This window comes from Leptopilina boulardi, unplaced genomic scaffold (assembly GCF_019393585.1).
Source record: "Leptopilina boulardi isolate dan_hultmark-lab unplaced genomic scaffold, ZJU_Lbou_2.1 LbouV2_55, whole genome shotgun sequence".
Taxonomy (NCBI): domain Eukaryota; kingdom Metazoa; phylum Arthropoda; class Insecta; order Hymenoptera; family Figitidae; genus Leptopilina; species Leptopilina boulardi.
The window spans coordinates 1,378,958-1,955,673 of record NW_026138000.1 but is presented as its reverse complement, the minus strand read 5'-3'; the positions used below and the strand labels follow the sequence as shown (position 1 = coordinate 1,955,673).

General features: G+C 25.6%; 24 protein-coding genes, 5 long non-coding RNA genes and 1 other non-coding gene across 47 annotated transcripts; 10 read left to right on the top strand and 20 right to left on the bottom strand.

Annotated features, from left to right (window-relative positions):
• Nucleotides 1-36,636: 36,636 nt before the first annotated feature.
• LOC127290127 (endocuticle structural glycoprotein SgAbd-2-like) lies at nucleotides 36,637-37,216 on the top strand. Its single transcript, XM_051318515.1, has one exon. It carries the CDS (start codon nucleotides 36,677-36,679, stop codon nucleotides 37,085-37,087), a length of 411 nt encoding a protein of 136 aa, XP_051174472.1. The 5' UTR covers nucleotides 36,637-36,676; the 3' UTR covers nucleotides 37,088-37,216.
• Nucleotides 37,217-41,823: 4,607 nt separating this feature from the next.
• LOC127290196 (endocuticle structural glycoprotein SgAbd-4-like) lies at nucleotides 41,824-45,494 on the bottom strand. Its single transcript, XM_051318633.1, has 2 exons — nucleotides 45,379-45,494; nucleotides 41,824-42,524 (listed from the first exon to the last, which is right to left on the bottom strand). The coding sequence occupies exons 1-2, from the start codon at nucleotides 45,448-45,450 to the stop codon at nucleotides 42,144-42,146; spliced, it is 453 nt and encodes a 150-aa protein (XP_051174590.1). The 5' UTR covers nucleotides 45,451-45,494; the 3' UTR covers nucleotides 41,824-42,143.
• A 12,511-nt stretch (nucleotides 45,495-58,005) lies between these two features.
• Nucleotides 58,006-61,349, bottom strand: LOC127290116 (endocuticle structural glycoprotein SgAbd-1-like). Its single transcript, XM_051318505.1, has 2 exons — nucleotides 61,220-61,349; nucleotides 58,006-58,573 (listed from the first exon to the last, which is right to left on the bottom strand). The coding sequence occupies exons 1-2, from the start codon at nucleotides 61,220-61,222 to the stop codon at nucleotides 58,178-58,180; spliced, it is 399 nt and encodes a 132-aa protein (XP_051174462.1). The 5' UTR covers nucleotides 61,223-61,349; the 3' UTR covers nucleotides 58,006-58,177.
• Nucleotides 61,350-77,377: 16,028 nt separating this feature from the next.
• Nucleotides 77,378-82,642, top strand: LOC127290104 (endocuticle structural glycoprotein SgAbd-8-like). Its single transcript, XM_051318495.1, has 3 exons — nucleotides 77,378-77,544; nucleotides 81,739-82,009; nucleotides 82,504-82,642. The coding sequence occupies exons 1-3, from the start codon at nucleotides 77,533-77,535 to the stop codon at nucleotides 82,623-82,625; spliced, it is 405 nt and encodes a 134-aa protein (XP_051174452.1). The 5' UTR covers nucleotides 77,378-77,532; the 3' UTR covers nucleotides 82,626-82,642.
• A 1,206-nt stretch (nucleotides 82,643-83,848) lies between these two features.
• On the bottom strand, nucleotides 83,849-85,100 carry LOC127290097 (uncharacterized). Its single transcript, XR_007844252.1, has 2 exons — nucleotides 84,770-85,100; nucleotides 83,849-83,987 (listed from the first exon to the last, which is right to left on the bottom strand). It is a non-coding gene; the product is annotated as an uncharacterized LOC127290097 (long non-coding RNA).
• A 2,285-nt stretch (nucleotides 85,101-87,385) lies between these two features.
• Nucleotides 87,386-88,266, bottom strand: LOC127290199 (uncharacterized). The gene is made up of 2 exons (XR_007844271.1): nucleotides 88,015-88,266; nucleotides 87,386-87,526 (listed from the first exon to the last, which is right to left on the bottom strand). It is a non-coding gene; the product is annotated as an uncharacterized LOC127290199 (long non-coding RNA).
• Nucleotides 88,267-89,135: 869 nt separating this feature from the next.
• LOC127290200 (uncharacterized) lies at nucleotides 89,136-89,970 on the top strand. The gene is made up of 2 exons (XR_007844272.1): nucleotides 89,136-89,427; nucleotides 89,858-89,970. It is a non-coding gene; the product is annotated as an uncharacterized LOC127290200 (long non-coding RNA).
• A 3,235-nt stretch (nucleotides 89,971-93,205) lies between these two features.
• On the bottom strand, nucleotides 93,206-99,579 carry LOC127290115 (endocuticle structural glycoprotein SgAbd-4-like). Its single transcript, XM_051318504.1, has 2 exons — nucleotides 99,334-99,579; nucleotides 93,206-93,876 (listed from the first exon to the last, which is right to left on the bottom strand). Exons 1-2 carry the CDS (start codon nucleotides 99,343-99,345, stop codon nucleotides 93,412-93,414), a joined length of 477 nt encoding a protein of 158 aa, XP_051174461.1. The 5' UTR covers nucleotides 99,346-99,579; the 3' UTR covers nucleotides 93,206-93,411.
• A 9,791-nt stretch (nucleotides 99,580-109,370) lies between these two features.
• LOC127290007 (sodium- and chloride-dependent GABA transporter ine-like) lies at nucleotides 109,371-127,756 on the top strand. Its single transcript, XM_051318344.1, has 12 exons — nucleotides 109,371-109,819; nucleotides 112,206-112,983; nucleotides 115,948-116,138; nucleotides 119,902-120,036; nucleotides 121,662-121,884; nucleotides 122,347-122,614; nucleotides 123,063-123,291; nucleotides 124,643-124,755; nucleotides 124,991-125,131; nucleotides 125,401-125,601; nucleotides 126,326-126,502; nucleotides 127,119-127,756. The coding sequence occupies exons 2-12, from the start codon at nucleotides 112,256-112,258 to the stop codon at nucleotides 127,293-127,295; spliced, it is 2,583 nt and encodes an 860-aa protein (XP_051174301.1). The 5' UTR covers nucleotides 109,371-109,819; nucleotides 112,206-112,255; the 3' UTR covers nucleotides 127,296-127,756.
• LOC127290006 (1-phosphatidylinositol 4,5-bisphosphate phosphodiesterase-like) lies at nucleotides 127,552-140,961 on the bottom strand. The gene is made up of 19 exons (XM_051318342.1): nucleotides 140,622-140,961; nucleotides 140,159-140,218; nucleotides 139,824-139,964; nucleotides 139,433-139,512; nucleotides 138,820-138,955; nucleotides 138,541-138,641; nucleotides 137,682-137,848; nucleotides 136,992-137,202; nucleotides 136,240-136,498; nucleotides 135,539-135,727; nucleotides 135,041-135,194; nucleotides 133,881-134,038; nucleotides 133,411-133,614; nucleotides 131,189-131,558; nucleotides 130,201-130,341; nucleotides 129,672-129,846; nucleotides 128,868-129,071; nucleotides 128,252-128,498; nucleotides 127,552-127,824 (listed from the first exon to the last, which is right to left on the bottom strand). The coding sequence occupies exons 1-19, from the start codon at nucleotides 140,790-140,792 to the stop codon at nucleotides 127,756-127,758; spliced, it is 3,237 nt and encodes a 1,078-aa protein (XP_051174299.1). The 5' UTR covers nucleotides 140,793-140,961; the 3' UTR covers nucleotides 127,552-127,755.
• A 2,226-nt stretch (nucleotides 140,962-143,187) lies between these two features.
• On the bottom strand, nucleotides 143,188-147,497 carry LOC127290110 (sushi, von Willebrand factor type A, EGF and pentraxin domain-containing protein 1-like). The gene is made up of 9 exons (XM_051318501.1): nucleotides 147,349-147,497; nucleotides 147,012-147,164; nucleotides 146,454-146,612; nucleotides 145,682-146,038; nucleotides 145,080-145,238; nucleotides 144,376-144,528; nucleotides 143,853-144,017; nucleotides 143,459-143,512; nucleotides 143,188-143,351 (listed from the first exon to the last, which is right to left on the bottom strand). The coding sequence occupies exons 1-9, from the start codon at nucleotides 147,461-147,463 to the stop codon at nucleotides 143,329-143,331; spliced, it is 1,338 nt and encodes a 445-aa protein (XP_051174458.1). The 5' UTR covers nucleotides 147,464-147,497; the 3' UTR covers nucleotides 143,188-143,328.
• Nucleotides 147,498-148,122: 625 nt separating this feature from the next.
• Nucleotides 148,123-154,089, bottom strand: LOC127290109 (aquaporin-11). Of its 2 annotated transcripts, none has more exons than XM_051318499.1 (5): nucleotides 153,889-154,089; nucleotides 151,018-151,229; nucleotides 150,378-150,652; nucleotides 149,293-149,431; nucleotides 148,123-148,602 (listed from the first exon to the last, which is right to left on the bottom strand). In XM_051318499.1, the coding sequence occupies exons 2-5, from the start codon at nucleotides 151,196-151,198 to the stop codon at nucleotides 148,412-148,414; spliced, it is 786 nt and encodes a 261-aa protein (XP_051174456.1). In that variant the 5' UTR covers nucleotides 151,199-151,229; nucleotides 153,889-154,089; the 3' UTR covers nucleotides 148,123-148,411. The 2 variants fall into 2 exon arrangements, with proteins under 2 accessions (XP_051174456.1, XP_051174457.1); XM_051318500.1 differs by lacking the exon at nucleotides 153,889-154,089 and adding an exon at nucleotides 153,147-153,285.
• Nucleotides 154,090-154,524: 435 nt separating this feature from the next.
• Nucleotides 154,525-156,232, bottom strand: LOC127290063 (uncharacterized). Its single transcript, XM_051318447.1, has 4 exons — nucleotides 156,087-156,232; nucleotides 155,554-155,760; nucleotides 155,053-155,298; nucleotides 154,525-154,886 (listed from the first exon to the last, which is right to left on the bottom strand). The coding sequence occupies exons 1-4, from the start codon at nucleotides 156,135-156,137 to the stop codon at nucleotides 154,707-154,709; spliced, it is 684 nt and encodes a 227-aa protein (XP_051174404.1). The 5' UTR covers nucleotides 156,138-156,232; the 3' UTR covers nucleotides 154,525-154,706.
• Nucleotides 156,233-158,112: 1,880 nt separating this feature from the next.
• Nucleotides 158,113-184,532, bottom strand: LOC127290195 (uncharacterized). 5 transcript variants are annotated; one of them, XM_051318629.1, is made up of 19 exons: nucleotides 184,312-184,532; nucleotides 178,360-178,800; nucleotides 178,012-178,127; nucleotides 177,755-177,909; nucleotides 174,777-175,877; nucleotides 171,445-171,623; nucleotides 171,120-171,165; nucleotides 170,659-170,829; nucleotides 170,182-170,308; nucleotides 165,077-165,259; nucleotides 164,696-164,863; nucleotides 164,431-164,607; nucleotides 164,158-164,303; nucleotides 163,992-164,077; nucleotides 163,305-163,923; nucleotides 159,831-159,892; nucleotides 159,344-159,563; nucleotides 158,550-159,124; nucleotides 158,113-158,427 (listed from the first exon to the last, which is right to left on the bottom strand). In XM_051318629.1, the coding sequence occupies exons 2-19, from the start codon at nucleotides 178,554-178,556 to the stop codon at nucleotides 158,298-158,300; spliced, it is 4,458 nt and encodes a 1,485-aa protein (XP_051174586.1). In that variant the 5' UTR covers nucleotides 178,557-178,800; nucleotides 184,312-184,532; the 3' UTR covers nucleotides 158,113-158,297. The 5 variants fall into 5 exon arrangements, with proteins under 5 accessions (XP_051174586.1, XP_051174585.1, XP_051174588.1 ...); XM_051318628.1 differs by lacking the exon at nucleotides 184,312-184,532 and adding an exon at nucleotides 182,950-183,163; XM_051318631.1 differs by lacking the exon at nucleotides 184,312-184,532 and adding an exon at nucleotides 182,950-183,163 and having other exon boundaries at nucleotides 165,167-165,259.
• Nucleotides 184,533-184,750: 218 nt separating this feature from the next.
• LOC127290194 (uncharacterized) lies at nucleotides 184,751-188,893 on the bottom strand. Its single transcript, XM_051318627.1, has 3 exons — nucleotides 188,762-188,893; nucleotides 187,981-188,333; nucleotides 184,751-185,287 (listed from the first exon to the last, which is right to left on the bottom strand). The coding sequence occupies exons 2-3, from the start codon at nucleotides 188,194-188,196 to the stop codon at nucleotides 185,165-185,167; spliced, it is 339 nt and encodes a 112-aa protein (XP_051174584.1). The 5' UTR covers nucleotides 188,197-188,333; nucleotides 188,762-188,893; the 3' UTR covers nucleotides 184,751-185,164.
• A 2,396-nt stretch (nucleotides 188,894-191,289) lies between these two features.
• Nucleotides 191,290-196,398, bottom strand: LOC127290193 (uncharacterized). The gene is made up of 10 exons (XM_051318626.1): nucleotides 196,201-196,398; nucleotides 195,657-195,846; nucleotides 193,700-193,827; nucleotides 193,568-193,610; nucleotides 193,189-193,335; nucleotides 192,713-192,803; nucleotides 192,300-192,461; nucleotides 191,829-192,005; nucleotides 191,509-191,654; nucleotides 191,290-191,347 (listed from the first exon to the last, which is right to left on the bottom strand). The coding sequence occupies exons 2-10, from the start codon at nucleotides 195,834-195,836 to the stop codon at nucleotides 191,291-191,293; spliced, it is 1,131 nt and encodes a 376-aa protein (XP_051174583.1). The 5' UTR covers nucleotides 195,837-195,846; nucleotides 196,201-196,398; the 3' UTR covers nucleotide 191,290.
• A 282-nt stretch (nucleotides 196,399-196,680) lies between these two features.
• On the top strand, nucleotides 196,681-206,924 carry LOC127290156 (transcription factor GAGA-like). 2 transcript variants are annotated; one of them, XM_051318561.1, is made up of 6 exons: nucleotides 196,681-196,977; nucleotides 197,319-197,508; nucleotides 200,126-200,308; nucleotides 200,551-200,776; nucleotides 201,137-201,160; nucleotides 206,201-206,924. In XM_051318561.1, exons 2-6 carry the CDS (start codon nucleotides 197,320-197,322, stop codon nucleotides 206,791-206,793), a joined length of 1,215 nt encoding a protein of 404 aa, XP_051174518.1. In that variant the 5' UTR covers nucleotides 196,681-196,977; nucleotide 197,319; the 3' UTR covers nucleotides 206,794-206,924. The 2 variants fall into 2 exon arrangements, with proteins under 2 accessions (XP_051174518.1, XP_051174520.1); XM_051318563.1 differs by lacking the exon at nucleotides 201,137-201,160 and having other exon boundaries at nucleotides 196,682-196,977.
• Nucleotides 206,925-207,822: 898 nt separating this feature from the next.
• Nucleotides 207,823-212,935, bottom strand: LOC127290157 (hybrid signal transduction histidine kinase D-like). The gene is made up of 7 exons (XM_051318564.1): nucleotides 212,653-212,935; nucleotides 211,638-212,195; nucleotides 211,124-211,239; nucleotides 210,457-210,630; nucleotides 209,867-210,049; nucleotides 208,293-208,511; nucleotides 207,823-207,914 (listed from the first exon to the last, which is right to left on the bottom strand). Exons 2-6 carry the CDS (start codon nucleotides 212,179-212,181, stop codon nucleotides 208,320-208,322), a joined length of 1,209 nt encoding a protein of 402 aa, XP_051174521.1. The 5' UTR covers nucleotides 212,182-212,195; nucleotides 212,653-212,935; the 3' UTR covers nucleotides 207,823-207,914; nucleotides 208,293-208,319.
• Nucleotides 212,936-223,110: 10,175 nt separating this feature from the next.
• On the top strand, nucleotides 223,111-357,180 carry LOC127290152 (uncharacterized). Of its 8 annotated transcripts, XR_007844264.1 has the most exons (9): nucleotides 223,111-223,559; nucleotides 248,532-248,596; nucleotides 300,821-301,044; nucleotides 315,079-315,223; nucleotides 333,604-333,726; nucleotides 334,918-335,106; nucleotides 354,466-354,693; nucleotides 355,995-356,034; nucleotides 356,134-357,180. XR_007844264.1 is itself a non-coding variant. In XM_051318556.1 (8 exons), exons 1-7 carry the CDS (start codon nucleotides 250,453-250,455, stop codon nucleotides 356,032-356,034), a joined length of 1,101 nt encoding a protein of 366 aa, XP_051174513.1. In that variant the 5' UTR covers nucleotides 249,783-250,452; the 3' UTR covers nucleotides 356,134-357,180. The 8 variants fall into 8 exon arrangements, 1 of the variants encoding a protein (XP_051174513.1); XR_007844268.1 differs by lacking the exons at nucleotides 223,111-223,559; nucleotides 248,532-248,596 and adding an exon at nucleotides 226,449-226,477; XR_007844267.1 differs by lacking the exons at nucleotides 223,111-223,559; nucleotides 248,532-248,596 and adding an exon at nucleotides 228,971-228,999.
• On the bottom strand, nucleotides 225,594-228,062 carry LOC127290155 (INO80 complex subunit C). Of its 3 annotated transcripts, none has more exons than XM_051318560.1 (2): nucleotides 227,971-228,062; nucleotides 225,594-226,099 (listed from the first exon to the last, which is right to left on the bottom strand). In XM_051318560.1, the coding sequence occupies exon 2, from the start codon at nucleotides 226,097-226,099 to the stop codon at nucleotides 225,722-225,724; it is 378 nt and encodes a 125-aa protein (XP_051174517.1). In that variant the 5' UTR covers nucleotides 227,971-228,062; the 3' UTR covers nucleotides 225,594-225,721. The 3 variants fall into 3 exon arrangements, with proteins under 3 accessions (XP_051174517.1, XP_051174516.1, XP_051174515.1); XM_051318559.1 differs by lacking the exon at nucleotides 227,971-228,062 and adding an exon at nucleotides 227,116-227,353; XM_051318558.1 differs by lacking the exon at nucleotides 227,971-228,062 and adding an exon at nucleotides 227,135-227,351.
• On the bottom strand, nucleotides 229,281-232,361 carry LOC127290153 (acyl-CoA Delta-9 desaturase-like). The gene is made up of 5 exons (XM_051318557.1): nucleotides 232,077-232,361; nucleotides 231,854-231,984; nucleotides 231,427-231,632; nucleotides 230,927-231,112; nucleotides 229,281-230,009 (listed from the first exon to the last, which is right to left on the bottom strand). Exons 1-5 carry the CDS (start codon nucleotides 232,204-232,206, stop codon nucleotides 229,730-229,732), a joined length of 933 nt encoding a protein of 310 aa, XP_051174514.1. The 5' UTR covers nucleotides 232,207-232,361; the 3' UTR covers nucleotides 229,281-229,729.
• LOC127290040 (uncharacterized) lies at nucleotides 232,691-246,687 on the bottom strand. Its single transcript, XM_051318412.1, has 10 exons — nucleotides 246,475-246,687; nucleotides 245,921-246,051; nucleotides 245,507-245,712; nucleotides 244,364-244,549; nucleotides 243,762-244,029; nucleotides 240,922-241,057; nucleotides 240,508-240,638; nucleotides 240,076-240,281; nucleotides 233,974-234,159; nucleotides 232,691-233,709 (listed from the first exon to the last, which is right to left on the bottom strand). Exons 1-10 carry the CDS (start codon nucleotides 246,596-246,598, stop codon nucleotides 233,433-233,435), a joined length of 1,851 nt encoding a protein of 616 aa, XP_051174369.1. The 5' UTR covers nucleotides 246,599-246,687; the 3' UTR covers nucleotides 232,691-233,432.
• A 15,512-nt stretch (nucleotides 357,181-372,692) lies between the features above and the next one.
• On the top strand, nucleotides 372,693-548,558 carry LOC127290141 (laminin subunit alpha-1). Of its 2 annotated transcripts, XM_051318537.1 has the most exons (43): nucleotides 372,693-373,699; nucleotides 420,543-420,841; nucleotides 446,633-446,875; nucleotides 453,691-453,921; nucleotides 460,736-460,972; nucleotides 461,153-461,314; nucleotides 462,182-462,478; nucleotides 465,309-465,569; nucleotides 465,972-466,219; nucleotides 467,068-467,305; nucleotides 468,813-469,039; nucleotides 469,235-469,422; nucleotides 471,527-471,808; nucleotides 522,074-522,180; nucleotides 522,692-522,875; nucleotides 524,270-524,631; nucleotides 524,775-524,972; nucleotides 525,037-525,207; nucleotides 525,347-525,528; nucleotides 525,621-525,755; nucleotides 526,585-526,861; nucleotides 526,974-527,145; nucleotides 527,322-527,543; nucleotides 527,779-528,032; nucleotides 528,502-528,613; nucleotides 528,712-528,856; nucleotides 528,952-529,264; nucleotides 529,827-529,987; nucleotides 530,232-530,370; nucleotides 530,582-530,822; nucleotides 531,038-531,211; nucleotides 531,306-531,472; nucleotides 541,676-541,834; nucleotides 542,005-542,153; nucleotides 542,297-542,584; nucleotides 542,800-542,968; nucleotides 543,184-543,603; nucleotides 543,841-544,014; nucleotides 544,087-544,421; nucleotides 544,490-544,796; nucleotides 544,865-545,303; nucleotides 545,997-546,365; nucleotides 546,461-548,558. In XM_051318537.1, exons 1-43 carry the CDS (start codon nucleotides 373,609-373,611, stop codon nucleotides 546,601-546,603), a joined length of 9,672 nt encoding a protein of 3,223 aa, XP_051174494.1. In that variant the 5' UTR covers nucleotides 372,693-373,608; the 3' UTR covers nucleotides 546,604-548,558. The 2 variants fall into 2 exon arrangements, with proteins under 2 accessions (XP_051174494.1, XP_051174495.1); XM_051318538.1 differs by lacking the exons at nucleotides 372,693-373,699; nucleotides 420,543-420,841; nucleotides 446,633-446,875; ... (2 more) ...; nucleotides 461,153-461,314; nucleotides 462,182-462,478 and having other exon boundaries at nucleotides 465,422-465,569; nucleotides 465,931-466,219.
• On the bottom strand, nucleotides 536,218-541,517 carry LOC127290142 (uncharacterized). 2 transcript variants are annotated; one of them, XR_007844260.1, is made up of 4 exons: nucleotides 541,188-541,517; nucleotides 539,860-541,021; nucleotides 539,196-539,361; nucleotides 536,218-536,707 (listed from the first exon to the last, which is right to left on the bottom strand). It is a non-coding gene; the product is annotated as an uncharacterized LOC127290142 (long non-coding RNA). The 2 variants fall into 2 exon arrangements; XR_007844261.1 differs by having other exon boundaries at nucleotides 536,218-536,541; nucleotides 539,860-541,517.
• A 3,322-nt stretch (nucleotides 548,559-551,880) lies between the features above and the next one.
• LOC127290140 (transmembrane protein 234 homolog) lies at nucleotides 551,881-556,947 on the bottom strand. Its single transcript, XM_051318536.1, has 5 exons — nucleotides 556,786-556,947; nucleotides 556,547-556,672; nucleotides 556,050-556,201; nucleotides 552,907-553,066; nucleotides 551,881-552,731 (listed from the first exon to the last, which is right to left on the bottom strand). Exons 2-5 carry the CDS (start codon nucleotides 556,560-556,562, stop codon nucleotides 552,643-552,645), a joined length of 417 nt encoding a protein of 138 aa, XP_051174493.1. The 5' UTR covers nucleotides 556,563-556,672; nucleotides 556,786-556,947; the 3' UTR covers nucleotides 551,881-552,642.
• Nucleotides 556,948-557,775: 828 nt separating this feature from the next.
• LOC127290139 (uncharacterized) lies at nucleotides 557,776-560,670 on the top strand. The gene is made up of 2 exons (XR_007844259.1): nucleotides 557,776-558,060; nucleotides 559,699-560,670. It is a non-coding gene; the product is annotated as an uncharacterized LOC127290139 (long non-coding RNA).
• Nucleotides 560,671-561,206: 536 nt separating this feature from the next.
• On the bottom strand, nucleotides 561,207-567,284 carry LOC127290138 (GATOR complex protein NPRL2). Its single transcript, XM_051318535.1, has 9 exons — nucleotides 567,163-567,284; nucleotides 566,878-567,086; nucleotides 566,633-566,724; nucleotides 565,523-565,679; nucleotides 565,119-565,236; nucleotides 564,588-564,822; nucleotides 562,617-562,747; nucleotides 562,022-562,191; nucleotides 561,207-561,439 (listed from the first exon to the last, which is right to left on the bottom strand). Exons 2-9 carry the CDS (start codon nucleotides 567,016-567,018, stop codon nucleotides 561,266-561,268), a joined length of 1,218 nt encoding a protein of 405 aa, XP_051174492.1. The 5' UTR covers nucleotides 567,019-567,086; nucleotides 567,163-567,284; the 3' UTR covers nucleotides 561,207-561,265.
• A 225-nt stretch (nucleotides 567,285-567,509) lies between these two features.
• On the top strand, nucleotides 567,510-567,628 carry LOC127290204 (5S ribosomal RNA). Its single transcript, XR_007844273.1, has one exon. It is a non-coding gene; the product is annotated as a 5S ribosomal RNA (ribosomal RNA).
• A 1,895-nt stretch (nucleotides 567,629-569,523) lies between these two features.
• LOC127290137 (tRNA-uridine aminocarboxypropyltransferase 1) lies at nucleotides 569,524-572,094 on the bottom strand. The gene is made up of 4 exons (XM_051318534.1): nucleotides 571,778-572,094; nucleotides 570,657-570,797; nucleotides 570,360-570,531; nucleotides 569,524-569,963 (listed from the first exon to the last, which is right to left on the bottom strand). The coding sequence occupies exons 1-4, from the start codon at nucleotides 571,976-571,978 to the stop codon at nucleotides 569,653-569,655; spliced, it is 825 nt and encodes a 274-aa protein (XP_051174491.1). The 5' UTR covers nucleotides 571,979-572,094; the 3' UTR covers nucleotides 569,524-569,652.
• Nucleotides 572,095-574,750: 2,656 nt separating this feature from the next.
• LOC127290039 (uncharacterized) lies at nucleotides 574,751-575,823 on the top strand. Its single transcript, XM_051318411.1, has 2 exons — nucleotides 574,751-575,115; nucleotides 575,424-575,823. The coding sequence occupies exons 1-2, from the start codon at nucleotides 574,751-574,753 to the stop codon at nucleotides 575,821-575,823; spliced, it is 765 nt and encodes a 254-aa protein (XP_051174368.1).
• The last annotated feature ends 893 nt before the right edge of the window (nucleotides 575,824-576,716 follow it).

Genomic DNA, 576,716 nt, shown 5'->3' with positions numbered 1-576,716 from the left:
AAAAAATTGACAGCCAAATACGAGTAGAGGAAGCCACCTATTACCACCAAAAAGTCATCCAACCCAAAAATCCAAAATCATGAAAAAGTTCCAAAAAAATTCAATTTTTCTTAGGCAGACGATTTTAATGCATATTCTTGCACAAAATACTCCTAAAAGTGTAGAAAAAAATTGACAGCCAAATACGAGTAGAGGAAGCCACCTATTACCACCAAAAAGTCATCCAACCCAAAAATCCAAAATCATGAAAAAGTTCCCAAAAAAATTCAATTTTTCTTAGGCAGACGATTTTAATGCATATTCTTGCACAAAATACTCCTAAAAGTGTAGAAAAAAATTGACAGCCAAATACGAGTAGAGGAAGCCACCTATTACCACCAAAAAGTCATCCAACCCAAAAATCCAAAATCATGAAAAAGTTCCCAAAAAAATTCAATTTTTCTTAGGCAGACGATTTTAATGCATATTCTTGCACAAAATACTCCTAAAAGTGTAGAAAAAAATTGACAGCCAAATACGAGTAGAGGAAGCCACCTATTACCACCAAAAAGTCATCCAACCCAAAAATCCAAAATCATGAAAAAGTTCCCAAAAAAATTCAATTTTTCTTAGGCAGACGATTTTAATGCATATTCTTGCACAAAATACTCCTAAAAGTGTAGAAAAAAATTGACAGCCAAATACGAGTAGAGGAAGCCACCTATTACCACCAAAAAGTCATCCAACCCAAAAATCCAAAATCATGAAAAAGTTCCCAAAAAAATTCAATTTTTCTTAGGCAGACGATTTTAATGCATATTCTTGCACAAAATACTCCTAAAAGTGTAGAAAAAAATTGACAGCCAAATACGAGTAGAGGAAGCCACCTATTACCACCAAAAAGTCATCCAACCCAAAAATCCAAAATCATGAAAAAGTTCCCAAAAAAATTCAATTTTTCTTAGGCAGACGATTTTAATGCATATTCTTGCACAAAATACTCCTAAAAGTGTAGAAAAAAATTGACAGCCAAATACGAGTAGAGGAAGCCACCTATTACCACCAAAAAGTCATCCAACCCAAAAATCCAAAATCATGAAAAAGTTCCCAAAAAAATTCAATTTTTCTTAGGCAGACGATTTTAATGCATATTCTTGCACAAAATACTCCTAAAAGTGTAGAAAAAAATTGACAGCCAAATACGAGTAGAGGAAGCCACCTATTACCACCAAAAAGTCATCCAACCCAAAAATCCAAAATCATGAAAAAGTTCCCAAAAAAATTCAATTTTTCTTAGGCAGACGATTTTAATGCATATTCTTGCACAAAATACTCCTAAAAGTGTAGAAAAAAATTGACAGCCAAATACGAGTAGAGGAAGCCACCTATTACCACCAAAAAGTCATCCAACCCAAAAATCCAAAATCATGAAAAAGTTCCCAAAAAAATTCAATTTTTCTTAGGCAGACGATTTTAATGCATATTCTTGCACAAAATACTCCTAAAAGTGTAGAAAAAAATTGACAGCCAAATACGAGTAGAGGAAGCCACCTATTACCACCAAAAAGTCATCCAACCCAAAAATCCAAAATCATGAAAAAGTTCCCAAAAAAATTCAATTTTTCTTAGGCAGACGATTTTAATGCATATTCTTGCACAAAATACTCCTAAAAGTGTAGAAAAAAATTGACAGCCAAATACGAGTAGAGGAAGCCACCTATTACCACCAAAAAGTCATCCAACCCAAAAATCCAAAATCATGAAAAAGTTCCCAAAAAAATTCAATTTTTCTTAGGCAGACGATTTTAATGCATATTCTTGCACAAAATACTCCTAAAAGTGTAGAAAAAAATTGACAGCCAAATACGAGTAGAGGAAGCCACCTATTACCACCAAAAAGTCATCCAACCCAAAAATCCAAAATCATGAAAAAGTTCCCAAAAAAATTCAATTTTTCTTAGGCAGACGATTTTAATGCATATTCTTGCACAAAATACTCCTAAAAGTGTAGAAAAAAATTGACAGCCAAATACGAGTAGAGGAAGCCACCTATTACCACCAAAAAGTCATCCAACCCAAAAATCCAAAATCATGAAAAAGTTCCCAAAAAAATTCAATTTTTCTTAGGCAGACGATTTTAATGCATATTCTTGCACAAAATACTCCTAAAAGTGTAGAAAAAAATTGACAGCCAAATACGAGTAGAGGAAGCCACCTATTACCACCAAAAAGTCATCCAACCCAAAAATCCAAAATCATGAAAAAGTTCCCAAAAAAATTCAATTTTTCTTAGGCAGACGATTTTAATGCATATTCTTGCACAAAATACTCCTAAAAGTGTAGAAAAAAATTGACAGCCAAATACGAGTAGAGGAAGCCACCTATTACCACCAAAAAGTCATCCAACCCAAAAATCCAAAATCATGAAAAAGTTCCCAAAAAAATTCAATTTTTCTTAGGCAGACGATTTTAATGCATATTCTTGCACAAAATACTCCTAAAAGTGTAGAAAAAAATTGACAGCCAAATACGAGTAGAGGAAGCCACCTATTACCACCAAAAAGTCATCCAACCCAAAAATCCAAAATCATGAAAAAGTTCCCAAAAAAATTCAATTTTTCTTAGGCAGACGATTTTAATGCATATTCTTGCACAAAATACTCCTAAAAGTGTAGAAAAAAATTGACAGCCAAATACGAGTAGAGGAAGCCACCTATTACCACCAAAAAGTCATCCAACCCAAAAATCCAAAATCATGAAAAAGTTCCCAAAAAAATTCAATTTTTCTTAGGCAGACGATTTTAATGCATATTCTTGCACAAAATACTCCTAAAAGTGTAGAAAAAAATTGACAGCCAAATACGAGTAGAGGAAGCCACCTATTACCACCAAAAAGTCATCCAACCCAAAAATCCAAAATCATGAAAAAGTTCCCAAAAAAATTCAATTTTTCTTAGGCAGACGATTTTAATGCATATTCTTGCACAAAATACTCCTAAAAGTGTAGAAAAAAATTGACAGCCAAATACGAGTAGAGGAAGCCACCTATTACCACCAAAAAGTCATCCAACCCAAAAATCCAAAATCATGAAAAAGTTCCCAAAAAAATTCAATTTTTCTTAGGCAGACGATTTTAATGCATATTCTTGCACAAAATACTCCTAAAAGTGTAGAAAAAAATTGACAGCCAAATACGAGTAGAGGAAGCCACCTATTACCACCAAAAAGTCATCCAACCCAAAAATCCAAAATCATGAAAAAGTTCCCAAAAAAATTCAATTTTTCTTAGGCAGACGATTTTAATGCATATTCTTGCACAAAATACTCCTAAAAGTGTAGAAAAAAATTGACAGCCAAATACGAGTAGAGGAAGCCACCTATTACCACCAAAAAGTCATCCAACCCAAAAATCCAAAATCATGAAAAAGTTCCCAAAAAAATTCAATTTTTCTTAGGCAGACGATTTTAATGCATATTCTTGCACAAAATACTCCTAAAAGTGTAGAAAAAAATTGACAGCCAAATACGAGTAGAGGAAGCCACCTATTACCACCAAAAAGTCATCCAACCCAAAAATCCAAAATCATGAAAAAGTTCCCAAAAAAATTCAATTTTTCTTAGGCAGACGATTTTAATGCATATTCTTGCACAAAATACTCCTAAAAGTGTAGAAAAAAATTGACAGCCAAATACGAGTAGAGGAAGCCACCTATTACCACCAAAAAGTCATCCAACCCAAAAATCCAAAATCATGAAAAAGTTCCCAAAAAAATTCAATTTTTCTTAGGCAGACGATTTTAATGCATATTCTTGCACAAAATACTCCTAAAAGTGTAGAAAAAAATTGACAGCCAAATACGAGTAGAGGAAGCCACCTATTACCACCAAAAAGTCATCCAACCCAAAAATCCAAAATCATGAAAAAGTTCCCAAAAAAATTCAATTTTTCTTAGGCAGACGATTTTAATGCATATTCTTGCACAAAATACTCCTAAAAGTGTAGAAAAAAATTGACAGCCAAATACGAGTAGAGGAAGCCACCTATTACCACCAAAAAGTCATCCAACCCAAAAATCCAAAATCATGAAAAAGTTCCCAAAAAAATTCAATTTTTCTTAGGCAGACGATTTTAATGCATATTCTTGCACAAAATACTCCTAAAAGTGTAGAAAAAAATTGACAGCCAAATACGAGTAGAGGAAGCCACCTATTACCACCAAAAAGTCATCCAACCCAAAAATCCAAAATCATGAAAAAGTTCCCAAAAAAATTCAATTTTTCTTAGGCAGACGATTTTAATGCATATTCTTGCACAAAATACTCCTAAAAGTGTAGAAAAAAATTGACAGCCAAATACGAGTAGAGGAAGCCACCTATTACCACCAAAAAGTCATCCAACCCAAAAATCCAAAATCATGAAAAAGTTCCCAAAAAAATTCAATTTTTCTTAGGCAGACGATTTTAATGCATATTCTTGCACAAAATACTCCTAAAAGTGTAGAAAAAAATTGACAGCCAAATACGAGTAGAGGAAGCCACCTATTACCACCAAAAAGTCATCCAACCCAAAAATCCAAAATCATGAAAAAGTTCCCAAAAAAATTCAATTTTTCTTAGGCAGACGATTTTAATGCATATTCTTGCACAAAATACTCCTAAAAGTGTAGAAAAAAATTGACAGCCAAATACGAGTAGAGGAAGCCACCTATTACCACCAAAAAGTCATCCAACCCAAAAATCCAAAATCATGAAAAAGTTCCCAAAAAAATTCAATTTTTCTTAGGCAGACGATTTTAATGCATATTCTTGCACAAAATACTCCTAAAAGTGTAGAAAAAAATTGACAGCCAAATACGAGTAGAGGAAGCCACCTATTACCACCAAAAAGTCATCCAACCCAAAAATCCAAAATCATGAAAAAGTTCCCAAAAAAATTCAATTTTTCTTAGGCAGACGATTTTAATGCATATTCTTGCACAAAATACTCCTAAAAGTGTAGAAAAAAATTGACAGCCAAATACGAGTAGAGGAAGCCACCTATTACCACCAAAAAGTCATCCAACCCAAAAATCCAAAATCATGAAAAAGTTCCCAAAAAAATTCAATTTTTCTTAGGCAGACGATTTTAATGCATATTCTTGCACAAAATACTCCTAAAAGTGTAGAAAAAAATTGACAGCCAAATACGAGTAGAGGAAGCCACCTATTACCACCAAAAAGTCATCCAACCCAAAAATCCAAAATCATGAAAAAGTTCCCAAAAAAATTCAATTTTTCTTAGGCAGACGATTTTAATGCATATTCTTGCACAAAATACTCCTAAAAGTGTAGAAAAAAATTGACAGCCAAATACGAGTAGAGGAAGCCACCTATTACCACCAAAAAGTCATCCAACCCAAAAATCCAAAATCATGAAAAAGTTCCCAAAAAAATTCAATTTTTCTTAGGCAGACGATTTTAATGCATATTCTTGCACAAAATACTCCTAAAAGTGTAGAAAAAAATTGACAGCCAAATACGAGTAGAGGAAGCCACCTATTACCACCAAAAAGTCATCCAACCCAAAAATCCAAAATCATGAAAAAGTTCCCAAAAAAATTCAATTTTTCTTAGGCAGACGATTTTAATGCATATTCTTGCACAAAATACTCCTAAAAGTGTAGAAAAAAATTGACAGCCAAATACGAGTAGAGGAAGCCACCTATTACCACCAAAAAGTCATCCAACCCAAAAATCCAAAATCATGAAAAAGTTCCCAAAAAAATTCAATTTTTCTTAGGCAGACGATTTTAATGCATATTCTTGCACAAAATACTCCTAAAAGTGTAGAAAAAAATTGACAGCCAAATACGAGTAGAGGAAGCCACCTATTACCACCAAAAAGTCATCCAACCCAAAAATCCAAAATCATGAAAAAGTTCCCAAAAAAATTCAATTTTTCTTAGGCAGACGATTTTAATGCATATTCTTGCACAAAATACTCCTAAAAGTGTAGAAAAAAATTGACAGCCAAATACGAGTAGAGGAAGCCACCTATTACCACCAAAAAGTCATCCAACCCAAAAATCCAAAATCATGAAAAAGTTCCCAAAAAAATTCAATTTTTCTTAGGCAGACGATTTTAATGCATATTCTTGCACAAAATACTCCTAAAAGTGTAGAAAAAAATTGACAGCCAAATACGAGTAGAGGAAGCCACCTATTACCACCAAAAAGTCATCCAACCCAAAAATCCAAAATCATGAAAAAGTTCCCAAAAAAATTCAATTTTTCTTAGGCAGACGATTTTAATGCATATTCTTGCACAAAATACTCCTAAAAGTGTAGAAAAAAATTGACAGCCAAATACGAGTAGAGGAAGCCACCTATTACCACCAAAAAGTCATCCAACCCAAAAATCCAAAATCATGAAAAAGTTCCCAAAAAAATTCAATTTTTCTTAGGCAGACGATTTTAATGCATATTCTTGCACAAAATACTCCTAAAAGTGTAGAAAAAAATTGACAGCCAAATACGAGTAGAGGAAGCCACCTATTACCACCAAAAAGTCATCCAACCCAAAAATCCAAAATCATGAAAAAGTTCCCAAAAAAATTCAATTTTTCTTAGGCAGACGATTTTAATGCATATTCTTGCACAAAATACTCCTAAAAGTGTAGAAAAAAATTGACAGCCAAATACGAGTAGAGGAAGCCACCTATTACCACCAAAAAGTCATCCAACCCAAAAATCCAAAATCATGAAAAAGTTCCCAAAAAAATTCAATTTTTCTTAGGCAGACGATTTTAATGCATATTCTTGCACAAAATACTCCTAAAAGTGTAGAAAAAAATTGACAGCCAAATACGAGTAGAGGAAGCCACCTATTACCACCAAAAAGTCATCCAACCCAAAAATCCAAAATCATGAAAAAGTTCCCAAAAAAATTCAATTTTTCTTAGGCAGACGATTTTAATGCATATTCTTGCACAAAATACTCCTAAAAGTGTAGAAAAAAATTGACAGCCAAATACGAGTAGAGGAAGCCACCTATTACCACCAAAAAGTCATCCAACCCAAAAATCCAAAATCATGAAAAAGTTCCCAAAAAAATTCAATTTTTCTTAGGCAGACGATTTTAATGCATATTCTTGCACAAAATACTCCTAAAAGTGTAGAAAAAAATTGACAGCCAAATACGAGTAGAGGAAGCCACCTATTACCACCAAAAAGTCATCCAACCCAAAAATCCAAAATCATGAAAAAGTTCCCAAAAAAATTCAATTTTTCTTAGGCAGACGATTTTAATGCATATTCTTGCACAAAATACTCCTAAAAGTGTAGAAAAAAATTGACAGCCAAATACGAGTAGAGGAAGCCACCTATTACCACCAAAAAGTCATCCAACCCAAAAATCCAAAATCATGAAAAAGTTCCCAAAAAAATTCAATTTTTCTTAGGCAGACGATTTTAATGCATATTCTTGCACAAAATACTCCTAAAAGTGTAGAAAAAAATTGACAGCCAAATACGAGTAGAGGAAGCCACCTATTACCACCAAAAAGTCATCCAACCCAAAAATCCAAAATCATGAAAAAGTTCCCAAAAAAATTCAATTTTTCTTAGGCAGACGATTTTAATGCATATTCTTGCACAAAATACTCCTAAAAGTGTAGAAAAAAATTGACAGCCAAATACGAGTAGAGGAAGCCACCTATTACCACCAAAAAGTCATCCAACCCAAAAATCCAAAATCATGAAAAAGTTCCCAAAAAAATTCAATTTTTCTTAGGCAGACGATTTTAATGCATATTCTTGCACAAAATACTCCTAAAAGTGTAGAAAAAAATTGACAGCCAAATACGAGTAGAGGAAGCCACCTATTACCACCAAAAAGTCATCCAACCCAAAAATCCAAAATCATGAAAAAGTTCCCAAAAAAATTCAATTTTTCTTAGGCAGACGATTTTAATGCATATTCTTGCACAAAATACTCCTAAAAGTGTAGAAAAAAATTGACAGCCAAATACGAGTAGAGGAAGCCACCTATTACCACCAAAAAGTCATCCAACCCAAAAATCCAAAATCATGAAAAAGTTCCCAAAAAAATTCAATTTTTCTTAGGCAGACGATTTTAATGCATATTCTTGCACAAAATACTCCTAAAAGTGTAGAAAAAAATTGACAGCCAAATACGAGTAGAGGAAGCCACCTATTACCACCAAAAAGTCATCCAACCCAAAAATCCAAAATCATGAAAAAGTTCCCAAAAAAATTCAATTTTTCTTAGGCAGACGATTTTAATGCATATTCTTGCACAAAATACTCCTAAAAGTGTAGAAAAAAATTGACAGCCAAATACGAGTAGAGGAAGCCACCTATTACCACCAAAAAGTCATCCAACCCAAAAATCCAAAATCATGAAAAAGTTCCCAAAAAAATTCAATTTTTCTTAGGCAGACGATTTTAATGCATATTCTTGCACAAAATACTCCTAAAAGTGTAGAAAAAAATTGACAGCCAAATACGAGTAGAGGAAGCCACCTATTACCACCAAAAAGTCATCCAACCCAAAAATCCAAAATCATGAAAAAGTTCCCAAAAAAATTCAATTTTTCTTAGGCAGACGATTTTAATGCATATTCTTGCACAAAATACTCCTAAAAGTGTAGAAAAAAATTGACAGCCAAATACGAGTAGAGGAAGCCACCTATTACCACCAAAAAGTCATCCAACCCAAAAATCCAAAATCATGAAAAAGTTCCCAAAAAAATTCAATTTTTCTTAGGCAGACGATTTTAATGCATATTCTTGCACAAAATACTCCTAAAAGTGTAGAAAAAAATTGACAGCCAAATACGAGTAGAGGAAGCCACCTATTACCACCAAAAAGTCATCCAACCCAAAAATCCAAAATCATGAAAAAGTTCCCAAAAAAATTCAATTTTTCTTAGGCAGACGATTTTAATGCATATTCTTGCACAAAATACTCCTAAAAGTGTAGAAAAAAATTGACAGCCAAATACGAGTAGAGGAAGCCACCTATTACCACCAAAAAGTCATCCAACCCAAAAATCCAAAATCATGAAAAAGTTCCCAAAAAAATTCAATTTTTCTTAGGCAGACGATTTTAATGCATATTCTTGCACAAAATACTCCTAAAAGTGTAGAAAAAAATTGACAGCCAAATACGAGTAGAGGAAGCCACCTATTACCACCAAAAAGTCATCCAACCCAAAAATCCAAAATCATGAAAAAGTTCCCAAAAAAATTCAATTTTTCTTAGGCAGACGATTTTAATGCATATTCTTGCACAAAATACTCCTAAAAGTGTAGAAAAAAATTGACAGCCAAATACGAGTAGAGGAAGCCACCTATTACCACCAAAAAGTCATCCAACCCAAAAATCCAAAATCATGAAAAAGTTCCAAAAAAATTCAATTTTTCTTAGGCAGACGATTTTAATGCATATTCTTGCACAAAATACTCCTAAAAGTGTAGAAAAAAATTGACAGCCAAATACGAGTAGAGGAAGCCACCTATTACCACCAAAAAGTCATCCAACCCAAAAATCCAAAATCATGAAAAAGTTCCCAAAAAAATTCAATTTTTCTTAGGCAGACGATTTTAATGCATATTCTTGCACAAAATACTCCTAAAAGTGTAGAAAAAAATTGACAGCCAAATACGAGTAGAGGAAGCCACCTATTACCACCAAAAAGTCATCCAACCCAAAAATCCAAAATCATGAAAAAGTTCCCAAAAAAATTCAATTTTTCTTAGGCAGACGATTTTAATGCATATTCTTGCACAAAATACTCCTAAAAGTGTAGAAAAAAATTGACAGCCAAATACGAGTAGAGGAAGCCACCTATTACCACCAAAAAGTCATCCAACCCAAAAATCCAAAATCATGAAAAAGTTCCCAAAAAAATTCAATTTTTCTTAGGCAGACGATTTTAATGCATATTCTTGCACAAAATACTCCTAAAAGTGTAGAAAAAAATTGACAGCCAAATACGAGTAGAGGAAGCCACCTATTACCACCAAAAAGTCATCCAACCCAAAAATCCAAAATCATGAAAAAGTTCCCAAAAAAATTCAATTTTTCTTAGGCAGACGATTTTAATGCATATTCTTGCACAAAATACTCCTAAAAGTGTAGAAAAAAATTGACAGCCAAATACGAGTAGAGGAAGCCACCTATTACCACCAAAAAGTCATCCAACCCAAAAATCCAAAATCATGAAAAAGTTCCCAAAAAAATTCAATTTTTCTTAGGCAGACGATTTTAATGCATATTCTTGCACAAAATACTCCTAAAAGTGTAGAAAAAAATTGACAGCCAAATACGAGTAGAGGAAGCCACCTATTACCACCAAAAAGTCATCCAACCCAAAAATCCAAAATCATGAAAAAGTTCCCAAAAAAATTCAATTTTTCTTAGGCAGACGATTTTAATGCATATTCTTGCACAAAATACTCCTAAAAGTGTAGAAAAAAATTGACAGCCAAATACGAGTAGAGGAAGCCACCTATTACCACCAAAAAGTCATCCAACCCAAAAATCCAAAATCATGAAAAAGTTCCCAAAAAAATTCAATTTTTCTTAGGCAGACGATTTTAATGCATATTCTTGCACAAAATACTCCTAAAAGTGTAGAAAAAAATTGACAGCCAAATACGAGTAGAGGAAGCCACCTATTACCACCAAAAAGTCATCCAACCCAAAAATCCAAAATCATGAAAAAGTTCCCAAAAAAATTCAATTTTTCTTAGGCAGACGATTTTAATGCATATTCTTGCACAAAATACTCCTAAAAGTGTAGAAAAAAATTGACAGCCAAATACGAGTAGAGGAAGCCACCTATTACCACCAAAAAGTCATCCAACCCAAAAATCCAAAATCATGAAAAAGTTCCCAAAAAAATTCAATTTTTCTTAGGCAGACGATTTTAATGCATATTCTTGCACAAAATACTCCTAAAAGTGTAGAAAAAAATTGACAGCCAAATACGAGTAGAGGAAGCCACCTATTACCACCAAAAAGTCATCCAACCCAAAAATCCAAAATCATGAAAAAGTTCCCAAAAAAATTCAATTTTTCTTAGGCAGACGATTTTAATGCATATTCTTGCACAAAATACTCCTAAAAGTGTAGAAAAAAATTGACAGCCAAATACGAGTAGAGGAAGCCACCTATTACCACCAAAAAGTCATCCAACCCAAAAATCCAAAATCATGAAAAAGTTCCCAAAAAAATTCAATTTTTCTTAGGCAGACGATTTTAATGCATATTCTTGCACAAAATACTCCTAAAAGTGTAGAAAAAAATTGACAGCCAAATACGAGTAGAGGAAGCCACCTATTACCACCAAAAAGTCATCCAACCCAAAAATCCAAAATCATGAAAAAGTTCCCAAAAAAATTCAATTTTTCTTAGGCAGACGATTTTAATGCATATTCTTGCACAAAATACTCCTAAAAGTGTAGAAAAAAATTGACAGCCAAATACGAGTAGAGGAAGCCACCTATTACCACCAAAAAGTCATCCAACCCAAAAATCCAAAATCATGAAAAAGTTCCCAAAAAAATTCAATTTTTCTTAGGCAGACGATTTTAATGCATATTCTTGCACAAAATACTCCTAAAAGTGTAGAAAAAAATTGACAGCCAAATACGAGTAGAGGAAGCCACCTATTACCACCAAAAAGTCATCCAACCCAAAAATCCAAAATCATGAAAAAGTTCCCAAAAAAATTCAATTTTTCTTAGGCAGACGATTTTAATGCATATTCTTGCACAAAATACTCCTAAAAGTGTAGAAAAAAATTGACAGCCAAATACGAGTAGAGGAAGCCACCTATTACCACCAAAAAGTCATCCAACCCAAAAATCCAAAATCATGAAAAAGTTCCCAAAAAAATTCAATTTTTCTTAGGCAGACGATTTTAATGCATATTCTTGCACAAAATACTCCTAAAAGTGTAGAAAAAAATTGACAGCCAAATACGAGTAGAGGAAGCCACCTATTACCACCAAAAAGTCATCCAACCCAAAAATCCAAAATCATGAAAAAGTTCCCAAAAAAATTCAATTTTTCTTAGGCAGACGATTTTAATGCATATTCTTGCACAAAATACTCCTAAAAGTGTAGAAAAAAATTGACAGCCAAATACGAGTAGAGGAAGCCACCTATTACCACCAAAAAGTCATCCAACCCAAAAATCCAAAATCATGAAAAAGTTCCCAAAAAAATTCAATTTTTCTTAGGCAGACGATTTTAATGCATATTCTTGCACAAAATACTCCTAAAAGTGTAGAAAAAAATTGACAGCCAAATACGAGTAGAGGAAGCCACCTATTACCACCAAAAAGTCATCCAACCCAAAAATCCAAAATCATGAAAAAGTTCCCAAAAAAATTCAATTTTTCTTAGGCAGACGATTTTAATGCATATTCTTGCACAAAATACTCCTAAAAGTGTAGAAAAAAATTGACAGCCAAATACGAGTAGAGGAAGCCACCTATTACCACCAAAAAGTCATCCAACCCAAAAATCCAAAATCATGAAAAAGTTCACAAAAAAATTCAATTTTTCTTAGGCAGACGATTTTAATGCATATTCTTGCACAAAATACTCCTAAAAGTGTAGAAAAAAATTGACAGCCAAATACGAGTAGAGGAAGCCACCTATTACCACCAAAAAGTCATCCAACCCAAAAATCCAAAATCATGAAAAAGTTCCCAAAAAAATTCAATTTTTCTTAGGCAGACGATTTTAATGCATATTCTTGCACAAAATACTCCTAAAAGTGTAGAAAAAAATTGACAGCCAAATACGAGTAGAGGAAGCCACCTATTACCACCAAAAAGTCATCCAACCCAAAAATCCAAAATCATGAAAAAGTTCCCAAAAAAATTCAATTTTTCTTAGGCAGACGATTTTAATGCATATTCTTGCACAAAATACTCCTAAAAGTGTAGAAAAAAATTGACAGCCAAATACGAGTAGAGGAAGCCACCTATTACCACCAAAAAGTCATCCAACCCAAAAATCCAAAATCATGAAAAAGTTCCCAAAAAAATTCAATTTTTCTTAGGCAGACGATTTTAATGCATATTCTTGCACAAAATACTCCTAAAAGTGTAGAAAAAAATTGACAGCCAAATACGAGTAGAGGAAGCCACCTATTACCACCAAAAAGTCATCCAACCCAAAAATCCAAAATCATGAAAAAGTTCCAAAAAAATTCAATTTTTCTTAGGCAGACGATTTTAATGCATATTCTTGCACAAAATACTCCTAAAAGTGTAGAAAAAAATTGACAGCCAAATACGAGTAGAGGAAGCCACCTATTACCACCAAAAAGTCATCCAACCCAAAAATCCAAAATCATGAAAAAGTTCACAAAAAAATTCAATTTTTCTTAGGCAGACGATTTTAATGCATATTCTTGCACAAAATACTCCTAAAAGTGTAGAAAAAAATTGACAGCCAAATACGAGTAGAGGAAGCCACCTATTACCACCAAAAAGTCATCCAACCCAAAAATCCAAAATCATGAAAAAGTTCCCAAAAAAATTCAATTTTTCTTAGGCAGACGATTTTAATGCATATTCTTGCACAAAATACTCCTAAAAGTGTAGAAAAAAATTGACAGCCAAATACGAGTAGAGGAAGCCACCTATTACCACCAAAAAGTCATCCAACCCAAAAATCCAAAATCATGAAAAAGTTCCCAAAAAAATTCAATTTTTCTTAGGCAGACGATTTTAATGCATATTCTTGCACAAAATACTCCTAAAAGTGTAGAAAAAAATTGACAGCCAAATACGAGTAGAGGAAGCCACCTATTACCACCAAAAAGTCATCCAACCCAAAAATCCAAAATCATGAAAAAGTTCCCAAAAAAATTCAATTTTTCTTAGGCAGACGATTTTAATGCATATTCTTGCACAAAATACTCCTAAAAGTGTAGAAAAAAATTGACAGCCAAATACGAGTAGAGGAAGCCACCTATTACCACCAAAAAGTCATCCAACCCAAAAATCCAAAATCATGAAAAAGTTCCAAAAAAATTCAATTTTTCTTAGGCAGACGATTTTAATGCATATTCTTGCACAAAATACTCCTAAAAGTGTAGAAAAAAATTGACAGCCAAATACGAGTAGAGGAAGCCACCTATTACCACCAAAAAGTCATCCAACCCAAAAATCCAAAATCATGAAAAAGTTCCCAAAAAAATTCAATTTTTCTTAGGCAGACGATTTTAATGCATATTCTTGCACAAAATACTCCTAAAAGTGTAGAAAAAAATTGACAGCCAAATACGAGTAGAGGAAGCCACCTATTACCACCAAAAAGTCATCCAACCCAAAAATCCAAAATCATGAAAAAGTTCCAAAAAAATTCAATTTTTCTTAGGCAGACGATTTTAATGCATATTCTTGCACAAAATACTCCTAAAAGTGTAGAAAAAAATTGACAGCCAAATACGAGTAGAGGAAGCCACCTATTACCACCAAAAAGTCATCCAACCCAAAAATCCAAAATCATGAAAAAGTTCCCAAAAAAATTCAATTTTTCTTAGGCAGACGATTTTAATGCATATTCTTGCACAAAATACTCCTAAAAGTGTAGAAAAAAATTGACAGCCAAATACGAGTAGAGGAAGCCACCTATTACCACCAAAAAGTCATCCAACCCAAAAATCCAAAATCATGAAAAAGTTCACAAAAAAATTCAATTTTTCTTAGGCAGACGATTTTAATGCATATTCTTGCACAAAATACTCCTAAAAGTGTAGAAAAAAATTGACAGCCAAATACGAGTAGAGGAAGCCACCTATTACCACCAAAAAGTCATCCAACCCAAAAATCCAAAATCATGAAAAAGTTCCCAAAAAAATTCAATTTTTCTTAGGCAGACGATTTTAATGCATATTCTTGCACAAAATACTCCTAAAAGTGTAGAAAAAAATTGACAGCCAAATACGAGTAGAGGAAGCCACCTATTACCACCAAAAAGTCATCCAACCCAAAAATCCAAAATCATGAAAAAGTTCCCAAAAAAATTCAATTTTTCTTAGGCAGACGATTTTAATGCATATTCTTGCACAAAATACTCCTAAAAGTGTAGAAAAAAATTGACAGCCAAATACGAGTAGAGGAAGCCACCTATTACCACCAAAAAGTCATCCAACCCAAAAATCCAAAATCATGAAAAAGTTCCCAAAAAAATTCAATTTTTCTTAGGCAGACGATTTTAATGCATATTCTTGCACAAAATACTCCTAAAAGTGTAGAAAAAAATTGACAGCCAAATACGAGTAGAGGAAGCCACCTATTACCACCAAAAAGTCATCCAACCCAAAAATCCAAAATCATGAAAAAGTTCACAAAAAAATTCAATTTTTCTTAGGCAGACGATTTTAATGCATATTCTTGCACAAAATACTCCTAAAAGTGTAGAAAAAAATTGACAGCCAAATACGAGTAGAGGAAGCCACCTATTACCACCAAAAAGTCATCCAACCCAAAAATCCAAAATCATGAAAAAGTTCCAAAAAAATTCAATTTTTCTTAGGCAGACGATTTTAATGCATATTCTTGCACAAAATACTCCTAAAAGTGTAGAAAAAAATTGACAGCCAAATACGAGTAGAGGAAGCCACCTATTACCACCAAAAAGTCATCCAACCCAAAAATCCAAAATCATGAAAAAGTTCCCAAAAAAATTCAATTTTTCTTAGGCAGACGATTTTAATGCATATTCTTGCACAAAATACTCCTAAAAGTGTAGAAAAAAATTGACAGCCAAATACGAGTAGAGGAAGCCACCTATTACCACCAAAAAGTCATCCAACCCAAAAATCCAAAATCATGAAAAAGTTCCCAAAAAAATTCAATTTTTCTTAGGCAGACGATTTTAATGCATATTCTTGCACAAAATACTCCTAAAAGTGTAGAAAAAAATTGACAGCCAAATACGAGTAGAGGAAGCCACCTATTACCACCAAAAAGTCATCCAACCCAAAAATCCAAAATCATGAAAAAGTTCCCAAAAAAATTCAATTTTTCTTAGGCAGACGATTTTAATGCATATTCTTGCACAAAATACTCCTAAAAGTGTAGAAAAAAATTGACAGCCAAATACGAGTAGAGGAAGCCACCTATTACCACCAAAAAGTCATCCAACCCAAAAATCCAAAATCATGAAAAAGTTCCCAAAAAAATTCAATTTTTCTTAGGCAGACGATTTTAATGCATATTCTTGCACAAAATACTCCTAAAAGTGTAGAAAAAAATTGACAGCCAAATACGAGTAGAGGAAGCCACCTATTACCACCAAAAAGTCATCCAACCCAAAAATCCAAAATCATGAAAAAGTTCCAAAAAAATTCAATTTTTCTTAGGCAGACGATTTTAATGCATATTCTTGCACAAAATACTCCTAAAAGTGTAGAAAAAAATTGACAGCCAAATACGAGTAGAGGAAGCCACCTATTACCACCAAAAAGTCATCCAACCCAAAAATCCAAAATCATGAAAAAGTTCCCAAAAAAATTCAATTTTTCTTAGGCAGACGATTTTAATGCATATTCTTGCACAAAATACTCCTAAAAGTGTAGAAAAAAATTGACAGCCAAATACGAGTAGAGGAAGCCACCTATTACCACCAAAAAGTCATCCAACCCAAAAATCCAAAATCATGAAAAAGTTCCCAAAAAAATTCAATTTTTCTTAGGCAGACGATTTTAATGCATATTCTTGCACAAAATACTCCTAAAAGTGTAGAAAAAAATTGACAGCCAAATACGAGTAGAGGAAGCCACCTATTACCACCAAAAAGTCATCCAACCCAAAAATCCAAAATCATGAAAAAGTTCCCAAAAAAATTCAATTTTTCTTAGGCAGACGATTTTAATGCATATTCTTGCACAAAATACTCCTAAAAGTGTAGAAAAAAATTGACAGCCAAATACGAGTAGAGGAAGCCACCTATTACCACCAAAAAGTCATCCAACCCAAAAATCCAAAATCATGAAAAAGTTCACAAAAAAATTCAATTTTTCTTAGGCAGACGATTTTAATGCATATTCTTGCACAAAATACTCCTAAAAGTGTAGAAAAAAATTGACAGCCAAATACGAGTAGAGGAAGCCACCTATTACCACCAAAAAGTCATCCAACCCAAAAATCCAAAATCATGAAAAAGTTCCCAAAAAAATTCAATTTTTCTTAGGCAGACGATTTTAATGCATATTCTTGCACAAAATACTCCTAAAAGTGTAGAAAAAAATTGACAGCCAAATACGAGTAGAGGAAGCCACCTATTACCACCAAAAAGTCATCCAACCCAAAAATCCAAAATCATGAAAAAGTTCCCAAAAAAATTCAATTTTTCTTAGGCAGACGATTTTAATGCATATTCTTGCACAAAATACTCCTAAAAGTGTAGAAAAAAATTGACAGCCAAATACGAGTAGAGGAAGCCACCTATTACCACCAAAAAGTCATCCAACCCAAAAATCCAAAATCATGAAAAAGTTCCCAAAAAAATTCAATTTTTCTTAGGCAGACGATTTTAATGCATATTCTTGCACAAAATACTCCTAAAAGTGTAGAAAAAAATTGACAGCCAAATACGAGTAGAGGAAGCCACCTATTACCACCAAAAAGTCATCCAACCCAAAAATCCAAAATCATGAAAAAGTTCCCAAAAAAATTCAATTTTTCTTAGGCAGACGATTTTAATGCATATTCTTGCACAAAATACTCCTAAAAGTGTAGAAAAAAATTGACAGCCAAATACGAGTAGAGGAAGCCACCTATTACCACCAAAAAGTCATCCAACCCAAAAATCCAAAATCATGAAAAAGTTCCCAAAAAAATTCAATTTTTCTTAGGCAGACGATTTTAATGCATATTCTTGCACAAAATACTCCTAAAAGTGTAGAAAAAAATTGACAGCCAAATACGAGTAGAGGAAGCCACCTATTACCACCAAAAAGTCATCCAACCCAAAAATCCAAAATCATGAAAAAGTTCCCAAAAAAATTCAATTTTTCTTAGGCAGACGATTTTAATGCATATTCTTGCACAAAATACTCCTAAAAGTGTAGAAAAAAATTGACAGCCAAATACGAGTAGAGGAAGCCACCTATTACCACCAAAAAGTCATCCAACCCAAAAATCCAAAATCATGAAAAAGTTCCAAAAAAATTCAATTTTTCTTAGGCAGACGATTTTAATGCATATTCTTGCACAAAATACTCCTAAAAGTGTAGAAAAAAATTGACAGCCAAATACGAGTAGAGGAAGCCACCTATTACCACCAAAAAGTCATCCAACCCAAAAATCCAAAATCATGAAAAAGTTCACAAAAAAATTCAATTTTTCTTAGGCAGACGATTTTAATGCATATTCTTGCACAAAATACTCCTAAAAGTGTAGAAAAAAATTGACAGCCAAATACGAGTAGAGGAAGCCACCTATTACCACCAAAAAGTCATCCAACCCAAAAATCCAAAATCATGAAAAAGTTCCCAAAAAAATTCAATTTTTCTTAGGCAGACGATTTTAATGCATATTCTTGCACAAAATACTCCTAAAAGTGTAGAAAAAAATTGACAGCCAAATACGAGTAGAGGAAGCCACCTATTACCACCAAAAAGTCATCCAACCCAAAAATCCAAAATCATGAAAAAGTTCCCAAAAAAATTCAATTTTTCTTAGGCAGACGATTTTAATGCATATTCTTGCACAAAATACTCCTAAAAGTGTAGAAAAAAATTGACAGCCAAATACGAGTAGAGGAAGCCACCTATTACCACCAAAAAGTCATCCAACCCAAAAATCCAAAATCATGAAAAAGTTCCCAAAAAAATTCAATTTTTCTTAGGCAGACGATTTTAATGCATATTCTTGCACAAAATACTCCTAAAAGTGTAGAAAAAAATTGACAGCCAAATACGAGTAGAGGAAGCCACCTATTACCACCAAAAAGTCATCCAACCCAAAAATCCAAAATCATGAAAAAGTTCCAAAAAAATTCAATTTTTCTTAGGCAGACGATTTTAATGCATATTCTTGCACAAAATACTCCTAAAAGTGTAGAAAAAAATTGACAGCCAAATACGAGTAGAGGAAGCCACCTATTACCACCAAAAAGTCATCCAACCCAAAAATCCAAAATCATGAAAAAGTTCCCAAAAAAATTCAATTTTTCTTAGGCAGACGATTTTAATGCATATTCTTGCACAAAATACTCCTAAAAGTGTAGAAAAAAATTGACAGCCAAATACGAGTAGAGGAAGCCACCTATTACCACCAAAAAGTCATCCAACCCAAAAATCCAAAATCATGAAAAAGTTCCCAAAAAAATTCAATTTTTCTTAGGCAGACGATTTTAATGCATATTCTTGCACAAAATACTCCTAAAAGTGTAGAAAAAAATTGACAGCCAAATACGAGTAGAGGAAGCCACCTATTACCACCAAAAAGTCATCCAACCCAAAAATCCAAAATCATGAAAAAGTTCCCAAAAAAATTCAATTTTTCTTAGGCAGACGATTTTAATGCATATTCTTGCACAAAATACTCCTAAAAGTGTAGAAAAAAATTGACAGCCAAATACGAGTAGAGGAAGCCACCTATTACCACCAAAAAGTCATCCAACCCAAAAATCCAAAATCATGAAAAAGTTCCAAAAAAATTCAATTTTTCTTAGGCAGACGATTTTAATGCATATTCTTGCACAAAATACTCCTAAAAGTGTAGAAAAAAATTGACAGCCAAATACGAGTAGAGGAAGCCACCTATTACCACCAAAAAGTCATCCAACCCAAAAATCCAAAATCATGAAAAAGTTCCCAAAAAAATTCAATTTTTCTTAGGCAGACGATTTTAATGCATATTCTTGCACAAAATACTCCTAAAAGTGAAGAAAAAAATTGACAGCCAAATACGAGTAGAGGAAGCCACCTATTACCACCAAAAAGTCATCCAACCCAAAAATCCAAAATCATGAAAAAGTTCCCAAAAAAATTCAATTTTTCTTAGGCAGACGATTTTAATGCATATTCTTGCACAAAATACTCCTAAAAGTGTAGAAAAAAATTGACAGCCAAATACGAGTAGAGGAAGCCACCTATTACCACCAAAAAGTCATCCAACCCAAAAATCCAAAATCATGAAAAAGTTCCAAAAAAATTCAATTTTTCTTAGGCAGACGATTTTAATGCATATTCTTGCACAAAATACTCCTAAAAGTGTAGAAAAAAATTGACAGCCAAATACGAGTAGAGGAAGCCACCTATTACCACCAAAAAGTCATCCAACCCAAAAATCCAAAATCATGAAAAAGTTCCCAAAAAAATTCAATTTTTCTTAGGCAGACGATTTTAATGCATATTCTTGCACAAAATACTCCTAAAAGTGTAGAAAAAAATTGACAGCCAAATACGAGTAGAGGAAGCCACCTATTACCACCAAAAAGTCATCCAACCCAAAAATCCAAAATCATGAAAAAGTTCCCAAAAAAATTCAATTTTTCTTAGGCAGACGATTTTAATGCATATTCTTGCACAAAATACTCCTAAAAGTGTAGAAAAAAATTGACAGCCAAATACGAGTAGAGGAAGCCACCTATTACCACCAAAAAGTCATCCAACCCAAAAATCCAAAATCATGAAAAAGTTCCCAAAAAAATTCAATTTTTCTTAGGCAGACGATTTTAATGCATATTCTTGCACAAAATACTCCTAAAAGTGTAGAAAAAAATTGACAGCCAAATACGAGTAGAGGAAGCCACCTATTACCACCAAAAAGTCATCCAACCCAAAAATCCAAAATCATGAAAAAGTTCCCAAAAAAATTCAATTTTTCTTAGGCAGACGATTTTAATGCATATTCTTGCACAAAATACTCCTAAAAGTGTAGAAAAAAATTGACAGCCAAATACGAGTAGAGGAAGCCACCTATTACCACCAAAAAGTCATCCAACCCAAAAATCCAAAATCATGAAAAAGTTCACAAAAAAATTCAATTTTTCTTAGGCAGACGATTTTAATGCATATTCTTGCACAAAATACTCCTAAAAGTGTAGAAAAAAATTGACAGCCAAATACGAGTAGAGGAAGCCACCTATTACCACCAAAAAGTCATCCAACCCAAAAATCCAAAATCATGAAAAAGTTCACAAAAAAATTCAATTTTTCTTAGGCAGACGATTTTAATGCATATTCTTGCACAAAATACTCCTAAAAGTGTAGAAAAAAATTGACAGCCAAATACGAGTAGAGGAAGCCACCTATTACCACCAAAAAGTCATCCAACCCAAAAATCCAAAATCATGAAAAAGTTCCCAAAAAAATTCAATTTTTCTTAGGCAGACGATTTTAATGCATATTCTTGCACAAAATACTCCTAAAAGTGTAGAAAAAAATTGACAGCCAAATACGAGTAGAGGAAGCCACCTATTACCACCAAAAAGTCATCCAACCCAAAAATCCAAAATCATGAAAAAGTTCCCAAAAAAATTCAATTTTTCTTAGGCAGACGATTTTAATGCATATTCTTGCACAAAATACTCCTAAAAGTGTAGAAAAAAATTGACAGCCAAATACGAGTAGAGGAAGCCACCTATTACCACCAAAAAGTCATCCAACCCAAAAATCCAAAATCATGAAAAAGTTCCAAAAAAATTCAATTTTTCTTAGGCAGACGATTTTAATGCATATTCTTGCACAAAATACTCCTAAAAGTGTAGAAAAAAATTGACAGCCAAATACGAGTAGAGGAAGCCACCTATTACCACCAAAAAGTCATCCAACCCAAAAATCCAAAATCATGAAAAAGTTCCCAAAAAAATTCAATTTTTCTTAGGCAGACGATTTTAATGCATATTCTTGCACAAAATACTCCTAAAAGTGTAGAAAAAAATTGACAGCCAAATACGAGTAGAGGAAGCCACCTATTACCACCAAAAAGTCATCCAACCCAAAAATCCAAAATCATGAAAAAGTTCCCAAAAAAATTCAATTTTTCTTAGGCAGACGATTTTAATGCATATTCTTGCACAAAATACTCCTAAAAGTGTAGAAAAAAATTGACAGCCAAATACGAGTAGAGGAAGCCACCTATTACCACCAAAAAGTCATCCAACCCAAAAATCCAAAATCATGAAAAAGTTCCCAAAAAAATTCAATTTTTCTTAGGCAGACGATTTTAATGCATATTCTTGCACAAAATACTCCTAAAAGTGTAGAAAAAAATTGACAGCCAAATACGAGTAGAGGAAGCCACCTATTACCACCAAAAAGTCATCCAACCCAAAAATCCAAAATCATGAAAAAGTTCACAAAAAAATTCAATTTTTCTTAGGCAGACGATTTTAATGCATATTCTTGCACAAAATACTCCTAAAAGTGTAGAAAAAAATTGACAGCCAAATACGAGTAGAGGAAGCCACCTATTACCACCAAAAAGTCATCCAACCCAAAAATCCAAAATCATGAAAAAGTTCCAAAAAAATTCAATTTTTCTTAGGCAGACGATTTTAATGCATATTCTTGCACAAAATACTCCTAAAAGTGTAGAAAAAAATTGACAGCCAAATACGAGTAGAGGAAGCCACCTATTACCACCAAAAAGTCATCCAACCCAAAAATCCAAAATCATGAAAAAGTTCCCAAAAAAATTCAATTTTTCTTAGGCAGACGATTTTAATGCATATTCTTGCACAAAATACTCCTAAAAGTGTAGAAAAAAATTGACAGCCAAATACGAGTAGAGGAAGCCACCTATTACCACCAAAAAGTCATCCAACCCAAAAATCCAAAATCATGAAAAAGTTCACAAAAAAATTCAATTTTTCTTAGGCAGACGATTTTAATGCATATTCTTGCACAAAATACTCCTAAAAGTGTAGAAAAAAATTGACAGCCAAATACGAGTAGAGGAAGCCACCTATTACCACCAAAAAGTCATCCAACCCAAAAATCCAAAATCATGAAAAAGTTCCCAAAAAAATTCAATTTTTCTTAGGCAGACGATTTTAATGCATATTCTTGCACAAAATACTCCTAAAAGTGTAGAAAAAAATTGACAGCCAAATACGAGTAGAGGAAGCCACCTATTACCACCAAAAAGTCATCCAACCCAAAAATCCAAAATCATGAAAAAGTTCCAAAAAAATTCAATTTTTCTTAGGCAGACGATTTTAATGCATATTCTTGCACAAAATACTCCTAAAAGTGTAGAAAAAAATTGACAGCCAAATACGAGTAGAGGAAGCCACCTATTACCACCAAAAAGTCATCCAACCCAAAAATCCAAAATCATGAAAAAGTTCACAAAAAAATTCAATTTTTCTTAGGCAGACGATTTTAATGCATATTCTTGCACAAAATACTCCTAAAAGTGTAGAAAAAAATTGACAGCCAAATACGAGTAGAGGAAGCCACCTATTACCACCAAAAAGTCATCCAACCCAAAAATCCAAAATCATGAAAAAGTTCCAAAAAAATTCAATTTTTCTTAGGCAGACGATTTTAATGCATATTCTTGCACAAAATACTCCTAAAAGTGTAGAAAAAAATTGACAGCCAAATACGAGTAGAGGAAGCCACCTATTACCACCAAAAAGTCATCCAACCCAAAAATCCAAAATCATGAAAAAGTTCCCAAAAAAATTCAATTTTTCTTAGGCAGACGATTTTAATGCATATTCTTGCACAAAATACTCCTAAAAGTGTAGAAAAAAATTGACAGCCAAATACGAGTAGAGGAAGCCACCTATTACCACCAAAAAGTCATCCAACCCAAAAATCCAAAATCATGAAAAAGTTCCCAAAAAAATTCAATTTTTCTTAGGCAGACGATTTTAATGCATATTCTTGCACAAAATACTCCTAAAAGTGTAGAAAAAAATTGACAGCCAAATACGAGTAGAGGAAGCCACCTATTACCACCAAAAAGTCATCCAACCCAAAAATCCAAAATCATGAAAAAGTTCACAAAAAAATTCAATTTTTCTTAGGCAGACGATTTTAATGCATATTCTTGCACAAAATACTCCTAAAAGTGTAGAAAAAAATTGACAGCCAAATACGAGTAGAGGAAGCCACCTATTACCACCAAAAAGTCATCCAACCCAAAAATCCAAAATCATGAAAAAGTTCACAAAAAAATTCAATTTTTCTTAGGCAGACGATTTTAATGCATATTCTTGCACAAAATACTCCTAAAAGTGTAGAAAAAAATTGACAGCCAAATACGAGTAGAGGAAGCCACCTATTACCACCAAAAAGTCATCCAACCCAAAAATCCAAAATCATGAAAAAGTTCCCAAAAAAATTCAATTTTTCTTAGGCAGACGATTTTAATGCATATTCTTGCACAAAATACTCCTAAAAGTGTAGAAAAAAATTGACAGCCAAATACGAGTAGAGGAAGCCACCTATTACCACCAAAAAGTCATCCAACCCAAAAATCCAAAATCATGAAAAAGTTCCCAAAAAAATTCAATTTTTCTTAGGCAGACGATTTTAATGCATATTCTTGCACAAAATACTCCTAAAAGTGTAGAAAAAAATTGACAGCCAAATACGAGTAGAGGAAGCCACCTATTACCACCAAAAAGTCATCCAACCCAAAAATCCAAAATCATGAAAAAGTTCCAAAAAAATTCAATTTTTCTTAGGCAGACGATTTTAATGCATATTCTTGCACAAAATACTCCTAAAAGTGTAGAAAAAAATTGACAGCCAAATACGAGTAGAGGAAGCCACCTATTACCACCAAAAAGTCATCCAACCCAAAAATCCAAAATCATGAAAAAGTTCCCAAAAAAATTCAATTTTTCTTAGGCAGACGATTTTAATGCATATTCTTGCACAAAATACTCCTAAAAGTGTAGAAAAAAATTGACAGCCAAATACGAGTAGAGGAAGCCACCTATTACCACCAAAAAGTCATCCAACCCAAAAATCCAAAATCATGAAAAAGTTCCCAAAAAAATTCAATTTTTCTTAGGCAGACGATTTTAATGCATATTCTTGCACAAAATACTCCTAAAAGTGTAGAAAAAAATTGACAGCCAAATACGAGTAGAGGAAGCCACCTATTACCACCAAAAAGTCATCCAACCCAAAAATCCAAAATCATGAAAAAGTTCCCAAAAAAATTCAATTTTTCTTAGGCAGACGATTTTAATGCATATTCTTGCACAAAATACTCCTAAAAGTGTAGAAAAAAATTGACAGCCAAATACGAGTAGAGGAAGCCACCTATTACCACCAAAAAGTCATCCAACCCAAAAATCCAAAATCATGAAAAAGTTCCCAAAAAAATTCAATTTTTCTTAGGCAGACGATTTTAATGCATATTCTTGCACAAAATACTCCTAAAAGTGTAGAAAAAAATTGACAGCCAAATACGAGTAGAGGAAGCCACCTATTACCACCAAAAAGTCATCCAACCCAAAAATCCAAAATCATGAAAAAGTTCCCAAAAAAATTCAATTTTTCTTAGGCAGACGATTTTAATGCATATTCTTGCACAAAATACTCCTAAAAGTGTAGAAAAAAATTGACAGCCAAATACGAGTAGAGGAAGCCACCTATTACCACCAAAAAGTCATCCAACCCAAAAATCCAAAATCATGAAAAAGTTCCCAAAAAAATTCAATTTTTCTTAGGCAGACGATTTTAATGCATATTCTTGCACAAAATACTCCTAAAAGTGTAGAAAAAAATTGACAGCCAAATACGAGTAGAGGAAGCCACCTATTACCACCAAAAAGTCATCCAACCCAAAAATCCAAAATCATGAAAAAGTTCCCAAAAAAATTCAATTTTTCTTAGGCAGACGATTTTAATGCATATTCTTGCACAAAATACTCCTAAAAGTGTAGAAAAAAATTGACAGCCAAATACGAGTAGAGGAAGCCACCTATTACCACCAAAAAGTCATCCAACCCAAAAATCCAAAATCATGAAAAAGTTCACAAAAAAATTCAATTTTTCTTAGGCAGACGATTTTAATGCATATTCTTGCACAAAATACTCCTAAAAGTGTAGAAAAAAATTGACAGCCAAATACGAGTAGAGGAAGCCACCTATTACCACCAAAAAGTCATCCAACCCAAAAATCCAAAATCATGAAAAAGTTCCCAAAAAAATTCAATTTTTCTTAGGCAGACGATTTTAATGCATATTCTTGCACAAAATACTCCTAAAAGTGTAGAAAAAAATTGACAGCCAAATACGAGTAGAGGAAGCCACCTATTACCACCAAAAAGTCATCCAACCCAAAAATCCAAAATCATGAAAAAGTTCCCAAAAAAATTCAATTTTTCTTAGGCAGACGATTTTAATGCATATTCTTGCACAAAATAATCCTAAAAGTAAAGAAAAAAATTAACAGCCAAATACGAGTAGAGGAAGCCACCTATTACCACCAAAAAGTCATCCAACCCAAAAATCCAAAATCATGAAAAAGTTCACAAAAAAATTCAATTTTTCTTAGGCAGACGATTTTAATGCATATTCTTGCACAAAATACTCCTAAAAGTGTAGAAAAAAATTGACAGCCAAATACGAGTAGAGGAAGCCACCTATTACCACCAAAAAGTCATCCAACCCAAAAATCCAAAATCATGAAAAAGTTCACAAAAAAATTCAATTTTTCTTAGGCAGACGATTTTAATGCATATTCTTGCACAAAATACTCCTAAAAGTGTAGGAAAAAATTGACAGCCAAATACGAGTAGAGGAAGCCATCTATTACCACCAAAAAGTCATCTAACCCAAAAATCCAAAATCATGAAAAAGTTCCCAAAAAAATTTAATTTTTCTTAGGCAGACGATTTTAATGCATATTCTTGCACAAAATACTCCTAAAAGTGTAGGAAAAAATTGACAGCCAAATACGAGTAGAGGAAGCCACCTATTACCACCAAAAAGTCATCCAACCCAAAAATCCAAAATCATGAAAAAGTTCCCAAAAAAATTCAATTTTTCTTAGGCAGACGATTTTAATGCATATTCTTGCACAAAATACTCCTAAAAGTGTAGAAAAAAATTGACAGCCAAATACGAGTAGAGGAAGCCACCTATTACCACCAAAAAGTCATCCAACCCAAAAATCCAAAATCATGAAAAAGTTCCAAAAAAATTCAATTTTTCTTAGGCAGACGATTTTAATGCATATTCTTGCACAAAATACTCCTAAAAGTGTAGAAAAAAATTGACAGCCAAATACGAGTAGAGGAAGCCACCTATTACCACCAAAAAGTCATCCAACCCAAAAATCCAAAATCATGAAAAAGTTCACAAAAAAATTCAATTTTTCTTAGGCAGGCGATTTTAATGCATATTCTTGCACAAAATACTCCTAAAAGTGTAGAAAAAAATTGACAGCCAAATACGAGTAGAGGAAGCCACCTATTACCACCAAAAAGTCATCCAACCCAAAAATCCAAAATCATGAAAAAGTTCCCAAAAAAATTCAATTTTTCTTAGGCAGACGATTTTAATGCATATTCTTGCACAAAATACTCCTAAAAGTGTAGAAAAAAATTGACAGCCAAATACGAGTAGAGGAAGCCACCTATTACCACCAAAAAGTCATCCAACCCAAAAATCCAAAATCATGAAAATGTTCACAAAAAAATTCAATTTTTCTTAGGCAGACGATTTTAATGCATATTCTTGCACAAAATACTCCTAAAAGTGTAGAAAAAATTGACAGCCAAATACGAGTAGAGGAAGCCACCTATTACCACCAAAAAGTCATCCAACCCAAAAATCCAAAATCATGAAAAAGTTCCAAAAAAATTCAATTTTTCTTAGGCAGACGATTTTAATGCATATTCTTGCACAAAATACTCCTAAAAGTGTAGAAAAAAATTGACAGCCAAATACGAGTAGAGGAAGCCACCTATTACCACCAAAAAGTCATCCAACCCAAAAATCCAAAATCATGAAAAAGTTCACAAAAAAATTCAATTTTTCTTAGGCAGACGATTTTAATGCATATTCTTGCACAAAATACTCCTAAAAGTGTAGAAAAAAATTGACAGCCAAATACGAGTAGAGGAAGCCACCTATTACCACCAAAAAGTCATCCAACCCAAAAATCCAAAATCATGAAAAAGTTCCCAAAAAAATTCAATTTTTCTTAGGCAGACGATTTTAATGCATATTCTTGCACAAAATACTCCTAAAAGTGTAGAAAAAAATTGACAGCCAAATACGAGTAGAGGAAGCCACCTATTACCACCAAAAAGTCATCCAACCCAAAAATCCAAAATCATGAAAAAGTTCCAAAAAAATTCAATTTTTCTTAGGCAGACGATTTTAATGCATATTCTTGCACAAAATACTCCTAAAAGTGTAGAAAAAAATTGACAGCCAAATACGAGTAGAGGAAGCCACCTATTACCACCAAAAAGTCATCCAACCCAAAAATCCAAAATCATGAAAAAGTTCACAAAAAAATTCAATTTTTCTTAGGCAGGCGATTTTAATGCATATTCTTGCACAAAATACTCCTAAAAGTGTAGAAAAAAATTGACAGCCAAATACGAGTAGAGGAAGCCACCTATTACCACCAAAAAGTCATCCAACCCAAAAATCCAAAATCATGAAAAAGTTCCCAAAAAAATTCAATTTTTCTTAGGCAGACGATTTTAATGCATATTCTTGCACAAAATAATCCTAAAAGTAAAGAAAAAAATTAACAGCCAAATACGAGTAGAGGAAGCCACCTATTACCACCAAAAAGTCATCCAACCCAAAAATCCAAAATCATGAAAATGTTCACAAAAAAATTCAATTTTTCTTAGGCAGACGATTTTAATGCATATTCTTGCACAAAATACTCCTAAAAGTGTAGAAAAAATTGACAGCCAAATACGAGTAGAGGAAGCCACCTATTACCACCAAAAAGTCATCCAACCCAAAAATCCAAAATCATGAAAAAGTTCCAAAAAAATTCAATTTTTCTTAGGCAGACGATTTTAATGCATATTCTTGCACAAAATACTCCTAAAAGTGTAGAAAAAAATTGACAGCCAAATACGAGTAGAGGAAGCCACCTATTACCACCAAAAAGTCATCCAACCCAAAAATCCAAAATCATGAAAAAGTTCACAAAAAAATTCAATTTTTCTTAGGCAGGCGATTTTAATGCATATTCTTGCACAAAATACTCCTAAAAGTGTAGAAAAAAATTGACAGCCAAATACGAGTAGAGGAAGCCACCTATTACCACCAAAAAGTCATCCAACCCAAAAATCCAAAATCATGAAAAAGTTCCCAAAAAAATTCAATTTTTCTTAGGCAGACGATTTTAATGCATATTCTTGCACAAAATACTCCTAAAAGTGTAGAAAAAAATTGACAGCCAAATACGAGTAGAGGAAGCCACCTATTACCACCAAAAAGTCATCCAACCCAAAAATCCAAAATCATGAAAAAGTTCACAAAAAAATTCAATTTTTCTTAGGCAGGCGATTTTAATGCATATTCTTGCACAAAATACTCCTAAAAGTGTAGAAAAAAATTGACAGCCAAATACGAGTAGAGGAAGCCACCTATTACCACCAAAAAGTCATCAAACCAAAAAATCCAAAATCACGAAAAAGTTCCCAAAAAAATTCAATTTTTCTTAGGCAGACGATTTTAATGCATATTCTTGCACAAAATACTCCTAAAAGTGTAGAAAAAAATTGACAGCCAAATACGAGTAGAGGAAGCCACCTATTACCACCAAAAAGTCATCCAACCCAAAAATCCAAAATCATGAAAAAGTTCCCAAAAAAATTCAATTTTTCTTAGGCAGACGATTTTAATGCATATTCTTGCACAAAATACTCCTAAAAGTGTAGAAAAAAATTGACAGCCAAATACGAGTAGAGGAAGCCACCTATTACCACCAAAAAGTCATCCAACCCAAAAATCCAAAATCATGAAAAAGTTCCCAAAAAAATTCAATTTTTCTTAGGCAGACGATTTTAATGCATATTCTTGCACAAAATAATCCTAAAAGTGTAGAAAAAAATTAACAGCCAAATACGAGTAGAGGAAGCCACCTATTACCACCAAAAAGTCATCCAACCCAAAAATCCAAAATCATGAAAAAGTTCCAAAAAAATTCAATTTTTCTTAGGCAGACGATTTTAATGCATATTCTTGCACAAAATACTCCTAAAAGTGTAGAAAAAAATCGACAGCCAAATACGAGTAGAGGAAGCCACCTATTACCACCAAAAAGTCATCCAACCCAAAAATCCAAAATCATGAAAAAGTTCACAAAAAAATTCAATTTTTCTTAGGCAGGCGATTTTAATGCATATTCTTGCACAAAATACTCCTAAAAGTGTAGAAAAAAATTGACAGCCAAATACGAGTAGAGGAAGCCACCTATTACCACCAAAAAGTCATCCAACCCAAAAATCCAAAATCATGAAAAAGTTCCAAAAAAATTCAATTTTTCTTAGGCAGACGATTTTAATGCATATTCTTGCACAAAATAATCCTAAAAGTAAAGAAAAAAATTGACAGCCAAATACGAGTAGAGGAAGCCACCTATTACCACCAAAAAGTCATCAAACCAAAAAATCCAAAATCACGAAAAAGTTCCCAAAAAAATTCAATTTTTCTTAGGCAGACGATTTTAATGCATATTCTTGCACAAAATACTCCTAAAAGTGTAGAAAAAAATTGACAGCCAAATACGAGTAGAGGAAGCCACCTATTACCACCAAAAAGTCATCCAACCCAAAAATCCAAAATCATGAAAAAGTTCCCAAAAAAATTCAATTTTTCTTAGGCAGACGATTTTAATGCATATTCTTGCACAAAATACTCCTAAAAGTGTAGAAAAAAATTGACAGCCAAATACGAGTAGAGGAAGCCACCTATTACCACCAAAAAGTCATCCAACCCAAAAATCCAAAATCATGAAAAAGTTCCCAAAAAAATTCAATTTTTCTTAGGCAGACGATTTTAATGCATATTCTTGCACAAAATAATCCTAAAAGTAAAGAAAAAAATTAACAGCCAAATACGAGTAGAGGAAGCCACCTATTACCACCAAAAAGTCATCCAACCCAAAAATCCAAAATCATGAAAATGTTCACAAAAAAATTCAATTTTTCTTAGGCAGACGATTTTAATGCATATTCTTGCACAAAATACTCCTAAAAGTGTAGAAAAAAATTGACAGCCAAATACGAGTAGAGGAAGCCACCTATTACCACCAAAAAGTCATCCAACCCAAAAATCCAAAATCATGAAAAAGTTCACAAAAAAATTCAATTTTTCTTAGGCAGGCGATTTTAATGCATATTCTTGCACAAAATACTCCTAAAAGTGTAGAAAAAAATTGACAGCCAAATACGAGTAGAGGAAGCCACCTATTACCACCAAAAAGTCATCTAACCCAAAAATCCAAAATCATGAAAAAGTTCCCAAAAAAATTTAATTTTTCTTAGGCAGACGATTTTAATGCATATTCTGGCACAAAATACTCCTAAAAGTGTAGGAAAAAATTGACAGCCAAATACGAGTAGAGGAAGCCACCTATTACCACCAAAAAGTCATCCAACCCAAAAATCCAAAATCATGAAAAAGTTCCCAAAAAAATTCAATTTTTCTTAGGCAGACGATTTTAATGCATATTCTTGCACAAAATACTCCTAAAAGTGTAGAAAAAAATTGACAGCCAAATACGAGTAGAGGAAGCCACCTATTACCACCAAAAAGTCATCCAACCCAAAAATCCAAAATCATGAAAAAGTTCCAAAAAAATTCAATTTTTCTTAGGCAGACGATTTTAATGCATATTCTTGCACAAAATACTCCTAAAAGTGTAGAAAAAAATCGACAGCCAAATACGAGTAGAGGAAGCCACCTATTACCACCAAAAAGTCATCCAACCCAAAAATCCAAAATCATGAAAAAGTTCACAAAAAAATTCAATTTTTCTTAGGCAGGCGATTTTAATGCATATTCTTGCACAAAATACTCCTAAAAGTGTAGAAAAAAATTGACAGCCAAATACGAGTAGAGGAAGCCACCTATTACCACCAAAAAGTCATCCAACCCAAAAATCCAAAATCATGAAAAAGTTCCCAAAAAAATTCAATTTTTCTTAGGCAGACGATTTTAATGCATATTCTTGCACAAAATAATCCTAAAAGTAAAGAAAAAAATTAACAGCCAAATACGAGTAGAGGAAGCCACCTATTACCACCAAAAAGTCATCCAACCCAAAAATCCAAAATCATGAAAATGTTCACAAAAAAATTCAATTTTTCTTAGGCAGACGATTTTAATGCATATTCTTGCACAAAATACTCCTAAAAGTGTAGAAAAAATTGACAGCCAAATACGAGTAGAGGAAGCCACCTATTACCACCAAAAAGTCATCCAACCCAAAAATCCAAAATCATGAAAAAGTTCCAAAAAAATTCAATTTTTCTTAGGCAGACGATTTTAATGCATATTCTTGCACAAAATACTCCTAAAAGTGTAGAAAAAAATTGACAGCCAAATACGAGTAGAGGAAGCCACCTATTACCACCAAAAAGTCATCCAACCCAAAAATCCAAAATCATGAAAAAGTTCACAAAAAAATTCAATTTTTCTTAGGCAGGCGATTTTAATGCATATTCTTGCACAAAATACTCCTAAAAGTGTAGAAAAAAATTGACAGCCAAATACGAGTAGAGGAAGCCACCTATTACCACCAAAAAGTCATCCAACCCAAAAATCCAAAATCATGAAAAAGTTCCCAAAAAAATTCAATTTTTCTTAGGCAGACGATTTTAATGCATATTCTTGCACAAAATACTCCTAAAAGTGTAGAAAAAAATTGACAGCCAAATACGAGTAGAGGAAGCCACCTATTACCACCAAAAAGTCATCCAACCCAAAAATCCAAAATCATGAAAAAGTTCCAAAAAAATTCAATTTTTCTTAGGCAGACGATTTTAATGCATATTCTTGCACAAAATACTCCTAAAAGTGTAGAAAAAAATCGACAGCCAAATACGAGTAGAGGAAGCCACCTATTACCACCAAAAAGTCATCCAACCCAAAAATCCAAAATCATGAAAAAGTTCACAAAAAAATTCAATTTTTCTTAGGCAGGCGATTTTAATGCATATTCTTGCACAAAATACTCCTAAAAGTGTAGAAAAAAATTGACAGCCAAATACGAGTAGAGGAAGCCACCTATTACCACCAAAAAGTCATCCAACCCAAAAATCCAAAATCATGAAAAAGTTCCCAAAAAAATTCAATTTTTCTTAGGCAGACGATTTTAATGCATATTCTTGCACAAAATAATCCTAAAAGTAAAGAAAAAAATTAACAGCCAAATACGAGTAGAGGAAGCCACCTATTACCACCAAAAAGTCATCCAACCCAAAAATCCAAAATCATGAAAATGTTCACAAAAAAATTCAATTTTTCTTAGGCAGACGATTTTAATGCATATTCTTGCACAAAATACTCCTAAAAGTGTAGAAAAAATTGACAGCCAAATACGAGTAGAGGAAGCCACCTATTACCACCAAAAAGTCATCCAACCCAAAAATCCAAAATCATGAAAAAGTTCCAAAAAAATTCAATTTTTCTTAGGCAGACGATTTTAATGCATATTCTTGCACAAAATACTCCTAAAAGTGTAGAAAAAAATTGACAGCCAAATACGAGTAGAGGAAGCCACCTATTACCACCAAAAAGTCATCCAACCCAAAAATCCAAAATCATGAAAAAGTTCACAAAAAAATTCAATTTTTCTTAGGCAGGCGATTTTAATGCATATTCTTGCACAAAATACTCCTAAAAGTGTAGAAAAAATTGACAGCCAAATACGAGTAGAGGAAGCCACCTATTACCACCAAAAAGTCATCCAACCCAAAAATCCAAAATCATGAAAAAGTTCCAAAAAAATTCAATTTTTCTTAGGCAGACGATTTTAATGCATATTCTTGCACAAAATACTCCTAAAAGTGTAGAAAAAAATTGACAGCCAAATACGAGTAGAGGAAGCCACCTATTACCACCAAAAAGTCATCCAACCCAAAAATCCAAAATCATGAAAAAGTTCACAAAAAAATTCAATTTTTCTTAGGCAGGCGATTTTAATGCATATTCTTGCACAAAATACTCCTAAAAGTGTAGAAAAAAATTGACAGCCAAATACGAGTAGAGGAAGCCACCTATTACCACCAAAAAGTCATCCAACCCAAAAATCCAAAATCATGAAAAAGTTCACAAAAAAATTCAATTTTTCTTAGGCAGGCGATTTTAATGCATATTCTTGCACAAAATACTCCTAAAAGTGTAGAAAAAAATTGACAGCCAAATACGAGTAGAGGAAGCCACCTATTACCACCAAAAAGTCATCCAACCCAAAAATCCAAAATCATGAAAAAGTTCCCAAAAAAATTCAATTTTTCTTAGGCAGACGATTTGAATGCATATTCTTGAACAAAATACTCCTAAAAGTGTAGAAAAAAATTGACAGCCAAATACGAGTAGAGGAAGCCACCTATTACCACCAAAAAGTCATCTAACCCAAAAATCCAAAATCATGAAAAAGTTCCCAAAAAAATTTAATTTTTCTTAGGCAGACGATTTTAATGCATATTCTGGCACAAAATACTCCTAAAAGTGTAGGAAAAAATTGACAGCCAAATACGAGTAGAGGAAGCCACCTATTACCACCAAAAAGTCATCCAACCCAAAAATCCAAAATCATGAAAATATTCACAAAAAAATTCAATTTTTCTTAGGCAGACGATTTTAATGCATATTCTTGCACAAAATACTCCTAAAAGTGTAGAAAAAAATTGACAGCCAAATACGAGTAGAGGAAGCCACCTATTACCACCAAAAAGTCATCCAACCCAAAAATCCAAAATCATGAAAAAGTTCCCAAAAAAATTCAATTTTTCTTAGGCAGACGATTTTAATGCATATTCTTGCACAAAATACTCCTAAAAGTGTAGAAAAAAATTGACAGCCCAATACAATTCTTGGAATCGATCCCCCGATGAAAAATGAACATTTTTGAAAATGGTGTACATCGCTGCCATATTGGACTACAAGTGAAAAAATTTTTTTTTTCATATTCTTTAATAAGTTATTTATAACATGTAAACAAAATTTTTTGAATAAATGTCATTGTTTTTTTAGAAATACATCATAAAAAAGCCTTCTTTTTCCCCATTTTGAACTGGAATGTCCCCTTAAAAGTAAATTTATTGTGTCTCCTTTAGGGGAGTTTTACAATTGAAGGCGAACATAATTTAAATTAACATACATTGTTTTAAGGTACTTCCACAATAGAAAGATGGAATCATATCGGAAAGTTGCCATTGTCCCCCACTCGCTATTTTTCATAATTCACAGTCAATTACCGCATCCTTTCTATTATATCCTTTAAATTTGAGTCACTTTAGGGTATTTCCACAATGGAAAAAAGGGTACTATAACCTTCCAATGTACCTCATTTTAGGGTATTTCCACAATGGAAAAAGGGCACCATAAGTTCCAAATTCAGATTATTGTAGGGCACCATAACCTTCAAATTTACGTCATTTTAGGGTATTTCCACAATGAAAAAAGGGATTTCATCGTTTTTTTACGTTTTTTCAGGTTGGCATTTCAAAGAAGCATGCAATTACTCCACAGAGTAATTATCGGAATCAATAACACCATTTTTTCAACATATGATCCGACTTATGAGGAATTAATCGTTGAACTTATCAGAAGTACGAGCTCATTAAAAATGATTTGCATAATATTACATATATATTTTATGTATATATTAAAACAATAATAATAACAACAACAATTATATATATATATATAAAATCAGCATTAGATGAAGAATTGTTGGGAAGGTCTCTGATGGTCATTTATAAATGCACTTTGTCGAGGCCAATCATTAAATAAAAAGGGATATATGTTTATTTCAAAAGTGGACTGAACCGGTATCAAGTTTAATATGACATTTGACGCAATATGTCAAATGACAGTATGTGTATGTGTGACTTTTCCTATAAAAGCTGTGTACCTTCGTCCAAGGATCATCATAACATCTTCTATAGTGTCAGGTAGGTTCACACCTTCACTATTAATTTTTTTTATTTTTCCCCAAAAAAAATAAAAAAAATATATATATATATATAATATAAAAATATATATCGCGATTGCGATAACGGTTACGTTTCTATTTTGCTCTGGCCTTTAATGATTAACCTAACTTGTACCTAACTTGTACCTAACCTAACCTAACCTAACCTAACCTAACCTAACCTAACCTAACCTAACCTAACCTAACCTAACCTAACCTAACCTAACCTAACCTAACCTGTACCTAACTTGAAACTAACCTAACCTAACCTAACCTAACTTGTACCTAACCTAACCTAATAATTAAGTTTTTGGTACTGACAGTGCAACACGACATGTGGTTCTGTCGGTAAATGTAATCTTCCTTATCGACTGTTAATAATTAACGGCGGGAAATTTCGACCGGTAATTATCAAGTGTCGATAAGGAAGATTACGTTACCTACAGAATCACATGTACAGTGTTGCATTGTACAACCAAAGTAATATTTCATTTTTTTCCGACACTTTACATGTAGTTTTATACTTTTTTAATCATATATTTCAGATAAAACAATGATTTTTAGTATTATTTTTACATCATTGTTAGCAATAAGCTGGTCAGTAAGTCCACCACAATTGCAAGAAAGAGATGTGGCAATTCCAATTCTCAGTCAATCATCGGAAGTAAGTCCCGATGGGACATTTTTCAATCAATACGAAACTGCAAATGGAATTACATATGAGGAACGTGGAATTTTAAAAAATATTGGACAACAAGAGGAAGCTGCCTCAGTTCAAGGCACTGCTAGTTGGCCCTCACAAGATGGCACTCCAATTCGATTAGATTGGCAGGCTGATGAAAATGGTGCCATTTTTCAAGGTGATCATATACCAACACCACCGCCAATTCCAGTACTCATACAACGTGCTCTCGATTGGCTAGCTGCTAATCCAAATCGACAAATAGATGATAAAAAAACGTAAAAAAAATTACCTGAAATCCTCCTCATTATATGCAACAGATTAAAAATTTTAAATTAATTTTTCTATTTACAAATTTTTATTTATTATAAAATTTTGTTATAAATAAATTTTATTTGTAATTAAAATTTATTTGGATATTCCAAGATTAATAATTTATTTTGGTTTTATTAATGTGGTATTATTAAAAAATTCCTTAGTGTACGGCCACACCTTGGTCGTCATGGTAACGCATAAGAGTGAGAGAAATAAAGTATGTTTTTATTTCTCTTACTCTTATACGTTACCATGACAACCCTATATTTAGATAGCAGAGCTGTGGACGCACCCTTAGGATAAGGGCACCATCGTTAGTTAATAAAATTTAAATCTAATTCATAGTTCAAAAACATGAATTTTTTTATTAAAATATAGCTCTGTACCGGAAACAATAATCTCAAGTATTTAAATCTAAAAAAAATTTGTAAATTCATATTAAGAATTGTGACGTCAAAATTAATTCTTTACTATTATCGATAAACTGTTTTAATTTTACTTGACATAACCTCTATTTTCGGTGACGGAAGATATAAAAATTAAATAATTTAATTTAACTAGTTAATTTAATTTAACTAATTAATTTAATTTAACTAATTTTTTATAATTTAACTAATTAATTTAATTTACGTAACGTCCCGTGTGGAAAAGTGATGTGGGCCCCCAGCGGGGGCCCTTATGGATCGCCCTCATGCCATGAGGGGCGCATATGGATGATCCATAGGGGCCCCTCATGGAAACGACATGCTCATCGATGAGGGCGCCCGCATGGGCGATCCATGAGGGTGCCCCTACGGGCGCCCTTATGGGCCCTCACGTTTGCCCTCATCTTGCCCTCAAGTTTGCCATAATGTTTTTTAATCAATAATATTAATAATAAAAGTTAATTGATAATAAATAAGCTTAAGTTATGAATAAATAACATATTTATTTAATAATTATTCAATTTTAAATTAAATTCTTACTCAAATTGAATTTATTAATTAACGTTCTAATTAATTAACTGTCGGATATAATTAAAAGTAATAATAAATTAATTAATTAAAAAATTAAAAAATATGTAATTTATGCATACTATTAACCGATATTTTCATTTTTCAATTAATTCATACATAGAATTAATGATTAAACGCAAACCTGAGAAATAAATAAATCTAACGCATGGGGGGAATCGAACCTACGACCTACGGACTATGAGTCTAACGCTTTACCAACTACGCTACGCACGCTACTTCAAAACGAATGCTAACTTCTTGATGCTATTTAAACTTGAAAAATACCTAACAAAGAAAAGTGCTTAACATCATTTAGTTAAAGTTAAGATATTAAATTATATTTTCCAATCAAATGCAATTTATAAAATATAATTAATTATATGCTTTATGATTATTATCATGAATCATCTCAGGCGAATTTTCAAAAAAGTGTAAATATATTTTTATTAAAAACGCGTTTTTCGTTGTTTTGAATCATTGGAAACATTCATTTTTTGTTGATAAAAAAATATTTGATTTTTGGACTTAGAAAATTTTGCTAATCGATCATGAGGGCGATCCATGCGGGCCCCTACGGTGGCCCTCATCTATTTTGCCATAAGTGTGAGTGTTATTTTCAAAAAAGTGTAAATATATTTTTATTAAAAACGCGTTTTTCGTGGTTCTGAATCATTATAAACATTAATTTTTTGGTGATAAAAAAATATTTGAATTTTGGACTTAGAAAATTTTGCTAATCGATCATGAGGGCGATCCATGCGGGGCCCCTACGGTGCCCCTCATGGATTCGCCATAAGTGTGAGTGTTATTTTCAAAAAAAGTGAAAATATATTTTAATTAAAAACGCGTTTTTCATTGTTGTGAATCATTATAAACATTAATTTTTTGGTGATAAAAAAATATTTGAATTTTGGACTTAGAAAATTTTGCTAATCGATCATGAGGGCGATCCATGCGGGGCCCCTACGGTGCCCCTCATGGATTCGCCATATGGATCAGCCCTCATGGGCCCCCGCCGGGGGCCCCGAACTCTTGAGGGCAAGATCGTGGCTTTTTCCACACGGGGTCTAGAAAAAATAATTAATTATTATTGATGAATTAAAAAGAGTTCCTTAGTTACCCTAATAATACATCCCTGGATTATTTTGTTTCGTAGCAGAAGACAAAAGAAAACCGGTACATGATCATCATTTTTAATTTTTATTAAAATTGATTTCCTTTTTCTGAATTTCGTTTAATGATTTGATTATATAAAAAAATTATATAATTATTATTATTATATAATCTTTCATCATAAAATGATTTAATTAAGTTTTTCCATTTAATTAATATGTGAATTTGTTAAAATAACATATATTATTGACGATATTAATTAAATTAAATTGCTGATGATATGAATTTCTATTAATTAATGATGATATTAATTTTTATCATCAACTATTAATAGGAATTTAAAACATCATCACTTGATGTTAATTAATATCGCCAATAGTTAATATTAACTAATAATAATATTTATTAATATTAATTATTGACCATATTAATTAACATTAATAGAAAATAGTATAAATTACTATTAAATAATGACGATATTAATTAATATTAATTTATATCACTATCGATTAATGTTTATTAATATCGTCATTAATTAGTAATAATTAATTTAATAAAAATTAATAATAATCAGTGATTAATATTAATTATTATCATCATTTATAAATGTCAATTAATATCGTCATTAATAAATACTAATATAGATTAATTACAATTAATGTTAAGTACTTCCGTAATTTATTAATAGCGATATTAATTAATGACGATGTTATTTAACATAAATTGATAAGATTAATTAATTGCAATTTTAATTAATAGTAATTTACATCATATTCAATTAATTTTGTTAATAATAATTATCATCATTTATTATTAGTAATTTATATCATAATCTATTAATGTTTATTTCTATCGTTATTAATTATAATGAATTAATAGTAATTCATATCTATATTAATTAATGTTGAGTAATATCGTTATTAATTAATGATGATATTAATTAATATTAATTAATAATAATTAACGATAAATATAATAATTAAAAGAAAGTTATAATAGTAATTAACGGTGATATTAATTAATATCGTCATTAATTAATATTCATTTATATCATCTTCTATTAATAATAATTCATATTATCATGAAGTGATGTTAATTAACATCGCCAATAATTACTATTAATTAATATTAATTATTGGCGATATTAATTAATTATTAATTAATCGTCAATAATTAGTATCAATTAATAATAATATTAATTGATATTAATTATTGGCGATATAAATTAATATCAATTTTTGACGTTATCAATTGCTATTAATTAATGATTATATTAATTAATATTAATTTATATCATCATAGCTTAATGTTAATTAATATCAACAATAATTAATATTAATTAAAAATTACATTAATCGATATTAATTATTGACCATATTAATTAACATTAATAGATAATAGTATAAATTACTATTAATTAATGACGATATTAATTAATATTAATTTATATCATTATCGATTAATGTTTATTAATATCGTTATTAATTAATAATAATTAATTTAATTAAAATTAATAATAATTCATATCATCATGAATTGATGTTTATTAATATCGTCAATAATTAATATTAATTAATTAAATTAATATAAGTTTAATATTAATTAATTCAATTAATATTAGTTTACTATTAATTAATTGAATTAATATTAATTTAATATTAATTAATTGAATTAATATTAATTTAATTTTAATTAATTTAATTAATATACAATTATTGAAATAAAATATTTGTTAGCACTTTGACGATTATTAATTTTCTCGAATTTTCCCTTTATATTTATTTTGACAATTCCCTTAAAATTTATTGATTTGTTATTGATATTTTTTATTTTGGTGAAATAAAAATTTTGCAGAAAAATCGGTTTTTGTGGAAATTATATCAAATTTAATTTTAATTTCTATAACAATTAATATTAATATTTTTTATAATTATTTCTTTTTTTTGAAACTTGTATATTTTTATATTCATTAAGGAATTAAATTTTTTTTTTAGAGATAGATATAAACGTGTCAGAAATGCATTAAAATTTACAAAAATCAGACACGCACCTTCATTACTATTATATATATCTATAGTATTATAATGAAAAGTAGAGGTCAGAGATCGTATTGCAGCAATATATTTATATGAGGTAATAGTGCCGCGCTCAGTAGCAAATGGACGAGCAAATATATATATAGTTTTTCTCTCTCTTCTATTCCCTTGTGTGTGTCCTCATTTGGATATATATTAGCCGCAGTTCAATTTGAAATACTACACAAATCGTTATTATACTATACTTGTCAGATGATTACCTAACGTTATATAGGAAGATTTCAATTGAATCTCAGCAATCATCGCACATACGCGAATAGGTCAAGTTTCTATAGGGGGAAGAAAAGAAAAAAACTTTCAAAATCTATTTTATAATTTTCCAAATTTTTCCCTCCTTTATTCCGGTATTGTAATTAATGACAATTTTGTATTAGTAATTAAATTAATTAATTAAATTAAATTAATTGCACCGTAATTTAAATCACAAATGAAAATTCTATCAAATTAATTTTAGGTATTGCTTCTAATTAATTTTGGGTTGAAAATAATAAATATAAAATTCTCACCGAACGCAGTATTTATTTTTGTTGAAGTACATCCCTCTCGTAGAAATAGTGGTATAGTAAAAATATATTAATATATTTAATAATAGGCGGTAATAAAAAAAATCACTAAAAATACAAGTTATAGATAAAAAAAAAAATAAATATGTACAACAATAAATTACCAGTCCTTTATATAATATAACAAATTGAAAAATATTCATACAAGGGACATGGCGATATAATCATCAAATATATCAATAATCAAGGTCAGTTTTTGAGATCGCAGGTCCTATATAAAAATGAAAAAGTAAAATGTGTGTTTTTTTGTATAAATTTAAACATTATTTTGATCCTCCTTTGATGGATTAGCGGCTATCCATTCGAGTGCTCTTTGAATTGCCGCTGGTATTGGTGGTGATGTTGGTAAATGTGCACCCTCTGGTTGAAAGCCATTTTCATTTGCGATATATGTTAATGAAATTTCTTGACCCTCATTATTTTTATATGATACCGAACCTTGTGCTTCGACAGCGGCATTTTCTGAACCAGCATTTTTCACCTGTCCACTTTCCTCGGCTTTTATTCCATTTCCAGTTTCATATTTCCAACTATATGAACCATCGGGATTTGGTCCATCTGATTCTTGGGAAACAATGGGAATTGGTTCATCAGCCGGTGCCGCAACAGCACACGCTGCAAGCGCAATTACTGCTATCTATATTCAAAAAAAAAAAGAAAACAATATTTAAATAATTGATAATTTTGAAAAATTTTTTCAAGAAATATTAATGCAATTCTACGAATCAGTTACCATAGCAACGTTTTCTATGGAAATTGCTTCGTAGCAATCGTTAGATGTTCGCGTTACAATTCGTTGAAAAGAAGAAAAAGAAAGAAAGAAAAATTAATTCTTCGGGAATAAATTATTAATACACTGAATGGAAAAGTGTGGGATAGACCGTATCGATGTCGGTCTCTGATGTTGTTGTATTCTATCCTCTTATGTACAAGGCAGTAATTCATGATCTTTTGATAAGAATAATACATTACATCGCACCTTTAACGCTCGTTATAATATGTGTCGCAATATATTCATTCTGTTCATTTTACTATATGGTCCCCTCCACCCTTCTATATCCTCAACTTTTTTTTTGTCAATTTAAACTTTTTGGTATATTTAATTTATAGAATAATTGAAAAAAATGAGGTTCTACAATTTTTTTTTATATGCAGTTTATAGATAAATAGATGATATTAATTAATATTAATTGAAGATGATATTAATTAATATTAATTATAGACGAAATTAATTAATATTAGTTGATAATGATATAAAATAATATTCATTAATGATGATATTAATTTATATTAATTAAAGATGATATTAATTAATATTAATTATAGACGACATTAATTAATATTAGATGATAATGATAAAAAATAATATTCATGAATGATGATATTAATTTATAATAATTAATATCATCATTAATTAATAGTAATTTATATCATTATCAATTGATGTTAATTAACGCCATCAATAATGAATATTAATTAATAATGATATTAATTAACTTTAATAATTGACGATATTAATTAACATCAATTGCTTATGATATGAATTACTATTAATTAATAATGATATTAATTTATATCATCATCTATTAATAGGAATTTAAAACATCATCACTTGATGTTAATTAATATCGCCAATAGTTAATATTAACTAATAATGATATTTATTAATATTAATTATTGACGATATTAATTAACATAATTCGATGATAATATGAATTACTATTAATTAATGACGATATTAATTTTTAATAATCGCTGATGATATGAATTACTATTAATTAATAACGATATTAATTTATATTAATTAATGATATAATTTTTATTAATTTATATCATCATCGATTAATAAGAATTTATATCATCATAGCTTAATGTTAAATAATATCATCAATAATTAATATTAATTAAAAATTACATTAATCGATATTAATTATTCACTATATTAATTAACATTAATGGATAATAGTATGAATTACTATTAATTAATGACGATATTAATTAATATTAATTTATATCATTATCGATTAATGTTTATTAATATCGTCATTAATCAATAATAATTAATTTAAAGACTATTAATAATAATCAGTTATTAATATTAATTATTATTATCATTTATAAATGTCAATTAATATCGTCATTAATAAATAGTAATATAGATTAATTACAATTAATGTAAAGTAATTCCGTAATTTATTAATAGTAATATTAATTAATGACGATGTTTGTTAACGTAAATTGATGACATTAATTAATGGTATTGTTAATTAATAGTAATTTACATCATATTCAATTAATTTTGTTAATAATTAATATCATCATTTATTATTAGTAATTTATATCATAATCTATTAATGTTTATTACTATCGTTATTAATTATAATCAATTAATAGTATTTCATATCAATATTAATTAATGTTGAGTAATATCGTTATGAATTAATGATGACATTAATTAATATTAATTAATAATAATTAACGACAAATATAATAATTAACAGAAAGTTATAATAGTAATTAACGGTGATATTAATTAATATCGTCATTAATTAATATTCATTTATATCATCATCTATTAATAATAATTCATATTATCATGAAGTGATGTTAATTAATATCGCCAATAATTACTATTAATTAATATTAATTATTGGCGATATTAATTAATTATTAATTAATCGTTAATAATTAGTATTAATTAACAATAATATTAATTGATATTAATTATTGGCGATATGAATTACTATTAATTTTTGACGATATCAATTGCTATTAATTAATAATGACATTAATTAATATTAATTTATATCATCATTAATTACTAATGGCATTATTTAATATTAATTTATATCATTGTCGATAAATGTTAATTAATATCGTAATTAATTAATATCATTATTATTTAATGATGATATAAATTAATATTTATTAATAATAGATAATTACGACATTAATTAACATTAATTGATGACGATATAAATTAATATTAGTTGACGATGGTATAAATTAATATCATTTTACTGCAATGTAAATTTGTATATCAAGTTTCATTGCAATCTATTCTTTATTGTAAAAAGTATATCAGATTTTGTTAACTCAAAGCTTTTTCAATACAAAAAAATAGTTTTAAAATCGGGATTTGAATTTTGAACATTTGTATAAGTAAATACAAAAATTTTTTTTATTTTTCTCCCCATCCTCCTAATTCTTGGTAATTTAAAATTAATTTAATATTTAAAAATAATCCAATTATTGAGAAACATGGCACTTTTGACACTCACGAAAATCACTCGCGTTTCTCAACGTCCGATGCGATGCAATAATAATATAAGAAAAGCGACGGGAGCGCGCGCGTCACATAACTGAACTAATTTCCACCTCGTTTTCATTTCAAAGCGTCATTTGTATATTATATAGTTAAAAAGGGAAATTTTTTTTTCTCAAATGAAAAATTGTCAACCACCCTTTTATTTTTTATGAGCGACGCTTACCAAAGATGGGAACATGCTGCAGCAATAATCGTTGACTGGTAAGTGTTTATCAAGCCCGGCAGCACTCGGCATTTATATACCCCTCAAGGCATTAGCGGCGAGGTTGAGGATGTTTCACGACCCCGCCATCTTTGCAAAATATATATATGTATTTTTCTACATATATATATATATATATATATATATATATATATATATTTCTCTCTCTCAATATATAAAATATATATATATTGAGAGAGAGAGAGAAAAATATATATTGAACATGGGAAGGTATTTACACGCGCCAAGGGTACACATATACGGATGCTGTGTATGCATATATTTGCTATCCGTAATCGTATCTTTTGTAAATGTATGTGTGAGTATACAATATCTATGAAAACAACACACCATATACATCAAAGATTCCTTAGGATCACTATGTCGCAGTGAGCTAAATGTCATCGAGTATATCGTTAAAGGATACTTACTCAATTGTCATAACTTCTTTATAGACGCCACCGCACTAAATTATCTTTCTCTCTTTCGAGACAAAAAACACTATACTTTTTAGGAATAACCTCTTTATGTATATATATTTTCACTTTGATTTTTATGACACTTTGCGTACGTTTTATGACGCAATTATATTTTCTACGATAGTAAAACAATAATAATAATAATAATAATAATAATAATAATAATAATAATAATAATAATAATAATAATAAAAGTAATAACAATAATAATTGTAATATTAATAGTAATAGTTTTTAATAAAATAATAATAATAATAATAAAAATAATTGCCCATATATTATTCATTAAAACTAGTAAACGATCATAAACATAACCTATAATTTTTTTAATAAAAGTAATCATAAATATAACCTATAAATTTTTAATGAAAACTAATCATAAACATAACCTAACATTTTTTTTACGAGACGTATGAACAATATCAATAAAATTAATTTTGTTAAAATTTTTATTTAAATAGAATTTTATTTTAGCCTAATTTATATTTATTTGAATGGATTTTCTACATTGTAGAATTTTTTTTTTTTTAATGCAAGAACAAAAACAATCGAAATATTTACAGACACTATTAACTTGACGATAAACATTTCCTGATTGCTTTTAATTATGTTTTTATTTAATAGTATTCATAAAAACTTTATTTATTGGTATATATATATATATATATATATATATATATATATATATATATATTTATGAAATTATGTAATTTTCTCATTTCACAAAGCAACAACAGAGGACAACATAAATCTGTCAAAATATCGTATAGGATGTAAAGATATCTCAGCGATACAAAGATATATGTCATTATTCATTCTAGTACAGAAATAATCTTCAACGATAAACTACATGTTTTATGGAGAAGACATTTTCATTAATTTTATACATATATTTATTTTATATATATATTTATATATTGTTCAATATAACAATACTATCAAGAATATTATTTTTAAAAAAATAAACAATGAGATTGAGAAACAAATAATATTATAGGTATATAAAATTAAATTTATAAAATAATTTAAAAATTATTAATTTAAAATAAAGTTTTCTTCAATAATTAATTATCGACCGACAGTAAAGTAGGAATCTACCATACCATCGGTCGGTAATTTTTTATAATTTCATTTTTCTACTTAACCGACTAATAATAATGATATATAACTACTTTACCATCTGTCGGTAATTTTTATATTTTGGTTTTCCTACTTTACCGACTGATAATAAATATATATATCTACTTTACCATCTGTGGGCAATTTTTATATTTCTATTTTCATACTTTGCCGACTGATGGTAAATGAGTTATATATCTTTACCATCAGTCGGTAATTTTATACACTTGAATTAGTTAAAATTAGCTAATTTTGAGTAAAATCTCGAACAAATTTTTTCTTTAGAAAATTGGAAAAAAAAATATATATATATATATAGTTTATAATGCTATTGTATTAGTAAAAAATATAAATATTTTTTTAAATTAAAAAAAACTAAAAACATTATTATTTAATAGCACTCAATTTATTATAAAGTTGGTGTAATTAAGATATCCAATAGCCAGTATCACTTTCATCTATATAATATTCTCATGAATAACAATGAAGACACCCATAAGGAAGATATACGTCTAATATATTAATGCATTGTCAATTCTTATAATCGATGGTTCGTTTACATAAACTTTTTTTTTGTGTGAGAATAGTGCGGGGTTTATTTTCTTTATGAATGAAAAGAGAGATTTTTATCTTCATCTAATATTATTACAACCTTCTTGTTTTTTTTACTCTTTACTAATAAATAATTAGTTATTTTTTTAATAATTTTCTGAAGCAAAAAAAATTCACTTTAGATTTTACTGACAATATTAGCTATTTTTAACTAAATTAGATGTAAAAATTTACCGACTGATGGTAAAGTAGTAATATTCCTCTGTTATCAGTCGGTAAAACAGGGAAATGAAAATATGAAAAATTACCGACTGATGGTAATGTAGATTCCTACTTTACCGTCGGTCGGTAATTTTTACTTTTTTAAATATATATTAATTATATATGTATATGTATTATTAGATAATGAATTATATATTAATAATAATTAATTATATTTAGTAATTTTTCCCCGAAATAGTCTGATATATATAAAAAAAAATAAAAAATAAATAAAGAACAATTTATTTACATAGAGGAAGGACATTTTTCTAATTAATCAATAACAAATTGATTCAGTCTTGAAGAAAATTTATTTAATGTATATAAACAGTTAAATATATATTTTTATTTATAGACTTGACAACCTCAAGATAGAAATGTGTCAGAAACATTTTTTTTTAATATTATTATAATACGATTTCTAATTTCTTTTTACTGTTAGGAAAAAAAAATCTTTATGAAAGTACAAGAAATAATTTTTTAATACTAATTTTTAAAAATTTTAATCTAATAAAACCTTTGAATAAATAATATAATGTTTCAAAAATACTAATACCGATAAGATTTAGAGGGAGAGTTTTTCTAAATGTCGTTTTAATGGAAGGTCTCGATCGCAGTTTATGGGAGTGTATTATTTGTATATTTATAAATGTATATATATGTGGGTGTGGAACTATGGGAAAACAAAAATAGGACATCAAGTGTTTTATATATGCAAATTTAACATATGTGTTGTTATTAGATATTTTCTGTTACGTATATTAAAAAAAATGATTAAAATTTTTTTTTTTAAATTAAATTAATTGAATTATTTTTAATTTTAATTTTAATACAACTAAAATGTATTTAATTATATCAAACAGTGATTTTTTTCAGTTTAAATACATAATTATTACAAATTAAAGTAGAAATCTACCTTACCAACCGTCGATAAGGTGGAAAAAATAATAAAAATTACCCACAAATGGTAAAGTAGGTATTTACTATTCCAGCGATCTGTTTCTCTATTTTGAATTTCCTACTTTACCGACTTTTAGTAAGGTAGATTCCTATATTATCAGCAGTCGGTATTTTTATATTTCAGTTTTCTATCGTTTCGCCCGTTGGTAAGGAAGATTCTCTCACAATCAGCTACTAGTATTTTTACGTTTTAGTTTTTTTCTAACCGACCGTTGGTAAGGTAGATTCCTACTTTACCCCAGTGGGTATTTTTAATATTTTTCTTACTTTATCGATTACAGATAAGTTAGATTCGTGCTTTATTATCAGTCGTTGATTTTTATATTTGAGTTTTCCATTTTGCCGCTTGTTGGTAAGGTGGATTCCCCCTTTATCAGGTTTTGTTACCGACTGTTGGTAAGGTGAATTCCTGCATTGGTCCCAGAGGTTATTTAAATTTTTTCACCTTATAGACTGTAGGTAATGTAGATTTGTACTTTACTATCGGTTGGTATTTTTTATATTTCAGATTTCTATCTTGCCTGTCGTTGGTAAGGTAGATTCCCTCATTATCAGCAGCTGGTATTTTTTTAAGGTTTTATTGTCTTATCTTACCGACCGTTGGTAAAGTAGATTACTACTTTGTCGCCTGTAGGTATTTTATTATTGTTCTTACCGTATTGACTGCAGGTAAGGTAGATTCGTATTTAACCAGCAATCGGTATTTTAACTTTTCTATCTTACCGACTGTTGGTAAGGAATATTTCTCCATTATCGGCAGTTCTTAAGAAAATTAAGATTTAAACTATTACTTATCAATGTAAAAAGTAATAAAATATTAACTTTAACTATAATAAAGTAAAAAAATTTTTAAAAAAATTTTTTTTATTTTTTTTAACTGCAATTGTGGAAACAGTATGAATAGGTAATACATAAGTTTACCGTGTAACATTCGATAACGGCTTTTACTAGTGTGTTCTCGTTTCACTGAGCGCGTGTCTGACCATAATCTGTTTGTTCTACTGTCTGAAATTATTGCTGCGAATATATATGTACATATCTATAAATTAACACAAAGCAAATAAAATCTGTCTTCAAGAAAATTTAAATTAAATATTAATATGAAAATAAAATTTATATATTTTTTATTAAAATTATTCATATATGTTTAAGAAAAAATAAATTTTTAAATAGAAAATATGCAGGAAATTTAAAAAAAAAATTAGAGAAAATAAAAAAATGTAATTATTTTGTTTTTTAAATTTGTCAAAAAATAATTTTTTAATTTTTGACATTCTTTATTTTAATAATATTTACTTTGAAAATTATATATATATATATATATATATATATATATATATATATACATATATCTATGACTCTTAATTCTTATATGTCAAGGTCGCGTCAGCTGCAGTGCATTTTTTCTCACTTGCAAATTATTTATTTTTTTTAAAAGTCTTAGTATTATAATGTACCGTATAGAAGTAAACGAATTAAAAAAAATTAATACGAAAATTAAAATTTATTTTTTTTTATGTCATTTCTTTTTATGTTATTCAAAATAGTTTGTTTTTAAAAAAAAAAATTTTTAAATAAAATTTAAAAAAAATATAAATAAAATAAAAAAAAAAATATTTTTATTATGATTTACTCTTATTGTTCTTTTTTAATAGATAAAATATACTACTCATTTTATTGTCATGTAATTAATATTTTTCAATGCACCGTGACATTTCTCATATATATATACACATATATTTCCTCTTCATTTATATGAAAGTCTAATGTCACGTAACCAATTATTGCACGATACAAGATGTAAATTGTGAATGCTTATGTTAATTAGTCATTTTCTTTATGGCAGTTTATAAGGTTTAGTGTGCCCCTTAAAACTGAGCAACCATTTTTACACTACTGTTGAATGAATTGCATAACTACAGGCGAAAGTCTTAAATTTAATTTAATGTATAAATTATTTTTTCTTCTCTTCATTAAAAATTTTTTTTACTATAATTTTTTTGTCAATATTTAAAATATTAATTTTTTTTTAATTTTTCCGTAATTTTTTTTTTAATTTTGCACATTATTAATTATTATTATTATTATTATTATATTATTAATTATTAATTAATTAATTTTGTTATCCTTAAAAGAATCACGTTTTTAAATTGCAGTTTAAAGAATAAAAAAAATAATGAGATAATAATAACATAATTTAAATATATAGAAATATTATCAACTGCTGATAATGTAGAAAACTGTTTTACCATCAGTCGGTAAGGTAGAAAACTAAGTATAAGTACCGGCTGTTGGTAAGAAAGATTCCTTCTTAACCGCCCTTATGTGATTTTTATACTTTTAATTTTCTATTTTTCTAATTAACGGTTCTATCTTTCTAATTCTAACTTTACCAGCTGTCGGTAAGAAAATACAAAAATTAAAACGGTCTTTATTTGGAAAAACACCTACTGCTAATAAGGTAGGAAACTGTTTTACCAATCAGTTGGTAAAGTAGAAAACTGTAAGTATAAATACCGGCTGTTTCTCCACAAGCCGGTACGGTAGAAAACTGTAATTATAAATACCGGCTATTGGTAGGATAGATTCCTTCTTTACCACCACTATGTGATATTAATATTTTTAATTTTCCATCTTCCTAATTAACGGTAAGGTAAATTCCAACTTTACCAGCTGTCGGTAAGAAATTACAGAATATAAAATGGTCTTCATTTGGAAAAAATACCAACTGCTGATAATCTAGGAAATTAGCTTTCCATCAGTCGTTAAGGTGGGAAACTAAAAATATAAATACCGACGTATGGTAAGGTAGATTCCTACTTTATCATCAGTCGGTATTGAAATACGGAATTTTAAAAGGCTTTTTCAGCGAAAAATTTAATTTTTCAATAAATAAAAAACATTTAATTAAAAAAATATTTGCTAATTTCAAATTTGTATTTTTAAAGCCAAGCGTTATAATTAATTTTTGTTTTTCCTACGAGAATCGCGTTTTAAATAAAAATTTAAAGACAAACAAAATTAAAAAAAAAAATAGTGATAATAACATAATTCAATTGTTGAATAATTTCGATTGGTAATTATTTTGAATAATTGTGCAATTTTTCTCCAATCTATTGATGAGTCAAAATTTTATTTCTAAAGAATTACGTAATTTTATTTTTATTTTTACAAAAAAAATCCCTCTTTATTTTTTCATATTGAAATTTTATTATTATTGATATTTAAATAATTTTTTTCTTAATTTTTGTTTATATAAATAAATAAAAATGCATTTTAAATTAATTTTTTTAACTGTATAATAAATAAAAAATATATACAATAACTATTATAAAATTTCGTGCATAGTTGATTTGAGATTTGTTTTCAAACTTTATAATCGTGCAAACTAAATTATTATATCATGTCTTTTTTTTTTAATTATAAAATTATATTCCAGTCCCTTAGTTCAAACAATAAGAGTCTCAAAGGTCATGTCGAAGTTTAAATTACTCAAGCGCAAATAGATCAGCAGAACATCTAATTACTGTATCTTCAAAGCCTTTTGTTTTAATACAAAAAAAAATTAAATAAAAAAAAATAGAACTGTAAAAGAAGGCACGAATTCCTTTTTACTTCCATTGCTTCAGTGTCTCTTCCTAGTCACGACATGTTTAGAAATTAGGAAACATGAATCACGATCAAACAATATTCGGTAAAATATTATTATAATTTTCACGAAATTTTATCATTATATATTATAAATATTTATCTCCGTCAACATTAGAGAAAAAGTATTTTTCATTTTTTTTTTAAATATATTTTTTTTAATTCTAATTTCAATTTTTCCGTTATACAATTTGAATAAATATAAAAATTATAGTTACATTAAAAAAAGATTTCAGTGAAATTTCTTGTCATTTAATTTAATTTTTATTTTTCTATTATACCGACCGATGATAAAGTAGATTCCTAATTTACCAACAGTAGGTATTTTGATTAATTTTTCATATTTTATCGACTGCTGGTAAAGTAAATTCCTACTTTACCATTAGCAGGTAATTTTTTATTTTCTAGTTTTCTATTTTGTAAACTGTTGATAAGCTAGATTTCTACTTTACGACAAGTAGGTATTTTTATATTATTCCTATTTTATCGGCTGCTGGTAAAGAAAATTCCTATTTTACCATTAGCAGGTAATTGTTATTTTCTACTTTTTTATATATTGCCAACTGCTGGTAAGGTAGATTCCTACTTTACGACAAGTAGGTATTTTTATATTATTCCTATTTTATCGGCTGCTGGTAAAGAAAATTCCTATTTTACCATTAGCAGGTAATTGTTATTTTCTACTTTTTTATATATTGCCAACTGCTGGTAAGGTAGATTCCTACTTTACGACAAGTAGGTATTTTTATATTATTCCTACCTTATAAACAGTTAAGAATGACTGTAATGTAGACTGGTAAGGTAGATTTGTACTTTACCCGCAGCCGGTAATTTTTATATTACAGTTTTCTATCTTGTGGAATGTTGGTCAGGTAGATTCTCACATTATCAGTAGTAGATATTTGTATGTCTTAGTTTCCTACCATACCGACTGCTGATAAGGTAGATTCATCCTTTACGAAAAGTATGTTTTTCCCTAGATTTTCTTACTTTATTAACTACGGGTAAAGTAGCTTCCTACTGTACCATCAACAGGTAATTTTTTCCAGTTTTCTATTTTGCCAACTATTGGTAAGGTAGTTTTCTACTTTATGACAAGTAGGTATTTTTATATTTTTCTTACCTTATCGAGAGATAAGAAAGACTGTAATGTAAGGTAGACTGGTAAGGCATATTTGTACGTTGCCTTCTGTCAGTAATTTTTATTTTCCAGTTTCCTATCATGCGGAATGTTGGTATGGTAGATTCTCACATTATTAGTAGTCGATATTTGTATTTATTAGTTTCCTACCTTAACGACTGTTGATAAGGTAGATTTCTACTTCATTACCAGTTGGTGTTTTTTTATTTTCTTACCTTATCGATAGATGGTTAAGTAGATTCATAATTTGCTAGAGGTCGTTAATTTTTGAATTAGTTTCCTTTGTTACCGACTATTGGTAAGGTAGATGCCCACATTTTCAGTTGCTAGAGGTCGATAATTTTTGCATTAATTTCCTATGTTACCGACTGTTGGTAAGGTAGATTCCCACATTTTCAGTTGCTACTGGTCGATAATTTTTGCATTTGTTTCCTATGTTACCGACTGTTGGTAAGGTAGATTTCCACATTTTCGATCTGAAACAAAAAATAAAAAATAGATTAGAAAAAAAATCAATGAAATTAATATTTTTTTGTTCCATAGTGCAAAAAATGATAAAACAAAAAAAGTTACGAGAAATTTTAACCAATTTTTTTTTGTCCATTACATTTTGTGTAGAAATTAAAAAAAAAAATGTCTGTATTTATTTTGTACATAATGTGTTAAAAAATGATGTACATTATAGGTATTGAAGAAAAATTTTGCGAAATAGTGATTAACGATGCACGCATATTTAAAATATACACACACACGTGCGTTTATTAAAAAAAAAAAAAAAAAGTCGCGAAAAGTCGCAAAGCCTCTTACACAATTTTTATATGATCAAAGAGCCATATTCTTAATTCCCCAATTACATTAGATTACATTAGATTAGATTCCCCAATTACATTTATACATATATGGTATAATATATATATATATATAAATACATATATAGAAAGAAAAATTCCCAAATGGACCTTGAAATTAATTTATTCAACCTTTTTTCGGATTCTGGTTTCATATGCATATTGAGAAAAAATATTTTCGTCTTTATCTACATATGTACTTATATTTCAAGTCAATAATATGTATATTGAATATCCGTGTAAATGTCTATATATATATATAAAAAAAAATTTATTTCTGTATTACTGGCACATTTTTTTCTGCGTAGTCAAAGAATTAAAAAATCAGTTAAAAAATTTATATATATATATATATGTGAAGTAACAATTTATTGCCCAAGAAAAGGTTAGGTCCTTGTAATATTGGAAAAGTCATAAATCACAATTTCTGAATGTATAGTCACAATTTTCTATATAGAAATATATATGTAAAGTTACCAATTAGGAAAAAAGATTTTTTTTCCGGTTTAAAAAAAAAACCGTTTTTTTGTAATTTTTAATAAAAAAAAAAAAAATTAAATATATTTGCAGAATTTTTTTTTTTTATATAATTTTTTTTTAATTTCCAAGTTGCAAAAAAAATTGTACAGAATTTTTTTTAATTTCCAAATAACAAAAAAAATTGTACAGAATTTTTTTTAATTTCCAAATAACCAAAAAAAATTGTACAGAATTTTTTTTAATTTCCAAGTTGCAAAAAAATTGTACAGAATTTTTTTTAATTTCCAAGTTGCAAAAAAATTGTACAGAATTTTTTTTTTATTTGCAAAATCAAAATTTAAAACTAAAAATAAAAATAAGGATAAATAAATTGTATTAAAAATAAAATCAAAATTTATTTAGCAGAAATTTTTTTATGAATTTTTTTTTTTAATTTTCAAGTTTCAATAAATTTATCCGCTATTTTTCAATATATTTGCAAAATCAAAATTAAAAATTAAAAAAAAAGGATAAATTTATATTAATTCTTATAATTAATTATCCCAAAATATTTTAGAATCTAATTTTTAGAATTTATAAAAAAAATTCTCTTAAAAACTTTTTTTCTTTTTTTTTTTTTAAACGCAGTGTAGAAAATAAAAAAACAGTGGTTTTTAAAACTTTTTTTTTAAATTTGTTTAAAAATTTAAAAAAAAAATTTTAAATTAAAAAAAAAAATTTTTTTTAATCAAATTTTTTTTTTTTTTTTTTTTTTGTAATAAAAAATCGCTTTGTGTTGTAATAGTTTTTATTCTATTTTTTTTATTTTTATTCTTTTTTTTAATGGAGTACTTCTGAGAATGCTGTAGCGCGCGAAAATACATTATGCAGTCAGTGAGAGAGAGAGAGAGAGAGAGAGAGAGAGAGAGAGAGAGAGAGAGAGAGAGAGAGAGAGAGAGAGAGAGAGAGAGAGAGAGAGAGAGAGACTTTATTTACCTGATGGCAATCGGAAGATTACGATTCTTTTTTTACGATGAAACAGAATGACTAATAAGATAAAAGACATCGAATACAACATATATATAAAGTGGTACTCGCACAGCATCAAGAAAGCGTGTGTATTTAATGTATTAAAACGCGTTAAATAATTTGCATTCAACAAAATGATTCCGAGGTAAATGACTAAATTGTATTTATTAAAAGAGAGAGAAAATAAAAAAAAAAAAAAAAAAAAAAAAAAAAATTATACATATATAAAGCGATATGCGAGACAAAAACACGCAGGTGACATAATGAAAACAAGTTAAAGTCCAAATTACATAGCGATGATGAGATTATTATTATTAATAAAAATTAATTTTTTTTAAAAAAAGAGAAAAATGAAAAAAAAATATTTTTAAATAATAATAATAATAATAATAATAATAATACCTAATAATATATTAATAAAAATTTATTTATTTATTTATTTATAATAATACACGGGCTGACACAAAAAAAATAATTAAATAATTATTTATTGAAATTATACGGGTAGAGCCCATAGTAATAATAATAATAGTAATTAATAATGATAATAATTAATATTAACATTACTTTAATTTTAATATTAATTTTATTAATATATTTTTTTTGGTTTTGTTTTTTTTTTGCTTTTTTTGTTTTTTTTTTTTTTTTTTTTTCTTTATTTGCAAAAATGATAAATTTTTTAATTTTAAAACATATATTAAAATCGAATATATTTTGAATTATTGAAAAAAAAAAAGTTGGAATTACTTCAGGTCCAAAAACATATTTCTCATAAATTTCAAAGTAAAAATACCTGTTTCTAAATATATATAAAAATACCTCTCCCATATAGTGGTATTATAATAAGAAAATAATTTATAAATCAGGAACTTCAAAAAAAAAAAAACACACACATATTTATATACATATATATATATGTTTTCTATCAATTATATATATATTTTCATAGTTTTATTATACACAAAAAAAACATATTAAATATATATAAAAAAAAAAATTTACAAACTTTGAGGTAGAAAACGTAAAACATAAACTTGTTTTTTTTTTTTTTTTTTTTTTTTGTACATTTTGGCACGATTTCACACAAATTTATATTCTATTTATATATATATATATATATATATATATTTATAAATTATAATATAATTATAATATAATTTATATTATATACAAAAAAAAGAGACGACATATTACAATACGTAAAAGTGTGTATATAAATATATATATTTTCTATTTATATAAATTTTCAGTGTTTTTTTAATTAGGAAAAAATATTTTTTTTTTTACAATATATTTTTGAGGGAAAAAAAATATTTTTTCTGTTTAGCAAAATATAGTGTAAGAGCTGTATATTTCGAGAAAAAAATTTAAAGAAACAGAAAGAAAAATTTTTTTAAAAAAATCATTAAAAAAAGAAAAAAATTAAAAAAAATAAAAAAAATTTTTTTTTACTAAAAAAAAGTTTAAAACAGTCAAAAAAAATATGAAACCAATTTTAAAAAGTAAAGAATATTATATAAAAATTGAAAAAAAAAAATTAAAAAATAAAAATAAAAATTATAAATTAAAAAAAAGTAAAAAAGTATTGAAAATTTAAAAAAAAAATTTAAAAAGTAAAAAATAGGAATTGAAACTTAAAAAAAATTTTAAAAAGTAAAAAACACTGTATGAAAATTAAAAAAAAAATTTAAAAAAATTTTAAAAATTAAAAAAAATTTTTTTTTAATTTTTAAAAATTAAAAAAAAGTAAAAAATACTAAATAAAATTTTTTAAAAAATAAAAGGAAGTAAATAACACTACATGAAAAGGTAAAAAAATTTTAAAAAAATTTTAAAAATTAAAAAAAAATTTAAAAAAAATTTTTTTTTTAATTTTTAAAAATTAAAAAAAAGTAAAAAATACTAAATAAATTTTTTTTAAAAAAGTAAAAAGAAGTAAATAACACTACATGAAAAGGTAAAAAAAATAAAAAAAAAATTTTTTTTTGATTAAAAAAAAGTAAAAATGAAAATTTTTTTTAAATTAAAAAAAAAGTAAAAAAACTATTTTAGAAATGTAAAAAAATATAAAAAAAATTAAAAAAAAGAAAAATAAATTACATCAGGGAAGCACTGAAGTCACTTAAAATTAAAAAAAAAAAAAAATAGCAAGCTAAATATCACCATATAATATTTGTATTTTTTTCGGTGTTTTTCGTTAAACAGAATTTTTTTTTTTTTTTGAGTTGGGGATGTTTTTTTTTTTTTTTTTTTTTTTTCTCTTATTACTTGGTCAATTGATCTTCCTCGGGATGAGCGGCAATCCACTCGAGTGCCCTGAGAATTGCAGGTGGTACCTCAGGTGCTTGTGGCAAATGTGCACCTTGTGGTTGAAAACCATTTTCATCGGCAGTATATGAGACGGAAATTGGTGTTCCATCGTCGGCTGTGTAACTATAGCTACCTTGTGCTGAAATTCCACCCTCATCACCAATTTGTTTCAATTCACCGTGTTCATCGGCTTTAATGCCATTTTCTGTTTCATAGCTCCATGAATATGAGCCATCTGGATTTGGTCCATCGGCACTGCTTCTGAGAATTGCAACTGGTGGCTGTTGCTCATCAACTGGAGCTGCACCCACCAATGCCACGAGGGCAATTACCGAAGCTACTGCGAATTTCTGCAAAAATAAAATTTTTTTTTAATTTTTAGATTTTTTTATATATTTTTTTTTGTAATTAATTAATTTTTTTTATTTTTTTTTTAATTAATTAATTTTTTTATTTATTTTTTTTAATTAATTAATTTTTTTTTATTTATTTTTTTTAATTAATTAATTTTTTTTATTTATTTTTTTTAATTAATCAATTTTTTTAATTTTTTTTTTAATTAATCAATTTTTTTTGTTATTTATTTATTTACTTTTTTTTTGTTTTTCATTTTTATTTTCTTATATTTAGAATTACTTTTTTCAGGCTAAGAAAAAATACATCTTTTTTTTGTTTTTTTTTTCTTTTTTTTCTTTACAAAAATTATTTAGCAATATTTGCAAAAAAGAAGGGAATATTGATGAAAAAAAAGTAAACATTGATTTTCAACGTGTAATAATAAAAAATACAGAAATAAAATGCATAAATATATATATATATATATATATATATATATATATGTGAAAAAAAATTTTTGTTTGAGAAAGATATATCATATGAAATATTGATGAAAGAGAAACTTGCATTACGCAAATCCTTTTGAGAATCGTTATGAAAAAAAAAAAAAATTATTGAATAAAAGAGAACTGGAATTTTTTTTTTTTAATTTGTGCATTTAGTGCGAGACGAAAGAATAATTATTGTATAGACGTTTATAACGAAAGTAGAGAGAGAGAAAGAGAGAGAGAGAGAAAGAGAGAGATGAGATGTTGTCATAGAGCAGAGGTGAGAAGATTTTTTAATTCATAATTTTTTTTTTCACACATATATGCAGGTCTGGATTAAAAAAAAATTATTTTACTAATTTAAATTATATTCTTATTTTTTTTTAAAAAAAAAAATTGTATTTGAAAAATTAAATTTACAGAAAAATTATATCATAAACAGTATTATTTAAAAAAAATTAAAATATTTTATTTAAATATAAATATATGGAAACAATTTTTAAAAAATTAAAAAAAAAACCTAAATAACTAAAAAAAAATTAATTTAAATTTAAAAAAAAATTTTTTTATTAAAAAAAGAAGAAATAACTAAATTAAAAAATAAAATTTGTAAATTTAAATAAATAAGTAAATAAAAAGAAAAAAAAAATATCAAAAACTTTTTAAAAAAAACTAAAAAAAATATTAAAATCTTAAAAAAACTAAAAAAAAATTTTTTTAAATTAAAAAAAAATATTAAAAAGTTTGAAAAAAATGAAAAAAATATTAAAAACTTTTAAAAAAACTAAAAAAAAAATTAAAATCTTAAAAAAAATTAAAAATTAAAATATAAAAAAATTTTAAAAAAATATTAAAAACTTAAAAAAGTTTTTTAAATTAAAAAAAAATATTAAAAAGTTTGAAAAAACTAAAAAAAATATTAAAAACTTTTAAAAAAACTGAAAAAAATATTAAAAAATATAAAAAAATATTAAAAAATATTAAAAAATATTAAAAAGTTTGAAAAAACTAAAAAAAATATTAAAAACTTTTTAAAAAACTAAAAAAAAATATTAAAAAATATTAAAAAATATTAAAAAGTTTGAAAAAACTAAAAAAAATATTAAAAACTTTAAAAAACTAAAAAAAAATATTAAAAAATTAAAAAAAAAATTTTTTAACTTAAAAAAAATATTAAAAAATTAAAAAAAAATTTATTAAAATAAAAAAAAAATAAAAAATAATTTTTAAAAATATATCAAAATATTAAAATACAAGAAAAAATTATAAAAATACAAAAAATTTTTTTTTTTTAATATTTTATTTAAAGAAAATAAAATTTAACTCCATTCGATCTTATGGATAATCAATGAATTTTGTTTATATATTCTAATATCAATTTCTGTCAATCATTTTATACTAAATGAACTTTTTTTCATTAGCCTTTAGATTTTTTTTTTTTTTTTTTTGAATCATGGGAAACAAATTAATGTAAAGGTTAATTTGAGAAAACATTTTTTCTAACACATTTTCCATAGGTTAAATTAAAAGTTTAATTAACAACTTTAAATAAATTTTTGATAATAAACTTCATGTAATAGTAAATAATTTAATTATTTTCAATGAAAGATTATTAAATATTCTTCTATTTTCATTTTTAAATAAAAGAAAATTAATTAATTTGACCAATTTAACAGAAATTAGGTAGAAGAATTTTTCTCACATTAATTAGGAGCTACAAAATGTGAATGTAATTAAAAATAAATTGTTTTGAGAAATTTAAAAATTTTTAATTTAATTTTTTTTATTTTATTAATTCATTTGTTAATTTTTATTTTTACATAATTTAATTTTTTTAATTTTGTTTTGAAAATTTAATTTGTAAATTAATTTAATTTTTTTAATTTTATTTTGAAAATTCAATTTGTAATTTAATTTAATTTTTTTAATTTTGTTTTGAAATTTCAAATTCTAAATTAATTTAATTTAATTAATTATTTTAATTTGATTTTTAAAATTTAATTTAAAAATTTTAATTTCTTAATTTAAAATTTAAAAATTTTAATTTCAATTTAAGAAATTTTTTTTCTTATTTAATTAATTATTAAAAAAAAAGAAAAAAAAAAAAAAAAAAAGAGGAACCAACTTGAAAAATGATCAAATATAGTGAATGTGTGTTATCTGAGCACTCACCATGTTTTCTGTGCTGACCACGTTTGTCGTCTTGATGTAAAATCATGAGGTAGGTCCCCTTTTATATAGTTGCCGAAACCTTGTAGGTGCTAGGACCTCCCTCTCGTTGATATTCGGTTCTAGGAGGTCTCCTCATTGACTTTCTGACCATTTGACATAACTAAAAGAAGTGACGAGTGTGTGCGACAAAGATCGCGCTATTGTCATTAAAAAAAAAAAAAAAAAAAAAAAATCTCTTCATTAATTTCATCTTTAATCTTTCTCTCTTTTCCTATTTAGTTCCCATACTCAAAACCTATTGAAAATTCTCTCATTTTTTTATTGTGATTATAATTATTTTTATTTATTATTATTATTATTATTATCAATATTATTATTTTTATTATTATTAGGTATTTTTTTTATTAGTTTTTATTATTATTATTTATTACTTTTTTTATTAATTTTATTATTATTTTTTTTTAATTAAAATTTTTTTTTTCATATTCTTACTATTATTATTATTATTATTATTATTATTATTATTATTTTTATTATGCTCGCATTTTACGTTTCAAATTAATTATTCATATTCACCATTTGTTTTCCTCATTCACAGTTTTTATTTTATTATTGCTATATTTTTTTTTGTCTCAATTCTTAATAAATTGTTTTCCTCCTTATTTTCTAATTTTCTTTTTAAGGTCCGTGAAAGCTAAACAGTTTTTTGATAATTAAACAAAATTTATTATTATATATATTTAATATATTTAAATATATTTAAATAATAATATATATATATTTAAATAATAACAATAATAATATTTTTTATTAATATTATTGTATTACGTTGTGGATAAACCTTAAAAATTACCTAAATTTGAAGGTTATGTTGCCTTTATTCCAGTGTGGAAATACCCTAATATAAGTTATTTTTTGTAAATATGTTCGCCATTAATTAATTTCATTGTGAAATTACCCTAAAGGTCCCACAGAAATAATATAATAATAACAAAATATTAATAAAATGATAATAATAATAATAATAATAATAATAATAATAATAATAATAATAATAATAATAATAATAATAATAATAATAATATATTATTTTAATATTACCATATTACATTGTGGATACACCTTAAAATGACCTAAATTTGGAGGTTATGTTTCCCCCTTTCCATTGTGAAAATACCCTAAACTGATCTAAATTTTTTGTTTACAATTTTCTTTTTCCATTGTGAAAATAACGTAAAATTAAAATTTTCAATTTATTCATTTCAATTAATTTCATTGTGGAATTACCCTAAAGAGCCCTAATAATTATTAATAAAATCATAATAATAATAATAAAACCTAAAACGAATTATTTTCGTTAACATTTGAGATCCTGCACCTAAAATAATTGACTATCCAACCCTCTCGACAAATCTTTTTTTATATATCGTTTTTATTTTATAATTCTGGATATATTTCAATTAATTAACAAATATAAAATAAAAAATGTAGAATAGGATTTAGTTTAAACCTGTTTTTTTTTCTTTAGGTAATAGAGATGTTTGGGAAAATAATTTTGGAATCTTACACAAATTCGAAAAGGGACATGACATTGATTAAATCAATTTTTTTTTTTTTATTTCGTCTATTTTGGTATATATAAAAATTATAAGTCAATTTTAATGTCCTCAGAGTAAATATTTAATATTATAATTAAAATTCTTGGAATTATCAATTATTCATATTTGATTTAATAAAAAATTTTTTTTTTTAGTTTTTTCTTTATAATTCTTACCTTGTATTTATTTGGTATATTTTTTTTAATATTTGGAACTATTTTTCGTTTTAGAATATAATAAATAAATAAATAAGTAATAAATAAAAAGTACATAATAGTAAATAAATAATTTAAAAAAGTAAATAAATAATAAAAATTAGTAAAGAAATAGTAAGTAAATAGTAAGTAAATAGTAAAGAAATAGTAAATAAATAGTATAGTAATGGTAAATAAATAGTAAATAAATAGTAAATAAATAGTAAATAAATAATGAATAAATAATAATAAATAGTAAATAAATAGTAAATAAATAATAAAAATTAGTAAAGAAATAGTAAGTAAATAGTAAAGAAATAGTAAGTAAATAGTAAATAAATAGTAAAGAAATAGTAAATAAATAGTATAGTAATGTTAAATAAATAGTAAATAAATAGTAAATATATAATGAATAAAAAATAATAAATAGTAAATAAATAGTAAATAAATAATAATAAAAAATAGTAAAGAAATAGTAAATAAATAGTAAATAAATAGTAAATAAATAATAAAAATTAGTAAAGAAATAGTAAGTAAATAGTAAATAAATAGTAAATAAATAGTAAAGAAATAGTAAATAAATTGTAAGGAAATAGTAAATAAATAGTACAGAAATAGTAAATGAATAGAAAAGAAATAGTAAATAAATAGTAAATAAATAGTAAATAAATAATTTCAAAAGTAAATAAATAATAAAAATTAGTAAAGAAATAGTAAGTAAATAGTAAGTAAATAGTAAAGAAATAGTAAATAAATAGTATAGTAATAGTAAATAAATAGTAAATAAATAGTAAATAAATAGTAAATAAATAATGAATAAATAATAATAAATAGTAAATAAATAGTAAATAAATAATAAAAATTAGTAAAGAAATAGTAAGTAAATAGTAAATAAATAGTAAATAAATAGTAAAGAAATAGTAAATAAATTGTAAGGAAATAGTAAATAAATAGTAAAGAAATAGTAAGTAAATAGTAAGTAAATAGTAAAGAAATAGTAAATAAATAGTATAGTAATGGTAAATAAATAGTAAATAAATAGTAAATAAATAGTAAGTTAATAGTAAGTAAATAGTAAGTAAATAGTAAAGAAATAGTAAATAAATAGTATAGTAATGTTAAATAAATAGTAAATAAATAGTAAATAAATAGTAAATAAATAGTAAATAAATAGTAAGTAAATAGTAAGTAAATAGTAAGTAAATAGTAAAGAAATAGTAAATAAATAGTATAGTAATGGTAAATAAATAGTAAATAAATAGTAAATAAATCGTAAATAAATAGTAAATAAATAGTAAATAAATAGTAAATAAATAGTAAATAAATAGTAAATAAATAGTAAATAAATAGTAAATAAATAGTAAATAAATAGTAAGTAAATAGTAAGTAAATAGTAAGTAAATAGTAAAGAAATAGTAAATAAATAGTATAGTAATGGTAAATAAATAGTAAATAAATAGTAAATAAATCGTAAATAAATAGTAAATAAATAGTAAATAAATAGTAAATAAATAGTAAATAAATAGTAAATAAATAGTAAATAAATAGTAAATAAATAGTAAGTAAATAGTAAGTAAATAGTAAAAAAATTGTAAATAAATAGTATAGTAATGGTAAATAAATAGTAAATAAATAATTAAAATTAGTAAAGAAATAGTAAGTAAATAGTAAGTAAATAGTAAAGAAATAATAATAAAAAATAGTAAAGAAATAGTAAATAAATAGTAAGTAAATAGTAAAGAAGTAATAATAAAAAATAGTAAAGAAAAAGTAAATAAATAGTAAATAAATAATTTTAAAAAGTAAATAAATAATAAAAATTAGTAAAGAAATAGTAAGTAAATAGTAACTAAATAGTAAATAAATATTAAATGAATAGTAAATAAATAGTAAGTAAATAATAAAATAAATTTAAATGGTAATATATATTTTTTTTTAAAATGAAATAATTGTTTCAGTTTTGCCTTATTTTTTTCTTCAATGACATTTTCTCGCAGTTTCTCAATGAACTCGAAATCGATTCATATATATATATATATTTTTTTCTTCTTCAAGTTTTCAATCTCTCATCATCATCATCATCATCATCATCATCAATGACCTCAGAAAAGGTCTGTGGTGGACATTCACTATATATATAGGAGAAGGTTTTTTTTTCTCTCTTGCCTTGCTTTTTTTGCCTCTCTTGCAAAAAAGAAAATAAATTTTAATTCTTCAATTTTCGTAAGCCTCCGCACACAGGTTACCAAATCCTGATGTAATTTATTTTTCTGTATCGCTCTCTGAGATGCCTCTTTTTTTGTATTGTATTATATATATATATATATATACTCATCCTGAAATTTATTGTATGTGAAGCGTGCGTACGGGGATTATTCTTATATGGTCCACTTAAAGAAAAGAAAAAAAAAAATTAAAATACATATATACAGCTCATCTTACCCACGTGTTTACAACTGTCCATATGTCATACAAGATTTACTGCTTATATATATTGTAAAATTAATTTTCTTTTTTAGTTAATAATAATAATTTGTCTTAAAAGAAAAATTTAAATAAATAAATAATAATTAAAAAATTTAATAAATTAAATAAAAAACTAAATAAATAAAAAATTAGCAAAGAATAATAAAATAAATAATTAAACAAATAAATAAAACTAAATAAAAAAAAAATTAAGAGAAAGAATAATAAAAAAATAAATAAATGGAACCAAAAAAAAAAAAGAAATATAAATAAAGAAAACAAAAAAATTAAACCAAAAAAAAAAAAAAAATTAAATAAAAACATAAAACAAAAAATAAAAATATACATAAATTCAAAACAAAATAATAATGTTAAAATGAAAAAAAATAATTTTAAACTAACCAATTAATTAAAATACAAAAAAAAAATAAGAATTTAAAAAAGTATTCGAATAAAATTTAAAATATGTAATCAAATAATAATGAAATAAAAAAAAATGTAAATAATAGAATAAAAAAAATGTATGCAATAAAAAAACCTAATAACATAATTAATTTGACATTTAGAAATAAAATAATAATCCAATTTAAAAAAAAAAATAGAATGATGTAAAAAGTTTGATTTTTTCACGATTGATATTTTTTTCTGTTGCGCTTCAATATATATATTATACTAATTGAGGAATAAGAAAATCTATTTGAATTTGTAAAAAAAAATTTCTATAAAAATTTCATCAACTGCATTTACATTTGATAAAATCATTGAATACATTAATTTATTAATGATCACATTATGAAATTTATTTTGTCATTTTTTTTTTATATAATAAATTAAATCTTTCCTTTTTTTCTAATTTTTTTTTAATTTTTTTATTTTTGTTTATTAAATAAATAATTAAATAAATAAATAATTTTTTTTCAATTAAATTTTTGGGTATTAATTATTATACAATATTCTTCTTTCTATCGGTACCAATTGAAAATAAATAAATTCCTAACTTACCGACCGTAGGTAAGGTAAATTCATACTTTAACAGCAGTCGGTAATTTTTTTTAAATTTCCCTACCTTACCAACCGCTTGAAAGATAGATTTCTACTTTATCATCAACCGGTAATTTTTATTTCTACCTTATCGATTATTAGTAATGTAGTTAATTAATTTTTAATTTTTTATTACTAATGTTTTATTTACTTAATTTTTAAAATAATTAATTAATAATTATTTTTCTGTGAATAAAGAATTTTGCCAACATTTTTTTTTTTTAGAATGAATTATTATTATTTTTATTAATTATCACACACATCAGAGAAGAATAGGAAATTAATAAAGATCGATTGATACTGAGAGAGAGAGAAAATTATGTATAATAATATAACTTTCACCCGCGTGTCAGTTTACGTGAGAGATGTTCAAGAAAGTTCGGTGACCATTCGCGTTAATCGACCTTCGATTAAATCTTGCATCATATTATTATTATATAGTGACTTCGTAACATATATTAATCCTCTTCAAAAAAAAAAAAAAAAAAAAATGTGGGAACAGGAAGGGGAATATAATTAGAGGGTAAAAGTGAAATATTAAAAAGAATATTAAAAAAAAATATATTTTTTTTGTCTTGTGTATACATATATTATTATCGTTTGTTTGAAAATGTCATATTCATTGTGACTTTGTAATTAACCCTTCATTATAACACACTCATGCGGATAAATCACACATAATTTTGACACACACACTTGTTATTATTAGGCAACTTTTGAGTACGCTTTTAAAATTGCTCGTAAAAATTTTTTTTTACATTTGCAATTTATTGGTAATGTCCGTTTATTTATATAAATAAAAAAATTTTATATTATAAATAACAAATTTTCCACTATATTAACCGTTGATAAGGTAGATTCATACTTTACCAACAGGCGGTAATTTTTACATATTCTTATTTTCCTACCTTATCGACTGCTGATAAGGTAGATTCGTACTTTTTCAATAGTCGGTCATTTTTATGCTTTAGTTTCCTATTTTACCGACTGTTGGTAAGATAGATTTATACTTTACCAACAATCGGTAATTCGGGTATATATATATATATATTTCTACTTTACCGATTTCTGGATAAGATGGATTCATATTTTACTTACTGTGGGTAATTTTTAATATTTTTATTTATCTACCTTACCAACAGCTGGTAAAGTAGTAGTAAACTAATAGTAACTTACCACCAGTCGGTAATTATCACATATTCTTAATTTCCAACCTTATCGAATGCTGGTAAGGAAGATCCGTACCTTTTCAATAGTCGGCAATTTTTATGTTTTAGTATTCAATTTTACCGACTGTTGGTAAAGTAGATTTATACTTTACCAACAGTCGGTAATTTGTGTATATATTTACCGATTTCCAGATAAGATGGATTCATATTGTACTTACTGTGGGTAATTGTTAATATTTTTATTTATCTACCTTACCAACCGCTGGTAAAGTAAAATAATAACTTACCACAAATCGGTAATTATCACATATTCTTAATTTCCAACCTTATCGACTGCTGGTAAGGTAGATCCTTACCTTATAAATAGTCGGTAATATTTATATTTCAGTTTTCTATTTTACCGATTGTTGGTAAGGTAGCTTCCTACTTTACCACCAGTCGGTAATTTTTAGTTTCCTACCTTATCAACAACTGGTTAAGTAAAATTAATTTTTTATTTAATTTTTTAAGAACAAAAATAATATTTACTATTATTACTTCACACTATAAAAAATGTAGTTTTGCAATATTAATTGAAAAATTATATTCTAATATAAATAAATAAATAATTTTTTTTTTTTCTATAAAACTTTTATCTTATTAAACTTCTATAAAGAAAAGAAGATAAAAAAAATCTCAGTAATGAAAAAAAAACATAAAAAGGATCTGTGTAATAAATTTCATTGTAGTTACATTGATGGTTAAATCGTTGATAATTGAGTCACATCAATGGCACTTTTCTAAATACCATTTGTACATATATAACAAAAGGCAAATAATCCATTAAGAATCTTGTTTAAATAAAAAAAAAAAAAGAAAAAAGGAAAAAAAAAATTCAAGAACAATTCTTTTTTTCTATATTATTACTAATTTACCGGGGCTAATTTGGACATATAGAAGCAATTATTTGCGTTGTGTATTTTAATTCATCACTATGCACAATGACGAAAAAGACAAAAAAAAATTAGTACAATATTTTTTTTATAAAGAATAATCATGATATTTATATATAGGAGAAAGATTTTGAAAATTCAATTATATTTTAATTATATTTTTTTTATTTTTTATATTTTATTATATTTATTTATTATATTTTTTTTTATTTAATTATATTTTTTATTATATTTTATATTTAATTTATTTTTATTTTATTATTTTATATTTTTTTTAATTTTTTTTATTTTTTTTTATTTATTATATTAAAATTTATTTTTAATTAATTTATATTTAAATATTTAAAGTATTTATTTATTAAAATTTTTTTATTACAAAAATTTTACTCCCATATTGAAAGGAAGTATATTTTATTATATATTATATATATATATATATATATATTTATATATATACATACATTATTCACAATAACTTTTTGCTTGTTTTTTTTGTGTGACCCAAAGCGAGAGATAATGTCACTTTTTATAATACCCAATGAAGCATATTTATATATCGAAGTCGCGGGAGCATCTTTTTGCGGTGAGCGTGAAAGTAAAAATGTAATATAGCCTTTTGCATTTAGGTTATTACACATATATATATATATATATATATATATATATATATATATATATATATATATATATATATATTTGTGTGTGTGACCTCTCCAGGACAAAAGTTACGATGTACTTACATACACATTCGTAACAAAAAAAAAATAAAAATAAAATGGGACCCTCTCTTTTTTTTCAAATTTCACGGTGCTTTCTTTTTAAGTAAACGCGCCAAACACAAAAAAAAATCATAAATTCAACTAATAATGCAATTGCCAGACCTGTTGACAGTAATTTCCTTTCATTTTACTCACATTTTTTTCTTCTTCTTCTTCAACAGGTAGAATACTTTTTACAATATACATATGTAACAACAGGAAATATTTTATTTTTTATTCGATCATTTATTGGGGACCACATACTGTTTTTTTATATGGATTCATATTTCTACAATAATAATCACAAAAATTATATTTACTTTTTTTACACATGTACATTGTATACACATATATTTTAATATATGCAGACAAAGTGATGAAAAAAAAAATTTTTTTTTTTTCATTCTTTTTAATAATTTTGTCACGTATTTTTTTTTAATACATTAAATCGCAATAAAATTTTATCATGTGTTTTTTTAAAAAAAAGTTTTTATAAGCTTATTTTATAGTGCAATAAATAAGAGAAAAAAAAGTAGGCAGATATTAATAAATAAAGTAGAATAAAATAGAAAATAAAATAATAAACAAAAAAAGTCTGTAATTTTTATTTCCCTACCTTACCGACTGCTGGTAAGGTAGACTCATACTTTACCACCAGATGGTAATATTTTTTTATATTTTATACTCTATCTTACCGACTGTTGGTAAGGTAGATTCATACTTTACCACTAGTCGGTAATATTGTAAATGTTTTTATTTTCCTACCTTATCGACTCCGGGTAAGGTAGATTCATACTTTACCACCAGCTAATAATGTTTTGTATATTTTATAATTTTTTACCTTACGGACTATTGGTAAGGTAGATTCATACTTAATCACCAGTCGGTAATTTTTATTTTTCTAACTTAACGACTGCTGGTAAGATAGATTCATACTTTACCAACAGCTGGTAAATTTTTATATTTTATTTTCTTACCTTACTGACTGCACATAAGGTAGAGTCATACTTTATCACCAGTCGGTAATTTTTCAAATGTTTTTTATTCTCCTACCTTACCGACTGCTTTCAAGGTAGATTCGCAATTTACCATTACTCAGTAATTTTTATACGATGTTATTTATATACGTTACCGACTGCTAGTAAAGTAGATTCATACTTTATTACGAGCAGAGTTATTTATTCTCATTCGTTTACTTTACCGACCGCTTGTAAGGCAGAATCATACTTTATCACCTGTCGGTATTTATTTATATTTTTTCACTATACCGACGATTGATAAGGTAGATTCATACTTTACAACAAGTCGGTAATTTTGCTAATATTTTTATTTTCTTACTTTACCGACCGCTGGTAAAGCTACTTTATCACCTATCGGTATTTATTTATATTTTCCCATTTTATCGACGATGGATTAGGTAGAGTCATACTTTACCACCAGTCGGTAATTTTTAAAATATATTTTTCTTTTCCTACCTTACCGACTGCTGGTAAAGTAAATTCCTACCTTGCCAACAGTCGGTAATTTTCTTTAATATTATTTATATAAAATTTAAACAAAAACAAAATTGATAGAAATGCAGAAAAATAAAAGCAAAATAAATTGAGAGAAAAAGAAAAGAAAGAAAAGAATTTTTAAAATTCGAAAAAAATAAAAATACATAAATAACAGGAAAAAAAAAATTACACTTATCGAAAAATTACAATCCTTTGAGGTTTAAAATTTCACTCTCGAAATTTTGAAATGTACATTCACTTTTATAATATATATATATATATATATATATATATATATATATATAAAAATATGATATGCACTTATCTTTCTTGTCTTTTTATAATATTTTACTGTTGTTGTTCTTTTTTTCGTTTTCTCAATCATAAATATTGAGATGATCCTTTAATATTTCGTCCCTTCTTTCTTATTATTTTTTTCTTTTCTTTCCTCTCTTTTTTAAAATAAAGTTGCGTCAATTTTCTTCGTCGAAAAATTTCGTAATTAAATAATAATTCCCAATTTTTTTTTTTTTATATTTTGTTGCACTATAAAATATTTTTAAATATTATTCTTGTTATTTTGTTTTATTTTTGTAATTGTTAATAATATTATTTATTATTATTATTATATTTTTTTTATTTTTTATTGTTATTATTATATTAAAAAAAAATTTCCCTTAACTTAAAACGTTGTTAATTAATTTATTAATTATTATTATTATTTAAAAATCTTTTTTTTTTTTTTGCTTTGTCTGTCTATGAAAAAAAAAAATGAAACTGGATTAAGAGAAGTTTTGGCATAATGCTAATTAAATAAAGATATTCGAAGAGTCACGTGTAAGAATGCGGCAGAAGTGACATCAAGGATTTGTTGCGGTGAATTATTATTATATGGCTCTCCTCCGCCAGGAGTAGTGTTGCATTTCTGTTATATATACATATATACAATATAAATATATACTGAATTACAAGATGTGGGTTATTAAGTTATTATTTCACCAGAAACTCATCTTTTTTTATTTTTATTTTTTTTTTTTACTTTTTTTTCACAAAATTTTTCATATACATAATGAACCAATTATAATTATAAACAATGCGCGGGAATTAATTAAAATAATTAGAATTTTTATTATTATTTTTTTTGCGTTTAATTGTTTTATATTTGTAATTCTAAAGAAAGAAAAAAAAAGAAAGTAGCAAACAAACAAAAATTGTAGGTTATGTTAATGATCATTTTGCTTAAGAAATTAAGGTTATGTTTATGATCGATTTTAATTTTAAAAAAATTGTAGGTTATGTTTATGATCGTTTTTAGATTAAAAAATTATTCGTTAAATTAAGAAATTAAGGTTATGTTTATGATCGCTTAGATTTAAAAATTTTTCGTTATTGTTTTGATAGTTATGATAAAAAAACTTGTAGGTTATGTTTATCATAGTTTTGAAAAAAATATATAAGTAATAATAATAACAGTAAAAAATAATAATAATTACTAATTCACGAACCATAAAAAGTAGTAAACCATCATAAACATAACCTATAATTTTTTTTTAATAAAAACAAACATAAACATAACCTATTTTTTTTTTTTTTTTTTTTTTTTTTGCTTCATACGTCCCTTAATTTCAGAGTGCGTAATATTTTTAAATAATTCTAAAATAGTGTCTCTATAATTTTTTTCTCCCTTTTATTATTTAAATTTTAAATAACGCAACTGATTAATAAATAATTTCACAATAATATAATTTATATCAAAAATAGTAAAAAAATAGAAGAAGAAAAAAAAAGAAATCGACTTAAATTGTAAATAATTTCTCATCAGTTAGGGAGACGCAAGGTAAATTCGATTACGTCACCCTTAACTATGATGATTGTAATGACCGATGATGATGACGACTCGCATATATATATATATATATATATTGAAATATATGTTTTCCGCGTGTGGCACTTTTGATATTCTATTCCAATCTTTAAGTCAAGGCTTAAAACCAGTATATTTTTATGGTAAATATATTTATCATCGAAATCGTTTTCTCTCTCTCTCTCTCTCTCTCTCTCTCAAAAAAAAAAAAAAATTAATCATATTTCATCTCAAAGATTTTTTCAAAGAAATTAATAAAGTTGTATTCATTTTTTTTAAATTCTTCATATGAAAATTATCGACAGGAAAAAATAATAAATTTTTATATGTGTAATAAAAGTAAATAAAGTGACAGCTAATAAAATTTTTTTTTTAAAGAAAAAAAAAGAAGAAAAAAATACACCGTTACAATGGAAACCAGTTTTTTTAAAACGACTTTCTTTAATTAATATTTACTGATTTTTCATTGCCGTATGCCAATATTATAGAATTTCTTCTTCTTTTTTTTACTATTATTATTAGTACATTACTTATTATTATTGTCAATGGAAATGTTCAGAAATAGAAACATTTTTTTTTTTGTAAAGGAAGCAATTTTTCTTAAAAAATATCAAATTTTTATTTATTTGTTTTATTTATTTATATTTATTTTTTAAAATAAAATTATTAATATAAAAAAACCTTATGTAGAAAACTATTTTGCCAACAGTCGGTAAAATAGGAAAATTTAATATAAAAATTACCGACGAATGGTAAAGTATGAATCTACCTTACCAAAAATTGGTAAGATGGGAAAATAAAAGTATTAAAAAGTACCGGCTGGTGACAAAGTATTAATCTACCTTATCAGCAGTTGGTAAAGTAGAAAAAATATAAAACATTACCGACTGATGGCAAATTATAAATCTACCTTACCAGCAGTCGGTAAAGTAGAAAAATGAAACTAACTAAAAATTACCGACTACTGGAAAAGTACTAATCTGCCTTATCAGCAGTAGGTAAAGTAGAAAAATAAAAATATCAAAAATTACCGACTGACAGCAAAGTATAAATCTACCTTACCAGCAGTTGGCAAAGTAGAAAAATAAAACTATAAAAAATAACCGACTGGTGGCAAAGTATGAACCTACCTTAACAACATTTGGCAAAGTAGAAAAAGTAAAACTACCTAAAAATTACCGATTGCTTTTAAAGTATGAATCTACATTATCATTAGTCAATAAAGTATACATCTATCTTGTCAGCGTTTGGTATGGTAGGGAAATAAATGAAATTACCGACTGGTGGTTAAGTAGAAATTTTCCTTATTATCGGTCGGTAAGATAGTATAATAAAATAAATATTATAATTGTTTTATAATTGTGAATTTGTTATTCTAAAGAAAGAAACAAGAAAAAAAATTATAGGTTATACTTATGATCGTTTTCATTAAAAAAAATTATTATTTTTATTATTATTTGTCCAATATTTTTAAAACGAAAGATGAGACGCATTTTTTAAATCATAAATTATAAAATTTATTGGACATTTTTTATATTTATTGAACGATTTTTAGCGTTTATAAAAAATTTTAATTTCTTTACATTTTCATTTACGCGTATATTTTTATTCGAAGACGATAAATTACTAATTAACAATTTTTTTTTATTTTCCCCCTCTTATATATAGGTATATATATATTTATTTTTTTCTTCGTTTTTAATTAACAATTTTTGAAAAATAATTTGTTTAAATGGGAAAAAAATTTATATCTTTAATTTGTTTATAAATAGAAAACAAATTATAGATATAACAAAACAATGTATAAAATTTCAATGAAAAAAATATATTTTCTATTAACAATTTGTATGCTATTAAACAATTTGTAAAATGCAATTTTCATTTTACAAACATTTGAGTGACAGAATGACGTATAATGATTATTGTTCATTAAATAATTCTAAGATATACATGTGAATTTAAAATCAAAGATGCAAATCGAGATGAATGAACAATTATATATCTACTTTGGAAAACAAGATTTATAAAAAAAAATTGACGCTAACTAAATTGAAGTTTTAAATCTTTGAAAAATAACATTATTCATTTAATAACAAAATTAGCACTTCCGAAGCATTTACTAAACATCATTTGTCATATTGTTTTTGATTTTTAAAAAGAAAAAATATATTTTTTTCATTTTTATAAACACCTATTGAGAAAAAAAATAATACAACTTTGTTGGTAAAATTACAAATAGTAAAATAAATTAATATTATTTTTAACTAATTTCATTTTTTTAGCGACAAAATTTAAAAATTTTTTGTTTTGCAAATTTCATTAAAAAGGTGATACGGAGCAAGAATCGAATTATAAACATAACCTATAATTTTTAATCAAAACGATTCTGAACATAACCTATATAATTTATTGATATTGGAATAAAAAAAATTTGATTAAATCGGAACTGTTTTAGTAAAAAAAAAAAATGTTATATTAATGAATTAGGAATATTCAAAAGTAAATAGTCAGCCTCTGATTCAAAATGGAGCTAAGTGTTGATTTTTTGAAAATGTTTTTTGTTATTCATCATTAATATAAAACAAACCTTGTTTTTTAAAAACCACTTCATTTTTTCTTCAATCCTTTTTCGTGTGTCGTATCTGAAACAAAAAGAAAAAAATATTAGAATCTGGGAAATAATTATATTTAATTAAAATTTTTATTTTAAAAGTATTCAATTAGAATTAATTTTTTTGTAGACGAATTGTCGCTTTATATCAAATTCATCATAAACATAATATATAATTTTTCGAATGAAAACGATTATGAACATAATCTATATTTTTTTATCACAACCACCACAAACTAAGCCAATAAATTTTTTAATATTATATTTATATTATTATAAATAAATATATTATTATTATATTATAAAGGGACAGTCAGTTTTATGCGTTTAAAGCTTATTTAAATTTTTTTTCTTAAAATTAATTCTGGGAATGTAAATAAAAACTTGAAAAAAAGAAATCCGCAAATATTAACTTTTAATGCAAGAAACTTACGTAATTTATAAAAAATAGGGATTTTGTCCCCATTTACCCCAACTGATCCTACTAACGAATTAATAATATTCAAAAAAAAATAGTCAGCCTCTTATTCAAAGTGGACCTAAGTGTTATTTTTTAAATTCTTTTTGTTATTCATCATTAATATAAAACAAACCTTATTTTTTAAAAACCACTTTACTTTTTCTTCAATCCTCCTTCGTGTGTCCATAGAGTCGTATCTGAAACAAGAAGAAAAAAATATTAGAATCTGGGAAATAATTATAATTAATTAAAATTTTTATTTTAAAAGTATTCAATTAGAATTAATTTTTTTGTAGACGAATTGTCGCTTTATGTCAAATTCATCATAAATATAATATATAATTTTTCGAATGAAAACGATCATGAACATAATCTATATTTTTTTATCACAACCACCACAAACTAAGCCAATAACTTTTTTATTATTATATTTATATTATTATAAATAAATATATTATTATTATATTATAAAGGGACAGTCAGTTTTATGCGTTTAAAGCTTATTTAAATTTTTTTCTTAAAATTAATTCTGGGAATGTAAATAAAAACTTAAAAAAAAGAAATCCGCAAAAATTAACTTTTAATGGAAGAAACTTACGTCATTTGTAAAAAAAAAAATAGGGATTTTGTCCCCATTTACCCCAACTGATCCTACTAACGAATTAATAATATTCAAAAAAAATAGTCAGCCTCTTATTCAAATTGGACCTAAGTGTTATTTTTTAAATTCTTTTTGTTATTCATCATTAATATAAAACAAACCTTATTTTTTAAAAACCACTTCACTTTTTCTTCAATCCTCTTTCGTGTGTCCATAGTCATATATCTGAAACATTAGAATCTAAGAAGTAATTATAATTTTAAATAACTAAAATTTTTATTTTAAAGTATTTAATTATAAATTAATTTTTTTTGTATACGAATTTTCTGTTTTAATAAAAATGATCATAAACATAACCTATAATTTTTCAAATGAAAATGATCATAAACATAACCTATAATTTTTCAAATGAAAATAATCATAAACATAACCTACATTTTTTGTTTATGACAATTATAAAAATAGTTTTAATTAATAAAAATTTTAAAAATCCTCCCAAAATAAGTGCTGTAAAAATTTCAATAACCTTAAAAATTAAAACTCTTCATATAATTCCCAAAAAAATTACCAAATTGATACCCTTTTCGTTCACATAAATTATGTAAATAAAAAAAAAAACGAAAGTGATCGGTTTGCAATTTTTCTCTCCGTCTGTCAATGAAGGTGACCCATAACTTTCTTTGAAATAAATATATAATATATGATGACTGATGATAAGATGACCGGTTGATCTTCGAGCATGAGACAACGTGACAAGAAGAGGCTTGACCTCAACTTCTCAGCCGCTTTAAGGAGACAAACAAAACTCATCTCTCTCTCTCTCTCTCTTTTTTCTTATTATTATCATTATTATTATTGTTATTATAGTGAGTAGGGACTGATGCAGCATCACTTGGGCCCATCCGCACAAAATGGGGTGGGGGGTCTAAATAAGGTATGGTATTACCTTATACTTACTTATATATACCATATACACTATGAAGATCCGTGAATGAGGATATATAAAGCGGAAGGTTCACAGTGCTTCACGAGTCAGTTCAGTGAAGAGTTTCTTTACAATCATTTTGGATTTATAAAAAAAAAAAAAAAAATTTTTTTTCTTTTACCCTAATCTGTGATTATCATGAAGCATTTGGTAAGTTCAGTAAATAGTGGAAACAATTCTTTCTTCAACACTTCGAACCTGTTTTGGATTATATCGAGATTTTTTTTTTGTTAGTGATGCAGTGAAAAATAAATAATTATGGATTTTGTGATTCCAAAAAATTTATTATTATTACTATTTTTTAATTATTATTATTATTATTATTATTGCTATTATTATTAACTTGGAGGATTGATAATTATAATATACTAGTTTTTTGATTTTTTTATATTCTACGAAAAACAAAAAAAGAGAAACAAACTAGAATTAATAATTTTTTTTTCCTTTTTTTCTTTTATAATTTAGTACGGAAAGGCATTTTTATTATTATAATTCCGTTTACTTTTTCAATAAATAAATATAATTATTATTTTTATATACAGTAAAAAAAATTATTTGATGCAAATACTCGACTACTTGATTATTAACAAATAAATATTTACTTGAGCCTTAATAATTTTTATTTAAATTAAATAAATTGTGATTTGAATCAATAATTTTTTTGTATTTGAAAGAAATACAATTTAATTGATTCAAATAATAATTATTTGATAATAATCAAGTAATCGGATTATTTGAATCAAATAAATTTTTTCTTTTTAATGTGTTAATTTTTTTTTTATTATTTTTTTGATTTATTTTTTATACAAACGAATTAAGAATATTTAAAAGCAAATATTTAGCCTCTAATTCAAAGGTGGATCTAAGTATTGTTTTTTTTTTTTTTTAATGTTATTTTTGTTATTCATCATTAATATAAAACAAACCTTGTTTTTTTTAAAACCACTTCACTTTTTCTAAACCCCTCTTTCGTGTGTCCATGTAGTCGTATCTGAAACAAAAAGAAAAAAAATATTAGAATCTGGAAAAAAATTATAATTTTAAAATGATTAAAATTTTTATTTTAATGTATTTGATTAGAAATAATTATTTTTTAAATTAATTTCTTTCAAAAATTAATTTTTTGTAATTAATTTAAAATAATAATAATAATAATAATAATAATAATAATAATAATAATAATAATAATAATAATAATAATAATAAAAAAGGTTAATTACAATTTTTTCTCAATATGATGAAAATTCTCTTGCGATAGAGAAAGACAGGTGATAAATTAAAGGGTCATCGGGGGGTTTCAATCTCTTGACGAGTTAAGTAATAAATACTTTTCATATGACTTAATAATCAAAAGAAAAAAATTAATTAGTACCTCTTTTGAATTTTCAATATTTCCCAATTTTTTTCTTTTCTTTCTTTTTTCGCAGCAAAAAAAAAAACTGAATTTAATTTATTAAAAAAAAAAAAATTTATACATTTTTTTCAAAAAAAATTTCAATTTTATAAAATATAATACTTTTTTCCAAAATTTTTTATTTTTTTTTTGTTTTTTATATTTTCAAATTTTAATAATTTTATTTTTATGAATTAAAATTTTGAAAAAAAAGTTAAATTAAAAATTATTTTTTAATTTTTTTTCTTTAATATTAATTGAGAAAAAAAAGGTGAATGAAAAATGGAAAAATTAGTTGTAATAAATTGAGCTGCGTCATTTAGTCAATAAAATATTGAAAATGTCTCTTGTGTAAAAGAGGGAGCGTTTATACAAAATGTCAAAGTGAATAGAAGTGACTTTCGCGCATTTCAGTAACTTGCTATGTGGCAAAAGACAAAGCATCGTGTTACAATATGCAAAATATACCATGACCCAGTGAACCTCGTTTAACCTTTTCTTAATCGCAAAACTATCATATCAAAATAAAAAAAAAAAATTTTTTTTTGCAAAATTTAAATTTTTTTTGAAAAACAATTTACTGTAAATTTTCTAGAATTTATAATCATTTTCTTAAATTACTCAATATTTTAGAATTTTTATTTTTAAAAACCAAAGAAAATATTTTCTTCATTTTTATTTCGCAAATTTAAAAAAAAAATTTTTTGTTTTTTTTTTTGATTTTGTTTTGTTTTATTTTTTGTTGTTTTTGTTATTTTGTTTTGTATTTTGTTTAGTTTTTTGTTACTTTTTTGTTTTGTTGTTTTATTTTATTTTTTGTTTTTTTGTTTTATTTTTTGTTGTATTTTGTTTTGTTGTTCTTGTTATTTATTGTTTTTTTATTGTATTTTTTGTTGTATTTTGTTTAATTTTGTTGTTGTTTGTTTTTGTTCAGTTTTTTTGTATTTTGTTCAGTTTTTTCTGTTGTATTTTGTTTTGTTTTGTTGTTTGTTTTTGTGTATTTTTTTTGTTATTTATTGTTTTTTTATTGTATTTTTTGTTGTATTTTGTTTAGTTTTGTTGTTGTTTGTTTTTGTTCAGTTTTTTTTGTTTAGTTTTTTCTGTTGTATTTTGTTTTGTTTTGTTGTTTGTTTTTGTGTATTTTTTTGTTATTTTTGTTATTTATTGTTTTTTTATTGTATTTTTTGTTGTATTTTGTTTAGTTTTGTTGTTGTTTGTTCTCGTTCAGTTTTTTTTTGTATTTTGTTTTTGTTTAGTTTTTTCTGTTGTATTTTGTTTTGTTTTGTTGTTGTTTATTTTTGCTGAGTATTTTTTTTTAGTTTTTGAATAAAAAAAAATTTTTTGCGAAATTGTAAAAAAAAATAAAAACAAAAAAAAACAAAAAATCTGAATAAAAAATAATTAATTAGAGAAAAATGATTAAGTGGCAATGACTCAAAAAATTTATCTAAAGAATTATTCAAAATAACATTTATATATAATTATGCAATCAAAACCAGGAAATTACTAATAGATTACATAACGCAATTATAATCAGTGATTGATTCGTATATTTTACCTTTTAGATAATAATTAAGCAACAAAGCAAGTTTCATCTTTTCTTTTCTTATTTTATTTTTTTTTTTATCATTCATTTTATATTCGATTTAAATATGATTGCAACCAAAAATGTAATTATCGAAAAAAAAATTGCTTAATTATTTTCTATTCTATCCACTCAATATAAGAATAAAATTATATCCACTTTAAAGAAAGAAATATTCTTCTTTTGAGATGAAAATTTATTTATTAAATATTTCTTAAATATTTTAATGAAAATTCAGGTGTAAACGCTAAACTATTTTATTGGAAAAAATTATTTTTTTAATTTGAGAGGAATGTATATTCCTTTCGAAATAAGAATAATTTTATAATAATAATAATAATAATAATAATATAAAAATTAATTTGAATAAGAATTCTTTGAAAGGAAAATTACTTATTCTCAAAATAAGAATAAAATTATTCTTCATTTGAGAGGAAATTATATTTCTTCAAATTTTCTCAATGCTTAAATCAAAATTGAAGAGAAAAACGAAACTACTTCATTACAAAATAAAAAATGTATTCCCATTATGAGATGAATTAATATTTTTCCTCTCAAAAATAAGAATATTTCCTCTCAAAATAAGAATATTTTCTATTTTTGAGTATTTTCTTGTTCGTGGCTAAAAAATGTGGTTATTCTTTCAAAAAAAAATCTTTCAGAAGGATAAGTACTTACTCTCAAAATAAGAATAGAATTTTATAATTCAATGACAATTTATTCTTTCTTTGAGAAGAAAGTATATTTCTTCAAAAATTTTCTCTCACTGTTTAAGACAAACAAAAAATCAATGAAGAGAAAACTACTTTATTACCAAAAAAATTTTTATTCTCATTCTGAGAGGAATTAATATTTTTCCTCTCAAAAATAAGAATATTTCCTCTTAAAATAAGAATATTTCCTCTCAAAATAAGAATATTTTCTATTTTTGAGTATTTTCTTGTTCGTGGCTAAAAAATGTGGTTATTCTTTCAAAAAAAAAATCTTTCAGAAGGATAATTACTTACTCTCACAATAAGAATAGAATTTTATAATTCAATGACAATTTATTCTTTCTTTGAGAAGAAAGTATATTTCTTCAAAAATTTTCTCTCACTATTTAATACAAAAAAAAAATCAATGAAGAAAAAACTACTTTATTACAAAAAAATTTTTTTTTTTATTCTCATTCTGAGAGGAATGAATATTTCCTCTTAAAATAAGAATATTGCCTCTCAAAATAAGAATATTTTCTATTTTTGAGTATATTTTCTGTTTGAAGCAAAAAATTGTGGTTATATATTTTGTATGAAAAAAAAAATCAAATTCGAATATTAAAATTTAAAAAAAAAAATAAAATTTTTTTTTCTTTTTTTTTTTTTCTTAGGTAATATTATTGGCGGCTTTAGTCGCAGTGACATTGGCACAACAACAATCGGGAAGTACACCAATTCCCATAATACGTCAAAGTCAAGAGGGACCAAATCCAGATGGTTCCTATAAATGGAGTTATGAAGCTGGAAATGGAATTGCAGCCGAAGAAGAGGGTCATGTAAAAAATGCCGGATCAGATAATGAAGCAATGGAAGCTGTGGGACAATTTTCTTATACCGATCCCGAGGGAAATAAAATTCAATTGGAATACATTGCCAATGAGGGTAAAAATTTTTTTTTTTTTTTTTTTTTTTTTTAATAAATAATTTTTAATTTTTATATATGAAAAAATTTTTTTTCTTCATTTTTTGAAAAAAAAAAAAATTAGTTTTTAAAAAATAAATAAAAATTAACAAAATAAATAATCAAAATTATAATATTGATTATTTATCAATTTTAATTAATGAAATTAATTACTTTAATTAAGTAAGAAAATTAATTTTAAAAATAATTTTTTAATTAATTTCTATAATTTAATTAATTAATTAATTAATTCGGTACATTAATTTATTTCTTTAGTTTAATTTCAATTTTTAAATGATTAATATTTTTGATTAATTTATATTTATAATTAATAAATTAATTAATTGTATTTAATTGATAAATTTTTTTTTAAATTTATTTTTATATAATTAATTTTTTAATTAATTTTTTTTTTATATTTTAAAAAATAAAAAATTTAAAATTGGATTTTTTAAAACAAAAAAAAATGTTTTAGAGGGTTTCCAACCTAAAGGAGCACATCTTCCAACGCCACCACCAATCCCACCAGAAATTCTCAAAGCACTCGAATGGAATGCAGCTCATCCCGAGGAGGACAACATTGATTCGCCAAAATAATTTTTTTTTTTTTTTTTTTCAAAAAATGAAGAAAAAAAAATTTTTTTTCTAAAAATAAATAAGAAAAAAATTTGTTAAAATAAAAAATGTTTATTAGTTTTTTGTAAAAATTAAAAAAAAAAAAAAAAAAAAAAAGAACTAAAAATTTTTTGAATTTTATAAAATTTTATAATGTGTTTTTAAATATCAAGTTTTTTTAAAATAAAATTTAAAAAAAAAAATTTTTAGAAAATTTATAAAAAAGATTTTTTATTAATTCTTTTTTTAAATTATATATATATATATTTTTTTTTACAAATTTAATAAAAATTTTATTTTAAATGAAATTGATGATGAGAGAATGTGCAATGATGTGTGAGAGAAAAATTAATTTCTAAGTAAAACTAATTTTCAATGTTTTTTATTTTTTTTTTTTTTTCAACATTCAAAATTTGATTGTCATATATTTTTTTTTCTGCGTGAGTGTAAAAATTATTAAAATTCTTTTAAAATATGTAAGAAAACAAAAAAAAAAAAAAATTATATAATGAAAAAATTTTTATCCCCTTTTTATGTATTCGCATATAATAATAATAATTAGAGATTATGATGTATAAGTTAAAATATTTATAATTTATTATTCTTATCTCTAAACTTTTTTTTTTAAATTTAAATAAGTTTATTTAAATAAGTTTTATTTTATAATGTAAAAAAAAAAAAATTGTAAATAAATTATATCTGTAAAGTAAATAGATAATGGAATAATTTATTAATTTTTGTTTAATGTAAAATATAATCAACACATTATATTAAATAAATAAATAAATAATCTAAATAAAAAAAATGCAAAATAATAATATTATAATAAAAATATAAAAATAATAATAATATGAATAATAATAATAATAATAATAATAATAATAATAATAATATAAATAAAAAAATATATTATTTTTAAAAATTTTTTATATTATTTATAAAAATATTATTATATAAATAATTTTTATATGCTCATTAAACTAATAAGTGCTGCCATCTTCTATCTGCGACTTAAAGTAAGGTATAAAAATATTTTTCTTTCAATGGATAACAAAAAAAAAAAAATTTTAATTGTTAAATATTAATTAATAAATAATTAATTAAAACTGTTAATTAAATTTCTGCACATTCTTTTTCTTTAAAGAAAAAAAATTTTTTAAAAAAAAGTGGGACTCGTAATGAAAAAAGTAAATTACTAAAAAAAATTTTTTTTTTTGTTCAAATTTTATCTTTATTTTTAATAAAAAAAATATTTCTATATTAAAAAATACATAAAATAATTGTTATTCATATTTCATCCATCTTATCATATATCGTTAACGATCGAATTGTGTCATATAAAATCTGAAAATAAAAATTGATTGTTATTAATTTTTTTTTTTCATTTTACAACTATATGTATTGAATTTACGATTTTATACACTAAAAAAAAAAAAAAAAAATTTATTTAATTGGAATAATTCGTTACTTGATTATTGGCAAATAAATATTTAGTTGAATGAAATAAATATTTTATTGAATTAAATAAATATTTTATTTGAATCAAATAAATAATTTACTCCAACCAAAGAAATATTTACTTGAATCAAATAAATAATTTACTCCAAGCAAATAAATATTTATTTCAACCAAATAAATATGTAGTTTACTCCAATCAAAGAAATATTTACTTGAACCAAATAAATATGTAATTTACTTCAACCAAAGAAATATTTACTTGAACGAAATAAATATTTTATACTTGAACCAAAGAAATCATTACTTGGATCAAATAAATATTTACTTGAACCAAATAAATATTTTACTTGAACCAAAGAAATATTTAATTGAATGAAATAAATAATTTACTCCAAACAAATAAATATTTACTTGAACCAAATAAATATGTAGTTTACTCCAATCAAATAAATATTTACTTGAACAAAATAAATATTTTATACTTGAACCAAAGAAATCATTATTTGGATCAAATAAATAAATTTCTTCAAGTAAATAAATATTTACTTGAACCAAATAAATATTTTATTTAAAACAAAATATTTTTTTTTTTATTTGAATTAAATAAATTTTATTTTTTTCCGTCTAATAAAAATCAAAAAAAAATTTTAAGACTTATTTTCTCTCACCAGCCGTGAATTTTTTCCCAACATGTTTTTTTTGTTGATCCAAAATATGCTCTGCAACCTCCACTGCAACATTCCTTGTCACTGTTGCAGGCTTCATCGGTTTTTTTGCATGCAAATGTTGTGCCAAACATAGCAATTATACAGACAAGAAGAAGAACAAGAGTTTTTGTGAAGTACATTTTGAAATTTTTTTTTTTTGTTTTTTTTTTTACAAAAAAAAAGTTTAAATGCAATGAAATTGAATTTCAAATTTGATCTGATGATTTTTTTGGCAATAAATGACTGCTTTTTATATGAAATTATTTTTGTGCATTAGTTATGTTAATTATTTTTAAAATATTATAATGAGTATGATAAGAATAATAAACATGTAATATTTCCTTATACCAATTAAGATCACTTGCAGTGTATGTGAAAAAAATAAAAGTTTACATATGTTTTTTTTTTTTTTTGTTTTGATAAAGAATTCTTTATTTTACCAGATATTTTATTATCTTATGATAAAAAAAAAGAATCACCTAATAAATTATTTATTTATTTATTTTTTTTTTAAATTTTATTTTTGCCTCCAAATTAAAATAAACATAACCTATAAATTTTTAATCGAGGTAAAAATATCATAAACACATATAACATATTATTAGTATTATTATTATTATTATTTTAATCGAGGTTAAAAATAACATTAACATAACCTACAATTTTTTTTAATTCAACTAATAATATCATAAACATAACCTATAATTTATTAAACAAAAAATGATCATAAACATAACCTAAAAATTTTTCTTTCTTTCTTCAGAGCGCATCATATATTTTTTTAATAAATAAAACTAATAGTAATATAATAATAACAGTACAAAATAATAATAATAATAATAATAATAATAATATGATTCATAAAAACTAGTAAACTATCAACAAACATAACCTACAATTTTTCTTAATTCAATTAGTAATATCATAAACATAACCTATAATTTATTAAACAAAAAATGATCATAAACATAACCTAAAAATTTTTCTTTCTTTCTTCAGAGCGCATCACATATTTTTTTAATAAAGAAAACTAATAGTAATATAATAATAACAGTACAAAATAATAATAATAATAATAATAATAATAATAATAATATGATTCATAAAAACTAGTAAACTATCAACAAACATAACCTACAATTTTTCTTAATTCAATTAGTAATATCATAAACATAACCTATAATTTTATTAAACAAAAAATGATCATAAACATAACCTAAAAATTTTTCTTTCTTTCTTCAGAGCGCATCACATATTTTTTTAATAAAGAAAACTAATAGTAATATAATAATAACAGTACAAAATAATAATAATAATAATAATAATAATAATAATAATAATAATAATAATAATAATAATAATTTGATTCATAAAACCTAGTAAACTATCAACAAACATAACCTACACTTTTTTAATCAAGATAAAATTATCATAAACATAACCTATTATATACTAATCAAGTTAAAAATATAAACATAATAATTTATTATTTTTTAATTAAGCTAATATTATCATAAACATAACCAACAATTTTTTAATCAAGAAAGAAATATCATGAACATAACCTACAAATTATTTTTTTTTATTCTCAGGTCCTAATTTTTAAAATTTTTTTATTATCATATACTAAGTTCTAAAAGTAATAAGCACTGGAGATAAGAAAGGCAAAAAAAAATTATAGGTTATGTTTATGATCGTTTTACATTGCGATTAGAAGCTCCATTTTAGTTATTTATATAAAATAAAAATTAGTTTTTATTTTCTATGTACTAAGGACATTCTATCATTTTTTTTTGTATTTTTAACCCCCAATACTATCAAAAACATAACCTATAATTTTTTTTTATCAAAACAATCATAAACATAACCTGCTTTTTTTGCTTCTTCCTTTCTTTATAGAACGCGTCACATATTTATTTTAAACTTACTGATAGCAACTTTAACAATTATAAAAAATATAGTAATAATAATAATAATAATAATAATAATAATAATAGTAGTAGTAGTAGTATTTTATTTTTGTATGCTATGTACATAATAATAATAGTAACAATAATAATAATAATAATAATAATAATAATAATAATAATAATATAAAATAATAATAATAACCATCATAAATCTATGAGTCATATAAAGTCGTAAACTATCATAAACATAACCTACAATTTTTTAATCAAAACAATCATAAACATAACCTACAATTATTTAATCAAAACAATCATAAACATAACCTATAATATTTTATCGAATCAATCATGAACATAACCTATAATAATTTATCGAATCCATCAAAAAACATAACAAATATTTTTTTATTCAAAAGAATCATAATCATAACCACATTACCATAAACATAAATTAAACTTCATTTACTTTTTAACGATAAAAATATTAAAATTCAAAAAATTCAATTTCAAAAAAAAAATTTCAATTTTGCGAAAAAATTTAAAATCACCTTATTTATATAGAAAGTTTTACGTCTAATTTTCTAATGTTTTTATTATTAATTAATTATATATAAATAAATACGTGTGATGGGATTTGTAATTTATAAGAAATTATTAGTAAAAATAATTTTTGTTTTTTTGTCACATGTTATCTTTATTTTCAACAAAATATTATTTGATATTAAAAATACATTAAAAAAAATATATTATTCATATTTCATTCTCCTTATCGTATATATCGTTAATGATCAAATTGTGCCAAATAAATCTGAAAATAAAAAAATTATATTTTAGTATGTAAGTTTATATTTAATTATTTTCTTAAATTACAAACTATCAAATTAAATAAATAATTTACATCAACAAAATAAATAATTTATTTCAACTAAAGAAATATTTACTTGGTTCAAAATAAATAATTTACTTCAAGCAAATAAATATTTACTTGAACCAAATAAATATGTAGTTTACTCCAATTAAATAAATATTTACTTGAACCAAATAAATATTTTACTTGAACCAAAGAAATATTTACTTGAACCAAATAAATATTTTACTTGAATCAAAGAAATATTTACTTGAACCAAATAAATATTCTACTGGAACCAAAGAAATATTCAATTAGATGAAATAAATAATTTACTCCAAACAAATAAATATTTACTTAAACCAAATAAATAATTACTTGAACAAATAATAATAATATTTTACTTGATTTATACAAATAATTTTTATTTAATTTAAATAAATATTTACCAGCCATTGACTTCTCTCCAGCATGTTTTGTTTAATTTTCCAAAGTATGCTCTGCAACCTCCACTGCAACATTCCCTGTCACTGCTGCAACTTTCGTTTTCTTTTTTACATGCAAATGTTGTACCAAACATTGCTATCAAACAAACAAGTAGAAGCACAAGAGTTCTAGTGAAATACATTTTGAAATTTTCTTTTTTTCTTTTACCAAAAAAAAAAAAAACTAAGAATGAATTTGAATTTGGATCTGATTTTTTTTGACAATATTTGACATGTATTTATATCGAATCAATATGTTAATTATAACACTTTATTATTATTATTATTATTATTATCATCTGAGATAAGAAAAACTTGTAATTTTTCCTTGTACCACTTAAGATTGCTTGCAGTATAATACAAAAAATAAAAGTTTACATATATTTTGATAAAGAATTTATTTTCCAGGTATTATATTGCGTCTAATGATAAAAAGAAATCCCCTTATATAATAAATTAAATATAGGGGAATCACCCTTTTCTAAAAAAGGGAATTTTCATGATTTTGTATTGTTAATTGAAAATTTTATTATATTTTTTTCTCCAAAGTATAATAAACATAACCTTTAATTTTTTAATTTATGGTAAAAATATTTTTTAAACATAACCTATAATTTTTTTTGTTCCAAACTATAATAAATATAACCTATATTTTTCTTGCTCCAAATTATTGTAAACATAACCTATATTTTTTCCCTCTAAACTATCATAAACATAATCTAATTTTTTTTGTTCCAATACAATCATAACCTATAATATTTTTGCCCCAAACTATCATAAACATAACCTATATTTTTCTTGCTCCAAATTATTGTAAACATAACCTATATTTTTTCCCTCTAAACTATCATAAACATAATCTAATTTTTTTTTGCTCCAATACAATCATAAATATAACCTATAATATTTTTGCCCCAAACTATCATAGTGAATTTTCTTATCAATACATTTTACAACAATGTTACTCATTTTTCTTTTAAAAATAGAATAGGGAAAATGTTTTTTCTGTTCCTTATCATGAATAAATTATATTGTTACAATTTTTCACGCTCTAGTATATATAAAGTAACTTTTTTTTTCCTTTCGTTCATTAAAATACAAGAAAACAGTTTCACATACAGATAATAAAAATATAAACATAAATTTATTTTTGAAGAAATTTTTTTTTCAAGTCTAAAAACTATAATAAAAAAAAAAAATGTATTTCACAAAAGCTCTTTTACTACTTTTCGTTTGTTTGGTAACAATGTTTGGCGCAACATTTGCCTGCAAAAAAGTCGATGAATCATGCAGCACAGACAGTGAATGTTGCAGTGGAGGATGCAGAATATATTTTGGATCATCACAAAAAACATGTTGGGAAAAAATGAAAGGCTGGTGAGTGAAAATAATAATAATAATCAATATTTAAATTTTTATATAGTGAAAAAGAAAATTATTTAATTCAAATAAAAATATATTTGATTTGAGTAAAATATTTATACCGTTCAAGTAAATATTTATTTCTTTAAAGTACTAGATATTTCTTTAGATTAAGTATAATATTTATTTCGTTCAAGTAAATATTTATTTGGTTTAAGTAAAATATTTATTTGGTTCAAGTAAAATATTTATTTGATTCAATGAAATATTTATTTCGTCCAAGTAAATATTTATTTGGTTCAAGTAAAATAATTATTTGGTTCAAGTAAAATATTTATTTGGTTCAATTAAATATTAATTAGCAAGTGGATTTTATTAAATTTATTTATTACAAATTTTTTGGCATTATATTAAAATTATATAAAAAAATTTTCTCTTTTTTCAGATTCCAGAAATTTACATGAATTATTTCCAAGAAATTTGTTAAGTTTCAATAAATTTTTACTACATTATAACAATTATTATAACATGCAAATAAATATTGAAACATAAAAATAATTATCATAATTATTATTGTTACCCTTATTATTATTATTATTATTATTATTATTATTTTTTTACTATAATTATTGATAATAATATTTTTATTACTAGTATTATTGGGGTGCATGAATTTCCCATAAAAATTATTATTCACAATTTTTATATTAAAGTATTTTATTAAAAATAATTATTTTTTACACGAATTTGTAAATTTTCAAATTAAAAATTTTATGGATTTTCTTTAGATACGAATTTTTACATAACAAAATTTTTAGCTACCGAATTTTTGTTTGACAGAATTTTTATTATTACGAATTTTTAACTGATGGAATTTTGAAAATGTCGAATTTTCATTTTGTCCGAAATTACAAACGTCCGAATAAAAAATTGACAGAAAGATTTCGGCGCAATTTTCAAAAAATTGCGAACGAAATAATTTTCTGTCTATTGTTTGTTCGGACAATTAAAATTCTTTTAATTAAAAAAAATTCTATAATTTAGTCAAAATTTTTATTAATTTATTTAGTAAACGAATCGGGACTGTTAAACTAGTAAAAGTAGAAAAAAAAAACATTTTTTTTCTACTAACGAATTAATAATATTCAAAAGCAAATAGTCAGCCTCTGATTCAAAGTGGACCTAAGTATTGTTTTGTTTTTTTTTTTTTTTTTTAATGTTATTTTTGTTATTCATCATTAATATAAAACAAACCTTGTTTTTTTAAAACCACTTCACTTTTTCTTCAATCCTCATTTATGTGTCCATAGTCATTTATATCTGAAACAAAAAGAACAATATATTTGAATCTAAGATAGATAAACCCATTAAAATCGTTAATTAAAATTTTTATTTTAAAGTATTTTATTAGAAATAATTATTTTTCAGACGAATTTTCAATTTACAAATGTTAATTCAGAAAATAAAAAATTTGTCTAAAAAATAAATTATTTATTAAAATACTTTTAAAATAAAAATTATAATTAATTATTTTTCTGTAAAATTCTTGCGGCCTTCGTTTTAATTAAAAAAAAATTATAGGTTATGTTTATGATCGTTTGGATTAAAAAATTATAGGTTATGTTTATGATAGTTTACTCCTTTATGATTCATATATGGGTGATTATTATTATTATTATTATTATTATTTTAGAACAAAAGTTAAAAGTCATTTCTTATCTTTTTGCAAAAACACTTGTCTTTAATTAAAATTTGCAAAAAAAAAGTGAACAAATTGAGGAAATTTTTTTTAATCTTTTAATCAACATCTGTAATAAATAATAATGCGCTTCTTATTATTATTTATTAATATTGAAATATAAATACCTATATATTTTTAAAATTATGTATATATATATTTTTTTAATAAAAATTCAAAATTATCATTTATGGCAAAATATTTAATTTATTAGGGTTTTTTTAAAAAAAAAAATCATTTAGATAACATATGCAAATAATGCATTATTCCTTTTGAAAAAAATTTAACTCTTATTTATTATATAATTAAATTCAATTTGATTTTAAGTGGAACAAGGAAATATTTTTTTTTTTTAAATTCTCTTATCAGATAAAATAATTAAAGTAATGATTATCGATAAAATGATATTTCTACGGATATAAAAAGGATAGAACTTAATTGTCAAGACATCAGATCATAATTTGATTTTATTTCTTGTATATTTTTTTTTTGTAAAAGAAAAAAAAACCCCAAAATGTACTTCACAAGAACTCTCATGATTCTTCTTGTTTGCTTGCTTGCCATGTTTGGTACAACTTTGGCTTGCAAAGGAACTGGCGCAACTTGCCACAGTGACAGTGAATGTTGCAGTGGAGGATGCAAAGCATATTTTGGATCAATGAAAAAAACATGTTGGGAAAAAATTCACGGCTGGTGAGAGAAAATATATCAATATTTTGATTTTTATAGATTGAAAAAGAAAAAAATTTATTTAATTCAAATTAAAAGAAATATTTGGTTTAAGTAAAATATTTATTTGGTTCAAGTAAATATTTATTTTCTTGGAGTAAATTATTTATTTGATTCAAGTAAATATTTATTTGGTTCAATGAAACATTTATTTAGTTGGAGCAGTAAATTATTTATTTGGTTCAAGTAAATATTTATTTAATTCAATAAAATATTTATTTGATTCAATGAAATATTTATTTCGTTCAAGTAAATATTTATTTGGTTCAATGAAACATCTTTCTCGTTCAAGTAAATATTTATTTTTTTTTAAATAAAATATTTATTAAAAATTATTTTAATTATTTATAAATAAATTCTATTTAAAAATGCAATCAATTATTTATTTAAGTAACAATAAACGTTTGTCTCTTCTGATTTTTCATTAAAAAAATAATATTTTTTTGTTTCATTTCTATTTTCAGATTTTTTGACACAATTTTAATCGACAATCTATTTTTGCACATGGATCTTCGGAACATGCGTATATATTTTTTTAATTATATTTCTAATGTAAATTAATATTTTTTTACAAATAAAAATAAAAAAAAATTGATGAAAAAAAAACAAAAAATTGTTTCTTTTATAAATTTTTCGCTCATTATTATTAAATTTAAGTAGAAATTTAATTAATATTATTTGCAATTTATTAATAATTAATAATAGTTATGTACTTACAAATTCCTAGAAATGATAATTTTTTTTTTTGGTTAGAATTGATTTATTCATACGAGCAGACGAATTATTTATGTTCACATTTGAGATCTTACACTTAAAATAATTGACCAACCAACCTTGTTGACTAACCTTTTTTTTATATCTTCCTTGTGTTCTCCAAGCAGAATGTTTTGGCTTTGATGATTATATTAAATAAATATATTTATTAATACCAAATAATATTTTATAATATATATATATATATATATATATATAAAAATTCTATAAATAAATATATATAATTATTTGATACTAAAATTTTTATTAGATCAGAGTGCGGTAGTTGACGAAAATTAACTCGCCATTAGTCATAATTCTCGTCAACTATTGCACCCTTATTCTAGTAAAAATTTTGGTAACTTTATAGTAACTTTTAATTTAAACAAAAAAAAGTCACTAAATTTTTATTAGAACATGGTGCGGTAGTTGACAAATTTTATTTAGTTTATGGCGTACGATAAAATGGCGAATTTCAAAATACCATCAAACCGGAAGGACAACATTTATGCAATTAATAAAAATTTAAAAAAAAATGTAAACAAAATATTTAATTAAAATAAAAACCATAACTTAAAAAATAATTTTAATTTATTTCAATGAACAAATTTGACTTCATTTCTTAAATCTAAATATAATAATCACTAATTTTCATAATCCTCTCTATAACAAAATTTTCTTTTCCCCTCCGAAAAGTTATTTATTTACCAAAAAAAAAAAGTGAATTATTTTTTCACCTAAATTCTAAAAATATATAAAAAAAAAATAAAAATTAAATTTTAATTTCTTCTCGCTTGTGGTGGTCGAAATTGTTGTTTCAATAAAACTGGCTTCTTTTTAATTGGCTCTTTATATTCAGACTCATTTTCAGGTTGTTCAGTTGTTGATGGTTGTTTTGCCAACCAATCGAGTGCACGTTGAATTGCTGGTGGAATTGGTGGTGGTGTTGGTACATGTGTACCTGATACTTGAGCACCAAATTCATCGGCAGTCCAACTTATTGCAATTGGTGTACCATCGGGTGCATTATATTGCACTGAACCTTGTATTAATTGTGTCTCATCGCTGGTGCCTTCGTATTTTCGTTTTCCCTGTTCTTTTTGTAAAATACCACCCTCCGTCTCATAGGTGAAGGCATAATTTCCCCTTGTATCGCCAAGATCACGTGTTTCACTAACAATTTTCTCTGGCTCTCTGAAGTAAAGATCCTGAGCTTGTGATAGGCCCGCCAACGCTAGGATAACCTAAAAAAAATTGTAGAAAAAAAAAAGATTAAAATTTTATACAAAAAAAAAAGATCTAAAAAGGACAGTCAAATTTTTTATTTCTTATTATAATTATTGTTATAATAATAATAATAATAATAATTATTATTATTATTATTATTATTACTATTATTTGTTTATTTATAATAATTAATTTATCTTTACTTTTTTCAAGAAATTTACAACAGACGAATTAGTTTGTTAACATTTGAGATCGTCGACTTAAAATAATTGACTACCCAACCCTGTCGACTAACCATTTTTTTATATTGTCTTTGCGTTCTTCAAGCAGAATTCTTTTTTTTTCACGTCATTGAATTTGGATGGCAAAAGTTTTTTATTTAATGATTTAAAATGTGTTGTATAATTAATTGTGAAGGCAAATTCAACATAATAGACGAAAAATTTCTGAGACAATGCAATTGAATTCACAAAATAAAAACTGAATTAAAAAAAAATAATATAATAAACCATTTTATTATTAACCATAAACAATGAAAAAAATGAATATGAAACTGAATGTAATCTGATATAATATAAAAAAGGACAGTGAAATTTTTTATTTCTTATTATAATTATTGTTCTAATAATAATAATAATTATTATTATTTAATTATTATTATTATTATTTGTTTATTTATAAAATTCATTTATCTTTACTTTTTTCAGGAAATTTACAACAGACGAATTATTTTGTTAACATTTGAGATCGTACACTTAAAATAATTGACAACCCAACCCTGTCGACTAACCATTTTTTTATATTGTCTTTGCGTTCTTCAAGCAGAATTCTTTTTTTTTCACGTCATTGAATTTGGATGGCAAAAGTTTTTTATTTAATGATTTAAAATGTGTTGTACAATTAATTGTGAAGGCAAATTCAACATAATAGACGAAAAATTTCTAAAACAATGCAATTGAATTTACAAAATAATAATTGAATTAAAAAAAAATTTTAATGAACCATTTTATTATTAACCATAAACAATGAAAGAAATGAATATAAAAGTGAATATAATCTGATATATAATATAAAAAAAGGGTGTCATTAGAAAACCAAATCGTAATTGCATGGTATAAATTTTATTATAATAAATAATATAATTATAATTAACCTTTTTATTATTAATCATAAACAATAAAAGAAATGAATATGAAAGTGAATATAATCTGATATAATATAAAAAAAGGACAGTGAAATTTATTATTTCTTATTATTATAATTATTGTTATAATAATAATAATAATTATTATTATTATTTGTTTATTTTTAATAATTAATTTATCTTTAATTTTTTCAAATATAAAAATTGTTTCCTTCTTTTTAAGGTTATGATTAACATTAAAATATAATTAAAAATTTTTTAAATTCTCAAAAAAAATAATTTATTTTGTGGCCTTAAAAATTTTTTTCATAATTTATTTTATTTTAAAAATTATTATTATTTATAAAATAATTTAAATAATACAAAGAATTTAATAAATATAAATATATCATTATATATAAATATAAATTTAAAAAAATACTATAACTAAATATAAATAAAAAATAGTATAAAATAATTAAAATTATTATAATTATTATTATTATTATTATTATTATTATTATTAAAATAAAAATTGTATATTATACATATATTTAGAGTGATTTTTTGACCTTTAACAACAAAATATAATTATTTTCTCGTGTAAGCAAGATTAGAAATATATTTATAATACTAATCCTATTACTTTGTATGGAAAGTGTTACCGAACGATTGATTTAATAGTTGCGGCTTTTATCGAGCATTAACTATATATAGGTATATATATATATATATATAGTTATTGATGGGATCCCGTGAGACTGAATTGTATTCACAGCGAATTACGATAATGATCAATAAATTACTATCGTAATGATTGGAAATTGAATTATAACATATATAACTTTTTGTTACGTTCAATGCAAATTATAGTATATATAGGAAATTTATTATTTTATATATATATATACATATACAAAAAGGATATATATAGAGAGAGAGAAAGATATTAATCATTGAATCATTGTGAGGGGTCAATAAACTTTTTATATTGATTCACAAGATGAAATAATTTTATTTACAAATAATAATAAATATAAATAATATTATTATTATTATTAGAAGACCAAATCGTAATTGAATGGTATAAATTTAATTATAATAAATAATATAATTATAATTAACCTTTTTATTATTAACCATAAACAATGAAAGAAATGAATATAAAAGTGAATATAATCTGATATATAATATAAAAAAAGGACAGTGAAATTTATTATTTCTTATTATTATAATTATTAATATTATTAAAATTATATTATATTATAATTATTATATTTAATTATAATAATTTTTGATATCAAATAAATTTTATATAAATAAAATTTTTTTTTTTAAATTATCTTTCAATATTTTTTTTTCTTTCTTCAATTTTTAAAATAAGTTTGATAATCAAGGATTTGTTTTTTTTTTTTATCTATATAGAAAGTTAAAAATCTTAGAATTCTTTTCAATTTTAGTGTTAAAAAAAAAATTTATTCTGCAATATAGAATACATATATTGCAACTATGAATAAATTATTATTATTATTATTATGCGGCTAATAATAAAAATTATATGAAGTAATCAAAATATAAAAAAAAAATATTAAATAAGTTTCGTAAAATCAAAGGTTTCAATAAAAAATTTTATAAAAAAAGAACGAAACAAAAATAAATAATTAATTAAAAATAAAATAAATTATAATAAAAGATATAAAATTTTTTTTAAAGAATGTGTTTAACAATAAATTACAAAGAATTAAATAATTTTATAATAATAATTAATAAAAATGATATGGAGAAAATATTTGATAAATTAAAAGAAATGTTTGTTTGATTCAACGAAAGGTTTGATTAATTCAGCAAAATGTTTGATAAATTCAAAGAAATGTTTGCTTGTTTCAACGAAATGTTTAAAAATAATAATAATAATAATAATAAAATAATAATAAAAATAATAATAATAATAAATAATAAATAATAATAATAAATAATAAATAATAATAATAAATAATAATTATTATTATTATCATTATTGTTAAGCTGTTGAACTCGTTTGTGTATGAAAATTCCTTGTAGGAAAATGTTTAGTATTTAAAAAAATATATTTTTAAGTGATGTGTGTAGTTTCTATTTATTTCGAAACTTCGAGGGGCGATATTTAAAAAAAAACTGCAAAATGGCAAAATTCTTAATATAATGTTATAAAATGTGTGTTATACATAAATAGAGATATAAATAAGATTTTCTCGAAATGTCAGACATCGAGCATTCACTTTCTATTTTATGAGTTTCTATAGATTCAACAAAATGTATAACAGCTTCGCACCTATTTTTGCGAATTACTCAACTAAATCGTCTTTTTCTTTCTCTCTCTCGATATACAACGAAACAATTTTTCATCTTTAAACATACACGCAGTTTCAAAAAAAAAAAAAATTAACAATTATTTGTATTTTTTAATTTATAAATTTTGTTTCTTTTTTTCATTTCTACACTAAAAAAAATTTATTTGATTCAAATAATCTGTTACTTTATTCAAGTAAATATTTACTTAAACCATGTAAATATTTATCTGGTTTAAGAAAATATTTACATTGTTCAAGTAAATATTTACTTGAATCAAATAATAATTATTTAATATACAAATGAATATTTATTTTTATAATATAGTCATTTTGACATTTATTTTATTAATTTAACGAAATATTTTGTCAATTCAATGTAATATTTGGTTAATTTAACGAAATGTTTGCCTCAATCAATAAAAAATATTTGTATATATATATATAATTAAACCAAATATTTGGCTGATTTTACAAAATGTTTAGGCAATTCAATGAAATGTTTGCTTGATTCAACGAAATATTTGATAAAATTAACGAAATGTTTGGTTAATCTAGTGAAATGATTAATAAATTTAAAGAAATATTTGGCCATTTCAACCAAATGTTTGGCTGATTCAACAAAATATTTGGATGATTTAACTAAATGTTTGGATAATCCAATTAGATGTTTGGTAAATTCAAAGAAACGTTTGGCCATTTCACGCAAATGTTTGGCTGATTCAACGAAATATTTGGTTGATTTAACTAAATGTTTGGCTAATTACACGAAATATTCTTTTGATTTAATTAAATGTTTGGTAAATTCAAAGAAACGTTTAGCCATTTCACCCAAATGTTTGGCTGATTCAATGAAATATTTAGTTGGTTTAACTAAATGTTTGGCTAATTTCACGAAATATTTGTTTGATTTAACTAAATGTTTGGCTAATTCAATCAAATGTTTGGTAAATTCAAAAAAAACGTTTAGCCATTTCAACCAAATGTTAGGCTGATTTAACGAAATATTTGATTGGTTTAACTAAATGTTTAGCTAATTTAACAAAATGTTTGGTTGATTTAACTATAAATGTTTGGTTGATTTAACTATAAATGTTTGGCTAATTCAGTCAAATATTTGGTTGATTTAACTATAAATGTTTGGCTGATTCAACGAAATATTTGGTTGATTTAACTAAATGTTTGGCTAATTACACGAAATATTCTTTTGATTTAATTAAATGTTTGGTAAATTCAAAGAAACGTTTAGCCATTTCACCCAAATGTTTGGCTGATTCAATGAAATATTTGGTTGGTTTAACTAAATGTTTGGCTAATTTCACGAAATATTTGTTTGATTTAACTAAACGTTTGGCTAATTCAATCAAATGTTTGGTAAATTCAAAAAAAAACGTTTAGCCATTTCAACCAAATGTTAGGCTGATTTAACGAAATATTTGATTGGTTTAACTAAATGTTTAGCTAATTTAACAAAATGTTCGGTTGATTTAACTATAAATGTTTGGCTAATTCAGTCAAATATTTGGTTGATTTAACTATAAATGTTTGGCTAATTTAGCCAAATATTTGGTTGATTTAACTAAGTGTTTGGCTAATTCAACCAAATGTTTAGTTGATTCAAAGAAATATTTAGCTGAATTAACTCAATATTTAGCTAATTTAAAGAAATGTTTAGTTGATTCAAAGAAATATTTAGCTGAATTAACTCAATATTTAGCTAATTGAAAGAAATGTTTAGTTGATTCAAAGAAATATTTAGCTGAATTAACTCAATATTTAGCTAATTTAAAGAAATGTTTCGTTGATTCAACTAAATGTTTGATAAATTCAATGAAATATTTGCTTGATTCAAAAAAAAAAATGTTTGGTTAATTCAAGAAAAGTGTTTTTTTTTTTAATGTAAAAAAATTATAAAAATTCAATCTGAATTAGCAAAAAAAAAAAAAAAAAATTTTTGCTAAAATTTGTGTGAAATTTCGATTTTTTATTGTCTGTGTGTAAATTTTATATATTAAATGACTCACCAGAAAACGCATGTTGTCAAGTTGTTGGTGTCACACTGGATGTTGTAAGAAATTTGCAATATCAGTGCAGAAAAGGTGATGTTCACTCAATTCACATAAACGTCTTAGTTTTATGTGTTTGTTTGTATGTATATGTGTGAATGTTGTTATATTTGTTTGTATTTAGTGTTCATAGAGATCACTGTTGGATGATTGCCGATGTGAAGTTCGTGAGCGACTCTTCGGGAGATGGGGGCACGGCCGACCTTTATACTGGCCGTACGTCTACACACCGGCACATCTTGAGGAGCTAGACTTTTACATAATCTGGGAAAGTATATATATACATATATATATATGTATATGTATCTATATAAAAAAAAAAAATTTTTTTTTTTTTTGCCAATATTTTTAATTTAGAAAATTTTGGTACCGACCCCCTCATTTTAACAATTTTTTTTGGATATCCCTCAAAAAAATAATAATAATAATAATAATAATCGAACTAGAACTAATTATTGCAAACATGAGGCAATGACGTCTCTCTATTTTGGTTATGTATATATATATATGTGACTAGAAATCACATCGATTGATTAGTTTTCATTAAAACGTATTTTAAAATTTTGCAACAACATTACATATGGATACTCAAGATATTTGTGTGCTTTTTGGGTATTTTTTTTTTTACTACAAACTATCATAAACCTAATCTATAATTTTTTAAACAAAACAATTATAAACATAACCTATAATTTTTAATTTCAACGATCATAAACATAACCAATAATTACTTTCTTATATAATAATCTATTTCTTTCTTCAGAGCGCACAACATTTTTAAATAAATAAAAATAATAGTAATAATAATAAATGTAATAAAATAATAATAATAATAATAATAATAATCATCATCGATATATGAATTATAAAAAGTAGTAAACTATCATGAACATAACCTATAATTTTGTAGGCTGAGTCCACAATGGGCTCCTTGTACTAAAAGAACGTAGCCTATAAAAAGCCCATTGTGAAAAGAGCCTAAAATGTTATAGGTTATGATCATAAACATAACTTATAATTTTTTAATCCAAACGATATTGTTATTTTTGTTACAGATATATGTCTATATGGACACACGAAAGAGAATTGAAGAAAAATTGAAGTGGTTTTTAAGAACAAGGTTTGTTTTATATTAATGATGAATAACATAAAAATTTTGCCAAAAAAAAAATTTGGTGGCAAAGTGGTTTTTAAAAAACCAGGTTGGTTTTATATTAATGATGAATAACATAAAAATTCTGCCAAAAAAAATAAATTTTTTTGGTGGCAAAGTGGTTTTTAAAAAACCAGGTTGTTTTATATTAATGATGAATAACAAAAATTCTGCCATCAAAAAAAAAATTTGGTGGCAAAGTGGTTTTTAAAAAACAGGTTGGTTTTATATTAATGATGAATAACATAAAAATTCTGCCAAAAAAAAAAAAATTTGGTGGCAAAGTGGTTTTTAAAAAACAGGTTGGTTTTATATTAATGATGAATAACATAAAAATTTTGCCAAAAAAAAAAATTTGGTGGCAAAGTGGTTTTTAAAAAACCAGGTTGGTTTTATATTAATGATGAATAACAAAAATTCTGCCATCAAAAAAAAAATTTGGTGGCAAAGTGGTTTTTAAAAAACTAGGTTGTTTTATATTAATGGTGAATAACATAAAAATTCTGCCAAAAAAAAAAAAAATTTGGTGGCAAAGTGGTTTTTAAAAAACAGGTTGGTTTTATATTAATGATGAATAACATAAAAATTCTGCCAGAAAAAAAAAAATTTTTTGGTAGCTAAAAACAAACACAAACATAACTTAAATTTTTTAATTCGAAACGGTCATAATAATTTTTTAATCGAAGCAATCACAAACATAACCTATAATTTTTTTTACTTTCTTTCTTCGGAACGAGTAATTTAATTAAATTAAAATTTAATAATTAAAATTTTTCAATATTATTATAATACCTATCTGAAAAATGTTGTATTCCTTTCTTGCAATTAATAATATAAAATTTTCATGTTACCAAATTTTTATTTGATGACAGTACTAAAATTCAAAATAGCATTATATCAAATAAAAAATAAAAAATTTCTTCATAATAAATAAAATGTTAGTAATTTTTTTTTTGAAGATCCAACATTTTCTTTTATATGCGTTGGCCTAAAATTGACCTTGAATTAAAAAATTTTATCTCATCGTGTATTAATTAATTTTTTTTTTTTTATATATATATCGAAAATGAATTTTAATGAAATTCAAAATCCAGTAGAAATATTGACGTCCTTTTGAAATTTACATGCAATTTGATTACATTTATAAAAGTGGTTTTTAAAGTATGGGATTAACAAAAAAAAAAAAAAAAAAAAAAATAACAAAAATCTAAAAATCTTTTATATATAAGCGAAAACAGAAATTGATCTTTCTAATGATAGTTTAATTTCCATAAAAATGTATATTTAGAGATAAAAAAATAAATATTCAAAGAGATGCGAGAACCATCTTAATGGATCTTAGATTATAATTTGAAAATCGTTAACAAAATTTCTTGCGTCATTTATATTAGTAAATAACAAAAATTTTCCAAATTAGAAAATTTGTAATATAAAAGTGATTTTTTTTAATTAAAAACTTTTTTTATTACAATTTTTTTAAATTACATATTTTTTTTTTTTTAATTAACCTACAATTTTTCAATGAATGCAAAAATATTAACATAACTTATATTTTCTTTTCTAACATAACCTGCAATTTTTTTAATCCATGTATTTTAAATAAATAAAAAAAGTTTAATTACTTTTGGGCTCTTTATGTATTTTTCACTTTAAACTATCATAAACATTACCTATAATTTTTAAATCAAGGTAAAAATATCGTAAACATAACCTGTATGTTTTTAATTAAAACTATAATAAACATAACCTATAATTTTTCGAATGAAAAAAATCATAAAAATAAACTATAATTTTTGAATCCATGGTAAAAATATCATAAACATAACCTAAAATTTTTTAATCAAGATATGTTTAATTAAATAAAAAAATTACTTTTATTTTAATTAAATAGAAAAATTTAATTGCTTTTTTTAATTAAATCAAAAAATACAATTGTTTTTATTACAATTAAATAAATTAAATTAAATTCTCATTAAATTATTAAATTCTTTTTATTAATTCTTATATCTTATTAATTCTTTTTTTTTAATTCATTAAAAAAAATATCCTTTTTTAATGAATAAAAAATATATATTATTTGCTTTATTTTATAATTTAAAAAAAAAATTAATCAGACAAAAATAAAATAGTTATTGCATATATGGGTGTTTATCTTTGGAATTGTTAAAAGGATCGTTCTTTTGAGCCCATAGGCAAATGCCTGGTAACTCCCAGTCTTTCGTGGGAAATGAACTTCTAGGCCTTGGCACAATGTTCGTGCCAATAGATTATGTTCGAGTAGTCATATAGTTACTATAACGATAAGTACAAGTTCCTCTCTGCCAATCCTTCCTCAAGGACATAGATCAAACAAAGAGAGAATTATCATATTATAATACAAATGCCCAGGACATAACTAATCATTCTGTTATTTATTTTTTTATTTCTTATTTTTCAAAATATAATTTAATACTATTAAATCACTAGAAGATTTCATTTCAAAATATAGATAGGGAGAATTTTTTTTTTGTTATTTGATTGATTTAATAGTAATACTGGTTTTAATTAAAATATTTTTAGTATTTGCAACAATATACTATTTTTGATACACTATTTGATATGATTTTGCTATTTTTGATATACTATTTACTATTTTACTATGTACTATTTGTTATTTACTATTTGCTATTTGCTATTTACTATTTTACTATGTACTAATTGTTATTTACTATTTGCAATTTACTATTTACTATTTTACTATGTACTATTTGTTATTTACTATTTGCTATTTGCTATTTACTATTTACTATTTGCTACTTACTATTTGCTATTTGCTATTTACTATTTCCTATTTACTATTTGCTACTTACTATTTACTATTAACTATTTACCATTTTTAATATACTATGTACTATAATATTTTCTATACCATTTGATATTTTTGATAAACTATTTACTATACTATTTGCTATTTTTGCTATACTATTTATTATTTTGCTGTAGTATTTGCTATTTTTGCTAGATTATTTACTATTTTTTTATACTATTTACTACATTTATTGTTATTTTACTATTTGCTATTTTCTATTTGCTATTTACTATTTGCTATTTACTTTTTACTATTAACTATTTACCATTTTTAATATACTATGTACTATAATATTTACTATATTTATTCACAATTTTGCTATACTATTTGCTATTTTTAATATACTATTTTTTATTTTTGTTATACCATTTGCTATTTTTGATAAACTATTTACTCTACTTTTTTCTATGTTTGCTATACTATTTATTATTTTGCTGTACTATTTGCTATTTTTGCTAGATTATTTACTATTTTTATATACTATTTACTATATTTATTGTTATTTTACTATTTTCTATTTGCTATTTACTATTAACTATTTACCATTTTTAATATACTATATACGATAATATTTTCTATACTATTTACTATTTTGATATACTATTTGCTATTTTTAATATACTATTTTCTATTTTTGCTATACTATTTGCTATTTTTGATATACTATTTATTATTTTGCTGTACTATTTGCTATTTTTGCTAGATTATTTACTATTTTTTTATACTATTTACTACATTTATTGTTATTTTACTATTTGCTATTTTCTATTTGCTATTTACTATTTGCTATTTACTTTTTACTATTAACTATTTACCATTTTTAATATACTATGTACTATAATATTTACTATATTTATTCACAATTTTGCTATACTATTTGCTATTTTTAATATACTATTTTTTATTTTTGTTATACCATTTGCTATTTTTGATAAACTATTTACTCTACTTTTTTCTATGTTTGCTATACTATTTATTATTTTGCTGTACTATTTGCTATTTTTGCTAGATTATTTACTATTTTTATATACTATTTACTATATTTATTGTTATTTTACTATTTTCTATTTGCTATTTACTATTAACTATTTACCATTTTTAATATACTATATACGATAATATTTTCTATACTATTTACTATTTTGATATACTATTTGCTATTTTTAATATACTATTTTCTATTTTTGCTATACTATTTGCTATTTTTGATATACTATTTATTATTTTGCTGTACTATTTGCTATTTTTGCTAGATTATTTACTATTTTTATATACTATTTACTATATTTATTGCTATTTTCTATTTTGCTATACTATTTGATATTTTCGATTTATTATTTACTATACTATTTTCTGTTTATTATATATTATTTACTTTACTATTTTCTATATTTTCTATACTATCTGCTATTTTTTAATTACTATTTTCTAATTTTGTTTTACTATTTGCTATTTTTGGTATATTATTTTCTATTTTTAATATACCATTTGCTATTTTTGAAATACTATTTTCCATTTTATATATACTATTTTCTATTAGTTTAGTTACAAATATTGCTATTGAATTAAACCAAAAAAAAAGAAATAACATAAAATTGAAATATTTTGAAATTTGGTAAATCAATTTAATTTACGTCGCTATTTAATTGAATAATATTAAGTGCTTGATAAAATAGCTATTGAATTGTGTAGCAAATATTCAATAGTTGATAAAATTACTATTGAATTGTGTAAAGTACAAAGTTAATACTTTATGCTATCAAATTTAATCAAAGAAATAGTTTAAAAAAAAATTCTATTGAATCAAGTTAAATAAATAGTTAAAAAAGAAAGCTATTGAATAGAGTCCATTAAATAGTTGATGATATTTGTTATTGAATGACGTCAAAATAATGTTTTCCTAAAATCCGTATCAAATTGAGTCAAATAATGTGTTAAAAATGTTTGCTATTGAATTAAATTAAATAAATGGTTGTAAAAATATTTACTATTGATTTGTGTCAAATAATTAGTTATCAATATTTGCTATTGAAGTAAGTCAACTAAACAGTTTGAAAAAAAGGTTTGCTATTAAAATATGTCAAATGTATAGTTGAATTGAGTCAAATAAATAGTTGACAACTTCTACTATTGAATTGAGTCTAATAAATAGTTGACAACTTCTATTATTTAATTGAGTGAAATAAATAGTTAACAACATTTACTATTGAATTGAGTCGAATAAATAGTAGATGACTTTTGCTATTGAATTATGTAAAATAATTAAATTAAGTCAATTAAATAGTTGTCAAACGTTTGCTATTTAATTGTGTCAATTATTTGTGAATATTTGCTATTGAATTGTGTCAAAAAAATAGTTGACAGTGTTTGCTATTGAATTAAATCAATTAAATTGTTAAATAGAATTAAAATAAATAGTTGACAACTTCTACTATTGAATTGTGTCAAATAAATAGTTGATAGTGTTTTCTATTAAATTAAGTCAAAAAAAATTGTTAAATCGAGTTAAATAAATAGTTTTGACAACGTTTACTATTGAATTGAGTCGAATAAATAGTAGATGACTTTTGCTATTGAATTTTATGTAAAATAATTGAATTAAGTCAATTAAATAGTTGTAAAACGTTTGCTATTTAATTGTGTCAATTATTTGTGAATATTTGCTATTGAATTGTGTCAAAAAAATAGTTGACAGTGTTTGCTATTGAATTAAATCAATTAAATTGTTGAATACAATTAAAATAAATAGTTGACAATGTTTACTATTGAATTGAGTCAAATAAATAGTTGACAACTTCTACTATTGAATTGAGTCAAATAAATAGTTGAAAACTTCTACTATTGAATTGAGTAAAATAAATAGTTGAAAACTTCTACTATTAAATTGAGTCAAATAAATAGTTGAAAGTGTTTTCTATTAAATCGAGTCAAATAAATAGTTGACACCTTCTACTATTGAATTGAGTCAAATAAATAGTTGACAACTTCTACTATTGAATTGAGTTAAATAGTTGACAACTTCTGCTATTGAATTGAATCAAATAAATAGTTGACAACTTCTACTATTGAATTGAGTCAAATAAATAGTAGAAGACTTATTTTTTGCTATTGAATCAACTCAAACAAAATAGTTAATTTTGTTTGCTATTGAATTGAAAAATTATACAAAGAGTAAAAAAATTTCGCTCATAGATAATTTTTAGGGCATTAACATTTTTATAATTATTATTTTGAATTCTAATCTAATTAAAAATTACAACGGTAATAATTGAACTTTTTGTTATATATATAGAGCCTATTCCCATAGAGATGAGTCGACCTTTGATTTTGCTATTCGTGAGAACTTTCACTTTTGCCCCGCCTCAGGTAAATTATTTTCTGCGACAGATGCAGATAAAGCAGGAATCTACGATCTAAATGTGCCACTATATGTAAATTATTGTATATATGTATATACATATATATATATATATATATATATATATATATATATATATATATATATTCGAATCGCGAAAGAATAAACAATTCCCATGTAAATCGTTCACCCCAAGGTCCCAGTTTGCACTAGCTATAATGATAATTGCACTACTCCCTTCACACATATATATATATATATATAAACAATAAAATATCATCACCCAGGAAATAAGTTGTAAAAATAATTTATTTTTTAGAATTTTTTTTTTAATTTTTCAAAAAGTATTTCAAAAATTTTTTAAATTTGAAGTTTTAGAAAATTTGAAAAAAAATTATTATAAAAATTCTTTTAAAATTTAATATAAAATTAATTTAAAATAAATTATTATTATAAATATTTTTATTATAAATAATTATTATAAATTATTATTATTATTATAAATTTTTAAATGTTAAAACCTATATATTTAAATGAATATAAATTGATAAGTAAGAAATGTATACTCTTTCAGTAGATAAAGGAAGTTATTTGTGTTCTCAGTAGATAAATAATATCTTGACAAGACAGAATACAATCTTTGAACAGAAAATGGTACACGATCTGCCATCTGTCGCATAGTCAATGAAGAAGAGAAAAAAAAAATTTTTTTTTATGCTATTTTATTTTTTGTATAAGATTTTTTTCACTTAAATTTCTATTTTTCCACCTTAAATCTAGTGCTATTCATAGTAAAGTACATAATTACCAAGTTTCATAACGATTCTTTAATTTGTTTAGAAGTTATAAGAGTTTTTTTGAATTTTTTTTTTTTTTTGGGTCATTCCGTAATGATTATAAACTTTTTTTTTTGCAAAATTTGTATTTTTCCGCCTTTAAATTGTGTCATTTAAGGCAAAGAACATAATTACCAAATTTTATAACGATCCGTTAATTTTTTTAGAAGTTATAACGGTTTTTTGGATTTTTTTTTTTGAAGTCATTCCATAGTAATTACAAACTAATTCCCTTTTGAATTTTTTTTGGCAATTAAATGGTTTCATTCAAAGCAAGGAATATAATTAGCAAGTTTTAAAACAAACCGTTAATTTTTTTAGAAGTTATAACCGTTTTTTTAAATTTTTTTGGGGATATTCCATAATAATAATAATAATAATACGCTTTTTTCGAAAAATTTGTATTTTTCTGCCTTTAAATGATGTAATTCAAAGTAAAGAACATAGCTACCAAATTTCATAACGATCCGTTAATTTCTTCAAAAGTTATAATCGTTTTTTGATTTTTTTTTGGGGTCATTCCGTAGTAATAAAACGCTTTTTTCGAAAAATTTGTATTTTTCTGCCTTTAAATGATGTAATTCAAAGTAAAGAACATAGCTACCAAATTTCATAACGATCCGTTAATTTCTTCAAAAGTTATAATCGTTTTTTGATTTTTTTTTGGGGTCATTCCGTAGTAATAAAACGCTTTTTTCGAAAAATTTGTATTTTTCTGCCTTTAAATGATGTAATTCAAAGTAAAGAACATAGCTACCAAATTTCATAACGATCCGTTAATTTCTTCAGAAGTTATAAAAGTTTTTTGAATTTTTTTTGGGGTCATTCCGTAATAATAAAACGCTTTTTTCGAAAAATTTGTATTTATCTGCCTTTAAATGGTGTAATTCAAAGTAAAGAACATAGCTACCAAGTTTCATAACGATCCGCTAATTTATTTAGAAGTTATAAAAGTTTTTTGAATTTTTTTTGGGTCATTCCATTGTAATAAAATATTTTTTCCCCTAAATTTGTATTTCTTTCTACCATTAATTGGTTTTATTCAAAACAAAGAAAATAGTTACCAAGTTTCATAACGATTCGTTAATTAGTTTAGAAGTTATAAGGGTTTTTTTGAATTTTTTTTTTTTTGGGTCATTCCGTAATGATTATAAACTTTTTTTCAAAATTTGTATGTTTTCTGACATTTAATGGTTTTATTCAAAGCAAAGAACATAATTACGAAGTTTCATAATAATCTGTTAATTTTTCTAGAAGTTATAACGGTTTTTTGGATTTTTTTTTTGGGTAATTCCGTAAATAATTAAAAAATTTTTTCCAAAAATTTGTATTTTTCCACCTTTAATTACTGTTATTCATCGCAAATAACATAATTAACCAAATTTCCTAACGATCCGTTAATGTCTTCAAAATTTTTTAACCGTTTTTTGGATTTTTTTTTTGGGGTCATTCCATACAGCTTTTTTCCCTAAATTTCTAGTTTTTTTTGCCTTCGAAGGCTACCTTCTTCTGATACAGTAAAATTTACCGAATTAATAGTGAACAAAATTGAAATTAGTAAAATTTAACAAATTAATTAAAAAATTGAATTAGAGTAAAATTTAACTAATTCAAAAGGAAAAAGTAAATCACTAACTTCAAATTTAAAGACTATATACAGAGAGAAAGAGAAATACAATCTACAACTCCACAATGAATGAAGTCGGCCCTGTAACAAGTGGGAGGTGTGTGGGACCCCGCGGAGAGGAGGTAAAAATCTGCAAAGATTACATATGTGTCTACAATTTTTAGTTGCACTCCAATCCCAGTTGGTGGCGTGTTCATCGAGATAAAAAAGTGAGAAAGAGAATAAACCGCGCCGCGCCTTTTATCGCTCCAAATAGCCGCGGACCCGGTTCTCTCTCGGACTTGCCTCTCTCTCTCATCACGTTTCATTATTATTATTATTTTTTTTTATATAATACATATTAGGAAGCTGTGTAATACTCGATTATAGATTAATAAAAAAAAAATATATAAGTAATTGTCACTTTGCGCGTTGACTTTCAGTTGGTTAAACGTGATCGTTTGTTAAACGTTATACCGAGCATCGTATATACCGAGGTCGAAACATCTCACAGTGGCGCCTGGAGGGTTCCGGTCACGTGACTCACGTGTGCACCACAACTACATGTGTCATATTATCATCAGAGTTCCAAAAAAAAAATTCTTTTTTCTTAATTAGCAGAACGAAAATTGTTTCTGTTTTTGTAAGTACTAATACAATTTTTATTGTATACAATGTACTGACAAGAAATTTCTTAGTACAAATATTAAGAATTATTTTTTTTTTTTTTTTAATCTGTTACATATATATGTGTGTGACAAGACACACACTTGTTGGAATGCTAACTCTCTTCCGTCCGGCAATTATTAAACTCGTTTTTCAAACGTTCAAGGCCACCCCTTCTCAAGGGCAATCCGTCTGTTAATAATTTTTTGATAAAACTAAATTTTTTTTTAAATTTTGGATTTGCATCTGTTTTTGTGAGTGTTTTCAACGAAAAAAAAAATTGCAGCAAAAAATAATTGGTGCGTGCAGTTGGGATAATTTATTTAAGGAATTGTAAGAAGAAAAAGGAAAATTATTTAAGGAATTATGAGAAGAAATATTAATTAATTATTTAAGGAACTATAAGAAAAATAATGAAAATTACATGGAATTAAAAATTAGGAAAATTAAAATTTGAGGAATTATAAAAAAAAAAAATTATTTTAAAGAAGAAATATTATTTAAGGATGTGTGACAAAAAAAATTTAATAAAAACTGTTGAATTTCATAAAATAATAAAAAAAAAAAATTTAAGATAATCGAATTTGTGAAGAATTTCATTAAAATTATTTTAAAAATTTAGAAGAAAGGGCAAGGGGGAAAAAATTTAGAAAAATATCCAAAAATTTTAGTTAATTATACTAAAGAATTAATATTTAAAAGGAAATATTCAGCAACTGATTCAAAGTGGAACAAAATATTTTTTTGAACCTTATTTGTTATTCATCATTAATATAAAACAAACCTTGTTCTTTTAAAAACCACTTCAATTTTTCTTCAATCCTTTTTCGTGCGTGTCCATATAGTCATATCTGAAATTTTTTAAAAATAAAATTTATTATATATTCCATTTTTCTTTTTAAATAAAATTTGTTATATATTTTTCCATTCCATGTTTTATGAAATTAAGTTTTCGTAAAATTTTATTTTTAAAATATTATTTAAGAATGTGTGACAAAAAAAGTTTAATAAAAACTGTTGAATTTCATAAAATAATAAAAAAAAAAATTTAAGATAATCGAATTTGTGAAGAATTTCATTAAAATTATTTTAAAAATTTAGAAGAAAGGGCAAGGGGGAAAAAATTTAGAAAAATATCCAAAAATTTTAGTTAATTATACTAAAGAATTAATAATATTCAAAAGCAAATATTCAGCCACTGATTCAAAGTGGAACAAAATATATTTTTTTTTAAACGTTATTTGTTATTCATCATTAATATAAAACAAACCTTGTTCTTTTAAAAACCACTTCAATTTTTCTTCAATCCTTTTTCGTGCGTGTCCATATAGTCATATCTGAAATTTTTTAAAAATAAAATTTATTATATTTTCCGTTTTTCTTTTTAAATAAAATTTTTTTTTTCAATTCCATGTTTTGTTGAATTAAGTTTTCGTAAAATTTTGAAACTGATTTTGTATATAGTAAAAAAATTATTAAAAAAGAAGAAAAAAATTATTATTAATTATTATAAATTTTTATTTATCGAATTGGAGGAATAATTAGAAATAGAAAAATTAAAGGAATTGTAAAAAGAAAAAGTTTTAAAAGAGAATAACATTATATTTTCCCTCCCTCCTTTTTTTGAGAAAAATTAATATTGCGAATTTTTCTTATCATCTTTCTGTCTTTTCTTTAATCAACTATATATATTATATGTATATATATATATATATATATATATATATATGTCTATAGACATAATCATAATCATATAATGTTTCTCAACTGTTCTTGATGTCATTTTATAAACTTTTCCTTGAATTTTTATCGATTCATTATTATCCTTATCATTGCACTTGTTTCTTGAGGCATATAGTGTGCAACAGATATGACAAAAATTCTTATTTCTCTGTCTCTCATTTTTTTCTCTTTTGGCATTTTTTTCATTTGTTTACTTTTTTCCCGACGTTTAATGTACGATTCATATTTATTCAGTTGATGATAAATAATAATAATGACTTCTTTTTTTAATTTAATTTCTGCTGCTTTTTCTTCTTTTTATTAATATTGTATCGTTTCTAATGGCAATTCTTCTGAATAGATAAAGAATTTAAAAATGAAAACCTAGAAACTATATTCGATAAGACAATATAATAAAATTTTCTCAAGAACAACATAATAGTATTTTAAAATCTTTCGATATTATTTTCTTCATTATTCACTTGATTTGCAAAAATTATTAATCTATTGAAAAGAGGAATTAAAAAATAAATCCATTCAATAACCCAAATTAGAATTCTAATTACCAACCGGAAGCTAGAAATTGCATTCCAAAAATATTCGCAGACAGATTCAAGGTTACAAAAAATTAATAATTACAGATGAAATCAGGAAATGCAATGATGATCTGTTAATTAAAATACTAAAGGTGATGATCACCGACGGAAAATTAAGTCCTAAACAACAACATCAGCAGAGGCCCAATCAAATGGGAAAACAGAATAATGTTAGAAAAATGAGTACAATGCCAGAGGAAGATGGATCAGACGCTGATGGTGAGCCGGACATGATTAGATCATCACAAGATCAAGATTCAGATTCTCCCGAGGAGAATGGACGTCTATTGACCCCAACTAATAAAAAGATAGTTGTCACTTCAACGTTATCATCAGGAAATGGAGTTAAAAGATCCAACAGTGGTAACAGCAGTACCGACAGTGTTCACGAGAAATTATCATCATCGTCACGTGGTTGTCAATCTGGTAGATTGACGGATGCTGGATCCAGGGAGATTTCGATAGTACAACAGAGTGGAAGGATCAGTCGTGGTATGGAACTCTATGGTAGACATCATCAAAATCATCATTATCGATTTCCAAGTATGAGATCATTAAAATCAAATGCAACTGATGATCCACAACAATTGCATTTTGGACAGCAACATCATTATAGTCAACAGCAACAACAACAACAACCGCCGGCAACAAGTTGGGCATCAATTGTTTTTGATGGTGGACACTATGGAAGACCATTTCCTGATTCGGTGTCAATTCGCTCTCTAGCCTCAATTGGTATGGGTTCGTCCGATGGGAGGAAACTAACGATAAGAAGAGTGCCCACTTCGCCATCAGAGTTGCTTAACATGGTACATCCGCCAACGTAAGTATATCCTAACGTGATGATATTAGAGATAGAAAATGAGAGAGTGAAGAGTACTACTCGGACAATAATAATTGATATGATGAGATGATTCCTTACGAGAGCATCCTAGGAATCAATTGTAGAAATCGGTCACAAAACTTTCTGAGAAGAATAATAATTTTTAGAGTTATGAGAAATAGAATTAGTTAAAAAGCGGTTCTGAATATTTTTTAATGGGAATTAATTTTCACTTCAATGAATTTAGTGCTTTGGAAAAAATTAACTGCTGGTAATAAATTATTTAGAAGCATACAGAAATTATTTAGAGACTGACACTAAGCTATACTATGATCTAATAGGTCCAGGTTCCTTTTGATTCAAAAAACTATGACAAATGAAAATTCGGCGTCTTTAAAAATTCTAGGGTGTCTAACAATTGCTAGGAAAAAAAAATTCCCTGACCGTTAGACACCCTGAATTAAAAATTCGAACAAATTTGAAATTTCTGTCATTTAAAAAGCCTCTGATTCGATGTGGACCTAAGTTTTGTTTTTTTTAATGTTATTTTTGTTATTCATCATTAATATAAAACAAACCTTGTTTTTTAAAAACCACTTCACTTTTTCTTCAATCCTCTTACGTGTATCCATAGTAATACCTGAAATTTTTTGAAAAACAGCAATTATTATTTATTAATTTTTAGTATAATTATTCTTATTTTCTAAATTTATTACAAGTCTTTTAACAGCTCCGAAAAAATAATTAAACTACCGTATTTTTCTTTTAAAAAAATAATTTTTGAGGTTATGTTTCTTTGAAAAAATTAGAGCCGAGGAAACTATTTTTTCTTTTGTTTATAAACAGTAAAATCCTATTTTTTAACACGTTAATTATTATAGTAGACAAAAAATATTTTTCAAACTGCTCTCATTGATATTTGTTTTTTTGTCAAATATCGTCCTTAGAAAAAGTCACACGTGGACGATGATAATTTTTATAAAAAACAAAACACTTCCCCGTTGTTTGCAACCAAAGCAGATGGTCTTATAAATACAATATAATTTATTCACAATATTTCAGTTCAAACTAATCTATAGAAAGAAAAGGTTCAATTGAGAAAAAATTCGAAATAAATTTTTTAAGTTTTTAATAAAAATCTATTTAACAATTTTGATTTTAATTTAAAAATTTAAAAAAAAATTTTAAATATAATTTTTTAATTAAAAATTTTTTTAAATTGATTCCTTGTATATTTTTTAAAAACTTTAATTAATAATTGAAGATTTTTGTTGCAAAATTTTGAAAAAATAGAAAAATTCTTAGAATTAATTTAGTGCAAAAATGACATTTAGTGTTTTGAAAAATCATCTCGTTATAAATTTACCAAAACTTCAGAGGGCCATTCCTGTTGAGTGAGTTTATTTTTTAAATTAGAAGATTAAAATTTTAAGATAAGAATAATTTTTTCTCCTCTATATAGAGGAAGTAGGTTTAAATTAACTTATCAATATATTTTATCTCCGAGAATAAAATAAGATTATATAAAATTTATAATTGACTTATTGGTTGAGTTAAATTTAATTCAATTTATCATCCATTATTTTTTGTATTTAAAATATTTTATTATTATTATTAATATTTTTATCTTTTTTATTATTATTATTATTACCTTTTATTTTTATTATTATTATTATTATTATTATTATTAGTATTATTATTATTAGTAGTAGTAGTAGTAGTAGTAGTAGTAGTAGTAGTAGTAGTATTTTTAATTATTTTTAAAAATATTTATAATTTTTCATGTATTTTTTATGCACATTTTTGCAAAAAAAATATCATTTTGCTAATTTCAAAAACTATTCAATTTTTTCAAAATTTTTCAGGGTCAAAGTTTTTTTTTTTTATTTATAATCTTGAAAATTATAAATATATATATAATACTTTTATCTTTGTGACACGAATCTTTGAATAGACCTTGAATTAAAGAGCGTGGGTTTAATTAACTCTTATATATACGTAAGTCCCTTAAGGTTATATTCTTTTAATGTGACTTAATTTTTAAACACACAAAAAAAAACGATCTCCTTTAATTTAAGGCAAAATGTTCATTTCCAAAAAAATCATGCGAATCACTTTTTTTATATTATATCAGATTATATTCACTTTCATATTCATTTCTTTCATTGTTATGGTTAATAATAAAAAGGTAAATTATAATTATAATATTTATTATAATAAAATTTTTCACAATTAAATTAAATTATATACAACACTTTTTAAATCATTAAATAAAATACCTTTGCCATCAAAGTTCAATGAGGTGAATAAAAAGAATTCTGCTTGAAAAACACAAAGACGATAGAAAAAAAAAGGTTAGTCGACAGGGTTCGGTTGTCAATTATTTTAAATGCAGGATCTCAAATATTAACAAATTAATTCGTCTGCTATACATTTTTTTGAAAGAAAAATAGATAAATAAATTTATTTTCCTCTAAATTTTTAGGTCTTATTATTATTATTATTATTGAGGACCATTTAGGGTAATTTCACAATGTAATTATTTGCAGACGAACATAGTCTTATTTTCTAAGGGCACTTTAGGGTAATTCTACAATGATATTAATTGAAAGGGAACATAACCTTTATTTATGTTGTTTTTAGGAATCGTATTTAGAGTCGATTTAGGTTATTTCCACAATGAAAAGAGGGCAAAATAACCTCCAAATTTAGATCGTTTTAAGGTACATCCACAATAGAAGAAGGGCAATATAACCTCCAAAAGGTAACTTTAGGGTACTTTCACAATAGAAATAGGGCAACATAACCTCCAAAAGGTAACTTTAGGATACTTCCACAATAGAAATAGGACAACATAACCTCCAAATATAAATCATATTAAGGATGAACAACGAAAAAAGAAGAAAATAACCTCAAAATTAAATAAAAAAAGCGAAAAAAAATGGTTCTTCATTTAATTTTCAGTCCGGTGGAAGATGATCTCTCGACGTGTAGCACATACGACGATGGAGATGCTGCAGATCCGGAAGATTATCGACAACCAAAAAGACCTCATTGGGAGAATAAAGTGCAATTTGTTCTCGCGTGTATTGGATATTCAGTGGGTCTCGGGAACGTGTGGAGGTTCCCCTACCTTTGTTACAAAAGTGGTGGAGGTAATCTAATCATTTCATAAACTTTAATAATAATAATAATAATAATAATAATAATAATATAATTTAATGAAAAAAAAATTTTTTTAAATTATAAATAGAAAATTTTTTCCACTATCCTAAACGCGAAATATAATATAACGCAAGCACTTCTAATAATAATATATATTTATATATATGGTCATATGTCTCAAGGTCCATGGATAATGATTCTTTTATTATTCGCTTTTTAACGGAGATTGTAGAGCCCGGTAGTTAATCTTTCATTTAGTGAATCGTTTAATGTCCACCCGCGCTCAAGAATTCAAGATCGGTTACAATATATATATATATATATATATATATATATATATATATATATATATATATATATATATATATATATATTTAAAAAATAAAGAAATTTTCCATTTTAAATTTCCCGCTAAAAAATTTTGGCGGTAATTTCAAATTTCAATGTTTTATTGTTGTAAAAAAATTAATTAAATATTTATTTATTACTAAATAAATATATAATAATTGTAATTAAAAAATAAATTCTTGAATTTATAAATAAATAGAAAATTCAAATAAATCTTATGAATAATAGACTTTACGAAAAGAATAATAATTTTTTATTGATTAAAATTTTTGCGTGTGGCTGAATCATAAATCTGAATTCATTCTCGATGTGTTATAATTAAATAAAGACCTTTTTTTCAGTTACGTAATTTTACTCACGATTTACTCAAATATTTACAAATGTGATCATCAGTGTCAATTCAAATAATAATTCAACTCATTTTATTTATTATTGACTCAAAATATTTTTCTTTTTTTTTTCCTTATTTTTTTGATAAATAAATTTTTCTATACAAATAATTTATTTTTACTAAAAAAATGGTAATAATAAATAAAATAATAATAATAATAATAATAATAATAATAGATAATAATAATAATAATAATAATAATAATAATAATAATAATAATAATAATAATAATAATAATAATAATAATAATAATAATCACCCATATGTAAAGTATAAAAAGTAGTAAACTATCATAAACATAACCTATAATTTTTTAGGCTGAATCCACAATGGGCTTTTAAGTATTCTAAAAAGCCCATTGTGGATTCAGCCTAAAAAATTATAGGTTATGTTTATGATTGAATAAGCAGAACTTTTAGCCAAGGTATAAAACGATCATAAACATAACCTACAATTTTTTAATCAGAATGAAATAAACGTAACCTATAAAAATTGTAATGTAAATAATAATAATAATAATAATAATAATAATAAAAATTCTACTAATAATAATTTTTACTATTATAAAAATTAGATAAAATTGTGATATTTCAAAATAATTTTAATTTATTTCAAAATATAAATTGAAAAATTAAAAAAAAAATATATATTAAAATAATTATTTTTGGTAAAATAAATTTATTCCTTTGAAAAAAAAACAAAAATTTATATATACTTAAATATGTATAATAATTATAATAATAGTTATAAATCAGGGTCATGTATCAAGTTCCTAAAGTTGCATCACGTCCGTTTGTGTAGGCAAGTGTCTCTTTTTTAGTGACTATGAAAATAGTTTTGTAATGCAATATTTACTTTGAAATTGGAGAATACTGACCTTCTAAAGAACTTAATGCTCTTTTTATTATAAAGAAAAAAATTTTGAATTATTACAAAGCTATAATCAAAACAATTTTATTTTTCGCGTGCTAAATAAAAATTGTTATTATATTTTTTTCGCGCATACTATATTAATAGAAAAATTTCAAAAATCTTTCAATAAATAATAATCAATGTATTTAAATAAATAAATATTTAATATTTAATAAAAAAAAAAAAATTCAATAATCAAAAAATGGAAAATAAATTTTTTTTAAATAATTAATTTTTAAAATAAAATAAAATTTTAAATAATTAATTTTTAAAATAAAATAAAATTTTAAATAATTAATTTTTAAAATAAAATAAAATTTTAAATTAATATTTTTTTAATTTTTCCTAAAATATAATTTTTTTTAACAAAAAAAATATTTATTTTTTTTAATGAAAAATAGTTGTGAAATTATTTTTTTGGGGCAAAAAATAATGATAACAATTTTGTTAAAAAAAAAGGGATCATTTAGCTATTCGCAAGAAAATTTCTGATGATATACTGACTCATATTAAGCTGCACTGACGATGATGCGACGAATAAACATGTAAATTCTTATCACCATCATTCTAATAGAAGGACAGTGACGTCATTTTGCATTCAAAATAAAAAAAAATATTGTATTTGTAATATCTCTTTCACTTCTTTGAATTTCTCGATATTTCTCAGCAAATGACGATTTCGATTTCAATGAGCAATTTTTCTTTTAAAAACAAAGGATTCCAATAGTGACCGTTAGAGATACTTTTTTTTGCAAAATTTAAATCATTCTATTATATTTATTTTTAATTCGATTTTTTTATATTTTTAGAATTTTTTTGTATATCAATTTATTTATTACTATTATTATTATTATTATTATTATTATTATTATTATTATTATTATCAATACTATTATTGTTATAAGAATAATAATAATCATCCATATGAATCATAAAAAGTAGTAAACTATCATAAACATAACCTATAATTTTTTAGGCTGTGTCCACAATGGGCTCCTTGTTTAGTATTATTGTTTTTTTATAGGTTACGTTTATTTCGTTCTGATTAAAAAATTGTAGGTTATGTTTATGATCGTTTTATACCTTGGCTAAAAGTTCTGCTTATTTAATCATAAACATAACCTATAATTTTTTTAGGCTGAATCCACAATGGGCTTTTTAGCATATTTAAAAAGCCCATTGTGGATTCAGCCTAAAAAAATTATAGGTTATGTTTATGATTAAATAAGCAGAACTTTTAGCTAAGGTATAAAACGATCATAAACATAACCTACAATTTTTTGCATTTTTCTTCAGAACGCGTTACATATTTTTTTTTTTTAATAAATAAAAATAAGTAGTAATAATAATAACAGTAATGAAAATTTTGTTAATAATTATTATTTTATTGTTTTTTAATTTTTAATTTAATATTATTTCAAAATCATCTCAAAAATTTATAATTTGCATTTCGTTTATATATCTTTTAAAATTCTCTAGACATTGACCTACTGTTCTCATATATGGATCTAGTTTAATTAACTTGAGTAATTAGAGCTTTATGAAGAATATAAGGTCGTAGTATCTTAAATCATTCACCATTGTTTGATAATTATTATTATTATCAGAGTAAAAGAGAGCCAATCATTTTTTTCTTTGCCAAATAATACGTTTTCTAGTACAAAAATATTTTTTAAAGTCCACAATTTTTCAAAATTATTTTTTCACTTTTTTTTTATTTTTATTATTATTATATTAATTTTATATATAGATTTTTTTTTGCTTGCAGCGGGGTAGTCATTATTATTCTAACAACAAAATAATCATGTAAAATAATACATGGCAATCTCAGTTGTAGAAATTATAAGAACATTAAAATCTTTTATAGAATTATCAAAAACCCCATTCTAACATTATTATTTTTTTTAATTTTTAAATTAAATTTAATTTTTTGATGTAATTTAATTTTTTAATGTAATTTAATTTTTTAATTTAATTTAATTTTTTAATTTAATTTAACTTTTCAATTTAATTATTTAATAATTAATTATATATATATATTATAATTAAGGGGAATAATAATTAATTGCAAATAAAGGAAATAATTTAATTTTTTTTTACAGGTGTTTTTCTAGTACCTTATTTTTTAATACTCATAGTATGTGGAGTGCCATTATTGTATATGGAACTTGCAATAGGTCAATTTACTCGTCGAGGGCCAATTGGTGCTCTCGGACAAATGTGCCCTCTTTTAAAAGGTATACAAAATTTGATTAAAATTTTTTCTATAGAAATAAATAAAAAAAAATTTTTTTAACCGCTCAGGCACGAACATGACGCTTTTAGATACCTGAAGTCAGGGTGTAAAGCCAATCATTTATTCTCCCGTCTAAAAATGGCGTCAATTTTTACTATAGGATAAAAATTAGTATTTTTTATCCCAACCTTAAAATAGACGCCATTTTCAAACGGTATAATAAATTATATTAATTATATAATAAAATTTAACATGCAATTACTATTTGGTGTTCTAATAAATCCCTATTTTTATATTATATCAGATTATATTCACTTTTATATTCATTTCTTTCATTGTTTATGGTTAATAATAAAAAGGTTTATTATAATTATTATATATATATTTATTATAATAACCTTTATAACTTTTATGCAATTACGATTTTTTCTTCTAATGACACCCTTTTTTATATTATATCAGATTATATTCACTTTTATATTCATTTCTTTCATTGTTTATGGTTAATAATAAAAAGGTTTATTATTATATTATATAATGGCCTTTGATCTTATTTTGTGAATTCAATTGCCATCAAAGTTTAATGACGTGAAAAAAAAGAATTCTGCTTGAAGAACACAAAGACGATAGAAAAAAAAGGTTAGTCGACAGGGTTGGGTAGTCAATTATTTTAAATGCAGGATCTCAAATGTTAGCCAAATAATTCGTCTGTTGTACATTTCTTGAAAAAAGTAAAGATAAATGAATTATTATAAATAAACAAATAATAATAATAATTATAACAATAATAAAAATAATAATAATTATTATTATTATTATTATTATTATAACAATAATTGTAATAATAAGAAATAATAAATTTTACTGTCCTTTTTTAATATTATATCAGATTATATTCACTTTCATATTCATTTCTTTCATTGTTTATGGTTAATAATAAAAAGGTTTATTATAATTATTATATATATATTTATTATAATAACCTTTATAACTTTCATGCAATTATGATTTTTTCTTCTAATGACACCCTTTTTTTATATTATATCAGATTATATTCACTTTTATATTCATTTCTTTCATTGTTTATTGTTAATAATAAAATGGTTTATTATTATATTATATAATGGCCTTTGATCTTATTTTGTGAATTCAATTGCCATCAAAGTTCAATGACGTGAAAAAAAAGAATTCTGCTCGAAGAACACAAAGACGATAGAAAAAAATGGTTAGTCGACAGGGTTGGGTTGTCAATTATTTTAAATGCAAGATCTCAAATGTTAACAAATTAATTCGTCTGCTGTATGTACATTTAAGGCTTGTTCACAATAGCTAAATCGCATCGTTTTTAAGACAATTTTTTATAAGGCGAAATAATGGTATCGAACAATTAAAATAAATAATTGAATTTACAAAATAATTTAATTTTAAATGCAATTGGATTTTAAACAGAAATTAATTTATTAAATAGTAATTAATAGGTTAGATTGGTAATATTAATAATAATATAATAATAGTAATAATAATAGTAATAATAATAATAATAATTATATAATAATAGTAATAATAATAATAATTATTATTATATAATTAAATTTTTATTTTTATTATTATTGTACAAATTTACAGGAGCTGGTTTGTCTTCCGTGGTGATATCTTTTTTGATGTCAACATACCACAACGTGATAATAGCATACGCAATATATTATTTTTTTACTGCATTCAAAACCGATCAACCGTGGTCCGATTGCGATAATTTATGGAATACTGAACATTGTTGGTCGGCTGCACTCAATAGAGAAAATAGATCTGCATCGACGACATCGAAAACACCTTCCGAAGAATTTTTCGAGTAAATATAATATTAAAAAAAAAAAAATTCAGAATTTTTTAAAAATTTTTATTGAAAAGAAAAAGAAAATTTTTTTTCTATATTTATTAAAAAAAAGAAATTTTTTTATTATAAGAAAAGAATTAGTTTTTTATTTTTTTTTCCAGCTGCTTTCACAATAGCTAAATCCTATTGTCTTGAAGACGATGTTTTTAGGACGGGATAATGCGCGCGCATCCATTGCCAACTGTCACGCACAGTCTCGTTCTAAAAACATCGTCTTCGTCATTGTGAAAGCAGCCTAAAAAAATCGTTTTTTTATTTTTATTAATAATAAAGAAATTATTTTTTATTTTCCTTAAAATGGAAAGTAAATTTTTTTTTAGTTTTATTAAAATAGAAATTAATTTTTTTTTAAAATTTTTATTTCAAAAAAAAAAAATTAATAATTTTTTTCCTCTTTTTTTTTATTGATACTTTAAGCAATAAAGTACTGCAAATTAGCGAGGGAATTGAACATCCAGGAATCGTTAGATGGGAATTGGCCGCATGTCTTGTCACTGCATGGGTAATGGTTTATTTCTCGATTTGGAAATCAATCAAATCGTCGGCAAGAGTCAGGTATTTGACAGCGACATTACCATTTTTTTTGATAATTGTCGTCCTCTTCAGGGCAATCACACTTGAGGGCGCTGAAAAGGGACTGCAATTTTTCTTCAAAGTCGAATGGTATCGATTAATGGATTCCAAGGTGCCAAAAAAAAATTTTTTAAATTTACTTAAAAATAAATTCAATAAAAAAATTTTAATAAAATAATTATATTAAAAAATTTTTAATTAAAAGAAAAATTAAATTAAAAATTTTTTTAATTAAAAAGAAAATTAATTAAAATTTGTTTTTTGAATTTACTAGAACTAAATTAAAAATATTACAAAATTATATTAAACACTATAACTTTAATAATAAATTTTGAAAATTCAAATTTTTCCCGCCCTTTTGTCTTCATTTGATAGTTATCGAAGTATCGAATTATTACGAACTGTGATTGGACGAGGAGAAAAATTCGTGACCAATGAATATATAGACAAAATATCAACCAATCACGTTCTATAATCATTCGATATATTGCAAGCAAATTGAAGCGGGAAAATTTAAATTAACGATAATTAATTTCTATTTATTTCTTTTTTTTTTAAAGGTTTGGGTGCATGCTGCTGCACAAATATTTAATTCCGTTGGCGTGGGATTTGGTACAATGATATGCTTCGCGAGTTATAATAAATTTCACAATAATATTTTTATCGACACACTGTCAGTGTCATTAATTGATGCTTTTACTAGTTTGCTTGTTGGAATTTTTACATTCGCCACAATTGGAAATATTGCATTTGAGCAAAATACATCCGTTCAGGCGGTTCTGACTGATGGTAAAAAAAAAAGAAATTTTATTAGAATAAAGAATTTTTTTTTTTATAATATCATATATTAAATTGTAAATAATTTATAAATAATAATAATAAACTAGTAAAAATTTTATTTTATTTATTTGACACCCGTTTATGTTCAAATAAATAAATAAATAAAAATAATAACAATAATACTAAAAACAAGGAGCCCATTGTGGACACAGCCTAAAAAATTTTAGGTTATGTCTATGATCATTTACTACTTTTTATGCTTCATATATATATATATATATATGGGTGATTATTATTATTTTTTAAAAATTTTTATTATTTCTATTTATTTGTTAATAATAGCACTAATAATAATAATAACAATAATAATAAAAATAATAATTTTTTTTTCCTCTCCTAAACATGTTTCGTATAAATAATAATAATAATAATAATCCATATATGAATTATAAAAAAGTAGTAAACTATCATAAACATAATCTATAGTTTTTTTTTTTTTTTTAATAAACGATCATAAACATAACCTATAATTTTTTAGGCTATGTCCACAATGAGCACCTTGTGCTAAAATAAAGTAGCCAAAAAACCCATTGTGGATAGAGCCTGAAAAGTTTAAGGTTATATTTATGATTAAATAATCAGCACTTTTAACTTTCTTTCTTCAAATCGCGGCACATATTTATTTTTTGTAAATAAATAAAAATAACAATAATAAAAATTATTTTTATAAAAACTATAATAATAATAATAATAATAATAATAATAATAATAATAATCATAATAAGCAGTCATATGAATCGTAAAAAGTAGTAAACTATCATAAACATAACCTCTATTTTTTTTTAAACAAAACGATCATAAACATAACCTACAATTTTTTTGCTTTTTTTTCTTCAGAACGCGTTACCTATTTATTTTTTTTAAATACATAAAAATAATAATAACAGTAATAATAATAATAGTATTAAAAATAATTGTACAAAAAATAATAATAATAATAATAATAATAATAATAATAATAATAATAATAATAATAATCATCATCATCATAATAAGCAGTCATATGAATCGTAAAAAGTAGTAAACTATCATAAACATAACCTACAATTTTTTAATAAAAACGTTCATAAACATAACCTACAATTTTTTGCTTTTTTCTTTCTTCAAAACGCGTTATCTATTTATTTGTTTTAAATAAATAAAAATAATAGTAACAGTAATAATAATAATAATAATAATATAATAATAATAATAGTTATAATAAATATTTAATAGTACATAATATATAAATAATTATCAATTAAATAGATAGATAAATATATAATAATTATTATTAAAAAAAAAAAAAAAAAATTTGTAGGACCTGGTCTAGTCTTTGTTGTTTATCCAGAAGCATTAGCAAAAATGCCAGCTTCACAAATTTGGGCTGTTCTTTTTTTCTTCATGCTGGTCTGTCTCTCTCTCAATAGTCAAGTATGTATATTTAAATTATTTGAATTTTGAAAATTTCCCGCCAAATTAATGCGAGAACAGTGAAAAGAGATATATATATATATATATCGAAAGCAGCAATTTTTATTGGTTAATTGTAAAGTCACAATACATTTCCCTAGGGGAATTAGCCAATCATTGTAAATTAGGCGGGAAATTTAAAAATATATTATCAAATTTTGTCAAAAAAATAAAGAAATTTTCAAATTTTTCACAGTTTGCAATAGTTGAGGTGGTTGTCACTTCAATTCAAGATGGATTTCCAAACTATGTAAAAAGACATCTTCTTAGTCATGAAATGTTAGTTCTTCTTGTTTGTGTTGTTTCATTTCTTTTAGGTTTACCCAACGTTACACAGGTAAATTTATTTTTTATAATTATTAATTATACGAAATTAATAATTATAAATTATTATTATTCTTATTATTAATTAAATAATAATTATTATTGTAATTATATAATAATTATTAATATAATTATTATTATAATTATAAAATATTTATTCATTATTTAATTAATAAAAAAAAGTTAATTAAATAATTAATAAAAAAAACTAATTAAATAATTAATAAAAAGAAACGAATTAAAAAATTAATAAAAAAAATTGTTTTTTTTTTTACATTTTAGGGTGGAATTTATTTTTTTCAACTTATCGATCATTATGCGGCTTCAATATCAATAATGTTTCTCATATTTTTTGAAGTTATTGCCGTCTCGTGGTTTTACGGTGTTGGCAGATTTTCCAACAATATTAAAGAAATGTTTGGACGTGTTCCATCAATTTATTTTCGATTTTGCTGGTTAATAGCGAGTCCACTTCTCATAATGGTTTGTAATTATTTTCCATTATTTTTTTTTTTTTTTTTTTTTTTTATTAATTTTTCAAATTATTATCATTATTAATTTATAAAATTCCAAATTTATTATCAATTTTTAATTATTAAAATTTATTTATCATCGTTTTTTTTTATAATTAATCTATTTTTTAAAAATATTAATATTAATATTTTTTTTTTTTAATATTTTTAAAAAAATTAATTTTAAAAAATATATATAAATAATTTTGAAAAATTATTATTATTTAAAAATTATTTATTAAAATAAATTCAATAAAAATTATTAAAAAAAAATTTATTAAAAATATTTTCTATTTTATTTGAAAATAAATATAAATATTTATTAATTAACAAATTAATTAATAAAAAATAGAATAAAAAAAAAATTAATTAATATTAAATTAAAAATATATTTTCTATCAATAAATTTATTTCAAAAAAAAAATTAATTAAATATTTTCAGGCTTAATTAAAAATTAATCAAAAAAAAAAAAAAAAATTACAAAAAAATAAAATAATAAAAATTAATTTATTGAAAATATTTTCTATTAATAAATTTATTTTAAAATAAATAAATTAAATATTTTCAGGCTTAATTATAAATTAATCAAAAAAAAATTACAAAAAAATAAAATAATAAAAATTAATTTATTGAAAATATTTTCTATTAATAAATTTATTTTAAAATAAATATGTAAATAAAAAATATTTTTCAGGCTGTTTGGGTGTTTAGTTTGATTGATTACGAGCCACCAACTTATCACAAAGGTGAATATAAATATCCATGGTGGGCAGAAGCTGTTGGATGGGGAATTGCTTCGCTTTCTTTGATTTGTATTCCTGCATTTGCTATTTATGTTCTAATTCAAGCGGAAGGAAAATCTTTTTCAGAGGTATGAAAACAAAAACAAAAAAAAAAAATTTTTTTTCTTCCTAAAAGAAAATTTAAATAAATTAAAAATGATTTTAAAAATTAAAATGGATAATTTTTCTTTTTTGAAACTAAATTTGGAAAAAGTAAATAATTTTTTCAAAATTTAATATTTTATCAAATTATTTTTTTTATTTTTATTTATGAAAAAATTTTTGTAAATAAAATAAAAAAAAATTCTTTTTCTAAAATAATAAATAAATAATTAATTAAATGGTGAAAATTTTTTTTCTGGAACAAAAATTTCTTTCAATAGAAGAAAATTTTTTTAACAAAATTAAATTATTTTTAAAATTAAAACGAAAATTTTATTCGAAATAATATTTTATTATTATATAATTAAAATTAATTTTAATTATTATAATTAATAAATTAATTTTAATTATTATAATTAATAAATTAATTAATTATTAATTATATAATAATTAAAATTAGTTAATTAGGTAAATTTAAAAAAAAAAGAAAATTTCGTCCAAGAACAAAATTTTTTGAAAAAAAAATTTATAAAATTAAAATTTGAAAAAAAAAATTTTTTTTTCCACAATAAATTAAAAGGTGAATATTTTCAATTTTTTCAGAAACTAAAATGTTCTCTAAAACCACATTTTGAAGCGTGCGCAATTTGTGGACAGGAATATTGTACAGAACCATTGCACGCATTTGAGGAAGAATTATTGAAAGAACCTATTCACGAAATGAATAGTCTCATTCAAACAAATTCCAATTATCCATCGACAAAAACACAAAATCAATGACATTTTATTTTTTAAAAAAATTCAATTTTAAAAAAAAAAATTTTTTTCGTTAAAAAAAATTCAATTTTTGTAAATATTTTTCGTTTTTAGAAAATGAAAAAAAAAAGACATTTTTTTTTCTCTGCTCTTAAAATACATTATTTATTCCTCTTAATATATTTATTCTTTTTTTTTTTTTTTTTAATTCAAGAAATATTTGTTGTTTTTTTTGCGAAAATTAATTATTTTCTAAAATCTAATAGAAAGTTGTAAAATATATTTTTTTGTAAATATATTTGTAAATATATAATTGCAAAAAAAAAGGGAAATTATTTTTAAAATTGTATCTTAAAATATATATAATATAAAGATACAAAGTAGGAATTTTTTTTTTCATGAAAAAAGAAATTTTTTTTTTTTTTTTGTATTATTTTGAAATATTAATTATATAAATTATTATTTTACTTATTTTTTTTTTTTTTTAGACATAAAATTCCGTTTTCGATACTATTTCCGATTGAATTAATTCGTTCTTGTATTTTTCGATTGTCTGAAATAAATATAAATATTTATTTATTATTCGATATTAAATAAAATTGGTTATTAATATTGAAATATTAAAAAAAAAATTATTCACAGTCTTTTGAATCGACATTTAGGGGCAAAAAAAAATTCGTTTTAGGAATAAATAATAATTAATAAATAATAAATAATAAATAATAAATAATAAATAATAAATAATAAATAATAAATAATAAATAATAAATAATAAATAATAAATAATAAATAATAATTAATAAATAATAATTAATAATTAATAAATAATAATTAATAAATAACAAATAATTAATAATTAATAAATAATAATTAATAATAAATAATAATAATTGATAAATATTAAATAATAATTGATAAATAATAATTGATAAATAATAAATAATAATTAATAAATAATAATTTGAAGAAATTTTACTCACATCGTCAATCATTTTATCGAGTTCAACAACTTGTTTTTCGTGTGTTACTTTTAATTTTTCCTTTTCTCGTCCCTGTTTTATTGTAACATTTTTCCTTTCATCGAGAAATTTCTTTGTGTTCGCTTGCTTCTTCTCACGAAGTCTTCGATCTTTTTCACCTTTTGTTTTCAATGCCTTATCATTCATCACTTCTTTTGCTGTTTCAACCGAAGCCTTTACTTGAGCCGTATTCATGTCCTTAATGTCCCTAAATAATAATTATCATTTATTAATTAATATAACAATAATAATAATAATAATTAATTAATTAATATAATTGCATCGAAAAATAATTTATATATTCAAAAATAAAATTATTTCATTAATTAATATTTTATTTTAAATTAAATTGTTTCATTAATTAATATTTTTGTTTAATTAAATTTTTTTTAAATAAATTATTTAATTAATTAATATTTATTGAAAATTTATTTTCTATTTTTCTTTTTTTTTAATTAAATTTGTTTTAAATAAATTATTTAATTAATTACTATTTATTGAAAATTTATTTTCTATTTTTCTTTTTTTTTTATTTAAATTTTTTTTTTTTTTTTTTTTTGTAAAAATAAAAACCAACTTGTCATGTTTTGCTTGCAATTGTTTGGTTTGATTAATTTGAACAATTTCAATTAATCTCTTCATTTCCTCGCGACTCGCAATTACTTGTTGCTGATGAAGTTCCCATTCAACTTTTCTTTGTTTTTCCACCATTGTCGTCCATTCTGTTGTTTGTTCAATTGCCATTTGTTTCACGCTACCGTCGTTTATTAATGAATTTTTACTATTAAAGAAACAGAGAGATAAAACAAAAAAATAAACATATATTTTTTTTCAAAATAAAAAAAAAATAAATAAAATTGTATTAAAAAAAAAAAATTTGAACTATACAAAAAAAAAATTAATAAAATAAATAAAATTTTATAACAAAAAAAAATTTTAACTATACAAAAAAAAATTAATAAAATAAATAAAATTTTATAAAAAAAAAAAGAATTTTAATTACGAAAAAACAATTAATAAAATTTTATAAAAAAAAAAAAAAAATTTTAACTATACGAAAAAAAAATTAATAAAATTTTATAAAAAAAAAAAAATTTTAACTACGAAAAAAAAATTAATAAAATTTTATAAAAAAAAAAAATTTTAACTACAAAAAAAAATTAATAAAATTTTATAAAAAATTTTAACTAACGTAAAAAAAATTAATAAAATGAATAAAAATTGTGTAAAAACTTTTTCTATAAAAAAAATAAATAAAAATAAATTTAAAAAAAAATTTCACTACAACAAAAAAAAATTAATAAAATTGTGTGTACAAAATAATAATAATAATAATAATAATAATAATAATAATATTATGATAATAATAATAATACTAAACTCTTTTCCCTTGGATATTCTTTCAATGGCGGCAATATGATTTTTTTGCATCGCTTGCCTCTCCTTGGCGTGTTTTTTCTTCAAAGTATCCATATCTTTATTGTGCTTCTTTCCCAATTTAAATTGTTTTTCTCTTCTTAATGTCTCAGGTGTGATTGGTTCAATTTTAAATTCCTCTATTTTTTTTTACAATAGAAAAAATTATTTTTAAAATAAATAAATTATAATAATAAATAATAAATAATAAATAAATAAATTAAATTATTTTTTTTACAATTAAAAAAAAAAATGAAATAATAAGAAGAATAATAATTAATAATAAAAAAACAAATAAATATTAATAAATAAGAAAAAAAATAATAAATAATAAAAAAAATAATAAATAATAAAAAAAAAATAATAAATAAAAAAAAATAATAAATAATAATAAAAATAAATATTAATAACAAAAAAAATAATTTAAAAAAATAATAAATAAATAAGTAAAATTATTTTCGAGAAAAATTAATATTTTAAATAATCCAACTAACTGGCTTTAGCTTCCTCTTCTTTTTTCTTCTTTTCTTCTGTTTTTGCGTCAGTTTTTTCAATTCCCATTCCCTTCATTGCTGCATCTTGTTTTTCAGCCCCTTTCGTAAAAGCTCCCGGATCAGAAAGCATTGCCATAAAATCTGTAAAAAAAAAAATGAAAAAAATTTTTTTTCTTTTTTTTTTAAACAAAGGAGAAAAAAAAATTAATAAATAGAAAAAATAAATTAAATACCAAAATTTTTAATCACAAATAGAAAAAAAAAATACAAAAGTACCGCATGAATAATAATAAATTGAATAATAATAATAATAAATAAAATAATAAAATTGAATTTATTATTAATAAATAATAAATAATTGAATTTATTTTTATTTATTTTATTTTAAAAGAATTTTATTCGAAATAATTTTTTTTTTTTTTTTTTTTTTTTTTTTATAGACGAATTAGCATTTGAAAGAATTTCTTTTTATACAAATTTTTATTTAACAAAATTTGTTTTAGCTTAAATTAAAATTTATTTTCAAATTAATTAATTAATTTTTTTTTTTAATTTTTGTAAATTAAATAACTGTAAAAAAAATTTGGTAGCTAAAAATTTTTTTGTCAAGATTCAAAATTCTTATAAAAAAAAAGAAAATCTTTTGAATTTTAATTTTGAAAATTTGCTTCAAAAATTAATTTCTTATAAAATATATTGAAAATAAAAAATAAAAAATAAAAAATGATTTTTACGGGATTTTTGTAAATAAAAAAAGTAAAAAAAAATTAATACAATAAATAAATGCGGGGAAAGTTGCAAATAAATAAATAAATATATAAATAAATAGAAAAAAAATAGAAAAAAGAAAAAAAAAAGAAAAAAATTGAAAAATTGAAAGTTGCAAATAAATAAATATATATATATATATATATATATAAATAAATAGAAAAAAGACAAAAAAAAGAAAAAAATTAAAAGAAAAAAATTAAAAAAAAAATAAATTCACCTCCAAAACCATCGGGAACATAAATTGAAAGTTCAATATTACAAAATAACATTGGCAATGCCATTGGAAAATTGGCCTCAGTTTTCAATGAAATATGACGATAGCCAGCTTGTAAACCGTCCAATGGTAAAATTCTTTGTCCAAGTAATTTTCCACTTTCTTCATAAACACCAAAACGAAGCACCGCCAAATCGGGAAGTACAACTTTTCGAAAAACAAATGGTTCCTCATTATAAACTGGATTCAATCCATTGCCACCAACAAGACGTGTTCGAAATTCTTTTTTTATTGTATCGGCTGGCAAACCATACATATCAACTTCCACATAGGTTCCAACTTTTTTATCGGATAAAAATTGTCCCGCAATTACCTGTATTTTAAAATTCTTTTTTTATTATTCAATTTTTTGAATTTAAAAAAAAAAATTTTTTTTTTTATTAGTCAAATTTTTTTTTAGTTTTCGATTTTAAAATTTTTATTTTTATTTTTTTCTATTTATATTTTACTGAAACTATTTTTTTTTTTTTTTTTTCTATTTTCAAAAGTAAAAAATGGGAAAATTTATTTTTTTTTCTCTCTCTATTTTCAAAGTAAAAAATGGGCAAAATTTATTTATTTTTTTTTTTTTCTATTTTCAAAAGTAAAAAATGGGAAAATTTATTTTTTTTTCTCTCTCTATTTTCAAAGTAAAAAATGCGCAAAATTTATTTTTTTTTTCTCTATTTTCAAAGTCAAAAATGCGAAAAATTTATTTTTTTTTCTCTCTATTTTCAAAGTAAAAAAATTGCGCAAAATTATTTTTTTTTCTACTTTCATTAGTAAAATAATTAAAATAAATATTTTTTTCTATTTTCAAAGTAAAAAATTAAAAGAAATATTTTTCTATTTTCAAATTGAAAAATAACAAAAATTTTTTTCTTTTTCTATATATATATTTAAAGTAAAAAATAAAATAAAAAAATTCTATTTCTAAACTGAAAAATAATTTTTTGTAAAATATAGATAAATATATAAAAAAAAATTAATATTTTTTAATTTGAAAATAGAAAAAAACAAATTTTTAGTTTGAAAATAGAAAAAAAAATAATTTTAGTAAAAAAAATACAAATATATATATATACAGAAATAATATTTTTTTAATTTGAAAATAGAAAAGAGAATAATTTTTGTATTCTTTATTTTGAACATAGAAAAGAAAAATAATAATTTTTGTATTTTTTAATTTGAAATTAAAAATAAAATAACAACAAAAATTATATAGTTTGTAAATATTTAAAAAAAAAAGAAAAGAAATATTTTTCATTTTGAAAATAGAAAAAAGTAAATAATTTTTGTAAAATATAAATTTAAAAAAAAAGTAATTTTAGTAAAATTTTATAAAAAAATAAATTTTAATTTAAATATAGAAAGACAATTAATTATTATTTTATTTTTTAGTTTGAAAATAGAAAAAAAATAATTCTTTTTCCGTTTGAATTTGAAAATAGAAAAGAAATAATTCTTTTTCCGTTTTAATTTGAAAATAGAAAAGAGAATAATTTTTGTATTCTTTATTTTGAACATAGAAAAGAAAAATAATACTTTTTGTATTTTTTAATTTGAAATTAAAAATAAAATAACAAAAAAAAATTAAATAGTTTGTAAATATTTTTAAAAAAAAAGAAATATTTTTTATTTTGAAATTAGAAAAAAGTAAATAATTTTTGTAAAATATAAATTTGAAAAAAATATTTCTTTTCTATTTTCAAATTAAAATGGAAAGAAAAATTATTTCTTTTCTATTTTCAAATTAAAACGGAAAATAAAAATATTTCTTTTCTATTTTCAAATTAAAACGAAAAAAAAAATTATTTCTTTTCTATTTTCAAATTAAAATGTCAAAAAAAAAATATTTTTTCCGTTTTAGTTTGAACATAGAAAAGAAATAATTTTCTTTTTTCCATTTTAATTTGAAAATAGAAAAGAAATAATTTTTTTTCCGTTTTAATTTGAAAATAGAAAAGAAATATTTTTATTCCGTTTTAGTTTGAAAATAGAAAAGAAATAATTTTTTGTCATTTTAATTTGAAAATAAAAAAGAAATATTTTTTTTTCGTTTTAGTTGGAAAATAGAAAATAAATAATTTTTTTTCCGTTTTAATTTGAAAATAGAAAAGAAATATTTATTTTCCCTTTTAGTTTGAAAATAGAAAAAAAAAAAAAAAAAGAAAAAAGATAATTACTCGAACAGAACAAGTCGCCGTGATGACACCATCGACATCTTCAGAGAAGGGATCAAAAGATTTGTCAGTTCTTCTCATAAATTCCGGCTTCAATAAATATCCAGTTGTATTATTAAATTCAAATTTTCCCTGATTCAATTGCATTGGTAAATCTGGCGTTTGAAAATTTAGCGCAACCATTTGGCAACCAGCATTCCAAAAAACCTGTTTTTTTTCAAATAATATTTATTTATTTATTTATTTATTTCTTTATTTATTTATCTATTTACCTATTTATTTATTTATTTCTTTATTTATTTTTTTATTTAAGTAATATAATATTATTTTTTTTTACTAATAAATATATTAACAAAAAAAAAATTATTTCAAATTAAAAAGAAATGATTTAAAAAAAATTTGAAAAAAAAAATTAAAACGCCACAAAAATTTTTTTTTTTTTGCGATTTTAATTATTTTTTCTTTTCCAATACCTGAGGCATATAATTCGAAGAATCAACTCTTGTTCCCTTGGGATAAATTCGACTCATTTGTCGTTTATTATAATTGACAAATTCAACTCCAGATGTTTTTAAATAATTCAAAGCCGCTGTCTCCGAAAATGATGACATATTGTGATGAATATTTTTCTCTAACAAAAAAAGAAATTGACAAAATATTACAATTATTAATTAAGTAGCTAATTAATTAATTTACTTACTAATTAAGTAGCTAATTAATTTATTTATTTATTAATTAAGTAGCTAATTAATTAATTTATTTATTTATTAATTAAGTAGCTAATTAATTAATTTATTTATTAATTAATTATGTAGCTAATTAATTAATTTATTTATTAATTAAGTAGCTAATTAATTAATTTATTTATTTATTAATTAAGTAGCTAATTAATTTATTTATTTATTTATTAAGTAGCTAATTAATTTATTTATTTATTAATTAAGTAGCTAATTAATTAATTTATTTATTTATTAACTAAGTAGCTAATTAATTAATTTATTTATTAATTAATTATGTAGCTAATTAATTCATTTATTTATTAATTAAGTAGCTAATTAATTAATTTATTTATTAATTAAGTAGCTAATTAATTAATTTATTTATTTATTAATTAAGTAGCTAATTAATTAATTTATTTATTTATTAAGTAGCTAATTAATTAATTTATTTATTAATTAAGTAGCTAATTAATTAATTAATTTATTTATTAATTAAGTAGCTAATTAATTAATTTATTTATTAATTAAGTAGCTAATTAATTAATTTATTTATTAAGAAGCTAATTAATTAATTTATTTATTTATTAATTAAGTAGCTAATTAATTTATTTATTTATTTATTTATTAAGTAATTAATTAATTTATTTATTTATTTAATAAGTAGCTAATTAATTAATTTATTTATTTATTAATTGTAAATTTATAATTATAATTTTACTAATTAAGATTAAACAATTAATAAAAATTAAATTAAATTAAAGAAAATAAATATAAAAAATAATTTTTATAATATGTTAATAATAATAATAATAATAATAATAACTACCTTCTAAAAATAATAATGAATAATTATGAAATAAATAAAAATCGAAAAAAAATTCTTTTGCGATGAATAATAAAAAAAAAAGACATACTCAATGCAGTATCGAAACTTTGAAATTTAATTGGTTGAGCGTAATTAATCATTGACGAGAGCCAAGGATGACAAGCCATTGTACTTCCTGTGTGTACCGGTGCATTTTCAGCTCCTTCCGGTGGAGCTTCTCCAGGAGCTCCAGGAGCAGGTTCCTTAAAAAAAAAGTCACTAATTAGTAGAAAATAAAAAAAATTATTTGAAATTTAAATAATTTTTTATTATAAATTAATTATTATAATTACTATTGTAAATAATAATAATTAATATTTACTATTGCAAATAATAATAATTAATAATTACTATTGCAAATAATAATAATTATTTGTTAAAAAATTATTAATTATTACAATTACTATTGTAAATAATAATAAATAATATTAATAATTAAATAAGTAAATAATTAAATAATTAATAATTATTATAATTAAATCATTTAAATTTGTTTATGAAATTTTTTTTTCATTTTTTATTTTTTTTTTTTTTTTGGAAAATATACTGGTGGTGGTTCTTGTGGTGGTGGTGCCGGTGCATTTGGATCCTCAACAACTTCATCTTTAGCTTCAAATTGTCCCGAGCGAAAAAGTTCCAATTCAACTTTTTCCACTTCCGGTTTTAATCTTTTGTTTTTTATTAGAATTTTTCGTTTCAATGCACTTGGTGGCGGTAGCGGTTGTCCTGGCTCCAACTTTTGAATAAAAAAATTTTTTTAGAAATAAATATTAATTTATAATTTAAAAAAAAATTTTTTTTATAATTTTTTTTTTATAAATATATTTTATAACTATAACTATCGTTAATATTGTTTTTAAATAATTTTAATATCAAACATAGTAATTAAATAAATAAAATATTTTTATATTTTATAAATATAAATTTTTTTTTTTCGAAAAATAATATAATATTTAAGCCAAGGAAGTAGTGATTAAAAATTTATAAAATAAATATTCGAGTTAAAATTTCAAAAATTTGCTGCTAAACAATTTTGATAAATATAATAATAATTTTAATGATTTATTTTTGTATTAAAATTAAATTAAAAATTTGACAATTAATTTTAAATACAAAATAAATTATTTGTGAATTTTTACAATTAAATTTTTTTTTTTGAAAATTTATTTAAATTAATTAAGTTAATTATTTAAATTAGTTAATAATTAGTTAATTAGTTAATTAGTTAATAATTAAAATTTGACCTACTGGATAATCTTTGAGTGGCTCCTTGAGCAATAAATCGCCCAAAATATCATCAAAATATTTAGCGAGTCGATATTGATTTTTTAATGAGCAATGATTTTCAATACTTAAAATAACTGGATAATCAGATGTCACAAAGCAAGTGTCTCTCAATGCATAAATAACATCTTTAAATAAAATATCAGTGCACATTGCTTTTCCATGTGTTATTATTGGTTCATCGTCTGGTGTTTTACCATCCCAACAATCCAATTCCACGCATCTTAAAGTATTCAAAAAAATTTATTGTTTATTTAATTAATTTTTTTTTTATCAAAAAAATTAAAATTATTTATTTAATTAATTTTTTTTTTTTATCACAAAAATTAAAATTATTTATTTACAAAAATAAATAATTAAAAATGAATATAATTTTTTTTAATTATTAATAATTATTTTTCAATTTTTTTTTTAAATAATTTATAAATTAAATTTTCTTTTAATTTTTTTTTTCAATTAAAAATTAATTATTTTCATGAAATTTAGATTAAAAAATTGTTTTTATTTATTAAATTTTTTTTTTTATTTATTTGGGTATTTTTTTCTATTTTTTCGAAAAAAGAAATAAATTGATATATATTTTTTTTTTCATAAAAATAATAATATTCTAGAATTTAGATAAAAGTAGGTAAAAAAAATTAAAAATCTATTTTCTTTTTTTTGAGATAAAAAAAATATATAATTTTGTATTTTTTCTAAAATAAATAAATAAATACCTGCAACCAGCGAGAAGAACTTGTCTGTACATTTCGACTGTACTTTTTGCGCCAATTTGTTTTCCACTAAGATAAGTATTGTGACTTGAATTAATATAATAATGACAAAGTGGCTGATCCATGTCCATCCATTCGTCTAATTTTTCCAAAAATACCGGAGCATTCTCGTCGGACATTAAATATTTTATGAAACCGTCTTTGCTAATTTTTTCTATTTCAAACAAAAAGAGACAAATTTTCGAAAATTTATTAAAAAAAAAAAAACAAAAAAAACAAAATAATTGTAATAAAAAAAATTTTATTTTCAAAAATGATGAAGTAAAAAAAAAATAATTAATTTTTAAAAATAATGTAAAAACAAAATTAATATTCAAAAATAATAAATTTGCAAAAATAAAATTACTTTTTCAAAAAATAATAAATTTGTAAAAAATAAATTAATTTTTCAAAAATGATAAAATAAAAAAAAAATTAATATTTAAAAATAATGTAAAAAAAAATTACTTTTTAAAAAATACTAAATTTGTAAAAAAAAAATTACTTTTTCAAAAAATAATAAATTTGTAAAAAAATACAAATTACTTTTTCAAAAATAATAAAATTGTAAAAAAAATAAAAATTATAAATATTCATTGCTGGAAAAAAATAAATAATTATTTATAAAAAAAAAAAAAAACGATGATTAATTACGTTCTGATTTTAATTTATCGTCTGGCTCGTAGTCATTAATTATTTCCGTACATCTCTTCTCAGTGTAAAGTGGATATAAAATTTCATTGAGTCTCGGATCTCTTTGTTTTTCATTCATAAATGTTACAAATTGTTGTAAATTAATAAATTCTGCTTTGCCCTTTGTTCTAAAAAAGGAAAGAAAATAAAAAATTTTTTTTTTTTAATAATTTCAATATCAAAGGAAAAAAAAACCTAATTAAAGTAAACAAAAATTTTTTTTAAACATAATAAATTTAAAACAAAACCAAAGTTTTTTTTTTTTTTTTTTTTTTTTTGAACTATTACATTTAAATAAAAACCAAATTTTTTCAAAATTTTCACATTTTCTAATTTTCAAAACATTTTTGTAATTTATTTCCGTAGAATAAGAAAAAAAAAAAAAAAACCCCAAATTTTTCAAGATAAAAATTCGTTTTTACAAAATTTTTCAAAACAATTTTTTTTTTTTAAATTTGAAAATAAAAAGAAATAGTTTATTAAAAAATTTTTAGAAAAAAAAATTTGTTTCCAGTTTTAAAATTCCAATTAAATTTAAAAACAAATTTAATATCAAAAATTAAAAGAAAATAATATATCAAAAAAATTTTCAAACAAAAATTTTAATTTTTAAAATTCGAATTAAATTACTAATTTGAATTTTATTACTGTAAATAAATAAATATATAAATAAAAAAATAAATAAATATATAAATAAAAAAATAAATAAATATAGATAAAATAAATAAATAATAAATTTTATAATTAAAAAAACAATAAATTTTTGTAATTTAAAAAAAAATTAGTTTATTATTAAAAAAAAAAAAAAAAGAATACTTACATGGATTGAAACAATTCCTCGATATCATTTCGAGGACAAACTTTAAAATAAAGAGCCTTAAATTTTTCGAAAACAAATGCTTCCTTTTCAATTTTATCATTCTGTAAAAATAAAAAGAGAATCAAATTTTTTTTTTTCGAAAATAAATAATTTTCAAATATTTTGATAATTGCAAAAAAAAAACAACAATAAATAAATAAATAAAAATTTTTACTATATGTTTTTGTATATAAAATAAAGATAGTAAAAAATTTGTAAATTATTTTTTTTTTCTTTTACTTTTCCATTTGGAAGGCCCAATTCTTGTAATCCTTGATAAATTAATTTTTCCGTTTTTCCCGATGCAAATGTTTTTGTTATCACTTTCACTGGAACTTTTCCCTTTGCATCCACTTGGAATGACAATTTCATCCAACTTTAATTTTAATTAAATTTATTATTATTATTATTATTATTATTATTATTATTATTATTATTATTATTATTATTTATTATTATTATTAATTATTAATAAATTCATTAATTTTTCAAAATTTCAATAAAAATTCCAAAAATTGAATTATTTTTCAAAAAATTTTAATTCTAATTTGTCGGAAACTTTTTTTTTTGTTTTTTATTAATTATTTATTTTATTAATTTATTATTATTATTATTATTATTATTAACAAATTATTAATTAAATTATTATTAATGAATTAAAATTTATTTTTCTATCAAAATATTTTGTTAATAATTAAATTAATAATAAATAATTTTTTCTCTTATAGATTTAAATAAATGAATAATAATTAATAAATAAAATATAATTTAAAAATTATTGAAAAAAAAAAAAATGTAAAAAATTTTTAACGTATTTTATTTAAAAAAGTTTTTTTTTTTATTTTTCACTCACTGTTTCATTAATTGCGTTGTGGGACAAACATTACTTGCTTTTGTATTGTGTGTAACTTTTCGTAATCCCGCTTGCCAATCCTAAAAAAGAAAATTATATTTTCACTTTTTTTTTTATTTTATTTAAAAATTAAATTTTTTAAACTATTTTATTTCATTATTAAATTATTATTTAATTACTATTAAATTATTATTAAATTATTATTAAATTATTATTATTATTATTTAATATAAATATTAAATAGTTTTTATTTAGTAATTTTTTAATATCTCTTTTTACTAATAAATTATAAATTTTTTTTTTTAATTATATTTAAATTCCAAAAAAATATAATCAAACCAAAATTTTTGTAAAATAAAAAAAAAAAATTAAATTTAAAAAATTCATTTACCTTCGCAGTTTGTGCATCGGGACAAACCACATGATTATAAATAATATTTGTATAATCAACTCCAGAACATATTGTCAAACTTTTTTCATCCAATTGCTCCAATGTTCCATGTTTACTACATTTATTCATTAATTTTTGATCCTAAAGCAAAAAAAAAAAAAAAAAAAGAGAGAAGAAAAAAATTAATAAATAAATTTAAAAAAAATTTCTGAAAAATTATTTATTGAAAAATACATTAATTAATTCATGTAATTTATTATTATTAATTAAAAAATTCGAGAAATTAATTTTTTATTTTTTGGAAAATAATAAAAAAGAATTTTTCTTTATCTCACCTTTGGTGTTCCACCGTATCTTATATCACAGACTTGAGCCAATTCAATAACATCACCCTCCTAAAATTAATTAATTAATTAATTATTTTTTTTTTATTTACAAAAAAATGTAAAATATAAAAATTTATAAGTGAAAAAAAAATGTGAAAAAAATTATTATTATGAATTTATTTATTACTAATTTTTATAATTATTATTTATTTATTTTTTTATTAATTTACTTTTATAAATATTTTTTTTTTATTTTATTAATTTACTTTAAAGAATATTTTTTTTTTTTTTTAATTTATTTTTATGAATTTTTTTTTTATTTTATTAATTTTCTTTTATAAATATATATTTTTTTTATTTTATTAATTTACTTTTATGAATATTTTTTTTTTTTATTTTATTAATTTTTACTTTTATGAATTTTTTTTTTTTATTTATAATTATGGAAAATTAATATATTTATTGAAAATACCTTTCCTTCACTTTTCCAATAAATAAAAAAACCATATTCATCGACTTTAAATAAACAATCGGCTTCAAATTCAGTGTTATCTTTGTCCTCGTACCATCTGTCAAAAATACATCCTTTTCTCATAAATTCAGGCGTTTCAATTTGCCAATTGTATTCGAATTTTTTTGTCATTTTCTTCTTCTTCTTTTTTGTTTTTAAATATTAAATATAAATTATTTTTTTTTTAAATAAATAAATTTAAATAATTTTTTTTAGAATATTAATTATATATAAATTTTTTTTTATTAAATAAATTTTAAATAAAAATCATCCTGTCATTTCACGTATGACAGATGAACTGAATTATTTATTTTTTTTTTTGTTGCTTTTTTTTTACTCTACCGTCTTGTATGATGCAGTTACTTTTCTCTTCGATTTAATTAAATTAAATCAATCCCATTAAATGGGATTAAGATGCACTTCAATGACCTTAGAGAGAGAGAGAGAGAGAGAGAGAGAGAAACGAGAATCATAAATCCAATTTTTTTTTACGGTAACCTTTACCTTTTGTAACCTTGAATTTTATTTTTATTCAAATTTTATTGTTATTATTTTTTCAATAACTATTTTTTTTAAATATTTTTTTTTTTTTTACCCGTGTGGAAAAGTGATGTGGGCCCCCAGCGGGGGCCCTTATGGATCGCCCTCATGCCATGAGGGGCGCATATGGATGATCCATAGGGGCCCCTCATGGAAACGACATGCTCATCGATGAGGGCGCCCGCATGGGCGATCCATGAGGGTGCCCCTACGGGCGCCCTTATGGGCCCTCACGTTTGCCCTCATCTTGCCCTCAAGTTTGCCATAATGTTTTTTAATCAATAATATTAATAATAAAAGTTAATTGATAATAAATAAGCTTAAGTTATGAATAAATAACATATTTATTTAATAATTATTCAATTTTAAATTAAATTCTTACTCAAATTGAATTTATTAATTAACGTTCTAATTAATTAACTGTCGGATATAATTAAAAGTAATAATAAATTAATTAATTAAAAAATTAAAAAATATGTAATTTATGCATACTATTAACCGATATTTTCATTTTTCAATTAATTCATACATAGAATTAATGATTAAACGCAAACCTGAGAAATAAATAAATCTAACGCATGGGGGGAATCGAACCTACGACCTACGGACTATGAACCTAACGCTTTACCAACTACGCTACGCACGCTACTTCAAAACGAATGCTAACTTCTTGATGCTATTTAAACTTGAAAAATACCTAACAAAGAAAAGTGCTTAACATCATTTAGTTAAAGTTAAGATATTAAATTATATTTTCCAATCAAATGCAATTTATAAAATATAATTAATTATATGCTTTATGATTATTATCATGAATCATCTCAGGCGAATTTTCAAAAAAGTGTAAATATATTTTTATTAAAAACGCGTTTTTCGTTGTTTTGAATCATTGGAAACATTCATTTTTTGTTGATAAAAAAATATTTGATTTTTGGACTTAGAAAATTTTGCTAATCGATCATGAGGGCGATCCATGCGGGCCCCTACGGTGGCCCTCATCTATTTTGCCATAAGTGTGAGTGTTATTTTCAAAAAAGTGTAAATATATTTTTATTAAAAACGCGTTTTTCGTGGTTCTGAATCATTATAAACATTAATTTTTTGGTGATAAAAAAATATTTGAATTTTGGACTTAGAAAATTTTGCTAATCGATCATGAGGGCGATCCATGCGGGGCCCCTACGGTGCCCCTCATGGATTCGCCATAAGTGTGAGTGTTATTTTCAAAAAAAGTGAAAATATATTTTAATTAAAAACGCGTTTTTCATTGTTGTGAATCATTATAAACATTAATTTTTTGGTGATAAAAAAATATTTGATTTTTGGACTTAGAAAATTTTGCTAATCGATCATGAGGGCGATCCATGCGGGGCCCCTACGGTGCCCCTCATGGATTCGCCATAAGTGTGAGTGTTATTTTCAAAAAAAGTGAAAATATATTTTAATTAAAAACGCGTTTTTCATTGTTGTGAATCATTATAAACATTAATTTTTTGGTGATAAAAAAATATTTGATTTTTGGACTTAGAAAATTTTGCTAATCGATCATGAGGGCGATCCATGCGGGGCCCCTACGGTGCCCCTCATGGATTCGCCATATGGATCAGCCCTCATGGGCCCCCGCCGGGGGCCCCGAACTCTTGAGGGCAAGATCGTGGCTTTTTCCACACGGGTATTAATATTTATATTTTTTTAATATTAATTTTCAAAATTAAAAGAATAAAAAAATAGAAAGAAATTTTTATTTATTATTTTCTATTATTTTTTTCAAAAAATATTTTTAGAAAAAGGAAAAAAAAAATCAAAATTTTAGCATTTTTATATTTTTTTTAATAGAAAAAAAGAAATTTTATTTTTTTATTTTTTTTTTTCAAAAAAATATTTTTTAAAAAAAAGGAAAATAAAAATTAGAAAAGAATTTTTATTTTATAAAAATTATTGTTTTTAATATTCAAAAAAAAAGAAGAAGAAATGAAAAACAGAAAAAGAAATTTTATCATATTTTCTATTTTTTTTAATATTTAGAAAAAGTTAATTAAAATATATAGAAAAGAAATGTATTATTTTTAAATAAAAAATAAAATTAAAAAAATAAAATACAAAATTTTAAAAATTTATAAATCCGGAATTAGGTAGAAACACGGCATTCAGCTGTAAAAAAAAAAAAAAATTTGTTGAATTAAAAAAAAATTTACCTTTTTTGCGAATATAAAGAAAATTTCCCCCAAAAAAAAAATTAATATTTAAAAAATACTTACAAGCTACAGTACTTATAGTAATTCCATTGGTGGCTTGAAATTGAGATTTTTTAACTGAAATTATAAAAAAAAAAAAAAATAATTAATTATTAACGAATCTTTATCAAAAATAATCATTTTTTAAAATTTATTTTAATTTTTTTTTTAATTTATTAATATTTATTATTTATTTATTTCTTTTTTAATAATAATTCGCTTATTTTTATTTTTATTTTATTTATTTAATAATTTAATTTTATTAATCCAATTCATCAGATAATTTATTTTTATATTTATTTAATAAATAAATTCAACAGAATTTTTGTAATATTTCAAAATTTTGATTTAAAAAATAATGAGCAGTAAAAAAAATTTTTTTTTTAATTTTAAAAATGTCAACAAAAAAAAATCTTACTTTCACAAATTGGAACTGGATGACTCCATTGGCCGAATCTACAATAAATTTCACTATTTCCCCTCATTTTGTAACCTTCCTTGCAAGAAAATTTATAATATGTCGATTTTATATCCAAGGCAATTATAATATGTGCGTCCGTTAGTTTTATAAATGGACATTTTGCTGGAACAATAATAAAAAGAAAAAGAAAATGAAAAATAAAAGAAAAAAAAAAAATTAAAATAAATTAATAATAATAATAATAATAAAATAATAAAAATAAATTAATAATAATAATAATAATAAAATAATAAAAATAATATTAAATAATAATAAATAAATAAAAAAAATTTTTTCCCATTTTTACAATTTAATTTGAATATAAAATAAAAAAAAATAAATTAAAATAAATTAATAATAATAATAATAATAATAAAATAATAAAAATAATATTAAATAATAATAAATAAATAAAAAAAATTTTTTTCCCATTTTTACAATTTCATTTAAATATAAAATAAAAAAAAAAAAAAATTCTTACGTGTACAAATTGGAATTTCATTGAGCCATTGACCATCATGGCAAATTGAATGATTGTTTCCGAGAAGTTCATAATTTTCATTGCAATTAAATGTGGCAATATTTTCATTCACATTAACTTTACCATTTATTAAATCGATTTTTGGACAAAATGCTGCGAAAATAGAGAAACAAAATTTAGTTTACTAAATTTTTTTTTTTAAATACAATAATTAATAAAATAATAAAAAAAAAAAATACAAAAAAAAATGTTTAGGTACTCTTTTATTTTCTTATTTTTCTATATTATGTAATTTCGATTTTTTTTTTAAATTAATTTGCAAAATATTATTTATATATTTTATTTGTCAAAAAAAAATTACTTGTTTGTTTTCTTTTCGTTTTTATCAATTTTTTTTTGTAATTTTGATTTTTTAAAAATTAATTTGCAATTAATTTCTTTCATTGTCAAAAATATTTTTTTTGCTTTTTCTTATTTCGATTTTTTTTTTTTTTGGTAATTTCAATTTTTTTTTAAATTGATTTGTAATTAATTTCATTCATTGTCAAAAAATTTACTTTTTTGTTTTTTCTTATTTTTCGATTTTTTTTTGTAATTTCAATTTTTTTTTAAAAAAACTTGATTTTTAATTAATTTCTTTTACTGTCAAAAAAATTTACTTGTTTGTTTTGTTTTTTTTTTTTAAATATAAAAAAAAAACTTACGAATGCAAATTGGAGCAGAATGACTCCATTTTCCATTTTCGCAAACAGATTGAAAATTCCCTTTTAGTTGATATCCATTGTCACAAATAAAATTGGCAACATGTGTTTTTTCATTAATTTGAATTATTCCAAAGCAAAATGAAATTAACGGACACACAGCTAAAAATAACAAAAAAAAAAAAAAAAAAAATCGACTTTTTTCATTATTTGGAAATTTTCCATGCGATAATAATTTTTTACATATTTCATAATTTTGCTAACAATTAATCGAATACGATGAAAAAAAAAAATTTATTTATATTTTCCACATATTTTTAAAAGGAAAAAATAAAAAAAATTAATATTTTCATTATATTTTTAAAAGGGGAAAAAAATATAATATAAATAAATTTTTTTTTCCTAAATTTGAAAAAAAAAATAAATTTTTTTATTTTTTTTTTTTATTTTTTCCTACCAAATGAATAAATTCTATTAATAATACATAATTAATAATTAATGAAAAAATATGTGTTAATTATTTTTTTCTATACATAAAATTCTTTGGTACAAATAAAAAAAAATACAAAAAAAAAAAAAAAAAAATAATAAAATAAAATACTCACTAAAATAATTTTGGTCGTTTTTGATTATTTCGTCTTTTTTAAAATTAGTTGCGCCAATGATAATTTTATTTTCATTGTTTCCAACATATTTGTTATTCTCATTATTTTCCAGATCGTCATCATCATCATCATCATCATTATTATCATCATCATTATTATTATTATTATTATTATCATTGTCGTTCTCATTATCATTATTATCATTATCATTATTATCATTATCATTATCATCATTATCATTATCATCATTATTATTGTTATCATTATCATTATTTTTCGCAATTATATTCATTTTTTTATCATTTTTATTCTTTTCAGATATTTTATAATCATTATCATCTTCTCCTGACGAATGTTCTAAAATAAATTTTTCATAATTATTTTATTTTTATTAATTTTTTTTAAATTTATTCATTTAATTGACGGGACATTATTATTATTATTTGAATAATAATTTATAATAATTATTTTCATAATTTTTTGTATATAGTAATAAAAAATTACGTACATAATAAATAAAAAATATTACAAATCTTTTTTTTTTTGCGCAATTTAAATACCAAGATAACAAAATTCGAAAATAAAATATTATTAATTTTTTTTTTTTTTTATTTCGAATTATGTTTTATAATTTATAGAAAAAAAAATTATATTATTTATTATTTATATTTCCAAATAAAAATAAATATATATATATATATAAAAAATTATATATTTTATGCTATAGAAAAAAAATTATATTTTATGGTATTAAAAAAAAAAAAAAAATTACCAATACACTTGGGAACACTTCCGTTCCATTTATTATTTTCAAATTTAATTTCCTTCAATCCTTTAAGATGATGTCCTTCATTGCAAAAAAATGTGTATTTACGTCCTTCTTCACTAACCACATAATGTCCAAATGGAAAATCTATTTGTGTTCTGATTGCTGAAAAAAAAAAAAAATTATTTTTATACGATTATTTGAAAAAAAAAATCATTAAATTCAATATATTTATAATAAAATAAAAGAAAATAAAAGAAAATAAAAAAAAATTAAAATAAAAGAAAATAAAATAAAAGAAAATAAAAGAAAATAAAAATAAAATAAAATAAAAGAAAATAAAAGAAAATAAAAATAAATTAAAATAAAAGAAAATAAAAATAAAATAAAATAAAAAAAATATAATAGAATAAAATAATTATATTTATAATAATTAAATTAAATTATTAAATTGTAAATAAATTACGCGAATTGAAAAAATAATTTTTACAAATAAACAAAAATCACTTTATTTAACTGTTTTTGTTTTTATTTTCAATAATTATATAAATACTATTAACTTACGAACACAAATTGGTATACTATCAGACCATTTATTATTTTCATAATAAATTTCACTCGCTCCATTAAGTTGAAATCCTTCTTTACAACTAAAAATATATCTATAGCCAGAATCGGCAATTTTTACAAAACCATTTTCTAATTCTTCAACTCCACCTAAAAAAAAACAAATATAATTAGTAATATTTTTTTTTCTCCCCCATTTTCTAAAAATAAATTCTAATAAATAATTAATTTACAATTTTACACCAAAAAAAAAAAAAAAAAAATGTATTCTTTTTAAAAAAAAATTAAAATTTTCCTCTTTTTTTTCAAATTCTATATTTTTTTTATTACTCACCAGTGGATTTTGATTCAATCAATAAACATTGTTTTAGAATGAAAAAAAGAAAAATAATAAATAAATTCATTGATAATTGAAAATTCATTTTCCTCGATGTTTCCTCAGTAAACATTGATGAATAACTAAAGAGATATATAAATATACATAAAACTAAGTTTTGATAAAATTTTCATTCAAAAATTATAAAGGTAAATAGGTATAATTTTTCAAAAAACAAATTTTCAAATATTTATACAAAAAAAATTTTTTTTTTCCCCGATTTTTCTTATAAAAATAAAATATTATTTATTATTTATAAAAAATAATAATAATAATAATAATAATAATAATAATAATAATAAAATAAAATAAAAGAAAAATAATAATAATATTAATAATATAATAATAAAATTATTTCAGTAATTTAATAATTAATTTAATATTTAATTGAATAATTAAAATTAATTAATACCTATATCTACTTAATATTAATTAATAATTAAAATTTTATTACGTTTCTTTAATCTAAATTTTATTGAAAATATTTTTCTTTGTGCTTGAAATACAAAATTCATTTTTTTTTTTGTACGATAATTTCAAAATTCCGAAATTTTTCCATTCAAAAAAATATATATTAAAATTTTTTTTTTAAATTAATTTTGTTTAAAAAAATAATTAATTTGTTAAAAATTACTATTTTTGTTTTTTCATTTTTTTTTTTTTTTTTTTTTTTATTTGCAGAATAACATAGCCTACAATCAAAATGACTATAAACATATTATTTTGATGATTTTAAAAATTTCCCGACAGTTTTTTTTATTTCCCCCTCCAAAAAAAAATCTATAATTTTTTAATCTGTAGGAAAATATGTTTTTTTTTTTTTTTATAAAAATAGATTTCGATTTTCAATATATATATATTGAGAAAAAAAAAATATATATATATATATATAGAAAAATATTCTATATATGCAGAAAAATTTGTTTCTAAAATTTTTGCAAATTTTTCGTATTTGCATAAATTAATTTTTTTTTTTATTTTTTCTAATAAAAATTTCTAATTTTCTTTTTTCTTTTTGTATCTAGTCAGTTTTTTCATTATGAATAAATCGTTGAATAAATGGCATTTTGTAAATTTTAATTGAAGAAATTGATCCTGCACAAGCTCCAACCCAATAGACAATAACGTGATCCATTGTTGTTGTGCCAAGACAACCGTATTTCAATGAAGTTGCTAATGCCGGATTAAAATAGCCTCCGGAATAATTGGCCGCTGAAATTAAAAAAAAAGAAAATCAATTTTTATTTTTAAAAAATTCAATTTTTTATTTTTATTTATTTAATAACTTTTAAAACATTCGAATTTTAATTTTAAAAAATTCTCATTCAATCGAATTTTCTTTTTTTTTTTTTTTTATTCGAATTTTTAAATAAGAAAAAAAATTCTAATTCATGGGATTTCAAATTTGTTCGAATTTTTATTTATACGAATTTTTCTTTGTACGAATTTTTTATTCGTCCGAAATTACAAAATGTTCGATAAAAAAAAAAAAAATCAACGCAAAAATTTCGGCGCAATTTTTTTGAAAATTTGCCAATTATTAATTATTAATTATTAATTAAAAGAAAATGAATGTAAAAAAATAAAAATTCTCAAAAACAAAAATTTTGTTATGTAAAAATTTGTATAAAGAAAAATTCAAAATTCGAAAATTTGTAAATTCGTCCAAAAAAATAAAATTTATTTCTAATAAAATTGTTTAAAGTAAAAAAATTGTAATTAATAATTTTTTATGAGATAAATTATGTGAACCAATAAAAGGGGGAGATAAAAAAATCTAAAAAAAAAAATTAATTTTAATGCAAAAAAAAAAAAATTATAAATTTATATTTATGAAAATTTGTAGAATGGTAAAAAAAAAAAAAAAAAAAAAAAAAATGTGAGATAAAACCAATAATTGACCTGCAACCACTAATGAAGTTCCAACAAAGGAATCGATAATTGTGCTAAATCTTGGATTAAGGTCACCAAGAATACGGGAAACGACTCTACAAATACATGTCGCTACACCCTCAATTATTGCTCCATAAAAAACTGGAACCTGCAAAAAAAATTAGAATCAAAATTAAAAAAACAAAATAATTATTTTAAACAAAAAAAAGAAAAATATTTATTTAAATTTAATTCTATATAAAAATATATATTTAAAAAAAAGAGGTAAATATATTTAATAAATATAAAAAACAAAAAAATTTGTATGAAAATATATAAAATATAATATAAAATAATTAAAAAAATTTTTTAATAGTAAAAATAATAACTAGGGAAAATGATGATTAACAAAAATAATAACTAGGAACAATAATAACTAAGGAAAATAATAATTAATAATAAATTTTACTCCAACTTTTCGAAATCAAAATAATTTCTATTAAGAAATATTATAAAAAAAATATGAATCAAATAATATAAAAATTAAAAATTTTCCCGTCAATTTATTAAATAAATAATAATAAATAAAATTTGTCAAAAATAGAAAAAATAAAATTACAGAAAAAAGAAAATTTAATAATAAATGAAAAATATCAAAATTTGATGGAAATAGGAAAAATTTAAAAAAATTAAAAAAAAAAAAAAATAACTGAAGCACACAAAATATAAATCTAAAAATATAAAAATAAAAATATAATTAACAAAACAAAAATATAAAAAATTATTTAAAAAAATAAAAATACAAAAGATAATAAAAAAAAAAAATTACAAAATAATTGACAAAAAAAAAAAAAAACTAAACATAAAATAAAAATAATAAAAAGTAATTAAAATTTTGAAAAAAAAATACACGAAAAAAATTAATAAAAAGAAAAAATTAATAATAAATAAATAAAATAAGAAAAAAAAAGAATGTATCCCTTTTTTCCTATACTAAAAAAAATTGTTTTTTGTACTAAAAAAAATATTTTTTTGTATTAAAAAAAATCATTCTTGTATTAAAAAAAAATTTTTTTTTTCTCTGCTTAAAAAAAAAAAATAATTTTATTTCAAACCTGAAGATCAGTGCTGCATTCGGAAAATGCACGATCCTTGTGCGTTGGAACAATTTCAAGATACCATAATAATTGATTATATCTAAAAACAATGAGGCCACCCATTAATTGTGCCCAAATTAAAAAAAATGCTTTACGTAAACTTTGTTTTCCCTCGACAACATCTTCTAAATGTGTATAGGGACATGCGGTTGCATCGCCCCACACATAACACCACCAAATTGTCATAAAAAATAAATAAATTGCATACATCGATATTCCCCAATTATCGGCAACTGAAATTAATTAATTTTTTTTTTATTTTTGCAATGAAATTATATGTAAAAAAAATATATTCTAAAAAAATAATTAATAAATTTTAATAAATTATAAATAATAATTAATAATAAATTAAATACAAATAAAAAAAATATATATAATAAAATATGAAATATTAAATAATAATAATAATAATAAATAATATGATGTAGAAAAATATTAATAAAATATAATAGAAATAAATGAAAACAATTTTTTTTTTAAATTAATTTTTTTTAACAATATAATTTTTGTTTATATAAACAAAAAATTTTTTTTTTTTAAAAAAAACATTATAATTTTTGTAATTGAAGGAAAAAAAAAGAAATTTAATGAAACTTACTGATAATTAATTCAAAGCATCCTCCACAAAGTTCGGCAGTGGCAATCGCTTCCAAAAATAAAGATTTTATTAACGGTTGATTAACGTAAAATGAAACATATTTCCTTAGCCAATGTGCAATGAGACTCGTTAAAATAATGTAAAATGTTGAAACGCCCAAAGCTAATGGTGTGGCTGTCATTTTATTTTTGAAATAATTAATAATTCTCCGTCTAAAAAATATAAAAACAAAACAATAATAATAATAATAATAATAATAACAATTGACAAAAATTATGACTAGGAAGAATAATAATTAGGAAAAAAATTAATTAGGGAAAATAATGAGTTACAAAAATAATAACTAGGAAAAAATAATGAGTTACAAAAATAAAAATTAGGAAAAATAATAATTATTAGGCAAAAAAATAATTGGGGAAAATAATAACTAGGAACAATAATAACTAGGAAAAACAATAACTAGGAAAAATAATAACTAGGGAAAATTATAACTATAGGGAAAATAATAACTAGAAAAAATAATAACTAGGGAAAATTATGATTAACAAAAATAATAACTAGGAACAATAATAACTAGGAAAAATAATAACTAGGGAAAATAATAACTAGGGAAAATGATAACTAGGGAAAATAACTAGGGGAAATAATAACTAGGAAAAATAATAACTAGGGAAAATAATAACTAGGAACAATAATAACTAGGAAAAAAATAACTAGGAAAAATAATAACTAAGAAAAATAACTAGAGAAAATAATAACTAGGAAAAATAATTATTAACAAAAATAATAACTAGGAAAAATAAGGAGTTACAAAAATAAAAATTAGGAAAAATAATAACTAGGAATAATAATAAATAGAAAAATTAAAAACTAGGAACAATAATAACCAGAAAAAATAATAACTAGGAACAATAATAACTAGGAAAAATAATAACTAGGAAAAGTAATAACTAGGGAAAATAATAACTAAGAACAATAATAACTAGGAAAAATAATAACTAGGAACAATAATAACCAGGAAAAATAATAACTAGGAACAATAATAACTAGGTAAAATAATGACTAAGAAAAATAACTAGAGAAAATAATAACTAGGAATAATGATAAATAGAAAAATTAAAAACTAGGAACAATAATAACAAGGAAAAAAAATAACTAGGGAAAATAATAACTAGGAACAATAATAACCAGGAAAAATAATAACTAGGAACAATAATAACTAGGAAAAATAATAACTAGGAAAAACAATAACTAGGAACAATAAAAACAATGAAAAAAAATAACTAGGAAAAATAATAACTAGGGAAAATAATAACTAGGAACAATAATAACAAGGAAAAAAAATAACTAGGAAAAGTAATAACTAGGGAAAATAATAACTAAGAACAATAATAATTAGGAAATATAATAACTAGGTACAATAATAACCAGGAAAAATAATAATTAGGGAAAACAATAACTAGGAAAAATAATAACTAGGGAAAATTATAACTATAGGGAAAATAATAACTAGGGAAAATTATGATTAACAAAAATAATAACTAGGAACAATAATAACTAGGAAAAATAATAACTAGGAAAAACAATAACTAGGAACAATAAAAACAATGAAAAAAATAACTAGGAACAATAATATAAGGAAAAAAAATAACTAGGAAAAGTAATAACTAGGGAAAATAATAACTAAGAACAATAATAATTAGGAAATATAATAACTAGGAACAATAATAACCAGGAAAAATAATAACTAGGGAAAACAATAACTAGGAATAACAATAAAAATTACCAAAAAAGTTTTTATAAAAATAACAAAAAATAATAATTATAGGAATAAAGTGACTATTATTAATAATAATTAAATAAATAAAAATATTAATTAATAATTTTGTTTAATATTTTTAAATTTTGCCGCAGATCTATGGAGTTTGCGCAGAAAAAAGTCCCGTGTATTTGAAGGTTAAAAATGTTATTTTTTTTTTTTTTTTTAAAAAAACGGCGCAAACTCCAAGGATCATGTTTTGGCAGCAGTGAACTGAAGTATTTCAAAAAAAAAGATAAAGTATAATAATTTTCTTAAACATATTTTTGTCTGTTTAAATAAAAAAAATTTTAAATATTAATTTACTTACAAATGTGAAAAATTTTGTAGAATCTTGAAAAATTGATTTTCAGTTTAATTAACCTCATTTCTTGTTTATAATATTATTAATATTATTATTAACCGATTTGAAGTGAGTGTTTTGCTACTGAAACCTTAAAAAAAAGACTGTCAACTATATTGTTGAGCCTTTCACTTCTCTCATCAATATGCAATTTTATTTTTTAAATTCCATTACAGTTAATATTATTATTATTATTATAATTATTTATTGACGATTACAAATCAATTAAATACTGATAATTGTGAAAAATAAAAAAAAAATAAAATAAATATTTTCATTTGAATTATTAATAATTAATTAAAATTTTAAAAATTTATAATTATTTTTATAAACAATAAAAATTATTAATTTACCTTTATTTCAATAATTAATAAATAAATTATAAATTTTTGTATTATTTTAATATGTATTTTAATAATTTAATTTTATTAATTAAATTATTATTTTTATTATATTATTATTAATAATTTATTGCAATTATTTTTAAATTGGAATTAAAAATGTGTTTTAATTATTTACAAATTGGAATTAGTATATTTTAATTATAAATTGAAATATTAAATTTATTCCAATTAAAATTATAAAATTTAATTTTTGCCTTATATATTTGTAAATTTTTTTCTTTTTTTTACGAAATAAATTTTTATTACCTTTTTTTTTTTTGATGAAATAATTTTTTTTTCATTTAATTAAAATTTAAGTAACTTACCAATAAATATAAAATTAATAAAATTGGCTGCAAGTTTCTTGATAAAAAACGAGTAACATTTTTTTTTTAAAAAAAAAGCGCGCACAAATTTGGACACAATTATTATTATTATTATTTTTTTTTTTTAATTTCAATTTGAGAAATTAATTTTTTTTTCTTAACGCAGTTATTATTGCAAAGCCAGAAATCGTTTTACTGAATATTTTAGGAAGCACAAAAATAATAGTGACAAATATATATATATATATATATATATATATATATATATATCGGCGCACTTAAAACCTTGTTGCTATAAATAAGTACTTCGTTTAAAATTGTCCAATCAAGGGACCCAGAATAATAAAACTTTTTTTTTTTATTTATTTATTTTTTTCCTCTAATAAATATCAATGAAATATTCAATTGAAATGACATTTTTAATATTAAAAAAAAAAAAAAAAAAATTAATAAAAATAGAAAAATAAATTAAAAATAAAATTAATTAAAGTTTACGAAAAAATTGTTTTTAAAAAAAAAAGTATTTAAATTATTTCGAATAAAATAATTATCAAAGTATATTTTAATTTTCATTAATTTTTTTTTTCTTTCAAATATAAATATAATCCATATATAACAAGTTTCATAATTACGAAATTTGGAATATTTAAATAATTTATTCGAAAATTTATATATATATTTACATTTTCAAAAAAATTATTCTAGTATAGTTGAAATATTTTATTATGTAAATAAATGAGTAAATATTTTAATAGCTGAATGATAATAATTTTTTTTTTTTTTTTTTTTTTTCATCCATTATATTACGGAAATTTTTTTTAACAAATTTCAATTAAAAGAAGTAATTTTTCCAAATTATTTTCAGCTTCCTTATTAGTTCGATTTATTTTCATTTCTATTTTTTTTATACTTTTAAAAAAATCATCAACATATACCATTAATGATTGAAATGATCTTTCAATTCTTTTATCAATGACTTTTACCAATTTTGGCTCATTCTAAAAAAAAAAATGAAGAAGAAGAATTAAATTATATATAATTATTGTAATTAGCAAAAATTTGTTAAAAAGAAAAAAAAAATTCAATTATATAATTATTAGAAATAAGCAAAAAAAAATTTTTTTTTTTGTTATTTCATTAAAAATATATAAAAATTATACATACTATTGTTAAGTCACATTTTCTTGTTTTTGAATTTATTCCTGTACATGTTTTTAAATAGTTATTTTGAAGATTTTCATATTTTTCCCTAATTACAATTTCAATATTATCGGCAATAATAAGATAGTCATTTAATTTTTTTTTTAAAAACATAAAATTTGAATCGTATTCATGATTTGGAGTGTGTGTAATGCATATTTCGTTTGATTTAAAATTTATTGAATTTTTTTTATAATAATCCGTGAGTTCCTATATAATTAAATAGAAAAAAAAAATGTCGATAAAATTTCAAAACAAAAAAATTACAAATATATTAATTAAATACAAAAAAAAAATAGTAATTATTTTTATTACTATTACAATTATTATTATTATTAAACAATAGAAAGTCAAAATAATAATAAATAACAAAAATAAATAATACAAAATAAAATAGTAATAAAATTTTTTTTTTTTTAATAAAAATAAAAATTAATAAATTGGAGAAAATTTTGATATATTTACATTTCGATGATTTTCTATGATTTTTATTCGTTGATTATAATCATTTTTCCTTGCCGTCTCATATATAGATGGTAAACTTTCAAGAATTCTTTGAATATGTTTCATAAAATTCCATAATTTTTCTAAATTTTTCGAACGATAATTATTTATAATTTCAGTTGAATTTTTTCCTTCCGAAATATTATCGTCGCCATTAACAAAATTGTTCTATAAGGGAAAAAAAAAAAAGAAAAAACATTAACAAGTGTAAAATAACATAAAAATTCGGACAATATTTTAATATAAAAATATTGAAAATTATTTTAATATCAAAAAATATTGAAAATTATTTTAATATCAAAAAATATTTTAAAATAAAAAAGTATTTAAATATAAAAATACAAAAATATTGAAAATTATTTTAATATAAAAAAATATTTTAATAAGAAAAAGTATTTAAATATAAAAATACAAAAATATTGCAAATTATTTTAATATAAAAAAATTATTTAATAAAAAAAAAAAAAATAATTTAATATTAATTTTAATTTTACCCAAATTAAAAGAAGAGCGCCAATTCCAATAAAAACTTTAAACATCTTCATCGCAAAATTAATTAATTATATAATGTCAACTTCTTCTTTCCTATATTAATACTTTTCGATAGAAAAAAAAAAAAAATTATTAAATTATATTCTAAATTCACAATTTTCACCAATTATATATACATTTTCGATAATAAAAATAATTATAAATTCACATTATTATCTATTATTTACTTTTAGATAATAATTGAAGTTCCAACAAAAAAGGTATTACAAATTCAAATTTTTAATTTATTTTTTAGTTCAATATAATGATAATAAAATTATTTATATAAATTCACCTATTTTTTTTTCTTTTTTTTGCGAATAAAATAAAAATTTTATCATTTTTTTTTTTTTTTGTCTCCTATACAAATAATAATTAATAATTTATAATATTAAATATTCGAATTGCTAAAAAATATAAATTTACAATATAAAATGATAAAAATAACTAGGAAAAATAATAACTAGAAACAATAATAACAAGGAAACAAAATACTAGGAAAAATAATTAGGAACAATAATAAGGAAAAAATAACTAGGAAAAATAACTAGGAACAATTATAACAAGGAAAAAAAAACAAGGAAAAATAATAACTAGGGAAAATAATAACTAGGAACAATAATAACTAGGAAAAATAATAACTAGGAACAATAACAACTAGGAACAATAACTAGGGAAAATAATAACTAGGAAAAATAATAACTAGGAAAAATAATAACCAGGAAAAATAATAACTAGGAACAAAAATAACTAGGATCAATAATAACTAGGAAAAATAACTAGGGAAAATAATAACTAGGAAAAATAATTTTTAACAAAAATAATAACTAGGGAAAAGAATGATTAACAAAAGTAATAACTAGGATAAATAATGATTAACAAAAATAATAACTAGGGAAAATAATGATTAACAAAAGTAATAACTAGGATAAATAATGATTAACAAAAATAATAACTAGGAAAAATAATAACTAGGGAAAATAATGATTAACAAAAGTAATAACTAGGGTAAATAATGATTGACAAAAATAATAACTAAGGAAAATAACTAGTACAAATAATAACTAGAGAAAATAATGATTAACAAAAGTAATAACTAGGGTAAATAATGATTAACAAAAATAATAACTAGGAAAAATAATAACTAGGGAAAATAATAACTAGGAAAAATAACAACTAGGGAAAATAATAACTAGGAAAAATAACAACTAGGGAAAATAATAACTAGTACTAAAATAATAACTAGGGAAAATAATAACTAGTACTAAAATAATAACTAGGAAAAATAACAACTAGGGAAAATAATAACTAGTACTAAAATAATAACTAGGGAAAATAATAACTAGTACAAATAATAACTGGGAAAAATAATAACTAGGGAAAATAATAACTAGTACGTAAATAATAACTAGGGAAAATAATAACTATCACAAATAATAACTAGGAAAAATAATAATTGTGGAAAATAATAACTAGGAAAAATAATAACTAGGGAAAATAATGATTAACAAAAATAATAAAAAAAAACAATAAAAAATAATAATTATGAATAAAATGACTATTATTAATAATAATAATGATTAATTAAATAAATAAAAATATTAATTAATAATTTCATTTAATATTTTCAAATTTTTATAAAAATATAAATTTATACGATATATGGTAAAAATTTTAATATAAATAAATACTTTTTTTGAAAAAAAAAATTCTGTTTTATTGAACAGTACATTTTTTTTACAATTCTTTTTTATTTTTCATAAAGAAATAGAGAGAAAGAGAAAGAGAGAAAGATAAAAGGGATCAAAAATAAACTGGGAATGAAAGAAACTTGATATTAATTCCCTTTATAAAAATAAATTTCCGTCTTTTACTTCATTTTTTTTTTTTGTTTTTTCTCAAAAAATATCAATTCGACGTTCATTAAAAAAAAAAAAGAAAAAAATAGAAACAAAAAAAAAAAAAATTAAAAAAAAACAAGTTTCCCACTTATGACTTACAAGTGTTTATTATTATTATTATTATTATTATTATTATTACTACTATTATTACTTAAAGAACTATTAGCTACATACTTTATTACATAATAGATTTAAGGTGGCTCAATTTAGTTGTATACAATCTTTTTTTTTTTTTTGATTAAAAAAAGAAGAAAAAAAAAAAAAAGATAACGTTTATTTACAGGCATCACCGATGTCGCTCTTCAGTTTTTTTGCTGCTGGCTTATCGTCAGAATTATCATTTTTCATTACTATCCTTTGAATTCTTTTTGCTTTCAAATAATTCATTGTTTCAGTTGACGATCTAGAATTTAGTAAATATTTTTTAAATAAACGATGAATTTTTGAATATTTCTTTTAAAAAAAAATTTACTAAATTTGAAATTAATTTAAAAAAAAAAAAAAATAATAATAATGAAATCTTACCTAATTGGAGCGACAATTTCGGTGGGTAAATCGGGAATATTTCCCTCATTTGAACTACAACTAGATGATGATGTCGATGAATATGGAATAAGAGAAATTTTATTTGAAATTTCTCTCGTGCTTTCTGTATTATCAATAACGGCATTGGTTTTTCCTTCCGTCTCCATTTTTCTCTTTCCTTCTTCCAATTTTGATGAAGTCATCGTCGTCGTCGTTGTTGTTGTTGTCGCCGTCGAAGTCATCATCGTCGTCGTCGTCGTCGTCGTTGCTGTTGTTGTTGCTGCTGCTAATGTTGTTGTTGTCGTCGTCGTCGTCGTCGTTGACGTCGTGTTTGTCACTGACGTTGTCGTCTTTTCATTTTTTTCACCTTTTTCCGACTCAGCTTTTGGTTTTAATTTTCCATCTTGAGTTGGAAAACTGACACTTGGCAATGTTATCAATTTATCTCCTTTCGATGTTTTTTTCATTAATTCAATTAAAAGTTTTGATATTTCCTCACGTTTTCTCGTTACAACTATTTCCTCGAACCAATTTTTTAACGTTTTTATCGGCAGTGTGTAATCTTTGACTGGATCCTATTATTTTTAATTATTATTATAAATAGTAATAATAAATTATTATAAATTATTATTTAATTAATATTATAATAAATTATTATTTTTATAAATTGTAATTTAATTTTTATTAATATAAAAATTATCGAATCAACGTTTAGAGGTAAAAAAAAAAAAATAAAAATTGGTTAAATTTTGAAAATTAAAAAAAAAAAAAAATGCGTGAAATATAAAAATTACCTTAAAAAAGCTTTCAACGTATTGTAATACATAGACACCGCAATCAATGAAATTTGATTGTTGTGGAACTTTTGGACTGGCGCCTTTTATAGTATCTTTGGAAAATACTTTTTCAGAGCCTTGTTTTGCAATGTGCTCACAATAAAGATAATCGCGTAAAGTAGCGACAACTCGACATCGACTCGCACCAGCTAACGAGTCAAATATAAGGATACAGGGTCTGAAATAAAAATAAATAAATAAATTTACAATCACAATGATTACCAAATAATAAAAATTAATTTATTAAATTAAAAATAATCATTTTATCCTTGATATATTTAGTTCAAAATAAAAAAATTGTATTTCTTTAAATAATTTTATTCTTTCAATAATTTTAATCATTTAAAATTGATAACCATTTTTTTTTAACTAAAAATTTATATTTTAATTTCTTTTTTCGATAAAAAAGTCTTCTTTCCTTTTTTTTTTTTTTTTGGAAACTTACAATTTTTCCGTCTTCTCTTGTATTGGCTGCGCTTTGATATTCGATTCTTCTTCCATCTCCTCCTTAACATAAAAAATTAATATTATTTTTCAAAAAAATTAAAAAAAGAAGAAAAACAATGACAATGTGAAAATTAATTTTTTTTTCGATATGTATTTCATAGGTTTTTAGACAAATTGGTTTCTTTTTTTTATTTTGTTTGGCTGAAAAAAATTTCTTTTACGAAGTTACAACAAACTTAATTTATTTATTTAAATTTTAAAAAAAATTGAAATTTAGAAAAATTTTAATTAAAAAATATTCTAAATAATTGAATTCTAGAAAAATTTTTTTATTAAAATTATTGAAAATAATAATAATAATAATAATAATAATAATAATAATAATAATAATAATAATAATAATAAACTACGCAGACTTTTTAGATTCAAAATAAATTAAATTTTGAAAGACCTACAGTTTGTACTGAAAAAAAAAACATAGATATTTTGTTAAATTAATTAATTTTTGATGAAGAAATTTTTCAAATTAGTCGCATTTTTAAAAGAAAAATGTAAAAAAATTTCCTACAATTTAGAAAGCCTTTAATTTAGAAAGAATTGAATTTTAAAAATAATTGAATTTAGAAAATAATTTCAATATTGACAGAATTTCTATTGAACAAAATTCTTAATTAAACAAAATTTCTAAATTTTCAATTCAAAATCAACTATAATTCAATTATTTTCCAAATTTCAAAATTGAAATTCAAATTATTTAAAAAAAATTTCTATTCAAAATCAACTAAAATTCAATTATTTTCAAAATTTTCAAACCAAAGTCAACAAAAAATTCAATTATTTTCCAAAATGTCAATTGACATTCAATTAATTTCAAAATTTTCAATCCAAAATTTAAAAAAATTCAATTATTTTCCAAAATATCAATTGAAATACAATTAATTTCAAAATTTTCAATTCAAAATCAACTAAAATTCAATTATTTTCAAAAATTTTAATTCACAATAAACTAAAATTTAATTATTTTTTAAATTTCAATTGAAATTCAATTATTTAAAAAAATTTCAATCCAAAGTCAACCAAAATTCAATTATTTTTCATAATTTCTATTAAAAATCAAGTACAATTCAATTATTTTCCAAATTTAATTATTTCTTAAATTTCCAATCTCAAATTTTTTGAAATTTAATAATTCCAATTAAAACTCTCCTGAAATTCAATTATTTTTAATTTATTCTTCGGATAATTCAACTATCTAAAACCATTTTTCGTTTCAAAAAGTTTTTAAATTATTGTATTTTTGTCAGCAATATTTCTAATAAATTTTTTTTTGGTTCAAATCATCAAAAATTATAAATTAAAAATCACTTGAATTTCAATTAATTTCAAAAATCGAAATTATAAATCTTTGAAAATTCAATTACTTTTAAAAAATGTTATCCAAAAATTATTTAATATATTATTTTTAGTTCTGTAAAATATTTTATTATTATCTGAAAATTAACAATATCTTTTGAAATTCAATTATTTCTTAAAAATTCAACTTTAACTCTTCCAAAATTATTATGATTTAAAAAAGAAATTTTATTTAAAAATCTGTAAAACTTGATGAATATTTGCCTGAAATTTTTTTTAACTGAATTGTTATTTTAGTAAATTTCGATTTATCAAAATATTTACTTAACAAGAATTGTCATTAAATAAATCCACAATTAACAGAATTTCTATTTAACAAAATTCTTAATTAAACAAAGTTTTCATTAAAGAAAATTTTAATTCCAACTAATTCTTATTTAACAGAATTCTCATTTAAGAAAAATTCTACTTAGTTCTTTTTTTTTGTCAATTTTTGTAGACATAAATTTCGTTAAATTAAAATTATATTAATTTAAAATTTTAAAAAAAAAAAAAATATTAGAAAAAATGCTTTCTAAGAGTTTTGATAAATAGAAATTAAATCGAATTTTAGTTAAATGTAAATTGAAAATTTTGCATAATATAAATTCCACTTTATACAATTTTCAAAAATAGAAATTCGATAATTTAATATTCGACGCCGTGAAAAATTTTTATAAGTTAAATGTGGTTATTGGCATTAAATAATAAATTATTCGTATTAATGAATAATTTACTTTATTTGAAGTTGAAACCGATAAAATAAAATTATATCAAATAATTTTTATTTATATTTAAGAAACCAAATATTTAACTGAAAAAAAAAAATAATTTTCATTTGCCTTGGGAAAAAAGTCAAAAAAAATTTTTTTTTTGAAACTAATAGTTACTTTAATTTATTTATAAAAAATTCCAAAAAAATTAAAGTAATTCCCTGACTATTCCCTGATCGTTAGACACCCTAATAAAAATACCTACAGAATAAAAGCTTTTATTTTTTGTCGAATTTTGAGCGTTTCGACATATATGACTCGATTTTTGAGCCAAAAATAAATAACCAGGATGCTTTGAATATATATCTTCAATTATTAAAAAAAAAAAAAAAACCTTCAGACTAAAAACTGTTCTCTAATTTGAGCATTTTGAGAATCATGGCTCAAGTTTTTAGCCGAAAAATAATTAACCAGGATGCTTTGAATATATATCTTCAATTATTAAAAAAAAAAATACCTTCAGACTTAAAACTGTTCTCTAATTTGAGCATTTTGAAAATCATGGCTCAAGTTTTTAGTCGATATATGACTCAAGTTTTGAGCCAAAAAGTATTAACCAGGATGCTTTGAATATATATCTTTAAACTAAGAGCTTTTATTTTATTTTTTGTCGAATTTTGAGCGTTTCGACATATATGACTCGATTTTTGAGCCAAAAATAAATAACCAGGATGCTTTGAATATATATCTTCAATTATTAAAAAAAAAAATACCTTCAGACTAAAAACTGTTCTAATTTGAGCATTTTGAAAATCATGGCTCAAGTTTTTAGCCGAAAAATAATTAACCAGGATGCTTTGAATATATATCTTCAATTATTAAAAAAAAAAAAACCTTCAGACTAAAAACTGTTCTAATTTGAGCATTTTGAAAATCATGGCTCAAGTTTTTAGTCGATATATGACTCAAGTTTTGAGCCAAAAAGTATTAACCAGGATGCTTTGAATATATATCTTCAATTATTAAAAAAAAAAAACCTCCAGACTTAAAACTGTTCTCTAATTTGAGCATTTTGAAAATCATGGCTCAAGTTTTTAGCCGATATATGACTCAAGTTTTGAGCCAAAAAGTATTAACCAGGATGCTTTGAATATATATCTTTAAACTAAGAGTTTTTATTTTATTTTTTGTCGATTTTTGTGCATTTCGACAGTCATAGCTCAATTCTTGAACTAAAATTTAATAACCAGGATGCTTTAAATATATATCTTCAATTATTATAAAAAAAAATACCTTCAATAAAATAAATTAAAAGTAAATTAAATATCAATTTAGAAAAAAAATATCAAAAAAGAAGAAAATCTTACATCATCCTCACTATCCATTTCCATTTCCTCATCGTCACCCTCCGCTTCATCTCTCTCAGAACCATCATCACCTTGATCAATTGTAATTGTTGTTGTAACTGGCGTAATTGTTGTATTTCCAATTGTCATTGATTGAAGTTTCATTTCTTTTAATCTTTTACTTTTATGTACATTTTTCTGTTCAATTTCTTTTCCACTTACACTTACACTTGCACTTGAATTTTTTGCCAATATTTTACCAACTAAACCAGGAAAACAAATAATTGCAAGAAACCAATGTGCATGTTCATTAATTGGAATAACAATAAAGTCTTTTTCAAATATATTAACATTTTTTGTCCATTTTTGAACGCGCGCATGACGTTTACCAGCGGCTGTTTGTGGCATATTATTGTCCATTGCCGCCGATGCATGGGGACTCGTTAAACGTTTATAGAAATATGAACTAAATACATGTGTACGATTTCTATCATCTTCAGTGAGAATTTCTGAGGTTAAATATTTTAGATAAAAGTCTATTATCACATCATTGAGAAATTGATCCTCCCCAAGGCATATATAGTCCTCTGTGTTTATTGCTATTCCACCTTTTGCTGGCGGTGGTGGATAAACTGTTATTCTATTTTTGAAAAGAAATAAATATTTATTATATTATAAAAGGAAATAAAAATATTTTTTTAAACTTACGTCTGAATAACACCGTTGGCATTAGTATTAGAATGAGAACTTGCTGTCTGCGCACTTGAACGTCTCGAAAGAACTTGTTGAATACACTAAAAACCATTTTTTTCAAATCATAAATTTTTTTTACTAAATTAATGTGGGGGGGGGGGGAAATAGAAAATTAACTCACGTCTTTTGGCGATGCTCTAACGAGAATATCATTCGCTTCCTTCGGGCTTAATTCCTCGAGTTTTCCATCATATAAAGTTTTCAAAATTGTCTTTGAATCATCGTTAATTTTATCAGGCAAAAGCGTTATTCTTTTGTGCGTATGATCTTTTAAAAAAAAAAATCAACTCTCAATACAATATTTTAATGAAAAATAAATATTAATTTTATGAATAATTTTTATTTATATTATTAAATTAATATTTTATTTTAAAAAAAAATAGAAAAAACGTACCTTTACTGGCCGGATCAAAGTAAGGTCCCTTTGGATCCTGCATTCCCAAGACATCGCGAATCATAACTCCAGTTGCCGTTGTTGTATAAAAAAAAAGAACTGGCATTGCCTTTCCAAAATGAATTAAGAGACGAACAATGTGTTTAAATTTAACATCAACGGTCACTAATTTTTTATCTATTCGAATAAAAAAAAAGAAAAGAAAATTAATTTTTGTATTTTCGACGAAATAGTAATAAAAATAAATAATGTTCTTTCTACTTACGATCCTCTAAAAATGGAACATTAAGACGTAAACCATGTTCGGATATAATAACATTTTCCACTGGAACATATTTATAGGAACCTATTCTAACTGTTCGACAATGAAGTAATGTATGCATTGTATTTGTCGGACATTCCGTTATTTGATCATCTGAATCACGTTCCGAACCTAAAAAGAAAAATTAAATAAAATAAAATCTTAATTTAGTTAGCGTAAAAAAAAAAAATTAAAAAATTTTCTCGGAAATTTTATTAAACCCGATGTTCGAGAGAAAAAACCGAAGGAACCAAATAATAGAAAAATAAATAAAAAATCCAAAAAGATTTTCTTTTTTTTCCTTTATAAAAAAAAAAAAAATTCCAATTTAATTTTGTCTCGAACCTTTAATGCCTTCTGACGCAAAGTTGGCACTTTGATTCGTAATTACTGGTTCCTTTTCCAAAATCAATTCCGATTCTTCCATGTTCATACCTTCGTTAATTCCTGAAAATATTCGACTCGCTGCATCTTGCTTTACAGTCTTCTCGTTCTCATGCTCCTCGTCCGATGAAATAATCAGGCATTCTGTTAAAAAAAAAAAAAAAAACCCAACAAATTTTTTTACAAATTATTTCAAATTGTATTTTCTTTATTTTTTTATTAAATTAATTTTTAAAATCGCTGCCAAAATCTTAAAATATCGATGTTGTTTGTTCGATTAAATATTTTATTATTTGAAATTAAATGAAATAGAATTAGAAATTAAATTAAATAAATTTATTTTTGAATAAAAATAAATCATAGAAATATTTTCAAAAATTTTTATTTAGAATACATTTTAAAATTGAATTTAAGACAAATTTTTCAAGAATTCAAGGACAAATTAAAAAAAAAAATTTCTTTTTATTAAAGAAAATTTTAATCTAATTTATAAAAATTATTTGAATTCAAAATTTCGGCAAATATTTTAAATATTAATAAAATTTTAGAAAAATTTTAATTAAAAACAGTTTTAAATAATTGAATTTTCGAAAAAAAAACTAGATTACTTTTTAGAAATAATTCAACAAAGAATTTAAGTTGAAAATAATTGAAATTATTCTAAATTTGAATTAATGAAAATTATTAACAATTTTTGAAACAATAATAATTGAATTTTAGAAAATTTTGAATTAAAAATAATTATTTTAAATAATTTAATTACTGTGAAAAAATTTAATAAATAAATAATTCACAGGCATCGCATCGACTTTAAGTGGCACAAGAAAAGTCGTTTTAGTCGATTTTTTCAATTTTAACAAAATTTTATTTGATTACTAAATATTTTACTTTAAATAACTCATTTTATTAGATATTAAATTCATTTTATTAATTCTGTAATAACAATAATTCTATAAGAATATTATTAAGAACTAGCAAAATTAAACGCGCACAAGCTCGCCAAATTGAGTATTTAATTGTTTGTTATAAAGAAATTAAAGATTAATATTATCAAATAATAATTTAATTTATTAGAATATTATTACATATTAAATGATAATAATGAAAATTATATATGTTTACAGGCCTCGGATTATACGACTTTTTCCGACATTTTTCAAAAATACGACTTTTATCGACTTATTTTAATAAAATGCGACATTTTTTTTTACATTTGAAAAAAATGTAAATAAAATACATTTTTTTTTTTTTGTATAAAATGTAGATCTTCTTCAGATCTTCTTCAATTCAATTATTTAACAAATTTTGAACTAAAATGATTCTTCACTAAATTAATTATTTTTAATAATTTTAATGAAATACATCACAAAATTTAATTATATCAAAATTATTTTTCAATTAAAATTTTTATGAAATTTAACAATTGTTTATAATTTAAAAGAAAAAAAAATATCACAATAAAATTGAATTATTTTTTAAAAATTTCAATTCAAAATAAACATTATTACCCGAAATTTTAATTCAAAATCAATTAAAAATCCAATAATTATCCAAAATTTTCAATTTAAAATTTTATTATTTACCAAGTTTTCAATTTAAAATGAAATAAAATTCGATTATTTTCTAAAATTTCTATTCAAAATTAATTATCCAAATTTTCAATCAAACATGAACTTAAATTAAATTATTATCCAAAATTTCAATTAAAATTCAATTATTTCCCAAAATTTTTAATTCAAAATCAATTAAAATTTAATTATTTTGAATAATTTTAATTGAAATTCAATTATTTTCCAAAATTTTCAAACCAAAATCAATTATTTTCCAAAATTTCAATTCAAAATCAACTAAAATTCAATTATTTTAAAAATTTTGAATTCAAAATCAACTAAAATTCAATTATTTTAAAAAAGTTTGAATTCAAAATCAACTAAAATTCAATTATTTTAAAAATTTTGAATTCAAATTCAACTAAAATTCAATTATTTTCCAAAAATTTAAATTGAAAATTAACTAAAATTCAATTATTTTCTAAAATTTCAATTGAAATTCAATTATTTTCAAAATTTGCAATTTAAAATCAACTAAAATTTAATTATTTTCAAAATTTGCAATTTAAAATCAACTAAAATTCAATTATTTTCAAAATTTGCAATTTAAAATCAACTAAAATTCAATTATTTTCAAAATTTGCAATTTAAAATCAACTAAAATTCAATTATTTTCAAAATTTTCGATTTAAAATCAATTATTTTCCAAATTTTCAATTCAAAATCAATTATTTTCCAAAATTTCAATTCAAAATCAATTAAAATTCAATTATTTTCAAAATTTTCAATCCAAAATCAAGTAAAATTCAATTACATTCCAAAGTTTCAATTTAATTTCAATTAAAATTCAATTATTTCACAAAAATTTTCAATTTAAAATCAAATAAAATTTAATTATTCTAAAAAATTTGAATTCAAAATTAATTGAATTTTCAATAATTTGAATTGAAAAGGATCTAAAATTTAATTATTTCTAAAATTTTCCATCAAAAATTTTTTTTTTTTTGAAATTTAATAATTTCAATTATAACTCTAAGGAAATTCAATTATTTTTAACTATTTTAATAATATTCTTTGAAAATTCAACTATCTGAAACCATTTTTCAATTAAAAATGATTTTCAAATTATTGTATTTTGTCCGCATTTTCTAATAAATTTTTAGTGAAATCATCTAAAATTTTAATTTCAAAACATTTAAAGTTTCAATTAATTTCAAAAATCTCAATTTTAAATCTTTGAAAATTCAATTAAATTTTTAAAAATGTTTTCCAAAAATTGTTTGATAAATTATTTTTAGTTCTGTAAAATTTAATAATTGTTTGAAAATTAACAATATCTTTTGAAATTTAATTATTTCTAAAAATTTCAACTTTAAACCCTTCAAAAAGGATTATTATTAAAAAAAAATTTTTTTATTTAAAAATCTGTAAAATATTTTTGTTAAAATAAAAAACAAATCCACTTTTTTTCGGAATATAAATCGACTAAAACGACTTTTTTGTGTCTTTAAGTTGATTCGAGGCCTGTGTATTTATAATTAATATTTAATAGATATTCGTTGGCCCCTGGTACCTTAAAAATTAATTTTGAAAAATAAATTTTTTTCAAATTACTATCTTGTACGAAATTTCCTGGCGCATCTTTTTTCTCATCATAAATTTTTTCTATTTGTATACAATTTTTGAATGAATATACAAGTTTAAAAAAAATTTCGTTGGTAAACGTTGTGTACTTGAGCTTCGTGAATTGAATTTTCGAATTTGGAATTTTAAAGAAACTTATTCCGAAATTTGGAAACACAATTATACAACTTTGGCAAAAATGAGAAAAAGAATTGACACGTCATAAGATTACTATTCAAAAAAACACGTAAAATTAGAAAAAGCCAACTTCAAGTTAGGACAGAAGGACAGACCAAGCATTTTATTATTATATAATTATTAGAAATAATTAAATTTCAAAAAATTTTTGTTAATTTTCAGAGAATAATTAAATTTTACAGAACTAAAAATAATTTATGTTTTGGAAAAAAAAAATGATTTCACATAGTTGAATTTTTCAATTTTAGATGATTTTAAGTTGAAATTTTTTAAATTAATTGAATTTCATTTGATATTGAATTAAAATTTTTAGAAAATAATTGAATTTCAATCGAAGTTTTGAAAAATAATTCAATTTTAGTTGATTTTGAATTGAAAAATTTGGAAAATAATTGAATTATTTTTGTTAATTTTAAATAGAAAAATTTGAAAATAATTGAATTTTAGTTGATTTTGAATTGAAATTTTGGAACATAATTAAATTTTAATTGATTTTTGAATTAAAATTTTGAGAGATAATTGAATTTCAAAAAATTTTAAATGGAAAATTTTACAAATAATTAATTTTTAGAACCTTTTAAATAAAAAATTTTTTAAAAATAATTGAATTTCAAAAGATTGTGTTAAACTTCAGACAAAAAATTATAATAAATGAAATTTCTAGTGATTTCTGTTGATGAAGAATTTATTAGAAATCACATAAAAAAAAAAATTGAATTCCAAAAGTTCTTAATTTGAAAATTTCCTTTCAGATAATTGAATTTTCGAAGAATATTATAAAAATCATTAAAAATAATTGAAATTTTTTCCCAAATAATTAAATTTCAAGTGATTTAGAATTAAAAATTTTTTGTTAATTTTTATTTACTAATTTTTCTTTAAATTATAAACAATTATTAAATTTCATATAAAAATTTTAATTTGAAAAATAGTTTAAAAAAATTGAATTTGTGAATTGAATTTCATTAAAATGATTAAAAATAATTAATTTAGTGAAGAATCATTTTAGTTAAAAATTTGTTAAATAATTGAAATAAAGAAGATCTGCATTGTATACTGAAAAATGTATTTTATTTACATTTTTTTTCAAATGTAAAAAAAAATGTCGCATTTCATTAAAATAAGTCGATAAAAGTCGTATTTTTGAAAAAAAAAAAAGTCGGAAAAAGTCGAAAAAGTCGTAGGTATAATCCGAGGCCTGAATTCATTTACCAAAGAATTTTAGAAATAATTGAATTTCATGAGATTTTAAATTAAAATTTTCGTAAATTTGAATTGTAAAAGTTTAAAATTTTTTTTTTTATATATAAAATTCAGAGAATTTTTAAACAATTTTTAAATTGAAAAAATGATTTAAATAATTCAATTTTCAAAGAACTTGATTAAAAATTATTAGAAAATAATAAAATTTAATACAGAATTTTTGATAAAATTTTGATAAAAATAATTCTATTTTGAAAATTTTTTAGTTAAAATATTTAGAAATAATTGAATTTTTTGAGATTTTTTTTTTATTTAAATGTTAATTTTTTTTTTCTTTTTTTTTTGAAAAATAGGGGAAATTTAGGGAAAATTTTCAATTATACTGTTAGGTCCAAATAGTGAAAAAAAGGAACTTTTTAGGGAAAAAATAAATATCGTTCATTAATTAATAAAACAAAAATTAGAATATATATTTGTAAATAAATATTATACCTGGTTCTTTTATTGGTTTTCGCGATCGAGCTCCACCTCTTCCTCTTCCTCGTCCTCTAACAGGTGCTCCTTCTCTCTCCAATTTTTCCGGCCTGCTTGAAGGTAGTTCCACTTTCTTATAAAAATTCTATAAAATACAATAAATTAGTAAATAAAAATTCCCTTCATTTTTTTTTTTTTTTAATGTCAACATCTAATTAATTTTCTCTCTCTTTTTTTTCGACAAAATTATTAATCACATTTGGAAAAAAAAGAAAATAATTACTTAAAATTACAAAAAAAAAAAAAAAAAAAAAAATTCATTTCAGCAAAAAAGTAACAACAAGAAAAATGTTTTGCAGTTTTCCAATCATCAGCCGACGATAGGGGAAGTCCAGATATATAATTTTTTTTTTCGGTTCTTTTTCTTTTTTTTTTTTTTTTGGTAATTCTTTCTAAAAAAAACAATATTTTGATTTTCGTTTTTGTATTCCTTACGTCGCAAGATAAAACGTTATCCTTGGCGTCCTTGTTCCCGCCGCGTGAATCAGACACTGACTTGACGTTATCGGGCATTTTTCGTTTACATCTCTCGCATTGGTTGAAAGTTGATGAGAGTACTCCGCAATAAGGACAGACTGCAACCTTTCCATCCACATATTTTGGCTCCTGCTTCCCATAAAAATTCTTAATTTTGCTTACTAACACAATTGAAAATAAAAATTGAAACGAAAACTGTTTTTTTTTTTTTTTTTCTCACAATAATTAAAAAAAAAAAAAAAAAAAATGAAAATTTGGTCTTCCGCTATGTTCGATGATAATTGTAATGATAAACACATTTTGTTTTGGTTTTTAATTTTTAAGAAAAATGAAATATGCAAATCGTTTTATATTTAAGGAAAAAATGATATTTTTTTTTTTCTTTCTTTTTTCCTCTCTCTCACAAAAGAAAAAATTACCTCAATTTGTGATGTTGATGAGTTGCTATTTTCATCGAATTGGAGACTGAAAGAAAAAAAGGGAGAAATTATTAAAGTAAAAAGAAATCTGTTTTTTTTTTTTTGTTAATTTAGTTAATTAATTCGTAGAATTAATTAATTAATTATTTTTTTATTTTAGTGAAAAAATAATAAATAATAATTATTTTTTGTGTTGAAATAAATAATAATAAATAATTATTATTTTTTTTTTGTGTTGAAATAAATAAAATTAAATAAATTATTTTTTTTTTGTATTGAATCAAATTAAATTTAAAAAAATTAAATTTTTTTTTTTTTAAATTACCTCATGGTGGGCGAAGGACTTCGAATACAATTTTTCGGTGTTTCTTGTGAACGACATTTTCCATCGTTCTGCTCGTTTCCTGACTCTGCGGGCGGTTGCACTTCAACGATATAATTTATCCCGAGAGTTGGATCGTTCACAAGAGAAACAGTATTCTCCGCACCAAAAGGAACATTCACCTATGAGAGACAAAAATAAAAAAAAAAAACAATTTTTTAATTAGCAAAAGAAATGAAACTATTAATCCTTTTCAAATTGATAAACGTTTTCGTCAGATTAATAAAATTATTATTTTTTCTTTTTTTAATAGAAAAAATGACAATTAAAATTTAAATTAGTTAAAGCATTTTTTTCGATTAAAATTGTAATTAAATTGAAATAATTTTAATTAATCTTCAAATTTATGTATAAATAAATAAATAAATTTAATCAATCTAAAAAACGATTTATTCGAATTTCAATCAATTTAAATTTGATGGAAATTTTAATTTATAATAATTTTTATTAATTTAAATTCCAATCGATTTAAGGTTCAATCAAAAAAAGTGAATTTTTTTTCCTAATTTCATTAATTTAAATTTTAATCGATTTAAATTTCACAAATGATCAAAAATTCCATTTTTTTTTCAAATTTTTATTAATTCAAATTTCAATTGATTTAATTTTTTTTTTTTTATCAAAGAAGATCAATTTTTTTCTTAAATTTCAACATATTCAAGTTTTAATTGATACAAAATTCAAATTTATTCAAAATTTTAAACGATTTCAATTTCAATTAATACCAAAATTGAATTTACATCTAAATTTTTTAATCTATTTAAATTTTAATTTAGACGTTCTCGAGAAACCTTGAAAAATAAGCAAAATTTTAATTGAAAAAAAATTCATTATTTACTTATTAATAAACGAAATACCCTGAACATTTTTTTTCCAATTCATGTAAAATTTTATTTAAATTATAAAATTTTTCTAGGCCTACAATATTAAAAAGCAGGGCTGATAAAACTGATTTTTCTTAAAAAATAAAAATAAAATACCGATTTTTTCGATTTAAATCTGATTTTTTTAAAAAATTAAATTTCTTTTTACTCACTACATTTAACAAAAAAAAAAAAATAAATTTCGGAATTTTGGTACTTTAGAAAAATAAATTTTTGAATATTTTTCTCTTCGTTAATTTTATACTTTTGGAAATATTCTACTTTTGAAAAGTAAATTTTGGGACATTTTATTGTTGTAAATTTGGTACTTTCGGATATTCTACATTTGGAAAAAAAAAATTTTTGTAAATTTTGTACTTTGGGACATTGTAGTTTTGGAAATTTTATATTTTGGAAAAATACATTTTTTGGGACATTTTAAATTTTACTTTTGGAAAATTTCTACTTTGGAAAAATTTATTTTGGTAAATTTTATTCTTCGGAAATGTTATACTTTTGGGACAATTTTAATTTTGAAATTTAATACTTAAAGACATTTTTATTTGGTAAATTTCGGTATTTTCGAAATTTTTTCTTTTGGTAAAAGTAAATTTAGAGACATTTTATTGTTGTAAATTTTGTACTTTCGGATATTCTAAATTTTGGACAAACAAATTTTTTTAAATTTTTTACTTTGGTACATTTTACATTTGATAATTTTATATTACGAGAGATTTTACTTTTGGAAATTTTCTACTTTAATATAAATAAATTTTCGGACATTTTACTTTTGGAAATTTTTGGTATTTTACATTTGAAAAAATAAATTCTGTACTTTTATACTTTGGGACATTTTATGTTTGGTAATTTTATATTTCGAGAGATTTTACTTTTTCAAATTTTCTACTTTAAAATAATTAAATTTTGGGACATTTTACTTTTGGAAATTTTCTACTTTAAAATAAATAAATTATGGGACATTTTACTTTTGGAAATTTTATACTTGGGGGGGGGGGATTTTACATTTGAAAAAATTAATTCTGTATTTTTATACTTTTCGGACATTTTACATTTGAAAAAATAAATTCTGTATTTTTATACTTTTTGGACATTTTACATTTGAAAAAATAAATTCTGTATTTTTACACTTTTGGGATATTTTACCTTTGGAAATTTAATAATTTGGGTGTTTTACTTTTAAAAATTTACTACTTTGGATAAATAAATTTTTGTAATTTTATACTTTGTGGCATTTTATGTTTGGTAATTTTATATTTTGGGAGATTTAATTTTTGGCAATTTTCTACTTTAAAATAAATAAATTTTGGGACATTTTACTTTTGAAAATTTTTTACTTTAAAATAAATAAATTTTGGGACATTTTACTTTTGGAATTTTTTTACTTTAAAATAAATAAATTTTGGGACATTTTACTTTTGAAAATTTTTGGTATTTTACATTTGAAAAAATAAATTCTGTAATTTTATACTTTTGGGATATTTTACCTTTGGAAATTTAATAATTTGGGAGTTTTACTTTTAAAAATTTACTACCTTGGAAATTTTCTACTTTAAAATAAATAAATTTTGGGACATTTTACTTTTGGAAATTTTATACTTGAGGGGGGCTGGGGGGCTGGGAGGGTATTTTACATTTGAAAAAATAAATTCTGTATTTTTATACTTTTGGAACATTTTACCTTTGGAAATTTAATAATTTGGGAGTTTTACTTTTAAAAATTTACTACTTTGGAAAAATAAATTTTTTGTAATTTTATACTTTGTGGTATTTTGAATCTCAAAATATATGAAAAAAATTAATTATAAAATATCCGTGTATAATAAAAAAATAAAATAATAAAAATTGAACTGTAATAAAAACCCCTTCGATTAAAATTCTGATTTAAATCAACTCCAGCCCTGCTTTTTTTTTTTTTGGGGGGAAATCTGTATACAGATACCTTGGCTTCCGCATGCCAATGTTATGTGGGGTTGGTAAAAAAAAAAAAGAGAGAACACTAAACAAAATAAGCTGGCGAACTACTAACAGCCTCGACCCACTAAAAACCCGTCAACCCTTCTTGGGAGCCCTTTTATCCACCCTCGGTACTGTCGTGAAGACATTTATTTGCCTTCGAGGGTGGCGCTTCTACTCTATTGCAAAGCGACTTCGTCCAGTCCTTCGGACATTCTGCGTTAGAATTTTAAAATAATAAAAATTACTCCATCTCTGTTAAAAAATACATTTAATTACGAGTAAAAAATTTTAAAAAAAAAGGAAAAACAGGAAGAAAACAAAATCACAAAAGTGGCAAAAAAAATCCAAAACCTGAGGAAAAACAAAAAAAAAAAAAAATTAAAGGATGTTATTAAAATTATATTAAAATAATAAAGGAACGAAAGGTAGACATACCCGTACCTGCTCTAATAGATCCTGAACAGTACACTCCTCAATTGGAATATCAAATGTAATTAATCTCTGTTCACCATCAAGTAAGACGACCAGCATCTTTGCAACATTGCCAGTTATTTGTTGTTGTACAATTGCCGTATGTGGATCAGCAATAACTCTTTGTAAATATGCATAACTTTCACTTGAATTTTGTTGTTCCAATTCTGATTTAGGCGTACAACTTTGCTGTGTCATTTTTCTTTCACAAATTTCTTGTTGTTCATTATTATTTTGTAATAAATTACCACCTCTTATTGGTGTATTAGCTGTTGATGTTACTCTTTGCCGCGGTGAAACTTGAGGCGATAATGACGTTGACGACGATGATGATGACGATGATGATGAATTAACAATAATTCTTTGACGTTGATCAGTTTTAACTGGACTTATAAATCCCTGTTGATTTGGTGATAACATTCGATGATGTTGTTGTTGTTGTTGTAATGAACGCGGTGTCATTTGTCCCTGTTGTAAACGAACTGCTGTATTTTGACGATATTGAATTGGTCTTGTATTTTGTGTTAATGGTCTTTGTGTGATTATTGGAGTTTTTTGATTTACCGAACGATATAAAACTTGTTTTTCCGTTTGTACTTGATCCTGTTTCATTTGGGCGAATTTTAATTTCTCACGTTTTATTCTTTCGCTTAAATGATCAATATCGCCGGAATTTAAACCACCACCACCACCACCGCCGCCTCCTCCTCCTCCTCCAACGCTGCGATTAAGATTTCTTTGTAAAATATGAGGTGAATTACGTGAAATTTGTTGGGGATTTTGTAATGGACGAACGGCGCGTACAATTTGTTCATTATTTGATGGTGGACGAGCGCGTGTTAATGTTGGTGAAATAAAACGTGGTGTTTGTGAATTTAAAAGATGATCGGTAGATGTTGGATTACGTGGACTTGTTGTTGTTGTTGTTGTTAGTCCTGTTAATAATCCACTTTGTGATTGGGGATTTTTCCCTCTTGCTTGAGTGAAGCGCGGTCCTTTTTTCTCCATGGAGCCATAAACTTGCAGTTCCGGCTGCGAACAATGACCCTGCGTTTGCAGAACAACCTAAAGTTGAGAGAAAAAAAAAAAAAAAAAAAAGAAAAGAAAAGAAAAGATATTTAAAAAAATATTTTCTCTAATAAATTTATTTTCTATTTTTTTTTCGGCGCTTTTGCCAAAGAAAATTACACGACTTTTTTTCAAATTGAAAAATATATTTCCACAATATTTTTTTTTTTTTTTAAATAATGACAAAAAAAAAAAATATGAAAAATTATTTTACGCCTTTTTTGGAATTTTTTTTCAATCTCTCTTATTTAAAACTAATTTAATTTTTGCCATTTTTAGGCTTTGAATCGAATTTAGAGAAAGAAAAAAAAAAAAAACTTCCCTCCACGAGGAAGCAAAATGAAAAAAATTATTTTCCACTTTTTTTATTTTCTTTATTTTTTTTAAAGGTGTTTTTTTTTTTTTTTTTTTTTTTAAATTAATTTTATATTTATATAAAAGGCATTTTTATGGTAAAATTAAATAATTTTCAATTCGTAAAAAAGAAAAAATTAATACAACCCTCGGAACAAATTTAAAGCACAAAAAATTGTTATTATTTTTAATTGTTTATTTAGAAACATAACGGGACAAATAATAATAATAATAATAATTATTATTATTATTATTATTATTATTATTAGCGCCTTAAGCGTTTAAGTATATATTTTTTCATTTTGAAATTATTATTATTATTATTTCAACCAATTTTTTTTTTTTTTTTTTTAAATAAGATGAAAAATTGTGGAAATTTTTACATAAAAATGTTTATTTATTTTTTTCAATTTTAGAAAATTTTTCTAATTAAAAAATTATTATTTTATTTATTTTTAAAAAAAACTAAATAAAAATTATTTAAATTGAAACAAATTGATTGAATATTATTAAAAAAAAAAAAAAAAAAAAAAAATGATTAATTTACAAAAAAAGTTCAAATAAAAAAAAAAAAAAAATGATTAATTTACAAAAGAATTTCAAATAAAAAAAAATGTTATTTAAGTTTGAATGTTTTATATTTAAAATTTTTTTAGAAAAATATAATTGAATTTCAAGAAAATTTTAAATTGAAATTTTTTTTTTTTAAATTAATTTTTGAATTTGTAAAAAATTTCCTTTCTTTTTTTTAACAAATTACAAATAATAATTGAATATTTAAAAACACTTTTTAATTAAATAAAAAATATTTAAAAAAGTAATTGAATATTTTAGAAATTTGTAAATTAAATAATTTCAAAAAATATTTGAAATAATTTAATTTCAAGAGATTTTAAATTGAAATTTTTAAAAAATTCAATGGTTAAAGATTTTTGTTTTTGTTTTTTTTTTTTTTTTGAAATTACAGACAATTAAAATAAAAAATTATTAAATAATATTTTCAATAATCGAATTTTCAAAATTTGTAAATGTAATAAGTGGAAAAAATAGATTTTATAACTTTCTTTTTTTTTAATAAATTTAATATGTAAAAATAATTGAGTTTGTTAAATAATTGAATTTTCGAAGAAAATTTATCAAAATTATAGAAAATAATAAATTTCCAAAAAAATTTTTAAGATATTAAAATTCTCAAAAATAATTGAATTTTGCCAAAAGTTAGTTTTTTTGAGAGAAAAGAGTCACAGTAATATTGATTTTAATGTAAATTAATAAATTTTCAATTATTTTTAATAATAATAAATCGAAAAAGTCGCAAATGAAAAAGAAAAAAGGTAAAAAAAAAATCCAACGCTTGTAGAAATAGAAAGAAAATTAAATGCAAAAATTAATTTTTGAATTAATAACAAAAAAAAAAAAATCCAACTCTTGTAGAAATAGAAAGAAAATTAAATGCAAAAATTAATTTTTGAATTAATAACAAAAAAAAACAAAAAACAAAAAAAATTGAATATTTTTACCGTTGAAAGATTGTTTTGTTGTTGAAGTTTTGGTTGTGTTTTCAAAGTTGTTGTCGATTGTTTCAAAACTGACTCGTAACTGATTTTGTTGTCTTGAACATTTATCCATTGAGATTGTTGTCCCTCTTGGACATTGTTTGTCGATGCTTTCGATTCTGGAAAAAAAAAGAAACCGAAAAAAGAAAATTTATAGAAAATATTCTCAAAAAAAAAAAAAAAAAAAAAAAAAAAAAGAAAAATATATTTGTTGTTTTTACCTTTTGCTTCGACGAAATTTACGTTTTCAGCAACTAAATGAGTTGCAACTGTATTCGCCTTTATAATATTCTGTGTGCCAGCCGATTCATTTGTTTTAATTATATAAACACTTTGTCTGAAAGAACAAAATTTAAATTAGTAATTAAAAAATCGACTATAAAAAAGGGAATAAATAAATAAATAAATATAATTACGTATGAAATACAAAAAAAATACAAAAATACAGAAATAAATAATTAATAGAGAAATAAATATAGAAATTAAAAAAATTAATTAATAGAGAAATAAATAGAAAAAAAGGAAAAAAAAAAAGAAAAAAAAAAAAACTCGAGAGACGAAAAATTTACCGTTGATCCAATTGTGTCGCTAAATTAATAGTTTGGGGATATATTGCCGGTGGATTATTTTGTGGAACGGTATAAATAATTTGCGATGAACCATTCCCACCATTATTAAGATCACCAACAACAAATCGAAGACTTTGTCCATCAACTGAATATATTCTTTGTACGTCTTCAAGAGAAATATTATAATGCTGAGCCATATTAAAAATATGTATCAAGATTTATTTAATTAATAATTATCAAAAAAAATTTTGTTGCCAATATTTTTTTTTTTTTTTACATTTAGCGTAATTTTTCTCTTTCTCTCTCTCTCTCTTTCGTTCTCTTTATTTTTCTTTTTTCTTTTTCTCGTGACACGAGAATTCGTTGCTAGTGCATCAATATACACAAGCCCGTCAAAATCATCATTCTGCAAAGCGACGCACTGGTATCTGGAAATGTGACCTAACAAACATAATTTTCTTTTTTATTATTTATAATAAAAAATTTTTTTTTTAATATTTAGAATAATAAAAGATTTTTTTTTATTATTTATAATAATTTTTTTTTCATTATTTCTAATAAAAAAAATTATTTTATTATTATTTACAAATAATTTTTTATTATTTATAATAATAATTTTCCTTTATTATTTATAATAATAATTTTTTTTATTATTTGTAATAATAAATTTTTTTTTATTACTAATAATAATTATTTCAGTTATTATTTATAATCATTTTTTTTTTATTATTATTATTTGCAAATAATAAAATCTTTTATTATTATTATTATTATTATTTTCTCAGCATATTCACTTTGATTCAATTCAATTCTATTCTTTTTTTCCAAACAAAAAAAATTTTTATTAATTTAAATTAAATTTAAACAAGACTAGAAATTTTTATCACGTTAATTTGATTTTGGTTTATTTTTTTTTTTTTTTTGTTAGAATTTTTTTTTTATAGCAAAATTAATACTCTATACGAAAAAAAAGTGGAAAACGTGTAAAAAAATGAAGAATTAAAAAAAATCGAATAAATAAAAAAAGTACGAATTGTAAAAAAAAATGAAAAATTAGGAATCGTAAAAAAGACGAATTATAAAAAAGTAAGAATCGTAAAAAAAGATGAATTATTAAAAAAAAAAAAATTAGGAATCATAAAAAGACAAATTATAAAAAAGTACCAATCATAAAAAAATACGAATCATAAAAATAGACGAACTATAAAAAAGTACGAATTATAAAAAATACGAATAATAAAAAAAAAATATAAGAAAAGTACGAATTATAAAAAAAGACGAATTATGAAAAAATGCGAATTTATAAAAAAAAAAAATACGAATCATAAAAAAGACGAATTATAAAAAAAATACGAATCATAAAAAAGTCGAATTATATAAAATACGAAATTATAAGAAAATACGATTCATAAAAAAGACGAATTATAAAAAAATACGAATCATAAAAAAGACGAATTATAAAAAAAAGAATCATAAAAAAGACGAATTATAAAAAAATACGAATCATAAAAAACACGAATTATAAAAAAATGCGAATTATAAAAAATACGAAATTATAAGAAAATACGAATAATAAAAAAAAACGAAATATAAAAAAAAGACAAATTATAAAAATAAAAAAAAAACTACAAATAATAAAAAAAAAAAAATTACGAATTATAAAAAAAATGTAGAAAAAATCAAATTAAAGTGAATAGACATGCAACTAAAATAATTTATATTTACAAAAGAAATCAAAGGACACTGATTTAACATTTTTTTTTTTTTTGCATTTAATTACAAAAAGGTGAGAAAAAACCACATTTTCAGAAACCATTGCAAACTTTGACAGAGTGTACGATTTTTTCTTTTTTTTTGCCTAATTAAGCCAATAATTATTATCGACTTAATAATTAACACTGTAATTAAATACGAGAAAAATAATTTCTATATTTTTAATTTTCTTTAATTTTCAAATTAAAAATAAAAAAAAATAAAATAAAATAAAAATAAAAATGAAAAAATTAATAAAAAATAAAATAAAATTAAATTTAATTAATGGTTTTTTTAATAATTTTAATAACAAATTAAAATTAATTAATAATTTTCTAATAATTTTCTAATAATTTTATGAATAATTAAAATTAATTAATAATTTTCTAATAATTTTATGAATATAATTAAAATTAATTAATAATTCTCTAATAATAATAATAATAATAAATTAAAATTAATTAATAATTTTCTAATAATTTTATGAATAATTAAAATTAATTAATAATTTTCTAATAATTTTATGAATAATAAAAATTAATTAATAATTTTCTAATAATTTATTTCAAAAATAAACGGGACCACATCGAATAAATTGATCAATTTTTTATTATTAATTTTTTTTTCAACATTTTATTTAAAAAATAAAAAATTAATAAACCCGCAAATAAAGACCGCAAATTGTAATTAAGTAAATAAAATTTCTTTGTAAAAACAATAATTAATAATTAAATAACAAAAAACAAAAAAAATAATTCAAATTCTATAGTGTAAATAAAATAAATAAATAAATAAATAAATAAATTTTTTTAATAAATTAGTATAAGTTTTGAAATAAATAAATAAATAGATTTTTTTAATAAATTAGTAAAAGTTTTGAAAAAAATAAATAAATAAATAGATTTTGTTAATAAATTAGTATAAGTTTTAAAATAAATAAATAAATAAATAACTACAAAAATTTAAATCAAATTCTTCAGTGCAAATAAAAAAAAAAGTAAATAAATAAAAAAAATTTGCAAAAATAAAACAATAATTCCAATAAATTTGTTTATAATAAAAATTTATTTATTTATTTAAATTTCGAAGAAAATTTTTTTAAATATTTAAATTAATATATAAACAATGAAAAGTAAATGAATTTTGATAAGAAAAATTTAATTAATTTAAATTTAATTTACTTTTTTTATTGCAAATTTTGTTATTTTTATTATTAGAAAAAAAAAATCATTCACAAGTCGAAGTTTTTCGTGCCAATGAAAAAATATCTACGAAAATTTCGACAAAATGAAATTTATTTAAATAAAATAAAAAAATAAATAAATAAATAAAATAAAATTAATAACAATCACACATTTTTATGAAATTAAATGCTTATTTTTATTTAATTATAATAATAAGAATAATATTATAAAAATATTACTAATAATATTAATAATAATATTTAAAAAAAATATTAAATACTAATAAAAATAATAATAATAATATTAATTTTTGTTTTTATTCTTCTATTTTGTAAGTCCGTTTATACAATTAAAAAAAATAATATTAATAATAATAATAATAATAATAATAATAATAATTATTATTATTATAGTAATAATATTAGTAATATTAAGAATTATTATAAAAATAATTTTAGAAAACTTATTTTCCATAAAATAGTAAAAAGAAATTAATCCTTTTAATTTAAAAATAATTCATTACTGAACGGATTAAAAAAAACGAATATTTAATTTAACCTAATTCACATTTTTTTTTCTTAAATTAAAAAAAAAAAAAGAAACAAAAACAAAAACAAATATTAATTATAAAGACACAAACGTACACGCTGTCACAAAATTTTTAAATTTAAAATTCATTTAACGAAAAATAAGCATCCTTTAATTTATTTAAACTATTTTAAAAAATAATTCATTAAACATAAAAATAATAATTATATATATATATATATATATTGGAAATATACATCGAAAAGGTTAGGAATATGGATAAAATTAAATAATTTATTTCTAATAATAAAATTTTATTTACAATAAATTTTTTCACATTAATTAAAAAAAACTCGAGTCATTTTTTTTTCTTTTTCTTTAAACAAATTAATTTAATTTCGATTAGAAATTCGAAAATAATAAAAATGGGGGAAAAAAAAAAAATTATTTCTCGAAATGGCGGGAGAAAATTATTATTTTACATTCATTAGCAAAATTTGCAGTTTTCTTTAATTATTCAAAAATATTTAGTATTTTTATATTAAAAAAAAGAAAATTTATTTCCCATTCAAATATCAAAATTAAATACGCACACTTTAATTTACCCTTTAATTTTATTTCCTTTATATCAAAAATAATGAAGGCGTGCCGGCAATTTCGATTTTCTGATGCAATGAATAGCAAACATTTATAACCTTAAAAAAAAATCGAAAAAAAAAAACACCGAAAAATAATACGAAATCTACAAATAAAATTTCCGCATAAAGCCATTTAAAAAAAAAAAAACCCCTCACGAGGAATAAAAATGGTAACAAACATCGTGCAAGAGAAATAAAAATTCAATGTGACTTTTTTTTTTTGCCATTTTGATTACACTCTGTGTTACTAATAGAGGAAAAAAAAAAAAGAAACAGAAAATTACATTTTTCCACGAAACGAAATAATAGTTTTTAAAAATGAAAATTGAAATGAAATAAGGAAAAATTAGAAAACAAAACGAAATTCCGACACAAAAACTCGCAAAGAGAATGTATCAAAGAAATGATGCGCAGTGAGGAACAACAATTGAAGCTTCATTTTTGGAATTGGAAACACAAGAGGTCAGACACAAAAAAAAAAAACTCACCCAAGTGCTTATGGATTCGTCGTTTATCTTGATTTACGAATTGAATTAATAATACTCCAATGACACTGGAGTTTATTTTCTCATATTATCCCACTTAATTAAATAGTTAAACATCGCCATTTATAAAACTGTTGCATAGAAAAATGAATCGCGAAAAAAGCCACCTTTAAGGCCGCAAATGTACAAGGGGTGGGGGGGGATTACGCCACTTTCAACAGTTTCCGGTCTACGTGTTCCGAAAATCACTAACCGTCGATAGTGACCCATGCGAACAAATACATATTGAGAAACGAAACTTTATTTGAAAAAGCCCACTCTAGCGGTGGAATAGCGGAACTATTTTCAAAAATTCCCGCCTTTAATTATACTTTTATTTTTAGGTGATAAAAAAAATAAATTCGTTTAGAAAAAAAAATACCGAATTTCTTTTTTTTTTATCTAAAATATACTTTTAACCTTATTCAAAATGTCTAACTATTCAAATATCCATCGATAAATGGAAATAATAAAATAATTTATAAAAACTATTTTAATAATTATTTTCCCCCCTTTTTTTGAATATTGAAATTGTAAATAAATTTTGAATTTTTCCCATCAATTCTAAAACAATTAAATTGAAAAACATTTTTTTTTAAAGAAATTAACAATTATTTGCAAATAAATAATAATTTCAATTTTCTAAATTAACAAAAGGAAAAATTAATAATAAAAAAAATTCTTGTATTTATAAAAATAATTTTCAATAATTCAAATTTACCCGCCAATTTGATTTGATTTTCATGAAAGCGATTTTGATGCCACAAAATTTTGTCCAGAATATTTATAAATGAAAACCGCCAATAGAAGAACTTCACCAAAGCCTTCTATTGGTGAATTCCTCTAGATTACAATAATTAGGGGAAAATTGCTATTTATTTTTGAGGTTAGAGAGCGTTTTCAATTGTTTATTATTTGTCAATCAATCAGAAACGTGTACAAAATTGTCCATGTATTCCTAAAGTACACTAAAACCATCGAATTTTCTTTTTTTGACAGTTCTAAACCATAACCATAACCAAAAAAAAGCAACACAAAATTAACCATCAAAATAAAAGCACGTGCTTTCTTTGTTTACAAAAATGATTTTCAATTATTAGCCACGATATTTTGATTTTATTAAAAAAAAAAAACAATTTATTTTTCGTTTTTCCACTGAATAGAGAAATGAAGAATTGGCTAAATAAGGCAATGAGGGAAAAATAGATTTATAGGTTAACTTTTTTTTGTATAGCAATTTCGGAATTTGAAATTTGAAAAAAAAATAGTAACACTAATGAAAATAATTTTTCATGACGGTAATTGCAAAAAAAATTAATCTCTCACCTTTTTTTCGCAAAATGATCACGCAATACGACAATGACGTTGTTTGTCACAAATATACACAAGTTTTGTTATTTTTTCACTTTTATCAGGGGGAAAAAAAAACATATTTCATTGGCAAATGAATTTTTGATTTATTTTTCTTTTCTTTTTTTTGACAATTAGTTTTAAAAAAAAATAACTCGAAATGGGAAAATTTGTCACACGCCAGAGAAGAACGAAATTTTATTTTTTGAGGTTATGTTACTGTTTGGAACGGAAGTATTAGAAAAAAAATTAGTCAAGTTTTGTTCCGTGAAATTTAAAATTTTGTTTTCCATTTTTTTTTTAAATTCGTTTATTATAATATATATACTTAATATATTTTAATTAAATATTAAATTAAAAATTAAATATATTAATTACTGTTTACAAAATTTAGGTTTCGAGAAAATTGAATAAATGGAGAAATGAAAAAATTTATTTTTTTTTTTTACAGAAAGTGCATTCTTTTAAATACAATATTTTTGTATTATAAAAATATAATTATTAACTTATTCTAAAAAAAAAAAAAGAAAACAGTAAAGAAAAATTTAATTAGCAAATAAATTATTTAATAAATAAAGCAACTAATTAATTAACTAAATTAATTAATAAATTTAGTAATTTAATTAAAAAAAATTAATTATTTAATAATTATAATAATTATTACTTAATAATAATAATAATAATTAATTATTAATTAATAATAGTAATTATTAATTATTAATTACTATTATTAATTAATAATTAATTATTATTAATAATAATTATTAAATAAAAAAATTATTTATTTTATTAAATAAATAAGTATTTTTTTTTTTTTTTTTTTTTTTTTTTAGTTTAAACTGAGATTTGATAATTCCATTGCCGGTGGTTGTTCTTCAACGATATAATTTATTCCTTGAACTGGATCGTTTACGAGATAAATCATATTCTCGGTGCCTATGAGAACTTTTACCTATAGAGGATCAAAACAAAAAAAAAAAGGACAAAAAAACAGTTTTAATTTCGAATAAATAAAACTAATTTATTTTTTTACATTTTTATAAAATTTTATAAAAAAAAAAATTTTTTTTTTCGCATTGATAAATTTTATGTTAAAGTGCAAAAAATATTCAAAATTATAAATTTTATTATTATTTTCTTCTTTACAAATTCATAAAAAAATAACCTTTTTTTTTAATTTGGGTTTTTTTTTTTTTTTTTTTTTTTTATTGAAATTGATTTTTTTTCCATTTTATTTTAATTTTATTTTTTAATTGAAGTAAAAAGGGAAATATTTATATATTTATATTATAAATCAAAAATTTTTGGTACAAAAAAAAATTAAATAAAAATTAAATGAAAAATAAATTAAAATTAAATAATTAAATAATAATAATAATAATAATAATAATAATAATAATAATAATAATAATAATAATAATAATAATTACAGGCCTTGAATCAAACTTTAAGGTAGAAAAAAAGTCGTTTTACTTTTGAAATTTAATTTAATAAATATTTTATTTCTATTTAATAATTGTTATAAAATATAAAAAAAAAATTTATTTTATTAATTTTTAAAAATTTTGATATAATTTTGATAATTTTAATAATTCCTTAATAAGAATAATAATTATTATTATTGAAATTATTTTTTAAAAAAAAGCCGGAAAAATCGTAAAATCCGAGGCTTGTCTTTATTAAAAAAAGGAAATAATTATAAGTACAAATTTTTTTTATTTATTTATTAATAGAATTAAAATTTAATATTAAAATAAAATAAAAATAAATGAAAATAAAATAAATAATAAAAAATAAAGAAAAATAAAATAGAATAATGCCTCTAAAACATTTTATAATACATTTTAATACATTTTATATCAAATAATAAATTTCAAAATAGATAAATAAATAAATAAATAAATAATAACAATAATAAAAATTGAATAAAATAAATAAATACAGGCCTCGAATCGACTTTAAGGCAAAAAAACAAATTGTTTTAATTTTATTAATTCTGTAATGAGAATAATTCTATAATGAATATTGTCAAGAAAATTTTATTACGAATATTTCAGAATCAAACTAATTGTAAGACAAATTTAAAAAAAATTTTATTTAAATTAAACAAATATCTCAAAAAAAAAAGTTCTTAAAGTTTTATTATTTATAATTTTTTTAAGTCTAATTTAAGCAATTTATTAGAGTTAAAAATTTTTACACAGTTTTCAGTTTTGATGGTCAAAAAAAAAAAAAAAAAAAAAAAAATTTTACACATTTTTAAATAAATTTTTTTTTTTAAATAATAATAAATTTTGGAAGAGTTAGAGAACAAATTTTTATAAATAATTGAATTTTAAAAAAATTTTGATTGATTTTAGGAGACTTATAATTAAAATTATTAAGTTAACAAAATAGAAAAATTTAAGATGAAAATTTTTAAGAGTTTATCAATTAAAATTTTCGAAAATAATTGAATTTTAAATGACTTTGAAATGAAATTTTTTAAAATAATTTAATTTTACCTGATTTTGAATTGAAATTTTTAAAAATAATTGAATTTTAGTTGATTTTGAATAGAAAGTTTTTGAAAATAAATGAATTTCAATAGAAATTTTTGGAAAATAATTGAAAATTTTGAAAATACTTGAATTACAATTAAAATTTTGGAAAATAATTGAATTTCAGTTAATTTGGAATTGGAAATTTTGAAAATATTTGAATTTTAATCGAAATTTTGAAAATAATTGAATTTCAGTTGATTTTGAATAGATAATTTTGAAAATAATTGAATATCAATTGAAAATTTTTAAAATAAATGAATTTCAATTAAAATTTAGGAAAATAATTAAAGTTTTTGAAAATACTTGAATTACAATTGAAATTTTGGAAAAAAAATTGAATTTCAGTTGATTTTGAATAGAAATTTTTCAAAATTGAATTTTAATTCATTTAAAATTTGAAAATTCGAAATTTTGGGAAAATAATTGATTTTTAGTTAATTTGGAATTGAAAATAATTAAATTTTACCTGATTTTGAAATGAAATTTTTTAAAATAATTTAATTTTACCTGATTTTGAATTGAAATTTTTAAAAATAATTGAATTTCAGTTGATTTTGAATAGAAATTTTTCAAAATTGAATTTTAATTGATTTGAAATTTGAAAATTCGAAATTTTGGGAAAATAATTGAGTTTTAGTTAATTTGGAATTAAAAATTTTGAAAAGAATTGAATTTCAATTGATTTTGAATTGAAATTTTGCGAAAATAATTGAATTTTAATATTGATTTTGTATAGAAAATTTTGAAAATAATTGAATTTCAATTGAAATTTTTGTAAAAGAAATGAAAATTTTGAAAATATTTGAATTACATTTGAAAATTTGTGAAAATAATTGAATTTTAATGGAAATTTTTGGAAAATAATTGAAAATTTTGGAAAATAATTGAATTACATTTAAAATTTTGGAAAATAATTGAATTTTTAATTCGAAAAAAAATCATATAATTCGAGGCTTGTAAAAATAAAATAAATAAAAACGTAAACAAAAATTATTTAAAAAAGAAAAAAATTTTTTCTTCATTAATTTTGTAATTATTTTTCAAAAAAAAAAAGAAAAAAAAAAAAAAAAAAGAAAAAGAAATATATTTAAATATTCCATACCAATTCTAATAGATCTTGAACAGTAGTACATTGATGAATTGGAATATCAAATGTAATAAGCCTCTGTTTACCATCGAGTAAAATAATCAGCATCTTAGCAATATTGCCATTAATTTGTTGTTGTACAATTGCAGTTTGTGGATTATCAATAACTAATCGCAAATATGCAATTGTTTCATTATTTGATTTTGGAATATTACGAATAGTTTCCTTCATATTTATATAAAATAATATATTTTATAATCTCCAAAACTTTATATAAATATATATATATTCACTTTTCTAAATACTTTTGTTTATATTTAGCAGTAGGCTTTGTTTACAAAAATATATATTATGTACAGCCAACAAAACTATGGAAGAAAAAAAAACAAATATTTTCCAACCAACGAATATTTGACGAATAATATTAAATAAATTTTTAATAATTATAATAAATAATTTCGATATTACTACCGGCAAATTATAGACGAAACAATTTTTTTTTTTTTTTTTTTTTTTTTAATGAAATAATAATTGATAATAGTTAAAAATAATAATAATAATAATAATAATAATAATAGTAATATTAGCAATAATAATAATAATATGAATAAAAAAAATAGTAGCAATAATAATAGTAGAAAAATAATAATAAGAATAATAGCAAATAATAATAGAAAAATGCAATGATAGTAATAATAATAACAGTATGGAATAATAAAAATAATAATAAAAATAATAATAATTAGTTGCAATAATAATAATAGTAGCAATAATAGTAATAATAATAATAACTTACAGTTTGATGAAGAATTATTCGATTTTCTCGTTTCAACACGTGGTTTTTTCTTGTTTACAAAGAACGTTCACAAAATGTACAACTATTATATGTACTACTCAAGTCAAGCGACCATTTAAATCCAATAACTTTCCCTGCTTTATTCACAACACCAGCAGTTTAATTTTATATATAAATTTAAAATATCAATAAAATACATTTTCAAAAACCAATATAAAAATATTGAAATAAAAGAAAACAAAAAAATTTTTCTCTCAATTATAACAAATATTTTATTTGTTAATTTAAAATCATTTTGATCATTGTTGTTACAAATTCTAAGCGGGAAAATTTGAAAGCAAAAATAAAAACAAAACAAAAAAATTTAAATAAATAAAAATATTAATAAATAATAATAATAATAATAATACTAATAATAATAATAATAATAATACTAATAATAATAATAAAATAAATGGTTAATTAAAATTGTATATTTGGCCATTTCTAATTACGAACAAATGAAAAAAAAAAATTCGAATTAAATAAAATTAGAGAATTAAATGAGAATTTTCTCTATTAAATTGAAAATACTAAAAAATTATTTTAATGGAAAATTTATACGCCCCATAATAACAAAAAAAAAACAATTTTAATATTTATAGTAATAATAATAATAATAGCAACAAAAAAAATAATTAAATAATTTTTATATTAGTAGTAATAATAATAGTAATAGCAAAAAAATAATATTAATAATAATAATTATTGATTTTGAATTAAAATTTTCGAAAATAATTGAATTTTAATATTGATTTTAAATAGAAAATTTTGCAAATAATTGAATATCAATTGAAAATTTTTAAAAAAAATGAATTTCAAATTGAATTTTTGGAAAAAAATTAAAAATTTTGAAAATACTTGAATTATAATTGAAATTTTGGAAAATAATTGAATTTTAATTAATTTGGAATTGAAAATTTGGAAAATTTCTTAAATAAAAATTGAAATTTTAGAAAATAATTGAATTTTATCTGATTTTGAATTAAAAATAATTGAATTTCAGTTGATTTTGAATTGAAAATTTTGAAAATAATTGAATTTCAGTTGATTTTGATTTGAAAATATTTAAATAAAATAAAATAAAAATTTTTCTCTCAGTTATAAAAAATATTCTGTTTGTTAATTTAAAATTATTTTGATCATCGTTTTTATGAATTCTAAGCGGGAAAATTTGAAAGCAAAAAAAAAAATTCTATTACTGCAAGAAAAATATATAAATAAACAAAAATATTAATAAATAATAATAATAATAATAAATAAATGGTTAATTAGAATTGCATGTTCGGCCATTTCTAATTTCGAACAAATGAAAAAAAAAAATTCGAATAAAATAAAATTAGAGAATTTTCTCTATTAAATTGAAAATTCTAAAAAATTATTTTAATGGAAAACTTGTACGCCCCATAATAATAATAATAATAAAATAATTTTAATAGTTGTAATAATAATAATAATAATAATAGCAAAGAAAAAATAAAATAATTTTAATATTATAGTAGTAATAATAATAGTAATAGCAAAAAAATAATATTATATTAATAATAATAATAATAATAATCACAATAATAATATAATATATATATTTTATAGTCAATAATATTGAAATTATTAAAAGAAAAAACATTGCATTTTATTATTAATAATAATAATAATAATAATAATAATAATAGTAATAATAATAATAATATATAAAAGAAAAAAAAAACATTCAAATTAATGCAAAAAAAAATTAATACAATTAATGAAATATGACAATTAATGAGATTATTATAATATCCAAAAAGGAGATAAACAAATGTTTTTTTTGTACTTTTATTTTCTTACATATTAGAATAATTATTAAGCACAATTAATATTAGTTCTTACTTATTTTTTTCTTTTTTCCTTTTTTATGAATTCATGATAATCAATCCCTGAATATTGGATTTCGTACTATCACATTAGAATTTCTTACAATCTACAAATACGATAATAACTGCAATCAGGCTTTTTATGTGTGTATGAAATAATTTCCTTTTTATAGATTTAGATTTTTTTTTTTTTTTTTCTCAAAATTTATATCGAATTTTTCCCTTATTATTATAGATTTTTAGTTTCTTCTTTTTTCTAAAAAGATTATTAGTTATTTTTAGTTTTTTTGTTAAAAGATATTTGTAGTTTTTTTTTTCTTTTATTAAATTTGTAGGTGTTTTTAAAAAAAAGAAATTTGTATTTTTTTTTAAAAAAGAAATTTGTATATTTTTTTTAAAAAGAAATTTGTATATTTTTAAATAGAAATTTGTATTTTTATTTTTTTGAATAAGAAATTTGTATTTTTTTCAAAAAAAAATTTTTAGTTGCTTTAAAGATATTTCGAATATTTTTCAAAAATAGATATTTGTAATTTTCTTTTAATAGTCAGAAAAAAAAAAAAAAAAAAAAAAAAATTGAAAATATCTGAAAAAAAAAATTAATTGCATTTAACAAAAACACACAGAAATTGCTACCTTAATTATTTCCTTGTCCCGTTTCCGGCATTCTCCGGATACGAAATCTTTTTGGAGGCTAAAAGAAAAAATTATAAAGAAACTTATGCGATTTTCGTCAAATGTTGGAATATATATATATATTTTTTTTTTGAGAAAGAAAGAAAGAAAGAAAGAGAAAAACAGAAAATAAAAATAGTGACAAAAAAAAAATTTCTAAAGATATATTTTTCAGCGTACTTCTCTCGGCGATGCTCTCACGAGAATTTCATTGGCTTCCGTCATACTCAATTGTTCCAATTTTAATTGAAATAATTCTTTTAAAAATGTTTGCGCATCTTCGCTGATACTTTCTGGTAATAAAGTTATTCGCTTGTGTGTAAGATCTTGAAAAAGAGAAAAAAAAGGGACAGAATTAAAAAAAAATGTATTAAAATAATAAATTAGATAATTTATTATCTAAATAAATTTTTGAATATAATTATTAAATTAATGAAATTAGTAATTTTCTTTTGAATATTTTTTAATAAAATATATAATTATAATTGTTGTTTTCTTACCTCGGCTCAATGGATCGTAATAGGGATTTTCCTGCTGTTGCATTCCCAAAATTTCTCTGATTTGTTCAGCACTACTTGGACTTGTTACCAAAAATATAACTGGTAAATTTCTTCCAAAATGAATTAAAACACGATCAATGTCCTGTAGTTCGATATTTAATTTCACATTATTTTTACCTGTGAATAAAAAAAGGAGAAGAATGTGAGGGAATTTTTTTTTAATTTTTCAAGTCTTTTCTTTTTTCTTTAAAGAAAAATAAATATTAGATAAACACAAAATTAAAATAAAAAAAAAAAAAAATAATAATAAATAGAAACAAAATAGAAAAATAGTAACAAATAGAAATAAAAAAAGAATAAAAATTAGAAATAAATAAATAAAATAGAAATAAATATTGCAGAAATAAATATTAACAGAAATAAAAATAAAATAGTACAAAAAATAGAAATGCGAAAAAAAAGAAAACTTACTGCCACACAAAGATGGAACACTCAATCTTACTCCATATTGGGAAATAATAATTTTCTCCGGTGGAAAATATTTGTAAGATCCTATTCTTACTGTTCGACATGAAAGTGTTGTATGCTGTGCTTTTATCAAAAAATCAGGAAACTGCTCCTGTGCTTCTGTACCTTCAAAAAAAAAAAATAATAATAATAATAATTTTTTCCCCATTTTTTAGAAATAATTTCTACAAAATTACAATATTTATTTTAAATTCTCAATCAATCGTCTATAAATTAAAAAGAGCCATTGTTTTTTTTTTCTTCAATTTGTACGGCAGAATATTTATTATTTTAACATAAACGTATTTTAAAATAAAAATTTTTTTACTACATTAAAAAAAAAAAAGTATAAAATTTTTTAAATTAAATTTCCCTACCATTTACTCCATTATTTTGTTCAATCTTTACAGTCGATGTTTTTGGTTTAACGTCCACAGGGCAACGATTTTCACCTTCTTTGCATGGTTTCTAAAAAAAAAAAAATAATTTAAAAATTATTAATTAATTAAAAATTAATTTAAAAAAAAAAATTTTTTCTATATTTAATTCACGTTGTCTAACAATTGTTAGGAAAAAAAAATTCCCTATTACACTAAAAAATTTTTATTTTGATCAAATAAAATTTATTTTGATACAATTAAATTTAAAAAAAAAATTTTTTTTGAAACTAATAGTTACTTTAATTTATTCATTAAAAATTGCAGAAAATTTCTTTTCTCTTTTTTTTTAACAAATTACAAATAATTGAATATTAAAAACATTTTTAATTGGAAAAAAGTCGTAAATTGTAAAGGTGAAAAGAAAAAAAAAAATTTTTTTTTATAAAGAAATAGTTTTTTTATATTTTTCATACCTTGGAGCCATTAACCGTATATTTATCAATAACCGCCTTAACATTGTCGGGCAATTTTCGTTTACATCGTTGACAACGGTGAAAAGTCGATGACAAAAATCCACATCTTCGACAAACGGCAAGTTTTCCCTCAACAAATTTTGGAACCTGAAATATTTTTTTTTCAAAAATTTGTAAAAAAAAACAATTATTTAAAAAAAAAAAAATAGTTTTCACATTCTTAATTAATTTATATTAATTTCTAATTAATTAAGAATAAGAAATACATTTTTTTTTTTATTTATTTATTGAAAAATATACACAGACAAATTTAAAATTCAATTTAATTTAAAATAATTATTTATTTATTTAAAAATTAAAATAATTATTTTAATCTTACCTCGATTTCTTGAGGCGGAGGATTTGGACTCGAAAATTCTTGACTGCGAAAAAAAAAAGAAAATGAAAAATTTGAAAATTTGCTTCTTTTCTTTTAATTTTAGAAATTGAAATTTTTTTTTTTTTTTTTTACCTGAAACTCGGAGTTTCATGAGCTACAATTGGTTTTAAATTTTTAACTTCTACAATATAATGTATTTGTAAAGTAGATGGATCTTCAACCAATGAAATATCAGTTTCAGCGTCCAATGGAATGCCAATCTGTGTAGAAAAATTGAAAAAAAAATTTTATTTTATTTTTTTTTTTCTAGAAAAATTCAAGAGCGCATAATTATTTCAATAAAAAATAATTAGAATTTTTCAAATTTAAAGAATTTTATTTTTTTTTTTAATTATTTCGACGAATTTTTCATTTTTTAAATAAGGCCTTTAACAGAATTTCTTTTTTATGAAAATTAATTTTTTTTTCTTTGGGCAAATTTTTACTTTATGGAATTTTTATTTAAATTTTTATCTAAATTTTTATTTAGCAGAACTTTTATTCTTTAATTTCTTTTTAATCTAATTTTTTATTTGAAAAGAATTCTAATTTATTTAATAATAATAATAATAATAATAATAATAATAATAATAATTAATTACAATTAAAATAATTAATTATAAGAATAATTAAATTTCGGTTAAATTAGAATTGTTTTAAATTAAATAAAAAAAAGGCATTTAAGAGAATTTCTTTTTTATGAAAATTAATTTTTTTTCTTACTTTTTTTTGAAAATTTTTACTTTAAAGAATTTTTATTTAAATTTTTAACTAAATTTTTATTTAGCAAAATTTTTTATTCCTTAATTTCTTTTTAATCCAATTTTTTATTTAAAAAGAATTCCAATTTAACAGAATTTTTATTTAGCAGAATTCTGATTTATTTATTTATTAATAATATTTAATACTAATAATAATAATTAATTACAAATAAAAATAATTAATTATAAGAATAATTAAATTTCAGTTAAATTAGAAATGTTTTAAAATTAAATAAAAAGTTCTTTAAAGAGTAATTCTGTGAAATAAAAATTAAAAATAAAATTTTTAATAAAAATTGTAAATAAAAATTATAAATAAAAATAAAAATTGTAAATAAAAACTACAAATAAAAAATTAAAATTGTAAATTAAAATTGTAAATAAAAATTAAAATTTGTAAATAAATATTGTAAATAAAAATTACAAATTAAAATAAAAATTAAAATTAAAAATTACAAATAAAAATAAAAATTGTAAATAAAAATTAAAATAAAAAATTACAAATAAAAATAAAAATTGTAATTAAAAATTACAAATAAGAATTAAAATTGTAAATAAAAATTAAAATTGTAAATAAACAAAAATTGTAAATAAAAATAAAAATTGTAAATAAAAATTAAAAATAAAAATTACAAATGAAAATAAAAATTGTAAATAAAAATTACAAATAAGAATTAAAATTGTAAATAAAAATTAATATTGTAAATTAAAATTGTAAATAAACAAAAATTGTAAATAAAAATAAATGTTGTAATTAAAAATTACAAATAACAATAAAAATTATAAATAAAAATTTAAATTGTAAATAAAAATTAGAAATAAGAATTAAAATTGTAAATAAAAATTAATATTGTAAATTAAAATTGTAAATCAAAATTAAAATTGTAAATAAAAATTAAAATTGTAAATAAAAATTACAAATAAAAATAAAAATTATAAATAAAAATTTAAATTGTAAATAAAAATTACAAATAAAAATAAAAATTATAAATAAAAATTTAAATTGTAAATAAAAATTAAAAATAAATATTAGAAATAAAAATTAAAATTGTAAATAAAAAAAAAAATTGTAAACAAAAATTATAAATAAAAATTTAATTAAAAATTCTGTAAAGTAAAAATTCGTTTCTAAAATCAATTTTTCCAAATACTAATTTGAAAAATGAAAATTCGTCAAAAAAAGGAAATAATTATTTAAAATAAAAAATTGTAACTAATTTTTATGGAAATACGATCGAAAATTCAAGAAAAAAAAAAACAAAAAACAAAAACAAAATATTTTATTTTACCTGCATTAACAAATCTTGAATCGTACAATTCTCATCGGAAACTTGAAATCCAACAAGTTTTTGTTCCCCATCGGGAAATTCAATTAAAATTTTAATAATTTCATCACTTATTTGATGTTGAATTATCGATGTTTTAGGAACTGTTATAACTTTTTGCACGTAAGTGCAATTTTCACTCATTTTTGTTTATCTGAAAAATTATTTTTTTTTACACTTTTTACCAAAATAAACACTCCCAAAAAAGAATTGTTTTTTTTTTTCCAATTTTTAATAACAAGTAAACAACGCGTTCGGAAAAAGAAAGAGAGAGAGAGAGAGAAAAAAAAACGCCACTTAACCTTTAATTTTAACTAAAATTTAATAAAGCAGAATTGCTTTTATTGAGAATTACAATAAAATTGAAATAAACTATTTTTTCACTGGTTAAAAATTACGGAAAATTTATAATTATAACTAAAAATATGTCGGAGAAAAAAAAAATTAGGACACTGATGCGAGAGGATATTTCGTATATATAGTATATATATATGTATAGAGTACTTACCAATATTTTCCTCGTTCTTTTTATACAAAATAAAATTGAAAACGCGCGTCAAAATATTTTTCAATTTGAAAGATTTTGAACAAAAAAAAAAACAATAATAACGTCTGAAAAAAAATATCCAAACAGTATATATATAGAGAAATAGAGCGAATATGGAGAAAAACTCCCACAAACATAACCTCGACACGCGAACGAAAATTTATACAGCGCCACTTGTGGACTTTTCAGAAAGCTCCACAATGGCGGTATTTTCAAAAAAATAATTTCCTCTCTTTTTTTGGGTTAAATAAATTACAATTTTCATGGAAAAAAAAGAAATTTCCCCCACCTTTTCTAATTGTAATTAAAATTACTAATTAAATAACCCCCCCAAAAAAAAAATATCCACGATAGTAAATTTGTAAACGAAAGAAAAAAAATATTGTTTCAAATTTTGACCAATAGAGGTGATGAAGTCACTTTTCTGACTTTTCTATTATAACCAGAGAAAATTTCCTTCAAAGCCTGTGTGTGAGTTAATTTCCTTTTTATAGTCTGGTGTTTATCATAAATATTTATCATTTGAAAATTGAATTTACTAGTGAAAAATATATATTTTTCTAACTCTAGTGTTAAATAATAAATAAAACAATTTAAAGTACCGTTTTTTCTCTTCAATTTCCAAATGTAATTTCCATTAATTGTCGAAAAAAAAAATAAGTTTTATTATAAAATCGTCAATTTAGTTCATTCGTAGAGTTTTTAAAACTCCAACAACAACAACAAAAAAAAAGAGAGGTAAGTTATTTCTACTATTAATTAATTTTGTTTCTAATGGAAAATGAAAAAATTTTTTTTTGAGGTTAGGTTTCTGACGCCGCTATATATATACATATATATATATATAATCTTTTGTTTCTCAATTATAAAATTATAATCGCAGTAATAATAATAATTAAAAATAGAATAGAGAAATAGAAAAATATTTAGCGAGAAAAAAGGAAAAATGAAATTATTTGTAATTTAGAGAGATAAAATAGTGGGGAATTTAAAACATATTGGAAAAAAAGAAAAACATTAATTTAATGGTTAAAGAGGAATGAGGAAAAGAATTTTGTTTTTTTTTTTTAAATAAATAGGATGGGAAGCAGTGGTCAACTTTATAGCCTCTCGTGGGGTGAATTTGGTTCATCCTTAACCTCTGCTGTACAAATTCTACGAGGTCATGGAGATTTAGTCGATGTTACTTTAGCAGCAGGAGGACGAAGTTTTCAAGCTCATAAAATTGTTCTTTCGGCTGCAAGTCCATTTCTTCTTGATTTGTTAAAGGTATTAATTAATATTCAAAATTTAATTAGAAAATTAAAATTTAAAACGAAAAAATTAATTTTCTTTTTTTTATTTTTTTTTTGTATTATTATTTTTTTAAATTCAAAACATTAAAACAACTTTTTTTTTAAAACAAAAAAATTCTTCTGAAATTATTTTCTAAATTCAATTGTTTTTAAATTAAAGGAATTTTTCAAAACTTTTTCTTTTAAAAATGCGATTTCATAAAATAGAAATAAAAATTAATTAATTTAACAAAATAACTAGGATTTTTTTTTAATACAAAATTTATTTATTTATTTATTGAAACAAAATGTAGCTTTTTCAAAATTTAATTATTTCGAAAATTTTTAATCTAAAAACTCTGTGTAGTTAATTATTATTATTATTATTATTATTATTATTATTATTATTTTCAATTATTTTAAAACTTGAAAATTCAATTATTTAAAACATTTTTCAATTAAAAATTCTCTAAAATTCAATTATTCTTTTTTTTAAATTTCTCATTAAAAATTCTTTCGACAAATTTAATTATTTAATTGAATTTAGTAATTAATAATTCTTCTGAAATTCAATTATTTATTTATTTTAATATATATATATATATATATATATTTAAAATTTATAAATGAAAAATTGATTGAATTGAATAATTGAAAAATTATTTAAAATATTTTTCAATTATTATTTAATTAAAAATTCGTCTGAAATTATTTTCTAAATTCAATTATTTTTAAAATTCTCTTTGTTTTTAAATTAAAGAATTTTAGGAATTTTTCAACTTATTCTTTTAAAAATGGCTTTTTTTTATAAAATAGAAATAAAAATTAATTAATTAATACCTATGATTTTTTTTTTATTACAAAATTTATTTATTGAAACAAAATGTAGCTCATTCAAAATTTGATTATTTTGAAAATTTTTAATTTAAAAAGTCTGTCTAATTTATTATTATTATTATTATTATTATTATTATTTGCAATAATTTGAATTGAAAAAAAATTCGATAATTAAATTATTTAAAACATTTTTCAATTAAAAATTCTCTAAAATTTAATTTTTTTTTTAAATTTAAATCTAGAAAGTCTGTGTAAATAATTATTTTCAATAATTTCAATGAAATTCTTTGAAAATTGAATTATTTTAAAATTTTTATTCTAAAAATTCTCCATAAAAAATTATTTTCAATAATTTTTAAAAAATTCTTGGAAAATTAAATTATTTTCAATAACTTCAATTAAATTCTTGGAAAATTCAATTATTTAACAATTTTCAATTTAAAAATTCTCCATAGTTAATTATTTTCAAAAAAATTTTTTAAGAAATTCTTTGAAAATTAAATTATTTAAAACATTTTTCTATTAAAAATTTTCTACAAATTCAATTATTTTCAAAATAATATGAAATTCAATTATTTTTTTAAAATTTCTCATTAAAAATTCTTTCGACAAATTTAATTATTTAATTCAATTTTAGTAATTAATCATTATTATTCTGAAATTCAATTATTTATTTATTTAAATGTATATTTAAAATTTAAAAATGAAAAATTGATTGAATTGAATAATTGAAAAATTATTTAAAATATTTTTCAATTATTATTTAATTAAAAATTTGTTTGAAATTATTTTCTAAATTCAATTATTTTTAAATAAAAGAATTGTAGGAATTTTACAACTTTTTCTTTTAAAAATGAGATTTATTTTATAAAATAGAAATAAAAATTATTTAATTTAACAAAATACCTATGAATTTTTTTTTTTAGTAGAAAATTTATTTATTTATTGAAACAAAATGTAGCTCTTTGAAGATTTTATTATTTCGAAAATTTTGAATTTAAAAATTCTGTGTAGTTAATTATTATTATTATTATTATTATTATTATTATTATTATTATTATTATTATTATTATTTTCAATAATTTTAATTGAAAAAAATTCGAAAATTCAATTATTTAAAAACTTTTTTCAATTAAAAATTCTCTAAAATTCATTTTTTTTTTAAATTTAAATCTAGAAAGTCTATGTAAATAATTATTTTCAACAATTAAAATTAAATTCTTTGAAAATTGAATTATTTTAAAATTTTTATTTTAAAAATTCTCCATATTTAATTATTTTCAATAATTTTTTAAGAAATTCTTGAAAAATTAAATTATTTAAAACATTTTCAATTAAATTCTTTGAAAATTCAATTATTTAATAATTTTTATTTTAAAAATTCTCTAAAATTCAATGATTTTTTTTTTTTTTTTAAATTTCTCATTAAAAATTCTTTCGACAAATTTAATTATTTAATTCAATTTTAGTAATTAATAATTCTTCTGAAATTCAATTATTTTTTTATTTAAATATATAAATTGAATATTTATAAATGCAAAAATTGTTTAAATGAAAACTCTTAAACATTAAACACTTCTGAAATTCAATTATTTTTAAAAATTAGCCAATAAATTTTTTTTTTTAAATTAAATAATTAATTTTTAATAATATTTTGATTCAATTTGTTTCAATAAAAATTATATATTTTTTCGACAATTTTTTTTCGAAATCATAAATCTCAATAAACAAAGAATGCAAAGAAAAATATGAAAATAATTTTTTTTTTTTTGTAGGATACACAGTGTGAACATCCGGTAGTAATGTTAGCGGGAATTGGTGCCGAGGATTTGGAGACTATTTTGGAATTTGTTTATCGAGGTGAAGTCAGAGTGGAACCTTCAAAATTGCCTTCTCTGCTACAAGCAGCCAATTGTCTAAATATTCATGGACTAACACCACCAACGATAGTACCTGAAGTAATTTTCTCTATTTTATTATTTATTGTAAAAAATAACTCACTTTTAAAAAAGGTATTTCGGTTTTTTTTTTTCTTTTAGTTTACTATTTTTTATAAAATAAATTATTTAATAATAATAATTTTATATGGAAAATTTATAATAATCTTTTAAATAAAATAAATAATAAATTATTTATACTTTAAGAAAAAAAAAAGAGGGAGAAACTTTTCTAATTTGTTTTTTTAACTAAAATTTTTTAGAAAGTGGAGGAAAAAGCACCTTCAACAACAACAGTTACTGGTGAAACGTCAAAAGAAGCAACGTCTTCTGTTTCAAGTAGAAAACGAAGAAAAAAAAGAAAGACCACATCAACATCAGCGGAAAAATTAAGAAAAATTGAAACCACCGAAAGAGAAATGAGGTATTTGGAACGTGCCAACAATAGAAATATGGAATTAAATCGCAAGAATGAAGAAACCGAAGATGGTAATAATTTAATTATTTTTTTTTGTATCCAAGTTCTTTTCAATTCTTTTTATTGCCGTTTTATTTCTTATTTGATAATAATAATTATTATTTTTATTATTATTAAATTATTTTATTGTAATTTTATTTTTAATTTTTTTAAATTTTATAATTTTTTTTTTATTTTAGTTATTTACTATTTTATTTTATTTACAATTTTTTTTTATTGTAATTATTTTTTTGTATTATTATTATTACTATTATTATTATTATTATTATTATTATTATTATATTATTGCTATTATCATTATTTTTCTCAATTTGCTTTTATTTTCTGCAAGTCAGAAATTAAAATTTTCCTTTTCATTCTTTATTTTTCAGGTAAAAGCAAATTTTTATTTTCAGGTAAATGCAAATTTTCTTTCTACTTTGCAATGTGTTTCGTCTTCTATATAAATGTTGAGAAAAAAAAAATTGTTAATACAGGGTTGCCATGAGTCAGGGAAAATCAGAGAAAAGTCAGGGAATTTTTTTTTTTTTTTTTGAAAACTACTGGTAAAATATAAAAATTCTACTAAAATTGTAATTTTTTTTTCTTTAATTTTCAATTTAAGTGAAATAAATAAATTAATTTGGAGACGTATAAGTATTCTCAACATTTAATTTAAAAAGAATTTTTATGTCGTCAAATGTTAAATTATCAAATTTTTATTTAGTAAAATTATATAAAGCAAATTTTCTACTACATTGAATTTCAAATTAATACAATTTCAAATTTAACGGAATTTATGTCAAGAAAAATTGAGTAAGGAACAATTTTTTTTTTTTTTTTTGAACAGAATTGTTATTTTAGTAAATTTTGATTTATGAAAATAATTACTTAACAGAATATTGTCATTGAATAAATCTCCAATTAAGAGAATTTCTATTTAACAAAATTTTTAATTAACTTTTTTTATTAAAGAAAATTTTAATTCCAACTAATTATTTTATTTAACACAATTCTCTTTTAAGAAAAATTCTACTAAGTTCTTTTTTTTTTTTTGAAAATTTTACATAATAAAAAATCAACTTTATAAAAAATTTTGCTAAATAGAAATTCGATAATTTAATATTTGACGCCGTAAAAAATTTCATAAGTTAAATGTGGATATTAGGATTAAATAATAAATTTCAATTAAAAAAATCAACTAAAATTCAATTATTTTCAAACAAATTCATTTTAAATCCAACTAAAATTCAATTATTTTCAAAATTTTCAATCTAATACCAAACAAAATTCAATTATTTTCCAAAATGTTAATAGAAATTGAATTATTTTCAAAATTGTTAAATCAAAAATTAACAAAAATTAAATTATTTTCTAAAATGTCAATTGAAATTCAATTATTTTCAAAATTTTCCATACAAAATTAACTAAAATTCAATTATTTTCCAAAATTTTCAATTCACAATAAACTACAATTCAATTATTATCCAAATTTCACTTGAAATTCATTTGTTTTAAAATTTTTCAATTGATATTCAATTATTTTCAAAATTTTCAATTCAAAATGAACTGAAATTAAATTATTTTCAATTCAAAATCAACTGAAAATAAATTATTTTCAAAAATTTCAATTCAAAATCAGGTAAAATTCAATTATTTTCTAAAATTTTCAATTGATATTCAATTATTTTCATAATTTTCTATTCAAAATCAATATTAAAATTCAATTATTTTCAAAAATTCAATTCAAAATCAACTGAAATTCAATTATTTTAAAAATTTCAATTGAATTTTATTTATTTTAAAAATTTTCAATTGAATTTTATTTGTTTTAAAAATTTTCAATTGCTAATCAATTTTTTTCAATATTTTCAACTAAAAATCAACTGAAATTCAATTATTTTTAAATTTTTAAATTATTTTCAAAAATTTCAATTGAAATTTATTTTTTTTAAAAATTTTCAATTGATATCCAGTTATTTTCATAATTTTTTATCCAAAATCAATATTAAAATTAAATTATTTACGAAAATTTCAATGCAAAATAAATTGAAATTCAATTAATTTCAAAAATTCCAACTCAAAAACAAATAAAATTCAATTATTTTGTAAAATTTCAATTCAAAATCAACTAAAATTCAATTATTTTCAAAATTTTCATTTATTTTCCAAAATTTCAATTGAAATACATTTGTTTTAAAAATTTTCAATTAAAAATCAATGTTAAAATTCAATTATTTTTAAAAATTCAATTCAAAATCAGGTAAAATTAAATTATTTTAAAAAATTTCATTTCAAAATCAGGTAAAATTCAATTATTTTCAATTCCAAATTAACTAAAACTCAATTATTTTCCCAAAATTTGAAATTTCAAATCAATTAAAATTCAATTTTGAAAAATTTCAATTCTAAATCAACTGAAATTCAATTATTTTTAAAAATTTCAACTTAAAATCAACTAAAATTCAATTATTTTGTAAAATTTTAATTCAAAATCAACTGAAATTAAATTATTTTCAATTCTAAATCAACTGAAATTCAATTATTTTAAAAATTTTCAATTATTTTCCAAAATTTTTTAATTGAAATTTATTTGTTTTAAAAATTTTCAATTAATATTCAATTATTTTCAAAATTTTCAATCCAAAATCACCTAAAATTCAATTATTTTCCAAAATTACAACTTAAAATCAACTACAATTCAATTATTTTCGAAAATTTTAATTTAAAAGCTTCTAAAATTTAATTATTTCTAAAATAATTCCCATTTTAAATTTTTTGAAATTTAATAATTACAATTATAACTCTCCTGAAATTCAATTTATTTTTAATTTATTCTTTTTTTTTCCAAACATAAATGTCGTTAAATTGAAATTATATTAATTTAAAATTTTAAAAACTATAAGAAAATTATAAGAGTTTTGCTAAATAGAAATTAAATCGAATTTTAGTTAAATGTAAATTGAAAATTTTGTATAATATAAATTCCACTTTATACAATTTTCAAAAATAGAAATTCCGATAATTTAATATTCGACGCCGTGAAAAATGTTTATAAGTTAAATGCGGGTTATTAGCATTAAAATAATAAATTATTCGTATTAATGAATAATTTACTTTATTTGCAGTTGAAACCGCTAAAATAAAATTCAAATAATTTTTGATTTATATTAAAAAACCAAATATTTCACTGAAAAAAAATTAATTGTTATCCAAGTTTAAAAAAATCATTTATTCAATAAATAGTAGTAAATAATTATTTACTTAATGAATATATTTTCACATGCTTAATAATTGAGTGTGAAGGACAACTTTTTAATTTACATTTGCTTGGGGAAAAAAGTAAAAAAAATTTTTTTTTAAACTAATATAGTTACTTTAATTTAAAAAAAAAAAAAAATTCCAGAAAATTTAAGAAATTTCCTGACTTTTCCTGACCGTTAGACACCCTGTAATTGATTTTGCAAACAATTCCGCGGAATTTGTTTTAAATCATTGAAAATAATTGATTTTGCAAACAATTCCGCGGAATTTATTTTAAATCATTGAAAATAATTGATTTTGCAAAACAATTCAAATTAATATCGTTTTTTTAATAATTCAATTTTTAAAAAGTAAAAAGAGTACAATTCGAGGCCTGTTATTGAAAATCTCTTGAAATATTTTTTTCATTTAGGCACGGTGCGCCAGAAGGTGGTTTAAATAAAAATGAATTGGCACTTAAAAATACTTTTTGATTATGATTCTTAGATGAATAAAAAACATTTCTCAATAGTTTTTAAAATCAGTTTACGTGCCCGATTTAAATAAAATTTAGTTTTTATATAAAAAAAAAACAGTGTTTTATGGGGAATCAGAATTTATTTAATCTAATAAATACTGTAATAAATCATAAAATAATTACTTATTTTCAATTTTACATATAAATAATTTTATTGCTGTAGTGTTTGTGTCCAATTTAAAAAAATTAAATTATAATGTTAAAAGAACGATTTTAAGAGTGACAAAATTTATTTAAGAGAGTCGAATGATCTCTGAAATTTTTTGGCAAGAAGAGACCTTTAATTATTATCGTTCTATAAAAATGGCACTAAACGTGAAAATGATAAACATTAATTTTAAAATACTTTCTTCTCGAAAGATGGACACTTTTTACAAAATCAGCCAAAATCCTCATCTTATAAATTTTCATAAATCCTAAAGATTATACGAATCCATACACAAAAACACGATTGCAAAACGAAAAGTAATATAATGAGGGGTTCATTACCTCCTGTCGCCGTCAGATGGCAGCAGCATGCAGTGCGCACAAAGTCGCAGCTGTTATGAGATTACTTTTCTACTTTTTGTTTTGCAACCATGTTTTTCTATGGATTCGTACAGTCTTTTGGATTTAGGAAATTTATAAGATGAAGGATTTTGACTGATTTTGCTAAAAAGTGTTCGTGTTTCGAGAAAAAAAGTATTTTAAAATCAATACTATTTCACGTTCAGAGCGATAATTACAAGCTCTCTATTCTTTGCCAAAGAATTTCAGATACCGTTCGACACTCTTTAAATATAAAAACGAAACAAGAAAATAACTTCATTTTTAATAAATTTATATGAACCCAAATCTAAAACATCTATTATCTATACGCATAAAAGTAATACATTAAATAAATTCTGGTTCCTCATAAAATTACATATAATAATCGTGAATATCTTTCGTTCATTCTGTACACACCTGAAGTTAGTATTTGTTATAGGTCTTTTCTTTTTTAAATGTGTTGTTTGACATTATTTTGTGTTGGTTAAAATTTTTCAATGTTTTGACATTATCATTTGTGCGGTCGTATTTTAATTATTAAAAAATTATAAAATTGTTAGAATCGTGCAAAAAAATTGTGAGAAAAATTGATTCGATTGCTGTTAGAGTAAGCTGCATAAGTTGATAATTTTATCAAATTTCAAAATTTTTTTAAATCGAAAATTTTCTTGAATAATTTCTGAAAAATTTTTCGACAGATAATCAAAAAAAAAAAAAATCAAGAAATATATTTTTTTTATTTGATAAAAGCAGCTAGAGATCCTTATCTTATATAAATTTTCATAAATCCTAAAGATTATACGAATCCATACACAAAAACACGATTGCAAAACGAAAAGTAATATAATGAGGGGTTTATTACCTCCTGTCGCCGTCAGATAGCAGCAGCATGCAGGGCGCACAAAGTCGCAGCTGTTATTAGATTACTTTTCTACTATTTTTAAGTGCCAATTCATTTTTTATTTAAACCTCCTTCTGGCGCACCCGTGTAGGATAAGGAAAAAAATCAAAATTTTTAACTAGAAATCGGGGGAAAAAAAAAAATAATTGTGTCAACCCTGTAATTATATTTCTTGTTTTTGTCTCTCCTCTTTAATCTCGTTTCTATAAAAAAAAAAATGACAATTTTTATTTCTCTTTTTTTCAGGTATGGATCATCGTGGTCCATCGCCATCACTTGTTCGTCCCGTGCCAATGAGTGAAAATCTTCATCATGAATCTACCTCCGATTCAGAACCACCTCTACTACATACATTAATGCCAATGCAACCATATTCACCGCTTCATATTCCACAATTTCCCGCATCATTGGGCATTGGTTATCCGCCATTGTCTTGCGTTTCACAAAATCAAAGTTTAATTGCAGCTGCAGCGGCTGCTGCGGCCGCAGCAGCATCATCTGGTAAAATACGTGGCGCCTCCGATTGTCCTGGTGTTTGTCCATTATGTGGTGCAACATTACGTCAAGCAAGAAATTTACGTCGACATTTATTGTCATCTTGTAAATATAGATTAAATAGTTTCGCTGGTTTACGTAGTCATTCACCATCTGATTCAATGATGATTGAAGTTAAACCCGAAGTTGATGTCACAAATTATTCGGCGCACGATTCATTTAAATTAGAAGAAAACAGTAGTTGTGAGCAAATTATTTGTAAACCAAGTTTATTACCATCGCCTTCGACACATGTCTCTTCACATAATAGTAATGTTGTTTCATCGCCAAAAATAGCCAGATGAAAATGAATTTAATTTTAAATTTTATTATAAAAAAAAATTGTTTTTTTTTTTTTTTTTTTCATTGAAATTTCAACAATTTTCTCTAGAAATTATTAATTATTAATATTATTAAAATTATTATTTTTATTAGATATTATTATTATTATTTTTTGTATTATTATTTTTATTAATTTTTATAATTACTATTATTTTTCTTTTTTGTTTCTTTTTTTTTTTTTTTAATAATAATAATAATTTGTATAATTTTTTTATAATAATTATTAATATTATGACTATTTAAGTTTTCAAAGGCTTTATACAAATTTATTTTTACACTTCTGGTTAAGTGAATATTTTTAAAAATTAGAGAAAAAATCGTTTCGCTCAAAACACAGTTTTGTATTTTTAAAGAAAATTTAGTTAAATTTGTATATAGGGGGAAAGAAAAAAAATTTTTTTTTTCAAAATAGGAGCTGCTCTCTCTTCATTTTCTGCAATTGAAAAAAAAAAATTGTTTAAATTACTTTTAAATTGGTTTATTTGAAAATTCGTTGGCGGAAAGAAAACAAACTTTTTGCCCTGTAAAAAAAAAACACAACAATAAATTATCATTTTTTTTTTTTTAAAGTAGATTTAAAAAAATGGATTTTCTTTTTTTTTACAAATATAATTATCCTCTTAATAGATATGCTAAGCTGAATAATGTGCGACTCATAATTATATACGTAAGTCTCTGTAAATAGAAACAAAAATATAAAAGGCGGGGGAAATTTTGTGAAAAAAAAAAATTTTTTTAAAGGGAAAATATTAAAAGAAACAAAAAAGAAAAAAATTATTTATAATTATTTATTTGAATGCCGTTTTTTTGTTCAGATAAATAAAAATAAATAACAAAAATTAAAATTTGAAATAAAAAGGGAAAAAATATTTAAAGAAACAAAAACCGGGGTAAAAAAAAAGGGAAAATTTTTTCAAATTGTGTAAATTTTTTCATATAATGAAAATTTGTATTTCTCTCATGTAATGAGAAAAAAAAAAAAATTCTCGAGACTAGGGAAAAAATAGTTTTTATCAAAAGAGAAGAAGAAAAAAAAAACAAAGGACGAAATAGCAAAAGTTTTAAGTGGAAATATATTATATATGTGACGTTCCATGAGGAAAGGGACCTTAGCTGCAATAGACGCATTTTCCAGAAAAGGTATTTAAAGTAGAGCGTCCCTGATTGGTTGAGACCCTCCATCGAAAATCAGCCCCACCACCTTACTACTACATCGTTCCTACAGCTCACGCTTACGACAAGTATACTAGTGTAGAAGTGGTGGGGATGGTTTCTGTAGTCCGTGCTGGAACGCGATTAACATGGTCATGATTAATGCTTTATAACAAAAAAACTAAATAGAAAAGTACAATTTTTAACTTTTGTATCTGAAAGAGCAACTCAAGATCTATCGACTGATATCAAAAACTCAATTTTCATTTTTTTGCAGCTAAGGTCCCTTTTTTCATGGAACGTCACATATATATATTTAAAAAAAAAGGAAAAATTGTCATATAATCAGATTAATTTCTTCGCTATAAGGATCCACGTGATTGCGAATAAATGGCCATGTTTTTGGGGATATTCTCTCGAGTTCGCCACGAAGAAGATTTACAAGATTATCTAAATATTGCAATTCTTGTATTTCTCTACGTAAATTAATTGCATCTTCCAGTAAAATATTTATTTTCCACTCGTCATTCTGCAAAAAAAAAAAAAAAAAAAAGAAAAAAAATTAAATTTTCAAGGCTTTTTTTTTTTTAATTCGAATCAAATTTGAATAAAAGAATTTTTATTCAAATCAAATTTAAATAGTGAAACAATTTTTTTTTTTTATTTCAAAAAAATTTGAATAATTAATTTTTTTTGCTCCAACCAAACTTGAAAAAAAAAATTTATTTTATTCGAATCCATATTTTATTAAAAAATTATTTTCCGTAACAATTATTTGAAATAATAAAAATTTGTTTTTTTATTCGATGCAAAATTTTAATAAAAAATTGTTTTCTATTTGAACCAAATTTTAATAAAAATTTGTTTTTTTATTCGAACCAAATTTTAATAAAAATTTGTTTTTTATTCGAAGCAAATTTGAATAAAAAAAAAAAAAATTGCGCTAAACAATTTTTTTTTAAAATTTAAACAACAAAATTTTTGTTTAGAGCAAATAATTTTTTTCCTCTCTGGGTAATTTTATTAATTTTTTTTTCTTTTTTTTTAATGTGCTTCCTTTGTTGAAAACATAATCTATCTAATAAAAACAAGAAAAAAAAGTTCCCATATATATATATATAAATAGGCTATAAAAGAAAAAAAATTTTTTTACATAATTTTACAATGTCCCAATTATTACGAAATGAAGAAGAAAAAAATATCGTTTTCTTTTTTTTTTTCTATAATTATATATATTATTTCTGATGTATTTGGAAAAATTGCTTTTCCCGTTGACGGCAGTTGTAAATAATTTTCAAATAAATCAAAATTTTTACAAAAAAACAAATGTTGTACATACTTTTTTATTTATTTATTTATTTTTTTTGTTTTTAATTATTTTTTTCCAAAACTAAGTATTAGTTTCGAAAAATAGTAAATTTTGGAAAAATAAATAAATTATAACAATTAGTTTCAAAGAAGCAAATTTTGAATAAATAAATAAATTGTTACCAAATTGATTCAAAAAAAGCAAAATTTTGAAAAAAAAAATTATAAAAAATAGTTTCAAAAGAAGCAAAATTTTGGAAAAATAAATAAACAACCAATAAATAAATTGTAACAAATTTAAAAAAAAAAATCAAATTTCAATAGCAAGCAATTTTGGCAAAAAATTTGTAATAAATAATTTCAAAAATGGAAAAAATTGTTTTAAAAGAAGCAAAATTTTTGCAAAAATAAATATATATAAAATAAATAGGTCAATAAATTGTAACAAATTGTTCCAATAAAATAAAATTTTTGAAAAATAATTATGAAATAAATAAATTGTAACACAAATTGTTTCAAAAGAAGGAAAAATTTTTGAAAAAAATTGTTTTTACAAATAAAACGATAAATTCAAACCTGAAAATCCTCTTTTAATGTTTCAATATTTTTTTGCATATCTCCATTGTTATTTTCAAGTTTTTTTATTTTTGATTGTATTTCAGATAAATTTTCCGAATCGTCCAATAAAATTGTTGAAATCTCAGATGATTCTATTTCATAATCGTCAATGTCTTCTTCATTTGAACTCCCTTTCAGATTCTTTATATAAATTAATTAAAATAAATAAATAAATAAAATAATAATTATTATTTATAAAATAATTATTATTTCAAATTGATTCAAAAAAAAAAAAAAAATAATTAAAATATTAATTATTTTCAAAAAGTTTATTAATAAAAATAATTATTATTTCCAAAAAATTTATTATTTAAAATAATAAATTATTTCCAAAAAAATTTATTATTTAAAAGTATTTTTTCAAGAAATATTTATTATTTAAAATAATAATTTAGAAAAAAATAAATAATATTTAAATAATTGTTTCAAAAATAAATTATTTAAAATAATAATAAAAAAAATAAATAATTAATATTAAAATAATTGTTTCAAAAAAAAATTATTATTCAAAATAATAATAAAAAATAAAAATCTCTTTGTTTTTCTACCTCGACTCTTGGAAGTGCTTTCGTCGGTTCACTGCAAGTATCTAAACTCCAACCTGGGCTTTGAATTCCAGAAGTGTTCTCCTCTTCAGAAGATGAGAACTTGCGGTTCCTCTGCTTTTCTTCTGAAAGCGTCTTAAGTTCCTTGAAATTTGATATTAAACTGGAAAAGCTGCCCTTTAACATCGATTATAATTGCTTTTGAGAAATTATTTTTAATTAACAAATAAACAAAAAAAGAAAATTCATTTTCAAAATAATTGTTAATCTAATTTTCCTAGTTTCTTTTAATAAAAAAAAAAAAAAACCGTTACCAAATAATTTTTTTTTAAATTTATAAAATTATCATAAAATTAATTAATTGAAAAAAATATTATTTAATTAGATAACTATTATTAATTAATTTAGTAAAAATTATTATTATATTTACTATAATAATAATAATAATAATAATAATAATAATAATAATAATAATAATTAATTATTAATTATTAATTAATTAATTATTATTATTATTATTTCAATAATTTTTTTTTATCATTTTTGCTCAAGTTGATTTTTAATTACTTTATTTATTTATTATAATAAAAATTATTAGATATATTTATTGATTTTAATTTTTTTTTTTTTAATGTAAAATAAAAATTTGTTAATTTATTATTTTATATACCTCTTTAGATTGACTTTTTATATCTTGAAAATCGATATATCGTTTCATATGAAAATAATTGGAATAATTTATTGCCATTATATTGGGACATAAAAGTTTTTGTAAATTTATTCCACCTGAAAAAAAATAATTTTTTTATTATTAAAATATAAATTCTCATTTTGTAAATTAGGAAACTTTTCTTTTTCAAATTATTTTTTTTTTTCCAAGAAAAATAAAATTATTATTTTTCATATATAATTTGATAAAATAAATTATATAATAGAATTTTTATTATCAATAATAATTAACAAAAATTAAAATAAAATTAATAATAGAAATTAAACATATGTTAAATTATATATTTTTATAATAAATTTAATTATTAATTTTTTTTTCCAGAATAAACATTATTAATAAAATTCGATTAGAAAAAAATTTTTTTCACAATTTTTTAATTTATTTTTAAAATATATCCATTAAATGTAAAATGTAAGAAGAGAGAAAAAAAAAATGGGGAAAATGAAAAACGTACCAATTTTATGGGGATCGATAAGTTCACTCAATTTCCTTTGTCTGAACTTTGAAGAGTGAATACAGGCAGATTGAAAAGGTGGAGAAAGAATTTTATATTCTTTGGATTTCACTAATCTTTCTGGAGTATAGGAAAATCCAAGAGATTTTCTAAAGTCATTTTCAATAAAATTTTCCCTTTCATCTTGAATTTTATCAAAATCGACGTTTAATGTCAATTCCATTTTCTCAATTTTTCCCTTATTTTCATTATTTTCACTACTATTTCTCTGACTTCCATTATTTGGAATTAATTTTTTTTTTAAAGAAATTATTAAATCATCATCATCATCATTTAAATTAAAATCTTCTAAATTCTTTAAATTATCATTATCATTTTCTATTTCTAGAGAATTTGAAAATGAATGAAAATTGGAATTTTGTGAATTTTTTTTCAATTGTGATGAAATTATATTATTTTCACATTCATTCATTATCCACCATCCAAATTCATTTTTATTATTAATTTTTTCATTATCATTTGTCTCGTTTGTATTGCAATACATTTTTCGATGGTAATCTGAAAATTAAAAAATTTTTTTTTAATTAATTTAATTGAAATAAATAAAAAAAAAGGGAAAATAAAAAAAAAAAGAAAACAAAATAAATAAAAAAATACATAAAAATAACAATAAAATAAATTTAAATATTATTTAAAAGAAAAAAAATTAAAAATAAATTTTAAAAAATTGAAATATTAATTAACGTAGGTAAATAAAAAAAAATGAATTGAAATATTAATTAAAAATAAAAATATTAAAAAGTAACAAAAAATTAATTAAAAAAAAAATGAAAATTGTAAATATTAATTAAAATAAATAAACAAAAATAATAATAGAAAATAAAAAATAATTGTAAATTAATCTCCTTTTTTTTAATTTTAATAACAATAATTTTATTAATAAATTATTTGAAGAAAAAGAATATTAAATCAAAATTTATGTTTTTTTTTCTTATTGAAAAATTATTAATCGTACCTTTCAAACCACAAAGTAGGTTAAACACCTTGGCACATTTAATAAATAAAGCTTCTCGAAGCACTTTTGCTCAATGAAATTTTTATTTCTTAGTGTAAAATTGATTTTTTTTTCAATTTAAAAAATTTTTTTTTTACATTTTTAAAACAATTATTTCCTTTTTTTTTTTAAATTTATTTACAAAATATCGAGTATTTAATGCATAAGCGATATTAAAAAAAAAAAAAAATTATTGTCCTCTTATTTCATTTAACTGCAATTGATAGACTGAAGTCTTCTTCGATTGTTCAACGAAGACCTAATCAGTCATCGTTGTCATAGAAACGCTAATTAAATAAAAAAAAAAAAAAAAAGAAAAAAAAGCTTTTCTTTTATATCTCCAATTTATTATTGTAAGAATTAGGCAAAATATTTTTTTTTTAAATTTATCGATCTATTATTAATTCAAGATCAATAATTTTTATTATTTTTTTTTATTTATTGTTTTTATTACTCATTTATTTATTATTTATTATTTTTTGTACTATTTATTTATTATTTATTTTAATACAATTTGTTTAATTTTTTTTTTATATTTTATTTATCGATCTATAATCAATTCAGATCAATAATTTTTATTATTTATTTTTTATTTATTATTTTTGTACACTATTTTTTTTTTTTATTTGTACCAAAGAGTTTATTATTTATTATTTTTTTAATAACTATTTATTTATTACCATTTATTTAATATTTATTATTATTTTTTGTACTATATTTATTTATTATTTATTTAATACTATTTGTTTATTATTTTTTTATATTATTTATTTATTTATTATTTCTAATACTATTTGTTTATTATATTTATGCTATTTGTTTATTATTTTTACTATTTTCTATTTATTTAGTTATTTATTTATTTTCACTATTTATTTATTATTAATTATACATCAAGTTACGCTCTTGTAATATATTGAAAAATTTCTACATCCACCGGGATTCGAACCCATCTAACTTGTTTAAGAACTACACAAATACAATGCTTTAGCACACTCGGCTAAATTATTCTTATTATTTTTTTTAAACACCGTATATTTATTTTATTTTTGTATTTTTAATAAAATAATTATTTTCTTATCAAAATTTGTATTATTATTGTTATTATTATTATTATTATAAAAATTTATTATTAAATATTTTTATTATAATATATTTAATAAAAAGTAATATAATACTATTATGATTATAAATAATAAACAAATAAATTATAAAATCTGTTTAGATTAACAACAATTTAAAGATAAGTTGCTATAAATATGTGAAAAAAGATAAGAAGGCATTTAATAAAAAAAGAAAAATACTGAATTTTATATTATTATATAAATATTATATAATATTTACAAATAAAAAAACAAATACGAGAAATAAAAATAAAAAATTAGAAATTATAAATAAATAAAAAAAAAAATAATAAAATAAGCGCGAGTTAAAAATAAAAAAAAAATAATAAAGAATAATAAATAAAATACTAAATATATAAATATTATATATTATTATATTGTAATTAAAAAAAATTCCAATTATTTTTCTTATAAAATAATATAATTATAATTTTATTATAATATATAATATTATTATAATCTACAATTATAATATTATTTTATATCATTTTTATATTATTTTTATTAGTTTTTATTATAATTTTTATTATAATTTTTAATTTAATTAAACGATTAATTTTTTTTATACAACATTAATTATTTAAATTAAGTGTAAAATAATAAAAAAAAAATAATATTATTTGAAATTGGAAAAGTAGATTTTTTTTCCCCTATAAAGAATTCGCGAAGATAAAAAATGCTCTCTCTCTCTCAGTGTCCAATATCGCGAAAAAAAATCACTATCGCGATTCAACTTGACGTATTACTTGCATCGATATCAAAAGAGAAGGGACATTGGAGGGAATTTGTTCATTGGAGCAGACATTGCAAATCGTAGGAGAAAAATCACTAGTACCAAAAAAAAAAAAAATAAAAAATAAAAAAAAAAAATAAAAAAAGAAATGAATAAAAAAAAATTGGAATGATTTACACTCAATGATAATACCCCCAAGTCTATGGTACGGTCGACTGGCGAATGACGCATCCACGCGTTTTACCCGATAACCGAGAGGGGACCATCAACTGTCCCGAGTGGATAAAGTTTATGTAAATCAACATTGTATATATATATATATATATACAATTCCGCAGAGAAAATACAATTTCTCTAAAAATAAATAGAAAATCAATTCATTTATATGGAAAATAAGTTTTTTTTTCTTATAATATTAAAAAAAAAAAATTATTTATATATTTAACTATTTTTATTTATTTTTGTTTATTAATTTTTATTTAATTATTATTATTTATCTATATTTATTTATTTATGTATTTTTTTTGAAATTATTTTTTATAACTATTTTTATTTATTTTTTTGTATTATAATTTTTATTTAATTATTATTATTTAACAATATTTATTTATTTATTTTTATTTATTTATTTATGTATTTTTTTAAATCTATTTTTATATATTTATTTTGTTTTAAAATTATTTTTATGCACTTTTTTTTTTTTAATTATTTTAATGTATTTATTTTTATTTTTTATTTAGTTATTTATTTACTGATTTGTATTTATTTATTTTTTATTTACTTGTTTTTATTTAATTTACAGTATAGAAGTATTTTTTTTTTTTAGTTTAAATATTTGTTTTTCCTACTTTCAAAAATAAATATTTTTTTGGTTAGTAATATTTAATATTGAAATAAAATTAAATGTAGTTAAGGTAGCTGTGTGGTCAGAGTACGTGACTCGCGTTCTAAGGGTCCTGGGTTCGATTCCCCGTGCGGACGAGATTTTTAAAAAATAAACTTTTAAAGTTTAAAAAAAATAATAATAATTACATAATTCTAAACAATTTATCAAGATAAAAAATTAAATAATAATGATATAATAATAAATAAATTACAAAGGAAAAAATTGCATAATAATGAAATAATACAATAATAAATAAATTATAAAATAAAATATTAAGTAAATAATAATAAATAAAAATTATAAAATAAAAAGTAAAATAATTAAATAATAATAAATAGGTTTTAGATTCTTGTAAATTCTTGGCAGACCTTGTCCAAATACTAAAAAAATACTAAAAAATAGTAAAAATACTAAAAAATAGTAAAAATACTAAAAATACTAAAAAATAGTAAAAACACAAAAAAAATACTAAATAAAATACTACAAAAAATACCAAAAAAATACTAAAATAATAAATAAATTATAAAATAAAATAATAAGTAAATAATAATAAATAAAAATTATAAAATAACTTATAATTTGTTTATTTGTTCAAGGATCTCATTATCCATACAAAGGAGTTTGTTACATAATAATACAAACACAATCATACATTATACGTTTAAAATAACAAACAGAAAGCGAAATTAAATACATAAAATTTATCCCGTCTGACAATAGGCCCCTACTCAGGAAAAGTGGTGTCTAAAATCTCGTTAATATAGCATATTATTTTTTTGACTGACCTAGGATTTCTATCATTTATTAAATCTAACCAACTAGCTTTTACAGCGTCCTCGTCGTCCGCTAATACAAAAAACTTTTTTCTACAATCGGTCAGTGCCCTACATTTAATGAAAAGATGATATTCGTCGGATATTGGCTTTAGTTCTTCGCATTTACATCTTTGATTTTCGAGAAGTTTATAACATTTATTCTTAGTAATGATTCTTGTTTGGAATTTATTTAACATTCTAACTTGTGCGAAAACTTTCATCATCGACAATGGTAATCTCTCCTGCAATATAATTTATAAAATAAAATAATTAAATAATAATAAATAGATTATAATAAAAAAAAAAATAAATGGATCTATTAATAAAAAAAAAATAAATGGATTAATAAAAAAAATATAAACGGGACATTAATAAATAAAAAAAAAAATTAGAGAAACAATTTCGCCATAAAAATGAAAAAAAAAGTAAAATAAAAAAAAAATTGTGAAAAATGAAATGATGGAAGCCTGTTGGTAGCTGATGATCAAACAAGTTGAGAATTCTACTATTGTTGTGTGTCAGAGTCGATTTGTATAGACTATTTACGAGGTCATGATTGGTACTCATCAAAACGAGACAGTGCATTGTAAATATTCGCTTATTCTAATTCAACGTGTATTAATTGAATTGGACAGTTGACGTTTGCATTGAGCAAACTGTAATCGTTCAGATGTTCAAATATTCGATTTACCTTGATCATCCCTCCTCGTCACTTTCAATCATTCATCATTATTATTCAATTTATTAAACTTCATATTTTGTTTGCTAATAGTCTTTTCAAAAATTTCTCTATAAATATTTCTTTCAATTTTTTTTTTAATCCAATTATTTTTATTTATTAAATTTATTTTTTTTTTACATTCTGTTTATATTCTTATTATTATTTAATTTTTATTAATATTAATTAATTCTTCTTATTATTATTTATTATTTAGGTATTATTTATTATTTATTATTTAAGAATAAAAAATAAAATAAAAAATATAAAATAAAAAATATAATTAAAAAATATAATTAAAAAAAATAATAAAAAATAAAATAAAAATATTTAATACATTTAATATTGTTTAAAAAAAAATAATAAATATTGTGCTCTCTTCCACATCACCCAGGAGGTTGAACACTAGACGCGTTTTTTTAACGTGCATCCCCATTACACAAATTTTTTTTTCAATTTCAAATGAAAAAAAAAATTTTTAATTTTTTTTTAAATTTGGAAATGAAATTAAAATGTGCATTAGGCCTAACCACGACATACAGTAAAATTTATTATTAATAATAAATATATTTTGGGAGTGTTGCCAAAAAAAATTTATTTTTCGAAATAATTTTTACTGTGTGGAAGAAGACCTGTAAGAAAAAAAATTAAATTCATTATTAACAATCTGAAACAGAAAAAATTATTATTAGTAACCTGAAAAAAAATTTTTATTAGTAACCTGAAAAAAAAATTATTATTAATAACGTGAAACAGAAAAAAATTTTATTTACACACTAAAACAGAAAAATTGTTATTATTAGCAACATGTAATAGAATTAATTATTATTGATAGAAAAAATTATAAATTAAAAATTGAAACAGTACGAAAATTATTATTAGTAACATGAAAAAAAATTATTATTATTAATAATGTGAAACAGAAAAAAGTATTATTAGTAATTTGAAACAGAAAAATATTCATTATTAGTAATCTTAAAAATAAATTATTACTAATAATCTGAAACAGAAAAAAGTATTATTAGCAAGCTAAAACAGAAAAAATATTCATTATTAGTAACCTGTAATAAAAAAAAAATTTATTATTAATAACATGAAACAGAAAAATTTTTTATTAGTAACCTGAAACAGAAAAAAAATTCATTATTAGCAACCTGAAACAGAAAAAATTATTATTAGTAACCTGAAACAGAAAAAAAAATTTTTATTAGTAATCTGAAATGAAAAAAAAAAATTATTATTAATAACCTGAAACAGAAAAAAATTATTATTAGTAACCTGAAACAGAAAAAAATTATTATTAGTAACCTGAAACAGAAAAAAATTATTATTAGTAACCTGAAACAGAAAAAAAATTCATTATTAGCAACCTGAAACAGAAAAAATTATTATTAGTAACCTGAAACAGAAAAAAATTCATTATTAGCAACCTGAAACAGAAAAAATTATTATTAGTAACCTGAAACAGAAAAAAAATTCATTATTAATAACCTTAAAAAAAATAATTATTTTTATCAATAATCTGAAACAGAAAAAATTATTATTAGCGACCTGAAACAAAAAAAAATATTCATTATTAGTAACCTGAAATAAAAAAAAAATTCATTATTAATAACCTGAAACAGAAAAAAATTATTATTAGTAACCTGAAACAGAAAAAATTATTATTAGCGACCTGAAACAAAAAAAAATATTCATTATTAGTAACCTGAAATAAAAAAAAATTCATTATTAATAACCTGAAACAGAAAAAATTATTATTAGTGACCTGAAACAGAAAAAAAAATTTTTATTAGTAATCTGAAATAAAAAAAAAAAAATTATTATTAATAACCTGAAATAGAAAAAAATTATTATTAGTAACCTGAAACAGAAAAAATGATAATTAGTAAATCTGTAAGGAAAAAATTTTAATTAGTAAACCTGTAAGGAAAAAATATTAATTAGTAAACCTGTAAGGAAAAAAAGTTTGATTAGTAACAACCTAAAATGGGAAAAATTCATTAATTATTTAAAAAAAAAATTACAACATTTTTTTTTAAGTATATAAATAAATATTTTTCTCACCACGATGATTTTGCTGAAAGAAAAATTTAGTAACAGTACAAAAAAAATTTTTATTTTAAATTTATTTACACTTTTTATTTGGAAAAATATAAAGTTTATTTTTCCAAAAATAAAATTTGTAAATAAACTAAATTTCTTAAAAAATAAGTAGAAGATAGCGACACTTAAAAAAAAAAAAAAAAAATCATGCAAAATTATTAAAACTACAGACATTCACATCACAAAAAAGAAATTCCCTACCTATTTTTGTATTTAAAAATTTAATTTACTTCACACACATAAAAAAAATAATAACGACCTCCCTGGCTATATTTGAAAAAAACGCGAAAATCCTATAAAATTGACGAATATCACATTTTACATTCCGCCCAGGTGCAAAAAGACCTACACTAGGGATTACGTCCCGGGACGTATCCGACACCTGAGCTTAAAATCTCCCTTTCATTCCTTCTCTCCTTCTCTCACACACAACAAATTTTGGGGGGGGGGAATTTAATAAATAATTTTAAAAATTTCAAATTTTTCCAAACAAAATTAATTTAAATTTAATTTTTTAAATTTAATAGAATTTAAATTTAATTTTTTACTTTACTAAAATTTGAATTTAATTTTTTAATTAAATTTACTATTATTTCAATATTGAATTTTTTTAATTAATTTTTAATTTTCCACTTTAATATATATATATATATTTTTTTTTTGAATTTTTCCAAAACAAATTTTAATTTTATTATAATTTCAAAAATATATTTTAAATTATTAATAAATTATGTTTAACACAAAATTTTTTTTTTACAAATTTTAATTTTTAAAACATATTAAAAATTTACCAAAAAAAAGAAGAGGGGGAGGGGGGAATTACAAAAATATTAATAATCCTGAAATAAATAACAACAAAAAATTTTTAAATGTTGAAATAAAAAAAATTTCTACATTTAAAATTTTTTTTTGCTATTTGTGGTAATTAATTTTTAAAAATAAAAAAAATTATTTTTAAAATTCAAACATTTCAGGGTGTGCCGCTACGTTCAAAATAAAATTCACTTGCCGATCGCGGATTCCCTTCGACGGAGCGATGGCAGCATCGCCTCTTCTGGACCAGTCCCCCAGTGGCCCCTCTTCTATGCGGGGAGACCGGGGAACTATGCAGGGGCCATGCTTTCTCTGCATCCTCCTTCCTGTCCTTCAGTCTAAAAAAAAATGAAGAGAAAAAAAAATTTATTTAAAAATTCCCCAAAAAAATAGGCTCGTTAAAAAAAAAATTTTATTATAAAAAAATTATTGTATTTGAAATTTATTCGTACGGCCCTGGTCTTTTTATTTCTCAAGTCCGTTAGAGTTTTTTTGTTTAATATTTTTATTAATTATTTAAATGTTAATTATAACTAATTTTATATTTATAAATTTTTTATTTTTATTATTATTATTATTATTTTATTTTTAAAATATTTTTATTATATCATTATTATACAATTTTTCCTATTATTTACTATTTTTTATTGTTTAAAAATAAATAAAATGTATTTTTTATTATTATTATTATATAATTTGTTATATTTTTTATTATTTTTATTGTAAATTTTTTTAGGTTTGTTATAATTATTTTTAATATAAATTTTATTTATTATTTTAAATTATTGTTATTATAAATTATTTATATACCTATTTATAATTTTTTTTTACTATATTTATAATAAATATTTACTATATTCAAAAAAATTTATATAATTATAAAAAAAATATAATAAAAAAATATGTATACAATAAAAAATATATAAATTTTGATTATAATTATAATTGAATATTTATAAATTTTTATTTATTATTAGCATTTTTTTTTATTTTTATTCATAAATTATTTTTTTTAATATTATTATTATTATTGTATTATATTTTTTTAATATTATTATATTAATAAATATTATATTATATTATTATATTATTATTTATTAATATTTTCATTAATTATTAATTATCAAATACCGAAAATTAAAAAAGTTTTATATTTTTTTACTTATTATTAATAACATATTAAATATTTTTTAATTTTTATTATTATTATTATTATTATTACTATTTTATTATATTTTTTATATTATTATATTATTTATTAATATTTTCATTAATTATTAATTATCAAATACAGAAAAATAAAAAAAAAAATTTTATATTTTTTTTACTTATTATTAATAATATATTAAAATTTTTTAATTTTTTTTAAGAATTATACATTTTTATAAATAGTAATTATTATAATATTTTTTTTATCTTTTATTTATTATTATTATTTTTATTATTTTTATATTATAAATTTTTTTTTATTTTATTTGTTAAAAAAAATCATAGAAATATTTAAATAAAAATTTATAAAAATTATAATTATTAAATAAATAGCAAATAATTTCCACGTTTTATGTTTTTTATTTTCATATTTTATTGTATTTATTTTTTTTTTTAAATTATTTTATTATTATTATCATTTTAATATTATACATTTTTTTAAAATTTTTTATATTAATAAATATAAGAAAAATATAGGAACAAAAATTGGATAGAAAAAAGATAGAAAAAAAATAATAATAATAATAATAATAAAAATAATAATATATTATAAAAAAAATAAATAAAATCAAAATATATTTACCGGTGACACCCTTCGCCAATGCCCGATCTCCCTCCTGGAGCTGCACTCGAACGGTGTTTTCCAAAATGGGCACAAAAACAAAATACACTCGCGATTTAAAAAAAAAAAAAAAAAAATACGAACACTCCCAAACCACGTGTTTATTAACTCTCAAAAAAAAAAACCCACTATTTTTACATACGATCGCTGTTTTAAATTATATCAAACACTTCCGATATAGAAAATAAAAAATAATTTTTACTCAAATACGCATCACAAAAAAACAACAAACAAAAAATCATAACCTCTATAATTATAACTCGATCGCACGAACACTCCCGAAATCTAACCTTGAAAATAAAAATTTTGAGAATTTAATTAATTTCACAAACACGTGGTCTTTGCAATTGAGAATAATTTTCGATATAATTAAATCACAAGCAATGTCACTGATCAACGACGACACAAGAATGAATAATTTCCATCCCCTGTGGGTGAAAAAAAGAAAAAATCTCGACGATAGATGAATTTTAAGTCACGTGGGACATTTGGAAATTTAGAGACGCGGCGGTAAAGTGATTTTGAACATTTCAACCAATCACCAGAGAAGAAACTGGTGGTAATTGTGTGACAGAGACGGTGGACAAGTTAACTCTCTTTCTCTCTCACTCTTATTATTCAATTTTAATTTAATATTATATTTATTACTTTTATAGATAATAATTATAATTTATATAGATATATAATTATTTTGCCAAAGGAAAATTTTACTATAAGGAGAATATATAATATAATATAATATAATATATATATATAAAAAATCGAAATTTCTGAAATTTACCCCCACCACTTTTAATTACTGCCAGCAAAAGAAATGAGATACTCACGTCTACCAACCTTATAATTTCAAGTGGTGGGGGTAATTTTTTTTTTGTCCACAAAAAATATTTCTATTATAATTATAATGGCAATATTATATTAACATTATGTATAAATATATTTATAATAATAATAATAATAATAATAATAATAATAATAATATATTAATATTATTTTAAATATTAATAATTATAGTTATTATTTAATTATTATAATTATATTATTAGTATAATGTAATTATTATTTGTTAATAATTATTTAATATTTATTATTAATAATAATTAACTAATAATTATAAATTATTGAAATTATTAATTATTATAATTATAATAGATTATAATACTAAATTGTAATTGAGTAATAAGAGTGAGAGAGAAAGAAAGAAACTTGTCCACTCTCACTCTTTCTCGCAATTATCATAATTCACTTCCGGCCTCTAATATAATTGGTGGAAAATTTCAAAAATTTCTTTACCGCGTCAAATGTTACTAATATCACGTGACTTGATTTGCACATCACGTGACTTGAAGTTCGTCTATCGTCGATTTTTTTCATGGGGTTTTGGCGCGGTTATTTCTGTATGGCAATCTATCGGTGACATCGGAGGTTGAAAAAAAATGTCGAAAATATTATATATTATTATCATCGTGAAACAATATGTATATAATTGCCTAAATATCAAATTTCAATTGTTTTATTAATTATTAAAATAAGTGATTATAGATTTATAGCTTTCGGGAGTGCGTGAGTATATTTATATATTAAAATCGCGATCGAGTGAAATATAGGTTAGGAAATTTTTTCTCTTGAGTAAATTTTTTTTCGAGTGTTCGCAGTATACTTTAAAATCGCGTTTGTAATAAAAAATAAGGTTTTTTTTTAGAGGTTATGAATACGCAAAGTACGGGAAAAATTGTCGGAAATTTTTAAAATCGTGATGTGATTTTTTTTTTTTGTGCCATTTTCTGGAAATCATCGTTCGATCGCAGAGCTTCCGGGAAGGAGATCGGGCATAGGCGACGAGTGAGTCTTTTTTTATTTTATTATATTTTTATATATTTACATTTTTATCGAATTTTTTTTTTATTTTTATTCATTTTTATTTTCTATCATATTTTTTTTATTAATTTATACTTTTTATCAAAATTTATAGTATAGGATTTTTATCATTTTTATTAAATAATAAAATTTATTATTATTATTATTATTATTATTATTATTATTATTATATTATTATTTTTATTTACATATATTTTTTTATTTTTGTTAACAAAAATATATATATATATAATATAAAAATAATAATTAGAATAATAATATTATATAAAAAATATATAATTTAAAAATAATAATAATCATAATAACAATAATAAATAAAAAACAAAAATATGTAATATATAGTAATAATTACTAATTATAAAAATATATAATAATTATAATAATAAATAAATAAATATATTAATAAATTTAATAATTTTTAAATAAATAAATATAATAAATAAAAAATTGAAAACTTTTTTAATTCTTAGATATTTATTTATTAATATTTGATAATTTAATAATTATGAAAATATTAAAAAATATAGTAATATAAAAAATATAATAAAAAAAAATAATAATAATACAGTAATAAAATTAATTTATAATCCTAAGAATTAAAAAATAAATAAAATTTATAGTAAATATAATTAAAAAAATATAAAAAATTATAATAATGTTAATTTAAAATTTATAAATATAAAATTAGTTATAATCAATATTTAATATAAATTGATAGTTTTTTTTTACAATTATATTTTTAATTATTAAAATTTTTTAATACACTTTATGTTTAGTTTTTATTTTTATGCATTGTATTTTATATTATTATGTATTTAAATAATTAATAATAATAATAATAATAATAATAATAATAATAATATTAACTAGTTTCTCGCAGACATAAAAAAAACCAGGGCCGTACCTATAATTTCAAACAAATAATTTGTTTAATGCAATTTTTTTTCTAATTTTTAATAATTTTTAAATATTTTGATTTCTAAAAATAAATTCTATTTTAGATATTAATCACAACAAATAGCAAAACATTGATTTTAAATGTAGAAAATTTTTTTATTTCTACATTTAAAATTTTTTTTTTGTAAATTGTTATTTATTTCAGAATTATCAATATTTGTAATTCCCTCCCCCCCCCCCTTTTTTTCGGTAAATTGTTAATATATTTTAAAAATTAAAAAAAAATTTTTTAAAAATTTGTTTCAAACATAATTTATTAATAATCTAAAATATTTTTTTTTAAATATTATTTAAGTTAAAATTTTTTTTTTGGAGAAAGTAAAAAATTTACAGTATAGAAATAAAAATAAATTACTACAAAATTAAAATGAAAAATTACGATAAATTAAATTAAAATTTATAATATTATATTAATTTAAAAAAATTTTTAAAATTAAAAAATTAAAAAATCAAAAATTTTAAAAATTCAAGGAAGTTTGTGATTATTGTTATATTCCTCGTTGTCTGATTGTTTTTTTTTTTTTGTAAATGTCGAAGATTAGGTGACGGATGCATTCCGGGACGTAATCCCTAGTGTAGGTCATTTTGCACCTTGGTCGTTTTGTGTGACTATTAATCGTCAGATTTTCGCGTTTTTTTTAAATATATATGCTTTTTTAATGTAATAATAATTTACAGGGATTGAAAATTGAAAAATAATTTTTTTGCCCATTTATTTATATAATTTAAAAAACATAATTTATTTTAGATTGAAAAATTTGTTTCTTAATTTAAACAATTTAATAAAGTGAAAAAACAATTTACTTGGTTCAAATAATGGGTTATAAATATTTACTTTATACAAAGAAATAATTATTTAATACAAATAAACATATATATATATATATATATATATATTATGAAACAAATAATTATTTATTTGATAATAGTCAATTAACCGATAATTAGAATCAAATAAATTTTTTTTTTTTTACCTATTTCAAGTATAATTATTTATTTATTGAAAATATATGATTTTTTATTTTAAAAAATGAAATGCCATTTATTTTTATTTGAAAATTTATTCATTAAATAGTAAAATACATTGAAAAAAAAATTTTTTTTTACAAATTTTTTATAATAATATTATTATTAATTGTATATATAAATAAAAATTTTAAAACAAAAATCTAACCAACAATACTCGATGCACCTCGTAATGCTAAATAACCAGCGGTAATATCCATTGGTAAACTTCGTACTGTGGTAAATTCTTCAGTTGTTGCATAATATAATTTTGTTTGTGGATCTGTGTATCGTGCTGATAAACCCGAAATATCGGAATATTTTTTTGCCGGTTTAAAACTTGGCGGTGCGTTTATTGAACTATAATGTATTATTTCATTGGACCATGGTAGTGCTCGTTCTTGTGCAAGTACTTGCTTCAATGAACGCCAAATTCGTTTCTTTCCCGAACTACTTGTTGGTCGAAAACGTTGTTGAAATGTTGGATCCTTAAAAACTGGCATTGGCTTTTTATTTGTTTCCACAATTTCCTCATTTACCATCTATAAATTAAAAACGAAATTTATTTTTTTAAAATATTTTTTCATTAACAAAATGCGAAAAAAAATTAATATTAGTTAAAATTATTAACTATTATTAATATTAGAATTAGAATTTTATTTAAATCTAAATTAAATATTATTTAGAATTTTTATTTTAAAATCTTTTATTATGAATAATTATTTTTTACACGAATGTTCAATTTTTAAATAAAAATTTTGAAAAAAATTTTTTTTTATACGAATTTTTAAATAACAAAATTTTTAATTTAATCATTTTCTTTATACATATGCATAATATTGTTCTTTTTTGTTCCAAGATTTGACTGTGGACCAATGAAAGAGGATATAAGAAAAAGTGAAGTGGTTTTTAAAAAACAGGTTGTTTTATATTAATGATGAATAATAAATAACAGTACTTATTGGTCAATTTTTATAAATTGCGCCAAAATCTTTTTGGTAATTGTTTGTTCGGTCAATTTTAATTTCGGACAAATGAAAATTCGGCGTCTTATAAAAATTTTGCACAATTAAAAAATTCGGTGAATTAAAATTTCTGTAACAAAAATTCGCTAGCTAAAAATTTTGTTGAGTAAAAATTTGTATAAAAAAAAAAATTCTCTCAAATGATAATTTGAAAAATAAAAATTCTATGATGTGAATTTTTGGTGATATAAAAATTTTTTAATATAGAAAATCAATTTAATGAAAATTTTGCAAAATAATAATTTGAAAAAATAAAATTCGCTTTAATGAAAATTCGGCAGAATAAAAATTCTATGGAATAAAATTTTGTCGAATAAAATTCTAGTAAATTAAATTCTATGAAATAAAAATTCTAATAATTTATTTTTAGATTTTATTCATGCGTCCCTTAATTATTAATGAAAATTAAAAGTTTTAATTACTAAATTTAAAAAATTTGAATTTCCCAATTCACGGCAAAAATCAAGTGTTGTGATTCGATTTTATTACGCATGCGTATAGAGTTGACAAAAAAAAAATATATATATACACACTGTTTATAAATCGTACTACCTTCGTTTGTGTTTGATCCGATTTTTTCAATTACTTATTATTAATTTTTATTTGATTAAATAAAACGAAATTAAATTAATAATAAACTCGTGAACAATTTTCTTTTTCTAATTTAATTTCGAAGAAAACTAGGTGGAAAATGATAAACAAAAATAGAGGTTAAAATTTGACGTTAAATAGCGAATGGTCACTTCGGTTAGTTTCGTATAAATTCGAGAATGATCGTTTTCGTCGCTCGGTTCAAGCAATATATCATTGAAGTAACAATGTTTTTCCGGGCCCCGTTCTTTTGCATTTTATTCAGTGATTTTTCATTGCATTTATTTTAATTTTATTTTCAAATTAATTGTTTAATATTAATTAATTATTTAATTAATTAATAATAATACATAATAATTATTAATATTATCTGGTATTTTTATGATTATTATGTATTATTATTATTTTTATTACTATTATTTATTATTATTATTGGGCCCCATTATTATTGTTAGTATTATAATGATTAGTATATATTATTATTATTATTATTATTATTATTATTTATTAATAAATGATTAATTAATATTTATAAATAAAAAAAAATTTATTCATATAAAAAAAATGTTTTTAAACAAAAGTTTTTCTACTTAAAGAATTATTGTTGTTTTTATAATATTGGATTAAATTAATTAAATTGATATAATAAATTGACAATTTTTTTATGTATGATACAATTTTTTGTTATGTATATAAAATTTATCGCGCTCAAGAGATGCAATTCTTCTGATAAGAAATTTTGCAGTATATATATATATGTATATAAGCAATCAAACTATATTTCTCGTTGTATATACCTTGCTTTCGATTAACTTTCGCAATTTGCTATTTCCTATCAGTCAGCCTGTGGTCTAGGGGTACTACATACTAACTATCGGTTTGTTTCAATACCGATCAATCATGTATTCGAGACTACCAGCTGACTTTGATTTTTTATCTGAGAATTTTACAAAATCAAGGTCAACATTTAAAATAATAATTTTTTAAGTAATAAAATAAATTAAGTAATAATTACTCAATTAATAATAAATAAAATAATAAAAAAAATAATAATATTAATAAAAATAATAATTATTATTATAATTATTATGATTTTAATAAAAATAATAATTATAATAACTATAATAATAATAATAATAATAATAATAATATGTAAAGTATTTATTTGCCCGCATGTATATATAACCCGCGGTGTGGAGGCAATTTGATGCATATGGATAATATTGCATATATTATTTAACATAAATTTATTTTGAACGCGTGCAAACGTTGTGTCGTCGATGTCAATGCGAAATGGATCGAAATAATGGGAAAAGTGGCACGTGATTTGAAAGTTAAATTGAATTTTCGTTACTCTCCCGTCATGAAAATATTTCGTGGCCCCCCCCCCTTCCCCTTTTGCCACCCTCACCCTTCTAAAACAAATATGCGTAAAATTCAACAATATTTTAATAAATCATAGCATTTTGCTTTTTTTTTTTGGTAAATATGATTCAATTCATTAACATTTTATTTTAAACATTTAATTTAATTTTTTAATTAATTCGAATTTTTCTACAACGTTTTTTCTAAATATTCGATTTTTTGATTTTTCCAATTTTTTGAAAATCCAATTTCATGATAATTCGTACTTTTAATAATTGGAATTTCTAAAAATTTGATTTCCGGATAATTCGAACTTTTAACAAATTAAATTCGATTATAGTAAAAATATTATAAATTTAAATTAGGCTAGTGAATGATGGAACTTTAGTTTTTCTGATATGACTATATGGATAGACACAAAAGAGGATATAAGAAAAAGTGAAGTGGTTTTTAAAAAACAGGTTGTTTTATACTAATGATGAATAATAAATAACATTTTTAAAAATACAGTACTTATTGTTTGCTCTTTCTGTATTTTGAAAGAGAAACATAAACTATAGTTTGTTTAATAAAACAATTATAAACATAACCTATAATTTTTTTTTTATTAAGGCGAATCAATCATAAACATAACCTACAATTTTTTTAATTAAAAAAACTATCATAAACATAACCTATATTTTTATTAGTAGAGTAAATCTATCATAAACATAACCTATAATTTTTAAGCTACCATTAAAAATTAATTTATCTCTCTTAATTTTTTTTATTATTTGATACAATCATTTCACTATAATTTAAAAAAATTTTTGAAATTATTCTGTTTCTTTATTTACTTTTTTTTTAAATTAATTTTTCCACAATATTCTATATAAAGTTCAATGTGTTTAAAAAAAACAACAAAAAAAAAATTATGCCTAAGACCATCAGACATATTTAGCACATTTTATGTAATGTTCCATTCATTTGTATAAATAAGGTCAGAAGTTAGATTTTTCATAAATATATGCAAACTGATGGTCATTTTCACAATACCGTTTTTATGATTAACATAAATATTTTTCACCTCATATTTATGATACATATTTCTATATTCTTTGTTATTTGCTTATATTTTATTTTTTTAAAAAAAAATTAATATTAATATTATTATTATATACAATTAATGTAAAAAATAACAAAAAAATAATTTTAATTATTTAGAATATAAGGAATATTGGTTATCCATAGTGGATGAGTGCCATCGCCTTTTTTTTCACAAGTCATTTTAATTAATTCCTTGGATGGTTCTTTAAGATCATAAGTCCATCCAATTTTTGCAAATGATTCAATAAAAAAAGTGATAAAATTTATTTGATAAAATCCAAATTCAGCTGATTTATAATCCCATGGAAATGTATGATGATAATTGTGCAATCCATCTCCAAGTGTAAATAAATTCATTATTTTATTATTTGCCGGAAATATGTTTCTAAAACAAAATTTTAATTTAAAAAAAAAAAAAAAATTTCTTAAATTTAAAGTATTTTATAAGAAATAATTTTTTTTATATACGAATTTTCAAATTGAAACAATTAGTTATTTTTAAATAATTCAGAAAATTTTTTTCTTTTTGTTTTAAGATATATGACTATGGACGAATAGTTTGTTTAATATTAATGATGAATAAAAAATATTAACCAAAAACAATAATTACGTTCATTTTCATATATGGACGAACGAAATAGGATAGAAGAAAAAGTGAAGTGGTTTTTAAAAAACAGGTTGTTTTATATTAATGATGAATAATAAATAACATTTTAAAAAAACAATACAGGATATAAGAAAAAGTGAAGTGGTTTTTAAAAAACAGGTTGTTTTATATTAATGATGAATAATAAATAACATTTTAAAACAACAATACTAGTTGGTCAATTTTCAAAAATTATGTCGAAATCTTTCTTGTCGATTGTTCATTCGGGTATTTTTAATTTCGGACAAATGAAAATTCGGCGTCTTAAAAATTCTATTAATTCAAAATTTGTATAACTAAAACTTAGGATAAATTTGAAATTCGGTAAATTGTAATTTTTGTCTATTTAAAAATTCGAATCGCATAAAATTCAATTGAATAAAAAATTCTATTAAATTAAAATTCATTTAAATAAAAAATCATTTAAAGAAATTTACTGTAAAATAAAAATTCTACTAAATTAAAATTCGATAGTTTAACATTTTTGTTATATGTAAAAATTTGTATAAAAAAGAAAATCGGTGAAATTTTTATTTAAAAATTGAAAATTCGTTTAAAAAATAATTATTTTTTATTACTTGGGAATCGTAAGATATTTTTTTTGGACGCCATTTTGAATTTTTGAGACCAAATTCGTATTTTTTTTTTAAAATCACCTGTTGTAAGGTTTTGAGCCCCACATGTGTAAGAGGCTACTTCCACTAGCAGTTACATGACCATTTATTAAAATACGAATAAAAACTTGACTCATTATTGACCAATACCAGGTTTCATTCCAAAACATGACTGGCACTATTGATGGAAGAATGACAGCGCAAATTAATAACGTCAATGGATAATATCTATATTTTAAAAAAAAAACATAATATTTAAATAATAAAATTATTTATTATTAATAAATTATTTTTAAATTATTAATTATTATTAATAATTATTAATTAATAATTAATTATAAAATTAATTAGTTACATAAATTTAATTATTAATTATATAATATAAATTAATTTTCAATGTTAAGTTTTGCGTAATACCGATAGTAGTGCGCCTGCGCAGACCCATATAGGTGTGACCTATTTTGGATTTACGCAGGCGCAACGTTATAGTTTCGTTTTTTAGGTTAACTTTTATAAAAAAAAAATTTTATATTAATATAAACCTGTCACCAAATCTTGCAATTGGATCTGCCTCAATATCATTCATATTAATTTCTTTCATTCGTTTAACACATTCGGGATGTGTTTCCAACATCATCCAACCAATGTGTGCGAAAAAAAATCCACGTTTTACATTTGTTGGATCGGCATTAGTGTCTGCATATTTATGATGAACACGATGATGTCTCACCCAATTGTATAATGGAAACTGTAAAATTTGTTTTTTTAAATTTAATTCGCTTTTAAGAAAGGGGCTTGAAAAGCAAAAAATTATAGGTTATGTTTATGATTGAAAATAAATCGAAAAATAGTAGCTTAAGTAGCAAATATGTATCTTACATATGGCTTAAAAATGTATAGGTTATGTTTATGATTGAAAATCAAAGTATATAAAATGATTATAAACATAACCTATAAATTTTCATATACCTGAGCACTGGAGTAGAAAAAAATTGCAAGTAACAATCGAACAGGCCATTTTGCTTTATAAGACGAATGTGACCATAAACGATGTGCACCTCCTGTTATTCCAAGTGCCGTTAATAAGTAACCAATTATCACTTTAATTAACAAAAAAAAAATTATTACTTTTTTTTTTTTGGTAAATTTTGAAAAAAAAAATATTACAAAATTTCTTTTTTTTTCCACTTACACCATGCAAAAGTTGCTTTTTTATTGTAATATGGAAAAGTAAACGTTGCATAAAGACTAATTAGGTGAAATAATAAAATAATTGCAGTATCGGTAAAAATTAATTTTTCCATTTTTTTGGAGGCAAACATTTCACTTTTAATTTTTTTTAAAAAAATTAATTATCTATATATTTTTTTAAATTTATAAAATTTTTATTGTTTTGAAAATAATTTATAACTTTGTTAAAATTTTGTTTAAAAAAGAATGAAACGTTCAATAGCCTGATATAATTGCACTTCAGTTTCCTTTTTTTTGTTCAATATCATTAGTATTTAAATTTCACTTTTTTTTTTTTTTTTTTGATAATTAAACTTTATCATTGTCGTATTGCATATATTTTTTAATTTTAATTTTAAATATTTTTTTATCTTTTTAATTGGCTATATATATAAATTAAATTATTTCCAATTCTAATTTTTTGGTGAAATTAAAATTTTTAAATAGTTTTCTTTTTTTTTTTTATCCATTTAGGAAACAAAAGAGAAAATTGTTTAATATAAAAGAAATGTAGAATTTTTTTTTTAAAAAGACTTTTTTCTTTTTGTCATTTATATTTATTTATAAATTAATTTTGATTTTATAAATTATTTAAATATATTAATATTTTGAAGTTATAAGTTCATATTTACATATAATATTATAATATATAATATAAAAAAAATCTTTGTAGACAACTGTTATTTAGGGTAATTCTACAATGAAATTATTTAAAGGCGAACATAACCACAAAATATAGGTCAAGAAGTTAATATAGTCTTAGAATATAGGTCATTTTAGGGTATTTCCACAATGGATAAAAGCCACAATAAAAATTTAGGTTTGTTTTAAGGTATTTCCACAATATAAAGAAGAAAACATAACCACCAAATTTAGTTTGTTTAAAGGTGTTTCCACAATGAAAAGAGGGCACAATATTCTAAAAATTTAATTTCGTTTTTTAAGATGGAAGGTTAAGGTACTTCCACAATGGAAAGAAAGGCAATATAACCTCCAAATTTAGGTCTTTTAAAGGTATTTCCACAATGTAAAGAAGGCAAAGTAACATCCAAATTTATCTCATATTAGGGTATTTCCACAATGAAAAGAGGTCACAATATTCTAAAAATTGAGTTTTGTTTTTTAAGGTACTTCCACAATTTGAAGAAGGTAATATAATGTAACTTCCTAATTTAGATCATATTAGGGTATTTTCAAAAAGGAACAAGGGCACAATAATTTAAAAATTTAGGTCGTACATCTACAATGGAAAAAAGGCAATATAACCTCTAAATTTAGTTCGTTTTAAGGTACTTCCACAATGGAAAGATGAAATCCATTAATTAGAACAATAAGGAATCTCAGTTTTCCACAATGGATGACTGCCATCACCTTTTCTTTTGCAAGTCATTTTAATTAATTCACTCGATGCTTCTTTAAGATCATAAGTCCATCCAATTTTTGCAAATGATTCTATAAAAAAAGTGAGAAAATTCATTTGATGAAGTCCATATTCAGCTGATTTATAATCCCATGGAAATGTATGATGATAATTGTGCCATCCATCTCCAAGTGTAAATATGTTGATTATTCTATTATTTCTTGGGCCTATGTTTCTGCAAAAAAAAAAAATAGAAGAATTCCACTATATTTACATAATGTAAAGTAAATTACTATCTACATTCTAACATTGTATGAATTTGTATAAATTATCCAAGATATATTATATATATACCTATATATATATATATAATGGTTGCAAATTAGAAAAAAAATCAATTCACTATAATAAATGAAAAATTAAAATTTTTAATATATTAATATATTATTTTTATAAAATTTTTTTTAAAAAATATTAAAATAATTAATTAATATTTAACCTATTGTATGGTTGAGTGCCCCACATATGTAAGAAGCTATTTGAAATTCCTGCTACATGGGTTACTAATAAAAGACGCATAAAAACTTGACTCATAATTGACCAATACAATGTTTCATTCCAAAAAATTATTGGTACCACTGATGGAAGAATAATTGCGCATATTAATGATGTTAAGCCATAATATCTAAAAAAAAGAAACCAAAAATTTTACAAAGAAAGTAATAGTTTTCTTTTTTATTAAATGAAAAACTACAAACTATATCATAAACATAACCTATAATTTTTTAATAAGTATTATCATAAACATAATCTATAATTTTTTATTCTTAACTATTTATTTTATTAATGTACTATTAAAATAAAGTTACAAAAGTTTACTTTGTGAGATTCGTCAAAAAAAAAAAAAAAAAAAAAAAAAAAAAAAAAAAAAAAAAAAAAAAAAAATAGGCCTAAGAAACAAAAAAAGATGAAAAAAATATAGGTTAGGTTTATGATAGTTTTTTTTTTCATTTTTTAATTAAAAAATTATAGGTTACGTTTATGATTAAAAATTAATGAAGAGCAAATTTTTAACTTTTTATATATATACAATATACATTGAAAATAAAAACTAATTTTTATTTTAATTAAATTTTCAACTTTAAAATAATAGGATAAAACTATCATAAAAATATAACCTATAATTTTTTGCTTCTAGGCCTTCTCCCCCCCCCCCTGTTTCTTTAAGAGCGCATTATATTTCTATTTTTCTTACTTGTCACCAAAATAAATTATTTTGTCCGCTTTAATATCACTCATATCAAGTTCTTGCATTTTTTTAATACATTCCGGATGTGTTTTCATCATTAACCATCCTATATATGCAAAGAATAATCCACGTTTCGTATTTGTAGGATCAGCATCTGTTTCTGAATATTTATGATGAAGACGATGCAATCTCACCCAATTAAATATCGTGAACTATTATAGAAAAATAATAATAATAATAATAATTATTATTATTATTATTGTTATTATTATTATTATTATTATTATTATTATTATTATTAATATTGTTATTATAAAATTATTCCTACAATAGGAAAAACTGAATTTTTTTTTTTTTGATTATAAATCGCTTAAAGAAAAGAAAATTTTCTCTAATTGTCTTTTTTTTGGGTTGTATAATTTAAATAACACACAATATAAAATATTAATTTTTACCTCAAGACTTGAGTAGAAAAAAATTGCAAGTAACAATCGAACAGGCCATTTTGCTTTGTAAGAATTGTGTGACCATAAACGGTGTGCACCTCCTGTTATTCCAAGTATCGTGAATGTGTAGTATAGTATCACTTTAAGAAAAAACACCCCCCCAAAAAAATATATATATAATAATAATAATAATAATAATAAAAATAATAATGAATAAAAAATATAAAACAAAGTTAAAAAATTTTTTTTTTTTAAATTACAACAATAAAGTAAATAATAAACAAATTTTCCTAAATAAATTGAAAATTTGCACTAAATGTTTTTTTTTTTAATATATTTATTATTGATCAAAAAAATTATTATAATTATTATTAAAAATTTATTTTTTTTTCAAAACTAATTCTACTCACGACAACCAAAGGTCAATTTTTTATTAAAGTATGGAAAAGTAAAAATTCCATAAATACCAATAATATGTAATAACAAAAAAATTAAAATCCTTTTAAAAATCAAATTTTTAATTCTCATAATTATTATCTTTTTTATTTTTATTTTATTTTATTTTATTTTTTTTTTTAAATAAGAAAATTTTTTTTTATTATCAAAAAAAAAGTTGAATAAAAAAATTTTGTTTCAATATTTTTTTTTGGGATTATTGAATTATTTTTTTTTTTTTTTTGTAATCGTTTGCTACGACTATCAATGGAATACTGAAATCTACGAATGTATATTTAAATATTCAGGTATTTGACTTAGTATATAGCAAATTTTTTTAAGTAGGGACGATTACGTTTTACAATAAAAACTACTTCTTATTTAGTATGTTTATTATGATTAATAGTTTAAGGTATTATATATTAAGGTAATATTTTATGTAATATTACATTTAATATTATACGATAATTTTAAGGTAATATTACAAGTAATATTTAAATAATATTTTAAAGTAATGTTAAGGAAATATTACATATGTAATATTCAAAGAATATTTTAAAGGAAATATTAAGATAATAATCTGTGTAATATTAAGATAATATTTTAAAATAACATTAAGATAATATTAAAGTAACATTACATGTAATATTACCATAATATTACCATAATATTACCATAATATTACCATAATATTGCCAAAATATTACCATAATATTACCTTAATATTACATGAAATATTACCATAATATTACCAAAATATTACCATAATATTACCTTAATATTATATGAAATATTACCATAATATTACCATAATATTGCCATAATATTACCATAATATTACCAAAATATTACCATAAAAATTACCATAATATTACCTTAATATTACCATAATATTACCTTCAGACTAATTTATTTAACTGTAATATTATTTTGATACTATGGTAATATTACATTTATTATTGAGGTAATATTACACTTTAATATTAAATATAATATTTGACGGTAATGTTAATTAATTCTACAACCAGAAATTATAATATTTCAATCATTATGAATTTAATTGACATTAATAACGAATATAGTTGACATTTATAATGAATGTAGTTGATATTCATATTGAATGTAGTTGACTTTATAATGAATTTAATTGACACATGATATTGTCGTTGTTATTTATTTTCGTTAATATTTAACAGTATATTATGACAATAATATTAGAGTAATATTAAATAGTTTGAGTCAAAATATTATTTTGTTAATATTAAATGTAATATTACATGGAATATTACCTCAATATTAAATGTAATGTTACAAGGAATATTAAACGTAATGTTATCAAGGAATATCCCTTGAATATTACATGTAATATTAACTTTATGTTACAATATAATATTCCTGTAATATTATAAGGTGATATAAAAATAATATCTTAATAATATATAAATGAAAGTAAAATAAATTTTTAAAATAGTTTTTTTTTTTAATTTAGAAAACAAAAGAAAAATTGTTTAATGTAAAAGAAATGTAGGATTTTTCTAAAAAAGAAGACATGTTTTTTTTGTCTATTATATTTATTTGTAAATTAATCTAGATTTTATAAAATATTTATATATTCATATTTTGAAGTTATAAAAATTCATATTTACATATTATATTATATTATATTTGCAATATAACGTAATATAATGTAATAAAATCCTTGTAGACAACTGTTTTTTAGGGTAATTCTACAAAGAAATTATTTAAAGGCGAACATAACCTTAAAATATAGGTCAAGAAGTAAATATACAGTCTTAGAATATAGGTCATTTTAGGGTACTTCCACAATGGATAAAAGGTACAATAAAAATTTAGGTTCATTTGAAGATATTATCACAATGTAAAGGAAGGCAACATAACCTCCAAATTTAGGTCTTTTAAAGGTATTTCCACAATGTAAAGAAGGAAAAGTAACAACTAAATATAGGTCATTTTAGGATATTTCCACAATGGATAAAAGCCACAATAAAAATTTAAGTTTGTTTTAAGTTATTTCCACAATATAAAGAAGGAAACATAACCACCAAATTTAGTTCGTTTAATGGTGTTTCGACAATGAAAAGAGGGTACAATATGCTAAAAATTTAGTTTCGTTTTTTAAGATAGAAGGTTAAGGTACTTCCACAATGGAAAGAAAGGCAATATAACCTCCAAATTTAGTTCGTTTTAAGGTACTTCTACAATGAAAAGAAGGCAATATAACCTCCAAATTAAGGTCGTTTTAAGGTACTTTTATAATGGAAATAAGGCAACATAATCTCCAAAATTAATTCGTTTTAAGGTATTTCTATAATGGAAATAAGGCAACATAACCTCCAAAATTATGTGATTTTAAGGTACTTCTACAATAAAAAGAAGGCAGTATAATATCCAAATTTAGTTCGTTTTAAGGTACTTCTATAATGGAAATAAGGCAACATAACCTCCAAAATTAAGTGATTTTAAGGTACTTCTACAATAAAAAGAAGGCAGTATAATTTCCAAATTTAGTTCGTTTTAAGGTACTTCTATAATGGAAATAAGGCAACATAACCTCCAAAATTAAGTGATTTTAAGGTACTTCTACAATAAAAAGAAGGCAGTATAATTTCCAAATTTAGTTCGTTTTAAGGTATTTCTATAATGAAAATAAGGCAACATAACCTTCAAAATTAAGTCGTTTTAAGATACTTCCACAATGGAAAGATGAAATCCATTAATTCGAACAATAAGGAGTCTCAGTTTTCCACAATGGATGACTGCCATCTCCTTTTCTTTCGCAAGTCATTTTAATTAATTCACTCGATGCTTCTTTAAGATCATAAGTCCATCCAATTTTTGCAAATGATTCAATAAAAAAAGTAAGAAAATTTATTTGATAAAATCCAAATTCAGCTGATTTATAATCCCATGGAAATGTATGATGATAATTGTGCCATCCTTCACCAAGTGCAAATATGTTGATTATTTTATTATTTGTTGGACCTATGTTTCTGAAAAAGAATAGAAGAATTCCAATATATTTACATAATGTAAAGTAAATTATTATCTAGATTCTAACATTATATGAATTTGTTTAAATTATCCAAGATATATTATATATATATATATATATATATATATATATATATAATGGTTGCAAATTAGAAAAAAAGTCAATTCACTATAATAAATGAAAAATTAAAATTTTTAATATATTAATATATTATTTTTATAAAATTTTTTTAAAAAATATTAAAATAATTAATTAATATTTAACCTATTGTATGGTTGAGTTCCCCACATATGTAAGATACTATTTGAAGTTCCTGCTACATGGGTTACTAATAAAAGACGCATAAAAACTTGACTCATAATTGACCAATACAATGTTTCATTCCAAAAAATTATTGGTACCACTGATGGAAGAATAATTGCGCATATTAATGATGTTAAGCCATAATATCTAAAAAAAAGAAACCAAAAATTTTACAAAGAAAGTAATAGTTTTCTTTTTTATTAAATGAGAAACTAGAAACTATATCATAAACATAACCTATAATTTTTTAGTCTTAACTGTTTATTTTATTATTTTACTATTAAAATAAAGTTACAAAAGTTTATTTTGAGATATTCGTCAAAAAAAAAAAAAAAAAAAAAAAAAATGGGCCTAAGAAACAAAAAATTATAGATGAAAAAAATATAGGTTAGGTTTATGATAGGTTTTTTTGTTTTTTTAATTAAAAAATTATAGGTTACGTTTATGATGAAATTGCCTAACAACCAATAAATTATTAAAAAGTCTTGAAACGAACATAACCTTTAAATTCAAGTCATTTTTGGCTATATTGAAAGTCTTGAAATTTACATAACCATAAAATTTATGTCATTTTTGGCAGGAAATAAAGAGAGAGATGAGGAAAGGGGGAAGGACTTATTGCTTTATTAGGGTCTTAAAACAAACATAACCTCAAAATTTAGGTCAATTTTTGGCGGAGGAGGGGAAATGAGAGGAGGGAGGGGGGACTTGCGGCTATATTCAGAGCCTTGAAACGAACATAACCTCAAAATTTAGGTCATTTCTGGCGGGGGAGGGGAGGGGACTTGCGGCTATATTCAGAGCCTTGAAACGAACATAACCTCAAAATTTAGGAGGGGGAACTCCCCCCTCTTAGGTCAAGAATTCTTGAAACAGCCGTGGCGGAGGGGGCGGCGGCGATATCTTTTTGTAATATAGGAATATATATATATATATATATATATATATAAATAAATAATAAAGATAAAAATTTGCTCTTTATCTATATATACATTGAAAATAAAAACTAATTTTTATTTTAATTAAATTTTCAACTTTAAAATAATAGGATAAAACTATCATAAAAATATAACCTATAATTTTTTGCTTCTAGGCCTTCTCTCTCCCCCCCCCCCCTATTTCTTCAAGAGCGCATTGTATTTTTATTTTTCTTACTTGTCACCGAAATAAATTATTTTGTCCGCTTTAATATCACTCATATCAAGTTCTTGCATTTTTTTAATACATTCCGGATGTATTTTCATCATTAACCATCCTATATGTGCAAAGAAAAATCCACGTTTCGTATTTGTAGGATCAGCATCTGTGTCTGTATACTTATGATGAACACGATGAAATCTCACCCAATTAAATAACGTGAACTATTACAGAAAAAAAAATAATAATAATAATTATTATTGTTATTATTATTATTATTATTATTATTATTATTAATATTGTTATTATAAAATTATTCCTACAGTAGGAAAAAATGAATTTTTTTTTTTTTTGTTATAAATCGCTTAAAGAAAAGAAAATTTTCTCTAATTGTCTTTTTTTTTGGTTGTATAATTTAAATAACACACAATATAAAATATTAATTTTTACCTCAAGACTTGAGTAGAAAAAAATTGCAAGTAACAATCGAACAGGCCACTTTGCTTTGTAAGAATTGTGTGACCATAAACGGTGTGCACCTCCTGTTATTCCAAGTGCCGTTAATATGTAACATACTATGACTTTAAGAAAAAACCAAAAAAAAAAAAATATATATATATATATAATAATAATAATAATAATAATAAAAATAATAATGAATAAAAAATATAAAACAAAGTTAAAAAACAATTTTTTTTGAAAATTACAACAATAAAGTAAAGAATTAACAAATTTTCCTAAATAAATTGAAAATTTGCATTAAATGTTTGTTTTTTTTAAATAGATTTATTATTGATCAAAAAAATTATTATAATTATTATTAAAAATTTATTTATTTTTTTTTTCAAAATTAATTTTACTCACGCCAACCAAAAGTCAATTTTTTATTAAAATATGGAAAAGTAAAAATTCCATAAATACCAATAATATGTAATAACAAAATAATTAAAATCCTTTTAAAAATCAAATTTTTAATTCTCATAATTATTATCTTTTTTATTTTTATTTATTTTTTTTTTTTTTAAATAAGAAAATTTTGTTTTATTATCAAAAAAAAAAGTTTAAAAAAAATTGTTTTTCAATAATTTTGTTTTTTTTTGGATTATTGAATTATTTTTTTTTTTTTTTTTTTTGTAATCGTTTGCTACGACTATCAATGGAATACTGAAATCTACGAATGTATATTTATAAATAGTCAGGTATTTGACTTACAATTAGTATTTAGGGGCCATCCATAAATTACGTTGCGCTTGAAGGGGAGGGGGGGGGTCAAGAATTTACAACATTCAATAGAAAAAATGGTGCTAATGTATGCAAAAGGTGTAACGTGGGGGAGGGGAGGGGGAGTCGAAAATGGTGAAAAATAGTTCAACATTATTTATGGATGGCCCCATAGCAAATTTTTTTGAGGTAGGGGAGATTACGTTTTGCAATAAACACTACTTCTTATTTAGTATGTTTAATATGATTAATAGTTTAAGGTATTATATTAAGGTAATATTTTATGTAATATTACATTCAATATTATTTGATAATTTTAAGGTAATATTACAAGTAATATTTAAATAATATTTTAAGGTAATGTTAAGGAAATATTACATATGTAATATTCAAAGAATATTTTAAAGGAAATATTAAGATAATATTCTGTGTAATATTAAGATAATATTCTGTGTAATATTAATATAATATTCAATGTAATATTAAGATAATATTCAATGTAATATTGAGGTAATATTAAAGTAACATTAGATGTAATATTACCATAACATTACTATAATATTACCATAATATTACCATAATATTACCATAATATTACCATAATATTACCATAATATTACCTTAATATTACATGAAATATTACCATAATATTACCATAATATTACCATAATATTACCATAATATTGCCAAAATATTACCATAATATTACCTTAATATTACATGAAATATTACCATAATATTACCTTAATATTACATGAAATATTACCATAATATTACCAAAATATTACCATAATATTACCTTAATATTACATGAAATATTACCATAATATTACCATAATATTGCCATAATATTACCATAATATTACCAAAATATTACCATAAAAATTACCATAATATTACCTTAATATTACCATAATATTACCTTCAGACTAATTTATTTAACTGTAATATTATTTTGATATTATGGTAATATTACATTTAATATTGAGGTAATATTACACTTTAATATTAAATATAATATTTGACGGTATAATGTTAATTAATTCTACAACCAGAAATTATAATATTTCAATCATTATGAATTTAATTGACATTAATAACGAATATAGTTGACATTTATAATGAATGTAGTTGATATTCATATTGAATGTAGTTGACTTTATAATGAATTTAATTGACACATGATATTGTCGTTGTTATTTATTTTCGTTAATATTTAACAGTATATTATGACAATAATATTAGAGTAATATTAAATAGTTTGAGTCAACATATTATTTTGTTAATATTAAATGTAATATTACATGGAATATTACCTCAATATTAAATGTAATGTTACAAGGAATATTAAACGTAATGTTATCAAGGAATATCCCTTGAATATTACATGTAATATTAACTTTATGTTACAATATAATATTCCTGTAATATTATAAGGTGATATAAAAATAATATCTTAATAATATATAAATGAAAGTAAAATCAATTTTAAAATAGTTTTTTTTTTTTAATTTAGAAAACAAAAGAAAAATTGTTTAATGTAAAAGAAATGTAGGATTTATCTAAAAAAGAAGACATGTTTTTTTTGTCTATTATATTTATTTGTAAATTAATCTAGATTTTATAAAATATTTATATATTCATATTTTGAAGTTATAAAAATTCAAATTTACATATTATATTATATTATATTTGCAATATAACGTAATATAATGTAATAAAATCCTTGTAGACAACTGTTATTTTAGGGTAATTCTACAATGAAATTATTTAAAGGCGAACATAACCTCAAAATATAGGTCAAGAAGTAAATATATAGTCTTAGAATATAGGTTATTTTAGGGTACTTCCACAATGGATAAAAGGTACAATAAAAATTTAGGTTCATTTGAAGATATTCCCACAATGTAAAGGAAGGCAATATAACCTCCAAATTTAGTTCGTTTAAAGGTACTTCTACAATGAAAAGAAGGCAATATAACCTCCAAATTAAGGTCGTTTTAAGGTACTTTTATAATGGAAATAAGGCAACATAATCTCCAAAATTAATTCGTTTTAAGGTACTTCTATAATGGAAATAAGGCAACATAACCTCCAAAATTAAGTGATTTTAAGGTACTTCTACAATAAAAAGAAGGCAGTATAATATCCAAATTTAGTTCGTTTTAAGGTACTTCTATAATGGAAATAAGGCAACATAACCTCCAAAATTAAGTGATTTTAAGGTACTTCTACAATAAAAAGAAGGCAGTATAATTTCCAAATTTAGGTCGTTTTAAGGTAATTCTATAATGAAAATAAGGCAACATAACGTCCAAAATTAAGTGATTTTAAGGTACTTCTACAATAAAAAGAAGGCAGTATAATTTCCAAATTTAGGTCGTTTTAAGGTATTTCTATAATGAAAATAAGGCAACATAACCTTCAAAATTAAGTCGTTTTAAGATACTTCCACAATGGAAAGATGAAATCCATTAATTAGAACAATAAGGAATCTCAGTTTTCCACAATGGATGACTGCCATCTCCTTTTCTTTCGCAAGTCATTTTAATTAATTCACTCGATGCTTCTTTAAGATCATAAGTCCATCCAATTTTTGCAAATGATTCAATAAAAAAAGTGATAAAATTTATTTGATAAAATCCAAATTCAGCTGATTTATAATCCCATGGAAATGTATGATGATAATTGTGCCATCCATCTCCAAGTGTAAATATGTTGATTATTTTATTATTCATTGAATCTATGTTTCTGGAAAAAAAAAATCCTCAATATATTATATTTGCATAATGAAAAGTAGATTATTACCTAGATTCCATAACTTTGTATGAAATTGCATAAATTATTTAAGGAAATTATCGTATGAAAGATATATAGATATAATAGCGGTAAATTTAAAAAGAAAAATATTTTTTTTTTGAGTTTTATAACTTATATTTAATTAATTGTTAATTTATATAATTAATTATTAATTTATTTAATTAATTGTTAATTTATAGAATTAATTATTAATTTATTTAATTAATTATTTATTTCATTATTTAAATGATGAATTATTTAATTTCTTAATTAATTAATAATTTACCTATTGTATGGTTTAGTTCCCCACATATGTAAGAAACTATTTCCACTTGCTGCTGAATGGGAAGTTAATAAAAGACGCATAAAAACTTGACTCATAATTGACCAATACAATGTTTCATTCCAAAAAATTATTGGTACCACTGATGGAAGAATAACTGCGCATATTAATGTTGTAAAGCCGAAATATCTAAAAAAAAAACATGATATTTTACAAAAAAAAAAATCTTTTTTAAAATGAAAAACTATGCGAACTCTCATTGACATAACCTATATAATTTCTCTAAAAACTCAAATATAAGCTATTTTTTTCTCGAAATTATCATAATTTTTTTTTTTTTTTTAAACAACATAGAAAAAATGATATTTAAGATTGGTTTAAAATTTGCGACAAGTTTTTAAAAAAGAGGACCCAAAGAAGCAAAAAAAAATTTTTAGGTTATGTTTATGATAGATTTACCCATTTGATTAACAATTTATTTTTTTAACAATGTAAAAACAAAATCAATTTTTATTTCTTATGTAATAATTCTCTTTGTGTATTTTCAATCATAAACATAATCTATAATTTTTTTAATTCTGATATAGAAATGATATAATAAACATAACCTATAATTTTTTTTTTTACTTTTTTGACCTCTTTCTTTAAAGCGCGTCTCATTTAAATTTTGATAACTTAATTTTCATATTAAATTGAAAAAAATAAATAAGCCCAGTGGGAAATTTACCATTGGCAAAAGGAATGGCCCAATATTGGCAGCATTGGCCCAATATTGGATCATAATTGGTCCTATAATGGCCCAATCGTTACCATTGGCAATTTCCCATTGGGTACTTAATTAAAAAAAAAAAATTATAGGTTATGTTTATTATATTTGTACCATTAATTAAAAAATTATAGGTTATGTTTATTATATTTGTACCCTTAATTAAAAAATTAGAGGTTATGTTTATAATTGAAAATACACAAATAGGAAAAGAAAATACAAATTTTTTCTCTTGATTATAGAAAATAAAAACTAATTTTCATTTTAACTAATCGGTAGCTTTTTTTTTTTACTAATTAATGTAAAACTATCATAAACATAACCTATAATTTTAATTCTTCCCTTTTTTCAAGAGCGCATTATATATTTATTTTTCTTACTTGTCACCGAAATAAATTATTTTGTCCGTTTTAATATCAGTCATATCAAGTTTTCGCATTTTTTCAATGCATTCCGGATGTTTTTCCATCATTAACCATCCTATATGTGCAAAGAAAAATCCACGTTTTGTATTTGTTGGATCAGCATCAGTTTCAGTATACTTATGATGAGCACGATGAAATCTCACCCAATTAAATAACGTGAACTATTATAGAAAAATTATTATTATTATTATTATTGTTATTATTATTATTATTATTAATATTGTTATTATAAAATTATTCCTACAGTAGGAAAAACTGAATTTTTTTTTTTGGTTATAAATCGTTTAAAGAAAAGAAAATTTTCTCTAATTGTCTTTTTTTTTAGTTGTATAATTAAAATAAAACACAAAATAAAATATTAATTTTTACCTGACAACTTGAGTAGAAAAAAATTGCAAGTAACAATCGAACAGGCCACTTTGCTTTGTAAGAATTGTGTGACCATAAACGGTGTGCACCTCCTGTTACACCAAGTGCCGTTAATGTGTAACATAGTATCACTTTAAGAAAAAACAAATTTTTTTTTTAACGGAAAAATATAATAATATTAATAATAATAATAATAATAAATAATTTCTTTAAAAAAAGAATTTTTTTATGAAGGAAAAACATTTAATAATATTTAATAATAATAGTATAATTTATTTGTAACGCTCTCTGAAGAAAGGAACCTTAGAAGCAAAAAATTTTAGGTTATGTTTAAAAATTTTTTTTTTCATTACATTCAAAATATTTAAATAAAAATTGATTTTAAGTTTACATAAATAAAAAGAAAATTTTTAATCAAAGTAAAACTATCGTAAACATAACCTATAATTCGTTTGCTTTTAAGGTCCATTTTTTTAAGATCCAATAATTTATTATTATTATTATTATTATTATTATTATTATTAAAAATTATTTTTGTATTTAATTTTACTTACTCCAACTGAAAGTTAATTTTTTATTAAAATACGGAAATGTAAACATTCCATAAAGACCAACAATGTGAACAATAATAATAATTAAAATTTGTTTAAAATCCCATTTTTTATTTATATTTGACATAATTATTTTTTTTTTTTTTTTGTAAAAAAATGATTTGATTTACTGAATTTTTTTTTTTTTTTGAATCGTTCCTTACGACTATCTATGGAATACTGAAAAAAAACTTTTCTCTACCATATAGAAATCTACAGTGTAATATTTAAAAGTCAGATATTTGACTTTGTATATAGCCAATTTTGTAGGTAGGGGAGATTGAGTTTTGCAACAAGAACTATATTCATTTAATATGTCTGACATAATTACATATATATAGTAAATTTCACTATATTCATAGTGGAAATTTTTTTCTTTATCACTCGAATATATATAATCGGTTTACTATATTTATATCAAATAAATAAATAAATAAATAACATGTAATATTAAGGTAAACATTGTATGTATTATTCAAGTAATATTACATGTAATATCTAGGTAATATTACATGTAATATCCAGGTAATATTACATGTAATATTGAGGTAATATTATGCTAACATTACATGTATTATTCAAGTAATATTTCATTTAAAATTTCTTGTAATGTTACATGTAATGTCCAGGTAATATTTTAAGATAATATTCAGGTAATATTCCATGTAATATTAAGGTAATATTCCATGTAATATTGATGTAATATTCTATGTAATATTCCACATAATGTCCAGGTAATATTTTAAGATAATATTCAGGTAATATTCCATGTAATATTAAGGTAATATTCCATGTAATATCGATGTAATATTCTATGTAATATTACACATAATAGTCCTTGTAATATTACATGTAATGTTAGGGTAAACTGTAGGTAACATTGCATGTAATATTCAGGTAATATTTTAATATTAATATAATATTGCGAATTTTCCATGTAATATTACTGTGATATTATAAGGTATACTGTCCCACATAATAAATAATAATAATAATAATAATAATAATAATAATAATAATAATAATAATAATAATAATAATAATAATACTTAAATAAATAAATAAATGAAAGTAAAAGAAATCAAGCAATATAGAATCAGCACGAGTTTTAAAAACTACACATGTTATGTCGTCGACCTTTAAAAATATCTGAAGAGTCTCAAAATATAATGAAATTCAAAAGTATGTTTATATACCTAAAACCAGGTGTTTCGTAAGAAGCATTAACAAATTTCTAAAGAGAGTCCACAAAACTTTATATTATTACGATTGTTTTCTTTAACCATAAAAATCAATGACTAATTCATTATTTGATTTTTTTTTCTTCACCTCTCTCTTTATTTGCAATGATGAGTAACAAAAAAATTTTTTTTTTTTTGAAGAAATTTCTTTGCCAAAAAAAATTTTACTTTTTTTTTTGTTATGAAAGTAACGCGTTACTTTTAATATTTTTCAAAAAGTAACGGTATAACATTACCAAGAAATTTATTTGTCAAAAGCAATAATTATACTTTTCTCGTTATCGGAGTAACGCGTTACTTTTAATATTTTTAAAATAATTAACGATAACCGTACCTGTTTTTCAAAAAAAAAAAAAAAAAAAAAATTCTTGCCCAAAAAAAAAAACACTGTTGTTTTTCTCGTTATTTTGCAGCAATCAATTATTATCTCTTAAAGTCTCCCATTATTTAGATATTTTGACATAGTAAAATCATTCGATAACATACTTTTCTTTTACATAAATTTAAATAGTCATTCACGGATGTGAATAAATTATATAGAGTTATATATTACTATTTGACATAATTCTTATTCTAAATAACAATCGCACACACAGACACACATAGAACCATTTTTTTTTATAACGTAACTAGACTTCTGCGCAAAAAAAAATTTCACTTTTTTATGTTGATTCAGTAAACACTAAAATTTAAACAATTATCCTAATTCTTATTTAGTCTAATTTCTAAATTCTAATTGTTATTTGCCCGAAATTGAAATATTTTTCTTTTCTGTTTCAGATATATGACTATACGGACACACAAAATAGGATAGAAGAAAAAGTGAAGTGGTTTTTAAAAAACAGGTTTGTTTTATATTAATGATGAATAACAAATAACATTACAAAAAAAAAAAATACACAATACTGAGAACCACAGAAATTCCAATTCAAATTGGAAAATTTATGTACTCCTTAATTTTAAGTGCCCCAAAAATCGTATTTTGTCTAATTCTTAATGAGACAAATTCTTCTAAAGCCTTTTTTTTCTAAACGGGACAAATTTTTTATTCAACCGAATTTGTATTTTTCTCATTCTTATTTAGCCTAATTTTAAGTGGGACAAATTTTGCCTAATTTTTATTTAGCCTAATTCTTATGTAGCCTAATATTTCTGGGGTCTAATTTTTATATAGCTAAATTTTTAAGGGTTCTATTTTTTATTTATTCTAATTTTTAATATAGACTAATTTTTAATGAATCTACTTTTTATTTAGCCCAATTCTTATTTGGTCTAATACTTATCTAATTCTAAATTTTTTTTTATTTTTTATATATAACCCTAATTCTCAAAAGGGTCTAATTCTTATTTAGGCTAATTTTTAACGAACGTAATTTTTGGCCTAATTTCTATTTAGCCTAATTTTTATTTTTCCCAATATTTATCTATTTTAATACTAATTCCTGTTTTATTATAATTTTAAATTAAGTAAAAATATTACAACTACATAAGAATTAGAATGATAGATAAAAATTAGTTGGAATATTAATTAAATTAAAATTTAAATTAACTTTCAATTTAAAAATTAAATTAAATATAAAATTTTAAAGAAAATCGCGGTATTTTTATTGTTGAAAATTTATACACACGATGGCGCTTTGTACGATTATATATATATATATATATATATATATATGTCCCTAATGCGCCGGCGCAACAACAATCGCAGATGTCTGGGTGTTCCCTACCCTCATGTGAATTCACCAGTAACGTCACTAAAAATTACTATTTCCCCACTGAATTTTAATAATTTCCCCCCCAAAAATATATTCACTCTTTCTCTCTCTATTTAGAAAAAAAATATCATTAATTTTACCCTAAATTTTCTTTTTTCTTTTTATCTCAATGAAAATTCAAAAAAAAAAATTTTTTCAAGAAAATTAATTTTCACTTTGATAAAGGGCACTAGTTTAATGTAATGCCGTTCATGTCGAGACTAGTTCACAATGTCGACGGGTTTCCTCTCTCTTTTTTTTTCAACGATCGATATACGTTGTTTCACGACCTCAAGCGGCTTATACTCGAAACTTAAAACGCGAGGGCTCTCATGTATATGACTGGCTCGTATATATAAAAATGTTCTCTATATAACCCTCTCTTTTAAACTTTTTTTTTTGCATTCTCTGTTCCTCTTCATCATCCCCTTTAAATTTTTTCAAAAAAAAAAAAAAACCGCGTGTGTATGTGTATATCCATCGTTCTCTTAAGAGAGAGAGAAAAAAAAAATTCGCGCTTTTTTTTCTAGTTCTACTTCCGGTGTGAAAAATAAAATTTCCCAAAAAAAAGGCCAATTTTGAAAAAATCACGTTACATTTTTATTAAAAAGTCGGGCGGCGCGATTTCCGGTATAGCGTGCCTACAAGCTGTTAAATGGCTCTTTGAGAATCGATTTTTTTTTTTTTTTTTAAACTGAAGAAAAAAATAAAGAGAAAAAGAAACAATAATGAAGAGGGTAGAAAAAGATTTAATAAGTGAGATGTATTATTATATTATAAATATAAATAAATAAATATATGGGGAAAGGCGGGATTTTTTTTTGGTTATGTCGACCGGGACATTGGAGCGTCGCGGGTGTGCGCTTCGGCTTTATCAAACACAAGACGGAGGGAAAATTGTTCGCTTTTTTTTTGGGGGATGAGAATAAAGAATTTTTTTTTGAAAAATGAAAATTAACTATTTGGGTGAAATGGCCCATTGTCGACGGCCTCGAGGTCGACTTAGGAACTTATTTCAAGTGTTGAAAAAATTCACTATTGTCGCTGTTAGTTTTATGATTCTTGGTTCATTGACACCCACAGCCTCTGGTGAACCCAGCAAGGAATGTGAGTACAATTGTTATTTAAGTGTGAATAGTTAATGTTAAATTTTGCATTTTTCGTGAAAAATTTGAATTAGTTTTTTTTTTTTTTACTAATTCAGCAAGAAAGATTCGTTTACTATAAATTAATTAGTAGGTTTTTTTTCGAAAAACTAATTTAGCAGCAGTGATTCGTTAATTGCTTTAAATAAATTAGTAACGGTTTTAACTAAATATTTTACTAAAAAAAAACTATTTTTTAACTAAAAGAACTAATTTTTTTTACTAAATAACTTACTTTTTACGAATTTAAATTTAGTAAGCATTACTAAACAAATTAGTAGTTTTCGAATATTAATTATTAGGTTTTCCACTATTAATTAGTTATGTTTTACTAAAAATTGTTTTTTTTTACTAATTTTAATTAGTATGCCTTATCAAACAAATTAGTAGATTTCTACTATTTTATTACTAATTATTTGTTATTTTTATTACTAATTTCAACTAAAGTTTAATTATTAAGCATTACTAAATAAACTAATGTTTTATCTAGTAGAAAACTATTAATTTCTTAAGTAAGTTTTACTAATTTAAAATAGTAAAAAAATTTTGATAATAAAAAAAATAATTTTTTTAGTAAAAAATAACTTATTAATTATTACTATTCTGATTAGTAAGTATTACTAACTGAAATTAGTAAAATTAGTAAATTAATAAAACTTGTAAATTAGTAAATTATAAAATTAGTAAAATTAATAAATTTAGGAAATTAGTAAAATTAAAATTAGCAAATTAGTAAAATAAGTAAATTTATAGTAATTTTAATTGAGTGAATATACTAAAATTTATTTTTGTCAAAATACTACTAAAATTAAATTGTGCCAAACAAAATAGTAGAGATAACATATATATATATATATATATATATATATATATATTTGTCCTAAAATTAAGAGAACAATCAATTAGAGTGAAAGGGGTTACTATATATATAGAGAGAGAGAGAGACTTTTTTCGCTGTTGTACTATATTTCGAATTAATCAATGATCAATTTTACAAATTCTATTGTCGTAATAAGTTCATTTAAAAATAAAAATTTTTTACACAATACATAAATTAAATGAAGAAACGTTTCTACTATATTCACATATCGTAAAAAAAATAGTAGAAATACGTAATTTAATTACAATAAAAAAAATGAGGTATATAAAAAAAACTTGCTCATTCAATATTGTCGGAAGTTCATTTGTTATTTTTATATTACACATAATATACAGAAAAGAAATAAAATTTCCATAAGTCGATTATATTATCCGTTTTTTTTTTTTTTTTTTTTTTTTTTTTTTGTAAAAACGCGAAACATTTCTTTGAACGACTTTTTCTATCTTTTCTTCTCTTTTATTAGCTTTGAGAGAAATTTAAATAAATTCAATATATATGACTCTCTTCCCCCCCCCTCTCTCTCTTTCTTTGAAACAATGAGAATCAACAAAATGGACTTCATTCGAATTTTAAAAGTTTCTCTTTCCCATAAATATATATATATATATTTTTTAATCTATGTTTTTGACATAGGACCTAAATTTTTGAGGTTATGTTCGTTTTAACTTTTATTTTTGAAATTTGACCTTGAATTTTTAGGTTATGTTCGTTTTTAATCTATAATTTTGTTATTTCATCTTAAATTTTTAGGTTATGTTCGTTTTTGACCTAAATTTTTGACATGGTTATAGTACAATGACTGGAATCGATGTTGTACTAATCATATCAAAAATTTAGGCCCGAAAACGAATATAACCTAAAAATTCAAGATGAAATAACAAAAATATAGGTTAAAAACGAACATAACCTAAAAATTCAAGGTCAAATTTCAAAAATAAAGGTTAAAAACGAATATAACCTCAAAAAATCAAGGTCCTATGTCAAAAACATAGATTAAAGACAAACATAACCTCAAAGAAATTTTTTTTATCGATTTCTACGTTTTTTTTTGTATTTTTCAAGAAGGAATTTACTTTTTTTTGGGGGGGAAAAAAAATTTTGATCCTTTGCAAAAGAATTCTTATGGCATTTTCAATCCAAAAAGAGAGAGAGAGAGAGAGAGAGAGAGAGAGAGAGAGAGAGAGAGAGAGAGAGAGAGAGAGAGAGAGAGAGAGAGAGAGACTTAGAGGGGGAAGAGAGAGTGGCTGCCAGTAGCTTCATCGTGGAATAGGAAATGAATCCACCGATTCGATATCAGGCGCGACAACGTATGGCTACCACCCCCCCATAAATCTGACGCTTTTGCTCTATAACGGAAAGTAATATTAAAGGCGCGCCATCTCTCTCTCTCTCTCTCTCTCTTACTCTCTCTGGTGAGGATAGCTCATCGCTGACTATATCGTCGTCTCTGCATCGACGTTTCTTTCTACACATCTTCGACGATTTTAACCTCTCCCATCATCTTCGTTTTTTTATCCACCACCACTTTGCGGAATATATTCTGCAACCTCACTTTCATATATATACTTAAGAATATAAGGGAAAATAAAATTTAATTTACTCTCTAAATTTGAATCAGTCACTTTTGACTAAATTGACGATTTGTTTATTCAATGAATTGGTAATTGTTTTTTTTTTTTTTTTTTTACTAATTTTTAGTGAAAAAATGACTAATTGATAATAGAACTAATAGTAGTTTAAAACTAACAGTAATTTTGGTAGTTTTATACTAACAGTAGATTTAGTAGTTATAGTATTTTTATACTAATAGTAGTATTATACTAACAGTAGTTTGACACTTACAGTAATTTTGAACAAACAATAGTTTAATACTAACAGTAGTTTAATACTTACAGTAGTTTAATACTAACAGTAGTTTAATACAAACAGTAGTTTTATACTAAAAGTAATTTTATAATAATAGTAATTTTATACTTACGGTAGTTCTATGCTAATAGAACATATATAATAACAGTAGTTTTTTTAGTATTATACTAATAGTAGTTTTATACAAATAGTATTTTTATTCTAACAGTAGTTTTAGTAGTACAATACTAATAGTAGTTTTATAGTATTTTAGTTTTATATTTAATAGTACTTTCATACTAACAGTAGTTTTAGTACTTACTAAAACTGCTAAAATTACTGTAAGTAAAAAACTACTGTTAGTGTAAAACTACTGTTAGTATAAAATTACTATCAGTATAAAACTACTATTAATATAATATTACTAAAACTACTATTAGTATAAAACTACTGTTAGTATAAAACTACTATTAGTATAAAACTAGTGTTAGTATAAAACTACTATTAGTATAAAACTACTGTTAGTATAAAACTACTATTAGTATAAAACTACTGTTAGTGTAAAACTACTGTTAGTACAACGCTGCTATTAGTATAAAACTAATATTAAAATAATACTACTAAAACTACTGTTAGTATAAAACTACTATTAGTATAAAACTACTATTAGTATCAAACTACTATTAGTATCAAACTACTATTAGTATCAAACTACTATTAGTATCAAACTACTATTAATATAATACTACTAAAACTACTGTTAGTATAAAACTACTATTAGTATAAAACTACTATTAGTATAAAACTACTATTAGTATAAAACTACTATTAGTATAATACTACTAAAACTACTGTTAGTATAAAACTACTATTAGTGTAAAACTACTGCTAGTATAAAACTACTAATACCACAATTAGTATAAAACTACAAAACTACAATTACTATAAAAGTACAATTAGTTTGAAACTACTAAAACTACTGCTGATATAGAACTACTGTTAGTATAGAACTACTGTTAGTATAGAACTACAATTAGTATAATAGTAATCCTCTAGCTAGGCTACTATTTAAATTAGTAAACTTTATTAAATTGAATTAGTAGCTTTCTACTATAATTTTTAGTCATTATCAACTAAGAATTAGTCAAAATTGTTACTAACTAATTTAATAAACAAATCGGCGTAATTTAATTGTATTTAAAAGTGACTAATTTATATTTAGAGTCTGTAAATACTATATAGTTACATTATATAAAAAAAATTTTAAGTTTAAATTATAAAAGTTACATAATGAATAATTTAATTATAAATGAATGATAATGAATTAAAATGATAATTAAAATTTTAATTATATATATATATATATATATATATATATATATATATCAGAAAACTTATATAAATTATCTACCTTATATATCTATACATAGTGGAGAATTAATAGTCTCATTTTATTGCGGATCAAGAATATTAAGATTATACAGGAGGCGAAAATATGGAAGTTTAGAAGATGAGATTTACTAATAAAGTTTGTTGGAAGAGAAGACTCTCTCTCTCACTCTCTCTCACTCTCTCTCACTCTCTCTTGCAAGATCGAAATGGGCTCAATCGCGAAAGCTGAATATAACACATCTCTCTCTCTCTCTCATCGCTAATCTCGGCCCTGCTGGCGCAAACGCTTAATTTCGTTCCGGTACCATCGGCATGAGATTACCGCAATTTTCGCGTCGACAACGTCACCATAATTTCAAATCGTATATAAAGCCCCTTTTCGATCCTATACCCTTCCTACTACTCCTTCACCTACTACCTACTACCATTTTGGACAAAAACCTAAAATGTATAACGCAAGTCAAAAGAGAATATTGTCCTAAAGGCATATATTATTTAGAAAAGGTAATTCTCAATATTGAAAATTCTTGCTATTAATAGAAGACAGCGAAATCTAGTTAATTTTGTCTAGGTTCATGTCCCTGAATCAGCTGCGTGAATATAGACGATTTAGAGGCGGAAGTAGAAATGATTTTTCTAGGTTCACGCCTCTAAATCGACTATTGTCACGCCGTTGAGATAGAAACGTTTAACGTATGTAAAAATCGACTACTTTCACGTCCCTGACTTAACGGCGTGAATATAGCTGATTTAGATACGTAAACGTAGCTAAATTTGCTTTAATCCCACCTCTAAATTGGCTATATTCACGCCGTTGAGGCAGAGACGTGAACATAGCCCAATATCTACTATGTTAAAGTCCCTGATTCAACGGCGTGAATATAGCAGATTTATCTATGTTCCCGTTTCTCTGACTTATCGGCATGAATGTAGCCTATATTTAGGAGGCGTGAATATAGCCGATTTTGCCGCTGAATCAAGGACGTGAACGTAGTCAATTTTTTTTTAGATACGTTAAACGTTCCCCCGACTTAACGGCGTGAATATAGCTGATTTAGAGGCGTGAACCTAGTAAAATTGTCTATATTCCCGTCCCTAAATTATCGGCGTGTATATAGCCTATTTAACGGCGTAAATATATATATATATATATAGCAAATTTGGCTAAATTCACGCTTTTAAATTGGCTATATTCACGCTGCTGAGTTTGGAGTCTAAAATCAAATTAAAATGAATTTAAGTGAAAATAACGATTTGTTTTTGTTACTATTTGAAATTCCCTATATATATATATATATATATATATATATATATATATATATATATATATATATATGTGTTTATACATGATTTGCTTTTGTTACAATTTGGTTTCGAATTTCTGTAATTGGAAGAATAATTAAAAGGAAGCCTTCAATCCTTCAATTTGTAAATTGAAAGAGAGGGAAAGAGAAAAAGAGAGAAAAAGAGAGAAAGAGAGTTTAAGAGAGACAGAGAGAGAATGATTGATTTTACAGTAAAATTGGATCTAATTTAAAAAAAAAATATGAAAGCGGATTAAGATAAATGAAGACAATCCCCACTTTTTTTTGTGAATCAAAATCCATTTCCCCAAAAGTTTTAGTGACGTCACTCTGTCGACCCTCGTCACTGTGGGCTCGATTGTTCATGTTTACTGCCAAGAGCACACCCCACTGCGAGCGCATGCAAGTTGACTTGTTTCCTTTCTCACACCGTCTTTTCTCTCTCTCTCTCTCTCTCTCTCTCTCTCTTAATTACTCTTAACTTCAACTTCTGATGCTTCTTGGGCATAAGATTCGTCCGTCCAAGTATTTATCGTCTTGCTAAATAACGTTGATTGCACTCGTTCGCGCGCTCTCTCTCTCTCTCTCTCTCTCTCTCTCTCTCTCTCTCTCTCTCTCTCTCTCTCTCTCTCTCTCTCTCTCTCTCTCTCTCTCTCTCTCTCTCTCTCTCTCTCTCTCTATTTACTTTCTCTTAAGCTTGGAAACATAACCTAAAAAGAGGAATGTTAATTTAAATTTCCTTTATTTTACCCGCCCCCTCCCCTCTAGAATCTACAATTGCTATTTCTTCATTATATAAACACCCCCGAGTAGAGAGTATTATCAAGTTCTTCATTTTATAACGTTTATATTAATAATAATTTTCTTTATCGTTGATATTATACAAATTTAATTATATATATATATATATATATATATACAACTCTTTTTATTTTTATATTTAAGTAAAATCATATTATAAGAATAATAATAATAATAATAATAATAATAATAATAATAATAATAATAATAATTATTATTATTATTATTATAATGGAATTATACAATTTCTTCATTATACATAAAGCATCAGCAGAAATAAAAAATACACACAAAATTAAAAGTATCAAATTGATACAAATTTTTTTATATTATCGATTAAATTAAAATTCTTTTATATAAAAATTCATCTAAATTAGTCAAAATGGCATTAGTCACTTTAGGATATATTGCAATTTAAGCCACGCCTATTTTCAGACGTACACTAATTTAGGGTAACGCCTACTTTAGGGTGTATATTAACTTATTCTCCGCCTACTTTAGGACAAACTAAAAACGATAACTCCTACTTTAAGGCGTAAATTAAAAATCAGCTTTCGCCTATTTAAAAGCGTTTACTTCTTTAGGTAACGCCTACTGTATGATGTGTATTAATTTATCCTCCACCTACTTTAAGACAATCATCATTTGGTAACTCCTACTTTGGGGCGTATTCTAATATCTTTTTTTTTTTTTTTAAATCTAAAATTGACGTTACCAAAATTAAAATGTTCTTAAAGTAGGCGGAGCATAAATTAAAATACATCCTAAAGTAGGCGTTACCTAAATTAATATACGCTTTAAAATAGACGTAGCTTATATTAAGACACGCCCTAAAGTAGGCGGTACCCAACTTAGAATTGTCTTTAACATAGGCGTGGTATAAATTAATACAATTCTACTATAGGCGTTTCTTAACTTAGTATATGCCTTAAAAAAAAAGGCGTAACTAATATTAAGACACGGCCAAAAGTAGGGTTTTTTTTTTAAAAGGCGTGCACTAACTTGGGTAACGCCTACTTTAGGGCTTACATTAATTAATGCCACACCTACTTTAAGTTAATTCTAATTTTGTAACACCTATTTTTGGGCGTGACTTAATATAAGTCACGCCTACTTTAAAGCGTATACTAAATTTAGATAACGCCTACTTTAGGGCGTGTAATAATTTATACCACGCCTACTTTGAGACAATCCAAATTTGATATCGTCTACTTTTGGGTGAGTGTTAATATAAGCCACGTCTATTTTATAACTTATACTAAGAATGATAACGCCTACTTTAAGGCTTATACTGAGAATGGTAACGCCTACTTTAAGGCGTATACTAAGAATGATAACGCCTACTTTAAGGCTAATACTGAGAATGGTAACGCCTACTTTAAGGCGTATATTAAATTATGTCCCGTTCACTTTAAGGCCTATACTAAGTACCGACAATTTTAAGGCGTATTCAAATATATGCTACGCCTATTTTAAGGTGTATATTAAGAAAAGTAATTTAAGTATAATATATTTTAAAATAGTTTATGTTCTGAATTTCATAATATTTTTTTCTTTTATGTATATATATATATATATTTATAAATCTGCTTTCAATTGACTCTCATTGCAAATGAGAAAATTAAATTTGACAGAATTAAAAGAGATTTTCTCCTTGTGTATAGTGTGATTGAGAGAGAATTTTCGTTTCGTTTCAATCCAATCTAAGGACCTTTGCCATCGAAGCTACTACCGCAATTCAACGAAACTATATATATATATATATATATATATATATATATATATATATATATATATATATATATATATATATATATTTCTCTCTCTTCCTCCGAAAAGCTGTTGGGATTGATTCACTAATGTGGTTAACCGATTAGTTTGAAAGTTGCACTTGATAGAATTCAAGGCAAAGAGAGTTCACGCGAGAGCAAAGACAAGCAGACAGAAAGCGAGACAAGTAACAAAAGTACAATGCGCGGTTCACAAAGAGGAGAAGAGAGAGGAAGGTCGAGGTAAAGGCGCACAGATAAATAGAGTTATATATATATATATATATATATATATATATATATATATATATATATATATATATATATATATAGAAAACGATTCGGCTGCAATAGGAGATTCGATTCAGCAGCTTTGATAGTTGTTTGTGGCTTCCAATTTGACAAAACTTTTTGGACATAAGAGGAGAGAAATCTCTCTCTCTCTCTCTCTCTCTCTCTCTCTCTCTCTCTCTCTCTCTCTCTCTCTCTCTCTCTCTCTCTCTCTCTGTTGTAGGTATCAAATTTATACTTAATCCAAAAAAATCATTTAACCGGAATTTCTAATTGATAGAATTTTCATTTGTCCGAAATTGCAATTTGACTGAACAAATAATTGATGTATTTTACGTGATTTTTAAATTAATAAACAATTATCCATTTAAAATTGTAATTGGCTTAAAAATTGCGGACAAAATCTTTCTGTCGATTGTTTATTCGATCAAATTGCAATTTCGGACAAATGAAAATTCTATCAATTTCGAAATTTCGGTTAAATGATTTTTCGAGTTAAATATAAATCGGTTTAAACTTTATTTATAATTTATCATGTTTTTTTAAATTATTCGCACGGGGATTAAAAAAGGAGAAAAAAATAGCATAGCTCTGTTTTACTATATATATATATATATATATATATAGGTATACATATATCCATGAAAGCATCAAAGCACCTCGCATGAGGAATATAACCTCACTTTTTTTCCGATCGTTAAATTCTTCGCATACCGGAAATTGTTCTCGAAAATTGCTAATCTTTTTTTCCACGTCTAGCACCAAAATATTTTAAGTGACCCGAATTTATAACCTCATTCTATATATACATATATATATATATATATATATATATATATATGTATAAACTATATATGGAAAATGATATAAAATTACTCGTTTAATCATTCTAAATAATAATAACAATAATAACAATTGTATAATAATATAATACACTGGAAAAAAAATTTTTTTTAATTCAAATAATAATAATTTATTTGTTACTAATAAATATTTATTTGATAATAGTCAAGTAACCGATTATTTGAATCAAATAAATTTTTTTTTAGTGTAATTATATAATACTAATAGTACAATAATAATAATAATAATAATAATAATAATAATAATAAATTAGGTAAATAAATAATTATAATTAATATTAATAATAATAATTAATAATATTTTTTCTTACCATATAAAAAATAGTAAGGGAGAAGAAACTATGTATGTAAATTTTTTCTATATTATTCGTCGTCCAGTGTATATATATATATATATATATATATATAGACACTATCGACTGGCCGTGAAATCAGTAGTAAAAGTCAACGTCAAGTAGTATAAAATAAGCATTCAAATACTCTTCGTTCTCTCAACTATAGCACTGAGCCTCGTAATATTGGCTCAGTGGTTAGGCTTCTTGCCTTTGCCCCTCAATGGCGAGGGTTCGAATCCTATCACTCATTGATTTTTTTCAAAATTTCCATATTTTCTCCATTCCTTTCCAAAAATTCAAAAATTGAAAAAAAAAATTCCACGGCTTGCTCCTTGTGCATTAGTAACCTCGTGCACTTGGCGTTCCCTTCTGTGGTAAAGTAAATGGCTTGTGCTTAGCTATGTTACTTGGTCTTTCACCATGGCCTTCGTAACACGCAGCCCTGCTACAAAATAAATTTTTTTTTTCTTTTTTTTTAATTTTCCCATTTGTTCTTTAATAAAAAAAATCTTTTTTCTAAATTTTTTTTCGAATTTTTTAATCTTTTTTTCTTTTAAATATATTTTTCAAAAAACAAAAAAATTTTTTTCTTTTAAATATGTTTTTTTATAATTAAAATATTAAAATTATTATTATTATTGTTACTACTATTATTACAATTACTATTATTATTATTTTTATTTTTTTTTACCAAACAAGTTTAGGAGAGGAAAAAATATTAATATTAAAAATAATTAATAAAATAGTTAAAAATAATAAAAATCTTATTATTATTATTATTATTATTATTATTATTATTTACAAAATAATAGTGTTGCAATTTTAAAAATTGTTATTTGAAGGAAAGGAGAAAAAAAAGAGAAAGCAAGTTATTGAAAATCTTAGATATATATATATAGTAGCAGAGTTCTTATACTTTGGTGATGAAGCGAGTTCAATAAATCTGACATCACACAGAAAAATGCGTCAGATTTTTTTTTTTTTATTTCTACTCTCGAATCTTTTAGTTTTTTTTTTTATTATTATTTTTTGTTCTTTGTCAATAAACCTTGAAAGCAAAAGCGCAATATTCTGAAAAATTCTAACATTCCTCTTTATTAGTATGAGTTTTTAAACTGATTGGATTACAACGCCTTTCCCCCATTCCGAAAAAAGCGACGAAGAAGAGAAGAAAAAAGGCTGTAAAAATTTATCGATTTAAATAAATTTCTTTTTCAATGATTTTTTTTTTAACTGTGTTATATAAAATTAGTTTCCAAATTTTACGAAAATTTAATTCAATGAAAAATGGAATTGAAAAATATAAGAAATTTTATTTAAAAAAAAAAAAGAGAAAATACACTGAAAACATTTTTTTTTTCTTAAATAATCAATTCCCATAACAAATCATTGTTTTAAAATTTTTTTTTTTAGAAATAATATTATTTTTCAGACGAATTTTTCAATTTTCGAATTAAAAATTTTACAGATTTTCTTTTTTTCAGATATGACTTTATATAAAGACACGAAAGAGGATATAAGAAAAAGTGAAGTGGTTTTTGAAAAAAAGGTTGTTTTATATTAATGATGAATAACAAAAAAAAAAAAAAAAAAAAAACAATACTTAGGTCCACTTTGAACCAGTGGCACACCCTCTGCTTTAGAATTTTATACTTATTCGTTAGTATATACTACGAAAAAAAAAAAAAAAATTCGGACAAATTTGAATTTCGGTGAATAGAAATTTCAGTCATTTTAAAATTCGAATCAAATAAAATTCAATTTAATGAGAATTCTGTTCGATTAAAATTCACTTAATTAAAATTCGTTTAAACTAAAATTCTTTGAAAATAAAATGTCACGTACAAAGAAAATGATTGTAAAATAAAAAATTCTTTCAAACAGAAATTCGGTATCTAAAAATTTTCTTAAAAATTCCATAGTTAAAAATTTTATTGAATAAAAATTCGTATAAAAAAAAAATCCATCAAATTTTAATTCGAAAATTTCTTTAAAAAAATATTTATTTCTAATAAAATTTTTTAAAATAAAAATTTTAATTAATGATTCTTTTGAAAATTTCGTGTCCCTAGTTTTTAATTTTTTATTATTGAAATTATATTGATATCTTCGTAAACGCGGTTCGCTGAAAACAAAAAAAAATTCATGAAAATCGTCTTTTTGAAAAATAACATGAAACTTGAGATAAGTCATTGTCACTCGCGCTCTCGCTATGTACTATGGGAGGTTAAGTCGAGAAAATTGCCTCTCTTTCTTTTTCATTTTTTTTTTTTTTTTCTGCTTTATTCTTTCTTTTTCTCTCTTTTTTTTCATCGTCCATCTCCGTTTCTTTGATGGAGGGTAAACTTTTTCTCGTCTATTTCGCTCGTCGAACATTATTCTTCACATTGGCGCGTTCTCATTGGACCACTAGAAAAGCGGCAAAAGCATGTGCTAGAAGGGTTTTCAAAGTTGATGGTGTCCGAGAGAACGAAGTCTCTCTCTCTCTCTCTCTCTCTCTCTCTCTCTCTATGGAAGCGAATATCGGGTAGCTTACTTCCCTCCCCCCCCTCTCTCTCTTGTTCAGTGTTCAAGTTCCTTGGACCGTCTTGCACACATAGTTGCAAAAAAGACAAGTTTCCGGATGGCCAATATCTTCAGCGTTGACTTTTCCAGCATCCATCGAATCTAGGCCATTCAAGTTATTGCACTCGTGTCTCTAACACTGACAGGAGATTTATTTGTTTTTTCTTTTTTGCTATTTATTTTCGCTTTTCTTGTATAGAATTTCTTTTTTTCTTTTTAATTTTAATTATTTCCTCTGTAAATATAAATAAAAAATGAAACGCATTAATAATAATGACTAAAATATTAATTTGATAGAATTTCAATTTTTAATTTTCTTTTTACGAATTATTTCCTGATGTAGAATTCCCATTAAACCGCTTTTCTATATTAGAGAAAATTTTTAAATAACCGAATTTGTATTTTTTCGAATTTTTATTTGTCCAAATTTGTATTATTACGAATCTTATCCAAAGTAGGCGTAATCAAATTATGATTACATTTGGATGCTAAATTAGTACACACCTTAAAGTAGGCGTTTCCTAAATTAGTACTCGCTTTAAAATAGGCGGAGGTTATATTAAGACACGCCCTAAAGTAGGCGTTACCTAAATTAATACACACCTTAAAATAGGCGTGCCTTATATTGAAGCACGCCCTAAAGTGGACGGTATCAAAATTAAAATACGCGTTAAAGTAGGCATGGTTTACATTAAGTCACACCCAAAAGTAGACGTTACCTAATTTAGTGTACGCCTTAAAATAGGCGTAGCTTACATTAGGGCAACCCCTAAAGTAGACGCAACCAAGTTAGGATTGTCTTAAAGTAGGCGAAAGATAAGTTAATACACGCGCTAAAGTAGGCGTTACTTCAAATTAGTACACGCCTTAAAATAGGCGTGGCTTATATTATGACACGCCCTAAAATAGTAGTATCAAAATTTTCTATTTTCTTCGAATTATTTCTTGACGTGGAATTTTCATTAAACTTTTCATTAAACAATTTTTAAATAACCGAATTTTCATTTAACCGAATTTGTATTTGTTCAAATTTTTATTTGTCCAAATTTGTATTTGTTCAAATTTTTATTTGTCAGAAGTTATATTTATTTAAATTCTGTTTTAAAAAAAATAATTCGAACAAAATTCGAATAAAATAAAACTTGAGTTATATAAAAGAATAATTCTATGAAATGAAAATTCGAATAAATTAAATTTAGATATATACCAATTTTTTTAAGGGAAAAAAATTATTAATATATACATTATTGAAAATGAAAATAAACAAGTGTCAATTGTCAATAATCGAATGACCACGAAGACCAAACTGTCATGTGCAGATTTGCAAATGGAAACGATCGCTTCACACAGTTATGCTTGTATACAACTTGACCGCAGTTCGAGACAACTGTGTGATGTGTGGTTATGTAATTAATAGCCAAACCAGGAAACATTCTGTTTTGAAACTTGTATCGTATGAATAGAGCTCTCTCTATCTCTCTTCCCCCCCTTTCTCTCTCTCTCTCTCTCTCTCTTGTGATGACAATTTTGTTAAACATACCAAATAACGCATTGTTTAATCAACCATATATATATATATTCCCTTGCAAAAGTTATAGAGATCAAAAACATTTCTCTTAAATTAAACAATAATATTTTTTAAATTAAAATATTAAATAAAAATCACTTCTTTTTTCACACAGTAATAATTTACAAATTTTTTTTTTAAATATATAATCCCTTTTTTTTAAATAAATAATTTTTATGACTTTGAATTACATAATAACAAATGCCCAAAAGTAGGTGTAACCTAACTTAGTAAACGCCTTAAAATAGACGTCACTTTTATTAAGATACACCTTAAAGTATAGTTTACAAAATTAGAATTATCTTAAAGTAGGCGGAATTCAAATTAATACACTCCCCAAAATAGGCGTTACATAATTTAGTACATCCCTTAACATAGGTGTGACTTATATAAAAACACGCCCTAAAGTAGGCGTTACCAAAATTAGGATTATATTAAAGTTGGCGAAACATAAATTAATACACACCCTAAAGTAGACGTTACCTAAGTTAGTACACGCCTTAAAAATAAACGTACTTTAGGGCGTGTCTTAATGTAAGCTACGCCTTTATTAACACATATATTGAGTTAGGTAACGCCTACTTTAGGCCGGTGTTAATTTATACCACGCCTACTTTAAGACAAATTTAATTTCGTGCCGCCTACTTTAGGGCGTGTCTTAACATAAGCCACGTATTTTTAAGGCATGTACTAATTTAGGTAACGCCTTATTTAGGGCGGTATTAATTTATACCACACCTACTTTAAGACAAATTTTATTTGGTAATGCCTACTTTAGGGCGTGTCTTAATATAAGCAATGCCTATTTTAAGGTGTATAATAATTTAGGTAACGCCTACTTTAGGGCGGTATTAATTTATACAACGCCTACTTTAAGACAAATTTAATTTGGTACCACCTATTTTAGGACGTGTCTTAATAGAAACAACTCCTACTTTAAGGTTTTTACTAATCTAGATAACGACTACTTTAGAATGTGTATTAATTTATGCTCCGCCCACTTTAAGACAATCATAATTTGGTATCGCTCACTTTAGATAAAAAATATTTTGATACGCCTTAAAGTAGGAGTTACCAAATTGTGATTGTGTCAAAATAGAAGGAGCATAAATTAATATACATTCTAAAGTAGGCGTTACCTAAATTAGTACACGCCTTAAAATAGGCTTAGCCTATGTGAAGACACGCCCTAAGTAGGTGGAGTATAAATTTAAACACGCCTTAGATTAGGCGTTATTCTTTTTTTTTCCCCCTAATTTCCGGCATTTTAATTAGCCTAGGAAAATAGAGACTTTTTTCATATTAGCCAAAAAAAAAAAAGATATTTTTATAATTTAATAGTATTTTAATAATTTTATTTTTGCTTTTGCAAGTTTCACATATATACATTTCCTCGCGGGTTTATAGAGAGAAAAGAGAACGAGATTCGAATAATAAAAAAAAAAATACAAGTGCGAAATATCTCACTTTTATTTAAACATCTTTTTACTATTTTTCCTTCAAAGAAAACGTATACACACGTCAATCTTTTCAACGATTCTAACACACATACACACTATTTTTTTTATATGCTCTTTACTTCTATTTTTCCCCTTTAGGTCTCTTTTTTTTTGTGCTTTACAGATAATAAAGAACAACTGTGTCGTTATTCAAAAATTAACAGCCTCGTGAAAAATTTTTACTCTAGAGGATAATTTGGATTTTATTTTTTTTTGATAGTGAAGAATTTCTAAATGATCCGCGAGGTTATACGACATACTGTATATATATATAGAGAGAGAGAGATATATATTCAAGCAACAAGCAAAAGGGGTCGTAAAAACGGGTGCGGGTCATACTTGAGAGGCGATACCAGTGCTTTTCTTAGAAGAAACTGAAAAAAAATGTCCCCTCACTACTTATTCTGACAAAGGAAACTCTTTCACCTTTCTTCCCCAGGCGACATAACCCTTTTCATTGTATAGGCATCTGTGTACGTATAAGCCTAATATACACACATATATATATATATATACTTCTTTAACCTCAAAAAGTTACTAATTTCACAAAAATTTTATATGATTAAATTTTTATTTATGTTTTTTTACAATGAATTATTCATCTTTTAAAGGCGAAAAAGAAAAAAAAAATTTAGGAAATAAAAGCGTAATCGAAAAATAAATTAATAAAAGAGGAAAACATTAATTAGTAAAAAAAGATAAATTAGTAAAAAAAAAAATAAATCACTAAAAGAGAAAAAAAATTAATTAATAAAATTAAAAAAAAAAAAAAAATGTTACCCACTAAATTATTATTTATTTTTAAAAAAAGGGCAACTAAATACCGTTTTTTCCTTTTCAAAAAATCACACGAGAATTAATTAATAATACTTGTGCGTGTTTGTGTATGAGTGTCATTGAATGTGCGCAATTTGCCATTGAATGCGAAGGATGCTATTTTTTTTTTCTTCTTCTTCTTCTTCATCTTTTTCCATAAAATCACGTTGATTAGATACTCAGTGTGCAACTGAAATGAGTTATAGGAGAAAAATATATAAGAGTAAAGGAGGAAAGGATGAAAGAGGAGTCCTCTTGAGAAGTTGGGTATATACTCTTACTCTCAGTCTCTCGCCGTTGAAAGCGAGCTCACGAGAGTTATGATTCCAGAATATCCCTCTATGATTGGATCCTTGGAACTTCTTTTACCCTCGCTTTACTTCTTTTTCTTTTTTTTTTTTTTATTTTTTCTCCAGTATATTTCAAACTGAAAAACCTTTTTTGCAAACATGCCAAAAAAAGGTCAACAAAACTTTTTTTATATATATATACATGAAAAGAATTAACTGTAATAATTAAATAATTAGCTATAACAACTAAATAATTAGCTTTAATAACTAAATAATTAATTATGGTAACTAAATAATTAATTATAATGTATTCTAAATTTCATAATAATTCATAATAATTATTTAATAAAAATAAATATTTATTTAATTTATTTGATACAAATCCTAATTTGGTAACGCCTACTTTAGGGCGTGTCTTTATGTATACTGTGCTTATTTTAAGGCATGTATTAATTTAGATAACGTCCACTTAAAGCGCGTCTTAATATAAGCTCCGCCCATTTTAAGGCGTATACTATAATAAGTTACGCCTACTTTAGGGTGTGTCTTAATATAAGTTACGCCTATTTTAAAGCGTGGTATTAAATTTATACCCTTATACTTTAAAAAAAAATTTACGCCTACTTTTGGGCGTGTCTTAAAAAGGTCCTCTTACTTTAAGGCGTAACTCATGTAACATATACTTTACGGTGAGTCGTTATATAAGTTACGCCTATTTTAAGGCGCATATTAAATTAGGTAACGCCTACTTTGGGGCGTGTATTAATTTATGTCCACGCCTAATTTTATTAATTATAAATTGGTAACGCTTACTTTAGAGCGTGTCTTAATATAGATCACGCCTATTTTCAGGCGTATACTGGGGTAACGCCCACTTTAGGGCGTGTATTAATTTATGTCCACGCCTACTTTTAATAATTATAAATTGGTAACGCTTTCTTTAGGGCGTGTCTTAATATAGATCACGCCTATTTTAAGGCGTATACTATATTGGGTAACACCCACTTTAGGGCGTGTATTAATTTATGTCCACGCCTACTTTTAATAATTATAAATTGGTAACGCTTACTTTATGGCGTGTTTTAATATAGATCACGCCTATTTTAAGGCGTATACTATATTAGGTAACGCCTACTTTGAGGCGTGTACTAATTTATGTTTACGCCTTTTTTTTTTTAGATAATCCTAACTTAGTAATGCGTACTTTAGGGCGTGTTATAATGTAGGCCACGCCTATTTTAAGACGTATACTAATTTTGGTAACGCCTACTTTGGGGCGTGTATTAATTTAGGTTTGTGTCTACTTTTAGATAATCCTAACTTAGTAACGCCTTCTTTAAGGCGTGTTTTAATGTAGGCCACGCCTATTTTAAGACGTATACTAATTTTGGTAATGCCTACTTTGGGGCGTGTATTAATTTAGGTTTATGGCTACTTTTAGATAATTCTAATTTTTTAACGTATACTTTAGGGCGTATCTTAATGAAAGTTGCGTTTATTTTAAGGCGTATACTAAGTTAGGTTACGCCTACTTTTGGGTGTATGTTAATAAAAGTCCCGCCTATTTTAAGGCGGTTGATTAGATTCGGTAAAGCGTAGTATTGGCACGGTATAATTACCCGCAATAAAGAATATATTCCAATTTGGAATATATAAAATACTGAATTTAGGTATAAAATATTCTAAAATAGATCCAAATTTAGTTATTCTAAATTTTAGAATTTTTTTTTTTTTTTTTTTTTTGATGCGTTAATAGCGAGTTAATGTGGACATTTTTTTTCATTAGAGAACCTTTTTTACCTTGCGAGAGAGAGAGAGAGAGAAATCCGATTTCATAAGCAATAATTCTCTAAAGGCTTTTGTGAAATCCAAAGTCTAGAGAGAGAGAGAGAGAGAGAGAGAGAGAGAGAGAGAGAGAGAGAGAGAGAGAGAGATTCAATGCAAGTTTTCAGACAATAGCTGTCATTTCGACCCGGTTCTTATATAACCTAAGATCGAATGAAGAAGGAAGAAGAAAAGGAATAAAGACCAATTGTTCACTTCGCAAAATCAGCTAATAATGATTATTCTAAAGAATATTTTTTTTTTTTTAATTTTTGTGTTTTGTTTTTAGTATTTGTAACAAATATTTTTGCGTTTTTCTTTTGTCAATTTACAAAAAAAGTGTATTTTTTGTTGTTTTTATTATATATATATAGTTTTCATCAAAGAAGAACAAATGAGTAGAAAAAAAAGTTGTTTGGAAAGTTTAAGATTCACTATACAGGTGTATATATATATAGCATGCGACGACGACGACGTGAAAGGCAAAGTTTGTCCCATCGTTTCTAGATAGAATGGTATGACTTGGGAGTTTCGGTGTTCTATATAGTTTAGGGGGCAAAATGGCAAATGAAGGGTAAGGGAAGGGCACTTACAACGATGCTCATGCTCGGTTTTACGAGCTCAAATACCAAGAGAGAGTAAGAGAGAGAGAGAGAGAGGGGGGGGAGGGCTTTACAAGCAAAGAGAAAAGTATGTAGGTACTTGCGCGCTTACAACGACACATCCCATGATAGTGGGGGACGAAATCGACCGCACAGTAATGAGATTTCGTTTACGAGGGACACCAAAAACAATTTGTAAGCAATTCGTATATCTACTCACTATTCCCATCTCGCCTCTCTCTCTCTCTCTCTCTCTCTCTCTCTGCTCTTAACGAAATGTTGTTTAAAAAAAAAAAAAATAATGGTCGCTTTTTCTATTCACTAAATTTCAACGTAGGCTCAAATTAGGTTCAATTTAAACTCCCAAAGTATAGGTTTTATGTAGGTTTAATAAGGATTTAAGAAGGTCTAAATAAGGTTCAATGTAGAATTACAGTAAGTTTAAAGTAGGTTTTGATAAAACTAACAATATTAGGTAAAGTTTAACGTTTAAAGTAGGTTTTAAGTAGGTTTTATAAGACTCAAAGTAGGTTTAAATAAGGTTTAATATCGGCATAAAGTATAGTTTCACTTTAGTCTTAAACTAGGCACTAGGTAAGATTAAAGTTTAAGTTTAATAAGACTGAAAGTGGGCCTAATTTAGGTTTAATAAGGTTCTAAGAAGGTTCAATGTAGGCTAAAAGTAGATTCAATAAAAGTTCAAAGTAGGTCCAATATAAGTTCAAAATAGTTTAAATGTAAGTCTAAAGTGAGTTCAAAGCAGGCACAATGTAGGTTCAAATTAGGTTTAAAATAGGCTAAAAGTAGGCTAAAAGTAGGTTAAATGTAGGTCTAAGTAGGTCCGATGTAGGTGTAAAGTAGGTTTAAAGTAGGTTTAAAGTAGGCTTAAAGTAGGCTCAAAATATCTAATCTAAATGATCGATATTGTTTTTGCAATAAAGATTTATCTTACTCCAATTTTTTCCCCAAACAATAATATTTATATTATTTAGGTATACATATATATATAATGGAAAAACATATTTGCGCTTTTTGTCTCCCCCAACCGGATATTAGGTTCATCAATGGGTAGAATTTCACAAAGCTAAAACAATACTTGATAATGGAGTCTCCAAGCGCATATATATATATTTATAGTCTTGGCTCTCTGAACTCATATTAGCTCACCAAATAATCGAGTTTCGTCTACTGTGTTAGGCACAAATTAATGCATATCTCATTCCAGTCTAACTGATTTTGCTTCTACTCTCGCACCTGCCATGAGATTTCAAATTGATTCTACCTGCACCAATAATGACAATGGCTCTTTCAATTGCTCTTCAATTACATTTGAATTTTGATTGCAGAATATCCTCCAATATATACATATATACTAATATTTTTAAATCATTTTCTGTTCTCTCATATATATATTTTTTTCCAATATTACTCTGCCGTACGTTGGAAAAAGTTAGGAACGATTAGTGCGTTCAATGCAAGCTTAAAGTAGGTTCAATAAGGCACAAATTAGACTTTAAGTATATAAGCCATAACTATTTTAAAACTACTAAATTAGATACCGCCTACTTTAGGGCGTGTTTCAATATAAGCCACGCCTACTTTAAGGCGTTCATTATGCTAGATGACGTCTAATTTAAGGCGTTAATTAGACTAGGTGACGCCTACTTTAAGGCGTTGATTAGGCTAGGTGACGCCTACTTTGGGACGTGTCTTAAAACAAGCTCCGCCTATTTTAAGGTGTGTACTGACATAGGTATCGCCTACTTTAGGGCGTGTCTTAATGTAAGCATAGCCTATTTTAAGGCGTGTACTAACATAGGTACCCCCTACTTTAGGGCGTCTCTTAATATAAGCTCCGCCTATTTTAAGGCGTATATTAATTTAAATACTACGTACTTTAGGTGGTGTCTTAATATAAGCCACACCTTTTTTTAAGACTGTTTAAAATTAGGTAACACCTACTTTAGGGCGTGTGTCAATATAAACTCCGCCTATTTTAGGGCATGCATTAATTTAGGTAACGCCTACATTGAAGCGTGAATAAGCCACACCTACTTTAAGACTGTATTTAATTAGGTTACTAATTATTATGCTTAAATTATGTTTATAAAAAAAGCATTACTTGAGCGGCACGAGTACTAGTTTAAATGAAATTTTTGTATTTTGCCATATTTCTCTCTGTTTTCCTCGTATATTTGTAGTAGTAGGGCTTTCTCAAAACTTTTCTCATTTTTTTATATTTGTATATATATTTTCCTATGTCTCAATTCAATTTTCAATTCCAAGTCGGCATGCTTGGATGAGAATGGCGAGACTTGAAGGCGTCTGGAGTAGAGAGAGAGAAAGAGAGAGAGAGAGAGAGAGGCTTATCAGACTTCAGAGAGATGCCAGGAAGAGAGAGAAGCCTTTCGACTTACTCGTACGGGCTGTTGACCCGCATTCTCCTCTCTCTTAAACGGAGTGGCGCCTCTGTCGAGCTCACAATCATGTCACCTTCCCCTCCTCCCCCCTTTTGCTTTTACCCCTCTCATCCTCTCTCTGTTCGCCCAGTTTCATCACATCACATATACAACCCCTAACATACACCTTTATATATATATATATGCTTTTCCACAATTCCACCTTCGCTGAGTTTACAACCATCAGAACACGGCTTTATGAGATACAGAGAGAGAGAGAGAGAGAGAGAGAGAGAGAGAGAGAGAGAGAGAGAGACGAAGGGGAGGGGGAAAGAAAGATGCAGTTTATGCGAAAATCTCATACAAAACGATGTGACGGATAGTAGAGAGATAGAGAGTATTTTATTAATATTTTTCGTATAGAAATTTTTAAAAATGATACACTCAAATTTAAACTTTTATATATAATATAAAACGTTTCTTTTTTCTATTTTCTCTTTTTTTTTTTTTTTTTTTTTTTTTTTTTTTTTTTTTTTTTTTTTTTTTTTTTTTTTTTTTTTGATGAAAATATTTCATAAGAAACGAAATTTTGATTTATTAAATTCATTTTTTTTTCTCTCTTAACATTTAAAATTATTTTCAGTTTTCTGAACTTTCAGTACGCCAATACTGGCGGGATACTGGTATATAAGTACCGCGTTCAATGTAGGTTTTAAGTAGATTATTAATAAGACTTAAAGTAGCTTTTAAATAAAGTTGAAATCTCAGCTTAAAATTAGTCTTGAAGTATGTTTAATATAAGCCACGCCTATTTTAAGGCGTATTCTAAATTAGGTAACGCCTACTTTAGGACGAATATCAATATAAGTGACGCCTACTTTAAGGTGTTGGTTAATTTATACACCGCCTATTTTAAGACAATCCTAATTTGGTAACGTCTACTATAGGGTGTATCTAATTAATAAGTTATACCCATTTTAAGGCGTGTTATTAACTTAGTTAACGCCTACTTTAAGGCATGATTCAATATAAGACACGCCTACTTAAAGTCGTTTACTAAATTTGGTGACGCCTACATTGGGCGTATCTTAATGTAAACCACACCTATTTCAAGACGTATATTAAAATATGTAACGCCTACTTTAGGGCGTGTCATAATATAAGTTCAGCCTATATTAAACCATGTACTGATTTAGGTACTGCCTACTTTAGGGCGGTACATATATAGGGCGGTATATATAAGCTCCGCCTAGTATAAGACGTATACTAAATTAGGTAACACCTACCTTAGAATGTATTTCAATATAAGTCACGCCCATTTTAAGGTGTATAAGATAGGTAACGCCTACTTTAGGACGTATCACAATATAAACCACGCCCATTTTAAAGTATATATTAAGAAAGGTAACGCCTACTTTAGGGCGTGTCTTGATATAAGTTACGCCTATTTTAAAGCGTGGTATTAAATTTATACCCTTCTACTTTAAGAACAATTAAAAATTTTGTTACGCCTACTTTTAGGCGTGTCTTAAGAAAGGTCCGCTTTCTTTAAGGCGTAACTTATATTATGTAACGTCTACTTTAGGGAGTATTTAAATATAAGTTTCGACTATTTTAAGGCTTGATTACAGATTATTGGTATATTAAAATTTATTACGAAGAAAAATTATAGTAATTTTAGTATAATTTTTTTTTTCAGCCCCACCATGATTAGAAATATAAACTTGGCATCTATTTTTAAATATATTATATTTAAATTCAGTATGTAATATATTTTTAAAATTAGAATATATATTATTGGTACTTGGTATATATTTTTAATGCTAAGAATATATTCTAATTTTAAGAATATTATTCAAAATATATAAAAAAAAAATTCTTAAATCGTTGCCAAGTATATATATATATATAATTCTAAATTTCAGAATTTTTTTTCGGTTTATGCGTGTATATATGTATATATAAAACAAAAAATGGTAGAGGAAATTTTTTTTTTTATTTTTTTATAAAGTGGCAGACACTTTAAAATGTACTTCACGAAGTGGATTTCGTGCCCGAAGGGTGTTTCTCGCGAAAAAGTTTTGACCAAAACCACGTATACCTCTCGACAACTTTATCGATAGGGAATGATACACGATTCGGAAATGGCGAGCAGAGAGCGAGTTCTTCTCGACCGGAAGGTTGCCATGTCCGAAACTCTGTGTACGTATGTATTTTATATATATATATATATATATGCATTTTATAAAAAAGTAAAACTTGCTTTGATTTTTTTTTATCGACGAAAAAAAACTTTCACGAAACAGATTTTCTTTGTTTATTTATAGCCAAAACTACGCGTAAAATGGAAATAATTTTAATAATAATAAAAATAATAATAATAATAATAATAAGAATTATCAAATGCATCTAATTGGAAGAATTTTTCAAGAACACTAATAATAATTCTATAGAAATACATATAAAGCTTTTATATAAAATTGCAATATGTATATAATTTTTCTTTAAAGATTGAAAAATTGCGCATGTGCCAACTCAACCTGAATGGAAGTATATACGAGGAATAAATATGGCGCTCGTGTATATATGCAGGAGTAAGTGGCATATGCCCTAAGCATATATAGTAACGTTGATTGAGCGAGAAACGTCTACTAGCTCGTCATTGCATACGTATCACGAGTTTATGTGTAGATAGGTGAGAGGTGGGGGAGGGGGTGAATGAATGAGTTAGTGTGACGAGAGAACAGAATTGCATACGAAGGAGAGAGAGAGAGAGAGAGAGAGAGAGAAGTCTGATCTGCGGAGTAAAGGGGCAAAAAGTGATGATGGTAGTGGGGGAGAGGGGGTGTGAGGGGTGTCTGTTAGGGGGTTCGACCACCCCTTAACGAGCGTAATTGGAGCAGGTGGTCGACCGATTCTGTGGTTTTCTCGCATGTGTAACTAACCCAAAGGCATTCACTCTACACTCTATATCGTACAAATCATATATATTATATATATTTCTAAGAAAAATATCTTTAAGATTACTTTCCGTCTGTATTTTCAAAAAAAAAAAGTTAATTCAACTCTCTCATTCACTCACATTTCTTATTTTTCATATTAAAGGTACAATTATTAAAAAAAAAAAATCCCGCCCACTGAAACTAATTTTTAAATACCAACTTAGGGCGTGTCTTATTTTCATAGCCACGCATATTTTTAAAGCACTTACTAAGTTAGGTAACGCCTACTTTTTTAGGGGCGTGTCAATCTACATCTTCTTTCAAGGCGTATACTAAATTAATTAACGCCCACTTTAATATAATCCTAATTTGCAAAAGCCTACTTTAAGGCGTGTCTTAATATAAGCTCCGCCTATTTTAAGGTATTTACTAAATTAAGTAACGCCTACTTTTGGGGCAACACCTACTGCAAGGCGTGTCTTAATATAAGCTCTGCCTATTCTAAGATATATACTAAATTAAGTAACGCCTACTTTTGAGGCACCACCTACTGCAGGGCGTGTCTTAATATGAGTTCCGCCTACTTTAAGGTATATACTAAATTGAAAAACGCCTACTCTTGGGGCAACATCTACTGCAGGGCGTATCTTAATATATGCTCCGCCTATTTTAAGGCGTGACTAATTTAGCTAACGCCTACTTTACAGCGTTTCTTAATGTGAGCTACACCTATTGTAAAGCGATTATAAAGACATAGGTACCGCCTACTTTAGGGCGTGTCTTAATATAAGCCACGTCTATTTTATAACGTGTACTAATTTTGGTACGCCCATTTTAGGGCGTTTCCAAATACAAGTGACGCTTACTTTAAGGCAAATATTAATTTATACTCCGCCTACTTTAAGATAATTCTTATTTGGTGACGCCCACCTTAAGGCGTGTCTTAATATAAGTTACGCCTATTTTTAGGCGTGGTTTCAAGTTATAGTACTTTAGGGCGTGACATAGTATTAGGTCCACCTTTTTAAGGCGTATACAAAAATAGGTAACGCCTACTTTGGAGCGTGTATTAATTTATGTCACGCCTACTTTATGACAATATTAATTTGGTAACGCCTACTTTGGGGCGTGTATTAATTTATGTCACGCCTACTTTAAGACAATATTAATTTGGTAACGCCTACTTTTTTGTGGGTATGTTAATATAAACCACGTCTACTTTTAAGGGGGTTTATTAAATATGGTAACGCCTACTTTTGGGCGTGTCTTAAAATAGGATAAGTTTATTTTGAGGCGTATACTAAATTAGGTAACCCATTTTTAAGATAATTTTTCGTATTTTATTTTAAGTTTTGTCTATTTTTTTGGTATATTTTGTGCGTGGATTTTTCGGGAGGGTTTTTTTTTTTGCGTTAAAAGACAAATATATGGTGGAAAAACAATTTTTTGCCAAAAAAAAATAAATTTTTTGTTTTCCCTTATATGTACACTTTGTTTTCCACTTTATGGATGAATAAATGCGGATCGAAAATAAGCGCGCCGTGGGCTACTAACAGTGATTTCGAGCGAGTGAAAGAGAGAGAGAGAGAGAGAGAGAGATGTGAATGTGCAGCACTTTTTATCGCTACTCGGATTTCGGTATTGATCCTCTGCACACAGTGTGTGAGAATAATGCAATTTAGGTCACACACGTGTATTTCAGATTGGGATTTTACTTTTTGTTTTGTTTTTTTTTTTTGTATGTTTGCGTGTTTTGCATTTGAGATTAACCTTTGGAAAACTCAACATTATTGTTGTAGACTAGAATTAAAACTCCTTCTACTGAAAATATGATGGATCATTGTTGGTATAAGAGTTGATGTAAAATCAGAGTTTGTGGGAAATAATGTTAATCTTCGAACTATAGTGTATATAATAATAATAATAAAAATAGTTTTAAAAATAATAATAGTAATAGTAATAATAATAATAAAAATAATAAAAAATATAATTTTATGTATATAAAAGTTGATAAAATTCAAAAAATGAGCAAACATTTTCCCACTTTTTTTTTCTCAATAAAAAAAAGCACTCACGAGAATTACAATATATACATGAAGACAAATATTTTTTTCTACTACACATATATATATATGAATGATTGGGAAAAAAAGAAGTGCCATTTTTTTTTCTTTTTTTTTTGCTATTCAACATTTATGATTATAAGAAAAATGGTTTCGAGGAAATAAGTTTTTTTTTTTTTTTTTTTTTATTATTTTTGAAAAAAAGAAAATCGCGGAAGAAAAGTTGATAGAAAAAAAAAGTGTATCGTATTTTTACGAGTATATACATGGAAAGAATTCAGTAGTTTTCCCGACAGTTACAATTGAGTCCACTCACGTTTGCCAATAGAAAAGTTCTTTCAAAGATTCAACCAATCGGTTGCTGGATTTGCACTAAAGTTCCTCAACGATGTTTTTATTTTTTTTTTTTGTTTTCTTGCAGAAAATCCTCTCTGCACCGAGCGAGAGTAATACAACAAAACGAAAAACCATGTTGAGAGATTTAAAAGTATTTAAAAAAAAAAAAAATTTTATTTGTAAATGTGACGCACACTCTAAGAAAAAAGGAGAGAGAAAGAGAGAGAGAGAGAGAGAGAGAGAGAGAGAGAGAGTTAAGAAAAAAAATTTAAGGTATGTTTAGAATAGTAAACTAAATTTTTTTTTGCTATGTATAAAGTGTGGATAATAATAATAATAATAATAATAATAATAATAATAATAATAATAATATAATATATATATATTGCATTTAGAAAGAAAGGAATTTTTTGATTCAAGAGAACAATTTAAACATAAAATATCGTTTCCACTAAGGATATAAAAATCCTCATATCAAACGCAATTTCGTTACGATTTTTAAAGATAAAAAACTAACTCTTATGAGAGGTACTTTTAAACTTGGATCATGAAAAAAGAAAAATGATTACGCGCGCACTTATATGCAATGAAATTGGAAAAGTGGGTTTCTATGTACAATAGTAAAATCTCTATTATATACAGTCGTATATGGTATATATATAAATGGGAGCGAGAATAATAATTCATCGCAAAAGTTACGTCGAGGAAATAAGAAGCAAAGATAAAAAAAAGAATAAATAAAAGAAAAGTAGATTAAAATTTTTTTTTTTATTATAGTCTTTTTTTCATATATATTCTATTAAAAGCAAGAAAGCTATTATGTTATTGCAAAATTTAAAGAATAATTTTTAAAACGTATATTAAATTAGGTAACGCCTACTAAAGGCGTGGTATAAATTAACAAACGCCCTAAAGTGGGCGTTACCTAAGTTAGAATACGCCTACTTTAGGGCGTGTCTTAATATAAGCCACAACTATTTTACGGCGTATAATAACTTAGGTAACGCCTACTTTAAGGCGGGTTTTGATTTAAGCCACGCCTACTTTAAAACAAACAATAATTTCGTAACGCCTACTTTAGGGTGTACAAAAATGTATACCACGCCTACTTTAAGACTATCCTAATTTGATAACACCTACTTTAGGGCGTGTCTTAATATAAATCACGCCTATTTTATTGGTGGCCTAAATTAAGACACGCCCTAAAGTAGGCGTAACCTAAGTTAGTATACGCCTACTCTAGAGAGTTTTCTAATATAAGCTACACCTATTTTAAGGCGTAATTTGGATAACGCCTGCTTTAAGGTGTGTCTTAATTTAGACCATGCCTATTTTAAAACAATCCAAATTTGTCAACACCTACTTTAGAATGTAAACCTATAAACTAAATTAGTTAACGTCTACTTTGAGACGTTTATTAATTTATGACACGCTTACTTTAAGGCAATTATAATTTGGTAACGCCTAATTTAGAGCGTATGTTAATACAAACCACGCCTATTTTAAGGCGTTGCCTAACTTAAATTATAAAATTCGCCTAATTTAAGATAATCTCAATGTGAATAATGAAAATAATAATAAAAGGAAAAGAAATGAAGATTAAGAAATTTTGTTAATCAATTTTTTTTTATTTCTATAAAAAGGAAGAAAATTTTTTTGTTATTGTAAAATTTTAAAATAATTTCTGTTTTCTTACAAATTAGGAAGTGTCCTTTGTGACGCTTCGTGTCCACAGAGAGAGAGAGAGAGAGAGTAGAAGAACGTTTTCCAGTATTACACGCACGACCTTACGCTAGGACAGGGTACCTAAGCAGGCCTTTGTCCTTTCTCTATTTCTATCAAAACACCCCCTAGTTGCATCGAATACGAAGCAGTGGACAAAGGGCGCTCGCATTGTCAACCACACAAAATACATGACACCATCAAACGACCTATATATATATATATATATATATAGAGAGAGAGAGAGAGAACAGAATTTCTCAATCTAAATTGTAAATTTGTTCCATTCAAAACAACTAACTCTTCAAAGTCAATTAGTATATATATATATACGTGGTCAAAGTTTTAAAGTTAAATAAAATTCAAGCACTAAATTTAAGATCTAATCACAACATTTTTAATTAATTGTAAATTTTTATTAATTAGAATTTTTATTTTTGAAAAAAATTATACCTATTTTATGTCAGTCTTAATGTGGTAACGCCTACTTTAAGGCGTGTATTAGTCTAAGCCACGCCTACTTTAGGGATTGTCTTAATATGAGCTACAACTATTATTACGGTGTGTACTAAGTTAGGTAACGCCTATTTTAAGGCGTTTATTATAACACCTACTTTAGGGTGTGTCGTAAGGCGTATACTAAATTAGGTAACGCCTACTTTAGGGCGTGTAAAAATTTATGTTCCGTCTACTTTAAGATAATCCTAATTTTGTAACGCCTAATTTAGAACGTGACTTAATATAACCGTTACTAAATCTGAATTTCATCAAAGTAGACGTGTCCTAAATTAAGACACGCCCAAAACTAGGCGTTATCCAAGTTAGTATACGCCTTAAAATAGGTGTAGCTTATATTGGGATACGCCCTAAAGTTGGTGTATACTAACTTAGGTAACGCCTATTTTAAAGCGTGTAAAAATTTATGTTCCGTCTACTTTAAGATAATCCTAATTTTGTAACGCCTAATTTAGAACGTGACTTAATATAACCGTTACTAAATTTGAATTTCCTCAAAGTAGACGTGTCCTAAATTAAGACACGCCCAAAACTAGGCGTTATCCAAGTTAGTATACGCCTTAAAATAGGTGTAGCTTATATTGGGATACGCCCTAAAGTTGGCGTATACTAACTTAGGTAACGCCTATTTTAGTGCGTGTATTAATTTTTGCCACGCCCACTTTAGGGTGTGTCTTAATATGAATCACGACTATTTTTAAGGCGTGTACTAAGTTGGGTAACGACTACCTTTAAGGCGTGTATTAATTTATACCACGCCTATTTTAGGGTAATTATAATTTGGTAACGCCCACTTGAAAGGTTGCATCTTAATATGAGGTACGTCTATTTTAAGGATTGTACTAACATTGAATCTATCAAATTAGGAAACTAAAAAAAACTTACTATTAATATAGTAATTTAGAAAATTAAGAATTTTAAAAAAAAATTAGAAAACTAGCAGAAATAAGTGAAGAAAAATTGTCTCAAATAGTGACGAATATAAAAAATTTCTAATTTTAAAAGAAAAAAAAATGTTATATGATAAAGGTTTTTTTTTTGTAAAATCATAAAAATTCTAATGAATTTTATAAAAGTTTTAAAAGTTTATGTAACAAAATTTTCTTTTTTTTTCATTGTAGATATTTTTTTTTTTGCTTTTTTATTTCTCTATAAAACTATTTGTTGGAAAATATTTTGTTTTACAGCTGTTATGTTTTCATCACATAAAAAAAGAGGGTTAATATTATATTTGATATTTAAAATTGATTTTCAAAAATATTAATATTTATTTATATTTTCTATAAGTGTGAAAAGTATAAACGATGTGAAATTTTGGAAAATTTATCTATTGTCGCAAATAATTCTCTAGTCTCTCTCTCTCCCCCCCCCCCTCTCTCTCTCTCTCTCTCGTTCTGATACGTGCAAAGCGTTCCGGACGTGAATTATCAGTTTTGGCGCTCGCGGCGGAGATAAATCAGACTACATATATACATATAGGATTAATCGCGAATAACGTGTGTCTCGACATGAATGTGTTTCATATCCAGATTAGAAGTTCTAAAGTAATATTACACGCCTGATGATAACCTCCTAACGAACATCAAGATTTTCATAAGATATTACATGAAGATCATAATCGCTTTTGAATAATTTATTTCCCTTCTATTTTGTTAGTGGATTTTTATGATATTTTAAGAAAAATGTTTTTTTTTAAGGTTTTATTTTAATTTATGCCCCGCCTACTTTAATATAATCATAATTTGATAACGCCTATTTTAGATAAAAAAAATTAAAATCCGCCCTAAAGTAAGCGTTACCAAATTATGATTAAATTAAAGTAGGCGGAGCATAAAAATACGTACTTTAAATAAGGCGTCTTCTAAATTAGTACACGCTTTAAAATAGGCGTGTCTTACATTAAGCCACGCCCTAAACTAGGCGGTACCTACTTAATAAGCACGTCTATTTCAAGGCGTTTACTAACAGGTAACGCCTACTTTAGGGCGTTTACTAACATAGGTAACGCCTACTTTAGGGCGTGTTTTAGTATAAGCCACGCCTATTTTATTGTATACAGTAATTTAGGTAACGCCTACTTTAGGGCGTGTTTTAGTATAAGTCACGCCTATTTTATTGTATACAGTAATTAAGGTAACGCCTACTTTAGGGCGTGTTTTTAGTATAAGCCACGCCTATTTTATTGTATATAGTAATTTAGGTAACGCCTACTTTAGGGCGTGTTTTAGTATAAGTCACGCCTATTTTATTGTATACAGTAATTTAGGTAACGCCTACTTTAAGGCGTGTTTAAATATAAGTCACGCCTATTTTGGGGCGTGTTTAAATATAAGTCACGCCTACTTTGGGAGCGTATTTAAATAAAAGTCACGCCTACTTTGGGAGTTGTATTAATTTACGTAACTCCTACTTTTATTAATATAAGTGATGCCTACTTTAAGGCGTGTATTAATTTTGGAAACGCCTACTTTAAGGCATGTTTTAACGTAAGGCACGCCTATATGAAGGCGTATACTATAATAGGCAACGCCTACTTTAGAACTTATTTTAATATAAAGTAAATTTTGCTAATTATTGATTAATTAATTTCAAATTAATTTACAAACAGAATTGTTGTTAAATAATTAATCCAGTGCATTATTCAATATTAAAATGAAAATATCAGCGTGTAGTAGATAATGGCCTATAGTTAATACCTATAAATTAGATTACAATTATCTGATGCGTATATATATATGAAGCATGTGTTTCGAATTTCGTGATATTTCAATTTATCCACTATATTATCTGGATATAGATAACATTTCATTAACTTCGTATTATTTATATAAATATATTATTGTATATTTATATATAATATTAATTTGTTGTAACTTTTGAAATGTAATTTAAAAAATCGAATATTTTTTTTTAAGTGTCCTTCTGACAAGACGGAAAAGTCCTTTCGAAATATTATAATTTAGTCTACGCAAAATTCAGTACATTATATATATATATATATATATATAGCTTATGAATACGTAACATGTTATATGTATTCATAAATTTACGAATACATTTAAATATAACATGTATATATATACATGTGGAAGAATATGCATAATGTAGGTAATATTCATTTTATAAATTTATAAACTTTGTAAAGTACATAAATCATTAAAAATGCATTTTAGAAATTTATTCAACATATATATATATATATATATATAACCATTTACACTAAATTCCGGTTATTACATAAATAAATATAAAAAAGCAAAGTTTTTATATCTATATATATATAGGAGTAGTACAAAGTAGAAGTTTGTCGAGAAAAATCGACTTTAGTTTCAAGTTATATGACGAGTGTATTTTTTTCGCTAATGACTCGCCACCATGCTATATATATATATATATAGACAAAAGAGAATCGTGTTGTCTTCTCTGCATCAAGAAATGAAGTCGAACTTGAACTAAAAAGTTGGATAATTAGTAAAACAGCAGAACTTGTTAGTTAAAATTTCCTCTTTTCGTTTATTAGCCTCTTATCTATTTCTCTCTCTTTCTTCCTTTCTCTCGTTCGGAAAAAATAAAGACAAAGAAAAGTTTTTCTTTTACATATAGAAATCGCTGTGTTACAAACACAAGAATAATTTTTTTAATCTGTATTCTTTGGTTATATATATATATATAAAATCTTTTCTAAAGAAGATTACAATTTTTAACTAATAAACAATGAATAACGTATAATGTTATTAATATAATTCGAAAAAAAAAATTATTCCCTTTAAAGTTTTTGAATAGTGGGCCTTATTGAAGCTACATTGAACCTACTTTGAGCCTTTTTTTTAACCTTTTTTGAACCCACTTAATATCTTTTAAATCCTACTTTGGACCTTATTAAAGCTATTTTAAAACCTACTTCATCCTTTTTTGAACCTACTTTGAAACTTACTGAGGCTACATTGAACCTACTTTAAGCCTTCTTTAACCTACCTTAACTATTTTTGAACCTACTTTGAACCTTCCTGAGTCTACAACGAAACTACTTTCAAACTTTTCGAACCTACTTTGAACCTACTTAAAGTCTTTTAATCCTACTTTGGGCCTTATTGAAGCTACATTGAACCTACTTTGAGCCTTTTTGAACCTACTTTATCCTTTTTTTAAAACTTTCTTTAATCTTTTTTAAACCTACTTTAAATCTACTTTTGGAACTTTTTGAGGTTACATGATGAAACTACTTAAAACCTTTTTGAACCTTTTTTGAACCCACTTAATACCTTTTTAAATCCTACTTTGGGCCTTATTAAAGCTATTTTGAACCTACTTTAAGCCTTATTGAACCTACTTTATCCTTTTTTGAACCTACTTTAAGGCTTCTTTAACCTACCTTATTTATTTTTGAACCTACTTTTAACCTTTCTGATTCTACAATGAAACTACTTTAAACCTTTTCGAATCTACTTTGAACCTACTTAAAGCCTTTTAATCCTACTTTAGACCTTATTGAGTCTGCATTGAACCTACTTTAAGCCTTTTTTAAACCTACTTTGGACCTTATTAAGCCTATATTGACACTACTATAATAACCTAGTTTGAACGTTATTAAAACTTCTTTAAACATATTTTGCGCCTTATTAAGCCTACATTGTGACTACTTTGAACCTACTTTAATCCTACATTGACACAACTTTGAACCTAATTTAAACTTACATTGGGCCTTATTTGACCCTACATTAAACCTATACTCTAATTGAATCTATTTTAAGATCAAAGTTATATAAATAAGTATATTTGCGAAGTATTATTCACATTACAAAATTAATTCATTCAAGTTAATATATTGATTTTGCTTTCACAGAACACAAAGACATAGTTGATTGCAAAAAGGGAAGTGGATATATATATATATATATATATATATATATATATATATATTGGTGATGCATTGTTTCGAAAAGCAGCTTCTTACTCTTCTTGAATATATCTCTTCCTTCTTCTTCTCTCTACCTTTATATATATATATATATATATACTTATATACACACTCGGGACGTGCACTCTCTCGTCTACTACATATATAATAATAATAATAATAATAATAAACTGGAACACGCGATACTCGACCCACATTCATATTTCTATAAAGCATATTTTACACCACTTTTGTGGCTGATGACGACATGACTAAAAGCGCCCTCTTTTGGTGCGCGGTGTGCAATTATCAAGTGCATATATGCATACGCTTGAGTAACAACCGCACGCATGAATGTACTTTTACTACAGCCGAGGGAAAAAGGTGATTGCATTAATGAAGCTTGTACGCACCACGTTAACAGGCTAAAATTTTTAACACACACAAACATGCAAATAGAAAAAATACACAACATTAAGTACAAATTTTTTTAATTTCAAACAAAAATTAATAAATTTTAATTTCTTTATTTTCACAACAAAAAAAAAAAAAACCCCTCCTTTTTCTAGCCAGAGTTTATTACTAGAGCAGTACTGGTACCATTACCATGCCAATACTGAGTCATTACTGTGACAGTAGTCGATTTTTTTTAATGGACGTGTCTTAATGTAGACCACGCCAATTTTCAGGTGTGACTCATTTAAGTACCGCCTACTTTAGGGCGTGTCTTAATGTAAGCCACGCCTATTTTAAGGCGTCTACTAACATAGGAACCGCATACTTTAAGGCATGTCTCAATTTATACCACGCCTTTTATAAGGCGCCTACTAACACATAGGTACCGCCTACTTTAGGGTGTGTGTGTGTCTTATTATAAGCTCCACCCTCTTAAGGCGTTTACTAATTTAGGTACCGCCTACTTTGGAGCGTGTATTAATATAGAATACGCCTATTTTCAAACTGTTCTAAATTAGGTAACGCCTACTTTGAGGCGTGTCCTAATATAAGCTCCGCCTATTTTAAGGCGTCTACTAACATAGAAACCGCATACTTTAAGGCGTGTCTCAATTTACATTACGCCTTTTATAGGGCGCCTACTAATATAGGTATCGCCTACTTTAGGGTGTGTTTCTTATTATAAGCTCTGCCCTCTTAAGGCGTTTACTAATTTAGGTACCGCCTACTTTGGAGCGTGTCTTAATATAGAATACGCTTATTTTTAAACTGTTCTAAATTAGGTAACGCCTACTTTGAGGCGTGTTCTAATATAAGCTCCGCCTTTTTTAAGGCGTCTACTAACATAGGAACCGCATACTTTAAGGCGTGTCTCAATTTATACCACACCTTTTATAAGGCGCCTACTAACACATAGGTACCGCCTACTTTAGAGTGTGTGTCTTATTATAAGCTCCGCCCTCTTAAGGCGTTTATTAATTTAGGTACCGCCTACTTTAGAGCGTGTCTTAATATAGGATACGCCTATTTTAAAAATGTTCTAAATTAGGTAACGCCTACTTTGAGGCGTGTCCTAATATAAGCTCCGCCTATTTTAAGGCGTCTACTAACATAAAAACCGCATACTTTAAGGTGTGTCTCAATTTATATCACGCCTTTTATAGGGCGCCTACTAATATAGGTACTGCCTACTTTAGGGTGTGTTTTAATATAAACATCGCCTATTTTAAGGCTCAATACTGGCACAGTACTGGTATCAATACCGTGCCAGTACTTAGCCAGTACTGCATTAGTAGTCAATTGTTGGATACCTCAATTGTTTAATAGAAAACAGAAAATTTTGCTTGAAATAGTATTTTATTAAAAAATTGACTACTGGAACAGTACTGACGCTGTACTGGTAACAATATTGTGTCAGTACTGAGTCACTACTGTGACACTGGTCAATTTTTGACAAGAATGTTTATTTCTCTTTTTTTTTTTTAATGGAAAAATTGACGGAGACATTTTTAATCAGTCTATATGCCATGAAGCTGTGTGTACAAGTGTTTGTGTGTTCGCGGCATTTGCTTGACATAAAATACAGTTTTAATTCGCGCCAGACTTTTGCTTTAATAATCAACTTCCTCCCTCTCATTCTCTCCACCACCCCCCCCCCCCTCTCTCCCCACCCTCAACATGCTTTAGGGGATGAAAGTCCAGTTTAAATTACTAGAATAAATCAGATCCATTGTCGCGCCATACGTTACATTGCGCTTTCAGTAGTGCATGAACGTGCTTCTTGTTTTTTATGCTTATACACACATTTATTAAGCGACAACGTCAGAATACTATATACTATATAGTATATATACTGAAATATAAAAAATATGGTCGATTCTTTAAAAAAAAGAAATAGAGAGAGAGAGAGAGAGAGAGAGAGAGAGAGAGAGAGAGAGAGAGAGAGAGAGAGAGAGAGGAGGGTATTTTCATGTCATCTTTTGTATCATATCATTTAAACATCTTATTCTTAAATTATTATATTTATCATATTATCAAGTAAATGGAGAAAAAAATATTGTGTATTTTTTTTTTTGTTTTTTTTTTTTTTTAGTAAATCGGATGCCGTAATACGTGATAATTTTAGAATTTTATTAGCTGATCAATAGCAAACAAATAAAAATAAAAAAAAAAAAGTAAAGAAAACATAAAGATAGGCACGACAAAACTTACTATCAAGTATTTTTGTTTTTTGTTTAAATTATGTAGGTATCGATTTTTTTACAAATTTCAGATGTCATAATCATTTTAAATCTATATAAAAGTGAAAGAAAACTTTTTTTTTCGAAATATTTCTTTTTGTATCTTCTACATAAATTTTTTTCCCTATATATATAAACTACTTCGCCGGAGAAATTCATATTAGAAAAGTTTATGTCTGATGTCGTAACCAGAACATATCTCAAGATGGTGAATTTTCAAATTTTGTATTTGTAGTTCCGTATGTTTGGTAAATAGGAAAAATAATTTCAATAGAAAGAGAAAGAGAGAGAGAGAGAGAGAGAGAGTTGAAGTGGATTTTACAAAGTTAAATTAAAAAGAGAGAGAGAGAGAGAGAGAAATTTTTCTTCCAAGAAGGAGAAGAAGAAGAAGTATTTGGAAAAGAGAAGTCGCGTTGAAGAGAAGGCAGTCTCGAGACTCGATAATGTCCTGGAAAGTGAGTAGGTAATTTGATTGCGTCTTAAGATATCCCAGAGTCGATGGAATTTAGCTTTTGAGGGTGATTACTATTAGAATTTCCTTATTCCTTTTCATATCTCTTCTGTCTCTACCTATTCGTTGATATAAAATTTTTACATTTTTATTTTCTACCAAACTCTTTTTTTTCCCCATCATTAATCTTCATTTTTTTTTTTAATACCTTTTTTTCCATCTCACATTTATATCCCTTATTTTTTTCTTTTTTTCTGATTTTCATCATCTTCTTATAGGATAATTTAACAGAAAACACTTTTTCTTCATCAATTTTTTTTTTGGTTTGTTTTATAATCAATAATAGTCCAGCTTTTTTTTTAAAAAAACCCCCAATTTGGTAACCCCTACTTTAAAGCGTTTCTCAAAATTAGCAACGCCTATTTAAGGCGTATACTAAATTAAACAACGCCTACTTTAGGGCGTGTCTTGATAAAATGTCCGTATATTTTTAGGACACTTAAATTTGGTAACGCCCACATTAAGGCGTGTCTTAATATTAGCCACTCCCATTAGTAAGATGTATACTAACTTAGGTAAAGCCAACTTTAGGGCGTGTATTAATATAAACTCCGCCTATTTTAAGGCGTGTTTTAGTATTAGTCACGCCCATTTTTTTTACACTATTTAAATTTAGCTAACGTTCACTTTAGGGCGTGTCTTAATGTAAACTTAACCTATTTTAAGGTGTATACCAAATTAGGCAACGCCTACTTTAAGGTTTGTCCTAATATTAATCACGCCTATTAAGGTATATCCAAATTAACTTAATGCTTACTTTAGGTAAGCATTAAAAAAACTTTAGGTTTTCTTACCTATTTTATGAAAATTATAATTTGGTAACGCCCACTTAAAAGCGTGTCTTAATGTAAGCCACACCTATTTTAAGGCGTTTACTAATTTATGTACCGCCTATTTCAAGGTGTGTCTTATTATAAACTCTGCCTAATTTAAGGCGTGTATTAATTAACGTACTACCTACTTTAAGGTGTGTCCTAATATTAACCACGCCTATTAAGGTGTATCCTAATTAAGTCAACGCCTACTTTAGGGTGTTTTTTGTATCTTATTAAAAATTCATTCTTATTTTTTTCGAATAAAAAATTTAATTTACAAATATTTTATATTGCTATTAAATTACAATTTCTTATATATATATATATATTTTGTTTTGGTATTTTCTTTTTCTTGTCCTTGGTAAAAATAATCGATTAAGTAAAATTGCGTTGGTCGCGTGCGGTCGATCGAGGGGGCTTTAATTCCTGCTGCGAGAATCTCTCGAACCACTTCCTGGCCGCCTGGCGAGAATCGATTACAAAGCAAAAGCAATGGGGTTGTACGCTCGATGGGGGGGGAGGGGGGAAGTATAGTTTCGAGTTTCAGCACTAAAAATGTCGACGAAAATTAATTGGTCGTAAAAGCTAAACAATAATCGTTATCGTGCCCGTTTTATTCGATTTTTATTCGCCTTCCTTCCTTTCTTCTTCAGTCCCCTCTCTTTCCCACTATTCTCATAATATCTTGAGAATAGTGTACACCATAGTGTAAGAAAAAAAGAGTAAGGAAAAAGGATATATATATATATATATATATATATATATATATATATATATATATATATATATATATAAGGTGAGCACGTAACGACATTGGGAAAAATTCTAAGTCTTACAATTTTAGCTGCACGCGCAATTACTGTTGAATGTGACCCAATTAAAGTACATATTCTATATGTATATATATATATATATATATATATATATATATACATACACAGAATACACTTGTGCAGAAACATCTAATTTCAACCGATTTTAGTTTTAACACAAAAGTGCGAAAAAATGTTCTTTAAAAAAAAAAATTCTAACCCACTAGAAAGGATAATCTTCTGAAAATTTGTTTAAAATTAACATAAAAATGATACTTTTAAAAATTCTTTATCGGTTAAATTTAGGATTAAAAATGAAAAATTCTCATTACTTTTAAGAACATAGGGTGCGACTTAAATTTAAATACATCTAAAAGTAGGCGTTATCTAACTTCAAATTTAAAATAAACATAGAAAATATTAATATAAGCTCTTAAATTAGGCGTAGCTTATATTAAATCACACCCAAAAGTAGGCGTTTCCAAATTATGATTATCTCAAAGTAGGCGTGGCATAAATTAATACACACCCTAAAGTAGGCGTCACCTATTTTTAGTATACGCCTTAAAAAAAGTAAAGCTATAAATAAGTCACTCTCTAAAATCACGCCTTAAAATAGGCGTGGCTTATATTAAAACACGCCCTAAGGTAGGCGACCAGTTATTTTAACATACTCTAAAAAAAAAGGCGGAGCGAATATTGTTTCACGCCCTAAAGTAGACATTACCTAAGTTAATTACCTAATTAATACCTAAGTTAAAATACTACGCCTTAAAATAGGCGTATCTTATTTGAGTCACGCCTAAAAGTAGGCGTTTTCAAATTATGATTGACTTAAAGTAGGCGTGGCTTAAAGTAAAATACGCCCTAAAGTAGGCGTTAGATATTTTTGAACACACTTTAAAAAAAAAGGTGAAGGTAATATTCTTTTATGCCCTAAAGTAGGCGTTACTTAAGTTAATAGTAGACCTTAAAATAGGCGTACCTTATGTTAAGTCACGCCCAAAAGTAGGCGGTTCCAAAATTAAGATGAATTCCAAAATTAATGTAGGCGTGGCTTAAATTGATATACGCCCTTAAGTAGGCGTTACTTATTATAATTTACGTTGTAAAAAGGCGGAGCTAATATTAATATACACCCTAAAGGAGGCGGGGTTTATAGAAGACACGCCCTATGATAGGCGTTACTTTATTAAAATAGGCGTGGCTTTTATTAATTCACGTTCTAATGTCGAAGTTTGGTAAAATTAAGATTATTTTATTAGGAAAATATTTTAAAAAATGTGAGAAACGTTCATTAGTAAAAATCAAACATTAAAAAGAGTTCCAGTTTTTTTTTTTTTTGATAGTAGTAGGCAAAAGAATGAGGAATTAAAAAAAAACTTGCAAAGCAGAAAGAGAGAGAAAGGTTGATTATGGAAAGTAAAATTCTGGGTGTGAACCTTACACACCAAGGCAGCCGACCGAGTAATTAACAAAGACTTTGAAAATGGTTGAAGGGTTGAGGGTTTGCTAAGAATCAGCTAGGCGGATAGAAAATAAGGTGGGGAGAATTAAGAGTGAAGGGAAAAGATGGTAGACATTGTAAAAAGAGAGAAAAGAGAGAGAGAGAGAGAAGAGAGAATAGTATAGGAAAGACAGAATCTGCCCAGCCAAATGGAGTGCCATGCTTGAAAATTTTTTTTTCTCTTTTTTTTTTTGGCCACTCTTACTTTATTCTTTTGATACTCGGTTAAACCGCCCCAAGGAAAGCTGTCTCTTGCTCTCTCTCTCTCTCTCTCTCTCTCTCTCTCTCTCTCTCTCTCTCTCTCTCTCTCTCTCTCTCTCTCTCTCTCTCTCTCTCTCTCTCTCTCTCTCTCTTTCTCTTTCTCTGTCTCTGTCTCTTGTTCTTCTTATGGAATTAGAAACGCGAGAATTCAAGATTTAATTAATTATAGTGGAAAATTCATTTTTTTTTTTGTTTGTTTGCAGTAATTAAACAAAGCAGTGGATATTTATTTTTTAAAAATATCTTTTTTTATACAGAGTTTTCATTTAAAAATAACCATTGTATTGATTTTATTTTTATTGTATATTTATTATTTTATTTTATTTTTTGAAAATTTTTTTTCAAAATTATAAAAAAAATTTTATAGAATTGAAAAATTTCATTATTATTTTAAATGAGAGTTCCCATTACTTTACAATACCCTAGTGAGTGTTGCATGTTTGGAAAATACTTTTTTTTCTGTCTCTAGACACATATATATAACAATACAAGTTGATGCTAAAAAATTCCTATTGGAAAACGTTCTCCATATATATATATATATACTAAATTGAGATACAAAAAATAAATAAGAAAGTGAGTAACAAGGGACGCATAAATATTTCATTTAAATTATAGTTAATATAGAAAAAATTTTTTTTTTTCATACAATTTTTCAATTTCATTTCAATAAACATAACTTAGAAAAATAAGATTTTGATGCGAATTTAAAAAAAAATGGAAATTATTATTATTATTATTATTATTGTGATAGTGGTGGAATATTTGAAATTCGTGCCAAAAATTTTTATTTCATTATGCTTGCTAAATGCAATTTTTGATCAAAATGAAAATGTGGACAAAATAAAAATTTTGGCGTCAAATTTTAAGAAATTCAAAGCAACTTAAAAATCTATATTAAATGATTTAGCAAAAATTTTGTGAAATTAAAAGAAAATAATAAAATCAAAAAAAAAAAATCAAAAGAAATAATTAAAAAAAATTCTTCTCAATAAAAAATTTTACCAAAAAAAAAAAAAAACCATGATAAAACTATACAAAAGTTTTGTATAATAACAAAAAATTATCGAATAATTCAAATCTAAAAGATGGTGGATTTGTTGGACTTGCGGGACTATATGCGGTATAATATCCTTAATTAAATGTTTTAACTGTCGGGAATCGGGATACTGGAAGACTAAGTTGGCGATAACATTTGTGGGTGGAGAGTGTATATATATATATATATCTGTATGGTTGGAAGCTTCTTCGGAATCAGCACACTGGCAAATTATCTGCCCGGCAAAGTTGTAACGAGTTCCGTCGTACCGTGCTCCGACTTTGTGCGGCCCATAATTTATTTTCCGAGAGAGACAGAGAGAGAGAGAGAGAGAGAGGGGGGGGGGGGAAGATGAAAATATAAGGAATAGGATACATATATGCGCTTATGTTTTCTATTTTTCTCCCTAAAGATGCTAAACTACTTTTTTTCCACAATTTTTTTTTAACCCTAATCGCAAAAAAATTGCATCTTAAAATATGGCAAAGAATAAAAAAAGTTATTAAATCGCCCTAAAGTAGGCGTTACTAAATTAACATTACCATAAAATAGGTGGGGTTTATATTAAGTCACGCCCAAAAATAGGCGTTACAAAATTAGAATTTTCTTTTTAGAAAAAAAGGCGTAGCATAAATTAATAAACGCCCTACAGTAGGCATTATATAATATAGTATACGCCCAAAAGTAGGCGTTATATAATATAGTATACGCCCAAAAGTAGGCGTTATCAAATTATAATTGTCTTAAAGTACGCGTGTCTTAAATTAAAACACGCTCTAAAGTAGACGTTACCCAAGTTAATATTGACATAAAATAGGTGGAGCTTATATGAAGTCACGCCCGAAAGTAGGCGTTACCAAATTAGAATTGTCTTAAAGTAGGAACGATTTTTTTTTTAAAAAAAGAATACGACTAAAAGTAGGCGTTTTTTAAAATATGACTACCATAAAATAGGCGTGGCTTTTATTAAGACACACCCTAAAGTAGGTATTACCTAACTTAGTTCACGCCTTAAAATTAGTCGTGGTTCATATTAAGATACGCCCTAAGGTGGACATGACAAAAATTAAGACACGCCCTAAAGTAGGCGTTACCTAAGTTAGTATACGCCAACATTGGGGTGTATCCCAATATAAGTTACACCTATTTTAAGGCGTATACTAACATGGATAACGCCTACTTTAGGGCGTGTCTTAATTTAGAACACGCCTACTTTGAGGCAATTCAAATTTAGTAACAGTTATATTAAGTCACGTTCTGAAGTAGGCGTTACAAAATTAGAATTATTTTAAAATAGACGGAACATAAATTAATATACGCCTTAAAGTAGGCGTTACCTAATTTAGTGTACACATCAAAATTGGCGTCGTTTATATTAAGACACATCCTAAAGTAGGCGTTACCAAATTAGGAATGGTTTAAAGTAGGCGGGATTTTGATTAAGATACGCCTTAAAGTAGGTGGGATCGTTCCCAAAGTAGGCGTTGCTAAATTAGTATATAAAAATAATTAATATTGCAATTGTAATAAATTTTTTTTTTTCATGTAGTTTAAGATTTGAAAATTATTTTATTTACAAAATTTGGAATTATAAATATATATTATTTCTAAATATAGTTTACATATAAAATTATAAATTCCTGATAATATTATAAAAAATTTTGAATCTTTCTCAGTTAACTTGGAATTTATATAAAAAAATATAGTAGTGTTTTGTAGAGAGTTTCGCAAAAAAATATAAATAATATGATAAAAAAAATATTTACCTGAAACAACGATATTTTTCACTAATACAGTGAAAGTTTCAGCTATTCTAGAGAAAGATATCGTTGTTTTAGATGAAGATTTTTTTTTTGTGAATGTAAAAAAATTTGTATTGAGAGAGAGGAAGAGAAAGAGATAAAAATAAGTTTGAGAATTGGTGCTGCGAGGTTAATTTATCTTAAAGAGAGAAAGAGAGACAGAGAGAGGGTGAGTAGGCAAACGTGAATGGGGTAGGAGGGGTGGTTGATCATCAGTAATGAACGTAAAAATTTTTTTTTTTCCCTTCACCATAGCATATATACATAGTAGTTCAATGAAATAGTGCGCATGCGCTTTTTGATTCGAATTGGTTGGCGCGTCTGAATCAGTCGCGCGCTATTCCTCGTCAAGTGCGGATGTCAATTCTAATTTTCTCTTCTTTCTTTTCTTTTTTTTTCTCTCTACACTTTTTTTTTAAATGTTAAAAATAAATAAAATAATATTAGTGTTGGGTGAAATAGTGATTTGTGTATAATAAACGTGATGTTATTAGTTTGTGATTATTAAAAAAAAAAAAAAATTTCATCTGAATGAATATTCCACAAATTGGAATATTATATTCGCCCTGGAATAATGAAAGCGTTCATTGGAAAATGGGCGCTACTTTTGGGCATTCTTTTACAGGGTCCAATTTTCGTAGCCCTTGCAAAAAACGAAAATTGTAAGTTTTTTCATTATTATTATTATTTTTTTTTTTTATCTTTTACGAAAAAAAAGTAGGGAAATAAAATTAGGAATAATTTTTTTTTTGTATATATTATATATATATATATATATATATATATATATATAGAAAATATTTAGGAGAAAAATAATAATTTACGGTTATTAAAAATTTTATAATTATTTTTAAAGTACAAAAAAAAATATTATATTGATCAAAAATTTTTTTTCATTATCGATTATTGCTAGTAACGGATAAAAATGCATTGTGCCGGTGTTTGCCTTTTAATGTAACAAATTTTCTAACTTATAGAATGAGGGAGTTTATATTTTTCCCCTTTTAGTTTGTGATCCCATCGAAGCATGACGAATCATTCCTTTTACCCTTATTTAAAAATCTATAAATTTCAAACATACAAGAAATCCGCACATGTTTTTTTTTATTTTACTTTAATTATATAGTAATTTTTTTTTTTAAATTTAAAAAAAGAATTTAATTATACATTTATTATTAAATAATATAATATTATAATATAATAATATCTATTTAAATATAATAGAATATTTATTAATTCATTATTAAGTTAATTAGAATTTAAATTTTATTATAATTATTATTGTTATTTTAAAGCGGTTATAAGTGAAAAAAACATAAAATTGTTTATATTTTTTAAAAAAAAGTCCATAATGTATATCACAGTTTTTCTAAAGATCTCAAATTGAGACCATAAATTGTATCAAATTATTAATAATGCAAATTTTTGATGCTGTTTATTGTCTCAATTTGAGAGCCTCATAAAACTGTGATACAGTATACATATATTAATACCCGCCTTAAAGTAGATATTATCTAAATACAATTTAAACAGATACCCAACTTGTATTAAGACATACGATTTAAAATAAAAGCAGTTTTTTAAGTCACGCCTTTAAAAGTAAACGTTACCTATTTTAGTAAACACTTTTAAAAAAGCGGAGCTAATACTAATACGCTTAAAGTAGGCGTTACCAAATTAAGAACTTATATGGAAAAATATATCCAAAAGTAGGCGTTACCTTTTTTATTTTGTAGTCGTATACTAAATTTGGTAACGCCAAACTCTAGGGCGTGATTCAATATAAACTACGCCTCTTAAAAAGCGGTTTTTTAAAAAAAAATTAGACAACGCCTACTTTAGGGCGTGTCTTAATATAAGCTACGCCTATTTAAAGGCGTTTACAAAATTAGGTAACGCCTACTTTTGGGCGTGACTGAATGTAAGTCCCACCTATTTTGAGGCGTGGTTCTAAATTATGTAACATCTATTTTAGGACGTAACTCAGTCCATCTTTTTTAGAGCCTATACTAAAAAGATAACGCCTACTTTTAGGGTGTGTCTTAATTTAGAACACGCCTACTTTGAGGCAAACCTAACTTGGTAACGCCTATTTTAGGGCGTGTCTAGATATAAGCTACGTCTATTTTTAGGCGTATAATTAGGTAACGCCTAATTTGGAAAGTGTATTAATTTATGTCCCGCCTACTTTTAAATAATTCTAAATTTGTAATCGTATACTTTAGGGCGTATCTTAATAAAAATCGCTTCTATTTTGTATACTAAGATATGTTACGCCCTACTTTAGGGGGTATATTAATTTATATCACGCCTACTTTAGAGATAATCCTAACTTGATAACGCCTATTTTAGGGGGTGTTTTTGAATATAAGCTACGCCTATTTTTAGGCGTATAATTAGGTAACGCCTACTTTAGAAAGTGTATTAATTTATGTCCCACCTAGTTTTAAATAATTCTAAATTTGTAAACGTATACTATAGGGGGTATCTTAATAAAAATCGCTTCTATTTTAAGGCGTATACTAAGATATGTTACGTTCTACTTTAGGGCGTATATTAATTTATATCACGCCTACTTTAAGACAATTCTATTTTGGTAATGTCTAACTTTTGGGCGTGACTTAATATAGGTTACTTATAAATTTTATAGCATGTACTAATTTAGGTAACGCCTACTTTAGGGCGTATGTTAATATAAGTCACGCCTATTTTAATGTGTATATTAATATAACCACGCCTATTTTAATGTGTATATTAATATAACCACGCCTATTTTATTAGGTATATTAAGTTGGGTAACACCTACTTTAAATCAATTCTAATTTAGATAACGCCTTCGTTAAGGTATATCTTAATAAAAATGTAATATTATAATGTGTATTTTAGTAATAAATAGTGAATTCGTCTTTACATGGAATTTTCTTATATATATATATATAATAAATAGTTTCGGACAATGTTTAATATTCCAATGAATATTTTCCATTGAAATTTGATTTCGTTCTTTGAAGGAATTTTCTTATATATTTACATATGATAAATAGTTTTGGAAAAGTATATTTAATATTCCAATGAACGATAATTAGGTAACATATGAAATGGTAATTCATATCTGTCTCTCTCTCTCTTTCGATTAATTCGAGGCTAGTTGCACACACACATTGGTTAATGCGTAGACGGTAAGCGGCAACGGTTTGAGACTCTGAAGTGAGTAATATTGATCGCCGTGGGCTTACATCGGCGAGAGAGAGATAGAGAGGGGGGGGGGTGAGGCAGGGGATGGAAGAGAAGCAGAGGGTGGCGACTAGGCTTAGGTTGGAAGAGGGTGAAGGGAGTAAAATGGTAAGGGTGGTCGAGGGGGAAGGGTGGTTTTGGCACGAGGGTGCAGTGACGTACTGCCCGCGGCCAAAGTGAGAGAGAGAGAGAGAGAGAGAGAGAGAGAAAGCCGTCGTCAGCCCTTCGTCGACTCGATTCTACCTTGTCATTTTTACAGGGTCTCTGATCTCTCTCTTTCTTTCTCTCTCTAACGGTTTGTACCGTATACGCGCCAACAGGAAGACTATACTCCACTCTCGCGTCCGCTATATAGGGTTCACCGATCCTTCACTCTTCCCTTTACTCTATATTTCCCTTCTATTATTATTATTTTTTTTTATGTTCAGAATACATTTTTATATATAAAAAATTTAATTCTAGGCGCCAAAGTTCTAAAAGAATTAATCTTTGATAAAGTAGGAACATATAATATTATAACAAGACATTTATTTTTTATCTGAATTTTAATAATTTATTATTTTTATTTCAATTAACAAAAAAAAACTTTCTCGTAAAATTCAAAAAAAAATTCCCTTCCATTTTCAAAGTTATATTTTTAATTCTATTTTAAATAGATAGAATAGATTAAAATAGATAGAAATTATATTGAGAAACGCCCTAAGGTAGGCGTTACCTAATATAGTATACGCCTCAAAATAGGCGTAGCTTATATTAAGACATCCTCTAAAGTAGGCGTTACCAAGTTAGAATTGCCTCTAAAGTAGGCGTGGTTTAAATTAAAATACGCCCCAAAGTAGGCGTTACCTAATTTTATTTACATCTTCATAATAGGTGTGGCTAATGTTAAAACACGCCTTAAAGTAGGCGTTACCAAACTGAGGGTGTCCTTAAAATAGGTGGGGCTTATATTAAGACGTACCCCAAAGTAGACGTTACCTAAGTATAAATCTTACTAATGGGCGTGGTTACAAAATAAAACACGCCTTAAAGTAGGCGTGACAAAATTAGATGTATCCTTAAAATAGGTGGGGCTTATTGAAAAAAACACGCCCTAAAGTTGACATTAACTAACTTAGTATACATATTAATAATGGGCGTGGCTAATACTAAGACACGCCCGAAAGTTGGTGTTGTTAAATTAGTATATCTTTAAAATAGGTGGAGGCTTATTTTAAGACACGCCTTAAAGTAGGCATAACCAAAATAAATACACTTCTTTAAATAGGTGGTACTTATATTAAGTCACCACCTTAAAGTAGGCGTTACTAAAGTAGGACGTCCTTAAAATTAGGTAGGACTTATAAAAAAGGCAACGCCCTACAGTAGGCGTTACCTTAGTTAGCAACGCTTTAAATAAAATTTATTCGTATTCAAAACAAATAAATTCAGAAAATAAAAAAACTTACATTTCTTAGAAAAAATTTTCTCAACTTTATTTAAAGACTTTTTTTTAAATACTATCTTGAAGTTGAAATACAAAATAAAACTACATTTTACTAGCAAAAAAAAAACAGTTTTTAAAAAAATCTCATTTTTTTTTGGTAATTGTACCTATATTTTTCTTTAAAAAAAAAAATGACCGGTAAAAGAGTATAGTATTTTTTTTTTTTTTTTGCAACCTTCTTCCTGCAACTGCATGTAGAGTAATCCCAGGGTCGATTCGAAAATTTCATTTCTCTCTGGCATGGAACACTTTTTTTTCTGTTTTTGTTTTTTTTCCTTTTCTTTTTTTTGGAATTACTGTATATACAGGGTCCGAGAGAGATTTCCTCTATCTCGATATATATATACACACAAACACCGGAAGTATAAAAGCTCGTAGCGTGGTCTCTCTAGGGGATTTTCCAGCAGAGAGTATTCGATTGGGATCGAACTCAGGGAGTAGAGGGATTTTTTTTCTCTTGCACCAAGAGGTAATCCTCGATGGTACGATACGCCCTTGGATTCTATATATATATATATATATATATATATATATATTTATTTATGGATAACTTTGTCTAAAGATGAAACTTTCGTCTCTTGACTTTGTGATTCCCTACTGATTGTAAAACTAAATTTTAATTCTTTTTTTTTGCTAATCACGTTATACATTTCTTTATCAAATCAATTTGATTGGAAACAAATTGATTAGGATTAAAAACGAATTTTTTTTATTGTCTTAGAGAAGGCGGGATTTTAATTAGAAAACTCCCTAAAGTAGGCGTTACTAAATTATTATTGCCATTAAAATAGGCGGGGCTTATATTATGTCACACCCAAAAAGTAGGCGTTATCAAATTTAGATTGCTTTAAAGTAGGAGTGGTATAAATTATTATATGCCTTAAAGTAGGCGTTATCTAATTTAGTATACGCCTTAAAGTAGGCGTTACTTATATTAAACCACAACCAAAAGTAGGCGTTACCTAGTTTGGATTGCCTTGAAGTAGGCGTGGTATAAATTAAAACATGCCTAAAAGTAGGCGGGACTAAATTTGAATTGCCATATAGTAGGCGTTATCTAATTTAGTCTACACTTCAAAATAGGCGTTACTTATGTTAAGCCACGCCCAAAAGTAGGCGTTCTTATATTAAGTCACTCCCAAAAGTAGGTGTTACTTAAATTAAATCACGCCCAAAAGTAGGCGTTACTAAATTAGGATTGCCTGAAAGTAGGCGTTGTATAAATTAATACACGCCCTAAAGTAGGCGTTACCAAATTATTTGATTGAAAACAAATTTTGTTTTGGATTAAAAAAAAAGTGATTTGGATTAAAAAGGAATTTTTTTTTTTGGATTCAGAAAAAAAATAGATTTGGATTCAAAGCGAATTTATTATTTGTATTAAAATCTTTGACGAAAAATGAATCTTTCGTCTTTTGACGTTGTGAATTTTCTCGATGAAAAAAAAAAAAATCCCCTGCCTCCATCTTCGTTTTCGATGCACCAGACTGAAGTTAATCGTCGTATATAGTATATATACAGCCCCCCCCCCCCTCTCTCTCTCTCTCTCTCTCTCTCTCTCTCTCGGACGATTCTCCATTATCTTCGGATGAAGCACAAGCACGGATCAATCGTCTGCCAATCGATTGGATAATTCGTTTTCACAAATTCTATCAAGGCAACTTTAAAATGATGAAAAATAGCTATCATTCTCTTCATTTCTCTTTTTATCTCTCTCTCAAAAAAAAGGATTAAAAATACATTACAATTTAAGAAAGTTTTCCATCAAATTTATATAATTGATATTTATTTTTTAATTTTAGAAAATTATTTTTTTTTCTCTCTTAATTTAAAGAAAAACAAATAATTACTTTGAAAAAAATAATAATAAAAAAGTAAAGGACATATTATAATGTTATAATGAATATATAATATTATAAAATATAATTAGAATACAATAAATATAATAAAAATATAAATAAATGTGTATGAAATCTAAAAATAAACTTTTTATGAGAATAAATTCTAAACCAATAATAATAATAATAATAATAATAATAATAATAATAATAATAATAATAATCGAAAAGAAAAAAAGCAAATGTTAATAAATAGAAAAACAAAAAAAAAAAGAAAAGAAAATTCAGTGTGAAAAATTGTAGTTATGCTAAAATGTGAATTTTCCCCAATGAATTTTATCCATAGAAAAAATTCAATTCAAATCGTCTGCGAATCATTAGGTTTTCAAAGCGAGATTCTAGGGTAAATAGAATTTGTTTCATGGTTGAGTGAGCTTTCTAAAATTAAATCTCTCATCTTATAAAAAAAAAAAAATATTATTAAAGTAAATTAACTCCTAAAAAGGAGTAATCACGAGCAAAAAATGATAGTTTTACACTATTTTTTAGTAGTAGTAATAATAAAATAATAATACAAATAGTAATAATAATATAAAAATAATAATAATAATAATAATAATAATAATAATATAATTTTTTTCTCTGTTTCAGATCAAATGAACGACGTTTGCAAAAATCATTTTCTAAGGGATCTTTACAGAAAAATAGATGGCGCCGTACTAACATCGCAAAACGAAAGAAATCTCGATTGTGCCATAACGTTCCAAACTCACAGTATCCTACAAAGATTTATGCTCAGGTTCGATCGTCTTCAACTCGACTGCAACGACCATCTTTATATTTATGATGGTGCTCATGCAGTTGGAAACTTCAAGGTAAAATTATTTATATTACTTTTTCATATATATAATATATATATATTTTTTATATTTCCATATCGACAAAAAGATAACAAAAAAAAAAGAAAATCCTTTCGAAATTTATTTTTCAAAATTTAATTTTTTAATTTTCTATTCCCTCTTTGTTCATTATTATTATTATTATTATTACTTTTTCTACACTCTACTCGCAATTGTCCACGAGGGAGAAAAGAAACCCTCTCTCTCTCTCTCTCTCTCTCTCTCTCTCTCTCTCTCTCTCTCTCTCTCTCTCTCTCTCTCTCTCTCTCTCTCTCTCTCTCTCTCTCTCTCTCTCTCTCTCTCTCTCTCTCTCTCTCTCTCTCTCTCTCTCTCCTCTCTCTCTCTCTCTCTCTCTCTCTCTCTCTCTCTCTCTCTCTCTCTCTCTCTCTCTCTCTCTCTCTCTCTCTCTCTCTCTCTCTCTCTCTCTCTCTCATAACATTAGAAGAATCAGTATGCTCAAAACGGTGCTTTAATCCGAATTTCTTATCTCAAAGAAATTCTCTTTTGAGCTTCTATATTCAAGAATGTTTGCTCTGGGCGAAGAGAGAGAGAGAGAGAGAGAGAACTTGCCCATAAAGCTGTAGCGGGCGATGTTAATCTAGCCTCCAAGGCACAGTCTTAGTTTAACCAACCTCTGCCCCTTTCCGGTTACAAAAAAGCCCAAATTTATGATACCTATTTTTACAAAAAAAGAAAAATTTTTTTTCTTCTTAACAAACATCTGTGTGCACCAACCTATCATAAACAAAATCAAATTAAACTAAAGCCTTATCTCCGGTTTACAAAAATTTAAATTGCATATACTTAAATAAAAATTAAAACAATTTTTAATATCTTACTTTTAGTATCAATTTTCGGCCACTGTTCTTTGAAAAATGGCGGAGCATATAGTAAACCACGCCTTAAAGTAGGCGTTATTTTCTTTAAGTATACATTTTAAATTAGGCATGGCTTATTTTAAAATACGCCCTAAAGTAGGCGTATACTAATTTAAGTGACGCCTACTTTGGGGCGTGTGGTAATTTGTACCACCGACTTAAATAGGCGTTACCTAAATTAGTATACGCCCTCAAGTAGACGTTACTTTATTTTCCATACACTTTTAAGTAGGCGGGGCATACACGCCTCAAAGTAGGCGTCACTTTTTATTGATATACGCCCTTAAGTAAGCGTTACCTATCTTAGCATGACCCTTTAAATAGGCGTGGCTTATATTAAAACACGCCCAAAAAGTTGATGTTTCAAAATTATAATTATCTTAAACTAGGTGTGTCATAAATCAATATACACCCTAAAATAGGCGTGGCATAAATTAATATACACTCTAAAGTAGGCGTGGCATAAAGTAATATACGCCCTAAAGTAGGGGTTTCCAATTATATGTAAACGTTCTAAAGTAGGCGTTTCCAATTATAGTATAAGCCATAAGAAGGCGGAGCTAATATTAATACAAGACTTAAAGTAGGCGGAGCTAATATTAAGACATGTCCTAACATAGGCGTTACTTCAATTCTTATGCCCCTTAAAGAAGACGTTACTTAGTACATACGTTAATGTAGACGGAGCATAAATTAATACACGCCTTAAAGTAGGCGAGACATATAATAAAACATGACTTAATGTAGGCGTTACTCGACTTATAAGTCTTAAAGTAGGCGGTTGCTATTTTTAAGACACGCCTTCAAGTAGGCGTGAGCTAAACAAAAATTGGAGTAAATTAGTCAGAATTTATATTAATGCTTATTGTAGGCGTTACCTACTGTCGAATATGCCTTTTTAAAAAAGGCGGAGTTAATTCTAAGCCACGCCCTAAATTAGATGTTACTCTTAAAGGGTCGGGGCCTATTATGACACGCCCTAAAGTAGGCGTTACTAAATGTAGTATATGCCTTAAAAAGGCGTAACTAGTACTAATTCATGCCCTTAATGTAGGCATTACTTAAAATTAAAACTAATTTTAGCAGAATACATCCAAAAAAGTGATTTTTTTTAAAACGTATTCTTTTTCTTCTTGACAAATAAAATTGTGAATTAATTGAATTCGTGCAAGTGGAATATGAAAAATTATTTTTTGCAAAAAAAAAAAAAAAATAAGGAAACAAAATGTAATAACGATAGTGACTTGAATTTTAAAATGGGCATTGTGTGAATTTTAAGAATTCTACTCAGTGTTACGATGAATGGTGGGTGGCGTAATGATTGGAGGTGGAAGACACAGTAAAGAAGGTTAAAAGAGAGAGAGAGAGACAGAGAGAGAGAGAGGGGGGGGTGAAGGGATGCTGGAAACTTGCTCCATTAATCATGATTCTTTTTTTTTAGACTTCAATTCCACTTTTCTCTTTCGAATCTTTTTTCTTCTCTCTCTCTCTATCTCTCGAAGGGATAGAAGAATTTTTTTTTTTTGCTCTCTTCCTCGTTATACTAATTCTAAAAAGCATCATATGAATTTGAATTATGGTTTGGACAAAAAAATAAAAAAATTGAAGAATAGTTTTTTAATAGAGTTAAAATTACAAATAAGCGTGAAAAAAAATCCCCCCCCCCCCTTACAATTCAAACTTTTATTATAGTTTAACGAATATGATATTAAGGTATATAAATGAATACGCAAGATGTGTGGTTATAGTAAAAAAAAAGGAAAATTGTTCGCATAGCTGTAAATTACAATATCGAACAAAAAAAAAAAAAAACAATTTTTTTTTCTTTATTCTCGGAACAAACTTTAGGCCATTTAAAGGTCAATATTTTCTCGTTCAATATATTCTCATTAAATTTATCCTCTTTAGGGTGTGTAGCCAACGCTTGGAAGAGCTGTGTATACCATGTACACAGTAGTGTAAAAATGAATTCGCAATCCAGACTAGTATAGAGAATCATGTCTAGGTGTTTTTTTTTTTTTTTTTAAGAGAGGTGTAAGTTTTGCACATATAGATAGATTATTAACAAATATATAGAGTTACGTTAACTTATCTCCCCCTCCTTTCATTTTCCTCCCTTCATTTCTCCTGGCATTACGAACATAAAGCCAAGAGAGGAGTAATGTAATTTTGCATAATGGTGGGATAACTTTACTCTTTTTTATGAGCTGCTTAATGGCCCATTAAGCACGTCTTTATTACACTTTTTTTAAACTGAGTACCTTCTCCCAAAAAATAGCCACGTCACTTACATTACATACGGCAACACTTTTATTTTTACTTTCCATCTGAATTATAGAATTTTTCATTTCCTTGATAATTACATATTAAGACATGTCTTTAAGTAGAAATTATTATATTTAGTATAGATAATAAGATACGCGGAACATTAATTAATATACTCCTTATAGTAGGCGTGGTTATAATTAGGATACGCCTTTAAGTAGGCGGGGAAATAATTAGGACACGTCTTAAAGTAGGCGTTACTTACTTTGATATAAACATTAAAGTAGGCAGGGCTTTAATTTAATTACGCCTTAAAGTAGGCGATATTCAATTTAGTATACTCCTTAAAGTAGGCGTGATTATAATTAATATACACCTTTAAGTAGGCGGGGCAATAATTAGGACACGCCTTGAAGTAGGCGTTACTTACTTTAATATAAACCTTAAAGTAGGCGGGATTTTAATTTACATACGCCTTAAAGTAGGTGGTATTTAACTTAGTATAGCCCTTAAAGTAGGCGGGGCAATAATTAGGACACACCTTGAAGTAGGCGTTACTTAATTTAGTATAGGTCTCAAAGTGGGCGGGGCATAAAGTAATATACGCATTAAAGTAGGCGGGGTAATAATTAAGATACGCCTTAAAGTAGGCGTTACTTAGTATAAACCTTAAAGTAGGCTGGGTTATAATTTACATACGCCTTAAAGTAGACGTTACCTAATTTAGCTTTGAAGTAGGCGGGGCAATAATTAAGACACGGTTTAAAGTAGGCGTTATCTAGTATGAACCCTAAAGTGGGCGGAGTAATTAGTAAGAAACTCCCCCTATAGTGGGCGTTAGATAACTTAATATAAATCTAAAAGTAGAAGGGGTAATAATTTAGACACACCTTAAAGTTAACGTTAATTAAGTTAATAATACTGTGTCTTAAAATAGGCGTGACTTATATTGTGCTACGTTTTAAAATAGGCGTGACGTTATCTAGTTCACGCCTTAAAAAAGAGTGGCTTGTATTAAGATACGCTTTAAAGAGGGCGTTACCTAATTTAGAACAGATTTTAAAATAGGCGTGACTTTAAGTAAGACACGCTTTAAAGTAGGCGGAGTAATTATTAAGATACGCTTTAAAGTAGGCGGAGTAATGATTAAGTTACGCCTTAAAGTAGGCGGAGTAATTATTAAGATACGCCTTAAAGTAGGCGGAGTAATTATTAAGATACGCCTTAAAGTAGGCGGAGTAATTTTTAAAATACGCCTTCTAGTAGGCGTTACTTAATTTAGAATGGGTTTTAAAATAGTCATAAATTAATACACGCCCTAAAGTAGGCGTTACTTAGCTTAATTTAAGTTTTAAAGTAGGTGGGGCGTATATTAGGACACGCCCTAAAGTAGGCGTTATTTAATTAAGTTTAGAATTTAATTTAGTTTGTCTTCTTTATTAACTTGTTAATGGAGATAAATATATTTTTTTTCTGTTTTTTCATTGTTAATTCGAAATATGAGTAATTTGTTCATTTAATTTTCTGATGAGTTTTTATAGATTAAAAGTTCAGTCTTAATAACTTTTTTTTTTAAAAAAAAGTTTATCAGATGCCGTGACATAAAAAATTCCCTCTCTTTTTTTTTTGTTTGTGGAGAATTGTTCATAATATAGAATAAAGTTGATATCAAAATTGCAAAGTAAACGTTCTCCAATGGTAATTATCATGATAATTAAGTCATTTGTAAAGGGGAACATTTCCATCTAGATGCAGTTGGGAAATTAATCATAGATATCAGTTTCACGAGTAAGAGAGAGAGAGAGAGAGAAAGAAGGGTTGGGGAGGGGGTAAGAAAATATCTTGGGGAATATGTACAGTAACGATAACGGGGCAGGAGCCGAGGTGTCCCATAAATTCGCTAAACTTAACAAAGTAACACTTACGATAATTACCAAGGTACTCTGTAATACGAGAGCACAGCGCAAGGTTGTTGGATACTGCTTGTTGCAAACTAACGAAATTGTACGTCGACCCCGAATGACGTATAACTTCCTCTCTTCGCACAATATCGCCTCTCTCTCTCTCTCGCTCTCTCTCTCTCGCTTGGTCTCTCACTCCATTTCCTCTCGACCACAAAACTATAACCTATTAGGAAAGAACCTTTTAGTTACAAGAGTAGCGGTGGCAAAATGTACTATATAAATGCATAATCAATACTTCCTTACGTACACAGGAAATGGAATTTGTTTTTACTGACAATTAGATATTGTTTACTCCTACTTTGCGCCTATTTTGTACCTACTTTGCGCCTACTTTGAGCCTAGTTCAAGCCTAATTTACGCCTACTTTGTAACTACTTTGAGACTAGTTTGCGCCCACTTTGTTCCTACTTTGAGCAAAGTTCGACTCTACTTTGCGCCTACTTTGTCCCTACTTTGAGCCTAGTTTGCGCCTACTTTTTACCTAGTTTGAGCCTTCTTTGAACCTACTTTGAGCCTTGTTCGACCTTAGTTTGCGCCTACTTTGTACCTACTAACCTAGTTTGCTCCTACTTTGAGCCTTGTTCGAGCCTACTTTGTGCCTACCTTGAGCCTAGTTTGGGCCTTCTTTGTACCTAATTTGAGCCTTGTTCGAACTTATTTTGCGCCTACTCTGTACCTACTTTGAGCCTAGTTTGCGCCTACTTTGTAACTACTTTGAGACTAGTTTGTACCTACTTTGAGCCTAGTTTTCGCCAACTTTGTACCTACTTTGAGTCTAGTTTGCGCCTACTTTGTACCTACTTTGCGCCTACTTTGTCCCTACTTTGAGCCTAGTTTGCACCTACTTTTTACGTAGTTTGAGCCTTCTTTGAACCTACTTTGAGCCTTATTCGACCTTAGTTTGCGCCTACTTTGTACCTACTAACCTAGTTTGCGCCTACTTTGAGCCTTGTTCGAGCCTACTTTGTGCCTACCTTGAGCCTAGTTTGGGCCTTCTTTGTACCTAATTTGAGCCTTGTTCGACCTTATTTTGCGCCTACTCTGTACCTACTTTGAGCCTAGTTTGCGCCTACTTTGTAACTACTTTGAGACTAGTTTGTACCTACTTTGAGCCTAGTTTTCGCCAACTTTGTACCTACTTTGAGTCTAGTTTGCGCCTACTTTGTACCTACTTTGAGCCTAGTTTGTACTTACTTTGAGTCTATTTTTTACCTACTTTGAGCTTATTTCGAACCTACTTTGTACCTACTTTGAGCCTAGTTTGAGCCTTCTTTAAACCTAGTTTGAGCCAACATAAGACGTAAATTGTTAACAAACAAACAGAAAAGAATTTCCTAAATTTAAAAATTATTTCATAAACGAAAATAGAAATAGCTTATTTTCAAAAATAATTAAAAAATGATCAAGATTGTAATATTTCCGGAAATCAATAATATTTTTTGCGATTCTATGGTGAAAATGCAAGTCTATATGTAAATGTATATATAGATTAAGTCTGCCTTTTCCATTGAGAATATATATATATATATATATATATATATATATATAGAGTATATACGACGACATCGCTTTTTAGAGACGTAGAGAAAAAGAGAGAGAGAGAGAGAGAGCGAGAGAGCTAATCAGTTCGTGCTATCTTCTGGCGTCGCGTCCGCGTTCACGTTTTCCTTCCGCTATGCTGTCGACTTTGCTTTATCCCTATGAATTCGTTTGCAAGCACAAAAGGCCTCGTTTGCATCAGCAGAGAGGGCAAATAAGTACTCCACTACTCTCTCTCTCTCTCTCTCTCTCTCTCTCTCTCTCTCTCTCTCTCTCTCTCTCTCTCTCTCTCTCTCTCTCTCTCTCTCTCTCTCTCCCTCTCTCTCTCTCTCTGATATAACAGAAAATTTCTCCTCGCATAAAGAAGGGCGACGAATTGATTCAGTTATCAATTTTAATCTCGTTTTGCAATCATTCAACAAAAAAAAAAGCGAGAGAACAAGACAGAAACATGATGAAATCTGTATACACATCTCTTACCTATCGTATTCAAAGTATCAAAAGAAATAATCTCACTAGACAGCAGAAAATGGATAAAAACTAGTTTTCTTTTCCTTAAGATTTGATTAATCTACTTTATTAAAAAATTTACTACTGGCACAATACTGGCCCAATACTGGTGCTAGTACTGTACTAGTATCGTGCCAGTACTGCGCCAGTAATCAATTCTTTTTTAAGGAAGACAAATTTATCTTTAAATAAGTATTGTTTTCAAAAACTAACTACTGGCGCAGTACTGGCACAATACTGGTACCAGTACCACGCCAGTATTGTACCAGTAATGCGCCAGTACCACGCCAGTACTGTGCCAGTAGTCAATGTTTTTTTTTATAAGGAAGACAAACTTTTCTTTGAATAAGTACTGTATTAAAAATTAACTACTGGCGCAGTACTGGCGCAGTATTGGTACCAGTATCGTACTACTATTGTGCCAGTACTGCGCCAGTATTCCTATATTTTTTTGCAATAGATTATACTTAAAATACAACTAAATGTTAAATGTTAAAAACTATAAACGTGTTTTGGAGAAAACAAAAAAAAAATTTCTTCCAACATCTCTGTATTTATATCAATATAAAAGTTGTAGTTTACTAATTTGCGAACTTTGTCAAAAGCAAAGTGTGAGTTTGTTCGCAATACATATATATATATATAGTATATATAGAGAGAGTGGGAGAAACCACGAGATGCAATTATGATAAACGTAAGAGCTTCTTCCGCAAGGCTTTCAAAACCGCGTGTGTGAGTTCACAAAAGCCAACGTGCATTTTCCACCCCTTGCAAAAGGTGTGTATATGCTTTTATATATATATATATATATATATATATATATATATATATATATATATATATACCACATATACTTGTAGTTCCTTATTTCCTATTCTGCCTGTCTGTCGCTTCCGGTCTTTCATTCTGTGCCAAGATTAAAACTCACTTGACATACACTTCATTCTTCTTTTTCTACCTTGAAAGAGGAAAAAAAAGACAATAGAACAAAAAAACATTGAGAAAAATGCATTTAGAAATTTATGTTTTGTAATTTTATATTAGGATCAGATTGGGCCTACATTGGGCCTAGTTTGAACTTAGTTTGAGCCTAGTTTGAGCCTACTTTGTCCCTTCTTAAACCCTAGTTCGAGCCTACTTGGTATCTACTTTGTACGTACTTTGAACCTAGTTTGAGCCTACTTTGAGCCTACTATGTACCTTCTTAAACCGTAGTTCCAACCTACTTTGTACTTACTTTGAACCTTCTTTTTACTTACTTTGCAAGCTACTTTGAGCCTTCTTTGTACGTACTTTGAGCCTACTTTGTACCTTCTTAAACCCTAGTTCAAGCCTACGTTGTACCTACTTTGAACCTAGTGTGAGCCTACTTTGGGCCTACTATGTACCTTCTTAAATCCTAGTTCCAAACTATTTTGTACCTACATTGAGCCTACTTTGTACATACCTTAAGCCTAGTTTGTACCTTCTTAAACCATAGTTTGAGCCTACTTTGTACCTACTTTGAGCCTAGTTTCAGTCTACTTTGGGCCTACTATGTACCTTCTTAAACCCTAGTTCCAACCTACTTTGTACCTACTTTGAGCCTTCTTTTTACCTACTTTGAGCCTAGTTTGAGCCTATTTTGTACCTACTTTGAGCCTACTATGTACGTACTTTGAACCTAGTTCAAGCCTACTTTGAGCCTAGTATGAGCCTATTTTGTACCTACTTTGAGCCTACTTTGTACGTACTTTGAACCTAGTTTGAGCCTACTTTGAGCCTACTATGTACCTTCTTATACCCTAGTTCCAACCTACTTTGAGCCTAGTTTGAGCCTAATTTGTACCTACTTTGAGCCTAGCTTGATTCTATTTTGTACCTACTTTGAGCCTAGTTTGTACGTACTTCGACCATAGTTTGAGCCTACTTTATACCTTCTTAAATCCTACTTCGAACCTACTTTGTAACAACTTTAAACCTAGTTTGAGCCTACTTTATACCTACTTCTGAACTTCTTTGAACCTACTTCAGACCTACTTTAGTCTAATGTGGCCCTTCTTAGACCTAATTTGGACCTACTTTAGACCTACTTTGAACCTACTTTAGACTTACTTCTGACTAACATTGTACCTACTTTTGCCCTACTTAGAACCTAAATTGCGCTTACTTTGAACCTTCTTTACACCTACTATGGGCCTCCTTTGAACATACTTCGGAACTTCTTTAAACCTACTTAAGACCTACTTTGAACCTATATTGAACCTTCATTAAACCTACTTTGGACCTATTTTTAACCTACCTTATAGGCTAACTTCGGAACTACTTCGAACTTACATTAGACCTTATTTGGACCTACATTGAACCTACTTTAGACCTACCTGGGATCTATTTTAGACCTACATTAGACATTTTTCGGACCTATATTGAACCTACTTTAGACCTACCTGGGATATATTTTAGACCTACTTTAGACCTTCTTCGGACCTAAATTGAACCTTTTTTAGATCTACCTGGGATCTATTTTAGACCTACTTTGAACCTTCTTTAGACCTACCTGGGATCTATTTTAGACCTACTTTAGACCTTCTTCGGACCTACTTATACCTTCTTTAGACCTACCTTGGATCTATTTTAGACCTACTCTAGACCTTCTTCGGACCTACATTGAACCTACTTTAGACCTACTTGGGATCTATTTTAGACCTACATTAGACCTTTTTCGGACCTACATTGAATCTACTTTAGACCTACCTGGGATATATTTAAGACCTACTTTAGACCTTCTTCGGACCTAAATTGAACCTTCTTTAGATCTACCTGGGATCTATTTTAGACCTACTTTGAACCTTCTTTAGACCTACCTGGGATCTATTTTAGACCTACTTTAGACCTTCTTCGGACCTACATTAAACCTACTTTAGACCTACCTGGGATCTATTTTAGACCTACATTAGACCTTTTTCGGACCTACATTGAACCTACTTTAGACCTACTTGGGATCTATTTTAGACCTACTTTAGACCTTCTTCGGACCTACATTGAACTTTCTTTAGACCTACTTCCGTCTTACTTTGGACTCATTTTGCCCTACTTCAGACCTTCTTCGGACCTATTTTGAACCTTTTTTAGACCTACTTTAGTCCTACTTTAGACTCATTTTGCCCTACTTTGGACCCTCTTCGGACCTACTTTGAACCTTCTTTAGACCTACTTTAGTCCTACTTTGGACTCATTTTGCCCTACTTTGGACCCTCTTCGGACCTACTTTGAACCTTCTTTAGACCTACTTTAGTCCTACTTTGGACTCATTTTGCCCTACTTTAGACCTACTTCAAACCTACTTTGAACCTGCTTTGGACATATGTTTTACCTAATTTAGACCTTTTTTGAACCTACATCCGTCCTACATTAAGCCTTATTTTAAACCTATATTTGACCCTGTTTTTTGAATCTATTTTATCATAAAATAACCAGTAAAGTATCATCGATAAGCAATAATAGTAAGCCACATATTTTTACGTGGAGAATATAATTTTTAATATATAAAGTTTTACATTCGTGTCGCTGTCGTCGTCGTCGTCTATTTTATTATTTTTTTTTTCTGCTACCGGGAATAACCAACTTTTGATGAGTTACTGGCTGACATTCGCAGAACTGCGAATATCATATTGAAATGTCGATTGTAATAATGGGGGATATTGGAAAACAATAATTCTCATCTGAAAGGTATAGTATAGGCTGGACAATACTGAACATTATGGAATTCATATGATTCTAAAATCCAGAGGTTCAAAGTTATCGAATGAATTTGTCAAGGAAATGTATTTCTGCGCTTAGTACAATACATATATTATTTATATAAATTGTGTCTTTATATAGAGCGTATAGAAGAATTTCGAGAAAAAAAAATTTAAACAGCTTTTGAATAATATAAAAATATTTCAGATTTTTTTTTTTTTTTTTTTTTTAAATAGGTAACGTATGAAAATGTTTTTTGAATCAATTTTTGGAATTGTTACTCCTACTTTGCGCCTATTTTGTGCCTACTTTGAGCCTAGTTTGCGCCTACTTTGAGCCTAGTTTGCGCCCACTTTGAGCCTAGTTCAAGCCTAATTTGCGCCTACTTTGTAACTACTTTGAGACTAGTTTGCGTCCACTTTGTTTCTACTTTGAGCAAAGTTCGACCCTACTTTGCGCCAACTTTGTACCAACTAGCCTAGTTTGCGCCTACTTTGAGCCTAGTTCAAGCCTAATTTGCGCCTACTTTGTAACTACTTTGAGACTAGTTTGCGTCCACTTTGTTTCTACTTTGAGCAAAGTTTAACCCTACTTTGCGCCTACTTTGTATCTACTAGCCTAGTTTGCGCCTACTTTGAGCCTAGTTCAAGCCTAATTTGCTCCTACTTTGTAACTACCTTGAGACTAGTTTGCGTCCACATAAATTTAGAAAAAAAATGAAAATTTGTTACGGAATGACCCAAAAAAAAAATCCAAAAAACGGTTGTATTTTTAAAAAATATTAACGGATCATTGTAAAACTAAGTAATTGTGTTCTTTGCTATAAATCACATCCTTTAGAGGCAAAAAAAAAAATACAAAAATTTAGGGAACAAAAGGTACAATTATTACGGAATGACCTAAAAAAAAAATCTAGAAAAACATTTATAACTTTCAAAAAAAAAATAACTAGATCATTATGAAACTTGGTAATTATGTTCTTTGCAATAAATAGCTTTCTTTAAAGTCGAAAAAAATACAAATTTAGAAGAAAAAAGACATAATTACTATGGAATGACCCAAAAAAAAAAAATCCAAAAAACATTTATAACTTTTGAAAAAAATAACGGATCTTTATGAAATTTGGTAATTATATTCTAGGCAATAAATAACATCCTATAGAGGCAAAAAATATACAAATTTAGGAAAATAGCGCATAATTCTCACGGAATGACCCAAAAAAGAAAAATAGTAAATTTTTATTTTTTGCCCTCTAAAGAATATTATTTATTGCCTAAAATATAATTACCAAATTTTATATCGTTTTGATAATTTTTTTTTTGAAAATTATAACCGTTTTTTGGATTTTTTTTTTGGGTCATTCCGTAACAAATATACGTTTTTTTCCCCTAAATTTGTATTTTTCGCCTTTAAAGAATGTTATTCATTGAAAATTACATAAATACCAAGTTTGATAACAATTTGTTAGTATTTTTGAATGTTATAATTGTTTTTTGAATTTTTTTTTTTTTGGGTCATTCCGTAACAAATATATACTTTTTTCCTAAATTTGTATTTTTGCCTTTAAAAATGTTATTTATGACAAAAAACATAATTATTCAATTTTTTTTTATGGATTCTTTAATTTTTTTAGAAGCTGTAATCATTTTTTGGGTCATTCCATAATAAATTTTCATCTTTTTCACAAAATTTTTTTTTTTCGCCACTAGAGAATGTTATTTCTTTCCAAGAACACAATTACCAAGTTACATAAGGATCCGTTAATTTCTTTAAAAGTTATAACCGTTTTTTGGTTTTTTTTGGGGTCATTCCGTAATAAATTTCCGTTTTTTTCATAAATTTGTATTTTTTCGCCACTAGAGGATGTTATTCCTTTCCAAGAACACAATTACCAAGTTACATAAAGAACCGTTAATTTCTTTAAAAGTTAAAACTGTTTTTTATATTTTCTTTTGGGTCATTCCGTATTAAATAAACATTTTTTTTTTCTAAATTTTAATTTTTTTCGTCTCTAAAGAACATTAATCATTGCAAAAAACATAACTACCAAGTTTTATAATCATTCAGTAATTTTTATTGAATGATATAATTGTTTTTTTGGATTTTTTTTGGGGTCATTCCGTAACAAATATATACTTTTTTTCTAAATTTGTATTTTTTCGCCTTTAAAAAATGTTATTTATGACAAAAAACATAGTTTTTATTTTTTTTTTTTTATGGATTCTTTAATTTTTGTAGAAGCTGTAATCGTTTTTTTGGGTCATTCCGTAATAAATTTCCGTTTTTTTCCCAAAAAAAAAATTTTTTTTTCGCCACTAGAGGATGTTATTCCTTTCCAAGAACACAATTACCAAGTTACATAAGGATCCGTTAATTTCTTTTAAAGTTATAACCGTTTTTTGGTTTTTTTTTTTTTTTTTTTGGGTCATTCCATAATAAATTTCCGTCTTTTTCCTAAAATTTGTATTTTTTCGCCTTTAATCAATGTCATTCACTGTATTGTAATCTGTGGCATTAATTTATTTCAATTCTATAAAAATTCTCCAATACAAAAAATTACTTTAAAGAAAATTCTTCAAAATTCATACAAATAAACTTCGTCTCAATGAAAATTGAAAAAAAAAAATTTCTATTAAATGAAACTTCCAACAATTACTTTTTTTTTAAAAAACTTATTCATACTTCCCAAAAATAGCATTTAAAAAAAAAAAATAACTCATTGAATAGACTATATGATATAACCTTTTTGGTTTAAGGTAAAAACGTTGTAATTAAATTTGGATTATTTTATAATCCTCTTATGTCCTCCGTGCTATTATTGAGATAAAAAAAAAAGTGAATCCTCTATTAACGTTGTTCAAAAATAATAATAATAATAATAATAATAATAATAATAATAATAATAATTTTATGTCAATCTCACTAAGATAAAATATTTTTTTTCTCTTTTTAAAAAGCTTAAGTGAATTTTTTGAAGCTTAGTTATAATAATAATAATAATAATCGCAAAAATAGGATTAAATTCTATTTGCGATTATATATGTATAATTGAATGAGGAAAATAAAAGTTTTTCATAATTAGTATATAGAAGTTAATTCTGTAATTCTAAATCCTTTATTTCCTTTTTTTACAGGTGGATTTGTCCTGCAGAAGTACAGAATTATCTGTAAGTGCACTGTATACAAGGACCAACTTTGTGACGTTAAAATACGTGACAGACGCCTGGGGTACGGATACGAATGGCTTTAGACTAGTCATCAGTGCCATCAAGGATCCTAGTGAGTACCTTCTACCATTTCTCTCTCTCTCTCTCTCTCTCTCTCTCTCTCTCTCTCTCTCTCTCTCTCTCTCTCTCTCTCTCTCTCTCTCTCTCTCTCTCTCTCTCTCTCTCTCTCTCTCTCTTTCATCTACCAGAGTTAATTAATCACATTTCTATTAATTAACGTCAAGGACGATTTTGCGGCCATTCCGCTCCCCCCCCCCTCTCTCTCTCTCTCTCTCTCTTTACCCCCTTATTCGAGCCAATTTTGGTCTTGCAAGTCGTCTTTGATCCAGTCTCACATTACCTCTCTAAATCCGATCCCATACGTTGATGATTAAATTTCCCTTGAAGCTCAACCCTTTCACCCTTAACCCACAACCTACAAAAAAAAAACCCAGGATTTTACGTTTAGTTACGAAATATTTTCTGAAAATAAAAATAATTATTTATTTATTGTAAATCAGTTCTGTGCGAATATTGTTACAGTAATTATATTCAAAGTACTGGCAAATTGTTACTAAGCCAGTATAGAACCAGTATTGAGCCAATATTTAAAGCAATATTTATGTTTCAATACTGGCAAACTAGTACTAACCACTATAGAGCCAATATTGAGTCAGTATTGATATTAAGTACTAAAAACATTTTAGTGCCAGTATTGAGCCAGTATTTATATGCCAATACTGGTAAATTAGTGCTACGCCAGTATACAATCAGTATTGAGCCAATATTTAACCAATATTTATATTTCAGTATTGTCAAATTAGTACTAACCAGTATAGAGCCAATTCTGAGCCAGTATTGACATTTAATACTAAATAGCTGTTTAGTGCCAGTATTGAATCAGTATTTATATCTCAATACTAACAACTTAGTGCTAAGCCAGTATACAACCAGTATTGAGCCAATATTTAACCAATATTTATATTTCAGTACTGTCAAATTAGTACTAACCAGTATAGAGCCAATTCTGAGCCAGTATTAACATTTAATACTAAATAGCTGTTTAGTGCCAGTATTGAATCAGTATTTATATCTCAATACTAACAACTTAGTGCGAAACCAGTATACAACCAGTATTGAGCCAGTATTGAACCAAAATTCACATTCCAACACTGGCAAATTAATACTAAATCAGTATACAACTAGTATTGAGCCAGTATTTATATTCTAATACTTGCAAATTAGTACTAAGCCAGTTTACAACCAGTTTTGTGCCAGTATTGAACCAATATTGTACCAGAATTAATATTCAGTACTAAAAAACAGTTCAGTGCCACAATTCAACTAGTATTTATATTCCAATTCTTGTCAATTAATACTGAGCTAGTACACTACCAGTATTGCGCCAGTATTGAACCAGTATTTATATTCCAATCTTGGAAAATTAGTGTTAAACTAGTATTGAGCCAATATTAAAACAATATTCGTATTCTAATACTGGCAAATTAGTAATAACCATTAAATAACCAATATTGAGCCAGTATTGATATTTAGTACTGAAAAAAAATGTAGTGCCAGTATTCAACAAGCATTCAGAGAGTATTTATATTCCCATACTAGAAAACTAGTACTAAGGCAGTAAACCACCAGTATTAAGCCCATATTGAACCAATATTTATATTCCAATACTGGCAAATTACTACTAACCAGCATAGAACCAATATTGCGGCAATATTCATCTTTCAGTAGTGGCAAATTAGTTTAATGCCAGTATTGAACCAGTAATTATATTCCAATACTGGCAAATAAGTGCTAAGCCAAAACACAACCAGTATTAAGCCAGTATTGAACCAATAGTGTGCCATTATTAATATTCAGTTCGAAAAAAACAGTTCAGTGTCACCATTGAACTAGTATTTCTATTCCAATACTAGCAAATTAATACTTAGCCAGTATAGAACCAATATTCAGCCAGTATTGATCTTTCAAAACTGGCAAATCAGTTCAGTGCCAGTATTAAACCAATAATTATATTCCAAAACTGGCAAATTAGTGCGAAGCTAGTATAGAACCAGTATGGAGCCAGTATTGATATTCCAGTACTGGAAAACATTTTTGCGCCAGTATTAAGCCAGTACTGGATGTAATATTAACAATTTTCGTTAATTACTTATTTTCCAGTAGTGGAATATAAAAATTGGCTCAATACTGGCACTTAACTTATTTGCCAGTACTGAAAGTTCAGTAGTGGTTCTATAGTGGTTCTGTACTGGCTCAGTATTGGAATTAGCTTAGTATTGCCAGTATTGAAATATAAATATTGGTTTAATTCTGGCGAATAACCGATTTGCTAGGACTGAATGATCAATACTGGTGCAATACTGGCTAGTACTAATTTGCCAGTATTGGTAGATTAATACTGGTTTAATATTGGTTCAATACTGGCTCTGAATTGTTTTTCTAGTACTAAATATCAAAACTGGCTCATTATTGGTTCTATACTGGTTAGTACTAATTTGCCAGTATTGGAAAACAGATATTGGTTCAATACTGGCTCAAAACTTGCTTAATACTGGTTTAATACTGGCTCTGAATTGTTTTTCTAGTACTAATTATCAAAACTGGCTCATTATTGGTTCTATACTGGTTAGTACTAATTTGCCAGTATTGGAATACAGATATTGGTTCAATACTGGCTCAAAACTGGCTTAATACTGGTTCAATACTAACTTAGTACCGATCTGCCAGTATTGTGCTGTCAATATTGGCTTAATGCTGGCTTAGTAATGGTTTGCTAGTTTTAAAAAACTGGCTCAATACTGGCTCAATACTGGCTTAGTATCAATTGGACAGTATTATACTGGCTTAATACTGGCTTAGTAATGGTTTGCCAGTACTGAAGGCCTGGAAAAAAAATAAAAGAAAAATAAATTACAAACCACTAGTTGAAAAAAAAGTGTAGAAAGAGTATTTGTATACTAATTGTTGCAGGGATAGTTTTTCATCAAAAAGTTTTTTTTCTGCTCTGTTTTTTTTTCGGGGTAAGCGCTAATTACTCCGTGTGATTAATTGATACGCGGGCGACTACTAGAAGCAAAAAGAGAGACAGAGAGAGAGAGAGACCAACGTTTTGTCCTAACGGATCGATTCGATAACTAGCTATATATAGAACTCTTGTCAGTTGATTTTTTAGCTAATCTCTGTTCCAATTTCAGATTAATTAATTGTGCGGAAACAAATGAAATTTAATTAGAAAAGTTGTTTTATTTTTTAAGTCAAAATATCTGTTTCTGTTAAGTTTATATAATGTTAATGAATTAATTTTTATTTTTACTAATTTTGGCTAAAATGTTCCCAAATCAAAAAAAAAAACCATTTTACTAATTTGCAGAGAAATACAAAAATTAGGAAAAAAAGATGTACATTTACTACGGAATGACCCAAAAAAAAAAAAAAAAAAAAAAAAAAAAAATTCAAAAAACAGTTATAATTTGCGCAAAATTACCAGATCTTTATGAAAATTGGTAAATGTGTTGTTTGCAATGAATAATATCGTTTAGTGAAGAAAAAAAATTTTAATTTAAAAAAAAGCTCACAATTACTATATAGAATGACTCAAAAAAAGAAAAAAAATCCAAAAAAAAAAATAGTTATAACTTTTAAAGAAATTAGTGGATCATTATGTAACTTGATAATTATATTTTTGTGTAATAAATTTCATTCTTTAGAGGCGAAAAAATACAAAGTTTTGAAAAAGAAGAGTATAATTATTACGGAATGACCCAAAAAAAAAAAAAAAAAACGACTATAATTTCTAAAGAAATTAACGGATCAAATTTTCGAATAAATAATTGACAGAAAAACTTCAATCGAGATTTTTTTTTTTTGTGAATTTTTTGTTCGGTTATTTGATTTTTTAATTTGTTTAAATGTTAAAACCGTTTTTTAGATTTTTTTTTTGGGCATTCCGCAATAAATTTCTGTCTTTTTTTTTTTGTAAATTTATATCATTCTGCAAATAAAGGAATGTCATTTATCGTAACGAGCCTAATTACCAAGTTTTTTTTAAGTATCCTTTAATTTCTTTAGAAGTTATAACGATTTTTTGAATTTTTTTTTTTTTTGGGTCATTCCATAATAATTCTAAGCTTTTTTTTACAAAAATTTGTATTTTTTCGCCTCTAAAGAATCTGATTTATAGGAAAGAACATAATTACTGAATTTAACAACGATCCGGTAATATTTTTAAAAGCAATAATTGATTTTTGAATTTTTTTTTTGGGTCATTCCGTAACAAATATACAATTGTTCCTCTAAATTTGTATTTTGTTACCGCTAAAGTATATTATTCATTGCAAAGAACATAATTACCAAGTTTTATAAAGATTCGTTAATTTCTATAGAAGTTATAACCGTATTTTGGATTTTTTTTTTTGGGGTCATTCCATATCGAATTTTCATCTTTTTTCTAAATTTCTATTTTTTTGCCTCTATAAAATGTTATTTAGTGCAAAAAACATAGTTAGAAGTTACAACAATTTTTTTTTATTGTTTTTTGGGTCATTCCATAATAATTTTGCAATTTTTTTTACCTAAATTTGTATTTTTTTTTTGCGCCACTAAAGGATGTTATTCATTGCAAAGAACATAATTAACAATTTTCATAAAGATTCGTTAATTTCTATAGAAGTTATAACCGTTTTTTGGATTTTTTTTTTGGGTCATTCCGTAGTAAATTTTCGTCTTTTTCCTAAAATTTGTATTTTTTTCGCCTCTATAGAATGTTATTTATTACAAAAAACATAGTTAGAAGTTACAACGATTTTTTTTTTGTTTTTTTGGGTCATTCTATAATAATTTTGCACTTTTTTTTACATAAATTTGTATTTTGTCGCCTCTATAGAATGTTATTTATTGCAAGGAATAATTAGAAGTTAAAATCGTTTTTTGGCTTTTTTTTTGGTCATTCCATAATAATTATGCCCTTTATTTCTCTAAATTTGTATTTTTTGCCTCTAATAGATGTTATTTATTGCCTAGAATATAATTACTAAGTTTCATAAATATCCGTTAATTTTTTTTCGAAAGTTATAACTGTTTTTTTTGGATTTTTTTTTTTGGGGTCATTCCATAACGAATTTTCATCTTTTTTTTAAATTTCTATTTTTTTCGCCTCTAATAAATGTTAGTTATTATAAAGAATATAGTTAGAAGTTACAACGATTTTTTTTTTGTTTTTTGGGTCATTCCATAATAATTTTGCACTTTTTCTACCTAAATTTGTATTCTTTCGCCTCTAAACATTATTATTTATTGCAAAAGATATAATTACCAAGTTTTATAAAAATCCATTAATTTCTCTTAAAATTATAACGGGGTTTTTTTTGGGGGGGGATTTTTTCTTTTTTGGGGTCATTCCATAACGAATTTTCATCTTTTTTCGAAATTTCTATTTTTTTCGCCTCTATAGAATGTTATTTATTGCAAAAAATATAGTTAGAAGTTACAACAATTTCTTTTTGTTTTTTTGGGTCATTCCATATTAATTTTTCACTTTTTCTACCTAAATTTGTATTCTTTCGCCTCTAAACATTATTATTTATTGCAAAAGATATAATTACTAAGTTTCATAAATATCCGTTAATTTTTTTTCGAAAGTTATAACTGTTTTTTGGATTTTTTTTTGGGGTCATTCCATAACGAATTTTCATCTTTTTTCGAAATTTCTATTTTTTTCGCCTCTATAGAATGTTATTTATTGCAAAAAACATAGTTAGAAGTTACAATAATTTCTTTTTGTTTTTTTGGGTCATTCCATATTAATTTTTCACTTTTTCTACCTAAATTTGTATTTTTTCGCCTCTAAACATTATTATTTATTGCAAAAGATATAATTACTAAGTTTCATAAATATCCGTTAATTTTTTTTCGAAAGTTATAACTGTTTTTTGGATTTTTTTTTGGGGTCATTCCATAACGAATTTTCATCTTTTTTTCGAAATTTCTATTTTTTTCGCCTCTATAGAATGTTATTTATTGCAAAAAACATAGTTAGAAGTTACAATAATTTCTTTTTGTTTTTTTTTGGGTCATTCCATATTAATTTTTCACTTTTTTTTTTTACCTAAATTTGTATTTTTTCACCACTAAAGGATCGTATTCATTGCAAAGAACATAATTACTAAGTTTCATAAAGATTCGTTAATTTCTATAGAAGTTATAACGGTTTTTTTGGATTTTTTTTTTTTTTTTTTTGGGGTCATTCCGTAGTAAATTTTCGTCTTTTTCCTAAATTTTGTATTTTTTTCGCCTCTATAGAATGTTATTTATTGCAAAAATCATAGTTAGAAGTTACAAAATTTTTTTTTTGTTTTTTGGGTCATTCCATAATAAATTTGCACTTTTTTTACATAAATTTGTATTTTTTCGCCTTTAATGGATTTAAAATTCACTGTATTGTAATTAGTGATGTAAATCGGTTCTATAAAAATTCTTCAATATATAGAAAATCCGTTTAATTGAAAAATTCTTCAAAAAAATACTAATTCGAACAAATAAAAAAATTATTTTTTTTTTTTTTAGTATTCTTTCACCAAAAAAATAGACGCGTTTCGTAAATACAATTTTTCAAAATGGTTCTGACGACTTTATTACATCTTCCACATATATATATATATATATACCAAAAATACATTCTTTTGGTGGGCCACAGACTCGCGAGAAGTAATTTTACGAGCGTCTGTTTAGTATAATAGGTGTTGGTATGTGTCTGTCTATATATATATATATATATACGCGCGAAACCCAGTGTTTCTACATCGTAGTCTGCGTGATGTATTACAGGGCATTCATCCTTTATTCTGTATACGGAACCAACCTCGTACCAACTACATTCTGTCGGTTATTACGCCAAGCTGGTTATTCCGCTAACGTATATATATATATATATATATAAAGGGTCGATGGAAAATCCCGATATAGAGATAGAGAAATACTACACATATAGTATTTTGTTGATGGTGGTGGAAACGAAGAAGGAGAATCAAATGTGAAAACCACGATCGTTAATACTCTCAGCTTTCAAATATATACTATACATATATACATATACAAACTTCCTTCAAAAGAAACGATCACTCACTTCGGAAAATTGCTTTTTAATTTTTCCAACAAACCGATTTTTTTTTTAGTCATTTTGTTTTCTTTTTATATATATTTTTTTATGTATATACAAAGCAAATTCTGGTATATAAGAATTTTTCCAATCCGCAAAAACTTTTTTCGCAGAACAATTTTTCCTATATATATATATATATATATATATGTATATATAGTAAGGTATAACATCAAAGTTTGTTGGTAAGAATTTCTTTTTTTCTTTTTTTTTTTTTTGCAAAGAAAAAGTTTTTCAATTTAAAAAGACTTTTAATATATTTTCTCTTTGGTATTTGCAAGAAATTCGACGACATTGGCAAATGATTTTATATATTTAAGTGATTTATGATTTATATTATTTTTAATTTTAAATACAATATTCGAATATTTTAAATTAGTTATAATGGAGGAATGAATGCCTATGTCAATCATAAAAATTTATTCCTGGCGCGATACTGGTACAATACTGGGAAACTAACGGTAAAGTAGTGGCACAATAATGATATGAATAATGGCAAGTATAGTGTATTGCCACAAGTATGGTATAGTTTTAATATAAATTTCGGATACAGTTTTAGTATAGTTCTGATATATATATATATATATATATATATATATATATATATATATATATATATATATATATATATATATATATATATATATATATATATTTCTGGTACACTTTTTTGTAGATTACTGATATATTTATGATGCAAATATGGTAAAATTTTGGTACTTTCTAGTAAATTTTTTGCATGGTTCTCATACAATTAAAGCATAAAGTACTGATAATTTTCTGGTACAGTCATAGTTCAATTCTGGTACAGTTTTAGAATAATTCGGAAACAGTTTAGGTAATTTTCTGGTATAGTTCCTGGTTTATTTCTGGTAGAGTTTGGTATTTATCTGGTACATTACTGCATAGTTGTTATATTTATGGTACTTTTTTGGTGTACTTTCTTTATTTTTCGTGTACAGTTTTGGTACTTTTCTGATACAGTTCCTGATTTAGTTCTGGTACATTTCTAGTACAGTTTTGGGATAGTTCTGGTACACTTTAGGTACTTTTCTGGTACAATTTTTGTATTGTATTGATATACTTCTGGTACATTTCTGGTAGTTTTGGTATAGTTCTGGTACAGTTTCAGTAATTATCTGGTAAACTTTCTCGTATATTTCTGGTACAGTTCGAGGTATATTTCTGGTATATTTCTGATACAGTTATAATATAGTTCTGTTACAGTTATAGTACTTTTCTGGTACAGTTATAGTACTTTTCTGGTACAGTTTTTGATATATTTCTGGTACAGTTCCTGATTTAGTTCTGGTACATTTCTAGTACAGTTTTGTCGTAATTCCGGTACATTTTAGGTACTTTTCTGGTACAATTTTTGTATAGTTTTAGTATACTTCTGGTACATTTCTGGTAATTTTGGTATAGTTCTGGTACAGTTTCAGTAATTTTCTGGTACAGTTTTTCATATATTTCTGGTACAGTTCTAGGTATATTTCTGGTATCATTCTGGTACATTTTAGATACAGTTATGGTATAATTCTGTTACACTTATAGTACTTTTTTGGTACAGTTTTTGGTATGTTTCTGGTACAGTTCCTGATTTAGTTCTGGTACATTTCTAGTACAGTTTTGTCGTAATTCTGGTACATTTTAGGTACTTTTCTGGTAGAATTTTTGTATAGTTTTGGTATACTTCTGGTACATTTCTGGTACAGTTCCAGGTATATTTCTGGTACTTTCCTGAAACTGTTATGGTATATATATATGTTATAGTTATAGTACTTTTCTGGTACAGTTTTTGGTATATTTCTGGTACAGTTCCAGATTTAGTTCTGGTACATTGCTAGTACAGTTTTGGCGTAGTTCTGGTACACTTTAGGTACTTTTCTGGTACAATTTTCGTATAGTTTTGGTATACTTCTGGTACATTTCTGGTAGTTTTGGCATAGTTCTGGTACAGTCTCAGTAATTTTCTTGTACAGTTTTTTGTATATTTCTGGTACAGTTCCATGTATATTTCCGGTATAATTCTGGTACATTTCTGATACAGTTATAGTATAATTCTGTTACAGTTATAGTACTTTTCTGGTACGGTTTTTGGTACATTAATGGTACAGTTCCTGGTTTAGTTCTGGTTAATTTCTAGTACAGTTTTGTCGTAATTCTGGTACATTTTAGATACTTTTCTGGTACAATTTTTGTATAGTTTTAGTATACTTCTGGTACATTTCTGGTAGTTTGGTATAGTTCTGGTATCGTTTCAGTAATTTTCTGGTACGGTTTTTGGTATATTTATGGTACAGTTCCTGGTTTAGTTCTGGTACATTTCTAGTACAGTTTTGACTTAGTTCTGGTACACTTTAGGTACTTTTCTGGTACAATTTTTGTATAGTTTTGGTATAATTTTGATACATTTCTGTTAGTTTTGTTATAGTTCTGGTACAATTTCAGTAATTTTCTGGTACAGTTCTTGGTTTAGTTCTGGCACATTTTTTTTTTTGTACATTTCTGGTAAATTTTTGACACAGTTCCTGGTTTAGTTCTGGTACAGTTATTGTATTTTTCTGGTACATTTTTGTGATACCTTTCTGCCTACAGTTCTGGTATAATTCCAGTACAGTTTTTTTTTATTATACATATATGATTTAAAAAAGAAAGATTTTTAAAATGACTAGAAACTGGCCTTGTATTCATTATTAATTTTTAATGATATACAATTATGATTAGTATATGAGGAATGTAGACTTTTCAAATAGCTCATTTTCAATACGCTTTCATGAAAGTATGTAGTTTGTTCATTAATTTTAAAAATTGCTTTTTGGTGTTAGTTTTACATTACGAAAAAAGACTATATTCGTGTAAGTATAATATTTATTGATTATAAAATTATATCAACTTCTGGTATTGTTTTGGTACCATTCTGGTACAGTTATGGTTTGGTCTGGTACATTTTTTTGGTTTAGTTCTGTATAGTTTTAACATAGTACATTTTTTTTAAAAATAGTACATTTCTGGTATATTTTATGGTACAATTCTGGTAAAGTTTTGATAATTTTCTAGTATATTTTTAACACAGTACTAGTACTTTTCTGGTACATTTTTGTTATAGTATACTTAATTTCTGGCACAATTTTTGTACATTTCCGGGTACAGTTTTTTTTTGTACATTTCTGGCACAGTACTATTATAGTATAACGGTACCAGTGTAGCGCCAGTATTGCGCCAGTAGTAGTAAACTATAGTAATTTTCGGTAGGACTTAATTTTCCTGTAAAATTAATTTAAAATTTAAAGAATTAATGAAAAAGTTTATATAAAATAGAAAACTACATTATTTGTTCTATACAAGAAGAAAAATTGAAAAAATGAGCAATTGTTTATATTCTGAAATACCTATCCTTTTTCTATGAAGGATCTTCCGTGTTGAAGAAACACGTCGGAAATTGTGATTCATATGTCGCATTCAACTTCCGCTTGGTTTAGCTTTCATGTATATATATATATATATATATATATATATATATTGTGCGCGCGTCTTTTGCATACATTTGTTCCATTTCGTTCTTTCTTTGTCACTCTTCGGAGTTGCTATTTTTCTCTCCTTGCATCTTCTGTGTTTTTCGATTTCAATTCCAGCCGTCGAAAGGACGAGCACACACTTTCAAAAAAAAAAATATATATATATATATACATATATATGTTTGCTATCTTCGGCGGTGGCGGCACCCGCATATCGATTTCGTAGTTCTGTTTTCTCTCTCTTTCTCTCTCATTTCTCTGTCGCCATATCGCGGTCATCCTCCTTTTTTTTTTTTTTTTTTGTCGCCAGAAAATATCTCGTACGATGCACATCATCCCATGGCTCGTTTTATATATCCACGAGAAAAAGCCATTTCTAGGACAGTTGACGAAAATAAATCTCTCTCACTCTCATTTCTCTTTTCGTGAAAATATTTGCTTGAAAATCGATTTTCTCATCAAGAGTGACTAGAATACGTGAATATATATGTTCGTAATACCACAATAAAAATGAGTGAATTACCTACAAAAAAAAAGATTCAACATTTTTTTTTTTTTTTTTTTTTTTTTTTTTTGAAATCTTGTAAAGAAAAATATCATATTCTCACATAGAAATTTTTGTGTCATTGAATTTTTATTTTTATCTCTTTATATATATATTAATACGTAGAAATTAACAAAAGAAAAATAGAATTTCTCATTATTTTTTTCCAATTAGGGTATTTTAGGGTCACACCTCTTTTTTTTGAAACGAAAATGACTCTAGTTTCTCAAAAATGACACAATATTTAATGCTAAACAGGAAAAAGGATCTTTAGGGGCGTGTCATAATATAAACCACGCCTATTTTTAAGACGTATAGTAAGTTAAATAACGCTTATTCTAATTTAGACATACCTACTTTAAAGGGGCGTGTCTTAATATAAACCACGCCTGTTTTTAAGGCGTATACTAAATTAGATAACGCCTATTCTAATTTAGATACACCTACTTTAAAGGGGCGTGACTTAATATAAGTCTCAACCTATTTTATGGTAGTCATATATTAATAACACCTAATTTAGGGCGTGTCTTAATATAAACCACGCCTATTTTAAGGCGTATACTATGTTAGGTAACACCTACTTTAGGGCGTGTCTTAATATAAACCACGCCTATTTTGATGCATACACTATTTTAGATAACGCCTACTTTATGACGTGTCCTAATAAAAATACGCCTACTTAAAACCAATTCTAATTTGGCAACGCCTACTTTATGGTTGTACCCCAACTAAAATTCCCACCTACTTTGAGACAATCCTAATTAGGTAACGCCTACTGTTAAGCGTGACTTTAATGTAGGCCCCCCACCTATTTTATAGCAATACTAACTTATGTTACGCCTACTTTAGGGCGTGTTTTAATTTAGGCCCCGCCTACTTTATTACAATTATATTTGGTAACGCCTACTTGAGGGCGAAAACTAAATTATGTAACGTCCTACTGTAGGGCGTTTATTAATTTAGTATCCGCATTATTTTACAATTCTAATTTGGTAATGTCTATTTTTGGGCGTGACTTAATATAAGCCTCACCTTTTTTTTATGGCAATACTAACTTAGGTTACACCTACTTTAGAGTGTGTATTAATTTATGCTACGCCTTTTTTTTAAAAGACAATCTTCATTTGGTAACGCCTATATTTGGGCGTGACTTAATATAAACCACGCCTATTTTAATAGGTAACGCCTATTTCAGGGCGTGTATAAATATAAATCACACTTATTTTTAAGACGTAGACTAATTTAGGTAACGCCTACTTTAAGGCGTAGACTAATTTAGGTAACGCCTACTGTAAGGCGTATACTAATTTAGGTAACACCTACTTTAAAGCGTGTATTAATTTATACTACGCCTATTTTAAACTAATCCTAATATGGTTACGCCTACTTTAGGGGCGTTATTTAATTTAAACCCTACCTATTTTATGATAATACTAATTTGGTAACGCCTACTTTTAGAGGCGTGATTAAAAATGTCTCAAATATTTTGTGTTATGTATATTTTGGTAACGTCTACTTTGGGATGTGTATTAATTTAAACCACGTCTATTTTTAGGCGTATACTAAATTAGGTAACGCCTACTTTTGGATGTATTTTAATAGAAATCACACCTATTTTTAAGGGATCTTATAATTGTTTTTAAAAAATTGTTGGCTATTTTTGATTAAATCAAGAATAAATTAGAAACTTTTTGTCAAGGTAAAAGTAATTACTAAACATAACATAAATTTTTTTTTTTTTTACCATAAAGTCCTTTTTCTCGTGAAGTGTCGTATTGTGTATTCTATATATATATATATATATATATATATATATATATATATATATGTATTTGAAGCGATATTAAAAAAGTTTTTCTTACTATCGGTCAAAGCTATTAAATTCTCGTCGCATGGCAAACAATATCTAAATCTTTTTCTTTTTTCTTTTGCCTCTTTCTTTTTCTAGAAAGTATAAATATAAAAGTTTTCTTTTTTTTTTTTTGTTTGGATAAAATTCAAATCACATGAGATTTTATTCCTGTTATGTGCGTTTCTAAGAAAAAAAGAAATATATAAGTAGCTTTGTGTTGTTGTTTGTTTTTTTTTTTTAATATTTCTAAAGAGAGAGAAAGAGAGAGAGAGCTTGCAATTTTCAGGCAATTCGTGGACATAAAATACATTTTATGCAGAGTACATGCTTAAGGGTTTTCGTTTTAGAGTTCAGCGGGGCGAGTGCGGTTTGGAGCACTGGTTCGCGTTACGGAAGCATCATGCAAATGCATAAACGCATTATTTGCTCGTACAAACTGCTCTCGAATTCTAGCCCGGTACCATGAGTGCGCCGCGGACGGCAACGACTTTTCTCTCTCTCTCTCTCTCTCTCTCTCTCTCTCTCTCTCTCTGTATGGGAATCATCCATATGGAAATTACCCTCCCTTTCGTTCTCGCACCCCAGGCCAATACCCACCGTACCCTATTTAATGCTGCTTCTTCTTGCTCGTGCGTATATATATATATATATATATATATATATATATATATATATATATATATATATATATATATATATGTATATATATATATATATATATATATATATATGTATATGTATATGTATATATACTAATTCTCATTCGAGCCTGCTGTAGAAAAGCGTGCTCACTCTCATGAACAAAACTCCTCACCTAGACATACTCTAATCTACTTTGTCTTTTTCCATGTACACTTCTTACCACCTTTCTGACACATTTAACAGTGTGCTGCTTTTTTTTCTTCCATTTTTTTTTTTTGAACAGAAAAAAGAATACCATATATATATATATATATGGAAACTTGATTAACCTTTTTCAGCTTATTTCTTTGTTTTTAAAATATTTACATATGAATTATTTCCGAAAATACATAGAAGAATTTTTTTTTTACTTTATTATAATTAAGGATTAAAAGAATATAGTAAATTTTTTTTTTCTTGTGATTATGTAACATAATATTTGTACTCAAAAAAATTTGAAACAAAATCCAAATTCACTACTGGCGCGGTACTGTACCAGAACTGTGTCAGAACAATATCAGAAATTTACCGAAACTGTACCAGAAAATTAGAAAAACTTTAACAATAAATGTACCAGAACTAATCCAAAATCTGTACCAGAAAATTACCGACGCTTTAACAGAATTTTACCAAAAAATATACCAGAACTAAGAATCTGGTACTAAATGTAACAGAATCATTAAAAAAAAAAAAAAAAAAAAAAAAACTGTACCAGAAAAGTACCAAAACTAAGACAAGAACTCTACCAGAAACATACAATAACTGTATCAGAACTATACGAAAACTGTACCAGAATTATACCAAAACTGTACCAGAAATGTACCAGAACTGAACCAGAAACTGTACCAGAAACTGTACCACAACGACGCAAAAACTGTACCAAAAAATTACCTGAACTAAGACAGAAACTGTATCAGAAAAATACAAAAAATTGTACCACAACTATATCAGAACAGTACCAAAACTAAATCAGAAACTGTACCAGAAAAATGCCAAAACTATACCACAACTATTGCAGAAAAGTACCAGAACTAAACCAGGAACTGTACCAGAAAAATGTCAAAACTGTACCACAACTATACCTAAAAAGTACCTGAACCAATGCAGGAACTGTACCAGAAAAATACTAAAACTAAGACAAGAACTCTACCAGAAAAAAAAACCGTAACTGTATCAGAACTATACGAAAACTGTATCAGAATTATACCAAAACTGTACCAGAACTGAACCAGAAACTGTACCAGAACGACGCAAAAACTGTACCAGAAAATTACCTGAACTAAGGCAGGAAAACTGTATCAGAAAAATACCAAAACTTTACCACAACTATACCAGAAAAATACCAGAACTAAACTAAGAATTGTACCAGAAAAATGCCAAAACTGTACCACAACTATACCTGAAAAGTACCTGAACCAATGCAGGAACTGTACCAGAAAAATACTAAAACTAAGACAAGAACTCTACCAGAAAAAAAAACCGTAACTGTATCAGAACTATACGAAAACTGTATCAGAATTATACCAAAACTGTACCAGAAAATTACCTGAACAAAGACAGGAACTGTATCAGAAAAATACCAAAATTGTACCACAACTATACCAGAAAAGTACCACAACTATATCAAAAATATGCCAGAATTATACCTGGAACTGTACCAGAAAAATTTTAAGTAAAGAGTTTGAAATGTACTAGAAAAGTACCAAAACTATACCAGAAAATACAGAAATTATACCAAAACAGTACCAGAATTGTACCAGAAATGTTTTTAGAAATTTACTAGAGTTAAACTAAAATTTTGTCAATTTACCAGACATATAACATAGAATTGTACCACAATTGTGTTAGTAATGTATTATCATTATACATCCAAGTAATGTACTGGTACTGTACCAGTACTGCGCCAGTAGTCGATTATTGACAAGTTAAACTGCAATATGTACGAGAGATCTTGTTTCACTAAGCCACAAGTTGTAGAATAATGAAAGTTGTGCAATTGTCTTTGAAATAGTGCCAGTAGTTCAGTTGAATAATAATAATAATAATAATAATAATAATTGTCTACTATAAAGCGGATCTAATGAAACAATATGTCGTCTCTTTTACGGTGTGACGGAATGTCACAATTATTGTCATAACCGTCATTAGCGCTGTTAGCATCGTCATCGACGCCATTATCGTAATCGGGTCGCCTTACTCTCTCCTTCTCTCTCTCTGGCTCTCTCTCTCTCACACTTACTCTTTGCATGAAATGGCCCATCACACGCAAACCTACCTAATATGCCACAACCACGCTATATACTAATGCATATAGAGACTATATAATAGTTAAATAATAATTCTACTAACCAATCAAATTCCCATTTCAGGAGAAATTTTACTTATCTTCTTCCAATTCTTATAATTATCAATCATTCTTTCCCATTCGAGCACAAATATACGTATATTTTTTTTAAATTAAACCACAAATTTAAAAAATTTATTTCACATTAAAAAAAAAAATTCAACTATTTTTATCACGGTTTAAAATGTAGAATTAACCTATATTTAGGGGGCGTGTCTTAATATACGCCACGCCTTCTTTGAGGCGTGGCACTTAATTAGACAACGCCTACTTTAGGAACGTGTCTTAATAAAGAACACGCCTTCTTAAAGGCGTGGCATTAAATTAGATAACACCTACTTTAAAATTGTATCTTAAATTATACTCCACCTACTTTAAGACAATCATAATTTGATAACGCCTACTTTAGGTTGTATCTTAATTTATGCTCCACCTAATTTCAGATAATTCTAATTTGGTAACGCCATACTTTTAGGGTGCGTCTTTAATATAACATCCGCCCTTTTTTATTTAGGAAACTAATTTAGGAAACGCCTACTTTAGAGTTTTTTCTTAATATATGCTCCACCTACTTTAATACAATCATAATTTGGTAACGTCTACTTTAAGAAGGAAACTAATTTTTTTTTTGCTTCAAGTAGGCGTTACCAAATTAGGACTGTATTAGTGTAGGCGGAGCATAAACTAAAACACACCCTACTTTAGGGGGCTTGACTTAATATAAGCCCTATCTACTTAATGGCAATACTAATTTGATAAAGCCTACCTTAGGGCGTATCTTAATTTAAAACTCCGCCTACTTTAAACCAGTCCTAATTTGGTAACGCCTACTTTAGGGCGTATCTTGATAAAAAAAAAAACCCGCCTACTTTAGTTAAATTCTAATTTGATAACGCCTACTTTGAGGCGTATTTAAATCGAAACCACGCCTACTCTAATTAATTAGCCGGCCCTAATTTGTCAACGCCTACTTTAGAGGCGTGAAGAATTCTCAGCTATTTTGTGGCAGGTATATTTTGGTAACGCCTACTTTAGGATGTGTCTTAATATAAACTACGCCTATTTTGAGGCTTATACTAAATTAGGTAACGCCTACTTTAGGATGTGTCTTAATATAAACTACGCCTATATTAAGGCGTGTACTAATTTAGGAAACGTCTATTTTATGTTATGTTGTAATATATGCTCCACCTACTTTAAGACAATCATAATTTGATAACGCCTATTTTTAGGGCGAATCTTTATTTTTTTTTTTACATAAAGTAGGCGTTACCAAATTAGGACTATGTTAATGTAGGCGGAGAATTAAAAAAAATACACATACTACTTTAGAGGCGTGACTTAATATATATCCCCACCTATTTTATGGCAATACTAATTTGTTAACGCCTACCTTAGGGCGTATCTTAATTTAAAACTCCGCCTACTTTAAGCCAGTCCTAATTTGGTAACGCCTACTTTAGGGCGTATCTTGATAAAAAAAACCCCGCCTACTTTAGGTAAATTCTAATTTGATAACGCCTACTTTGAGGCGTATTTAAATCGAAACCACGCCTACTCTAATTAATTAGCCGGCCCTAATTTGTCAACGCCTACTTTAGAGGCGTGAAGAATTATCAGCTATTTTGTGGCAGGTATATTTTGGTGACGCCTACTTTAGGATGTGTCTTAATATAAAATACGCCTATTTTGAGGCGTATACTAAATTAGGTAACGCCTACTTTAGGGCATGTATTTATATAAGCCACGCCTATTTTTATTTCAATTTCATGTTAATGTAATTATTTCAGTTAAGATTATTTTAATCTCATAAAAAATTAAATGATTTTATTATATTTTAATTTTTTTAAATTAAATAGTAGGTACTATGGGCTTAATATACTATTATTATAATATTAATATATTAATTAATGTTTCCTGTAATCTGTTTGTTTATTGAAAGTAAATTTGTTGTTATATATATATATATATATATATATATATATATATATATAGAGCAAAATTGGAGAGACTAATGTTTTGGTTAAATGTTACTTGACTGTATTACTTAATGGAAACGCACAATTTCATTATAGTTTCCGTTCGTCTATTGTGTTGCATCCTCTCCTAATGCAGTATATATAGCCGAGGCAAAATTAAGTTGTCTATATATATATATATATATGACCTTAAAGTCATTTTCGTACGAAGTAAATTTTTCCTTTTTAAATTGTAAAAATACTTTTATTTCATTCTATTATCTTAAAAAAAAGAATTTCTAGATGCTTTTGTTTTTTTTATTAACAAAAAAAAAAAAAAATTTTTAAATGAAATTTTGTATTTCTTTCTTTTTTTTTACAGAACACGCCTGTAAGGATTTTCGGTGTACCACTAAGGAATTTTGCATCGACACAGACCTTGTTTGTGATGGTATTCGACATTGCGAAGATGGTTCCGACGAAGCAGCTTCCAACCTCTGTGCCAGTAAGAAATTTTTCTTTTTTTTTTTACTTATTAACCATTCATATTATATTTATAAAAATTAATTTTTCTTATATATAATATTTAGTTACTTTAGTTGTTATTGAAATAAATATTTATTTTAATTAAATAATAAAAATAATTATAATAATAATAATAATAATAATAATAATAATAATAATAATAATAATAATAATAATAATAATTTCATCAATATTTATCAGAAGAAATTATTTTTCAATTTTTGTTTTTTTTTCGTTTGCTTTTGGATTAAAGCAATTTTACAATATTTGCTTTTCGCTAAAATAAATTTCATCCAATTTATTCTAGTGTTAACGAGGACAATTATTTTGGGATCAGGAAAATGCAATCGGAAATATTGAGAACGGAATAACAATTCGTTAAAGTAAATGTTTACTAGAGTTGAATTGATTTAAAGGGCATAATACAATTCCAAAAAAAAAAAATAAAATAAAGCGAAACTATTTTTCTTAATAATTATTGCATTTACCTAATATTAAAAATGAAAAAAAGTAAAATTATATTTTAATTTTAGCGTTAGAAGGAATAATTTATTTTATTTTTTACCGAAAATCAATAAAGAAGGAAGTAATTTTATCGACGGTTGTTAAATGAGATTTTTTTTTGCCATAAGGGAAGTAATTTGTTATTTATCGTTAATCAATAAAGAAGGGAGCAATTTTATCGACAATTATTAAAAGAAAATTCTTAGTTTAAGGAATAATATTTTTTACCAATCATCAATAAAGAAGGGAATAGTTTTATCGACGATTGTTTAAAAAAAAAAGATTCTTAGACGAAATAATTTTTTCTACCGATTGTCGATAAAGAAGGGAATAGTTTTACCGATAGTCGATAAAGAAGGGAGTAGTTTTACCGATTGTCGGTAAAGAAGGGAGTAGTTTTACCGATAGTCGATAAAGAAGGGAATAGTTTTACCGCTAGTCAATAAAGAAGGGAGTAGTTTTACCGCTAGTCAATAAAGAAGGGAGTAGTTTTACCGATAGTCGATAACGAAGGGAGTGGGTTTTATCGACTGTCGATAAAGAAGATTCCAATATTTACAACAGTCGATAATAAAACTTTTTCTTTTATTTTTTTCAAAAAAAAAAATAATAATAATTTAAAAAATAATGTTTTCTATTTTTTTTTTTTTAAAATATCTATTTCTAGATCCAGAAGCGTCAATAATACTTGGCATGGAGACAACATTATTTGCAGTAGCTATGATTTTTGTCATTTTAAGTATGGTGGGCATCGTCGCCGCTGGTGTATTATGCTTTTGCAGACAACGAGCATCAACACCGGGACATATACATAATGCTCACAATGCCCAGAATCATCCTCCCGTCATCTTTCCTTGTAAGTTTTCAATTATTATTTTTACTGTCGTAGCAAATATTGCACAAAATGAATTTTTGTCTCTTTTATTTATTTTCATTTATTTATTTAGATAAAAATTTTCGTAGTTATTTTAAAAAATCTTCTTTTTTTTAAACTATATTTCGACTTTGATAAAAAATATTCTAAAATTTAGAATTTATATATTTTTTATAATTATATAGTAATATAATTATTATATTATATTATATTATGTTATATTATATTATAAAATATTATATTATATTATATTATATTGTATCATATTATATTATATTATATTATATTATATTATATTATATTATATTATATTATATTATATTATATTATATTATATTATATAATTTTTAGTGATTAAAAAAAATTGTCTATGAGGATCGAAGCCCCTGATAAAGAGCTATACGTGATGAAAAGCTTAGAGGCAGAGTGTGTGTACAAAGGCGCGTATCGACGGGAAGCTATTTTACAGGGGTTGACACTTAAACATTTTAAATTCTACACTAACTAACTGAAGAAAAATTTTCTTCTTTTAAAACCAAAAAATACAAATTTAGGGAAAACATGCAAACTTGATATGGAATGACCCAAAAAACTGTTATAATTTCAAAAAAAAATTACCAAATTATTATAAAAATTTGATAATTATGTTCTTTGCACTGAATAACATATACTTAAATGCGAAAAAAAAACAAATTTAGAAAAAAAAAATTTATATTTAATACGGAATGACCCCAAAAAAAAATCCAAAAAACGGTTATAACTTGTAAAGAAATTAACGAATTTTTATGAAACTTGGTAAATATGTTCTTTGCGATAAATGACATTCTTTTATTGTAGAGAGATACAAATTTAGGGGAAAAAAACGTATATTTGTTACGGAATGAGCCGAAAAAAAATCCAAAAAACAGTTATAACTTTAAAAAAAAAATTACCAAAATGTTATGAAACCTGATAGTTATGTTCTTTGAAATGAATAACATCCTTTATTGGCGAAAAAATACAAATTTAGGAAAAAAGTGCAGAATTGATATGGAATGACCCAAAAAAAAAAATTCAAAAAACGGTTATAACTTTCAAAAATATTAGTAGATTGTTATGAAACTTGGTAATTGTGTTCTTTGCAATAAATTGTATTCTTTAAATGCAAAAAAAAGACAAATTTATAAAAAAAAAAAATTTTTTTTTTTTGGGTCATTCCATATTAATTAGACGCATTTTTTTCTAAATTTGTATTTTTCACCTCTAAAGAATGTTATACATTGCAGAGAACATAATTACCAAGTTTTATAATAATCCGCCAATATTTTTTTTGAAAGTTATTACTGTTTTTTTGTTTTTTTTTGGGGGGGGGTCATTCCGTAATAAATATTCGTTTTTTTTTTCATCTAAAATTGTATCTTTTTGCAAAGAAAAGAACGTTATTTATTGAAAAAAACATAATTACAAAGTTACACAAGGATAAGTTTATTTCTTTTTAAGTTATTAACGTTTTTTTGAATTTTTTTTTTTTTGGGTCATTCCATATGAATTCTGCACTTATTTTTCTAAATTTGTATTTTTCCAGCCTTTAAAAGCTGCCATTCATTGCAAAGAACGTAATTACCAATTCTCATAACAATCGGATAATTATTTTGAAAGTTATTAACGTTTTTTTGAATTTTTTTTTTTGGGTCATTCCATATCAATTTTGAATTTTTCCCCTAAATTTTATTTTTTTCGCCTTTAAAGGATGTCATTCATTACAGAGAACATAATTACCAAGTTTCATAATAATCCACTAATATTTTTGAAAATTATAACCATTTTTTGAATTTTTTTTTTTTTTTTGGGTCATTCCACATCAATTCTGCATTTTTTCCCCTAAATTTGTATTTTTTTCGCGTCTAGTGGATGTTATTCAATGTAATAACATCAATTGTAATTTATGATGTGAATTTACCTTTATATAAAAATTCTCGAATATAAAAAATCATTTTAATTTAAAATTTCAAAAAAATATAATAATTCAAAAAATTGAAATTTAGCTTAATAAAAAATCATATTTACTAAAATTCTATTAAATATGAAAATTCTAACTATTGACTTTTAGAACTTATTCATGTGCGTCTCAACAAATATGTAATAATTGAAATTTAATTTCTCTCTTTCTCTCTCTCTCTCTTTTTCTTTGCTGGGAGAGTAACATTCATATAATTTATTAAACCAGAAGCTTTTTCTGAAGGATCAAAAAAAAAAATTCCTTTTTCAATGTAGATTCGCAAATATCATATATAATGGGGTCAAAACTGTTTATGCGAGGGCAGAAAAAATTCTCTGTTTCAATTCATGTTCCCTCGTTTTTCTTTTTATCCTTTTCACAAAATGCTGGTTTTTTTCAAAAGAAGTTGCCAAACCGTGCGTTTTCTTGATCGTTTTTTTTCTCCATACATAACTCATATATATATATATATATATATCTTTTGAAAATTGGGGCTCTTTTTTTGATTAACGATCTCCATTCATCTCGCTTCGTCGCGGATATATCATCATATTCATGTCCCTCTCATATAAACCAGTCTCTCAAAATTTATATATATATTCACGTGTCGATTACTTTATCGCACGAAAGTTATGATTTCCGTTCAGTCACTCGATTGTTTCATCATTGCACGACAAGTAAACAGCTCACACATGATTCTCTCTCTCTCTCTTTTTTTTTTCTCTCTACACTAGAAAAAGCTTTATGAAAAATGGTTTTTAATTAAAATCAAAGACTGTTGCGTCAATTTATATATTTTGTATATCAAAATAAAGTCAATTTAAAAAAGAAAAATTAAATTTTCAACATTTTTTTTTTTTTTTTTTTAATAGGAAAAAAGAAATTTTTAATTAAAATATCCGAATATATAACCTAAAATACCTATGCTTGCAATGAAGTTTTTCTTTAAAAAAAAATAACGTATCAAAAATTGATTACTGGCGCAATACTGGCCCAGTACTGGCACCGGGATCGAGCACTACGTCGCCAGTAGTCAAATTTTTATACTGAAGACAACTACCGTACCAGAACTGTAGCAATACCGTACCAGTACCGCGCCAGTACAGCGCCAATATTCAATTTTTAATAGGAAAGATCATTTTTTTCAATAACCTTAAAGAAATTAAAACTATTAGCGCAGTACTGACAGAATTAACCAGTACAGTACTGGCGCCGTAGTACTATAGTACTGGGGCAATACAGGCACTGTACTGGTACCATTACTGTGCCAGTATTGCGCCAGTACTACAGCACTACGGCGCCAGTAGTAAATTTTTAATAGGGAAGACAACTACCGTATAAGAACTATAGCAGTACCTTTCCAGTACTGTCACCAAGATAGACAAGTACCGTGCCAGTACAGCGCCAATATTCAATTTGTAATAGGAAAGATAATTTTTTTTCAATAACCTTAAAGAAATTGAAACTATTAGCGCAATACTGACAGAATTAACTAGTACAGTACTGGCGCAATACTGGCACTGTACTGGTACCATTACTATGCCAGTATTGCGCCAGTACTACAGCACTACGGCGCCAGTAGTCAAATTTTTATAGTGAAGACAACTACCGTACCAGAACCGTAATAATACCTTACCAGTACCGCGTCAGTATAATGTCAAAGCCGTGCCAGTACTGCGCCAGTATAGTCAATTTATTTAAAGAAAAATCAAAGTTTGCTTTGAAGAAATACATTATCAAAAATGTAGTGTTGACGCTGTGCTGGCGCAATACTGGCCCAGTACTGGCGCTATTCTGGTACCAGTACCGCGCCAGTACAGCGCCAATACTCAATATTTAATAGGTAAAACCCAATTTTTCTTTGAGTAACCTTTAAAAATTGACTATTGTCGGTGTACTGGCGTAACACTGGTACTAGAATGGCGCCAGTACTGGGTCAATATTGTACCAGCACAGCGCCAGTACTAAAAATTTTTTTTTAATAACGTAGACATTTTTTTTAATATTCTACCAAAAATTGACTATTGGCGTAATACTGGCGTGGTACTGGCCAGTATACTTAAAAATTTTTTTGTATTAAAAAAATATATTCTAAGTAACAAGAAAATATTCTAATTTTAAAATTATTTCATATTAAATTTAAAAGTATAAAAAATATTCTAAATTTTAAAATATTTTTTCATTTCTGTACGATGTTGATTTATAATATATGTATAAGGTTAGTAACTTTTTAACGACTATATTTATTCTACCGAGTTAGAAAAGCTCGTTAACGGAGAAAAGTAAACTTAAAAATTGTCCGTTTATAATTTATCGACTTTATGAGGTTATATATATTTATATATGGTATGGTAGGTCACTATCTTACCCACGAACGCTATGAAATTTGCAGACGGACCTTTTTCCTCTATGTGAGTAATAATTTGAAACGCCGGATCGCTTTTGTTTGACCTTTTCCTCTATGGAGCTTTCAATCGGTATATATATATATATATATATATATATAAACCGTGTGCGCGTGGATACACTCGATTTAATGGAGCGTGTCGACTGGATAACGGGCCTCTGGTATTACAAGATTTATTAAACCTTGCGCGAATAAGGGATGCCTCGAGTGTGCAATTCTGAAACCGCCCGACTGAATTACCCGCCAACGGCGTTTACACGGCTAAAATAGAATAGTTTTACAACCACTCCTTATATACAATTCACATATATAGACATAAAAACACTTACACTTTATGCATATACACCCTTATAATCTCATAATAGTGATCGTATCGATTTTTAATTTTGGAACAATTTATTTTATCATCTTCTTTATTTTTTTTTAAGTCTTTATCTTTATTGTCATGTATTCATTACGATTTAAATCATTTGGAGTAATTGACACAGTAATTGTGCCAGTTTTGCGCCAGGACTACGCCAGTATTAAATTTTGGATAGGGGAGATACTTATTACTGTTTAAACCATTAGTAGAAATTGACACAGTAATTGTGCCAGTTTTGCGCCAGGACTGTGGCAGTAATTCGCCAGCAGTGTGCCAGTACTACGCCAGTATTAAATTTTAGATAGGGGAGATACTTATTACTGTTTAAACCATTAGTAGAAATAGTGCCAGTTTTGCGCCCGGACTGTGGCAGTAATTCGCCAGCAGTGTGCCAGTACTACGCCAGTATTAAATTTTAGATAGGGGAGATATTTATTACTGTTTAAACCATTAGTAGAAATAGTGCCAGTTTTGCGCCCGGACTGTGGCAGTAATTCGCCAGTAATGTGCCAGTACTACGCCAGTAGTCAATTTAGAATAGGGGAGGTACTTATTACTGTTTAAACCATTAGTGGAAATTTGTACAGTAATTGTGCCAGTTTTGCGCCATGACTGCGGCAGTAATTCGCCAGCAGTGTGCCAGTACTACGCCAGTATTAAATTTTGGATAGGGGAGATACTTATTACTGTTTAAACCATTAGTAGAAATTTCCAGAATAATTGTGCCAGTTTTGCGCCCGGACTGTGGCAGTAATTCGCCAGCAGTGTGCCAGTACTACGCCAGTATTAAATTTTAGATAGGGGAGATATTTATTACTGTTTAAACCATTAGTAGAAATAGTGCCAGTTTTGCGCCCGGACTGTGGCAGTAATTCGCCAGTAATGTGCCAGTACTACGCCAGTAGTCAATTTAGAATAGGGGAGGTACTTATTACTGTTTAAACCATTAGTGGAAATTTGTACAGTAATTGTGCCAGTTTTGCGCCATGACTGCGGCAGTAATTCGCCAGCAGTGTGCCAGTACTACGCCAGTATTAAATTTTAGATAGGGGAGATATTTATTACTGTTTAAACCATTAGTAGAAATAGTGCCAGTTTTGCGCCCGGACTGTGGCAGTAATTCGCCAGTAATGTGCCAGTACTACGCCAGTAGTCAATTTAGAATAGGGGAGGTACTTATTACTGTTTAAACCATTAGTGGAAATTGGCACAGTAATTGTGCCAGTTTTGCGCCAGCACTGTGGCAGTAATTCGCCAGTAGTGTGCCAGTACTACGCCAGTAGTCAATTTTGGATAGGGGTGACAAAATGTTGATTTAAAAAAATGACTACTGGTACAGTACCGGCAGAATTAACTAAAACAGCGCCAGTTCTACAAGAACTGTGCCAGCATAGCGCCAATATCCAATTTTTCATAAGGTAAACAAAATTTTTATTTGATAACTCTAGCAAAAATTGACTATTGACGCTCTACTGATACAGTCCTTTAAGAACTGACGCTGTACCGGTACCATAATTGCGCCAGTATTGCGCCAGTAAACAATTTTTGATAAAGTATTTAAAAATAATAAATCAACTATCGTCAATCTAATATGTAGTATTCAAAAATTAAGTACTGGCATTGTACTGTAACAGTAATAAAAATACTGGCGCATTACTGGCGGAATTATGTTGCCAGTACAGCGCCAGTACTAATAAAACTACCATTACAGCGCCAATATTAAATTTTTGTTAGTAAACAAATTTTTCTTTCAAAAGCCTACGTGAAATTGACTACTGGCGATGTATTGGCCCACTACTGGCACAATTCTGGTACTAGTACCGCAACCAGTATGTCGCCAGTATTCCATTTTTGATAGTAAACAAATCTTTCTTTTTATAACCTAAGTTAAAAATTTTGCATCTACCCTATAAAAAAAATTCAGTTTTGGACAGCGTTACTAGTACTGGCGCTGTACTGGCACCACAATTCCGCCAGTACAGCGCCAAAAGTCAATTTCAAAAATGGTTATTTAAATAGAAATTGGTATTTCCTATTAGAAATTAAGTATTTACGTTGTACTGGCACGATATTGGCACGGTGCTGGCGAGGTATTTGTACCATAATTCCGCCAGTACAGAACCAGTATTTAGCCAGTAGTCAATTTCTAGTAAAATTTGAAAAAATGGTTTACCTTAGCAAAAATTTAATACTGACGCTGTACTCGCGCAATATTGGCCCAGTACAGGCGCTGTTCTCGTACCAGTATCGCGCCACTATAGCGCCAATAGTCTATTTTTAAAAGGTTATTCAAAGAAAAAATTGGGTTTTCCTATTAAAAATTGAGTATTGGCGCTGTAATGGCGTGGTACTGATTAAAAGAACAACGCCAGTACTTGGCCAGTAATGCGTCGGGTGTAATTTCCTGATAGTGTATTTCTACAAAGCAAACACTGTATTTTCCTTTAAATAAATTGACTGGTGTTATTGCTGCGGTACTGCTACGATACGGGCAACTAAATTTCTCCAGTACTGGGCCATTATTGCGCCAGTAGTAAATTCACAATAGTGTATTTTTTCAAAAGAAAAATTGGTATACTATATTAAAAATTGACTATTGCAGCTGTACTGGCGCGTTACTGGTAAAATAGCGATGCCAGTACTGCGCCAGTATTGAGCCAGTATTTCGCCAATAATCATTTTTTGATATTGTAATTCTCGAAAAGTAAAATTCTTTCTTTCTTATATCGAAAATTGAATACTGGCACTGTACTGGCGTGGTACTGGTAAAATAGCGATGCCAGTACTGCGCCAGTATTGAGTCAGTATTTCGCCAATAATCATTTTTTGATATTGTATTTCTTTAAAAGTAAATTTTTTCCCTTCTTTATCGAAAATTGAATACTGGCGCTGTACTGGCGTGGTACTGGTAAAATACCGATGCCAGTACTGCGCCAGTATTGAGCCAGTATTTTGCCAATAATCATTTTTTAAAAATTGTATTTCTTCAAAAGTAAAATTTTTTCTTTCTTATATCGAAAATTGAATACTGGCGCTGTACTGGCACAGTATACTACTGGTATTGAACACTGTAAAATTTTGTAGTAGATTTTTTTCTGTTCTAATTTTTTACAAAGAAAATTTATTTCTGCATTTTTCTTATTTAAAAAAATAAATTCTTATCTTCGGAAAAATGAAATAATTTAATTATTGAGAAATTGAATGAATATTGAAACTAATTTTCTGTTTTATTGAAAAAAAAATATATTTATATATATTATATTTATGTATAATAAATATACACATCAGTAGAATGAGGGTGAGAGTTCTCGCGATTGAATATGTTCTGAATATAAATTGAGTCACGTGCATTATATGTCGCTACTGAAATAAGAATCAAAATCTTTTCCTTTTCACCTTTCCAACCATCTTTCTCTCTCTCTCTCTCTTTCTCTTTTGACTTGACTTCACCGGAAATACCATTGCTTTCTCCAGTCGTGACTTCCGACAAAAATAGATGCAGATCAAATCTTTTTCTGTATTTTTTTTTTTTCTTTTCCTTCTTTGCTCGGAAGTATTCAAGAGAAAAAATATTTGCATACATGAGAAAAGTAGGAAAAAAGAAGAAGAAGAAGAAGAAGAAGAAGAAGAAAATGAAAACAAAATTTGTTTCAAATATATAGAAAATTGGTTGCTTTTAAATTTTTGCAATTGATACGGAAAATTTTTTTTTTTGTTTTTTTTTTTATATATATCCAAACGAACAAAAAATAGTTTTAATGTTTACGCTGCGTAATGTGGTAATCTTTTTCTTTTTTTTTTTTTTTTTTTTTATCAACAAGTAAATTTCGATTCATTTCAAAGTCAGGGTCAAGTTATTATTTAATTAATACAAATATTGTCATTTTTATTGAATTTAAATTTTCAAAAAAAAATTTAATTTTTTAAAAATTTAATTTAAATTTTCAACAAAATTTAATTTTTTAAAAATTTAATTTAAATTTTTAACAAAATTTAATTTTTTAAAAATTTAATTTAAATTTTCAAAAAAAATATGTTTAAACAGATTTTACCCTAAAAAAAAAAAAAATTTTTATTTTAAACGTTTTTTGCAAGAATGTCTTTTTTCTGCCAAAAAAAGAAAAAAAAACACACTTCTGCCCTGGCTGAAATATTGATCTTGATTTGGCCCAATTCCAAAAGAGAGAGAGAGAGAGAGAGAGAGAGAGAGAGAGAGAGAGAGAGAGAGAGAGAGAGAGAGAGAGAGAGAGAGAGAGAGAGAGAGAAATTATTCTCCCCCCATTCATTGTCGCCTACTTTTTCCATCATCTATCACTCTTGCACTTCTTTTTTTTTTTCTTTTGGCGGCACACACATACACACACACACACAAATGATAAAGAAACCGATAAAGAATTATCGTAAAAGTCACGCTGGACATTTATAAATTCAATGAGCGTTCATTCTTTTGTGTGCAATCAACTAGTTTTCATCACAGCTCTCGACTGTGGCCATGACTTTTAGTATCACTTTGTCATTAGTGTCGTGACCACAGTCGAGCTGCCGGAATTAACAATTATATATATATATATATATATAATTTATATAAAATCACAAAAATCCTCTCATTCTTGACAGTTAACGAAGAAAACGAAGTTGAAGAAGGAGAAGAAGAAGAAGATACAGAAGAAGGTACAGAAGAAGATACAGAAGAAGAAGGTACGGAAGAAGATTCAGAAGAAGATACAGAAGAAGAAGGTACGGAAAAAGAAGAAAATATAAAAGAAGATGTAGGAGAAGCTACAAAAAAAGGTACAGAAAAAGGTACAGAAAATATAAAAGAAGGTACAGAAAAAGGTACAGAAGAAGGTAAAGAAAAAGGTGCAGAAAATACAGAAGGTACAAAAGAAGGTACAGAAAAAGGTACAGAAAATACAGAAGGTACAGAAAAAGGTACAGAAAATACAGAAGGTACAAAAGAAGGTACAGAAAAAAGTGCCGAGAAAAGTACAGAAGAAGTTGCAAAAAAAGGTACAGAAGCAGATACAAAAGAAAATACAAGAAAAAAAAACCAAAGTGCTCAAGTGTATCGAAAAAAAGTGCCAAAAGTGTTGGAAAAATTTAATAACAAAAATACAAAAAAACGTGAATTTTGTAAGTGTCAACAAACTAATTTTCAGTGTCAAGTTGAAATAAATTATAATCAACGAATACAATCTCAAAAAGAAGAAAATTTTACCCCAAATTTCGAAAGAAACAATTGTCAACAACAACAACAACAACAAAAATATAAGGATTTTAATCGTTTTGATAAAACAAGAACAACTGTTATAAATATACTATACAAAAATCAAGTAACAGAAATACAAGAAAATAATGCAAAGTATTCCAAAAATTCAGAAGCGGAAAATTATCTAAAACATTCAGAAATAGAAAATTATCAAATAAAATTAGATGCAGAAGAAGTTTATCAAAAATTGTTGCCAACAAAAGTGGAAATAAAATCAGAAACTAAAGATTTACTACAAAATTTAGAAGTGAATAATTTTGAGAAAAATTTTCAAAAATCTTTAGAAATAAATTATGGAAATTCTTCAAAATCATTAGAGTTTCCAAAATCTAGGACAGGAGAAAAGTATCATGAATTTTTAGAAACAAATTTTGAAATTAATTTAAAATCTATAGAATTTCAAAGGTCTTTGAAAACAAATTTTGCTGATCATTTAAAATCTGTAGAATTTCTCAAATCTTCTTTGAAAGAAAACTTTAGAAATCGTTCAAAATCAGTGGATTTTTTTAAATTTTCAAAAGCAAATTATGGAAACCAATTGGAATCGATAGAATTTCGAAAATCTTTGGAGGTAAATTTTCGGAAACATTTAAAATCAGAACAGAATTTAAAATATTTAGAAACAGATGATTTGAAACATTTTGAACCTTTAGAAACCAATTTTGAAATCAATTTAAAATCTGTAGAATTTTTGGACCCTTCAGAATTAAATTATGGAAGGCATTTAAAATCCATAGAGTTTCTAAAATCCACAGTACCAGTTTATGGAAATTATTCAAAATCACTAGAATTTCCAAAACCTACGAAATTAAATTATGGAAGGCATTTAAAATCCATTGAGTCTTTAAAATCCGCAGAACCAGTTTATGGAAATTATTCAATATCTTTGGAAGAAAATAATGGAAATTTACTGAAAAATTTAGAAACAAAATACCAAAAATTTACCCCAAATTATCAAAAAATAACAGAAACAAATAATTCCAAAAATCAGCAACCAAAATCAGAAACGGAAAATTATTTTCAAGTTCGATGCCAAAAATGTCAAGGAATTCTCCCCGTCATTCACGTACAACAGAATCAAATTGAAACAGAAGAAAATGAAATAGAAGTTGAAAATCAAAAACCAAAATTCCAACAGCAAAAACGAAGAAGAAGAAGAAGAAGAAGAAGATTAAAATCAAAAACACCTCTACCAATTTTTCCACTATTAAAAATGTCCTGGCATGAGCAGCCACGATCAAAAAAATTCTTTCTAATTATTCTTTCCTTTTTTCTAATAATCACAACATTTCTTAACGATGTTTTTGGTCAAATTCCCGATTTAGAAAATTTAATTGAAAAAAATTCCAATCAAGATCGTGATTTTTTCATTGGACCCTGTTTAGTAAAAACAAATAATACATGTCCCGATTCAGAGATAAAATTTTATCTCTATACAAAATTAAATCCAATTGAGGGACAAGAAATTTTTGTCAACAATAGTGAATCAAATTTATTGGAAACATTTTTTAATTCTAAAGACGCGACAAAAATTATAATACATGGTTATAATTCTGATATGCAATTAAGTGCATTGGTTGATATAAGAAATGAATATTTAAAACGTGAGGAAAATTATAATTTAATAGCAATTGATTGGCAACGTTTATCAAATGGACCATGTTATCCAATTGCTGTACATAATGTACCACATGTTGGTAAATGTTTAGGACAATTAATAAATCGTTTAAGGGATATTAATTCAAAAAATATTATTCATATTATTGGTTTTAGTTTAGGTGCACATGTACCGGCATTTACGGCAAATTATTTAAAACCATATAAATTATCACGTATCACTGGATTAGATCCGGCAATGCCATTATTTATAACTGTTTCAAATGATGAAAAACTTGATAGTAGTGATGCTGAATTTGTTGATATTTTTCATACAAATGCATTTATACAAGGTAAATTTGAAGCATTGGGACATATTGATTTTTATATGAATGGTGGTATTAATCAACCAGGTTGTTGGGAGAAAAGAAATCCATTTGGTTGTAATCATCATCGTTCGGCATTATATTATGCTGAATCAATAAATTCAAATATTGGTTTTTGGGGTTGGCCATGTAGTGGTTTTTTTTCATATTTATTGGGTTTATGTCCACCAAGATTTCCTGCTATTTTAGCTGGTGATCGTGTAAATAAAAGTTATCGTGGATTTCATCTTGTTAAAACAAAAGCCACAAGTCCATTTGCTGAGAGAATTTTTGATATTAGTTTAAGGAAAAAGAAGAAAAAAGTGAAAAAATTGTCAATAAGTGCTACATAAAAAAAAAAACTAAAAAAAAAATTTATTTATTGTGAAAAAAATTTTTTATGTGACTTGAAACAATGTTTTTTTTTTTTGACAAAAAGACTTTGGAGTGAATCCAAAAAAATTCCTCCACTGAGGACCAGAAAAACAACTCAGCAAAATAAAAACAAAAAAAGTAGCGAAAATAGGAAAAATAATTTTTTTTTAAATTAAAGAAAGGAAATTTTTTTTTAAATCATTAACTGATATAACAGAAAAGCTGTGGAAAACTTTTATAATACTGTTAAAAACGAAGATTGTGCCTTTTTTATAATTTTTTCTCAAAAAAAAGTAGAATTTGACATTACCGACTGTCGATAAAGTAGAAAATCTTTCCCCATCGGTTAATTATTAACTGTGCGACAGAAAAACAGTGAAATGGTTTACAAATACTGTTAAAAACAATTGTAATGCCGTATTTATTAATTTAAAAAAAAAGAATTTGACATTACCGACTGTCGATAAAGTAGAAATTTTTGTTTTCTATCGGTTAATTGTTAACTATGCGAATTTGACATTACCGACTGTTGATAAAGTAGAAATTCTTTTCCCATCGGTTAATTATTAACTGTGCGACAGAAAAGCAGTGAAAAGGTTTACAAATACTCTTAAAAACATTTATAATGCCATACTTATTAATTTAAAAAAAGTAGAATTTGATATTACCGACTGTCGATAAAGTAGAAATTTTTGTTTTCTATCGGTTAATTATTAACAATGCGACAGAAAAGCTGTAGAAAACTTTTATAATACTGTTAAAAACGATGGTTGTGCCATTTTTATGATTTTTTTTAAAAAGTAAAATTTGACATTACCGACTGTTGATAAAGTAGAAATTCTTTTCCCATCGGTTAATTATTAACTGTGCGACAGAAAAGCAGTGAAAAGGTTTACAAATACTGTTAAAAACATTTATAATGCCTTTTTTATTAATTTAAAAAAAATAGAATTTGATATTACCAACTGTCGATAAAGTAGAAATTTTTGTTTTCTATCTGTTAATTATTAACAATGCGACAGAAAAGCTGTAGAAAACTTTTATAATACTGTTCAAAACGATGGTTGTGCCATTTTTATGATTTTTTTTTAAAAGTAGAATTTGACATTGCCGACTGTCGATAATGTAGAAATTCTTTTCCTATCGGTTAATTATTAACTGTGCAACAGAAAAGCAGTGAAAAGGTTTACAAATACTGTTAAAAACAATTGTAATGCCGTATTTATTAATTTAAAAAAAAAAGAATTTGACATTACCGACTGTCGATAAAGAAGAAATTTTTGTTTTCTATCGGTTAATTATTAACTATGCGACAAAAAAGCTGTAGACAACCTTTTCAAATACTGTTAAAAACTACTATAATGCCATTTTTTGAATTTATAAAAAAGTAGAATTTGACATTACCGACTGTCGATAAAGTAGAAATTTTTTTCCCAGCTATTAATTATTAACTGTGCGACAGAAAAACAGTGAAATGGTTTACAAATACTGTTAAAAACAATTGTAATGCCGTATTTATTAATTAAAAAAAAAGAATTTGACATTACCGACTGTCGATAAAGTGGAAATTTTTGTTTTTTATCGGTTAATTATTAACTATACGACAGAAAAGCTGAAGAAAACTTTTCAAATACTGTTAAAAACTACTGTAATGCGATTTTTGGAATTTATAAAAAAGTAGAATTTGATATTACCGATATTATTGTTTTCGAGAAACTGCGCGGAATGTATGAAAAAACAACTTATTGTAATTTGACATTGCCGACTGTCGATATAGTAGAAATTTTTTTTTTTGAACTTCTATCGCTAATCACAGTTTCCTGCTTTATCACAACAACGATTTATTATCGATTTTAAAAAATAACTCTACTGTACCGACAGTCGGTAATGTCAATTTCTACCTTTTTCTTTTTTATTCGGAAAAACAATGGTTGTAGCATTTACGTTAGTCTGTATGTAAACGAATAGCGAAAAGAAATTCAGAAATACAATTTGTAACTTTTGAGAAACTGCGCGGTATATTTGGAAACAATACTTGCAGCAATTTGCCATTATCGACTGTCGATACAGTAGAGTTTTTACTATTTTCTGTAGGTGTAAAATTATTTTTGTGGTAAAACATTAAGTAGCAAATGTTTTATCGATAAGAAAACAATAAAAATTACTTTTATCGACAGTCGGTAATGGCAAATTCTACAAAAAATTTCTTTTTATTTCTGGAAAACAATGGTTGTGGCATTAAGTTTAGTTTGTAAGTAAACGAATGTCAAAAAGAAATAAAATTTACATCTTTCGAGAAACTGTGCGAAATGTTTTAAAAAAAAGCACTTACATCAATTTGACATTATCGACTGTTGATACAGTAGATTTTTTTTTTGCTGTTTTCTCTCGGTAAAAAAAATTACTTTTGTGGTAAAACAGTAAGTAACAAATATTTTACCGATAGAAAACAATGAAAATTACTATTATCGACAGTCGATAATGTCAAATTCTACTAAATTTTTTTTTGTTTATTTCTGAAAAATAATGGTTGTGGCATATTTAGTTTAGTCTGTAAGTAAACGAATGTCAAAAAGAAATTCAAAAATAGAATTTAGAGAAACTGTGGAAAATTTAAAAAAAAAAATATTTACTGCTATTTTATATTGCCGACTGTCGATAAAGTAGAAATTTTCATTATCTACTATCGATAAATTATTAATATTGATATTTATAAATAACATTGTTTTTAATATTGTTACTAAAAACATGTTCAGTATTACAGAATAATAAATTTTGTACAATAAAAATATAATTTGATTATTTTTTCTCCATTAATTTTTTTTTTCATTTTTAATTTTCAATTTTTTTCACTTACACAAAACTTGAGGGTAAAAAAGTTTTATAAAATCTTCAATATAAGTTGTTATATATATATAGATATAATATATATATATATATATATATAATTTTCGATATTAGGTTAACATGTCCGAGGCTATTGGATAAGACTTTTGAAGTAGAGAAACGAGAATAGATAGAGAGGGAGATGCCAACTTGCATGAAAAGTTTGGTGAATTGTTTAAAGCTTGTTTCCAAGAATATACACAGTTTAAACTTTTGGAATAAATCCCCTTCCGCTTTGCTTTTCAAGAAATAAGGACGAACAGTCAAGTTTCAAAGTCTGTTACTTTTCATTAAAGAGTTTTAGTAATCTAATAATTTCTTTTTGCAAAAAAAAAAAAAAAAAAAAAAAAAGAGGAAAAAATTAATTATAAACTCAATTTTTATTAAATTTAAAATTTTTATATTCCAAAAATTTTTGTAAATCAAAATATAAATAATTTTTAAATAAATAAAAAAGAAAATAAAAAATAAATAAATAAATCAAAATATTTTTAAAAGTTAAATAAATAATATTTTTTATTATAACTAAAAAATTTACTTGAAACAACAAAAGTTTTCACTAGAATAAAAAAAAAAGTTTTATCTGTTTCAAGTAAATCTTTCACTATTTTAGTGAAACCTTTTGCTGTTTAAGCTATAATTATTTTTTTTTCGTGTTGAATTTTGTAATTTCGATTTTCCTTATATTATTTTTTATTTTTGATATTAAAAAAAAAAAAATTTTTTTTGGAAATAAATTTAAAAAAAAAATTATTTTCCTAAATTAAAAAAAATAAAAAAAAAAAGAGAATTTTATAAATTATAAAAATTAAATTATAAAAAGAGAATTTTAAGTTTAAAGTATTTTTCTCATAAACTGTAGGCAAATCCATATGACCCACATTCTTTCCGCTATAAAAGAGACTTTATAACCACGTACCCGGTATCTTCTTCCGGAAATATACCCGCCAACAAACAAAACAAAACAAAAAAAAAAAAAAAAAAAATAGCTTACTACTCTTCTTTCTTTTATGTGTAAACGTTGCTTATTACCATTTTTATTTTAACTTTGTTCGAGAGCAACTGAAATTTGCAACGGTTTTTATTTTATTTTTTTTTTATTTTCTCATAATAATGAAGAGTTTTACTCTCACCTATTCCCCACTTCCTCGGCTTTTAGTACCACTATTATTATTATTATTATTATTATTATTATTATTATTATTATTATTATTATTATTTTATTTTTTTTTTTTATTTAATTCAGTTTGTCAAAAGCCATGAATTGTATTTTTGAATTTCTTTTAACTATTTATTTACGTACAGACTAAACTAAATGCCACAACCATTTTTTTTCGAGAATTAAAAAGAAAAATTGAATACATTACCGATTGTCGATATAGTAGAAATTTTTTTTTTATTCTTTTCTATAGGTAAAATATTTCCTGTTTTATCACAATAGCGATTTTTTACCGATTGAAAACACACACAAAAAAAGTTTTCTACTATACCGACAGTCGGTAATGTCATTTTCAACACAATTTTTTTTTTTAATTTGGCAAAAAAAAAATGATTGTGGCATTTAGTTTAATTTGTATGCAAATGAATAGTAAAAAGCAATTCATAATTTCAATTAATAGCTTTCGAAAAATTGAATAGAATGTTTGTAGAAAGAAATTACAATTAAAAATTACCAACTCTCGATATAGTAGAAATTTTTGTTTACTATCGGTAGAATTAATCGCTGCTTTATGAGTTGAAATAGAAGCGATTTTTTTGCCGATTGAAAGCAAAAAGATTTCTACTATATCGACAGTTGGTAATGTAAAATTAAACCTTAATTTTCTTTTTAATTCGTGAAAAAAATAGTTACGACATTTAGTTTAGTCCAAAAATTAAGCGAATGATAGAAAGAAATTCGTAAATATAATATATTTTTTTCAAGAAACTGTGCAAAATATATGAAAACGAGTATTTACAACAATTTGACATTACCGACTGTCGATTTATTATTTTCTATCGTTAAAATATTCGCTATTTCCTGTCTCGTTAAAAAAGCAATTTTATTTACCGACTAAAAACGTAAAAAAAAGATCTCTACTATATCGACAGTCGGTAATGTCATATTTTACATTACCTACTGTCGATATAGTAGAGAATTTTACCTCTTTTTATCAGTTATATATTCACTGTTTCCTGTTTTACAAAAAAAGCAATTTTATTTACCGATAAAAAAAGATTTCTACTATATCGACTGTTGGTAATGTAAAATTCTACCTTAATTTTCTTTTAAATTCGTGAAAAAAAATTTACGGCATTTAGTTTAGAAACTTAACAATGCGTCACAAATAAATAAATAAATAAACAAACTTATTAATAAATAAATTTTGCTAATTAGTAAATAAATTAATTTAAATAAAATACAGAAAATAATAAAAATTGTTATAAAAATTTTTAATATTTCAAAATAATTAATTGGATTTGAAAATTTATTATCCTTCTAATTTTTAGGGGATTATTATTATTACTTTTTTTTTTTTGGAAAAAACAATTTCCATCATCTGGAACTCATTTCTTCTAATGATAGACAAAAAGCTTGCGCGAGACCAGTAGTCCATGACGGCGTACTATATAGGCTTATCAAGACGACAAGGGTAAAAGTAGATTTTCAGACAGGGAAATGAACGCGGCCGAGCGTTTATTTTCTACCGAGTGAATCTTCTCTTCTCTTTTTTTTAAAAAGCCCTTTTTCAAGAAAAAAAGAAAAAAAAAAAAAAAAATATCACTAAAGAGATTTTTAGATCGGATTTCACATTACGAACGCATCCGGAAATAAAAACAAAAACGTTTGAAATGCTCAAATTCCTCTTTTACTTCTATTAGAAAATAATGGATTTTCTATATATATATATATATATATATATATATATATATATATATATATACGTAAAAGATTCTCAAACTGATTATTTTTATGAAGAAATTTTTTTTTAAAAAAAGTAACTGGATATTAAATTTTTTTCATCTATTTTTAATTATAGATTTTTATGATTATATTTTAATTGGAAAAAAAATTTATAGGTTATGTTTTTATGATTGTTTCGATTAAAAAATTTATAGGTTATAATTAATTTTCTTTTTGTTATTTATTTACCAAAAAACTAAACTAAATGCAACAATCATTTTGTTGCCGAATTAAAAATAAAAATTGTGTAAAATTTGACATTACCGATCGTCGATATAGTAGAAATTTCTTTTCGCTTTCTGTCAGTAAAATAATTCCTGTTTTATCACAAAAGCATTTTTTTAACCAATTAAAAACAAACAAACAAAATTTCTACTATACCGACAGTCGGTAATGTCAAATTCTACACAATTTTTCTTTTTAATTCAGCAAAAAAAAGTGTGGCATTTAGGAGGCAAAAAAAAATTAAAGGTTATATTTATAATTGTTTTGATTAAAAAATATAGGTTATGTTTATGATAGTTTATTACTTTTTATAATTTATATAAGAGTTTTTAATTGTGAAATTATTTTACTTTTTTTTGTTATTAGATGAAAAGTATTTTTAAATTTTTACTATTTTTTTTCAATTTATTTACGTACAAACTAAATGCCACAATCATTTTTTTGCTAATTAAAAAGAAAAATTTTGTAGAATTTCACATTACCGATCGTCGATATAGTAGAAATTTTTTTATTTTTTTCTATCGGTAAAATATTTTCTTCTTTATTACAAAAAAACGAGTTTTTTATCGATTGGAAAAAAAAGATTTCTACTATACCAACAGATGGTCATTACCGACTGTTGGTATAGTAGAAATCTTCTCGTTTAAATTCTACCCCTTTTTTCTCTTTAATTCGGCAAAAAAAATGGTTCTGGCATTCAGGACGGAAATTAAAGGTTATCGGATTATTTTCATTAAAAAAAATATATAGGTTATTTTTATTATCGTTTTGGAGGGAAAAATAATTTTAAAAATTCCAAAAACTATAATATATTTTAAAAATAACGTTCAAAAAAAATTTTTCTTTTTTTATTTCTTGTTCGTTTGGAAAACTAATTTTTTTAAAATAATTTTTATCGCTGCTTTAATTAATTTTTTTTTTCAATTTTTTAGTGCAACAAATGTATGGATCGAACGGGACGTCAACCGGAATGCCGCCGGGTATGACAAATTTAAAGGGCACATTTGGATCGCTAGGCCCAATTGGAACCGGGATAACAGGGGCAACGACCCTTCCAAGGCCGGGAAACTGGCTGCACCCTGCGGGCCTCAGGCTCGGGCACAGCGTGGCCCGGGTCCGCCTCTACTGCCAGGCAAAGTGAGGAGTCATGGGTCGGATAGGTAAATTATATTTTTGTCTATTTTTCAAAAAAAAAAAAAATTAAAAATTTCCTTATTTTCTATCTATTTTTGCAAAAATTAAAATTTTTGTAGAATTTGACATTACCGACTGTCGATATAGTAGAAATTTTTGTTATCTATTGGTAAAATATTTCATGTTTTACCACCAAAAGCGATTTTTACCGATAGAAAAAAAAATTTCTACTATACCGACAGTCGGTAATGTCAAATTCTACCGAAATTTTCTTTTCTAATTTGCGAAAAAAATGGTTGTGGCATTTAGCTTAGTGTATAAGTAAACGAATGACAGAAAGAAATTTGAAAATACAATTAATAAATTTTGAGAAACTGCGTGAAATGTTAAAAAAAAATACTTACAGCAATTTGACATTACCGACTGTCGATAAAGTAGAAATTTCTGTTTTCTATCTGTACAATTTTACTGCTTTATCACAAAAACTATTTTTATTGAATAAAAACAAAAAGATCTCTAGTTTATCGACAGTTGGTAATGTCAAATTATACGAAAATTTTTCTTTTTTATTTTCGGAAAAAAATGATTGTGGCATTTTTAGTTTAGACTGGAAGTAAGCGAATGGTGGAAAGAAATTCGAAAATACAATATTTTTTTCTAAGAAACTGTGCTTAATATATGAAAACTGGTACTTACAGCAATTTTACATTACCAAGTGTCGGTATAGTAGTTTTTTTTGTTTTCCATTGGTAAAATATTCACTGTTTTTTGTCTAATCACAAAAGCAATTTTTTTTAGAGATCTCTACTATATCGACAGTTGGTAATGTCGAATTCTACAATTTTTTTTTTATTAATTCTCGAAATAAAACGGTTGTGGCATTTACTTAAACAAACGAATGGCAAAAAGAAATTCGAAAAAAAATTCACACCTTACGAGAAACTGAGCGAAATTTATGAAAACGAGTACTTAGAGCAATTTTACATTGCCGACTGTCGGTATAGTAGTAGTTTTTTTTTACTATTTTTCATCAGCAAAATATTTACTGTTTCTTGTTTCATTAAAAATGCGCTTTAAATAAAAAAAAAATTCTACTATACCGACAGTCGGTATTGTCAAATTCTACAAATTTTTTTTTAAATTTCGCCAAAAAAAACAGTTGCGGCATTTAGTTTACTCTATAAATAAACGAATGGCAAAAAAGAAATTCGAAAAAAAATTCACACTTCTCGAGAAATTGAACAAAATATAAAAAAAAAATTACTAATTAATTAATTATTAAAATTTCAAGTATAGAAAAATTAATTTTCAAATAATTCCTTTACAGTGACATCTCCTCCAGCCAGAAAGATGAATGGTTTGTGTAGGTGAGTGTTAAAAAAAAATACTAAAAATAAAAAAAAAAAAATTTTTTTTTTTCAAATCTTCCATCATAAAATATATATTTTTTTCCTTCTTTTTTTTAGAGGCAGGCCTGGACCAGAGTCCGCAGGGTGAAACGGAGCGGTGGTGCCCTCACCGCCCTTCTCAGCGAGGTGATATTTGATGAGAAAAAAAAAAAAAAAAACTATTTGCTGATCTATCACTAGCATCGTAATATAAAAAACGACCATAAAATATATATGTTTAACAAAAATAAATAAATAAAAAAAAGAAGGAAAAAAATATATAACAATTCTCCTATTATGCAAAAAAAAAAAAATCGCAGTCCGTTTATTAAAACAAAAAAAAAATAAATAAATAAATTACGAAACGAAGCGATTTAAAAAAAAAAAAAAATTATACAATTTTGCGGAAAATAAATTTTTTCCACTTGCAAAAAAAAATCTCAACGAATTTTTTCTAAGCAACGCCTTAATCCCATTTTTTAAAAGGAAAAAAAATTTCTTTAAAAAAAAAAATCTTCAAAGATTTGTTTAACAAAAAAAAAAAAAGAAAAAAAACATTTATGAGCCTTTTTGAAAAAAAATAACTATACATATTTTGGGAAAAATCACTTTCCTTTTTTTATGACAAGTTTTTTCTTAGAGGGTTAGTTTTTTTCTATTTAAATATACAATATGTATGTATATTGACTGATGAAACAATATTTGCACCAAAATAATAATTTACAGTGAATTTTGTAAAAAAAATTTACCAAAACAAAAATTGATTATAATTTATTAATGGTAATAATTAATAATAATAATAATAATAATAATTTAAAATAATAATTAATAATTATAATTAATAATTTATTGATATTATTATTTATAATTTATTAATACTAATTAATTTAATTAATTAATTTACTATTATTAATATTAGTTTATTAGTATTAATTAATTAACTTAATTAATTTTAATTATAATCTTTTTTTCAATGTTATTAATTATAATTAAAAAAAAAAAAAATTCACAAATAAAGAATAATAATTATTTACTGCTTGAAATTTGTCAATTGTTCTTGAATAATATTTTGAGAACCAAATAAATAAAATAAAATAAAAAAAAAAAAAAAAAAAAACAAGAAAACATTTTTAATCTGATTGAAAAAAAAAATGCAATCAAGAAAACGATGCAGTGTGCGATCGGTTAGAACTGATTGAATGCGATTTAAATATTATAAAAATAATATACGAACGAATGAATGAATGTAAATAAAAAAAAAAAAAAAAAAAAAAGAAAAACAAGTTTGTGGATAGTCCACCGTATGCTTGTGTGTGTGTGATTTGTTATTTAAGTAGTCAAAAAAAAAGAATCTAATTGCTTTTTAAACATTTTTTTATTTTACGATCATAAACATAACCTAGAATTTTTTTTTTAATTAAAGTCAAAACGATCATAAACATAACCTAGAAGTTTTTTTTATTGAAACGATCACAAACATAACCTATTTTTTTTATTTGAAACGATCATAAACCTAACCTAATTATTTTTTAATTAAAACAATGATAAACATAACCTACAAATTTTTTTAATTTAAACGAACACGAACATAAACCTATTTTTTAAATTGGAAACGATCATAAACATAATCTAAATTTTTTTGAATGAAAACTACCATAAACATAATTTATAAATTTTTTTTTGTAACAAGCTAAAACGATCACAAACATAACCTAGAATTTTTTATATTAGAGAAAAACGATCATAAACATAACCTAAAATTTTTTAATCGAAACGATTACAAACATAACTTTTTTTTATTTGAAACAATGATAAACATAACCTAAAATTTTTTTTATCGTGACAATTACAAAGATTAATTAACTTAATTAATTAATAGTTAATTAATTAACTATCATAAACATAACCTATAATTTTTTTGTAACAAGGTAAAACTATCACAAACATAACCTATAATTTTTTTGTAACAAGATAAAACTATCACAAACATAACCTAGAATTTTTTTTTCCTTCTACGTCCTGACAACACATTTAAAAATTTTCTTACGTTTAAAATAATTAAAAAAAAAAAACAAAATGTTTGAAAAGCATTTCGATTTTTTTTTTTGAAAAAAATAAAATAAAATAAAAGTATGTAAAAGTGTAAGCCAGGTGTTTTTATGTGCATTTTGTGAAATATTAGCGACGACAACTGTTGTAGTTTATAAACTCAAAAAATAATAATAATAATAATAATAATAATAATAACTGAAAGAAAAATGGGAGTAAAGTTGCTAGTGTTTTATTGTTAAAAAAAATCAGACTTTAGAATGTCAGACAACCAATAATTTTAATGTTAAAATGTTTTTACTCATCAAAAAAAAAAAAAAAAAAAAAAAAAAAAAAGAAATAAGAATTTTTTTTTTCTTTGTAAATATACTACATATATCATATTTTACAATCAAAACACTCGCAAACAATATATCCTTTTTTTCATTATAATAATTATAATTATAATAGAAAAAAAAATTAATTTCTTTCAATTTTTAATTATTTTAATTATAAAAAATAATAATTATAATGAAAAAATAATTTATTTAATTAATTAATTTACATAATTTTAATTATAATTATAATTATTAAAATAATTATAATTGTAATTATAATTATAATTATAAAAATAATTATTAAAATAATTAGAAAAATAATTATAATTATAATTATAATTATTAAAGTAATTATAAAAATAATTATAAAAATAATTATAATTATAATTATAATTATTAAAATAATTATTAAAATAATTATAAAAATAATTATAATTATTAAAATAATTATAAAAATAATTATAAAAATAATTATAAAAAAAAATTATAAAAAAAAATTATAATTATAGTTCTTATAATAATTATAAAAATTAATAATTATAGTTAAAAATATAGTAGAAAAACCATATATTATGGTTAATTTATAATTTTTTTTTTTTTAATCGCGTATTAAAAATATGATTATTGCAAATTTTGAATTAATCGAAAATTGGATTATTCCTCAAATCCAAGTCGAGAGTAAAATTTTGGTTTTTTTTTTTTTTTAAAAAAAAAGATACTTGGATTTGATAAGTTTGCTTACTAGAAATTTGGCAAAGAGAAAAAAAAAAAAAAAAAAAATATCTCGAAATTTGAAAAAAGCGCTTTAAAAACTTTTTGTCCTTGTGTCGAAAATTTCGAAACTCTTAGACGTTTTTTTTTTTTTTTTGTTAACATCGTTATTATTAATCGCCGTTTCAGAGAAGATAGCAAAATAGTTGTAAAAAAAAAAATTATTTTCATTAGAATAGTATCAGTTTTATTTATTTTCTTTTTATTAAAAAAATTTTTATTTTAGTTAACATTTTATTACAATTATTATTATTTATTATTATTAATTATTATTATTATTATTATTATTATTATTTTATTTATTATTACAATATTAATAATAATTTTGATAATAATAATAATAATAATAATAATAATAATAATAATAATAATAATAATAGTAAAAAAATAAATAAACATAATAAATTATAATATATTTACAAATAGGTAAATAAATAAATTCTTAAATTAATAGTAAAATTGCAAAAAAATTTTAATAAATTTACAAATAAAATTGTAATAATAATAATAAGAATAATAATAATATTATTACTTTTTTTTGAAATATTTTTTATTAATATTATTAATTACAATTTTAAATGTAAATTTATTACAATTTTATTTGTAATTTTACTAGAATTTAAAAATTTATTTATTTATAAATTTATAACAATTTTATTTATAATTTTACTATAATTTAAAAATTTATTTATTTATAAATTTATAACAATTTTATTTATAATTTTACTATAATTTAAAAATTTATTTATTTATAAATTTATTATAATTTATTTATTAAATTTATCTATTTAGTTTTATTTACCAATTAATATTTAATATATTACAATTTATCACAATTTAATTATAAAGCGTAAATAATTATAATTCAAAAGAAAAAGAAAAAATTAATTCTTTTTTTTTGTTTTTTTTTTTTAAACAAAAACAAATTTTTTTTCTACTTTTCCAATTTTTGCTATATATAGACCAACAAAAAAAAAAAAAAAAAAAGACTTTTTATATAATAACGAATTTTAAAAGACTGACAACAATAATTTAAAAAAATCGCAGCAAAAAAAAAAAAATAATAATAATAATAATAATAAAAAATAAAAACAGTCTGAACATAAGATTTTTTATATAATTTCTCTGAAACGTGTGTTATAAAAGTTTATATATATATAAATAAATTATATATATATATATATATATATATATATATATATATATATATATATATATTTACTATACTAGCCGTTCAGCTTTGTGCCGTCTTTGTAGAATTATATATATATAAAGAACAATAAAAAATCATACGCGAATAATTTATAAAAAAAAAAAAAAAAAAATATTAAATATAAAATAAAATTATAAATATTTATGTAAATTATTATAGCAGTGCTATAGAAAAGATTATTTAAAAAAAATAATAATAATAATAATTAGAATTGAAAATTTATTTTAATTTCTTAATTTTTCAATTTTTTTTTTTTTTTTTTTTTTTTTTTTTTTTTTTTTTTTTTTTTTTTTTTTTTTTATTAAACACTATTGATATATAGATATTTAGATATTTTGCTTGAAAAGAAAAAAAAAAATGTCAATAATGAAAAATATCTTATACATCATAAATTTGCGTGATTTTTCAAAGCCAATATTCTACATTAGAAGTACCAAAATTTATTGCGTATATATGATATACAAAAAAATAAATAAATAACTAAATAAATAAATAAAAATTAATATTATATATAAATATAGAAAAAAAAATGAGAGAGAATGAGAATAGAATGAAGCCGAATCGATTTGGTGTCAAAATTTGCAAAAAAAAAAAAAAAAAAATTCAAAAAAAAAAAAAAAACCACAAAATATTAAAACTATTTATTATTATTATTATTTATTATTTATTTACCTTATTATTATTTGCCAATTTTGCCTTAATTATTTAAACAATTAATTCTAATAAACAAACAAACAATAATTTTATAAGAGAAAAGAAATTTTTTTTTCTTTAATTTTTTTTTTGTAACTAATTTGTAAATAATTTGTAATAATTTGTAAATAATTTTTAAATAATTAAAATAACAAAAATTAAAAAAAAAAAAAAAAAAAAAAATTCGAATATTAAAAATATTTATTTTTTTTTTGGTTTTTTGGTTGGTTTTTTTTTTTTTGTAATTTTTATACACCAAATCAGAGAATTGAAATGATTGCATGTTTAGAAAACGTTTGTTGCGTTCAATGAAAAAATAAGAAAAAAAAAAAAAAAATTTAAATTGAGATTGTTCTGTAAGTAAATAGGTAAGAAATCTTTTATCCGGAATAAAAAAAAAAATTCGGATAATAGACACACGGAAGCTAGATTAAACTGCCATTGAAATGATGATGAGGGAGATGAAAATAGAAATTAGTCGAAGGGGGAAAGGTATATATTAAGTATGGTTTTTGGTCGCTAATAATCTCGGTATTATTATTATTGTTTATTTTATATTTAGTATTTTTTGTATTTTTAGTACTTTTCTTACTTTTAGTATTTTTAGTACTTTTAGTATTTTACCATTAGTACTTTAAGTATTTTTAGTATTTTACTATATTAGTAATATTAATACTTTCAGTAATTTTAGTATTTTTAGTATTTTACTATTTTATTATTTTAGTAATATTAATACTTTTTGTATTTTTAGTACCTTTAGTATTTTTAGTACTTACAGTATTATTAGTACTTTTAGTATTTTTAATATTTTACTATTTTAGTACTATTAGTCCTATTAATACTTTAAGTACTTTTAGTATTTTTAGTATTTTACTATTTTATTATTTTAGTACTATTAATACTTTTAGTATTTTTAGTACCTTTAGTATTTTTAGTACTTACAGTATTATTAGTACTTTTAGTATTTTTAATATTTTACTATTTTAGTACTATTAGTCCTATTAATACTTTAAGTACTTTTAGTATTTTTAGTATTTTTAGTATTTTACTAATTTAGTAATATTAATACTTTTAGTATTTTTAGTATTTTTAGTATTTTACTAATTTAGTAGTATTAATACTTTTAGTATTTTTAGTATTTTACTATTTTAGTAATATTAATACTTTAAGTACTTTTAGTATTTTTAGTATTTTACTATTTTAGTACTATTAGTCCTATTAATACTTTAAGTACTTTTAGTATTTTTAGTATTTTACTAATTTAGTAATATTAATACTTTTAGTATTTTTAGTATTTTACTATTTTAGTACTATTAGTCCTATTAATACTTTAAGTAGTTTTAGTATTATTAGTATTTTACTATTTTTGTACTATTAATACTTTACTTTTAGTGTATTTATTTTTTTACTATTTTACTACTACTAATACTTTTAGTATTTTTAGTATTCTACTATTTTAGTACTATTAATATTTTTAGTACTTTTAGTATTTTACCATTAGTACTTTAATTTTTTAGTACATTTAGTATTTTTAGTACTTTTGGTACTTTTAATATTTTAGTGCCTTTATTACTTTTAGTATTTTTACTGTTTTCAGTATTTGTAGTACTTTTAGTACTTTTACTATTTTCAGTATTTTTGTTTGTTTTTATTATTTTTATTACTATTTTTATTTTTAACATCGTCATTGTTTGTATTTTTTTTATTATTTCTATTTTCATTATTATTATTATTATTATTATTATTATTATTATTATTATTATTATTTTGTTTAAATGAAACGAAACAAAAAAACAAAAACCTAAAAAATCATTTAACAAAATTTGTTAGCCGAGATAAAAATATAAGAAATGTAAATTCATTGGATCAATGTATAAGAAATAATAATAATAATAAAAAAAAAAAAAGAAAATTCGAGTTAATATAATTATTAAAAAAAAAAAAATTTGTAATCTGCGATAAATTTAATTTTTTTTTTTTCAAAAAAATCTGAACCTGAGATTAATTTTCAATTCCCATCACTGAATATAATAATAATTATAGTAAATAATAATAAATGTTTAAAGAAACGTTTTATAAATTATAGAAATTCAAGTGAGAATTTATTTTTTTTTAAAAAAGTAGTTAAAAAATATGTAATAATAAATCATTTATGCAATATACAAGTATATATATATATATATATATATATATATATATATATATATATATATATATATATATATATATATATATATATATATATATATATATATATATATATATATATATATATATATATATATATATATATTATAAATATAAATAAAAAAACTCTGTAAATTTTCTCGTAAGATTTTTTTTAAATTATTTCTCACTTGAATTTCTATGCAAAAAAATATCCTAATAATAGAAACAAAAAAAAAACTTAGAGTAGTTGTAGAATGTAAATTTAAGAACATTGTATACATATATTTGAAAACAAAAAGATGCGCCGAGGCAATAAAGCTTTTCTTATTTTGGAAAAATTTTTTCGTGATCGTAATTTTTGGATTACGATTTGTTTTAAAAAAATATTTTTTTTGCTCTTAATTGTCAAACAAATTAATTAATTAAAAAATTTTAAAAATTAGAAAAAATACTGAAAAATTAATTAAAAATTAATAAAATTGTAATTTTTATTAAAAAAATTTTTTTTTTCATATCTAAAAGATGTTATTCATTGCAAAGAACATTATTACCAAGTTTCATAAGAATCCGTTAATTTTACTAGAAGTTGTAACCGTTTTTTGAATTTTTTTTGGGGTTATTCCATAACAAATATAATTTTTTTTTCTAAATTCGCATTTTTTTGCCTCCAAAGAATGTTATTCATTGCAAAAATCATAATTACCAATTTTCATAACGATCCATTAATTTCTATAGAAGTTATAACCGTTTTTTGGATTTTTTTTGGGACATTCCGTAATAAATTTTTTTTTTTCCTAAATTTTGTATTTTTTCTCCTTTAAAAAATGTAATTCATTGCAAAGAACATAATTATTAAATTTCATAATGATCCGGTAATTTTTCTAAAAGTTATAACTGTTTTTTGGAATTTTTTTTTGGGTCATTCCATAATAATTTTAAACTTTTTTTCTCCAAAATTTGTATTTTTTTCCTCTAAAGAATGTTATTCATTGCAAAGATCATAATTACCAAGTTTCATAACGATTCGATAATTTGTTTAAAAGTTATAATCGTTTTTTGGATTTTTTTTTGGGGTCATTCCGTAATAAATATAATTTTTTTTTCCAAAATTTGTATTTTTACGCCTCTAAATGATGTAATTTATTGCTTAGTTTATAATTACCAAGTTTTATTAGAATCCGTTCTTTTTATTTCGAAATTATAGCAGTTTTTTGGATTTTTTTTTGTTTTTGGGTCATTCCGTAATAAATTGCAGTTTTATTAATAAATTAATTAATTAATTTGTGTAAAATTAAGAAGTAAATAAAAAAAAAACAATCTAATTAGAAAAAAATTGTTTTCCATTTACAAATAAATAATAATAATTTTAAAGAAAAACGATAAATAAAAAAAAAAAATTCTTTTTTTCATGTCAGCGGTGGGAATTAAATAAAACCCCAACCACTGCTTGAGTTGTATAAAGTGCGCAGTGATTCTCAATTCTGAATCTAAAAATGAGTTAAGTGACAATTAATTTATTTAAAATGATATTTAAAAATATTATTTAAAAAAAATTACTTAAAAAATAATTTAAAAAATTATTTAAAAATTTATTTAAAAAATTATTAGAAAATATTAAAGAAAAATTTTTTTAAAAATATTATTAAATAATAATCGAATTTTCTTAAATATAGTATGAAAGAAGAAAAGTGAAAAACTGAGAGAGAGAGAGAGAGAGAGAGAGAGAGAGAGAGAGAGAAAATAGTTAAGAATTACTCATATACCGGTGTTGACGTCGGTTTTTTGAAAAAAAAAAGAAAAAAGTTCGAGGCTTTGAAAAAAAAGAGGAAAAATTTCTTGTAAATAAAAATTTTTTTTGAAAACTTGACAAGTCCCGAACTGATATAAATAAATATATATAAAATGTCAAATTTCTGATAAAATTCTCGTTTTTTTTATTTTTTTTTTTTTTTATAATAATTTTTTTGTTTTTTCTAAACTCTTAAATTAAGAGGAATAAAATTTTTTCTTAAACGAAGAATATTTTTTTCAGTGGCATTTTTTTTTTTTTTATAACTAGAAAATAAATCGCCAATTTTAAAGTAAATAATCTTTTCAATTAAAAAAAAAAAAAAAAAAAAAAATTCAACAAAAATATTAAAAATATAATAGATTAAAATAAAAAAAAAAAAAAAAAAAAAAAAATTTTCAAAATCCCTTTTTTTTGAAAAAGGAACCCACTTTTGTTTTATTAAATAAACAGAATATATAATTAAACGCCTTAAACATTTGAGTCATCGTTGTTGAGCACTGCGTGTACAATCTCCTCCTGTTCTAATATTTGAAAAGAAAAAATTTTTGCTTTTTTTTTTTTTTTTATTCACAAAACAATTGGTACGTGTGGGCCGATTTATCAAAATTTTTCATCTCATAACCTTATGATTTGCAAAAAAAATTATTATTTTTTTATTATCAAGGCAGAATATATGAGTCATTTGCCTCTTTTTGATAAATAAAAAAAAAAAAAATTTTATAATCGCAATTAGAAAAATTTATAGAAAAAAAAAAAAAAAAATGATTTAGGTATATTAAATTAAAAATCATAAAATTTATGATTTTATAAATTCAATTTTAGTAAAAAAAAAAAGAAAGAAAGAGAGAAAAAAAATTAGCAAAATTTTTATAATTATAAATTATTATTTTGATTTTCTCAATTTGAAAATATGAAAATTTTCAAAAAAAAAAATTTTTCATTTTCTCATTTTGAAAATATAAATTTTTTTTAAAAATTTAATTTTTTTTAGAAATATAAAAAAAATATAAAAAAGACATATAAATTATTATTCAAAAATTTTTGATTTTCTCAATTTGAAAATATAAAAATTTTCAAAAATTTCATTTTTTTTAAAAAAAATATAAAAATTTTTTAAATTTTGATTTTCTCAATTTGGACATTTAAAAATATAACAAAAAAAAAATTTTTTGAGTTTGCTCAATTTAAAAACAAAAAAATTTTCAAAATTAAAATTTTTCAATTTGAAAAATAATCAATTTTTTTTTTTTTTCATCGTCCGTCTCTGCTATAATTAGACTTGTATATATCTATATGTAGCAAAAAAAAAAAAAGAAAAAAAAATCATTATCTTAACTTTTTTTTAACAATTATAATTTTTTCAAAAAAAAAAAAAAAAAAAAAAAAAAAAAAAAAAAAAAAAACTATCTTCGTTAAATATCGTCTCGCGTAGTATAGCACATATTAAAAATATAAAAAATAAAAAAAGATAGAAATCATCAACTCTGTTTATAAGAACATATGTAGATCATGGCATTAAAAAAAAAATATATATGTATAAGAAATCCTTTTTCCCTTGAATTAAAAATTGGAAAACTTTAAAAAAAAAAAATTAAAAAAAAAAATTATTTTCTTCTTTTTAATTCAAATGGCAAAATTGCGATCTTAAACAATAAGAAACGGGAAACAATAACGATAATAATTTTCATACTATTTTTACTTTTTACTATATATATATATACAATTATATGATTGTCGCGTATGATTGTAATATTGTATTCTTATTGTGTAAAATATAATACATATATTTGCATACGTACAACAATAATAATAATAATAATAATTAAAAATTCCACTCTCGACTATATATACATGTATATTTAAAAATTTTCCCAAAAAAAATTATTGATTTAGATATTATTTATATTAAAAAATTTTTTTTCAACAAAAAAAAAAAAATAATAATAATAATTAAACACATAAATTTAATTTATAAATTTTATTAATAATTGTTCTTAATTTATTTTTAACAATTATTAATTTTTTTATTAATTAACTATTTATTATTAATAATTGGATTATTAATAATTTATAATTAATTAAAATTTAATAATAATAGTTAATAATAAATTATTAAATTTAATTGAATAAAATAACAATTCTAATTATTTTTATTATTAATTAATTAAATTATAAATTCTTTAATTAATCTAATTATTAGATTTTTATTTTTTGCTTTAATTTTGTAAAAAATTATTATTTATGTAATTTTAATAAAAAAAAATTATTTGACGTTGTATATTTTGAGGCCGAATATTTTTTTTTTTTTTTTTTTTTTTTTTTTTTCTAAATGCTGATTGTAAGAATGAAATTGTTATTGCGCGTTAATTTTTTGTGAAATTGTTGTAAATTATAAGAAAAAAATACTATATATAATTAATTTGAAAAAAAAATAAAAAAAAAAAAAAATCAAGTGTGTATGCAAATCACCACGATAGCTTGTAAAAGTAAATAGAATATGTAAAAGCATAATGTTATATTTGCCATATAACTATCAAATAATAATTGTTTGCATACTGTTGCATATATTGTGAGCGTTGACAAAATAATTATTGCGGACAATTTAGTTTCACTCCAAAAAAAAAAAAAGAAAATAATTAATTATTTATTAACTTATTATTCAAAAAAAAACAATTTCTTAAAGAAAAAAATATTTTATAATTTTGCGAAAAAATTATTATTATTATTATTATTATTAATATTATTAATATTATTATTAATATTATTATTAATATTATTAATATTATTATTAATATTATTATTATTATTATTAATATTATTATTATTAATATTATTATTATTATTATTAATATTATTATTATTATTATTAAATAAAATAAATTTTAATTTCTATTGTTTTGATTATTTAATGGAAAATTTATAGAATTTTTTAATTAAAAAGTTTTTTTTTCCCAATAAAGGAGTGAAACACTTTCGGGTCCTACAGTAATAATAATAATAATAATAATAATAAATGCAAAGAAATTCTACTGCGGTAAATTTGATTCAACCAGAATTGTATTTGCTGATAAAGTAGGTATCTAGAACTATTATAGAGAGTACAGTAATAATTACTATATGTATATATATACCCACTTGAAAAGATTCCCCAGAAAGTGCCCCCTGGAGGTTTCTATTAGAATTCCGCTGAAACTTCCAATGTAATTCCGTCGGAATTCCATCGGAGTTCCAAAGAATTTCCGATGGGATTCCGACGGAATTACGATTAATTTTTTTTTCTCAAAATTTTTAGAATCCTAATTCCGTCGGAATCCCATTGGAAATTTTTTGGAATTCTGACGGAATTCCGATTAATTTTTTTTCTTCAAAATTTTTAGAGTCCTAATTTCATTGGAATTCCGATTAATTTTTTTTTCAAAATTTTTAGAGTCCTAATTCCGTCGGAATTGTGTCAAAATTCCGTCAGAATTCCGTCAGAATTCCGTCGGATTCCCATCAGAAATTCTTTGGAACTCTGATGAGATTCCGACGGAATTTCGATTTTTTTTTTCAAAATTTTTATAATCCTAATTACGTCGGAATTCCGTTAGAATTCCGCCGGAATCCCATTGGAAATTTTTTGGAATTCTGATGGGATTCCGACGGAATTCCGATTAATTTTTTTTCTTCAAAATTTTTAGAGTCCTAATTTTATTGGAATTCCGATTAATTTTTTTTTTCAAAATTTTTAGAGTCCTAATTCCGTCGGAATTGTGTCAAAATTCCGTCAGAATTCCGTCGGATTCCCATCAGAAATTCTTTGGAACTCTGATGAGATTCCGACGGAATTTCGATTTTTTTTTTTCAATTTTTTATAATCCTAATTACGTCGGAATTCCGTTAGAATTCCGCCGGAATCCCATTGGAAATTTCTTGGAATTCTGATGGGATTCCGACGGAATTCCGATTAATTTTTTTTCTTCAAAATTTTGAGAGTCCTAATTCCGTCGGAATCCCATCGGAAATTTTTTGGAACTCCGATGGAATTCCGATGGAATTACGTTGGAAGTTCCGGCGGAATTCTGATAGAACCTCGAGGGGGGCACTTTCCGGGGAATCTTTTCAAGTGGGTATATAGATATAGAAATTATTAATTTATATACCTATGTTAAATATAATATATTGTAATTATTACAATACAATAATGGAGGCAATTGAATTTGACTGTTTGTAAATGAAAGAAAAAGGAAAATAAAAAAAAAAATAAAATAATAACAATTGAAAAATTTTGAGCCGCTATGTATAAAAAAAAAATTTTTCACTGCCAACAGAAATAATGCTCGTTTCGTCTAATACAAAAAAAAACCATATATCTCAAAATAATAATGGGAAAATTATTTTATTTTACTAAAATTATAATTTTATTTCACAAAAATTTTTATTATTTTTTCAAAAATTAATTTATATATATTTATTTATGAAAAAATTAATTTATTTATTAAATCTTTTTTTTTTTTTTTTTTTATAAAATTTGTTTATATATTTATTTGAAGAAAATTTATAATATTTATTTATTTGAAAATTTTTAAGTGGAAAAAAAAATTATACTCTTATAAAAATAGATATTAATTAAATTGAAAAAAAATTTTCGCAAAGGAAAATAAAAAAAAAATTTTTTTTTTTTTTTGGAAATTTATTATTTTGAGATGTATTGATATATTGAAAAAGAACAATTAAGAAAAGAACAAAATACTTGTAATGTATAATACCAATAAATATCCTATATATACCCGAATGAGAAAAAAAAAGAATGTAATAACCTTCTAGAGGAAAAAAAAAAAAAAAATGAAAAAAAAAAATGATGGAAAATACTTTGTATGATTTAGTTCGATCACTAATTTGTCCGTGTGTGTTCGTTGAGACATGTTTCTTTAGTAAAAAAAAAAAAAAAATGGAGAAAAAATATTAAAAAAAATAAAAAAATAAAAAATAAAGTTTTTTCCATTCGTTAACCTATTTCCAAATTGTAAACAAAAAAAATTTTTTTTTTAAACTTAATATAAGCACCTTTTTTTGGTAAAATTTCAAAAAAATTAATTTTTTTTTATATCTAGAAAATTCTGATTTAAAAATTTTCAAACGTTAAATACGTGTTTAACCTAAAAAAAAAAATTATTTTTTATATATTTATATATAAACTATCGCGATTTTTATATTTTTGTACACGACCAAAGAACGCGTTTAACATAAAAAAAGCTATACATTTTTTTTACTATCGCGTTTTAAAAAAAAAATTCGTACACTCCTGACACACGAGTTTAACCTATAAAAAAAATTCATACACTCCTAAAACACGAGTTTAACCTAAAAAAAATAAAAAAAAAAAATTCATAAACTCTTGAAACACGTGTTTAACCTAAAAAAAGTAATTTTTTATATTTATATATATATATAAACCATCGCGATTGTAACATTCCCGTTATATCAGATTATATTCACTTTTATATTCATTTCTTTCATTGTTTATGGTTAATAATAAAAAGGTTGGGTACCTTTTTTAATACATCTTCAATAAAATTTCTCCATGAACCTGAAAATAGAAACAAAAATTTATTTACTATATATTATATAACTATTCATTATTTTATAATAAATATACGTTCTTTGGAAATTTAAGGTTATAATAACCTATAATTTCCAAAGAACGCGTTTCTTACCTAACCTTACGTGACTTAATCTAACCTAACCTAACCATTACTAACCTAACCCAAACTCACCTAACCATTCTTAACCTATCCTAACTTTACCTAATCTTACCTAACCTAACTATTTCTAACCTTACCTAACCATATCTAACCTAAAAATTTGGTTTGTTTACTTTCAAAAATAGTACAAATAAAACGACTTTAAGTAATAAATTGTTTTTATTGTTTACAATACTATTAGAATTGTTACTACAGTTACTATTAGAATTGTTACTACTGTTACTGTTAGTATTATTACTTTTAGTACTGTTACTATTAGTATTGTTACTATCAGTATTGTTACTTTTAGTATTGTTACTTTTAGTATTGTTACTTTTAGTATTGTTACTATTAGTTTTGTTACTATTAGTATTGTTACTATCAGTATTATTACTTTTAGTACTGTTACTATTAGTATTTTTACTATTAGTTTTGTTACTATTAGTATTGTTACTATCAGTATTGTTACTTTTAGTATTGTTACTATTAGTTTTGCTACTATTAGTATTGTTACTATCAGTATTGTTACTTTTAGTACTGTTACTATTAGCATTGTTACTATTAGTTTTGTTACTATTAGTATTGTTACTATCAGTATTGTTACTTTTAGTATTGTTACTTTTAGTATTGTTACTATTAGTTTTGTTACTATTAGTATTGTTACTATCAGTATTATTACTTTTAGTACTGTTACTATTAGTATTTTTACTATTAGTGTTGTTACTATTAGTATTGTTACTATCAGTATTATTACTTTTAGTATACTGTTACTATAAGTATTGTTACCTATAGTACTGTTACTATTAGTATTGTTACTACTGTTACCTTTAGTACTGTTACTATTAGTATTGTTACTACTGTTACCTTTAGTACTGTTACTATTAGTATTGTTACTATTGTTACTTTAAGTACTGTTACTATTGTTACCTATAGTACTGTTACTATTAGTATTGTTACTACTGTTACTTTTAGTACTGTTACTATTAGTATTGTTACTACTGTTACTATTAGTATTGTTACTATTGTTACTTTTAGTACTGTTACTATTAGTATTGTTAGTATAGTTACTTTTAGTACTGTTACTATTGTTACTTTTAGTAGTGTTACTATTAGTATTGTTACTTTTAGTTCTGTTACTATTGTTACTTTTAGTAATGTTACTTTTAGGACTGTTACTATTATTATTCTTACTTTTAGTACTGTTACTATTAGTATTGTTACTACTGTTACCTTTACTACTGTTACTATTAGTATTGTTACTATTGTTACTTTAAGTACTGTTACTATTGTTACCTATAGTACTGTTACTATTAGTATTGTTACTACTGTTACTTTTAGTACTGTTACTATTAGTATTGTTACTACTGTTACTATTAGTATTGTTACTATTGTTACTTTTAGTACTGTTACTATTAGTATTGTTAGTATAGTTACTTTTAGTACTGTTACTATTGTTACTTTTAGTAGTGTTACTATTAGTATTGTTACTTTTAGTTCTGTTACTATTGTTACTTTTAGTAATGTTACTTTTAGGACTGTTACTATTAGTATTTTTACTTTTAGTACTGTTACTATTAGTATTGTTACTATTGTTACTTTTAGTACTGTTACTATTAATATTGTTACTATTACTACTATTACAATTAGTATTGTTACTACTGTTACTATAAGTATTGTTATTATTACTACTGTTACAATTAGTAATGTTACTATTAGTATTTTTACTATTAATATTGTTACTATTGTTGCTATTTCCATTTATAAATTACCGGAAATTTTTTTTCACATAGGTTTTCACAAAAAAAAAATGAATATTTGAGGTTAGAGCAGACTTTAATGAACCGATAAATTACAGAATTTAAAAGTCATTTTAAAAGTTAATTATTATTATTATTATATTTTGAAAAATAAAAACCCAGTAGGTACAAAAACTGGTTAAATCTATGTTCTTATCTGATTTATATTTATTTATTGTTTTGCTAATGACTTTAAAATTTAGGTATATATATATATATGCATATAGTATAGGTTATTGTTCTCTCTCACCTTTTTTTTTTTTGGAGGGAACAGGTAGCTCTCTTTCTCTCTCTCTCTCTCTTTCTTTCTCTCTCCTGAAGTTTACCTGGCGGGTTTTATAGGCGGGGATGATTGGGGTGGGAGTGACCAGAGGTGTTGGTGGTTCGGTTCGTTCTCTCTCGAGTTTTCTCTTGGGTTTTAGTTTTGCTCGCGGCGTTGACATCATCGCGTGCGCGCTTCGCGTCTTTTTCAAAAAAAAAAAAAAAATAAATAAAAAAAAAAGTTTTTCCATTTCTTTTTTTAAATATCGCGCGTCAAACCCCCACGTTGATTTCGTCAAAAAAAAAAAAAAAAAAAAAAAAATTAATTAATTTACATTTTTATTAACTTAATTTTATAAAAATAAATTACAAAAAAAAATTATTTTTTTTTTTTTAAATATTTAAAAAGTGCCAAATAATGAAAATTAAAAGGAGTAATTAAAAAATTAAAAAAAAAAAAAATGGTGAAAATTTGAAAAAAAAAATATTTTTTTTTCATTCCCCCCCCCCCAAAAAAAAGAGTGTTTTTCGTGATGACTGTGCATCGTCTAATAAATCAATGTGTGTGTGTGTCAACAATCGATAAAACGCGGTAATTTATTTATATATATATATATATATATGTATTTAATTTCGTATTTATATACATATATATGCAAATTATGTAAAAAAAAAAATTGGTAGTTAAGTGTGCTTGTTATTTAAAAATATATATATATTTGAAAGTGAGTGGGGAAAAAAAAAAAAATTTACAAATTAAAAAAAAGTCATGGCCACCAGGACGAGAATTCTGTTTATTTTGTTTCTTGTCATTTTTATGGAAAATGCCCTCGCCACTCGTGGAGTTCGATTAAAACACGGTGAGTAACAATATTTTAATTATAATAACAATTATTATCGAAAGACCAAAAAAAAAAAAAAAATTGCAAAAATTTTTGCCAATTATTATTTTTACCCATTTAAAAAATTTTTTTTTTAAAATATTATTATTATTATTATTATTATTACTATTAGTACTCTTACTATTAGTATTGTTACAACTGTTACTATTGTTACTATTAGTATTGTCACTATTAGTCTTCTAATAGTAACAATATTAAAAGTAACAATACATAAGGTAACAATACTAAAAGTAACAAAAGTAACAATACTAATAGTAACAGTAGTAACAATACACAAGGTAACAATACTAAAAGTAACAATACAAGAAGTAACAGTCCTAATAGTAACAGTAGTAACAAAACTAAAAGCAACAATAGTAACAGTAGTAATAATACTAAAAGTTAAAATACTAATAGTAACAATACTAATAGTAACAATACTAATAGTAACAATACTAATAGTAACAATACTAATAGTAACAATAGTAAAAGTAACAATACTAATAGTTACTACTGTTACTATTAGTATTGTTACTTTTTAGTGTTATTATTGTTGAAACTTTTAGTACTGTTACTATTAGTTTGTTACTATTAGTATTGTTACTTTTAGTACTGCTACTATTAGTATTGTTACTACTGTTACTTTTAATATTGTTACTATTGTTACTTTTAGTATTGTTATTTTTAGTACTGTTACTATTAGTATTGTTACTACTGTTACTTTTAATATTGTTACTTTTAGTATTGTTACTATTAGTATTGTTACTATTAGTATTGTTACTTTTAGTACTGCTACTATTAGTATTGTTACTTTTAGTACTGCTAATATTAGTATTGTTACTTTTAGTACTGTTACTATTAGTATTGTTACTATTAGTATTGTTACTTTTAGTACTGTTACTATTAGTATTGTTACTATTAGTTTTGTTACTTTTAGTACTGTTACTATTAGTATTGTTACTATTAGTACTATTACTATTATTACTATTACTTAAAAAAAATTGTTTCGATTTTAATCGCGAGAGAGGTAAAAAAAAGAGGGAAAAGAAAAGAAAAATGCGAATTTTTTTTTTTTTTTTTTTTTTTTTTTGATGTATATGATGGATTAGAAGGGATTCCTTCTTGGATAATTTTAACCAAGTCTCGCAACTATATATACACTACTAAGCTCAATCTTTGAGGAGAGAACGATCGAAGGATCGATAACGAAAATCGCGCCATAATTAGAGGGTGCTCTGCCTCAAGCTCAATGTCCGAGATCTGCCTCTTTTTTTTCTCTCTCTCTCTCTCGAAAGTATATATAAGCGGAGAAAGTCAAAGAGAGCCCCCCCCCACCTTTAAAAAAAAAAAAAAAATACGAAAAAAATAAAGGAATTAAAGGAATTTTTTTTTTGCTTGAAAAGGGGTTTGCACTTAAAAATTAAAGCTTGCGTAAATTTAAATTTAACATCTTTGAAACGTTAATAAATAGTGATAATTTATACTCCAAAATTTAGAATATTTAAAAAGTTTTTGGTTTGAAAATTTTTTTTATTTAGTATTATTATTATTATAATTATTATTTTACTATTTTAAAATATTTTAATTTTGATAAATGAATATTTTATATTGTTTAGAATGTCGATTATTGTGTTTTTTATTTAGAAAATAGTTACAATTTTTACACGTGTTTTTTTTTTTTTTAATGAGATGAAGATAAATAACTCCCGCGATATATATTTTTGGGTGGTCTAGAAAAGCAAAATTAGGGTAACTTTCAATTCTCAAAAGAGAGTATATATGAAATATAAGCGCGCGTCTGAGTCTAGTCTAGAATATCGGAGGCAGTTGACACCGAGACTACTTCCAACTGTGTTTTATATTTAGCGATACCTAAACTCTCTCTCTCTCTCTCTCACATGCACACACAGGGCGGAAGAGGGATCTTGGGCTGCGGCACCCTTTTTGCTGAAGATAAACGAAAAGAGAGGTTAGGGAGAAAGAAGAAGAGAGAGAGAGGGAGATATAAATTTTCTTAATTTTTAAAAATATTTTATAGTACCTCTAGTACCTTTATAACTACCATGCAATTACGATTTGGTTTTCTAATGACACCTTTTTTTTTAAATATTATATCAGATTATATTCACTTTTATATTCATTTCTTTCATTTGTTTATGGTTAATAATAAAAAGGTTGAGTATACCTTTTTATACATCTTCAAACTTCTTCCATAAACCTGAAAATTGAAAAAAAATAATATTATTTTCTCCGAAGTTTTAAAAAAGTATTTTCGATTTATTATATTCATTTTTATACTTACAATACCTAATTTTTCATTTTCTTCATTCGTTTACGATAATAAAAAGGTTTATAATAATTGTATTATATTTTTATCATAGCCTTCAATTTCTCCATTTGGATCTGAAAATTAAATTAAAGTCTAATATTAGGTTTATTGAAAAAAGGTCGAAATTATAGGTTAAAGTAGATCGAAGGTTGGCTCACAAACTAGTTTTAAAGTAAGTTCAAAGTGAAAATTAAGTCCAGAGTAGGTCCAATATAGGTTTAATATGGGCTCAATGTAGGTCCAATATATGCTAAATGTAGGTCCAATGTAGGCTCAAAATAGGTCCAATATTGGCTCAATGTAGGTCCAATATTGGCTCAATGTAGGTCCAATATATGCTAAATGTAGGTCCAATGTAGGCTCAAAATAGGTTCAATGTAGGCTCAATGTAGGTCCAATATATGCTAAATGTAGGTCCAATGTAGGCTCAAAATAGGTTCAATGTAGGCTCAATGTAGGTCCAATATATGCTAAATGTAGGTCCAATGTAGGCTCAAAATGGGTCCAATATTGGCTCAATGTATCTCCAATATATTTTTACATCCATGGATCTGTAAAAAAAAATTAAGTTAATATTTTAGTAGTTTTTTTTAAAAAAAAAATTAGTTTTTAGTAAACAAATAAATGAAAAAAAAAAAAATTATTTGGAAAATATTAAAATAAATTTTCAATTAATAATATTGTAGTTTATGTACCTGTCAGAAATCTTGAAAGAGACAGAGAGAAACCAAAACATCTTATTTTGCTCTTGAAGCTTATTCTATATACCTGCAGAGAGAAAATTGTCCCTTGATTCGTTACGGCTCCTTGGCGAAAAAGCAGGTGCATAAATAATGAACGAAGATAAATTGCGAACACTAGTGTCAAAAGTGATTTTTTTTTTTTTTAATTTTTTTTTTAACACGCTGAGGGTCGTACAAAAAACTCCAGGGGGTTGTAAAAATGTATATATATATATAATAGGGGTAGGTGGTTTTTCAAATATATATATATATATATATATATATAACTTATAATTTTCATTATAAATTTGTTTTATAATTATTATAATATATAATTATAAATTATATAACAAAATATAATAATACATATTATATTATTATTATTATATATTATTATATATTATTATTATATATTAGTATAATATATTAGTATAATATATTTTTTATATTAATATTATTATAATTATAATATTATATTTATATATATATATATATATATATTCGTAATGGATGGAAGAGTCAACTCTGCATGGTGTGTCTTAAAATAATCTCATTCTCGGTTCTTGCTCTTGTCATTTTTTTTACTCTTATTTAAATGCCTCTAGTTTTGTATATGCCCCTTTACAGTATGTACATATACATATATATGTGTGACTAAAAATAATTCCGCCTTTTTATAAAAATACTGCAACTGTAATTAATATTAAAAAGTAAAAATAATTGAAAAAAATAAAATTTCTCTTTTTGTTTCTTTTACGACAAAAATATTAGAGATATTTTTTTTTCTTTTTTTTTTTTTTTTGAGACACACGATGTAAAAAGGTTGCATCACCTTGAACTGTCCATGACCTTCGAGCCCTGGTGCACCGACCGGCTCATTCTCTCGCCATCAATGAAATTGACTCTCAGCGCGCACTATGCGTATCAAAATGCTTTAGCCACCTATATTCGTTTAGCTATTATCTCCTGCGAGTAACCGCAAGATGACCTTAACTGCGCTTTATGAGTTACTCTTGTCTTTATATATACTATATATGTATATATATATTTTTAAGATTTAGTAGTAAATAATTTTTTTTTTTTATTTTCTAATTTTAGACGTCTTTTTCAAAAAAAATTCAAAAAATATTTTAGGCTTTTATTATTTTCTGTTATATCAAAGTTAATATATTTTTTAAGTAAATTTTTTTTTATTACTATTTTATTATATTATATATTTATTATAATAGGGGCTGTTCAGAAAATACGTAACACTTCTAGGGGTGAGGGGAGTCAAGCTAATTGTTACGGACAGTCAAAAAAATGGCGCTAATGTATGTAACTATGTGTTACATGGAGAGAGGGTGGGAGGGGGGGGGGGGGTTTTTTTTGAAATTTTCAGAAAAAAAAGCGTTACGTATTTTGTGAACAGCCCCTAACATAACCTTTAATTTCAATAAATAAATAAATAAATTTTCCCCATGCAATTACGATTTTCTAATGAATCCCTTTTTTTTTCTATTATTATTAATATATCAGATTATATTCACTTTTATATTCATTTCTTTCATTGTTTATGATTAATAATAAAAAGGTTAATTATAATTATATTATAAATTTATTATAATAACCTTTATAGTAATACCTTTAGAGTACCTTTATATAACTATACCATGCAATTACAATTTGGTCTTCATTTAAAAAACCTTTTTTATATCAGATTATATACACTTTTATATATTCATTTCTTTCATTGTTTATGATTAATAATAAAAAAGTTGAATATATACAATACATCTTGAAATTTCACCATGAACCTGAAAATAGAAAAAGAAAAAATTAAAGTTTATTTCTTTGGAAGTTTTAGAAAATACTTTTTTGATTTATTATACATTCAATTTTTATATTAATAAATACATAATTTTTCAATTTCTCCATTAGTTTATGGTTAATAAAAAAAGAGTTTATTATAATTATATTATATATTTATTATAACCTCTAATTATTATTATTTATTTTTTTTTTGGCAATTACATGTAGGATTTATATTAAAAAAAAAAAATTTTAATTTAACATATATTCAATAAGGTTATGTTCGAATATGAATATAATTTTCAGAATGATTTTTTACAGTGTTATTTTGCGAATTTTAAGTTAGTTTTTAATTGACAAATTGAGATTAGGAATTAATACTATATGAAATAAATAATTTTAAGAAAAAAAATTAATATTTTTATATATGAAATATAAAAAACAAATATTAAAATATTATTAATAATAATAATAATAATAATAATAATAAAACTATTATTAATATTTTAATATTTGTTTTTTATATTTCATATATAAAAATATTAATTTTTTTTCTTACAATTATTTATTTATCATATAGTATTAATTCCTAATCTCAATCTGTCAATTAAACTAACCTAAAATTCGCGAAACAACACTATAAAAAATCATTCTGAAAACTATATTCATATTCGAACATAACCTTATTGAATATGTCAAATTTAAAATTTTTTTATATAAATCCTATACATGTAATTGCCAAAAACAAAAAAAAAATATAATTATTATTATTATTACTATCATTATTATTATTATTATTATTATTACTATCATAATTATAAATATTAATATTGTTAATATTTATGTAGTAATATTTTAAATTTGTTGGAAACGAAAAGTAATTTATACTAACACGAATCCGTATTTTTTTTTTTTTTTCATTATGAATAGTTACAAAATCCTAGAAATGATAATAATAGTCAAACGTCATCAACAATAGAATGATTTTAATAATTTCAACACATTAATGATTTTTTCAATTTAAACGAATGAATTTTATACTTACAAAAAAATATTTAACGAAGCAGAAACCTTCTGACGTTTAATAATACTGATAGTGAACACCAGGAGCGCCACAATCGTGTCACGTGACTGTTTCTCAAAGTTTGAATTAGTAAATATACGACCCTAACTGAAAAAAAAAATTCTTATTAATTTCACTTATTTATTAATTATTATTTAATAATTAATATTTCATTAATAATTAATAATATATTATTAAATATTAATTATTATTTAATAACTAATATTTTTATTAATAATTAATAATATATTATTAATTATAATTATAATTATAATTACATTACAATATTAATAATTATTAATTATTAATTTATTTTTTTTTTATAATTCTTGTGGATTTGAAACAGAAAAAAAATTAATTTTTCCTTTTTTTTGTGACACACCCCAATATAACAGGAAAATAAATTTTTTTTTTCTTAAACACTTTTTTTTCTTTTTTTTTTGGTTTCTCTATACTATGATAGTTAAATTATTCATTTGCAGAAACTGTGTTTATTTTTTCTAAAAAGAAATATTTCACACATTTTGTATTTTTCTCTTAGTCGGTGAATTTTTTTTATTTTTTTAAAAAAACAGAGAGGCGCACACGCAACGTCACGTCTTACGCAAAAACCCTTATACCATGTAACGTTCTTGACACGTAACTATCTTCTTCGAATATTACATTCTTCCTGTAATTTTTATATATAAATTTCAAGGTTCAAAAAAAAAAAAAGAAAATCTTAAAGCAATTTTTACTTATTAATTAAAGAAGAGAATTTTATGTTTTCTTATTTATCTTATATACATATATATATATATATATATATATATATATATATATATATATATATATACAAAAACGATGAAAGTTGGTTTTTAAATTCTTCTCTTTATGCTCTCAATTTCGTAAACGATATTTTTCTAATTTTTACATTTTTCAAAATTTTTTATAATATTTAAAAAAAAAAATTTTATTGTTCGTTTTTTTTTTAATTTTTGAAAATATTAAAAAATAGTTTTTAGGATTTCGTAGCCCAGGGCCGAAGGCCTTATAGTTTCGCTTTGGCGTCCGTCCGTCCGTCCGTCGTACATAGTAACCGTTTCCATGGCAGCAGTTACTATCAAAAACGTTACTATGGCGACAGTTACTATGGCAACTGTTACTATGGTAACAGTTACTATGGAAACAGTTACTATGGTAACAGTGACTATGGTAACAGTGACTATGGTAACAGTTACTATGGTAACAGTTACTATGGAAACAGTTGCTATGTCACCAGTTACTATGGCACCAGTTACTATGGTAACAGTTACTATGGTAACAGTTACTATGGAAACAGTTACTTACTATGGCAAAAGTTACTATGGCAAAAGTTACTATGAAAAACGTTACTAAGGTAACAGTTACTTACTATGGAAACAGTTACTATGGCAAAAGTTACTATGGCAAAAGTTACTATGGAAAAAATTACTATGAGAAACGTTACTATGGTAACAGTTACTACGAAAAACGTTACTATGGTAACAGTTACTATGGAAACAGTTACTTACTATGGCAAAAGTTACTATGCCAACAGTTACTATGAAAAACGTTACTATGGTAACAGTTACTTACTATGGCAAAAGTTACTATGAAAAATGTTACTATGGTAACAGTTACTTACTATGGCAAAAGTTACTATGGCAACAGTTACTATGAAAAACGTTACTATGGAATCAGTTACTTACTATGGCAACAGTTACTACGAAAAACGTTACTATGGCAACCGTTTCCATAGCAACTATAGCAATTCACAAAATAATGTAATTATAAATTATTTATTACATTCAAATAACTTTTGATTTGAATTTAAAAAAGCCACGAAACCCTAGATGTGGGAGCTTATATTTGCGCCTGCTTTTTTCTTTATTTTTTAATTTTCTTTTTAATTTTTTTTTTTTTTTGTTTTTTTTTTTACTAGTCATTTGCACTTTGTACATGTGACTTTAGAAGATTGTAGTCGAGTGTCGATCTACAATCGACATCACGAAAAGTTTTCACGATTCGATCTCTCTCTTTCTCTCTCTCTCTCTCTCTCTCTCTCTCTCTCTCTCTGTGTGCAAATGAGCGATTGGACCTGATTCTCTTGTTCTCGCGGCAACTTGTTTACGAGGCAATTAACAAACGGCCGCAGCTTTTAACGAGCGAATTTTAACACCGCGAATTAAATCCCCCGGTCTGAGCGGGCATTTTTTTTTTTTTTTTTATTTTTATTTTCGATTTGAATTCAACTCGCGATTATTCGATATCGATAAAAGGCCATTTGCCTAGCAAATGAGCCTCTTCACGATTGGATCTTTAATTTTTTTTTTCTTTTTTTTTTTTGTTGACCCAAAACAAAAAAAAAAAAAATTTCTTTTCTTTAAGGCGCTATACACAATGCAAATTTGTCGAACGTTTAAAAATAAATTTCAGAGTAAATTAACATTTTTTTTGCTTTATTTTATTTACTTTTAATTAATCGGTATTTTAGGTATAGTATATAGTTTTAAATTAGATCCAAAATAGATTTGAATTTGGTCTAATGTAGGTTGAAAATAGATCACACCATTATAAATTTAGATAAAAGGTCAAAAGTAAGTTAAAGGTTAAAGTAGGTCGAATTTAGGTTCAAAATAGGTCCAATATAGGTTAAAAATAGGTCAAATTTAGTACAAAATGGGTCCAATGAAGGTTTAAAATAGGTACCTACTAGGTTTAAATTAGTTTAAAAGTAGGGTCAAATTTAGGTCAAAAGTAGGTTCAAATAAGTTTCAAAGGAGGTCGAAAGTAGGTTCAAAATAGATCGAAATTAGGTTAAAAGTAGGTCTAATATAGGTTTTAATTCGTTTCAAAATAGGTTCAAATTTAAGTTAAAAGTAGGTTCAAATTAGTTTCAAATTAGGTCGAAAGTAGGTTCAAAGTAGGTCCAAAATAGGTTCAAATTAGTTCCAAAGTAGATCGCAATTAGGTTCAAATTTAGGTCCAAAGTAGTTTCAAATTAGTTTCAAAGTAGGTCGAAAATAGGTTCAAAGTAGGTTCAAAGTAGGACCAAAGTAGGTTGAAATTAGTTTCAAAGTATATCGAAAGTATGTTCAAAGTAGGTCAAAAGTAGGTTCAAATAAGTTTCAAAGGAGGTCGAAAGTAGGTTCAAAGTAGATCGAAATTAGGTTAAAAGTAGGTCTAATATAGGTTTTAATTTGTTTCAAAGTAGGTTCAAATTTAAGTTAAAAGTAGGTTCAAATTAGTTTCAAATTAGGTCGAAAGTAGGTTCAAAGTAGGTCCAAAATAGGTTCAAATTAGTTCCAAAGTAGATCGCAATTAGGTTCAAATTTAGGTCCAAAGTAGTTTCAAATTAATTTCAAAGTTGGTCGAAAATAGGTTCAAAGTAGGTTCAAAGTAGGACCAAAGTAGGTTGAAATTAGTTTCAAAGTATATCGAAAGTATGTTCAAAGTAGGTCAAAAGTAGGTTCAAATAAGTTTCAAAGGAGGTCGAAAGTAGGTTCAAAGTAGATCGAAATTAGGTTAAAAGTAGGTCTAATATAGACTTTAATTTGGTTCAAAGTAGGTTCAAATTTAAGTTAAAAGTAGGTTCAAATTAGTTTCAAATTAGGTCGAAAGTAGGTTCAAAGTAGGTCCAAAATAGGTTCAAATTAGTTCCAAAGTAGATCGCAATTAGGTTCAAATTTAGGTCCAAAGTAGTTTCAAATTAATTTCAAAGTTGGTCGAAAATAGGTTCAAAGTAGGTTCAAAGTAGGACCAAAGTAGGTTGAAATTAGTTTCAAAGTATATCGAAAGTATGTTCAAAGTAGGTCAAAAGTAGGTTCAAATAAGTTTCAAAGGAGGTCGAAAGTAGGTTCAAAGTAGATCGAAATTAGGTTAAAAGTAGGTCTAATATAGGTTTTAATTTGTTTCAAAGTAGGTTCAAATTTAAGTTAAAAGTAGGTTCAAATTAGTTTCAAATTAGGTCGAAAGTAGGTTCAAAGTAGGTCCAAAATAGGTTCAAATTAGTTCCAAAGTAGATCGCAAGTAGGTTCAAATTTAGGTCCAAAGTAGTTTCAAATTAGTTTCAAAGTTGGTCGAAAATAGGTTCAAAGTAGGTTCAAAGTAGGACCAAAGTAGGTTGAAATTAGTTTCAAAGTATATCGAAAGTATGTTCAAAGTAGGTCAAAAGTAGGTTCAAAATAGGTTCAAAATAGGTTCAAAGTAGTTTTTAAATTAGTTTTAAAGTACAGCTAACTTTTTTTTCATTCATTTAAATTGAATTTTTTTTTTTAATTCAGTGAAATTAGAAAAACTTTTACCATACTTAAAAATAAGATTTTTAAAAGAATTTTTGCTTTTTTTTTGTTAAATTAGCGCAATTTATTTTATTTGTCTCACGATTGGAATGCTTTCAAACTTGATGAGATGCTACGTCGTAGCATTGGCCTCTCTTTTCTCTCTCTCTCTCTCTCTCTCTCTTTTTTTTTTGATTACTCTATTTTTCCCGCGCGCTCACTTTTTCTTTTCGGGAAGCGAAAAGCATTTCGAGCGCAACGACACACTCTTAAAATAATTTAACGTTATTTTTACATTCGATTTAGAGTGTAAAAGCGACTTGGAACTTGAGCTTGTGCAAAAATTACTGTGTCGTGTGCACTCTTTTAAGACGCGTCCAGGGGTATTAAAAAAAAAAAAAAAAAAAAAAAAAGTAAAAAATTATCATTGGACGCTTTTTGTCCTATATTGGTCGCTATATCAGTATTCTTCTTCTTCTTCTTTTATGATTCTCAAACGTAATTTTTTTTTTTTTTTTTTTTTTTGCCTCGTCATCTTTTCGGCCGGAATTTCCGTGGCCATCTGTTAAATTTCATTACTTTTGAATTCAATAGCAGTATGTATATATGACAATAATAATTTTATTATAAAAGTTATATTCATTTTTTTTTATGTTGCAAAAAAGTGCATTGATTAAAAAAATTTAATTTATTCGCCGCCGCTGTTTTAAAAATTGCAGAGATGAAATACTAGAAGAAAGTAGAAAACATAACCTCAAAATTTAATAGGTCCATAAATCAAGAGGTTGTTGGGTTTGAGGTTAAAAAATGAAAACCTAACCTTTAAAATTATGTTTAAAGTCAAGTTAAAACATGAAAATATAACCTCAAAATTAGGTTAAAAATCAAAAGGTCGCTGGATTTGAGGTTAAGTAAAAGTATGTACATAACCTCAAAATTAGATTCAAACTCAAAAAATCGCTGGGGTTTAAAATTTGAAAAGTAAACATAACCTCAAAATTATATTAAAAAGTTAAGAAGTTACTATTGGTTGGTGGTTAAAACATAAAAACATAACCTCAAAATCATATAGGATAGGAAGGGGGCGGGGGCGGTAGGGCGAAATATATAATTATATATTTTCTAACTAATTATATATAATATATTTAGTTATAAATATATAGTAATAATATATTTAGTTACAAGAAAATGATGGCCTTATAGTTTCGCTTTGGCGTCCGTCCGTCCGTCCGTCGTACATTGTAACCGTTTCCATGGCAGCAGTTACTATCAAAAACGTTACTATGGCAACTGTTACTAGGATAACAGTTACTTACTATGGCAAGAGTTACTATGAAAAACGTTACTACGGTAACAGTTACTATGGAAACAGTTACTTACTATGGCAAAAGTTACTACAAAAAACGTTACTATGGCAACAGTTATTATGGCAACAGTTATTATGGCAACAGTTACTATGAAAAGTGTTACTATGGCAACAGTTACTATGAAAAACGTTACTATGGTAACAGTTACTTACTACGGCAACAGTTACTATGAAAAACGTTACTATGGAATCAGTTACTTACTATGGCAACAGTTACTACGAAAAACGTTACTATGGAATCAGTTACTTACTATGGCAACAGTTACTGCGAAAAACGTTACTATGGAAACAGTTACTTACTATGGCAAAAGTTACTACAAAAAACGTTACTATGGCAACAGTTATTATGGCAACAGTTATTATGGCAACAGTTACTATGAAAAGTGTTACTATGGCAACAGTTACTATGAAAAACGTTACTATGGTAACAGTTACTTACTACGGCAACAGTTACTATGAAAAACGTTACTATGGAATCAGTTACTTACTATGGCAACAGTTACTACGAAAAACGTTACTATGGAATCAGTTACTTACTATGGCAACAGTTACTGCGAAAAACGTTACTATGGAAACAGTTACTTACTATGGCAAAAGTTACTACAAAAAACGTTACTATGGCAACAGTTATTATGGCAACAGTTACTATGAAAAATGTTACTATGGCAACAGTTACTATGAAAAACGTTACTATGGTAACAGTTACTTACTACGGCAACAGTTACTATGAAAAACGTTACTATGGAATCAGTTACTTACTATGGCAACAGTTACTACGAAAAACGTTACTATGGAATCAGTTACTTACTATGGCAACAGTTACTGCGAAAAACGTTACTATGGAAACAGTTACTTACTATGGCAAAAGTTACTACAAAAAACGTTACTATGGCAACAGTTATTATGGCAACAGTTATTATGGCAACAGTTACTATGAAAAGTGTTACTATGGCAACAGTTACTATGAAAAACGTTACTATGGTAACAGTTACTTACTACGGCAACAGTTACTATGAAAAACGTTACTATGGAATCAGTTACTTACTATGGCAACAGTTACTACGAAAAACGTTACTATGGAAACAGTTACTTACTATGGCAAAAGTTACTACAAAAAACGTTACTATGGCAACAGTTATTATGGCAACAGTTACTATGAAAAATGTTACTATGGCAACAGTTACTATGAAAAACGTTACTATGGTAACAGTTACTTACTATGGCAACAGTTACTATGAAAAACGTTACTATGGTAACAGTTACTTACTATGGCAACAGTTACTATGAAAAACGTTACTATGGAATCAGTTACTTACTATGGCAAAAGTTCATACAAAAAACGTTACTATGGCAACAGTTATTATGGCAACAGTTACTATGAAAAATGTTACTATGGCAACAGTTACTATGAAAAACGTTACTATGGTAACAGTTACTTACTATGGCAACAGTTACTATGAAAAACGTTACTATGGAATCAGTTACTTACTATGGCAACAGTTACTACGAAAAACGTTACTATGAAAAATGTTACTATGGCAACAGTTACTATGAAAAACGTTACTATGGTAACAGTTACTTACTATGTCAACAGTTACTATGAAAAACGTTACTATGAAATCAGTTACTTACTATGGCAACAGTTACTACGAAAAACAAATAAAACAAAATTAATGAATTTTTTTTTTATTAATTTTTAAAATGAAACTTAAAAAATAATTTTTACGCAAAATTGGACAACATTATAGTCTTTAGCGGGCATTTAATATTTATGATAGTTGAGCGGACGAGCATGAGAGAAATACATACTGTGTATAACTACATAGAGTGTAATGAAAAGATATTACCCGGTAGTATATTTTACGTTAACTATCGTGATACCACAGGAATGGTTCAAGTCTAAGAGATGAATTTATTTGTACTAAACGTCATATGCATTACGTTGCAATATTTTTCTATATATATATATATATATATATATTAATCCATTCGCATATAAGAATATATATTAATGATAAACATATATTTTATATAATAACTTCCCATAATGACGTTTTAATATTGTCCTTTTATTTATATAAGAAAAATGAGTAAATTTGTATATTTTTATTATTTTTTAAAACTTTTTCTTACTTTTCTAATTTAATTTTTAAAGTTGGTCTAATATAGGTCAACAAAAGTTGAAAATAGGTAACAAAATGGAGTAATGTAGGTTTAAGAATGTCTAAAGTAGGTCTATATTAGGTCAAAAGTAGGGCAAAAGTAGGTCAAAAGTAAGTATAAATTAGGACGAAAACAGGTCGAAAATAGGTCTAATGTAAGTTTAAGGTCAAAATTAGGTCTACAATAGGTTTATAATAGGTTGAAGTAGGTCAAAATAAGGTTCAAAAAAGGTCAAATTTAAGATTAAGGTCGAAAATAGGTCAACAGTAGGTTAAATTAGCTCAAAACTAGGTTTAAATTAGGTCTAATATGTGTTTATGGTCAAAACTAAGTCTTTAAGTAGTTTACAGTTGGTTTAAGTTAATTTTTAATTAGGTCAATTATAGGTTTTAGGTTGAAAGTAGATACAAAAATAAGTAGGTTGAACATCTAAAGTAGATCTAAATTAAGTTTCAGGTCGAAAAAAGATCTGCAGTAGTTTAAAGTAGGTCAAAAGAGATCGATAATAGGTCACAGTATAGGTTAAAGTAGGTCTAAAGTAGGTTTAAATTAGGTATAAAGTAGGTTTAAATTAGTTTAAAAGTAGGGTCAAAAGTAGGTTCAAATAAGTTTCAAAGGAGGTCAAAAGTAGATTCAAAGTAGGTCCAACTTAGGTTCAAATTAATTCCAAAGTAGATCGAAAGTAGGTTCAAATTTAGGTCAAAAGTAGGTTCAAAGTAGGTTTAAATTAGTTTCAAAGTAGGTTCAAATTTAAGTCAAAAGTAGGTTCAAATAAGTTTCAAAGGAGGTCGAAAGTAGGTTCAAAGTAGATTGAAATTAGTTTTAAAGTAGATCCAAAGTAGGTCTAAAGTAGGTTTAAATTAGTTTAAAAGTGAGGTCAAATTTAGGTCAAAAGTAGGTTTAAATTAGTTTCAAAGTAGGTTCGAAAGTAGATTTAAATTAGTTTCAAAATAGGTTCAAATTAGTTTCAAAGTAGGTTGAAAATAGGTTCAAAGTAGGTCCAAAGTAGGTTCAAATTAATTCCAAAGTAGATCAAAAGTAGGTTTAATTTTAGGTCTAAAGTAAGTCTAAAATAGGTCTACTGCTGAATATAGGTTAAAAATTGGTCTAATGTGGATTTTAAGTCTAAAATAGGTCTAATGTAGATTTTAGCTCTAAAATAGGTCTAAATTATGTCTAATGTAGGATTAAGGTTAAAAATAAGTCTAATGTATAGGTTTTAGGTCTTAATGTAGGTTGAAGAAGGTCGAAAGTAGGTCTTATATTGATTTTTAGAAATTCAAAAAGTAGGTCGAAATTTAGGTCTAAGAAGGTCAAAATGACTATGACTATACATTGTAATCGCACTTTCTTTCTTAAATCCAATCCATCATATGTCAGAAAAAAAAATGATTAATAGTAACCAAAACATAAAAAAGAAAAAATTTCTATTACCCTCATTGTTCATATTACAATCAAAATTTTTCTCTTCCAATCATATTTTTCTTAACTTAAAACGAAATGCTATTTTAACCTTGATTTAAATATCACGAACATAATATATACATGTATATATATATATACATATAATTATAAGAATTAATGGTTTACAAAAAACCTCTTTACATAGCTATAAATGTTGTTTTAACAGAAATTTCATTTCCTAGAATGTCTTTTCATTTCTTTACATCATCTTTATTATATCTATATACAATATCACTTTTTCGTCATTTATTATTTAGTTTTAGATTTTTTTTTTCGAAATTGTAATTATATAAAAATACACACACACATCAAAATATATTAGTATTGTGTGTGTGTGTGTGTGTGTGTGAGTTTGAAACAAGAAAAGGAAGTTAATACACGAGAAACATGGAAGAAATCATGAACCACCCAAGTGTCATGTGTAGTGTAGTAGTATAGAGTTAAGAGCACTGCAATTAACTGAAGATATCGCGGTAATAAAGCCCCTGACATATAACATGCTTTCAGTATGTGTATTTCTACTTTTCTAGGATTATGTTTTTAGCAAAAAAAAGAGGAAAGCAAAAAAAAAAAAAAAAAAAAAATAGAAAATAGGAACTTGCGGAATTTCACGACGACCTCCCAGTTACTGCCGAGATGATATTAATTTTCTCTAATTTCATTTAACCGTTAATTTCATCAATTAAATCTCTACTTTTTTTTATACATGTTAAACAACTCCATTAAAGACTCTTTAGAAACTCTTTTTTTTTTCATTTTACTATTTTTTTACTATTACTAAATTTTTGGGGTATTTAATTTTGAAATTTTATTTTTTTATACTATATTTTTACTTCAAGCCAATTTTGAGCCTAGATTAAAACTAGTTTTAGCCTATTTTGAGCCTAGTTTGAAACTAGTTTAAGCCTATTTTGACCCTAGATTAAAACTAGTTTTAACGTATTTTGACCCTAGATTGAAACTAATTTTAGCCTATTTTGACCCTAGATTGAAACTAGTTTTAGCCTATTTTGACCCTAGATTGAAACTAGTTTTAGCCTACTTTGACCTTAGATTGAAATTAGATTCAGCTTATTTTCTACCTGATTTGAGCCAACTTTGACCCTCTATTAAAACTACTTTCAGCCTATTTTGAACTTTAATCCAACTTTCAGCCTAGTTTCTACCTTTTTAGTGCCCAATTTGACCCTAGATTAAAACTAGTTTCAGTCTATTTTAACTTTTTTGATTCTACTCTGAGCCTGCTCTGTATCTGCTTAGAAACCTACTTATAACCTACTTTAACCCTACATTGAAACTAGTTTCAGCCTATTTTAGGCCTTCTTAAATCCTAATCTGAGCCCAGTTTATACCTACTTAGATCCTACTTTGAGCCTAATTTGTAACTAGTTGGACCCTAGTTTAAGCTACTTTCTACCTTCTTAAACCCCAGTTTAATCCTACTTTATACCTTTCTAAAACCCTAGTTTGAGCCTAGTTTGTACCTTCTTAAAGACTACTTTGAGCCTAGTTTATACCTATTAAGAGCCTAGTTTGAACTCTTTGTAACTACTTGAAACCTATTTTGAACCTACTTTGCAACTACTTAGATCTTAGTTTGAGCCTTGTTTGTAACTGCTTAGTCGCTAACTTGAGCCTAGTCTGAGCCTACGTTGTAACTACTTAGACCCAAGTTTAAGCCTACTTTGTACCTTCCTAAATCCCTAGTTAGAGCCTAGTTTGTACCTTCTTAAAGCCTACTTTGAGCCTACTTTAAGCCTAGTTTGTAACTACTTAGACCCAAGTTTGAGCCTACTTTGTACCTTTCTAAAACCCTAGTTCGAGCCTAGTTTGTAACTGCTTACTCCCTAGTTTGAGCCTAGTTGGAGCCTAGTTTGTAACTACTTTGACCCAAGTTTGGGCCTACTTTGTAACTTTCTAAAACCCTAGTTAGAGCCTAGTTTGTACCTTATTAAAACCTACTTTGAGCCTAGTTTGAGACTAGTTTGAAACTAGTTTGTACCTTATTGAAGTCTACTTTGAGCCTACTTTGAGCCTAGCTTGTAACTACTTAGACCCACGTTTGAGCCTACTTTGTACCTTTCTAAAACCCTAGTTAGAGCCTAGTTTGTAACTGCTTACTCCCTACTTTGAGCCTAGTTTGTACCTTTCTATAACCCTACTTTGTAACTATTTAGAGCCTAGTTTGAGCCTACCTTCTTAAACCCAAGTTTCAGCCTACTTTGCACCTTTCTGAAGCCCTAGTTTGAGATAGTTTGTACCTCTATAAAACCTACTTTGAGCCGACTTTAAGCCTACTTTGAGCCTAGTTTGAGCCTAGTTGGAGACTAGTTTAAGACTAGTTTGAGACTAGTTTGAGACTGGTTTGAGACTGGTTTGAGACCAGTTTGAGAGTGGTTTGAGACTAGTTAGAGCCTAGTTGGAGCCTAGTTTGTAGCTACTTTGACCCAAGTTTGAACCTGTCTAAAACCCTAGTTAGAGCCTAGTTTGTAACTGCTTACTCCCTACTTTGAGCCTAGTTTGTACCTTTCTATAACCCTACTTTGTAACTACTTAGAGCCTAGTTTGAGCCTACCTTCTTAAACCCAAATTTCAGCCTACTTTGCACCTTTCTAAAGCCCTAGTTTGAGATAGTTTGTACCTTATTAAAGCCTACTTTGAGCCTAATTTAAGCCTACTTTGAGCCTAGTCTGAGCCTAGTTTGAGACTAGTTTGAGACTAGTTTGAGACTAGTTTGAGACTAGTTTGTACCTACTTAAACTTTACTTATTTTTTTACTAACCTAAACTACCATTTTTTTGTAAAAATGAAGAAAATAAAACAATAACTCAAAAAAAAAAGAAAACGAAAGAAAAGAGAAATGCATTATAGTGGTGCTAAAAATTAAAAAAACGCATCTGGCGCATAGTAGATTTCCTGTTATATATGACATGTCAACCTTTCTTTCTTTTTTTTCTCTTCTCTTTTTTTTTAAGACCCTTTTTTCGTCATTCAGAAAAATAAGATTCGAGTATCGCCCTTCATTCTTTAGCACCACCTTCCACTTCCGGCGTCATTCAATTTGTATGTACATACACACAAACACATATAAACACAATAAAGGACAAATCACGCGGGCGGTTAAAAAAGAGAACGCCTATATATGACGCAATAACCACACGCACGTGGTACAATATATAAACGACATGCTTTCGCGTCTAATTTTAGACTAAATACATATATATATATATATATATATATATATATATATATATATATATATATATATATATTAAAGGGAATGGGGAGGAAGGCAAAACGATATGGGAATAATTACAAATATAGATTCAATTATTATTGACAAAATGTGGTGTTAATTATGATTTTTTAGTTAGTTTTTTATTTTTAGTCATCATTAATATTAGGCAGCATTTTTTTTTTTGTTTTTGTAAAGCGATTCCTCTTTTTTCTTTTTCTTGTATCATCTTTCAAGTTCTTAGCAAAATGAGAACAAAATTTTTTTACATTTATTATATTATAAATGAATTTTGTTACCTCTGTTTAGATTCTAGTTTATATCTACATTGATTCTAGATTGAAACTAGTTTTAGCCAATTTTGTACCTTAGATGCTAGTTTGAGCCTAATTAGTACCTATTTTAAGCCTCTTTAAATCCTACACTGAGCTTAGTTTGTACCGACCAAGACCCTATTTTAAGCCTACTTTGTACCTTATTAAAAACCTAGTTTGAGCCTACTTTCTACCTTTTTAAATCCCAAATTTGAACCTAGTTTGAACCTGCTTTAAGCCTAGATTATACCAATTTAGATCCTAGTTTGTATCTACTTAGAACCTGTTTTGAGCCTACTTTGTAACTATTTCGACCCAAGTTTGAGCCTACTTTGTACCTTTCTAAAACCCTAGTTAAAGCCTAGTTTGAGCCTACTTTGAGCCTAATTTGACCCTAGTTTGAGCCTACTTTGTACTTTCCCCAACCCTGCTTTGAGCCTAGTTTGTACCTGTTTAGTCCCTACTTTGAGCCTAGTATGTACCTACTTAGTTCCTAGTTTGACCCTATTTTGAGCCTACTTTGTATCTTCTTTAACACTAGTTTGAGCCTAATTTGTACCGTTATAAAACCCTAGTTTGAACCTACTTTTAGCCTAATTTGATCCTCGTTTGAGCCTACTTTGTAACTATTTCGACCCAAGTTTGAGCCTACTTTGTACCTTTCTAAAACCCTAGTTAAAGCCTAGTTTAAGCCTACTTTGAGCCTAATTTGACCCTAGTTTGAGCCTACTTTGTACTTTCCCCAACCCTGCTTTGAGCCTAGTTTGTACCTGTTTAGTCCCTACTTTGAGCCTAGTATGTACCTACTTAGTTCCTAGTTTGACCCTATTTTGAGCCTACTTTGTATCTTCTTAAACACTAGTTTGAGCCTAATTTGTACCGTTATAAAACCCTAGTTTGAACCTACTTTTAGCCTAATTTGATCCTCGTTTGAGCCTACTTTGTAACTATTTCGACCCAAGTTTGAGCCTACTTTGTACCTTTCTAAAACCCTAGTTAAAGCCTAGTTTGAGCCTACTTTGAGCCTAATTTGACCCTAGTTTGAGCCTACTTTGTACTTTCCCCAACCCTGCTTTGAGCCTAGTTTGTACCTGTTTAGTCCCTACTTTGAGCCTAGTATGTACCTACTTAGTTCCTAGTTTGACCCTATTTTGAGCCTACTTTGTATCTTCTTTAACACTAGTTTGAGCCTAAATTGTACCGTTATAAAACCCTAGTTTGAACCTACTTTTAGCCTAATTTGATCCTCGTTTGAGCCTACTTTGAAACTATTTTAAAACTATTTTATACCTACTCAGAGCCTTCTTTTACTTTTTCTTATATATATCATCTTTCGTGTCTACAGCAAAGTGGACCCAATCATTATTTTCCGTTAATATTCTTTTTATTATTCATCATTAATATTAAACAACCTTTTTTTTTTGAAAACCGCTTCACTTTTTCTTGGTATCATCTTTAGTATCCATATCTGAAACAAAAATTCAAGTTTTTCTTTTAGAAAAGAAGGAAACTTTAATTTAATTACATAGGAATTAGGGGAAAAACGACAAAAAAAAAAAAAATTCAAAAGACTGTTGTACACCTTCAAAATGCATTAGAAAAATAGAAATTTAAAAAAAAAAATTTTTTTTCTAAAAAAGAAAAAAAAAATTTTAAATGCCTAAAAATTTATTGAGAACCTCTGATGCGCGCGCCAATGAATGCGTTGTTCCAAAATGTTTTATTATAATATGCGCTTAAAAAGAACCGGCGTGCAAAATTGGTAAGAGTGCCTTCAAGTCGCGAGTACAAATTGCTAATAAACTAATAACGGAGTGTCAAATCTTGTAAAAAGGCCTCGAGACTTTTTTTTTGCCCTTTATGAAGAGAGTAATCTTCTCTTTTTTTTTTTTTTTTGAAAAATACCATCTTTTTTTTAACTCTGTTGCCATGTATGTTAAATATTTAAACATTCTTTTGTATTATCACCAAGGGGCACAAAATACTTGGGCGAATTAAGAGCGAAATGGAAATTCGTTTTTCTAGAATTTTTTTTTGTAGCTGTAGCCAAAATCTTAAGAGGTTCAAAGTAGTATATCGATAGTGGAACCAAAGTACGTTTAAAGTAGCGTCCAATGTAAAGTCAAAGTAGGTCAAATTTAGGTTCAATATAGGTTCAATATATGTTCAATATAGGTTCAATATAGGTCTAATTTAGGTTCAATATAAGTTTAATATAGGTTCAATATAGGTTCAATATAGGTCGAATTTAGGTTCAATATAAGTTCAATATAGGTTCAATATAAGTTCAATATAGGCTCAATATAGGTTCAATATAGGTCGAATTTAGGTTCAATATAAGTTTAATATAGGTTCAATATATGTTCAATATAGGTTCAATATAGGTTCAATATAGGTCGAATTTAGGTTCAATATAAGTTTAATATAGGTTCAATATAGGTTCAATATAGGTCGAATTTAGGTTCAATATAAGTTCAATATAGGTTCAATATAAGTTCAATATAGGTTCAATATAGGTTCAATATAGGTTCAATATAGGTCGAATTTAGGTTCAATATAAGTTTAATATAGGTTCAATATAGGTTCAATATAGGTCCAATTTAGGTTCAATATAAGTTCAATATAGGTTCAATATAAGTTCAATATAGGCTCAATATAGGTTCAATATAGGTCGAATTTAGGTTCAATATAAGTTTAATATAGGTTCAATATATGTTCAATATAGGTTCAATATATGTTCAATATAGGTTCAATATAGGTCGAATTTAGGTTCAATATAAGTTTAATATAGGTTCAATATAGGTTCAATATAGGTCGAATTTAGGTTCAATATAAGTTCAATATAGGTTCAATATAAGTTCAATATAGGTTCAATATAGGTTCAATATAGGTTCAATATAGGTTCAATATAGGTTCAATATAGGTTCAATATAGGTTCAATATAGGTTCAATATAGGTTCAATATAGGTTCAATATAGGTTCAATATAGGTCGAATTTAGGTTTAATATATGTTCAATATAGGTTCAATATAGGTTCAATATATGTTCAATATATGTTCAATATATGTTCAATATAGGTTCAATATAGGTTCAATATAGATTTTAAATTAGGTCAAATATAGGTTCATAATAGGTCAAAGTTGTGGACCAATATTTTTAATGTAGGTTTTTAGTACGTTCAATGTAGGTTTAAAGTAGGTTGAAATTAGGTTCAAAGTAGGTCGAAGGTTGCTATACGAACTAGTTTAAAGGTAGATTCAAACAAAAGGCAAATTAGTTCCAAAGTAGGACCAAATTAGATTAAATATAAGTTTAAAGTAGGTCGAATCCAGGGTAAAATTAGGGCGAAGGTTAGTACAAACAAGGTTCAAAATAGGGTCAAACTAGGTGCAAATTAGGTTCAATATAGATCCAAAATAGGTTCAAAGTGGGATGGTTGGTACAAACTAGGTTTAAACTAGCTTTAAAATAATTTCAAATTAGGATCAAAGTAGTTTTAAACTAGGTCCAAATTAGGTTCAAAGTAGTTTTAAACTAGGTCCAAATTAGGTTCAAAGTAGTTTCAAATTAGTTTTAAATAAAGATCAAAGTAGTTTTAAACTAGGTCCAAATTAGGTTGAAAGTAGTTTCAAATTAGTTTTAAATTAGGATCAAAATAGTTTTAAACTAGGTCCAAATTAGGATCAAAATAGTTTTAAACTAGGTCCAAATTAGGTTGAAAGTAGTTTCAAATTAGTTTTAAATTAGGATCAAAATAGTTTTAAACTAGGTCTAAATTAGGATCAAAATAGTTTTAAACTAGGTCCAAATTAGGTTGAAAGTAATTTCAAATTAGTTTTAAATTAGGATCAAAGTAGTTTTAAACTAGGTCCAAATTAGGTCCAAATTAGGTACAAAGTAGTTTCAAATTAGAATCAAAATAATTTTAAATTAGGTTTAAAGTTGGTTTAAAATAATTTTAAACTTGGTTCCAAGTAGTTTCAAACTAGTTTTAAAGTAGTTTCAAAGTGGATGAAAATTATGTTTAAAGTAGGACGGAAGTAGATCCAAAATAGGTGTAAAAGTAGGTTTAACCCTTATACAGGTAGAAATTTTATGACTTTGTCGCTTATATGTAAAATACAGTGGGTTGCTATTTTAACTTATTTGATAGACGCCTCTCTAAAAAATTCATCGAACAATCCCTATATAAATACCTATATATATACTATACGGCGCTAAGTGTCTTTTCCCTGTGTACCAATTTAAAATTCTTATATTATACGTTCGAGAATGATTTATAGCTTCCTACTCGACTTTGATTACACGTGACGATTTCCTATTACGTTTTGCATATATATATATATATATATATAGAGTATACATTCAAGATACTTATTTTACTAATTCAAATTTTTATATTTTGTATATTATATTTTATATTTATCTCCTTTTTTTTAAATCGACCAACATTCAGAATTTTTGCACTAATATAACGTTAATGACAATTACCATCAAAATCTTATAATTGCAAAATGGCACTTGGAAATATAAAAAAAAAAAAAAAAAAAATCAAAGAAAGAAACTCGAGGAAGTGAGTTTATTGTCCGATTTCACGAACAGTATAACTTTTGCAAAAAGAAAAAAGAAAAAAAATACCCCCTAATTACATCCAAACAAGAATAGTTCACATGAAAAGACATCATCAGTTTACAAGAAAAAAAAAAGAATTATAAAAAAAGTTAATTCTTTTTCCACAGAAAGCCGCATTCAAAGTTTATTCAATAATTTCCGTTTTTATTTAAAAAAATTTTTTAAAAAATAACTTATGCAACTTATTTCAAAAAACGGAAATTTAATTTAAAAATTTATTATTTAAAATTTTTATTTATTTATTTTTAGTTATTTTTATTTTTTTTTTGAGTTATTTCTAGTTACTTTTATTTATTTTGAGTTTTTTTTACTTATTTTTAGTTATTTTTAAGTAATTGCAGTCATTTTTAGTTATTTCCAGTTACTTTTAGTTGTTTTTAGCCACTTTTAGTTATTTTTATGTACTTTCCGTTATTTTTAGTAACTTTCAGTAACTTTTAGTTACTTTCAGTTATTTTTACTTATTTTCAGTTAGTTTTAGTTACTTTCATTCATTTTTAGTTATTTTTACTTATTTTCAGTTACTTTTAGTTATTTTTGGTAATTTTTAGTTATTTTTAAGTACTTTCAGATTTTTTTGGTTACTTTCTGTTACTTTTAGTTATTTTCAGTTACTTTTAGTTATTTTTAGACACTTTTAGTTATTTTTTTGTAGTATCAGTTATTTTTAGTTACTTTCATTCATCTTTGGTTACTTTCAGTCATTTTTAGTTACTTTAATTTATTTTTAGTTATTTTTACTTATCTTCAGTTACTTTTAGTAATTTTTGGTAATTTTTAGTTATTTTTAAGTACTTTCAGATTTTTTGGTTACTTTCAGTTATTTTTAGATATTTTCAGTTTTTTTTAATTATTTTTACATACTTTCAGTTACTTTTAGTTACTTTCATTCATCTTTGGTTACTTTCAGTCATTTTTAGTAACTTTCATTTGTTTTTAGTTATTTTTACTTATTTTCAGTTACTTTTAGTAATTTTTGGTAATTTTTAGTTATTTTTAAGTACTTTCAGATTTTTTTGGTTACTTTCTGTTACTTTTAGTTATTTTCAGTTACTTTTAGTTATTTTTAGACACTTTTAGTTATTTTTTTGTAGTATCAGTTATTTTTAGTTACTTTCATTCATCTTTGGTTACTTTCAGTCATTTTTAGTTACTTTAATTTATTTTTAGTTATTTTTACTTATCTTCAGTTACTTTTAGTAATTTTTAGTTATTTTTAAGTACTTTCAGATTTTTTGGTTACTTTCAGTTATTTTTAGATATTTTCAGTTATTTTTAATTATTTTTACATACTTTCAGTTACTTTTAGTTACTTTCATTCATCTTTGGTTACTTTCAGTCATTTTTAGTAACTTTCATTTGTTTTTAGTTATTTTTACTTATTTTCAGTTACTTTTAGTAATTTTTGGTAATTTTTAGTTATTTTTAAGTACTTTCAGATTTGTTTGGTTACTTTCAGTTATTTTTACTTATTTTCAGTTACTTTTAGTTATTTTCAGTTACTTTTAGTTATTTTTGGTAATTTTTAGTTATTTTTAAGTACTTTTAAATTTTTTTGGTTACTTTCTGTTACTTTTAGTTATTTTTAGTTACTTTTAGTTATTTTTAGACACTTTTAGTTATTTTTTTGTAGTATCACTTATTTTTAGTTACTTTCAGTTACTTTTAGTTACTTTCAATCATTTTTGGTTACATTCAGTCATTTTTAGTTACTTTCATTTATTTTTAGTTATTTTTAGTTACTTTTAGTTACTTTTAGTTACATTTAGTTACTTGTAGTTACTTTTAGTTATTTTCAGTTATTTATAGTAATTTTTGGTTACTTTTAGTTATTTTAGTTACTTTTAGTTATTTTCAGTTATGTTTAGTTATCTTTAGTTATTTAATTTATTCTTAGTTTTAATTGAAAGCTTTTATTTACTTGTATATTGTTTTGTTCAAGTCCCATTTAAAGAAAATCATTTAAAATACACATATATAGTCATAAAAATCGAGTAGAATGTTTACAAGCAATAATTGAAGAATATGCAAATGAAGCCAGAGAGAAAGACAGGAGGAAGCAAAAAAAAAAAAAAAAAAAAATCGAAACAAGGCCAATTAAAATTTCTTTTACGGTTCGCGAAATGGTACATAAATATAAGGGGTATTCCATCGGAGATTTAAATTTAATGAAAAAAAAAAAATTTTTCACTAAAATATTTTTTTTCCGAAATCTTTATGAAAAATAAGAAAATACATATTTTTTTTGATTTCCTTATTTGATTAAAATTATTGAAGTTATGATTTTTTTTTTTTTTTAACTTTAACGTTTCATTAGATGCCAAATAATTATTGAAATACGTTTTTCATAACGTCCACAATTTTTTATCAAATAATAAAATAAAGAAATACTTATTTTCTTAATTTTCATAAGGATTTCGAAAAAAAAAAAATTTTTTTTTTTTTTTTAAGGTAAATTTTGCATGGAATCTCCCATTGTATATGTGAGTATATGGGGCATTCCATGCGAAATTTACCTTAAAATTTTTTTTTCTTTTTTTATATATTTTTTTTTTGTATATTAATTATATATAGTTTAATATTATATTATATGTAACATATATATATAATATATAATATATAATTTATTAATATATTATATTATTATATTATATTATTTTTTTATTATTTTATTATATTATTCTGTCATTATATATAATATAAATAAATGTTTTATTTTTTCCACTGGAAAAAAAGGTTCGAATGTAAATTTCACATGGAATGACCCAAATATAAACATATATATATATATATATATATATATATATATATATGGGGAATTCCATCTGAAATTAACATTCAAAAAAAAATTTTTTTTACTGGTTTTTTTTTTTATTAAAAGAGACGTACGCGCAGAGGGTAATATTTACGCGCACCGTGAAATCAAATGAAGTATGTAATCAAGAAATTGTGTTTACCACACTTAATTGTATCATCGACACACTGACTATATATATATATATATACGTATTTATATGTTTTTCCTACAAGCCCTGTGATTTTGAAATTTTTCTTAACAGAATATAAAAATATATTCTTTTCTCAGGAATTGAAGGCGGAAGCAAGTTATAAAGTGCGCGGTCGGCAAAGAGAGAGAGAGAGAGAGAAAATATTCTAACGGATGAAGGATAACGATAATTATCGATCTTATATAGTCTGGTTCCGATTTTATATCTTGAAAAGAGCGTTTATTCGCAACAAGATTTTATCTCAAAATCTTATCTTGATTCTACATCCAATAGGCTTTATAAAGATATATATATATATACACGGGGCAATATTTTCTTTCGCTATATATATGCGTATATGTCAGAATTCAATATTGGCATAATTATATAGGATAATGAAGAGGGCGGAATTCAAAATATATATCGTGAATGAATTGACGATTTAAAAATTTCATTTTTTTTTTTGGGTAGGTCCCAAAATTGAGAATATTAAAATTAAGAATAATGAATTAGAATATATAATAACAAATTCAGATTTTAACCTTAAAACCAAGGTCTTTTGATTTGGAAAAGAGAACTAATTTTTGAGGTTATGTTAGCTGATTTTCAACCTCAAACGGCACAGCGGCCTATTTCCTTAAAAATTGACATAATTTTTAGGTTATGTTAGGCAATTTTAAATCGCTAACTGACTATTTTCTTATAAATTGCCCTACAATCTTCTGACCTAGAAATTGTTTTAATTTTTAGGTTATGTTAGCCGATTTTTAACCTCAAACGGCACAGCGGCCTATTTCCTTAAAAATTGCCCTAATTTTTAGGTTATGTTAACCAATTTTAAACTTCAAATCGTCCAATAACCTTTTAACCTAGAAATTGACATAATTTTTAGGTTATGTTAGCCGATTTTTAACCTCAAACGGCACAGCGGCCTATTTCCTTAAAAATTACCCTAATTTTTAGGTTATGTTAGCCAATTTTAAACATCCAATCGCCCAATAACCTTTTAACCTAGAAATTAAGCTAATTTTTAGGTTATGTTAGCTGATTTTAAACCGCTAACTAACTATTTTCTTAGAAATTGCCCTACGACCTTCTGACGTAAAAATTGCTCTAATTTTTAGGTTATATTAGCCAATTTTAAACTTCAAACCGACGATAACCTTTTAACCAAGATATTGACCTTATTTTTAGGCTATGTTAGGCAATTTTATTCCGTTAAACTAACTATTTTCTTTGAAATTGCCCTACGATCTTCTGACATAGAAATTGCCCTAATTTTTAGATTATGTTAGCCGATTTTTGATCTCAAACGGCTCAGCGGCCTATTTCCTTAAAAATTACCCTAATTTTTAGGTTATATTAGGCAATTTTAAATCGCTGACTATTTTCTTAGAAATTGCCCAACGACCTTCATGTGACCTAAAAATTGCTCTAATTTTTAGGTTATGTTAGCCAATTTTAAACTTCAAACCGCCCAAACATTTGTACTTAAATTTTCAGATTATTTTTGCCTCTTAACCCTTAATTGCCAAACATAACCTCAAAATTAAATCAAATTTTAAGTTAAAAAACAGATGTGATTGAGGTTAAAATAATTGAACATAACCTCAAAATTAAATTAAATTAAGAATTAAAAAAGCCTTTGGGTTTGATGTTAAAATCAGTCAATATAACCTTAAAATTAAATCAAAACTCAGCGCTAAAATATGAACAATAACCTTAAAAATTGACGCAAATAGAGAATTGGCGCGCTATAATATTAATATATGTATATATACGTTTCTTTTTGTTTACGAAAAAATAAATTTTCTCGAAAAATATAGTTTATGAAAATGTCATTGGACAGTAACAAAATGAGAAAATTATAAGTAGTTACGGATTTTTTTTCTCTCTTTCTCTTTTTTTTTTTTTTTGAAAATTGACAAAGAAAACAAGAAATATCCAATCACAAAATGTCAACGTTTATGGTATTGTATAAGATTTACTGGCAACAGAAGTATTATATATATATATAATACACGTGTGCTCATGGTGTAAACTAGACTATTATGTACCATGTTTGTACATCCTTACAAAATGCAGTTTTATTGCAATATCATATTAGATTTTAATAATAAGAAAATAGAATCCGTATAAAAAATTGAATACTAGCGCAATACTGGCTCAGTACTGGTGTGGTACTACTGCCAATACTGGCGCAATACTGGCACGGTCCTGGTACCAGTCTTGGCGTAATACGAATTTGATACAGGTACCAATGCTGCGCCCGTACTTGTCGGTTACTAGTTCCAATGCTGGCGCAATACTGGCACGGCAATGGTATCAGTCCCGGCGCAATACTAGCATGGTACTGGTACCGATACTGGCGCTATACTGGGACGGCACTGGTATTAATTCTAGCTCAGTACTGGCAGGGTCCTGGTACCAGACCTGGCGCAATACTGGCACGGGAATGGTACCAGTCCTGGCGCAATACTGGCACGGCAATGGTACCAGTCCTGGCGCAATACTGGCACGGGAATAGTATCAGTCCTGGCGCAAAACTGGCACGGCAATGGTACCAGTCCTGGCGCAATACTTGTACCAATGCTGCGTTAGTACTGAAGTCTAACAATTTCTGAAAGTGTTCTAATAATACAAAAATTAATTTAAATAATATCTAAATAGATTTCTCTATAAAAAAAATTTGAATACTGGCACAGTACTGGCGTGGTACTACTACAATATGTGTTAGGTAAACTTATGCTCAAATATATATATACATATATGTATGTATAGGAAAAAAATATATAACTGAATATATTGCATTATTTATATATAATCTTAAAAAAAAAAAAAAAAAAAAAAAAATAGGAAAAAAAGACAATTCTCTTTGAAAACCGTGTGAAAGACACTCGATTTTGAAAAGCAATGGAAAAACAAACAAAAAAGGATAAAATATACATCGTGACTGTAATTGCATTCTCGAGATAATCGCGAGTATAAGGGCATTGTGCGACATTTATGTTCTACGCACGTGTGAGTGTCTACGCCTTATGTGTGCATTAACATTCACGTTTACGTGTAATCATTCCTTCGATGGAATCTACTGTATATATATATATATATATATATATATATATATATATGTATGTATAAAGTCTGGTCACTTTAACGAATGCCCTCTCAAAGAACGATAAGGAGCAATTTTTCCTCCTTTTAAGATTTATGGTTGAACGATATAGGATAACAGACAGAGAGAAAGAGAGAAACGGAAAGAAATTTTTAAGCCTAGTTTGTACCTACTTTGACCCGGTATTGGATTATTTCGATCCTATTTTGAGCCTAGATTGAGCCAGTAGTGATTCTATACTGAAACTAGTTTTAGCCTACTTTGTACCTAGTTAAATCCTATTTTGAGCTTAGTTAGTAATTCGACACGATTTTATGCCTACTTTGACCCAAGATTAAAACTACTTTGAGCCTGTTTTGTACCATCTTAAACCCTAATACTTTAAGCCTATGCTGTGCCTACTTTGAACCTAAATTGAAACTACTTTGAGCATATTTTGTACTTGCTTAGAACTAATTTAAACCTACTTTAAACCTACTTTAAAACTATTTTCTAGCCGCTTAGAAACTACTTTGAGCCAACGTTTTATATATATTGAAACTTATTTGAGCCTACTTTAGTCTAGCCAAAACCCTACTTTGAGCATACGTTATACCTTCTTAAACTCTACTTTGAGCCTACTTTGTACCTTCCTCAACCTTACTTTGAGCTGTATTTCGTGCCTTCTTTATTCCTACTTTAAGCCTAGTTTGTACTTTCCTCAACCCTACTTTGAGCCTAGTTTCTTCCTTCTTAAACCTTACTTTGAGCTTAGTTTATACCTTCTTAAATCCTACTTTGAGTGTACTTTGTACCTTCTTAAACCTTACTTTGAGCGTACTTTGTACCTTCTTAAATCCTACTTTGAGCTAACTTTGTACCTTCTTAAATCCTACTTTAAGCTAACTTTGTACCTTCTTTACCCCTACTTTAAGCCTAGTTTGTTCCTTCCTAAACCCTAGTTTGAGCTTAGATTGTACCTACCTAGACCCTACTTTGAGCCTACTTTATACCTTCTTAAACCCTACTTTGAGCTGTATTTCGTGCCTTCTCAAACCTTATTTTAAGTCAACTTTGTACCTTCTTTACCCCTACTTTAAGCCTATTTTGTTCCTTCTTAAACCCTATTTTGAGCCTAGATTGTACCTACCTAGACCCTATTTTGAGCCTACTTTTTACCTTCCTCAACCTTACTTTGAGCCTAGTTTGTACCTTCTTAAACCTTATTTTGAGTCAACTTTGTACCTTCTTTACCCCTACTTTAAGCCTAGTTTGTTCCTTCCTAAACCCTAGTTTGAGCTTAAATTGTACCTACCTAGACCCTACTTTGAGCCTACTTTATACCTTCTTAAACCCTACTTTGAGCTGTATTTCGTGCCTTATCAAACCTTATTTTGAGCCAACTTTGTACCTTCTTTACCCCTACTTTAAGCCTAGTTTGTTCCTTCCTAAACCCTAGTTTGAGCTTAAATTGTACCTACCTAGACCCTACTTTGAGCCTACTTTATACCTTCTTAAACCCTACTTTGAGCTGTATTTCGTGCCTTATCAAACCTTATTTTGAGCCAACTTTGTACCTTCTTTACCCCTACTTTAAGCCTAGTTTGTTCCTTCTTAAACCCTAGTTTGAGCTTAGATTGTACCTACCTAGTCCCTACTTTGAGCCTACTTTATACCTTCTTAAACCCTACTTTGAGTGTAGTTCGTGCCTTCTCAAAACTTATTTTGAGCCAACTTTGTACCTTCTTTACCCCTACTTTAAGCCTAGTTTGTTCCTTCCTAAACCCTAGTTTGAGCTTAGATTGTACCTACCTAGACCCTACTTTGAGCCTACTTTATACCTTCTTAAACCCTACTTTGAGCTGTATTTCGTGCCTTCTCAAACCTTATTTTAAGTCAACTTTGTACCTTCTTTACCCCTACTTTAAGCCTATTTTGTTCCTTCTTAAACCCTATTTTGAGCCTAGATTGTACCTACCTAGACCCTATTTTGAGCCTACTTTTTACCTTCCTCAACCTTACTTTGAGCCTAGTTTGTACCTTCTTAAACCTTATTTTGAGTCAACTTTGTACCTTCTTTACCCCTACTTTAAGCCTAGTTTGTTCCTTCCTAAACCCTAGTTTGAGCTTAAATTGTACCTACCTAGACCCTACTTTGAGCCTACTTTATACCTTCTTAAACCCTACTTTGAGCTGTATTTCGTGCCTTATCAAACCTTATTTTGAGCCAACTTTGTACCTTCTTTACCCCTACTTTAAGCCTAGTTTGTTCCTTCCTAAACCCTAGTTTGAGCTTAAATTGTACCTACCTAGACCCTACTTTGAGCCTACTTTATACCTTCTTAAACCCTACTTTGAGCTGTATTTCGTGCCTTATCAAACCTTATTTTGAGCCAACTTTGTACCTTCTTTACCCCTACTTTAAGCCTAGTTTGTTCCTTCTTAAACCCTAGTTTGAGCTTAGATTGTACCTACCTAGTCCCTACTTTGAGCCTACTTTATACCTTCTTAAACCCTACTTTGAGTGTAGTTCGTGCCTTCTCAAAACTTATTTTGAGCCAACTTTGTACCTTCTTAAAACTTAATTTGAGCCCCAGTTTATATCTAGATGCTTAGTTCTTACTTTGTACATGTAAGATGTTAAAAATTTTTTTTCAAAATCATAAAATAAATTTTTTTTAAAAAATTCCCAAGTGAATAGCATATATGTAGATAATAATGTAAAGGGAAAGATTTTTGCCTAATAGAAGCTATATATTAGAGAACACACACGTCATTCAATACATCAGTAAACTTGCTCGTCTATATATTCAAGAGTGACTTATAGGTTAAGGCTAAGGCCACAATGTCTAATATTTTAAAAACGCCTACACTTAATACTTCTCACTATTCTTTTTTTTCTTCGCCTATATTTATTTTCAAATTTTTCTTTTTGCCTCGCAATGTCTCATATATATATATATGTATGTTCAGGTTATTATGGGTTTATAAAGAGAGAGTTAAACCCCCTGTCCCCACCACTGTGATACACATAATCAGAGGCAAGATTTATTTCAATGCAAGCGTGTTGCAGTCTTAATTTGTCACCAGTTAAAGGGGGTTTCATTCTCTTTGGATTATATTTAATTTTATTCTTCTCTCTCTCTCTCTCTCTCTCTCTCTCTCTCTCTCTCTCTCTCTCTCTCTCTCTCTCTCTCTCTCTCTCTCTCTCTCTCTCTCTCTCTCTCTCTCTATATATATATATATATATATATATATATATATGTTTCAATGAGCTTAACCATCAGCCTCAACTTATATCACAAATCAAAAAAACCTGTTCCTGTTCACCGCAAGTGGGTTTTGTAAATTATTTCAAGAAATATCACCTTATTGTTTATAAAGATTTGCTTCACGCTATTTTCTCCCTTCCTTTGTAACTTCTTACATCCTAGTTTTTACGTTTTTAAAACTCTACATTAAGCCTAGTTTGTACCTGCTTAGTTCCTATTTTAAATCTAGTTTGAACCTTCTTTTGTACATTTGTAAACCCTAGTTTGAGCCTACTTTGTACCATCTTAAACTGTAGTTTGAGCAAACTTTTTACATTCTTTAACTCTGCTTTGAGCCTACTTAGTACCTGCTTAGTCTCTACTTTGAGCCTAATTTGAGTCAAAATTGTACTTTCTTAATCTCTAGTTTGTGAGCCAACTTTGTACCTTCTTAATTCCTATTTTTAGCCTACTTTGTACCTTCTTTAAACCCTACTTTGAGCCTAGTTTGTACTTTCTTTACCCCTACTTTGAGCATAGTTTGTACTTAGTCAGTTCCTACTTTGACCCAAGTTTGAGCCTACTATATACCTTCTTTACCCCTACTTTGAGCCTAGTTAGTACCTTCTTTACCCCTACTTTGAGCATAGTTAGTACTTTCATTACCCCTACTTTGAGTCTAGTTTGTACCTAGTCAGTTCCTACTTTGACCCCAGTTTGAGCCAACTTTGTACCTTCTTAATTCCTATTTTTAGCCTACTTTGTACCTTCTTTAAACCCTACTTTGAGCCTAGTTTGTACCTTCTTTACCCCTACTTTGAGCCTAGTTTGTACTTAGTCAGTTCCTACTTTGTCCCAAGTTTGAGCCTACTATGTACCTTTTTTACCCCTACTTTGAGCCTAGTTAGTACCTCCTTTACCCCTACTTTGAGCATAGTTAGTACTTTCATTACCCCTACTTTGAGCCTAGTTTGTACTTAGTCAGTTCCTACTTTGACCCAAGTTTGAGCCTACTATGTACCTTCTTTACCCCTACTTTGAGCCTAGTTAGTACCTTCTTTACCCATACTTTGAGCATAGTTAGTACTTTCATTACCCCTACTTTGAGCCTAGTTTGTACCTAGTCAGTTCCTACTTTGACCCCAGTTTGAGCCAACTTTGTACCTTCTTAATTCCTATTTTTAGCCTACTTTGTACCTTCTTTAAACCCTACTTTGAGCCTAGTTTGTACCTTCTTTACCCCTACTTTGAGCCTAGTTTGTACTTAGTCAGTTCCTACTTTGTCCCAAGTTTGAGCCTACTATGTACCTTTTTTACCCCTACTTTGAGCCTAGTTAGTACCTCCTTTACCCCTACTTTGAGCATAGTTAGTACTTTCATTACCCCTACTTTGAGCCTAGTTTGTACTTAGTCAGTTCCTACTTTGTCCCAAGTTTGAGCCTACTATGTACCTTCTTTACCCCTACTTTGAGCCTAGTTAGTACCTTCTTTACCCCTACTTTGAGCATAGTTAGTACTTTCTTTACCCCTACTTTGAGCCTAGTTTGTACCTAGTCAGTTCCTACTTTGACCCTAGTTTGAACCTACTATGTACCTTCTTTACCCCTACTTTGAGCCTAGTTAGTATCTTCTTTACCCCTACTTTGAGCATAGTTTGTACCTTCTTTACCCCTACTTTGAGCATAGTTAGTACTTTCTTTACCCCTACTTTGAGCCTAGTTTGTACCTAGTCAGTTCCTACTTTGACCCTAGTTTGAACCTACTATGTACCTTCTTTACCCCTACTTTGAGCCTAGTTAGTATCTTCTTTACCCCTACTTTGAGCATAGTTTGTACCTTCTTTACCCCTACTGTGAGCATAGTTAGTACCTTCTTTACCCCTACTTTGAGCATAGTTTGTACCTTCTTTACCCCTACTTTGAGCCTAGTTTTTACCTAATCAGTTCCTACTTTGACCCTAGTTAAGCCTACTATATACCTTCTTAAATCCCAATTTGTGCCTAATTTGTACCTTCATCACCCCTATTTTGAGCCTAATTTATACCTGATTTAATCCTACTTTCAGTCCAGTTTGTATCTATTTAGTCTTAATTTGAGTCTATACTTTGTACCTATATACTTAAATACCTACTATCAGCCAATGTATCACAAATTTAAAAATATATCAAACTGATATACCAAAAATTTTGTATAAATTTTGATATTTTTAATAATTTGTGTCAAATTTTCGATTATTTTGAAATGTCAACAAAAAAATTTAGCCTATATATATATATATATATATATATATATTTATACTCTTTTTAAAAATGTAATTCATAAATTTATAATTAACGTCACGAAAAATTTTATCATATTTTTGCAATCTTTATATATATACTTTATAGGGGTATATATATATATATATATATATATATATACATTCAAAGTTTAAAATATTGCCTTACCATATAGATTTTGCAACATTATATTCTCTTCAAGATGGATCGAAAACGAGAACTTGATGCACATCTTATATATACATACATACATACATAAATGTAGATCTTATCTGCTCCTGGTCTTGTTTACATTAATCGACATGATCAAACCGTGTTAATTAATACGAAACCGCTAAATGACGTAAAACTTGCAAGATGAAAGTATATATATATGTATATATATATATTCACTATCACGAAACCAGCGAGGGGACAACGAAGCAAAAAGGGGGTTTTGATTTACGATCACTTTTTTTTATTAAAATTGGAATTTACTTTTTAGTTTACTTTTTAGTTTACTTTTTAGTTTACTATTTTTTTTACTTTTTAGTCTACTTTTTTTTAGTTTTTTTTTTTTTTCAAAATGCGAATCAAGGTATAATTGTAAAGTATACTACATTCGTTGAAAAGGAATATATAGAAGCAGTGGGTGGGCATATACGAGAGTGCAACAGTTTCCTTACAAGGGCAGTTGTTCTTCCAACCGCACACACTCGCATCGTGTGCGGTCCGCATATATAATATTAATAAGAAAACGTTTTGTTCTTTACAAGATTTGATGAATTTCCATTTCCTCTATACATATGTTTTGTATATATAAATATATACATACTTTTTTTTCTATACTTGCTAAGACCTACATTAAGCGCAAACTTTGTACCTTGTTTGACCCTACATTGAGCCTAGATTGAGCAAAAACTGATTCTATACTAAAACTAGTTTGAACCAAATTTGTACCTGTTTAGAAACTATTTTAAGCCTAGTTAGTACTACGACCAAAATTTAAGCCTACTTTGAACCATTATTAAAACTACTTTGAGCCTTTTTTGTACCTCCTTTGACCCTATTTTGTACCCTTACTTTGAGCCCAGTTTGTACTTTCTTAACCCCTAATTTAAGCCTAATTTGTACCTACTTAGTCCCTACTTTGACCTATTTTGAGACTATAGTTGGTATATTCCTCAACCAAACTATACGCCTACTTTGACCCTAGATTGAAACTACTTTGACCCTAGATTGAAACTACTTTGACCCTAGATTGAAACTACTTTGGTCCTACTTTGTACCTGCTTGAATCCTACTTTGAGCCTGGTTTTTTCTGATCAGGCTCAACTTTGGGCTTCGTCCCTATACTTTAAACCTTGTTTTGTTCCTGCTTAGTTTCTACCTTTATACTAGTTTGTACCTACTTAGACCCTATTTTAAGCCTACTTTGTACCTTCTTAACCCCTACTCTGAGCCTAATTTGTACCTTCCTAAACTCTAGTTTGAGCCTACTTTATACCTTTCTTAACCCTACTTTAAGCCTAATTTTTACCTACTTATTGCCTACTTTGAGCCTAGTTTGTACCTGCTCAGACCCTACTTTGAGCCTAGTTTGTACCTACTTTATCCCTACTTAGAGCCTAGTTTGTAACTTCTTTACCCCTACTTTGAGCCTAGTTTGTACCTAGTCAGTTCCTACTTTGACCCTAGTTTGAGCCTACTTTATACTTTTCTTAACCGTACTTTGAGCCTAGTTTTTACCTACCTCTTTCCTACTTTGAGCCTAGTTTGTACCTTCTTAGATCCTATTTTGAGCCTACTTTGTACCTTCCATAATCCTACATTCAGCCTAGTTTGTACCTTCTTAACCCCTACTCTGAGCCTAGTTTGTACCTCTCTAAATTCTAGTTTGAGCCTACTTTGTACCTTCCACAACCCTACTTTGAGCCTAGTTTGTACCTATTTTGACCCTAGTTTGAACCTACTTTGTACCTATATACTTAATTCCTACTTTGTGTCTAGATTTTGCCTACTATGACCCAATATTGAAGTATATTTTGACTCCACTTTAAACCTACATTAATCCTTATATTGAAACTATAGTTACCTATTCACATATATTTAAAATAACCAAACTGATTTAATACCCCAATTTTCAGAACTGACGAAATAAATAATTTTTATTTACAAAACCCGGAAGAAACTAATTTGCATACCTTAAGATTGAATATTATAAGTATGGATATATATAGCGAACATAATGAAATCGAGAAGTTTACGTTCAACTGAACAGGCGTGAACAGCAGGTGATGATAAATTTTAGGTTAAAAAAATTTTCTGACTCTGTATATTTAAATTGACGTTCGATCCTTTTTTTTGAAGGTGCCTCCCATTTATAGTCTCTCCTCTCTCTTACTCTCTCTCTCTCTCTCTCACTCTCTTGTTCTCCTTCTCTCTCATCGTTATCGATTCGGTATATCTTGAAAACTCAAGGGCCACTTATGCGCAGTGAACATGTTGACGATAACGCGTTTACAAAACATGCTCCTTATAGTTCGCGGTCCAACCATGGTGGTCCATAAGTATGGAAACCTCAAAAGGTCCGGAAGAATAGAAGAAACGTTATAGATCTTACGATTAGAATAAATGTGAGAGGCGGAGCCCCTTGGGACAATGAGCTGCTCATTTTATATATATATATATATATATATATCCTATATTGTTCTTAGGATCAAGTGTTATTTGAGACCTTTAAAAATTATGTGCAAGTTATGTAACGTGACAATCATTATAGGTTTAAGGAAGTCAAAACATTCCTTTACAGGATTTAATTCTTTAAGTTCTGTTTAAATATATATATATATATATATATATATATATATATATATATATATATATATATATATATATATGCCGTTCATGTACCGAAATAATGAGCTTAACAATTGTACTCGCTTAGAGTCTATTTTGACCCTCGAATGAAACTATAGTTATAGTTTTAGCCTATTTTGTAACTTAGTTCCTACTTTAATCCTCTTTCCTACCTTAGATCCTACTTTGAGCCTAGTTTGTACCTGCTTAGAACCTACTTTAAGCCTACTTTGACGCTATATTGAAACTAGGTTCAACCTATTTTGAACTTTCCTAGAGCCTAGTTTGAACCTTCTTGAAGCCTACTTTATACCTTCCTGAACCCTATTTTGAGCCTAGTTTGTACCTACTTAGACCCTACTTTGAGAATAATTTAAGCCTACTTTGTACTTTCTTAAAACCTATTTTGTACCTACTTTGTACCTTCTCAAACCGTACTTTGAGCCTACTTTGTACCTTCTCAAATCCTACTATGAAATTACTTTGTACCTTTTTAAACCCTACTTTTTACCTACTTTGTACCTTCTAAAACCTTACTTTGAGCCTACTATGTACCTTCTTAAACCCTACTTTTAGCCTAGTTTGTACCTTCTTTATTCCTACTTTGAGCCTAGTTTGTACCTTCTTAAACCTTACTTTGAGCCTAGTTTGTACCTTCTTAAACCCTATTTTGAGCGTACTTGGTACTTCTTAAACCTTATTTTAAAGCCAACTTTGTACTTTCTTTGCCCCTATTTTGAACCTAATTTGTACCTACTTAGTCCCTACTTTGAGCCTACTTTGTATCTTCCTCAATCTTACTTTGAGCCTACTTTGTACCTTCCTCATTCTTACTTTGAGCCTACTTTGTACCTTCCTCATTCTTACTTTGAGCCTACTTTGTACCTTCCTCATTCTTACTTTGAGCCTAGTTTGTACCTTCTTAAACCTTACTTTGAGCGTACTTTGTACCTTCTTAAACCCTATACTTTGAGCGTACTTTATACCTTCTAAAACCTTACTTTGAACCTACTTTTTACCTTTTAAAACCTAACTTTGAGCCTAGTTTGTAATTTCTTAAACCCTACTTTGAGCCTAGTTTGTACCTGCATATACCTGCTTTGAGCCCACTTTGTACCTTCCTGAACCCTACTTTGAACCCTCTTTGTACCTTCTAAAACTCTAATTTGTACCTTCTTAAACCCTATTCTGAGCCAAGTTTGTACCTTATTTATCCCTATACTTTGAACCTATTTTGTACCTACTCAGTCTCTACTTTGAGCCTACTTTTTACCTTTTTAACACCTACTTTGTGCCTACTTAGGCCGTACTTGGAGCCTGTTTTGTACCTTCTTAAACCCTACTTTGAGCCTACTTTAATCCTAGATTGAAACTAGTTTTAGCCTATTTTGTATCTACTTAGACCCTAGTTCACTTTTTCTTATATCCTCTTTCGTTTCCACAGGAAAGTGAACCCAATTATTATTTTTCGACAAAATTATTTTATTATTCATCATTAATATAAAACAACCTTTTTCTTCTTTGAAAACCGCTTCATATCTTCTTCTTTATTATTTTCATCTTCTTCTTCTTCTTCTTCTTCTTCTAATATCCTCTTTCTCGTCTTCATATACCAGTAATCTGAAACAAAAATGAAATTTTTTCAAGTTAGTCATATTATATATATATACATATATATATATATTAATATATACATAAACGTGAATCGAAGCAATTGCGTGGGCTTATATGAGTCGTTCTCCATACTCGAGCACGTGGACACGTGCGCGATGCCAAACAGGATGGCGCACTGGGTTATTTCTGTAGTCATCAGTCACTTACGTATAACAGCCTCGCGACTCTCGAAAGGCTTGAATCCCAAGACGGGAGCTTCCAGCGTCTCTCTCAGACATAACACCTATCTCTAGAAGTAATGTCGGTATTTTCCAACCTCACATAGATATACATACATATATATATATATATATATATATTTTATTTATCTATATGTATGTATGTGTATTTGTATGTATATGTTTTGTGTCTCTGTACCGTATATGTCGGCTAAAAATGCAGTCGTGCTCTCCTCAAGAATAAAAAAAAAATGAAAAAAAAAAAAAAAAAAAATCTTTTCAAGAAATTCTTCTGCGCTCATGGAGCAAATTACCGTTTGGTTCTCAGTCAAGTTTTGCGGTAAACACCTCGCGACGCGAACATAAAAAAAAATCCTATACTTTTTCACTTAAAATACCAATAAGTGAAACTGAATATATATATATATATATATATATATATATATATATATAAGGTATTTTTAAATTGTACTTTTTTCGATACTTTACAGGTTTATATATGCGGTACATTTAAAGATGTGTATATATAATAGTTAAAGGTTAGATGTACATATAATACTAATTACTTTGAGCCTACTTTGTACCTATACATAGACCCTACTTTTAGCCTACTTTGAGCCTACTGAAAGCTTACTTTGTACCTTCCTGAACCTTAGTTTGAGCCAACTTTGTACCTTTCTGAACCCTACTTTGAGCCTAGTTTGTTCTTGTTTAGTCCCTACTTTGAGCCTATTTTGTACCTATTTAGACCCTATTTTGAGCCTACTTTATACCTTTCTTAATCCTACTTTGAGCCTTGTTTTTACCTACTTATTTCCTACTTTAAGCCTAATTTGTATCTATTTTGACTCTAGTTTGAACCTACTTTGTACCTATACTTAATTCCTACTTTTAGTCTAGATTATACATATACTTTGACCAAATATTGAAGTATATTTTGACCCTCGTTTGGGCCTACTTTGTACCTTCCTAAGTCCTACTTTAAGCCAACTTTGTACCTTCCTGAATTATAGTTTGAGCCCACTTTGTACCTTATTGAACCATAGTTTGCACCTACTTCGTACCTTCTCAAACCCTAGTTTGAGCCCACTTTGTACCTTTCTGAACCCTATTTTGAGCCTACTTTGTACCTTCCCGAACCCTACTTTGAGCCTAGTTTGTACCTGTTTAGCTCCTACTTTGAGCCTAGTTTGTACCTACTTAGTCCCTACTTTGACCCTCATTTGTGCCTACTTTGTACCTTTCTAAGTCCTACTTTAAGCCAACTTTGTACCTTCCCGAACCCTACTTTGTGCCTAGTTTGTACCTGTTTAGTTCCTACTTTGAGCCTAGTTTGTACCTACTTAGTCCCTACTTTGACCCTCATTTGAGCCTACTTTGTACCTTTCTAAGTCCTACTTTAAGCCAACTTTGTACCTTCCTGAATTCTAGTTTGAGTCAACTTTGTACCTTATTGAACCCTAGTTTGAGCCTCCTTTGTACCTTCCTGAATTCTACTTTGAGCCTAGTTTCCACCTATTTAGTTCCTACTTTGACCCTAGTTTGCATCTACTTTGTACCTTCTCAAACCCTATTTTGAGCCTACTTTGTACCTTTCTGAAACCTAGTTTGAGCCAACTTATTACCTTCCTTAACCCTAGTTTGAGCCAATTTATTACCTTCCTTAACTCTACTTTGAGCCTAGTTTGTACCTACTTAGTTCCTACTTTGACCCTAGTTTGCACCTACTTTGTACCTTCTCAAACCCTAGTTTGAGCCTTTCCCTGTTTTAGTAAAATATATATCCCTATTCCAGTGATGTAATTATCGCTGTTGCAGGTGAAGATTAAAAATTAAAAAATAAATGTTTGAATAATTTACATCTTGTTCATGTAAATTCAATTTAGAAAATTTTTTTTTCTTTCCCAAGAAATTAGAAATACATATATATATATATGTTTCGAGAAATAAGATCAGATCTATGTTTCTTTGAAAACCATCAACATTGATTTGAAGATATATACAATGAATCGGTTACATCAAAGTGTGAAAGGGACATTTAGAGATATATTTTCTAAGTTATAGATTATCTCACATCACACAGTGAATAGAGATGATGTTCGGATAATGAGTTGTTCAGACACTTATATATATATATAAAAGTTAGTTCTCCTCTATATGTATACTATAATTTTCGAAATTTTTCATTTTTAAAAATGATTCATATAATTATACTTTCATTCATGTTCACAGAATATTGAATTTGTTATCTTTTTCTTAAATCTCTTTATTTACTTTTAACCTTAAATGCAATTATTAAAATTTTATATATCTAAATTTTGAGGTTATATTCGTTTCTTGCTTAGGGAAATTTAAAGTTATATTTGTCGAACATAATAGTCTTAAAATTTTTTAGGTTATGTTTGACCTATGACCTTAAATCTTGTAAATATAGAACCGTCAATTTTAAGGTTATGTTCAGTTTAATATTAAAATAGGTATTGTTATTATTATTATTATTATTATTATTATTATTATTATTATTATTATTATTATTATTAGTATTATTATTAGAAGTAGTACACTGTAAAACGAAAGGTATTAATTTAGTACCAACTTTAGGTACTAAATTGCCTTTTGGTTTTATTTTAATACCTAAAATCGGTACTATTTTAGTACCTTCTTTATACAGTGTAGTAATAATAATAGTACTAGTAGTAGTATTAGTAATAGCAGTAGAATAATAAAAAAAAATTAGTGAAATATTATACTATTAATATACTATTTTAGTAAAATTTAGAATTGAGGAAGAAAATTTAAAAAAAAAAAGAAAAATTTTTTTAGTGAAAAAAAGTAATTTAAACATAAAATAAGGTGGAACATGACAGGGGGAAGTGAGATACAACAAGTATATAAGTGCCATTGTCTTGGAGTAAAACATAACAGATATATATATATATATATAGATATATACATATAAATTCAGTGGGTAGAAATTTGCATTCATGCCGTGCTGTGTCGCGTGTGCAACAAATGCACATAAATGCACGTAAACGAATCACCAATGTCGCGTGAGCTATTTAGTTTGTTTTTTTTTTTATATTTTTTTGTTGCAGGCAACATATATATTCTCAATAGGAGCAAAAGCTTGGTTTTCATTTTTTTTTTTTTTTTTTTTTTTTTTTTTTTAAAGAAACTGATACGTCATTTGCATATGAATACGCATATATATAAGATATACACTTAAAACTTGCGCCTTTTATGAGAGCGTTTAGCCAATATCAAGTGAAATGGTATATAATTTCTCCTAAATTATATATACCTATATATAGAAATTTGTTATAATAAATATGAAATAAATTACAAATAAAGCATAAACAAGAGAAAAGTACAAAAAAATATAATTATTATTAATACGAAGTAGGGTTTAAGCAGGTACAAACTAGACTGAAACTAGGATCTAAGTAGGTACAAACTAGGCTAAAACTATAGCCAGTTTCAATCTAGCGTCAAAGTAGGCTCTAAGTAGGCACAAAGTAGGCTTAAAGTAGCGTCTAAGTAGGTACAAACTAGGATTAAACTAGTTTAAATCTAGGTTCAAAATAGGCTGAATATAGGGTCTAAGAAGGTACAAAGTAGGCTCAATGTTGGCTCTAAGCAGGTACAAACTAGGATAAAACTAGTTTCAATCTAGGGTCAAAATAGGGTGAAAGGAGGGTTTGAAGCTGGTATGAACTAGGTGCAAACTAGGATCTTATTAGGTGCAATATATGGCTCAAAGTAAAATCTAAAGTACAAAATAGGCTTTTAAATTAGTTTTAATGTAGAGACAAACTATATACAAAACTATAAAAATAAAACATACAAGAAAATACAAACAGATAATTAATTATTATTAATACAAAAAGTATATAATAATTATAATCATTTTTTTGGGACATTTTAGATGTTTTATTAAAGTTTTTTTATGTAGCAGATTTCGTAGCTAAAAAATAGATTTCAAATATGCTAAAATTGTGGTATTTTTAAGATCCTATATGATTGATGTGTTTTTCTCTCTAATTAAAGGTCATTTTGTCTGGTTTCAAAAGTTGGGTATGACTTGTTTTGCAGGGGTTTCTCACTGGCTCCTGAAATAGGAGCCGGAGGGAGTAGTACTCTCTTTCTCTCTTACTCTCTCTCTCTCCCCCCCCCTCTCTCTCTCTCTCTCTCTCTCTCTCTCTCTCTTGGTATAGAGATTTAACCGAGGTAAACTAATGGGGCTGAATTTCTCCGTTTCTCGTTAAAACGTATATTTTTTTTTCATTTCTGTCTTGTTTGTAGTACATTTTTTTTCTCCCTTTAACCTCTCTCTCTCTCTATATATATATATATATATATGTCTTCATATCTTAAGAACGTGACTTTTTGCATAAACTTTTGACAACTCATATTCACCACGCGCAAAAAGTATTGTTTTGTTTTTATGACTCTTTTCATTTGCACTCTTCAAGATTAAACTAAATATATGTGAAAAACATGTGTTAAAGATGAACATAACCTTAAAAATCAAAGGTTTTAGGTCAAAAAACTGATAAAAACGAACGTAACCTCAAAAATTAAAGGTCATAAGCCAAAAACATAGGTAAAAAAGAACATAACCTTAAAAATCAAAGGTTTTAGGTCAAAAAACTGATAAAAACGAACATAACCTCAAAAATTAAAAGCCATAAGGCAAAAACATAGGTAAAAAAGAACATAATCTCAAAAATCAGAGGTTATAAGTGAAAAACTGATAAAAATGAACATAACCTCAAAATTCAAAGGTTATAAGCCAAAAACGTATAGATAAAAGGAAACATAACCTTAAAAATCAAAATTATATACAGTCAAAGACATCGGTTAAAGACGAATACAATCTTAAAGTTCAAAGGTTAAATGTCTAAAAACATCATTTAAAACGAACATAACCTCAAAAATTAAAAAATCGTGAATATAGCCACAAGCCGCTGTTGATTCTAAAAGTTTGAATGACGTGAATATATAGCCGCAAATCAATATGACAATTATATCAATTAAAATACGAATATAACCTTAAAAAAAAAATTCAAGATTTAGAAAGGCTTTGCCCTTCTATTATACATATAATAATTCAAATTTTTAAATAAATAAAAAATCATAAATAATTAATAAAAATTTTGGCTCTTATATGAATCAAAAAACAACTTGGCGCCTATCGGTTGTAATTAATTTTTTCATTCTGTTTTTTTATTCACGCATGCGATATATATATATATATATTTAATGATCGTAAGTCACTTTCACTCGATTTCAAAGAGTGCCGAATGTTGCAAAAAAAAAAATCTTTTTTTTTTTTTTTTTTTAACAAACCTTTCCGAATATTTTCTGTCGTGATGCGGTATATATATTCCAAAGAGTGGGTATATATATATATGTGTGCCATGAACCTGTTCCCGACCTGTTCCAAATGATCGTGTGGTAAATCTGACCGGTTGCAATTCTTTGCGCACAGATATAGGCCCCCTCTGTTACATCGTGACATATATGACTGCACCTTATTGGCGTCGACGCTGTCAAAAAAAAAAAACCACAATAAATTCCCCGCACATTGGTTATATATCTTAAATAAACGAGAATTTAAAGTAAAATGACCCCTGCAATCGACCCCAAATCAAAATATAATAATGATAATATAGTAATACTATAAAATAATAATGATTATAATATTAAAATAATAGTAATAATAGTAATATATTTATACTGGTAAATATAATTGTAATAATAATAATAATAACAATAATAATAATAATAATAATAATAATAATAATAATAATAATAATAATAATAGTAATAATAAGTTTTACCTTCTTGGAGCCTACCTTGCACCTTCCTAAACCTATTTTTAGCCTACTTTGTACATTCTGAAATTCTAATTTGAGCCTAGTTTGCACCTGCTTCGTCCCTACATTAAACCTATTTTGTACCAGCTTAGTTTCTACTTTGAGACTAGTTTGAGCCTACTTAGACCCTATTTTAGGGCTAGTTTGAGCCTACTTTGTACCTTTCATAACCTTACTTTGAGCCAAGTTTGTAAATTTTAACCCCTACTTGTGCCCAGTTTGTACCTACTTAGACCCTACTTTGAGCCTAGTTTGAGCCTACTTAGACCCTAGTTTGAGCCTAGTTTGAGCCTACTTTGTACCTTTCATAACCCTACTTTGAGCCTACTTTGTACCTTTCATAACCCTACTTTGAGCCTACTTTGTACCTTTCATAACCATACTTTGAGCCTACTTTGTACCTTTCATAACCCTATTTTGAGCCCAGTTTGTACCTACTTAGACCCTATTTTGAGCCTAGTTTGTACATTTTAACCCCTACTTTGAGCCCAGTTTGTACCTACTTAGACCCTAGTTTGAGCCTAGTTTGTACCTACTTAGACCCTACCTTGAGCCTAGTTTGAGCCTACTTTGTACATTTCATAACCCTACTTTGAGCCAAGTTTGTAAATTTTAACCCCTACTTGTGCCCAGTTTGTACCTACTTAGACCCTACTTTGAGCCTAGTTTGAGCCTACTTAGACCCTAGTTTGAGCCTAGTTTGAGCCTAGTTTGAGCCTACTTTGTACCTTTCATAACCCTACTTTAAGCCTACTTTGTACCTTTCATAACCCTACTTTGAGCCTACTTTGTACCTTTCATAACCATACTTTGAGCCTACTTTGTACCTTTCATAACCCTATTTTGAGCCCAGTTTGTACCTACTTAGACCCTATTTTGAGCCTAGTTTGTACATTTTAACCCCTACTTTGAGCCCAGTTTGTACCTACTTAGACCCTAGTTTGAGCCTAGTTTGTACCTACTTAGACCCTACCTTGAGCCTAGTTTGAGCCTACTTTGTACCTTTCATAACCCTATTTTAAGCCTATTTCCTACCTTTCATAACCCTACTTCTAGTTTACATTGTACCTTCTTAAATCACTGTATAGTATCAAAAGTTTTACTTGTATCATTTAAATCTTTCGCTATTTTAGTGAAACCTTTCGCTGTTTCAGGTAAATCTTTTTTTCTCATGTAATAATAATAATAATAATAATAATAATAATAATAATAATAATAATAATAATTGTATTGGAATTGAAATATTTTAATTAGAAAAAAAATAATTTAAAAAAAAAAATTTGTTTCTTTTTTTTTTTTGCAGGACAATTTGGAGTCAGTATGAGTCTAAAAAATGGTGGACTCTTTCCATCGACATTCAATGTGGCAGCGAAAGCCGATATTTACGTGAATGCAACATGTGGCGATGATGGACCAGAAACATTTTGCAAGCCAACGGAATTTTTGCGATGCGCCGTTTGTGATTCCCGTAGTCCCGATCCTGGAAAACGGCACAATATCACTCATGTTTTAGATTCAAATCCAGGAAGATGGTGGCAAAGTCCATCACTACACAAGGGCGAACGTTTTGAATTTATCACAATTATATTGGATTTAAGACAAGTAAGTTTTATTTATTTATCGATATGGAATATTTAATCGGTTCTTGATTTTTAACATATATATATATATGCTTCGACCCTATAATTTTACTCTACGTTCAAACTTAATTTTGAGCCTATTTCTACCTGTTAAGGCACTACTTTGAGCCTAGTTTGTACCTGTTTAGTCCCTATTTTGAGCCTACTTTGTACCTTCTTAAACTCTAGTTTGAGCCTACTTTGTACCTTCTTTAACCCTAGTTTGAGCCAAATTTTTACCTTTTCTAACCCTACTTTGAGCCTAGTTTGTACCTGCTTAGTCTCTACGTTGAGCCTAATTTGCGTCAATTTTGTACCTTCTTAATTCCTAATTTGAGCCTACTTTGTACCTTCTTTAGCCCTAGTTTGAGCCTACTTTGTACCTTTTTAAACACTAGTTGAAGCCTAATTTGTACCTGATTAAAGCCTATTTTGAGCCTAGTTTAAAACTAGTCAGACCCTACTTTGAGCCTAGTTTGTACCTGATTAGTCTCTACTTTGAGCCTAATTTGCGTCAATTTTGTACCTTCTTAATTCCTAGTTTGAGCCTACTTTGTACCTTCTTTAGCCCTAGTTTGAGCCTACTTTGTACCTTTTTAAACACTAGTTGAAGCCTAATTTGTACCTGATTAAAGCCTATTTTGAGCCTAGTTTAAAACTAGTCAGACCCTACTTTGAGCCTAGTTTGTACCTGATTAGTCGCTACTTTGAGCCTAATTTGCGTCAATTTTGTACCTTCTTAATTCCTAGTTTGAGCCTACTTTGTACCTTCTTTACCCCTAGTTTGAGCCAACTTTTTACCTTCTCTAACCCTACTTTGAGCCTAGTTTGTGCCTGGTTAGTCTCTACTTTGAGCCTAATTTGCGTCAATTTTGTCCCTTTTAATTCCTAGTTCAAGCCTACTTTGTACCTTCTTTACCCCTAGTTTGAGGTTACTTTGTACCTTCTTAATCCCAAGTTTGAGCCTACTTTGTACCTTCTTAATCCCTAGTTTGAGCCTACTTTGTACCTTCTTAATCCCTAGTTTGAGCCTACTTTGTACCTTTTTAAACACTAGTTGAAGCCTAATTTGTACCTGATTAAAGCCTATTTTGAGCCTAGTTTAAAACTAGTCAGACCCTACTTTGAGCCTAGTTTGTACCTGATTAGTCGCTACTTTGAGCTTAATTTGAGCATACATTGTACCTCCTTAGAACCTATTTTTCAAATCAAAAACTATTTTCCAACACATTAAATGCATTTTTTTAAATTAAAATTATATCTCAGATATTATAATGTATTATCAGCAAGAAATATAATATAACGAATTTGGAAAGATTAGATAAATTTAAAAATTATGCCACTATTATATATACGAGAACGGAAATTGTATTTAAATCATTATAACTATGATAAATACAAACTTAAAAATTATATATATGATCCCCTGTTAAGATTATACATATATATTCAACTATAATATATCCTTAATTATACACATGTTATAATCAATTTTCGATTATAGAAACTAGTTATATGGGCGCGAACAATTTTTCTTTTTCTTTTTTTTCCCCTAATAGAAAATTATAGAAATGTTTTCTCTTATATATGACAATTTATATATGTTCTCTATTTTTTTTAACCTTAATTATATATTTTATCTGACTTTTTGCACGATAACAAAACCAGGAATCAAAAAGTGGATAATCCGGTGATTTTATTGATCGTTTTTAACAAAAAACAAATTTGATTAAAATAATTGAATAATAATTTAAATAATTCGAACAAATATAAATTCTAGTTTGAGCCTACTTTGTACCTTTTCAAACCCTAGTTTCATGCCTACTTTGTACCTTTTTAAACCCTAGTTTGAGTCTACTTTGTACCTTTTTAAACCCTAGTTTGAGCCTACTTTGTACCTTCTCAAACCCTAGTTTGAGCCTACTTTGTACCTTCCCAAAATCCTAGTTTGAGCCTAGTTTATACCTACTTAGGGCATAGTTTGAGCCTACTTTGTACCTTCCCAAAATCCTAGTTTGAGCCTAGTTTATACCTACTTAGGGCATAGTTTGAGCCTACTTTGTACCTTCTCAAACCCTAGTTTGAGCCTAGTTTGTACCTGCTTAGTTTCTACTTTGAGCCTAATTTGAGTCAACTTTGTACCTTTTTAATCCCTAGTTTGAGCCAACTTTGGACCTTCCCAAAACCCTAGTTTGAGCCTAGTTTATAGCTACTTAGGGCATAGTTTGAGCCTACTTTGTACCTTCCCAAAACCCTACTTTGAGCCTAGTTTGTACCTTCTTAAAGACTACTTTGAGCCTAATTTGAGTCAACTTTCTACCTTTTTAATCCCTAGTTTGAGCCAACTTTGTACCTTCTTAAACCCTACTTTTGAGCATATTTTGTACCTTCTTAAACCCTACTTTGAACTTGCCTTCTTATTTCATAAAAATTTTACCCTTTTCCCCCAAAAATTTGTAGTTATAACTGTTTTTGTTTCTTAGGATCATTCCATATCAATTCTGCACTATTTTTTTCTAAATTTATATTTATTCGCCTTTAAATTGGAAAATTCTGCAAAAAAAAAAAAAATATTATAATAATAATAATTCGAATAAATAAAAATTTGCGGTTAAATGAAAATTCTATGTAGTAAAATATTTTTTATAAAGAAAATTAATTTTTTACGGCAATATTTTGTATCGTTTTTCGGGAATTTTTTTTTTTTTTTTTTTTTGCAAGGTTTTTTTTGTTTGGTCCATAGAGATGAGCTGGCTTACTACTGCGCTACCTCTTAGCCTTTTAACTCGACAACTATACCTTCATTACACGCGCGACCCTCGAAAAGGAGACCCCCGGTTCGTTATAAAGTTTAAGCTTTTGGCTCTTGCAATTTGTAGAAGCGGTCCCGTTTCAGGTACATCTCGCCCAGCAGTTGCCGCACAAACAATTCTAAGAAAAAGGCATACACAAGTTTCCCTCCTAAAATTCTGCTTCTTTCTCTTTCTTACTCTTTCTTTTTTCTCTCTTTTTAAACATTTTTTTTTCTCTCTCTTTTTTCTCATTTTTGCCGACTGTTAAACCTCGATTTGTGTTTCTTTAAATTGCTCAAGTGCTCTATTCGTCTTTTCCACTTGCCACCCCCCCCCCCCTTTACCACCCTCAATTTTTTTTTCTTTTTTCCTCTTTCCACTTTCATTCACCTTAAATCTCATTCTGCTCTCTCTCTCTCTCTCTCTCTCTCTCTCTCTCTCTCTCTCCTTTGCTTTCCCTAATCCTTTTGTCTCGCTGGTTTTCCTTGCAACTTTTTTTTTTTTTTTTTTTGATGCGTCAGTCTTTGTCGGTTTTTGATCAGACAATGAGACATAAATCGGAAGAAAGGAACGCACAATGAGACGAGGAACTGGACTGTAGAATATAGTGTATATATATATATATATAAAACCGTGAGGAATTTTACTATTTGCCTAACGATGAAGGCGAAATTTGAGATTTTAGTTTGGAATTCTTTAACTATATAAGGGTCTCTAAAAGTATAATAATAATAATAATAAGGATAAGTGAGTGCATTTTGTATTCAAAAACTTCTTATAAATACCCTTAACGGTGCATATTATATATATTTATAGTTTTCCCTATTCCTGTAATCATTAAAATATTGCGATTATATGGTATTTTTTTTTTGAAATTAGTATGGGGATTTTTCCAATTTGAAAAAAAAAATATTCTTGTATGCTATTGGCGGATTATTATTAGGGATGTGCGGTAGAATGGTTTTTTAAAGAAACAAAATTATGCGAAAAAATATCTAATATAGGGTTTATACTAGTATAATATATAGTCAATATACTATATACTGCATGTGTACTAAAAGTATTTGGTACTAAAAGTGTTATATACTATAAGTACTATAAGTACTATAAGTACTATAAGTACTATAAGTACTATATACTATAAGTACTGTAAGTACTATAAGTACTATATACTATAAGTACGATAAGTACTATAAGTGCTATATACTATAAGTACTATAAGTACTATATGTACAATAAGTAATATAGGTACTATAAGTACTACAAGTAGTTTAGGTACTATAAGCACTATAGGTATTATAAGCACTATAGGTACTGTAAGTACTGTAGGTACTATAAGTAGTTTAGGTACTATACGTAGTTTAGGTACTATAAGCACTATAGGTATTATAAGCACTATAGGTACTATAAGTACTGTAGGTACTATAAGTACTATAGGTATAATTACTATAAGTACTATAAGTACTGTAGGTACTATAAGTTCTATAGGTATATTATAAGTACTATAGGTATAATTACTATAATTACTATAAGTACTATAAGTACTATAAGTACTGCAGGTACTATAAGTAGTGTAGGTACTATAAGTTCTATATATATATTATAAGTACTATAGGTACTATAAGTAATGTAGGTACTATAAGCACTATAGGTACTAAAATTACTGTAGATACTATAAGTACTGTAGGTACTATAAGTACTATAGATATAATTACTATAAGTACTATAAGTACTGTAGGTACTATAAGTATTGTAGGTACTATAAGTAGTGAAGGGACTATAAGTACTATAGGTATTATAAGTACTGTAGGTACTATAAGTACTATGCACTAATAGTACTATATACTTTAAGTACAATGTACGAAAGGTAATATGTACTATAAGTACTATATACTATAAGTACTATATACTTTAAGTAGCACTTACTATAACTACTATATACCAAATAGTAAAGGAACTATGTACTAAAAGTACTACGTATACAAAAAATTGAAGGTACAATATACTATAAGTACTACATTCTAAAAGTACTATATACTATAAATACTATATATACTAAATATACTAAAGGTACTATGTACTATAACTACTATATACTATAAGTACTATATTCTATATATACTAAATATACATTACACATATTTTATACTTAAATTCAGTATGTAATATTCTTAAATTTAGAATATTACATAATGTAATTAAGTGTATATATAAAATTCTCTAAAATAGGTATGCCAAGTATATATATATTCTAAATTTCAGAATATATATATTTTTTTCTTATACATATATGTGACCTAATTTGAGAAGAATGGAAGTTAAAAAAAATAAAATTTCACTAAGTTAAAAAAAACACATAAGTACCATGTATAGTAGTAGAGTTAATAATTATATTGACATTAGAGAGGATAATCAGACATCAATTTATTTGTCGAAGGGGGAAAAGGGGGGCTCACGCGGTAATTAGGGTTTAGTAATAATAACATTAAAATTGCTATTTCCTATATATATACATTGGAAAAAAAATTAATTAAACTTCAATCGAATTATGTAACCTAATTGAACTATTAAATATAGGAATCGTATTTTTAGCCCAATACGATTCGTGATTGGAGAGAATTTTTTTTTTTTTTCTTTATAATAATATTTTGCACATTTTTCTTTTTTTTGCCAAGTGCTTCTATTATTATTATTATTGCTATATATAAACTTACAGTTAGTTTAAAATTTAACTATATGTAGAACAAATAAAAATTTTAATCTTTTATAAAAAAAAAAAAAAATCTTATATAAAAAAAATTAATAATTTTATGTAACAAAATTTAATTTTATATAAAATAAAAATATAAACTTATATTTATAATATATATTATATGATGCGAGATTTAGATTTATAGTGACTGGGATATTATTTTTCTAATTTTTAAATTGACTACCGCGGTGTTAATAAAGAGAAAAAGAGAGAGAGAGAGAGAGAGAGAGATTGCAATCGTATAAGTTGGAAGAATTCTTGGAATGTTGTCACAGTGGCTAATTGTGCCACAATCCTTTAAATCTATACACGCAGGTATAGTCAGTAATTATCACTATCTTGAAATAATAATTTATGATAATTATATTGCATTTTGTCTATATAGAATCGCGAAACTTAGCAGCAGAGATAATATTTTATAGGTATATATAAATATTATTATATCCTAATATCATATAATAATGTTAAATATTAGTTTTCACTTACACTTTCACATTCACTAATTCTAATTATCACTTTTACTAACATGAATTCTAAATTTCACTCCAAGCCTAATTTGTACCTTCTTACACCCTACTTTGAACCTACTTAGTACCTTCTCAACTCCTATTTTAAACCTACTTAATACCTTCTCAACTCCTACTTGGAACCTACTTAGTACCTTCTCAACTCCTATTTTAAACCTACTTAATACCTTCTCAACTCCTACTTGGAACCTACTTAGTACCTTCTCAACTCTTACTTTGAGCCTACTTAGTATACCTTAACTCCTACTTTGAACCTAGTTTGTGCCTACTTAGAAACTATTTTGAGCCTACTTTGTACCTTCTTGAACCATACTTTGAACCTAGTTTGTACCTTCTTAGATCCTACTTAGTGCCTTCTCAACTACTACTTTGAGCCTATTTAGTACCTTCTTAACTACTACTTTGAGCCTACTAAGTACTTTCTTTAATCCTACTTTTAACCTAGTTTGTACCTGATTAAACCTAACCTTGCGCCTCGCCTTGCGCCTATTTTGTACCTATATATTTAGACCTACTTTGTACCTACTTAAATCCTACATTAAGTCTATTTCGTACTTGCATGGTTAGTTCCTACTTTGAGCCTAATTTGAGCTAACTTTTTACGTTCCTAATTCCTATAGTTTGAGCCTAATGTGTACCTTCTAAAACCTTACTTTGAACCTACTTAGTACCTTCTGAACTCCTACTTTGAACCTACTTAGTGCCTTCTCAACTCCTACTTTGAGCCTACTTAGTAGCTTCTTAACTCCTACTTTAAGCCTAGTTTGTACCTACTTTGATCCTATTTTGAGCCTACTTTGTACCTACTTTGTCCCTATTTTGTGCCTACTTTGTACCTACTTTGTCCCCACTTTGAGCCTACTTTGTACCTACTTTGATCATATTTTGAGCCTACTTTGTACCTACTTTGTCCCCATTTTGTGCCTACTTTGTACCCACTTTCAGCCTACTTTGTACCTACTTTGATCCTATTTTGAGCCTACTTTGTACCTACTTTGTCCCTATTTTGTGCCTACTTTGTACCTACTTTGTCCCCACTTTGAGCCTACTTTGTACCTACTTTGATCATATTTTGAGCCTACTTTGTACCTACGTTGACACTATTTGGAGCCTACTTTGTTCCTTCTTAACGCCTACTTTGAGCCTAGTTTGTACCTACTTTGACCTAATATTGAAGTATTTCGAACCTACTTTAAGCCAACATTAACCCTAGATTTCTATATGTAATATACTAATTAGAAATCAGTGAAAGTAAAAATTAAACTGAAACTGAAATTTGAATCTGTGAAAGCGAGACTGAAAATGAAATTACATAATTAATCTCGTGCTTGAAAATACTAACTACAGAATCACAATTAACGAAAACAGGAATGAAAGCGATGAAAAGGAAATAAATCGAAGAAAGAGCGGAATAAGCATTTTAATAAATAGTCACACTCGGAGACGAATAAAAAACGATTTGACACTTTTGAAAAATGTATTTCCGCGCGCTAAATAGGAATGAATAATTTCCTTTTCTAGATTGCCTTCTGGATGCGTGCTCCTGGCGAATTAAGGAGCTCTTTTGCGACGAGTTGCCTTTAGCACTTGACTATATATATATATATGTAGTCAAGTGCCTTTTTACAGGTTGCGCGAGATGCCATTTGGTTTTTATTAACGCGCCAGTCTGAACGCCATGGAACGTTACGAATTTATCTCGTAATTCAATTCCCACGGTCATTCTCTGTATAGAATATATATATATATATATATATATATATATATATATATATATATATATACATATATATATATAATTGCAAGCCATTCCTCCAGTTGATTCGTTGCATTTATATTTGATTATAGTTGATTTAAATCTTTATAAACATGGAAATTACTGGCATATTTTTGTGCTGAGCAATGTGATACAGAGATAATACGCAATCAAATAAAAAGTTAGTCAGTTCTCTTGGACCCTAATTTGAGCCTCTATTATATCTGTTTAAAGCCTACTTTAAGCCTACTTTGTACCTTCTCAAACCCTATTTTAAACCTATACTTTGTACTTTTTCAAACCCTACTTTGAACCTACTTTAAACCTTCTAAAACCTTACCTTGAGTCTACTTTGTACCTTCTTGAACCCTACTTTAAACCTACTTTGTACTTTTTCAAACCCTACTTTGCACCTACTTTGTACCTTCTAAAACCATACCTTGAGCCTACTTAGTACCTTCTTAAACCCTACTTTAAACCTACTTTGTACTTTTTCAAACCCTACTTTGAACCTACTTTAAACCTTCTAAAACCTTACCTTGAGCCTACTTTGTACCTTCTTCAACACTACTTTGTACCTACTTTGTACCTTTTTAAACCCTACTTTGTACCTTCTAAAACCTTACTTTGAGCCTACTTTGTACCTTCTCAAACCGTACTTTGAGCCTACTTTGTACCTTCTCAAATCCTACTTTGAACCTACTTTGTGCCTTTTTAAACACTACTTTGAACCTACTTTGTACCTTTTCAAACCCTACTTTGTACCTACTTTGTACCTTCTAAAACCTTACTTTGAGCCTACTTTGTACCTTCTGTAACCTTACTTTGAGCCTACTTTGTACCTTCTCAAATCCTACTTTGAACCTACTTTGTGCCTTTTTAAACACTACTTTGAACCCACTTTGTACCTTTTCAAACCCTACTTTGTACCTACTTTGTACCTTCTAAAACCTTACTTTGAGCCTACTTTGTACCTTCTGTAACCTTACTTTGAGCCTACTTTGTACCTTCTGTAACCTTACTTTGACCCTACTTTGTACCTTCTGTAACCTTAATTTGAGCCTACTTTGTACCTTCTGTAACCTTACTTTGAACCTACTTTGTACCTTTTAAAACCTTACTTGAAGTCTACTTTATACCTTTTTGAACCCAACTTTGAGCCTATTTTGCACCTACCTAGACTCTATTTTGAGCCTAGTTTGAACCCACTTTGCCTCTATATTTAAACTATTTTGAGCCTATTTTACACCTTCTTTTACCCAACTATGACCCTAATTTGTACCTATTTAAAGCCTACTATCAGCCTACTTTGACCCTAGCTTGAAACTAGTTTTACTCTATTTTGAACCCTCTTAGAATCTACTCTGAGACTACTTTGTAGAAATAAATTTAATTTAAAATACATTTAACAATTTTTAGTGTAGAATGTACATTTTTTTCTCGTGAATAAAAAGAAGAGAGGAATGCATAACGATTTTTGTACTTTTTTGTTCTTAACTCTTGATGCAAAAGTTGAAAATGACGTAATTGGTCAGACAATTATTACTGTTCCATTTCTCCTTATATATTCTCTCATTTGTTCAAAGTGAGATGATGCTATACGGCTTTATCGCGAGCCATGAAGAAAAGAGAAAGAGAGAGAGAGAGAGAGAGAGAAGAGAAAAAGGAGAAAAGGGGCGCCTTGATCTCTCGACTTGTTAATCCATGGGACAATGTGGATTCACTCCAACACTTGTCAAGAGAATGACATTTTCAGTGCTCTCTTTTTTTTGTCCCCTTCACAAAAGCTTTTTTTTAAATCCCTAAGGGATTTTATTTTTTTTTTTTTTGTATCGCAAGGCCATTTGCCCATGAAAATTGACATAATCCAGGGCAAAATAGTATATTCAAGTCACGTGCCATCACTTCAATCCCCCTTTCTCCTATTATGTATATCGTATTTTATTTTTGTCTACTGCTCTTATTTTAATAATAGTAAAAATAATAACAATAATAAGAATAAAATACTAATAATAATAATAATAATAATAATAATAATAATAAAAAAACATGGAAAAAAAAGATTTACTTGAAACAGCGAAAGGTTTCGCTAAAATAACGAAATATTAATATAAAACAAGTAAAACTTTTGCTATTATAGTGAAAAGTTTCGCTGTTCCAGATAAATTTTTTTTTCGTATAATAATAATAATAATAATAATAATAATAATAATAATAGTTATAATTGGTAAAATATTCGTTATTGTTTTCTGTTTTTTTTTTACCACAAAAGCGATTTTTTTTACCGAGTAAAAAAAAAAGATCTCTACTATATCGACAGTCGGTAATGTCAAATTCTTGACAAAAAAAAATTTCTTTTTGAATTTTGAAAAAAAAAAAAAAATTATTGTGGCATTTACTTTAATCTAAAAGTAAATGAATGGAAAAAAGAAAATTTAAAAAAAAAATTTATAGCCTTAAAAAAATTGCGCAGAATGTTTGAAAATAAAAAAATCTTGTACGATATAAGATGTTTTTTAAAGCATTTTTATTAAACAAAAAATAAAAAAATATAAGTTTATAAATTTAGCAAAAGACGCGCACGCTCTATTTCTTTTTCTCTCTGATGAAGAAAATGTCTACCCTCTGTTGATATAATTAAATCATCAAGAGTATATATATATATATATATATATATATATATAACAGTTATTGCAATCTTAATTGGTTCACCCACGCGGAGTTTCAAGCTCCTATATAATTGATATGCAGTTAAATAATACATCCGCATAATAAAGGCGTTAAGATATAAAATCAGTCGGAGCACGCGCGACATTTCTTGCAAATATAAATATACAACTATAATAATAATAGTAATAATAATAATAAAAATTATTATTAATATTATTACTATCATTATTATAATTATAATTGTTACTATTATTAAATAATATATTATTAATGAATGGAATTAATGAAGCTAGTTTCAATCTAGGTTCAAAGTAGGCTCAAAGTAGACTCTAAGTAGGTACAAAAAATGCTAAAACTAGTTTCAATATAAGATCAAAGTATAGGCTTAAAGTAGGTTCTAAATAGTCACAAACTAGGCTCAAACTTGGCTGTAAACAGGCACAAACTAGGCTCTAAGCGGGTACAAAATAGGCTAAAAGTAGTTACAATCTATGTTTAAAGTAGGCTCTAAGTAGGTACAAAATAGGCTAAACCTAGTTTCAATCTAGGTTCAAAGTAGGCTCAAAGTGTATTCTAAGTAGGCACAAAATAGGCTAAAACTAGTTTTAATATAAGATAAAAGTAGGCTCTAAATAGCCACAAACTAGGCTCAAACTTGGTTGTTAACAGGCACAAACTAGGCTCTAAGCGGGTGCAAAATAGGCTAAAACTAATTTCAATATAGGTTCAAAGTAGGCTCAAAGTATATTCTAAGTAGGTACAAAATAGGCTAAAACTAGTTTCAATCTAGGTTCAAAGTAGGCACAAACAAGGCTAAAACTAGGGTTAAAATAAGTTTATAATAAAATTAAAACTACAAAAATCTAAAATGAGAAAAAAAATTTGATAAAAAAATTATTTCATAATAATAAATGATGTAATTTATATACAAGGTTATTAACCTTCTTCTTCTTCTTGTTCTTCTTTTTTTTCTCCTTTTTTTTGAACCGCATCATTTTTAACGATTTTGCGTTCCACTTTGTGACAAGTTACATTCTACACCCTTTTCAACGGTGCAATTATTCCGCAAAGGAAGAGTGACATGATCTCTGTGTCCTTTCTTCATTTGCTTCCTTTTTGCATTTCTTTTTCCTTCTCTCTTTGTATATATACTCTCTGGTTTTTATCATCAGACTTATATTCTCTCACCGGCACAGAGAGAGAGAGAGAGAGAGAGAGAGAGAGAGAGAGAGAGAGAGAGAGAGATCGTGATGTAAAAATAACCAGAAACCGAACGACGCTCGTTTCAAGCTCAATTATATAGTCTTAAAATCATTCGTTGAGATCGACTTGATTCGCAATGTAATGACTATCCTTTTTAAATGACTAATAAAAATTGCTACTGAAAATATAAATTTGTTTCCATACATTTATTAAAGCCTACTTTAAGCCAAGATTGAAACTAGTTTCAGCTCATTTTGTACCCGCTTAGAGCCTAGTTTGAGCCTAGCTTGTGCCTGCTTAGAGCCTACTTTCTGTTGAATTTAAGCCAACTTGGAGCCTAGATTGAAACTAGTTTCAGCTTATTTTGTACCCGCTTAGAGCCTAGTTTGAGCCTAGTTTGTGCCTGCATAGAGCCTACTTTCTGCCGAATTAGAGCCAACTTGGAACCTAGATTGAAATTAGTTTTAAATTATTTTCTACCTAACATCAATCTTTGAGCATAGTTTGTACCAGCTTAGAGCCTATTTTGTACCTACTTTCACGTTATATTGAAACTAATTTTAGCCAGCTTTGTACCTGTTTAAAATCTACTTTGAGCCTACCTTGACCCTATATATTGAAACTAGTTTTAGCCTATTTTCTACCCGCCTAGAGCCTAGTTAAAGCCTAAATTGTGCCTTTATAGAGCCTACTTTGAGCCCAGTTTGTGCTTGTTTATAGTCTGCTACTTTAAACCTATTTTGTACCAGCTTAGTTTCTACTTTGAGACTAGTTTTTACCTACTAAGAGCCTATTTTGAGCCTAGTTTGAGCCAAGTTTGTACCAGGTTAAAGCAAATTTTGAGCCTATTTTCACATTATATTCAAACCGGTTTTAGTCAACTATGTACCTGTTTAGAATCAACTTTAAGTCTACTTTAACCTTAAATATTGAAACTAGTTTTACTCTATTTTCTACCCACTTAGAACCTAGTTAGAACCATGATTGTGCCTGCTTAGGGCCTACTTTGTGCCTGTGTATAGACTACTTTGGGCCTAGTTTTAACCTACCTAGACACTACTTTGCTCCTAATTTGTACCTTCTTACACCCTATTTTGAGTCTAGTTTATACCTTTATATGCCCTAGTTTGAGCCAAGTTTGTACCTTTTGTATTCTCTACTTTCAGCCTATTTTGTACCTTGAATTCTACTTTGAACGTAGTTCGTACCTGCTTTGAGCCTATTTTAAGCCATTTTGACCCAATATTGAAACTAGTTTTAGCATTTTTGTACCCGCTTAGGGCCTAGTTTGAGCCTATTTTGAGTTTAGTTTGTTCCTGTATAGTGCCAACTTTCTGTTAATGTTAAGCCTACTTTGAGCCTACTTTGAGCCTACTTTGTGCCTACTTTGTGCCTACGTTTAGCCTACTTTGAGCCTACTTTGTGCCTAATTTGAGCCTACTTGGACCCTATATTAAAACAAGTTTTATCCTATTTTCTACCCTCTTTGAGCCAATTTTAAGCCTAGTTTTGACCTCGTTTGTAATCTCCATTCATATTAAAAAAAAAAAAAATACATTTTCAACCTTTGCAACACGAGAAAAATAGGTTTTGAGAAAAGACAGTCAAGTTCGCTATCTCCGATGGCAAAAAGCACGTGCTGTGATAGCATTTTGGCAGGCGCAACTCGATGCCGAGAGATACCAAAAGTGATAAAAGCCAACTCAGACCGGTTGGCAGGTGACCAAAATCTGAACATGGAATCTTCGTGGCAGACCGCGCGGTGTTTCTCAATTTGCCTTCGGTCATTGTAATTTTAGAACTTATAGTACAACGACACTGCTCCTATATACATACATACATACATACATACATACATACATACATACATACATACATACATACATACATACCTATATATATATATATATGTTATAATAATAAAAATAAATATTACATCCCATAATTCTCCTCCTACACAATAAATGTTTATAGAAATTTATTAATTTTTCAAGTATAGAGGTTATTCAACTTTTCTTAATAAGTATTTATTTAAATTTTTATTGTTAAATTTTTTTTAACAAAGAAAATAAAATAATTATTTCAATTTCAGTAGAATTTTTGGAATTAAATTTAGTTACTTATAATTCTAATAAAATTTAGAAGTATTTAAAATAAATATTATATAATAATAATAATAATGACTATCTTGTGCCAAATTTAAGCCTAATTTGAGCCTAGATTGTACCTGCATAGAACCTAATTAGAGTCTACTTAAAGTCTACTTAAAGCCTAGTTTGAGCTAACTTTGTACCTTCTTAATCCCTAGTTTGAGCATAGCTTGTACCTTAACTCCTACTTTGAGCATAGTTTGTGCCTACTTAGAACCTATTTTGAGTCTACATTGAACATTCTTGAACCATATTTTAAACCTACTTTGAGCCTACTTTGTACCTTCTTTACTCCTACATTGAGACTACTTTGTACCTACTTTACTCCTACTTTGAGACTACTTTGTACCTACTTTACTCCTACTTTGAGCCTACTTTGTACCTTCTTACCGCCTAGTTTGAGTCTAGCTTGTACCTTAACTCCTACTTTGAGCCTAGTTTGTGCTTAGTTAGTAACTATTTTGAGTCTACTTTGTACCTTCTTGAACCATACGTGAAACCTAGTTTGTACCTGCTTAGAACCTGCTTAGAACCTGCTTAGAACCTACTTTGAGTCTACTTAGAGCCTACTTAGAGCCTAGTTTGAGCCTACTTTGACCTTTTTAATTTCTAGTTTGAGCCTACTTTGCACCTTTTTAATCCCTAGTTTGAGCCTACTTTGTACCTTTTTATTCCCAAGTTTGAGCCTACTTTGTACCTTCTTTACTCCTACTTTGAGACTACTTTGTACCTACTTTACTCCTACTTTGAGCCTACTTTCTACCTTCTTTACTCCTACTTTGAGCCTACTTTGTACCTTCTTAACGCCTAGTTTGAGTCTAGCTTGTACCTTAACTCCTACTTTGAGCCTAGTTTGTGCATAGTTAGTAACTATTTTGAGTCTACTTTGTACCTTCTTGAACCATACGTGAAACCTAGTTTGTACCTGCTTAGAACCTGCTTAGAACCTACTTTGAGTCTACTTAGAGCCTACTTAGAGCCTAGTTTGAGCCTACTTTGACCTTTTTAATTCCTAGTTTGAGCCTACTTTGCACCTTTTTAATCCCTAGTTTGAGCCTACTTTGTACCTTTTTATTCCCAAGTTTGAGCCTACTTTGTACCTTCTTTACTCCTACTTTGAGACTACTTTGTACCTACTTTACTCCTACTTTGAGCCTACTTTCTACCTTCTTTACTCCTACTTTGAGCCTACTTTGTACCTTCTTAACGCCTAGTTTGAGTCTAGCTTGTACCTTAACTCCTACTTTGAGCCTAGTTTGTGCATAGTTAGTAACTATTTTGAGTCTACTTTGTACCTTCTTGAACCATACGTGAAACCTAGTTTGTACCTGCTTAGAACCTGCTTAGAACCTACTTTGAGTCTACTTAGAGCCTACTTAGAGCCTAGTTTGAGCCTACTTTGACCTTTTTAATTCCTAGTTTGAGCCTACTTTGCACCTTTTTAATCCTTAGTTTGAGCCTACTTTGTACCTTTTTAATCCCAAGTTTGAGCCTACTTTGTACCTTTTTAATCCCTACTTTGTAGCTTTTCAAATCCTACTTTGTACATACTTTGTACCTTCTAAAACCGTAGTTTGAGCCTAATTTATAACTAATAAGAGCCTAATTGGAGCCTACTTATAACCTAGTTTTAGCCTATTTTAAGCCTAGATTGATACTAGTTTCAGTTTATTTTGTACCTACTTAGAGTCTACTTTGTGCCAAATTTATGCCATCTTTTACCCTATATTGCGATATTATTATTATTATTATTATTATTATTATTATTATTATTATTAACTATTATTATTATTATTATATTTTCTTCAGAATATAGTTTTATCTATGCAATTGATATAATAATTGTTCTACTTCATACATGTGAATTATAGCAGTAATCCGCAATTTCACGCCATTCAATTTCAAGAGCCTCATCATCATCAACATCACATCCCTCCAAATTCTTCATCGCCCCTTGAAATCCGATTTACACCCAATTTGTAACCTATTGTATTTTGGATACAGTAACTTTTTTGTGCTTCTATTCCAAATATATAACATATATTCACTAATTTCTTATTTCAAACTAACTTTCAATGTAAAAAGAGAAAATAATAATAAAAAAAAAAATATCAATTTTTTTTTAATTGCCAATTAAAGAACATTAAAAAATTATAAATAAATATTTTTGTCAATTAATGAAATTTGATGTATTAAGGGGGAAAAAAAAATACAAAAGTATATAAACGATAATCATTCCATTCAAATGTAAATTTGCAAATTGAATACGAATGTATTGGTTCTGTGTATATATATGTATATATATATATATACTTCGTATTCATAAGACGAAGGAGACAGAGTGCTTGGACCCCCCTCTGTTTTTATTCCTTGAGAGCCGATGGAATTAAAGTAACACAAGACGCGACGTGATCCGATTATCCACTCAAATGAACCTGACGCTACAGATGTGTCTCATGTAAATTCCTCTCTTGCACTTTTAAAAGTGACATAAATGCAATACAGAACTATCAAAACAAACGCGCTTAAAACAAAGTTAATTGTCATCATTCAAAAAACAAAAAAAAAAAAAAAAATTAAAACTAAATTATAACATAAAATTAATTTTTCTTTATGAGAGATGGAAAATTTTTTTTTTCTAATTTACATAAGTTTAAAAATTTTAGAGAGGAATTCTTTGATCCTACTTAGAGCCTATTTTGTACCTTCTTTAACACTACTTTGAGCCTACTTTGTACCTTCTTAAACCCTAGTTTGAACCTAGTTTTTACCTTTGAGCCTACTTTGTACCTTCTTAAACCCTAGTTTGAGCCTACTTTGTACCTTCTTTACTCCTACTTTGAGTCTACTTTGAACCATCTTAATCCCTAGTTTGAGCCTACTTTGTACCTTCTTAAACCCTAGTTTGAACCTAGTTTTTACCTTTGAGCCTACTTTGTACCTTCTTAAACCCTAGTTTGAGCCTACTTTCTACCTTCTTTACTCCTACTTTGAGTCTACTTTGAACCATCTTAATCCCTAGTTTGAGCCTACTTTGTACCTTCTTAAACCCTAGTTTGAACCTAGTTTTTACCTTTGAGCCTACTTTGTACCTTCTTAAACCCTAGTTTGAGCCTACTTTGTACCTTCTTTACTCCTACTTTGAGTCTACTTTGGACCATCTTTATCCCTAGTTTGAGCCTACTTTGTACCTTCTTAAACCCTATTTTGATCCTACTTTGTACCTTCTAAAACCTTACCTTGATCCTCGCTGGTACCTTTCAAAACCTGATTGGAGCCTAGTCTGTACCTTTTTAAATCCTACTTAGAGCCTACTTTGAGTCTAACCTAACTTTAAGCCTGCTGTGACCCTAGATTGAAACATAGCTTAAGTCTATTTTGTACCTTAGGCCCTACGTTGTACCTATACTTTAATTCTAGATAAAAACTAGTTTTAGCCTATTTTAAATTTGCTTAGAGCCGACTTTTAGCCTAATTGAATTCTAGATTGAAACTAGTTTGAGCTTATTTTATATCTGCTTTGAGCCTATTTTGAGCCTACTTTGTACATACTTTGATGCTGTACATTGAAACTAGTTTCAGCTTATTTCGTACCCGCTTAGAGTCTTCTTTAAGCCTAGTTTGTACCAGCTTAGAGTCTACTTTGGGTTTACTTTGACGCTATACTCAAACTAGTTTTATCCTATTTTGTAAAGACTTCGAGCCTAATTAGAACCTATATTGAAACTTATTTCAGTTTATTTTCTGCATGCTTAGAACCTATATTGACCCAAGATTGATACTAGTTTAGCCTACCTTTTACCTACGCCGATACTAATTTTAGCCTACTTTGAGCCAATATTGAAACTAGTTTTAGCCTTTTTACCCTAGTTTGATACTAGTTTTAGCCTACTTTGAGCCGTGATTGAAACTAGTTTTAGCCTTCTTTGACCCTAGTTTCATACTAGTTTTAGCCTACTTTGAGCCCATATTGAAACTAGTTTTAGCCTACTTTGACCCCAGATTGAAACTAGTTTTAGCCTACTTTGACCCCAGATTGAAAATAGTTTAGCCTACTTTGACCCCAGATTGAAACTAGTTTTAGCCTTCTTTGACCCCAGATTGAAACTAGTTTTAGCCTACTTTGAGCCTAGATTAAAATTAGCTTTAGTCTATTTTGTACCTTATTTCCTACTTTGAGCCTAATTTGTACCAGTTTAGAGCCTTTTTTGAGCCTAGATTGAAACTTTTTTCAGTTTATTTTCTACCTGCTTTGAGCCTTCTTAGAGCCTACTTTGAGCCAACTTTTACCTTATTTTGCAATATTATTATTATTATTATTATTATTATTATTTTGCAGTACCGTCGGTATTTAAAATAAAAAAATTACAAAATTTTCCAGAGAAATTAAGATAACTTTTTTAAAAAACGAAGGAGAAGAATAAAAAGAATCTTCAGGACCTGAATCTTAAAATTTCTTTTGCCAGGAACCATCAGTGTAAATTTTCTTTGGTTGTACTCAAGGCAGCAGCTTACCATTTATGGAGATAGTGCAATGCCAATTTATTAGTGGTGCTCTTAGCCTTAGTTAAACGGGTCTCTCTCTCTCTCTCTCTCTCTCTCTCTCTCTCTCTCTCTCTCTCTCTCTCTCTCTCTCTCTCTCTCTCTCTCTCTCTCTCTCTCTCTCTCTCTCTCTCTCTCTCTCTCTCTCTCTCTCTCTCTCTCTCTCTCTCTCTCTCTTTCTTTCTCTCGTGTGTCCCGTGCTATATCCATAAAGGGAGAAGAGTCCCTTTTATAAGAGACTCTCTGACTTCGTGAGTGTCTTAACAAAGTGGAGCAACCGGCTAACATTGCAGAGGTCTCCTTCTTGAATTTTTACTTTTTTTTTGCTTTTCTCATGATTTTTCTCTTTCTATATATATATATATATATATATATATATATATATATATATATATATATATATATGTATATGTATACCTCCGCCTTTGCCCTGACCCTGTGAATCCTCTTTTTATTAACCCCCTCTCCCCCTTTTTTTCCCCCACTACTTTAGTACTTTTCTTCTTTTTCTCCATTGCTTCAAACTAACGAGCTACTTTCTCAACATTATTTCAATGTAGTTCAAAAAAAAAAAAAAAAAATTGAGAATAAAATTATTTCCGTAAATTTTTTTGTATTTTTTAAAAATGTTATTTTTTAAATCATTATATTCACGTAATATACACGTGTTGTGTGGTATAACCTTTGGGTCAAACCTTTGATGTTTGATGATCTTATGAAGGGCAATTAATTCTTATATATATATATATATAGCAATGCGGATATGCTTTTAAAATTGATTGCTTAACAAATGAAAAGAAGATGTCGATTTTAGTGCTCGTTAAAAGAAAGAAAAAAAAAATATATATATATATATATATATAATTGCCTTATTTTTGAATGAATAAATTAGCACCATATATTCTTTTAACATTCCGCAATATATATATATATATAGTCACTAAAAGAAATACTCTAGTACCTAATATAAGTTATAAACTTATGATTCGGAATTATGATTGAGGTATCAGCTTATTGTTTTGTTTTGATACCACGAAGAGCATCATTAAAATAATATATTCGTATGGGTAAAATAACCCAACGATTATGACTGACGGAACTAATTCTATATTGATCTTATTTTTACCCTAGTTTGAGCATGGTTTGTACCTATTTTGACCCAATATTGACATACAACGAGCCTATTTTGAGCCTACTTTGAGCCTAGATTGAAACTAGGTTAAGCCTACTTTTACTTTGGATCCTACTTTAAACCTAGTTAGTACCTAGTTTGTACTTTCTTAATCCCTAGTTTAAGCCTAGTTTGTACCTACTTTATCCCTAGTTTGAGCCTAGTTTGTACCTTATTAATCCTTAGTTTGAGCCTAGTTTGTACCTTTCAAAACCCTAGTTTTAGCCGACTATGTACCTGTTTAGACCCTACATTGAGCCTAGTTTGTACCTTCTTATTCCCTTTTTTGCCCCTAGTTTGGGCCTGGTTTGTACCTACTTTGACCCAACATTAAAGTACTACGTACGTGCCTATTTTCAGCCTACTTTGAACATAGATTAAAACTAGTTTTACCCTATTTCGTACCTTAGACCCTAGTTTAATCCTACCTTCAGCCTACTTTAAGCCTACATTGAAACTATTTTGATCCTAATTTGAACCTATTTAGACCCTACCTTGAACATAGTTTTTATCAGCTTAGTCCCTACATTAGCCTAGTTTTTACCTGCTTAGGGCCTACTTTAAGCCTACTTTTACGATATGTTGAAACTACTTTTAGCCTATTTTGAATTTGCTTAGTGCCGACCTTGACCCTAGATTGAAACTAGTTTTAGCCTATTTTGTACCTACTTAGAGCCCACTTTGAGCCTAGATTGATACTAGTTTTAGCCTACCTTGACCCTACTTTGACAATAGATTGAAACTACTTTAAGACAGTTTTGTACCTACTTAGAGCCTACTTTGAGCCCAGATTGACACTAGTTTTAGCATACCTTGAGCCTACTTTGACACTAGATTGAAACTAGTTTAAGACTATTTTCTACCTACTTAGAGCCTACTTTACTTTTTCTTATACCCTTTTTTTCTGTCCATAGAAAAATGGACCTCAAATCTTGTTTTTCATTAATATTATTTTTTATTCATCATTAATATAAAACAAACTTTTTTTTAATCCTCTTCTTTTTTCTTATATTCTCTTTTGTGTCCATATAGAGGCATCTGAAACAAAAATAAAAAAATTTTTATTTATCAAAAAAGGAACTAAATTATTTACCTCTAATTTTAAACCAAGTAAGGAATGGGGCAAAACAATATAAAAAAATTGCAAAACGGATTAATTTTTCATAGCATAAAATTTTTGTAAAATTGAAATCAATTTAATTATAAAAATTATCCAATAATTAAAAAAAATTTTTTTTGTAATTTTTGAGTGTGTACATATATGGGTATATATATACTATATATATGTACTATAAAGTCATTCTTGTCTCGATGCTAATGTCAGGCCACATCCTTACATGGAGCTCTTACAAAGAAGACAAACTCTCGATCGTGGGAGACTTGTTGATCGTCAATCAATCTTTGCAAGTATAGAGTCCTTGATCGCGTACACTGAAACCAAGTATACATATATATATATACGAAAACTATATAAAAATCATTAATCACTTTAATCACTCATTATTTTCAAAAAAAATCGCATTATTTTATTTCCAGTTTTCCTTTTTAAAATAAATAATACTTTCACCTTAAATTCCTACTTTAAGCCTAGTTTATACCTACAGAAATCCTACTTTGTACCTTCTTAAACCCTACTTTGAGCCTACTTTATACCTTCTTAAACCTTACTTTGAACCTACTTTGTACCTTTAAAAACCTAACTTTGAGCCTGCTTTGTACTTTCTTAAACCCTACTTTGAGCCTAGTTTGTACCTACTTTACCCTTACTTTGAGCCTACTTTATACCTGCACATACCTGCTTTAAGCCCACTTTGTACCTTTTTGAACCCTAGTTTGAGCCTACTTTGATGTTTCGTGAACCCTATTTTGACCCTACTTTGTACCTTCTTAAACCCTAGTTTGAGCCTAGTTTGTACCTTCTTTACCACCACTTTAAACCTAGTTTGTACCTTTCTTACACCTACTTTGAGCCTAGTTTGAACCTGCTAAATACCTATTTTGAGTCTAGTTTAAGCTTACTTTGTATTTTTTTGTACCCTAGTTTGAGCCTACATTTTACGTTCTTGAACCCTAGTTTGAGACTACTTTGTACCTTCTTAAACCCTAGTTTGTGCCTAGTTTGTAGCTTCTTTACCCCAAATTTGAGCCTAGTTTGTAACTATTTAGACAATACTTTGACCCTATTTTGAGCCTAGTTTGAACCTGATTAATCCCTATTTTGAACCTAGTTTAAGCTTACTTTGTACCTTTTTGAACCCTAGTTTGTGCCTAGTTTGTACCTTCTTTACCCCATATTTGAGCCTAGTTTGTAACTATTTAGACAATACTTTGACCCTAGTTTGACCCTAGTTTGAACCTGCTTAATCCCTATTTTGAACCTAGTTTAAGCTTACTTTGTACCTTTTTGAACCCTAGTTTGTGCCTAGTTTGTACCTTCTTTACCCCAAATTTGAGCCTAGTTTGTAACTATTTAGACAATACTTTGACCCTAGTTTGAACCTGCTTAATCCCTATTTTGAACCTAGTTTAAGCTTACTTTGTACCTTTTTGAACCCTAGTTTTTGCCTACTTTATACCTTCTTGAACCCTAGTTTCAGCCTACTTTGATGTTTCGTGAACCCTATTTTGACCCTACTTTGTACCTTCTTAAACCCTAGTTTGAGCCTAGTTTGTACCTTCTTTACCACCACTTTGAACCTAGTTTGTACCTTTCTTACCCCTACTTTGAGCCTAGTTTAAACCTGCTAAATACCTATTTTGAGTCTAGTTTAAGCTTACTTTGTATTTTTTTGTACCCTAGTTTGAGCCTACATTTTACGTTCTTGAACCCTAGTTTGAGCCTACTTTGTACCTTCTTAAACCCTAGTTTGTGACTAGTTTGTACCTTCTTTACCCCAAATTCGAGCCTAGTTTGTAACTATTTAGACAATACTTTGACCCTAGTTTGAGCCTAGTTTGAACCTGCTTAATCCCTATTTTGAACCTAGTTTAAGCTTACTTTGTACCTTTTTGAACCCTAGTTTGTGCCTAGTTTGTACCTTCTTTACCCCAAATTTGAGCCTAGTTTGTAACTATTTAGACAATACTTTGACCCTAGTCTGAGCCTAGTTTGAACCTGCTTAATCCCTATTTTGAACCTAGTTTAAGCTTACTTTGTACCTTTTTGAACCCTAGTTTTTGCCTACTTTATACCTTCTTGAACCCTAGTTTCAGCCTACTTTGATGTTTCGTGAACCCTATTTTGACCCTACTTTGTACCTTCTTAAACCCTAGTTTGAGCCTAGTTTGTACCTTCTTTACCACCACTTTGAACCTAGTTTGTACCTTTCTTACCCCTACTTTGAGCCTAGTTTGAACCTGCTAAATACCTATTTTGAGTCTAGTTTAAGCTTACTTTGTATTTTTTTGTACCCTAGTTTGAGCCTACATTTTACGTTCTTGAACCCTAGTTTGAGCCTACTTTGTACCTTCTTAAACCCTAGTTTGTGACTAGTTTGTACCTTCTTTACCCCAAATTCGAGCCTAGTTTGTAACTATTTAGACAATACTTTGACCCTAGTCTGAGCCTAGTTTGAACCTGCTTAATCCCTATTTTGAACCTAGTTTAAGCTTACTTTGTACCTTTTTGAACCCTAGTTTGTGCCTAGTTTGTACCTTCTTTACCCCATATTTGAGCCTAGTTTGTAACTATTTAGACAATACTTTGACCCTAGTTTGAACCTGCTTAATCCCTATTTTGAACCTAGTTTAAGCTTACTTTGTACCTTTTTGAACCCTAGTTTTTGCCTACTTTGTACCTTCTTGAACCCTAGTTTGAGCCTACTTTTTATATTATTAAGCCCTAGTTTGAGCCTAGTTTGTACCTTCTTGAACCCTAGTTTGAGTCTACTTTATATCTACCTATTTTGTACCTACTTTGAGCCTAGTTTGTGCATGCTTTGATCTACTTTTGGCCTGTTTTGTGCCTACTTAGTCCCAAGACTATAACAAGTACTACGAGTCTATTTTGAGCCTGGATTGAATATTAATTTGTAACTTACTTTTCACTAATTTAAATTTAGAGAGAGTACCAATTCAATCGTATATTTACACATAATTCAAAATTTTTAAATTTCTTATATTATATATAGTTTACTTTACACTTGAATTTTTCTTCTGTTTACAAGCGACTCAAAAAAAAAAAAAATTCATTCAGAATAAATTCTTAAATGAGTGTATATATATATATAATATAAGATTCTCTTTCACCTTTGGAATTTAGGAATCTAGTCTAGACACCAGGAGTCAATTTCATAGAAATGGTTCAAAAGGGCCGGGGGTATAATGAGGATGAGAAGGAAAAAAAAACAATTTTCTAGAAAAGGCCATTGATTATTATTGGACGCTAACCGTTTAAAGTAGTGTTTTAGGTCTTTAGGACACCTTTCGTCTCCTGCTGTGAGAGAGAGAGAGAGAGAGAGAGAGAATTCTACCTTTTGCGATGATATTAAGAAAATATATGTACTAAAATTCAAACACTAAACTGATTCCTCATGATCTTGTCGAGAGCTGTAGTAGTAGTAGTAGTAGTGGGAGAAGGTACTTTAAAACCGGCACTCGACGGCGCCAGCACCGCACTGTGAGAACCCACTGACTTGTGTTTTTCTTTTTTTTTTTTTTCATTTTTTTTTTTCTTCTGGGGTGAATTACATGTACCATGAAACGTTTCTGGAAAGACTTGAAACCTCTATAAACATCATGCAATTCTAGAAAATCAATGATTATTTTTTCACTGAAATTCATTTTAATTTTGATTTTAGTTTTGATTTTATATCCGCAGAGAAATGATATATTATTCTCAGAGCCTAATAAATATTTATTTGATTCAAAATAAATTTTTATTTAATTCAAAAATAAATTTTTATTTAATTCAAATAAATATCCACTTTAAACCTAGTTTGTATCTGCTTTGTCCCCATACTTTAAGCCTACTTTGTACCTGCTTAGAGCCTACCTTAAGCCTATTTTGGCGCTATATTGAACCTAGTTTGCACCTTTTTCCTATACTTTAAACCTCCTTGGTACCTTCTTGAATCCTACTTTGAGCCTAGTTTGTACCTTCTTTGACTCTATTTTCAGCCTACTTTGACCCTAGATTGAAACTAGTTTTAGCCTAGTTTGTACCTTCTCTGACTCTATATTCAGCCTTCTTTGACCCTCGATTGATACTAGTTCTAGCCTAGTTTGTAACTATTTAGTACCAACTTTGACCCTAGTTTATACCTTCTTTACCCCTACTTTGACCCTAGTTTGAACCTGCTTAATCTCTATTTTGACCCTAGTTTAAGCCTACTTTGTACCTTCTTAAACCATAGTTTGAGCCTAGTTTGTACCTTTTTAGACTCTATTTTCAGCCTACTTTGACCCTAGATTGAAACTAGCCTAGTTTGTACCTTCTTTGACTCTATTTTCAGCCTACTTTGACCCTAGATTGAAACTAGTTTGAGCCTAGTTTGTACCTTCTTTGACTCTATTTTCAGCCTACTTTGACCCTAGATTGAAACTAGTTCTAGCCTAGTTTGTAACTATTTAGTACCAACTTTGACCCTAGTTTATACCTTCTTTACCCCTACTTTGACCCTAGTTTGAACCTGCTTAATCTCTATTTTGACCCTAGTTTAAGCCTACTTTGTACCTTCTTAAACCATAGTTTGAGCCTAGTTTGTACCTACTTAGACCCTATTTTGAGCCTAGTTAGTACCTGCTTAATTCCTAGTTTGTGCCTATTTTGTACCTATACTTAGACCTACTTTGAGCCTATTTTTCACATGCAGAACCTGATTTGTAGTATCACATTCCTGCAATCTATATTATTATAACCGAAATTGAGTGCTGCAAATTTTTAGTATCATCCAAATCTGTTCAATCTTTTCCCAAAGACGATTTCAATTTAGATACACGGATTTCAATTTAGATAATTTAGAAATTAACTGTCACATCAAAACGAAATTAAAAAATAAAATATTAACTGTCACATATCGCATTTAATTTAACTATAGAGATTAAAATAAAAATACTATCAAATTTTGTCGCGCATTGAATTTAATTTATGAAATTAAAATAAAAAACCAAAATTTAATTTATGAGATTAAAATCAAAAAAAAAAATCAAACAAACAAAATTTAATTTAAGAGATAAAAATAAGAAAAAAAAAATTTAATTTTTATTCCAGATTTACCAGATAGAATATGTAATTTTAAAAGCTGCAAATTCCCCACGACCATCAGCATGGATTCTGGAGAAATCATTGGATGGAGAGAATTTTCAAACATGGCAATATTATGCACCAAGCGATGCAGAATGTTGGACGAGGTACTCGGTGGCCCCTGTCGCTGGCAAACCCACTTACACAAAGGACGACGAGGTCATCTGCACGAGCTTTTATTCAAGAAAAACACCCATGGAAAGTGGCGAGGTATTTAGAAAAATTTTCATAATTTAAAAAATTTAGACAAGAAAAAAAATTTTTTGAATTTTTTTTTTTTTACTTTTTGTATAGAATTAATATATTATAATTACTTAGAATTAGTAAATTTCGATATAATTTTTACTACTTTAAGCCTAATTTGAGCCCACTTTGAGCCTACTTTCAGCTTACTTTAAGTCTACTTTGAGCTTAGATTGTAACTAGTTTGAGCATATTTTGTAGCTTTTTACACCCTACATTGAGCCTAGTTTGTACCTGTTAAATCCCTAGTTTAAGCCTAGTTTTTACCTGCCTAGTTCCTATTTTGAGCATACTTTGACACTACCTTGTACCTTCTTAAACCATAGTTTGAGGCTAGTTTGTACAATTTTTACCCCTAAATTGAGGCTACTTCGTAACTATTTAGTCCCTACTTTGACCTAGTTTGAGCCTACTTTGTACCTTTCTAAGTCCTACTTTCAGCCAACTTTGTACCTTCCAGAAATAAAGTTTGAGCCCACTTTGTACCTTCCCGAATCCTACTTTGAGCCTAGTTTGTAACTGTTTAGTCCCTACTTTGAGCCTAGTTTGTAGCTACTTAGTTCCTACTTTGACCCTAGTTTGCACCTACTTTGTACCTTCTCAAACCCTAGTTTGAGATTACTTTGTACCTTCCTAAATCCCTAGTTTGAGCCTACTTTGTACCTTCCCGACTCCTACTTTGAGCCTAGTTTGTAACTGTGTAGTCCCTACTTTGAGCCTAGTTTGTACCTACTTAGTTCCTACTTTGACCCTAGTTTGCACCTACTTTGTACCTTCTCAAACCCTAGTTTGAAATTACTTTGTACCTTCCTAAACCTTAGTTTGAGCCTACTTTGTACCTTCCCGAATCCTACTTCGAGCCTAGTTTGTAACTGTTTAGTCCCTACTTTGACCCTAGTTTGAGCCTATTTTGTAAATACTTAAACTATACTTTGAGCCTACTTTAAACCTTTTTGAACCCTACTTTGAGCTTACTTTGTACCTTCTTAAACCCTACATTGAGCCTACTTTGTACCTTTTAAATCCCTAGTTTAAACCTAGTTTTTACCTCCCTAGTCCCTATTTTGTGCCTAGTTTGAGACTACCTCTTGTACCTTCTAAAACCTTACTTTGAACCTACTATGTACCTTCTTTTACCCCTAAATTGAGCCTAGTTTGTAAGTATCTAGTTCCTACTTTGGTCCTAGTTTGATCCTACATTGTACATTCTTAAACCCTATTTTGAACCTACTTTGTACCTTCTTAATCCCTAGTTTTAGCTTAGTTATTACCTTTTAAAACCGTACTTTGAGCCTACTTTGTACCTTCTTAAATCTTACTTTGAGCCTAGTTTGAGCCTAGTTTGTAACTTCGTAGACCCTAGTTTGAACCTAGTTTTTTCCTATGTAATCCTTACTTAAAGCCTAGTTTGTACTTACTTAGACTACTTTCAATATAGCGTCAAAGTAGGCTTAAAGTAGGCTTTAAGTAGATACAAATTAGGCTCAAAATAGTTTCCAAGACAGCTACAAAATAGGCTTAAACTAGTTTTAATCTAGTTTCAAAGTAGGCTCAAAATAGGTTCTAAGGTGATACAAACTAGGCTTAAAGTAGGATGTAAGGTATAAAATATGCTAAAACTAAAATAAGTTGAAACTAGTTTCGTTCTTGGGTCGTAGTAGGTTGTAAGTGCGTAAAAAAAGACCAAAACTAGTTTTAATATAGGTTCCAAATCGGTTCAAGTTGGCTCTAAGCAGACACAATACTAGAGTTAAAGTAAGCATAAAATAGGCTCTAAGCAAAAAAACTAGGTTCAAACTAGGATTTAAGAATTTAATATAGGCTAAAACTAATTTCAATCTAGGCTGAAAGTAGGCTAAAAATAGGCTCTAAGCAGGTACAAACTAGACTGAAAGTCGGATCTAAGGTACAAAATAGACTAAACCTAGTTTCAATCTAGGCTCAAAATAGACTAAACCTAGTTTCAATCTAGGCTCAAAATAGACTAAACCTAGTTTCAATCTGGGCTCAAAATAGACTAAACCTAGTTTCAATCTAGGCTCAAAATAGACTAAACCTAGTTTCAATCTAGGCTCAAAATAGACTAAACCTAGTTTCAATCTGGGCTCAAAATAGACTAAACCTAGTTTCAATCTAGGCTCAAAATAGACTAAACCTAGTTTCAATCTAGGCTCAAAATAGACTAAACCTAGTTTCAATCTAGGCTCAGAATAGACTTAACCTAGTTTCAATCTAGGCTCAAAATAGACTTAACCTAGTTTCAATCTAGGCTCAAAATAGACTAAACCTAGTTTCAATCTAGGCTCAAAATAGACTAAACCTAGTTTCAATCTAGGCTCAAAATAGACTTAACCTAGTTTCAATCTAGGCTCAAAATAGACTAAACCTAGTTTCAATCTAGGCTCAAAATAGACTAAACCTAGTTTCAATCTAGGCTCAAAATAGACTTAGCCTAGTTTCAATCTAGGCTCAGAATAGACTAAACCTAGTTTCAATCTAGGCACAAAATAGACTTAGCCTACTTTCAATCTAGGCTCAGAATAGACTTAACCTAGTTTCAATCTAGGCTCAAAATAGACTAAACCTAGTTTCAATCTAGGCTCAAAATAGACTTAGCCTAGTTTCAATCTAGGCTCAGAATAGACTTAACCTAGTTTCAATCTAGGCTCAAAATAGACTAAACCTAGTTTCAATCTAGGCTCAAAATAGGCTTATAGTACTTCAATATCGGCTAAAAGTATAGATGAAAATATTTTTACAATTGAGTAATTTTCTTTAAAAAAATGGATGGAAATTAAAAAAAAAAAATAATGGAAAAAAGTAGATCGAAAGAAAAATGCTATTTATATATAGATTATATGTAAAAATGTGAAAATACTTTTGTAAATGAAGTGTAAAAGGACAAACAATTTTTTTTTTTTTGCATTAACATTTAACGTAAAAGGGATTGTATTATAATACACACGCGGTACCTAATACGGAACAATCCTGCGAGTATTTTGAAATGGCGCTCCCCTAAACGCCATGCCAGCACAATCGGTATGGTTATATTACAAGCCATTTATCTTGTATATATATATACATAATACACACACACACACACACAAACACACATTCAAACTCGCTCAATTATCGTTTCGTGGTAATTAACAATCTTTAAACAAACCTAAAATGGGCGGGAGCTGTTTAATATATCATTTGTTCTTTTCTTGTCAATTTTAATTACATGTTTTCACTTTTTAGTGAATATACACAACAATTTTTTTAAATAAATTTACCAAAAAAAGAGGACGAGTATTTATTTTTTTTTTCGTTAAATCGAGGTTGAAATTAAATTTTTTTGATTGGGAAAATATTTTTTTTTTTTTCCCACGGATTTATTTACTTTTTTCCAAGTAGTAGTAGTAGTAGTAGTAGTAGTAGTAATAGTATAAACATCCCGAGGGGATGTATAGCTATATATATATATATTTTTTTTTTCATCGTCGATTCTACGAGGGACTCTCTTCTACTCCCTTTTGTGACCTTCGTTTGTCTTTTCCCTTTTGCTTAGCAATTTTTTAATTTTTTGCCCTTTTGCCAGGACGAGTACGTGAGGATTCCTTATAAGGACCATGACTCTATCCGTAAATGGTCGGAATCTCTTTCGCTCTTATTTTTTTGTCATCGGCTCCTCTCTTTTGTTCAATTGATTCTTCTTCTTTTCTTTCTTCATATATATATATATATATATTATCTATTCTCTTACGTCGTTGTCTTGTGTTGTGTCGTCTCATCTCATCTCATCTCATCTCATTCCCGTTTCTTCTTTCGCGTGAAACCGAATACAACGACCTTTAATTAAAATCACTTTTTCCCGGAAATTCATGGATCTAGTTTTATATAAGGCATACAGTTGGGTATTAAAATTTAAAAAAAAAAAAAAACTTTCTATCTTCATTTTTGTTATTTTTTTTTTTTTTTTTGTCACGTGATGTAAATAATTGATTTTGAATTATACAATATTTGTTATGAATTTTACGAATTGGAGTTAATTAAAATTGATTTTAACTATTTTGAACCTGCTTAGAGTAGACTTTGAGCCTTTTTTGACCTTAGATTGAAACAAGGTTCAGTTTATTTTTTATTTTTATCTACTTGGAGCCTATTTTGACGCTATAATACAAAAAAAATTTTTAGACTATTTTGCGCCTGATAGATCCTATTTTAAGCCTATTTTGAGCCTAGATTGAAATTAGTTTTAGCCTAGTGTGTACCTTAAACCCTACTTTGAGCCTAGTTTGTATCTGCTTAATTCCAATATTGAACCTTGTTTCTACCTACCTAAACCCTACTTTCTACCTGATTATGCCTAATTCGAACCCATTTTGTACCTGATTAAACCCTACGTTGAGCATAGTTTGCACCTACTTAGACACTTCTTTGAGCCTACCTTGAGCCTACTTTCTGCCTACTTTGTACCTACTTTATCGCTACATTAAAAAGCCTTTAAGTCTATTTTGTTATTGCTTATACCCTATTTTGAACATTCTTTTAAGCCTAAATTAAAACTAGTTTAAGCCTATTTTGTATATTAGATTCTAGTTTGAGCCTAGTTTGTACCTTCTTAGAACCTACTTTGAGCCTAGTTTGAGACTACCATGTACCTTCTTAAACCATAGTTTGAGACAAGTTTATACCTTTTTTACCCCTAAATTGAGCCTAGATTGTAACTATTTAATCCCTACTTTGAACCTAGTTTGAGCCTATTTTGTGCATACTTAAACTGTACTTTAAGCCAACTTCGAACTTACTTTGTACCTGTTTAGAATCTACTTTGACCTTAATTTATGCCTAGTCTGTACCTACTTTCAGTCTAATTTGTACTTTAAACACTACTCTGTGCCTACTTTGAGCCCTGATTGAAACTACTTTAAGCCTATTTTGTAACTTAGGCCCTTTGTTGTACCTATACTTTAATTCTAGACAAAAACTAGTTTTAGCCTATTTTAAATTTGTTTAGAGCCGACTTTCAGCCTACTTGAATTCTAGATTCAAACTAGATTGAGCTTATTTTATATCTGTTTGGAGCCAATTTTGAGCCTACTTTGTACATACTTTGATGCTGTACATTGAAACTAGTTTCAGCCTATTTCGTACCAGCTTAAAGTCTTCTTTAAGCCTAGTATGTACCAGCTTGGAGTCCATTTTGGGTTTACTTTGACGCTATACTGAAACTAGTTTTATCCTATTTTGTAAGGACTTAGAGCCTGATTTGAACCTATATTGAAACTTATTTTAGTTTATTTTCTACTTGCTTAGAGCCTATATTGACCCAAGATTGATACTAGATTAGCCTATCATTACCCTACGCCGATATTAATTTTAGTCTACTTTGAGCCGAGATTGAAACTAGTTTTAGCCTTCTTTGACCCTAGTTTGATACTAGTTTTAGCCTACTTTAATCCCAGGGTGAAACTAGTTTTAGCCATCTTTGTCCCTAGTTTTATACTAGTTTTAGCCTACTTTGAGCCCATTTTGAAACTAGTTTTAGCCTTCTTTGACCCTAGTTTGATACTAGTTTTAACGTACTTTGGCCCCAGATTGAAACTCGTTTTAGCCTTCTTTTACCCTAGTTTGATACTAGTTTTAGCCTACTTTAGCCCCAGATTGAAACTAGTTTTAGCCTTCTTTGACCCTAGCTTGATTCTAGTTTTAGCCTACTTTGGCCCTAGATTAACTAATCTTAGCCTTCTTTGACCCTAGTTTGATACTAGTTTTAGCCTACTTTGAGCCCATATTGAAACTAGTTTTAGCCTTCTTTTACCCTAGTTTGAAACTAGTTTTAGACTACTTTGAACCCATTTTGAAACTAGTTTTAGCCTTCTTTGACCCTAGTTTGATACTAGTTTTAGCCTACTTTGACCCCAGATTAAAACTAGTTTTAGCCTACTTTGTGCCCATTTTGAAACTAGTTTTAGCCTTCTTTAACCCTAGTTTGATACTAGTTTTAGCCTACTCTGGTCCCAGATTGAAATTAGTTTTAGCCTTCTTTTACCCTAGTTTGAAACTAGTTTTAGCCTACTTTGAACCCATTTTGAAACTAGTTTTAGCCTTCTTTTACCCTAGTTTAAAACTAGTTTTAGCCTAGTTTGAACCCTTTTTGAAACTAGTTTTAGCCTTCTTTGACCCTAGTTTGATACTAGTTTTAGCCTACTTTGAGCCCATTTTGAAACTAGTTTTAGCCTTCTTTGACCCTAGTTTGAAACTAGTTTTAGCCTAGTTTGAACCCTTTTTGAAACTAGTTTTAGCCTTCTTTGACCCTAGTTTGATACTAGTTTTAGCCTACTTTGAGCCCATTTTGAAACTAGTTTTAGCCTTTTTTGACCCTAGTTTGATACTAGTTTTAGCCTACTTTGACTCCAGATTGAAACTAGTTTTAGCCTATTTTGTACTTACTTAGAGCCTATTATACTGTTTCTCATACCCTCTTTCCTGTCCATTGAAAACTGTACCTAAATATTATTTTTCAATAATATTATTATTTTATTCATGATTAATATAAAACAAACCTTTTTTTCAAATCCTCTTCTGTTTTCTCATATTCTCCTGCATGTCCATAGAGTTATATCTGAAACAAAAATTAAAAAATTTTTTTTTCAGCAAAAAAAGAGAACTAAATTATTAACGTCAATTTTTAAACTAGAAAATGGGGTGTGGCAAAATTAGATAAAAAAAATCCAAAAGGATTAATTTTTCAAAGCAAATTGGAACTAATTATTTATTTTCTTTTTCATTTATAGATTCACACACATCTTGTTAATGGTCGACCCGGCGCTGTCAATCACAGTGAATTAATTCAAGAATTTACAAAAGCAAGATTTGTTCGAATACGTCTACAAAGTTTAAGGCGCAATGGTGACACAATTGCCGATAAACGACGAGCATTTTATTCAATAAAGGAAATTAATATTGGTGGACGTTGTATTTGTTCGGGACATGCTTCTCGATGTCGTTACAATGTTCATCATGGTGTGAGTATATATATATTAAAATTAAAAATAACCCAAAAAAGAAAAATTCTAATTTCGTCTTCTTAATCTCATGGAGAAATTCGCCAAACCTGGCTCTGACCTGGCTCAAACAGGGAAACCAACCAGAGTCAAACCAGGCCCTGGTCAGGTCCCGATTTTAATCGATTCTCATGTAGAAATTCACCAACCTGGCCCTGACCTGGTTGAAACAGGAAAATTGATCAGGGCCTGGTTTGGCCCTGGTCAGGCCCTTATTTTAATCGATTCTCATGTAGAAATTCACCAACCTGGCCCTGGCCTGGTTTTAATCAATTTTAATCGGGCTGAAATAGGGACCCTTCTTCTGTGGCCTCTATTCCCTGTTTCATGCAAATTTGGAGCTTCCCTGGGGCCCTGCTAGGGCCCTTTTAAAAATTTCGTCACGGGATATAATTAAATAATTATTTAAAAAAAAAAAAAAATTCCCTTTAACTGCCGATGGTAAAGATTTTGTACGTCAAATTTTTGATCGTAACAAATAAGGGGTTAAATGACAAAAATTATTTGCACGATTATTAAAATTATTTCTGAATTACTAGGAAGAGATTAGAAGAAAATTTTACTTTTTTTTGAAAACAAAAAAACATATTTGTGTGCCTAAATCCGTTAGGCGGAACATTAACTTGTCGCGGGTGTTTCAACGAAGTGTATATATCTATATATACTAAACGCGGCTACTAATGGCAAAGAGAATCCACCGCAGAACATTTAGATCAAAACGAGCAGAACTTGGCGCAAGTTCAGTATATAATATATGTATAGAAAACCTCAATTTTGTGAGGATCGTCAAAAACTTAAAACTTATCGAAAATTCATTCGATAAAAAAAATGATTCTAAAATTTTTTTTTAAACAATACTAATTATAAATAGACAAAAATCAAATCTTAATTCCTACTTTAAAGCCTAGATTGTACTTACTTATAGATTAGTTACAAATATAGCGTCAAGGTAGGCTTAATGTAGGCTTTAAGTACAAATTAGAATCAAAGTAGTTTTTGAAACTAATACAAAATAGGCTTAAACTAGTTTCAATTTAGGCTCAAAGTATAAGCTTTATTTGAACATTAGTTTAAGCTTACTTTGTATTATTTTACACCCTACTTTGAGCCTAGTTTGTAACTTTTTAACCTCTAGTTTAATCCTAGTTCGTATCTGCTTAGTCCCTACTTTAATCCTAGGTTAAGCCTAGTTTAAGTCTAGTCTGTACCTTCTTTACCCATAATTTGAGCCTAGTTTCTGCTTATTTAGACAATACTTTGACCCTAGTTTGAGCCTACTTTGTACCTTCTTAATCCCTGGTTTGAGCCTAGCTTGTACCTTCATCATCCCTAGTTTGAGCCTAGTTTGTACCTTTTTAAACCTTAGTTTGTACCCCTTTTAAACCCTACATTGAGCCTAGTTTGTACCTTCTTTACCCCAAATTTGAGCCTAGTTTGTACCTATTTAGACAATACTTTGACCCTAGTTTGAGCCTACTTTGTACCTTCTTAATCCCTGGTTTGAGCCTACTTTGTACCTTCATCATCCCTAGTTTGAGTCTAGTTTGTACCTTTTTAAACCTTAGATTGAGCTTAGTTTGTACCCCTTTTAAACCCTACAATGAGCCTAGTTTGTACCTTCTTTACCCCAAATTTAAGCCTAGTTTGTACCTATTTAGACAATACTTTGACCCTAGTTTGAGCCTACTTGGAACTTCTTCATCCATAGTTTGAGCCTAGTTTGTACCTTCTTTACCCCGAATTTGAGCCTAGTTTGTACCTTCTTAATCCCTAGTTTGAGCCTAGTTTCTACCTTTTCAAACCATAGTTTGAGCCTACTTTGTAACTCCTTAATCCCTAGTTTGAGCCTACTTGGAACTTCGTCATCCCTAGTTTGAGCCTAGTTTGTACCTTCTTAATCCCTAGTTTGCGCCTAGTTTGTACCTTCTTAATCCCTAGTTTGAGCCTAGTTTGTACCTTTTTAATCCCTAGTTTGAGCCTAATTTGTACCTTTTTAAACCCTAGTTTGAGCCTACTTTGTACCTTCTTAATCCCTAGTTTGAGCCTACTTGGAACTTCTTTATCCCTAGTTTGAGCCTAGTTTGTACCTACTTTACCCCGAATTTGAGACTAGTTTGTACCTTCTTAATCTCTAGTTTGAGCCTAGTTTCTACCTTTTCAAACCATAGTTTGAGCCTACTTTGTACCTTCTTAATACCTAGTTTGAGCCCACTTTGTACATTCTTAATCCCTAGTTTGAGCCTAGTTTGTACCTTCTTAAACCGTAGTTTGAGCCTAATTTGTACCTTTTTAAACCCTACTTTGAGCCTAGTTTGTACCTTCTTAATCCCTAGTTTAATCCTAGTTCGTATCTGCTTAGTCCCTACTTTAATCCTAGGATAAGCTTAGTTTGAGTCTAGTCTGTACCTCCTTTACCCATAATTTGAGCCTGGTTTCTGCCTATTTAGACAATACTTTGACCCTAGTTTGAGCCTACTTTGTACCTTCTTAATCCCTGGTTTGAGCCTACTTTGTACCTTCATCATCCCTAGTTTGAGTCTAGTTTGTACCTTTTTAAACCTTAGTTTGAGCTTAGTTTGTACCCCTTTTAAACCCTACAATGAGCTTAGTTTGTACCTTCTTTACCCCAAATTTAAGCCTAGTTTGTACCTATTTAGACAATACTTTGACCCTAGTTTGAGCCTACTTGGAACTTCTTCATCCCTAGTTTGAGCCTAGTTTGTACCTTCTTTACCCCGAATTTGAGCCTAGTTTGTACCTTCTTTACCCCGAATTTGAGCCTTGTTTGTACCTTCTTAATCCCTAGTTTGAGCCTAGTTTCTACCTTTTCAAACCATAGTTTGAGCCTACTTTGTAACTTCTTAATCCCTAGTTTGAGCCTACTTGGAACTTCTTCATCCCTAGTTTGAGCCTAGTTTGTACCTTCTTAATCCCTAGTTTGAGCCTAGTTTGTACCTTCTTAATCCCTAGTTTGAGCCTAGTTTGTACCTTTTTAATCCCTAATTTGTACCTTTTTAAACCCTAGTTTGAGCCTACTTTGTACCTTCTTAATTCCTAGTTTGAGCCTATTTTGTACTTATTTAGACAATACTAGTTTCAATCTAGGCAAAAAATAGGCTCAAAATAGATTCTAAACTGGTACGAACTAGGTTCAAAGTTGGATCTAAGATAAAAAATAGGTGAAAACTCGAAAAATTTCATTCTAAAAAATATGATTCTATTTTCTAAATACTAATTCTAAATAATTAAAAAGTCCCATTAAAATACGAGTTTTAAATTGAAAAATTTTGTGAAATTTTGAAGGACAAAAAAATTGAAATAAACAATTTTTCTTTTGAATCTGATCGTTACCAAGTTTATGAAAGGCAAAATAACGGCTCTACTGACTAATGGCCGAGACGAAGAATTTCGCAACGATCCGCAACGAGACATAAACTTGAGAGTATGTAGGAAACTGTCACGTTTAAATCCGAGCTGCACTTCAACTTTTAGTTTTTAATTTTTTTTTTTTTTTTTTTGTCTTTTTAAAGCCCCGCAGGGATAAGACCGCAAGACAACGCACTTGGTTTTTTGTAAGTTATAACCATATATGTTAAAATGGATGACTACAAATGTCAGAAAAAAAAGATAGCGCAGCTGTGTGTTTTCAAAGACATCACACGTGGCCCAGAGAAAGCGCAGTTTGTACAATCGCAGACAATGACGCTGATTAAATACCTTCACGTGTACATACCTTTCGCAAAAAATTTTTGGACACCCCTCTATTAATTATTTTCATTTTTTTTTTTTTTTTTTTTTTTGTTTTTAATGCCGAAAAAAATTGCCTTAAAAAAAAAATTTTGTTAATTTTTGAATTCGAACATTGAAAAAAAAAAAATTTAATTTTTAATTATCTGGAAAAATTTGCATTTTTAGAGAATTTAGAATTTTGCTACAGTAATTTAAAGAAATACATTTTTATCAACTATCCCTGTAGGAATGCAACCAGGTATACATGAAGAGAAACTCTTTTGCCTACTCTCAAGGAACTGTTTTGCGTGAAACTACAAATTATATGGTAGTAGTACCATACATATTTATAATTCACATTAACATAATCGTTGCCATAAAATATGGGGTCGTTATCTTCAATATTTTTTCATTTTTTTTTTTTTTTTTGCTTTTTTTTTTTTTTGCTAATAACAGTGCGATGACACAAATAAATAATTCCTATAAGCCTTCCGTATAAAGATATCACTTTCTTACAAAACGAAATAAATATTAAACCAAGCCGTGCGCGCATGTATTTTCAAATATGGTCATACAAAAAGTACCTAAGCAAGGTTATGAAGGTTTTTGATCGAGCATATGAAATAGATAATATCTTTCTTGCGTCATGTCAGATTTTCTCGAGATCAATGTTTATATATATATATATATATATATGAACACCAATGTTTTTCAAATTCTGCAATAACACTTAATTCTGAATTTATTTCTAAATTTCACATATTGTGATTTACTGTAAAAGATATATTGAATGGAAATTGAAGTTCAATCTAGGTTCAAAGTAGGCTCAAAATAGGATGAAATTAGTATTAATCTGGGGGCAAAGTAGGCTAAAAGGAGGCAAAACTAGTATCAATCTAGGGTCAAAGTAGGCTAAAACTAGTTTCAAACTAGGGTCAAAGTAGGCTCAAAGTGGGCTAAAATTAGTTTCAATCTAGGGGCAAAGTAGGCTGAAAGAAGGCAAAACTAGTATCAATCAAGGGTCAAAATAGGAAAAAACTATTTTCAAACTAGGGTCAAAGTAGGCTCAAAGTGGGCTAAAATTAGTATCAATCTAGGGGCAAAATTGGCACCAAGTAGGTAGAAAATATGCTTCAACTATTTTCAATCTGGGGTAAAAATAGGCTTTGAATTAGGTACAAAATAGGCTAAAACTGGTTTCAATCAAGTGTCAAAGTAGGTTCTTAGTAGGTACAAAAAGGCTAAAACTAGTTTCAATCTAGGGTTAATGTAGACTAAAACAAATTTCAATATAGGGTAAAAGTAGGCTCAAAGTAGGCTAAAATTAGTATCAATGTAGGGGCAAAGTAGGCTGAAAGAAGGCAAAACTAGTATCAATCAAGGGTAAAAGTAGGCTAAACTAGTTTCAAACTAGGGTCAAATTAGGCTCAATGTGGAATAAATAAGTATCAATCTAGGGGAAAAGTAGGCTGAAAAAAGGCAAAAATAGTATTAATCTAGGGTCAAAGTAGACTTAAACTAGTTTCAAACTAGGATCAAAGTAGGATTCAAGTAGATACTAAACACGCTTAAACTAGATTCCATCTAGTGTAAAAAAAGGCTCTGAATAGATAAAAAATAGGTTAAAACTGGTTTCAATCTAATGTCAAAGTAGGTTGTTAGTAGGTACAAAATAGGCTAAAACTAGTTTCAATCTGGGGTTAATGTAGGTTAAAACATATTCCAATATAGGGTAAAAGTAGGCTCAAAGTAGGGTAAAATTAGTATCAATCTAGGTACCGGTCAACGTAAGTTTAATATAAGCAAAACTAGTATGAATCGAGGGTCAAAGTAGGTTAAAACAAGTATCAATCTCGGGTAAAAGTAAGCTAAAACTAATTTCAATCTAGGGTCAAAGTAGGCTCTATGTAGGCTAATACTAGTATCAAGCTCTGGTCAAAGTAGGCTAAAACTAGTTACAAACTAGTCTCGAAGTAGGCTAAAATAATAGTATCAATCTAGGGTCAAAGTAGGTTAATACTAGTATCAATCTTGGGTCGAAGTAGGCTATAACTAGTATCAATCTTGGGTCAAAGTAGGCTATAACTAGTATCAATCTTGGGTCAAAGTAGGCTAAAACTAGTATCAATCTTGGGTAAAAGTAGGCTCCAAGTAGATAAAAAATAGCTTTAAAGTAGATTCAATCTGGGGTCAAAGTAGGCTCTAAGTAGGTAAAAAATAGCCTTAAACTGGATTGAATCTGGGGTCAAAGTAGGCTCTAAGTAGGTGTAAAACAGGCTAAAACTAGTTTCAATGTAGGGTCAAAGTAGGTTCAATGTAGGCTAAATCTGGTATCAATCTAGGGTTAAATTAAGCTCTAAGTAGATACAAAATAGGGTCTTAAGTACAAAATAGGCTAAAACTAGTTTCAATATAGGGTCAAAGTATGCTATAACTAGTATCAATCTTGGGTCAAATTAGGCTAAAACTAATATCAATCTGGGGTCAAAGTAGGTTCTAAGTAGGTGCAAAACATGCTAAAACTAGTTTAAATGTAGGGTCAAAATAGGCTCAATGTAGGTTAAATGTTGTATTAATCTAGGGTCAAAGTATGCTCTAAATAGATACAAAATGGGCTCAAACTAAAGGATTAATTGACCTTATCAAATTGGACATTGTTTTTCACTAATTTTATTTATATTATTCATCATTAATATAAAACAACCTTTTTCTTTTGAAACCCCCCTCATTTTTTCTTATATCTTTCGTGTCCATAACCAATTTTTTTTTTTAGATTTACTTCTTTATTTATTCATCATTAATATAAAACAACCTTTTTTTCTAAATATATCTTCTTTTTTTCTTGTACCCTCCTTAGTGTCCATATAGTGTCATCTGAAACAAAAAATTAAAAATTTTCTTTTAGCTTTTAATTTTGCAAAGCCGTTTTACTATTTCTTATCTCCTCCTTCGGGTCAATTGCAAAGTAATTTACATATTTTCCAGTAAAAAAAAAAGAAAATCGAAAAAATAAATTTGTAAAATAAAAAAATTTTTTTGTTTTCAGCATCAAGATTGTGAATGCGAACGACACACATGTGGTGAACAATGCGAAAAATGCTGTCCAATGTACAATCAAATTGCATGGAAATCAGGAACGTCTGGTAAAGGATTTCATTGTGAAAAATGTAATTGTCATGGACACGCTACGTCTTGTCGTTTTGATCCAGAAGTAGAGGAACAAAATCTTTCTCTTGATCATCGAGGAAAATACAAGGGTGGAGGTGTTTGTCTAAATTGTACAGTATGTATAATTTATGTTTATTAATATTTTATTTTTTAATTATAAATTTACTTACTATTAACTGATCAAAGTTTTTCAAGACCCTGAATCTGAAACAAAACAAAAAATTTATTGTAAAAGTTATACATTATGAATTTAATATAATTTTTTTTTTTTTTTTTTTTTTTTTTTTTTTTTTAGGAACACACAACAGGAATAAATTGCGAGAAATGTGAGAAGGGCTATTATAGACCCAGTGGAGTTTTACCAGATGCTCTTGAACCTTGTGTACCCTGCGATTGTAATACCTTTGGAGGCACTGGATATTGCATTCCTGATGATTCATTCTCTCAAATGGGAAAGGCAAGTTTTCTTCAAATATATTTACCCAAAAAAAAAAAAAAAACAGAAAAAAAGTAGGAGCACATTTCATAAAATTTATTAGTTAGAATTTTTTATTTCAAAAAATTTAAAGAATTTTTCTTATAGTCCAATTTTCATTTTCGAATTATTCGTTATTTTTTTATAATTCAATAGCAGAATTTTCTTTTTTTAATGCATTAACTGAATTTTAATGTAGCAAAGTTTTATTTGACAGAAATTTTAAATTGTCCAAACAAACATAACCTCTACAAAAAAGATTTCGAAAAAAAAAAAATTCCACACAATCAGAATTTATTAAAATATTGTGTCAAATTTTCGAAATGTTCGATCAAACATAACCTAGAAAACTGATTTTAGGCACGAATATATCAAAAATCCAAACAAACATAACCTAGAAAACCGATTTTAAGCGCGAATTTTCAAAAATTCGACCAATCAAAAATTAGCAAAATATTCTGATTCAACGGATTTTTTAAACTCGCGCCTAAAATCGGTTTTTTAGGTTATGTTTCTTTGGATTTTTGAAACTCGCGCCTAAAATCGGTTTTTTAGGTTATGTTTCTTTGGATTTTTGAAATTCGCGCCTAAAATCGGTTTTTTAGGTTATGTTTCTTTGAATTTTTGAAACTCGCGCCTAAAATTGGTTTTGTAGATTATGTTTCTTTGGAAATTGACGAATTTTTTGTTAATAATCGAAAATTCTTTCGCAGTTTTGAGAATTGAAAAAATAATTCATGACAATTTGAAAATTCAGACAAAATGAAATTTAACAAAAAAAAAAAAAAAAAAAAAAAAAAAAAAAAAATATGTGAGAATGAAAAAATTTGATATCTCTGAATGTTTCAGGTAGCAGGTACCTGCGAGTGCAAGAAAGGATTTTCCGGCTTTCGCTGTGATCAATGTGCCGAGGGTTATCGTCGTTTTCCCGATTGTTCACCATGTCCCTGCGATGAGAGAGGAAGTTTATTGACAAAAAATTGTGAAGGCGCATGTCAATGTAAAACAAATGTCAATGGTGAATTTTGCGATCGTTGTAAACCAGGATTTTTTGCTCTCAACAAGGATAACATTCAAGGATGTTCGCCTTGCTATTGTTCGGGTATCGTTGACGAATGCCATTCAGCAAAAATGACTTTTAAAACGGTAATTAGAATAAAAAAAAAAAAAACAAAAATATTTTTCAAATTAAATAATTTTTTAAGTTTTTTTTAATTTAACAAGAAATTTTTTTTAAATTTAATTTCAAATTTTAATTGAACAATTTTTTTTTTCGCCTAATTCAAATTTTACCAATTTTTGATGCAACTTTTATTAATTTTTATATGCAACTTTTATTAATTTTTATATGCAAATTTTAGTAATTTTTATTGAAAATTTTTGTTTAAAATTTAATTTAATAGAATTTTATTAGAATTTTCTATTAGAAATTTTGGGTCAAAGTAGCCTAAAATTAGGAACAATCTAGGGTAAAAGTCGGCTCAAAGTTGGCTAAAACTAGTTCAAACTAGAGTCAAAGTAGGCTAAAATTAATATCAATCTAGGGTCAAAGTAGGTAAAACTATTATCAATCTTGGTTCAAAGTTGGCTAAAACTAGTTCAAAGTAGGCTAAAACTATTTTTAATATAGGGTCACAGCAGGCACAAAGTAGGCTACAGTTAGGGTCAAAGTAGGCTCAAAGTAGGCAAAACTAGTATAAATCTAGGGACAAAGTAGGCTTAAATTAATATCAATCTAGGGGCAAAGTAGGCAGAACTAGTAACAATCTAGGATCAAATAGGCTAAAACTAGTTTCAAACTAGGGTCAAAGTAGGCTAAAATTAATATTAATCTAGGGTTAAAGTAGGCAAAACTAGTATTAATCTAGGGTCAAAGTAGGCTAAAACTAGTTTTAAAGTAGGGTCAAAGTAGGCTATAACTAGTATCTATCTTGGGTCAAAGTAGGCTAAAACTAGTATCAATCTTGGGTAAAAGTAGGCTCTAAGTAGGCACAAAAAAATGAGGTTCAATCTGGGGTCAAAGAAGGCTAAAACTAATTTCAATTTTGGGTTAAAGTAGGCTCAAAGTAGGCTAAAATTAATATCAATCTAGGGTTAAATTAGGCTCAAAGTAGGTAAAACTAGTATCAATCTTGGTTCAAAGTTGGCTAAAACTATTTTTAATGTAGGGTCACAGCGGGCACAAAGTAGGTTAAAATTAGGGTCAAAGTAGGCTCAAAGTAGGCAAAACTAGTATAAATCTAGGGACAAAGTAGGCTCAAAGTATGCTTAAATTAATATCAATCTAGGGTCAAAGTAGGCTCAAAGTATGCAGACCTAATATAAATCTAGGGTTAAAGTAGGCTAAAACTATTTTTAAACTAGGGTCTAAGTAGGCTAAAATTAATATTAATCTAGGGTCAAAGTAGGCAGAACTAGTATTAACCTGGGGTCAAAGTAGGCTAAAACTAGTTTCAGAGTAGGGTCAAAGTAGGCTAAAACTAGTTTCAAAGTAGGGTCAAAGTAGGCTATAACTAGTATCAATCTTGGGTAAAAGTAGGTTAAAACTAATATCAATCTTTGGGTAAAAGTAGGCTCTAAGTGTGCACAAAAAAGCCTTAAACTAAATTCAATCTGGGGTCAAAGTAGGCTCAAAGTAGTCAAAACTAATATCAATTTTGGGTGAAAGTTGGCTAAAACTAGTTCAATCTAGGGTCAAAGTAGGGTAAAACTAGTTTTAAACTGTGATCAAAGTAGGCTTTAATTACAATCAATCAAAGTATGCTAAAACTTATATCAATCTTGGGTCAAAGTGGGCTCTAAATAAGTACAAAATAGGTTAAAACTAAAGGATTAATCGAGCTTAATAATTTGGTTCTAATTATTATGTTTTTCATCAATTTTATTCATTATTCATCATTAATATAAAACAAACCTTTTTTTTGATATTCTCCTCACTTTTTCTGATATCCTCTTTTGTGTCCATAGCAAAGTGGACTTAATTTTTGTTTTTTGTTAATGTTATTTATTCATCATTAATATAAAACACACTTTTTTTTTAAATCCACTTCTACTTTCTTTTCTATCCTCTTTCGTGTGTCCATAGTGTCATTTGAAATAAAAATGTTGAAAAATGAAAATTAGAACACATTTAAATTTTGACAAATAAAAAGCTCAACTTACTGAAAATTCTATAAAATAAAAATTTTTTTAAAAATTAATTTCGTACCCATTATTTATACAGTCTTGTTAGTATGCGGAAAATATAAAGTCTCAATTGTATAAAATATTGAAAAAAAAATACAGAATTTTACATAAACGAGTTATGATATCATCATCTTGTTGCCCCTGGAGCAATAAACTGGCGTATGATGTTGATATCTATCTATATTTATCAGATTCTGTTTAATATATCCAAGAGAGAGAGAGAGAGAGAGAGAGAGAGAGAGAGAGAGAGAGAGAGAGAGAGAGAGAGAGAGAGACACTGTGATTATGCTGTCGAGTGACAATATTTTTTTTTTAACAGTCTCGTTACGATATTTATAAATGAATAAGAGGAGTCGATGAACACATCGTAAATAGAGAAATGAAAAAAAGAACTTGAAAACAAATTGCTCGACTTTTAAATATTGTTTAACATGTAAATTAATTTTTAAATGACACTCTTTTTTTTCTCGTCGCCCATTTACATATATTTAATAAATATTCAATTATTATTATTATTATTATTATTATTATTATTATTATTAAATATTCAATTCAATATTCATTAAATTAAAATAAATTTTAAATTGAAAATATAAGATAAAATTATTAATATTTTTTAATTTCTTTTTGTAATTTATTTTTTAATTTAATTAATTTTGCACAAAATAAAATTTTCTTCAACAAAAAAATATTAAAATTAATTTTTTTAATTTAATAATGAAAAGGTCTTTTATGGTAAATGTGGAAATTAAATTTTTTTTTTTGTTGTGAATTTTTTTAATTTTTACAGGTGTCAATAATGAATGATTGGCAAGTAAGCGATATTAATGGTTCAAGAATTGTGAGTCCAACATTGGATACAGATCGTGGTTGGTTAACTATAGCGGCATTTGAAGTTGATTATGAAAGTCCATTTTGGCTTGCGCCCAAATTTTACACCGGAAATCGTTTGTCCTCCTACGGGAGTAATTTCACATTTTCTGTCACTTGGGTTGTCATGCGTGGAGACACAAGTGGTGTACCAACAATTCAACCGAATCTTTTACTTATCGTAAGTATAAACGTAAAAAAAAAGAGTTCATCACTTTTAAATTTTATTTTTAACATTTTTTTATCAAAAAAAAAAAAATAAAATTATTTTAATATAATAAATAAATAATAATATATAATACATATAAATAATAATAATAACAATTATTATTATCACACTAATTTAAAAGTATCAAGTTGATTCAAATTTTTATGTGAATTTGGTATTTTTAGTATCAATTGGGTACTTTTAAATTAGTGTGATTATTATTCTTATTATTATTATTATTATTTTTTATTTTTATTATAAAAATAATACTATTATATAATATTTATTATTGTTATAATAAAAAAAATTATAATAATTATTTTTATTATTATAGAAATAAATTTTGAAAAATAATAATTTTATTTATTCAAATAGGGAAGAAATAAAATGCGAATTGCTTATGGAGAGGAAAGATATATTAATCAGGATGCTGTAATAACGGTGCCATTATTAGAACAAGGATGGCATCATGTTCCTGCTTCAATACAAGATTTAGATACAAGATCATGGACAATGGATTATAAAGGAAGAGCTGTGACGAAAAATGAAATGTTAAGCATTTTGGCTGATGTCAAATATATTTTAGTCAGAGCTCAATATCATTCTGAGCAAATTGAAGGAAGGTGAGAGAGATTTTTTTCTTTTAAAAATATAATTTTACCAAAAATTAATTATTAATAATTACATTATAATTAAAAAAAAAAGTTAATAATTATTATTGATTAACTGAAAATTTTTCAATTATAAATTTTAATTTTCTTAATAATTATATTATAAAATTTATTAAAGAAATTAATAGCACAAAAAAAAAGTTGAGAAAAAATTTAATAAATAACTTTTAATTTTATTTACATGAAAAGAAAATAAATATCAAAAATTATATAACATGACTTTTGGATAAAAAAAAATAAATAAAAATTTTTAAAATTAAATTAAAAATAATGTTTTGAAATAGAATAATTTAAATTAATTAATTATAAATAAATTAATAATAATAATTAAATAATTATATTCTGTTTTGTGTCCATAGTTATTGTTTTTTTTTTGGTAATGTTATTTATTCATCATTAATATAAAACAAACCTTTTTCTTCTACCCTCTTTGGTGTCCATAGTGTCATCTGAAACAAAAATTAAAATTTTTCTATTAGTATATTCATTAAACATTTTTTTCTTCTAAAAACCGTTTTACTTTTTCTTATACACTTTTTGATGTCTATAGAGTAAATTTGATATTTATTTTCATGTTTCTTTGTAAATAAATAATTTAAATTATTAAATTAATTAATTCTAAATAAATTAATAATTAAATAATTCAAATTTGTTAAATTAAGTAATTATAAAAAAAATTAATAATAATTAAATAATTTTAATTTTTAAATTTAATTAATTATAGAAAAAAAATTTTAATAATAATAATAATAATTAATTGTGTTTTATAAAAATTAATAAATATTTAATGCAATTTTTAGTATAGTATCAGCTGAATTGCCAATTGGTGAAATAACAAAAAATTTCGATGAAAAAGAAAGTCTTGTGGAAGTTTGTAAATGTCCTAAAGGATATACAGGATTATCGTGCGAGAAATGCGAATGGGGTTATGTTAAAGCTGATGGCAATGATTCAAATGAAGGAAATCGACACGAATGCATAAAATGTGATTGCAATGGACATTCCTCTTCTTGTGATGTTTTAGTCAGCGAATGTCATGTAAGTTTTTTCTTCTATATATCATCATTATTATTATTATTATTATTATTATTATTATTATTATTATTATTATTATTATTATTATTATTAGTATTATTATTATTATTTTTATGAAATATTTCTTTTCCTAAATTTAGATAAAAATATTTTTTTCTTTTTCTAAATTTAGATATTTTTTTCTATTTTAAAAAATAATTTACCTTCTGCTTTGCTGAATATATATTTTATGGTTATGTTGTCCAATTGAAAAAAAAAATTTTTCACTGAAAAAATCAAATAGCTAAAATTGTAGTTTAAAGCCATAATTAATTCTTAAACTTTCTACGTGAGATAAAAGAGGACAAAAGTATATCTCTATCCTTTTTTATCTCATGTATATCACATTTATGAAATTATTGTGCTTAGACCTTTAGTTTATTAATTTTTTTTTTAAATACTCTTAAAACTTAGAAATAATTCCGCTAGATGGCGCCACTTGTTCTACACACATGTAAAATTGTATTTTTCCTTCAGGTGTTGAACAAAACATAATATTCTAATTTTTTCTCTCTATATAAGTTTTTTTTTTAAATAAAGAAAAAAGTAACTAAAAAAAATTAAATTCTATAAATACTGTAAATTTCGGTTTGATGACATTTGGAAAATTCGTGACACTTTTAGAATAATTTTATTAATTTATTGCATATAGTGTAATTAATAGCAAAAAAAAGTTGAGAAAAAATTAAATAAATAACTTTTAATTTTATTTACATGAAAAGAAAATAAATATCAAAAATTAATTAACATGACTTTTGGATAAAAAAAATAAAAATTTTAAAAATTAAATTAAAAATAATTTTTTGAAATTGAATAATTTAAATTAATTAATTATAAATAAATTAATAATAATTAAATAATTATATTCTCTTTCGTGTCCATAGCAAAGTGGACTTAATTATTGTTTTTTTTTTTGGTAATGTTATTTATTCATCATTAATATAAAACAAACCTTTTTCTTCTACCCTCTTTGGTGTCCATATAGAGTCATCTGAAACAAAAATTAAAATTTTTCTATTAGTATATATTCATTAAACATTTGGAAAATTCGTGACACTTTTAGAATAATTTTATTAATTTATGGCATATAGTGTAACCAGCCACGAACTAATAAAATTATTATAGAAGTGTCACGACTTTTAAAAAAAAAACCGTTATACCGGAAGTAGAGGTTGGTTTCCATTGTCCCCACTCGCCATTTGTCATAATTGTCGTTAACTACCGCACCCTGTTCTAGTGTAAATTTAGTAACCTTATAGTAACTTTTACTTTTAACAAAATAAAGTCACTAAATTTTCTTCTAGAGCAGGGTGCGGTAGTTGACAACAATTATAACAAATGGCAAGTGGAGATTTTGGCTAGTGAGGACTAGAAAAACCAACCGACAGTATTTAAAAAAAAAAATGTTTTTGAAATAATAATAAAGTTGTATAAAATTTTGTAATTTTTTGAAACTTCTTTTATTATTTAGAAATGTGAACACAATACAATTGGTCCAAGATGTGATCGATGTGCAATAGGTTACTATGGTGATGCCGCAAAAGGAACACCTGAGGATTGTAAAAAATGTGCATGTCCACTTTCAATTGCATCGAATAATTTTAGTCCCAATTGTCAACTCGAAGATCCTGGCAATATTTTTAGTGGTTATGTTTGTACACAATGTCCAGTTGGTTATACAGGTGATCATTGTGAAAGGTAATGAAAATAATTTTACATTTTTTTTTTTATATTTATTGTTTAATTAATGTTGGCAACTTTTTTTTTCACATAACCTCAAAATAGTTTTGTTGTATATAAATAAAAATTTTCATTATTATTTCAATTATTTTAATGAGAGAAAAAAAATTCTAAATCATTTTTCCACAATTAATATTATTTAATTTTTCACAGTTGCGATGTGGGATATTTTGGAAATCCTTTAATTCCCGGTGGAAATTGTAAACAATGTCCCTGCGGTGGTGGATCATGCGATCAGGAAACAGGACGTTGTCTGGAGTGTTTAGGCAATACCATTGGTTGGAGTTGTGAAAAATGTAAACCAGCCCACTATGGTGAACCATTGGAGCGAAATTGTATGCGTATGTATAATTTATTTTTCTATTATATAAAATAGTAATTTTCTAGTTTATTTTTTCCCCTATTATTGTGTTATTTATAATTTTTTTTTTTTTTTTAAATTTATATTTGTTTTTTAATTTATTTTTTATAATTTGTTACAGAGAAATTCAAGGTTAGAATATATAAAATATAGAAAACTATATTTATATATAGAATAGATCAAACCTTTTTATTATTAAACATAAACAATGAAAGAAATGAATATAAAAGTGAATATAATCTGATATAAAAAAAGGATTTTTTAACTGAAGACCAAATCGTAATTGCATGGTAGTTATAAGGGTTATTAGGAAATGTTCAAAAAATACGTAACGCTTTTTTTTGGGAAATTTCAAACTCCTTCACCTCCCCCTCTATCTAATGCACAGTTACATATATTAGCGCCATTTTTTTTGGCTACCGTAACAAAAAGCTTGAAACCCCCCCCCCCTTTGACCCCTGGAAGCGTTACGTATTTTATGAACAGCCCCTATTATAATATATAAGGGGTCATTCAAGTATTACGTAAGCATCTAAGGGGAGGGGAGGGGTTCCTCAGTTGCTTACGCACCATACAAAATTTTTATTTTTTCCATTACAATTTACTTATTTTGGGGAGGGTGGGGGGGTCCAAAAACCTTGAAAATATGCTTACGTAATACTTGAATGGCCCCTAATATAATAAAATAGTAGTTAGAAATTTCCCTACCAGGGCCCTGGTAGAGAATGAAACGCCACATCTGATTAGGTTCAAATCAGGGCGGCCAGAAAATGTGGATTTCCTAATTAGGAACACAGTAGGCGTGGCGTTTCATTCCCTAATATGGCAGCCAGTTCCGGTACAAACTAGGCTCTAAGTAGATACAAAATAGGCGAAAAATAGTTTCTATTAAGGGTCAAAGTAGGCTAAAACTAGTATCAATCTAGGATCAAAGTAGGCATAAACTTGGCTTAAAACAAGTAGAAAATAAGCTGAATCTAGATTCCATCTAGGGACAAAGTTGGCTCTAAGTTTAAAATAGGCTAAAACTAGTTTCAATATAGTATCAAAGTAGGCTTAAAATAGGCTCTAAGCAGGTACAAACTAGGCTCTAAGTAGATACAAAGTAGGCGAAAAATAGTTTCAATTAAGGGTCAAAGTAGGCTAAAACTAATATCAATCTAGGCTCAAAGTAGGCATAAAGTTGGCTTTAAACAAGTAGAAAATAAGGTGAATCTAGTTTCAATCTAGGGTCAAAGTCGGCACTAAGGAGGTTCAAAATAGGCTATAAGTAGTTTCAATATAGCGTCAAAGTAGGCTTAATATAGGCTCCAAGCAGGTACAAACTAGGTTAAAAGTAGAATTTCAAGCTCCAAATAGGCTCAAAGTAGAATTAAATCAGGTACAAAATAAGACTCAAATTAGGGTGTAAGAAGGTACAAATTAGGCTCAAAATAGGGTGTAGGTATAGGTAGAAACTAGGCTCAAAGTAAGGACAAAGCAGATACAAACTAGGCTTAACGTAGGGTCTAAGTAGGCTCAAAATAGGATCTAGGTAGGTAGAAACTAGGCTCAAAGTAAGGACAAAGCAGATACAAACTAGGCTTAACGTAGGGTCTAAGTAGGTTTAAAATAGGCTAAAACTAGTTTTAATCTAGGGTAATACTTGAATGGCTCCTATTATAATAAAATAGTAGTTAGAAATTTCCCTACCAGGGCCGTGGTAGGGAATGAAACGCCACATCTGATTAGGCTCAAATCAGGGCGGCCAGAAAATGTGGATTTCCTAATTAGGGCCACATTAGGCGCGGCGTTTCATTCTCTAATAGGGCAGCCAGTTCCGGTCCCGATCTAGTCCTTGGCGAAATTTTCACACAAGAATAATTATATTTATAAAAATTTCTATTTAATTTCTATTTGTCTAGAAATTATATAATTGTTTAGAATTTATAGTTGATAACATTTTCTAATTTTAATCTGTTAATATTTTTTTAATTATTTATTATTTATATTTTCAATTTTAAAGAATTAAATTAAGGTTCACAATAAAAAAAAAAAAAAAAAAGAAAGATTTTTCTTTGAATTAATTTTTTTTTCTTCACCAGCCTGTAAATGCGACCCTGTTGGCAGTAGTTCCGATGTTTGTGATATAAAAACGGGCCAATGCTCCTGTAAATCTTTATTCGATGGACGCGATTGTTCATCTTGTATCGAGGGATATGGAAATATCACTGCAGGTTGCATTGAATGTGACTGTGATTTTGGCTCTATCGATGGACGTTGTGATCCAATAACAGGCGAATGTAATTGTAAAACAGGCGTCTCTGGAATTCGTTGCAGTCAATGTGAAATCGATCATTATGGATTATCGGAAATGGGCTGCACAAGTGAGTAGAAAATATTTTTTTAAAAAAAAATTTATACAATTAAAAATTTATCTTTTCCTATAAAATCACAAATTTTTTACAAAAAAAACAAAATAAATTATTTTCTTATAATTACAATTTCACATAAGAAATTTAAAAATTTATAATTGGATAACAAAAAAAAATTATTAATAATGATTAATTTCGAGAGAGAGAGAGATATTTTTTTCCTTAACTCTTCGATAAAAGCGCAGAAAGTTGAGAATTTTTCACATATTCAATGCGGGGCAGAGATTGTGAAATAAAAAGAGAGGCGGTATCGTTTGCCAACAAAAAGGCTTCTTCGTACCTTTGAAGTATATATATATATATATATACAAGTGCTTATCACTTGGATCGTCGCTTATCAAAATGGGAATCGAGTTTGAAATCGACATGCTCTGTGTTTGTGTATCTGTGTTTTTCTCAGAATTGGAAACTTGCCTTTTGCAAGAGACATCTCCAACTAACGAGTCGCTTTTATACCTTTATACCCGCGCTCTTTCTGTAAATCCGTACTCTATTTCAATTTTCTAAAATAAATATACACAGAAAATTAAGAGGCATTAAAATCACCTGCAACCCTTAGTATTTATTATTATTATTATTATAACGCTTATTATTGGATTATTTAATCCATTTTGTTATTAAAATAAGCAAAATTAGATTAAAATAATAAATGTTGCAACTTATTTTAATACCTTATAATTTTCTGTGATATTTATCAAAAAATATTAGATAACAAATTGTTTCCTGCAATTAGAAACAATATCAATATACAATTATCCTACAATAAAATAATTCAATTAAATTATTATTAAGTACAAAATAGTCTGAAAGAAGACTCTAACCAGGTACAAACTAGGCTCAAAATAGGGTCTAAGTTGGTAAAAAATAGGCTAAAAGTATGCTCTAAATAGGTACAAAATAGGCTTAAAGTAGGATAAAAACTACAAAATAGGCTAAAACTAGTTTCAATATAGTATCAAAGTAGGCTTAAAATAGACTCTAAGCAGGTACAAACTAGGCTCTAAGTAGATAGAAAAAAGGCTAAAAATAGTTTCAATCAAGGGTCAAAGTAGGCTAAAGCTATTATTAATCTAGGCTCAAAGTAGGCTCTAAGCAGGTAGAAAATAAACTGAATCTAGTTTTAACCTAGGGTTAAAGTCGGCTCTAATCAAGTTCAAAATAGGCTTAAACTAGTTTCAATATAGTAACAAAGTAGGCTTAAAACATGCTCTAAGCAGGTAGAAACTAGGCTCAAAGTAGGCTCCAAATAGGTACAAAAAATGTTAAAACTATTTTCAATCTAGGTTCAAAGTAGGCATAAAGTTGGCTGTAAGGAAATATAAACTAGGCTTAAAGTAGAATATAAGGTACAAAATAGGCTTAAAGTAAGATGTAAGTAGGTATAAAATAGTGTGAAAGAAGACTCTAACTAGGTACAAACTAGGCTCAAAATAGGGTCTAAGTTGGTAAAAAATAGGCTGAAAGTATGCTCTAAATAGGTACAAAATAGGCTTAAAGTAGGATCTAAACTACAGAATAGGCTAAAACTAGTTTCAATGTAGAGTCAAAGTAGGCATAAAGTTGGCTCAAAGGAAGTAAAAAATTGGCTTAAAGTAGAGTGTAAGGTATAAAATAGGCTAAAACTAGTTTCAACATAGGCTCAAAGTAGGCTCTAAGCAGTTAGAAAAAAAACTGAATCTAGTTTCAATCTAGGGTCAAAGTAGGCTCTAAGTAGGCTAAATCTAATATCAATCTAGGGTCAAAGTAGGTTCTAAGTAGGTTAAAAGTAGTTTTAATCTAACGTCAAAGAAGGCTCTAAGTAGGTTAAAAAAAGGCTAAAAATAGTTTCAATCAAGGGTCAAAGTAGGCTAAAGCTATTATTAATCTAGGCTCAAAGTAGGCTCTAAGCAAGTTCAAAATAGGCTTAAACTAGTTTCAATATAGTAACAAAGTAGGCTTAAAACATGCTCTAAGCAGGTAGAAACTAGCCTCACAGTAGGCTCCAAATAGGTACAAAAAATGTTAAAACTATTTTCAATCTAGGTTCAAAGTAGGCATAAAGTTGGCTCTAAGGAAGTACAAACTAGGCTTAAAGTAGAGTATAAGGTACAAAATAGTCTAAAACTAGTTTCAATCTAGGGTCAAAGTAGGCTCTAAGTAAGCTAAAACTAGTTTCTATCTTGGTTTAAAGTAGGCTCTAAGTAGGTTAAAAGTAGTTTTAATCTAGCGTCAAAGAAGGCTCTAAGTAGGTTAAAAAAAAGGTTAAAAATAGTTTTAATCAAGGGTCAAAGTAGGCTGAAACTAGTATCAATCTATGCTCAAAGTAAGCTCTTAGCAGGTAAAAAAAAACTGAATCTAGTTTTAACCTAGGGTCAAAGTCGGCTCTAAGCAAGTTCAAAATAGGCTTAAACTAGTTTCAATATAGTAACAAAGTAGGCTTAAAACATGCTCTAAGCAGGTAGAAACTAGCCTTAAAGTAGGCTCGAAATAGGTACAAAAAATGTTAAAACTATTTTCAATCTAGGTTCAAAGTAGGCATAAAGTTGGCTCTAAGGAAGTACAAACTAGGCTTAAAGTAGAATATAAGGTATAAAATAGGCTTAAAGTAAGATGTAAGTAGGTATAAAATAGTGTGAAAGAAGACTCTAACTAGGTACAAACTAGGCTTAAAGTTCGTTCTAAGTAGGTACAAAATAGTCTCAAAGTAGGCTCTAAGTAGGTAAAAAAATAGGCTTAAAGTAGGATCTAAACTACAAAATAGGCTAAAACTATTTTCAATGTAGAGTCAAAGTAGGCATAAAGTAGGCTCGAAGGAAGTACAGACTAGGCTTAAAGTAGAGTATAAGGTACAAAATAGTCTAAAACTAGTTTCAATCTAGGGTCAAAGTAGGCTCTAAGTAAGCTAAAACTAGTTTCTATCTTGGGTCAAAGTAGGCTCTAAGTAGGTTAAAAGTAGTTTCAATCTAGCGTCGAAATAGGCTCTAAGTAGGTACAAAATAGGCTAAAAATAGTTTCAATCAAGGGTCAAAGTAGGCTGAAACTAGTATCAATCTATGCTCAAAGTAAGCTCTAAGCAGGTAAAAAAACTGAATCTAGTTCTAACCTAGGGTCAAAGTCGGCTCTAAGCAAGTTCAAAATAGGCTAAAACTAGTTTCTATAAAGTATCAAAGTAGGCTTAAAATAGGTTCTAAACAGGTACAAACTGTGGCTTAGAGTACGATCTAAAGTATAAAATAGGCTAAAACTAGTTTCAATCTAGGCTCAAAATAGGCTCTAAGCAGGTAGAAAACTTTGATAAAAGTAGAATTATACTATATGTAGTAGAAGAAGTATCGCAATTTCAATAATTCCTATATATATATATATATATATATATATATATAGCCAATAATTTCTATTGAATAAAATAAATAAGAAAAAAAATTTGATTCTTATTTATGAGAAATCGTGCAGTTTATAGAAGTCAATATGGAGAATCGTGCTGAATTTTTCGCGTGAGACGGTAGGCACTGTATTTAATGTCCCTTATAACTCATTTTCTCTAGGGATGCTGCTGCTGTAACACTAGGTCTAAGGCCAAGGTCTTACTAGCGAATATCTTATCGATTCTATATAGCGATGCTAAATGCAGATAAATCTCCTCCTTATATTCCATATAGCAAGGATTATGATAACCATCCATATTATCATTTTTTTTTTTCCTCTCTCTACAAAATCCCAAAATAGCTCTTATTCTTCATCATCAACAATTTTAGCAATAATAATAATATTAATAATAATAATAATATTAATAATAATAATAATAATAATAATAATAATAATAATAATAATAATAATAATAATAATAATAATAATAATAATAATAATAATAATAATAATTTAATAAATTGTTATATCATTTTTGTACCTTAAAAAAATATTTGGTAATTAAAACCTCTTCGTTTTTTTTTTTTTTTTTAAAAAGAATATAATTTGTTTCAAAAAAAAAAAAAAAAAAAAATCTGTTGTAAAAATAATTAAATAAATATCTTGTATATCTTACAATTTTGTAAGACGATGATTCTTATCAGTATGACATTTAAATTTATTTCTAGTACGGAAATGTGTGTGTACTCGTTGGCAATTAGTTAGCAAGGGATTAAAACTCCATTAGCGTGTTATCTTTGGCTAGAATCACTTGATTCACCACCCGCGATCGTTTAAACGAAAGATGTGTGTTGTCCCTCTTGTTACATATATATATATATATATATATATATATATATATATATATAGAAAGGGGAAAAAAAAGAATCGGGACTCGCGACAGTCAAACGATTTGCATAATACAAAATCAACAAACTCACCGCATTTCAAGGAGTTTATCGACCTCCTTCCTCTCTTTTCACGGGGACAAATTCAATATTGAATTTATTTCTTTCTTTTTTTTTCCCTCCAAAGTGTATATAGTAATATATAGTAAACTTTATTGGTAGACAATCTTTATCTTTTTGTGTTAAATTTCGAATTTATATCGTTGATGATAGGCTCATATATATATATATATATATATATATATATATATATATATATGAAATTAGTCTTTTTTAGCGGATTTTGAATTCATTTTCGGTGGAGATGTATGTAAGTAGAAAATTTTTAATGTCATTTTTGGTTTTTCGAAATTTTTACTAATCTAGAAATGATTTTTTATTTCAGCATTTATTTAGAAAAGTATTTTTTTAACACGAAAGAGGATATAAAAACAAGTAAAGTGGTTTGTTTTTTTTTTAAAAAAAAAAGGTTGTTTAATATTAATGATGAATAAAAAATAATAACCAAAAACAATAATTACGTTCATTTTGCTATGGACACAAAAGAGGATATAAGAAAAAGTGAAGTAGGTTTTAAGTTGGTAGACAATAGGCTAAAACTAGTTTCAATATAGGCTCAAAGTAGGCTCTAAGAAGGTAGAAAATAAGTTGAATCTAGATTTCATCTAGGGACAAAGTCGGCTCTAAGTTCAAAATAGGCTAAAACTAGTTTCAGTATAGTACCAAAGTAGGCTTAAAATAGGCTCTAAGCAGGTACAAACTAGGCTCTAAGTAGATACAAAATAGGCGAAAAATAGTTTCAATCAAGGGTCAAAGTAGGCGAAAACTAGTATCAATCTAGGATCAAAGTAGGCAGAAAGTTGGCTTTAAACAAGTAGAAAATAAAAGCTGAATCTAGATTCCATCTAGGGACAAAGTTAACTCTTAAGTTCAAAATAGGCTAAAACTAGTTTCAGTATAGTACCAAAGTAGGCTTAAAATAGGCTCTAAGCAGGTACAAACTAGGCTCTAAGTAGATACAAAATAGGCGAAAAATAGTTTCAATCAAGGGTCAAAGTAGGCGAAAACTAGTATCAATCTAGGATCAAAGTAGGCATGAAGTTGGTTCTAAACAAGTAGAAAATAAGGTGAATCTAGTTTCAATCTAGGGTCAAAGTCGGCACTAAGGAGGTTCAAAATAGGCTAAAAGTAGTTTCAATATAGCGTCAAAGTAGGGTTAAAATAGGCTCCAAGCAGGTACAAACTAGGTTAAAAGTAGAATTTCAAGACCAAAATTGGCTCAAATTAGAATTAAATCGCAGGTACAAAATAGGTCTCAAAGTAGACATAAAGTTGTCTCTAAGGAAGTACAAACTAGGCTTAAAGTAGAGTTTACCATACAAAATAGGCTAAAACTAGTTTCAATCTAGAATCTAAGTAGGCTAAAACTAGTTTTAATCTATGCTCAAAGTAGGCTCTAAGTAGTTGGGCTAAAACTAGTATCAATCTAGGGTCAAATTAGACATAAAGTAGGCTCTAAATAGGTACAAACTAAGCTTAAAATAGGGTCTAATGTACAAAATAGGCTAAAACTAGTTTAAATATTGTTTCAAAGTAGGCTTAAAATAGGTTCTAAGCAGGTACAAACTAGGCTCTAAGTAGATACAAAATAGGCGAAAAATAGTTTCAATCTAAGGTCAAAGTAGGCTAAAACTAGTATCAATCTAGGATAAAAGTCAAAGTAGGCTCTACATAGGTACAAACTAGGCTTAAAATAGGGTCTAAGGTACAAAATAGGCTAAAACTATGTTAAATATAGTATCAAAGTAGGCTTAAAATAGGCGAAAAATATTTTCAATCAAGGGTCAAAGAAGGCTAAAACTAGTATCAATCTAGGATCAAAGTAGGCGTAATGTTGGCTTTAAACAAGTAGAAAATAAGGTGAATCTAGTTTCAATCTTGGGTCAAAATCGGCACTAAGCAAGTTCAAAATAGACTAAAAGTAGTTTTAATATTGCGTCAAAGTAGGGTTAAAATAGGCTCCAAGCAGGTACAAACTAGGTTAAAAGTAGAATTTCAAGACCAAAATTGGCTCAAATTAGAATTAAATCGCAGGTACAAAATAGGTCTCAAATTAGGGTGTAAGAAGGTATAAATTAAGTTCAAAGTAGGGTTTAGGTAGGTAGAAACTAGGCTAAAAGTAAGGACAAAGCAGATACAAACTAGGCTTAACGTAGGGTCTAAGTAGGTTCAAAATAGGCTAAAACTAGTTTCAATCTAGGTTCAAAGTAGGTATAAAGTTGGTTCTAAGGAAGTACAAACTAGGCTTAAAGTAGGGTAAGCCGTACAAAATAGGCTAAAACTAGTTTCAATCTAGGATCAAAGTAGGCTCTAAGTAGGCTAAAACTAGTTTTAATCTATGGTCAAAGTAGGCTCTAAATAGTTACAAAATAGACTAAAAATAGTTTCAATTAAGGGTCAAAGTAGGGTCTGAGTAGGTACAAAATAGACTAAAAATCTTTTTAATTAAGGGTCAAAGTAGGTTTAAACTAGTATCTATCTAGGGTCAAATTAGACATAAAATAGGCTCTAAATAGTCACAAACTAGGCTTAAAATAGGGTCTAATATACAAAATAGGCTAAAACTAGTTTTAATATAATCTCAAAACAAGCGTAAAGTATAATTGATTTAAAATAAATACTATTTAGCATTTTTTCTTTTTCTATTGTATCGAGATGAAAATATTGTTTAAAGAGGGTTTAATTTAACGCGCAGTCATTAGTGCATGTAACAATGTATACCATATCGTACCGACACAAATTGCATAGCATTGATGCGCGTTTTCTATTTAGAAAAAAAATAGGGGGGGGGGGTGAGGGTTGAACTAAATGGTGCGCAGAATGAGGGAAAGAGAAAGAGAGCGAGCGATAGAAAGAAAGAAAGAAGTGGTAGATAGTAAAGCGGTGGGATCATAAATCCCAGAGCATAAGCCGCAACATAAATCATGCGAACGCGAAACCCTTGCGGGCAAAGATATGGGTATATATATATATATACAGGAGTATAAATGCATGTATATATATATATATATATATATATATATATACTGGTCCTATAAAATTTCTAGTGCAATCGCGCGAAACTCATTGGGTGGTTACGTTGTTGTAGTATCTGCATTCTGGTTACAAAGGATTCGAAAATCGCCCTCCCCCCCTCGTGTCGTCTTCCTACGATACTAGAAAATACTCTCTTAGGATCAAACCTTATATATGGTGGAAAAAAATAGACAATGGAAAACAACGGATATATTCGTTTTATATTCAATTTCCGTGTATTTGAAGTCGTGATTATTTATTGAAAATAGATTTTTTTTTTAAAGAAAATTAATATTTGCTCAAGGGTGTTAGTATTAATATTTAGAAAAAATGCTATTTTTTAATATATATATACATATATATATAAATGTGTGTGTGTGTTAAATTAAATGGTTTCATTCACTAAAGTATATCTGTACGCCCACAACTTTCCCTTTTGCGTGGGCGAGGACCCCTATAACCCTATCGATAAAAAAATTTATAGAGTTACGAGTTGCGATAGTATAAATAAAAGGTGGATATAATAAATAGTGAAAGGGTTTCAAAGAATTATAATTTTTTTGAAAAGTTTAAAAAAAAAAGTTTATAATATATTTTGTTTTTAAAAATATATAATAAAGTATTTTGTTAATATTTAAATATAATTATGATTTTGTTTATTATTATTATGATTTATAATCATACTAATTTAAAAGTATTAAATTGGTATCAAAATTATCAAATTAGTACCAAAAATATCATATTGGTATCAAAAATATCAAATTAGTACCAAAAATATCATATTGGTATCAAAAATATCAAATTAGTACCAAAAATATCATATTGGTATCAAAAATATCAAATTGGTACCAAAAATATCAAATTAGTACCAAAAATATCATATTGGTATGAAAAATATCAAATTGGTACCAAAAATATCAAATTAGTACCAAAAATATCATATTGGTACCAAAAATATCAAATTAGTACCAAAAATATCATATTGGTATCAAAAATATCAAATTGGTACTAAAAATATCAAATTAGTACCAAAAATATCATATTGGTACCAAAAATATCAAATTAGTACCAAAAATATCATATTGGTATCAAAAATATCAAATTGGTACCAAAAATATCAAATTAGTACCAAAAATATCATATTGGTACCAAAAATATCAAATTAGTACCAAAAATATCATATTGGTATCAAAAATATCAAATTGGTACTAAAAATATCAAATTAGTACCAAAAATATCATATTGGTACCAAAATTATCAAATTAGTACCAAAAATATCATATTGGTATCAAAAATATCAAATTGGTACCAAAAATATCAAATTAGTACCAAAAATATCATATTGGTACCAAAAATATCAAATTAGTACCAAAAATATCATATTGGTATCAAAAATATCAAATTGGTACCAAAAATATCAAATTAGTACCAAAAATATCATATTGGTACCAAAAATATCAAATTAGTACCAAAAATATCATATTGGTATCAAAAATATCAAATTGGTACTAAAAATATCAAATTAGTACCAAAAATATCATATTGGTACCAAAAATATCAAATTAGTACCAAAAATATCATATTGGTATCAAAAATATCAAATTAATACCAAAAATATCAAATTGGTACCAAAAATATCAAATTAGTACCAAAAATTAATATTATTTTGATATTTTTGTTACCAATTTGATATTTTTAAATTAGTGCGAATTATGATTATGATTATAATTATATGATTAAAATTAAAATTTTTTGGTTATAATTATGATTATAATTGTAATTATGGTTTATAATTGTAATTATGCGGTTATAATCACACTAAATTAAAAGTATCAAATTGATACTAAAAATATCGAATTAATATAAAAAATTTATATTAATTTGATATTTTCAGTATCAATTTGATACTTTTAAATAATTGTGATATTTTGATTACGTTTATAATTATGATTAAAATAATTAGAATATTACGATATTTTTTAATTATTCCTAGATCAAGGCTTATGTTAATTATTCTTATTTTTCATTCATAAAAAATAATTTTAAAATCATTTTTTGCCATATTTGACAATAGTGAAGACATATATTCATTGAATGCCGTATTTGTGAATGAACCAAAAATATTTTTTAACTTGAGTTCTGGTTTACCTTGAGAGAAAATGTTTTTTTATATATATATATATATATATATATATGTGTTCACTATGCATATGTTTGATGAACGATATATATTAAAACTCTCGCGCCGTATTGCCTCTGGATGTTCCCATGGAATACATTATTAAACTAATCTTTCCTGATGATAAAAGTTGATTAATGTTGCCAGCGGTCATCACTGTAATAGGCTCTCTGTTGATTTTCAAAACTCTCATATGTTGCATCTCACTTTAAATAAACCCCGGCAAAAGTAGGTGCATCCAACAATAGACAATTTAAGGGGGAAATTGATTAGAAATTAAAAATTTTTAAAGATTTAAAAAATAGTTACTTAATCCTACAAACTAGGCTTAAAATAGGGTGAAAGTAGGTAGAAAATAGGCTTAAAGAAAAATGTAAGTTGGTACAAAATAGTCTGACAGAAGGCTCTAAGTAGGTACAAACTAGGCTCAAAGTAGGGTCTAAGTAGGTACAAAATAGGCTAAAAGTAGTTTCAATATAGGCTCAAAGTAGGCTCTAAGTAGGCTCTAAGCAGGTAGAAAAAAAACGGAATCTAGTTTCAATCTAGGGTCAAAGTAGGCTCTAAGTAGGCTAAATCTAATATCAATCTGGGGTCAAAGTAGGCTCTAAATAAGTTAAAAGTAATTTTAATCTAGCGTCAAAGAAGGCTCTGAGTAGGTTAAAAAAAGGCTAAAAATAGTTTCAATCAAGGATCAAAGTAGGCTGAAACTAGTATCAATCTATGCTCAAAGTAAGCTCTAAGCAGGTGAAAAAAACTGAATCTAGTTTTAACCTAGGGTCAAAGTCGGCTCTAAGAAAATTCAAAATAGGCTAAAACTAGTTTCCATTAAGTATCAAAGTAGGCTTAAAATAGGTTCTAAGCAGGTACAAACATTGGCTTAAAGTGGGATCTAAAGTATAAAATAGGCTAAAACTAGTTTCAATATAGGCTCAAAGTAGGCTCTAAGTAGGCTCTAAGCAGGTAGAAAAAAAAACTGAATATAGTTTCAATCTAGGGTCAAAGTAGGCTCTAAGTAGGCTAAAATTAATATCAATCTGGGGTCAAACTAGGCTCAAAGTAGGGTCTAAGTAGGTACAAAATAGGCTAAAAGTAGGCTCTAAGTAGGTTCAAAATAGGCTTAAAGTAGGATCTAAACTACAAAATAGGATAAAACTAGTTTTAATATGGGTTCAAAGTAGGCTCTAAGCAGGTAGAAGATAAATTAAATCTAGTTTCAATCTAGGGTCAAAGTAGGCATAAAGTAGATTCTACGTAGATACAAACTAGACTGAAAATAAAATAAAACTAGTTTCAATCTAGGGTCAAAGTAGGCTCTAAGTAGGCTAAAACTAATTTCAATCTGGAGTCAAAGTAGGCTCAAAGTAGGGTCTAAGTAGGTACAAAATAGGCTAAAAGTAGGCTCTAAGCAGGTAGAAGTTAAATTAAATCTAGTTTCAATCTAGGGGCAAAGTAGGCATAAAGTAGATTCTGCGTAGATACAAACTAGACTCAAAATAGACTAAAACTAGTTTCAATCTAGGGTCAAAGTAGGCTCTAAGTAGGCTAAAACTAATTTCAATCTGGAGTCAAAGTAGGCTTTAAGTAGGTTAAAAGCAGTTTCAATCTAGCATCAAAGTAGGCTCTAAGTAGGTTCAAAATAGGCTAAAAATATTTTCAATCAAGGGTCAATGTAGGCTAAAACTAGTATCAATCTAGGCTCAAAGTAGGCTCCAAACAGTTAAAAAAACTGAATCTAGTTTTAAACTAGGATTAATGTCGGTTCAAAGCAAGTTCAAAATTAGGCTTAAAGTAGGATCTAAAGTATAAAATAGGCTAAAACTAGTTTCAATCTAGGGTCAAAGTAGACAGAAAGTTGGCTCTATTGAAGTACAAACTGGGTTTATAGTAGGGTATAAGGTACAAAATTGGCTAAAACTAGTTTCAATATAAGCTCTAATCAGGTAGAAAATAAACTGAATCTAGTTTCAATCATGGCTCAAAATTGGCTCTAAGCAGGTAGAAAATAAGCTGAATCTAGTTACGTAATCCCCAGAATTTTTCATTTTTCATAAATAACTTTTCGTACACTATTATATCGGTACTCTGTAAAACCGCTTTGATAAACGGGATCAGGACTAATTTCACTTGGGAGTTGCTATAAATAATTTCGACAGCGATCATATATGTTTGTAGTGCAATTGCAAAGCGTTGTAAATTGAATTAAAAAAATTTTCCCTGTAGCCAACATCTGAATCTTTAATATATATATATATATATATATATATATATATATATATATATATATATATATATATATATATATATATATATATATATATATAAAAGTAGAGAAACCAGTCTCTAATGAAATTAAAGATTTGATCAGCATTGCTGTAATACTCGCGAACGGGAATGTCGAGAGTATATAGATTAATGGGAAGGTTAATTCACAGGTGTAACCTTTTCTTCATAATATCTCGTCAAGTCTAGGCCGACAACCCAGTTTTTGTATTTTTTTTTTGACATAGTATTATAAAAATAATATGACATGTAGAAATTATTTTCACTACGAACGTACGCGCACTATAGAGATAATAAATCAATTTATATGTTATTTCCATATTGTACATTGCCAACAATATATTTTTATAGTCCAATATATGAAAGTTGTGAAATTTAATCAAATTAGAACCTTTTTTTGTACTCACAGGTACAATGGACCCAGTGTGCACTTAGCGGAACCTTTTTTTTAAACCCTAATGAGACCAGCTGCGTGTTGTAGAAAAAAAAATTATAATTTCGTAACAATTTTTAAAAACTAGGTGCATTATTCAATCTATAGGGTCCAATAGACCCAGTGTGCACTTATTGGAAGTTTTTTGTAATCCCCAAAGAAAACAGTGTTTTAGAATAAAAATTATTATTTTATTATCTATAACAATTGTGGGGAGCTATGTTCAAGATTCATTCTAGGGTCCAACGGACCCAGTGTGCGCTTAATGTAACCTTTTTTAAATCCTAAAGAGACTAGTGTTATAGAACTAAATAAGTAACTAAGTAACTAAGTAACTAAGTAACTAAGTAACTAAGTAACTAAGTAACTAAGTAACTAAGTAACTAAGTAACTAAGTAACTAAGTAACTAAGTAACTAAGTAACTAAGTAACTAAGTAACTAAGTAACTAAGTAACTAAGTAACTAAGTAACTAAGTAACTAAGTAACTAAGTAACTAAGTAAGTAAGTAAGTAAGTAAGTAAGTAATAGTTAGTAAGTAATGAAGTAAGCAAGTAAGTAAATAAGTAAGCAACAAAAATTAAAGTGAAAATCTATAAATTCACGAAGGAGAAATTCGCAAAATAAATCAAAGTCGGCTAAAATGAAATAGGGAATAAATTAGAAATAAATTAGAAGGTTGTAAAAAGTAGCATTTCCTCTATTCGTCCGGATGCGATAAATTTTGATAACCGTTTATTTATATATATATATATATATAATATTGATTCTCCGTCGGTAAAAAGCGATTAAAATCTCAGTAATCTTTTGGGTTTAGGAGTAGCTTCTTTCTCGCGCGCTCTCTTCCAACTAATGAAGAGATTGAATAAGAGATCATGGCCGGTTTTCACGATCGCGAATCGCCCACACACACACACACACACACACACATTTTGCGATAATCTCTCTTCCATCAAATACACGCATATTCGGCCCACGCTAAACGCATGTTTCTATTTTGCACTTACTTTTTCTCTTTTTCCCTATATACTTTGCACTCCTTAACCCCCACCCCTCTAGCATATTTATTTATTTTTTATTTTTTATTTTTTCAATTTGACATATAAAATATAAATATTTTATAAAATATAGAAAACAACTGCAAAAATTAATATTAAACTGTTTTGTACTATAAAATTATAATTTTTTGTTTAAATGTTTTTACAGAAAATTAAAAGGCATTAAAATAAGTTGCAACGCTTATTAATTTAATTCAATTTTGCTTATTTTAATCAATTTTGATATTAAAATAAGCAAAATTGGATTAAAATTATAAGCGTTACAACTTATTTTAATACCTTCTAACTTTCTCTGTTCTTTAGAATTTTAAAAAAAGTTCCGTTAAGCGCACACTGGGTCCATTGAATATATATATATATATATATAGTTATAGATATATACACAAAAGTATAAATTAAAAAATACATAATTTTAATATAAATAGAGAAAACTTTTAATTAAAAGGAAAAAAAAAAATTTTTTATTACTGTAATTAATCAACTAACGGCGACGTTATTATTTTCAATTACAATTTAAAAAAAAAAAATATATATATATATATCAGTAAAAACTCGATTATTATTAATTGATAGGTTTGATACTGTATATATATATGTATATAATACTGTAATCAAGAGGACAAATTATTATGACTAGAATCAAGTTTAGATGGATAAATACACTATATATACACGATGTTTAAACTTAATCTTAATCAATTAATCAGGGGAAAAAAAAGTTATTAAATAATTTTATATATTGTTTTAAGAAAAAAATTCCCTTTATCTTAAATTAGATATCTTCCTATATTACAAAAAGATATCGCCGCCTCCGCTGACGCTGTTTCAAGAATTCTTGACCTAGGAAGGGGGGGGGGAATCCCCCCTCCTAAATTTTGAGGTTATGTTCGTTTCAAGGCTCTGAATATAGCCGCAAGTCCCCCCTCCCTCCTCTCATTTCCCCTCCTTCGCCAAAAATTGACCTAAATTTTGAGGTTATGTTCGTTTTAAGACTCTGAATATAGCCGCAAGTCCCCCTCCCCTCCCCCGCCAAAAATGACCTAAATTTTGAGGTTATGTTCGTTTCAAGACTCTGAATATAGCCGCAAGTCCCCCCTCCCTCCTCTCATTTCCCCTCCTCCGCCAAAAATTGGCCTAAATTTTGAGGTTATGTTTATTTTAAGACCCTAATAAAGCAGTAAGTTCTTCCCCCTTCCGTCATCTCTCTCTGTATTTCCCGCCAAAAATAGGGGGGTTGGCGCGCAGGGGGGCGTAGCCCCTCTAATATATATATATATATATATATTATAATAGAAAACCTTTAATTGAATTTAAATTTAAATTTCGCATATCTAACTATTGTTAAATAAACATAATAAACACTGTAAAAAGAAAGTACTAAAACAGTACCGATTTAGTAGGTATCAAAATAGAACAAAATGACAATTTCGTACCTAAAGTCAGTATTAAATTAATACCTTTCTTTTTACAGAGTGAAAAGAAAAGGGATCTTAAAGGTAAAAAAATTTTTTATAGGTTATGTTTGATTTCTAGTTTGAAAATACACAAAGAAAATTCCACATAACCTAAAAGTATTTTTTTTTTCGCCCTATTAAGGTCACTTTTCTCACGGAAAAAAAAAAAATAAATTTCCACTAGTAAATCAAAAATAATAGAATTACATTCTTTTTTTTGTTAATTTTTTTTTCGATTCAATAAATGTTAATGACTATACAAATAGTGAGATATATAGATATATGTACAAGATACAACATTAGAAATCAAATTCTTTGAGCAAATTTTTTTTTTTCGGAAAAAAACTGGTTTTAACTTTTGTATATTCATTTATGGTTAATCGATATGATCATTGCGCGCACGGCTACCTCTCTGTATATATATATGCTACACGTTGGCAAATAGGAAAAGAATCTCCTGAACGGATGACATATACAATTAAATTACGTTTTCCTATATATATATATATATATATATATATATATAGTAGCTTTGCGTATGTTAAAGATTAAGTCATTACATGATGTCTATTAGAGAGCAGTGTCATTGCAATTGATTACTTGATTACTAACATATCGAGGGACAGAATTTAATAACTTTATAAATATTACAATAAAACAAGGCGATAATTTTTTGTAATCAGGTTTTCAAAATGGTTATTTAAGAAAAAAGGAATGACAATTAGTGCTAATGAATTTATGAAATAAATCGAATAATCTATAAATATTGCAAATATATATATATATATATATATATATATATATATATATATATACAAAAAGTAATTTCAATATAGTGTCAAAGTAGGCTTAAAATAGGCTCTAAGCAGATACAAAGTAGGGTCTAAGGTTCAAAATAGGCTTAAACTAGTTTCAATCTAGGGTCAAAATTGGCATAAAGTAGGGTCTAAGAAAGTACAAGCTTGGTTTAAAGTAGGGTATAAGATACAAGATAGGCTAAAACTAGTTTCAATATAGGCTCAAAATAGGCTCTAAGTAAGGTAGAAACTAGGCTCCAAATAGGTACAAAATAGGTTAAATCTAGTTTCAATCTGGGATCAAAGTAGGCATAAAGTTGGCTCTAAATAGGCTAAAACTAGTTTTAATCTATGCTCAAAGTAGGCATAAAGTTGTCTCTAAGAAAGTACAAACTAGGCTTAAAGTAGGGTATAAGATACAAGATAGGCTACAACTAGTTTCAATATAGGCTCAAAATAGGCTCTAAGCAGGTAGAAAATAAACTAAATCTAGTTTCAATCTAGGGTCAAAGTCGGCTCTAAGCAAGTTCAAAGTAGGCTTAAACTAGTTTCAATATACTAACAAAGTAGGCTTAAAATAGGCTCTAAGCAGGTAGAAACTAGGCTCCAAATAGGTACAAAATAGGCGAAAAATAGTTTCAATCAAAGGTCAAATTAGGCTAAAACTAGTATCAATCTAGGATAAAAGTAGCCATAAAGTTGGCTTTAAACAAGTAGAAAATAAGGTGAATCTAGTTTCAATCTAGGGTCAAAGTAGGCTCTAAGAGAGTTCAAAATAGGCTAAAAGTAGTTTTAAAAGCGTCAAAGTAGGCTTAAAATAGGCTCCAAGCAGGTACAAACTAGGTTAAAAGTAGAATTTCAAGCCGAAAATAGGCTCAAATTAGAATTAAATCAGGTACAAAATAGGTCTCAAATTAGGGTGTAAGAAGGTACAAATTAGGCTCAAAATAGGGTCTAGGTAGGTAGAAACTAGGCTCAAAGTAAGGACAAAGAAGATACATACTAGGCTGAACGTTAGGTCTAAGTAGGTTCAAAATAGGCTAAAACTTGTTTCAATCTAGGTTCAAAGTAGGTGTAAAGTTGGTTCTAAGGAAGTACAAACTAGGCTTAAAGTAGGGTATGCCGTACAAAATAGGCTAAAACTAGTTTCAATCTAGGATCAAAGTAGGCTCTAAGTAGGCTAAAACTAGTTTCAATTTAGAGTTAAAGTAGTCTCTAAGTAGGTACAAGATAGATTAAAAATAGTTTCAATCATGGGTCAAAGTAGGCTAAAACTAGTTTTAATCTATGCTCAAAGTAGGCTCTAAGTAGGGTTTAAGGTACCAAATAGGTTAAAACTAGTTTCAATCTAGGGTCAAAGTAGGCATAATATTGACTCTAAGCAAGTTAAAAGTAGGCTCAAAGTAGGGTCTAAGTAGGTACAAAATAGGCTCAAAGTAGGGAATAAGAAGGTACAAACTAGGCTCCAAAGTAGGATTAAATCAGGTACAAATTAGGTTCTAAGAAGGTACAAAGTAGGCTTAAAGTAGAATCTAAAGTATAAAATAGGCTAAAACTTTATTTTAATCTAGATTCAAAGTAGACATAAAGTTAACATTACGGAATAGGCTTAAAGTATAGGGTATAAAGTACAAGAACATGGAAAAAAAATATACCTAGAACAGCGAAATGTTTTACTATAATAGTAAAAGTTTTTACTTGTTTCAATTAAATATTTCTCTATTCCAGTGAAAACTTTCGCTGTTTCAGGTAAATATTTTTTTTTTTTTTTAATGAAAGTATGTTTTGTTAATCATACAACGTTGGGTTTGTTTTAGCCTTATACGTGTATGTTATTTTAGTAATGGCTGGTACTAACATTTTTTATTTTTTATTATTATTTTTATTATTTTCTGCATTTTTTAATATAAATAAAAAAAATCAATTTCTTTATATAATAATAAACTATAAAGCTTCCTCGGGAGTCGGGAGAATCCTCTATATATATATATATATATATGAAAGTAAGACATCAGTGAGGGACAAGACACGATTTATTTCCTACATACTTGAGAGTAGTTGCATACTTGAAAGTATATATTCACGATTCTCACGATGATATTCCTCTGCCTTCTTTCAAAAACTTAAGAATTTACTTTCTTTTTCATTTTTCCCATAACTTCATTTATCTTTATTCCTGTAGAGTGCACTTATCTTATATATATATATATACATATACATCCCCTTCTATAAGTAGTAGAACCTAACTTAATTCTGTTTGTTAATTCATTTTGATTTTATACAGACTCTATTTAAAGTCTCTTGAAATTTTCTTCCCCCCCCCCTCCCCCGCTAAATTAAAAATTTTAATTTAAATTTTTTTAAATTTCATTTAAATTTTCCCCTCAATTTTCTTTCCTCTTAATTTTTAAGGTTACCAAAAAAAAAATAAACCACCATTTATGCTACTGCAGTGTAGTCAATTTAGAATAAAGATATTAATTTCCGAATTATTTTTTATTTGAGAATTTGAAAATCGAAAATTATATTTCGGGATTAGGGTAAAATTTTTGATCAAAAAAAAAAAAAAAAAAAAAAAAAAAAAAAAAAAAAAAAAAAAAAATTGGGATTTCATAGATACTAGAAAATAATTTAATAGGGTCGTGCAAAGGAAAAGGTTAGATATATATATATATGTATATATGGCCCATGGCAATAAGTAGGACCACCCATGAGGTGATTGCCATAGGAGAAGATGTATCTCCTCTTTCTCTCTAGAGCCATTCCTATGGTGCAACATATATATCCTCATGTACACAACATTCCTAGATTCAAGCCTCGAACCGGAAATTAGTATATCTGGTCTGCCCTGAGGAGACAAGTTTCTGCTGCTGCTGCCGTTGCATCTATATAAGAAGGTATCACAAACACATAGGGTCCATAAAATCGAGTTTTTTGCATTTTGTTTTTTTTTTTTTTAATCGATTCTAAATATAAAATTCTACGCGAAAAATAGAATATATATATATAAATATACACGTACATACACAAATATATACATATATATCTCTATATTATTAAAAAAAATTTCGCTGCTCTCTTCAGTATAGATCATTCAATGTCAAGTGTACTTAACCCATGTTTTTGACAAGGTTAGGCTACGTTCAGTTAGGCTTTTGATAAAGTTAGGTTAGGTTCGATTAGGTTTTTGACAAAGTTAGGTTAGGTTCAAATAGGTTTTTGACAAAGTTAGGTTAGGTTCGATTAGGTTTTTGACAAAGTTAGGTTAGGTTCAGTTACGTTTTTGATAAATTTAGGTTAGGTTCGGTTACGTTTTTGATAAATTTAGGTTAGGTTCAAGTAGGTTAGGTTAAAATAGGTTAAGTTCGATTAGGTTTTTGACAAAATTAGGTTAGGTTCGATTAGGTTTTTGACAAAGTTTGGTTAGGTTCAATTAGGTTTTTGACAAAGTTAGGTTAGGTTCGATTAGGTTTTTGACAAAATTAGGTTAGGTTCGGTTAGGCTATTGACAAAGTTAGGTTAGGTTCGATTTGGTTAGGTTATAAACTTAACCTAACCTTAGGTTAGGTTCGATTATGTTTTTGACAAAGTTAGGTTAGGTTCAAATAGGTTTTTGACAAAGTTAAGTTAGGTTCGATTAGGTTTTTGACAAAGTTAGGTTAGGTTCGGTTACGTTTTTGATAAATTTAGGTTAGGTTCAAGTAGGTTAGGTTAAAATAGGTTAGGTTCGATTAGGTTTTTGACAAAGTTTGGTTAGGTTCGATTAGGTTAGGTTAAGATAGGTTAGGTTCGATTAGGTTAGGCTAAGATAGGTTAGGTTCGATTATGTTTTTGACAAAGTTAGGTTAGGTTCAAATAGGTTTTTGACAAAGTTAAGTTAGGTTCGATTAGGTTTTTGACAAAGTTAGGTTAGGTTCGGTTACGTTTTTGATAAATTTAGGTTAGGTTCAAGTAGGTTAGGTTAAAATAGGTTAGGTTCGATTAGGTTTTTGACAAAATTAGGTTAGGTTCGATTAGGTTTTTGACAAAGTTAGGTTAGGTTCTATTAGGTTTTTGACAAAATTAGGTTAGGTTCGATTAGGTTTTTGACAAAGTATGGTTAGGTTCGGTTAGGCTATTGACAAAGTTAGGTTAGGTTCGTTTAGGTTAGGTTAAGTTAGTTTCGGTTCGGTTATGTTCGATAAAATTAGGTTAAGTTAGGTTATCATTAAAGTGGTAAATAATGCGTGATGATATGCGGTTTAGCGGAATGAGCGATTTTTGTTTTGTTTTTCTTTTTTTTTGTTGAAATCCCTCTATAAAGCAGTGGCATAAAAAAAAATTATGACATGTAATAATATTTTTTTTTTTTTTTTTAATTCAGTTCCGTACACCCACGTATTACCAATAGTTCATCTGTCGAGTGTGCTAACGCGGCAGAAAATGATTCCGCCCACTCGCGTGCGCTTTGCTTTATACTTATTCATTCAAGAATCATGTTTATATCTTTTATCCCGCCAGACGATTCGTAATGCGAATTCTATATAGTTCCTCAGGGCTTTTCCAATAGATATATACCCGTTTTCCAATGTATATTTATATATATATATATATATATATGTATATTTATTTATATATATATATGTATACAAAAGTTTTTGTTTGTGCTTTGTGGATTTGTTTATTGTATAAAGATATGAAAAAATTTTGTTTCTGTATGTTTACTTTAAATAAAATTAATGCTGTCACCTATATATTTGAAGTTCGTTTAAAAAATTTTTAACAAATACTTTAAGGTGTATATTAGAATCCTATATATATATATATATAATTCTATATAGAATCCCATTTAGAATTCTATTTAGAATCCAATATAGAATCCTACTTAGAATCTTACTTAGAAACCAATATATAATAATTCTACTTAGAATCCTACTTTGAATCCTATTTGGAATTCTATTTAAAATCCAATGTAGCTATTTAGAATCCAATAGAATCCTATTTAGAATCCAATAAAGAATTCTATTTAGAATCCAATAGAATCCTATTTAGAATCCTATTTAGAATCCTATTTAGAATCCTATTTAGAATCCTATTTAGAATCCAATATAGAATCTTACTTAGAAGCCAATATATAATTCTACTCAGAATCCTACTTAGAATCCTATTTGGAATCCTATTTAAAATCCAATGTAGAATCCAATATAGAATTCTATTTAGAATCCAATAGAATCCTATTTAGAATCCTATTTATAGTCCTATTTAGAATCCTATTTAGAATCCAATATAGAATCCTACTTAGAATCCTACTTAGAATCCTATTTGGAATCCTATTTGGAATCCTATTTAAAATCCAATGTAGAATCCAATATAGAATTCTATTTAGAATCCAATAGAATCCTATTTAGAATCCTATTTAGAATCCAATATAGAATCTTACTTAGAAGCCAATATATAATTCTACTCAGAATCCTACTTAGAATCCTATTTGGAATCCTATTTAAAATCCAATGTAGAATCCAATATAGAATTCTACTTAGAATCCAATAGAATCCTATTTAGAATCCTATTTAGAATCCTATTTAGAATCCTATTTATAGTCCTATTTAGAATCCTATTTATAGTCCTATTTAGAATCCTATTTAGAATCCTATTTAGAATCCAATATAGAATCCTACTTAGAATCTTACTTAGAAACCAATATATAATTCTACTCAGAAACCTATTTGGAATCCTATTTAAAATCCAATGTAGAATCCAATATAGAATTCTATTTAGAATCCAATATAGAATTCTATTTAGAATCCAATAGAATCCTATTTAGAATTCAATAAAGAATTCTACTTAGAATCCTATTTAGAATCCTATTTAGAATCCTATTTAGAATCCAATGTAAAATCCAATATAGAATCCTGTATAAAATTTTTTGCATTTATTGGTTAAAAATTTTTTCGTTGTATTTAAAAAATACGTTTCTATAATAAAAAATAAAAAAGTTATATTTGAAATTGTACCCGCACATAACCTAAGGGAATAAATAAAATAACCCAGTATAGAATCTAAGTCGCGATCCCTTTTTTGAAAACACTAATAAAGAGATTAAAGATCGGATACAAGATATTAGGGTCGTTTATGCACAAAACAGTAGTTTGAAACTCATTCTCGCGCCATCTCCCATTTATTTTATTTTTTTTTCGTCCATTAACGCCCCCCCCCCTCTCTCTCTCTCTCTCTTTAATATATATTCGACGAGTATATTTTGCGCTTTTTCATCTTGAATATAAATTTCATCTAATTTTACTTCACGTTATTTTGATTTTTTTGCTTACCCATTTGCCTTTAGCTAATCTGCCTCCAATTTTGTGTAAAATTGGCAAATTTTTTGTCTGCTTTTTTTTTTGTTGTTTTTACCGCACTTACGTTCGATGTTCTTGAGTTTTTATGAGGTTATGTTCGTATTTTAGTTTTTAATTTTGTTTTAATTTTGAGGTTATGTTAGTTGATTTTAACCTCAAAAACCTAGCAGCGTTTTGACCGAGAAATTGACCTAATTTTGAGGTTATGTTAGTCGATTTTAACTTTAAATCGCTCAGCGATCTAACCTGAAAAATTAAAACAATTTCTTGGTCTAAAAAGCGAACATAACCTCAAAAATTCAAAATAAGATTTCAAGTTCTTATATATCAAATTAAAAATCAGTATAAACATAACCTTAAAATTAAATCAATACTCAAAAGTTAAAATACGAACATAACCTCAAAAATTCAAGATTTAGTTAGCGCGTATATATATATATATATATATATATATATATACGTATACGGGAGATGATTATTAATCATAACGTTTATAATCAAATGATGTAAATTAATAACAGCATGTTAAAGGTGTAATTAGTTATATTATCTGGTGAGTTCGACGCGCAGCTGGAATGTTATGCCCGCGCGCGTAGGCGAGATATGCTTCACGTATTAATAATAAAATGCGACTCGAATCCTGAACTTGTCTTTCTTTTTACTTCAGTATATCGTCTTTCCCTCTTTTATATATATATATATATATATATATATATATGAATATATAAGCGTCGATAAAATCATTTAATCGAATTATATCCTCGATTCAATTTTTTTTTATTTTGATTTTTTTTTTGAAAATATTATATACTGTAAAATTAAAAGTAAAACTGTAAAATTAAGTCACTAATTTAGAAACTAAATCTGCATTACCATTAATCGATAAAGCAGTTAAATCTATTTTACCGATTAATGATAATACAGATTAAAAATAATCAAATCTGCATTACCATCAATCGATAATACAGTGAAATCTGTTTTACCGATTAATAATAATAATATTACAATTAGGAAACAAAAATTAAATTGACCTCTCACTATATATCATTTTAAGGGATTTTTTTTTTAAAATACTAATAATGCTTTTTTTTATCGAAGAAGGTGAAAATGGTATGTTCATCAAAGTAATCGATTAAATTGATCACAGGTCCTCTGTAGGAGTGAAATTCTTACGCGTATAAATATATATATATATATATAGTGCCTTTCTCCTCTCGTCTCACTCTCACACCCCTTCAACCCCCCCCCCTCTTTTATAACTTCAAGTTGGCTTTTATATAAAACGGCTTTGCGACCATATAAACGCCCCTATCGATCAAATCTCTTCAAGCCGCTGTAAGAGAGGACAAGCTATGAAAAGAAGAGAGCAAGATTGTATAACGAATTCTTTGATCCTATCTTTAATATATATATATATATATATAAAGAGTATGAAGAAAAAATTTTTTTTTCAAACCCATTAATTCGAAAATTTCAATTGTAAGACTTATAACGTACAACGTATAACGTACGACGTAAAAGCATAACGTATAACGTACAACGTTAAAAGTAAGACGTGCACATACAACGTAAGACGTACAAATTACAACGATAAAAGTAAAACGTAAGACTTATAACGTATAACGTACGACGTATCACGTAAGACGTACAAAGCATAACGTATAACTAAAGTAAGACGTAAAACGTAGAAAGTATAACGTACGATGAATAACGTCGAAAATAAGATATGAAATTTTTACCGTAAGACTATAACGTATGACGTAAAACGTGTAACGTACGACGTAAGAATTGTAACGTATAACGTAAGCCGTAAGACATAATCTACAACATATAACGTTCTACGTAACATGTATAACGTACGACGTAACACGTATAGCGTGAAAATATAACGTAAATGTATGACGTTACACCTAAGACGTTCAAAGTATAAGGTACAACGTAATACGAATGACATAACGTATGACGTAACACATATAACTTCCGACGTAATACGTACAACATAAGACGTATTCCGTACGTAATTACAACGTATAACGTACAATTACAACCTTAAAAGTAAGACGTAAAACGTACAACATAAGACGTATTACGTGATACGTAAGACGTATTACGTAAGACGTATTACGTAAGACGTATTACGTAGGACGTATTACGTAGGACGTAAGACGTATTTCGTACGACGTAAGACGTATTCCATAGGAAGTAAGACGTAAACAGAATAACGTTAAAAGTAAAACGTAACACGTAAGACTTATAACGTACAAATGATAACGGATAACGGATGACGGATAACCTACAACGTATAACGTACCATGTACAGCGTAAAACTATCATAAACATATCCTATATAATTTTTCACTAATTATACAAAATTATTATAAACATAACCTTAAAATTTTTTTTGAACTTGTATCTTTTCTCAAAGTGACGTCACATTTTGAAATTATTAAATATTTATATATTAATTAATGTTTTTATCCATAATTTTTATTTTCAAAGAAAAAAAAAACAATATATAATTTTTAAAAAACATTTTAATAATAGAATATCAAAGTGAATTTAAAACTTTATAAAGTAATACGATAAAATTTTCCCCTTGGCTGTGTAAAATATTTTTATAACTGAATTCACTTTATTCACGCACCTGCAGCATCAGTGTCGTTATATTTTGCGATAACGTTGAAAAGATTACGTGTTCTAAATGTATATATATATATATATATATATATATACCTATAATAACTAAAAAAAAAGCATTTTAAAACTTTCAAACAAAAGAAACCACAGTACTTGTACTTTTGCAAAACAAATATCCAAAAAAAAAAAAAAAACCGGAAAAAATATGCATTTTAAATTGGGAAAGATAAAAAAATAAAATAGTTTCGTATTCCAATTGCGTAGTTATATGCCATTTAATATTTTATATAATTTAATTTTTATATATAATTTAATATTTATAGTAGTTATAATTTTTTTTTTTATGCCTTGAGAAAAATATTTCCAAATCTACCATTTTTTAACGGTTTTAATATTTTTAATATTTTAAAAATTTTAATAACCTAAAATTTTTTTTTGCTCTTATAAATTAGGCAAAAATAATGCCAGTAGGAATAATAATAATAATTAATAATAATAATAATAATAATAGTAATTATTAATAATAATAATAATAATAATAATAATAATAATAAATAACTGCCATTTTGCAAGTGCCGGGAAATATTTTTAAAATTATTTTTAAAAAAATTATTTTCTAAATCATGACTGAAAACTAGCATTTTCAATTAAAATCATAGTATTCTATACTGTAATAAAACGTTTTTGCTCCTGGAAGCGAAATATTTTGTCTAATGACCCATTCATGAGTTTTCAGAAATTACAGTCATATATATTCTTTAAAAGCAACACGCAAGTATCAATATTCCTGTCGCTTGAAACCCATAAACTGTTTATATATATATATATATACCGCGACCATACCACACACACCATAAAATTTAAACATTCAACGCAAAGGAAGCGAATGATAGATAACCATCTTTTTTTTTAACCCCCTCCCCTTATTTAGTCTCTCTCTCTCTCTCTCTCACTATCATGAACTTCTTATGAATCACAAATAAGTTACGACATTTTATAGTACCAATCAAAAATCATTATCATTTTTATAAGGTATCGTATAGTTATAAGGGATCTTTAAAATGATATTTTTGTAAAAAAAAAAAAAAAATGATAAGATATTTAATAGAAAAAAATGAATGTTTTGGAGAATTGTCGTTTAAAAAAAAAAAGGAATTTTTTTAATATTTGTTCAAATTATTCATACAGTGACGAATAACCGATAAGAATTTCATTTTTACAAACGGAAATAGATTATATAAGTGATTATGCATGTAAAAATAAGAATTGTTTCACTAAAGATATTTTTAATGCTAATGAAAATTTATTTAAGGGAGAAATATCAATTTATTGATTCTATAATAGAATCCCACCGCTGTCATCATATTATAATAATTATTTTCTATATGTAAATAGAATCTGAAAAGTAAATTAATTACTTAGTTATAATTATTCTAATTTCTATTGAACTAATATAGAAAAAATAATATTCAATTATAATTTGGTGACAGTGGTGGGAATTGATAGAGAATTATCTATTTTTTGATTTTGAAATATATAAAATCCCACCACTGTTACCAAATTATAATTGGGATTATTATTTTCTATATTGTAGAATTCTGTATTTAATTAATTTAATTAAATTTAATTATTTAATTAATTAAGTAAATTAAATTATTCAATTAATTAATCTAATTAATTTGCCAAATTAATTTCGTGACAGCGGTGGGATTTTATGTTTCACAATCAAAAATGAATAATTATTGTACTTTATGAGATTTAAATCCTATTGACATAATATATATATATAATATTCTATATTTAATTATTTAAATAATCAAATTAAATTATTTTATTGATTCATGTAATTTAATTAATTACCGAATTAATTTGGTGACAATTTAATTAATTCATTAAATTTAATTATGTAATGAATTCTATATTTAATTAATTAATTAATTAAATTATATAATTAATTACATTAACTTATTGAATTAATTAATCAACTTAATTACCAAATTAATTTGTTGTGGGATTCTATATATTTTCTTATAAATAACGGAATTAATTTAAATTCCCACCGCTGTCAACAAATTATAATATTTGCTAGTAATTTATATCAGATATTTTTATATACAAAATATTATTCATATGTAATTTGGTGTCAGCGGTGGGAATTTAAAATCTTTTCTATTATTTAGAGGAGAATTTTTTATTTTTTCATTTTAAAATATAAAATCCCACCACTGTCACCAAATTATCAAAAAATTATTTTTGTATGAAGAAAAAATGGTGATAATTTAATTTTTGAAATTGAAAAAAAATACTATATCTGGAAATTAAAAAAACAAACAAAAACTGATACTCGATATTGAAAATAGAAGGCAAAAGGAAAACGGTAGTCTATAGAGGATTGAATATGTGTATGCATTTAACACGTGATAAACGTTTATCGCAGAACTGCATAGCCTGGTCGTAAAAGCCTATATAGCTGGTCCTTTTGACTGTTCTTTTTTTCTCTATCTCTCTCTTTCTTTACCCCCCCCCTCTCTCTCTTTCTCTCTCTCTCTCAAGTTAATGGAACATTCCACTTTGCTTTTTTCTAACATTCATCTTAGCTCTTACCGATGTTTTAATGCGGAAGTTATGGGTTTCGATATTATTCGCACGCCCGATATCCGCCGACGCTGTCTCTATATAAATGAATGTCTCGCTACTTCTAAATCGACACGAATATCAATATAAATTAGGGGAAAAATTGTTCATGGTCCATACAACTGTAATCTTTTTCATTTATTATATTATATACATCAGGAATCGCGGCACTGAAATAGATAGGCGTTGCAATTCAAAACATTTATAGATAATTTGCTTTCCTCATACTTTATATTAATATAATAATTTGAAATTAATTATTTCCCTTGGTATATTTAATTTTGATTGTGAAATATACATTGAATCCCATCGCTCTCACTAAAATTTTATTCGAATATATTATTTTCTTTATTAGAATAGAAAATTATTATTACGGTAAATGTAAAAAATTAATTTACTATTTAGATTCTATTGACTGTATGTAGAAAATAATTGTCAAATATAATTTGGTGACAACAATGGGGATTTTATGTAATTCACAATCAACAACTGGATTTTTTTTTAAATTTCCTTCTATTAAATTTTAATTCGAATTCCCACCGCTGTCACCAAATTAATTTTGTAATTAATTCAATTAATTACTAAATCACCAAATTAATTCAATTAATTAAATTACTACATTAGTTAAATATATAATTTAATTGAATTATTTAATTAATTAAATAAATAATATTATATATATTATATTAAAATAATATAGATTATTAAAATTTCACCGCTGTCACCAAATGAATTTAGTATAATTAATTTAATTACTTCAATTTCATTAATTAATTGAATGATTTAATTTAATTTATATAATTAAATATGGAATTCTAATAGATTCAAAATTATATCAAAAATTAATTTGGAGACAACGATTGGATATTATGTTTCACAATCAGAAAATAGATCATTCTTTTTTACAGTAATATATAATAGATTTGAATTCCCACCGCTGTTACCAAATTGTATTTGGTGATTAAATTGATTAATTACTTAAATTAATTAAATATTTAGATTTAATTAATTAATTATATAATTAAATTTAATTATATAATTGATTAAATTTCATTATATAATTGATTAAATTTAATTAATTATTTAATTAAATATATAATTCTAATATATAGAAAATAACGGAAAAGTTAATTTGGTGACTGCGTGTGGGATTCTATATCTATTTCACAATAAAAAAATTAATTATTTTCCCGATGTAAATAACAAAATAGATTTAAAATCCCACCGCTGTCACCAAATTATCTTTGTCATTATTTTCATATTATATTAGAATTCTATATTAAAACTAATTTACTTTTTTATATTAATTTTGTATATTAATTAATTTATTAATTATAAACTAAAAATTATTAATCTAAATAGTAAACAACTATTAATTAAATTTAATTAAATATAGAATTCTAATATAATATGAAAATAATCCAAAACATAATTTGGTGGCAGCGGTGGGATTTTCTATTTCACAATAAATAAATAAATAAATTCTCCTTCTAAAAAAAAAATTAGAATAAATTTTAAAAAAAATAGAAAATTATTTCTTTATTAAAAGAAGTTTATTTGCGTGGGATCATATACCATAAGATAAAAATAATTTAACTCGCACGAAGTCCATAAAAGCGTGCATGATTTGCTTCTCAATTAACGAGGAAGAGAAGCCATACCGCCTTTGTATTATATACACACAAATGATAGGTTCTATGCGAAACATGTCGCTACGATTTCAATCAATTTCAAAAAATCATGTTCACTAAATAATGTCATTATTCAAAGCGTAGATCATATTTGAATTTATATTCTAAAATTCTAATTTATATTCTAAATTGGATTCTATTTATATTTTCCTAATAATTTTCTAATAATTATAAATTTTTTTCTATTAATTTTCTAAATAAAAAAATTTTTGCTTCTTCTTCCGGAAAATTATTTTTTTTTAAAAAAAAGAGAGAAGGAAAAATTGACGCCTGCGAAGAAAGCAATTTCACACCTGAGCTAAATCTGTCAGGATTACGAGAACTTACGTATCCTTTTTGTATAATCCAATGATAAGGCCCCTGAAGGTGAGTCTGAGGATATGTTTTTTTTTTTTTCGTTCTCTAGTGGCAAGAGGTACACACCCACGTGCACATATAAGACTCAGTATAAACATACAGAGAGGAAGAAAGATTTGGATTCAGAATATATATCGAATCAGCACAGAATGAAAGAGAAGGATAAGGAACACAGAGAAAGAGAGGAGTAAAAAACAGAGAAGAAGGATTCTGGAGAGAGAAGGAGAGGGAGAAAAAGCAAGAGAATGCGAATAGACTCAATGCCAATGGTAGCAAAGTCAGTATCTCTTCAGTCGCGCTCGGTTTCACTGCCTCCGCGAAACGATACCCCCCCGAAAATAAGGGAAAATTAGAAAAAAAAAACCATACCTATTCCCTTTGATAAAATATCGAAAAAATTCAAAAAATTTTCCTTCAATTTAATTTTTAAAAAAATTAATTAATTAAAATTGAAATTTGGATTCAAATCGGAATTTTGGAAAAATTCAGCATAAACATAATTTCAATCTAAAAATTACGAAATTTTTTCAAATTAACAAAAAATAATTATCAACATTTTTTTTTTTTTTTTTTCAAATGGAGGAATTATTTAAATTCATTTTTAAATTATGAGAAATAGAAGAATACTATGGGGTAGAGCGATATGTACCCCAGAATTTCGATTTTGGTCATTTTGGCCCTTCTAGTATTTATTACATTTTCCTTGGCTGAAAATTTAATTGAGAAAAGAAGGAAAGTGAAAGTGAAAAATGTTTTTGCAAAAGTGAAAGTGAATTTAAATAATAAAGCAGAAGAATTGGGAGAAAAATATTTACAAAAAAAGTTATATGGAAATTTACCATCAATTTTTCCGAGTCGTAATTTTATTGACAGTGATGATAATGAGGAAAAATTTATAAGAAGAAGTTATTTTCGTGACGATGCTGAAACTATTGAACCTATGGCTTATGTTCATATTCAATCATCATATCCGCCTCAAGAATATAATCGAAAGTGTGGACGTTGTGTTGTTGTTTATAAACCATGTCCAAGAAAACCAGTGAATTATCCAAAACCACCGAGAATTTTACTTCCTGCTCATCATCCTAAATGGAAAATTAATAAATATGGTGAGTGAATTATAGAAAAAAAAAAAATTCTGAAATTTTGACCATCAAAACAATTGATATTAAATATATACCAAAAATATCAAATTAATACTAAAAATATCGAATTGATACCAAAAAATATCTAATTCGGTATTTTTGGTATTATATACCTTAAAATTAAGTTACGAGATTTCTAGATCCGTTAACAATTCGGTTATGATTTAACAATTCCTCTTCCTCCATTTATTTTGGGAAATTAAAAAAAAAATCCTAGAAAAAATTCTTATAAATTCTTTTTATCGTGATAGATCACATGTGTTGGACAAGTTTTGATTTGATAAATATTTTTTTCATTAAAACAATTATTGCTCTTTAAATTGTGCATGAAATAAAAGTTGGCTCATCGCACACGGAGCTGACCTTGTTTTGAACTTAGTTGCAAGTGCAACTCTCTCACATAGAGATCTGTGGAACGATAGGTAATCGCGTGGAAAGCTCCCTCAATTCCCTATATATATATATATACTGTCATAATTTAGATCCGAGAGAAGAATTTTAAAACGACAAAGTATCTCCTTTAAAGATTTAATGACCTTAAATCTTCAAGAAGAAGAAGAATATTGAAGGGGAAGCCATTCTTCATTATTGTGATCCATTAATCTATCACTAATCACATTACCTTTACTGAAAGTAGGAAAAATAAGAAAAAGGGAGATTTATATTGGTAATTGATTATTGAAATTTGAAAAAAAGGAAACATCAAATTGTTTTTGATTTGATGATGATGAATAGGAAATGGAAAATAAAAATTTAGATTTCGTTATTAATTATTAAATAGAAATTAATTTTTTCATGACGTTTTTCCCTGCTTAGAAAAATGGATTCTAATTCCTTGAGCAGAGGAATTTAAATTTAATTAATTAAAAAGAATTTCTTTTAAATGAAGTTATTCAAGTACAAAAAAATATTTTTCCTAACCTCCTGACAAAGCGGAATGAATTAATACTGTCTAGTAAACGAAATACTTTATTGTTTAGAAAAAGAGTCACAATCTTTTGCCAAGAGGAATTAATATTATATAGAATATTAATTAATTACTTCATCAATTAATTAATATAATTATTAATAGAATTAATATTGTATATAATTAATTATGTTAATTGTATATAGGTAATAATTGATATAATAATTAGTACAATAGTTAATATAATAATAATTAAAATAATTAATATAATAATTAGTATAGTAATTAGTATATTAATTAATATTATAATTTATTAAATAATAATTAATATATAAAATTAATAATATATTAATATTAAAAAATTAAAGTTCAAGAAATATTTCAATGAAGTTATCCAAATAAAAAAATCATTTTTTTTCGACTTGTAAAATCACAACTCAAATAATTTAATTATTCTAATCATGTATTATATTTGTATTATATTTATTTATGTAATTAATTAAATTAAATTATTTAATTAATTAATCAAATTAATTTGGTGACAGCGGTGGGATTCTATATAAGTATTCTCTTGTAAATAACATAATTGATTTAAATTCCCACCGCTGTCACCAAATTATATTTATGTTAATTATTATCTATATAGTAGAATTCTATATTTAATTAATTCATTCATTCTTTAAATTTAATTATGTAATGAATTCTGTATTTAAATTAATAATTAATTAATTTAATTGTGTAATTAATTTAATTAAATTATTAAATTAATCTATCAAATTAAATACCAAAACTAATTTGGTAACATCGGTGGGATTTTAAATCTTATTATTTAGAGGAGAATTATAAATTTTTTTATTTTGAAATACGAAATCCCACCGCTGTCACCAAATTATGTTTATGTTAATTATTATCTATATAGTAGAATTCTATACTAAATTAATTAATTCATTCATTAAATTTAATTATGTAATGAATTCTGTATTTAAATTATTAATTAATTAATTTGTGTAATTAATTTAATTAAATTATTGAATTAATCTATCAAATTAATTACCAAAACTAATTTGGGTAATATCGGTGGGATTTTAAATCTTATTATTTAGAGGAGAATTATCAATTTTTTTATTTTGAAACACGAAATCCCACCGCTGTCACCAAATTATATTTATGGTTATTATTTTCTATATAGTTGAATTCTATATTTAATTAATTAATTTAATTATGTAATGAATTCCATATTTAAATAATTAATTAATCGGATTTATTATTAAATTAATTTGGTGACTGCTGTGAAATTTTGTGTCTTACAATAAAGAAATTATTTCTCCTTTAAAAAAATTAGATTTCAAAAAGTAGATATACTTAATTTTGATTTCCATAGAATTCTATTCGAATTATCTATTCAATGATCAAAGTTCTTTTTCCTTCTAATTTCTCTAAACATTTTTTATTGTAATTATTTATTTTTTCATCTCTGTTCCTCTATATTATCTTTGTTTAATTTATTTCTCATTTGCTTGTATCTATTTCACGCTCTCTCTCTCTCTCTCTCTCTCTCTCTCTCTCTCTCTCTCTCTCTCTCTCTCTCTCTCTCTCTCTCTCTCTCTCTCTCTCTCTCTCTCTCTCTCTCTCTCCCTCTCTTTTTCTTTTCCCCCCTAGTTAGTAACACGAAAGTCTTTAAGGATGACTGTAATTTACATCTGCTTAGCTTCATCACCTTCTCATCTGTTCTTCAACCATTTGTCTTCTCTTTCGTTTACTTTTACATCACACACATTGGTACTCTTTTTTCTCTCTCCCTCTCTCTTATTGTTTCTTTCTTCCTCACGCAAAAGAATTCCCTCACGTAGCAAAACGTTCTTTCCCTTTCGTGAACATTTAGTTTAGTAGTCTCTTCTTTCATTTTTATCTTGTTTGTTTATTTCCGTGTTCTCTGTAGACAGACCGCGCTTTCAAAACAGAAACCGCACATAAGAGAAACAGTTTTTTTTTTTTATTATTATGAAAATTTTTTTTTATTTCTTTTACTATCTTGTAGGCGTTTTATTAATTTATTATTTCTCGCTATTTCTAATTATTATTATTATTATTTTTATTATTATTATTACTATTACTATTATTATTAATTTTTTTATGTACTTAGAAAAAGTCGAGTAACTGCTCCATTGAAATTAATGGTTATTGTGAATACTTGATTGGTAGCATATTAATTAACAAACAGGATACGATTAATATTTTTATTTTTTAGAACCAAAGGATGATTATATGCTCCTCGTTCAATATTGCGTTCCTTTTTTTTTTGAATTTTTTTTTTTTTTTTTAAATATTTTTTTCCTCCTTTACCGCGGCGGGAGAAATGAAAGCCCAAGAGCGAGCACGAGTCCTCGCTTGCGGGAAAATGGTGGCAGTAAAATAATATTGCAGTACATCATTCTCGAAGAGCAATTGTTATTTAGGGTCCGCGGATCCTACGGACGCAATTAGACTCTTCGGAGAAAAGAGTTTGACTCCTCTGTGATTATATCAAGCCTGAAAGAAAGAGAGAGAGAAAACAAAAATTCCGGTAGTTTCAAAAATAAAAAAAAAAAATCATAAAGGTCAGGGAACTAAATTAATCACAGTTTAGGGAATATTTTTTTTTAAATTTTCAAATCAAATTTTAAATTATCAAATCAAATTTTAAATTTTTAAATAAAACTTTAAATTTTTAAATATAAAAATTAAATTTCTCGAATTCATGAAATTAGAGAAAAAAATTAATTTTACGAATGCAAATCGTGATTTTGTGGGGAACAGAAAAAAAATTATAAAATCGCCGCCGTATTCGATATTGAAGGAAAAAAGAATTATATTTGCAAAAAAAAAAATAACAAAAAGAAAACGAAATGCCATCCTTTCTTTGGTCAGAGGAGTATATAGTGTGCACCAAAGTGCGCTGTGCTCTATACTTTGTGCCCGGGTGCGGCATCTTTGAACCTTATTCCTCTATCTCGGAATATCTTTAGTGTGTGTATACATTTTGTGCGAACTTCCTTCCTGCACCGACTATTCGGATTTTTTATTTCTTAAATTTTTTTTTATCGTCAACACTTGCCAAAAGAAATCGTGATTAATTAAACTTTGGTTCCTTTTTTTTAAATTTATTTCCTAAAGAAAATTAATAACTATTTTATTTAAAATTCTTTTTTAAAAGAAAAGCAAAAATGGTAATTACATGGAGAAATTAAAGATTATAATTAGGAATATAAATTTAAATTAGAAAACAAAATCGTAATTTTATGGAAAAATTAAAGATTATTTTATATACATTTTTATTAGGAGTGGTCTGATATTACTCAGGTATTTCCCCTATATTGACAAATATAATATAATATTATATTAATATTTGTCGATAGTAATAATAATAATAATAATAATAATAACGTTCAAAAGCCGAAAGGCATATGAGCTATAAATAAAAATAATAATAAAATACATTTTTATTATTAACCATAAACAATGAAATAAATAATGAATTTATGTTCGAACGCCTAATTGTGCCACTTAAGGTTTAAATGAAGTTATCTGAATAAAAAAAATATTTTTTTTTCCAATCTTCTGACAAAATGGACTCTAATACTTTTTGACATGATAATCGAGAATCAGTTGATCAAAAACTGGCATGAACTATGTGAAAAGAAACAAGAGAGGAAGGCTCAAAGTTGCCAACGACTGTCACCAAACGCAACTCAGCATGCGCCACTACAACTGTCTCATTGGTAGAAAAAAGCGCTCTTATTTAAAAGTGCTTTAATATAAAATACTGTTTTAGAAAAGTATAAATATAATCTAATATAGTATAAAAAAAAAAATATTCATTAGAAAACCAAATCGTAATTCCTTGGAGAAATTATGAAGATAAAAAATTAAATTAAATATATTAATTAATTAAATTTAAAAATGATTTGAAAAAAAAAATTTTATCGTTAACACCAGTAATTTAATTTTTTTTTGGAACTTTTTAAAAAAAAATTTCTCGACAAAGATAAGATATATAGAGGAAAAAAAAGTGGTTGGCAGAAGTTGTGAATTATAAACGCAAAACTGGTGTTGGCCCTTATACCTGTTATTGAATAATAACACATGTTTCGCTACGGGTATCCAAATGGGTACATGTGTACTAGAAAAAATGTATATAAGTGTATACCTATCGGTTTGAAAATTACCCAGGTGGATACATTGAAGTATATATATATATATATATATAAATATAAAGTCGAGGTAACTCTATCCTCTTTGGAGTCTCCATCTCTTTAAGCATCCTCTGGTGCATATAAAAGGGCCACGTCGATTCAGTGAACCGCAGGAGTCAGTCACCGCGCGCGCGGCAAATCGTGGAGTATACCAATAGCAAAAGTTACTCGCTTCGCCAACGAGAGGTGACTTGTCAAATAAACCAGGAAACTTGACAATAAATCTTTAACGACTATTCAGTGACTCGTTATCACCCCCCCCTCCCCCTCTCACCCCCTATATTCTCAAGTTAAATATATATATATACTTGAATTGCAAGTCGTAAATTACCATCCATTTGTAATTCGATTACAGTATATGTATTGGGTTGTGTGGAATATAATACAATATGCAAACGTCCTACTTGAACAGGTGCTAAAGAAAGTGCACTTGATTTTAATTCTTAGGGTTATATATATATATATATATAATTTGAATGAGTCAATATTTTCGTAAAGAAAAAAAAATATTTTTTTAACAACTATAATAAATATTGACACATTAATAATTATCAATATTATTATTAATATTTTAATTATTATCAATAGCATTATTATTATTATTTTTTTAACGAGGAAAGTGGAAAATAACTTATTATTATTAGTAGTAGTATTGATAGTATTATTTTTAGGTATTATTATTATTCATTTATATTTATTTACGAAACTTCTACGGGTTTATTAAGAAAAGCCTTTCGTATATTATTATTATATTAAAAATATTATTATAAATTATTATATTATTATTATTATTATTATTATGTAAAATAAAAATTGATTATTGATTATATATAATTAAAATAAGAAATCAATTTTAATTAATTAATATTTATATTTCATAAAGATATAAACAGAAACTATAATTTTTTTTCGTTTGGAAGGACAAAACAGTTTCGAAATGTGGTTTTTATTTCCTTAACAAGGGGAATTAGAAATTAAAGTTGAATATTTTTTTTTTCAATGAAGTTATCTGAATAAAAAAAATATTTTTTTCTAATCTCCTGACAAAAACGAAGTGAATTAATACTTTGACATGAGGATCATGATACTTGAGAATCAGGTGATCGAAAACTGGCATAAACTATGTGAAAAGAAAGAAGAGAGGAAGACTCAAAGTTGCCAACGACTGTTACCAAACGCAACTGCGCATGCGCTACTACAACACTCTCATTGGCGGAAAAAGGCGCTCTTTTTTAAAAGTGCTTTAATATCAGAAACTTTTTTTTAAAAAAGTAAATATAATCTAATATATAATATAAAAAGAAAATATTAAGGAGAAAACCAAATCGTAATTGCATGGAGAAATTGAAGGTTATAATTAATAATATAATTATAATGGACCTTTTTATTATTAACCATAAACATTGAAATCAATGAATATAAAAGTGAATATAATCTGATATATTATAAAAAAAGGTTTTTTAAAGAAGACGTAATTGAATGAAATCGTAATTGCATGAAAAAAAATCAGTTTTTTATTTTACATTTTTTCAATTATTAACCACATTAAATCGATTAAATTTAAATTCACGAGAAAATAATTTTTTTCATTGGTTATGTTTATTCGGACATTTTGCAATTTCGGTAAAAAAAAAAGAAATCGCCTTTAAAAAATTCCTGCAAATAATATAATTAGTGAAAATAAAAATAATTAATTAATATATTAGTATAAATTAGTATTAATTAGAATTTATTAGTAAAAATTAGTATAAATTTGTATTTATTAGTAAGAATTTAGTATTAATCAGAATTTATTAGTAAAAATTAATATAAATTTGTATTTATTAGTAAGAATTAGTATTAATCAGAATTAATTAGTAAAAATTAGTATAAATTTGTATTTATTAGTAAGAATTAGTATTAATTAGTATAAATTAGTAAAAATTAGTATAAATTTGTATTTATTAGTAAGAATTAGTATTAATTAGTATAAATTAGTAAAAATTAGTATAAATTTGTATTTATTAGTAAGAATTAGTAAAAATTAGTAAAAATTAGTAAAAATTAGTATTAATTAATAAAAAATTTTATATATAAATTGTTTCTGTATATATAAAAATTACTCATACATATATATGTATATATATATATAATTTTCCGGGGGGGTAATCTTATACCTGGAAATGATTTTGCGTGTCAGATTACACTTTTACAAGAGGGACCGCGAATGGTCTCCTTTGTCGCCGTCAGCGACGGAGCTTGTAGCTCCCGTAACCGAGTCTCCGTGACACATGATCTACGATGGTGCGCGCATAGCACGCGTATATATGTATATATATATATATAGCTTATTTCTTCTGTTTATATTTTTCACTAACCCCATTTACGGAAATAGTTTGCGGTATATTTTATATACTATTTTTTCACCCTACTTTTTCTTTCACTAAAACAATATTTCTTCGTTCTACTTTATGTATTTATATAATTATGCACCTAACCTCAAAAACATAAAAATTAAAAAACCGCTAAATTCTAAATAGATTTAAAAATGAAAATATAAAAAAACTTAATTTTAAAATAGAAAAAATTATACAATTGACGCAAAATTCGAAAAATAATTAAAATTTAACAGACCTAACCTAAAAATATCGAAATTTGTGTTTCTAAAATAAAAAAATTACAATAGATAAAAAATTTTTTAAAAACCAAAATTAGATTAAAATATAACATGTTAATTTATATTTAAATCTCAAAATTCTTGTTCCCCTCTTAAAAAAAAAAAAAAAATTGCCTATCAAGTGACGGAATTAATATATAGTTTTGAATATAAATTTATTCGCAATATTAATTTATTGAAAAGAGATTTGAAAATCGATCAAGATGAATTAAATCGATTCGCTGTGATGTTAGGGAGGGAGAGAGAAAAAAGAAATTGAAAAGGGGGCGAGGCTGCTACGCAAAGATAAGTATCGATCGAAAATCATGATGGGAAAGTTAAATCAAAGTCGTCGTAGGTTTTAGATTTTTTTTTTTTATAATTTTTCGATTAAGATTTTTTTTTTTTTTTTTTTATTAACGCCTTTGCATGCGCAACTTTCTTTTATATATCGCTAAACAATTTAAATTTCTCCGTATTAATGTTCAATTTTTTCCTTTAGTATTTGAAAAATTAAAAAAAATAAAAAATTTTTTTAATATTTGAAAAATGTTCTTCGAATTTAGAAAATTTTTTCAGAGAAAAGCGTCGCAAAATTTTATTAAATAATTCTAGGAAGTTTAAATTATATGATTAATTCACATAATGACATACATTTAAAATATTGATTGATTGAGTGATTGATTGGGGAGGGAGAGAAAAAAAAAATTTTTTTTAAAGGCGTGAATGCCAACAGCAATAGAGTGAGAATAATTTCTCTATTGAATCATTATTATTGACACGGGAAATTTTTTTTTTTTTTTTTATAAATCGAGTTTGACCTTTTCGACTCACTCACTCGTTTCGACGACGACATCGTGACGATCGAGTTATTATACAAGTCGTGTGTCTTAAATCAATTAAAGAGATAAGAATTTTTTTTGTTATAATAATTTTTAACTTTGAAGCTGAATAAATAAAAATCTAATTTTATTAATTAATTACTCTAAATTGATAAAAAAAACAAAGATTTAAAAAAAAGATAAAAAAAGATAGAAAAAAGATTAAAATTTAAAAAAAAGATAAAAAAGATAAATAAGGTAGAATAAAATTTGTAATTTAAAAAAAAAAAACTTGGTGCTACTGTATATCAAATTGGTAAAAGCAATGATTCTACATCCTATAATAGGCAGTAGCAAACGTTTTGTCGTCATAAATCCACTATACTTTTCCAGCAATAAACTTCCTTTGAAGGCCCTATTGAGAATAATGAATATTACACAATGTAAAATGTATAATGTAATAGCGTCATTACAGATTTTCTCTATGTAAAATATATACGTATATATATATATATATAATGCCTAAAGAGTTGAGGATTACACACATATATACAGTGATGTACAAACTGTTGCGCCAATCCCAGTATTTAACCCTTGACTTTCTCGTTCAGTAATTGTAGGGAATTTTACTCCAACAGAAATACTTTTCATTTCTCTTCGAACACAAGAATCAAGTTTCATTTTTTTTTTTTTTTAATAATTATTTAACGATGACACTATGTTAATTTCATTTTTTTTAAATTTTTAAATAATTATTTAACAATGACACTATATTAATGTGATCCTATCATCAACTTTTGATCATTAATTTTAAAATTAATTTTTTATTAAATAGAAAAATGTAAAAAAAAAAATTCGTCCTTCAATAATGAACAGTAATCGATAATTAATAATCGCGGAAATATTTTTTCAAATATATTACAAATTTTTTTTATTCAAATTTATTAATAACAGAAAAAAAATTAATAATATAATAATTATAAAAATAATAATAATAATTTATTACTAACAGTAGTTAATAATTAAAAAAATAAAATAGTAAAATAAAAAAACTGATTTTTTTCATGCAATTACAATTTTGGTCTTTAAATTAGAATTTTTTTTTTAATTATATCAGATTATATTCACTTTTATATTCATTTATTTCATTGTTTATGGTTAATAATAAAAAGGTGAATTATAAATATATATTATATATTTATTATAATAACCTTTATAACTTCTATACAATTACGATTTGGTCTTCTAATGACACCCTTTTTTATATTATATCAGATTATATTCACTTTTATATTCATTTCTTTCATTGTTTATGGTTAATAATAAAAAAGGTTCATTATAATTATATTATTAATTATAACATTTAATTTCCCCATGAAATTACAATTTGGTCCTCTAATTAAATTTTTTTTTTCATATTTCTTATATATTCACTTTTTTAAAACAGTTTCTTATATTAAAGCACTTTTAAATAAGAGCGCCTTTTTCCGCCAATAAGATAGTTGTAGTAGTGCATGCGCAGTTGCGTTTGGTAACAGTCGTTGGCAACTTTGAGTCTTCCTCTCTTCTTTCTTTTCACATAGTTTATGCCAGTTTTCGATCATCTGATTCTCGAGTATCATGATCCTCATGTCAAAGTATTAATTCACTTCGTTTTTGTCAGGAGATTAGAAAAAAATATTTTTTTTATTCAGATAACTTCATTGAAAAAAAAATATTCAACTTTAATTTCTAATTCCTCTTGTTAAGGAAATAAAAACCCCATTTCGAAACTGTTTTGTCCCTCCAAAAGAAAAAAAAATTATAGTTTCTGTTTATTATTGTCAGGAGATGAGAAACAAATATTTTTTTTATTCAGATAACTTCATTGAAAAAAAAAAAATATTCAACTTTAATTTCAAATTCTTCTTAAGGAAATTTTAAACCCATTTTGAAATTGTGTTTTCTCCCTTCCAACGAACCTAAGTAAAAAAAAAGTTTTATTATAATTATATTATATTAATTATAACCTCTAATTTCTCCATGCAATTACGATTTGGTTTTGTTGATTAAAAATATTTTTTTGTCGTATTGTTTTTGCAATTGAAAATAAAATAATAATAAAATATAAATGAAAATAAAATAAAAGTATTTTTATGTCATTTTGTAATTTTTTTTTTTGCATAAAAGAAAACAAAAAGTCTAGTGTAGAGAAATATTAATTAAAAAAATAGAGGTTAGGTAACATTATTGTTGTTTTTTTGAAAAATATTGAAATATATATGTGAAAAAATGACTTAACCTCAAAATACTTTTTTTAACCTATAAAAATATTTAAATTAGAAAACGAAATATATATATAAAATAAAATATATATAAATAAAAATAAATTATATATATATATATATATATATATATATATATATATATATATATATATATATATTTATATATTAATATATATATATATATATGTTTATTTATATTTATATAGTAAAAATATTCGCGTGTGTGAGAGGGAACGTGTACAAAGGTGATCGCTCTTTACTGCCTTGTTCATTCACTCCTGGCACTTTCTTATATACGTCGAGAAACTGCAACACGTAGGCAGGCAACCAGGATAAGAAGAGATTGAAAAAAAAAGAAAATTCAATGAGAAACGAAGAATCTTGAGAGACTAAGGGTCATCGGCGTCGCGTTCAATTGAATCGTTTCCTCTTATTTTTCTCGATACTTTAATTGCATTACTTACATATATTTATTTAAAAAAAAAAATATATGAAATTTCTCCTTCGCGTTATTAATATAAACATCTTCTTTTCATGTGGAGGGAAAAAAAGTTTATTTGATTCAAATAAATTAATCCTTTGACTATATTATAAAATAAAAATAAATATTTATTTACTTTAAATAAATATTTATTTACTTTACATAAATATTTATTTACTTTAAATAAATACTTATTTACTTCAAGTAAATATTTATTTAATTCAAATAAATTTCTAATTAATTCCTTTTTTTTATCTATTTCGTTCAAATCAGTTTCTAATTGATTGAAATAAAATTATATTTGATTCAAATAAATATATCTATTTCAAAATAAATATTTATTTGATTCAAATAAATTTCTATTTAAAACCAAATTAAATATCGATTTAATTCAAATAAATTTCTATTTGATTCAAATAAATATTTACTTAATAAATATATAGGCAAATAAATGATTATTTGAGGGAAATAATTTTTTTTTTTAATGTATAATTAATTTGAATATAAAAATTAAAATTGTAAAGTAATTTTTTCGATGAAAATGTATTGAACTTGATGAATAATTCTTGACCCCTCTTCCCCTTGCCCCTGTTTTCAATAGCAAGCGATGTTGCATATTACTGAGTCGATAAATATTGTTGAACGACGCGACGGGTCCAGAAGTGTTAATGACGCTTTCAACGCAAGGAGCTCACGTTTTGCACGCAAAGTAACCCCCTTTTATTATTAATTTATCACATCCAATTTTGTGTTTTGGTAAAAAATTTTTTTTTAGTATTTTTTAATTATTGTTGAAAACTATTTACATGTTTCTTTGGAGTTGAATAAAAATTAAATATATTATATTATATTATATTATATTATATTATATTATTATATTATTATTATAATATAATACTATATAATAATTATTATAATGAATTATTATTGATTATAATTCGATATCCATTTTCAATTTAATGTTATAACTTTTATAAATAAATTATTTCTCTTTAATATATAGTAAATCGGCTATATCTACCATCTACATTAGTTTTCATAGGAAATAATGACCAGTCAGCGCAAAGATAAATCCGCGAGTCAGTTTGAAACGTGTAAAATCAACAATGGACTGATATTTCCGTTTCATAAAATTTTTGCAATCAATTTTTTAAAAAAAATTGTTTGTTAAAAAAAATTTTAATAAATAAAGTGGAATTAAAAAACAAAATTTAGGGGGTCCGAAACGTAAAAATTAATTAATTATTAAATACATAATAATAATAACAACAATATAATAATAAGAAAATTAAAATTAATTATTACACTTGGAAAATTATTTTTAATATTTACTTTATTAAAATGTAATTAAAATTTTTGAATTTAAACTCTATTTTTGTCTACGTTTTTGCATCGTAGGCGTAAACGTATAGGACGATTCTTAGATGTAAAAGGAGAAACTTAAATCTTCAATGACTATTGTCACGTTTCCTGATAATATATTTTTTTTCGTTATATATATAATTTTCCATTTAATGACAATTCTTCTTCAAATATCTTAAATTTCATGACTAACCATCTCATGTATTTTTTACAATTTTTGTTGTTATACAAAAATTAAAATTTTATATAAAACATAATTTAAAAGTTCAAAATTAAAAAATTCTCAAAAAAATTGATTAAAAAATGCATATGCATAAAAACATTTAAATTACAATAAATTGTAAAATAAACTTTTTAGTTACGTGAAACTTTCTTTAAAGGATTTATTGACCAGTTATCTGTGATGACAAAACGTAGGTGTACCGGAAGTCATTTACACTTTTAGTACCAATTTAAATAGACATTGAAAAAAAAATACTATTTACTAAAATTATTGATAAATTTCCATTACAGAAAATTGTGAAAAAAAATTTTGTTATTAGAAAACCAAATCGTAATTCCATGGGGAAATTAAAGTTGAAAATTTTTTTTTTCAATGAAGTTATCTGAATAAAAAAAATATTTGTTTCTCACCTCCTGACAATAATAAACAGAAACTATAATTTTTTTTTCTTTTGGAGGGACAAAACAGTTTCGAAATGGCGTTTTTATTTCCTTAACAAGAGGAATTAGAAATTTATGTTGAATATATTTTTTTAATGAAGTTATCTGAATAAAAAAAATATTTTTTCCAATCTCCTGTCAAAACGGAGTGTACTATTACTTTGACATGAGGATCATGATACTCGAGAATCAGATGATCGAAAACTGGCATAAACTATGTGAAAAGAAAGAAGAGAGGAAGACTTAAAGTTGCCAACGACTGTTACCAAACGCAACTGCGCATGCGCTACTACAACTTTCTTATTGGCGGAAAAAGGCGCTCTTATTTAAAAGGGCTTTAATATAAGAAACTGTTTTAAAAAAGTGAATATATAAAAAATATTAAAAAAAATTTTAATTAGAGAACCAAATCGTAATTCCATGGGGAAATTAAATGTTATAATCAATAATATAATTATAATGAACCTTTTTTATTATTAACCATAAACAATGAAAGAAATGAATATAAAAGTGAATATAATCTGATATAATATGAAAAAATTTAAATTAGAAAACCAAATCGTAATTGCATGAAAAAAATCAGTTTTTTTTACTATTTTATTTTTTTTAATTATTAACCATAAATTAAATTTAATTCTTTAATTTAATTCTTTTTTTATTTATTTATATATATATATAAATTGTTTTATTTATTTCGAAAAAAAAAATTAAAGAAAAAATATTTTTAAAATAATCTAAAATCAGAAGAATCAATTTATTAGTTTCCCAACAAATTTTAATATATTTGAAAATAAAAAAAAAAGATAAGTTTCTTTTTATTCGTTTTTACAAATCCTACAAAATAAATGGATATCAAATAAAAATGTTAAAATAAAAATAAAATTTTTGTTTTCCTCGAATAACTGTGTATATACATATATATAATTTAGTATAGTATTCATTAAATATTATTCAAACTCTTTTACGTAAAGTGTTTTTTTGGTATATTTTAGACATGAAACTTTTTAAGACGCGCTCATGGTCTTAGGAAAATATACACAGGATTTGAACTCGAAAACAAAATTTTATCCTCTATACTCTAATTTTATACTCCAAAGGCCAAACGTCAAAAGGCTTACATATATAACTGTTTCGACCTTATATATATATATCGCTGTTCTGTTAAACATCTTTTATAAATATTACACAAACCAAATATATTTTCTTTTTTAAAATCGTACGGGAAAAATATAAAAATTTACTTCCTTCTATTTTTTTTAATTTTTAGTTAATTTTTTAAAATTTAATTCTAATTTCATTTAATTATAATTTTTCAAAAATTAGTAATAATTTTATTTAATTCTAATTCTATTTAATTATAATTTTTAAAAAATAATTATAATTTTATTGAAAATTAATTTAATTATAATTACAATTATATTATATTAAAATTTTTATTTAAATTTAAATTCTTAAGTCTTATTACAACAATTTATATTCTTCATTAAAATTTTTTTTTGCTAATTTTTTCTTTTAAAAGAAATATTTTTTTTCTGGTTTTTTTAGAAACTTTGACTTATTGTTCTATTTTTAATAAAAAAAAAAATTTATTTTTTTCACGACTATGTTGGGTGGTTATAGAGATCATGTTAATGGTTCGATCATGTGAGAATATTTTTCAGAGTCATCTCACGTTTCTTTTTGATCCAGATATACTTTCTCGCGACCACTATATATATATATATATATATATACTTATATACATATTGTCATCTCGATTAGCTTCTGCGATTATGTCAATTCGCTCTTTCTTCATAAATTTCATTGACAGTTTCATCGATCATAATCACTGTATAGTCGAATATTCATATTCAATAAGATCGCTAAGCTCAGTCATCGTCTATTATGTATTTATAACAATTAAAAAGATATTTTTAAAAATGAGTTTAAAAACAAAAATTTTTTTTTGAGCAACAAAATAGAAAATTTTGAATATATTTTAATATTATAATTTTTTGGAGAGAAATTTAATATAATTTAAAAATATAAATAAACATAGAAAAATTTCGCTGTGAATTTCAAAAATCGACTAGTCAGAAATTGTGATTAATAATAAAAAAAATAGTAAAAAAAAATTAATTTCTCCATGCAATTACGATTTGGTTTTCTAATGACACCTTTTTTTTATATTATATCAGATTATATTCACTTTTATATTCATTTCTTTTATTGTTTATGGTTAATAATAAAAAGGTTTCTTATATAATTATATTATTAATTATAACCTTTAATTTCCCCATGGAATTACGATTTGGTTCTCTAATTAAAATTTTTTAAAAATATTTTTTAAATATTTACTTTTCTTAAACAGTTTCTTATATTAAAGCACTTTTAAATAAGAGCGCCTTTTTCCGCCAATAAGATAGTTGTAGTAGCGCATGCGCAGTTGCGTTTGGTAACAGTCGTTGGCAACTATGAGTCTTCCTCTCTTCTTTCTTTTCACATAGTTCATGCCAGTTTTCGATCATCTGATTCTCGAGTATCATGATCCTCATGTCAAAGTATTAATTCACTCCGTTTTGTCAGGAGATTGGAAAAAATATTTTTTTTATTCAGATAACTTCATTAAAAAAATATTCAACTTTAGTTTCTAATTCTTATAGAAATTAAAACCCATTTCGAAACAGTTTGTTTTCTCCATCCAAATGAACCTAAAAAGTAAAAAAAAAAGTTAATATTAATTATAACCTCTAATTTCTCCATGCAATTACGATTTGGTTTTCTACAAAATTGTTTTTGATTCATTATGTTTTTTATAATTTTTATTTTTAGAAATTTTTATTTAAAAAATAAATAATTTAATTTTTTCCAAAATAAATTAATGTTAATATTCTCAAAAAAAAAAAAAAAATTCTAAAAGATTTTAAAGTATCAAATTTTTTTTATTAATTATTTTTTGGAAAATTCATTCCGTGGGCGATTATTACGCGGCATTGAATTATCATGACTCGGAAGATTCTTTAATCTCGATCGAAAAAAAATTTAACGCGTATACAGGTCGAAACTCTCGTGCAAGTTCATCGACTGCACTTCAATCAAGATATAATAAATGCCTATAACTGTAGAGAGAAAGAGAGAGGGAGAAAATTTTGTTTACACTTTTATAAAAAATAATTTTAAAAAATAGAAAAAAAGATTTAACAATATGAGAAAAAAATGATTTAAAAAAATGTTTGTTTTAATTTTTGAAATATAAAAATTAAAAATAAAAATATTTTTGAACCAGGTATAATAAAGTGCAATCTGTTATTCATATTATATAGATGAATAAAAGGAAAAAAGCCAAAAAAAAAAATTATAGAGAGTTTGCTGTAAGTGAACCTTATCAGTGGTCTTGTGTATATAATACGCTTGGCTTAACAGTCGCTCTCGTGCATGAATTAAAAAAGAGCCATAAATTTTTTTTTTATCACACACAAGTCTGTTTATTTCTAACAGACTTTTACCATTTTTTGCAGAGGATTTTATTTTTTATTAATTTTTAATATTTATTTTTTAATATTTTTTTTATTTCTTATTATTTACTTTTAATTTCTTTTTCTATATTTTGTTATTATTTTTCTTTTATTATTATTTATTTTTTTATTATTTGGTTTTTATTCATTTTCTATTATTTGTTTTTTATTATTTTTTTTACTATAAACAATAAATTAAAATTTAAAAAAAAGGCGGTAATTTTCACTGAAACTCAATTGGTGGAATAGTCACGTGACGTGTGAAGTTAGCGCTTCTAGTGTTCACTATTGGTAACACTGAACGTCTTAAAAAGCAGCTACTGCTTTGGCGAATGTTATTGTCAAGTCTTAATTGCATTCGTTTAAATTGAACTATAGCAAAAAAATTCTAACCTTAAAAATTTCCATCAAAACTAACCTAAAACATAATTTCTTCTAATTCATAGAAAAAAAATCAAGTCACAATAAAAATTTATAAATATTTTTGTATTTACTTTTCTTTTAAAATTAATATTCAGATTTATAGAGTTTTTTTCTTAAATAAATGATGTGAAAAAATCTTTATTGAGTGGCATTCGATTAACTATATTATAAAGTTTCAATGAACGTCCACGTGTTGTGTGGGCTTGAAGCGACTCGATTTTTTCGATTATTATTTGCTTCTTGTTGTAATTTGCCTAGAGCGACCCAGGCCTTGGTTAATAAACGTGCGTGCATTCAAGAAAACACGCAAACATTTATATATATATATATATATATATATATACAACCAGTAGCGTAGCAACATCGTTAAATATAATTTTTTTTTTTTGCTTTTGTTATTTCATATAATACACTTCACAAATACAAACGCAAAGAAAATTATACACATTATATTTCTATATGAGCCTTAAATTGTCAATGATAATTTCAACTTTACATATATTTATTTTATAAAATTAATTCCCGTGGGATCAATTTCGAACAAAAATTCTTATTAATGGATCTTATATTTACCTTTTTTTTGTTGATAAAAAATGGTAGCGATTTTGCATTATAGGTTTTTTTTTGAGGTTATATGAAAAATAAACTTTTAACGGTTTTTTGGAAGTTATAAGCGAAAAAAACTTTGAATCTTTTTTTGAGGTTATAAAGGAAAAAATTTTTTTTTTTGAGGTTATATACAAGTATAAAACTGTTTTTTGGAGGTTATATACAAAAAAAGAATTAATGGTTTTGTTGAGGTTATGTAATTGATACGCAGAGTTTAATAATAATAAAAGGGGGGAAAATTTCCCCCTTCCCCCTCGCCATCGGAGTTGGGGGATAATTTTTGGTTCTTTTATAAAATCGAAACTTTACGTGCAACTATGTTACCTTTTGCGTAAGGTAGCATTACACAGTAAGTGATACCTGGCCACTTACAGATTTATTGACCGATAAATTGCCAACGATTACAGAACTCAATCGTTCTAGACTGATTCAAAGGGGATTTAAAAAAAAATTATTATTAAACTTAACCTTTTTACCAAATTGAGTTCTTATTTTCAACAAGCTTATCCCATAACTATCATTAGTTAGAATTTAAAAAAAAAATTAGTTTTGGAATTTTTTTTTGCATTTTTATTTGATGTAGAATTATTTAAATTGTCAATTTCATGAAGTGGGTTGGAACCTCTCAAGAATTAAAGTTGAATATTTTTTTTTTAATGAAGTTATCTGAATAAAAAAAATATTTTTTCCACTCTCCTGACAAAACGGAGTGAATTAATACTCGACATGAGGACATGATACTCGAGAATCAGATGATCGAAAACTGGCATGAACTATGTGAAAAGAAAGAAAAGAGGAAAACTCAAAGTTACCAACGACAGTCGCCAAACTCAACTGCGCATGCGCCACTACAACTCTCCCATTGGTAAAAAAAGGCGTTTTTATTTAAAAGTACTTTAATAAAAGAAACTGTTTAAGGAAAGTGAATATAATCTGATATAATATAAAAAAGGGTTGTCATTAGAAGACTAAATCGTAATTACATGGAGAAATTAAAGGTTATATAATATAATTATAATAAACCTTTTTATTATTAACCATAAACAATGAAAAAAATGAATATAAAAGTGAATTTAATCTGATATAATATAAAAATATTTAAATTAGAAAATCAAATCGTAATTGCATGGGTATTGAGAGGTTATAATTTTTTTTTTTTGGTGCTGGAGGGTAAAGTTTAATGAAAATTATAATTTTTTTTTTTTCATCTTTGTCTTCGGTAGTAAATTTTAATTTTTTATGGTCCACCATATTAATTTTAGTAATTAAAAAAAAACAATTATATTTAAATTTATTCTTGTTTATATTTGAAATTTTTTTTTCATCTTTTATTTAACTCTTAATCCGATCATCATTTAAGATTAAAACACTAAGGGACATAAATCGTTCATTTAATGATAAGCTGACGTCTGACCAAGAAAGGATTGCACTACTTAAGACTTGTCTTACAAGGCAATAATATGTCTCTCCCTCTCTTTTTCTCTCATATATATATATATACCTATTGAGCAAGAAATAATAATGTATTATAAATATAAAGATTATGATTTAACATTATTATCATGTCACAATTTTCTTTCGTTAATATGTTTCCAATTTGCAAAAAGGATAAAAAAAATATAGATTTTGCGCCTCTAGGGAAATTATGCTACGCGCGCGTATATATATATAGTTGATCTTATAATAAAAGTCTTGTCAAAGATAAATTGTTAAATATATAATTCAATTTGTAATGAGATGATTGCAGGATATGAAAAATATCCATAAATCTGTGTCGTATTTGCAACGTCACACAAGTCTTTTAAAGCCCCTTGTTAATTATTTTTGCATTTTACTAATAACAACTCAATTATTTCTTATTATATATACACGCATTTTATATGAAAATTCTCAACAATTACACATTTTTTTTTAATAAGTATATTTTCTCATTTCTTTTTCTTTTTAAATGTTACAGGTTGTCGATGCAATATTATTGGTTCAACTTCGTCGGGATGTGATTTGCTAACTGGTCAATGTTTATGTAAACCTTTCGTTATTGGCAGACAATGCGATCGTTGCCAGGTATGTTATTATTTTCATTCTAATATTATTTTTTATTACTATACTATTATTAATTATATGTGACGTTCCACGAGAAAAAGGTCGTTACGTTAAAAAATTTTTAGGTTATGTTTATGAATTTTTTTTAGAAATAATTTACGTTTAAATCTCGATTAAATTCAAAAAAAAAATTAAATAAAAACTAATTTTGATTTTACCTAATTAAAAAGATACTTTCTATCAAGCTAATACTATCACTAAACATAACCTAACTTTTTTTTGACGTAAGATGCCTTCTCTTAATGTTTTTTATTTTGTTTCACTGGTTTTTTTTTTTGCTTTTATATTTATTATTCATCATTAATATAAAACAAACCTTTTTTTGTAACCGTCCGTTACTTTTTTTTATATCTCTTCCATGGCCATCTGAAACAAAAAAAATTTTTTTTTTAAAACAGTATAATATAATTTTAAATCGAGAGGAAATTATTTTTTAATGAAAAAAATTTTTGTTTTTATTTTAAACAAATAGAACGAGTATTGGGGCTTAACAACTGGTTTAGGATGCGCTCCCTGTGGCTGTGATCCACTAGGATCAATTGATGGTTCATGTGATGATAATTCAGGACTTTGTCGTTGCAAACCAGGAGTCGGAGGTACTAGATGTGATAATTGCCTACCAAGATACTATGGATTTTCTGAAAATGGATGTTTAGGTGAGTTTATTTTTTTTTAAATTATTTTTTTCTAAATTCAATTTTTCTGATAAATACTGTAGAAATATATATAGTTAAATAAATTTAATTAATAATAATAATTAATAATTTAATATTAACTATACAAATATTTAATAAATGAATTAATTTCAGTTTTGAAAAAAAAAATTATTTTATCAGTGAAAAAAAAATGATGATAAATAATTAGGACTCTCGGCAAGATGTGATCAACTTTGAAAGACAATTTATTATCCCGACTTTCTTTTTGTCGCACTAATATTTCTGTATAGTATATATATATATATATATATATATATATATATATATATATATATATGCTAAATGTCCTTGTTACTTCTTATCCTCGATCTGGATCCCCTATTGCTCCGGGACTTTAACCTTCTTTGAATATATCTCTTGCACCAAAAAAAAAAGAATTTTTTGAATTGAAAGACTTACAATTTCTATTAGTTAAAACAATTTAGAAAATAATTTAATTTTACTTGTGAATTTAAAAAAATATTCTATAATTCAATTTTATTATTGTATTTTATTTATTTTAACTAGCAAACTGGAAAATTTATTGCAAGGGTGTAAAAGTTTTGAAGAAAGTGAAGTTTTCTTTTTTTTCCTAAAATAACAAACTAAAAATTTTTTTTTAAATAAAAATTAGTCATAAATATAATATAATAAATCAAAAGTTTTTTTTTCAGAGGACCAAATCGTAATTCGAAATTAAAGGTTATAATTAATAATATAATTATAATAAACCTTTTTATTATTAACCATAAACAATGAAAGAAATGAATATAAAAGTGAATATAATCTGATATAATATAAAAAAGGGTGTCATTAGAAGACCAAATCGTAATTGCATGAGTATTTAGAGGGGTTTAGTGCTAGAGGGTAAAGTTTGCATGATAAATTTTCTTTAAAACATCAACTTTGGAAAAAAAAAAATATTTTTTCATTTAAATTAATTTTTTGCTTAATTTTACATTAGTAATAATTAAAGAAAGTATATATTTTTTTATTTAAATTAATATTTTTTATTTCCTTATTAGTAATTAGTAATAAATAAATAAAGTATAAATTTTTTATTTTCCCAATTAATTTTATTTACTTTGCTAATTAATCTTTTATTAACTTTATTTTTCTTACATTTCCAATTTTTTTTTATTAACTATTCCATTTTGCTAATTAATTTTTTATAAAATTTATAATTTTTCTTAAACTCTTTTTATGTATTAGTTCCTTCAACTCTACGTAAGGCAGGAGTAGTAAATAAATTTTTTTTTTCTATTTTAATTAATTTTTGAATAATTATAAATGTTTATTTAATATTTTCATAGATATTAAACTAAATGGGGGGGAATTTTTTTTTTCATTTTCAGAATGTGACCCCTGTGATCGCTTGGGTCATATATGTGATCCGGACACGGGACGTTGTGTTTGTCCGCCTTTAACCTTGGGAGAGAATTGCGATCGTTGTAGGCCAGGTTCCTATGATTTGCAACCGGGCATTGGTTGTAAGTCTTGTGCTTGCACACCAGGCTCCTTAAGATCACAATGTTTACCAAATGGACAGTGCCCATGCCGAGATGGCTTCGATGGTCTCAGGTGCGAGCATTGTGCAAAAGGCTATTACGGTTATCCAAAATGTCGACCTTGCAATTGTAATTCCGATGGTACACTACCATGTCCAAATGAATCGGGAATTTGCGATTGTGACTCCAATGGACAGTGTCCCTGCAAGGTTATTATTTTTTTTTTGCTAATTCATTTTGTATTTATTTTCATTTTTTTTATTTTGCTAAAAAAATTTTTAAATTTTTAGTAAGTAATTAAATTAGTTAATTTTTTAGAAACAATTTTTTAAATAATTTTTTTTCCACATAGAAAAATGCAATTGGTCGTCGATGTGATCAGTGCACGGAAGGAACATTTGGTCTTGCGGCTGACAATCATAAAGGATGCACCGAGTGCTTTTGCTTTGGAAGAACGACTCTTTGCCGACAAGCTGGCCTCAGTTGGGGACAAAGACGATTACAAAGACCCAGAGTTTTGTATATTAATGACACAGTGAATGACATTGTGGTATGTATTAAATTTTTTTTTAAATCACGATTTAATATTGTAAAAAATTTTTTTTTCATTCTAGGTTTCAAATTATGGATCGCCATTTATTTTACCAACGTTTTATCGTGGATTAAATAAAACCAATGGATTGACAGTGATACCAGAAACAGAAGGCGATGTCACATTTCCTTCCAATCTCAGGCCTGAATATCCGCTTTACTGGCAACTACCAAAGGCGTTTTTGGCTGATAAGGTAAATTAAAAAAAAACACCATTATTATTACTACTATTATTGTTATTATTATATAGAATTATTATTTTACTAATTTGACTTTTTTATTTTAGTAACCTAAAATGTTAATTTTATTTTTTAAATTGTATTATTTTTACAGGTTATTTCTTACGGTGGCTTTTTACGATTCACTACTGCGGTATCGGATGATGGTTACCCTCTACCATCAAGCTATCGATATCCGCTCGTTCAAATTCAGGGCAATAACAGAATTATACTCGAGCATTATCAACATTTTCAAGACGCGGACAATAATAATAATAATAATCACTATGAAGTCAGGTATTAACCTAAAATTTATATATTAAATATTCTTTTCCCTCTTAAAAATTTTCAAGTAGGAAATTTTCATTTTTTTTTTTTTAATGTTTCAGATTTCATGAATCTTTATGGCAGCTGCAAAATCGACCTGATTTCAAAGTAACACGAGAAATTTTAATGGTAGCTCTTCAAAATTTGCAGAATATTCTTTTACGAGCCACGGATTATACAGATTTTTCCATGGCGGCGTAAGTATATGAATTTTTTAAATTATAATTTTGAAAAAAGTGAAAAAATAATGAATATAAAAGTGAAAATAATCTGATATTAATATAAAAAAGGTTGTCATTAGAAAACCCAATCGTAATTGCATGGAGAAATTAAAGGTTATATAATATAATTATAATAAACCTTTTTTATTATTAACTATAAACAATGAAAGAAATGAATATAAAAGTGAATATAATCTGATATAATATAAAAAAGGGGTGTCAGTAGAAGACCAAATCGTAATTGCATGGAGAAATTAAAGGTTATATTATATAATTATAATTAACCTTTTTTATTATTAATCGTAAACAATGAAAGAAATTAATATAAAAGTGAATATAATCTGATATAATAGAAAAAAAATAGTATTTTTATTATGTTTCATAAAATCGATCAACTTTACACGGATAAAAAATCTTTAGCTGGAATAACGATAAATTTCACTGGCATAGCGAAATGTTTCTCTAAAACAGCGAAAGTTTTCTATATTCTAGAGAAACGTAGCGATTTTTTTCCGTGTAAAATATATTTAGTAATGTTTGGGTAAAATTTTGAAATTAAATTATTTAATTAAATTTTTAATTTTAATTCTATCGTTTTGTTATCGTATAAAAATTTTATTAAATTTTAATTTTAAATTAAATTAGTTAATTAAATTCTTAATTTCAATTCTATTGTTTTGTTTACGTATAAAAATTAGAAAAGAAAAATTTTGATTTTAAAAAATATTTTAAAAAAAAAGATGTTTTCCGGTTTTTCGATGATTGAAATCGATTATATATATATATATATATACATCCGTAACAGGTTGTTGCACGCATCAATGGACGCTGCAGTGCTGACACCCACTCATTCTCCGCCTTTGGCAACGGGTATTGAGATTTGCGAATGCCCACCAGAATATAACAGCACCTCGTGTCAGGATCCAAGCATTGGTTTTTATAGATGGCATGAGAATAATAATAATAATAATAATAATACAAACGCAGTTTCCACCATTGTCATTGATCTTGTGGGTAAAGCAAAACGTTGTCAATGTAGCGGAAGATCCGAAATTTGTCACACCGAAACTGGTTATTGTTTGGTTAGTATTTTTTTTTGTAATTATTTTTTGTAATTATTTTTTGTAAATTAAAATAAATTTAAATTTTCTTTTTTGTAATTTTAATTTCTATTCAAAAATTATATTTTCACAGAATTGTAGAGAAAATACAGCTGGACCGAATTGTAACATTTGTGCCGAAAGTTATCATGGTGATCCAAATTTTGGTGGATGTAAAGCTTGCCCATGTCCTCAGTATGATAAAAAATTTTCAACAGGCTGTAAAGTTTTAGATAATAACGATGTTGTTTGTCGTTGCAAAAATGGTAAATTTTTTTTGTAAAAATAGAAAATTTTTCTTTAATTTATTTTAATAAACAACAAACGTTTATTTTCGAAATAAATATCAAATTTATTTATTTATTTATTATATTTATTAAAAATTATTTTTAACTGAAAAATGGAAAAATTGAAAACTTTTTTTTACGTTCCGCGATTATAGGTTACACTGGTCCTCGATGCGAGAGATGTTCTTATGGTTATTATGGGTTTCCGAACATTCCCGGTGGTAGTTGTAAAGCCTGTAATTGTAATTCAGCCGGAAGTGCGAGCGATGAATGCGATCAGGAAACTGGACAATGTAATTGTAAATCTGGATCCACGGGAAGAGATTGCTCAGAGTGTACTGCATATCGTCATGTTTTTATTGACGATATTTGCACATGTGAGTTTGCAATTCGAATTCAAAATTTTTTTTTTTTTATTAATTTTGATTTTCAAAAATAATTTTACAATTTTTTTTGTAAAATTTACAAATTTATATTTACTGATTTACGAAATATTTGTACAAAATTTGCAAATATTTAAAAAAAAAATTTATTTCTGTAAATAAATTTAGAGAGATAGAAAAATAATTTGATATTTAAATAAAAATTTTGAAACTAATTTCAATTTTACAGCTTGCAATGATAATTGCACGGGACTATTGTTAGACGATTTGGAATTCATAACAAATAAATTGGAATTAGAAACAGAACATATTTCAATGGGTGAAATTCCCGCACCTTGGGAACAACTTTTTTACATTGATTCAAATGTAACAATATTTTCACAAGATTTAAAGCAACGTAAAGAATTACAAGGAAAATTGGAAACACTACCGAGGCATGATTTTAAAAAATTATTACAGGATTCGGAAAAATCGTTACACAAAGTAATTTTGCAAAATCTTTTTTTAGAAATTCAAATTTTTAAATGACAGAAATTCCGAATTTCAATTTTTTTTTACAAATTTTAAATTGATAGAATTTTTCAAAGACGCCGAATTTTTTTTTCCGAAATTTTACAAAAATGTCCAAATAAACGGACATAATGATTTCGGTGCAATTTTTTAAAATTGACCAATTAAAAATTATATCAAGAAAATCGTGATTGGTCAATTTTTAAAAATTGCGCCGAAATCTTTTTGTCAATTTTTTATTCGGACGTTTGTAATTTTGGACAAATGAAAATTCGGTGTCTTAAAAATAATATGAATTAATAATAATTCGTAGAAATAAAAATTCGGACAAATTTGACATTCGAAAATGGAAAATTCGTTTAAAATATAATAATTATTTCTAATAAAATTCTTTCAAAAAAAAAAAAAAATTCTAATTATTATAAAAATTTTATTTTTGCAGTCTATGGAAGAGGAGAATGAGGCAAGAATTTTAAAAATAAAAAGTGATGAATTACAAAATAATGTCACAAATATTAGAATTGAATTTGAAGAAAATAAAAAGAAAATAAGAGGTATATTATTTAATATTGTAAATTAATTATTAATTAAATCTTAATAAAATTATTTATATTCAATAAAAAAAAAGAAACTAATACTATTTCATTTTCAGATATAATTTCACAATTAATTCAATATGGAAATGAAAATAAAAAAATTCGTCTCGAACATGCATTAAAGGAGGCAAATTTAATTTTGGAAAATATGAAAATTATTAATTTTCCCAATAAAAGGAGAATTTTGGAAAATATGATTGAGTAATTATTATTTTAATTAAATTAGAAAAATATTTTTTTAAAATTATATCGCGATTTAATAATAATGAATAATTTTTGTTTTTTTTTTCTTTTAGGGAATTTGCCGATTATATTGAATGGTTAAATTCACTTTATGATCCAAGTGAAGAATTAAAAAAAACAAAAAAAGAAACTGCAAAATATCGTGAAAAATTGGAAGATTTAGAAATAAATATTGAAAAATTAATGGAAACATTTTTCACATACGATGGACTTTATACGGAACTTAATAAAACATACAATCAAATCGATGTAAATCGTAATCAAATAAATAATTTAAATTCAGAAATTAATGAATGGATTAAAGATGGAAAGGAATTAATTGCAGCATCAGGAGGTTGTGTAATTGATGCGGAAAATAATTTTCAGGTAAAAATAAATTTTTATTTTTTTACTAAATTATTTAATTTCTTTCAGTATTGTAAATTTTTTTTAATACCAATAATAATTATTATTATAATTATTATTATTATTATTGTGAATAATAAGTAATGAATATAAAAGTGAATATAATCTGATATAATAAAAAAAAGGGTGTCATTAGAAGACCAAATCGTAATTGTATAGAAGTTATAAAGGTTATTATAATAAATATATAATATATATTTATAATTCACCTTTTTATTATTAACCATAAACAATGAAAGAAATGAATATAAAAGTGAATATAATCTGATATAATATAAAAACAAAATAGTATTTTTATTATATTTCATAAAATCGATTTTCATCTACTTTAAAATAAATTTAGTAATTATTAGTAATTATTAGTAATAATAATAATAATATAATAACAATTATTATTATTATTATTATTATTATTATTATTATTATTATTATTATCGTATTTTCGAAAAAAATCGTATAATCCGAAGCCTCGGGAGTTTTTTTTTTTAATAAAAAAATTAATTATTAAAAAAATTTGTTTTAGGATTTTCCAGAAATGCAGAAAAAATTGAATGAAATGAGGGAAAATTTAAAAGATAAAGAGGAAATAATTTATAGATTAAATTTTGAATATGAAAATAAATTTGTAATTCCAGCTGTTGATCATGCGAGAAATCTTTCGGATTATGCAGATCGTTATGTCGAGTAATTATCTTTATATTTTTTACAATTTTAATGCAATTTTCTAATTTTACCATTATTTATATTTCTTTCAAATTTTTTTTTTCTAATTATAATATTTATTTATAAATTTTTGTTTTATATTTATTTTATATATATATTTTTTTTTTAATTTTTCTTCTTATTCTTTTAATTTTTCTTTTTTTATTTCAAAATTATTTTTTAAAAATATTTAAAATTTTTCCCTCGGCAATTTTGTCGAGAACAGTTTATTTTCAGAAACTCGAAATCAAGCTGCAAATCCATTAAAAGCAAGTCAAGCTTATAAAAATATTTACGATAATTTGCAAAATGCTGAAAACGCTGCGAGAGAAACGAATAAAATTGCCGACGATGTTTACGAAAAGGTAAATATTTTTTTTCAAATCTTTTTTTTTTTTGGTATTGATAAATAAATTCAAAAATTAATTATTGTATTATTATTATTTCTATTATAAATTATTAAATTAAATTATTTTTTAATAATTTAATAATTTTTTTGTATTAATTAAATAAAATTACTAAATTACTTAATTTATTGTATAAGAGTGATGTTATAATTGTAAAGGATTTTTCAAGGTCTATCCAAATGGACCAGATACAAAATCACTAATTGATGTGACAGGAGAAATGTTGGATATATCAACACAACAATTGGATAAAGTTAAAGAGTACATTGTCCCATTGTCAAAATCAAGACAAAGTGTTGAAATGCAAAAACAATCTGTCACTGATTTAAAAAATTCATTAAACAACACTGGTAATAAAGACAATGAAATAAATATTAAACTACGAGAATTGCATAATCAAAGGAAAAAATGTAAGTCAATTTTTTTTTTTATTTCAAAATTAATTTTCAATTAATTTTATTATTAAAATAATATTAAAATTAAATTTACTATTAAAATAAGATGAAAATTAAATTTACCGTTAAAATAATAAGAAAATAAAAAAGAATAAAATTTCATAAATTAAAATTTTATTTTAAATAAATTTTAATAAATTTTAATAATTTTCATCAATTTTCATTAATAGTGCAAGAAGATTTACAATTAATTTTAAGCAAAAATGAAAATTTTATCGAATCAATACAAGAGACAAGAAGAATTGTTGATGATTATAAGGAGGGAATAGCCAATGGTTTGAGGCCAAAATTACATGAATTGAAACGCGAGGGTGATTCAAAAATTAGCCTTGCAAGTGAACAATGTAAGTATAACATTTTTGAAAAAAAATTATGAAACTACAAATTTTTTTACAAGAAAAAATCTTTTGTAATTTTGATTTTAATTGTTTTTTTAAGTGACAGAAGCGCAAAATAATATTAAAAGAGCGGACGAAAAACTTTTGAGCTTGGCAACTGCATCGGCAAAACGTCAACAGGAATTTGATAAATGGAATGGAACTCTTGCGGAGAAATTGCAAAAATTAAAGAATAAAATTGTTGAAGCTAAAAATTCCGCTCATGGGGTAAATATTCAATTTTCATTAACAAAAACAAGGCAAAAAGTTAAAAAATATATAATTATAGTAATTAATAATAATAGAGAGAAAATGTCTTTTTAAATTTTGCTGCCTATTGGCTTATATTTATTTAATTACATCAAAATTTGACGCGTTTCGACACAGTATTCTGTATCCTCATCAGAAAAAAACAAAAACGCGTGTCGAAACGGGTCAAATTTTGATGTAATTAAAAAAATATAAGCCAATAGGGCACAAAATTTAAAAAGACATCTTCTCTCTATTAAAAACGGCTTAAAATAAATAAGAATTTACTTCATACATAATTAATAATAATAATAATTACTATTATTATTATTATTGCTTCTAGCAACACACAAGCGCGTAAATGCGCGTTACCACCATCCCATTAGTAAATCCCGTTACAAGTAGAGGAAGACATTATTTAACACCGATAAGTCAACCCCTTTTAAGAAAAAATTTACAAAAAAATTGAATTTTTCTTAGGCAGACTATTTTACTGCAATTTCTTGCACAAAATACTCCTAAAAGTGTAGAAAAAAATTGACAGCCAAATACGAGTAGAGGAAGACACCTATTACCACCAAAAAGTCATCCAACCCAAAAATCCAAAATCACAAAAAAGTTCACAAAAAAATTCAATTTTTCTTAGGCAGACGATTTTAATGCATATTCTTACACAAAATACTTCTAAAAGTGTAAAAAAAATGACAGCCAAATACGAGTAGAGGAAGACACCTATTACCACCAAAAAGTCATCCAACCCAAAAATCCAAAATCACAAAAAAGTTCACAAAAAAATTCAATTTGTCTTAGGCAGACAATTTTGATGCATTTTCTTGCACAAAATACTCCTAAAAGTGTAGAAAAAAATTGACAGCCAAATACGAGTAGAGGAAGACACCTATTACCACCAAAAAGTCATCCAACCCAAAAATCCAAAATCATAAAAAAGTTCCCAAAAAAATTCAATTTGTCTTAGGCAGACAATTTTGATGCATTTTCTTGCACAAAATACTCCTAAAAGTGTAGAAAAAAATTGACAGCCAAATACGAGTAGAGGAAGACACCTATTACCACCAAAAAGTCATCCAACCCAAAAATCCAAAATCACAAAAAAGTTCACAACAAAATTCAATTTTTCTTAGGCAGACGATTTTAATGCATATTCTTGCACAAAATACTCCTAAAAGTGTAGAAAAAAATTTACAGCCAAATACGAGTAGAGGAAGTCACCTATTACCACCAAAAAGTCATCCAACCCAAAAATCCAAAATCACAAAAAAGTTCCCAAAAAAATTCAATTTGTCTTAGGCAGACGATTTTAATGCATATTTTTTCACAAAATACTCCTAAAAGTGTAGAAAAAAATTGACAGCCAAATACGAGTAGAGGAAGACACCTATTACCACCAAAAACTCATCTAACCCAAAAATCCAAAATCATGAAAAAGTTCACAAAAAAAGTCAATTTGTCTTAGGCAGACGATTTTAATGCATATTCTTGCACAAAATACTTCTAAAAGTGTAGAAAAAAATTGACAGCCAAATACGAGTAGAGGAAGACACCTATTACCACCAAAAATTCATCCAACCCAAAAATCCAAAATCACAAAAAAGTTCCCAAAAAAATTCAATTTGTCTTAGGCAGACGATTTTAATGCATATTCTTGCACAAAATACTTCTAAAAGTGTAGAAAAAAATTGACAGCCAAATACGAGTAGAGGAAGACACCTATTACAACCAAAAAGTCATCCAACCCAAAAATCCAAAATCACAAAAAAGTTCACAAAAAAATTCAATTTTTCTTAGGCAGACGATTTTAATGCATATTCTTGCACAAAATACTCCTAAAAGTGCAGCAAAAAATTGACAGCCAAATACAAGTAGAGGAAGACACCTATTACCACCAAAAACTCATTCAACCCAAAAATCCAAAATCACAAAAAAGTTCCCAAAAAAATTCAATTTGTCTTAGGCAGACGATTTTAATGCATTTTCTTGCACAAAATACTTCTAAAAGTGTAGAAAAAAATTGACAGCCAAATACGAGTAGAGGAAGACACCTATTACCACCAAAAACTCATCCAACCCAAAAATCCAAAATCACAAAAAAGTTCCCAAAAAAATTCAATTTGTATTAGGCAGACGATTTTAATGCATATTTTTGCACAAAATACTCCTAAAAGTGTAGAAAAAAATTGACAGCCAAATACAAGTAGAAGAGGACACCTATTACCACCAAAAAGTCATCCAACCCAAAAATCCAAAATCACAAAAAAGTTCCCAAAAAAAGTCAATTTGTCTTAGGCAGACGATTTTAATAAATATTCTTGCACAAAATACTTCTAAAAGTGTAGAAAAAAATTGACAGCCAAATACGAGTAGAGGAAGACACCTATTACCACCAAAAAGTCATCCAACCCAAAAATCCAAAATCACAAAAAAGTTCACAAAAAAATTCAATTTTTCTTAGGCAGACGATTTTAATGCATATTCTTGCACAAAATACTCCTAAAAGTGCAGAAAAAAATTGACAGCCAAATACGAGTAGAGGAAGACACCTATTACCACCAAAAACTCATCCAACCCAAAAATCCAAAATCATGAAAAAGTTCCCAAAAAAATTCAATTTGTCTTAGGCAGACGATTTTAATGCATTTTCTTGCACAAAATACTCCTAAAAGTGTAGAAAAAAATTGACAGCCTAATACGAGTAGAGGAAGACACCTATTACCACCAAAAACTCATCCAACCCAAAAATCCAAAATCACAAAAAAGTTCCCAAAAAAATTCAATTTGTCTTAGGCAGACAATTTTAATGCATATTTTTGCACAAAATACTCCTAAAAGTGTAGAAAAAAATTTACAGCCAAATACGAGTACAGGAAGTCACCTCTTACCACCAAAAAGTCATCCAACCCAAAAATCCAAAATCACAAAAAAGTTCCCAAAAAAATTCAATTTGTCTTAGGCAGACGATTTTAATGCATATTTTTTCACAAAATACTCCTAAAAGTGTAGAAAAAAATTGACAGCCAAATACGAGTAGAGGAAGACACCTATTACCACCAAAAACCCATCCAACCCAAAAATCCAAAATCATGAAAAAGTTCACAAACAAAGTCAATTTGTCTTAGGCAGACGATTTTAATGCATATTCTTGCACAAAATACTTCTAAAAGTGTAGAAAAAAATTGACAGCCAAATACGAGTAGAGGAAGACACCTATTACCACTAAAAAGTCATCCAACCCAAAAATCCAAAATCACAAAAAAGTTCACAAAAAAATTCAATTTTTCTTAGGCAGACGATTTTAATGCATATTCTTGCACAAAATACTCCTAAAAGTGCAGAAAAAAATTGACAGCCAAATACGAGTAGAGGAAGACACCTATTACCACCAAAAACTCATCCAACCCAAAAATCCAAAATCATGAAAAAGTTCCCAAAAAAATTCAATTTCTCTTAGGCAGACGATTTTAATGCATTTTCTTGCACAAAATACTCCTAAAAGTGTAGAAAAAAATTGACAGCCAAATACGAGTAGAGGAAGACACCTATTACCACCAAAAAGTCATCCAACCCAAAAATCCAAAATCATAAAAAAGTTCCAAAAAAAATTCAATTTGTCTTAGGCAGACGATTTTAATGCATTTTCTTGCACAAAATACTCCTAAAAGTGTAGAAAAAAATTGACAGCTAAATACGAGTAGAGGAAGACACCTATTACCACCAAAAACTCATCCAACCCAAAAATCAAAAATCTTAAAAAAGTTCTCAAAAAAATTCAATTTTTCTTAGGCAGACGATTTTAATGCATATTCTTGCACAAAATACTCCTAAAAGTGCAGAAAAAATTGACAGCCAAATACGAGTAGAGGAAGACACCTATTACCACCAAAAAGTCATCCAACCCAAAAATCCAAAATCACAAAAAAGTTCCCAAAAAAATTCAATTTGTCTTAGGCAGACGATTTTAATGCATATTCTTGCACAAAATACTCCTAAAAGTGTAGAAAAAAATTGACAGCCAAATACAAGTAGAGGAGGACACCTATTACCACCAAAAAGTCATCCAACCCAAAAATCCAAAATCATAAAAAAGTTCCCAAAAAAATTCAATTTGTCTTAGGCAGACGATTTTAATGCATTTTCTTGCACAAAATACTCCTAAAAGTGTAGAAAAAAATTGACAGCCAAATACGAGTAGAGGAAGACACCTATTACCACCAAAAACTCATCCAACCCCAAAAATCAAAAATCTTAAAAAAGTTCTCAAAAAAATTCAATTTTTCTTAGGCAGACGATTTTAATGCATATTTTTGCACAAAATACTCCTAAAAGTGTAGAAAAAAATTGACAGCCAAATACGAGTAGAGGAAGACACCTATTACCACCAAAAACTCATCCAACCCAAAAATCCAAAATCATAAAAAAGTTCCCAAAAAAATTCAATTTGACTTAGGCAGACGATTTTAATGCATTTTCTTGCACAAAATACTCCTAAAAGTGTAGAAAAAAATTGACAGCCAAATACGAGTAGAGGAAGCCACCTATTACCACCAAAAAGTCATCCAACCCAAAAATCCAAAATCACAAAAAAGTTCACAAAAAAATTCAATTTTTCTTAGGCAGACGATTTTAATGCATATTCTTGCACAAAATACTCCTAAAAGTGTAGAAAAAAATTGACAGCCAAATACAAGTAGAGGAGGACACCTATTACCACCAAAAAGTCATCCAACCCAAAAATCCAAAATCACAAAAAAGTTCCCAAAAAAATTCAATTTGTCTTAGGCAGACGATTTTAATGCATTTTCTTGCACAAAATACTCCTAAAAGTGTAGAAAAAAATTGACAGCCAAATACGAGTAGAGGAAGACACCTATTACCACCAAAAAGTCATCCAACCCAAAAATCCAAAATCATAAAAAAGTTCCCAAAAAAATTCAATTTGTCTTAGGCAGACGATTTTAATGCATTTTCTTGCACAAAATACTCCTAAAAGTGTAGAAAAAAATTGACAGCCAAATACGAGTAGAGGAAGACACCTATTACCACCAAAAAGTCATCCAACCCAAAAATCCAAAATCACAAAAAAGTTCCCAAAAAAATTCAATTTGTCTTAGGCAGACGATTTTAATGCATTTTCTTGCACAAAATACTCCTAAAAGTGTAGAAAAAAATTGACAGCCAAATACGAGTAGAGGAAGACACCTATTACCACCAAAAACTCATCCAACCCAAAAATCCAAAATCATGAAAAAGTTCCAAAAAAAATTCAATTTGTCTTAGGCAGACGATTCTAATGCATTTTCTTGCACAAAATACTCCTAAAAGTGTAGAAAAAAATTGACAGCCAAATACGAGTAGAGGAAGACACCTATTACCACCAAAAACTCATTCAACCCAAAAATCCAAAATCACAAAAAAGTTCCCAAAAAAATTCAATTTGTCTTAGGCAGACGATTTTAATGCATTTTCTTGCACAAAATACTCTTAAAAGTGTAGAAAAAAATTGACAGCCAAATACAAGTAGAGGAGGACACCTATTACCACCAAAAAGTCATCCAACCCAAAAATCCAAATTCATAAAAAAGTTCCCAAAAAATTCAATTTGTCTTAGGCAGACGATTTTAATGCATTTTCTTGCACAAAATACTCCTAAAAGTGTAGAAAAAAATTGACAGCCAAATACGAGTAGAGGAAGACACCTATTACCACCAAAAAGTCATCCAACCCAAAAATCCAAAATCATGAAAAAGTTCCCAAAAAAAGTCAATTTGTCTTAGGCAGACGATTTTAATGCATTTTCTTGCACAAAATACTCCTAAAAGTGTAGAAAAAAATTGACAGCCAAATACAAGTAGAGGAAGACACCTATTACCACCAAAAAGTCATCCAACCCAAAAATCCAAAATCATAAAAAAATTCCCAAAAAAATTCAATTTGTCTTAGGCAGACGATTTTAATGCATTTTCTTGCACAAAGTACTCCTAAAAGTGTAGAAAAAAATTGACAGCCAAATACGAGTAGAGGAAGACACCTATTACCACCAAAAACTCATCCAACCCAAAAATCCAAAATCACAAAAAAGTTCCCAAAAAAATTCAATTTGTCTTAGGCAGACGATTTTAATGCATTTTCTTGCACAAAATACTCCTAAAAGTGTAGAATAAAATTGACAGCCAAATACGAGTAGAGGAAGACACCTATTACCACCAAAAACTCATTCAACCCAAAAATCCAAAATCATGAAAAAGTTCCCAAAAAAAGTCAATTTGTCTTGGGCAGACGATTTTAATGCATTTTCTTGCACAAAATACTCCTAAAAGTGTAGAATAAAATTGACAGCCAAATACGAGTAGAGGAAGACACCTATTACCACCAAAAACTCATCCAACCCAAAAATCAAAAATCTTAAAAAAGTTCTCAAAAAAATTCAATTTTGCTTAGGCAGACGATTTTAATGCATATTTTTGCACAAAATACTCCTAAAAGTGTAGAAAAAAATTGACAGCCAAATACAAGTAGAGGAGGACACCTATTACCACCAAAAAGTCATCCAACCCAAAAATCCAAATTCATAAAAAAGTTCCCAAAAAATTCAATTTGTCTTAGGCAGACGATTTTAATGCATTTTCTTGCACAAAATACTCCTAAAAGTGTAGAAAAAAATTGACAGCCAAATACGAGTAGAGGAAGACACCTATTACCACCAAAAAGTCATCCAACCCAAAAATCCAAAATCATGAAAAAGTTCCCAAAAAAAGTCAATTTGTCTTAGGCAGACGATTTTAATGCATTTTCTTGCACAAAATACTCCTAAAAGTGTAGAAAAAAATTGACAGCCAAATACAAGTAGAGGAAGACACCTATTACCACCAAAAAGTCATCCAACCCAAAAATCCAAAATCATAAAAAAATTCCCAAAAAAATTCAATTTGTCTTAGGCAGACGATTTTAATGCATTTTCTTGCACAAAATACTCCTAAAAGTGTAGAAAAAAATTGACAGCCAAATACGAGTAGAGGAAGACACCTATTACCACCAAAAACTCATCCAACCCAAAAATCCAAAATCACAAAAAAGTTCCCAAAAAAATTCAATTTGTCTTAGGCAGACGATTTTAATGCATTTTCTTGCACAAAATACTCCTAAAAGTGTAGAATAAAATTGACAGCCAAATACGAGTAGAGGAAGACACCTATTACCACCAAAAACTCATTCAACCCAAAAATCCAAAATCATGAAAAAGTTCCCAAAAAAAGTCAATTTGTCTTGGGCAGACGATTTTAATGCATTTTCTTGCACAAAATACTCCTAAAAGTGTAGAATAAAATTGACAGCCAAATACGAGTAGAGGAAGACACCTATTACCACCAAAAACTCATCCAACCCAAAAATCAAAAATCTTAAAAAAGTTCTCAAAAAAATTCAATTTTGCTTAGGCAGACGATTTTAATGCATATTTTTGCACAAAATACTCCTAAAAGTGTAGAAAAAAATTGACAGCCAAATACAAGTAGAGGAGGACACCTATTACCACCAATAAGTCATCCAACCCAAAAATCCAAAATCATAAAAAAATTCCCAAAAAAATTCAATTTGTCTTAGGCAGACGATTTTAATGCATTTTCTTGCACAAAATACTCCTAAAAGTGTAGAAAAAAATTGACAGCCAAATACAAGTAGAGGAAGACACCTATTACCACCAAAAAGTCATCCAACCCAAAAATCCAAAATCATAAAAAAGTTCCCAAAAAAATTCAATTTGTCTTAGGCAGACGATTTTAATGCATTTTCTTGCACAAAATACTCCTAAAAGTGTAGAATAAAATTGACAGCCAAATACGAGTAGAGGAAGACACCTGTTACCACCAAAAACTCATTCAACCCAAAAATCCAAAATCATGAAAAAGTTCCCAAAAAAAGTCAATTTGTCTTGGGCAGACGATTTTAATGCATTTTCTTGCACAAAATACTCCTAAAAGTGTAGAATAAAATTGACAGCCAAATACGAGTAGAGGAAGACACCTATTACCACCAAAAACTCATCCAACCCAAAAATCAAAAATCTTAAAAAAGTTCTCAAAAAAATTCAATTTTGCTTAGGCAGACGATTTTAATGCATATTTTTGCACAAAATACTCCTAAAAGTGTAGAAAAAAATTGACAGCCAAATACAAGTAGAGGAAGACACCTATTACCACCAAAAACTCATCCAACCCAAAAATCAAAAATCTTAAAAAAGTTCTCAAAAAAATTCAATTTTGCTTAGGCAGACGATTTTAATGCATATTTTTGCACAAAATACTCCTAAAAGTGTAGAATAAAATTGACAGCCAAATACGAGTAGAGGAAGACACCTATTACCACCAAAAACTCATTCAACCCAAAAATCCAAAATCATGAAAAAGTTCCCAAAAAAAGTCAATTTGTCTTGGGCAGACGATTTTAATGCATTTTCTTGCACAAAATACTCCTAAAAGTGTAGAAAAAAATTGACAGCCAAATACGAGTAGAGGAAGACACCTATTACCACCAAAAACTCATCCAACCCAAAAATCCAAAATCACAAAAAAGTTCCCAAAAAAATTCAATTTGTCTTAGGCAGACGATTTTAATGCATTTTCTTGCACAAAATACTCCTAAAAGTGTAGAAAAAAATTTACAGCCAAATACGAGTAGAGGAAGACACCTATTACCACCAAAAACTCATCCAACCCAAAAATCCAAAATCATGAAAAAGTTCCAAAAAAAATTCAATTTGTCTTAGGCAGACGATTCTAATGCATTTTCTTGCACAAAATACTCCTAAAAGTGTAGAAAAAAATTGACAGCCAAATACGAGTAGAGGAAGACACCTATTACCACCAAAAACTCATTCAACCCAAAAATCCAAAATCACAAAAAAGTTCCCAAAAAAATTCAATTTGTCTTAGGCAGACGATTTTAATGCATTTTCTTGCACAAAATACTCCTAAAAGTGTAGAAAAAAATTGACAGCCAAATACGAGTAGAGGAAGACACCTATTACCACCAAAAACTCATCCAACCCAAAAATCCAAAATCACAAAAAAGTTCCCAAAAAAATTCAATTTGTCTTAGGCAGACGATTTTAATGCATTTTCTTGCACAAAATACTCCTAAAAGTGTAGAATAAAATTGACAGCCAAATACGAGTAGAGGAAGACACCTATTACCACCAAAAACTCATTCAACCCAAAAATCCAAAATCATGAAAAAGTTCCCAAAAAAAGTCAATTTGTCTTGGGCAGACGATTTTAATGCATTTTCTTGCACAAAATACTCCTAAAAGTGTAGAAAAAAATTGACAGCCAAATACGAGTAGAGGAAGACACCTATTACCACCAAAAACTCATCCAACCCAAAAATCCAAAATCACAAAAAAGTTCCCAAAAAAATTCAATTTGTCTTAGGCAGACGATTTTAATGCATTTTCTTGCACAAAATACTCCTAAAAGTGTAGAATAAAATTGACAGCCAAATACGAGTAGAGGAAGACACCTATTACCACCAAAAACTCATTCAACCCAAAAATCCAAAATCATGAAAAAGTTCCCAAAAAAAGTCAATTTGTCTTGGGCAGACGATTTTAATGCATTTTCTTGCACAAAATACTCCTAAAAGTGTAGAAAAAAATTGACAGCCAAATACGAGTAGAGGAAGACACCTATTACCACCAAAAACTCATCCAACCCAAAAATCCAAAATCACAAAAAAGTTCCCAAAAAAATTCAATTTGTCTTAGGCAGACGATTTTAATGCATTTTCTTGCACAAAATACTCCTAAAAGTGTAGAATAAAATTGACAGCCAAATACGAGTAGAGGAAGACACCTATTACCACCAAAAACTCATCCAACCCAAAAATCCAAAATCATGAAAAAGTTCCCAAAACAATTCAATTTTTCTTAGGCAGACGATTTTAATCTATATTCTTGCACAAAATACTCCTAAAAGTGTAGAAAAAAATTGACAGCCAAATACGAGTAGAGGAAGACACCTATTACTACCCTTAAGGCAACTATTACCATCCCCCTTGAAATATTTATTATTACATTTTTAATTTTAAATAATGCCTTGAAATATTTTGTGACAATTTTTATGAAAAAAATATACTTCGAAAATATAATATAACTATAATATAACTATTTTTCAGATTCGCATTTCTTTGAAATCAGCAGATGGTAAAAAATGCATTCGATCTTATAGGCCAGGATTTTTGCAACCATCTTCAACAACAACAATTGTCATGACTTTTGCTGTTGCAAAAAACAAAAAGGAAGGTTCACTATTTTATCTTCCAAGTGGAATAAATGTAAGTTTTTAATAACAGGACAAAATAATAAAACAAAAAATTTTAATTTTTATAATTTTAAAATGTTGTAATTTTAATTTATAAATAAATATATTTATAATTTCAAAAAAAATCTAATTTTAATTTAAAAAAAAACAAAATATATTTTATGTTTTGAAATTAATTTCTAGGATGATTTTATGGCTCTTGAAATGATTGATAGAAAAATAAGATTTATCTGGAATGTTGGAGGTGGAACTGGATTTGTCACACATCCAGAAATTTTGGAAAGTGGCGATTATTCGGAAGATAATTTTTGGTATCGAATTGAAGCCGAAAGGTATGTTTAAATCTTTAATAACAATTAAAATAAAATGAAAAACAAAATAAATAAATACTTAAATAAAAAAGAAAATAATAAATAAATAAACAAACAAACAGAATTTTTTTTTTGAGTAACTTAATTATTTTTGAATTTTTCAGAACAAGAAATGTTGGCAAATTAAATGTACATAAACAAATATCAATGTCTGGAAATTATCTTCCGCAAGTGAATTCAACGAGTGTTGAATTTGGTCGTTTTGATGTATTGGCAACTGACAGAATTTGGTTGGGCGGTGTTCCTGAATCTCAACGACGACCCAGTGAATTATTAGCAACAAATGGATTGCCCGGTTGTGTTCATCAAGTTATTCTCGATGGTAAAACAATTGGTCTTTGGAATTTTGTTTCAACAGCTCCTGATATGGCTTGCCAGGCTTGCGTCGAAGGGTAAGTTTTTCTTATTATTTTTTTTTTCTCAAAAATTTTCAAACATCGAAATCTAAAAGGAATATTGAAGAAAATAATAAAATAATCATAGATTCCGCGAAACTAGAAATAAAATAAAATTTTTTTTTAAAAAAATTGTATAATTGTATAATAATTTTTAGAAAATACTAAAAATTGTGTAATTGTATAATAATAATTAAATTTCTATTTTTTAGGGTTGAAGATCCACGTGATGACATTGCCTATAGTTTTAATGGTGAAGGTTACGCCGTTAGAAATAGAGTAACATCGGGACCTTATAATAAATATACGTTTGGAATTTCTCTAAGTTTTCGAACTTTCGATGAGAATGCTCTTCTTTTCTTGGCTATAAATCCAAAAAATGTAAGTAAATCAAAATTTTCCCCAAAAATAATAAATTTTAATTTTTTGTTTATCTATATCTTTTTTTTAATTAGTATTTTTTATTGAAATTTTCATTCTACATTCATTTAATTCTAAAATTAATTAAAAATTTTATTATAAACTAAACTGTAAATTTAATTGTGAATTTTCTTGTAAATTTAATTGAAAATTTAATCATAAATTTTGCATCCTAGAATCAACATGTAATGATATTTCTTCGTGAGGGACGTGTATTTTTACATATTGGCTATGGTGGTAATGTCAGTATGGAAATGTATTCAAATCATAAATACAACACTGGTAATTGGACAAAAGTCGATGCATTTAGACAATATCAATCGCGTAAAAATATTGAAAAATGTATTCTAAGTGTTGGTGGTGATAATGATAAAAAATTAGTAGTACCAACGCCACAGCCAAAAAAAGAAGACATTCCCGATTTTGAAGAAGCAAAATATTACATTGGCGGTGTACCACCAAGTTTTAGAAATGAAGATTTAATTTTACCACGACCAGTTTCATTTCTTGGTTGTATGTCAAATATTGTCGTACAAGAGGGTTACGATCCATTGGCGGAAAAATATTACGGCATCGAGCCTAGCTGTGGCAATAGGGTAAGTTTTATTCAAAAATAGTAAATAGCCACTGATTCAAAGTGGAGTATTGTTTCTTTTTTGTTATTCATTATTCATCATTAATATAAAACAAACCTTGTTTTTTAAAAACCACTTTACTTTTTCTTCAATTCTCTTTCTTCATAAGTTATATCTGAAACAAAAAAAAATTGAAAATTCATATTATAATTTACTATACTAATACTTTGCTAATTGGTTCCTTTTTTTCGATTTCAGCCACTTAGAATTGTTGGATTTTACGGTGATGGTTACTTGGAACATTCAGCAATTAGTCTTAAGAAAATATCATCAACGATAAGTTTTTCATTTAGAACATTACAAAAAGACGCTATGATTTTATTGTCAACATTCCAAGGTCAAGAAGAAAAGCAAAGTACAAACGATTCGAATGTAAGTAGAAAAATATAGAAATTTGAATATAAATAATAGATAATTAAATTGTTTGTTTTTTACGATTTCTAGAAGGATAATTATTATTCAATTGTCCTAATCAAGGGACATATACAAGTTCGATTAAATGGTGGTAAAGGAGAAATAATTGTTCAATCAAATGAAACTTACAATGATGGAAAATATCATTCGATTCTTATTAGTAAAAAACGAAAAGAAATTGAATTAAGAGTTGATGATTCTTATCAAGGTAGTGGAAAATTACCAACTGGAACTGCAATAAAAGCACCCGATACAAATGGTGGATTATATTTTGGTGGACTTCCGGCATTAATAAATAATACAAAAATGGTTTCAACCGCTGTACCACTTTATGGTGCAATAAGAGATGTTTTAATCAACGAAGAGTAAGTAATAATTGGGAGTAAAAAAAAAATAATTAGAAATTTTAATACTAAAAAAAAAATAATTTCAGGATTCTTAGATTTGATGAAGTGACAAATTTCGATCACGCTCAAATTGGAAGAAGTGGTCCCAATATGGGAAAAGATCCTCCAATTTACGTACCTTCGGCATCATTATCAAGGGGAATGTCCACTCAACCTGAGGGATGTCAAAAAGTTCCCTACTATTCCCTTGAGCCTGGTGCACTTAAATTTGGCGACAAATCACATAGTCATACACAATTTTACATTGCAATTAAAAAATTCTGGGAGAAAAAATATGCAATTGAATTTGATTTTCGTACTTATTATCCTAATGGAATTCTCTTTATTACTCCTGTAAGTAAAAAAAAATTGCAAAATAGATTTAAAAATGCAAAAATTTATTTAAAAAAAATTTTTTTCAGGGAATAAAACAAAAACCCTATTTAATGGTAGTTTTACGCGACGGACAATTGTCGTTACAAATAAAAGCGCGTCACAAAAAGGAAATTATTTTTAAATCCCCATTAAATGATGGAAATTGGCATCACGTTGTAATACGACATGAGGAGAGGAAATTAACATTGATCGTTGATTCACAAACGCCAAGAACAATAAAAATACCAAGAAAAATTGGTTTGGCGTCAATGATGTACATTGGCGGTTTACCAGAAAGTGGAACACCATTGCCCGAGCAAGCTGTGGCTAAATTAGAAACTCTAAAAGGATGCATTCGTGGTTTGAGATTGAATGGAAATATTTTCGATATGGTTGGATCAACGAGTAGGGCCTACAATGTTGGACAATGTTTTCCTAATGTTGAGAGTGGAGCCTATTTTCAAGACGAAGCCTACGCAATTTACAGTGAGTAAAATTTTAAAAATTTTAATTTTCCTACTTTCTATTTATTTTTTATTTAATTAGAAAATATTTATATAAAAATTGGGATAAATTTCTTATAAAAAACGTTAATCAGAATTTTTATTATAAAGTATTTTAGAAATAATTATTTTTAAGAAGAATTTTCGAATAAAAATTTGACGGAATTTCTTTTTATACGAATTTTAACATAATAAAATTTTTAACTACTGGATTTTTAACAAAATTCAATTGAATATTCCGTTAAATTAAAATTATTTTATATAAAAAGTCTTGTAAGTTAGTCAAAGCTGTTATTAATTTATTTAGTAAACAAATCGGCATGGTTAAATTAGTACAAAAAAAAATTTTTTATACTAACGAATTAATAATATTCAAAAGCGATTAGTCAGCCCCACATTCAAATTCGAGTATTGTTTTTTAATGTTTATTTGTTATTCATCAGTAATATAAAACAAACCTTGTTTTTTAAAAACCACTTCATTTTTTCGTGTGTCCATAGTCATATCTGAAACAAAAAAAACAATTTTTTTGAATTTCCCAAAGAAAATCGTTAATTATTCTTATTTTAAACTATTTTATTCGAAATAATCACTATTTTAGACGAATTTTCGAAAAAAAAACTTTACGAATTTACAAAATTTTATTTTTTAAAAAGAAAACATTTCTTTAATGTAGAAAAAGACTTTAAACTAGAAGGAAGCTTGGAACTGGAACTTGAATTTAAAACATCGGAACTTTCTGGTGTACTACTATCAATAACAGCGCCAAGTGGCTCACCATCAATGAGTTTGGAATTGAATAATGGAAAAGTAATAATGTCCGCCGATCTCGGTGACAATAATCCTCTCTATGTTGAGCAACGTTTTTCAAGTTCTTACACAGTTTGTGACAATAGATGGCACAAAATACAAGCTGTTTACAATGATGAAGAATTAGCACTCAAAGTTGATGATTTGGATCAAAAATATGGTCTTCCTGCAAATATTAATTATCATTCTCTCGATGATACGGCAGCGAGTCCACTTTACATTGGAGGTTTACCAGGTAAAAAAAAAAATAATTAATAATTTAACTTTAAAATTTAAAAAAACACAAATTTTTCGGCGAATATAATAAAAATAAATTAAATTTTTTTTTAGCTACAACGCCGAAGGGAACATTAATGACACGCGATCATTTTAATGGATGCATAAGAAACGTTATGATTGGTGGAGAACGACGAGATTGGACGGACATGACCGAATTGCACAATATTCATCTTAGTTCGTGTCCAGTTCAATGAAGAGGAAAAAAAAATTTCTTCGATGAATATTTATATATATATATATAGTTTCCAAAGATTGCACTTCGGTAGAGATCCAATCTATATATAGTGCCATAAAAAACACTAACGTCCGAAAAATAGAGTTTAATACTGCCGTGAAAAACTAACTTGTTTTTTTTTCTTATTTAGGTTATGTTGTCCCTTTTAGAAAAATATAAAGATTAAAATTATAGAAAATTTAATAGAAATAATAATTTTAATTAATAAAATTTTTCCATAATATTAATCTCTATTTTTTGGAAGGAGAAACATAAACTAAAAAAAAAGTTACGGTATTTACACAGCAGATTATAAGACTTAAAACGAAGCCAAAAGATGCTAAATCGTATTTTTTTTAATTAAAAAAAAGTAAACAAGAAAAGAAGGGATTGAGTGGATTCTTATTGGTTAGAGATACCAATAATAATAATAATAATAATAATGATAAATATGTAATTAGCAACATCACTGCCATATCAAGTACATGTATATATCTACAATTAACATTAATTTATAATGCAAATTAAAGCATAATAATTTTGTTCATATTAGAAGAAGAGAAGTTGTAAATCAGTATTTAATGTTACTATTTATTCAAATGATAGTTTTAATTTTATTTAAATCAACGAGACGCATAAGTTCTAAAAAAAATTATTCAATTTTATTACAATTTTCATTTAACAGAATTGGATTGTCTCCAATTTATTTTTGAGCCGAATTTTTATTTCTTTGAACTATTATTATTTAATTCATTTAACAATCTGTAGTATGGAAATGATGAAATAAAAAATTACCGACATAGAAATCTACAATATCGACTAATGGTAAAGAAATTTTTTAAAAAGAAAAATATAAAAATTACCTACATAAAAATCTACATTACCGACTAATGGTAAAAACCGAAAAATATCCATATAAAAATTACCGACACAGAAATCTACCTTACCGACTGATGGTAAAGAAAATTTTTTAAAAATTAAATATAAAAAATGACTGACATAGGAATCTACATTACTGACTGATGGTAAAACAGGAAAATGAAAATATAAAAAAATTACCGACATAGAAATCTACATTACCGACTGATAGTACCATCAGTCGGTAATGTAAATTTCTATGTCGGTAATTTTTTATATTTCCATTTTCCTGTTTTACCATCAGTCGGTAATGTAGATTTCTATGTCGGTAATTTTTTATATTTCCATTTTCCTGTTTTACCATCAGTCGGTAATGTAGATTTCTATGTCGGTAATTTTTTATATTTCCATTTCCTGTTTTACCATCAGTCGGTAATGTAGACTTCTATGTCAGTAATTTTTTACATTTTCATTTCCCTGTTTTACCATCAGTCGGTAATGTAGATTCCTATGTCGGTACTTTTTTATATTTCCATTTTTCTGTTTTACCATCAATCGGTAATGTAGATTTCTATGTCGGTAATTTTGCGCTTTTTTACCATCAGTCGGTAATGTAGATTTCTATGTCGGTAATTTTTTATATCGTCATTTCTATACTACAGATTGTTAAATGAATTAAATAATAATAATAATAATCCGTAGAAATAATAATTCGGCTAGAATTAAATTTGAGACATTAAAATTGTAAAAAAATTATGTTTATATGAAAATTTTTTGTATTTTAGAGCTTATTCAGGCGTATTCAATGAACAAGAGAATAGAATATTGTAGTGAGAGATTTGTACTTTTTATATAAATATATATATATCTAATAATAACATTAAAAGTGCCGTTACCTGCATAATAGCGATTGTCAAAAATAATGAATTAAGACTGATGAAACATCATTGTAAAAAATTCATATTTATTCGCTATTTGTATGTAATAAATAAAAGAAAAAGAAAATTGTCAAGAAAACTTTTTTTATATTATTCTGTTACAATAAATTGTAAGTAAGTGATTTTTAATGGGAGAGTAATAAAGAAAATACAACATGAAATTTAGTAAATTATAATTTATTGAATAATAGTACTATTTATTAAATCGTAGTATGTATATATGTAAATATTTTTTTTAAAATACAAATTTCATTATAATCGCACTTTATTGTTGTATAAAATGAAATTTTAAATCAATTTAAAATGGCAGTCATTGGGCTGGCGAATCAATTATTTCGGTTAATTAAACCAAAATTTAAAAAATATATACATATTTAGAAATAAAATGAAATTTCATATTTACAGAGAGAAAAAATTTAGAAAAGGCATAACTCTAAAAAATCTAAAATTTACTTTTGAAATAAATATTATATTTATTGAAGTTATTTAATTAACGAAAAGAAAAAATAGATGAAAATTTCGTAGATATAAAAATATGCAACAAAATACAAATAAAAAATTTTTTCTTTAATTTTTTAGAGTTATACTTATTTTCTTACATGTTCAATTATAATTCTAATTTACAAAACTATTTACATTTTTTATTTGTAAATTACAAAAACATGGAAGCCAGCCATACTTTTGATTCTTCAATAACATACATTTTTTTTCTTTTCTTTTGAACAAAGATAATAATTAATAAAAAGTAGATTTCAAATGCTGTTTATTATTTTATCATACATTTATAATTTTAAACATTTAACTCTCTAAACTTCTTTTGCTTTCAGATAGTGATAGAGCCGCAAGTATATAAGATACATATGAACAAAAACATAACATCTCCTTTCTTAAATTGGTTCAATATTAATAATTAATATTTATAATCCAAATAATAATTATATTAATTTTTTCTCGTTAAGTGATGAATGAATAACAATGAATTATCAAATAAAATTAATTATGTATGTCATGAAAAGGTTATTCTTATGAAGACAAATCGTAATTGAATGGATTTAGATCTCTGTTACATCAATATGTAAAGATATTTTTATTAAGGAGAATATTATATTTTAAATAATACCAAAGATTTCAGAATATATAAAAAATTGAGCCAATCAGGTAATTTAGATTGGCAGCCCCGCATCAGAGGTAGAGCATTTCAACCTTATTATAGATTATAAACCGTGAACAATGAGGAAAATGAAATATTAGTTATGATAAATATAAAAATGAATATAATATTTAAAAGCAATCGTTAGAAGACCAAATCGTAATTGCATGGAGAAATTAAAGGTAGTAAACCTTTTTATTATGAACCATAAACAATGAATGAAATGAATATAAAAGTGAATATAATCTGATATAATATAAAAAAGGGTTGTCATTAGAAGACCAAATCGTAATTGTATGGAAGTTATAAAGGTTATTACAATAAATATATAATATATTTATAATTCACCTTTTTATTATTAACCATAAACAATGAAATAAATTAATATAAAAGTGAATATAATCTGATATAATATAAAAAAAACGTTTTTTAAGAAGACCAAATCGTAATTGAATGAAAGTTCTAAAGGTTATTATAATAAATAGATAATACATGAATTGACGTTTACAATAGTAGATACCCTTCGAGTTAGAGGTACAAGTTTAAAAATAGCTTCAACCGTTAATGATTTAACTGATATTCATAATCGTATTTAAAAATTGACAGTTCCTTTAGATATTCCGTCACAAATTTCGATTTGGTTGATAACAAAGCAGATTATTAAATAGAAACGAACATTTCTATTTCTGATGATGTTTTGAGGTCATTCAAATAGTCAAGAGCATTATACATTATTATTATTGAGAAATAATAAATATATGGGCAAATCTCACGAGCTGAGTTCTTTTTGTTTAAAAAAAAATTATTTTCAATTTAGTGGGACACTTTTTTCTACCATAAATTATTATTTTTCTACCAAATATAAGTAAATTTTTACCCGCGTAATTCATATTTCTTAATAGCTACTCGATTTAAACCATATTTTTAATTTTTGTGCAGGTAAAACGTATTTTTAAGAGAAAATATTTTTAAACAAAGTTCCTAACTCCATTTTCCTTAATCTTAAACGTAAAAACATGTTCACAATTAAAATAGAATTTTATTTCAAGAAGGAAAAAATGAGTTTTATTTTAAGATACACACTAATTTCCATTTAAATTAAAGCTATCTTGATTTTTAAGACTGATTAAACTTACGAGTAATCTTTATAGAAGATTTTATTTTTACTGTGATGATATCCTTATTGATATCAATCGTTTTATACTCAGAAAAGCTACTCCAAGAAAAAAATCATCTCTGTGGCGAAAGATGGACGAAAATTGAAATTGGAAAAAATATCGAAATTAACCATTTCATATAAATTTCAAAAATTTTATTAGTACCAGACAAGATTTTTTTGATATTTTAGAGCAATTTTACTTATCTCTTTAATTTTCGAAAATTTACAATACTTTACAACCCTTTAAAAAACACCCCCTTACATTTGCCTAAACCTACATTCATCAAAATTCCACCCGGGATCGTTCAAATATATTTTTTTCTTCAAGGGCACTTTAAATAGACTAATGAACCAATTTTCTCGTGAAAAATTGTTCAATATAAACCCTCAATGTTAATTTTAGGGGTGAGCATTTTTCACACATATTTATTTAAACTAAAACAACAAATTACAAAAAGGATATGTACATTTTTTACGTATAATTTGTTGTGCTCGTCGAAAAACCCTAAGCATTAAAAACGATTGCTCAAAAAGTTATCGTTAAATGAAAATTAGATTTAATGCGAATTACATCAGGATTTTCTCTATTTCTTCGATTTCAGTGACCATTTTTTATTTTTCACACTCGTGAGTAGTATTGAAAAATGTAAATTAAATGTGAATTGACAATATGGAGATTTTTTGCGGCACCGATATCGCAGTACGCAATTTGTAACCAGCTCGTGAGATTTCCCCATATAATATAATTATAATATACCTTTTTATTTTGTTAAAATTTTATCGAACTGTGTTGTAAAATTGATAATTTTAAACTGTAAAAGGCCTCGAAACATTATTATTATTAAACTTTTTGTTATTATCCATAAACAATGAGAGAAATGAATAAAAAAAGTGAATATAATCTGATATAATATTAAAAGGATTAAATTAGAAGACCAAATCGTAATTTCATGAAAGTTATAAAGATTATTATAATAAATATTTTTGGTATTAACCCAGAAACAATGAAATAATTAAATAAATGAATATGAAAGTGAATATAATATTTAAAAAACTAGTCATTAGAAGACCAAATCGTAGTTGCATGGAGAAATAAAGGGTGTTAAAACATTAAATTTTTAATATTTTTGACAACCAAAGTTCAAATCGTAATTGCATGAAAGTATAACGCAAGTTTACGATGAGAATATTTTGGTTTTTTTTGGTGAGTATTGTACGATAAATTTTTTTTAGTTATTCTTTGCAAATAAACGTGGTTTTGCAATATTAAGACTAAAAATTAATCGACAATATTAATGAGGCCATGTTAATCAAGAAACTTGGCTTTTTTTTTGGAAAATTCTCTTTTGCTGGTGGGAAAATCTAGTACAAGGACAAAAGGAATATTATCCTTAGTGACCGTTTTCACCGTGAGGATAATTTTAATCTATTGAGAGATTAAAGGCTGTAGATTTATTCTGCGTCTGCGCAAAAATGTTTGTATACAACTTTTGCGCAAACGCAGAATATTTCTCCTGTCTTCAACTTCAGAAAAGATTAAATTTAAACCACACGGTGAAAACGTGCTCTTAGTAATGAGTTAATATTGCTACAAAGTAGCGTAATTATTTAGAAATGAAATATTTCATTAAGAAAACATTTCGCATTCCATGAAGTTAAAAAGAAAAAATTAATATTTTCAAATTAAAATAATTTCAAAGTTTTTGGAATAATATAAATATTGAAGCTGTTAAAGAGGAATTTTTCCTTAGCTTTCTCACACAAATATCTGATAGCATTTTTAATCTTTGTTCAAAAATTTGAAGAACCAATAATATGTTATATTATTATAATATAAAAATAAATATTTAACATTTTTTTTCACAATTATAACCATTATTTTGATATAAATTTTTGTTTCTCTAATTATCGAAATTATTCTAATTTTGATTCTACTGTACTTATCTTATCGAAGCAACACAATGTCGTTCCAGAAAGAATTAACAACATTCCAATGTAAGTATCTGTAAAAAAAAGTACGTAAAATATTAGCTAAATTTAAAAATTTTCAATTAGTAGTATTAAATTTTATTCAAAAAAATTTATATTTAATTTTTCAGTATTTTTAGATTTTTTAGTATTAGTGAAAAATTTTAATTAAATGAAAAAAAAGTAAATAAAATATATGCATATTCATACTTCTGTGAATTTGTCCTTCGCCTAAAAATTTTCCAGTTATGGCTGTTATTAAGAATGTCAATGAATTTGAAACTGGAATAGCCAACGATAAATCAGTTCTCTGTAGTGTGAAATAGTAAAAAACAGAGCCAATTTGATTTATCACAAATGGTGTTAAATACTGGAAATAAAGAGAAAAAAAATCGAACTTTTATTACATTTATTACAATATATGCTAAGTATTTTTTAGAAATTTTATTTATTTTGAAATAATTATTTATTACAAGGCTGCAATTATTTAAATTAAATTGAATTTTAATTGAAAATTTTGGAAAATCATTGAATTTTAGTTGATTTTGAAATGAAATTTATGAAAATAAATTAATTTTAATAAATTTTGAATTCAAATTTTTGAAAATAATTGAATTTTAATTGATTTTGAATTTAAATTTTCGAAAAAAAATTGAATTTTAGTTGGTTTCGAATTGAAATTTTTAAAAATAATTGAAATTTTGTGAAATAATTGAATTTTAATTGATTCTGAATTGAAATTTTTGTAAATAATTGAATTTTAGTTGCTTTTGAAGTTTGAAAATTTTGAAGATAATTGAATTTTAATTTGATTTTGAATTAAAATTTTCGAAAATAATTGAATTTTAGTTGATTTTGAATTGAAATTTTTGAAAATACTTTTATTTTAATTTGTTTTGAATTGAAATTTGGGGAAGTAATTGAATTATAATTGATTTTAAATTAAAATTTTTAAAAATAAAAGAATTTTAGTTGATTTTAAATTGAAATTTTTGAAAATAAATTAATTTCAATAAATTTTGAATTGAAATTTTTGAATACAATTGAATTTTAATTAATTTTGAATTGAAATTTTCAAAAATAATTGAATTTAAGTTGATTTTGAATTTGAAATTTTTGAAAATAGTTGAATTTTAATTGATTCTGAATTGAAATTTTTGTAAATAATTGAATTTTAGTTGCTTTTGAGTTTGAAAATTTTGAAGATAATTGAATTTTAATTTGATTTTGAATTAAAATTTTCGAAAATAATTGAATTTTAGTTGATTTCGAATTAAAAAATTTTAAAATTAATTGAAATCTTGTAAAATAATTAAATTTTAGTTGATTTTGAATTGAAATTTTGTGAAATAATTGAATTTTAGTTGATTTTAAAATGAAATTTTTTAAAATAATTTTATTTTAATTGGTTTTGAATTAAAATTTGGGGAAGTAATTTTATTTTAATTGGTTTTGAATTGAAATTTGGGGAAATAATTGAATTTTAGATGATTTTGAATTGAAATTTTTGTAAATAAATTAATTTTAATAAATTTAGAATTGAAATTTTTTAAAATAATTGAATTTCAATTAATTTTGAATGGAAATTTTCGAAAATAAATTAATTGTAATAATTTTAGAATTAAATTTTTTAAAAATAATTGAATATTAATTGATTTTGAATTGAAATTTTCGAAAATAATTGAATTTTAGTTTATTTCGAATTAAAATTTTTGAAAATAATTGAAATCTTGTAAAATTATTAAATTTTAGTTAATTTGGAATTGAAATTTTTGAAAATAATTTTATTTTAAATGGTTTTAAATTGAAATTTTTGAAAATAATTTTATTTTTATTGGTTTAGAATTAAAATTTGGGGAAGTAATTTTATTTTAATTGGTTTTGAATTAAAATTTGGGGAAGTAATTGAATTTTAGATGATTTTGAATTGAAATTTCTGTAAATAAATTAATTTTAATAAATTTAGAATTGAAATTTTTGAAAATAATTGAATTTTAATTAATTTTGAAATGAAATTTTCGAAAATAAATTAATTGTAATAATTTTAGAATTAAAATTTTTAAAAATAATTGAATTTTAATAATTGATTTTGAATTGAAATTTTCGAAAATAATTGAATTTTAGTTGATTTCGAATTAAAAAGTTTTGAAAATAATTGAATTTCAATTGAAATTTTGGAAAATTAAAGAAATTTGAGTTGATTTTGAATTGAAACTTTGGAAAAAAATTGAATTCTATTTGATTTTGAATTGAAATTTTTGAAAATATTTGAATTTTAATTGATTTTGAATTGAAATTTTTGAAAATAATTGAATTTTAATTGATTCTAAATTGAAAATTTTTGTAAATAATTGAATTTCAAAAGATTGTGTTAAATTGCAGACAATAATTATAAGAGTTATTTTCAATGATTTCTGTTGATGAAGAATTTATTAGAAATCATATAAAAATAAAATTGAATTCCAAAAGTTTTTAATTGAAAAATGCTTTCAGATAATTGCAGTTTCGAAGAATATTATAAAAATCATTTTAAAAAAAAAATAATTAAAATTTTTGCAAATAATTAAATTTCAAGTGATTATGAATTAAAAAATTTTCTCTAATTTTATTTGCTAATTTCGTTTTTCGAATTATAAAAAAATTATTAAAATAAAAATTTTAATTTAAAAAATAGTTTCAAGATAATTGAATTTATGAATTGAATTTCATTAAAATTATTAAAAAAAAATAATAATTAATAGTGAAGAATTTTAGTTTAAAATTTGTTAAATAATTAAAATAAAGAAAATCTAAAGAAGATCTGAATTTTATACAAAAAAATAAGTATTTTGTTTAAAAATTTCTTTTTAAAAATGTAAAAAAAAAAATAGTAAAATATTCGCATTTTATTAAAATAAATCGAAAATGTCGTATAATCCGATTTTTGTAATTTAAAATGAATGTGAATCAAATTAAAATTTTTTAAATGAATTTTTTTTTTTTTTTTTTAACTTAAAAAATATCAAATTTATACTTGATAAAAAAAAATACTATTAAATAATAAAGTATTGAAAAATGGAAAATAAATTTTATTTCCGCCTTAAATAATCGAAAATGGATTTGCTTTACACAAATTAAATAATAAATAAACAGGGCTTGATAAAAATAGGATTTTTTTTAAATTAAAATTTGATTTTCTTAAAAAAAAATTTTTAATTTTTAAAAAATACTATTTTTATCAGCCCTGTTTATTTATTATTTAATTTATGTAAACCAAATCAATTTTTGGTCCATGAAACTGGAAATAAAATTTATTTTCTATTTTTCAATTTAATAACAAAAAAAAAAATAAAATAAGAAAATTATTAAATTACCTTGAAATTCGTAAATAGAAACAAAGTTTCTTGAATTAGCTGCTTCAGTCGAGATGATGCTTTTATTTTCTCAATGCCAACAGCACCTTTTTTCATAAAAGGATTTGTTGCGCCCCAAAAAATGGCCACTAGTACCAAAAGAAGTATCGATTCTTGAAAAAGAAAAAAAAAAAATTTCCCCCTTTAAATAAATTTCTCCAAAACTTCTTTGCTATTTTTTCCAAAAAAAAAAATGTTACATAATTTAGTTCTATTTCAAAAATTTTACTAAATAATTTAGTAATTTAAAAATAAATAAATAAATAAATTTAGTTTTTACTTTCAAGAATTTTACTATATAATTTTCAAAAATTAATATTACGTATAAATTATATTATAAGATAATTATGACGATAAATATCAGCAAAAAAAAAATGGAGCCATTTTACCGCTGCCAAAGGCGATATAATTAAATTACCAAAAAAAAAAAAAAAAATTGAAACAAAAAAATTACTCACCAATTGAAAGAGACATTTTTTTTTCTTCCCGTGATTTTTTTCTTTCTTCAACTTGGTAATAAGTTTTTATTAATGAGAAATAAAAGACAAAATAAATTTGCACAAAATTGTACAGGCATCAAATTTCTAAAACAGTGATTAGAAAAATTCATTTCTTTTTTTTTCTGAAATTATGCTTCCTAACCTTCAAATATTTATTGAAACACAATTATCACGTTTGAAATTTAAATATTTCTTACGTTTTTTCGAAAAATTATAAATGATTACTTTTAATTATTTTGGATTTCAGAAGCACTATACATTAAACTGAGTTGAAAGACATACAGAAGACAAGAAATGATCGGGGAAAAAATGGTGGTCGGATGGAAAATAATGACGCCTTTGCAACGCCATCTATATAACCATGCTTATTATCGAAAAATCCTGTTTACATTTTTCTTCTTATAAAATCTTATTTCACAAAAAAAAAGGAATTAAAAAAAAAATTATTCTCATTTAAAAGAAATAATATTTATTTTATTAATCATTTAAAAATTGTTTCAATTGTTTTAATTAATTTGGAGGGATTTTTTCGACCAATAGAAAAATTTGAAGGAAATTGCAAAATATTATGGCGGGATATTTAAAATACTAATTTTAAACTGTTGATTGTTGAATAATAATTAATAATTAGAAATATAAAATATTTTCTGGAAAATTTCTATAATAATTATAATTTCTATAGATTATTTATTTTATTATTTACAGTAAATAATAATATTAAATATAAAAATAGTTTTTTTTTTTAAGTAAAATTTGTTATATCGATCGATTTCAAAAGTCGAAAATTCAATAAATCGAATTTATGTGCGCGCGCAGTGGCGGCAAATTTTTGATTTCTCTTTAATTATCTAATTCTATCGTAATTTTAAATAAATCCAAATCAATAAATATAAGATAATAATAAATGATAAAATAGAAAGATATTAAAATATTTATATCAGTATTATAAAAAATTATTCCAAATATATTTTTATTTTTTGTAATAGTAGTAATAATAGTAATAAAATAGTAATAAAATAGTAATCAAATAGTAATAAAATAGTAATAAAATAGTAATAGTAAAAAAAATAGTATTGGCAATAAAAAAATTTTTGTAAAAATTAAATGCGGATATAGTAAATATATATTTTACCTTATAAAAATTTTCTCATGGAAAATTGTAAAAAAAAATTCCCTTTTTTAAATTTTCCCGCACTTAATAAAGGTGCATGCGCAGTGCAACAAAATAAGAACCAATAAACGACAATAATTTCACCCTAGACCAATAGAATTTAAAGTCTCGTGACAATCTTTTAAATTAGTCTTAATTTAATTACACATTTTTTTTTCTCTCTTTCTCTCTTTCTCTCTATCTATCTATTTAGTTTTTGCACTTTTTCCAAACACGTGGTGTTTATTCCATTATTATTTTTACGCACATGACTTTTATTTTAATACTATCCTTACTTTTTTTTCGTCACATTTAAAATAAGGTATTTTAATATAGAATTTATAATATAAACATGATTATTTTTCTAATCAAAATTTTTCTCTATAAAATATAGTAATTTTTTGTTTTTGTTTTTTTTTTACTATTGTTACTGTATTAATATTTTTAAAAATTGTATTTTTTTTTTTTTTTTTTTGAATTCTAACCTAAAAATATGAATTTGTTTTTTTTTCGATCTATTTGGAATTTTATTTTCATTTTTTTTTGTTGGTATTTAAGATTTTTTCGTAGTATATAGAAAGATGGAAATTTTATTTCCGGTTTTATTAAAAATGATACGGAAAATAAAAACATTAATAATAAAATAATAAATAAACGTTAATTTAAATAAAATATATGCTTTTTGTTATTAATCGTCAAATTATAAATAATTTATTAATTAACATGTTAATTTAAATAATTAAATTTTATTCGAATTTTTGAATTTTGTTTTTTGTTTTAATTATTTGAATTTTGTTATTTGTATTTTTGTATCATATTTTTTTAGTTATTATTATTATTATTATTATTATTATTATTATTATTATTATTATTTTATTTCTTTTGAATATAAATAATTAATTTTAAATTTACAAATTTTAAAAAACAAAAAAATTTGCAAATTTTAAATTATAATTAAAATTTATTATGAAAATTTGTAATTAAAATTTGTAATTTTAAATTTTTGATTAAAATTTTGCAATTAAAATTTTGTAATTAAAAATAATAAACTTTTACTGAGTTCCAAAAAGATTGCCAATAATCGAATATTTAATTATTAAAAATAATAATGAAAATATGTAATTAAAATTTACAATTAAAATTTATAATTAAAATTTTTATTTAATATATTAATTATGAAAATAAATAATTAAAATAAAAATTAATTATAATTAAAAGAAAATTTTTTACTAAATTTTACGATTTAAATTTATAATTAAAATTTTTATTTATTATATTAATTATGAAAATTTATAATTAAAATTTGTAATTAAAATTTGCATTTCAAATTTATAATCAAAATTTGAAAATTAAAAATATTAATTAAATATTATTTTTAAAATTTGTAATTAAAATTTGCATTAAAAATTTTTCATTAAAAATATTAATAAAAATTTGTAATTAAAAATTTGCTATTTCAATTTTTGATTAAAATATTGTAATTAAAATTTACAATTTAAATTTATAACTATATTTGCAAAATTGAAATTTATAATTAAAATTTTTTAATTAAAATTTTTAATTTATATTAGTTATGAAAATTTGTAATGAAAATTGGCAATTTAAATTTATAATTAAAATTTTGTAATTAACATTAATAATAAAATTTTGTTATTAAAAATAATAATGAAAATATGTAATTAAAATTCACAATTTAAATTTATAATTTAAATTTTTATTTAATATTTTTTAATTATGAAAATTTATAATTAAAATAAAAATTAAATAAATCAAATAAAAATTTGTTATTAAATTTTACGATTTAAATTTATAATCAAAATTTGTATATAAAAATTTCTTAATACAAAAACTTTGTTAATTAGAATAAGTTTTAATTATTAATTAAAATTAAATTAATAAACCAAAAAAAAAAAAATAAATAAAGAAAAGAAATTATAAATCAATTTTTTTTCCTCCACAGAAAATGTAAAAATAATCGAAAAAAAAATATTTTTTTTTTTTCTTCAAACACATCGGAAACAAAAGTAAAAGCAAGGAGAAAAAAAAATGATTAAAATTCATCGTTGGAGGGATAAAAAATTACAAAACAAAAAATTATGAAACAATTTTTTCTATAAATGTGAAATTTTTTCCTTTTTCTTTTTTTAAACAAAAAAAAAACACACACAATGAAACGAAAATTCACAGCAATGAAAACTGACGAATTTGAAGAAAATTCCAAAATTGAAACAACGACAAATCATCATTGTCATGAAATTAATAATTACAATAATGAGGCTTTAAAATTAATACAAATATTTATTAATTGTGGTGGAAAAAATTTTACATTAAACATTATGGCGGAATATACAATTGAAAAAATTAAATTACAAATAATGGATAAAACACAAATTCCAATTGAATATCAAATTTTAAAATATTCCAGTACAATACTCAATGATAAAATGACCGCTGAATTTTATAATATCAATAAGGAGGCAACAATATTTTTGAGTACACGAACATTGGTGAAGAAATTTTTATTTTTTTCACACAATCATATTAAATAGAAAAAAAAAGAAGAAAAAACCAATTAATTATATTAAATAAAAAGAAAATAAACAAAAATTAATCATATTAAATTTAAAGAAAAAAAAAATACTATTAATCATACAAAAAAAAAGAAGAAAAAGAAACGATGAAAATTTTTCTTTAAAATTTATAAAAATGAAAATCTTTCATTTATTCTAGAAAATTGTTTGCAAAAAAAAAAAATATAAAAATAATAAAAATAATTAAAAGTTCCTAAAAATGGAGATGCGGAAAAAATGCTTTCACTTCGTTAAGTGAAGAACTTTAAAAAGAAAATTAATTTTCTCTTTTTTTTAATATGTTATTAAATTGAAAAAAAAAAATTCTTTGTACGATTGTCAATAAATATTTTTATATAGAATTTTTCCTCTTTTTTTTTAATACTAAAATAAATACCTATTTTTTCAAAAAGAACCAAATTTTCAATCGGTTAAAAAAATAAAGAAAAAATTTAATTTTAATGGTACTATTATTTTATTATTTATCATTTTCATAGTACAATATTATTTTGAAAACTGAAATTATTTTTTTAAATTCCTTTTATTTTTATTTTAATTAATTTTACATTTTTTTTTTATTTTTATTTTCTTTTATTTTTTATTTAAAAAACAAATTTTAATTCTTTTTTATCTAAGATTTTAATTTATTATAAAAAATTTACATTACTAAATAAATAAAAATTTTTTTAAAAAATTTCGTTACAAAATTAAAGAAATTCAAAAAAAAAAAATTATATTTTAGTATCTATTAAAAAATAAAATATTTTTTAAAAAAATTTCGTTACAAAATTAAAGAAATTCAAAAAAAAAAATATTATATTTTAGTACCTATCTATTAAAAAATAAAATATTTTTAAAAAATAATAAATAAATTATTGTAAATTGAAATTGAACTAAATTGAATTTCTAAAATTATAGAATTTATTGAATAAATTGTAAAGAATAATTTTTTTTTTTTTATTTCCACAGCATCACAACATTGGGATCACGTTCAACAAGATCTTCAATTTGTGCAACTGTTTGTCCAGTTGAGCAGCAAATTTCATCGAGATTATAAGTGCCAGTGAAATATTTATAAAGAATATTATTTTTACATTCCTCACTCAATGTTCCCGGTAATCGAATTGGATACTGTTAAATAATAAAAAAAAAATTAATATATCTATATATATATATATATATATATAAAAACAATATTTTTCCTTTTTTATTGTTCTTAATTTTTGAACTGAAATTTATCTTATTTTTAAACATAATAATATTTTTTCCTTTTCTATTTATTTTCAAAATTGTATTTTCTATTTTTAAATTTATTTTCTATATTTTGTTACGAAATTTTATTATTTCTATTTTTCAAAATTTAAAAATTAATTTTCGAAACTTTATTTTCCTGTGTTTAAATTAATTTCATTTTCTACATTTAACAAGAAATTAATTAATTTCATTTTTTACATTTTACAAGAAATTAATTAATTTCATTTTTTACATTTTACAAGAAATTAATTAATTTTCTATTTTTCGTAATTTTTAATTTCTTTAATATACTTGTCAGATTTTTATTTTTTTTTTGTTATTTTTCTTTTTCCAAAAATTTGTTTACTATTTCTTTTTCCCAGTTTTTTTGTTTGTATTTTTCTTTATCGAAAAAGATTCGACTTAATTTTTTCTTTTTTTTTTTTTAAATTTATTAGAGATATTTTAAAAAATTGTTACCTTATAAACGCGACGAATTAGTCCCTCAATTAAACCAAATTGAACGAGGCGCCTCTCGTTTATTCTCAAACTCTGGGGATTTAATCTCTGACATAAATCCCTCATACTGCTGCCGTGTGTCATATTTGAATACATTCGAAAAATGTCCCTCAAAAATGCCGGTTGCCTCGCTTTAAAGGGAGAGAGAGAAAAAAAGACAAAAAATTAAAAAAAAGAAAAATTAAAAAATACAAAAATAAAAAAAAAAAAAAATTAGAATAATTACATTTGAAATTTTACAAAAAAAATAATATTAATTAATATTCTAATTGAATAAATTAATTAATAAACAGAATCTTTCTTTACAGTTTCAAAAATAATTCTTTTATTAATTTAATTAAATTTTTGAAAAAAAAATTTCCTTCTCAAATTGTGGCAATATTTTGTAAAAAAAAAAAGAAAAAAGATTAACTGCTACTTTTTTCTATTTTTCATCAATAATAATATTTCAAAGAAAAAATTAAGAAATAATAATTAAATTCGATAAAAATTTCTTTTTTCTTTTCTTTTAGTTAAAATGTAATTTAAAAAAAAATAATAATAATAAAATTCTCACGACTCTTCGAAGAATATTCTATACATTTTTCCTGTAAATTTAAATCCTCAGCCAGTTCCTTCAATTTTGGAGTTGTTGCATAAACATTACTGTATTGAAATATTGGAATTAATGTCACAACTCCGTAATATCTGAAAAAAATGATTTTTTTTTTAAATACTAAGAATTAAAATAATAAATAAATATTAAAATAGTAATTAATAATACTAATATTGATAATAATATTAAGGGCGGAGTCACAACCTTTATTTTGACCCACTTAAATTTAAATTATTAAACGATGTTATATTTTTTTTTTCATGCATCATTTGGATTCTAAAAACAAAAAAAGAAAATTTTAATTTTTGACCATTTTAGAATTTTATTTTCTGAAAAAATTAATATTTTTTGAAAATCCATGCGAGAGATTTTAAAGAATCATTAAAAAAAAGTGTGGAAAAAATTTGACAATGAAAAATACTTAAAATTGTGTAAGAAGATATATATATTTAATAGAAGAGTGCAATGATGTTTAATTCTTTCTTTTTTTTTGAAAAAATTAAAATTTTTAAAAATCCATGCGTGAGATTTGTAAGAATCATTAAAAAAAGCGTGGAAAAAAATTGGCGATGAAAAATAATCAAAATTGAGAAAGAAGATAGATATTTAAAATATTAATTTTTTTTCTTGAGAAATTAATTTCTAAAATGGTCAAAAATTAAAATTTTATTTTTTTGACCATCCTGTATGTTTATAGGATCCAAATGATGCAAGAAAAAAAATATATATCTTCCTACGATCATTAAAATGTAAAGGATTCAAAATGAAGGTTGTGACTCCCCTTTATAAAAATATTGGGTCCAACCATATGGAACGTCATGTATGACGATTTCCTGAGGTTGGACTTACTGGAAGATACGTTTCTAATCGGGTTCGCGGATAACGTGCTTTTGGGACGAGATAAATCTTTTACAAATTAAAACTCGATGATATTCTGCGACAAATGGGGTCTTGGTTGAATCGACATGGTCTAAAAATGGCTGTCGAGAAAACCGAGCCTCGTCACAGATCAGAGAGACTTCCGATTCCCGCGATTAGAAATTGGAGGATCTGTAGTTTCATGGGGAACAGAACTGAAGTACCTGGAAGTGACGTTGGACAAACGATTGAATTTCGGACAACATATTAACATCTCGTCACTCCAAACCACCGAATGCATGGGAAACCTTTCGAGGATGATGCCCAATATCGGTGGCCCCAGGGAAAAGAAACGTAGATTAGTGGCAACTGTGGTTCAATCAAAGCAGCTTTATGCTTCCCCCTGTTTGGGCTTCGGCCCTAAAGTTCCATAGCATCTCTGACAGGCTCCTCGCGGTCCAGTGAGAACCGGCACGGAGAATTGTGTCAGCCTTCAGAACGGTGTCTACTTGCGCTGTTCTGGTACTCGCTGGATAAACGCCAATTAATTTATTGACAATAAAAGGGAAGGAGATCTTCCATCTTAACAAAGATCTGGCGGGTACTTCAGAGCATAGCGATAGACTCAAAGCGATAATACACAGAGAGTCCAGAAGTAGACTCGTTCAGAAATGGCAGGAGAGATGGGATTGGGAGTCTAAAGGTAGGTGGACCTGATTCCCCTTCACGCTACATGGTTAGTTAGGAAACACAGTGAAGTTGGCTACTTCGCCGTGGCGCTTTAGATTAGAGCGCCTGTAGCCCACTGCATGTCGTAAAAGGCGACAAAAAAGGGGTGAGGAGGGTTTTACCCATTTAGCTAAGTACCGCTTCGGTGGAGAAGCTGAGATTCCGCCAGTAGAGTTAAAGTCTCAAAAAGGTTGTGGTTTTTAGTGGGTCGGACAGAACAAGAACGGTCATCGCCACATAATCTGAGAATACGAGCTCCAGGTATCTGACTTGGAAATAGGCCTCCAGGGTTATGCAGATTTTCCACTTCCCTCCTAAAAAAAATATAAATAATAAAAATCTTACACGAGATTTTGAACACAACTTTTGACGAGATTATTATCGACATCGGCCTCAACGGCAATTCGCGAAACATGATTAAATCCATCAATGTATGGCAATACTTGTTGAGTTGTTAAATCCCATTGATCGCTGCGAAATGCTTCGCGTCCTTCCAAAAATATTGGCACCTGATGATCTAATACTGGCTGTGGTTCAGGTGCCAATCGCACCACTTTTAAATGCGATGTCATCGTTCCTTCTATTAAAACAATTGAACAAAAAAAAATTGATTTATAATGTCTACAATATTAGAGCTGATTAATTAATAATAAATCCGATTTGTTCGATTCAAATCTGATTTTTTTTTCAAAAATACGATTTTTTCGAATTAAATCCGATTTTTTTTTTGTAAAGAAATGAAATCCGATTTAAATCTATTTTTTTTATATCTAAATCAAATTTCTTTTTATTTGCGTAACATTTTGATATATTCAATTTTTTGTTTTTAATATCTAATAATCAAAATTATTTTCGAAATTAAATTGCGATCCTTACCAGTTAGTGTGCACATTTTATGTAAATTTAAATCTTGCATCACGTGTCTCAACATTTCAGCAAGTCGTGTTTTATCCTCGGAAGCTGAGAGAAATCTATTTTCAATTTCTAAAGCCATCTAGAATTAAATTTATTAAAACAAAATTATATATATTTTACAATTTACAATATTTTTATTTTACAATTTATTTTTTGTTTGAAATTAAAAAAATAGATTCTCTTTTTTTAAAAAAAAAAATAATTGAATTTAGAAAATAATATTAAAAAAAATTTTTAAATAATTAAATAAATGTGCTAAATAATTACTTTTGGAAAATATTATTAATTAATAGAGAATAATTTTTGCCGTTTTATAAAAGTATAAAAAAAAATAAATGTATTAAATAATTATCTTCAATATTAACCAAAAAATCGGACATTTTCTTTACAACCGGTTCATAATGAACTGTACGCGCTTCAGAATCACAAACAAAACAGAGATTAAAATAAAATGCATTTCTCGCATATTTTTTGTCATCAATTTTCACCGGGAATCCAAGAATTTTGTAGTCCTTTAATGTTCTGAAAATGAAAAAAAAAAACATTTTTCACAAATATAAATTTTTAATTAAAAAAAAAAAATAAAGTATAATAATATTATTTATTTTCAGTCTAATGGCCTAGAAATGTACTTGGTTTACATATAATTACTGTGCATGTCTATTCACATCCATCCTTAAACATATACATATCTATACATAAATTTACAATAAACTTAACGGCAAACCTCTTTACTTTTAAATATTTTATCTATATTATATACAGCTTTTACTATTTTTTTTATCATATTTATCATTACATCTAATCATATATAAATTAACCTTGTCAATATTTACATCCGTAATTAAATTATTAGTACCTAAACATTCTTTGAACAAATGATTAAAAGAACACCAATCTTTTTCACATATTCTACAAATCCATACACTTTCATTTGCCCAATATTTATTGGTTCTTTCTATATTTCCACATCTAATTCTCGCTATAGTTTCTTGTTCCCACCCTATCCTTAGTTTTTTTTTTCAAATAATATGGTAATCCTTCAATCAATATTTCCTTGTACCTAGAGTTATATTTAGATTCACTTATATTTCCCATTCTAACCTGATTTTCTATATCTATATCTCTTTTTTTTTATTATCTCACCTATTTTTCTCTTTTCAATCCTATATCTTTCAATTTCCATCGTGCTATACCCCAAACTATTATAAAATTTTTCCCCTTCTTCTGAATATTTATCCCTATTTCCCAATTTCCTTAAAATAATAAAATATAAAATAAAAATAAATTTTTATGAAAAATCAATTAATAAAATAAATTATTAATTAATAATAATTATAATAAATCCTTTGAAATTTCCCTAAAAAAAAAAAATTCCTAACGAAAAATCAAAGTATATATATATTATTAATTATTAATTGATTTTTAAAGATTTTTAAAAAAGAAGAAAATATATTTTTTTTTTATATACCAACACAGTAATTGTACTTCGTTGAAGTTGTGCCTTTGGAATAATATAAACGCTCACATTGTCGAAAATATCTTTCGAAATAAAATTGTCTGGTACCTGCAAAAAAAAAAAAATAATAACAAAAGTACAACAATTAATAATAGTAATATTAATTAACAATAATAATATTAAATTTCTATTCTTTTTTTTTAAGCCCATATAATAAATTATTTCGAAAATTGCAAAATTTAAATTAAAAATCAAACTCACCTGACAAGTGATTTTTGGACCAGCAATGTGATGAAATTCTGAGAAAAATATACATCGAATTGGCCCTTCCTGACCTTTTTCGTCAAGATTTATCGAATACGTCGTCATATTTTTGTTTTTTTCTTTCTTTCTTTTTTTCATTAAAGAATCATTATTTCCCCCTCATGAAGAACGATTTTTTTTTTAATTTTGTGTTTAAAATTACTATCCTATAATTATATCACGAATTATATATATCATATATATATATACATACACTGTAAAAAAAATTTTATAAACATTTACCTTCTTGAGATAAAATTTTGAGGTTATGTACTCCCGATCAGCTGATGATAATCACACATCTCTCTTTCTCTCTACTTTTTTTTTGTATTAATTATTTTTTTTTAATTCTTTCAAAAAAAACGCATATTTACGTTACAAATAAAAAATATGCAAACAATTAAATAATATATATATATATATATATGTAATTTCTCTCTTTTCTAATTAAAAAAAAAGTGTTTTAGAACAAAAAAAAATTCAAAATTCCCGCGTATAATTCTTGTGACCAATGAGCAATCGAGTATGTGTATTTCTCCACAGCCCTGAACTCTTTAAGAATGTAAGCAAGAAATGAAAATTTATATTCAAGTAACGGCCATTCCACGATGATCGCACTAGTTCTCGTCCGATCACTAAAGTTAAGCATCGTTGGGCGCGGTTAGTACTTGGATGGGTGACCGCTTGGGAATACCGCGTGCTGTTACTTTAATTTTTTTTTTTCTTCTATTTATTTATTAACAATTTATTCTTACATTATTATTTAATTTAATTACTTTAAAATTTATAAATATACTTATAAATAAATATTATATATTATAAATATTATTGTATAAAATTTCAGGGTGTCTAACTGCTAGGAAAAAAATTCCCTGACTTTTCACTGACCTAAATTACAATAAAAAATTTTTATTTTAAACAAATAAAATTTATTTCGATACAATTAAATCATTTACCAGTCTATTATTGACTAATTTCATATTTATTTGAACCAAATAAATAATGTATCGTAAAAAATAAAATATTTCAGTGAAATAAATAAACTAATTTGGGGGGGGGGCGTATAAATATTTTCAACATTTAATTTAAAATAATTTTTACGGCGTCAATTCTTAAAATATTAAATTTTTATTTAGTAAAATTAAATAAAACAGATTTTATAGTACTTTAGTATTTTATAGAATTTCAAATTAATAGAAATTCATTTTTAAGGAATTTTGGTCAAGAAAATTGTCTTGAATTAAAAATTTTGAAAATAATTGAATTTCAATTGAAATTTTGAAAATAATTAATTGATTTTGAATTGAAATTTTGGAAAATAATTGAATTTCAAATAATTGAAGAATTTATTAGAAATTATAGACAAAAATTTGAACTTAAAAAAATTTTTTAAATTGCAAAATGAATTCAAATAGGTAGTTGAATTTTGAAGAATATTATAAAAATCATTAAAAAATAATTTAATTTCCGGTGAGAGTTACAATTGAAATTATTAAATTTCAAAAAAATTTAGAAACAATTAAATTATAGAAGCTTTTAAATTAAAATTTTTGAAAAATAATTCAATTTTAGTTTATTTTGAATTTCAAATTTAGAAAATAATTGAATTTTAGTTGATTTTGGATTTAAAATTTTGAAAAATAATTGAATTTTAGTTGATTTTAAATTGAAATTTTTGAAAATAATTGAAATTTAGTTAATTTTAAATAATTTAAATAATTTTAATTCAATTATTTCCAAAATTTCAATTTAAAATCAACTAAAATTCAATTATTATTAAAACAGAATTTCTATTTAAAAAAATTCTTAATTAATCCACTTTATACAATATTTTGCTAAATAGAAATTCGATAATTTAATATTCGACACCGTGAAAAATTTTTATAAATTAAATATGAATATTAGCATTAAATAATAAATAATTCGTATTAATGAATAATTTACTTTATTTGAAGTTGAAACCGATAAAATAAAATTCAAATAATTTTTATTTATATTAAAAAACCAAATATTTCACTGAAAAAAATTAATTGTTATTAATTAAAGAAATTCCCTGACCTTTTTCTGTTTTCCCTAAACGTTAAACACCCTAATTTCTTTGGAATAGCGATATATTTCTCTAGAATAGCGAAAACTTTCGCTGTTTTAGTGAAACATATCGCTGTTCTAGATAAAGATTTTTTTTTTTTGCGTGAAGCTTTTTATTTATTTAGTCACATGAGCGAGAGAGTATATAATGAGAAGAGTCTTTTAACACCATAGAAACAATTTAGTCCAGCTGTGAGACTATTATTATTTTTTATATACAGGATAATTTTTATGTTCCGAACCTCCTAAAATTTTTTTTTAATTCCATTATTTTTGTTTAAAAAACAAAAAAGAGAATAAAAAAAATTTCCTATGGGCTCCAGAACATAAAAATCAGCCTGTATATTTTTTTTTCCTTATATAGCAGAGTAGTCATATTATTCCCATGACGAAATAATCACATAAAATTTTTTTTTCAGTCAATTTATTAAAAAAAAAAAAAAAAAAAAAAAAAATATTCAAACAGTTTCGAGACGTATAGAATTTATATAGAATATAATAAAAAAATATTATATATAATCTAATAATTCGTATTTAATATAAATTTATAAAAAAAAAAATTATATAAATTTTTTCTTACATTTATCTATGATATTTATTTATTTATCACAGTTGGCAATTCTTGTGAATAAAAAAAAAATTAAATTAAATTAACGGTCGTTTATAAGCGTAAAGTTTCTCGTGATCATAAATACTGTGTATTTTTTCATACATATGTTTAAAAAAAAAAAGTAAATTATCATATTGTCCACTATAAGGTAAACATAATTGTGATAATTCACCAAATTCATTTTTAATTACTATTTGATTTTGCTGATAATTATTAAATGCACACATATGAAATTCAATCATAAATTGATGTATAGCTTCAATTGTTGCTAAATACCATCGTGGACTTTTTTTTTGATGCCTCCAAAATTGTGATATTCGTCCTTTTAATATCACGCACGGCAAATCTGTTTTTATAACAATTTTTTTTTTTATTTTTATTATTATGAATTTTTTTTTTTTTTGTGAAGAATAAAGTGGAAATCTGTTACACCAAGGAGGGAAAACTCCTTATTATTATTATTTTGCTTATGAGGCTTTTGAAAAATAATTCTTTTTTTAACAAAAAAAAAAAAATTAATGTTATTATTATTACTACTATTGTTATTTTTACTATTATTAATTTATTTTTTTTTTAGTTGGGACTTTTGGGAAATCTGCATACAGATATAATTAAAAATAATTTTTTTTTTACCAAAAAAAAAAAAAAAAAGAAAATGAATAAAAACAAAAACTAAAGAATTATTTTTTCTCTCCTCTCTTTAAAATTAAACAAAAAAAAAAAAAAAAAATGTTCTTATTACCTCTTAGTTTCTGCTCTTTATAAATGGCTTTTGTTTGTTGCCAAGTGCTATCAATAAAAATTGCTCGCGTTATTGGAAGTCCTGATATCAATGAATTCTCATTGTTTTTTGTCCATGATTCGAAAAATGAATCAACGCTCGTTGCCGTTTTGCTGGGAAATATGAGAACAATCTGAGAAATTCAATTATTTAGTTTTTCTTTTTTTTTGTTTTTCGTAAAAAATATAATAATTTTATTGTAATTGTAATTATAATAAAACAGAAAATAGAAAATAAAATATATAATTATATCAATACCTTTTCGTCTGCGGATAATAATGGAAAATCTGGATATGTGTAAATTTTCACATTTTCCGAAGCTAAAATTGTCGCGTGAACTGCCGTTGATTTTCCATCAATTTCCCGTGAATGTTTTATAATATCTATTTTTATCGGTAACTGTAAGTAAATTTTCATTAAAAAAAAAAAAAAAATTTTTCCTTTTTTAAAAGAAAACTTAATATTATTATTATTTTTATAATTTATTAATAGTCCATTGGAAAAAATATTTATTTGATTCAAATAATCGGGTTTTTTTTTTTAATATTATCAAATAAATATTTGTATCAACTAAATATTTATTTGCATCAACTAAATATTTATTTCTATTAACTAAATATTTATTTGAATCAACTAAATATTTATTTGCATCAACTAAATATTTATTTCCATCAACTAAATATTTATTTCTATTAACTAAATATTTATTTGAATCAATTAAATATATATTTCTATTAACTAAATATTTATTTCTATTTACTAAATAATTATTTGCAACAACTAAATAATTATTTGCAACAACTAAATATTTATTTGCATCAACTAAATATTTATTTCTATTAACTAAATATTTACTTGAATCAACTAAATATTTATTTCTATTTACTAAATAATTATTTGCAACAACTAAATATTTACTTGAATCAACTAAATATTTATTTCTATTTACTAAATAATTATTTGCAACAACTAAATATTTATTTGCATCAACTAAATATTTATTTCTATTAACTAAATATTTACTTGAATCAACTAAATATTTATTTGCATCAACTAAATATTTATTTTCAACAAATAATTACTATTTGAGTCAATTAAATGGTATTTACTTCAAATACAGAAATTATTGGTTCATAAATAAAGTTTATTTAATTTAAATATAAAAATTATTTTGTTTAAGTAAATTATTAACACAAAAAGAAAAAAAGAATTGTCTATTGTAGAAACAACCTAACAATTGAAAATTAACAGTAAATTTAAATCTCTTTAAAATATAAATATAGACATAACCTTACTTTTAACCGCGATTGATAAATTTTTTATATTATTATTATATATATATATATATAATTATTATTAATTTTTTTTTGTTTTCTTACCTTAACTTGTGGAATAATTTTTTTATCAACAATTAATGTGTAACAAGTGTAACAAAAATATTTTCTTGACTTATTACATTTGTCACAAGTTCCACGACCATCAACTTTATCCAATACACTAGTGTCATTTATTTTCATCTCACGAAATGGTGCTCTGTCAATTATTTTTTGTGTTTCTTCCAAAACATTTAGATTTTCCATTTTTTTTTCTTTTCTTTTTTTTTTAAATATTTACATATGTAAATAATATTTTAAAAACAAATTTACTATATACTTTTTAGTATACCAGGGTTGGGTCATTCAAAGTGAGAGATACTCGATATTAACGTTCCGATATATCGATGTTCGATATCGATAATTCGATCAATAAAATGAATAAAGGTGCTTTCATACCTGCTTTAATTTTTCGGCGAGTGATGAATTTTCAGGGTACGGTCACACGACTTTTGGAAAAACCATTCTTGTCTTTCTCTCTCCTATTACAGACGCATAAGTTTGTCTCACTCTGCATTTTCCGTCTTTGGGAAATGTAAGAAAATGCAGAGTGAGACAATCTTATGCCTCTGTCTTAGGAGAGAGAAAGACAAGAATGGTTTTTCCAAAAGTCGTATGGTCGTACCTTTAAACCTAAGCAGAATGAAATCTCTAATCGTAAATCTTAAGCTTTTACATGAGAGAGAAAAGGATAGAAATATCTTTTGTCCTTTTCTCTCTATCTCATGTAAAAGCTTAAAGGCCTGAGCAGAATAGAAACGTAACCGTAATCGCAATCGTAAACAGAAGAATGGGTTAGAGAAGGATAGTCATATATTGTTGTCCTTCTCTTACTAATTCTTCCGATTGCGATTCCGGTTACGTTTCTATTGTGCTTTGGCCTTAAGATTTACGATTAAGGCCTGAACATTATAGAAATGTAACCGGAATCGTAATCGCAAACGCAACCGAAATAATGAGTTAGAAAAGAATAGATATATTGTTTTTCCTTCTCTAACTCATTATTCCGGTTGCATTTACGGTTACGATTCCGGTTACGGTTCTATTTTGCGTTGGCCCATTGGTTGTTCACAATGAATCAACTACTGGACAACCAATAAGGTTTGTGTATTTCAGAAAATTTAAAGTGAAGAAAATTTTTTACTTTGTCCCCACTCGCTATTAGTTATAATTCTCGTCAACTACCAAACCCTGCTCTACTGAAAATTTAGTGACTTTTTGGTTAAAATTAAAAGTTACTATAAAGTCACTAAATTTTCACTAGAAAAAAAATTTTCACTAGTGAAAATTTAGTGACTTTTTAGTTAAAATTAAAAGTTACTATAAAGTCACTAAATTTTCACTAGTGCGATAGTTGACGAGAATTATGACAAATGGCGAGTGAGTACAATGGAAACCCACCGTAAAAAAGTGTGAAATGTGACGCTTCACGAGAGAAGGGACCTATCCCCGAAATAACATTAGGCTCAGTTTTCCGTGCACCGTACATGAAAACTAAGCCTAATATTATTTCGGAGATAGGTCCCTTCTCTCGTGGAGCGTCACAAATGGTTTCACCATACGTAAAACGTTAACGAGTAACGAATAACATGCACGGAAAGGGACTAAAAACGCATTTCTTTTGTAAATATGTAATATAGGTTATGTTTTCGGTTTTTTTTTTAAATGTAAATATATATATATATGTTTTTCGAGTTTATGTGTAATTTGAATTGTTATTATCACGAAGTAGTATAAGGAGACATTATCACATATGGCGCAGCTCTAACGGAATGTAGCCCTATTTTCGATATTCACAGTTCTCAAGTTTTCACCAATCTAATTACACTTGCGCCTCTAGAGGGAAACCTCGGTATTAAAATCACATGTTTAGAGAATACAGAGTTTAATATCACAATTTCCCGCGGTTGGCGCAAGTGTAATTAGATTGGTGAAAACTTGAGAACCGTGAATACGGAAAACGGGGCCATCTTTTATATACAGCGATATATCTCCTTATGGCGCATTCACACCTTTTTGGCTGCCTGCCTGCAGGTTACCATGGCAACGCACGTGTGTGAGTGAGACAGAAAATTTGAATATTGAAATTTTTAATTTTTCTGTCGCACTCACTCTCATGCGTTGCCATGGTAACCTGCAGGCAGCCAAAAAGGTGTGAGAGCGCCTTTATACTACTTCGTGGTTATTATGGAGCGGTCACACCTCGTCTGCAGGAGCAGTTGCCAATGGCAACCATGTAAGAGTAAGAAAGATGGAAAATCTTCTATCTCTCTTACTCTTACACGGTTGCCATGGGCAACTGCTCCTGCAGCCGAGGTGTGACCGCTCCATTATTTGTCATTTTTTGAATTCAAAAATAATAGAAATAATAAACAAAAATAAATTTTTTTAAAAAAAATATCTAAATAAAAATTGTTTAAAAATAATTATTTTCCGGCAAAAAATATATTTCTATTTAGAATTATATAGAAAAATATCTTGACAATTTACCGATATATTCTTGAGTGATATAAAATATTAATGACTTCGATATATGAAGGGTTGAAAATGCGACTATTATCATTTTATACATATAATGACCCTTTTGCAGATATATATATATATATATATATATATAAATAAATAATTACAGCTTAACTGTACAATAATAAAAATACGACTTTCTATCATATCGAATTACATATTCATTTTCTAAGTTGCAATTCATTCGATTAAAATTGTAATAAGATAGGGTGAATAACTATATGGAATAATAAATGTGGTTTTACTTCATATACACAATAACGCAAGAGCCTATCTATAGTTCCAAGTCAATTGAAAATTTGTTTCATCTACAAGAGAACATTGCAAAAATTTAGTTACATTATTAAACTTCTATAATAGTCATTCAATTTTTTTAAAAAATTAAAAAAAAAAAATTTAAGAATTTCTAATTGAAGAAAAAAGAAATTTAGAAAACTATTTGAAAAAAATTAAAAAATGTACAAAGGCGAACTTTCAATAAATCTTTTTATATTTGCCGGTGTTTGGAGGCCAATAAATTTGTCATTATTTATTATGAAATTTTTTTATAATATATTGACAATTTTTATTATTATTCTTTTTTACTTTTTTGATATTTCATTGTGCATTTATCTTATTTTACATTCATTAAATAATATTGACGAATTCGCAGAATCATTATGTTGGTTTTTGGCAGCAATAGTAACTTGTGTGAAAATGACAAATTTTATCCTAAGACGAAATGATATTATAAAATTGATAAATATTTTAAATGCACATTGTCTAAAAACTCGTGACAATATTGAGAAAATTATGCAGGACAAATGTGATTTTACAGCTAGGTCAGTGATTGTATAATTACAATAAAAAAAACCGATTTCTTTGATTCAAAGAAAACAATTTTTTTAATTCAAAGAAATCAATTTCTTTGAATCAAAGAAATTAATTTCTTCGATACAAACAAATTGATTTCTTTGATTTAAAGAAATTGATTTCTTTGATTTAAAGAAATTGATTTCTTTGATTCAAAGAAATTGATTTCTTTGATTCAAAGAAATTGATTTCTTTGATTCAAAGAAATGTTTCTTTGACCCTACATCAGTGTTAGAATTTTCTTTGATTTAGAAAATTTAAATATATCTCGTTTCAGAAGGAACACAAAATATTTTTTTATAATAACCTCAGCAACAGTTTTAGCAATGACATGTGGAGGATTGGCAAAAGGAAAAGATAATATCAGTTTACCATTAAAAGCATCATTACCATACGATTATAAAAATCAGAAATTAGCATTTTCTTTAACATATATTAGTCAATCATTGTGGCTTTATTTATCTGGTTTAGTTACAGTTGCATCTGAAACATTTGTAATGACAATGTTGATTCAAATTTGTTCTCAGCTTGATATAATATGTTATCGTCTAAAAAATTTGCCATATTTATATAAAAATAATAATAATAATAATAAAAGATCTATTCTTTTTAATGAATTAGAAGAGGCAAATATTATTAAAGACTGTATTGTTCATCATAATTACATCTACATGTAACTTTCATCTATAAGAAAAAAGATTTCTTTGATTCAAAAAAAAAAAAAATTATCTTCGTTTCAAAGAAATTTTTTATTTAATTCAAATAAATATTTCTTTGACCCTATATCAACAAAAAAAATTTTATTTTGAATGAAAGAAAACAAGTAAAACAAATTGATTTCTTTAAATCAAAGAAATCTTTTCTCTAGGTGTATATATATTTTTATCATATCCCTCACAAAAAGGTAAAAAAAAAATAAAAAAATATTTTTAAAAAAATTACAGGTTCAGTAGTAAATTAAACGATATTTTTAATATTGTATTTGGTATTCAATTTTTCGGATCAATTTTAAATATCTGTACTCTCGTCTTCAGTATATCTACAAAGAATACAATTAATGATAAAGTTGTCATTCAATGTATTGTATTAACAAATGTTTTATTTCAAATATTTCTTTATTGTCATTTTGGAAATGCAGTTATGTTAAAAGTATGTACAACTAATTATAACTATTCAACTTAATTACATAAATGCCGTTCTTCCGGTTTGACGGAATTTTAAAAAGTTGTGACACTTCTACAATAGTTTTATTAGTTTATGGCGTCAACCAACCATGAACTAATAAAATTATTATAGAAATGATACGACTTTTCAAAATGTCGTTACACTTCTACAATAATTTTATTAGTTTATGGCGTCAACCAACCATGAACTAATAAAATTATTATAGAAATGATACGACTTTTCAAAATGTCGTTACACTTCTACAATAATTTTATTAGTTTATGGCGTCAACCAAACATGAACTAATAAAATTATTATAGAAATGATACGACTATTCAAAATGTCGTCAAACGGGAAGGACAGCATTTATGCAATTGGGTGTAATTATTATTGATGATAAAAGATT

Bases quoted from the DNA above. Each gene is read 5' to 3' on its own strand.
- LOC127290127 (XM_051318515.1), top strand. From the start codon at position 36,677: ATGATTTTTAGTATTATTTTTACATCATTGTTAGCAATAAGCTGGTCA.
- LOC127290196 (XM_051318633.1), bottom strand. From the start codon at position 45,450: ATGCCGAGTGCTGCCGGGCTTGATAAACACTTACCAGTCAACGATTAT. The intron at 42,525-45,378 runs GTAAGCGTCGCT...TTTTGAATATAG, and splicing joins GCAGCATGTTCCCATCTTTG to ATAGCAGTAATTGCGCTTGC.
- LOC127290104 (XM_051318495.1), top strand. The intron at 82,010-82,503 runs GTAAAAATTTTT...AAAATGTTTTAG, and splicing joins GGAATACATTGCCAATGAGG to AGGGTTTCCAACCTAAAGGA.
- LOC127290007 (XM_051318344.1), top strand. From the start codon at position 112,256: ATGATCACCGACGGAAAATTAAGTCCTAAACAACAACATCAGCAGAGG. The intron at 116,139-119,901 runs GTAATCTAATCA...TTTTTTTTACAG, and splicing joins TTGTTACAAAAGTGGTGGAG to GTGTTTTTCTAGTACCTTAT. The intron at 124,756-124,990 runs GTATGTATATTT...AATTTTTCACAG, and splicing joins GTCTCTCTCTCAATAGTCAA to TTTGCAATAGTTGAGGTGGT.
- LOC127290006 (XM_051318342.1), bottom strand. From the start codon at position 140,792: ATGACAAAAAAATTCGAATACAATTGGCAAATTGAAACGCCTGAATTT. The intron at 138,956-139,432 runs GTGAGTGAAAAA...TTAAAATTAAAG, and splicing joins ACAACGCAATTAATGAAACA to TTGGATGAAATTGTCATTCC. The intron at 138,642-138,819 runs GTAAAAGAAAAA...TTATTTTTACAG, and splicing joins TGGGCCTTCCAAATGGAAAA to AATGATAAAATTGAAAAGGA.
- LOC127290110 (XM_051318501.1), bottom strand. From the start codon at position 147,463: ATGTTTACTGAGGAAACATCGAGGAAAATGAATTTTCAATTATCAATG. The intron at 146,039-146,453 runs GTAATTTTTTTT...AATTTATTTTAG, and splicing joins AAGTGTTCCCAAGTGTATTG to AACATTCGTCAGGAGAAGAT. The intron at 144,018-144,375 runs GTAAGAATTTTT...TTATTGTTCCAG, and splicing joins TGAAATTCCAATTTGTACAC to CAAAATGTCCATTTATAAAA.
- LOC127290109 (XM_051318499.1), bottom strand. From the start codon at position 151,198: ATGACAGCCACACCATTAGCTTTGGGCGTTTCAACATTTTACATTATT. The intron at 149,432-150,377 runs GTTTGAAATAAA...TTTTTTTTGCAG, and splicing joins AATGCAGCACTGATCTTCAG to GTTCCAGTTTTTTATGGAGC. The intron at 148,603-149,292 runs GTCAATTATTGG...TTTTAATTTCAG, and splicing joins AACTTCATTAGTGGTTGCAG to CGGCCAATTATTCCGGAGGC.
- LOC127290063 (XM_051318447.1), bottom strand. From the start codon at position 156,137: ATGAAGATGTTTAAAGTTTTTATTGGAATTGGCGCTCTTCTTTTAATT. The intron at 155,761-156,086 runs GTAAAATTAAAA...TTTCCCTTATAG, and splicing joins GCGCTCTTCTTTTAATTTGG to AACAATTTTGTTAATGGCGA. The intron at 154,887-155,052 runs GTATGTATAATT...TTTTTTTTTTAG, and splicing joins GAAAATGTGACTTAACAATA to AATGAGCCAAAATTGGTAAA.
- LOC127290195 (XM_051318629.1), bottom strand. From the start codon at position 178,556: ATGGCTCAGCATTATAATATTTCTCTTGAAGACGTACAAAGAATATAT. The intron at 164,304-164,430 runs GTACGTTTTTTC...TTTTTTTAAAAG, and splicing joins CTTTGATCCGGCCAGTAAAG to ATCATACGCACAAAAGAATA. The intron at 159,893-163,304 runs GTAAGATTTTCT...TTTTATGTTAAG, and splicing joins AAATGGATAGTGAGGATGAT to GAGGAGATGGAAGAAGAATC.
- LOC127290194 (XM_051318627.1), bottom strand. From the start codon at position 188,196: ATGAAGGAAACTATTCGTAATATTCCAAAATCAAATAATGAAACAATT. The intron at 185,288-187,980 runs GTATGGAATATT...GATCCTCTATAG, and splicing joins TTCAAGATCTATTAGAATTG to GTAAAAGTTCTCATAGGCAC.
- LOC127290193 (XM_051318626.1), bottom strand. From the start codon at position 195,836: ATGAGTGAAAATTGCACTTACGTGCAAAAAGTTATAACAGTTCCTAAA. The intron at 193,611-193,699 runs GTAAAAAAAAAA...TTTTTTTCGCAG, and splicing joins CATGAAACTCCGAGTTTCAG to TCAAGAATTTTCGAGTCCAA. The intron at 192,462-192,712 runs GTAGGGAAATTT...TTTTTTTTGAAG, and splicing joins ACAAAATAATGGAGTAAATG to GTACAGAAGCACAGGAGCAG.
- LOC127290156 (XM_051318561.1), top strand. From the start codon at position 197,320: ATGGGAAGCAGTGGTCAACTTTATAGCCTCTCGTGGGGTGAATTTGGT. The intron at 197,509-200,125 runs GTATTAATTAAT...TTTTTTTTGTAG, and splicing joins TTCTTCTTGATTTGTTAAAG to GATACACAGTGTGAACATCC. The intron at 200,777-201,136 runs GTAATAATTTAA...TTTATTTTTCAG, and splicing joins GAATGAAGAAACCGAAGATG to GTAAAAGCAAATTTTTATTT.
- LOC127290157 (XM_051318564.1), bottom strand. From the start codon at position 212,181: ATGTATTGCAATACAAACGAGACAAATGATAATGAAAAAATTAATAAT. The intron at 210,631-211,123 runs GTATATAAAATA...TCGATGTTAAAG, and splicing joins TAAAAAGTCAATCTAAAGAG to GGCAGCTTTTCCAGTTTAAT. The intron at 208,512-209,866 runs GTTTGAATTTAT...TTTTTTTTGCAG, and splicing joins CATTAAAAGAGGATTTTCAG to AATGACGAGTGGAAAATAAA.
- LOC127290155 (XM_051318560.1), bottom strand. From the start codon at position 226,099: ATGGTAAATGAGGAAATTGTGGAAACAAATAAAAAGCCAATGCCAGTT.
- LOC127290153 (XM_051318557.1), bottom strand. From the start codon at position 232,206: ATGTTTGCCTCCAAAAAAATGGAAAAATTAATTTTTACCGATACTGCA. The intron at 231,985-232,076 runs GTAAGTGGAAAA...TGTTAATTAAAG, and splicing joins AAAAGCAACTTTTGCATGGT to TGATAATTGGTTACTTATTA. The intron at 230,010-230,926 runs GTGATTTTAAAA...ATTTTGTTTTAG, and splicing joins GGCTCAAAACCTTACAACAG to AAACATATTTCCGGCAAATA.
- LOC127290040 (XM_051318412.1), bottom strand. From the start codon at position 246,598: ATGTCAAATATAAATAAAAAATGGGATTTTAAACAAATTTTAATTATT. The intron at 246,052-246,474 runs GTAAGTAAAATT...TTTTTCTTAAAG, and splicing joins AAAATTAACTTTCAGTTGGA to TGATACTATGTTACACATTA. The intron at 233,710-233,973 runs GTTAAATATTAA...TTTTTTTTGCAG, and splicing joins GGCACTCAACCATACAATAG to AAACATAGGCCCAAGAAATA.
- LOC127290152 (XM_051318556.1), top strand. From the start codon at position 250,453: ATGAAAATTAACTATTTGGGTGAAATGGCCCATTGTCGACGGCCTCGA. The intron at 250,613-300,820 runs GTGAGTACAATT...TCTCTGTTTCAG, and splicing joins TGGTGAACCCAGCAAGGAAT to ATCAAATGAACGACGTTTGC. The intron at 354,694-355,994 runs GTAAATTATATT...ATTCCTTTACAG, and splicing joins AGGAGTCATGGGTCGGATAG to TGACATCTCCTCCAGCCAGA.
- LOC127290141 (XM_051318537.1), top strand. From the start codon at position 373,609: ATGGCCACCAGGACGAGAATTCTGTTTATTTTGTTTCTTGTCATTTTT. The intron at 466,220-467,067 runs GTGAGAGAGATT...TGCAATTTTTAG, and splicing joins TCTGAGCAAATTGAAGGAAG to TATAGTATCAGCTGAATTGC. The intron at 527,544-527,778 runs GTGAGTTTGCAA...TCAATTTTACAG, and splicing joins TATTGACGATATTTGCACAT to CTTGCAATGATAATTGCACG.
- LOC127290140 (XM_051318536.1), bottom strand. The intron at 553,067-556,049 runs GTAATTTAATAA...CTTTATTTCCAG, and splicing joins TTCTATTTACGAATTTCAAG to TATTTAACACCATTTGTGAT. The intron at 552,732-552,906 runs GTATGAATATGC...TTTTTTTTACAG, and splicing joins CGAAGGACAAATTCACAGAA to ATACTTACATTGGAATGTTG.
- LOC127290138 (XM_051318535.1), bottom strand. From the start codon at position 567,018: ATGAAAAAAAGAAAGAAAGAAAAAAACAAAAATATGACGACGTATTCG. The intron at 562,748-564,587 runs GTAAGATTTTTA...CATTTTTTTCAG, and splicing joins AGTTGTGTTCAAAATCTCGT to ATATTACGGAGTTGTGACAT. The intron at 562,192-562,616 runs GTGAGAATTTTA...CTCCCTTTAAAG, and splicing joins AGAATATTCTTCGAAGAGTC to CGAGGCAACCGGCATTTTTG.
- LOC127290137 (XM_051318534.1), bottom strand. From the start codon at position 571,978: ATGGAAAATCTAAATGTTTTGGAAGAAACACAAAAAATAATTGACAGA. The intron at 570,798-571,777 runs GTAAGAAAACAA...ATTTACTTACAG, and splicing joins AAATTATTCCACAAGTTAAG to TTACCGATAAAAATAGATAT. The intron at 569,964-570,359 runs GTAATAAGAACA...TTATAAAAACAG, and splicing joins TAAAGAGCAGAAACTAAGAG to ATTTGCCGTGCGTGATATTA.
- LOC127290039 (XM_051318411.1), top strand. From the start codon at position 574,751: ATGTACAAAGGCGAACTTTCAATAAATCTTTTTATATTTGCCGGTGTT. The intron at 575,116-575,423 runs GTCAGTGATTGT...ATCTCGTTTCAG, and splicing joins AAATGTGATTTTACAGCTAG to AAGGAACACAAAATATTTTT.